This window comes from Lissotriton helveticus, chromosome 6 (genome assembly GCF_964261635.1).
Source record: "Lissotriton helveticus chromosome 6, aLisHel1.1, whole genome shotgun sequence".
NCBI classification, from domain to species: domain Eukaryota; kingdom Metazoa; phylum Chordata; class Amphibia; order Caudata; family Salamandridae; genus Lissotriton; species Lissotriton helveticus.
This window is the reverse complement of record NC_136067.1, coordinates 1,753,585,037-1,754,079,737: the sequence shown is the minus strand read 5'-3', so window position 1 is coordinate 1,754,079,737 and position 494,701 is coordinate 1,753,585,037. Positions and strand designations below refer to the sequence as shown.

The following is a 494,701-nucleotide window of genomic DNA, read 5'->3' as shown; positions in this document are numbered from 1 at the left end:
TAATATGTTCAGTCTTTTTAATGGCTTATAACAGTCTACGCGTTTCGAACCCCGGATATTTTGGGGTTCTCATCAGGATGGTAGTCTGTAAAAGAAGGAGAATACCTTGTTTTAGAACATAGTCTCTAAATAGCTGCAAGCTGCGTCAACGCTTACCACCTCTGTGTCTTACCTCTTTTAAATCAGAGCCTTGACGGATTAACACTTAACCGACATACCACTCATATGCAAGGCAACCTAGTTTGTAAAAACCAAAAACAGGACAGATGCCAGTGTCAACATCACTCTTTTTGCTTCATTTGCAGCTCATCCATACATTCATTCTTTATAGCCACTTACTTGTATTCATATGGTTGGGATTTAGGTCTTAGAACTCTGGGCAGCCTAAACCATATCAATAGAAAAGAGGAGAAACATGTCTTCAGTATTAATTGCGAATGACCCATTGTGCTAGCATTTAGGTGACATGTAAATAAAGTACCTCAAGCTTTTGGCTGACTTCCGATAACCAGGGTCCAGTGCTCCCGCCTGCCTGAGAAAAAACACACAAAAACGAACGGGGGACAATTTTAGTGCACGATGTATACCAGCTGGCGCTAGAGTTGATTAGAATCAAATCGCGATGAATACCTTAGGCGGTCGGGGCACCGAGTATTCGATTTTCCTTCTCTCGGTGATGAACGCCGCGTACAGTCAGGCGTCAACTTCCGGGTTTCACAGGGTTCATGGGAATTGTAGTCCTGGTTGTAGGCGACGCTTAAATGCACCCCACATTGCTTCATTCAAAAATGTTACAACTTCTTCAGCAACATTTTATTATTATTTCGGGTTGTTGAAAAATATGTGAAGGGCTCATGTATTATTATTCCGGTTAGTGCCCGAGGTTCGGTCTTCATTCGAATGCCTTTTTGCCTTCATTTCTTTCGTATTTCGAGTCATTGGAAATAATGTGAGGGGCTCAAGTTGTTTTTAACGATAATTACCCTATTTGTCCATTCGGTGTTCGAAGTTCGATCTTTAATCGGGTGCCTTTTTTTCCCGCATCACTATCCGCTCGGATATTAAATGTGAGCGCCTTCTGGTGTTAATTCGGCTGCATTTAATGAATCATGATAGGGGTGGTTTGTATTTAGTCCTCCTCTATGTTTGTGGCTGCATGTTACTGTTCTTTTTAAAGAAAGGAATGTGATTCATTGTTCATATAATCTCAACCCTTGCAAGAAGTCAGTTTTTCTGGTGTCTGTCAATTTACGATGTCGCTCAGGTTGCTGAATGCACTGTTGCCTTTATTTCCTCATTGTTGTAGTTGTACAAGACCAAAGAAATGACTGATTATCCCAATTTAAATAATTCGGTTAATTCATTAAGGCCCTCAGTTGCAGAATCAAATTTTAAAATCAACATTGCCTCTCTTCTAGAGAGTTTTTCTTCAAGGTCACCTCCTCTTTCGTCATTGTCCACTTTTGAAATGACTGTCCAGGTCAGTTCCGTGTCTTTAGTGTCTTAAGTATTCGTCCTTGTAGTGACAATTCCTTCGAATCCTTAAGTATTGCCCATAGGGCAAATTGTCTTTTAAGCTGCGGGGGTGATTGCTTTTAAAGTGGAGTGCTTTATTGCGGTCTGTTCTCTTCTTATATAACGTTGTTACTAGACCTCCTTCAGAGGGGTATACCTCAACGTCCAGGAATGACATCTTTTTCTGGGAATGTTCCATACTGAATTTGATTGTGGGTACTTAAGACATGCGGACAATCTGACTAACAATTTGCTGCAGCGAGGTTATCCAAAAAAACTATTAAAAAGATCGGTTAAAAGAGCGTGGTGGACACCGCATGAAAATCTACTTGAAAGAAAATTAAAAAAAGAAAATGAGAGAATGGTATTTGTGAGCACTTTCTGCCCGAACTCGAATGAATTGAAAAAACTGGTGAGAAATAACTGGCACCTATTGAGAAATATAGATGCATCATTCAACAAAGAACCACTGTTTGCGTTTAAAAAAACGCCAGCATTGCCAATCATTTGGTACGAGCAGCATTTCCCCCAAAAAGTAAAAATCTGGATCTAAGAACGATGCTAGGCCTACCACCTGTTCAAGGGCACCATAAATGTGGTGAATGTTCATGTTGTGAGACAATAAAAGAAGGAAGTCTGTTTGAACACAGAAATATTAAATGGAAACATGAGACATTCACAAACTGCAAATCACGATCTGTCATATATGAAATAGTGTGTCCGTGTAACCAACTCTATATTGGAAAAACAAGCCAGGAGGTACGAAGCAGAATTCAACAGCACAAATCAAGGATCAAGAACAAGATATTAACAGCTCCCCTTGTAAATCATTGGCTGGAAAGAATCACAAAGACACGGAACTGACCTGGACAGTCATTTCAAAAGTGGACAATGACGAAAGAGGAGGTGACCTTGAAGAAAAACTCTCTAGAAGAGAGGCAATGTTGATTTTAAAATTTGATTTTGCAACTGAGGGCCTTAATGAATTAACCGAATTATATAAATTGGGATAATCAGTCATTTCTTTGGTCTTGTACAACTACAACAATGAGGAAATAAGGGTAACATAACAGTGCATTCAGCAACCTGAGCGACATCGTAAATTGACAGACACCAGAAAAACTGACTTCTTGCAAGGGTTGAGATAATATGAATAATGAATCACATTCCTTTCTTTAAAAAGAACAGTAACATGCAGCCACAAACATAGAGGAGGACTAAATACAAACCACCCCTATCATGATTCATTAAATGCAGCCGAATTAACACCAGAGGGCGCTCACATTTAATATCCGAGCGGATAGTGATGCGGGAAAAAAAGGCACCCGATTAAAGATCGAACTTCGAGCACCGAATGGACAAAAAGGGTAATTATCGTTAAAAACAACTTGAGCCCCTCACATTATTTCCAATTACTCGAAATACGAAAGAAATTAAGGCAAAAAGGCATTCGAATGAAGACCGAACCTCGGGCACTAACCGGAATAATAATACATGAGCCCTTCACATATTTTTCAACAACCCGAAATAATAATAAAATATTGCTGAAGAAGTTGTAACATTTTGGAATGAAGCAATGTGGGGTGCATTTAAGCGTCGCCTACAACCGGGACTTCAATTCCCATGAACCCTGGGAAACCCGGAAGTTGACGCCTGACTGTACGCGGCGTTCATCACCGAGGGAAGGAAAATCGAATACTCGGTGCCCCGACCGCCTAAGGTATTCATCGCGATTTGATTCTAATCAACTCTAGTGCCAGCTGGTATACATCGTGCACTAAAATTGTCCCCCGTTCGTTTTTGTGTGTTTTTTCTCGGGCAGGCGGGAGCACTGGACCCCGGTTATCGGAAGTCAGCCAAAAGCTTGAAGTACTTTATTTACATGTCACCTAAATGCTAGCACAAGGGGTCATTCGCAATTAATACTGAAGACTGTAAAGATGACCAGGAGGCAGGTAAGTAGTGAAGTATTTATTTAAGTAAAGACCTGACACCAAGGTACGTCTACAAGCAATCGCCGCTAACCAGCAACTGTCAATAATAACTGTCAACCTGCCAGTGGTCAGGTAGAACATCCTGACGTCACAATGCACTGGCAGGTAGCACGTGCAGGGAACTGGCGCGCATGCTCAACATAAGATAAAAGCACAGAGTTAATAAACATAACACATCTCCCTTCCCAAAACAACCAAGGGAATCATAGATATCCGACTGTAGTTTAAAGATGGAGGGGGGAAAACCCCGTTAATCACAAATGTAATCCTGTAACTTAGCTGGGGGTTTGACTACTCTTCCATATCTGCTCACGGTAGGTTCTTCCTCACAACTGACGTCCTGTGACGTAACATCTTCATACACTGAATCATCAGAGTCGGAATCCATATCGCTGTTGGTCTGATAGCTGCACTCTTCCGATGTTCCCTTGTTCTGACCACTACTACCGTCTTCCAACCGCGAGGTAACTGAAGTGTTCTCACTCTCAGAAAATACTTCATTAGTACCTAAAGATACAATGTTAGTACCATCTGGACGGGACTCCCCAGTTCCATCACGGTCCAGAATCCAATCATAGTCCTGAGAACAAGGAACCTCATTATTTCTAGGAGTGGATTGGGAATAACACATTCCTTTCCCCTCCTTGCACAAGGATAAAGCAGAAAAATGCCAACTTTTTCCATCACTCAACAGAGCTGAATTACAAAACACTTTCTTTACTTCCATTGGTTGAGAGTAGTGGTTTTTTCCTTTGCTGGTGATTCTTGCATTTTTCACTCTTACATAGTCACCTGCTTTGATGTTAACTAATTTACATGCATGCCTATTGTCATAGTATTTCTTACCTATGGTTTGTGACCTACACACATTCTCTTTTATCTCCTCAGGAGACCACATCACTCTTTCAGGGGTAGCCCAACCTACATTATCTTTTGTAATTGGAGACCTCCCTCTCAAGATTACAAAGGGACTGGTACCTGTAGATACACATGGCGTAACCCGAAAAGACCAAAGAGTTTTGATTAGTTGCTTTCTCCATGACATTTCATTTTGATTAGCCAGTTGGATTATTCCTTTGATAACCCGATTAAACCTTTCAACAGCACCATTACCTGCAGGATGGTAAACTGATGTTGTTTTGTGTTCTATCCCGTTTTTCATTAGAAAATCTTTAAACAATTTAGAAGTGAACTGAGGACCATTGTCTGATACAATGCATTTTGGTAGGCCCTCCCTCAGGAATAATTTGCGCAAAAAACTAACAATACTTTTAGCATCCGCATCTTGTACCACTTCAACCTCTGGCCATTTTGAGAAATGGTCTACCAAAACAATAAGATTTAACAATTCTCCATGTTCACGAATTGGCCCACAAATGTCAATACCCAATCTCACCCAAGGCATGTTAGGACAAGACAGGGGTTGAAGAGGTGGCCTTAATGTGTGTTTAGTCTTGTCAGAATTTTCCCAGGCTGTACAATTCCTGACACTTCTTTCAATTTCTAGGTCATATCCAGGCCACCAATATGAATTCCTTACTCTACTCTTGGTTTTACCTATACCAAGGTGCCCCTCGTGGCAAATATCGAGGAGTTTGGATCGTAAACCTGTGGGTGGAACAACCTTTCCATTCCTCAAAATCAAATCTCCTTCGATGGACAATTCGTCTCTAAGTTCCCAAAAAGGGCGTAATAGAGCAGCTAACTTTTTTTTATCAGGCCAGCCTGCTCTTATGTGTTTCTTTACCACCTGTAGAACATCATCTTTTCCCATATTTTCTGACCACTCTGCCCCAGAGATGCATGGCATCTCTTCTATGACATTAGCTATGCAGAAAGTGTCGATGTCTGAAACCTGCTCTTCATTGTTTGGTAGAGGTAATCGGCTTAGACAATCCGCCACCTTGTTTTTTACACCAGGAAGATATTCCACCTCATAGTTATATTCTAACAATTTCATTGAAATACGTGACAATTGGGGGGAAGCAACTTGAAGACCCTTTGTGGAAAGCACTTTTACTAAAGGTTTGTGATCGCTTCTGAGGGTGATTTTGTACCCCCAAATGTATTGTCTGAAATGGTTCAAAGCCCATGCACATGCAAGTGCCTCCCTCTCAATCACAGAATATCTAACTTCTGTGGGCGTGATAGCTCGTGATGCAAAGGCAATGGTGACCTCCTTTCCTTCCCCATTAATCTGTGAGAGTACCGCTCCCAACCCCTTGTTGCTAGCATCTGTGGTCACTATGCTTTTTAAAGAAGGGTTAAATCCTTGAACGGGTGGGGCATCGCAAATTTCCTCTTTTATTCTGTTAAATGCTTCTTCACAAGTAGCAGTCCACTCAAATGTATTCTTTTGTTTTATGAGTTCTCTTAAGTTCATGGTTTTTGAAGAGAAGTTCTTTACGAATTTTGCATAAAATTCAGATAACCCTAGGAATGCTCTGACCTCTTCCTTATTATTAGGTGAGGGGGCTTCCCTAATAGCCGACAACAGTTCTTTTTTAGGTTTTATACCATTCCCATCAATTTCATGCCCCAAATAGGTGACATTATTTGCAGCAAACTTGCATTTACGCAGATCCGCTGTAAGCCCATGGTGTTCTAGCAACCCTAGGACTCTGTTGAGTTTGGCATCATGTTCACCTCTGCTTTTGCCTGTTACCATGATGTCGTCTTGAAAAATTAAGAGATTTTTCTCTTTTTTGAAGATTTCACTCATCAACCTCTGGAACATGGCCGCAGCAGAGGCCAGTCCAAAAGGTACTCTCTTAAACCTAAAACACCCCAGCGGGGTTACAAATGTGGTAAGGCTTCTGCTATTGGGATGTAAAACTACCTGGTGATAGGCAGAGCTCAAATCAATGGTTGAAAACCATTTCGCGCCATTCGTAAGGGACAGCATCTCACTTATCCTTGGCAAAGGGAATTGATCCACCAGAATATTCTTATTAAGATCGCGTAGATCAATACATAGACGAAGCTTGCCATTTGGCTTCTTCGCGACAACCAAAGGCGAAACCCACTCTGCTGATTCAACCGGCTCAATGATGCCCTCCTTCTGTAATTTTTTAAGTTCATTTTCCACTTCACCAATGATTGAAAACGGTATGTTTCTTGACTTGTGTATGCAAGGCACAGCATCTTTTTTTAATTTAATTTCATGAACGAAACCTTTTAGTTTCCCAATGTTCTCTGAAAATACTTGAGGATATCTTTTTTTAAAGAAGTTGTTACATTCTTCCTCAGTTTGTAAGATGAGAACCGGATCCGGACTGTTGGGATCCAGAATTATCCCTAACTCTCCCTGATCAATCCACCCTAACACAGATGGACCAACCTTGGAGATATACAATTTACCAACCGTTTGGCGGGACTTAAATTGGAACTGAAGTTCCCTGTAACCTAACATTTCAATTGGTTCATAATTGAATGATTTTGGAAAAATATCTGGGTTTTTTAATTTTCTCCCAATGACAGGAACAAATTTCTCTAACCATACCTCCTCATTTACTATAGTCCAAGGTGAGCCTGAATCAGCCACAATTGACATGTCTACCCCGCCTATGTTCATGTCACATATAGGTTTCTTTTTTTTGTTTAAACCATCTTCCACATTCAACACAAATAAGTTCATATCATCCTCATCTGAAGATGCAAATCTTTCATCTTCTGGAATTACAGCTTTTACATTACTACCCCCTTTTTGTTTCTTTGGACACATGGCACTGAAATGTCCTACCATACTACAATTAGAACATTTTTGTCTCACAGCTGGACACGATCTGTCGTTGGCTAAATGGTATCTACTGCCACATCTATAACATTTCCTGTCATCCGAAAGCTTAGCTTTATGGCTAGAAACCCTTTTCTGTACATATCCTGAATTAGATTTTACATTACTCTTCCTAGAACTTATGACTTTAGCCACCATAGACTTGTCCTCAATGGAGGATTTTTCTTCTAGTAACACTGCCTTGGCACACCTTCCAGTTAATTCAGTACACTTAACTATTTCTACTACTTCTTCCAAAGGTAATTCACCTTTAGCCCATAGTTTCTCTTGGACATGTTTATTTGAGGATCTCATAACGACCTGGTCACGCACCAGCTCGTCATGTAATGCCCCAAATCTACAAGTTAGTGCCAAGTTTTTCAATGCAGCAACGTAGTCTTCTATTGACTCTTCCTGTGCTTGCTTGCGTTGAAAAAATTTGAATCTGTTGACAGAAATAGAAATGGTAGGTTTGAAATACATAGTCAAATCTTCTAATGCAATAGTATACACATCACCTGGCCTAGTTTTCTTGTTGATTTGATTATAAATTTTCATAGCCTTTGCACCCAAACAATGAAGAAGAATTTTCTTTTTCTTTTCTGGGGTTAACTCTTCCTCCCCCTCAAAAGTGGATAAATAATTCTCAAAGTACTCTCTCCACTCTTCCCATTTAAGAGCATCATCCCCTGTAGAGGGTATGAAAGGTAAGGGTGGTGACAAATTCCAAACATTTCCTGAAGCCATTTCCAATTCTTCTATGCTATGAATTAGAAATAGTAAAAAATAAAACTGACCAATATATATATATATATCTTGAATTATGTCAGTAATATTAGCAATGGAGTTATGTCAGTAATATTAGCAATGCAACCAAAGTTTCTCTTTATTTTTACATCTTGTGAAAAACTGTAAGCGTTTTTGAACTTCCAAGTTGTATTATTCTTTCGCAATAATCCTTCAAAGGTGTGCGTGTCACCGTTCTCAACACACGCGAGTATTAAACTGCAAATTGAAATCGTAAATTATTGTACTTGGATCAGTGTAGTTAGGTAAATACGATCTGTTTCTTTTTATAGAAGCATGGTGTGCGTATCACCGTAAAAATGACAAGCACAAATAATTTCTTCCTATTTTCTCAAAATGGCCGCCAGACGTCGTCGAACGCTGCGTTCCACTGACGTCACCGCTAAGCCTGACAGGAATTTCTCTTCATGAACCGTCGTGTGGATGCGCAGGAAGACGGTAGAACTTCAACACAACACGCGTCGTTCGTCCTCAAGACAGCAATGTACCGCACTTCCTCCACACCGACCAGCACTGACCACACTGCCGTCAACACAAGGTAGGCGAAAGCAATAATTCCTAGTAAAATCTTGCAAAGTCGCATCTGCAGAACAGCAAGAAGTCAGGAAATGAGGGAGACAACAGGAACCATAACAGCCGGCAGAGACTAAAGTCTTCACCAATAACTTCCTCTGCTATTAAACTCCCTCCTCAATTACTTAGTCAGCGCAGGCGGGGAGAAACACCGTAAAATCCTGACAGCGCGCAGGGCTTTCACAAACAGCTGGGCAAATACGACTCACCCTTAGAATTGCGGTGTTCAGCGTAGCGCCTCCAAAGATGTTCATAAAATGAAATCGAGCACCAATACGCTGCTTAGTCAATTAACGACTCGCTAAACTCACGCAAATCCCGCGTGGATGGACAGCTGTTTGCTATCGATTCTGTTTTCCACAAAGTTCTCTTCGCGGAACTCCGTTGAAATGGAAAAACATTGCAGTCCAAGACGTACCCAACAGCAGAATAGGTGGCTTCTGGTGGGTTCTTCGTGGTGTCAGGCTCTCCGTCTCGTCGCCACTTGTAAAGATGACCAGAAGGCAGGTAAGTAGTGAAGTATTTATTTAAGTACAGACCTGACACCAAGGAACGTCTACAAGCAATCGCCGCTAACCAGCAACTGTCAATAATAACTGTCAACCTGTCAGTGGTCAGGTAGAACATCCTGACGTCACAATGCACTAGCAGGTAGCGCGTGCAGGGAACTGGCGCGCATGCTCAACATAAGATAAAAGCACTGAGTTAATAAACATAACAAAGACATGTTTCTCCTCTTTTCTATTGATATGGTTTAGGCTGCCCAGAGTTCTAAGACCTAAATCCCAACCATATGAATACAAGTAAGTGGCTATAAAGAATGAATGTATGGATGAGCTGCAAATGAAGCAAAAAGAGTGATGTTGACACTGGCATCTGTCCTGTTTTTGGTTTTTACAAACTAGGTTGCCTTGCATATGAGTGGTACGTCGGTTAAGTGTTAATCCGTCAAGGCTCTGATTTAAAAGAGGTAAGACACAGAGGTGGTTAGCGTTGAAGAACGCAGCTTGCAGCTATTTAGAGACTATGTTCTAAAACAAGGTATTCTCCTTCTTTTACAGACTACCGTCCTGATGAGAACCCCAAAAAATCCGGGGTTCGAAACGCGTAGACTGTTATAAGCCATTAAAAGACTGAACATATTAGGAGGTTGAATAAGGGATTCTGAATTTTGAAAATGTGTATATGGCACCGCTGTGAATAATTCATTTCCAGCTATATTTTATCTGTAAGAGTATGAGTGGAGTATGACTGTGAGTTTGAACAAATTTGTCAAATTTTGTATTGTTTTTGAATAGTAATAGTTAGGTCTAGTACATAAGGTCAAAATATGTTTGTATAAAAAATCAAGTGAAATGTAGAATAATTCAATGTGTATAAAGTGTTACTGAATAAAACATAAGAAGTAAGAAGAAAATAAAAATCCAAAAATATTTGGTTTTATTCCAATGTTTGCAGACTGAAGTGATTGTCGTTGAAATTGACTAGCATCAGCATCTTCTGTTGTTTCTCACAAGCTTGTGGCTAAGCTGTGCTACTGGTAGCCCAGACCCAGTGGTGGTATTTTTGTGGAGGCAGGCACAGCCCAACTCAGCTACAGGGATTTCCCCACCCACCTCTCTAATTGCAGCTGGTCCTATTCAGCCTAGGACTAAACACCCAGACTCCTGGAGCCAAGACACCTCACCAGCCCCTGTCACTCCCCAAAGCCAGACAGTCAATCCACAACCAGACAGAGGCACGCAGGAAGGTTTGAACAGAAAAACAGCAGCTTTCTAAAAGTGCCATTTCTAAACGCAGGATTTAAAAACCATCTTCACAAAAAGATGTGTTATTAAATTCTGAATTTAAGGGTGCCAAACTCCATGTCTCCATCTTGTCCCTATGGGAAGATAGGCTAGTATAATGGTACACAGCCTTCCCCATTCTATCCTATGGGCAAGATGGCCGTCCAATGGTGAAAAACTAAATTGGCTGTATTTCACTATTAGGACATGTTACACACATCAGTACATGTCCTACCTTTCACCTGCACTGCACCCTGCCCAGGGGGGTACCTTGTGTCTGCTATAGGGGTGTCCTATGTGCACAGAAAGGAAAGGGTAGGGCCTGGCAAGTGTGGGCACTTGCCAGGACAACATGGCATTTGACAGACTGCACACAGGCACTGCGGTGGCAGGCCTGAGGCACCATTTTAGGGCTACTCATGATGGTGGCACAATCAGTGCTGCAGGCCCACTAGTAGCATTTGAATCAACAGCCCTGGCACACTCAGTGCACTTTACTAGGGACTTCTTGGTAATACAAATATGCCAATCATGGATAACCAATTACAATAACAATTTACATAGAGAGTACTGCACTTTGACACTGGTCAGCAGAGGAAAAGTGCCCAAAGCATCTAAACCAGCAAAAACGAAATCCAGCCCAGCATCAAAAATACAGGAGGTAGAGGCAAAAAGATAGGGGGAAACCACACCAAGGGTGCAGCGCTCGTTCTTCACCCGGGCCCCCTCCTGGGACCCGGGACTCCTCGTGGCCACTTGGGGAGGACGGGCTGGGCTTGGTTGTCCTGTCTGCCCTCAGGGGGGCAGGACCTCTTAGGCTTGGGGGGTTGGGACTCCTTCTCCACGGAATAATTTTGGGGTCCTTTAGAGAACTCCTTTTGGTTACCCGTGTCCTCCCCACCCTTCTGCTGGGGACCCTGCCCACCTTTGGCTGTGGAACCCACCACCCCCTTGTGGACCCTGGTGCTAGTCCAGCGGTCCGCCTCCTTAGCAAGCTCACTGGGGTCAGTTAACTTGCTATCCAAAAGATGCTGGCGCAGCTCTGGAACACATAGACTACTCAAGTGCTCCCAACTAATTAAGTGACACAACCGCACAGGAAGGTTTGAACAGAAAAACAGCAGCTTTCTAAAAGTGCCATTTCTAAACGCAGGATTTAAAAACTATCTTAACAAAAATATGTGTTATTAAATTCTGAATTCAAGGGTACCAGACTCCATGTCTCCATCTTGTTCCTATGGGAAGATAGGCTGGTATAATGGTACACAGCCTTCCCCATTCTATCCTATGGGCAAGATGGCCTTCCAATAGTGAAAAACGAAATTGGCTGTATTTCACTAGTAGGACATGTTACACACATCAGTACATGTCCTACCTTTCACCTGCACTGCACCCTGCCCAGGGGGGTACCTTGTGCCTGCTATAGGGGTGTCCTTTGTGCACAGAAAGGAAAGGGTAGGGCCTGGCAAGTGTGGGCACTTACCAGGACAACATGGCAGTTCACAGACTGCACACAGGCACTGCGGTTGCAGGCCTGAGACACCATTTTAGGGCTACTCATGTGGGTGGCACAATCAGTGCTGCAGGCCCACTAGTAGCATTTGAATCACCAGCCCTGGCACACTCAGTGCACTTTACTCGGGACTTCTTGGTAATACAAATATGCCAATCATGGATAACCAATCACAATAACAATTTACATAGGGAGCACTTAAACTTTGACACTGGTCAGCAGTGGCAAAGTGCCCAAAGCATCTAAACCAGCAAAACGAAATCCAGCACTGCATCAAAAATACAGGAGGTAGATGCAAAAAGATAGGGGGAAACCATCCCAAGGATGCCAGGTCTAACAGGAGCCCTCCATTGTTGTAGTGAATAAATGCTTTAGCAATTTATTCAAGTATATGTAACCAGTACATAGGTGTTGGTCTGGTATTAAGTACTTATTGAATGATTTATACATCCATTAACATATAAATATTTATTCGAATGAGCCCACAGTGAATCACTGTTTTCATGCTATTCTATAGTCCTGAACAGAACTATGCAACAAAGCACAGCTTTTTTCCTTGGTGCATAGAAATCTGTCCGGCCTTTAATGTTGACACTGCTAAAGGCATTCGTGGAATTTGATCAGCGACCAGAAAAGTACGAGCTTTTCATCTCTCATGATGGGTCTGCTTTCAGTCTCCAAAGGATTTGTGCATTAAAAAATCCCTTGGAAAGCTCCAACTTCCTGCAGTGTGTGCGTTCACCACAAACAGGCGTCTCGCCCGGCCTCTCCCAGCGCTCTCTGTCAGTCGGCGGCCGCCCTCCCCCTGACGGGACTCAGCCCCATCACACAAGCCGCGTTTTCCGTTGTTTCCCTCAGACTTGCTCCTGACAGACATGCTCTGGCCTCGTCTCTCCTGCAGATGACTGTCTGCGGTGGGCCTCACGCTCAGGCCGGGGAGAGTGGCCGGCTGGAGGCCGGGGCAGCCGACGCTCCGAGGGGCGCCCAGCGGTGCCTGCATCTGGAGGAAGCTGCGAGTCGCTGAGAGTCGAGCTGCACAACTCCTCGCTCCGCTCTCACGTTTGACGCCCCAGACGTCAAAGTGTAAACAAGTAAGTGACACTTTTTTGCAGTTATATTTTGTCTTGACATCCCCAGGCAGTGAAAGTTTAAGGCTTCACTTACGAACTTTCAGGGTAACATTGGGAGGCAAACCAGCCAAAAGTACATGAAAAGAGCGGCCGTATTTATTCCCAAACCGATACCTGTTTGCTTCGTTCCCTCGGCAGTGTTGAGTCTGCATAAGTGGGGGCAAGGGGCGGGGGTTTGGAAAGGGGTGGGGGGTTGGTTCACGCGGAGTAAAGCTGCCATGAATGCAGTCAGCCAAGGGAGAAAAACTCCTTCTGAAAAGGAGACGGCCTGGGCACATTTCTGTGGAAACTGAGAGCCAGAAAATAATAAAACCCCCATGACATCATAGCTCAGCAATGCCAGCATCCCGGCCGCAGAATCTTAAAAACTTCTGGTGAAATGCGAAAATATATGCTTATTTACACACACACACCGCGGCCCTTTAAAATATATAACACCCTCTCACAATGGTCGAGGAACAACATGTCACTCTTTTGTCTATTGACAAACTTAAAAACTTTTGGTTTCTCACGGGGGTGTACCTTCTGATGGTGCAGGAGGTGCAGTGACACCAGGCCCACTGATTATTGCTGCCCTTTATAATTCAAACAGCAGTGGGGGGCCTATCCTTGTACTAGGGCCCATGACACACTGGGTATGCTACTGCTTTCTCACTAAAACACCAGAAAGGTGTCAGACCTGCCAAATGCCTCCATTATATCTAGTCCTGACTTTTTAGTCAACAGAGAATTTACTGCTGGGATGTTTATCCTATGCATACAATGTTAAAAGAAAAACTGCATGCCCTGGGATGCAACACACAGTTTGATAAAAAAAGAAAAAAAAGACTGGCATGCAAAGAGGCTTTGGCAGCTCTGCCAACATGTTTTTATATGTCTGAAGGTCTCAGCTACTGCATTTTCACGTTTTCAAAACAACCTGCAGGTCTGTGGCGCAGGCGGGCCAACCCTTCAAAGAGGGCCCATTCGGCCTAAGGCCAATCAATAACTGGGAGACGTGGAAGCTTCCCGCCCAATTATGCATGGGGGGGGGGGGAGGTCTGGTCCTGCTCCGGGCAAGACATATTTTGGGACCACGTATTTGGAACAACTTTGATTTTTATGACCCGTTTTATGCTAATTGAAGCCCTGCGTTGCATAACAATATTGAAATATGCGAAGGTTAGTATAGAAAGATACACAGAAGTGAGCGACAGAGAAATTTCACTTTCGGGGGGGGGGGGGGGGGGTAGGAAACTAGGGGGCCAGGGTATTTGCTCACTTTTCCCGTGTCTTTATATTTCTGTTTCAACATTATCTACAAGTGAACGCCAAGGTCCAAAGGGAGTCATCAAAGCGAGCAGAATTGAGCGGGTGTTGCCTCCTGAATAGAAAAACATGAGTCATATAATAACATTGTGAGAAAGAGTTGGAAAGTCGGGGTGAGGGTGCTTGTCTATGAAAAACACCACTTGACACTGTACACATACAGTATACATAGGTTGACAAGATAGCCAACTGTCACCTAAGAGTTGCCCTCCACACCCCATCCCATTCCCTGATTGTCCTTGTACAACATAACGCATTCTGGGAGATGTAGTGTTCATTCACTTCAGTTGCTGTAATTGAATTACTCTGCGGGAATCAATAATTAGTGAAAGAAAAGACCAGTACTTCAGCCTTGATGACAGCGAGCCATTGGTAGACTTAAGTATGCGGACACTGCATATGGTTCACGTGAGCTGCGTACACAACCGTGGCTATGTTCTGTGCGCGGTGACGTGGGATTAGTGCAGCTGGAGTAGGCTCTGGGTCCTGTCAGCTGGAAGAGTTTTCCGAGAGTTCGGGGAAGAGGAAGGGATGCCGGGAGATTCCATCGGCAGAAAGGAGGGCCGTGTGAGGGAGAGGTTGCAGTGTTCCTGCCTTCCCCAGCACCGGGGTGACCTTCCCTCTGGCAGGAGGGCAGAGCGCCGCTCGACCAGGCCGTCTGATAATAACTCTGTTTATTGCGTCTGCCATTTTGAGAAGCCGCGAGGTATTCTTTGATTCGCAGCTGGAACTGGACAGCGCGTTCCCACAGGGCTAAGCATTTTTCCAGACACTGAAAGTAATCACCAGGCTCCCCTTGTGCCAACCTCCTCTCTCACAAAGTTTCTCTGAACGTCTAAAGAACGAGAAAAAAAGCTGTCATCCTTCCAACAGCGCTAACTTTCACTTCAAACTCCCAGTCTGTCAAAACACTTGCAACTTTTATTTACAATGTTAGCCTTTTTGTTCCGATGTGTGCATTTCTCACGTTCTTTTACTTTGTTTTCTGAAATGCGTTTATCGGTAAATCAAAATACACTGTAAACAAGTTCGAAGAAAGAACTAAAATTCAAATAAGTGTCTTTCAGTTTGTTTATCAGGAATCTTTGACGTCCTAAATGTACTCGTTTTCATAACAACCATAACAGTGCGATGCGCATGCAAGGTTGGCCTGGGACGCCATTGGGTCGTAATTTGTTAAAACAATAAAAGATAAGTGCAGTTAATAAATATAAGATAAGTAATTTAACTAAAGGGGATTTTTAGGAGTCTGCTGACTAATTCGGGGATGCTGACTACCAAGGCCTCCTTGTCTTGATACTTGATTCCATCTCGTCGTGTCTCTCTCTCTTTCACCACCCTACACTTACTGTCTCTTTATCTCATTCTTGTAGGGGGGTTATCTCTCCATTCTCCCTGTTTTACATACTCTTCTTTTCCCTTTTCTGTCTTTCTCTCCCCTATCGCCAGAAATGAGTGCCAGCATATGAAGCCCTGGCGATCTGGGGAAGGCTTTGACCTTAACCTATACATCGTCTGACACTAGTCAGTCAAGTGGTAGGCTTGGAGTAACCCAAAGATGAACTACAGAAACAGAAGAAGGAAATGGCTGATGTAAAAACACATTTTTAAACAAGTGCGTAAAAGGCCCGATTCATTCGATTTGTGGAAATAAATGCTCCATTGTAGAATTCAGGGGCATATCTACTATTGGTGCAGCAGGTGCAGTGGCACTGATGCCCAATAAACCTTGAAAATGCTGTATTTCACAATCCCAACAACTGTACAAGGGGCCTTTTTCCTAGCTTGCACCAGGGCCCTGGCTTTCTTGCTACAGTACTCATAGGATTTGCCACAGTGGCGTTACCTACGCTAAAGTCTTAGTATGTTTAAGGAAAATCCACTGGGGATCCTCTAGTGCAGGATTTTCCACTCCCTCTGCAAATTAGAGAAATTTCAATTACCACCCAACTCTAGGTCAGGCCTGTAGCATATTTTACTGTGGGTGTTTGTAAAAGATACAGTACAGGAGGTGGCATGTTAATACGCAAATGAAAATAGGATAGTGTGTATTGGAGAACCAGGAACTGGCTGAAATTCTGGACAAATACTGCATTTAAATGTACTTGGCTTGTAGAGGGCCAGACATGTCACCTTGCACCCATTTCCGACTGCCTTTCTACAGACACACATATGGTTAGTAAATACATGTTGAAAGAGGTACCTTACCTGACATGGGCTTAGAAGCTAGCATATACAGAAGAATGCATCCAGCTGAAAGGAAGGAAAAAAATAAAGTCCAGTAAGGTAATAGGGTCAGATGGTTATACCTTAAGGTCCAGAAACAGGTTTTTGTATCTATTTCATTTGTTTTATAGGTTGTCCACTTAAAGTTTAAGCGGAAAAGGGGTTAATTTTAACTTTCTCCCACCTAAAACTTTTGTCACTTCAGTGTATGCTAATTAAATCCCCACATTTTTATCTAAAATCTCCCTCTCATCTGTATTGAAAAAGTCAATAAAAAGTAGGGAGAGTCTAGCATCATGTAGTGCTACTCTTCTCTGGTGACTCAAGGTTGTATTTCAAAGGCTTATTTCAATAGATAGTTTTTCAGGACTTCCCTAAAGATCAAGTGGTTTGAGACACTTTTCAAGGATAAGCTGAGAGATCAGGATTGTTCCTAAACGTGTACTTTTAGAAACCTATCCTGTGTTTTTGGTGAATGAACATCAGTTGTCAGAATATTGATTGGTTCCTGGTTGGTGCACAGAGGCATCAGCATCTATAGGTTCTTGTACACGAAGGCCTTGTTCCTGGCGAGAAGGACTTGTAAATTTGTATTTGTAACAGGATCATGCCACATCTTCATGACACTTCCAGTACAATTCCTGTGCAAGCGCTTTCACAGAGTCTTCATTTCGGAAAAATAATGCATCCATAAACAACGTTCCTACCACTTTCCTTAATTTTAGCTGCCACACAAAGTAGGAATACTAACACCGTGATTAGATTCCAAATCTGTATTTTAAAATATACCCATTCATTGAAAAATACAAACTACAGAGTGAACAGAAAATATAGACATGCTCAGTAATTCCATATATTTTTGAGAAGTAACGATTGCAGTCTAAACAGAGAATTATCATGGCCATTTATATGACAGACTGCTGTCACTATTGTGGCTCTGTGGCGTTGTTATCTTGCACAGGGAGTTACCTGCAAGGCCATGCACATATGGTTGGGGAGATTGGTGGTTAGTGTGACCTTGATGTAAAAAGTGGGGTGAACTACATGAGACCATAAATGAGTTCCAGTCGTGTCGCAGCAGGCTTGACACCACAGCAACACAAATGGCCTAACTTGTAAGATGTATTAGAATATTTGAATGTTGCGCGCTCCATTGAAGACAGTGGAGTGCTCTGGGCTTCTAATGGCTGGTACAAACCGGAGCACAATATTCCAATGTTTGTTCACAGCTGTTGCTGTTAACAAAGGCCTCTTGGAGCCTGAGGGGATTTCATACCCATCAAGCTCTGTGAGGCTTTTGTTTTACAAATTAAAAATTCTGCCCTCTAGGGGTGGAATGTTCTAATAGCCTTAAAGCCCTCTGTAGTGGGCTCTACCAGCCATTAAAGGTGCACTCCCTTGGTAAAGGCTGTCGCCTTCGGCCATTAACGCTGGAGCGGGCCTTTAATGGCTGGTAGAGCCCGCTACGTCGAGCTCTAAGGCTATATTAAGAGGAGCTCCTTAGCCAAAGAGAGCTAGAACAAAGAAGTTCATGTAGAAGTCTGGTACAGTTGAACATGAGAAAGAGGAAACAGATGTTAACTGTGCGTTGGTGCCTTGTATGACTGAGGTCCGGTAATGTGCTTGGATGATGAAGGAGAAAGCATGAGGTAGATACTCGTTTATTTATCTAGGAAGGTTGTGCCTTTTCATACCAGAGTTGATTATACAGTTGCTAGTGCTCCAGAGTTGAGGAGAATCACAATGATTTTGGTATTTTCTTCACATGAGAAATCACCAGATCTTGATGGTACTGCTGAAAGATTATTGTAAATATATTACTAGTGGCGCCAGAAAGGTGTTTTAAACTGTAGCAGACTGCTCAGAGGACATGAATCCTTAAAGTTGAGACTTGTTGAAATTTGCAATTTATATGGATGTATGACAGAGTCACGCATAGTTAAACCACACGTGCCTCTACTACGCTGCCTAAACCACGAATGCTCCTGAACAACGCATTCCCTTACTACACATGCCTTTACCATGCATGCCTTTACCATTCAATTTTGTGGTAAAAACATGACTGGTATAGGGATGTGTGGTAAAGATCCCACCCTATGCCACCTGCCCTTAGCCCTAACAACTACCCCAAGCCCTAAAAGTACCCCAACTCCACCCTGAGCCCTAAAAACTAACCAACCCTCCCCTGATACTTAAAAACATCTCTGATCTTCCCTTAAGCCCTAAAAAATACACCAACCCCCCCATGCCCTAAAAAGTAACCCCGAGCCCTTAAAACACCCCGACCCCACCTGAGCCCTAAAAAATACCCCAACCTGCGTGCCCTAAAAACTACCACAACCCACCCAAGCCCTAAAAACGACCCCAGCCCTCTTGAGCCCTAAAAGCAACTCCACCCACAGCCCTGAAAATAACCCTGACCCCCTAACCCTGAGCCCTACAAACTACTCCAACCCTTAAAAACTACCCCACCCCCCCAAAACCCAGCCCCAGCACCACTTACCTCACCATGTCCTCTCCCGATCCTTCCTTTTACTGGGCCTACCCATCTCAGCATCTGGACTTGCGTAGTTAAGGATTATGTGTGGTTGAACCAAGCGTGGTTGCGCTTGGGTTGAATTGGCACACATTGCTCCGCTCGCATTGGTCAGGCCAATTACACATTTATTTATATACATGACATTTTATTTTCAAATGAAGGATTTTGGGTGGTAAATGGGTAGTTTTCCTTGGAGGAATGTAGTTGTTATACCATGAAAGGAAGGATGTGTGATGCTGAAGGCCTTGGAGGAAATTCTCCTGGCTACAGTAAGCAAGGGTAGAGCATGTATGTTGAAGATGTATGGTCTCAAGGTGGTAGATGAAATGTAGATTTTGGAAAAAGGGGGTGGTGATGGACAGAGTCTCTGAATGATGCAGAATACTCTTACCAAGTCAAGAGATCATGGTTTTAATCCATCACCTGTTTTTTTTAGCTCATTGCACCATCCCAGCTCAGAACCTGGCTATATGCAAATTAGTCTGTTCCTGTCCCAGTGCATGATGGGAACAGGGCAAACCAAACTACCAAGCCAATTCTTATACTGGGAAGGAGACAAGCTTCCGGGGACCGGTTTCTGGCATCACAGCCTTCGTTGGCCCGGCTTGCTTGAATCCTGATGGTGCAATGAGCAAGGGACTCACGTCTGAGTATACCCTCCCACACATAGTGTGGATAAAATCGATTTTGGAAAAAGGGGGTGGTGATGGACAGAGTCTCTGAATGATGCAGAATACTCTTACCAAGTCAAGAGATCATGGTTTTAATCCATCACCTGTTTTTTTAGCTCATTGCACCATCCCAGCTCAGAACCGGGCTATATGCAAATTAGTCTGTTCCTGTCCCAGTGCATGATGGGAACAGGGCAAACCAAACTACCAAGCCAATTCTTATACTGGGAAGGAGACAAGCTTCCGGGGACCGGTTTCTGGCATCACAGCCTCCGTCGGCCCGGCTTGCTTGAATCCTGATGGTGCAATGAGCAAGGGACTCACGTCTGAGTATACCCTCCCACACATAGTGTGGATAAAATCGATTTTGGAAAAAGGGGGTGGTGATGGACAGAGTCTCTGAATGATGCAGAATACTCTTACCAAGTCAAGAGATCATGGTTTTAATCCATCACCTTGGTAGTTTGGTTTGCCCTGTTCCCATCATGCACTGGGACAGGAACAGACTAATTTGCATATAGCCAGGTTCTGAGCTGGGATGGTGCAATGAGCTAAAAAACAGGTGATGGATTAAAACCATGATCTCTTGACTTGGTAAGAGTATTCTGCATCATTCAGAAACTCTGTCCATCACCACCCCCTTTTTCCAAAATCGATTTTATCCACACTATGTGTGGGAGGGTATGCTCAGACGTGAGTCCCTTGCTCATTGAACCATCAGGATTCAAACAAGCCGGGCCGACGAAGGCTGTGCTGCCAGAAACTGGTCCCCGGAAGCTTGTCTCCTTCCCAGTATAAGAATTGGCTTGGTAGTTTGGTTTGCCCTGTTCCCATCATGCACTGGGACAGGAACAGACTAATTTGCATATAGCCAGGTTCTGAGCTGGGATGGTGCAATGAGCTAAAAAACAGGTGATGGATTAAAACCATGATCTCTTGACTTGGTAAGAGTATTCTGCATCATTCAGAAACTCTGTCCATCACCACCCCCTTTTTCCAAAATCGATTTTATCCACACTATGTGTGGGAGGGTATGCTCAGACGTGAGTCCCTTGCTCATTGAACCATCAGGATTCAAACAAGCCGGGCCGACGAAGGCTGTGATGCCAGAAACCGGTCCCCGGAAGCTTGTCTCCTTCCCAGTATAAGAATTGGCTTGGTAGTTTGGTTTGCCCTGTTCCCATCATGCACTGGGACAGGAACAGACTAATTTGCATATAGCCAGGTTCTGAGCTGGGATGGTGCAATGAGCTAAAAAACAGGTGATGGATTAAAACCATGATCTCTTGACTTGGTAAGAGTATTCTGCATCATTCAGAAACTCTGTCCATCACCACCCCCTTTCTCCAAAATCGATTTTATCCACACTATGTGTGGGAGGGTATGCTCAGACGTGAGTCCCTTGCTCATTGAACCATCAGGATTCAAACAAGCCGGGCCGACGAAGGCTGTGTTGCCAGAAACCGGTCCCCGGAAGCTTGTCTCCTTCCCAGTATAAGAATTGGCTTGGTAGTTTGGTTTGCACTGTTCCCATCATGCACTGGGACAGGAACAGACTAATTTTCATATAGCCAGGTTCTGAGCTGGGATGGTGCAATGAGCTAAAAAACAGGTGATGGATTAAAACCATGATCTCTTGACTTGGTAAGAGTATTCTGCATCATTCAGAAACTCTGTCCATCACCACCCCCTTTTTCCAAAATCGATTTTATCCACACTATGTGTGGGAGGGTATGCTCAGACGTGAATCCCTTGCTCATTGAACCATCAGGATTCAAACAAGCCGGGCCGACGAAGGCTGTGATGCCAGAAACCGGTCCCCGGAAGCTTGTCTCCTTCACAGTATAAGAATTGGCTTGGTAGTTTGGTTTGCCCTGTTCCCATCATGCACTGGGACAGGAACAGACTAATTTGCATATAGTCAGGTTCTGAGCTGGGATGGTGCAATGAGCTAAAAAACAGGTGATGGATTAAAACCATGATCTCTTGACTTGGTAAGAGTATTCTGCATCATTCAGAAACTCTGTCCATCACCACCCCCTTTTTCCAAAATCTATTTTATCCACACTATGTGTGGGAGGGTATGCTCAGACGTGAGTCCCTTGCTCATTGAACCATCAGGATTCAAACAAGCCGGGCCGACGAAGGCTGTGATGCCAGAAACCGGTCCCCGGAAGCTTGTCTCCTTCCCAGTATAAGAATTGGCTTGGTAGTTTGGTTTGCCCTGTTCCCATCATGCACTGGGACAGGAACAGACTAATTTGCATATAGCCAGGTTCTGAGCTGGGATGGTGCAATGAGCTAAAAAAACAGGTGATGGATTAAAACCATGATCTCTTGACTTGGTAAGAGTATTCTGCATCATTCAGAAACTCTGTCCATCACCACCCCCTTTTTCCAAAATCGATTTTATCCACACTATGTGTGGGAGGGTATGCTCAGACGTGAATCCCTTGCTCATTGAACCATCAGGATTCAAACAAGCCGGGCCGACGAAGGCTGTGATGCCAGAAACCGGTCCCCGGAAGCTTGTCTCCTTCCCAGTATAAGAATTGGCTTGGTAATTTGGTTTGCCCTGTACCCATCATGCACTGGGACAGGAACAGACTAATTTGCATATAGCCAGGTTCTGAGCTGGGATGGTGCAATGAGCTAAAAAACAGGTGATGGATTAAAACCATGATCTCTTGACTTGGTAAGAGTATTCTGCATCATTCAGAAACTCTGTCCATCACCACCCCCTTTTTCCAAAATCGATTTTATCCACACAATGGGGCCGATTAGGATGGAGGATTTTCCGCCTCCTCTGGGCCGGCGGAAGCCACCTCCGGCCCGGAGGAGGCGGAAAATCCTCTGCGGAGTCACCAAAGACCCACCGCCGCATTACGATGGCTGGTGGGTCTTGGTTTCTGTCCGCTACTTTTCCGCCGCGGTCGGATTACAACCGCGGCGGAAAAGCTCTCATTTGGCTGGCAGTGTCTATCAGACACCGCCAGCCAAATTAGGATGCATTTTTAAACATGCTTTTCCGCGGCGGTTTTTCCGCCGTGGAAAAGCATGTGTACTTTTGATTTTGGGGGCCCGTTGCGGGCCCCCAGGTTGTAGGCGGGTGGGGGGTGCACATGGGGGGTACCTATGGTAACCCCCAGTATTTACATGCACAAAGCGGCAGGCACCGCGCGGTGCCTGCCGCTTTGTGCATGTAAATGTAAAACATGCACTTTTAACATTGCGGCGGGTGCTGCTTGAAGCAGCACCCGCCGCAATGGTAAATATCCAGGATGTGACCGCCAGGGTGGCGGTCACATCCTAATTTGCACGGAGGGACCGCCGCAGCCCATGCGGACGGTCCCTCCACCTCTGGGATGGCGGACGGACACAAGTCCGTCCGCCATCCTAATCGGCCCCTATGTGTGGGAGGGTATGCTCAGACGTGAGTCCCTTGCTCATTGAACCATCAGGATTCAAACAAGCCGGGCCGACGAAGGCTGTGATTCCAGAAACCGGTCCCCGGAAGCTTGTCTCCTTCCCAGTATAAGAATTGGCTTGGTAGTTTGGTTTGCCCTGTTCCCATCATGCACTGGGACAGGAACAGACTAATTTGCATATAGCCAGGTTCTGAGCTGGGATGGTGCAATGAGCTAAAAAACAGGTGATGGATTAAAACCATGATCTCTTGACTTGGTAAGAGTATTCTGCATCATTCAGAAACTCTGTCCATCACCACCCCCTTTTTCCAAAATCGGTAGATGAAATGTAGCCTTTACATTCTCGACCTATTGAACTCTACACAGAAGGTATTTTGCATGATTGAGATAAAGTCTGTTGCCGTTTACCAATCATGATAGCATCAGGGTAATCGTGACTTGTAAGGTGACATTAAGAAACTTCACTAATATTTAAGACGTAGATGATGCACCAAGTTCTGGAGCCACCAGATGGAGGGTACCCCATGTGGCAACATTCTGCATGTCAGGATATCAGTATCGCTGGTATTGACTTTTAGTTAGTTTTCAGCCATCAACTCACTGATCGGGATCAAGCAGGATCGAAGCACTCCAGAATCAAGGTCAGGCTGTGACTCCAGCATGATAGGTGCTGAGGTGGAACCATGCAGAATCCCAGATATGAGAGTACGGGGTGAAGAAGTTAAAAAGAAGTGAAGATGATGTGGCAACAGTTTCAATGACTAAAGGAAATCCAGTTCAGAGCTTTATTTTGAAGACAATATCATGAAGATGGAGGAGGAGTGATGGGTGATGGATCTTGTGAAACTTGACTTTTCCATCAACTTGGGTCTTGAGATCACCCCATGTAGAAATGAATGATTGAAGACTCTGTCTCACAGCGTGGGCAGAACCCAACTTAGACATTGGGCCGAGGACTGTAGGTCTCAATGTAATTGTTGAGTTGCTGGAAAGCTGCCACATAAATCAGTTTTACCTTGAAGGGTCCATTGTTGCAGCATGGTGATAAAACTTTTTTTGGGGATGGGAGCGTGGGTCCTATGCTCACTGTGCCACTGGAACCAAGTTACACCGGACTAAAGAATCATATAGATGATGAAACCGGTCTTGGTTTGCTTGTGTTCCTGTTCTAGGAGGAAATGACCTGGCAGTTCAGGCTGTACTGTTCCTAGTGGACCAGGATCAAGACAGATTTGCATATGACTGGATCCAAACTGAGGTAGCATGGTTAGCCATAGAACGATGGGTTGAGTATGCCAACCCAAGCAATTGCAGTCGTTAGGCTTATTGCAAGCATCAACTTTTGTAAGTGCATAAATAATTTGCACTGGTAGCCAAATAATATGCATCACTGGTCAAAGGTAAGTGTATTCAGGCTGCTATACACCCACACCCACCTATGCATAGGCCATGCCAACCCATCTCCTTCTGAAGCTGCCCTTGTTCCCTTGTTCCTTTGGGTCTCTATCGATAACTCGTCCCCCAGATGGTGCCAAGCAGGCGTTCAGCAATGATCGGTGCATTGTTCCCTCTCCTATGACATTTAGAACCAGTAGAGTTTCATCCTCTACAGGTACAACTTTGAAGCCTTACTACACCAAACAAACACCCTGCTGTAATGGAAGCCTCTGTGCCGAAGCCACAACACCTGTTACTGTGCAAGCTCCTTCCTGTAGTGTCAATAGAAAAGTTGTAAACAATTTACTACTGATGCCCTTTGCAAATCTAACCGTGCCTTCACTCTTCTTATGTTGTTTAGAACCTTCTAATACACCTTGTTACTTACAGAACATTGGATAAAGGGTCTTGTTGTAGTTTTAGTCTGGAGCCACTCAGCAGGTAGGAGGTACATTCGTTGTTTCTTGTTGGGCCCTATGCTGCAGCAGTCGCAGCTAGTTTCTGTGAGGGCTCCATCCTCCCTCCAGCTGTTCCTATCTCCTAACTTCACCCCTCACCGCTCACCACCATTCTGTGGCGTCATTCCCTCAGCATTCCAGACAGCAGCTCAGACATTGACACATTGGGGACACATAGGATACTACTACAGACCACTTCAAATTCTCCATTAAATTGAAGGCCTACACTGAACTACTAAATGATACAAAGCAATACGTAAACAATTGCACATGTCAGGCTTCATGGTGGTGCTGCCCATATGCAGATAAGACTCGGGGGGCCGCGTATCAAGAGTGGCATGGGCCTTGATGGACACACGGAAGCTAGTCCTCAGGTAGGGATGTACGGCCGTAATTGTGGTGCAGGGTTCCCTCATACGCCGAGGCCCCAGTGCCACTGCACCTGCTGCACTATTGATATCTAGGCCCAGGGAGGGCTGGCAATTTCATTTGGTGCACTATGGAAGCAAAGCAATTTCTGAATGGAGACTGCAGCCAGTGGCTTCATTCACAACGCCTGACCCTTCACGCCCAGGCTGGCTGCATAGGGTAACTCTCCAGAGCGTGACTGCTATTTTCAGGGGCATCACTTCCGTTTAATTCAGCTCTTTATTGTTTCAGTAGCATTTAGCGGAAATTCAATACAGTCATCCTTGTACAGTTTCCTAATTGAAACATAGCTTCACAGCCAAGAGCATATCCTGTGGAAATATCAAACACTCTATTGTGTATTGTTTATCCCACAGGCAGCTTCTATAAATGCTGCTCTTGGTCTCTAACGAGGCAGCGTCAGTGTGTTTGTCTTTATTTTATTTTTGTTCACAGCCGGAAAGTATCACCTGGCAGCGCTCAGCTTACATCTGCTATGCCTACTGTTATGATCCATCCACCCGGTCTATCCTCTCACTGACCCGTTTCAACGTGTATCCACCTTAACACCATTGATTATATTACTCACTCTTTGTCCATCCACCTACTTATCAATTACTCATTCTTTCTATCATCTACTATTCGGACCTCTATCCATCCACTCAATCACTCTCATCCAACCGAGCCACTAACTCACCCACTGGCTTACTCAGTATTTATTCACTTACTTACCATTTATCCAACAATCTATTCGTCTGTTAATCAATACTTTCATACACCCACTCACATAATCTGTACACCCATTCATTCATCAATCCAACCACCTACTCATTCATGATCTATCGTATAATGCACCATCAATGTACTCATCTGTCTAGTCGCCCGCCATCTACCAACTAATCCTCATCCATTTACTCACTCACATAATCATTCAACAATCACCTACTTGCCCACCAATCACCTACATTCCCACAGTTCACCTGCTCATCCACCATCTACATACTCATTAACTTGATCCTCGATCCACCCACCCACACAGTCCTCTGGCATCCACCAATTCACACCATCCTCTCCCTATGCCTACAATCAAACACCTACCTATTCTCAGCCTATCACCTCTTCCTATCCAGCTCCCCTAGCAACATTCATCTACCCATGCACCCATTTTATCTACCTATTTACTCACCAGCTACCTGCACATACCTTTATCCACCAACCTATCCACCACCCACCTTGCTATCTCCCATCTACCCGCTTATCTATGATACAGCTACCCTTTCACTGACACATCCTCCAACCACCTGCTCACTCATCCATAACTTGCAATACGTCGATCCACCTAATCCCTATTCCATCCAATTACTCACCCATCTGGCCATATAGCCATATATTCATCCACCCTACACACTCATCCATCTACCTGTGCACCCAGCTACTCAATCATCCATCTACTTATCCATTCATCCACCCATTTGGTTAGTCACTCGTCCATCCACCTAGCAAAGCACTGGCTAGCTGTTCTTTTCACCTACCCATCAATTCATCCACCTTCTTATCCATTCACCTGTCCATCACTCAATGTGTAAATCAACCTATTCATCCATACACTAAGCCACATACTCGCTGATCTGTCTACACATCCAGCCATTCACACATCCTGTCATAGGTTCCCATAATAGCTGTCTTGCTACCTCTATTCCATGTCTGCTACCTAAATACTTCTCCATAGTTGCTGTACTCTTACTTCTCTTTTTGACGCATGACATTTTGGTTGCCACATTTCAGGAGATATTCAGAGCTTTTAGAAATAGCAGGGGTGAGTCACCTGCACAGTCTGTGACACACCATTAGCAGCTGGTCTAAGGTCCGCCATTTCCCTGTGAGTACCAAGAATGAGCCACAGGAAGACGGCTTAGGCCAGTCTAAATTGGAAGAGATTTTACTAATGTGCACACTGTTTAAATGTAAAAAAAACCCACTAAGCTTTCTATGCAAACTGCCGCGCTTTTGTAGTGCTCATGTTTCACATGTTTAAACCCCAGGCCCTCCTTCCGCAAGTTTCAGCCAGAATCTCCAGAATGGACTCAGCATTCCAACTTGACATCAAGCTTTCGGGTGTGTGCATGTGTGAGTGTGTGATTTGTGTACTGCTTTTCTCTGTACTGTACCAGTTGTGTGTATGTGCATTGCTGTACCTGTTCTCTTTGTGTTGCTCTACATATTCTCTGTACGTTACTTGAATATTGTGAGAAGTTGGCCTGGTACATGCTGTCCACTATTCTAGTGGCCACATTGCACCAGTCCAAATGACTCTTAGTGATGGTAGGTTTAAAGACAACCTATATAGAAAGCTATCCTAGTCGTAGCTGTGGAGAGCAGCCTTCAGGCTAAGTCTTCGAGGAATGTAAAGCAGCTTGTTTTACCAGTCTATAATCTCATGAATGACCAAATGAAAGGAGAACCACACCAGGTATATATATAAAATATATGTATTTATTCTAAAGACATCCCTCTAGCCTCTTTATGAGGCTAGATGCAAAAGTACATTCAGTAAACTTAATTAGCACGCAGTAAATTTGCACAATATAGGTTGAGCCCTAGGGGCGTACCAAACCATCTATTAAGAAAGTGGTATAAGAACCACGACTGACATAGATACAAGGCCTAGAGCCTTTAGAACCGCTGGGGCCACCAGGAACCACCCAAGGTAGTGACACAGGGGACCCACGGGGGACGCGTGCAGTGTCTAAACACAGCCATGAATCACCATTAACTTCTATGGGGTAAGTCGCGGTTGGAATTTTAAAGATAATGGACACTTAGAAGAGGACTTGGAACAAACCCCTTTAGAACTAGGAGATAATAGAGTCAACACCCACAGGAGCACCGGAGTACTCGAGTTACCTCACCCAGGGAAGCCGGGTGCATAGGTGTCTTTTCGTGTCGGGTTTCGTCGTCGATTTCAATGGCGAGCTGCTGAAAAATGCTGCAGGCGACCAAGTGGAAAGTGTATGGGTGGAACCAAGGGTGGATCGGAGATGTGAAGAACCTGAAAGCATAGGGGACAGAGTCTGGGTCACTTGCCAGTGACCAGGAAGGCAATGAGCAGATGCCAACCGATGTCGGGTGATTTCAGGTGAAGAGGGTGAAGCTTAACTTCAGCCACGAGGACCAGGAGGCGTCGACGATGACCGGGAGCTGGATTCCAGCTTTCCCACAACGAATGTCGAGTGCTGCGGCAACAGTAACCCATGCAGAAAGCAGAGATTGGCTTCGGTGCAAGGTCTGAGGGACTCACCCATTGGAGGGGAGTCAGGGCAGGTCTGGAGCAACCTGGGAAGCCCAAGAAACAGAAGAGTTCCCTTCCCGGGGACCCACCAGTCGACGGACCATGGATCGCAAAGGGGCCTTGAGCAGAAATGCTAGAAGCGGGGTCACGGAACACTCGCTGAGTGAAGGCCCACAATCTTCGGTGCAGATGGTGCTCAGGGCTTGGACTACAAGTAGCCCAATGCACAGCCTAAAGCTTGGGAAGGGGTTGCACTAGAAAATGTGCACGGTGTGCAGGAGTTCCGGTCCCACGTTACTTGTGAGGGCTGCGGTTCTCAGCTTTGCTGGGATCTTGTGTCGGCCTCTGAGAAGTCTGGAAGTCCATGTCCTGAGTCGCAAATCCGTCGGGATCCGGAGGGAGCCTTGGAAATGCAGACCGGCAAGATGCTTCTTTGGTGCCTGTTTGAACAGTGGAGTCACTCCTTGACCCCAAGGGAGATTCCTCCGTCTTCTAGTCGATGTAGAATGTCAAAGTTTCAGGATATATGTTGTAGACTAGTTTCGTCCAGGTGTAATCTGAAGTCCTAAGGACTGAGGTCCCATACTTATACTAAGAAAGGGGGTTGGACATACTCTGGGGACCCACCTATGGGAGGGTCTGGGAAGAGGGGTGGTTACACCCATTCCCTTTGTCCGGTTTCACGCCAGAGCAGGGGCTGAGTGCCCCTGCACCAGTTTGAACTGGGATATGCACAGGGACACCAAGTGTGCTCCTAGCACTGTCTGAAAAGCATTCTATGAATGCACCCACACAGCCCCAAAACACTAAAGCCTGTCTGGGAGATGGTTACTGTTGGACCTGGCCCTTTTGGCAGGTTCACCCCGCAACTTTTTGCGTTTGCCTAGCCTGTTTCTGTAACCTGTGTTAGTGATTTCTGGGTCTCTGCGCACTTTTTCCCTGTGTCCCAGAGTAAAGTGCGTGCGTGTAGTATGGCTGGCCTGCCCTCCCATAGGAATGCATGGGGAATGTGTGTGTCCCTGGTAGTTCCTGATGCGTGGGGAGTGCAGGCTCGAGTTTAGTATGTGTGAACTCGTGAGAGTGAATGCTGCGAGATGGTGTATGCGGCATGTATGTGTCTAGAAGGGAAGTGCTACTTCTGGACATTGATGTGTGTGTGCAGTGAGGGTACTGGAGCGTGATTGGCTGGGGCTGGCTGGTATGCCAGGCTCCAGGAAGTCTGGATGGGTCTGCCCGGTGGTGAGTGTGAGATTAGCATGAGTGATGTGTGGGAGGAGTGTACCTGTGTCCTGAATGGGCTGGGTTTTTCCCCACACAATGCTGGCTCCACCCCCCTGTGGTGTGTCTAATGACCCTAGCCTCCCCAGTGAATGAAAGGGGTGGTTGGGCCATCAAGGGTGCTCCAAGACCAGCTGCGACTGGTCTCCCCCACCCTGCACCTTTAGACAAAGGTTTTCAGTGTATAAAAGGAGGCTGTGACCTCTTCTAAAATGTTCTTGTTTGCCAACTTGAATCCTGCCAGGGGCGTGCTGCTGCTTGGGCCCGGGGGAAGGCTTGCCCCCCCTGGGCCCTGCCCAGCCCCTGGACTCCTGAAGGACTCTTCCTGGACTTGTGCTGTCCTATAGCGCTGGGAGCGCTGTCATTATCTCTTTGGCTCCTGCTAGCGCTGGGGAGCGCTTGATTAGCCTTGATAGCGCTTGGGAGCGCTGCATTCACCCCTGGAAGCGCCTGGAAGTGCTTTCTCTTTTCATAGCGCTTAAGAGCGCTTTAATTGGCTTGTAGCGCTGGGGAGCGCTTGTGGTGCACAGCTGGTGATTGTTTGTCCTTTCGCGCTGGGAGCGCTTTACTTTTGCCTTAAAGCACCTGGAAGCGCTGGAGTTTGACTAGCGCTTTAGAGCGCTCTGTTTTGTAAAGGCCGGTGCCTACCCGGCATTGTCCGCGTCCGAAGTGCTCACCCCTCGCTTTTGTCCAGTAGCTGCCCCCGAGATTGTCCCTGCCGCCGCCCGACCCGCAGCAGGAAGTCAGGCAGGCCGGGGGCGGGACAAGAGGACAACCGGAAACAGACTTGACGTGCAGGAGGCTGCGGGAGCCGACCCCGCGCCCCTGCCCTGCCCGGAGGATCCCAGCTGAGGTGCTGCGAGGCCCCGGAGGAGAGGAGAGGAGCCCCGGAGTGCCGCCAGGAGGCTGAAGGAGGAGCCCAGTGAAGCCGAGCTGCTTCCACCTGCAGAAGTCTCGAGGGAGAGCCCCGGTCTGCCTGGAAGTGCCCGCGCTGCTCGGAGAGTGAGAGGAGCCCCGCCCGCAGCACCAGAGCAGCCTCCGCTGGAGAGCCGGTGAGTGCAGGAGGGCTGGGGCCTCCCCATTGAGAGCAGTGCGGCCCCGGTGGATAGCGGGCCGCTCCACCGACAGGAGCAGTGTCTCTGTAGGGCCCTGAGAGGGCTCCGGGGGCATTCGGTCATTGTTAGCCCACGAAGGGCTCCGGGGGCATATCTCGTTGGTTGAGCCACCGAGAGGCTCAAGCCGCCACCGTTTTGCACGGGTCCCCCGTGAGGGACCCCCACCGTCTCCCCTGGCGAGGTGGCTTCTTTTTAGTACAAGCCCAGAAGAGGCTCCTCAGTGCTCCATTGGTGAAGAGTCAAGAGAGGCTCTAAGGGGCATTTCATATTCACAAAGCCCAGATAGGCTCTAGGGCCCCATTGTTGTTGTAGAGCCCCAGAGAGGCTCAGGAACGTTGCGTGATTGAAGAGGCCAGCGAGGCTCTTTGGGGGACAGTAGATTTGGGATTTGGCCCTCTTTATCTACACCAGTTGCCCAGCACTTTGTGGGCAACTGCTACGTTTAGGCCCTGACATTTGGGACACAGGGCGTCCTGGCCCCAACAAGGCCAGAGGGCCTAGGGACTGCCACAGGTTGTGGCTCATGTGGGTTTTGCTTAATTACTTGTGCTTGCACCTCTGAATGTGTTTTTATGCGTCATGTGCCTTGTTTTTACACCGCTGAATGTGTTTTGATACATCATGTGTTTTATTTCCCTACACCGCTGAATGTTAATGCATCATGTGTAATGTTCCTATGCTTATACCCCTAAATGTTGGTGATTCTTAGGTGGTTGTTTTTCTCCTAGTACAGGTGTTGCTAGTGAGGTCTTGGTTCCCTGCGCAATATTTTCCTAAGGTTGTTAGGGTTGCGTAGGAGGTACTTTCCCTTTACCAGTTCTTACTGGTTGTGTTCTAACTTGTTCTAAAAGTGTTCTATGTGCTAATTACTATTCCTAAAAAGTGATGATTCCTGACAGTGGTCCAGGTGGCCCTGTCTTGTACATATCCCTTGTAAATTCTGCCCGTGCCTGCTGGCACAGTGTAACAAAATGTGTGTTTTATCTAATGTATGTTTATTATAATACAAAGGCTATTTTATATAACCTTGTGTGGAGTTTCCTTTGCGGTGGGCTTTGGGAGTTGTTGCTGGGTGCGCGCGCAAACACTTAACCTACATAGCCTCCAAGTTTAGCCTGGCTGCTCGCGTCACGTTACCTAGAGGGTGAGCAGGGGTTATCTTGGTGTGTGACTCCCTTGCCCTGACTAGAAGCAAGGGTCCCTATTTGGACAGTGGCACCTACCTCTGCCAACTAGAGAGCCCCAGATCTAACAGTTACACCATCCCTTTGACAGGAAACCTATTGTCCAGGCCTCCCCTGCCGGAGTTTCGTCCAGCAGCAGGAGGTCAAACTTGTGTCTGTGACTGCAGCATCCATTTTGTGATGCTGGGGCACTTTTAAACTATTACCAGTAAGGTCAATGTGTACATGTTTCTACCTCTAGAAGGATGGAATTCTACCCCCGCTGTCAGGACTGGTGAGGGGGGGGTAGGATTCCAAAGTGTTTGACACCAAACACAACATGTTTCCATGCAGCCATTCCAAAGTTAGCATTAACAGCGACGTTATAATGCACTTAAGAGTATATGGTCTGGCTGCGACACCGAACAGCTACAGAAAATAGATTCCGAAAGCTGCAGAGGGGTCCTGCTCATGCATGGGCACCCTCTCACACAAAACCAAGCACTCTACCTTCAGGATTGATAAGGCCTGCCATAGGAGTGACTTATATGTGTCAATGATTAAAGGTAGATATAGGTAACCTATAACCCAGTAAGGGGTGCATGCACCACCTTACCCAGGCTGCAGTAGCAGACCTGTGGTGTCATTTTGGAAGGGTTCCCAGGGGTGGCATAATAAATGCTTCAGCCCCTGGTAGGCCTCTGGGGTACCTATGCCCTTAGTATCTAAGGTACTATATACTAGGGACTCACAAGGGTAAACCAGTAACCAATCTGGAGTGTACCTAATGTACATACAATCAATTTAGAGAGGAAGCATCTAGGCTGGGGTCGTGGTTAGCAGAGCCACAGCCACACTAAAGTCGAAAAACAGTGAAACACCAGCAAAAAGTGGGGGTAACCCTAGTAAGCAGATCCTACTCTCCTACAAATATTGTCATTATATAAAAGCCAAATGACTGTTATTGTCACTATGTTTTCATTGTCCCTCATTCTGGTTTCGTCTCAGGCCATAAAGGCCTGTAAAACAAGTTTTGGCAAAGCAATAGGTCTTGCCTACAATTGCTATTGGTTTTCGCAATGTTCTGTAGCCATGTTGACCAGCAGCACGGCCATGGTGTAGCATGTCTAAACTAATTTAAAAAAAGCGCTGTGACATGGCCAGAGCGAATGCTTTTTTTTTTTAAAGCACATTGCCTACCAAAGTGCTTTTTTATGTAGTCATGTCCTCCTCCAAGGTAACAGAGGGAGGGAGGGTGGGAGAGTCCTACTGGAGGCAAAAGAATGAGGGAGGGTGAGAGAGCCTTCCTACCAGGTAACAGAGGGAGGAAGGATGGGAGAGTCCTCCTGGAAGCAACAGAAGGAAGGAGGGTGGGAGAGTCCTCCTGAAGGCAACAGAGGGAGGGAGGGTGGGAGAGTCCTCCTGGAGATAAAAGAAGGAGGGAGGATGTGAGAGTCTTCCTCCGAGGCAACAGAAGGAGGGAGGGTAGGAGAGTCCTCCTCAAGGCAACAGAAGGAGGGAGGGTGGGAGAGTCTTCCGAGGCAACGGAAGGAGGTTGGGAGAGTCTTCTGAGGCAACAGAAGAAGGGAGGGTGGGAGAGTCTTCCTCCGAGGCAACAGAAGGAAGGAGGGTGGGAGAGTCCTCCTTGAGGTAAGAGAGGGAGGGTTGGAGAGTCCTCCTCCGAGGTAACAGAAGGAAAGAGGGCGGGAGTGTCCTCCTCAAGGCAACAGAAGAAATGAAGGAGGGTGGAGAGTCCTCCTGCATGCAACAGAAGGAGGGACGGTGGGAGAGTCTTCTGAGGCAACAGAAGGAGGGAGGGTAGGAAAGTCCTCCTGGAGGCAACAGAAGGAGGGAATGTGGAAAAGTCCTCCTCCGAGGCAACAGAAGGAAGGAGGGTGGGAGAGTCCTCCTCCGAGGCAACAGAAGGAGGGAGGGTGGAAAACTCCTCATCCTAGGCAACAGAAGGGGGAGTGTGGGAGAGTATTCCTCCGAGGCAACAGAAGGAGGGAGGGTAGGAGAGTCCTCCTCCAAGGTAACAGAAGGAGTTGGGTTGGGAGAGCCCTCCACCAAGGTAACAGAAGGAGTTGGGGTGGGAGAGCCCTTCTCCAAGGCAACAGAGGGAGGGAGGGTGGGAGAGTACTCCTCCCAGGCAACAGAAGGAAGGAGGGTGGGAGAGTCCTCCTCAAGGCAAGAGAAGGAAGGAGGTGGGTGGGAGAGTCCTCCTGTAGGCAACAGAAGGAGAGATAGTGGGAGAGTCCTCCTCTGTGGCAACAGAAGGAGGGAGGATGGGAGAGTCCTCGTCCGAGGCAACAGAAGGAGGGAGGGTTGTGGAATCCTCATCCTAGGCAACAGAAGGAGGGAGGGTAGGAGAGTCCTTCTCCGAGGCAACAGAAGGAGGGAGGGTGGGAGAGTCCTCCGAGGCAACAAAAGAAGGTAGGGTGGGAGAGTCTTCCTCCGAGGCAAAAGTAGGAGGGAGGGTGGGAGAGTTCTCCTGGAGGCAACAGTAGGAGGGAGGGTGGGAGAGTCCTCCTCCTAGGCAACAGAATGAGGGAGGGTAGAAGAGTCCTTATCCGAGGCAACAGAATGAGGGAGGGTAGAAGAGTCCTTATCCGAGGCAACAGAAGGAGGGAGAGTGGGAGAATCTTCATCCGAGACAACATAAGGAGGGAGGGTAGGAGATTCCTCCGCTGAGGCAACAGAAGGAGGAGGTGGGAGAGTCCTCCGACGAGGCAACAGAAGGAGGGGTGTGGGAGAGTCATCCTCCAAGGCAACAGAAGGAAGGAGGGTGGGAGAGTCCTCCTGGAGGCAACAGAGGGAGGGTTGGAGAGTCCTTCTCCGAGGCAACAGAAGGAAAGAGGGTGGGAGTGTCCTCCTCAAAGCAACAGAAAGAATGAAGGAGGGTGGAGAGTCCTCCTGGATGCAACAGAAGGAGGGACGGTGGGAGAGTCTTCTGAGGCAACAGAAGGAGAGACGGTGGGAGAGTCTTCTGAGGCAATAGAAGGAGAGAGGTTAGGAGAGTCCTCCTGGAGGCAACAGAAGGAGGGAACGTGGAAAAGTCCTCCTCCGAGGCAACAGAAGGAAGGAGGGTGGGAGAGTCCTCCTCCGAGGCAACAGAAGGAGGGAGGGTGGAAAACTCCTCATCCGAGGCAACAGAAGGGGGAGGGTGGGAGAGTATTCCTCCAAGGCAACAGAAGGAGGGAGGGTAGGAGAGTCCTCCTCCAAGGTAACAGAAGGAAATTGGGGTGGGAGAGCCCTTCTCCAAGGCAACGGAAGGAGGGAGGGTGGGAGAGCCCTCCTAGAGGCAACAGAGGGAGGGAGGGTGGGAGAGTACTCCTCCCAGGCAACAGAAGGAAGGAGGGTGGGAGAGTCCTCCTCAAGGCAAGAGAAGGAAGGAGGTGGGTGGGAGAGTCCTCCTGGATGCAACAGAAGGGGAGATAGTGGGAGAGTCCTCCTCTGTGGCAACAGAAGGAGGGAGGATGGGAGAGTCCTCGTCCGAGGCAACAGAAGGAGGGAGGGTTGTGGAATCCTTATCCTAGGCAACAGAAGGAGGGAGGGTAGGAGAGTCCTCCTCCGAGGCAACAGAAGAAGGGAGGGTGGGAGAGTCCTCTTCTGAGGCAACAGAAGGACGGAGGGTGGGAGAGTCCTCCTCCGAGGCAACAAAAGGAGGTAGGGTGGGAGAGTCTTCCTCCGAGGCAAAAGTAGGAGGGAGGGTGGGAGAGTACTCCTGGAGGCAACAGTAGGAGGGAGGGTGGGAGAGTCCTCCTCCTAGGCAACAGAATGAGGGAGGGTAGGAGAGTCCTTATCCGAGGCAACAGAATGAGGGAGGGTAGAAGAGTCCTTATCCGAGGCAACAGAAGGAGGGAGAGTGGGAGAATCTTCATCCGAGACAACATAAGGAGGGAGGGTAGGAGAGTCCTCTGCTGAGGCAACAGAAGGAGGAGGTGGGAGAGTCCTCCAACGAGGCAACAGAAGGAGGGGTGTGGGAGAGTCATCCTCCAAGGCAACAGAAGGAGGGAGGGTGGAAGATAAGGGTATGGGTTGGGGAAGAGGACAGGTAAGACGAGATGGAGAGTACATGGACAATGAGTGTGGACGGAATGGGCAGACGAACAACTAGGGTGGGTGTGAGGGGCTGGGGGCAAGCTGATAGACAATGGAGGGTGGACGGGAGAGTTTGGGGCAAGCAGATGGACAACAAAGGATTGAAGGAGGCAACAGAAGGAAGGAGGGTGGGAGAGTCCTCCTGGCGGCAACAGAGAGTCCTCCTGGAGGCAACAGAAGGAGGGAGGATGGGAGGATGGGAGAGTCTTCCTCAGAGGCAACAGAAGGAGGGAGGGTAGGAGAGTCCTCCTCAAGGCAACAGAAGGAGGGAGGGCGGGAGAGTTTTCCGAGGCAACAGAAGGAAGGAGGATGGGAGAGTCCTCTTCAAGGCAACAGAAGGAAGGAGGATGGGAGGGTCGTCTGAGGCAACACAAGAAGGGAGGGTGGGAGAGTCTTCCTCCGAGGCAACAGAAGGAATGAGGGTGGGAGTGTCAAGATTACGTTCCACAGGATCCGGTCGTTGCTAAAGGGGGTCCACCTCCCAACGTTACCAGCTCCCTGAATATAGAACACAGGGTACTGGAACCATCAGGCGAGGGATATCAGGAACGGGGAGGGGACTGCTGGGACAAAGGCTCTGAAACGATACAAAAACAAACACACTGTTATACATTGCATACAATCAACATGTCTACTCTCATCAATTCTCGCTAAGATGGAAGTGGGTGCAGTCACACCAACACACCTGGTACTCAGAGTCAATTAACACCCAGCAAAATAAATGAAGAAGGAAAGGATAGGATTCCTGAAAACACAGCAAGTTGCAGAATGCTCCAATCAAGGTTATGGACTGAAACAATGTTCCTTACACCTGGAATATTAGTAAGTCATATCCAGATGATGGTTCTAGTAAAAGGAAAAGAATGCACTTCCTGTATGAATTAAAGAAACAGTGGAATGATTGGTATCCCCCTACAAAACAGGAGATTAGAAGCAAAGTACAATCCAGGATTCACGGCAGCAAGTGGTTAGCCAACACACCTTGCTCCGCTACAAACCGCTGAATGATTAATCATTAACGGTAGCGCGTGGCCGTGACACACTGTGCTCCGCTTCTAGTATACAGCACCAAACACCACGGTAACATGTAGTCGCACAACTATGTTCCGCAATACAACAACAGTACGATAACAATCCAGAATGGCTAGCCAGCCGGTGAACCAATATCCGGAATTTGCAATTATCAGGCGCAGCCGCGCGGAAATGTCTCGGAGCCCCGAGACAGTAATGAAGGCAAACAGGAACTCGGTAACGTGTGGTCGGCCAACACACTACGTTCCGTGAAGGAAAGGGATATGCGGCACGTTGTAACTCACCACCGCTGTAATCCAGGACTCGTACTCCTCCGTGGGAAAACAAGTCGGAAGCCCTCAAGGAAGAACCACGAGATCCTCGACTCCGGACCTACAGCCAAACGAAACAGGAAAGAAACTGAATTACGCGCATCCGCTACTGCGCGGGATGTCCCTATGTACCTTCCGGGTATGAAGGATCATGGGAAACGTAGTTCAAAGGCCCAGGTAGGCGCAAAGAACCCAAATCCTGACAGTAGGTCCTCCTCCTAGCGCCTCCTAGGGCCAGGCTTACCCGGGAACCGGGCGTGAAAGCGACGTACTGCTGCAGGCCCATGTACATTGTGATGCGGCTCCCATGTATCGTCCTCAGCCGAGTACCCTTTCCAGGCAATCAGATACCACAGGACTCCACGTTTCCACTTAGAATCACGAATGCATCGCACCTCGTACTCCTCCTCACCCTCGACCAGCACCGGAGGAGCTGCCTTCCTGATACTTGATAAAGCAGGTTTCAGAAGGCTGCTATGGAAAACAGGGTGGATTCGCATACTTGCAGGCAGTTTCAACTTGAAAGCCACAGGGTTGATTTTCTTAAGGATAACATACGGACCAATGAAACGGGGATGAAACACACTTCTCAGTTTGAATCTTATATTCTTGGTAGAGAGCCATACTCTGTCCCCCACCTGATAGTCAGGGCCTTCCCTGCGATGAACATCGGCCCAACGTTTGTATTCCACTTTTGCCTTGTTTAAGTGTCTGATTAGCTGTTTCTGTACAGAGTGTAGTTTTCTCACTCTGCTATACACCGAAGGCTGAGCGGAGACAATTTCAGGGATTGCAACAGGGAGAATGATGGCGTCTCTTCCATATGTGGCATAAAAGGGGGACACTCCTGCGGAACAATGCCATGCGTTGTTGTATGCCAATTCCGCCATCCACAATAGCGACACCCATGAGTCATGTGCTGAGGTGGCGTAACAACGAAGGTATTTCTTTAGAGTCTGGTTTAACCTCTCCGTTTGCCCATCAGTCTGAGGGTGAAAACTTGTGGACAATGAGGATTTGATATGTAATGCAGTACACCAATATTTCCAGAATCTGGCAACGAATTGTGGGCCCCTATCCGAAACAATGACTTCAGGTACACCGTGTAAACGGATCACTTCCGTGAGAAGCAGTTGTGCCGTTTGACCAGCCGTAGGAAGATTGGTACAAGGTATGAAGTGTCCCAGTTTGGTTAGACTGTCCACCACTACCAGAATCGCGGACTTGCCCTGATCAGACGGCAACCCTGTTACGAAGTCTAAACTTATCATTTGCCAAGGTCTTCTGGGCGTAGGCATAAGTATCAGTTTGCCTCTCTTCTTTCCGCTATCGGTCTTTGATCTCGCACAAACATCACACCGAGCTACCCATAAGGTAACGTCTCTTCTCAACGTCGACCACCAAAAGTGTCTCTGTACCAAATGTATTGTCTTGAGCACAACCGGATGACCTGCCAGAGGAACCTCATGACACCACCGAAAAGCCTCTAGTTGTACAGCAAGGAATGGCAAGAACAACCGAGAGTTAACAAAAGGCAATCCCTGTTTCATGGATCGATGACTGTCTCTTGCCGCCCATGAATCCCACAATGGAGGAGTTTTAGCTTTCCGTATCTTACTCAAGAACGTTTCCGCACTAATTACACAGATTACCTTCGCTGGCTCAATTATCGATTCCAATGTAGGAACAGTTGCGGAATCGCCGTTATCTTGTCTGGACAGTGCATCAGCTTTTCTGTTCTCACTACCTGGTCTGAACGTAATGACAAAGTTGAATTCCGCAAAAAACAGCATCCATCTCATCTGGCGTTGAGATAGATGCCTGGCAGTTTGCATGTATTGAAGATTTCGGTGAATGGAATACACCGTCACCGGGTGTTCAGCACCCCAAAGGTAATGTCTCCATTCCTGGAAGGCCCTCTTTACTGCTAAGAGTTCTTTTTCAGAGATGGTGTAATTCTTTTCGGCCGGGTTCATTTTTCTGGAGAGGTATGCCACCGGATGCAGTTGTCCGGTCTCGGGGTCTCTTTGTGAAAGGATAGCCCAGAGGGCCTCATCGGAGGCATCCGCTTCTACTATGAAAGGCAATTCTGTGTTGGGATGGGCCAACACTGGGGCTGAGGAGAACGCCTCTTTCAAGCACCCAAATGCCTGTTCCGACTCCAGTGACCAACAAAACTTCACTCCCTTCCTAAGCAAACGTGTCAAGGGAACTGCCATCTGTGAGAACCCCACAATAAACCGCCTGTAGTAGTTAGCAAAGCCCAAGAAGCTCTGTACCTCCTTAACCGACGTAGGAGTAGGCCATTCTTGGACCGCTAAAACTTTGCGGTCAGACATGCGTAGTCCTTCTGGGTGTAACATAACCCCCAAGAATTCAACAGATTCCACACCAAACTCGCATTTGCTTAACTTGCAGTACAAATTATGTTCTCTCAATTTCTGGAGCACCATGGTGACCTGCGATGTGTGTGTGTCTACCTCATCAGAGTAAATCAGAATGTCATCAATAAAGACAACCACACAGACATCCATGTACTCTCTCAATACCTCGTTCAGAAAAAACTGAAAAGCGGCAGGGGCATTGCACAGCCCAAATGGCATGACCAGGTATTCATACAAGCCATAATGGGTCTTAAATGCGGTCTTCCATTCATCCCCTGCCCTGACACGCACCAAATGGTATGCCCCTCTGAGGTCAAGCCTGGTGTATATCTTGGCCCTTCGAACCTGATCCAATAGGACAGAAATGAGGGGTAATGGATATCTGTTTCGAATGGTGACTTTATTGAGCTTGCGATAGTCTACGCAAGCCCGTAGATCACCATTCGCCTTTGAAATAAAAAACAAGGAAGAAGCAGAAGGCGAGCGGGAAGGCCTGATAAACCCTATTCTTACATAGTGCTCAAGGTATTCCTTCAGATGCTTTGTCTCAGGGACAGATAGAGCATACACCCTACAGGTGGGGATTTCAGCGCCCTCCACTAAATCAATACGGCAATCGTATTCCCTATGTGAAGGTAGCTGTTCGGCCATAGCTTCGCTGAATACATCCTGAAACTCATAATAGCATGGGGGCAAATCCACCACCTTTTCCGCCGCAGTGGCCAGGCAATGTGAATACACCAAGGCTACTACATGAGGAGCTTGTTCGGATATGATATGGGCCCTACAACTCTGATCATCGAACCTTAGGGTCTTTCCCCTCCGATCTACTGAAGGATTGTGGTGACTCAGCCACGGCATACCCAGGATGATTTCATATTGCGGGGCCTCTATTATGTTTAGACTTATCGCATCTCTGTGGACCGCCCCCAGGGATAGATAAGGACAACACCAGTTTGTCTGTCCTTTCCGTTATGAGACCTGATTTTAGCGGTTTGTCATCCACAGCCCATACTTCTTCAGGATTGGCTCTCCGTATCCTGCTTAATGCCAATGAAGTTACTAAACCGCTATCCACAAAATTACCCGTGGCCCCTGAGTCAACCATTACCATTACCTGGTGAACCCGAGCCTGACTTTCTAAAGTCATGGTGAGCACTATGTGGGATTCGTGTTCCTGTAACACCAAAGCGGTGAGAGATGGGAGTTTCCAGTTCTTATCGTCCCTCTGCTCAGTGGCTACATCCTCCGTAGTTATCGAGGACACAGTGGCTTTCTTGTTTCTTGACCACGTCCCCGAAGTCTTAGGTTTCGTGGGACATTCTTTAACGTAGTGGCCTTTCTTCCCGCAATACATGCATAAGCCTAAGGCTCTACGGCTTTCTCTCTCTGCTCGGGACAACTGGGACCTCACAGCTCCTATTTCCATGGGTTCACTGCCTGTGTCCATAGGTTGACTAAACTTCCGAGGGGTATACTCTGATCGATAATATCCTCTCTCTGCTCTACGTCTCTCATCCCCTCTGTCGGTGAGCCTTCCGTCTAATCTTAGGGATAGACTGATCATGTCAGAACACGTAAGTGGCTGGGGATCTATCTGAGCAATGACGTCCTTTAAGCCCTCACGTATTCCTTGATAGTAACTGGACATTCTCTTCTCTTCTGGCCATGCCGTCTCCGCCACCAGCCTGTTAAAAGTGGTAAGATATGACACCAGATCCTGTCTACCTTGTTTTAGCTCTAACAATTCCCTGTCGGCGCTAAAAGTGGTGGCCCTCCTATCGAACACCTTCTCGAACTCAGCACGGAATGCCTCCAATTGGACAATATGGCATCGTCATTCCTCACCAGAGGTACTGCCCAATTGGCTGCATCACCGCTTAAATATGAGATTGCAAAAGCTACACGGGAGTGATTAGAAGGGAACGAGGAAGGTTTACATGAAAAAGGCATCAACACTTGTGTTAGAAAAACCTGTGTTTTAGTAGGGTCGCCAGAATACCTCTCTGGGTTGGCCAGCGGAATGGGAGGGGGTACGGTAACCTGAATAGGAGGAGCAGCTGATGTAGCGTCGAAAGGGTTTCTGGCTAACTTGTCCACCTTTTCCCGCAATGCAGCCGCCTCCGATTTAGAGGCTATCAATTCCTGCTGTACTAGGACCAGTGCTTGAAGCACATCGTCCATGGTGGCCATGTGTCCCAGAACCACCGGATCGGGTGGAACACAATTCGTGGGCGCGTAATTCTGTCAAGATTACGTTCCACAGGATCCGGTCGTTGCTAAAGGGGGTCCACCTCCCAACGTTACCAGCTCCCTGAATATAGAACACAGGGTACTGGAACCATTAGGCGAGGGATATCAGGAACGGGGAGGGGACTGCTGGGACAAAGGCTCAGAAACAATACAAAAACAAACACACTGTTATACATTGCATACAATCAACATGGCTACTCTCATCAATTCTCGCTAAGATGGAAGTGGGTGCAGTCACACCAACACACCTGGTACTCAGAGTCAATTAACACCCAGCAAAATAAATGAAGAAGGAAAGGATAGGATTCCTGAAAACACAGCAAGTTGCAGAATGCTCCAATTAAGGTTATGGACTGAAACAATGTTCCTTACACCTGGAATATTAGTAAGTCATATCCAGATGATGGTTCTAGTAAAAGGAAAAGAATGCACTTCCTGTATGAATTAAAGAAACAGTGGAATGATTGGTATCCCCCTACAAAACAGGAGATTAGAAGCAAAGTACAATCCAGGATTCACGGCAGCAAGTGGTTAGCCAACACACCTTGCTCCGCTACAAACCGCCGAATGATTAATCATTAACGGTAGCGCGTGGCCGTGACACACTGCGCTCCGCTTCTAGTAGACAGCACCAAACACCACGGTAACATGTAGTCGCACCACTATGTTCCGCAATACAACAACAGTACGATAACAATCCAGAATGGCTAGCCAGCCGGTGAACCAATATCCGGAATTTGCAATTATCAGGCGCAGCCGCGCGGAAATGTCTCGGAGCCCCGAGACAGTAATGAAGGCAAACAGGAACTCGGTAAAATGTGGTCGGCTGACACACTACGTTCCGTGAAGGAAAGGGATATGCGGCACGTTGTAACTCACCACCGCTGTAATCCAGGACTCGTACTCCTCCGTGGGAAAACAAGTCGGAAGCCCTCAAGGAAGAACCACGAGATCCTCGACTCCGGACCTACAGCCAAACGAAACAGGAAACAAACAGAATTACGCGCATCCGCTACTGCGCGGGATGTCCCTATGTACCTTCCGGGTATGAAGGATCATGGGAAACGTAGTTCAAAGGCCCAGGTAGGCGCAAATAACCCAAATCCTGACAGGGAGAGTCCTCCTGGAGGCAACAGAGGGAGGGAGATTGGGAGAGTCCTCCTCCGGGACAACAGAAGAAAGGAGGGTGGGAGAGTCCTCCTCCGAGGCAACAGTAGGAGGGAGGGTGGGAGAGTCCTCCTCCAAAGCAACAGAAGGAAGGAGGGTAGGAGAGTCCTCCTCTGAGGCAACAGAAGGAAGGGGGGTGGGAGAGTCCTCCCGGAGGCAACAGAGGGAAGGAGGGTGGGAGAGTCTTCCTCCGAGGCAACAGAAGGAAGGAGGGTGGAAGAATCCTCATCCGAGGCAACAGAAAGGGGAGGGTGGGAGAGTTTTCTTCCGAGGCAACAGAAGGAGGGAGTATGGGAGAGTCCTCATCCTAGGCAATAGAAGGGAGGAGGGTAGGAGAGTCCTCCTCCGAGGCAACAGAAGCAGGGAGGGTGGGAGAGTCCTCCTCAGAGGCAACAGAAGGAGGGAGGGTGGGAGAGTCCTCCTCCTAGGCAACAGAATGAGGGAGGGTAGGAGAGTCCTTATCCGAGGCAACATGAGGAAGAAGGGTGGGAGAATCTTCATCCGAGACAACATAAGGAGGGAGGTTTGTAGAATCCTCATCCTGGGCAACAGAAGGAGGGAGGGTGGGAGAGACTTCCTCCGAAGCAAAAGTTGGAGGGAGGGTGGGAGAGTCCTCCTGGAGGCAACAGTAGGAGGGAGGGTGGGAGAGTCCTCCTCCTAGGCAACAGAATGAGAGAGGGTAGGAGAGCTCTTATCCGAGGCAACAGAAGGAGGGAGGGTGGGAGAATCTTCATCCGAGACAACATAAGGAGACCTCCTCCGCCGAGGCAACAGAAGGAGGAGGTGGGAGAGTCCTCCTCCGAGGCAACAGAAGGAGGGGTGTGGGAGAGTCATCTTCAAAGGCAAATGAAGGAGGGAGGGTGGGAGATAAGGATATGGGTTGGGGAAGAGGACAGGTAAGACGAGATGGGGAGTACATGGACAATGGAGTGTGGACGGAATGGGCAGACGAACAACTAGGGTGGGTGTGAGGGGCTGGGGGCAAGCTGATAGACAATGGAGGGTGGACGGGAAAGGTTGGGGCAAGCATATGCACAACAAAGGATTGAAGGAGGCAACAGAAGGAAGGAGGGTGGGAGAGTCCTCCTGGTGGCAACAGAGGGAGGGAGGGTGGGAGAGTCCTCCTGGAGGCAACAGAAGGAGGGAGGATGGGAGGATGGTAGAGTCTTCCTCCGAGGCAACAGAAGGAGGGAGTGTAGGAGAGTCCTCCTCAAGGCAACAGAAGGATGGAGGGTGGGAGAGTCTTCCGAGACAACAGAAGGAGGGAGGATGGGAGAGTCCTCTTCAAGGCAACAGAAGGAAGGAGGATGGGAAAGTCTTCTGAAGCAACAGAAGAAGGGAGGGTGGGAGAGCCTTCCTCCGAGGCAACAGAAGGAAGGAGGGTGGGAGAGTCCTCCTGGAGGCAACAGAGGTAGGGTGGGTGAGAGAGTCCTCCTGGAAGCAACAGAGGGGGAGAGGGTGGGAGAGTCCTCCTCCGAGGCAACAGAAGGAAGGAGGGTGGGAGAGTCCTCCTCTGAGGCAACAGAAGGAGGGAGGGTGGGAGAGTCCTCCTCCTAGGCAACAGAATGAGGGAAGGTAGGAGAGTCCTCATCCGAGGCAACAGAAGGAGTGGGTGGGAGAGTCCTCCTCCGAGGCAACAGAATCAGGGGTGTGGGAGAGCCCTCCTCCAAGGCAACAGAAGGAGGGAGGGTGGGAGATAAGGGCATGGGTTGGGGAAGAGGACAGGCAAGACAAGATGGGGAGTACATGGACTATGGAGTGTGGACGGAATGGGCAGACGAACAACTAGGGTGGGTGTGAGGGGCTGGGGGCAAGCTCATAGACAATGGAGGGTGGAAGGGAGACGGGGCAAGCAGATGGACAACAAACGATTGAAGGAGGCAACAGAGGGAGGGAGGGTAGGAGAGTCCTCCTCCGAGGCAACAGAAGCAGGGAGGGTGGGAGAGTCCTCCTCAGAGGCAACAGAAGGAGGGAGGGTGGGAGAGTCCTCCTCCTAGGCAACAGAATGAGGGAGGGTAGGAGAGTCCTTATCCGAGGCAACATGAGGAGGAAGGGTGGGAGAATCTTCATCCGAGACAACATAAGGAGGGAGGTTTGTAGAATCCTCATCCTGGGCAACAGAAGGATGGTGGGTGGGTGAGTCTTCCTCCGAAGCAAAAGTTGGAGGGAGGGTGGGAGACTCCTCCTGGAGGCAACAGTAGGAGGGAGGGTGGGAGAGTCCTCCTCCTAGGCAACAGAATGAGAGAGGGTAGGAGAGCTCTTATCCGAGGCAACAGAAGGAGGGAGGGTGGGAGAATCTTCATCCGAGACAACATAAGGAGAGTCCTCCGCCGAGGCAACAGAAGGAGGAGGTGGGAGAGTCCTCCTCCGAGGCAACAGAAGGAGGGGTGTGGGAGAGTCATCTTCAAAGGCAACAGAAGGAGGGAGGGTGGGAGATGAGGATATGGGTTGGGGAAGAGGACAGGTAAGACGAGATGGGGAGTACATGGACAATGGAGTGTGGACGGAATGGGCAGATGAAAAACTAGGGTGGGTGTGAGGGGCTGGGGGCAAGCTGATAGACAATGGAGGGTGGACAGGAAAGGTTGGGGCAAACATATGCACAACAAAGGATTGAAGGAGGCAACAGAAGGAAGGAGGGTGGGAGAGTCCTCCTGGTGGCAACAGAGGGAGGGAGGGTGGGGGAGTCCTCCTGGAGGCAACAGAAGGAGGGAGGATGGGAGGATGGTAGAGTCTTCCTCCGAGGCAACAGAAGGAGGGAGGGTAGGAGAGTCCTCCTCAAGGCAACAGAAGGATGGAGGGTGGGAGAGTCTTCCGGGGCAACAGAAGGAGGGAGGATGGGAGAGTCCTCTTCAAGGCAACAGAAGGAAGGAGGATGGGAAAATCGTCTGAGGCAACAGAAGAAGGGAGGGTGGGAGAGCCTTCCTCCGAGGCAACAGAAGGAAGGAGGGTGGGAGAGTCCTCCTGGAGGCAACAGAGGTAGGGTGGGTGAGAGAGTCCTCCTGGAAGCAACAGAGGGAGAGAGGGTGGGAGAGTCCTCCTCTAAGGCAACAGATTGAGGGAGGGTGGGAGAGTCCTCCTCCTAGGCAACAGAATGAGGGAAGGTAGGAGAGTCCTCATCCGAGGCAACGGAAGGAGTGGGTCGGAGAGTCCTCCTCCGAGGCAACAGAAGGAGGGGTGTGGGAGAGCCCTCCTCCAAGGCAACAGAAGGCGGGAGGGTGAGAGATAAGGGCATGGGTTGGGGAAAAGGACAGGTAAGACAAGATGGGGAGTACATGGACTATGGAGTGTGGACGGAATGGGCAGATAAACAACTAGGGTGGGTGTGAGGGGCTGGGGGCAAGCTCATAGACAATGGAGGGTGGAAGGGAGATGTTGGGGCAAGCAGATGGACAACAAAAGATTGAAGGAGGCAACAGAGGGAGGGAGGGTAGGAGAGTCCTCCTCAAGGCAACAGAAGGATGGAGGGTGGGAGAGTCTCCTGAGGCAACAGAAGGAAGGAGGATGGGAGAGTCCTCTTCAAGGCAACAGAAGGAAGGAAGATGAGAGAGTCTTCTGAGGCAACAGAAGAAGGGAGGGTGGGAGAGTCCTCCTCCTAGGCAACAGAATGAGGGAAGGTAGTAGAGTCCTCTTCGGAGGCAACAGAAGGACGGGGTGGGAGAGTCCTCCTCTGAGGCAACAGAAGGAGGGCTGTGGGAGAGCCCTCCTCCAAGGCAACAGAAGGAGGGAGGGTGGGAGATAAGGGCATGGGTTTGGGAAGAGGACAGGTAAGACGAGATGGGGAGTACATGGACTATGGAGTGTGGACGGAATGGGCAGACGAACAACTAGGGTGGGTGTGAGGGACTGGGGGCAAGCTGATAGACAATGGAGGGTGGACGGGAGAGGTTGGGGCAAGCAGATGGAGAACAAAAGATTGAAGGAGGCAACAGAGGGAGGGAGGGTAGAAGAGTCCTCATCAAGGCAACAGAAGGATGGAGGGTGGGAGAGTCTTCCGAGGCAACAGAAGGAAGGAGGATGGGAGAGTCCTCTTCAAGGCAACAGAAGGAAGGAGGATGGAGAGTCTTCTGAGGCAACAGAAGAAGGGAGGGTGGGAGAGTCTTCCTCCGAGGCAACAGAAGGAAGGAGGGTGGGAGAGTCCTCCTGGAGGCAACAGAGGGAGGGTGGGTGAGAGAGTCCTCCCGGAGGCAACAGAGGGAGAGAGGGTGGGAGAGTCCTCCTCCGAGGCAACAGAAGGAAGGAGGGTGGGAGAGACCTCCTCCGAGGCAACAGAAGGAGGGAGGGTGGGAGAGTTCTCCTCCATAGCAACAGAAGGAAGGAGGGTAGGAGAGTCCTCCTCTGATGCAACAGAAGGAAGGGCGGTGGGAGAGTCCTCCTGGAGGCAACAGAGGGAAGGAGGGTTGGAGAGTCTTCCTCCGGGGCAACAGAAGGAAGGAGAGTGGGAGAATCCTCATCCGAGGCAACAGAAGGGGGAGGGTGGGAGAGTCTTCTTCTGAGGCAACAGAAGGAGGGAGGGTAGGAGAGTCCTCCTCCAAGGTAACAGAAGGAGTTGTGGTGGGAGAGTCCTTCTCCAAGGCAACAGAAGGAGGGAGGGTGGGAGAGCCCTCCTCGAGGCAACTGTCATGTCCCGAGGCGCCGGACGATTACGGCCGCCTCGAACTACACTTCCCGGCATGCTGTGCGTACGCCACGCACGAACGTGAGCGGCGCGCGCATACCAGGAAATAAAGGGCTGAGTCAGACGGCGGTTAGACGCCGATAATTCCGTCTACGTGTTGGCGTGTTCCTGGATTACAAGGCTGGTAGCGGTAAGGGCGGCGGATGTTCCCTGAAGCGCCAGAACTGTGAGTAATCAAGAGCTGTGAGGTGTGGGGCGTTGGTAGTGTCGATCCCAACGACACACCCACAGTCTGTTTGGTTCCTGGGAGTATCACTCGGAGGAGTGTTGCTAGGAAGTTCACGAACTTCAAAGACAGTGTTTGGACTAGGGGGATTTCGGTGTGGTCGATCCGGAAATAAGTCCTGAGGCTTGTTTAGCCCTACGGAAACCCCTAGTAAACTATTGTACATATTGTATATAAGCGCCTTCAGGCACAGTGACGATAGGACTCACGTGAACCCTATTGAGCCTCGTTACTGGTAGCCCTCACATACACTTTACTTCCTATATGTGGGGAGTGTTTACCAAGGAAGAGAGAGTTACAGAGTGAGTTAACACTGTGACCCAGTTGCGAAGATTGTTCTGCCCGTGTGCAGAGTTCATACTTGTTTTCTTTATCCCGCTCTAACAGGAGACAGGAGGGGTAGTGGACGTCAAAAAAGGGAACTGTGGTAACACCTATGTAAAGACTTTCAAGCATTGTTCAGGGTAGGTGTGTAACCTCTATAGCGCACAAACCACAAATCTGTACAAGCACACTGAACCAGTGAGATTGAATCTTGTGTATATTTGTTTTCACAGTTGGGCACAGTTCTGCAATCCATACCCTACCCCTGTCTCCATTGGATTAAGGCAATGTGTTTTTTCCTTTACAGGTAATGAGTAGGGGCAGAGGAAGGGTTGTGGGTGGAGAAAAGTAGAACACTGGTGTAGGTCAGGGAGGTAGGGTGTTCTAATAGCGTGTTCTTTGTCGTTACAGATCTCCCTCCCTGCTGTTCCCTTCCTTTCCCGCGCCCCGCTGTATCACCTTAGTCGTTCGTGTTTTATCTCGGAGCACTGGGGTTGTTCAGTGGGGCCGGGATTAGGACTCTCATCACAGCCCCGAGGAAGAAGAGAGCCGAGCTTGATAGCAACAGAGGGAGGGAGGGTGGGAGAGTCCTCCTCCCAGGCAACAGAAGGAAGGAGGGTGGGAGAGTCTTCCTCAAGGCAACAGAAGGAAGGAGGTGGGTAGGAGAGTCCTCCTGGAGGCAACAGACGGAGGGAGGGTGGGAGAGTCCTCCTCCAAGGCAACAGAAGGAGGGAGGGTTGTAGAATCCTCATCCGAGGCAACAGAAGGAGGGAGGGTTGTAGAATCCTCATCCTAGGCAACAGAAGGAGGAAGGGTAGGAGAGTCCTCCTCCGAGGCAACAGAAGGAGGGAGGGTGGGAGAGTCCTCCTCTGAGGCAACAGAAGGAGGGAGGGTGGAAGAGTCTTCCTCTGAGGCAACAGTAGGAGGGAGGGTGGGAGAGTTCTCCTCCTAGGCAACAGAATGAGGGAGGGTCGGAGAGTCCTCATCCGAGGCAACAGAAGGAGGGAGGGTGGGAGAATCTTCATCCGAGGCAACATAAGGAGGGAGGGTAGGAGAGTCTTCCGCCGAGGCAACAGAAGGAGGGTGTGGGAGAGTCCTCCTCTGAGGCAACAGAAGGAGGGGTGTGGGAGAGTCCTCCTTCAAGGCAACAGAAGGAGGGAGGGAGGGTGGGAGATAAGAGCATGGGTTGGGGAAGAGGACATATAAGACAAGATGGGGAGTACATGGACAATGGAGTGTGGACAGAATGGGCAGACGAACAACTAGGGTGGGTGTAAGTGGCTGGGGGGCAAGCTGATAGACAATGGAGGGTGGACGGGAGAGGTTGGGACAAGCAGATGGACAACAAAGGATTGAAGGAGGGGCTGGGAGCAAATTTGGACAACGGAGGGTTGGCAGGAAGGACTGGGGCAACCATATTGACAAAGACGAGTGACGGAAGGGAAGGGGCAAGCAGATGGAGAGTAATGGGTGGATGGGAGGTGATGGGGCAAGCAGATGACAATGGACTGTGATTTGGAGGGGATGGTGCACGCACATGGTCAATGGAGAGTGGATGTGAAGGACTGGGGACCAGCAGATAGACAACAGAGGGTCATCATTAGTGGATGGGAGCAAGCACATGGAAAATGGTGGGTGGGCAGGATGCAGGGGGCTAGCACAGGAACAACAGAGGATTGGGAGGGGGCTGGGGCAAGCACACAGACAGCAGAGGGAGGGTGGGTGGGGGAGACTGAGGGATGAACACAGAAAAGGGAGAAGTGCACTGGGATGTAGCTGAGAAACATCCGCACTTTGGCTGTGTCCTGACAATTATTTTTCATTCCTCCCTCCAGGTTATTCTTGCACACTCTTCTGAGCTCTGTTCTAGTGAACAGTTACTTTTCCATATCACTATCTTCCCTGAATGGTTCCCTAATTTATTGTCCATCTGCGTTGGCTGGATCATTTATTAGGTCTCGCCCCTGCAAGTCTCTTTTCAGGGCATGGAAAGTCCTTTTTTTACAGTTGATTAGTCTGGGTTGGGTATACAGTCACAGGTTTGTAAGCTTGGTCTCAAAGTGTATTGATGGGGTTTCAGCGTGAGGTGTGTGGTCCCAGGGTGAGAGTCTCAGAAAGTGGGGAGCCTTATCTCTGGTTGCAGGATGCACTGTGTACTGTGTAGAGGGTGGTGATCTCTGGATGGAGGCGCTCGGGATGGAGATGCTTGACCCAGATGTTTGGGGACGTTGGCAGTGGGTACGGCCCTTGTACGAAGTGTATAGTTTCGGGTTCGAGGTAGGGTCTCATCATTGGGGTAATCTGATGAAAAATGTGTGTGTTTGTGTGTTTCTATGTGCGTCTATGTATGTGTGTGTCGTATTCCTTTTCCCTATGCTAGACCATGATGGGAATCCTGGAGGGACAACGTTTTAGTATGTCTCTGTTAGGCCACCGTAGTTCAAGAATCCCTCTTCTTCCACGTCTCCCCCTTCCAAGATCTCCGGGTTCCAAGTGTGGGAAGACATTTCATCTATAAGAAACCAGTTGGAACCCCCCGCCCCTCTCTCAAATACCAAATACTTTTCCTAACCTCTCTAGGTTACCTACTGGAAAAAAGAATCCCAAATTGGTGATGAAATGAGTGCACCAATTTTATATTGCTTTCTAATCTGTAAAGATGACGGGTCCTGGGAAAACACATGGAATCTATGAGATCTTTTCTCTTTAGGGTAAATATCAATGTACAAGAGCTGATGGATTCTTAGCTGCAGATTTCTTGCAACATTGCTAGTGTCCTTGGAGTAGAAAAGGCCACTTTCAGAATTTGAGCTTGTCTGTATTTCTCGCTCACTCACACCACAGTGCAGGTCTCGGCATGCCACTAGAATGTGTCTCTGAACAAACATTGGCAAAGCCAATAACTCTCGCCTATGCAAGAGCTATTGGTTTTGTCAGGCTCTTTTAGCCATATTGTACAGCAGTGCTGGCACTGTGCATCACGACTGAAAGTTTGAAAAGAAAGGGGTATGTTGCTGCCAATGCGGGCCGTGTCACAGTGCTTTATTTCTGCTAGCAGGATAAGTGGTGCAAGCAACACAATGTGGGTTGAGGATGGGACAAGCAACTCAATGCAAGCAGGTAGGTGGGTGTTCGACTTGGCCCTTCTGGCAGGTTCACCCCTGAACTTTTTGCTTTTAATTGTGACATGGTGTTAGTGATTCTTGGTTTCTGCGCACTTTCACTGTGTCCCAGTGGAAAGTGCGTGCGCACTCTGAGTGCATGTGGTGAGACAGGCCTGCCCTTCCATAGGAATGCATGGGGAATGTATGTGTCCCTGGTAGTTTCTGATGCGTGGGGTGTGCAGGCTCGAGTCTGGTATGTGCGGACTCGTGTGATTGAATGCTGCGCAATGATGCGTACAGCCTGTTTGTGTCTAATATGGAAGTGCCACTTCTAGAAGTGTGCCTGTCTGTGCAGTGAATGTGCTGGCGTGTGATTGGCTGGAGCTGGCTGGGGTGCCAGGCTCCATGAGTCATGATGGGTCTGCCCGGTGGTGAGTGTTGAGATTAGCATGTGTGATGTGAGGGAGTGGTGCACCTGGGACCTGAATAGGGCTGGGCTTTCCCCACACAATGCTGGCTCCGCCCCCTGTGGTGCGACTGATGACCCTAGCCTGCCTGGTGAATGGAAAGGGTGGCTGGGGAAAACAAAGTACTCCAAAACCAGCTGCGACTGGTTTCTCCCCCACCCTGCACCTTTAGACAAAGGAATTCACTGTATAAAAAGGGGCTGTGTCTCCTTACAAAATGTTCTTGTTTCCAACTCGAATCTGCCAGGGGCCTGCTGCTGCTTGGGCCCAGGGGAAGGCTTGCCTCCCTGGGCCCTGCCCATCCCCTGGACTACTGCTGTCCTAGACTCTGGAAGGACTTTGTGCTGGTCCCTGGACTTTTGGGACCCTAGCGCCTGATAGCGCTTTATCTTTGCCTAGCGCTTGAGAGCGCTTTTCTTCTGCCTAGTGCTTGGGAGCGCTGTTGCACTCAGCTGGTGCCCACCCGGCATTTGCTCCGTGTATTTGCAGATTTCTGGGCCCCTTCAGCGAGTGCCCACCTCGCTGCTACGTTTCTTTTGCCTATCGAGGGTGCTCACCCCTCCTTATGCCCAGAGAGATCACCGCCGCGGCCCTCCGCGAAAACCGGAAGTCAGGCAGGCCCGCCGGGACGGAGGCGGGGCCTGCACCTAAACCGGAAGAGGCCGGCGTAGCTATGGCGCGGGGCTCCCATGCTCTAGGGAGAGCCCCGCGGTTGCTGCCAGGAGACGGAAGTCCCGGTCCCGAGATGGGGGACCGGGTGAAGCGGGCCGGGCGCACCGGGCCAAGGAAGAGATGCCGCTGAGGGGAGACGCCGCCTACTGCCGGTGAGTGCGGGCGTCCCCGCGGGTCCCTCCTCTGCCCCATGAGAGGCTCTTGGGCATTTCTGAATCCAGAGTCCCCCGAGCGGGGCTCCAACTGTCCGGGCGTCCTGTGTGTGAGAGCCGGTCAAGGCTCCAGGGGGCTTCTCGTTTCTTTAGAGGCTCAGGTGCATTTTCAGTCATTCGAGCACACGAGGGCTCCGGGGCATTCTCGTGCATTTAGAGCCTGTGAGGCTCAGGGGGGCATAGTTACTCCTCGAGTCCCCTGAGAGGAACTCCAACGTTTTGAGGGGCATTGAGGGTGGTAGAGCGGCCCCAGCTGGCAGCGGGCCGCTCCCCCCAGTGTTGGCACATTTTTTTGAGCCCCCGAGGCTCCCACTTGCCCCCCATTCTGTCCTTGAGCCCACGAGGCTCCAACCCATGTCCTGCCAGTATTGATCCAGCTGCCCAGCACTTAGTGGGCAGCTGCTACATTTAGGCCCCTGACATTTGGGACTGCCACAGGTTGTGGCTTATGTAATTTCTGCGTATTAAGTTGTTCTTACACCTCTGAATGTGTTGTTAATGCATCATGTGTTCTCCTGTGCTGCACCTCTGAATGTGTTTTGATGCATCATGTGCCTTGTTCTTACACCTCAGAACGTGTTGTTTATGCATCATGTGTTCTCCTGTGCTGCACCTCTGAATGTGTTTTGATGCATCATGTGCCTTGTTCTTACACCGCTGAATGTATGTCTATGCCCCTACATGTATTGTGATACTTAGGTGGTTGTTTTTGCTAGTACAGGTGGTGCTAGTGAGGTCCTGGTTCCCTGCGTAATATTTTCCTACGGTGGTTAGGGTTGCGTAGGTGGTACTTACCTGTTCCCATTGATTACTGGTTGTGTGCTCTATTTTTTATTTTGTGCTACAGTGATTTATATTCTATGTTCTAAGTGCTAATCTGTGGTAAATTAATGATGCACAGTCCAACTGTGTAAGTAGGTAGATTCTTTATTGTAGATTCCTCATAGGGTAGATGATAGAAGAAGATAGGAAGTATAGATAAAACCCCACCAGGAGCCAGCTCTAAGCAGCTCAGCCTGAGTTGCTCAACTGACATAATGAGCCAGAGAGTCACCCAGGCATTCCATGATGTCATGAACATTCTAATCAGTAAAGCACTACAGAGAAGTAGTTTACTACACATCCTCTTTCCTTAGGGAATGACAGCAGAATAGAGAAAAATATAGACAAAAATACCTCAAGTATGACATTTACATGAAAGTACAAAATGAAGTACACAAATCAAATAATGTACAACAAGTACTGCATGAGGTATCATTAGCATGAGCAGAAATACAATAACATGCTAAAGTTTAGATGGACAAAAAAAAAACTAAATGCTACTATATGCCACATCCCCTTCCCTTAGGGTAAAAGCATGGTTTAGATGAAAGAAGACCAAAGTAGCAAAGAAAGGTGGTCACGCTCACAACTGGGTACACCAGAGGGTAAACACCCTGATAAACAAAGGCGAGCGTAGACACAGACCCTTTACAAGCTCCCCTGGCAAAAACATGCTGACAGAGAAAAATATGATAAAACTCCTCACCCAAAGTCCCACCGAAATGAAACCCTTGGCCACGAATCTCAGGCAGGTAGACTTTGACGGAAGCAGAGAGTCAAAAAGAAACGATGTTTAACAATCTCCACCAAAAATAGGGAACAACACAAGGTACTAATCCTTTAAAAGCACAACCTCCCCTAAGTAGGGTACACCGCAGGATGGTCAACCTGGGAACAGAAACGGGGCATTGACTACCCACAAATATACAACCTCCCCTAAATAGGATACACCACACCACAGGATAGTGAACCTGGGAAATGAAATGGGGCATTGACTACCCACAAATATACAACCTCCCCTAAATAGGGTACACAGCAGGATAGTGAACCTGGGAACAGAAATGGGACATTGACTACCCACAAATATACAACTTCCCCTAAGGAGGGTACACCGCAGGATAGTGAACCTGGGAACTGAAATGGGGCATTGACTACCCACAAATCCACAACCTCCCCTAAGTAGAGTACACCGCAGGATAGTGAACCTGGGAACTGAAATGGGGCATTGACTACCCACAAATACACAACCTCCCCTAAGTAGGGTACACTGCAGGATAGTGAACCTGGGATCTGAAATGGGCATTGACTACCCACAAATACACAACCTCCCCTAAGTAGGGTACACCGCAGGACAATAAACATGAGAACCAAAATGGGCGTGGACCACCCGCAAACAAACAATATCTCTTGAACAGAGTACACCACAGAACAATAATCTTGGGAACCAAAATAGGACATGGACTATCCACACACATACCACTACAACACAAAGGAAACAAAAATAAGGCGTAGACTGCACCCAAACACTCAATCTCCACTGTATAGGGTACACCACAGAATACCAGCCTTGAGGACCTGAAAGGGTTACACACAAACACCCTGGAAAACCAAGACTACCACATCCCCTAAGAAGGGTAGACAAGGGGATAAACAAAGTGGTCTAACACGAACCAATGCATCGGCACACTCCAAACATGCAGCAAGGTGTTGACTAATACAAAACATGCAGCGAGATATGAACTACAACTGTAAATAACAGATAACATCAGATCCGGTGAGCGATCTCTCACCCGAGGTCTTGAGTGCAATAGGTACTTGATTTCGGGAACCATTCACTTGTGTGTACGTTATCCTTGTCCCTAGTGCAGTCCCGCAAGTAACACAGGAACAGTAATCACTTTCGCTATATTGTTCATGGTGCTGGTCTTGGAAATTCTTTACTCGTGTCCCACCATTGATCAGCCCGGCGCACAAAGACTTTTACACAAGACAGTTACCATCGTAACACCAGAGGCGGAACTCCACATGAATGCTTTTGGCATAAAGTCGTAATCCGCAGCACCAAACACGCTCGAAGACATAACTCGGAACAGCGCACTGAAATGAACCAAGATGGTGGCACGCTGTTACGCCTCCGCCGGATGGTTCACAGCGAAAACGTCTAGAGCAAAGTGTCTACCAGGCAGAGACAGCGTGATAGTACGCTTGACGTGTCTTCGTAGCAAAGCGTCACAAGAGGGAAGAATTAGGACATGCAGATCGTCGCTAACTCCCACGAACATTCCAAAGACGTCATCATTCCGACGGTTGCAGGGAAACATAGAAGATCGCTGCGGACCAACCGTCGGCCAACCGTCAATAGCATTCATTGAGGTGAGAAAAGAAAGTCAACAAAGCACGCTGAAACTGCGCAGTATTTACACGCTGCTAATCACTTTTGTAAGTTTAGGACTGGAGTAGCCAAGCAGAACTAGAACCAATCTGCCAGAAAGAAGCGAGTTCTGCCGTAGAAAATAAATAAAAGGTGTGAAAACTCACAAGTGAAGGTGTTCCACAATGCAGAACCACCGAACGATGTCACAGTAGTCATGCCAAAATAACAGGAGCTACCATGCTGTTTTGTGCCTCCCAGAAACACTAGCACATGTCACACAGGCAGGGTAGGCAGAGTCCGTTGGAAAGTGAACACACCGGTAGACAAAATAATCACAAGATTTGAGGCAGGACAATTACACACACAGTTTAGAGTATGTTTTCCTAGTGACCAAAGCGTCTTAAGTGATGAAACCCAAACACCCAGGTTGCAGGTTGTCCGGATAGTATAGGACACTGGTGGGGCTAGCTGGGGTGTTTCCTTTGGGTTAGCGTATTGAAAAAAAAATCCTTAATGTCTTTAGTTCCTAGTCTTTTGGTACCTCAATCTCTTATCCGTTCTTTCTTCTTAATGCACACGAAGGTTCATCCAGTTTAAAACGTCGCCAAGTTGTGGTAAATGAATGATGCACAGTCCAACTGTGTAAGTAGGTAGATTCTTTATTGTAGATTCCTCCTAGGTTAGATGATAGAAGAAGATAGGAAGTATAGATAAAACCCCACCAGGAGCCAGCTCTAAGCAGCTCAGCCTGAGTTGATCAACTGACATTATGAGCCAGAGAGTCACCCAGGCATTCCATGATGTCATGAACATTCTAATCAGTAAAGCACTACAGAGAAGTAGTTTACTACATAATCCTAACAAGTATCATAGTGCTAAAAGTGTCTATTCCTGACAGTGGTCCAGGTGGCCCTATCTTGTACATATCTCCTGTAAATTCTGCCCGTTCCTGTTGGCACATTGCAAAGTGTGTGCTTTTATCTAATGTGTTTTGGTATAATACAAAAGCTATTTTTATATATAACCTTGTGTGGAGTTTCCTTTGTGGTGGGCCTTGGGTGTTGTTGTTGGGTGCGCGCGCAAACACTTAACTCACATTGCCTCCGAGTTTAGCCTTACTGCTTGTGTCACGTTACCAAGCGGGTGAGCAGGGGTTATTTTGGCGTGTAACTCCCTTGACCTGACGTGGGAATGGTGGTCTCTGACTGAATGGTGGTCTCTGACTGACTTGGCGCAAGCCCTGGCCAGTCAGGGATCCCATTTCTAACAGTGGGTAAGCCGGGGAGACCGACATCTAGGAAAAGGAGCTAAGTATCCAAGTCTATGCGCCGAAAAGCCTGAGTGCTAAAGTTCAGGAGAAAGAGCTGTGCTGTGTTCTCTCTGTTCTGCAGTGATGGAGCCCGTGTGGAAAAAACAAGGAAAAAAGAACTTTGTCTGGGATGCACACCCATGCATCCATTCACATCTCGCCGCATCCTCATCTGGGGCAGGAAGTATCACCTTCCCCCGAGCAGCCACCAATAAAGCTGCATTAAAGTCCATAGGATCAGATAAAAGAGTGGGAGAAGCAGACGAGGATTTTATGGAAGGTACCAAGATGTCTACAGGTTCATGCAAAAAGTGCAATGACATGCACAAGGGTCCAAGAACAGCCAATGGTACCTGTGTGCAAGCTCACCGAGCAGTTACCGGAGCACTGTGCCTCAACCAACGTGGTACACTGGTGGTCGGTGAGCTGGCATGCCTTCATGCTATTGCAGCCTCTGTTAAAATTTGCACCTTAAACAGTCCTTCTTTTTAAATGATAGAAAAAGGGGGGATGTGGCAAACAACAGGGACGGGGCAACAGTATGGCAAGCAACGTGGGGAGGGAGTGTGTGCAAGCAACAATGCAGGACAGGTGTGCGGGAGCGATAGCCTGCATACACATGCACTCTTCTGGTTGCTGCAGCAAAAATAAAACAGTAGATCTGAAAACACGAGCAGTGGAAGGACACTGGGCATTGAAGAGGTACATGGCCCATGCTCCAGTGGTGGGACAAACACATGAAGAGGAAGCAACATCAAGCATTTAGATGTGCGTATTTGTGTGTGTGTGACTCTTGTGCTGCTCTTCCCTATGCTGTACTTGTTCTATGTAAGTCTGTTGCTTTACATGTTCTCTGTGCATACATGAAGTTTGCTTGAATATTGTCGCTGTATAAACGCTAAACCAACTGACATTGTACCTATCTGTCACTATCTGTTTTCATTTAATTTCACCTCAATCCAGTTTTATCTCAGACCGTAGAGGCCTAGGAAGAAGGAACTGATAGGCTTAGGTTTTTTTAAAACTTTTAAACTAAGTGACGATGAACTCAACAAATGGTAAGCAATGGGTGAGCTTTAATTCCCCTGCAATCAAACAAATTATCTTGCAAGCGACAGCATATGCACTGTCTCAAGCAAGACCTAAAAAGGGGCAAACAGCGGTGTCTTCATTATCATCATCTTCTGAAACCAGTCTTCATTGCGCTCTGCTGTGCCCCTGGATGCAAAACACCAAAGGTTTGTGTCATAAATGTTTCGTCTTGGTGCACAAAATTAACGTTTCCAGAATGTTTTAAGTTACCAAAATCACACGGTGCCACCATGTGTCAAACGATATTGGCTCCCTTCACATGGCCACCGAGTAGGAGACAATATCATACGGTGGCAGGCAAGGCAAGCTGCAAACCACTGCAAAGAGTGGATTTCCAGCTCGTGTTTCGAGGCTTAAAGCAGCTGATGTCCATTAAGGGGTGTGAAGACACACAAGGACATTGACTGAAGCTTCAACAACCTTTTATCTTTGGCTTTTTATTGAGGAGTGAGGAGATTCATGTGGACACAGACAGATGGGCCTCTCAGGTACATAAATCCCTGACCCCGACAAACTCCACCCCCTTCCCACAAAGCAATTTTTCTATTCTATTGTTAGTATTTGATTCCACTTACTGAAAACTTCTAATTGACCCATTAATGAAAATGGATTCCAGAAGTATAACCTATTGTAAGAAACGGGGGTCTCTAGTTGGCAATGGTTTTGACCTTTGTCCGAGTAGGAACCCTTCCTTCTAGTCAGGATAAGGGAGTTAAAATAACCCCTGCTCACCCCCTTGATAGCTTGGCACAAGCAGTCAGGCTTATCTCAGAGGCAATGTATAAAGCATTTGTACATAACCAAACGTAATGCAGTGAAAGCACTACAAAAAGACACCACACCAGTTTAGAAAAATATCCAATATTTGTATGTATCCAAAACAAGACCAAAACTATAAGAATCCAACATTCAGTACTTAAAAATATATACTTTGCAAGATCTCCTTAACATTGCAGAAATATCTCAAAAACACAGATCTTCTGAGTCGGTAGCTCCATCCCGGGTTACCGCGATGCTGAAAACAACAGAGTCTAACAGTTCCAACCGACGCATCGGTACGGGCCAACTAAAGCATGGACAGACTCATGAACAGTATCTTTCTCATTGTGGCTGGTGCTTTGGTTCAAGTCGATCGGGGCCACCGTCGCGGTTGCATTGCAAAATGGAAGCGGTGCAGGGTGCAGTGCCCTTACGATGCAGTGCAGGCAGCGGCTCGGTAATAATCGCCCAGGTGGTTTTGGTGAGACCAAGGCTTACAGTGCGAGGCGAAGCAGTGCTCGATGCAGTGCTGGCAGGTTGCGGTGCAAGCGACAGAGCTGGTTAGAGGGAGCTGGCTTCGGTTGGCCTAGACTGCTGTGTGGTATGAGGCAGTGCGTCGTGAAACTTACGAGCCGTGTCCCCAGTCACGATGCGGTCACGGTTGTTAAAGTCAGCAGGCGGCAATGGCGTTGGTGAGACCAGGGTGGTAAAGTGAAGTGAGGCGGTGCCCACAGGTCACGGTGCAAGCAGCGGCTCGGTGGCGGCGTCGGTCGTTGTCATCAGTGAGACCAGGGTTGCAGTGCGAGATGTGGCAGCGCCTTCTGTGGTGCCTTCAGGACACGGAGCCAGCGACGGAGTCAGTGACACATCTGGTTGCTTTTTCCTTCTCTGTGGCAACTGAAACAACGGTTCCAGAAGTGGTACTCAGAGGCTGGTGAAGTCTGTGCAGTCCCTGAGACTTCAGAACAGGAGGCAAACTCTATTTCAAGCCCTTGGAGATACTCAGCATAAGAAAAGAAAGTTCTGTCTAGTCCTTTCACTGCCCAAGGCAGAAGCAGCAACTGCAGGCCAACCCAACAAAAAAACAACACAGCAAAGGGGCAGTACTCCTCTTGGCAGCTCTTCCAGCTCTTCTTCTTGACAGGTTCCTTGATTCCAGTGAGTTCTAAAGTTCTGGGGTCTGGGCCCCAATTATTATACTCAAAATTATTTTGTTCTCTCTGGCAGAGAGTGTCTGTGCTTAGTCCAAACCAGTTTGGTCCTCTCTGGCTTGCTTCCTGGCAGGAGGTAGAGACAGCATTGGTCAAGGCAGACAGGGCCTATTCAGGTGCAAGGGAAACTTTCTCCCCCCACTCTAAATGCAGACCTGGCCTATTCAGGTGCTAGTGATAACTCGCCCCACTACTCAGAATGCATCCCGGGTCTATTCAGACCAGTTCTGACTCATTAAGGAAAGGTAGGACACACATCAACCCCCCCCCCCCAGTGGCTGTCTGAGAGAATGCACATCCCCAGCCCCTGTCACACAACAACCATACAGTCAATCCACAAACCAGCAGAGGCACACAGGATGGCTAAGCAAGAAAATATCCACTTTTTAAAAGTAGTATTTTCAAACACACATTCTAAAAATCATCTTTACTAAACGAGACACTTTTATTTTCTGAGTTCAGGCATGCTAAACTCAATCTTTCTATCTTGTCCCAGTGGGAAGTTATGCTTATAAGCTGTTGTGTTTCCATAGTGAAAAACGAAATATACTGTAATTCACTACTAGGACATGTCACACACACCGGTACATGTCCTACTTTTAACCTACACAGCACCCTGCCCACAGGGTACCTTGGACCTACCTTAGGGGTTTCTTACATGTAAGAAAAGGGAAGGTTAGGGCCTGGCAAGTGGGTGCACTTGCCTAGTCGACATGGCAGTTACCAACTGTACGCAGACACTGCAGTGGCAGGTATGAGAATCCTTTTCAGGGCTTCTAGCATGAGTGGCACAACCAGTTCTGCAGGCCCACCAGCAGCATTTGATTTACAGGCCCTGGGCACACATAGTGCACTATACTAGGGACTTAAAGGTAATCAAATAAGCCAAACATGGAAATACCAATCCATAAACACAATTTACCTGGAAAGCTTGTGTACTTTAGCACTGATTAGCAGTGGTAAAGTACCCAGAGTCCAAAAAAACAGAAACGACAGGGTAAAAAACAGGAGGCCAAAAAGCAAAAAGTCTGGGGGTAAACCTGCTGAAAAAGCCAAGTCTAACACCTATTTAAAAGTAATATTTTGAAAAAAATAATAAAAGGCAAGTACATTATTTATTTTATTTATTTATTGTACTTCTAAAGCGCATCTGTCACCTTGCAGGCATCCTGGAGCTAAACCTTTCAGAAATACGCACTCATGACGCCACACTACAACATGTAATTAAATCTTTGGAAAGAGCCATGTTTTTAGCTTTTTCCTAAAAGGCAGAATCTCATTAGTTTGTCTGAGTTCCAGAGGCAGGGCATTCCAGAGCCTTTCTGCCGCCACCTCAAAAGATCTGCCACCTGACCTCACCTTCCTGAATTTAGGTACTTTCACCAGCTTTGCCCCTGAAGAACGCAGGGTTCTCATGGGTGCATACCAGGAGAATTTCTTTCGAAAGGAGACCGACCCCATCCCATTGAGGGCCTTAAACACCAGGCAAAGAGATTTAAATTGAACTCTTTGCCTTAGCGGCAGCCATTGTAGTTCTGCTAAAGCCTGTAAGGAAGAAGACCTTCTAGGCCAGCCCAGGGCCAATTTGGCTGCCATCGTTTGTATTCTCTGTAACCTATCCAATAGGAAGTTGGGAGCTTCCAGCAATAGGGCATTACAGTAGTGTAGTCTACTGAGAATGGTACTGCGTGATGGCCAGACAACAGCCCACTATTTTTGTCACCTGCGCTTCTAGCGTTAGCTGACAGTCAAAGATAACGCCTAGGTTACGGACTGCTTTTACAGGTTCCAATGGGGTCGAAGTGTCTTAAGGCCAAAAATTGCTAGGCAGCCCACGAGGGACTCTTTCCGCGGTACAATACAGCACCTCCGTTTTGTCACCATTAAATTGCAACGAGTTTTCCTTAAGCCACAATGCTGTGTCCCGCAAGCAACTATGAAACCCTTCCAATGAGGTAGATTGTTCCCCCTCCAGTGAAATAATCAACTGGGTGTCATCAGCATAATTTATAATGTTGATGTTATGTTTTCTGATGACTGTCATTAGTGGTTTCATAGAAATGTTAAAAAGTATAGGGCTGATGGCCAAGCCCTGCGGTACACAGTGCAAAATATTGGTAAAAGAGGATTGGAAGGGAGAAAGAGACACCGCTTGCTGTCTACCCTGTAAAAAGGACTGAAACCATTTCATGGCGAGTCCTGTTACCCCTATCTCGCCTTCTCAACAAAATTCCGTGGTTGACCGTATCGAAGGCGGCCGACAGGTTAAGCAGAATAAGTACTGCTGACTGACCTCTGTTCGACCGCCTTCTAAGTTCGTCCATTACGGCCACCAAGGCCGTCTCAGTCCCATGAGCTGGTCTAAAGCCAAACTGGACCTCCTCCAGTAAGCCATGTTGTTCAAGAAACTTGGAGAGAGTACTACTGACCACCCTTTCCACGATTTTTGCCGGGAAAGGCAAGAGGGATATGGGCCTGTAGTTCTTAGGACAGTTGGGATCCAAGTATGGCTTTTTGAGCAAGGGTGTCACCACCGCTTGCTTCCATTGAAATGGAACAATACCAGTGATAAGTGACTGATTGCAAATCTGGTGAAGTGTTGGAAATAATTCATCCTTAAACTCCTTCAAGATTTTGCAGGGCAGTGGGTCTAAAGGAGAACCCAAAGTGATCCTCTGTGCAATTCCTTAAAACTCCACAGCATCAGGGGGCGGAAATTCAAACAAAGAATGAGCCCCATCCCCCTCTAGACCAACCCCTGTCCCCTCCTGCGCTGTTTCAACCGTGTCCTCCCTCAGGGCTTCTCCTAACTCAGATTGATGGGAGACCCCACCCTTGTTATCAAATTGAGTGGTGACCACGCCTAAGTCGTCGATGATCTTTTTAAATTTATTGTGAAAGAATCCCGCTAGGCTCTCACATAATTCTTGAGAAGGGGAAATTACATTTTTAACACAATCAGGATTGGTCAAACTATCCAGGATATTAAAAATGCCTCTTGAGTTATTCGGAGCACTAAGGATTAAGGAAGAGAAATATTCCGCTTTGGCCATATTAATTGCTTTCTTATATTCCCCCATCTTACTTTTCCAGGCATGTTTGTCCTCCACATTATACCCGTTTCTCCATTTCCGTTCTGCATGCTTACAACCATGTTTCATATTTTTCAGACTATCATTGAACCATTGAACATTCTTTATTTAATTAAGCTGGCATTAAAAGGTTGCTTATTTATATTTATGAAATGTTAATTGAACACATTGTAGTGAAATATTGAAAGTATGGCAGTGTATAATTCATCAAACTCAAGGAGATGATGGCCGGAGTGCTGAAACTTTTCAAACACTCTCCCCCAGTCACAGATCTTGGCCGAATCCATGATTATTCTTTAGCTTACTTCGCCACCCCAGTTCAGACCCAGCCATTTTCAAATCAGTCTTAACCCTGTTCCTCATGGGAACAGTCCAGCCAGAACTGCCAGCCAGGTCTTCCCTGGACAGGAAACCAGCATCCTGGGACCGGTTTCAGGCTATCACCCCTCATCAGCCAGGCTAGCTTGAATCCAGTGGCAAAGTGAGCAAGGGACTCACGTCTGGGCATACCCTGCCAACATAGGGCGAACAAAGCAAACACAAGGAGATGATGGACGGAGCACTGAAACTTACCAGACACTCACCCCCAGTCTCAGATCTGGGTTGAGTCCACCATTGTGCTTTAGCTCTAAAGGGGCATTTGATACTCTAAAAAGAGGGGCAGTTATGAAACGTATTAGAGAAATAAGCATGTTGGCGCACATCAGTTCTGACATAATAGATTTTCAAGAACACCCCAAGAATAATAATAGAAAAGTAACCTTAACAACATGGGCCACTGAAGAAATAACAAAACAAGTGTTTGACCAATAGGAGCTTTTTCTATAATGGGGGATAGAACAAAGAAAGGTAGAACAACCACGTTCCCGGGCCCATTACTTCCCCCTACTAAGCACGTCATTAAGTTAAGCCAAAGCAGACACTGGCCAACAAACTCAGAACTTAGGCATACAGCCTTAAGGGGAGCTTTGGGGCAGAACAGCCTCTGACAAATTTGCAAAACCTTACAATAGTGAAATTAACAGCCAACTGACTCATCAGAGACGTCCAACTTATATCAATGGAAGAAAGAAAACAAGACTGGTCTTGGCTCCTACAAGCCCTTGACCCAAGTTGGTCTTGATGCTCATAAAGCTCAGCAACAGCAAAACCTCATCAACATATGCTCTTGCAATTTTCACAACTTTGAAAAAATGCCCTATGATAAAGACACAATGGTCTTTCACCAAAAGCTTGATATAATCCTCCTACAAGAAACATGGTGCCTAAATTCCTCGGCGTTAGTGGGATATATAGAACACCAACCCCTGCCATTAGGACTTCCGGGTATGGGCAGCCAGAGGGGGGCCTTTCAACATAACTGACTGACTTAAGAATCGAGTGTCTACAGGTGAATAAAATCGCTACAAGAAGCCAGCCAAATCTGTTAAAGGCAAGACTCCTCCAGAACGTATATATGCACCCAGGGAAAGCTAATTAGGCCGAAAAGTTTCCAACACTGATGAAACGAAGAAAATCATTGCAAAAATTATATCAGAATTCACATTTATTAGCTTCAGAATTCACATTTAATAGTTTCAGGGGGTTTTAATGCAAGACTCATTCAAAACTTACACTCCACGAAAACATCACTGGTTCAAAAGCACAAAAAAAGAAGACAAAGAAGACATTGCCATAATCTCACGTCAAAAGCTGGACGCTCTAAGACCAACAATATTAAATGGCACCTCAAAGGAAAATATGCCGGCAGCAATAACCTTTCTCAGCACGAGGAATCGATCGATCATCAACTAGACATCAATAAACAGCGAAGCATCCTGCTGAGTAAATTCCTTCCAAATAATTAATCGCTCGGAAAGCGACCACTTCCCGCAAGTCATCAGATTAACATATAGACACCTCAACCTAAGTCCAACAAAGGGCTTACTGACATTGCCCACCAGCTATAATATAAAAAGATTCAATTGGTGAGCATCGGACATGGAACAAATAATGGCAGTGGTTGTCACCCACTTAGAAAATCAAAAATGGCATACACGGAAATGGGGCACCATGAAAAGCCTTGGCCAAGGCCAATAAATACATTACTCTCAAAGTTCCCAAGTATTCCAGTTGGACACTCAAAAAACGAAAGAGGGTCAAGTAAACAGGGGTATAGAAAAGCACAGTTGGTACTCTAGGGAACTGCAGGAACTTAAAATCAAATACCAAGAGAAGTATGAAGAATAGCAGTAGAAGCAAAAAAAAGGAAAAATAAAACCTCACGTCGACATTTAAGACATACCTATCACAAAGAATTTTACGAGGCAAAGAAAAGGCAACAACAAGAAATATGTAACAAGCTCCTACACACCAGTGAGTCACCGAACAGTAAATAGTTTTGGGGTGTAATAAACAGGTAGGTCCTGGGGCAGGCACACCATCAATATAAAGCAGGCCTTAGTGGAGAAGGTTTGAGAGGCCCAAATCCACGAAATGGACTCAACATCAACTAGCAGACTGACGAGTGAGAAGCATTAAAATATCCTAAGTCTGGCTACATCATTTCTGAAACCAGCTGAAGGGACACAGGAAGCAGACATCTGTTAAATGAATTACTCACCAACTGGTAGACCGATGAGAGAGAAGAGTGAAAACAATCCAAGGCTGGAAACATCACAGCTGAAGGGGCACAGGAAGTAAAACAGAGCATGGTTATCCACAGCACCGAAGCTGGCAACATAGACACACAAAGTTTTACTGTTCAGGAATTAGACCAAGAGGAGCCCTTTACTGATATTACCGGCCTAAAGAAAATAATAAAGAAATTGGAGGTGGAGGGGGCCCCGGGCTCCAACGGAATACCAAATGCACTATTTAAGCACAACATCAAGTTTTGGGCCAGCTACCTAATGCCCCTGTTCAAACAAATCTACAATATTAATGTTATTCCATCTTTATCACCTTGCATGCTCATGACGAGCTCAGCTCATCATGAGGCACGGTGCTCCTGTGCTCATGACGAGCTGAGCTCGTCATGAGCCGTGGAACGCTCACACGCGGGGATAATTCCCCTGCTGTGCTGAACGGTCCACAAAAATGGGTGCGGCCGTGACGAGCTCAGCTCGTCATGAGCACAGGAGCACTGTACCTCACGACGAGCTCAGAGCATGGGGGCGCTGTGTGCGCCCGCCAGCACAGCGGGGGAATTACCTCCGCAGCGAAGGGGTTAAAGAAAGGGGGCCTTTTACATCCCATTTATAAGAGTGGTAGTCACTCATCTCCACTCAATTAAAGGCTTATTGCGCCAATAGATATAGAAGCCAAACTATGCGTTTCCTGTATCTTACAAGATCTCCAAGCCTGGGTTGAAAAAAAAAATCTAATAGCAAAAACACAAACAGGCTTTGGGTCAGGTATGGGGACCACCACAAATTTGTTGGTACTTACTATCCTTGCAGAAAAGGCAATACAGCGACAACAAAAAACTATTCACATGTTTCATCAATCTAAAATCTGCATTTGATAGAGTCCCACATGTCCACCTCTGGGCAAAAATCACAGCAAAAGGCATTCCAGGAAAACTATTAAATGGAAGAATTGCACTGAACAGCGAGACATGGACCCAGGTCCAAGTTTTAAACAGTAACATCAAAAAAACAAATAATGATTTGAAACAAGGGTGTGTTATAGCCCCATGTTTATTCAAGCTATTCCTAGCAGACTTGGATAGCTACCTCACACAGCCGAGGAGTCTTCCACCGAAATTAGCTTCAGAGAAAATTGTGTTTTACAATTCGCTGACGACATCGTCATTCTGAGTCAAACATCAATAGGGCTCCAAAGGGAAATTGAGGCTTTAGCAGGATACATTGAGCTGCAAGGCCTAGAATTGAATTTGAGCAAGAAAATAGTAGTCTCCCTCATAGACTTCAAGTACAAGTCACAGGCTTGGTTCATCTAGGGAAAGCGAGTTGAGGTTGTATCCGCATATAGGTACCTGGGCATACATATGGAACGACATCTGACCCGTAAACAACACCTTGCTTCGCTGCGTGCGAAAGCGCACTTATTAACATTTGCATTCAAACAGCTGCAAAAGAAACTTTGTTGCCCTTTGTATAAATATTTGTTAACAATCATGGAAGTCCAACTGGTTCCTTTAGTAGCATATGGCCTACAAATACTGCATGGAAAGGAAGTGGCCACACTGAACTAATTTCAAACGGACGCCTACGAAGCCATTTTTAGTCTGCCAAAATCAACATATCTTGTGCAGATTCAACTGGAATTCGGCTTAAAACACAGGAATTGCAAAGGAAAAATCTTTCGTTAAGCTGTGTTAGACATTCCGTGCCTCAGCGATTGGCTCCCTGAACAGCTTGTGCTGGATGGAAATCAAGGCACAGATGAGAAGAAAACCCAAAAAGTCTCAGAAAGACCATGGCTGGAGGAAGATCCTTCTACCTCGCAGCGAAGACCTAGAACTCCCTGCCTCTGCACCTCAGGCAATAACCATCGGTGTCGCAATTGAGGAAGGACCTCAAGACCTGGCTCTTCTACTGAACCGAAGACACCCCCTCTCGTCACACGCAGCACCTTCAGACTCTCATGGCTGAGGAGTTGCGCTTTATAAGATTACTGGTTGATTGGTTGATTGACCTAGGATCGGCAATAGAAGATCTCTGCATTAAAGAAGCATGGGCTAGCCCCATGGATAGAGCAACCTTTCATCAAATATGCAATTCCAATCATCCTGCAACTCCTTATTAGCACCTACAGGCATGCAATCATTGGTTGGTTGAGCGGAGCCTCAATTCCCCTAGCTTGCTAATGAACACATTTTCTGAACCAGGTAAAAGATCGGCATGCAACAACCAGGACTAAAATTGCTAAGTTTGGCACTCAAGGTGAGAAGAGCTCATCCAAGCACATACAGCACCTGCACTCTATTGGAAATCCAATCAGGACTTGATGTACAAGCACTTTATATAGCATGCCGGAAAAGATCAATAAGCAAAAAAGAGATCATTGTACCTGAGTCCAGAAACCAAAGCACTTTCAAACAAACAAGAACATTGTTGTTTTCATTTGTACATTGGCCACTTTTGGCCCACAGGCAATAGACTCATTTTTATTTCTCCAGATATTTTTTTAAAAATGTGTTTATCAGAATGTGGGCAGATTATGCCGGTAAGTATTAATTGTATTTTGGGAATTTTTTATGTAATGAGTTTTTATAACTATACAATAAATGTACTTAATTTTCCTTTTTAATAATCAAATTTGCCTCTGCACACTTTACTCCTGCTAATCAGCAATAAAGTGTTTGTGCTTTTCTGTTAAACAGAGTGAAATAGGTATACACCTGATTAGAACTTTTATTTTATTTGTAAGTCCCTAGTATATGGTACTACATGTAACCAGGACTTGTAAATTGAGTGCTATTTGTGGGCTGCAGCACTTATTGTGCTACCCAGTAGAGTATCACTAAAAACCATGTCCTGTTTGTGTAGTTTTAAACTGCAATTCAACTGCAAAATAATCCCTTTGCCAAGCTTAAACCTTTGGTTTTGATATTTGAGGTTGGCGCAGATCGGAGGGGGCAATGGCAAGTTCCACAGAACAACCCTGTTTAAGCCAGTTGCCCCAGCCCTTGAGATCTATGGGGCGCACGCTAGACTAGCTGTGATGTATGGTGCAGAACTCTGGGGCCATAAGAGCACACCAAGCCTCCTCAAGGTGGAACAGGCCTTTATGCGAAACCTGATAGGCCTCCCCCAGAGTACCCCGCTCACACCCTTGAGACTAGATCTAGGCCTAGAGTCCATTTCAGAACTGCTAGCCACCCGACCTCTTCTGTATTGGAGAAGGCTCTGGACAGTGCCTGAGCTTGAGGATTATAGAGCTGAGTTCGCTGCAGTCTGGGGGTACCTAAAGACCAAGAATATCCCCTGGCTAGCCCATATCAAGGCCCTTGTACATCAAATTGGTATGCCCCAATTATGGGAGACCCCGGAGGTGAGCTGCCCGAGAGTGAAGAGAATGGAGCTTTTGGCCTCCCTGAGACATTACAACCTAAGCCTTCTGTATAGCTCGACAACGCTGGGCAGCTTGTCTGCAGAGTTTTTGCAGGTGAAACTGGTGCCTAAGAGGGAGGAGTTTCTGGACTTAATACAGCCTCCCCTTGCAAGAAAACTTTATACACAATTAAGACATGGTTGTCTACCTATTGGGGCATTTACTTGCAAATGGAATGGACGAGAAGAGGGAATTTGCCCAGTTTGTAACAACACCAAAGAGGATACTGTCCACGTCTTACTCTTCTGCCCAGCCTACAGTACAATAAGGAGATGCTGGCTGGCACCGCTATGTAGAAGCCTTGGTTTAAGACAATGTGCACAAGCTGTCAGAATTTTAAGATATGACACCTCCCCCTCTATTGTGTTTGCGGTATCCCGTTTCTTATATGGTATGTGGCGCAGAAGACTTACTTTAATGAACTGTAACAATCTGTGATTAACTGGGATGTTTTTATACCATTACTTTGATAACTTACTGTGTAATAACCTTTTAACCATGTATTTTATAATTATTTATGTATTCTATTCCGTGTATGTACATATTTTACTTGTGCTTTTATGGCCTATGACCGCAATAAAGTTATCAAGAAGATATTTATAGGTCACCCCTAAGATAGGCCCTACATGAATGTAGGGCAGGATGAATGGTATTTAAAAAGTAGGACACATATATTTAATGTTTTACATGTCCTATCATTGAAAAACCTCCAAAGTAGTTTCTCACTGTGGCAATGGTGGCCTTCCATATATTAACACAGGTTTACCATATTACATTTGATAAGTGTTAAATTCAGTTTGGGACCAGATAGAGAGATAGATCTTCCATTCATTTTAATTGTGATTTTAAATCTCCTTTACTGGTAAAGCTGGATTTTAAATTACAATTTTGTAAATGTAACTTTTAGGAAGGTGGCATTTTACTGCTTAAGCCAAGTGTGCCTTTCTGCCAACATCCAGAGTCGCCTCGCTCTGTTAATGACCCTCTTGTGGTGTAATGGGTATTCCTCCCAGACAGTGAAAAAAGGCCTAGGTGGGAAGGGGTGAAGGTATTCCTGACAGGCTGGCTGAGGAGGAGCTTGCCCGCTGCCCTGATTACAGTTCAAAGATTTGCCTGGGGGCTCTGCCCAGCCCTTCCTGACCTCAGAAGAAGCCTACCCTCTCACTGACAGGTACAGCTCTCATCTGGGCCTGCCTGCCCTTTGTTTCATTAGCCTGACTGGAGCTTAATCCATATGAAAGTAAAGAACTGACCAGAACCAGTTCAGAGGTAGACAAAGTGGGGTCCCCACCTATAGGCTGGCACTGCGGGTAAATGTGACAACCCCAGAACCTTTCATCAGAACACTCCTGGACGTGAGAAGATTCAGAAGAAGGACTTGCCTGCTGTCTGAAGAAGGAAGACTGTACCTGTTTTCCTTGAACCCAGGACCCCAGAACTGGCTCCAAGGTCAGTTGCCTGCCTCCTGTTTGAGCTACAGGGACCTAACAAGGTTCCAGAGAGATGCTCTGCTTTCTAGCTGACCAGACCCAACTGGACCTGACCTGGCCCCATCTGTTAGCCTCTGTGGGAGTGAATCCTGACACCCAAGTGATCTCCTCAAGGGCCTGGACCCTTGGCTGGAGTGAGAGTGTACTTCTCGATGCAGAACAGCACAGAGTGAAGCAAGGCCTCGCACTCCAGCTCTGCATGTCTTCAGGTAGGCAGCTTCATTGGACCCAACTCAGGGTGCTGCAGAGCGACGCAGGACCTCGCATCGCAGCATTGCGCAGCTCCTGATCAGAGGCTTCATCGGACCTGACACAGAGAGACGCGGAGCCTTGCATCGCAGCACTGTGCAGCACCTGATCAGCAGCTTCACTGGATCCGATGCAGAGTAGCGCAGTCTCGTATTCCAGTACTGCACAGCTCCTGATTGACCCTTTGCTGGGCCTGATGCAAAGCCTTGCAGCACCGCACTGTGCTGCCCCTGCAACAAAAACAGCAGATACAACACCCTGCAGGGCAAATCAGGTCCTGTATCTGGCCCGTGCCCCATTATGCCCAGTCTGAACTTGTGACTTTGTCCCGGCTCGACCAGATACCCCCAGCAGTGGCTTTACATCTTGGCACTATTTTTACCTAGAACTTGAAAAACTCATTGTCTGTAAGTTAGATCTGACTGCTTGTGTGACAAGCTACCAAATAATCCAATTTCTTACAGTTGTCCAACTCCAACATTTTCATTTTGCAAGAAACTAATCAAAGTGCTCTGCTGTTGTACAGTAGACATTCGGAGTCGATTAACTCAACAAGACAAAACAGACCCTTCATCTTGTTGAAGAATGTGTCACCCTTCCAGACAACAGACTCCCCATTCTGACACTGACATGGGTTCCAGATGTCTGTGGTGAAGTAGTGCCATAATGGACCAGCAGGAAAGAGCCACAAAGGTGTAGAAATGGTGCCGATGCTCATCAATCTGAATGTACCATGTCATTGACAAAACCCTGAAATGCATATGGAGGTTAGAATCTGGATCTCATGCTTGAAACTGCCAGACTGAAGACACTCAAGTGAAGACATGACCAAGTGCTGAACTGACGTGGCAAAGCAGGAGCTATCAGGCCAGGAGCTGCAAAGGATGTAGCAAGAAGCATAAGACACGTGGAAAGGAAACACTGGAATGTAGGAGTGAAACGCTGGAGAGCTTGAGATGCAGCAAAATCTACTAAACAGCATCATTCCAGCTTATGGAAAAAACCTTCGACAACAGAATGGCAGTGTAGCATCAGTCACAATCAGCAGAGAAACGTGACATGACCTGAACTACCCCAAAATCCAAGACCAGATGCACTAATCTTCTGACCAGACCCCAGACCCACAACAGTAACAAGGACATCCCCAGAGTGTAATACGAGTGCCGTGTACAGTAATACAGATGTACTGTGTGTGCAAATATAGCAGCTTTGCCTTCTGCACGAAGATTTGGAGAGAAAGCACAAGTGATGAAATCAATGGCAACAACAAGTACTACAATACACGTACCCTGTGAATGCAGAGGGCGCCTCTACAGAGTCCAAAATGGCGGGCAAATACAGAATGTGTATCCCCAAAATGATACCCACCATCCAACTATACAGACATACAGGGTCTACCACAATAAGACGGTAGACAGAGCAAAAACAGCTGTTGAACGGAACGTTAACCTCTTCGATGCTCATGACGGCTCCCGGCCGTCATGAGTCACGGTAGGCGTGTGCTCATGACGACCGGGAGCTGTCCGAACGTTGCTGCTCCTCCCACGCGGCGTTAATTTCCCGCCTGTGCGGGAGAATTAATCAGTGGGTGGAGTTCGGACGGCTCCCGGCAGTCATGAGCACACACCCACTGTGATTTATGATGGCCGGGAGCCGTCATGAGAACCGCAGCACCACGCCCACCCCCAAGCCCCCCTGCACCACAGCAGAATTTGCGCTGTGGCGAAGGGGTTAAAACACTTAGGGGCATATTTACAAAGAAATGAAACTGCACAGTACTGCAAGCAGTTTACCAGCGCTGCGCCATAAAAAAACCCCGCAGGGATGCACCTTATTCACAAACATTCAGCGCACCCCCGTGTTTACCCTTGCGCTGGTGCTAAAAAAAAGCTGCCTAGTGCCAACGCAGACACCCTTGCGCCATGGCACAAGGATGCCTGCGTTGCAGGGATGATTGTTCATGTGCAAGAAGGACACCTTCCTGCACATAAACAATCATGGGTGATTTGCTCCCCCTTCTATGTGTGCTGAAGAATGCAGCACACAAAGAAAGAGCAAAAAACAAAGAAAATAAAAGTATTTCTCCTCATTGCGCCACTCTAACGCCTGCTTTTGAATGGTGTTAGGTTTTGCCACTGCCACACATTTACACATGCTTGTAAATCTGGGGCAGCCTCAAAGAGCAATGAGTGCTGCGGTGGAATTCCCAAGCAAAACACCCACTGCACGCAAAGTGATGCGTGAAAAGGGGCCGTATTTACAAGGCCATGAAAAGCCACACAGGGTGTCTCAGAGACAGTGATGTGCCTCTGCCGGTGGAGCAGGGTATCAACAGCAATGCTAGACTGGGCGAAAACGTGGACATCACATCACAGGGTGGACCGGAATCTCCACGCGCTGAGGGGAAGCACAACCCAATGTAGTCTCTTCAGACTTGCAGGCTGTGAGGTCAGCGGGTTCTTTTCTCCTCACAAAGATCTGCCAAATCCCTCTTCCAATCGACAATAGGTCCTAACAGCAATTAAGGCTCCTTTGTTCACTCCCCATGGCTTCTCTGCCACAACGAGGGCCTCAACTTCCTGGAAATAAACTAAGAATGGAGCTAGAGGCCAATTAGTTACATCAGCACGCCCAGGCTGACAGACTCCCAGGCCCTTCGTAACAAATACACCGGAGGGCACTCGAATGCCTGTGGTCATGTCCTTCATCTCCCAGGACCAGCCAATTCTACAGGCACAGATACTGCTAATAAGGAGAGTGGCCATGGCACTAACTGTGTTTTTTAGGATACTGCACTAGGTCAGGAAGTACTGTGTAGTAATACTTATTTTACAGCTGGGTATTACTTTTGATTCAGAGATTCACTGGGGGAGTGTACAGTAACTTATAATAGCATATTAATTCACATTGTTACATATTGTTTAATATTTTCTAACACAATTTACTTCCGGCCTTAAATGGTGTTATAGCAAATGTTTTTTGTAAGCATGTGTTTTTGGTTAATTATTGCGTCACCGATGCAGTAAAACTGTATCTCCCACAGGAGAGTTACTGCACACCTGTAACAGCATGGAACTAAGACAATGTGTGGTAATTGTTTTACCACATGCTTTTACAATTAAAGTTACAGTGCCACTCTAAATTATCCTGTGGCCAGATTTACTAAGAATTTTTGCCTGTGACACGGTGATGGAGAGTGACACAAAGCAGCAACTTTGAGCTCTCATGGTGTTTTATGCTGGAGAGGGCATTTTAAGGGTGCTAAAATACACTTTGCCGCACTTTGCATCTTAGCCCACTCATACATTATTATAAAGGCAGAAAGTTTTAGAACTAATAGGTATATTGATTTTCTATCAGATTACTATAGTTTCTATTTTATGCTAATATAGTACCCACTAAATGTGATATTTTAAACCCTCAAATTTTAGAGATTAGTCAAAGAGTTCTTTCCAGCAATAATGGCATTCTCTTGGGGATCTTAACCTTTGGTTGGATGCATCCACTGGCCCCCTCTTTGTTTGTTAAAGTCTATGGAAACGTTTAATTTAAACCTATTTAGCAGATATCCCACACATACAACAGGTCATCTGCTTGACCCTATCTTTTCTTCTACAAATTAAGAGCACATCTCATTAAGTTAGAGGGACCACTTTGAAATTGTGTTGATAGAAAAAAAAGTCTCATTACTGATACATGTTTAGGCCAAAGTTGGACGTCATGTGCTCCTGAATACATTGCCGAATTGATTGCTCAGAAGTGTAATCAAGGAGCTGTAGACAGGAGCTACCAAAGAGGAATTATTAGATAACGTAAATACTTTGTTAATTAAAATTTTAGACCTAAAAATGCCTCTTCGGAAATATAAGTGTAAAATGATACCTCATTGGCCTTGGTAGACAGACAAACCAAGGACAATTAAATTGCACGTAAGACAATCTGAATGTAATTGGAGGAGAACTACAACTGCTCTCTTACGATTTGATACAAATGTTAGATTAAAGCTTATCAGGAAAAGATTAGAACGGACAAGAAAGCATATTATCCAGAACGATAAATAAAACCCCAAGATCTTTCCAAAGAATTATTTATAATTGTAGAGGAACTCCAATCCCTAGCTATTTGTTCCTCCACTAGAAAGTTTTCCCCAGGGTTCTGTGAAAAACGGTCTTCTTTTTTTGATTAAAAACAATAGATAAAATTAAAACAGAGATTGAAGTTGAACTTATAACTAAACGTAATTCTTTATCAGACTTGAGTATAACAGTCAAACCATCCTGTTCGATTTTCTTGAATTTCGATTAAAGTCTGACCTCTAACTCCATATGATAATACATTCAATTGCGTGGGAGCAGACTTGTTTAGTCACAGCAACAAACGGATTGGCATTCTCTCCTCGTTCTGCTCCCCTCGGACTCTAATTTTCTCTCTTATAAGAAATCACTTTAAACGTATCTGTTTTAGTGTCTGTTGTTCCAGCTGCGTCTTTGATGGTTAGTTAGCGGCCTTTACCTTTTATACCTGCAGTAAATTCCTGAGTATGCGATCACTTCATACACGTACTAGGCAAGGCGTCTGGCCTTATCTGCTGTGGTGTTTAATGTGACTGATCACCAGATCAAGGGTGTCACAAGCCAGAAGAAAGAATATATATGGCAGCATGCGAACAATGTATCTACTGTGAGGGAATATGTTCAATATAAAACTAATTCCACTTCTGAAACTCTAGGCAGGCAACGTAACATATACCCTGGGCAGCAGGTGAAGCACATTACAGAACAGTCTATAGTGTGTTGGAACGCTGCGTGACCTCACCATAAAACTCCAGAGGTATAGTATGTGAACAATAATCTACCCTCCACCAAAGACGGATATAATGTACATTCAGTTTATGTGGGCGAGACTTGTGTGCACTTTTAGTATGTTCTCAAAGTTTGTTGAAATGCTCATTTAATTTTATCTTCAGTTAAGTTATAGTAATTGATTACACAAATATTTGGTAAATAAATAAAGTGAAGAGTTATTATGGCACATGCAAAGTATATAACAAAAATATAATGAAAATAGTGAAATAGTGTGACATGTGACATCAATGACATCCGCAACCGAATATTATAAATCTACGCCAGCCAGGTTTTTAATCCTTGACAGTGACAATGGGAAGTAAATTCTGAATTTGGTTGCCACATGAGTCCAGTCAGGATGGTTAGTTTTCATGACTGTAATAGAGAAATGATGGGTAGATGCGGTTCCTTAGAAGATGCTGAAGCAAAATCAACAGAGTTTCTTCAGAGAAGGGTGGTAAACATTTAATAAACATTTTGCTGTTCTCTCTTGGTACCAGGAAGTAGACATTTGTTTCCTCTCTGTGTCACTCTCCAGGTCTCTATTCCCTTTTATCCTTATGGCATTGTCTGAACTCTCCTCACTGTGGCACACCTTCTGTTATGAATGCTGAATTCTCTGCTGTTTCCCCAGTCTTTCTTCCCTCCTTTTCCATTATCACATCCTGACCTGCCTTGGCTGTGTTTTCATCATATTACTTTTTGCACTATGTTTGCCACGTCTCACGGCCCAGTGACCACACATCAATGAAGAGGGTCAGACTCGGATGGGAAAACCAGAAATTGGCCCATTTCATTGTGACATTATGCTGAAATATTCACTGCGTTGCCATTTTCCTAAAATATTTTCCCCTCATCCGTCCAGGAGGGTGGGTGGAATTTGGAGGGCATGATTGATTAGCACCCTGCCACTTTCAATGCTCGCCAGTCGGATACTTTTGGCACCTTCACCTGGTCAGGATTTTTACCTTTGGACTAAGTCACTTTTTTGGCGCTTGGAGTCCTCCAGTGAGGCAACGCTGCAGGCTGTGTCAAATGAGGGCTCTATAAGGCCAAACACCTTCTTGCTGAGTTACTATAGAAACTGATATAATACTGTGAAGAAACCCTGAATGGAGGAAATCTGTTTCTTCCACCCAACGAACTTGCAGTTTGGGTGAAGGAGCATCGCAGGTTTGTTCCAGTCTTCTGAAGGTTCTGAATTCCCAATTTTTTAAAAGTCCCAGGTTTTCAGGAGTGGTAGGAGGATTCCAGTAAGACACAGCCAAAGGTCTCAGGGTCTCATGAAAAGCAGGGCAGTGGGAGGTCAAGACGCACTCCATTAGAAGCCACAACGCCCTTTTCTCACTAAATCCAAGATGGAAAAAAACCTTCTCCCATTGTGCCAAGCATGTGTGCCAACCCAGACTTATGGCTAGGGCAATGAGCAGCCCCTCCTCTGTGGTCACTCCAAACCGGTTCATATAGGGAGAAAGTAACTTTCAACCAGTCACTTTTCCTTAAGATTAATACAAAAATCCAACCTCACCATTAAATTGGGCTTTTAAAAAATATTACAAATAGTAGTTTCATCGTTTTTCTAGCTTTTCCCTAGCCTTAGATAGCAGAATTATTATTTAAAGTTGTTTCCCAGTGTTTCTCTATGGGCCAGCCTTCATACAGTGAAAACAGCTTTTGGATGGTAGTTACTGAAAGGACATGTAACTTTCAAATTCCACATGTCCTACATTTCAATACCATGCACCCTACCATGTAGGCTGGAAAACTTACATAGGGGTGAATTATTAATATTCATAAGGGTCATTTAGACAGAGGGGGCTTCAGTATTAAAACTGCAACAGTGAGACTACTGTGGTAGGCCTGGAGTAATGCCTATCTTTTCACACTAGTGGTGGGTGGGTCAGTAGTGCTGTAGGTCAAAGATGACAGTTAACTTTCCATGTCATGGGTGTATTTTGAGACATCATATTCTAAGGCTTTATAGGAAAGTTAAATAGGCTAATTAGGAGTACCAATTTCGGCATGTGTTAGGGGGTCAGAGCAGATGCACCAGGGCCTGGTTAGCAGTGACAGAGTCAAAAAACCAACAACACAAGTCCACAAAAAAATGAGGATGTCAACACAAAAAGAGGCACTTTTTCACAAAGCCCCTTAAGTGTATAAATGATCACATGTGGGGAGAAGGAATGTGGTCAGGGAATGTTCTTCATTGGAAAAGTGTCACACTAGGGTCTTGGCATACGGTATTGCCAAAGACCACAACATGACAAAGGTCCTGCTGGAAAATCATGAAAATAAAGACCTGTGTATGTTCCATTGTTCGCAGGCCATGACCAGAATTTATTGCTACAGAGGCACTAAGAAAGGAGCTTGGCCAAAGGCCACACCGTATGTTAAGTAGCCAGTGAGCATGGCTGCAAGAGGAATGGTGACAAGGTGTACTTTAAAGATAAGCTCAATACCAAGTGCCAAACGATATACTGGTTTAGGCCTAATAAGTGCCATACCCACTGTCCATCTGAACAGAGGCCAAAGTATATCATTACAAAACCAAAGAAATTTCCTTAGAAAAGTTTGTATAAAAGGGATCTCAGCATTGGCTACCAAACTAATGTATGGTATAGAAAACCTGACCTAAAAAATGATATAAAAAATTGCATCATGGTAACATCACTGGTGACATTAAATACGCTATGGCCAATATTATTATTGTTGCCAGATTTATTATTAGCTTTTGAAAAAGGTCATTACACATATGTAATTAGTAAAGCAAATATGTTTTTAACCCATCACGCAAATACTGTGCAATGACAGTAAATAACCCAGAAGAAAATCAGAAGCCTCAGTCTAGAACTCTATTGAGTTATCACCCGTATTATAATTATAGAGTACTGCAGCCCCCTCTGCACTCACAAAGTAGCTTAGAGGTACTAGTGGCAAGTGGTGAGGGCACATCTACTCTCCACCAGACATAACCTTTGGCCGTGCCTTGAGTTCAGTTCCATTGTCGTCTGTAGATGCAGGTCATTATTTGTGGACATGCATTGAAGGTACTGCACAGGGTACAGCCTTTGCCCGTAACCTGCCCATGGAACCCATGTCCACAATAATCTACCTGCAGTTCCTGCTAGCTACAGGCTAAGGCAAGGGTCATTGTGTACATGGTAACTGTTGGAATACAGATGCCTGTCCACAGTATTTTCAAGGCATGGCGGCTGCAGACACTTACATATAGGGACCCAATTTTTACTACTGTATGTAACATGACAGTCGAACTTCCTCTACCACTTGTGTGGACTGACCACCATTATCTTATTCCATTCTCCTTCCAATAGAAGGGTAACCAGTATCTAAAATCATGTATCCCAAATGGTTCTGCAATGGTCCAAGTTAGATACAGCCTGCTGGAAGTCGACCTTAAATGAGTCAATCCCTAATTTTACTCAAGGACAAGAGGCCTCTACATCATCCTACTTGGATTTTAAAAATTGGATTAATAATGAATAAATTCCACTAAAAACTAGTAAAAAACGTTAATCTCGGGAAAAAAGTATGTGGTTCTCACAGGAACTAAGACTACTGAAAAAGGAATGCAAAAAGTGCAAAAGAAAATGGAGATCCAATTATGATGATACTCGTAAGCAGGTTTATAAAGCATAATTGAAAAAATACCAATACGGAATACGTGGAGCCCAAATAAACAATTTTGCAAAAAACTTAAAGCAATCGTCCAATTTTGCTAGAGAAATTTACACCATTGTTAACTCTTTCCTGAAACCTGGTCAGCCAAAAGCTGTATCTCTTCCATTGGAAGAACGCTCTGAAGCAATGGCTCACTATTTTCTTGAGAAAGTAAGGAGCATTTATGATGTTCTAGCAGGATAGCAGGATCAGCAGCTCGTGATGGGAATTCAGTAGTAGGACTTTCAACCAGTAACATTAAAGCTGAGCTGTCCACATTTCCCTGCTGGTCATATAGGATGGTATTGCTGTGGCAAGTTCAGTTAAATCAGGTTCTCCACTTGACTTTGCCCCAATAGACAGCCTGCTGAAAGAAGGAGATATGGTACTTACGGCATTGACAGACATATATAATCTGTCTCGGAATAACTGTAGTGTTCCGGAAAAATGGAAACATGCTATTATCCTGTCACTACTTAAGAAACCTACCCTGGACCCTGAGGTGGCAGGAAATTACAGACGAAATCCTAGAAAATACGATAAATATATGGCTTGTAGACTGTTTGGAAGCCAATAATATCCTCCAACCCACCCAAACAGGATTCCGTTTGGGTTGCTGTACAGAAACAGCTCTGCTAACAGCCACAGAAGGTCTTATACTGGTCTTGGACCAGGGCAGCTCGGCTGCGCTGATCCTTCTAGACCTAAGTGCTGCATTTGATACGGTCTGCTATCCCAAACTTCTCCATCGTCTGAAAAAAGTGGGTATTACAGGGAGTGCCCTAAGATGGCTCACATCATTCTTGGAGAAGCGTAGCTTCCAAGTTAGTGAGGGGCCTTTTTTCTCTGTCAGACATCAGCTGATATGTGGGGTACCTTAGGGTTTGTCCCTGAGCCCTAAAGTCTTCAATCTGTATGTCCGCCCCATTGCCGACATCATATGTTCTTTTAGATTTAAGATGGTATCGTATGCTGACGACGCATTCAGCTGATTGTCTCGCTATCCTCTGATGTAGGCTCCACCTCTATAAGGTTCAACAGCTGTCTAGAGAAGGTCGCGATGTGGATGGCAGTCTGCTGCTTCAAAACTGAATGGTGAAAAACCAGAGGTTTTGATAGTTGGCAACAATTCATCACTCTGGAAGTTAAGAGACTATGGATTATGCTGTATAAGCATCTCTCCACGTCTTCTCAAGTAAAGAAGACGGCCTGCAGTTGTTTTGGCCTCTTGAGAGCCTTAAGGAAGACTCTGAAATGGCTGCCAATGAAAGCTCGAAGAACAGTGATTTAAGGCCTTATTCTTTCTCGCTTAGATTATGGCAACCCACTGTACTTGGGCAGTCCAGTGGCAGTTATTATGAGACTGCAAATCATTCAGAATGGTGCTGCACGAACCCTGCTGTGTATTCCGAAATCGAAAACAGCACCTCCAGTGCCCAAAAGTTTGCATTGGTTATCCATAAAGAGCAGAATACAATTCAACGCTCTCTGTATTATACATCGGTCAAAACACAATGCGGGCTCAGCCAATCTTCGCCAGCTGATCACTCCTCACCGGACCAACAGGGACCTTATGTCCAATAATCTTGATCTTCTAGTTGTCCCCAAAGTCAAGAGAACCAGAAGTGGTGGTCGTTCCTTCACATACCTTGGCCCCAAACTCTGGAATGCTTTACCTATGCTATTGGTCTGAAAAGGGACACTAACTACCTGAGTTTTAGGAAAAATCTGAAAATCTATCTCTGTCCTTAAGCGATCTGCAAATTGATCCCACTCTGTACTATAAATAGCACTGGCAGCACGGGGATGCCCGTTGGGTAGCCATGCGCTATATAAAATCAGTGAATAGAATAGAATAGGGTATGATGTCCATCCATTCTCCACATGTAATACCAATGCCCACAGCTCCCTCAGAGCATGACCCATCAGGAATGCCTTTCAGCCATGCCCTGTCCCTGTCCATGACAGTAGTAGTATGCTGCAAATGGCCGGCAGCTGTGCCTTGTGCATACACACCACAGGATGTGGCATTCCAGCTTTGCTCATACCCATGACCCAGTCCCTGCTGCTGCAGTAACCAAAAAGTATGTCCTTTGGCCTTACCTTGTGGGTATTGATCAGGGGCATGGCTGCTGGACCTGTCCTTCAGAAATGCCCTGCAGGTTCTAGGTATAGATCTTATGGCCAGATTCATGAAACGAAAACCGACTCGCAAAGGGCCAGATTCTGAGAATCTGGGCCTTTGCGAGCGCAATTATTGCATTTGGGATTCATCATCCCAAATGCAATAATCGCTATTATAGAATTCGCTATTGTGCGAGAAATTGCATTTAAGGAATCTCTATTTGAGATTCCTTAAATGCAATTCATCAACCAATTTTAAATTGCGAATTCGCAATATTTGGCCACTATTTACCACGAAGTCTGACTTTGTGGTAAATAGCGAAAAAATAGATTAAAGCACTTTAGTGCATTTTTTTCTTTTGCATGTTACACACACACATGTCCTTTGGACATGTGTGTGCGCAACACCTGTGTAATGTTGCATTTCAGGGGTGCTACAGGGTGTCCTTTGGGCACCCCTGGCACCCTTGAAATCGCATCCTTATTTGCGATTATTTGCTAATCGCAAATAAGGAATGTGTAGGAATCGCAATTTATTTAGCAATTCCTACATGAATCTCGTTTTGCAAGTCCTTAATAGTGATTCCTTATGAATCGCTATTAAAGACTCGCAAAACGGCCCTTTCATGAATCTAGCTGATAGTCCCTAACATCCACTGTTCCAAACTTCTGGGGTTTATTTTGATTCCCCGGGGTCTCATCTATATTAACTCACTTAGAAGTGATCCAAAACACTCTGCTCGAACCATAACTAAGGAGTTAGTTGCTTTAGCTGACACGGTAAACTAGGTTTATATCGTTTTTACACAAGTTTCACGTTTATTGGTTAAGAAATGTAAACCGAAATCGGGAGCTTTGAAAGAAAAGAAAAAAATAATTTCATCTAAAACTCGTGACCTAATCATAAGTGTAGTTGCTGGCCATGTATGGCCAATTTGTAGCGTTCTTAGTTAATACTCATGCAAGAAATTGTGACTATAGGGGCCTAATTCCAACTGGCCCATTAAATTGCGATCCCTAAGCAAACACTTGTTTGCCCAGGGCTTACAATTATTAAGTGATACAATGTTTATCACTTCTGGAGGTTATCAGGTAGAATAAAGAGTGTCCGAATTTAACAAGGCGGAATGCTTTGGTGTTTACAGTCACATGCAGATTTTGGTGGGTTAAGCACCAAAATCCAAGTTATTCCCCACAAAGTCAGATAAGGCAATATTTATCGCATCCGATAAAGTGTACACACCTCGGTGGCAATAACATTTAAACACCTGGGTGGCAGATTATATCGAATACAATTATGATGGCATCTGACAGAGGCCACTTGTAATCAGGCCCTAAGTGCTCAGACATTCGCATATCACTTTACTGTATAAACTCCCAGTGCTTTTAAGGCATTCCAAGCCAGAGCTGTTCACTGCATTTTCTCTCATTTGAATGGTATTTCCGGTCACAGTTCTGAAGTACATTCCACGCATGTTTGTGATTAAACTGGCAAAGTTTGAAGAGCATCTGTGGTCATAATCTAAGTCATATGTGTTTGTGTACATTTTCTATCACGAACATGGGAGCATAGAACGTGTTATGCAATTATATCTGACATATATTCAGTGATCTCCCTTTGGTATTTAGGGCCTGATTCAAAAAGCCCTTTGCATTTGGCAAACAAAAATGGCTGGATTAATGAGTGCAAGGTATTCAAAAAAATTGAACTTGCACTCATAAATGGTTTTACTCCTGCAGAATATTGCCTCACTTGTGTGTAATAGGCCACAGAATAAATCGCCCAAAATGTACTTTAAAGAGGTGTGTCCTCAGCTCTTACTTTAGTAAGTATGCATGTGTATGTACATATGATTGGCCTTCAAGGTTTGTGAACGGCCACTATGCTTTGCGTTTTTAGCCATTCACAACACCCTCCTTCATTCCCTGCCCTAGAAATTGTTGGAGATTTTGTGAGCACGTATCCAGGGCCGGAACCACAACCATCTCCGGCAAAGTGCTCGGCCGCCACCCCGCCCACACTCGGGGGCGGTTGAAGGTGCCGCCGTGCTCTTTGCCAGGGCCGGTTTTTGTCCGATTTTGGTACAGGGCCGATTTTGCAGTTATGCTGCAAAAACGGCCCTGTAACAAAACCGGCCCCCAGGGGCCCAAAACCGGCCCCCACCCGTGCGGCGCACCGGGGGATTGCCCGGTGCCCGCTATGGCCAGTCCGGCCCTGCACGTACCTCTGGCGTAATGGTACGCTGCTGCTGGCTGTATTTTATTCTATGAGGGAGGCATAAAGTCTAGCCCCCGTGGTGAGTTGCTGATAGAAGTCCACCTGGCAACCACTTGATTAACAAGCATTTGCAATGCAATAGGTCTCGCAGTTGTTAGAGTTAGAGCCATTGGCATTGTAAATGGCAATGCCTTTTATTTATGTGTTGGTTTTTAAAACGTAAATAAAAGGCATTGTCAATTACAATGCCAATAGTTTAAACTCTCGCAAATGCAAGACCTATTGCATTGCAAATGCTTGTTTCCTCATCCTGACACTCACTACGGCTCTTCGGCTCTGTCTACAACTTCTCCAGATCAGATATGTTGTAGGGACCACGGTGTCAAAGGTGAGTGTTGTCTTATGACTAGGAAGCTGGGTACTTTGTATAAGAATGTAAGTTAGGCCCCGCGCTTCCTTGACCTTCTGGTATAGGTTGGACAAGAAACAGCTGACACAGGTGGTAATAGTTTGATTTAGCCAGACACTTGATTACATAATTATTACACAAAGCCGAGTGGTCCTTATCCTCGCACAGGATGTGTGTTTTCTACAAGCCACAGCCACTTATGAGGTCTGTGTTGGCAATACTGCTGTTCAAGGACTGTTGGTGTCATGAACCATGCCTGCAACCCCGACTCACCTTTGACCCGAGACACTCTCTTCATGCAGAAACGCAGGGGTTGTGTTTGTGTTTTTCAACTTCTCTTTTGCGAACAATACGCATGGGGCCTTATTTATGAAGGCCTTGCGCCGCCAGTGCGTCACTTTTTCCCATTTTAAAAGTGGCGCACCGGCGGCGCAAGTCCTTCATAAATAAGGCCCCAGATGTACTACTATGTGTTATTGGCAAACAGAAACTTATTTTCCACAAAAGAAAGCTCACAAAATCATTATTTAAGGTTGGTAACAGCGACTGGTCACAATCATGGGGATAGTGAACTGCAAGAGTCCCCAGATAACTGTGCCCGGTTTTAAATAAAAAAATTGAAAAACCTTTAAGGCACCAAGAATTTCTTTAGAGAGTTTTTTCTTTTTAAACGTTTCCTTTTTTTTGCGCCACAGTTCCGGTGAGCGTTGATCACGGTCTACTCCGCCTAAAACTTTTACCACAATTCACAAAGGTGAAGCGGTGGGAGGGGGGGGCAAGGCGGCACTGGTTTGGGCAGCTGGACAAGAGGCAGTCACAGGTCTGGTTATAGGGCAAGGGGGCGTCCTGCAAGTGGTGCGCACGCGGTAAAAGGAAGGCAGCTGCAGAGTCCCGCAAGTGGTGTGCGCGGGACCGCAAGCTATGGCCGGAGTCCAGACTGATTACAAGCGAACGCGCTAATGCTAATTATTAACAAGTATTGCCGTAGGAAAATAACAACAAGCAAAGTGAAAAAAAAAGCGCACACAAATTCAAACAGCTCGTGAATTGTTTAACCCCCTGGCTGCGGCCGGAATTCTGCGCCTGTGCGGCACATTCTGATCGCGGGCGTGGTCATGACGGCACCCGGCCGTCATCAGCACACGCCCACCGTAATTGATGACGACCGGGAGCCGTCATCAGCACCGAAGGGGTTAAATCAAAGACATTCAGAAAGGAAAGCGAGTTCAAAACAAGCGATAAAAAAAACAATCCCTCGACTGAAAAAGAAGGCGAGGTTGTTTTGAAAAGAGCCTCGTACTGAAAAGAAAGAGGGCAGCACTCATCAAAAGGGCGCTGCAAGAGCATTGAAAGCATGGGGTGCTGCACTGGAACTGCTTGGCAGCACTTCAAAAAAAATAATGAAAAGTGGACTCTCGAAAGAAGTTCTTGGCGGCACATGAAAATAATGAACAAGCGTGAGGGAAGTGGCGCGGCCCCGAAAGAGCACGCAAATGCCACAGATCACGTGCAGACTGGGGAGCTTTACCATTGTCAGGCAACGGGGCCTTCCAGCTTGCAGCAGCAAACACAGCATTAATGGAGCATATCGAACAGCAAATATTTGCAATGCCACTTTTGAACAAATTGAGTATTCAATAGGGTAAATGATGTCATTAGAATTGTTAGCATGACCTCTGCATGCGGCCAAAAGGAAAGATTCTGGTATTTACTGGGAAATCGATGGCCCGTCTAAGATTTGAAGGTATTTACAGTTTGCCTCTTCGAAGGAAATTACGAATATTTCAATAAACTTTACAGGCCTTCAGATTGGTCCACTGTACTAGAAAAATGCTAATAACTGGGAAACATTCCGACTACTCACAGATTCGAATGGGAATATAAAATAGGTAGGTATATTAACAAAAATCCTTGGCGAACAAGAAATCGCTCTTTGGAACTAGCAAGGAGTGTAAGTGATTATAATTGGATCTATAATACGAAAATGACTAGTGCTGAGGAAATATAGTTGTTATTAACCCCAGAAATGCTCTGCGCGAAAGCCTAATGGCCTTCTCCGCAAAATGCATATTATTTATTAAACCCTCCTGGCGAGTCAATAATAAAGCAATTATCACCGCTGCAAGACACCAAACACACCTTAATGTGACCTTTATGCGGAGCGTTTCCTACCAAATGCTAATAAGGCTCCAGTCCATGCTACTCCCCTCACATTAAATACTTGAAAGAAGCTGAGAAGTTCACGGTTTCCTCTCCCCGCGCTTTGTGCCTCTCGCGATAGAAGGGAAGCCCCCTCGTGCCACGTTATCAAGGGTGAGAAAGCCCCCCCTCCGGTTAAATTAGAATACCAGAGCCAGGGGTAGGAATCGGAGGGGTATAATGACAACAAGCTGCATCTGGCAAGTCCGTGGACTCTGAACCAACCCCAGATGTATGTCCTGTGCGCTTTGATCATTAGACTTGTGCGCCACAGGCTGTATGACTCGAGGGCAGCTAAACAAGCGCTCGCGGCACCCGCGCTTCACTTATAACATTTTAAAAATAAAGTGCAGTTTGCCGTGATTATACTAAAATGAAAGAAATAGATGTTTTTACTATTTCTTTACTTTTGGTATAATCGCGGCACCCACGCTTTACTTTTAAAATGTTATAAGTAAAGCGCGGGTACCGCGATTATACCAAAATTAAAGAAATAGAAAAAACATCTATTTCTTTCATTTTAGTATAATCCTGGCACCCGCGCTTTACAAGCGCTGGCCACGACGTAGACTTTTCTGTTTTCTGCCGTCCCACTTGGACGGACTGCCCTGACTTCCTGCTGGAGTAAAAGGTTTATTATCTTCTTTATGGGGCCATCTCTTTGGACCCATAAAGGAGATAACAAACCTTTTACGCCAGCAGTAAATCAGGGCAGTCCGTCCAAGTGGGACGGTCAAAAAGAGAAAAGTGTACGTCAGAGTACGCTCTTTCCCAATGGCTGGCCACCGTTTAGCATGAACGATGACGCCTGCCAATGGGAAAGAGGGGCGGAGCTTTAAGCCCGCTAGTGAAATCTCCCCAATAACACTAAATCTCGCCAGCGAGACTGCGCATGTGCGCAGTTACGCTAGGGTTCGACCTAAAAAGCACCAGTGAGGTGGAGATGCATCCCTGTGCCATAAACTTTGTAAGGCACTGAAACATGTCGGTTGTTCCAGTTAAAATGGTCTAAACATGCTGTTTCTTTTAAACTGAGTGTGGACACTATAAAAAATAAAGGATACATGGAATAGTTGTCCACAACTCATTTTTATCTAAGAAATGTATTTTCTTTTCTTTACATTACGGAGTCTAGATTTATGGATGAGATCATCATCTACACGTTATTCTTTCTTCACCATTTCACATGAGCCTAAGAGTTGGGTAACACTTCCACTTCTTTTCTTCTTTTTCTGTTAATAAAGTTGCCAATGATGACAGAACGTCTCCCACCGTGGAAGCAGAGCCCCGCATCTACCAGCCGCACTGACGGCTTCAGGCAAATCGGCTGCCCCAAGCACATGGCTGTGGCTCCAATGCTTTGATACGACCCCTAACTAACAAGGATACCTAGGTGAATCCCTCACTTTGCCAGAGACTCCTGTTTACACACGCCGTTAAATTCGGCCTTAGGCAAATTGGCTAGCATGAGCACACGGCTGTGGCTCCCTCCGCTTGAATAGAAATCCCCTCCGGGTGTACTCACCTGCAACTCCAGATAATTGATTCGGATCCCCGGGCCATCACACACTGCGGACTCGGCCCCAAACCCCCGCCCTGGCTCGCAGCACCACTTGCCGATTATTTAGGCATTTTAATTACAGGCATGCATATTTTTAAGTCCTGAAGATGTTCCCTGTATTTATGGTTGGGATCGAAACGTCGTTGACACCTTAAAACTGCTCATGCAAATACTTGCGATATCGTTAATATTTTTTGTAGAGTAGTTACTTGCGATTTGTTTCTTTAATTACTTATCTGCTTGAAAAACAAACCGTGAGCACTGCCTAAAACTCCCTTCCGCCCTTATATGTCTCCCAAATTGTATGTCACTGTAGTTGGTCACAGGCTTGTGCCCCACTCTCAGTATTTGTCCTGATTTATTTTCTTTAACTGTTTCTTTAATTAAATATTGAACCTCTGTCCGGCTGGACAAGCTTTTGGCAATACAGTACTGATTGGGTTTGTATTCATTTTCTTTTTGCACATCCTCTGTTATTTAGTAGGGACCGTTGTTGTATAAATAATGATGACAGAACGAGCAAACTCCAAAGTACCAGCCAGTAGCTCCATGGATGGTGCCTACGTGAGGCACTTTCTGACTTCGCTCACACTTTTTCTTTGGTGGGTGTGAGACCAATTGGGGATGGTTGATATAAAAATGTAAAAAAATTATTTAGGAGAAAACTTAGAGGCGGGCATGACTGGACTAATGAGCATAGGCCTAGCTAGGAATACATTAAACCAGCATAATATAAATTACAAAGAATTATAGTGTTCTGTGTAACCAGGTCATTTGTGTATGGAGATTTGCTCATGACAAGAGCAGTAGCAAATTCCTTTGTAGGGTGGTAAGGGGAATGGGATGCCCCCAAACTTTGTGGTAATGTAGGGAGAAGGTAAATATATTTTCCACGTTTTGAAAGAAAAGTTCAAAAACAAAATGTGCAAATAACAAAGCCGCTGTGCATTTGTTCCCTGTGTACAATATTATCACTGTACAAATATAAACACTTACACAAAAAACCTACTTACCACATTTTACAAGCATTACCCTATTAAGATGTGCCTGACCAGACTTCCAGACTATGGTAACGTTTTGTGAATATGATAACATCGAACCGCTAAACTACCTCTATTATCTTTGAATTTCCCAATTGTGAGACATTTAATTGGCCTTTTCCTGAAAATAAATTTGTCTCCCTAAGTTCCATAAATGGAGAGAGGTTCATCATCAGATTCTGAATCTATTTTTTTTATATGTTTGTATATTTCCGTTTAATTTATTTGAGCAAAACATTCCCATGCAAACTGTACTTTTTGTTTAACGATGGGGATCATAATGGTTCCATAGTTTTGTAATAGCCTCGTGACTAGTTTGAAGGACTATTCAAAATATGCCTAACGTTGTTTTTTTGGAATATGATAACAAGATTCGAGTTTATTCAGTAAAGGCAACCAATGCAATGTAAAATTGATTTCGTCTTAGGTTTCCACCTTAGGTTTCCACCTAAGTTGGAGCGAAATAAACTATTTTTCATTACTAAATGTGTGCTTTACTTTGTGGTTAATTTAGCATTTTCGATTTTTTTCTTATTTGTATATAATTGGAGGGTAGAGTTAAAAGCACAATGTAGTTCTAAACGCTGACACTATTTCCATTTCTTTTTAAAGTATCAGTCCTCTGCATCTCACAATTGCTATTGTTTTATGTCAAGCCAATATATTTAAAATGCATGTACAAAAGTTGGTATATAATGTCTGCACAAAATCCCTTGAATCTTTCGATAATGAAGACATGTTTCCAATTGTGTCTGAGTCATGGGTGTTAATCAGATCCTACGAACAGCGCCAGACAACTCATTTGTCTTTCATTGTCTTATCGTCATTCTTCACTTGGCATAGGATGAAAGTTGCAAAAATAATAATGCCAGAAATGGCAGTACGTTTTTGAAAAGTAGACAGGATCATTGGTTCAAGGAGAGGTCTCTTAGCCACGTGCCAATACTCCCTAAAGCTAGCTATAGCCACCATTGTGTGTTTTCCTATGACAATACAAAATACAAAACGCAGAGCTAAGGAGAAATCCTGTGTCACTGTTCCTAATATAAGAGGAACCACACTTGCATTGGTTTACTGGTTGCAGAGATGTAGCAATATATGGCCCAGCAGTTGAAGTGACACGAGAACCTAGGAATTTGAGGGACATACTGGCTGCACCACAATTGTGGCTCTCCTTTGCTACTTAACAGAAGGTTTAGGGGTCATTTAAATTGCTTCCACCAGAGCCCATCGAGTCATCATAAATTGGCAGGTTTGGCACATTTGACACAATATTAGGATTAGCAGTCAATTTAGCGTTGCCTTTTTGTGGAAATCTTAGTGCTGAAAGATTCAGCAACATTTTTGCTAAGTCTTATTCAAAGGTATCTGAAAAGAGAAGAGTGTGAGGATTGGCTTACTCGATGTTAGCAATGTTCGTAACCTGTCAACTGTTAGAAATTGTTTTGTGTGTATGCATGTGGTATTAATATACAGCAAACCTAGCCAAAAGGCAGAGGAGAGCTGTACTGTATCAAAGGCAAAGACTCATTCAATGTGTGATTAGAAGAATAGTTTGTTTCGAAGAGTGAAAATGGACTATTATTGCGCCTTGATGTAGTGTTCTATAAGAGGTGTGTTGTCAGCTGTTTCCTAAATTGAAGCATGGCTCGGGCCGTTCTGACGAATACAGGGATGTTGTTCCAGATCCCGGGTGCAGGGACTGAGAAGGCGTGTTACCTTGTCTATTTTTTGCACTTCTTAATCTCCAGCCTCATGTTTTATTGGCTGCGGATGTGCCCAGAGAATCCAGAGGTGGTGAGCTTGCCATCCTAATAGACAGGGAGGCAAGTTTTGTAGGCATTGTACCTGATGCATCTGTTTTGAAGATTGTGCGGGTCTGCAAGTAGGGCCAATAGAATTCCATCAGGGTGGGGTGATGTGGTAATTTTTCTCTAACCTTGATTATCTGTGCTCAGTGTAAGAAATTGGGTTGTTGGTTGACTGGGCTGTGACCCCTTTCAAGCAGTGAACACAATCCTTGTCAGGATGAGGCACATCCCAACCCTAAATTAATTTGTGCTGAACCCTCTGGTAGCTTGGCGCAGAGTCAGGCTTAACTGATGAGGCAATGTGTAAAGTATTTGAGGCAATTTGTAAAGTATTTGTGCAACACTTCAAATAGTAATAACGTGAAAAACACCACACAAAAATGATCCCACCAGGTTCAGACGATAGAGCTATTTTCAATAAATAAAACAAGACCAAAACAACAAAAATCCAATCAGTAGAACCAGATATATGCAATTTTTAAGGTTTAGGTGAAAATAGAGCCAAAAAGCACAAAGCTCCAACTGCGGATATTCAAAGTCACAATTCAGGCCAATCGCAATGAAGCATGGGACTGCTACAGGGACACAGTTAGGTCAGCTGAACAAAGTACGTTAGAACCTTGTTTGCGGAGCTTTGGGAGGGTCCTCATAGTAGATGCGTTGTTCAGTCATAGCAATGCGTCGGTTCTGAGATGCTGCAAGGCTGCGATGTGAGGTCCTGCATCATTGTCGATGATCCCCATTGATGAGGGCTTGAGATGCAAAGTCCAGTATCTAGGATGCTTTGCGCAGTCCCAAGGAGCTGCGATGCGGAGTCGAGCATTGTTGTCAAGGCTGCTATTGATGAGGGATGAGAGGCCCTGTGCCAAGGATGCGTTGTGTAGTGGCAGTTCCAATGAGGAAGTGGACTGTGATGCAATGCAGTTGTTTGCGACGGAGAAGATGCACTCAGCAGTAATGATGTGCCATTTCTGCTTAGGGTTGCACTGCTCAGCGGAGTAGGTGCTTTGGTTCCGCTGGATCCACAGAGGCTGGCAGAACACCGTAGGCCCATTTCCAAGGGTAAAGGACTGGGGTGACATCACTTGGCAGGTTAGACTCAGAGATGGCAGAGCCCAGGTGCTGGGGTCAAAGTTGTAGGAGCGTTCTGTCCCTGAGGATCAAGTCAGGAGGTCAACCAGCTAGTCCTCGGAGTCACTCTGGGGTCCTGGGTTCAACAGATGCAGGTCCAGTCCTTCTCACCCAGGTAGGAGGGCAGCATGCAGCAGGTCAGCACAGCAGGGCAGCATTCCTTCAGAGCAGTAATCTAGCAAAGTGGCAGTCGTTTCAGCAGCATAGCAGTCCTTCTTCCTGGTAGAGGATCCACAGGTCCAGCAGTGTACTGAAGAGTTGGAGTCTGAGGTCCAAATTTATACCCAGTCCCTGCTTTGAAGTTGGAGAAGCTTCAAGAGGGTTCCACCCCTCGGAGGTGTCAGGCATCCCATTTCTCCATGTCCTAGCCCCAGCTTGCTTGGTCACCCTAAACAAATGGCAAGCCCTTTGTGAGGGTGCTCAGGCAGAGCCTTTGTGATGTGCAAGTGTGATAGGTTACAGCTCTTCCCCCTCGTTAACTCAAAGTGGGCCATCCTGATAACACCTATCATCCCTTATATATTCAATACACAAAGATCCACAGCCGATGCACCTAGTCATGTGACCCAGAATCAGGCTACAGGCACCAAATGGTTAGGAGAAGAAAATGCCAACTTTCAAAAAGAGGCATTTTCAGAATTCTGACTTTACCATTAAAGAGGGGGTTTAAATACAATGCTTTAGACACCAAACTCATTCTGTCTACCTGGTTTCAATTGGAAGCTACAGTGTATTAAATATAATCAGGTAACTCCAATGTTACCCTATGGGAAAGGCAGGCCTTGCAGTAGTGAAAAACAAATTCAAAAGTTTTTCACTACCAGGACATGTAAAACGTACATATCCTCCATTTTAAATACATTGCAACCTGCCCTCTAGGCTGTCCAATGCCAACCCAAGGGTCTGGCAAAAGGTTTATTTTGCTGGGTCAAACTGACAGATTATAACTGCACACACAGGCTGTAATGGCAGACCTGAGACATGTTTAAAAGGGTTACTCAAGTGGGTGGCCCGCCCACTAATAGCATGTAATTCACAAGCCCTGGGCACAGGTAGTGCGACTTTACTAGGGACTTACAAGTAGATTAAATATGCCAATTGAGTATAAACCAATGTCATCATTTTTTAAGGAGAAAACACAAACACTTTAGCACTGGTACAGTGCACAGATTCCTAAGGCCTATAAAAACCAATTCAGGAAAAAGAAAAAAAAGATAGGAGGAATAAGACAAAAAGTCTGGAGATGATCTTCCAGAAAGGAGCAAGTCCGACACTCAGCATATAGGATGCCCTTGGGAAGGGCAGTGTGGAGTCTGGGAGGAAATGGAGGGCAGCATTGCTCTATCTAATATGAGAGGATAAAGAGTATAAAGACTTGTACTTCACTTCAAATACTATTTGTGGTTTACTGGGAGATATGATTTTATCCTACCCATTATGCACCTTAGTGCTTACCTACTAATTAAAGGAGACAGTATTATGCCGCAAGTAAATGATCCAGTCCGGATGAGCTGTCTCAAAAGGAGACAGGGCGCTAACAAGGAGGGACTAGGAAGCCTCATTTTCATTCGGAGGCCAGTGTTTACCATATACGATGACGCCAGCCAATGAAAATTAGGGACGGGGCTTCCACCCCACTTCTAAAACATACTACTACAATATGCCTCGTGTGAAAAAAGAAGTGCCGCGAGCGTGAGGGGTAGGTGTCCTCACCATCCCAGCGCACGGACTGAGGTATATCCATCAGACAGCGCTGGCCTCACAGGAGCATACTGCGAGGCCTGGTTACTCCTCCTTAGGGTCGCCTAACTAGAGCAGGATCCCAGGCCCTCTCTTTACCAGACCCAGTGAGGTTGTATTTTCCCATTATCCTGTGTTTGAACTTTCTTACCACTTCTTTTTTCACGTGTAGTACTTTGTTTTGGTCCTGACGAATCGCCAGATGGCGAGAAACATGTTGACCACACTAGGGGGTTGAGTTAGAGTCTGAACCACCACAGTCTCCAGCTCCCCTCTCACCCCCTTTTAATCAGGGAAGCAGCCACGCCAATAAAACCTATTGTGGACTGTTTACCCCTTTTAATACTCACTCACCTTGCACTGACTACACTATCTCCTATTGACTCACACACACCATCGGCAAGGAACAAAAGAACTCCGTCAAAAGGGTGCCTTTCGGCACCCCGTCAGACATTGCAGCGCCGGTCTGACGAGGAGCAGTGAGCCGATGATGACACTGGACACCCTATAGTCAGGGTGTGTTCCACACCTAACGCTCTGGGTGTGTGAGGCTCTCCAGTTCCGACAGAGGAACCCCCCAGTTCCTTGACTGGATTTCCTTTTCACCTTCCCACAACCCGTTTCCCTGGGGAACTTTGTATCCTTCTGTGTGCTCTTGGCTTGGACACATACACTGGACCCCATCAAAATATCGTCCGCTCCTTAGTTCCTCTTGTTGTTAAAATCATATGTGAAGGCCTTGAATCAAAATCAGTTCTGTTAGTTCCCGTCTGGTTTTACCTCAATTCCAATCAAGGAGAATACGAAGAACCGTAGGAGAAGGTCAGAGTAGGCATCCAGATTTGAGTGGATTAAATCCATTCATGGGTGAGGCAGATTAACTTTTACTAACCGTTGCTTGAGTGTGTGACTTTGGGTGATGTGAAATGAAGTTGCAAGACACAGTTGGAGTGGGTATTTAAGCCTCATCTGAACTTCCTATAGTCCGATTACTTGCAAATGTTTGCTGTTTAGCATGATCCTGAGGATGTAGTTTGTTGCTATGGGCGACATAGAGAATGTAGTCTTGTATATGCAGGATTCTTTCCCCAAAAGGTTTATACTGTGCTGGTTGTAGGCACAGTGTGTTTGGGAGACCGAATTTAGGCACCTATCAAACTCTTGCACGTTTACAGCTTGAATTGTGTCCAATGAAACAAAAATCATGCAATCAACTGAGGACGTGGTTTTACACACTGAATACTATATGTAGTGAAAAGTGAATGACTTCTCCTCACAACTTTCTTATTTCTGCACAGCACAAGTATCACAACACTACCGTTGTACTCATTGACCTGTCTGCTCCTGCTGCTCCTGTCTTCTGAACAGCATCTCCTTTATTAGGGTGTTTTGTCTGGCAGAACAAGACATCTTGCTCTAACAGACACCCAACCCCCGCCTCCATTTCTTTAGTTGGTTGTTCCTAAGGTACTGTTCTTGGTTCCTTTCTCTTATTTTCCTGGTTGGGATTGTGTATTTCCTACTGCGAATGTACTATGATCTCTTAACAAGCAACTCACAAAATAACCTACTTTCTCCCTTGCATGGACGACTCTCTCACTCCGCTTTCCCCTCTCTGCCTTTCATTGCTTCTAACCTGCACGCACTCCTACATCTTCTCTGTCAACCTCACGAGACATGAATTCAGTTCCTCCTTATGTTCGCCTCCCGTCCTATGTCCTCTGCTGACCCTCTACTTGCCTTTTGCCTCTTGCCTCCTGCCTCTTGCCTCCTGCACCTGTAATCTTGGTATTATGTGTGATTGTTATCTTCACCTTTCTTCTCATATCTTCATATGTCTCTCTCTAGTTCTTGAATCTATGATTTAACTGTTTCTTTTTCAGTTACTTTACACATCTTCACTCACAAACATTAAGGGCATGATTATGAGTTTGATGGTGTGGAAGCAGGCCACCACGCCACCAACTCGTTCCCACAAGTCAAACCTCACTGCCGGCCGGCCGGCCGCCAGATTACAAGTTATCTTGTGGTCTGGCAGACGGTCCTTTTGCATTTCCACAGCGGTGCCTATTAAAAAGGCACCACAATGGGAGTGCCAAAGCCCATTCCTTCACAGCAAGGACTGTAAAGTCCATGCTTTGGAGGAAACAGGGTGCATGCAGACAGGGGCTACACAATGTGCTCCCTGGCATGTATTCCATGGCCCTGAGGGAACAAAGGGGCCTGTATGGCCCCCAAAGTTTCCTCACCATCACCCTGTTCATGGCGGGTGGCCCTCAGACTGCCGCGCCACCCCCAGGGATAGTGGATCCCTGGCGGTCGTGGTGGTCCTATTGTTGTCCGACTGCTGTACTCATAATACGGTAGTCGGACCACTGGTGCCGCGGTCCACGAAAGCCACCGCACCTCCACCACGAGTTTGGCAGTCCTATGGACCACCAGCCTCGTAATCAGGCCCTATTACAACTCTCTCCAATTCTGCCAACTATACTAGACATCTTTGTATCCCCAAATGTGCTTCTAATATGTCCGTTCCACTTTCAAATATCTGTATAGTTTTGCGACAGCCTCTCTCTTGCTCTCTCCAAAGTCTGTTCCATGTACCAACAACTACACTCCTCCCTAATTTCTCTCACTTTAGTCCACTCGTTTTTTGGATCTTCTCTGTCTTTTACTCTGAAATGCTCGCCTCCTTAACTTTCAGGTTTCCCTACACTTTCCTTTTGTGTCAAAAACAGAAACTTCAGCCCTTTCCTTTTAATAGCATTCTATTCACCTTGGCATCACTGTGTATATCATAATGCCGCACTACTTAACGTCATCTTGCCAGTGTCTTAATTCTTCTCTTCTCTTATATTCAGTCACTCTTCATTCACCATTCTTCTTCACATGCATTGAGGTCAGTCAATTCCCATCACTGCAAATTCCTAAAATCTTTTGCGCCAGATCTGCTGACAAGTCCTCCTGTGAAATTACAGCTGAGGGTGAAATGCTTTGCCCCTTTCAATCCTTACTACCAATTCACGTCTTCTATTTCGGAAACGTCTTAGAACCCGGTTCGTCTGTAACATTCGTGCTTTATAAAGTCATATTCAATCAATCATTCAATCAAATATGCATGAGCTTTGAATATGTACCTCAAAAGTGAATTAAATATACGTAAACAGTCTCATGACAAAGGTTTACAGCTTATACCACAAATGTGAACCCTTTTACGGCGCCGAACACAGGTCTGAGCAGAAACATAAAAAACTTGTTTCCATTAGAATATATTTGTGTGATAAATTGGTTTGTTTTCTTGGAGGGGTGAAATCCTACTCAAGCAATAGCCACAATACTTGTCAGGATGAACCACATAATGCAACAAATTTACCCTGTGCTTAACCCTCTGGAAGCCTGGCACAAAAAGCAATAACACTTAACCTAGAGGCAATGTATAAAATATTTATGTAGCACACACACAGTAATAAAGTGAAAACACAGCACAAGAAAAACCTCACATCAATTTAGAAAAATTGAGTAAAATTTCATAAATTATTTGACACCAAAATGAAAAAAAAATCAATAGAACCGGAGATATGTAGTTTCAAAGATTTAAGGTAAGTATAGCACCTACAAGCTCAAAGCGTTGCTCATGGTTAGCTGGGCGTGCGAGACCAGGTGAAAGACACATGGTTCAGGCCGACCGTGATGGATGTGGGCCAGATACAGGGACCTGGTTAGCCCCACTGAAAGATCTACCTTCTCAAAGTCCAGTGTGAAGAGTCCAGTTTGGGGTGGAGGAGGCCACAAGGAGGGGGAGAGCATTGTGGGTGGTCGGAAGTTTAGTACTAAGAGCAGGCCAGGCATCGTGGATGGTTGTCGCAGTAGCTCGAAATCCACGCAAGATCTGTACTTCGCGCTACAGCATGGACAGCCAACGGTGACCGTGACACAGCAGGATCTTGCCACAAACGTGCACAGAACTTCAGAATTCCTCCCTTTCTTTCAGGTCCAGGCAGGTTCAGTGCAGCAGGTCCGATGGTTGGTAGCAGGGAGACATATGGAGCTTCTGTGTCCCTGTCGCTCAGAACAGGAGTCCAGATAACTAGCCCTTGGAGTCACTCAGGTAGCCTGGTATGAAGGGCGCAGGTCCAGTCTTCCTTCTCAGACAGCAGGGCAGGCCTCAAGCAGCAGGGCAGTCCTCTAGCAGCAGGGCAGTCCTTTTTCTATAGTGTCCAGCGGTCCAGGAGTGTAGTGAATAGTGGGTCTGAGGATCCTAAGTTTGTACCTGGTGCCAGCTTTAACGTAGAAGGAGCTTCTGGAGTTTCCTCCCCCACAGAAGTGTTTGGAATTCCTGCCTCCCTGCCCTGGTCCCAGGATTTCTGGAGTCACATAAGGCTAGAATGTGAAGTTATTTGTGTAGGAGCTGAGTCAGTGTCTTTGAAGTGCAAGTGTGACAGGTGCAGCTCTGCCCCTCCCATCAAGTCAGGATGGCCCATCCTGGTAACTCCCACTCTCTCCGTTGTGATAGTGTCTGGAAGAAAAACAAAAAGGCCAACTGCTAACTATACCTAGTCATGTGACCCAGGAACAGGCTGATGGCACCAAAGGATTAGGACAAGAAAATGGTAACTTTCTAAAAGCTCATTTTTGTGCTTGTCCACCCTGCACTATAAGTAAGTAGTCGCTACACTAGGATGTCCCGTTGTTTCCAACTGAGATTCCTGGCTTATTTATTTATCATTATTTTTCAGGGAATTTTGGAAATCCCTTGCCAACCCTTGCAAGTAAATATTGGGTTGGAGTGCTATTTTGGAAAAGGTGATGTTTCGACAATTTTTTTTTCTAATGGGTGTTGGTATTTTTCTTCTCACTTTTTCTTGGGTGTATAAATAATTCTCTTGGCTGAACTGCTTCTTTTTAACTCACTGGTTTCTTCTGACCCTTTTCTCTCTTTTTTCTTGGTTCTGACTTGTGTAAAAAAACTTTCCCTCTCTGTAGGAGTGTGTTGTGACCCATTGGTTTTTATACTATACAGAATACTTGGACGCTCAATTGAATTTCAGTCCTGATGATGACCGTGTCATTTTACAAAGCTCGAAACGCCGTTGACGCATTGTGGCCATATAATTAATGAACGACACATCATTTTGTTTTATGTTGTTCCCTCTATGTGACATGTATTGTTTGTCTGCCACTTGTCTGGTTTGTAATATATATTGTCTCTGTACCAGCATATTCTATTGAGCCCCACGGTCTCAACTGTTTTAATATTAATAAGAAAGAACACATTTGCTATATTTTTCCAGAAATTACTATTGCATATCGGCCCCGCTATAGTTTTTCATTTTCCCTTTTTTTCACTGTTTTCTCTTTGTCATTTAAATATTTTATTGTCTTTTATATGGTATATAATTTTTGGATGAATACTGTAATTTGTTGTCTCTTGGACCTTTGTTAGAACTAGACACTGATTGCCCCTGGTTCAGGTGTTTTGGGCTGCCCCTGTGGCTCCTAATAACTTTCTAAAAGTGGCATTTTCAGAATAGTGGCTTAATGTCAGACTTTCCCCAAACAGAAGTTATTATTTAATAAATGCACTAAAGTAACCCAATGTTATCCCGTAGGAGAGGTAGGACCAGCAGAAGTGAAAACTGAATTTAGGAGGACCCATAAAGTTTAAAAGTACATGTCCAACTTTTTAAAGACACTACACCCTGCACCATGTGCTGTTTAGAGCCCACCCTATGGGTGACAACAGTTTATTAAAAATGAAGGTTTAGGCCTGTTGAAAGGTTTAAAACGGCCCCCAAGCAGATCTAACACATTTAAAAAGTCTTCTAAAGTGGGTGGCGCAATAAGTGCTGCAGGCCCACCAGTAGCATTTAATTTACAGGCCCTGGGTACATATTATATAACACTTTACTAGGAAAAAAAAGTAAATTAAATGTACCAATTGGATGTAAGTCAGTTTTACCATGTTTTAAGGAAAGATCACAAGCATTTTAACACTGGTTAGCAGTGGTAAAGTGGACAGAGTCCTAAGGCCAACAAAACAAAATTCATCAAAACAGGAGGAGTGAACGTTTGGGGGAAAACCACATTGGGATGTCAGGTCTAGCAATTTTCAAGACAAATGAATTGGAACCCCACGCAACATAAATTATGAGGGTACCCAGTTTTCTATATAACTGGCGGCCAGTATGATTTAGATTAAAATGCTGATCTAAGAGAAGCAGATCAACCTCAATTTTGATACCTGTCACACAAGCGTATTAACTAGAGGCATAGATGCATGTCAATTATGCACCTCAGATAAGTGAGGTATTTATCGCATGAGGATACACGAGCTGGAAAGGTAAATAGAAACATGGCATTGACCAGTAGCGTAGGAAGGATACCATGGGTGCTGGTGCAAGCAATGGAAATGGCTCTTTAGCTGAAGTTGGGGTCGTAAAATGCAGCAATTATCAGTGTTTTATGTGCCCACTGCACCTGTTGCACCAATAGTAGCTATGCCCCTGGAATTGGCAAGAAATCGGGAAGAGTGGTATGGCAGAGGTGAGACCATGTGCTATATGATGAGGATTCCTCCCCATGATATGAGAAAAGCTTATGTGGGCAGTTGGAGGCAAGACAGTGAAGAGTGCCTTTGGCTGCTCTTCCTGACTTTCTTTTATTCTGCTTTAATATGTTTAAAGAAAATACTTCAGAAATTGAATTTATTACTGCACTCGTATTTGGAATTTTGATAACGTGTTCCATTTGAATCTTGTACATTATGCCATCTCTCTTTCAGACACTACTCCTTACGTGTCTATGTCTGCCCCTTTGTATTGACCCATTTTGACACCACATGCCTGAATCCACTGACTGATTGGTTTGGGATCACGTGTGGTTGGCATCATGTGTGGTTTGGCACCACGTGTTTAAAAGTCAGCATCAGTAGAAGCCGAATATCACGCAGCCACCAACCAATGAATGCTGGTGTTTTGCCATTTTATTTTAATGTGGGGAAATAGACACCGAAACTCTCTACAACAAAGCCTTCCAAGCTGATTTATCCCAATGGCGGGTGCTCTTAAAGGAGTTTTCCCTGCAATGTCTCAAACCTTACCACAGTTAGGTGGTAAGGTTTGGCAAAGCGGTGAAAAACTCTGAGCACCTAAACTCAGTCTGTTGAAATGGACTGCATCGTTTGCTTCAGATTCTGTTCTACAGCCAGTACCCTCCATTTTTCTTGGATAAAAGAATATGTGAGGCTCAAGTGTGTTCCAGACGTGAGCACAGAGACGCAAACAGATTATGCGGTTCAAGGTTCGTATTTCACCCTTTGACAGCTGTGATTTGTAAGCAGTAAACGCTGATGACCATATTGCGCCAGGACTGCACCAATCAGCTGTTGGCTTGCAAATGGACTCCATGTTAGTCTGTGGAGATGCTCTGTTTGCATGTCTCCAAGTAGACGTGATGGAACAACTGTATCATGCCTGGTGTGCCGTAATCTATTTATTATCTGGCCTTACGATAACTGACTGAGCGCATGATCTAGCATGGACATGGCACTGGACCATGAGGACCATGAGGACCTCAGCATCCCATCCAATAGTCTGTTGCCAGCTCACAAATGCTTCCATCTTGCCTTGACAAAGACCAAGCATTACCTGCAATGAGTCAAAACACGCGTTGGCAAGCTACAAATAAAGAAGAATTGTAATTCAACTTGAGAATGAAAGTGAAAGATCAATATAACATCTGCCTATTAAACCTCTTTTATAATGTGTAAAACATCTGGGCACCAAGGGGCATGGGAAGCCACCTTTAAGACTAGAACAAAAATTATTGGGCATGTAATCAGGAACCTAGATCTCTCTGACATTTCGCACTAGCTCTTTTCAAATCCTTGTTGTTCTTATACTCTGCCCATGGCAAATTTGTTCGACAGACACTTCTCATTGGTTGGTCAGGTTTAGATACAGTTTCATTTGTGATGTCATGTGTAATAATAAATCAATTAAAATGTTACATTATTTTGTATAATTGGTCCACTGCAAAACAAACAACCTCTCAGTGCTAGCATGCTGCCTGGCCTGAAGGTAGGACCAGCACAAATATTTTGATATCCAGGGCCTTACTATATGGTACAAGAGGCAATCAGATGCTTCCCTGCAGGCGGCACCCTAGGCGCTTACCTAGCATTGCCGTCACATAGCACCACACCTGCCTGAGGGAGCTCTGAAATATTACTCATAGTAGTGGGCCTACAGTTTTTCAAAGAAAGCTAGGTGGCTAGTGTCCAAGCAGGCAAATGTAGGGAGGGCATTCCACAAAGATGGCCACTGGGGTAAGACTGCAGCCCCTGCTAAGGGTAGGCCCCCTTAAATCTATTTGATGGCTAGATTCAACTTGTTTGCCATTAGAAGGAAGCGTGACGGCATCTATCGATAAATTGCAGTGCTTAGCAACAATGCAGACAGGCATACTTGCGAGAAATAGTTGAGTGGAGATTGTGCACAGAAGCAGCACTGTTTATTGGATACCAAGTCACTTAATTGAAGAACAGGGAGTAAATTTGTGGTACAGGGCGATCTATTCTAAATTACACTCTTTTACTGGATAATTGAGTGGACACAAAATAAACGGCTGAGGGAAGTTTTCAAGAGTGATTTATGTTTCCAATAATAGCCTCCCACAGCCTAAGGAAGTGCACGTTGAGCAGGAAATGTATCCTACTACAGGAACTCCCCAGCACAAATTTAACAAGACAACACAGGCAGATGTCTGAGCAAAGAGCCCTTTTCTAATAGGCCAGCAGGAGTCACAGACTGAGGGTTGTGCAGCGGGAACAAACCTGTGTGAGGCTGTACAAGTCGCTAATGCTGCGTGCACTGAAGAATGGGGAAGGAGCTGGAAAGGAAGGGTCTGGCGACAGTACTTGAAGTGGTCGCAGGTATGGACGGACCATGGTGGAGCCCTAACTGATTTTACGGTTCGCTCTACCCACTTAGTGCTACACACCTACCTTCTGTTTCTCTGCTCAGCAGTCGGTCTGGACAAGCACACCTCTGAAACTTGTCTTTCTTACCAGGCTATTTGCTGTCCACCTTAGCATGGGTCAACCAGTTGCCCCTTAAGGCAGCAGGCAGTCTGTAACCCAGCTCAGGGGGTTGACTGCAGGTTGTGAGTGTGCTGCAGCGTGAGGAAAGGTGAGAAGAAAGCAAGGCAAGAAGAGCACAGGATCAGAGAAGCGCACTCTCTCAGTAAGGCATTTATTTGGTGCAGGTGTGTGTGAAGAAGTGGCAGTAGTGGCCCAGAGGCATCGATTGCCTTCATAGCATCTGTCTCCTCTACTCCTAAAATGTGCCCCCTTAGCTCTGGTTGCTATTCCAAAGCGAAACCAAAGTGGATGATGGACGGAGTGTTGAACAATGCAAGCAGTCACCCCCAGTCAACTGATCTGGGTTTAATCCATCATCATTCTTTAGCTCACTCCGCCACCCCAGTTCAGACATGGCCATATGCAAATCAGTCTGAACCTGTGCCTCATGGGAACAGTCCAGCCCGAACTGCCAAGCCATGTCTTCCCTGGACCGGAAACAAGCTTCCTGGGACCGGTTCTCGGCTAATCAGCCGTCATCAGCCAGGCTAGCTTGAATCCAGTGGCAAAGTGATCAAGGGACCCACATCTGGGCATACCCTGCCAATTCTGGTTACTATTCCATCATCTTTTGAAGTAGAAGCATGTTGGCCTCAGCTACGAACTCACAAAGAGTTTAAGGTTGGATTAGCTCCTGGGACCTCCACAATATCCAAGCTGAAGTCTTTCAGACTCTACAGCTTAGCACCATGAAATCCATCTGTGTGTAGGCACGCTTTAGAAGTAGCTTAACATACCATAACGTAACATAACATGATACCCCTCTCGCAGTAAATATTTCGATCTGTGGACTACGGCATATTTTTCTTCATGGGGAAATGAATGTAGACACCTTGTTCCTTTCTACACCGAAACCCAGTGTCACATAGTCATTCAGGTCCATGTTCAATGAACTATGTGGTTCAGTAAAGATTGAGCCACATGGGTGGCCAACCCCAAAACTGTGAAATAGGAGTTTGCCAGACACCAGAGACATGCAGTCAATGCATCTCTACTTTATGTTTTCTTGAAACTATGTTCTTGATGTCAATGATCAAATGATACCAACAAAAGCAGACAAGGATATGGGGCACCACTGTGGACTTTTAACATATTGGGCCAACACTAAAGGGGAAATTTAGTGTAGAGGTTTGGGAGTGTTCCTAACCACTCGGATTCAGGCTCGGAGTTGATCCCTAAAAATCCAAATGTTCTGAATAGAACCTTTGGAGAAAAAACTTAAGAAACGGAGCTCCAGCTAGAGTTTCAGGTCTTCTTTGACCAAATACTGACTGTGATAGAAAAAAGAGACTTCTCCTCATTGCTTTAATTTCATTTGAACAATTTTCTTTTGGCAATGTGATTTGGAATATTAAAAAATAATGTCCTTTTATACTGCGTTTTCACCTTTGAAAAACGTGCATTGTGAGGCACGCTATCTAGCAGAACCGGATTGTCCAGAAGCATCATGATCAAACAGGGCAAAGTGAACCCGTTGGACGGCCTTGGTCGATAGGACAAGTTTAGGAGTAACCAGCGGCTTTGCTGGTGGTGGCAGGCAGGCAGGGAAGCGCGGGTTATCGTCTTAACAGAACGCCCTGCGTGCGCTAGACAGAGGCTGCGCGCAGTTGATACCTAATTGAGTATTTTATGAGCATTTTATGAGTAACACCTCGGTGCCACATTAGCTCCCACTGCTTTCTTGCACCGAGGCGGGTTTATTATACATCAGGGCCATACATTAATGAGTCTCTTCTGGAGTAAGTATAGGCTGAAAGAATAGGGATGACTTTCTTTTTTAATTAAATCTGATTAATGGATAATTGTATTTGTTCATCAATTGCACACTACAGTGATGTCACGGAGTGCATTGCCACTGTAGAGCGTGCACAAGCTCAGTTAAACCGGAATCCGCTTTTAGTAAACTAAAATGAATTGAATCCACGTAGCTGTCATAGAATCAAAATGTATTTATTCAATGATGCAGTTGGTGGCTGTATAGTGCCACCTGACTGGAGGGGATACACAGTAGGACGCCAGAGAGGAATCCATTTCCAGGTTAAATTCATTGTGAGTGCACATTAACACAGCATGGAACAATAACATGTACTAGTACTTGAATGGCAGCCTGGGGCTGGACTGCGGGCATTGCCCTAATGCAGTAGTTTTTAACTAGTTGTCCGGGGACCCCTGGGGGTCTGTGAAGCCTACTCAGCAGTCAGCGACTGTTTAGAAAATTAAATAATATTAACAGATTGATAAATGGTATACAAATAAATAAGCAAAATGTACAATTGAAAATTTGAAAGACATTCTGCAAATGGGAAGGAATTTGAAATTGGAGGGTAAAAGTAAGTTAGTATCCTCAGATTGATTCAGGGTAGCATTGCGATTTTGTCATACAGAATACCGTATGACCGATGAGTGGCCTCCGTGTATTGTTTTGTGGTTCAAATCATCGAAAATGCTTAAGCTGGGGGCCTGGACTTCCAGAAATGACTCAATGGGGGTCCCCAGATTCCAATAATGATTCAGTGGAGGTCCCCGGGTTCCAGTAATGATTCAGTGGGGGTCCACAGAAGTCAAAAGGTTAAGAACCACTGTCCTAGTGAATGGGCAATTTTGCATCTGCATTTGCACTTTACGACCAGTGCTAAAGGCAATGTATGGTCTGGTCATATGTTGTTCCAGCATTGATCAGTGAGTTCAAACGTCCATATGTTCCAATCGGTCAGTGCAAGTGCTGGTATAAAATTGCCTAGTCACCAGTGCAATACATGTAGTCTGACACTAGATTATGTAAAAACTGTTTTATTAAGCTGTTGTACCTTTTTACTGCTCATATTAGGCCAAGCACAGAGTGGGGTTTAGCCTTTTTTTACTTCAATTTTAGTCTATGGAAGTTCATATTCTTTAGCCCATAGTAATCCGACATAGTCCAATGACTCAATGTGCACGATGGAATAGGCTTCAGGACTCTGTCCCAGCTGGAAGATCACGCGTATATATGTTCTCATTGTATTCCCTCACAAATATATTATCAATGATCGAAGCTCCCCTTGCGGGGTTCAACAAGACACTTGGTTATAATTAATGTGTACTCATTTTACAAGGACTACACACGTTTTTCCTGTTTGGTGAGGAAGTATCCACACCTTAGACTAAATGTATTTATTTACTTATATATTTACATGGGCAGGCAGATAACATTTTGATCGGAAATGTTGTACAAGACATATAAATGGTACACAGGACGTGGGCCGATTGGATGAATTACTTCTGGCAGTGTTTTCGAATATAGAGTGAGGTACGACCAGTGTTATATGAAAGAAAACAACCAAGATTAACAGAACAAATTCCATACAAAGTAAATTATGCAACACACATGGAATAGTTGTTCCCCATATTTTACTTTTTTACATACTAATATATTTGTACACTTTGTTTGGTTGGCGCTGAACGATCATTCTTATTCGTTCCATTAAATTGGCAAGAGGTGATTATACTGAGATGTTTTAGTTCCTGTAGTGAGGAGCTAGTCCTTATTGGCAGTGGAGGTGAATTCCAGTTGAGGTGTCCTGAGAGAGAAAATGACCATAATCTGGAAACAACCCAGCGTGGCTTAGGTGAGGTTAGGAGATGTTGACTTCTTTGTAAAAACATATTTTTATTCTTTTATAAGCACAGACTAGACTGGATGGGCAGCATAGTACTTTATATTGGCGACATAGAGGAACATTTGCATCAGTTTAAATGGAGTATGTAAGTGAAGACGGCCTAGGGGGCAAGATAAAAACAATAGAAGGGGACACAAAATGTAAAATGATTGGATTAGTTATAAAAAACGGTTATGTGCATACTCACAATAGGAGTATGAGATGAAGTACATGACAAGTACTAGCAAGGTTCTTGAAGTTATATGTGCAGGACAACCTAGGCTAGCAGAAAAATTAGGTCACTTAAAGACCTTAAAGTTGGGATTTGTCCTGGTAGTAGGTAGATGGAAATCCAAACCATGTTTTTTTCTCTTTGAGAATGCTTGTTTGAGAGTCCTTTGCTATGTGAAGGCGGGGATTTCAAGAAAGCATACAGGGAGCAGGATCCACAAGTGATTAGGATCCGAGTATTGTGGGGTTCCTGAATGATGACATTTACTCACTATGCATGGTAGCCTGAATAGGCTCCTGGTTTCAATTAATATTCATCGGATGGCGAACACAATTGGCGTAATGTGATCATACTTTCCTATGACAATCACTGCAGCCACATGAAGGCTGATTTAAAATGGGCCAAGTGGAGTTTGGGGATACTGGCTAGTACAGAGTTTACTTGGTCAATTCTAGTTAGTACTAGTGATTGTAGCACTGATTTAAAATATTCCTGAGGAAAGAAAGATGCCTCCTCTTGAGAGTCCAATCTGATACTGCGTGCTCTTAGCAAATTAAATAATAAGATCACAAAGGTTCAGGAACGGTAGACTGTACATTGTAGAAATTATTGCAGTCTTTTAGGTCAGCACACTTTTTTTTAGCAGGGAAGTAACTTGACCAGTTCTTAGGCAGTTCAGGACTTGCTCTAGAGTAAGGTATGAATCACCTAGTTTTTGTTTTAACATCAATTTATCATTTGAATAATGTAACAAAATAACGCAATCAGAGGTTGTTAGCACATATCAACCGCAGCTCTCTTACTTGTGCATTTGCTTATGTATCAAGCGAAGCCCATCCAATATCCTACCAGGAAACTATTTACTGGCAGGGGCTTGGGTGCGGGACCATGTTATGAATTGTATAGTTGGTTCAGTAGGCAAGAGCCTTGCAGGTAGTTTTCATGAGGTTTGCAGGAATTAGTTTGAGGAAGAGGGAGGTAGGTTTGAGCCTCACAATAGAGGCAATATTTTCCAAGCATGCAATTTCTCTGAAGGATGACCAGATGCTAGATGGATTCAGGTATAACATGTTCACATGTGGGTCAGTTTTAGGTTGGATGAGGAAGAGTTTAAAGTATTTTACTTTCTCCTCAAAGAATTTTGAATGAAGCTAACACTTTTTGTCTGGGTTGTTCTACGTCACAATTTTGAATAATTTATTCTGGTATTTTTAGCTCAGTTTTTTCACACCTGCTGTAAGTTGATTTTGCCCAGGATATCTTTTTTTATTGTTTATGTGCACCCCTGAGTGTTCTCCAGGCCGGGTTTTTGTTGCCAAATGTATTTAATGGATCTGAAGGATTTATTGTTTAGATCTTTCTTGTACCAATTTATCGATTCCTTCAAGAACAATGTCATTAAATATCTGATTCCCTAATTTAATTCTTCTGCAATGTGTATTTAACTCGAGCTATTTAAGAGTAGTGCGGAATTCTCATTCATCTTCTTGTAAGCTCAGAACTATTTTTGTCTCTAAACGGTTGATTGGTTATAGTTTTTGTAAGACTGGGACCCAAGCATGCTTTCAAGTTGACCATGATATAATGGAGGAAGAGTTGGCCAAATGTGTAGCATCAAAGTTTTCAACTGAGTACTTTTTCTGGAGCTCCAAGTCCTCCAGCAAGGCAAGAACTGATCCTGTAAAACGTCTCTCGAAGTCACATAGGCTGTCATCAAGGTCCAGTTGAAGTGGTTGGTTTTGTCCTTTACCAGTGGAGCTGATTTGCTGCTTTGAACGAATCCCAGTTTTTACCTTCAGTTTTAGTTACACTTTTAGTTCTCAAAATCCACCTGTGTGGCAATGCTGGAAGCTGTTGCAGGGCAGGGCTCCAAAATGTGGATACCTTTACTGCAAGGTCCTGCTGAGTCAGTTCTAAGTGCTAAAAAAAGCCCTGAGCTGTCCACACCAGGTTTTCTTGTCGTTGTTGTTGTTGTTGTTGGTCGCCCTGCCCTGGTCTCCACCCCGCTCCCGCCTTCCCAGCTGACCCTCCCTTGCCCCTCCCCCCTCACTATCCATATATGACCGATGTTTTTGCGCGCAGCGTTCACGCGCAGCGGTCGCGCCCCAGTTGCGCCGAAGGTGCGCCAAAGGTAAGCCCGTCTACGCCCGTCCGCGCCTGGACCGCGCCCAGCGCCAGACCCCCTGGCCCCCGTACCACCCACCCCACCCGCATTACATACAACGCCTCCACCCTCATAGCCCTTAACCCAGGTCGACTCCCCAACTGTGCCCAAGCCGCTCCAGGACACACTCATGGACCCTTCACATGCAACTCCTGCAAGTACGACGGCACCAAGACCAACTCCTCATCCACAAACACCAAACAGAGATCCGACACAAACCACCTACAATGCATCCTGCTCAACACACGCTCGGTCCACAGACACGCCATCGACCTATGGAATCTACTAGACACCATTTCTCCGGACGTCGCCTTCCTAACAGAAACCTGGATGAACGCCTCCTCGGCTCCGGACATCACCATAGCCATCCCGGACGGCTACAAGATCATCCGAAAGGACCGCATCAACCAAACAGGAGGAGGCATCGCCATCGTCCATAAGAATACCATCCGCATCACGACCAGTTCCGACGACACCCTCAAAGCAGCCGAACACCTTCACTTCCAGATCCACACCGACCCCAAGACCACACTCAGAGGCACCCTCATCTACAGGCCACCAGGACCCCGCACACAATAAAGTGAAGACATCACTGACTTCATCACCACACACGCCCTCCCCTCCGAAGACTACATTATACTGGGAGACCTCAATTTTCATCTGGAAAAGAGCAACGACAGCAACACTACCACCCTTCTGGACAATCTCGCCAACCTTGGACTCAAACAACTAGTTAACACCCCCACCCACAACGCAGGACACACACTCGACCCAATCTTCACCTCCAGCAAACACATCTCCTTCAGTCACACCTCTGTTCTCCACTGGACGGACCACAGCTGCGTTCACTTTGTCTACAAAACGACCACAACCCACAACCATCCTCAACCTACTCTGCAAAGAAACTGGAACAAAATCACTATCGACCAGATCTCCTCATCGCTTCTTCAAAACCCCCCTGCCCACTCATCAAACGCCAACCAAGCAGCCATTAACCTCACTCAATGGCTAACCAACAGCGCCGACAAGCTAGCACCTTTGAAAAAACGTCAAATCAAACTAGGCAGCAAAAACGCCCCCTGGTTCAACGATGATCTTAAGAAATCCAAGAAACTCTGTCGCTCCCTTGAGAAAGTCTGGAAAAAAGACCCAAACACCAGCACCAGAGACGCCTTCAAAAACGCCACCCGCATACACCACCAACTGATCCGAACTGCCAAAAAAGCAGCATTCAAAGACCGACTAGACAACAACGCCCACAACAGCAAAGAACTATTCAACATCGTCAAAGAGTTTACCAACCCCTCTGCCAACTCCAACGACATCACCCCCTCTCAAACCCTTTGCGACTCCCTAGCTTCGTTCTTCCACGACAAAATTGCAGACATCCACAACAGCTTCGACAACCAACCCGGAGACCAACCCACCCAACCTTCTACCGTACCTTCACCCCCCTTGAACATCCTTAATGACTGGAACCCAATCTCCACTGAGGACACCATCCGCCTGATGACCTCCATCCACTCAGGTTCCCCCACAGACCCATGTCCTCACCACATCTTCAACAAAGCTTACTCCATCATAGCACCCTATCTCCAAGACGTCATCAACTGCTCCTTCAAATCCGCCACCTTCCCGGAAAGCTGGAAACACGCCGAACTCAGCGCCCTCCTGAAAAAACCCACAGCTGTTCCCACCGAACTCAAAAACTACCGCCCCATTTCGCCCCTACCATTCCCGGCCAAAGTCATCGAGAAAGCAGTCAACAACCAGCTCGCCGCCTTCCTCGAAGCCAACAAATCCCTCGACTCATCACAGTCCGGCTTCCGAGCCAAACACAGCACTGAGACCGCCCTCATCGCAGCAACAGATGACATTCGAACACTACTGGACAATGGAGACACAGTCGCCCTCATCCTCCTTGACCTCTCCGCAGCCTTCGGCACAGTCTGCCACAGCACCCTCTTACAACGGCTCAACAACATCGGAATACAAGGAAAAGCACTGGACTGGATCACCTCGTTCCTCGCCGGAAGAACTCAGAGAGTCCGCTTACCACCGTTCAAGTCGGAGGCCACCGAAGTCATCTGCGGCGTGCCACAAGGCTCTTCACTCAGCCCCACCCTCTTCAACGTATACATGAGCCCCCTCGCGGCCATCGCACGCCAACACAACCTCAACATCATATCCTACGCTGATGACACTCAGCTGATCCTCTCCCTCACCAAAGACCCAAACACCGCTAAAACCAATCTACACGAAGGAATGAAAGAAGTAGCCGAGTGGATGATGCACAGCCATCTCAAACTGAACTCAGACAAAACAGAAGTCCTCATCTTAGGTACTTCCCCTTCCGCCTGGGACGATTCTTGGTGGCCAGCTGCCCTAGGAAAAGCACCCATCCCAACGGACCACGCACGGAACCTGGGCGTCATCCTGGACTCCTCTCTCTCGATGACCAGACAAGTCAACGCAGTCTCATCATCTTGCTTCAACATCCTCCGCATGCTCAAAAAAACATTTCGCTGGATCCCCACCGAAACTAGAAAAACGGTCACCCACGCACTAGTTACAAGCCGCCTGGACTACGGAAACACCCTATACGCCGGTACCACCGCTAAACTTCAGAGAAAACTCCAACGCATCCAAAACGCATCAGCCAGACTCATACTAGACATCCCGCGTAAAGAACACATTTCCGGTCACCTAAAAGACCTCCACTGGCTCCCTGTCAATAAGAGGATAACGTTCCGCCTCCTAACTCATGCACACAAAGCACTCTACGAACTTGGACCAGAATGCCTCAACACGCGATTATCCTTCTACTCCCCCCCCCCCGCCAACTACGTTCCTCCAACCAAGCCCTCGCTGCGGTTCCACGCATCAACAAATCCACCATGGGGGGAAGATCCTTCTCCTACCTAGCGGCTAAAACTTGGAACTCCCTTCCCATTCACCTCCGCCTCACTCAAAACCACCCAGCCTTCAGAAAGCAGCTTAAAACATGGATTTTCGACAAATAATTCTCCACCCTTCCTCAAGCGCCTTGAGACCCTCTGGGTATGTAGTGCGCTATATAAATTATTTGACTTGACTTGACTTGACTGAAAGCATACCCTCCCTGATAAAACTCAGAACCTTGTTCTACTTTTCTCAAACTGTTGAGAAAGTTGCTCCTGGCCATTCCTGTAGCACTCAGCGCCAATTGACACCCTCTTAACAGCCCAAATATCGATTTAGACCGTTAAGAAATGCTAAATCTTTTTGTATATATGGGCAAAAGTTTCAAAGTTGTGATGTATGCTAGTGGAGGATATAGAAGTGGATCAGTTTAAAGCGAGCATTGCAGGAAATGTTGGGTGCCGCCTCCAACATATTGGCCCAATCTCCATCTGAGATGGGGGCTCCTAGGTCATCTTCTCCAACGGTCCTGTACAGGGCCGGACTGGCCGTAGCGGGCACCGGGCAATTCCCCGGTGCGCCGCACGGGTGGGGGCCGGGTTTGGACTCCGGGGGCCGTTTTTGTTACAGGGCCGTTTTTGCAGCATAGCTGCAAAATCGTCCCTGTAACAAAATCGGCCGAAAACCGACTCTGGCAAAGAACTCGGCCGCACCCCCAACCCGGGGGGGGGGGGAGGGGGGGCTAGCACTTTGTCAGGGCCGGTTTTAGATACCAGTCCGGCCCTGGTCCTGTAGTATCGCAAGGGCAGAGCATGCTTCCTCATGCTTAGCCATATATAGGTCCGAAATCAAGCGTTGGACTTTGGAGGTGTCGCAATGGAAGCAACAACTGGGGAGAGATTTGGGTTCTACCCCACACAGGCCCCAAACTGTATGTATGGCTGCCATCAAGGTACTGCATAAGAGAAATTGTCCCACTGGTATATCATAGTCTGCACATAGGTCATCAAATTATCGCAGCACACCGTCTGCACAGTAGTGGCTGCTACCGGATGGGGGTGGTGCGGCAGGTGGAACAAGAATGTAGAAAAAAAAGGACTAACCTGAAACGGCCTGCCGCTGCCTCTCCTCCGACCTCGTCCTCCGTTGGTTGAGTGCCATGGTTCGGCGCTCAGACGGGGAACAGAGAGCCTGTGCATGTTCCTCATCAGGCTGTGTAATGCAGCTGGGCAGCCCAAGAGGGCCCGGCAAACAGTTCATGTGCACTTAGGGAGTGCATACCAATCCACTCCCTGCTCTGGCCAGCCACCCCCCCCACCCCACTGACCGCAATAGGAAAAATAAAATGATAATAAAAATACGTTATTATCATTGTATTTTTCCATTTGAGCAGTGGGGCGATGCTCCTCTACCTTACCGGAGGAGCCGCCACTGCATCAGCGTACAACGTGCCCACAATGGCCAACCTCCCACCGCCTTTCAATCCAGAAAGTGACCTTCTTCAATACCCTGCAATTATGTAAGCAGGGCTTTTGCAGCAAATTCATGTAATACGATTCTGATGTGTACAAATTATACATTGTGCACAAATGAACTGTTCGTACTTTGGATACTTTATGGGAGAAAAAATACCACTCTGCTTCTTTCATTAAAGTGATTTGCCCTATAGACAAAGCCTTTATGCTCCAAAGATACCAACTATTTACTTTATTTAAATATTTAAGATACAAGGGAGCCCGATGGTTTCGTTTAATGAAAGTTTACTAGCAAAGACCTATATATGCATTAATCATTCTCTAGCACAATTTGTCTTATCCTTGTCAATGTATGTGCATGATATCACTGATTTGAGGCTAAGATAAAAAAACTCCAATGACATTCTGAATTTTTGATAAGCAATGGATGTGTGTTCATTTTACAAAAGCCCATCCTATAAAGATGGTATACATGTATGTAGATATTTCATGCTAACTAAAAGATTGCATGTGCAACAACATGCCAGATGGTCCTGGAGGTGGTTATATGGAGGCTAAGATATTATGTAGCACACTGCTAATTTTTAATGTGAACCAGGAAACTCTTTCCCACCAGTCAAGAAGAATGACTATGTGCACATGTTTTGTCCAGGTTATGAAACAGTATTACTGAACATTATCTGGGAGGAACATTATCTGTATACAATGGAAAATAAAAGATATACACACCATATGGGTATATAGCTATGGCATATTGAAAATTGTTCTTTTTTCAAAGGAATTCAGCCATGAATTCAATCAAAGATTACATAGTGAGACTGCCAGTCAGTAATAGCACTTTAAAAATCTCGCTTTAAAAAAAAACTGCAGATAAAGCTTACTTCATAATAATTGTCTTCATCCAAGTCAACCTAAGTGGAGCATTGAATGTGGAAGATTATTGCATGCAAAGGCTGTTGTGGTGTCGAGGATTTATACCAAAAGGAAACAGACATTGTTACATTGGTCTTCAAGACAGAGATTAAATGAGATTAAATGGGGAAAAATATAGAACATTCCATTTGATTTATCACTACTTTCAGGATTGAAGCACATGACATTCAATGCATAATGAAAAACTATGAAAAGGTCTTTGGAAAAATCAAAAAATATTTTCTTTCATAGATTTAAATCATTCTGAGATTCATTGGTATATATCTGTTTACAGCACTCTCTGAGAATAGAAGAACATGAACAAAAATGAACTTGGAAAGTTCAAAGGTAGCCAACACGTCCAGTATGTGAACTGGGACTCGTAGGGAGTTGATAAGATTACATAATATATTTAATTCCTGATATTTATAGAGAAGTGGGCACAAACAAATAAATGGCTGGCATGGTGCTCCCTCCACTTCTGCTAAGGTTTCTCCAAACTTTGTTATACATCTGAAAAGATAAGGGGGAGAGTGATATAGTTTCTCAAAAAAACTCCTTTATTCATATTCTTCTTAAAAAAATGGCTAAAACATGTACTATCACTTCTTAGGGCCTATACATTCATTGCACAACATTATCAATCTAAACATATTTACTCCACAATAACAAGCATATTTTACTATAGTTTTTAACAAAATGGCTATAATCACAAGGTATTAAACTGCTATTCTTAGACTTCATAGTTTACCAACCCACTCTATGGTACATGTTTCCCAGATATATCACAAACTCAAAAAACATGTTCTCATGCCAAGCTTTTACATATATTTCACCTACTTCATGGAACATGCTGCACAAGTGCTTTCACAACATCCTGCCTTTGCTCTGTCTAAAATGGCCTGCACTGAATATAAATGTCCATCAAAAGGATAATTATCAAATAAAAATGCTTTTACATTTTAAATGCTAGTAGACAGTGACTGCCCTTAGTAACAGGGCACAAGTCCTAACAAAAGAAGTGGAGGGACGCCGTCACCGGAAGTGACATCACGACAGGAAGTGACGTCACGAAAGGTGCCGAGCTCCTCGTCCCAGAGAGGCCAAAGAGACAAGTCCATCTGTTTGGCAGGGGGGACGGCGTCCCCCCGGTATAATAAGTGGGGGGACGCCGTCCACCCGCGTGTTACCCCGACTCGAGCCCTGCTTAGTAATATTAATTTTAATTCATCTCTTAAAGCATCGAAGATCCATACATTGGCATAGTGCCTCTTCCTTGTTACTATTCCATAATAGGGATTTCAAATCCAAGAACTTTAGTGACACCCTACAAAAACACAACTTCAAAGAAAATTCAAATGCTTATGTTGACCTCATAAATTACAAATGTATTTTTATCCTACAGAGTCTTACCTTGCTCCATACATAGGCATAGTATTATTCCTTCCTTCTATCGATTATTTACATTTAAACCAATTTGCTTTACAATGGCTGCCCAAGTTATTTAATAGCCTTTCAAAATGGTTATCACCATGTGCTAATAGCCCTGGTGGCCACAACATTTTAATTCAAGTTTTTCGCGAGCCAATCACATGGTATTGGGTCCAAAGACCCAGCTTTGGATCTGTAATTTACCCAACTTTGAGCAATGAAGGGATGAGTACGTCTATCCAGGATTCAAGTTCTGGTGTACATGTTTCAGCAGCAAAGAGTCAACTCAATGGGCATCTTGCCAGGCTTTTATGATCCAGTTATGTGAATTTCTGACCATAAAGTGGATCTACCCCATAACATCCAGTCACTTACAAAACAACATTTTTCAGTACGGTGTCTTGATTGAGTGAGTGTAGGATAATACTCACTATCATGTAAAGAAAGGCAGACTGCAAAATTTGTCCGCCCCAATTACTCATTCGGTAACTGTCCACCTCCACCCCCAACATGACGTGAGTCCTACTTACCATTAGGCTTTAATTCTTCTTAATGCCCCTCCTTCACCAGCATCATTTTCACACAAAAAACCCAATAAATAAAATAGATCTGGTGTATAACTTATGATGCTTCTTCACTGATTTGCAAGATGGTGTGTTAATTTGTGTGCTTGGCTGAGTGTGTGAATTTGCCAAAGAATGCCACTATGATGCCAGTACCAGTTCAATGCAAGTAGCCGGAACTATCATGCCATGCAAACCACGGCTAGCATTATGCTGCAATTGCCATCACTATGGAAGAATGACCACAATATGCCAAGAAATACCACCATTGTGCCAGGGTGAGCATTAGCTAGAATTGCATTTCATGAAGCCATGGATGTCAATATTATACCAAAAACAAACACCAGTATACCAACTCCAGCATTTTGCCATGGACCTGAACCACCATGCATTTTTCTGTCCATAATGTCCAAAGATTTGCCATCATTGTGCCAGGGTCAGCATTATGTCAAAGAGGCTGACATTAAGCAATGAGTATGCCACTAATTACACCATTATGCTAGAGCCAGCATTGTGTGGGAAGTGAGGACCTCATGTCCAGGATGCTCACATTTTGCCAATAATTACCACCATTTTACCAAGAATTTTCACCAGAATGGCAGGTCCAGCATTATTTGAGCTGTGGTTACAGTCATGTAATGGCCCACTGTATGCCAAGAACTACCACCTTTATGTTTGAGCTAGTATTATGCAAGGATACCACAGAAATTAACCCCATAACTGTTCTTCTAACATACATTTATGTTATTAAAGGTGTACCCAAAATGTCCTGTTGCCCGATACATACATCAAGGGCAGGGAACACAGAGGTCCAACATAGATGTCCTATGTTTCTACAAGTTCCATGAAACATTGGAGAAAATGTTTGCGACAAGGTTGCACAGACACCTGCGTATTCAAGGAGTAAAATTGGCATCTAAATGCACATTCAAATAGAAAATGTTCATTTATGATCATTGAAATTCCAGATTGTTTTGCGAACAAAGAAGCAGCATTGTTACCTTCTCCCTCATCCTCTGAATTACCTATCAACTCATGTCTTTATCTTTTGTTGTATTAATTTGTCCGTAATTAACAAATTGGGAACCACAGTTTCAGAAATTAACTTCTTAAAAGTTTGCTCATAAAAATCTGTAAACCTAACTGAATCTGGACACGTTTGTGAAAGGTTGCAATCCACTAAATCTGGTTTACCAAGTTAAGTGGAACATGAACCTATATCTTTATTAACCCCTTCCATGCTCATGACGGAACGGTTCCGTCATGAGCGTCGGTTGAGCTGTGCTCATGACGGAACCTTTCCGTCATGAGCCCATAGGCTCATTAGAACCTTCAGCACAGCGCGAAAATTTGCGCCGCGCTGAAGGGGTTAAGCACACTAAAATGATCTGCCACAAGTGCCCAAGTTGTTCTTAAGATACTTGCAGTTCTGAAGGTTTGTTTGCTAGCATATGTCTCCTGCTCATGTCTCAGCTATCACCTCTCATTACAGCCTGAGACCATACATGCCAACATTTTTGAGTAGGAAAGTAGGAGATTTTGAAAAACAATTAAGGGAATGTAATTTCCCTATTGACTTATATTGAAGAAGAGGTCAGTTTAGGTGGGGGACAACTTAAATACAGCCATTGTTTACTTCAAAAATCTGGAGTCTCCCACCTGAATTGGGTCTACTGGCGTGTATGTGAGCCTCAGATTAGATAGCTGTGCGTTAATGGGGACCTGTGGGAGAAGGTTGGGAGTGCAGCATGGTGGCAGCAATGCAGGCAGTTAAGATCCCTAGAAAATTTTTGCCAAACCCTACTACACTCCTGCCTCTGCAATAGCAGCAGGAGTGTGGCAAGGACACGCTCCAGCACACAAAGCACTGGTGGGAGTTGGTGCACCTTTTAAGAAACCGGAAGGACATATTAAGAAGAAAACAACAACCCTTATCCAACTGTATTAGCAATTAAATACTTCCAATTTCATTAATGACAGTTAAAAAATGCAGGGCCACTGCCTGACCTAAAGAAATGAAAATAAAACTTAGAGATTTTTTTCTTTTCAGGGCATCACGTTAAGGAAAAAGGGCCACCATCCCTGTGATTGTAGCCCATTCCCAATGGGTAACAAATTGCGACCTGCCTCATGAATATTGATGAGGCAGGTCAGTTTCCACCCCATTGGGAATCCCTAAATGTGTCTGAAACACATTAGTACATTCTGTTTTGCGAGTCGCAAATTGCGAGTTGCAAAAAATCGCAGTTTAGACCCGCAAAACAAAATGGTCGTACCTCTGGCCCCAAATCTCTCGCAAAGTAGGGAAATTAGTTGACTGTATTTTTTATGGATTTTGCATGATCCTATTCACAATAGTTCACTTAAAATGTCATACTATAACAGAATCGTACCTAGTGTGTTACCACAAGACCCATAACGTGTCTCAGTCTCCCTGGATCGCTGGAAAGAGTTTGAGATCTAAGTGAAATGTATTTTAAATATATCATCTGGAAATGCTTACAAATACTCAGAAGCAGTTGTTTGCATATTTTACTTTTAAATCAAGATGAACAACATACAAAAGATGTGGAGAAAGCACATAATGGGCAAAAGGTTCATAAATTATGTAGCTTTTGTAGTTGTTAACCATTTTAATTACACCACGGGGAGCCTTCAGGGAAAGAATTTTGGTGCGGAGTCAGCTGAAAAACATAATTAAGAAGAGTTTGTTTATGTTGAAATAGCTAAAAGCATCAAATGCCAAAACGCAATCCTGATTTAAAAGAATATTACAGCACTGAATGTGGCAAACATGACATAAGCCTTTCACACCAAGGTCTTAAAGTGAGAACAGGGAGTGCTCAATTAAGACACGTCTCTACTACATTTATGGGGTGACAGGTGTCTACTCGTAAGTAATTGAGGAGCTGGAATAGAATTATTTACCACCTTAGCGATTTAATCCAAGTTTTTCAGTGTTTTCCAGCCCCTGAGCAGGGGTCAGAATTGCGAGTTGGGTGGTATTTATTACACTTGGTAATTACTAGGTACAATAAATACCTTTCCTTTGTTACATTCCCAGAGATGAAACCTGACAGAATATAAAAGAGGAAACAGTACAGTATTTGTAGTAACATGGAACTTGGTGTGGTGAGCACCAAAGTGGGCATGTTATTCCCTAAAAACTGTAATAATGTGTGCTATTTATCACGCCTGATAAATTCAGAACCCCACGGTGTTCGATTTTATGAGGTGCGAAAAATAGCTGCTCCTCCAACCAATTCGGAATCAAGATTTTATGGAGTGGTAAATGGTTGCCTGTCACAGGAACGTTCAAAGTATGTGCTGCTTTTTTACTGGGAATTTAGGAGCATTTGTTGTCAACATTAAGTAAACAAGAGAACATTTCACAATAACATACATCGAGATCGTCACAGTTAACCTTTTCGATGCGTCGGACGGCCCCCAGTCGCCCAACGTCACGGTGGGCGTGTGCTTCGAACTGCCAGGGGCCGTTCGAACTGCGCACGCGTCTTTTTTCCACACCGCAGCGGAATGTCCGCCGCTGGAAGCGGTTAAAATATAACAGGGCACAACACAGCAAAGCATCCAAAGCACAACACAGCAATCACAATAAAACACAATATCACACTGTAAGAATAGCGCACACAAACACAGCAGTACACAAAACAGAACCACAACAAAATACCACACAGCAACTGAAAATAAACGTTCTTGTCAGCTGTTGCCACCTCCAGAATCCCGTTTTCATGATACAGTGGTAAAAGGTGGTTTTTTTAAGGTAATGAATTGATTTAAAGTGTTCTAAATTCTATGTCGAATGTAATGTGATTTCTTTTATGACAATATTGTCGAAATAAAGATGATAAAGCAAAAGGTTAGAGCAAGCACTACATTATCTTATTACCAAGGACATAAAATAGTGTCAGATAAAAAGCTTTTGAGATACAACCCAAAATCTCTTCCCACTTAGGGCTCGATTTACAAATCTCTTTGATCTGGTGAACCTAATTATAATCTAAGGACAATTTAGGTATAGGAGTAGATTGCCCGGTGCCAGATACTCCAATGCCAGCTAACCCATTGGAGTGTTTGTATCAATTTCTATAAGCAACTGGTTGCTGTTACAAAAATCATATGCAATCTTATGTGTACAAATTATAGTCTATGTCCACTTTAATAATATCGAAGGATTCAAATTATTAGCACTTCCTTGGCAGATTTAATCACATGTTTGAACTACACGTAATATTCATTTCAATATGTTTACTTCATAAGTGAAAAACCAGCATTATAATGTATTCATAGTTGACAGACATCACATGTTTAGTAGTTTACACTCAAGGCTGTAATAACAGTTACAAAGACTAATCAGTATCTTGTTAATCAGACTAAATTAACCACAACTCATTCATCATAAAAACAACATTAACATATTAACTCCTACTGTTTCTCACTAAAAAACGTTCACACTTTGATAATACATGGGGAAATTCATGTATGTCAAATATATATTTGGGCACAATAATGTCTTCTGTATGTTGGTCACACAAGCCATGTTTCCTGAGTTTTGGCAACATAAGTAACATTCACAAGTTAGCCTTATTATGCAATTACTAACTAAGAATGAATCACCCTTGTTCTCCATTTTAATTGGAAAACACATTGTGTATCTCTCTTTGGTGTGACAAAATCAATTTCATATCAACTCTAAACCCTTAAACACAAGTACTGTCCTAGAATACTTCTCTGTTCCAGTTAAGTATTTTATTGGCATCAATGGAGTAACAATCTACAAAGTTTCACAATTCTGACAACTAGGTCCTGGCTACAGCAACTATCTATCTTGATTACCTAGCAGCAATTTATTTAACTGCGAGGAACTTAAAAAGTTCAAGATTGCTACCACCATTTGCCAGACTTGTGAGGGTCCTGTGGCTTCATGGGACATGAAGTAATTCATGGCTTCATTATATCTCTTGCGTACTGTAACCATTGGAGACGTGAAGCCTCTTTCAAGGAGGTATCCGCATTCGGACACCCTCACCTGTTTCTTAAGACATGTACATTCACATTTGTGGGTATCACACCTCCACGCAAGACTAGAATGAGAAGGTAAGTTTGCATCACAGATCCTGACAGTGCCTCCCCATAACCGCTGCCATCTTAGCTGTGGAGCTCCTGGATTATGCAAGTTACTGTTGTAGAACTCAACCAAGAAGATTGGAGGCTGGTTCACTTGATTGTTCCTCAGACTGAACCCCTTCCAATCCAATAAATATTGCTGTTGTCTTCTAACAATTTGTGTATCTAGAATCCTACATATTTCATATTCTTTATCAGTATCCACATGATCTGGTGCAGGATTTGGAACAAATCATGTACTTGCAGAACATGGTTTCAACAAGCAAACTTGAATTTTAACTGTGCAGTTACAGGATTCCCAATTTGGTCAGTGGTAAATAGACCAATAAAGTTGGATTGCAATTTAGAAAAGTTTTCAAATAAGCTTTTTTGTAAGTAATCAGATATTCCCACTCAGCCTGAGTGTGCAGTTTTAAAATTGCAAATTCAATCTATCAAAATAACCAATTTGCAATGCCTAAACTTTTCTTTTTAGATCTCGCAGAAGGGTATGACACTGTCTCCTTCATTAGTCGGTAGGCACTATGGGGCAGATTTATGAAGGCCTTGCGCCGCCGGTGCGTCACTTTTTCCCATGTTAAAAATGACGCACCGGCGGCGCAAGGCCTTCATAAATCTGCCCCAATATTATTTCATTCGGCTAAATAAGCAGCTGCCTTTGCGCAATGGTGACAGCTTGTTATTTAAACACACAAGAAGTGCACCTGACGGTTTATAACACAAGGATAAAGTTACAGATAGTAAAGAGAAGGATTTGTTATCGTGAAAGAGACTCGCTGAGAGGCAGTTTATTGACAATGAAACTCATAAATCCCGCAGAAAAGGTTTTTTTTACGCACCAGCCCCCATCTCAGCTTCTTTCACTGCAGGTTAAAGGTTGTTGGTTACTAATTATCAATGTAAACAACGGTGATTGGTCATAGGGATCTACAGTTGAATGTTACTTGTAGCCCTGCTTTGTCTGGTCAGCTTAATAAATGCATTACCACAGAGAACGAATGATGGATGGGCCCAAGTGTTTTTTTCCCTCCTTCGGCTTTTTCCACCTTTGTATGGGCTGCGGGCCTTGAAATGTAATCCAGCGGGTGGACGATGGATTCCTTCCCAGGGAGCAGAGCAAGGGAGGCGGGCAGGGCTTCTAACCAGTGCCGCTTCTACCAGCCGAGCAACGGCATGATCGCCAGCGTAGGCCATGGATGACTCTGACCCACTCCCTACCTCTAATATCGCACTGAACTAGCGCCTCACACACCCAACCGCAGCGTTATATCCAGCGAAGACGATCGGGGAGTACAGCCCCTGTCGCTTCTTCCCCAAGGAAACACCGGAGCCAAGGAGGTATGTTACACACGTCTTTATTCTATCGTGTCTACCTCTCAATTAACTTCCTCCTCCCCACTTCCTTCCTTCCCCACGCCCCTTCCTTTCCTGCCTGTCCTGTCACAGACAGAGATCAGGCAGTCGCATTACGACATCTCCCCCTTTTGTATAAAGTCTTACTATGTCTCAGATTATTTCGATGAGGCGTTCTGGCCGTCGAGTTTGTCGTTTGGGTCTCTCAGGGGGTTCTGAGGTGTTTCGGTGGTACGTGGGATGATCCTGTCTTGCTGGACTGGATTGACTGCGGTCACTGCTTCTGCTTTGGCTTCCAGAGTCGGTGGACGATTCCCAGGGGTGGCGATCGTCTGTTCCTTGGGGACTGCACTTCTTGAAGTGTGACACGTTTCGTGTAATTCTCTTGTGGTCACCTTGCGCCGTGATCATGGTTCCTTTCCGGCGGCTGACCTTTAAAGGATGAGCGAGGTAGCGGCTGTCTGCTTTTGTTCCTCGATCCCGTCGAACTACCACCCAATCTCCTTCTCGGATATCGGTGTGTTTTGCATGCCTGCGCTGATCAACGTATGTCTTCATTTTCAGTTTCTTCTCCTGATCAATATTGACTAGTGTTTCATGATCAATGTTCGGAGGTCGGGACTGGCTCGCGCTGCCCAGGGTGGGCAGTCGGGTGCGTGGGACTCTTCCTAACATGAGAGTAGCTGGACATTGGTCTATGGTGTTGTGAGGCGTGGTGCGGTAGGCTCTCAGCACTTCGTTCAGTGCTTGCTGAATGTCTCTAAGGGCCAGTTCCGCTTGTTGCACTGCTTTCTTCAAGGTTCCCATAAATCTTTCCACCATACCATTGGCTTGAGGCCATAGTGGTGTGATCTTTTGATGTTTGAAATCAAGGTGTTTTGCAAAGTCTGCAAATTCGTGGCCGTTGAACGGGGGTCCGTTGTCCGACTTGACACGTAATGGGATGCCCCATGCTGCAAATGTCTCGTCAAGTATTGGGATTACCGCGGTGGCCTTGGTGGATGGTATGAGGTGTGCAAAGGGGAACCGGGAGTATTCGTCCATAATGACGATGATGTATTGGCTTGACTTCAGGGGTACAAAGAAATCTACGGCAACTTGTTGCCACACTCCTTTAGGCAATTCCGACATCTGTAGTGGAGCTGGGGGTTCATCTCGGCTTACCAATTGACATGATATGCAGTCCTTGAGAGTGGCTTCTACCATCTGATCTAATGTCGGGAACCAGACGCGTTCCCGTAACGCCTTCTTGGTGGCGCTTATCCCTCGGTGGCCTTCGTGGGCGAGGTTGATTACCCCTTGTCTCAGTCTTTGGGGAATGACAATCCTCCCCCCTCTCGGAATTAGACCTTCACTGCTGATGGAAAGCTCGTCCTGGACGTGTTTGAACGCAATAAGTTCACGAGACTGTGGACTTTGATCATCCGTCACTTGGCGTTGTTGCGAATACGGTCTGTCACGACCTGAAGGATTGGGTCTTGGATGGACGCTTCTTGAATTGCTGCAAGCGGGACAGTGGGAGGACACGCCGTGTCGATGACAAAATGTAGGTATTCTTCTGCAACAGATTGCGGTGCAGCGGCAGTGGCTTTGGGGTGACGAGACATATAGTCGGCAGGATTCTCCGACTTCCCAGGCTTGTGGACAATGGTGTAAATGTAGTCCTGAAGACGGAGACCCCATCTCTCGATACGTGGAGGCATCTTGGCCTTGGGGTTGCTGAAGATGGTGATGAGGGCTTGGTGGTCCGTGACGATGGTGAAATGTTTACCGTAAACAAAAAGGTGGAAGTGTTCACACGCCCAGAGCACTGCTAGGCTCTCCTTCTCAGGTTGGGAGTACCGGGTCTCGGTATCAGTGAGGCTGTGACTGGCGTATGCGATGATGTGGCGCTGGTCGGAGTCTTCTGTTTATTGTGCGAGAATGGCACCAAGGCCCACCGGGCTGGCATCCACGGTTAGCTCTGTACGTTTCTTGGCATCAAAGTAAGCCAGGTTGATCGCGGAGCTGACAGCTTTTTTGATCTTTTGGAACGAGTGATGACATGCATCCGTCCATTCAAATGGCTGACCTTGGCGGGTGAGTTCTCGCAGAGGGTGACTGAGTGTGGCAAAGTCCTGAATGTAGCGGGCGCAGTAACTCGCCATACCGAGGAATGAGCGAAGGTCGCTCACGTCTTGTGGTGTAGGCGTGTCTGCAAGGGCCGAGCCTTTTTCAGGGTCTGGAGTCATGCCATCTTTAGAGAATATGTGACCATAGAATTTCAAGTTCGATTTGTGAAATTCACATTTAGCTGAGTTTAGAGTCAGGTTTGCATGGAGTAGGGCATGGCACACTCTGTCAAGGGCAGTGTTGTGTTCAGTTTGATCTTTGCCATACACCAGTAGGTCATTGCTGTAATTGAAGGTGTTTGGTATCCCTTGAATCACGCGCCTGATGGTCTCTTGGAAAATTTCGGCGGCGGATGATATGCCAAAGTTTAGGCGTTTGTAGCGGAAGAGTCCTTGGTGAGTTGTGAACGTGGTGATATAGCGAGATCTTTCATGAAGTTCAAGCTGGTGGTAGCCCTTATTAAGGTCCAGCTTTGAGAATATGGTGGCCCCGTTGAGGCGGGCAATCATGTCACTAATGTGTGGTCCAGGGTGACGTTCTCGTTCAATTGCTACGTTGGCTGCACGCATGTCCACACACAGGCGCACTTTGTTGTTCTGTCCTTTTTTGGGGACGACCACCACAGGTGATATCCACGGAGTGGGGCCGGACGTGCGTTAGATAATGTCAGTTCTGAGTAGTTCTTGCAGTTCATCATCTACTGCTTGTTGCAGATGAAATGGTACTTTTCTATGGTGTTGTGCCACTGGTGTTACTCGTTCATCTATGTGTAGTTTGACCTTGAAGTGGTTTAACTATCCAAGTCCCTTGAAAAGGTTAGGAAACTTTGCAACGATGTCTGGGGCATCTTCGGTCATGTAGAGAAGTTCTACCAGTTTCAGTCGTACCGCCGTTGGCAGACTGAGTAGGCAGTCAGCTACATCTGGACCTTCCACAACGTGAATGTACGCTGGAATTGCTCGGTCCCTATATGATAGGGTTGTGTGGAATCGGCCGAGGCATGGCAATGGTTTCCGGGACATCCACGTGAATGTTCTCACCGCTGCAGGTTCTAGCGCGGGACGTGGCTTCATGCTTTGATATTCCAGGGCGCAGATATAGTTCAGTGAGGCGCCTGAATCTAGAACAAACTTGGCTGGGTGCTCTCCAATTCGGATGTCTAGTTTCGGATATTTCCGCAGACGATCTGGATCTGAGACCATGCATATGTATTCATCACTGTCTTGGGACACTGGTGTGTGTGTCACGGAGTCGCTGGACGTTGACCTCGACCGGCGTGATCGACGTGATCTGAGGGAGTGATCACTGGATCGGGAGGAGCTGGTCGAGCGTCTTTCCCGCTCTTTGACTGCCCGTGCGTGATGATGTGCTGAGGATCGAGGCCGTGATGATCTTCGTCCTGAGCGCGATGATCTTTGTCTCGACGACCTGGTCTGGCAGACAGTTTCGAAGTGGTTGTCTCTGCCGCAGCGGTGGCAGCGCTGCCCAATGGCTGGGCATTGGCACGAGTGGGGATAGTCTTGTCCACACCTGTAGCAGGCTGGTGCAGGCTTATTGGATTTGGCATGTCGTGCTTCCCGTGATCCATGGCCTGCCCCAGGTCTCCGAGACGACGCGTGGTATGTTGACTTGTTCGATTTCCGACGATCAGTCTGGTGTTTCTGATCCTTGTGGGCTTGAAGCCTAAATGCTTGTTCCTTCTTGTCCGATTTGTTTATCTCCATTTTCTTTGCATGATCTTCCGCCTGGTCATTTATGCGCGTCATTTCTTCAATTTCTTCCACTGAATAGCGCTTCTTCAGCAGACGCCGACGTAATGACTCAGACTGACATCCTTCAATTATGCGGAGCCGTAGTGCATCCTCAGTGTTAAAGTCATCGAAGTTGCAGTGGCGGGCTAGTCGTCGTATGCGCAATATGAAATCGCACATTCGTTCCTCTTTCTCCTGCGTAGCTAGATTGAACGTGTACTGTTCGTAGTCAAGGTTGTATTTGTGTAGGAATTGCCGGTCAAGTGTTCCTTTGATGTCATCATAGGAGGCGGTGGCTGCGTTGGGCAGCTCCTTGATGATTTGGGCAATGTCCTTCCCCACCAGGTTTCGTAGGGCAATTAGCTTCTGTTTGGGGTCTTGTACTTGCGACCCAGTCATGTAGTCCTCAAAGTCTTCGGACCAGCTTTTCCATTTGGGGCCCATGCTGCTGCCAGAGGTAAGTTCCAGAGGCTCAGGTGGCCTGAGGTATGATATTCCCATGATTGCCGGGGGCCCCGGAGTCGTCACTGCAGGGTTACTTGGTGGGGCTTGTGTCGCTGGCGCCCCTCCTGTGTCACTAGAGGAGCTGGGTTGCAACGACATTCTCTTTGTATAGGTGCTTGTTTCAGTGTTAAATTTGCACTTATTTCCAGGTGCCTGAATTTAAACAGTGTTAACTATGCACTTATTTCCAGGTGCCTGACTTCAAAATGGCCGACACTGAATTTTGTGCATGGAAGTCTATGGGCGATGCCTGACTTCAAGATGGCCGCCGTTTAGGACACGTGGCTCCAGCTAGTTTATGTTCATTTCAGTTGCAGGGGCGCGCTGCAGGGTGTTTGCCGGTATTTTTAAGGATCCGCCGCGCTGGGGGCTATCGCTTGACCTCAGGGACTCACCCCTTCAGCTCCGGTCACAGCGTCCGATCGGCGGATGTTTCTCCGCCTTCGCGCCCTTTTTTTTTTCTTTGCCGTTTTCGCGCCCTCTCCTTAGTCGCAGCTAATGTTGGGACTGCGTGAGGGCGTTGTGCATCAGGGGTCGCTTCTCCCTGGTGGCAGCTTCGTCGTCGAGCTCCGCTCTTGGCAGCAACCGGGCGGCGTGTGGGCGCGTCTTCGTTTTGCTCACACACACCGCTCCGACGCAGGCTGCAGGCTCTATGTGTTCAGCCGCTCACGAGCGGCGGGGGTTTCAAGCGACGTGGGAATCAGTCCTAGATCCCACCCTCGTCGCCAGTGTCGCTTCTTCCCCAAGGAAACACCGGAGCCAAGGAGGTATGTTACACACGTCTTTATTCTATCGTGTCTACCTCTCAATTAACTTCCTCCTCCCCACTTCCTTCCTTCCCCACGCCCCTTCCTTTCCTGCCTGTCCTGTCACAGACAGAGATCAGGCAGTCGCATTACGACAGCCCCTAAAATCGCCCCCACTACACGGTCACAAAAGCAACCATAGCACTTAATTCCAGTGAAGAATCAAGGCCCCTACATTTAGCACTGTTCCAACAGTCACAAACAGTTGCTAGAGACCATACATATGTCTACAGCTCACGCGCATCAAAGGACACCCAAACGCTGTCAGCTAGCGGGTACAAGCAACACCGTATTCGGGGAGGCGCTGCCTATATTAAAAGTAAAAAACAAGCCGAAGACTGTTCCAGATGGTGCGCAAGTAATTCTATTCTATAATTCTATATATCTTTCAAAACTGCGAGAGGCAAAGCTATTGTAAGTGGAAAACAAATAAAACAAAATAAAACTGTGTGTGTGCAAGCTGAGAAAATGTGCATTTCAGTGTAAAAGCCCAGTTTGTATCCGTCGAGCATATAAACATCAATATGAAAAAAAACAACACAAAATATTCAGACCGATGCCGGTGCCTGAAAACAAAAAAAAGGCAAAAAGGAACCAAAAATCCCAAACATTTTGACCATAAACCTGAATCTTAAGCTGAGAACATTATAGACCTGTGTGTAAATTCAAGTAAAACCGAAGAATGACTAGCACGACGTTGTAAAGGAGTCACCAAAAAGAGGATGTCTTGAAATGCAGATCCGAGTTTACAACAACTGTAATATTAGTTAATATTAAAGTAGTGCAGTGCATGCCAGCGGGTGCTATCCTACCTAAAACTGCGAACCAATATGGGAAACATGGGATACAAACAGAAAGGAACCGTATTACAACATTTACGTTTCACTGTAATACAAAACAAGCATTTGCAATGCAATGGGCCTCGCATTTTAGAAAGTTTGACCTATTGCAAATGACAATGCCTTTTATTATTGCAGGTTTTTTAAACACATAAATTAAACACATAAATAACAGGCATTGTTTTTTAGAATGCCAATAGCTCAAAATCTCGTAATTGCGAGACCTATTGCATTGCAAATGCTTGTTATTATTTATAACTAGCCCCGAATACAGTCCCTAAATGCCTACAAGACAGGGTGCTTGGTATTTAAAATGTAGGACATGTGTACTTGAGTTTTATATCCCCTGACAGTTAAAAACTCCAAAGTCAATTTTTTTATTGTGGTTAGGCTGGCTCTCCCATAGAAATGTATCCTACAGTATAACACCTTATACTGCATAGTTTAGGTTTACATGTATCTGGAACAGTGATTCAGCGGCTAACATTAATAGTAATTTAAAATCCAAGTTAATATTGAAGTCAGACTTTTAATCACTATTTTAAAATGTCACTTTAGAAACTCTACACTTAGAAACTTTTCCCCTCTTTTTGCAAAAGAACTAGAGGCTACCATTGGAACACTATCAAGCCACAGTCCAAATGTAGAGGACTTCACTGGTACCAATGATGAGCAGCAAACCGATGACGACAACACCTTTCTGGGCTTGACAGCATCGCTTCGCCTCCTCAGATTATTCCCATCATCGAGGTTGAGAGCCTTCGATGTCTCACCCGAGCTGAGGTTCCTACCGAGGTACTGCACTTCAGCCATCCACCGCTGATGAGTTCCTCTTCAGATCCAGCTGGCACCCTGATCCATGAACGACGTCACCGACAAGGGCTTTTCTCCAGAAAAGCTACTAAGTTAGAAGATAAACCTTTCACCGGGACAAACCTGGTCCCTGCATCGGATTTCACGCTTAACTATTGAAGGCTTGAGTGGAAAAGGCCATGGGTTTAAAAGATTTAGCATGTGAACTCTAAATCTGAGCGCAAATAGAACATGTCTGAACCTACAGCATTGCATCTGCAAACAGAATTGACCACAAAACAACCTTTAACTCCTGCTATTATTTTAGCTGTTACAGGATGCCAGGAGGTTTTGAACAATGAAACCAATTTTTGCCTTAACTGATTTGAAGGTAAATACAGAGCCTTTCCTTGATACAATAACCCATTATCCTATTTCTACCTTCCTTTTCTTTGAGTCAACATGCTTAGCAATGGACTGCAACTTGATACTTACTTTTGCTAGACATCTTTCAATCGAAGCTGTACAATGATTATTTTGAGGTTAGTTTCACAAAATTAATTAAATCTTGCAAACTACCTTATTTTCAGGTTGATTCCCTCAAAATAAGGCATCTGCCTTATCATTGTTTGGACTGGAATAGAGTTGATTATAAAATCCTAATTAGAAAAGAACACAGTCCATCTAAGATGTAAAGGAGTTAGTGCTATAGCTGATTTAAAAACCTCTAGATTTCTGTGATTAGTGTAAAGTTTACTGTGTGTCTAGCTTCGTTTAAAATAGATGGTTCTATTTCTCAAAGGATCTCTTAATCTACTGTTGAAAACCTTTGAGAAAAATCGTCCAGCAGCTGGATTACTCTGGTACAAACGCCATCAGGGCCGGCCTAAGGCATGTGCAAGCTGTGCACCTGCACAGGGCCGCCAAACCCCAGGGGCCGCCACGCCAATATATATCCTTAGATACATATTTGCGTGGCGGCCCCTGGCAGGGATTTGGCGGCCTCGGGCCCCCTACCTACACTCCCTGCTCAGGGCCTCCGTGAGCCTTGAGCCGGCCCTGACGCCATAGTATTAGATACAGCATCTCTTTCAACAATAAATGGATGCTTGGGTGCTGCAAAATGGGGGTGCAAGAACATTGTTTATCAAACACAAAGTACTTGGTCAGACTGTTTAGCCCCTAAACAAAATTGTTGAGGCTGTAATTGGATATGCCTGACTACATGGTGTGGGTGCACTAGGTTCTAAATGTTACCATGATACTTTCTGTGTGGAGATAACACAGTTTTTTTCTCATCAAATACATCATGAAAACATTCATAAGAAATGTGGAGTAATGGAACAGCCAATAACATGAGGTGTCATTATCCCTGCTATGCCTTTAATGTGGATGATTAGTTATCAAACATCTGTTCAAACAATAATCCATTTTTTGTGTGGATTACTTGTTGCCCAATCAATCCTGGGATTATGTAGAATTAATCACGGCATGCCCAAAATCACTTTAAAGAGAGGTGCATAATTTTAAACAAAATAGAGCCTTGCTTAGAGTTTGACGGGCCAGTTTCTCAGTCACAAACACGACAGATATTCCTTTCCCCTTATCATAAGTGCTTAGGCTATAATTCGCATGGGATAGGGCGGACCTGATAATTGTTAAATTATTTGACAGAATAACTGGTCCGCCAAACTCTAAATCAGGCACTTAATCGTTTCATGACACTTCCCATTAAACAGGTACAACATACAAAGTCGAGCCATCTACTGAACTAACCTCTTCAGGAATGTTAATCACAAGCATCTCCAAAGATTGTGAAAATGTAATGTCCAGATAATTCTCTGAGGCTTATTAATCCAAAGGCCTTACATCAATCTTTTCTTGGCTATCTGGCACAGTCATTGACCTTGTCACAGTCAAAGTTGAACAATGACTGCATGAAGTTCTATGCCCAATTTTAGACTGATTTAAACCCTAAATTCAACAGGGCAGCTCCCTTCATTGTTGAGGAGTATTCATTTAAGTGATGATCTCACTATACTACCAAATCTATGAGTTCATCACACTCAGTAGGAGGGTTGACTACAGAGAGCAGAAACATTTAACAAAAATGTTCTTTACAGTGGCGACTCCTCCATTAGGGTGGAGGAGCGTCACCCCACAGCTTTCTCGCAGTGCGAGAAACCGAAACATAAAATGGTATTTTAAATGCCATTTTAGGTTTCTGCTTCTCGCACTGCGAGAAAACCGAAGGGTATGCCTGGTTGGGCGGGTCAGGGAGGAGTGGCTTTCCCAATGCTGTGGGCCCTGCCTGTTTGGTCGGCACCCTGGGGCCGACCAAGCCAATCATGCACACTCTGACTTTTCTCTATGTAGGTTGCATGCAGCCTACATAGAGAAAATTTCCTTCCCATAGGTCCCCACCAATCACAACGCTGCCTTTGCCGCATTGTGATTGGCTTTGGGGAGGGAGGGAGGCTGCCTGCTTCCTGTTCAGCAGGCGAGCAGGAGCCGCGACGTTGCGGGAATAGGGTAGGTAACTGAATTAAACACCGCCCACGTGTACCCGTGCGACCCACTCACTCGCGAGTCATATCAACCACAACTGGTTCTTTCATCTAGTAAAATACTCCAATTGGCAGCATTTTCACTAAGATAAGACAAACCAAAGGCACTTTAGTTTGCTCATTTGGAAATGACACTGGCTTACACAAACAAGCATTTGCAATGCAACAGGTCTCGCATTAGTTAGAGTTAGAGATTTTGGCCTTGTTTATATTTAGCTGGATACGTTTGCTTTTTTGTGTACTGTATGTGTTAGGGATTGACAGGGTTGTATGTATCTGTGGAGTAAGTTTGTGTATTATACTTTAGTTTTATTGGTAATAAGTTTATGTAGCAGTAGTATGCAGGGTGAGTTTTTATTGAATATTTGCTAGTGTAATATTATCTGTAGCATTAGCTAGGGTAGCAAAATGCTTGTGTTTTTTAATGATGCATTTCATGTGTATTTTTTAATGCTTTTTTTTCTCATATAGAATTCTGTTTTTTAATATTTTTGTTTGCCTTTATAATCAAAGATATCACATTAGAATCCCTCAGGGCCGGCTTTAGCGCTGGTGGCGCTCTGTGCAACAATGTTTGTTGGTGCCCCCTAATGATCACCTCCGCAGATTCTCTCCCTAGTACCATTTAACAGTGACCAAGTCTCCATAACCACACTCTCAGATGCATTGAATTAGTTATATAGCGCCACTCATACCAGGGTAGGGTGTCCGAGCACTTTGCATCGCACACACATTACACAGAGACATTCAATCATACGTGTGTAAATCAGTGTATAAAAAATGTTACATAAGCCAAAGGACTAAAAGTGTAGGAGTCACATGTGATCCATACTGGTAGGCAGTATAGTTTAAGAGTGCTTTGTATGGAGAAGCACAAACCCAGAGTGGAAAAAGAAACGGAATAGCTGGGAGTTTTCTTTAATAATAGGAATCGATTTCTAGCCGAATGAACCCTTTATGCAACATTACTCATAAACATAAGGCTGGGGTGGGGGAGTGAGCAAAAGAACCATGGATTAAACCCAGATCTGTGACTGCACTCCGTTGAAAAATGTCAGCACTCCGTCCATCATCTTGATGTGTTTGTTATATCATACGTCTAGTACTGAAAGTCAAACTGCAACCCCCAAAATGCAAAGTGGCAACGGTGACACGCATGGCAAGTCTGCCTAACAGCAATAAAGTTTGTGAGAAAAGGCAAGAGACTGCTGGGAGTTGAGGTGCCTCGTAGGGTAACTCTAGGTGAAACATTTGTCAAAACTTGTTCAATAGCTCAGCATCTCATCCAGCGTTTCATGGCCACAAGACTTCGCTCAAATAACACCCACTTTCTTTCTAAACAGTCTATAATTTGCTGTGCAGCTCCCTTAGTTTCAAAGCGCTAGACGTTAGTATTTTCCATCTCGGGCGCCCGTTTTAACTGGCCCCAAGAATGATGAAATGCTGAGAAGCCACACCCTGAGCTTCGGGTTGCATACAGATATCTACAACAGGTGTATGAAATCAAATAGGGACCCTTACCATCAACGCTGGTGTGGAGTCTGAAAACACACACAGTGTCGGTTGGGAGCAGAGTCGAGATGGTGCAAGCTGCAGGGCTAGCTCCTCGTCCAGTGTCTCCCAGATGACACCTGTGCTCTGAGCCAGCACCGCAGGACGCGTCGATCCCGCAACCTCCTATCTTTAACTGGAAAGTGGCACATTGTCATGGCTGACCACTTCGGCCGCTCCTGCCTTCGTACAACAACATATTGCATTCTGGGACTTGTAGTTGGGTTTCATCTGACCTGGCTGAAGACGCCGTAGTAGCAGGTAGGTTTATCTCCAAGCAAAACCTAAACAAATGTATACATGACTCGCTTCATAAAGCTTGACGAAGCGAATGCAGTGGAGTGAACATTTACCTGGCAAGAGCGCCCAGCCTTGAACTCTACACTCACAGAAGCTTCAGTTTGGTCCGTGATGATGAAACTGGGAGATGAGCTTCATGGCCTTGACCTCGAACCGAACCCGAAGGTCCTTACAGCCCCTCAATGAGGTTTTGCAGCGCTTTATCTAAGCACAGGCACCTTACAGAACCGGTCAGCTTACATTTCCCGAAGAGAACCAATTCCTGGACGATGTCCCAGCACAGCCTGGGCTGCTCCCTCCCTTTTTTTTTTTCTTGCCCCGCGATGATGAAACATGAAACCAAAAGAACACAGGCTAACTCCTCGGAAGACAAGCACGGAATCGTAAGCAGTAGTGTGCGCCACCACAGAGGAGCTGGGGCGAGGGAGCGCGGCAGCGAGGTGAACACGCGCTGCTGCGCGTAACAGACACCAATGGGAATGGGCGGAGCAAAAGCGGGACATGCGCCCGCCTTTGCCCAATTGCGTGCTGGCTTTTTTTAAAAAAAAGCACGCAAAAGCCAGTTGCAGCCGCGGAAAGCAAAAGCACATGCACGAGCGTGTAGTCCGCTTTCTGAAGCCCATACATGAGGTCTCTCACTGCAACGCTAGGCGCGAGACCTAAAAAGGCATCTGACACTGATTAAGGAATATTGCAAATGTCTTTGGCTCTCTTGTAAGTGTCTTGGGAGATTATAAAGGTAAATGGGTACTAATAATGAGTGTGTTTGTGACTGAAACTAAGACTCTTGTGCATGGCACTAAATTATCTAAACATAAAAAGTAATTTGCGTAATTTTAGAAATTTCACGTTACACCTCTTCCTTGAATTTCTGGAAATTATGCAATTATGCCTTTTTGTGTAATTTACCATAAATGCCAGTGAACAAGAGAACCTGTGGAGCTGTTGCTTGCGGTACTTCTGTTAAAACCTGACGCAAGGGCACAATTCACACTAAAATAAAGACACGGAATGACATATTTGTATTTTGTGAAAGTACGCATAATTCTGCTGTAATTTCATATAATAACGCAAAAGCAAAGTACGCAAAGTGCATACACCCCCAATCTAAAGACAAGAGAAAGATCTTAATTATTATGTTGTTCCGGTTTCCAGCACCTAATTCCTAATATTATATATGAGATACCGTTGAACAATTTTTGCATTTTACGACTCTTTATTGCATGGTGAAACTCTGCCTTCCTAAAGATAAAACCGAATTATAATTGATATAATTCATCCATATTATTCAGTATTCAGAGCTATTACGTATTTCATACTATCGACATCTCCCTTCTGTGTTATATGAATGCACCCTGTGCTTACAATTATATTCAACTTGACAGGTTCGTAAACTGCAACATAGTAAGTGCATATTAGTATTACAGAGTTCACCTAACAGCGAACAATTAATTTCCCATTTAAGCCGATAACTAAATACCATACATTTATCAAAAGAAAGGTTACCAAAGTCTGTGCCAACTTTTTCTCTCGCAAGGCGCAAATATGTTAGGCCAGAATCCTCAAGGAATTACTCCAGAAATGAGTACTCAATTGAAAGCCTTAAATTTTTAAACTTAATCACAAGTATTGTCCTAGAATACTACTCTGTAATTAGGATAGCCTTTTTTCGACTTCCATGCATCAGCAATCTGCACATTTTCAAAACTCTGACCAAAAGTATGTAACTTGATTTCTGTTGTAATGGTTAATTCCTCTCTTCTTTCTTTACATCAATGCTCTCTCTTCTGTTCAGTCTGCATGGCTGGAGAATGATGTATGATGTCATTGAATGTTGTTGTGTGGACTGGTGGAAAGAGTGTCAGTTGAGGATGAGAGGCTGAGCAGAGGGAGACGGCTCCTGGTGGGGCTATACTTCTATCTTACTTCAATCTTATTCTCCATCTTACCTTCATCTTTCTACATCTACAATTCAAACGTAATAAAGGAACTACTTGGAACTTACCACCTGGTCTACAACTTGAATTTCTTACCTAGTACAATATCCATCAAAGGTGCTCTGGACCATGAGGAACCTATACTCCGAAGGTCAGATTTAGCAAAACTTTGTGCCATTGCAATGCCACCAAAACTGACACCAACGAGCCCAAAGTGTTGATTTGAGGTTTACCATCCAGCCCAAAACCTGTTTTGCGTTGCAAAATAGCCCAAAAGCAGTATAAAGTAACACTATGGGCTGCTCTTCTCTACTTTGCTTCAAGGGGTGCCCCTTGGATGGCATACAGGCGTTCCCATGCAACTACCAATGGATTTTGTCACAAAGCCCTATCTACTAACATCTACTATCATTTGTACACAAAAAGGTACACCTTTCCATGCCCGGCAAAAAAAATTCTTTAATGCAAACATTTCAAACTTTGCATATCTACTGTACTGTACAGCGCACATGCAAAAATGGAAAAGTTTTAAACTAGGTTTAAACCATCTTGAAGCATACTATTCCAGTACAACTATGCTAGACCTCACACGGACACCGTTGCACTATTGAGCAAGGGTGCATGTCTGGCGCAAGGCAGACAAAAGTGCACGGACACTAAGGGAGACAGTAATAATGCCACACTTTAGTAGATATTGCGCAGTTCTGCTCTCTCATTTTCACAGACCACAAGGCAGCAACTTTGGTTGCTGAGCTGCGTTGTGTGACTTCTTTCTTTTGCACATCTTGTGATAGTCCTTTGGCTTCATGAGACATCTTCTTTGGCTTTACTCACATATGTTGCATTGTGGGTCCATTAGAGATGCAAAGCCTCTTTTCAGGTAGGACCCATACTTGGTGCATACCACCAGCCTCTGCTGCCTCTGAAGGGGGGTACATTCAGGCAGTTCAGAGTATCAGGCCTCTGCGCAAAGACCAACAGAGAGAGGTGGCAAGACGATTGGGGGCCAGAGATATTAACTCCCAGCTAGCTTCCAACCATGCTGCATCCTTGATGTGTCATTGACTTGGTTCCTAATGGACCCGCAGGGGGGTACAGAATGATTTCCACAACATGCACAACATGTTGTGGCAGCCAGTATAGGCCTCAGGGTCATGATCCTCACTGAAATGTGTTGTATTGAATGCCAGGTAAACGATCCTATATACAGGGTGATAACAGATGTTAGTGTCAATATAAATCATTTATTTTTTGTGTTATCCTCATTGTAGGAATTTTGGTGACTATGCTGCACCACTCCCTTGCTGGGATTCGATGAACCTTGTTTGAGAGAAATGGTTTTCTCTCATGATTTTCTCATAGAGGTTACAGAAGGTGCTTCACAGCTAAAATAAATGCACATTTTCTATACGTTTACCCTATCTTCCGCAGCCTTATGAGAATACATTCTGATATTCTAAGGAAAACATGAACATCCAATAGCAGCAGCAGCCTAGCAGTTGATTACCCAGTGTTCTACCGTAGCTTCCCAAAGTGTTCTAATAAACAACTAGAAGACTAGCAATCTGTATTTATGACAAACCTATGGCACACCTGAAGCCATCACGATGGAACCAAAGCTGTAACACATAAAGCATTTCCTTTAGCAATCAACAAAATTAGGGAGTTCTCGTTGTTATAGAAATTATGGGTCGTGCTCTACAAAGCTAAAATGAGGACACATTTTCTATGATTTCTCACACGTCTTTCTCATCCATTTCAGTAAAAACATTTTGACATGCAGACTGAAACATATAAACCAGTAGCAGTCCATCAGTTAACACATCATTGTTCTACTGCAGCTTCCCACAGTGTTCTAATAAACAACTAGTGGACTAAAGTCCTGTATTCAAGAGAAGTGTGTGGCAGACCTGAAGTCATCTTTAAGAATCCAAAACTGCAAATCCTAAACCATTTCTTTTGGAAATCAAGAAAATATGGGGATTATTCTTGCCATAGAAATTATGGTTAGTGCTCCAAAAGCTAAAGTAAGTATGCTTTTTTCAGTGCATATATATATTTCCAAAATGTTTTGGAAAACTCTGTTAACTTTCTCCTTTTCGCAAGAGTTGGTGCTCAGCGGTAGGTGCAGAACCTGTCATACGTGAGTTCCCTTTGGAAAGAAAATGGACACTCCAGTGTTCAATGAATCAATTTTATTCAGGCCATTTGACACATTTCAACCTCAAGCCTTTTTCTAACACTTATTTGTATTGCAAATACATAGAATCCAACAAGCCAATCATGTCAAACGGTTAGTACAGTTATGGTCAAGAGCCGTACAAATTCAAGCAACAATTGCACTCATTCTAGGCCGTAGTGGATCCACCATCGTCTCCATATTCACTAATGCTTGTGAGGGCAGCCTCTGGCCACAAACAACAACTCTTCAAGCTTCACGCACCAGTCCATTTCTTTGTACCACACTTGTATCAACATAGGATCTGGTGCAATCTAGGCACTGACAGTGTCTCTTTTGGCCATGAGGGTACCCAGGTCACAAACACCTTCTCTCTTCTGGATCCTCTAACCTCTTCAAGTAATTATAAACAATAATTTGCTCTACCTCCTTTAGTGATGTAGTGATCAAGTGCATGGACACAGACACCAGACTGTACATTTTGTGATCAAGTCATGTGACCATCATTGATGTGGAAAAGATATTGCATAATATGCAGTCACTTTGCATCTCAAAACTGTTACTTGAGTCACGTCACAAAAGTTTAATGAACTGAAGTAACATTTCAAATACTATTATGTTGGCAATACATTGAGTTTTAGTGTTCTACAGTGACGTAGATGTTACATCTTATTATGGTAACATGATGGCAACTTGTTTTGAGCCAAGCTGTTATGGGCAAAACACGTTGACTGCATGGTGGAATAAAACATCTTGGATGGATAATACTTTTGGCGTGAGAGCACTCTATGCTTGATTCAGAGAGTGGTCATGTATGCATTCTGGGTGGACAGCGGTTCCCGCATTGCTCTGCATGAATTAATGGTCCAGATATCTCTAACTTTTTCTGATGGTTAACCCCTTCATGCCCAACCCAAGCCCAAATTTAAACACCGAGGGCCCATTTTGGAGTTTTGCATTGCGACAGAGTGGCCTCTCTGCCAGACTCAAAGTCTGTCTGCCTTATTTAGAGACGGGAGGACCTTAATTTTGTCGAAGGCAGAGAACTAGTCCGTCTCCGCCTCCAACATACACCACAGATTAAATAAGGGCTGTCAGAGGTTATGCCATTTGTCTACCCACCCTTTAAAGGGTGGGAAAACAAATGGAAGCCTTCACTATTTGTTATAGCCGGATAAAAGCAGGTAATAATCGGCAGTGGAAAGAAAACTCCTTTGGCGAGGGGATCATTGCTTTTTCTATTTAAAAAAGAGGGGATCATTGCTTTTTCTATTAAAAAAAAAAAAATCCCGCTTTGAGATTTTGTTTTAGAACATCATTTCCTTTTTACAGTTGGACGTCCGGCGCCATCATGTTGACAGACATGTCCGTCAAACTTTCAATGGTTGGCAGAGTACCCTCCGCACATACTCCATCCACAAAAGTCAGGCCTTAGTTTCTCAAAAATGGCTAAACGTATTTACACCAAATCACATTAATCATGCTTTCTGAGTAAAGTTCCAACTTTGTTCTAAATTTGATTTAATTCTGTTCGGTTGATTTTTCTGTATTGGAGAGTAATCTTTCCTATGAGAATTAAGATGAGAAATCACACTTTTGGGACCCCCAATTTTACTTGGCCCATGCTTGACGGACCAGTGCAAAACTTTATATGAAGGAACCACAGTGCATGAACTCTAGGATGTGCTATACTCACAAGAATGCAGCTCACCCCTGTGTTTCTCCTAGTGCTAGCACTAAATCTAGTTGTCTAGCACGGACGCAGGCACCCTTGCACCATAGTGCAAGGGGGCCTGTATTGGTGGGAATTATTCTTTTTGTGCAGGGAGGTATCCCGTTCTGCACATAACCAATCCAGAAGGCCAATTTGAAACTCCTATGTGTGCTGCATTGTGCAGTACACATAGAAGTTGCAAATCGCCATTTGTTTAATGATTATTTATGTGCAGGAAGAGACACCTTACTGCACATACACAATCATTCATGGTGATTTGCTGTTCTATGTGTGCTGCACAGTGCAGCACACAGAGAAACAGTAAAAACGAAGAGAAATTAAGCATTTATATTCGTTTCACCATGTTAAGACCAGGTTTACCTTGGTTTAAATTTGGGTGCTTCCTCCTATTTATGCCACCCTTGTAAATAGGGGCAACGTCAAAATTAAAGGGTGTTGCAGCGGAACGCTTCACTCAACACCCATTGCCCACCCCTTGCACACTTAGGGGCACATTAGGATAACGGGCGGATCGCCAAAAACCTCCACCCGCTACTAATTTCCCCCGCCACATTACCATGGCGGACGGGACCCCGGCGGACGGGAAGACAGCCCGCCCGTTTTCCGCCGGTAGGCAATCCGCCCTATTGTCTACCAGGCGGAAAAGCAGTTTATATGGTGGCGGTGTCTGTTAGACACCGCCAGCCATATTACTATGAGGGCGGAAGCATGCCTTTCCGTGGTGGCAATGGCGCCACGGAAAGGCATGCGGGAATTGCTTGTGGGGACCCGTTGCGGGCTCCCAGGGACTCTGGGGGGTGGGGGGTACCCCCCTGCAGTTCCATGCACAACATGGCATGGCAGGCACCACGTGGTGCCTGCCATGTTGTACATAGAAGTGCACGACATGCTTTCTTGGCATTGTGGCGGGCGGTGCTTAGTGCACCGCCTGCCACAATGTTAGGAATGCAGGATGCGCCTGCCACTGTGGTGGGCGCACCCTAATGGCACCAAGCACCGCCCGCCACAATGTTAGGAATGCAGGATGCGCCTGCCACTGTGGTGGGCGCACCCTAATGGCACCCACGGGACCCCCGCCCTTATGGCGGGCGGTCCCTTTTTACAACAGGATGGCGGGCGGACTTTCCTAATGTGCCCTTAAGTGTAGCTCGAAAGGGGGTCTTATTTATAAGGTTGCGTTAAGCCACGTTAAGTGGATTAATGCCGCCTTGTAAATAAGGCATAACGATTATCGCCACAGGAACATCGCAAAAAGTGACGTTCCTGTGGCTATAGGGGCTTGTAAATATGCCCCTAAATGTCTTTCCTATGGAATGTCTGACCTAACTCTAACTTCTCTGGCACTAGTGGTGTTTCAACATGCTATGGCTTTTTCACTGTCGTCTAACACTGTTTCATTAACATTGACCTAGATAGTGATTATACCTGATGCATTTACCATTTTTATCCATATACCAAATTGTCATGGCACCCCCCACTGCTTGGCCCAAGCTCATTAGGACTTGCACTGCACTGTATCTAAGAAAAACATGATTAACGGTACTTGTTCATTATTTGTTCATGGTAATTTTATTCTGTTATTCGTGAAACTCAACACCTTAATATCATAAACAAACAAATATTCGATGTTTTCTCAACTCAGAGCAGAGAAATTAAAGTGCGGTGATTCATATACTTGTTCAAGTCAACATAAAATTAGCATAACTCGCTTCTTAAAAACATGCTTGCGCCTAGATATACCTATTCAATAAATTATACTATGGAAAGGATATGATCATGAAAATTACTTTTAAATGGCTTTCTGAACACTGGAGACATATTAATGTACGTGCTGGCAGGCCTGCACCCCTGGGCGCTCATGCAGCTAAGAATGAATTTTGACATAATTGGAATACTCTTTCTTAGGTGATGAACAATATATTCAGTATGTCCCTTGGCGCCTAATTAGATTTGCCTTTCCCAAGCCTGATTAGCTATTTACTGTGTCTGTATCAATAATTATTGACCAATTCCTGGAAAACACGCCATACAGTGAATATCTTTACATGTTATGTTTGCATTTAAAGGAAACATTAATTCACAGCGATAACACAATTTAGGCAAATTGTATTTATAGAATCAAGTTTACCATCTAAGCTTTAATTAACACAAAGTTAGGAAAATGTGGATTTAGATGACTTTAGAGTGCAGCCAAAGAAGAGGATTACAAGTGAAATCGCACAACCCTGGGGTCATCCACTCATACATTTCCACATACAATTAGCATCCAGTGAACCACCGACTCAGCTGTGCTGGCACAGGTTAGAGAATTTGTGAATTACTTGAGATTAATTGTTTGCGGGCATATGTGCACCGTCCACTTACAACGAAATGCCATCCTATTCCACTTTGTCTTCTCTGCATAGCTGCACAAAAATGTCCCTTGCGTACTGAGGTGGACAAACGTTGGTGATAATCCCATATACAGGACTTGGTGGCAGTTCACCTGATTTACCATTTCTGTTCAGAGACTAGTAAATTCATTATATAGAAAGAAATAGCAAATTCCTTCTCAAATCCGACATGATTTCAGTCAAGTGGGAAAATTCAGCCTGGACTGTTTGAGGAATATCTGTGTTAATAATTAAGTAACATTCCATAATATATGGAATAAAGCACCCGCTGCCCTAGATTGTAATGATATTACAAGTCACTGAGGGATTCCATGATCATATAGAGGAATTAAATTCCTTTAAAGGGTCACTGAACTCCGAGATGGTTTGCAATAACTTTTTAATGTCCTACAGAGGGTATTTTATTCCTTATAATATATTATCAAAACATAACCCTACCCACAAATCACAATAATCCTTGGTGTCCTACATTTCATATGAAATAAATAACATGATTCCAAACATGAAGAATTAAAGCAGATTCTGAATTGCAAATATAAACACACCAAATAGCATTTTTGTAATTTGTTGCTAAAAAGACATTAGTATCAGTCTAATGTAATCCAGATTAAATTATTGCTGTAGCAAATATATTCTCGTTCTTGTAATGACCTTTAGCTTGCAAAAAATAATCATGTTGCCATAGACATCTAATTTCTTCTTAATATGATCCCTTTTACAAAATTAGATCATAAGAAGAAAAACTGTTTTTATTTGTATTATTTAAACTGCAGCTCAATTTATACTCTGTGACCTGTCTTTCCCCTTGGCTGCCAGCTCTGTCAGGAGGCATTATGACATAACAACTCAACTGTAATAAGTAATTACAAATCCAGGGGGCAATTATAATGACAGACACAGAATAGGCTGGAATGACAAAATGGCATGTAAGGGGTGAAATGCATCCGGGCTTGCAGACAGGCTTGCCTTTGACATGCCAGCGGTGCTGCACTGTCGCGTCAGCGTGCTCTTTTGTACTATTGTGCGACCACCAACTAGCACACTAACCAAAATGGCAGCCCCGCTCTAACTTGCGGGGACCTTCCAAGTGCCAATTGGGAAGAACTCGGAATGAGGAGCAGCAGGTAAGAATGAATACATATGCAAGTTTAGCACACAAAGTAAAAGAATTTTTAAAATTCCCCCAAGAAGACTTAACACAGCTCTGTACTCTTATAAAATGACGTCACTGCGCGGTCGCATCAGCATGCTCATTTGTACTATCATGTGACCAACAACTAGCATGCTAAACAAAATGGTGGCCCGCTCTAACTTGCGGGGACCGTCCAAGTGCCAATTAGGAAGGACTCCGAATGAGGAGCAGCAGCAGGTAAGAATTAAAACATACCCAAGTTTAGCACACAACCGATGTAGCCGTCCATACCCTCTGTGTGTTTTTTAAACATCCCTAAATGCATCGGTACCACAATGGACATTGGTGTGAGAAGTTAGCCTGGCATATGTTGTCCACTATTCTAGTGGGCACCTTGCACCAGTCTAAACGACCCTTATGGTGATGGTTGTAAAGTCAACCTTATAGACCAGCTATCCTACTGGTAGCATGGACAAGCAGTCTTAGGCTAAAACTTCAGAGAGCATGTGAAGCCAGCTGTTTTACCATATATAATCCCTTGAATACCAAATGAAAGGACACCACACAAGGCATATATCAGATATATATGTATTTATTACTAACACAACCCCTCTGCACTCTTTATGAGGTCAGAGTTCGAGATATGTTACAAGTTACTCATTAAGCATACTATAAGTTGCACAAATACAATTCTGCCCTAGGGGCCTCACGAACCATATACTAAGTAAGTGGTATAAGAGCCACTTCAGTAAAGGTGAATAGGCCTAGGGCCTAGGGAATCGCTGGGGCTACACTACAGGACCAAAGGTTTCGAAGTCGGAGACCCACGGGAGACGGGTGCAGTGTGGGAACACAGACGCAAGCTACCCTTGACTTACAATGGAGAACGAAGAAGTCACAAAGTTACTGATTAGGGACACTTACGGGTGGGCTACGGTGAAACCCCTTTAAACTAGGACACTTGGATAGTCAATACCCATGGGAGCACCGGAGTACTCGAGTTACCTCACCCAGGGAAGCCGGGTGCATAGGTGTCTTTTCGTGTCGGGTTTCGTCGATGCTTTCAATAGAGACCTGCAAAAGAAGTGCTGCAGGCGGCCGAAGGAAGAGTGTCCGGGTGGATCCAAGGGTGGATCAAGGAGCTAATGAACCTGAAAGCAGAGGGGACAGAGTCTGGGTCACTAGCCAGTGACCAGGATGGAACCAGGTGATGTCGCGATGCAAACAGGTGAAGAGGTGAAGCTTGTCTCTGCAGCCACGAGGACCAGGAGGCGTCGACGACGACCAGGAGCTGGAGTCGAGCTGTCCCACGATGGCTCTAGTTGACTGCGGTGTCGGTATCTGGATTGGACCCAACAAGCCTTAGTAACCGCAACCCACGCAGGAAGTGAAGATTCGCTTCAGTTCAGACCAGCAAGGTCTGAGGAGCTTCTCTTTTGGAAGGAAGCTGGAGCAAGCCCAGAGCAACTAGGCAAGCATTGAAAATTAAAAGGACCGTCTTCAGGGGCTTCACTAGCCAACGGGCTAGCAACCGGGAAGACGCGTCAAGCTGAAATGCAGGAGCGGGCCCCACGGGGCACTCGTGGAGTGTGGAGGGCTGAGCTCTGGTGCAGATGTTGCTCGGGTCTGGAGCTTCTCGTGCCCCAATGCACAACTACGAGTTACCTCAGGAGTGATGCAGTTAGCAATTTGCAGGATGTCCAGGGAGCCTGGTCCCACATCTCTCGTGACCGCCACTGGTCTCATTTTTGCTGTGGATGTGAGTCGGAGTCCAAGAAGTCTGGAAGTCCAGGCCTGAGTAGCTGAGTCATCGTGTTCCATCGGGAGCGTCGACAAAGCAAACCGGCAAGTTACTGGTGGTGCTTGTTTGAACAGGGTGGTCACTACTTGACCACAAGGGAGATCTTCAGTCTTCTAGTCAGCATAGAATGTCAAAGTCCAAGAGTTCCATTTCGTAGTTTCTTTCCAGGGTAATCTGATGTCTTTAGACACAGCTCCTAACTTTATACCAATGTAAGGGGCTGGATTACCTGCTAGGTCCCTCCTATGGGTGGACCCTGAGAAGGGGGTGGTTACACCCCTTTCTCTTTGTCCAGGTTCGCACCAGAGCTGGGGCTGGAGTGCCCCAGCAACTGGTTTGAACCGGGCTATGCATAGAGCACCTTGTGTGCCCCAGGCAGTGTCTCATTCTGCAGCCCTCCCTGCCCCAATACACTAAAAGCCCGTCTGGGGAGGTGCTAGCACCTCCCAAGGCAGGAAACCGATTGTCCAGGCCTCCCCTGACGGAGTTTCGTTCAGCAGCAGGAGGTCAGACTCGTGTCTGTGGCAGCAGCATCCATTTTGTGATGCTGAGGCTCTGTTAAACTTTAACCGGGTAAAGCAGTAACCAACATGTCTTCTCCCTCTAGAAGGGTGGAATGCTACCCACGCCGCCAGAATTGGCGGGGGGGAGGATCGTATTCTAAAGCGTTTGACACCTTACACGACATGTTTTGATAAAGCCAAAGCAAAGTTAGCATTTAACCGCAAGGATTATAATGCACTTAAGAGTATATGGTATGGCTATATCATAGAACAGCTATAAGGACATGGTTCCGAAAGCTGCAGAGGGGCTCAGCTCATGATAGGGCACCCTCTCACATAAAACCAATACTCTGCCTCCAGGATTGTTAAGGCCTGCCATAGGAGTGACTTATAGGTACATATGTGTCTATATATAAGGGTAGATATAGGTATACTATATCTAAGCAAGGGGTGCATACACCACCTTGCCCAGGCTGAGTGATCAGCCTGTGGTGTCAGTTTGGATGGTCAGCCAGGGGTGGCATAATGCATGCTGCAGCCCTTGGTAGGCCTTGGATGCACCTATGCCCTGGGTACCTATGGTACACTATACAGGGGCTCACAGAGGTGACCCAACACCCAATCAAGTATGTACCTAAAGTACATGGTATCAATGTAGAGAGAGAACAGCTGGGCTGTGGGTCTGATTAGCAGGCCCACAGCCACACTAAAGTTGAAAAACCAGCAAATCACAGCAAAAAGTGGGGGTGACCATAGGAAGCAGACCCTACTCTCCTACAATTGGTATTCTATTTTAGGCTTATTAGCTGGCTACAAGTATCGCTCCATGTTATTTCACTGAAATGTAATTTAATTTCGCTCCTTCCCCAACTTCCTTAGTCATATTCTGCTAACTTATGGGCCCCTCTCCTCTCCAGCCTCCTACTTTCTTTCATGCTTGGCTCAGATAAGTTGTTGACTATATCACTATGCTCAAGGGTTCCAATATTCATCTGTGACATTAGCCTATGCCACATTTCAACACTAATTTCCTTTCCTAGAGCTTCACATGATACCTCGTCCACACTCCCATTCCAGGCAATAAACCTCACCTTTTATTTCTTCTGGCTTTTTAATTATGTCGCCTGGGCACAGGCAATGACTACCTGTGAAGAGTTCTGCTTCTCTCCTTCTGACTTCTCATACTTTTGCTAGGACCTTCAGTGACAGTTAGCAGACAAAGTCACACTAGTTTCTACGGTTCAGTCCTGCTTCCTAGTCTCAATCTATATATTCTGTGGATGTTTTGTCTACTTTCGTCGGAACTGTACTTGACTCCATTTACCCTCTAAGAACCTTCAACTTTTTGATGCCTCGCCTTCTCTAGTTCATCACTAATCGTTTCTTGTCAAGTATACCTCTGCATAGGCCATAAATATAGTAGTTTACATGAAAGCATAATGTTTATCTTTTTTCGGATTAAGCTTCATACAGCATTTACAATTTGTCTTATAAACAGGTTAAAGAAACCATTTTCAATCTTTAAATAGGACGTACCTTGACCGTGAGTAAACTCTTTCAAATGAGCCAAAATGAATTGAAAGGGAATTACAATGATCGCTTCGAAAAAGATTTTATTCACATATACCACAAATCGAAGAATGTCATGTGTTAGCTCAATAAATGAGATTGGAGTGGATAAAGGAAGAACTTCTAGAGCCCAGCCCGGCAACCCAGTAGAGTTATACCAGTGGTGTGAAATCAGGTTCTAAAGTATAAAAATATCAACAGGATTTGTTAGTTATCTTCAGGAGACCTGAGATCACACTCTACTGGCTTTCGAAAAGTATATTGGTTTCGCAAAATATGTAATAAAGGCAAACAAGCTTTGGCAATGCCAATAGGTCTTTGTTAAGAAAGTGGTTAGAAATAGTTGAGCAATATTTTGTGTGTTGTTACTCTAGTCTAGCGGATGACTTGAGTCCACTGAGAGTCCCGGCCTCTCCCTACTCTCTCTGGTGGTTCTAAATGGCTAAATACCTCAATAGAGAAAAAATTGGGTATCAGGGAATACAGAGAGAGAACACATGAGCCCTTGCTATAAAAAATTAAGGATGGCAAAACCTAAAAAGGGCCGATGGAAAATGGAAAGAGGCTGGAAAAACCAAGCACTAAAAAAGAATAAGATAAAATAAATCATTTAAACTTTTTAGAAATTTGTCATGATATCTATAATTATTTAATGTGTATGCATATCTAGAATTTACATGCCCTTCTGTAGTAAATAGCACTGTGCCTGGTGTCTTTCGCTTTCCAAAATAGCCATCCAGAGTTTCCATTCCTTGAGGTTCCCGTACTGTCTTTTGCTTACGAATCCCCTGAGATCAAGATGTCATCTGATTTTATCAAGGGTCTGTTCCTGGCGCTATGCTGTAGCTCATGTGTAAAAGAAAGTCTGTTCATAAGACTGTCTCACCAGGGGATGTGTTGCACTCTCTCAATGTTCAGACTTTGTGTTAAAACATTATCTTATACATGAGTTTATTATAAACTGTCATTATCAAGTTTCATTGATCAGTGTCAGAGGCAGTTATTGCATAGAGATCATAAGTTTATATTGTAACCCCCTTCGTAAAGATTCATTTGAAGTGGTCTGTCCATTTGTAATTGCCTTACAACAAGAAGAGAACCTGTCAGAATCTCACATGCACAATAAGACAAAACTTTACCGATTTCATCGCTAATATTTAATTTATTGGCTACCTCACATGTATCCCTCAGTGGCAGGCTGTGAAGCCATAAAACCATACTTCAATCACATCTCAGCTTCCAGCTGTGTGATCTTGAGCAAATCATACCATTTATAGTGCATTAGCCCACACACCCTAAATGTCAAAATTATTTTTTTATTTCTTTTATTGAAAAAAATGTATCAGAATAATTAAATCCAATACATAGAATAGGTTAGTTGACGTTTGCAAGTGTCAAATAAATACCTTAACAAACACATGGAAATAATTGATAAATACTCTGAAAACAAAGGAGACACAAGTAACAATTACAGTGCCATTGCGTAAGGAGCATGAATTTCATATTGTAAGTGTCTGCGCATGATAAATTATAGGGTGCCACTGCCAGATTGCTCTTCGGTAGGACCGGCCACTGCTATTTAGTGTCGCTGCATCTCCAATTCATAGATGTCTATAAATTAATGTCACCTTTTCCTTCTTGCAGGTATATTTCGATCTCAGCGATGGCTTGGCAATCTGTAGTCAACCTAGAACGATTGCTACAAATGTAATGCCAGTGTATGTCTGTGGGACATATAGAGTAGAGCATACAAGTAACAGTTTTGATGAGGATATGATATTAATGCCCAAATGTTTACTTAATTCTAGGAAGACTTGTTGCAAATAAGCCTGTAATATAGTGCAGTGGAAAATGATAAAATATATGTGCAGTATCCTCTTCAGTGTGATGACAACAAAAACAATTAAAATCAACCAGACACACCCATGCATTCAAACATTTTGGAGTAAAGTATATGTCTTCTATCAACTTATAATGATGGATTTGGAGACTTGATACATTCAAAAGTTGATGACACCTGTCTACAGTTGGCTCTATATCAAGAATAGTTACAGGCTCTTTAAATGTCTGGGTCCATCTATCTACTATCATTTGTAGGTTATCATAGTGTTTCTCCTGCAGTAAATGATAGACCTGCTCTATTATGCCTTTGTGTTTTGTGTAACTGTAATTGTAAGGCAAGGATCTGAAAAGAAATAAGAATCTCAGTAAAATAATAATCTTTACAACATTGTATCTCTGGCTAGGGGTAACCTTTTCCACATGTGTAGATTGGAATTTCATTACACAAAAGAGTATCATAGTTATCTAAACATAACAGCACAGGTGCACCACAACATTCAACATTTATGTTTTCAATGAATCAAGTAGAATAGGGTTCTTCGGTTTAGTTCCTTTATTTTCAAAAGATGAAGCACCGTACAGCCGACGCGTTTCGTCCCGTACATGGGACTTCTTCAGGGCTTCTGCTATAGAGGAGAGATTTCAAACGAAGAGTCTAAATGAAGCTCTGATGTACAGTCACCGCTGAGGATGGACAAATTAATGTCCCATAGAATTTAAAATAAAACTTTCTGTTGTCTCTGGAGGATATAGTCGTAGGAACATCAAGAGGTAATCAATGGCGTCCTTGGAGTCCAAAGAAGAAGAGAAATAGTCTACGTCTGTATTCCAATCTATTATTTGTCCATAAGGGATCTAAATTCCAGGAATACGTTCCACAGCGTTCAAGCTGTTGGGGTACGCGCTGCGGTCACGACCCGAGGATCTCCGAATACTGCCACTCGGTCTTATCAGATACCGATTGGGGCCTTTTCATTACAACTTTGGACCATTAGTATCAGAAATATATTATTCTATGACTTTAGACATAGAGCCTTATAAGTCAAGTCACAAAGAAGATTCCTATCAAAAGTCCATCTTGACAGACTAGGAGGTTTACTTGCCCATTTGCTTGAGATGTTAAGCAAATGTGGATTATGATTGGATACTCTGTCTAGATACATCTCAGTATCTGTATAGGGGATTACACGTTTAGATACCCAATGCACTTGTATTCTAAAACATGTTTACGAAAAGTAATAAAAAGGTGAATCTTAGCTGTGAAGACCTCTGGGATAGCCAGGCCTCAATAATTCTGAGAGAGCCCATGATATGTAGGATAATGGCCACAGAATGCTGAATATGATAGCCGGTATTGCGTCTAGATGAGTCAACGATAGGGTCAATAGTGAGATTAATATCTCTACATAATATCAATGGGCTCCGCCAGGTGGGTAATTCAAGCAATAATTGCTGAAATGTTGTTGGGTCGACAATATTAGGAGCACAAAAAGCGCAAATATTTCTAAATACAGAGTCTCTAAAAATCTATATGACCTGCCAGCAACCAGAGAGATTGCTTTTAAATCTATGCAATGGCCATGTATTTTTAACTACCGCTCGCATTGCTGTGTCCTGATCAGTAGTTACCAAAACTTTTAAGTCTCAGATTCCTTATCTTTGCATATTATTGCCCAAGCAGGTGCGTCTCGTGTGGACAAAGTATTTCAGGTGTGAAAAAAACAAGCTCCTCTGTTATGGTACAAAGCTTGGCTGAAGACCAGAGCCCATTAACATTCCATTTAACTATCCTTATGCCCTTCTGTTTAATCTGTCCTATCTGTACCATAGTACATGAATGTTTTAGCCCATTCCTCAGCGGTGCTCATAGAAGTGTGTGATTCGTAAATGATCTTGAGGTGAGCTGGTTCTTGAAGAAACACTTGTGCACCATGGGACTGTAATCTTAGTATCATCTGTCACAATTACCAACATCATGCAACTGAAGCCTGAATACAAAACGACTGTATTGGAACCATTTTATCTGACCTTTTTGGTCGGGCAGCTTGATATAATGCTTGCCAGAAGATTATGCTTTCTATGTAAATAAGAATTGCTCTGGATACTAATTCCTATAATTTTCCCTAGGTTCTTGAAATGGAAATGGTACGCCTTTTGCATCTGGCAGTCGTTGTGCCATTCTTGTAAATACAGGAAGGCATCCTGAAATAGATGCATGATAAATCCATGTGGATCATCTCCATCCACCAACTCCTCAATGCCCAGTACTCACAAGTTGTTCTTCCACATTCTATTTTCCCTTCATTATGGTTACCCAACATGATTTGAGCTTGCTTTTGCTGATCTTCTACTTACACTTATAGATATTGTGACATTTTCCAGTTGGTGAGTGCAGATATCTACCTCAGACGTTTGTGTGCCTGCATTTGTTTCAACAGGTTCTATACTGCAGCTGGGGTTTGTAGATTGGATATTCATAGAGCAGCATTGTACTTTTAGTACTCCACAAAGTGGGTGCAAAGCAGATCCTAAACTGTGGTTAGTGAGAGCTCCATAGATTTGACTAACAGACTTGTTGAGGCAGGCCCTTTTGACTCAGACCCTAAATTATGTTTGCCTCTGTGAGTGTTGTAGTGTCAGAACTCCCAGTTAAAAGATGGGCTGTGGTATCCCACAAAAGATCCTCCTCACTGCTATCACTATGGGTATTATTATTATTATTTAGCTTATAAAGCGCATGGTTCCTCAAACCGGAGTGTCCCCGCGCGATTGCTGGCATACCCCTTGTGCTCCTGCTTCCCTGCTAATAATTGATCCATGAAATCACAAACACTGCAGAGTCTGGAGGGCTGTGAGGAACCCATTAAGCTAATGGGTATGTCTTCCCGCAGCATTGGCCTAGCAGAACTCTCTGTGGTGGAAACACCAGGAACAAGCTGTGGTAACTGAGTACATGATGGACCATCAGCTCCACTGCTCCCGCCAATATTGTGTCCTTCACATCGCAAATCTTTATCAACTTCTTTTTGCCTTTTGAAAGAGAAAGAAAAGCTGAGTGTCCACTCATCACAAGATGGCAGCAGCAAATTAGTCAAGCTCACCACATGGGGGAAGATGCAGTGCTGAAATAGTGGGGTGCCTGACTGAATGTTGCTCTGTCTTTCCTCTAGCTCTGATTTCCCCCAGTTTTGGTTTCAGCGACTGACTGACCTAGTGGTCACTGTGAGAAGGTGAGACGAGGAAACAAAAAGGGATGTGTGCGCTGTGTATCTGAGGTATTTCTTTTCCCTTTGGTAGTGCTCCATACACAGAGGCTGGCCCTGGGTTCTCAGCACTCCACAAACTTTTCCATGGTGGATTACAGCCCTACATTTGTTCTATTCCCTGTTTGCTGGGTCGGGGGGATGAGTCGTGGAAGCAAGAGACAACAAGAACCATCAGCGATTCCAGGCACTCACTCTGCCCCCGCCCCTTCCCCCAGCTGCAGCTGCAGCTGCAGCAGCAGTGACTTGAAGAACAAGGCAGGCAGTCAGCACGCTCCTCATAGCACATCCAAAGTAATGGATTCCATGATCAATGCTCGAGGGAGGCGGCAGACTCTTGGCTATATCCCCCCTCTCCTATAATACCCTATTTAATATATAGGATATTTTTTCAGTGGGTGGGAAGTGTATCTGACTAGGCTTAAGCACTTGCGCCTAGATACATATTACCGGTATAGTAGAAGGATGAATATGTAGCAAATCGTGTATATGAAATCGAAGTTTACAATTGTTATGTATATTATAAAACTTAGTTTCTGATCAATTAATTCTTGCCTATGTTGTATGTATCTTGTCCCCTATGATTTTCCTGAAGACATGTATGCTTGACCTTTATGTCAATGTGGCAAATGCATCCTTCAACTATACAATTGTCATAACGTTGGCCTCAGTGCAAATAAGGCAAATATTGTACAATGATAAATGACAACATCTGAACAGTGCATGTCTGCAAGCTTCCCTCTCATGCATTGCTCATTTGTTGCACCTTATACTCAGGAAAATGAGCCCAAAGCAAGAAAGTGTGCACTGGAGAAAATTCAGGGCACAATCTATCAGTGCCCGTTAAAAATCAGATTTCAGCTAAACGACTGCTGTCTTTTTTTTTCATAGTGTCAATGTAAGCAATCTTTTTAAGATAAGTCACTAAGGGAGTTGTTTACTTGGGGAAACATCTAGGGAGCACGTCTCCACAAGCCATCAGAAGACAATCACTGTGAAACTCAACACCGCTACTTTACCATAAGAGGCTGGCCATTAGATTGAAGAGAGCCTAGGGCTGTGTCCTTTCCTGCACGGGTGGTTGGGCCGTCATTGCTCATCTTTTAGTACCACAGTACTAGGACTAACATCCTACAGATTTCCCATTCAATGTCATTAAGTGTTTCACCACTGCTCTTTCATAACATTAACATATCAGGTTACCAAACAGGTATAACATTAGGATGATTTGGTGAGTATCTTTGACGAAATGGCACCGCTTTCCTCTGATTAGGGAATGGGCTTGGGTGGAAGGCTTGAAGAATAGGTGTAGAGAGAAGCAGACTGCATGGCCAGAAAAGTAACATGGGATGCCAACACCCGGAATTTTGTCTCAACCAGATCAACTTTCTTCACTTTTTTAACAACTGCAAAACCAAACCTCCCTAATGTAAACGAGATCCTTTCAAATGTTGTAAGAGGAGACGAGACTTCAGTGTTTGAGGTAAAAGCAAGCCGGCTACACAATACTTCAGAAGATAAACAAGGCTAGACTATTCAAACCGCAGTCAATGTAGAAAAAAATACCAGTGCAGATGTAAGGCAGTAAGGGAGCGTGTGGACCAAACTACAGCAATAAATAGTATAGTTATATATTAAGGAGGACCGGGTCAAGCTTTAGAAGGCAGAAGAGGAAAGGCAAATGTGACAATTGTCACGGTGTCACCATGAGTCACACAATATTGTCTATCTGCACAATGTTTCCCAGTGAAGAGCCAATAGCATATGGTGGAACAAAGTGAGCTGAATCTCCATGCAAAGAGCTAATGTTTGGAGGCTCTGGGCAGCCAACGTCCATCAGAGCTTCTACAATCTATCCAGGACATTTCCAACAGTCTCAGAAGCCTTTGTTATTTGTTTTTGTGAGAAGGTGGGCTCTATGCCTGGCCTCTTCCATCTGTGGCCATGTTGTAATGGCTCAAAGCCCAGACCACGACCATTCAAGGCCCCGCCCAGGCTCACACAGTAAAAGTATTTTTAAAGTTGGCAAGTCTGGGAGAAGGTGAGGGTAGTCCGAAGAATAGCTGTCCTCAATACGGAGGTTTGGTAGAGAGGGGAGACTGCAGACAGTGGCATTATACTGCAGAAGGGGTTTTGGGGATGAATTGTCTTATGGCACTCATACACAGAGCGCACGGGTACTGCTAATGGTCGTATGATTGTATCTTCTGGTGCAGGGAACGGTGTCTTCCGGGTCAGACGTTAGACATCAAATTGTGGCAGGCAAGAGGTATGCTATTTGCCAGCCACAATGGGCACAGCTTTATGTGCTTGTTTAAAAAAAAAATGTTATTAAGCAGTCGATCATTTAGACTTTTGTGTACAAAATATTAAAAACACCTATTAAATCACTTTCAGATCAAGGAAGGCAGAAGGAGGACCAAGAGTGTAGAAACAGCCCAGTGCCCAGAATTATAGAATCTGAGAAGTGTGAAAGTAGGAGGTAGATCTTTGGGTGGTATTTAGACCCTCCACCAGGTCATGCAAAATCATGTATAATTCAGTCCAAGTCCTTGACATCTGGCGGATCTTTTTTTTTTTTAATGCAGTATATCTTTTATCATTGTATATTGAGCTGAGAATTGATTTTTTCATTCATTTTAATCAAAATAACACAATAACACAAGCATTTCAAAAGGAACACTAGTTGTCAAAAAATAAACATATCGATATCACATTTTACATCGCCTCACAGACTTGTATTGTTTCATTGTGCCCGTACACACAAGGGGGCATATCTACAAGTGAATGGCAAAACATGGCATTTAGCAAATATTGCTAATGCCACGCTCCGCCATTATAAAAACACATGGATGCTCCTTATTAACAGTGGCACATCCCTGCGTTTTCCCTAGCAGTGGCGCTAAACTCAGCTGCCCAGTGCTAACGCAGGCACCCTTGCACTATAGTGCAAAGGTGCCTGCATTGAGGGAATGATTCTTTATGCGCAGGAAGGCATTCCTTCCTGCACATAAACAATCGCTAATGGTGATTTGTAACTCCTATATGTGCTGCATTGTGCAGGTTTTCCCTGGTCTTAATTTTGGCGCTGTCCCATATTTACGCCACCCTTGTAAATACGGGGGAGGGGCATCAAAATCAATGGGTGCTGCAGCAGAATGCCCACCGCAACACCCATTGCCCGCTCCTTTCACCCTAAGTACAGCATGAAAGGGTGCCTTATTTACAAGGCAGCGTTAAGCCATGTTAAGTAAATAAGGCAAAGGGCTTATTGCCATAGGAACGTCGCAAAAAGTGACGTTCCTGTGGCTATAAGCCCTTGTAAATATGCCCGTAGGTATGTAGTTATTGAGTAGACATACCTACCACCCAAACAGCCCATCCTGCTCTACACATTTTGAAGTACACTTTACGCTCTATGATGTTCTAGTGTCCTGGGGATACATCAGATCCTTGGTGCATTCTTCCCAACACGCCAGACTCTGCTTCAGTTCATTGTCTGTTCGGTACATGCACATCTGTATTTCCTCAGCCACTGCCCATTCTGCCATATCTTTAACCCAACCTCAAATCTAGGGGTTCCGTCAGTCATCCAGTGTATCACTGTGTGATGTGACGCTTATCCAGCAATATCTGTAAAGTAAATGAACGAGCTGCCAACGTTAGTACATAGAACACCCAACAAACACGTATTGGATTCCAATCCCAGGGTGACGCCAACGTGTGCCGGATACTTATTTACTACAGTTTTCCAGTAAGCAACGAACTCGGGTATAGCCACGTCACAGGGAGAAATGTTGCATCAGTGATCTTACATTTGGAGGTTTTTTCCTACACCTTCATGGACACTTTTATGGTCAAGCAGTCTCAACATTGGCGCACCCGAGGACAAAGCTGAGGTCTGGCTAATGTGAACAAAAAAACATATATCATCTGCATTAGAAGCATGCATAGTTAAACTGTGACATCTCTCCCATTGAATATTCCACGTAGAATCTAACACCCACATGCATCAAGCGTTTTTGCATTCGCAAATGGTGCAAATCGCAAAATTCGGCCGTTTGCGAATGCAAAAACCTTTTTTGGGATGCATCATTTTTTTTTACATTTTTCGCAATTTCAGAAATCGCAATTTTTTGCGATTTCTTAAATGCTATGCATGATTTTTTTTAATTGCGAATTCGCAATTGGGAAGGGGAAAATTACCATGAAGTAAACCTTCATGGTAATTTGCGAAAAGTTTTAAAAATGCACAAAAGTTCATTTTTGAAACTTATATTTTACACACACACATGCCCTTGGGACATGTGTGTGAGTAAAATGTACTTACGTGACATTTCAGGGGTGCACCCTTGAAATTGCATTCTCATTTTGCGATTCCTTAATTGCGAATTCGCAAAATGAAAATGCCTTCCTATTGATTCCTATGGGCCTCTAGGCCCATAGGAATCAATGTAATGCGATTCCTTAATTGCGATTCGCAATTAAGGTATCGCAAATAACGAAAATTAAGGAATCGCAAAAACGTTTGCGATTTCTTGATGCATAGGATTTTGCAATTCCTAAATTGCGATTCCTTAATTTTCGCAATTTAGGAATCGCAAATTCCTACAATGATGCATGTGGGTGTAAACCTTTCATAAAAGTGACTGACTGGTCGGGGAAAAAAGACAAACACGGAGTACTACAAAAACAGCTAACTAAAATCAGAAGTTCACATATTATCAGAAGCCAGAAAACTCTGCCAAACCAATCCCAACATGGCAGGTATAGGAAAGATTAAAAAATGAAGACTGGGTTTTATATATATCGAAGGAGATTGTAACTGATATTGCAGCATAACAGTTACATATTAAATGTTGCTCAAAACAATTGTTAAGTCACAGAAGGTCATATTATATACATTGGGAAATACAGATGATATTTGCAGGGGAATTAAAGCAAATTTCGTACAGACATTGCCATTTTGACCTATATTGTTAATAATCCATGTTTTTAAATTCTGATTAACGAGAGCCAGTATATGGAGGTGGAAGGGTGTTGAGGTTGTTTTGGGAGGTGTGTGATGTAACAACAGCAGACTGAAATACAATTATGAGACTTGATTTTATATGTTGTGTATGATGAGCTAATAATTGTTAAGGCTAAGAGTGGAGATCTGTTTTCTGTAGGGGATTGATGACTATGTTAATGGTGCTTTTTAGATGTAGCTTGAGTGCTCCATGATCTATTCTACTCTATCTGGTTTCATTTAATTTATACATATTGTAACAGGTACTTACATTGTAGTGGGCAGGTCGATTACTACCTATTACTGTGTATTTAGGTTCTATGATTGAATATATGGTTTGCTCTTTGAGGTTGTAGTTATGTTTGATGAAATGTAAAAGAAGTGCCTTTTAATTGATAAAATGGCGTGATTAAGTCACATTCTAAATCCTGTTAAAAGAGTAGCGTAGGGGCTAGGTTGTAAAAATGATTTAGTAGTGTTAAGTTACAATCGTACTCTAAAAGGCCAGTGTTATACCTTGCTGTTGAATGTTCTACCTAGATGAACGTTTGTGGGTGCGGTCGTACCCCCTCTACTGTTTTGTATTTGTTCTTGGGTGCCTAGTTGCACCCTCATTTATTGTTCAATGGTATTGCATATGCAATGACAGAAAATCAAATAAAGACATTTGGGAAAACAAAATCATACCCTAAAATTGTATCATGTCATTTGATTTTACAAGTGTAGTATAATGGACTAATAATGGTTAATGGGAGGAGCTATTCCAAATTAGGGATACAAATTTCCATCTATAGAGGAACTACCCTTTTATGTTGTACATAGTTTAAAAATATCAATACAATACAAAACATTTTCACCACTTCATATAAACTTGTATTTTAGTATATGCAGTTATTTTGAAAACTAGACAGTCAATCATAACTCCAGCTGATTTGTAGCATTTGCTGACTTCTCTTTTCTTTTCTTCTAATAGGCACACATGCACCTGTGACATCTTTCCATTTCCTCAACTGTCTCCTGAAAAGATGTGTTCAACGAATCCAGACCACTGGGTCACTTTTGAAGAGGAACCTTCATTTCAGTCTCCTCAGAAGTCATTTGTATTTCGGACAAGAAATCCAGACATTTCCAGACCAAATGGACTTAGGCTTTGCCTTCCAACAGCACAAGAACCATCGAATGTATCATCATCTGGAGGAAGCACTCCTCTTTCTTCTCCTCTCTGTGAGTTCTTCTTGAGTCCCACACCGCCTAGCAATACTCCTCTCTCTACCCCTGTCCGAGACTATCCAGAGAGCCCCTTTATCCCCAAGTTCAATGTTTATAACCTTTATCCGTTTCCTGGGGTACATCCAAGCACTAACCCTACTGTTCCACCTGGGAAAGGTTGCTCAGGGCCTGAAAACCGTTCTGCTTCATCAAATATTGTTGGTGTTGATACCTCATGTAAGCCCCTCACCTCAATACCAGGAAGCAAAAATGATGGAAGCCAAACTAACCACATGCACCCAGATTTGCCAGAGCTCCCATCCGCACTACCACAGACTTTCAAAAATTTCCAAGATGGCTGTGCTTTTGAAAGTCCATTTTGGAATAAAGGGAATACCTCAGATTGGCTGACATCTGATAATCTTGAAGAGATAAATGCACATGGAAAAGACAAGAAACAAACTAAACGACAAGGCAGCGCAAAGGAAAAAGACATGTGCACTTACCAGAAAAGTCTTAATCAATGTTCTTTCAACTATGTTTGTGAAAGACTGGAATGTTTGCAAACCAGTAACTTGGACACAGTGCCCAATGTAGCCGTCCAATGCACAGACCCTGTTACTGACACTCCACCATTCGTTCCTCCCAACCTCTTCAGAAGCCAGGGGAAAGATGGATGGGCGCTGATGCTGCGCATTCCTGAAAAAAAGAACAGGATGTCCTCCCGACAATGGGGTCCCATTTATCTAAAGGTGATCCCCGGGGGGATTCTGCAGCTGTACTATGAGAAGGGGCTGGAAAAACCATTCAAGGAATTCCAGCTACTTGCGCACTGCAGACTGTCAGAGCCAAAGCTGGAGCCCTTTAACGGTGCCGGGAAAATCCATACGGTGAAGATTGAGCACGTGTCCTATACGGAAAAAAGAAAGTATAGCCCCAAAGTGGAAATTGTCCATGAAGCAGAAACTGAGCAGATGTTGAAGTTGGGAACCACAGATTTCAATGACTTCAGTGATTTCATTGCAACAGTTGAAGAGGAGCTGATGATGCTTCCAGTTATTCCGAAACAGAAGAAATACTACGAGGAGCAGGAAATGGTACTTGAAATAGTCGACAACTTTTGGGGAAGGTTCACGAAAGATGGAAAACTGATAGAAAGTGCCATGGTGTCCCAAGTATACTGCCTTTGTTTTGTGCACAGTAATACTGAATGCTTTCTCACCTTAAACGATCTGGAACTTCAGCAAATAAATGGAAGTTACTTCGAAAAAGAGACAGACAAGACCTTTATAGATATTCTGGACTACCATTTCCATGCTTGTGTCAGACAAGATGAATTTCACCGTTCGAGGATCATTAAATTTTGCCCTCCCGATGCCTGCAGGCTGGAGCTGATGCGTTTCAAGACTGTGCCCTATGCTGCCCAGCTCCCGTTCACAGTGAAGGCCGCGGTTGTGGTCCAGGGCGCCTACATAGAACTTCAAGCCTTTCTCAACATGTCCCACCCTGCTGCCAGTTTAGCACACCTGAACGCCGCGAACACGTGTGACAACGTCACAGTTCGCATTCCAGTCCCTGCAGAATGGATCAAAGCGCTCTGGACCTCAAACATCCAAAGACAGAAATCTCTAAAGGCTAAAATGAACCGGAAGACGTGCCTGGGCTCGGCTTACGAGGCCGAATCTGAGCCAGTCATACAAGTCACCGTCGGGACTGCAAAGTATGAGAACGCCTACAGAGCTGTCCTATGGAAGATAGACCGCCTGCCGGATAAGAGTTCAAGTAAATATACATGAGCTACTTTAAGCTAAGCTGAGTTGCATATGCAAACATTATTTGCAATTTAATTCCCTAACTGCTGACTTCTTTTTAAGGTATTAAGGCCCACACTACTAGTGACCCTGTACTTCCGGTTAGGCTGATGATTAAAAACATTTAATTGGGTTTTACTAACTATAGACATTAGCAGTTGTAGCAGGATGAGAACAGGAATGGATGGCATTTTTATTTAGACATTAGCAATTAAAGCAGTATAAAATAACAATGACAAAAAAATAGGTAACAATCTTCAGATACTTTTCAATTTTAGTACATGAAAGAAACCAACTACACAAACAATAGGCTAGGAGTGAACTGCACTGGTTCGTTATGATGTAAAATGTCAGAATCCTTCAGCTAAATGTCAGAATCCTTCAGCTAAATGTCAGAATCCTTCAGCTACATGTCAGAATGTTTCCGATACGTCCTGCAGTTTAAAAATTGTCTCCCTATATATCCTAAAAGGATGAGGGGAACGCAATGTATATTATATATTGGTTGCCGAACTTGGAAAAAGAAACCGGGGAGAGCACAAGTGATAATAGTGTAATGCTGTGAAACGGTGTGCAGTCTAAATATCAAGTCATTTATTTCGAATGGACATAATATCGACTCCAGAATATCGAGATGGCATTAATATCGAGGTAAGTAATATCGATGTATTTTTTATCGATTTTTATGTATGTTAAAAAATATCGATTGAAAAAATATCGAGTAAGTAATATCGTTAGAAAAAAATATCGATTTTTCTAGTAGTTTAAAAATATCGAAAGTTGTGTTATCGACAGTCATGATATCGACTGTCATGATATCGACTATTAATATCTATATAAATAATATCTAATAGTTAAATGTACACTGTTTTAATGTTTTATTACTACATTTATTGTTTAAATATATGTTAATTTTGTATTTATTTATATTGAAATAATTTTAAAAATAAATAATAATTTTAAAAAAGTATTCAAATACTATAATAATTTCTAGGAGCGGGTAGTGGGTTTTTAGGGGAATAGGGTGGGAAGTAATTTAAATATAATTAATTAAATATGTAAATGTATTAATTGGTATTAATTTTTAATTAATTGTTAATTAAAAATTTATTTTTTAATATAAGATATTTAATTGGTAATTAATTTAATTTATTACATTAATTGCTAATTATGCTCATTAAAATAATTTATGTCATGTAGCGGGTTGTGGGTTTATAGGGGAATAGGGTGGGAAGTAATTTAATTATAAATAATTAAATATGTAAATTTATTAATTGGTATTAATATTTAATTAATTGTTAATTATATAAAATATTTTAATTATATAAAATTTAATTGGTAATTATTTTAATGTAATTGAATAATTGCTAATAATGTAAATTTAAATAATTTATGTCATGTAGCGGGTTGTGGGTTTATAGGGGAATAGGGTGGGAAGTAATTTAATTATAAATGATTAAATATGTAAATTTATTAATTGGTAGTAATATTTATATAATTGTTAATTAAATCATATTTTTTAATTATATAAAATGTAATTGGTAATTAATTTAATTTAATTGAAGAATTGCTAATTATGTAAATTTATAAAATTTTTGTCATGTAGCGGGTTGTGGGTTTATAGGGGAATAGGGTGGGAAGTAATTTTATTATAATTAATTAAAAAGGTAAATTTATTAATTGGTAGTAATATTTTAATATTTGTTAATTAAATAATGTATTTACATTATATAAAATTTAATTGGTAATTAATTTAATTTAATTGTTTAATTGCTAATTATGTTAATTTAAATAATTGATGTCATGTAGGGGGTTGTGGGTTTATAGGGGAATAGGGTTGGAAGTAATTTAATTATAATCAATTAAATATGTAAATTTATTAATTGGTAGTAATATTTCATTAATTGTTAATTAAAAAATTAATGTTGATTATTTAAAATATAATTGGTAAATAATTTAATGTAATTTATTAATTGCTAATTATGTAACTTTAAATTTTTACTTTTCTGTAGTGGGTTGTCTGTTTATAGGGGAATAGACTGGGAAGTAATTTAATAATAAATAATGAAATAATAATATTTATTTAAGGTATACAACGTTTAGCACACAACGTTTACAATGCACTACCTTTACAATGAAACTTTTACAACGCAAATACCATAGCAATGCATGTATTTAGATCAAATGTTTTTACTATGCAGGTATTTTTACAACGCATACCATTACAACTTAAGTGTTGGTAAGTATATAATTATATTTAAAATGTTATAGGTTTGGATTGTTGGTTAAAGGGGTATTTTTAGGGTTCAGGGTCAGTTTTCAATGTTTGGGTAAAGGGTTATTTTTAGGGTTCAGGGTCAGTTTTCAGTTTGTGGGTAAAGGGGTATTCTTAGTGTTCAGGGTCAGTTTTCAGTTTTTGGGTTAAGGGGTATTTTTAGGATTCAGGGTCAGTTTTCAGTTTGTGGGTAAAGGGGTATTTTTAGGGTTCAGGGTCAGTTTTCAGTATTTGGGTAAAGGGGTATTTTTAGTGTTCTGGGTAAGTTTTCAGTATTTGGGTAAAGGGGTAGTTTTAGGGTTCAGGGTCAGTTTTCAGTTTGTGGATTAAGGGGTATATTTAGTGTTCAGGGTCAGTTTTCAGTGTTTGGGTAAAGGGGCATTTTTAGGGTTCAGGGTCAGTTTTCAGTTTTTGGGTAAAGGGGTATTTTTAGTGTTCAGGGTCAGTTTTCAGTTTGTGGGTAAAGGGGTATTTTTAGGGTTCAGGGTCAGTTTTCAGTTTGTGGGTAAAGGGGTATTTTTAGGGTTCAGGGTCAGTTTTCAGTTTGTGGGTATAGGGGTATTTTTAGGGTTCACGGTCAGTTTTTAGTTTGTGGGTAAAGGGGTATTTTTAGGGTTCAGGGTCAGTTTTCAGTTTGTGGGTAAAGGGGTATTTTTAGGGTTCAGGGTTAGTTTTCAGTTTGTGGGTAAAGGGGTATTTTTAGGGTTCAGGGTCAGTTTTCAGTTTGTGGGTAAAGGGGTATTTTTAGGGTTCAGGGTCAGTTTTCAGTTTGTGGGTAAAGGGGTATTTTTAGGGTTCAGGGTCAGTTTGGGGTTTTTGAGTAGAGGGGTACAGGGTAAAAATAAGGTAAATTTTGATTTACATTAAATTAATTAAATTTAAATACATTTAATTAAATTATTTTCTAATAATTTACATTAAATAAAATATTATATAATTATGAATACTTACGTTGTAATGCTATGCGTTGTAAAGGTATTTGCTTTGTAAAAACATTCGTTGTAAATAAATGCGGTGTAATGGTATTTGCGTTGTTAACGTTTCGTTGTAAAGGTATGCGTTTTAAAAGTATGCGTTCAAACGTCATACATCTTTTATTTAATTGTGTTTAATAGAAAATAATTGTAAATTAATTTATAATTATCAAAAAAATATTTGGTAATTAGTTGTAAATTAGTATTAATAGGTAAGTAATAGAAATAATGATAGTTAATTAGTAATTTTAATATATTAATTATTATGTTAAATTAAATAATTAATCATTTGTAACAAAAATTATATTTATATTATTTTTTGATTTATTTATTAATATATGAAGTATTTACTTTCCCTACTGTTGCACCCACTGGAGTGGGAATAGTAATTAGTATGGGTTCAGTGTCCAGCACCTTCCATGAGTTTACAATTGGTGAAATGGGAATTGTAATTTGTATGGTTTTAATGTGTAGTATGGTTTTGTGAGTTTATAATTGGTGCAGTGGAAATAAGAAGACATTTTTTATAGAAATCATTATTATTGGTAGGATACTATAATAAAGTTTTCACATTACATAGAAATATTTTGTATTAATTATAATTATTGTTATTGTAGTACTTAAAAGATTAATACATTTTTTAAATTATTAATATTTATAATGCATTTTATATAGAATATTTCATATGTAATTAATATTTATATAGAATAATAAAGAAGGAAACATACACAGGGTTAAATGCAATAAATGAAAAACAGTTTATTAACATATAAAAAATAAATTGTAAGTCGAGATGTATTTTTTATTTCAATTGAAAATTGTAACTAAACAGTTTTTATTATCCAAAAAAATATATGAAGTGCATATATATGTTTTTAACACATAAATGATATTAACATAATTTTATGTTTATTCACATATATTGTAATTTAAATAGTTAAAGAAACAAATTGGTAATATGTACTTTTCATTTAATAACAATTATTTTATTCACATAGACATTGAATATATTGTCATTCATAAATATGTACATTACTTTTCTAACAGTAACATTGTTGTTTCTTACAAAGTAATCATATTTTTTTTTTAATTAATATTATGAATATTGAACATATTTATAATATTAATTTTTACATAGATAAACACAGAAATACATTTTTATATACATACATAATGTTTAAACTAATATTTGCTATTTTTATAAACAAATTATTTGTAACAAAGTTATATATGCAAATTTGTTTAACATATAGATTATTTTCAAAATGTATATATAAATCATAAAATATTATTTTAAGTATCACATAACAGTTGAATAATTATTTGAAAGTAATGAATATTTAAGAAATAATTTTCTACAATTTAAATAATTATTTACACTTAATATAATACTCAGTGTATTTTTTTAAAGTGTTGGAATATAGAAATTAAAGAGGATTTTGCTGTATACAGGGACTAATTTTTAACCGCGTAATGTTACTTAGGCTTATTTGGTGCTTCAACAGATCGCGGTTGGATGCTGCTTCGCGTTAGAGAGGGTAAGTTTGTTTTAATTGTATTTTAGAAGTTAATGAAGTTATTGTTAGTGTATGTATGGTGTGTTTAGGTTTATGTAGATAGGGTTATTAAGAGAAGATTGTGTGTTCGGTGTTAGGTAGAGTGTACGATATTTGATTTTTACCGCGTTTTAGTTGTAGGTGTGTGACGTGAGGTAATATGTTTAAATGTTACTAAGATAATATGTTTGGTGTATAAATATGTGTTTTTATATATGTATGGGTGTTTTTGTGTGGGTGGGTATGTATTTTATTTTTTCCAGGTTATCGTCGCGTTTTACTGTTTTTGAGGAGTTCCTTCTTTGTCGATCAGAGTTGTGTGACAAGTATTATATACTCTTATTTTTGCACACAAATATTTTGGTTTTCAAGTTTTCCAGGAGCGTTTTTTTTTTCAACATTACTATTTTCGGGTTTTCTATCGTATATCGTGTCTATTATATTGGAGAGGAGTCGCTATGGATTTTCTTGTATTTTTGCATTTTTTTTTGGGCTTACATGGATTGTATGGGTTTTTGCAATGGTGTCGTATGGATTGCTTGGAATTGGATTACGTTTGAAGCTGCAACAGAAATGTAAGTATTTACAAAAAATTTTATGGGTGGGGAAACTGTTTTAATTTTTGCTTTACTTACGTTGTATGTAACATTTTGTAAATACATTATCTAAATACATTTTATATATGTTAATATTATGTATTTGATAATTTAATTGCAAATTGTTACATGTAAAAATCAAGGAATTTAGAAAAAAATGCTTACTGTAATGTGTATAGTTATGTTATGTTTTAAAGAATAGTTTTTGCAATCATTGATAGATATTCTAGTCCTTTGCTAGTTGGATAGAGGGTAACTTGACTTTGGAGTGTGTTATACATTTTTTTAGTTTCTTTGGTGAGTTTAGGTCCGATCAAAGTTACTGATTGCTCCATTCGGAGCTCCTGGTAACTCTGTTCTTTTTGTAAGGATTGTATTAATTTGTGAAGGGTAGGCGTTCCTCGGCCTGTAGTTGCTTGGAAGGCATTGTGCCATCCTTCAACTGCATTGTTTGTTTTTGCTTCCTTATTTAGTGTGCTAAGGTAGACATTCCACCAAGCTATTTGGTATTTGGGTTGTCTTCTATGGCCTGATCTGTGTAGCCTTCCTACCCATGTGTCTTCGAAGTAGTCAAGCATAGGGCTTAGTCTTTCTTCGTTTCTTTTATAGTAGGGGCTGTCTATTAATAAGTTATAGTGCTCAGTTACATCTGTCAGTGGAACATAGGCTAGGGCGATGAGTTTTTTTATTTGATAAGCAAATGTGCTATCAGTGGCGTATTGGATACTCAAGGTAGATTTTTGTAGATGTCGCCAGATACATTGAATAAAATGATAATAGCAACCTTGTATTGCTGTGTGTGGGTATGTTTTAAGGATGCTGTTTATCATTGCTTTTTCAAAGTCAATGATAATTTTTTGTGGAAAATAGTTGTTAGTATGTTGATTGACTTCAGTTAGTATTTCTTGATAGGTAGCTTGCTGTTTGTTTGGTAGAAGGGCATAAAGGAATGGAATATTTGCATTTTGGAAATGACCATGGATAGTGTATAATTGATAAAAAGGTTTGGGGCATACACAAAAAGTACCGTCCATCATCCAAGTTTGGCATTGGGTAAGTTTAGTTATGTTGTTTGCTGTGGCAAACAGTATAATTCTTTTATCTTTAGATTTGTTGTCATAGAGTAGAAAATTATCTTTATTGTGAGTTACAGAGAGTTCAGGGGGAATTTACACTTCTTCAAAAGTTTTTGGTGTGGGAGGAGTAGTGCATGTTGCTCTTTTTTGTCTAGCTACAGTTCTTTTAAGGGATTCAATAGATGGTAATTGGCTAGAAGCATGTTGGGGAAGTACACTTAAATGGTGTTTCAGAATAGCAGTTGTTGGTTGATCAGTTCTATTACTAGCCTCTTTAAGGGAATCTAGCATTTGTCTAATCTCTATTTCTGTTACATTGGGTGGGTGATTATGTTCCTTAGTATAAGTAACAGTAGTTTCCTGAGTTATAGCTCTACCATAACATTTGTTGGCATAATATTTCGTACACTTCCAAAACACTTTCAAATCTTTTTGTTTCTCTTGAGTGTAGACATATCCCATGTAACAAAGAAGCATTTTCCCTTTTTGTGAATAAATGAATTTAGCTCCTTCAGTCATGATTGTATTGTAGTGCTAGGAGGTAATTAAAAGAGAATGTCATTAAATTTTTTGATAAAATAATGTTGTATTCTAATAATACAGTTTAATACATTTTTGATTTACCTGTAATTCTTTTGATGATTTCAAGTAGTTCTTTTCAGGTGTTGATGTTCTTCAAACTGTTATTTTCTGTGTATATATTTTTGTGCCTGTGGAAGTTGAGAAAATGTGTACAAATATTTTATTACTATTTATGATATTTAGATAGAGGTTTTTAGCTAGTTTCTATTTAGTTACCTATCTATTAAATGTCGAATTTACATTTCAATTATATACTTACTTATTTATATTTAACTTTTGATTTCCAGGTGTTGTGTAGGTCTTCTGTATTTTCTTTTTGTCTGTAGGATAAATAGTAAAAAAAAACACATATATTTTAGGTATTTGGCTTTTAAATATAGGTGTGAGGTTTGAGAGTTACATTTTCGATGGCTAATAATGTAGAAGTACTTACTTTAGATAGGTGTAGCTGTCTTTATGTTGAAGTCAATACGTTTTCTTTCAGAAATCCTGCAGAGTTTCGTCTTCCTTTAGTTAGGAGATTTAGGCTGCATTTTTAGTTTGCTGTAATCTTGTTTATATAGTATTAGTCTAATTGTTTCAGAAATAGGATTGGTTGTTTAAATTGATAGTCTGTTTTTATTTGTGGATTTGAATTTTTTTACCTGTTATGCTAATTACTTTCCTTATATGGGTGACGCCAATTAACGTTTATTGAATGTGTAAGGCCTTATTTAGTATAGGTAATGTTATCTTTATATTTGTAAAGTGGAGGAATATATATAATTTGCAGTAAGAAATGTTTAGTTGTTCGAAACATTGTTTATGTATTATAAAATGTATGTTTGTATTTATTTTGTGTTATAAATGTTAGGAAAATATATAGTATATTTTATCGATTTATATAAACAATTTCTGAATAATTATGATTCGTATGACTAAATTTTAAGATAATAAAGTGATTTATTCAAGGATGTAGTAATTTCGATTTGTAAAAAATCGATCAATTTGGTATCTATATTTTTGTATTCGATATTTTGACTGTTTTTCATTTATATATGTTATAATCGATGTTTTAGAAATCGATAATGTTGTTAGTCGATATTGTTGTAGTCGTTGTTTTTTTAGTCGATATTGTGGTTTCGATATTTTTGTGGTTTGTTGTTTAAGTATAGGCAATCGATAATTTTGTAGTCGATAATTTGTCATCGATATTTTGTCCAGTCGATATTCGGTCTGTCGAGGTTATGTCAGTGATCCCTGTGAAACAGAATTTGGATGTTTGGGGTGTGGTGTGAACTCTTGCGTATTGTGTTGGAAGGGGAGGGTAGCCGACGAACTGAGGCCTTTAATTTTGACATGGTGAGGGAAGGAGATCCTCTTCACCCAGTTCCGTATACTGTATAAGCATAGTGTCCCAGAAAGTGGCAATATGGAGCTGGCGTATACGACGGGCCTCCTCCCACTGCCGTGCAGAGATTTCTGCTTCTCGCCATATAAGTAATGCCGTATGCCATTAAGAGAGAGACGGGAGATTTTAGAGCCTCCTGGTCATGGTTAGTAAACAATTGGCCAACAGGAGGGTGAGATTGGCGAAGCACACCCGTACCTTGTGATTTTTTGGTCTATGGAAAATCCCTAAGGCAGTAGCCTCTCATGAATTTAACGTGGTGAGTTCTGTGACCATGTCAATGAAACATGTACTGCGTGCCAAAAACTTGCTATGCTGGGGCAGGACCAGAGCATGTGCCGGAGGTCGGCAAACCGGATGAGACATTCAGAGGAGGCTGATCACACTAGTTACTGGGGCACAGTGGCACAGCATGATTACTATGTGTCCTCATGTAAGCAAGGGAAATGGGCCCTATAGATGCAGTTTGGTAGCAAAATACAATCATAATTGTGAGACAGAGGCCCCCTCATATCCTTGGTCCCTGAGGCCCCTGCACCTGCTGAAATATTGATAGCTTTCCCCCTGCTAGCACCATTGGAATTACGTGATATGTGGTAAAACATTTTGTGCATTTTGACCAGGCACTCCATCTGATGAAAGTAGGTAGAATGTCCAGTGGGAACTCTAGGAATCACAAGGGAAATCAGTAAGGTATTCACAATTCCCACAATATTTCTGAATTTCTCGGAAAACCATTTCCTCCTAATAGCCCAATAATTTCACCCAGTGGAAATACTGATGCCCCTGGTACGTGCAACTCTGGGGTAAAAGGGAAGGCCTGATATCCAGGCTCTTGTAATGAGGCCCTACACAGTACAAACAGCAAATTTTAGATGCACCTCAGGTTTACATACATCTTTGTGGTCTCTTGCCAATGGTGCCATAATTGTACATCATGTACACTTACTTTTTATTTATAGGAATAAAATGTAACTTATTCCTGCTTGTGATCATTTGCATAAAAGGTACTATATCATAACACTGTCTTTTGTTCCAAATTCTGATATGAATCATCATGCTATAAAATGGAATGAATTGACTGCAGCATGTTGTATTGCAGAGACTGACTGTATTGTAGTTGTCCCATCCTTCACTGTATTTTTGAAACCATAACATGCCAGTTAAATTAGGTTTCCCTTCTAGTGGCTTCTTAACTTAAATATTTTTGTGAAGTTCTTCAGATTCAGCATAATAACTACTGAATAATTTGGTATTTATTTACTGAACTACTGAAAAGTTTTAATATCATTTTGCATAATTGATGTCTCCCGTAACTGATCCATAAACCATGGTATTGCAGTAACTCTTTATGCTTTAAACCCATACCCCTCCTTTATGTTCTGTTGTTTGTATTTAAATAGTCCACATGAGTTTGGTAAATTAGCATTGATGGCTGTCTGGTAATGCCTCAGCATGTGATTCTGGGGCCTCCATCACAGACTAGAGGTTGAGTTATCATGATATGAAATTTTCTTTGGCTTGTATTTTGGACTGGTTCTAGTTGGAAGGTGGTGTAGGTTGGTAAGATGAACTGTGGCTGTGTGACTTTAGTATCTGTTATGTCAGTCGGAGTTCATTTACATGTTGGCTACTGTAGTAATTACCATTGTCTTGTGACGGCCATCCTGACTTGGACAGTGTAAATCTATTCCCCTAGCTGTCTCGGACAACTGGGTGGAGAGCAAGCACAGACCTCCTGTGCCTGCTAGAGCGTCAAGGCAGCCCACTCCAGCCAATCCTGACGCTGCTGTCATGCTACTCATTTGCAGCATGAGAGCAGCATCAGGATTTGCAGAAATTGCTCCATGAGGTGCCTCTGAGCGGACTCCAGAAGAAAAGGCAGAGCGAAACGCGGGTGAGTACATTTGTTTTAAGTATCTCTTTCGGTGTGTACCCTCGACACCCCTCCAGTGTTGAGGATCATGGCCTGCCACTGTAGTTGTGGACTTAGTGGTGGACTAAATTAAAGTCCTCTTTTGGCCAGTGGCGTGTGGAATGATTTCTTCAGTTAATTCACACCTGTTCAGTTCGTAATGGTTGGTTTATTTGTGTAGACTGGTACAGTAAAGGGTGATGGACATGAGCCGTAATAGTTTTGCCTTACGTGAGTGTAAACAGTGTCAAGCAGTAAAATGCAATTATTATGCAGCATGTATGAACTACAGTTGACTGCCCAACTGCTGAATGTTATATTAAAAGTGTTAATGTGGAGGGGGGGATGGCCTGACTGGCAATGGAGTGAGGTGTGTGCCTTGGGAGCTCCGGCCTGCCGCCAACGTTTTAAACGTGTTTGCGCAGCCATGCGGCCTTTGGGGGGTGCGGATCGAGCCCCCTGGCAAGTAGAAGCCTCTGGGACCTGCATTGCGACTTCGGTGGTCCCTACTTTGGGTAGAAATCGGCCCTACCTGTGACGGGTGGCTGCTCCTTGCACGGGCCGGCCGCCATCTTGCGGGCGTCTGACCTGCGGCCTGCCTGAGTCTGGCGTGGCTGGAGGCGCCTGGGGCTCTCCTGGCGAGTGGGCTGTGACGAGGGTCATCGGCGGTGGCGCCCGGGAGGAGAAGATGCCAGGCTGGTCTTGTCCTGCATGGGAGGAGGCGGCGCTGGTGTGGCAGTGCGGGAGCCGCCGGAGGAGTGCGGGACCCATTCCGGAGCTGTGCACTGCTGACGTTCGCCGACGTTGCAGGCTGCCGGGGGCGGAGTGAGATGGCGGGGGCAGCAGGGCCCCTATATTTTTCGGCGGACTGGTCAGCTTGGGAGGCCTGCAGACGCACCCGCCATTTTCTTCTCCCGCGGAGGGGAACGGCCCGCCATTTTACCTGGACGACCGTGGCCGCCCTACAGAAGGGGGTACATATCGCCTGAGGCACAGAGAGCTGGAGGGAGCTTCGAGAGCGCATTTGGCGCTATGTGGTGAGTCTGGACCTGGGGCCCCCTTAAGACTGTGTGCTGATCCTTGCCTGGAGCTGAAGGCGCTGCTGCGGAGCCCGCGCGTCCATTTGGGGATCTTCCTGGCTACTGGGGCCTGTATGGAGTGAGACGGGCCCTTGCACGCCGAACCTTCCACGGCCTATCACCCCTGACGGCCGGACTGTCTGGCGCTTGTGCTGCTGGGGACGAGCGGGGACTGCGGACAGGTCCTGGGCCGGGGGCCTTGGAACGCGCCTCGAGTGACCTGCCTGTTTGCGCCTGGGTGAGGCAGTGGAGGAAAACCTCAACACGGCTTGTGGAGCCCGAGTGAGCTGGAGAACAGGGGTTGCCTCTGGCTGCGCTCACTGTCTCACAATCTGCTGCGTGGAAGTGGGATTCCATCCTGGCGACCTATATGGTGTTAACTGTGTAAGGAGTCACCTATCTGGGGATGCACTGGGTGTGCTGGGGCCCCCTGGTCTGGTGCTGCACTAAGAGCGGGACTGATCTTGCTGCCACGATATCTACCTACTCTTGAGCATTGTGCATAGGCGGCTCCCCTGCTGGCGACACGTAATGGGGCACGGTTGACATCGAGGCCTTGCCTGGACAGGGGACTTTTGAGTGGGCCGGAGCTAGAATTGGGAGGCCGGGGCCTGTCGGCATTCACACCTGCTACTCCTTACTGAGGCGTGGGGAAGGCCTGCCACAGAGGTTCCCCACGCGACGCCGACTGTGTCTTGGAAACGCTCGCCTGGGGGTCTATTGGGGTGCTGGGGACCCCGCATGCACTGCCCCTAGCTGGTGAAGCCTCGACCGGCTGGGGGTTCTTATCGTTGGTGCCTTTGGCCTCTTGCTACTGCTGTTTACTCTGGTGGGTGCTGCGGTGGGCCGGTGGTGTCCTAGACGGTGGCCCTGCTGCAGAGTGCATCACGCCCCACGATGACGTGCTCTAAGGGGGGCAATCCCTAAGAACAACTCTGTAGCAGCTATGTGGGGCAAGACAACTGCACAGGCCCCGACTGACTCTGGCCCATCACCGGGGGGAGGTTCGCCACCGGTCACGCAGGCGTTCATGACCTCCTTTATTGTGGAGTTAAAGATGGAGATAGACTCCCTACGCACCGAAGTGCACTCCTGCGTCAAAGAGCTGAGGAAGGAGGTGACGGATCTGGGCGACCGGGTTGACGGTCTTGAAAGGATTGTGGATATTTGCACAGAGGAGCAGGAGCAGATATGGCAGCGCCTGGCTGCCCTTGAGGAGCAGAACATCGAGTTGCAAGTCAAGCAAGAAGACTTAGAGAATCGGAGCCGTAGAAATAATCCCCACATCCCCGTGCCACTCAGAGCGGAGGGGGCAGGCGCCCTCACCTATGTGGCGCAGTTATTGCACGAAGTCTGGGGGGATGCGGATGCCTCGCTGCCAACTCTGGATCGGGCCCATCGGGTGTCGGGCGCCCAGGAGTTCTCCCGGACATCCTCACCAGGGTTCACTTCTTTGTGGAGAAGGAGGCCATCCTCAGGGTGGCGCGTGCCAAGCCGGACCTCACATATGACGGACACCGGATTCAGATCTTCCAAGATTTAGCGCCCAACACACTGCGGCGACAGCGAGCTTTCAAGGCCATCACTGAAAAGCTACGAAGCTTGGACTTCTCTTACCAATGGGGGCACCCGTTTGCGCTCCTCTTCACGTGGGAGTCCAAGTGCAGGGTGGTGCGCTCTTACAGGGAGGCGGGCCAGCAGCTCCACATGCCGCCCTCACCGCCAGCCAGCCCCTCGAGGCCCTCCAGAGCAGAGGGCGTCACAGGCGAAGCAGGATATCATTGAGCATATCAGATCCTTGGAGAGGGATGCGACTGGCTCAACCCAACAACCGAAAACACCATGACTGACTCACCTCTGGGTGCATTATGCCCACCTTAGGCGCTAGAGAGGGTTTCTCCTCCATTCTGGGGGGGGGGGGTATGGGAGCTCTCTCCCAGCTATCTTTTGGGCTATTTGATTGCATTGTTGGGGGGGGGGGGGCTCCTGTAGAAGTTCAGTTGGTTACGGGGCGCTACCCGTCTTCTTGGCTGTTCTGCCGGGAGTGACATCTCGGGGATTGTCTGACCTTAGGGTATAGGATGTCCCGAACCTGGAACAGGATTGTATGGCCCTGTTGGCCACCTTTTGATCTTTCTCTTCTGCTCTTACATCTCTGCCTCTTTTTGGCCTCTTCTTTCTGTCCTCTTCTGTCCTTTAGATGTGCCGGGTGGGGGCTTATGCGGCTGCGATGCGCTGTGGGTGGGGGGACAGAGGGGGTCCTTGGCATCTGCATGTTCCCCTCGTGGAGAGCTGGGGGGTTGTTGTGCGGGCTGGGCTGGGACCCACCATGACTGGGGATCTACCTCGTCCACTGAAAGTCTTGACGCTTAATGTCAAGGGCTTAAATTCCCCCAATAAACGGAGGCAGACGTGGCACTATCTGCTCCGGCACAGCCCTGACATCATATTTCTCCAGGAGACCCACCTCTTGCAAGCCGATGTGCGGCGTATGGCACAACCTAAATACCTCCTTCAATTCTGGGCTGCAGCGGATACCAAGACGGCAGGTGTTGCAATACTGTGTAGAAGTGGCATCAGGCAGGGGGAGGATAAACCCTTTAGGAGTGGGGATGGTCGCTTCCTTAGGGTCACAGTGGGGATTGGACGACACCAATTTACCTTATGTAATGTGTATGCACCCAACCAGATGCAGGACAGATACCTCCTAACTCTCTTACAGGACCATGTGCCGCGGGGTGATTCCTCGTTAATATTGGGGGAGATTTTAATCTGGTATGGGATCCTAATAAAGACCGTAGTGCATCTTCCTTTAGCGGGATGGGGACTATGTCGCTGGCCCTACGAAATGAGATTACGGACCTGGGCTTGCGGGATGTATGGAGGTATCACTCCCCGGAGCTGCGGGACTATTCATACTACTCCCCGGTATACCGCTTGTATTCCCGTATAGATCATTTATTTGTTTCCCGCACTTTGATACGGGACATGCTAAGGTCCTCCATGTCTGACATCTCGTTCTCGGATTATGCCCATGCCGAGTTGCTCCTACAGGACCCGGCCGCTTGCTCCACCCGCGAAGTGCGGTGGCGCTTGCCGCCGAGTATCCTCCGGGATACAGCTGACGCTGACAGTCTGCGGACTGCCATTGACTCCTACTTTGATCACAATGACCTCCCGGAGACGCCCTTCCCGGTGGTGTGGGATGCCTTTAAGGCTGCGATCCATGGTCACATTACCTCCTTATCGATTGCGCGGGCGCGAGAGGCCAGGATCTTAGAGACCAACCTTGCAGAGGATATCAAAGCAGCTGAAAACCGGGATCAGGATCGCTCCTCCCTGGCGTCGAGGCGGCAGCTTGCTAATCTTAGGGGCCAGCTGAGAATTTTGCGCACAAACAGGGCTGAAAAGGCACTGTTGGCGCTGAAGCAGAGGTACTTCGAGGGGGGAGACAAGGTGGGCGGGCTGCTGGCGAGGCGACCGAGGGCGCGGGCGGCCAAGAACCATATCGCTAACATCCAGCTGGGGCGAGGGTTACCTTGGAAAAGGATAAATGCAAAGCGTTCCGGGCTTATTATACTGCGTTGTACAAGGCTGAGCCACCATCTTCCGACCTGGTGGCGGATGTCTTGAGTCGCCTTCCGTGGTCACCGATACACCCCCATCATGCACAAGCCCTGGAGGCCTCTATCACCGAGGAGAAGATAACGGAGGCCATGCGGGATCTCCCTCATGGGAAGACTCCAGGCCCACATGGCCTACCCCTGTCTTTCTACTGCATGTTCCAAACGCAGCTCCGGCCGCACTTACTGCGACTATACTAATCTTTAACGGATACAGATGGGCCGTCGTCTGATATGGGTATGGCGGAGATAGCGCTTATCCCCAAACTGGGAAAGGACCTATCACACTGTGCATCCTATCGCCCATTCGCCTTGCTAAACACCGACCTCAAAATTTACACTAAGTTGCTGGCGAAGCGCCTGGACCCCCTCATCCGCAATCGGCAGGGGGCGGACAACGTGCGTAGACTTGCGCACCTGGGGCCTCATGAGGCTGTGCGTCACTTTTACGCCGCCGGTGCGTCACTTTTTGTGACGTCACTTTTTGTGACGCACCAGTGGTGGAAAAAATGTGCCTTGTTGTGCCATATTTACAAAGTGACGCATCTAGGTAGATGCTTCACTTTATAAACCCCTGCACCACATTATACCTGCGCCAGGTATAATGTATGTAAGAGGGGGCGTTTTGACGCAAGAAAGGGTCATGGAAGTGACGCAGTGAAATCTATAAGATTTCACTGCGCCATTTCTTGGCCGCTAATGCGTCAAAATCTTACGCCTGCTTCATGGCAGGCGTAAGACTGATGCAGGCACTAACAAAATGGGACTTGCCCATGTGAAAGTACACATTGCTGGAGTTGCGTCACTTTTGTTACACACTCCAGCAATGCGTCACTTTTGCGACTGCAGATACGTCAGAAATACTGACATATCTGTAACTCCTTGCGACATGATGCGTCATATTATAAATATGATGCATCAATCATGACGCAAGGAGTGCGCACTGAGAAGTGACGCGTCGCTGCTTTCACGCAGAGATGCGTCATTTCTCATAAAAGAGGCCCCTGGTGGGGAAGGCCCACCACTGGGATATACCGGTCTGCCTTCTATCGCTTGATCCGGAGAAGGCATTCGACCGGGGGGATTGGGTCTTTCTGCGAGCGGTCCTACACAAGATAGGGCCTGGACTGAACATGATTGCCAAGGTCATGGCACCGTATATCGCCCCACAGGCCAGGATTAGGGTAAATGGGCGTCTCACGGCACCCTTCTCCATCCATAGGGGTACCCGGCAGGGGTGTCCGCTTTCACCCTTGTTGTTTGCCCTGGTAGTTGAACCCCTAGCGGAACTGATACGGCAGGCACCGGACATTCATGGTATCTGTCTTGGAGGACGAGAAAATAAGGTGGCGCTATTTGCTGATGACCTTATCCTCACCTTGACGCGACTACAGGTGTCCCTTCCAGCCCTCCACTCTTTAGTGAGGCTCTTTGAACAGGTCTCTGGCCTTAAAATTAATCACAGCAAATTTTAGGCCCTGAATCTCATGATCCAGAAGGAGGAAATCCCTGAACTTAAGAAGCTTGCGCTGTATCAATGGGCCTCCAACTCCATTCGTTATCTTGTCCTCCAGCTGACTCCCTCGCTGGACACGTGGACGCAAGTAAATTGGCGGGAGTGTCGAAAGACAGTCCTGGAGGACCTACAGCGATGGAAACCCCTAGCGATTTCCTGGCTGGGTAGGCTCAACGCCATTAAGATGTCGATCCTCCCTAAAATGTTATATTTATTTCAATGTCTCCCCACTCCCATCCCCTGCACCATATACAAGGTCTCCAACGAGACCTAACAGCTTTCATTTGGGGCGGACGCTGTCCACGCTTCTCACAGAAGCTCCATATGTCACCACGCGATTGGGGGGGGCTGGCCTGTCCCAACTTAGTGGATTACTACTGGGCCTCACACCTCCGTTTTGTGGTGGAATGGACGACGACGGAAAGTGAAAAGGTATGGCTGCATATGGATCGGGCGGTGACTGGGCGCACCATCTGGGACCTCACATGGCTGCATCGGGTGGCGCGTTCTGGGAGTGCGTATATAGCAGTACCCACCAGAACGGTACTGGATGTATGGTGGCAGGGCGCAGAGGTCTCACGACGTTTCCTTCCTCGCACACTCCTCTCGAGGGGAACACGCTTTTTCCACCGGCTTACCGTACGCGTGCCTTTGCTGCGTGGGTGAAGGGAGTATGCAGGGCGATATGTGACCTGTATGAAGGGGGAGTGTTTAAAACCTTTGCGCAATGTAGGGAGGAGTTCCATGTCTCTCCGATGGCGAACCTGCAGTACGCGCAGCTGCAGCACTGGGCTTCTGGGTCTGAGATGCGACAGGCAGCTACCTGCGCCTTCACCCCCTTTGAAAAGCTGGTTTGCTCCTTTGATGAATCCAAGGGGCTGATGTCCCGGATATATCACTTTTCTATCCTCTGGTCTGTCCTATTGTCTTTCTTTCTATTTTCTAGACTCATGATTCTCCTTCCTGTTTTGATTGGTCTGTTATTTCCAGGCCTGTTACCTGTTCGATGCCGCTGTGGATCCTATGGGGTCCACATGTACGTTATGCCCTATAGCTCTGCCTCTAAATAACCTTTCATGCGGCCGGCCCCTCGAGGGTTGTAGGCTATACGCTGTGTTACTCCTTACACCCAGTGGTTGACACATTTCCTTATGCGGCCGGCCCTGTATAGGGTTGTAGGCTTAATGCTGTGTACACTCAGACTTGGTGTTTGTGTATCTGTCTGAAAATAAAATAGATCTGAAACAAAAGTGTTAATGTAGGTTATAGTTATATTGTATTAAAGAAACTATTTCTTACCTGGGGTAAAAAAAAATTCTGGTGGATAGTCTTTCAAACTGGAGCCTCTGTAAACTAATCCAAGGTGTCAGACTGGATCAGACAACCCCACAGCTCTCACATCGCTGATAGGGGGTTACAGCACCGCATCACACGCAGCCATATGTGTAGATTCCTTCACATTTTATGGAACCTCCCATGATGGAGAGAACATACTTTGTGTGTGGCACTAAAAACTATCTAATTTCTTTACACATGCACTGGACCTCATAGCCGGTCAGAATTGAATTAGGAAGCACTTGCCAAATAGAGATCTCATTGAAAAGCTTACTTACTCTCTTGATGTCTATTTCATTCATGATTGTTAACTCAGGGTATTTAGAATATGTCTATTAAAACCAAAAGATTCTTTCACATCTTGTAATTGTCACACTATGTCCATAGCAACTTGGTAATCTTCGATTCGCCATTGGTTGTTCTCTTTTTTTATTCACATTATCACTTTGACAGCATTCCATGCACACCCTTACTTTCCTTTCAATTTGTGTGGTATGTCTCAGGCCACCAATAATCCATTAGAAGTCTTTCCTTTGTCCTACATATTCCCTTGTGTCTTTTATGTGCCATGTCAATTCATTTTTCTAAGTCTCTGGAGTTATTAATCAAGTTATCTTAGAAATCAATCCTTGCTTTTCAGATAGCTCTCTTCTTACATCCCATATAGAAGCGATACTTTACTATACAATCTCCTGAACAACCAACCATTATTTATATATATTACAGCCTGTCAAAGTATACAGTGCTTCCTTTCACTTTTCCATGTTTACATATCTATGGCTCCTTACCCAATAAAACATGCCCTCGGATCTTCTTTGCCACAGTCATCCACATGCTTTTCTTTATACTTCTTCTCATTCACCAACCTTGAACAGCGATCTGCCACTACACTGCACCTTCCACGTACATACTCAATCTCAAAATCATATTCTTTTAATGTTATCACCGACTTACTTATCCTACTGGTCACATTCTTTAATCTTTTCTTTAGAAAAACTTCTCTCAAGAGTTTGTGGTCTGTTTTTATTGTATATTTCTTAGCTCATTTAAACTTTAAAGTGAAAAATGTTTTTATTTTACTCCAATTTAAACACACAATTTTGTAAAACAGTTACTCTTAGCTAAAGTTTTCAACGTTAAAAGATCGTTCATAGAATTAGAATAGAATCAGACGTAACCCTACGAGCCTGAGGTAACAGAGGCAGACTCTTTTTACGTACACTTTTTACTCCTTAAAACTCCATTTACGTTGAATCTCCATTCTTTCTGGGTATCTCCTCTTCACAAATGGGTTGAATTAAGATGACTTCTATATGAGTTGCTTATGCTTTTAGAGACAAAAGGCAAACACTACTGCACTGTTTCCTCAGTGTGCACTCAGCTCTCCTGACTCTTATCAGTGTGTATACGCAAACATCAAACTAAGAGTCATTGTATTATAGGAATACTACAGCATACATGCCGGCATTTTTGAACAGGAAAGTGGAACATTTTAGAAAACAAATCAGTTTTCCTCCATTGACTTCAGTTGAAGCAGAGGCAATTTAAGGCAGGAGACACCTAAAATTATAAGTTAGAGTGGAAGTTTATAACACTCTATTAATGGCCAGCACTCTTAAAGAGAATTCTTTTCAGAACTCTCACGATACTGGCCCTGATACTGTGATTTCATTGAAATATTGGGTGAGACATTTCACTCAGATGTACTCTGCCCTCACTGAGGGTTACTTTTCCATGAAAACAGAGGCTAACTCTTCCACAGTGCCTTCAACCCCCCGCTTGCACTCTACTGGCCAGGAGATAGAGCTTAATGATCTCACAGATGCTATTAACCGATGCCCAGGAGGGAAAGCCCTGGGGCAGGATGGGATTGCTGCAAAACTCTTTTTTTTTTTAAACTCTTTTTATTAATGAATAAAGGCAATACAAAAAGAAAAAGAAAACGTCAGGTGATCACATACAATCTAATACACACAGATTATTCCGGCTGAATACAGGATCTAAATCCATATTGTAACATGCTAGGATCATGGGGAGTCCTTCGCCTCCAATCTCATACTTGACAATGGTGGATCACAAATCTCTCCCCGGTGCGTATTCCAAGCTCCCCACACCTTCTCCCATTTCCTCGGGCAACCCCTGGCTATGAACACAGACTTCTCCCTGAACATGCACCAGTCAAGATCTTCCTCCCACTAGGTGATTTGGGTGGCTGGCTAGCTCCCCAGAGCCTAGCAATGTTTCGCTTGGCCACCATATACGCGGGAGTGACCCATTGCTTCTGATACACATTCAGATCTGTAGGCTCCCATACGTTCAACAAACACCGTCGGGCTTCCGGTAGTATCTCTGCCCCCAAGACATCCTTCAACACCTCGTGGATCGTCATCCAGAACGTCTGTATCACCACGCAATGCCATAAGATATGCATCAGGGTGCCAGATTCTCCACACCGTCTCCTGCACTCACCACTCTCTTCCTGTCTCATTCACGCCAATCGGGGCCCTGTAATATAAGACCTATGTAGTATCTTCAGTTGTACAAGTTGGAGCCTCGTCTGGATTGCAACCACCTTAGGAGAGGAAACCGCTGCCACCTATTCTTCATCATCTAACTCCAATCAATCCATACACCATTGGGCTCTAATGCGCTCTAGGGGATCCTCCATATTATTGATCAACTTCCTATAAATCAGAGAGATTGTTTTCTCGGGAAAATGCCCGTCGAGCACGCGATCTTCAAGTGGAGACGACTCCGGGAGAACTGCGCCCTTAGGAATATGTGTAGCAAGGGCATGTCGCACCTGCAAATACCGGAACCCCTCGTTATCATGAAAGCCGTAGGTTGCCCAAAGTGACTCAAATGTATGTACCGCATCCTTCCCCCAAACATCCTTTATTTGCGTGATACCGATGATGTCCCACTTATCAAACCCCTTAGTTTTCCAAAGACTACCTAGCTTCTCCGAATTCAAAAGGGGGGTGGCCAATGTAAGTCGACCTTCCCACCTGGACACCTGTTAGCCACGTGCCACACCTGCACCGCATGTGCAGTCAGGCCGGTCAATGGGAATTTCCCCTCTCTGGCATACAGTGCTCTATCTAGCATTCCTCCTGGTGCCTGCCCCTGGTCCATGGCAAATCCCGGATTCCTGGGGGGGCCATAAATAATGTGGTTCACCGCCGCCAATTGCGAAGCCCAATAATATCTCCGCAGATCTGGGAGACCTATCCTGCCACCGTACCATGGGAGTGTGAGCTTGACGAACGCAATTCGGGCCCTACCATCCTATAGAGGCTGCCTCTGCAGAGCCTCTATTTCTTTAAAGTAGGAGGTCGGCACTGGATCCATCGAATTCTGTAAAGCATACAGAAACCGGGGCAGGGCCATCATTTTGAAAAGAGTGGCTCGCCCGAGCACAGATAGCGGAAGAGTCCTCCAACGCCCTACATCTTTCCTACATCTATCAAGTGGGAGAGCAAGATTGTTGGTATACCGCAGTTGCGGATCCAGCGTGATATATATGTGCCCAAGTACTTGAAACCTATCTTTTCAATCTGGATTGGGCATGATCGCGGGACCACCGGCGGATCGCCGACCAGGACAAAGAGTACTGATGTGGTCCAGTTTATATCAAAGCCGGAGTATCTGCCAAAGATATCTAGGACATCAAGGAAGTTGCTCAAGGAGTCTCTGGGATTAGTGAGGTAGAGCAAAACATTGTCTGCATAGAGCGATATCTTATCCTCCCACTCAGTCGTCCACGCAGGGCCCGTATCGACCTGTCCCATCGGACCCAAGGCGCAAGGGGTTCCAGGGCAAGCGCAAAAAGTAAAGGGGACAACGGGCACCCCTGTCTCGTGCCTCACTCAGGGAGAAGTCCCTGGATACACAGTTATTAACCACCACTCTAGCCAGGGGCTCAGAATATAGCAGTCGTACCCAACCGATAAACTCCTGCCCAAAGCCCAGCTTTGCCAACACTGCAAACAAATACTGCCATTCCACCCTATCAAACGCCATGGTGGCGTCAAGGGGCACCACCACCGCCGGTTCATGAATCCGCGAGGAACCCCCAAGGATACTGTGAAGCTGTCGCAGATTCAGTGCAGTAATATGACGTGGCATGAATCCAGATTGATCCGGATGAATCAAGGACGCGATCACCTTGGCCAGTCGGGTGGCCAACAGTTTCGCCAAAATCTTGGGTTCCGCATTGAGAAGCGAGATAGGCCTATATGAAGAACAATGGTTCCTGGGCTTACCCTCTTTATGTATAACCACTATATTCGCCACTCGTTGATCATATGGCAGCCGGCCCTTCTCCCTACTCTCCAGAAACATAGCTCGAATATGTAGGGCAATTCGGTTGGCATTCAGTTTATATAGCTCGATCGGTATCCCATGGGGGCCCGTTACCTTGCCTGATCGTATCTGCCGTATGGCTTGTGCCACTTCGTCATCGGAGATAGGGGACTCAAGATAACTTCTATCCTCCTCCGACAGAGTCGGCATAGCAATGTCCCGTATCATATCACTATTCTCAGCCGCGGAATACCCACTACCAGCAGCATAGACCTTTTCGTAATACACTGAAAACTCATCAGCCAATGCCTGTGGATCCGTAATCCTACGCGACTCCGACCCCACTAATTCCGGTACCAGCCTGGAAGCTCTTTCTCCGTGCTCGAGCCATGCTATTAGTTTACCCGCTTTGTCACCATGTTCGTATATGCGGCTCTGCACGGCACTGTTATGAGCGATTGCCCCGTCCCGCGCTAGCCCCCTATACTCCTCCTGTCGAAGTCTCAAGTGATGGAGCTCCGCAGCTGTATTTGACACTGCCACTCTCTTTTCCAACCTCATCACTTCCGCCTCCTTCCACGCTATTTCTGCTTGGTTCCTCTTCTTTTTGCCTACAACTAAGGACAGCACCTCCCCCCTCGCCACCGTTTTGTAGGCTTCCCAGAGGGACTGCGCTGAATCAACCGAGCCTTTATTTTCCAGGAAATAACGGTCGGACATTTGAAGTATCTCTTTTTTGATAAGTGGGTCTTTTAACTGCCAAGCATTGAGTGGAGCAATTCTACCTGCTGCGGGTCTATCGGATACAAGATGCAGCCACAGTGGGGAGTGATCAGAAATCCCTCTAGCTAGGTACTTCACCTCCTTGATCGCAGGCGCCAGTGCCGCCGGCAACAGAAGATAGTCCAGTCGCGACAATCTACCATGTGCTGCTGACACATGCGTATAATGTGTCAGCGTTGGGTTACGTGCACGCCAGCTATCAATAAATCCGAAAGTCTCTATAAATTCTGAGAGCCATCTCTGTGAGTGCCTAAGCACACGTGGCGGGCTGCGGTCAGATTCTCCGTCGAGCACAGCATTTAAATAACCCCCTAACACTAGACCACCCAAGGGTAGCGCAAGAATAACAGCACCCAAATCTCGAAAGGTGTCTGATTGGAGGCTCGGAGGGACATACACCGACAACAGAGTGACGGTCCTACCCTCAGCAAGTCCTGAGACTCCAGCATATCTACCCCTTTGATCTAGCCATGTAGCCTGGACTGTTAGAGGGAAGGAGTTTTTCACCAAAATCCCAACCCCCCTGGACCCGGATGTAAATCTAGTGTGCGCCACCAACTTATACCCACCCTTGAGGAGGACCATACACTTGTTACCCACCAGGTGCGTCTCTTGCAACAAAACGACATCCGGGGAGTGTCTCCTGACCAGCTGGCTGATCATCCCTCTCTTAACCTTGTCACCCAATCCATTCACATTCCAGCTAAGCACTCTCATCCCCGATCCTTGACTAGCCTGCGCCATTCAACCTGGTTAATAAATGTATCACAACATCTCCGTCACCTGACACACAATTAAACACAAAAACAACATAAGAAAAAAAATCACAATTAAAACTACACCAATACAGCCCGTCCCTCCGCCCCCCCACCCTGCACCCCTGCTCCCGGCCTTCGCCAACCCCAACTCGCAGTGTGCCTGTCGCCCCATTCTCTAACTAACAGTCTATCTAAATATAGACTAGAGGAGGACTTCAGAGCTCCGCCTCCCCGCCCCCGCTATCACGGACATATCCTGCGCCCACAAAAATACACATTTTAAAGGGTCCGACTCGTGAAAATGTCTCGCACATAGCTCCCGAACTACCAGTCCAAGCTAATCATTCTGAGTGATACTTATCATCTTCGCTGCTGATCACTCTGGTCATCTTCGCCGACTTCAGCCAGGGGGTCTCCTCGAGGGTGAAAAGTGTCCAGCCAATCTGCAGCAATTGCCGGGTCATCGAAGAACCAAACCTTATCCTCTGTTTCAACCCGTAGCTTAGCGGGGAACATCATAGCATATTTCAATCCTCGATCCCCAAGTCTCCGCTTGACTCCAGGGAAACTTTGCCTCTGCCTCTGTACCGCCTGGGTAAAGTCAGGAAAGAAGTTAAGGGTGGAATTCTTATACCGCAGAGGGCCCCGTTTCTGGAAGCCTGCAGGATAGCGTCTCCGTCTCTGTAGTTGAGCACCGTCGCAATCATTGGGCGCGGCAGTACCCCTGGCCTCGGCCTTCCTCCCGGAATCCGGTGCGCACGTTCAATGGTGAAGAAGTTCCCCAACCCCTTCGATTTCAAGTGGTTAAGGATAATTTCCTCTACAAATAGGTCGGGGGCCATTCCCTCCGCCTTCTCCGGAACTCCAATAATACGTATGTTATTCCTTCGAACCCGTCCCTCGTACTCATCAAGCTTGCGGTGCATCTGGGCGCCGGACTCTCTGAGATCTCGGACATCTTGCTGCAGCTGTGATACATCGTCCGTCAAGCTCGTGGTCTTGATATCCAATGATTTGACCTTCTCACTGGTTTTGGTGAGATCGGCGCGAATCAAATTGACCTCGATGGTCACAGTATCTAACTTGTGATCCAGCGACGCCATCTGTTGCCAAAAGGAAGTCTTAAGGCCATCAATAGCCGCCATCACATCTTGCAGTGTAGGTTCTGATGCCAAAGCTATCAACTCTCTGCCTCCCTCCGACACCCGACCAGATCCAGAGGGCAAGTTCTTGGGCAGCGTATAATGGTCCAGCTTATTAGATTGTACTGCTCGAGATCCCTGTGACGATTTGGAAGGCTGTCCCCCGCCCTCAGCTCGTGCCGACATTACGGGTCCGTCTTTACAGGGTATGACACGCTGACACGTAGGATGCGATCGTACACCATGGAGTGCATGCGGGGCTCCACACCCGGTCGCAGTCCGCCAGGCTCACCTCTCCCGGAGCCGTTCCACAACTTAGCACTCACCAGGGCTGATAGTTAGGTGCCGTATGCACATAAGGCCGTCTCCAGTCTGCAGCCCACTCTTCCTTCTCCCGGGACACCGTCTGTGGGGAAAGAGGCAACGGATAGAAGGCTGCACAGGGTCCTGGAACCAGCCTCCTAGCAGGTCAAGGAAGCGCCCGCCAACGAAATCTGCGTCTGACTGCGATGAATTCCAGGCTGGAGCGACTACAATGGAAGGGTAGCAGCCAATCACCCGCAGTACCCCAGGTCAGTGTCACCAACAATCCATCGCGGGATGTGGGCCACCTCCGGGCGCCCAGCCCCCACGCCAGTATCTCCTGCGCCACAGGGATCCACAACTGCAAACAATATGTGAGCCCAGGAACAAATTTGAGGTATGGGCTCGCTACTGAACGCAATGCAGCTCCAACCGCGGCACCAGACTGTGGACCCAGGGCACCGCAAGGCAATGTCCGCCCATGCGCCGACAATCGGGGTCCCCCGGTAAGTCACTCCACTGCACGGACCATATGCAAGAGTCCGACCCAGGGGCGCAGGTCATGCAGTATATGCCTCCAGCAGCAATCTAACGATGTGCTAGTCTCCAGCGTTAGCGCCACCATGAACCCCTTCTTAAATGCGCAACGTTCGGGTTCCAATGAAATATTCAGTGGAGGGGGCGCAGCCGCTCCCCCCACCGGGCGGCTAATGCGTCAAAAGTTTGTCTCCCCGGGTAGAGCGGCCTCCCAGTGTGCCTCGCTGCCGATGCTAGTCGCGGCCGACTACTTCCGGTTTGCCAGCCCGCTATTGTTGCACTTCAGGTCCGCCACGCAGTCACTCGGGTCCCCGGCTTCACAGTCGGTGGAGGCCCAAATCACTCTCGGCCACAACTCTGGTCTCCTTGCGGCTCGCGGGCCCGGAGTCAGATCGATCAGCGCTGCTCCCCTCCGCTACTTTAGTCCTGTCTCAGCGCCTCAGGAGATCGTCAGGATAGATGTGGCGAGTAGCGGGTCGCACGGAGCTACAGGGTCACGCGGCCATCTTGCCTGGACGCGTAGCTCTTCCCTGCTGCAAACCTCTTTAAGGCCAATATGCCTTTGTATTCCCCTCTTCTGATAAAGGTTTTGAAGGCTGTGTAAATGTTTTGAAGGCTGTGTTAAATACGGGCCCCCTAAAGTTTAGCAACACGCGACCATTGTACCCATTTTCAAAAAAGGATGTAGAGGGAACTCACAATGCTATCGCCCGATATCGTTAATTAATTCTACCCCTAAAATAAGTAGGATTTTGTTAGAGCTATTGCAAACTTTAGCTAATGAGAAAAACATCCTCTCGGAGTTGCAGTTTGGCCTCCGCACTGGTCTCAGGACAATTGACCAATGCCTCAACTTATATCACTTGATAAATAAATATACAGTGGCTAAGGAAGGCAAGACATACTTAGCTTTCATGGACCTGAGTTCAGAGTTTAATTCGGTTAATAAATCCAAACTTTGGGCCACAATGACCGAACTTGGGGTTGAGACTAGTATTGTCAATTTTCTGAGGGAATTACATTCATAAGTAATGGCTAGTGTGAGGTACGGCCCTGGTGGTCAGCATAGTAACAATAGCCACTGCAGCCCCTGCAGTGCGGGGGGATGGCCCCCGAGCTCCAAGGGACCCCTCCGGCACAGGTGGGCCTGAGAGCTTCTAACTGGGTCCGGAGCATTGGGGGCCTCCTCCATGCACTTTGCAGGGGGAACCCAACAAATTTCGTTACGCCACTGCCTGGTATGGAGACAACGGAAGCCAATGGACAGCAGACAACAGAAGCCTTTAAGCTAGCCAGAGGTGTACGTCAGGCCCTTTTACCACATATGTTAATGGTCTTGAGAAACACTTGTTACATCTTAGTGTTGACTACCTGCCAGTGCTTAACTTGAACCTCTGGTTTCCGGAGCTCGGCACTGGCACTTATTTGGCAACACTGGCACTTATAAGATCAGCAGAACAACACATGTTTATTTATTCAATGTACAATAAATCCAACGACCTCCTACAACCAAAGCTATTCTTGTTGAGAACCGGACACCACTGGCTCAAATTAAACACTGTAACGTATATTCATACTGCCCGTAATAGTGTCAACTTACCTGATCTCTTTGAAACCTGACTACTTATTCTGTTAGCATTTCCAAACCATTAAGGGAAATATTTTTGACTAAATGCACAAATGAAAGACTGTCTATAGTCTCTGAGAAATCCACTGTTTCAACCCATGTTTTGATTTGCACTAGTTCTGGTATTGAACCCTACTTATTTTGTGTCTCTAATTTAAATCATAGATTTCTGCTAATCAGATTGAGGTTGAATATTGTACATTTCTTTGTGGCCTCCCTTGTGCAAGACACATACTTTAAAAATGTACCTGTTTGCCAATGGCATTGCCATTCTGAACAAAGCACGTTGTATTTTATGCTATTCTGTGAGTTTTATTTTATACTGAGTAAGATGCTCATTTTACCTTCTTTAAAACAAGCTAATTTTAGGCAATAATGGTCTGCTATGGTGTTTTGCAATCCCTGTCAGCACCTACTTTATGTGTTTCAGTTGCCACTTCTATACAACGTGTCACACGCTTGAGATCAGACAATATAACTTGAATTCTTTCTTCATTTGAAATTTGTGATGATAAAGTGTTTATTTTGATTTTTTCCCATTTTTATTCTTTTAGCTGTTTGTAGATGTTAAAATTACAATTATATGTATGATTGTATTTTATTGTATATTTTATGGTCACTTCATGACCAAACAAAGAAATTTGACTGACTGACTGACTGACTTTAGTACTTTAAGTTCCAATTTACCTCAGGAATACACTTCTAATACCTCCAGGACCTCAGGAAAGCACTTGGAGACTAGCAGGGTGGCAGGTAAAGGCCTCTTGTAGCGTGTTACGTCTCTGTAGTTTTAACAGGAGGTCATCCTTACAACTCTAGGAACCCACTTCATTGTCTTGGGTAGAAGAGGGAGAGCAGATCTAGCCTTCAGGGCTCTTCTTAGGTCACAGACAACAGGACAGTCCTTCTTCTGTTCTTCGGAGGTTCACAGAGTGTTTTGAAGTGAGTGCCTGGAGGTGCCACATTTATGCCTGGCATAAACTAGTGAGTAGGAATGACTCCTGGGGATGCCCTAACCAATAGGGTAAAGGTTCCCGGGACTAACACTACCAACTTAAGAGATTTTTATAATAGCATAAGTCTACAGCCACACTAATCTTTGACTCTGAGAGCTAGGGGTGTGTGGGGAGTGTACTTTACTATGGTACTTTTAATGGCCTCCAATGTCGAACACCAACATTTAGTTTGAGGCAGTCCTTGTATCCCCAAGAAACTCAGAGAAAGAGAAGTCTTGTAGACCAAAAACTGCGCTTTCAGCAGCTAGATAGTGAATATACAAACGCTATTTTGGTATCCTACACCCCTCCCTTCTTTGAAGTGCACCCTAAGTGTTATATGTAAATCTGCAGCAGACCTGTCACTATAATGTCAAAAATTGACCCACTCTGGAGCCTGCTGGCTAGCTGGATACAGGGCCGGACTGGGAACCAAAACCGGCCCTGGCAAAGTGCTCGGCCGGCCCCCCCACCCCCCGGGCGGGAGGGGGACGAGCACTTTGCCAGGGCCGCTTTTCAGCCGATTTTGTTACAGCGCCGATTTTGCAGCTATGCTGCAAAAACGGCTCTGCAACAAAAACGGCCCCCAGGGCCCAAAACCGGCCCCCACCCTTGCGGCCGACCGGGGGATTGCCCGGTGCCCACAACGGCCAGTCCGGGCCTGGCTGGATAAAAGATGGGCCGATCTGGGTGTTCGCCACAGCTGCCTGTGACAGAAGAGGTCTCTTTTAAAGTTAGTCACATCATAGTCACTGTACCCAGGTCATCCTCCCAAAGGTAGGTAAACATCACTCCACACCCAAGACCCTTTGTCCACTATTTGAGAGCAATACATATACATTGCAGGGGAGCCATTAAGGATCAGGTGACATTGGACGCTGGCAGCGAAACAAAGTTTTGAGTGGAAAATGACAACTTTCTAAAAGTGTAACTTCCAAAACACTAATATTAAATATGACTTTACCAGTAAATTGAATTTTAAACTATTATTTATATGAACCTTTGAAATATTTCTCTAGCTGCTCTGAAACTGAATTTGTTTTTTATTAAATGTAATATGGTAAACTAGCGTTATCCTATGGGAGGTCAGCCTTACCATTGTAAAAAACAACTTTGGAGATGTTTCGCTGCCAGGATATGTACAATATTCAATATACATGTCCTACTTCTTCAAAATTCCATGAACACTGTATCATGGCTTTTAAGATCTATCTTAGGGGTGATATAGAAGTATTAAAAAGAAAGGTTTGGGTATAGTAAAAGGTTTATTTTGCGACGCGCTAAATGGCCATCTTAAACTGCATGCTGTTTTATAGTGCTAATTTAGTGGGTGGCACAATTAGTGCTGCCGGCCACTGTTAGCATTTAAGGCTCCGGGTACCTGTAGTACAATACACCAGATACATATAAGTAAATAAAATGTGCCAATCATGTGTATGCCACTTTTACCATATTGAAAAGGGTGAGCATAGGCACTTCAAAATTGGTTAGCATGTGTAAAATGCACAGAGTTCTATGACCAACAAAAAAACGGGTTTGGCAACAAACTGCAAAAATCGGAGATGACCCTGTGAAAAGGGCACATTTCCAACACCACCAGCCTTGGTTTGTATAAGGGACTAAAGTGTTTTTCCCTCTTATGGGAACATTTTGACGACCAATGAATGCACCCTTCCCTAACGGACATACCCTAGCAGTGATCTGTGGCACCTAAACTTCAGTTTGGGAGGTCCCCAGGAACTAAAGCCCCCTTAATGGTTGCCAAAAAACCAAAGTCATCACTGTGGTTCTTTGGGGAAAAAAAGAAAAATTGGGAGGACTCCTGCAGCCCAGCTACTGGGAACTTACAGCACTCTCTTCCCAGGGTGTACAGACATGTTATCTACATGATATCCAAACGGGACGAATCTAAAATTAACTGCCTACGTGGATGATATTGCGATCTTCTCAGCCGACCCTGTTAATGCTATGGCCGTAATCATGTATGAAGCACAACGATTCAGCTTCTTCTCCGGCTACAGGTTGAATTTACACAAAACACAGACTATCCTAAATTGTCAATTAGTCCCCCCGCCAATAACTCTTGGAGTCACAAAGACAGCTATCTATCTGTGGGTATGTCTTAGTAGCCAAGTGAATTAAATTGTCCCACTAAACTATGATACATTATTAAAGAAAGTAGCTGAGAAGTTACGAAGCTGGCACCGTCTCCCTTTTAGTATTTATGGGCGGTGCAATGTGGTTAAAATGAATATTTTGCCAACATTTTTATATCTTTTTCATAGTATCCCACTAAACATACCATCTTCTTTTTTCAAATGCCTAGATAGCATCTTAGGTAGTTTTATTTGTGGATACCGACTGGCTAGAAGAGCTATCCGATTTTTTAAACTTTCATGCATACAGGGTGGTTTTAAACCCCCTGATTTTAAGTTATACTTTTGGGCAGCATTTATGGGACGGATACAGAGCTCACTCAGAAAAATTGATACAAATCCCAATTGGTTTTTATATCAGTTGGCGTGTGGGCCTAATACTGGGTTTCTACTATAACAAACATCCGATCCTAACTATTTTAAACATGTTCGCTTTGAGGTAGTCAGAGACATTACCAAAATATGGCGTGAAATCTGGAAAACCTATGCAATACCCGACTTGCATCAATATACGCTGCTATGGGGGAACCCTCTGTTTCCTAATATATTCCACAATCATATCGGGAAAGAATGGCAAATTAAGGGTATAACCCGGATAGGTCAGCTAAATGATGATCAGGGTTTTTGAACTTTTTCATCACTAAAAGAAGAATTTGATCTTTCATATACCCACTTTTTAAAATATTTGCAAGTTAGGGACTATTTCACTCGAGGACTATCAGAGTTGTCCAGCTCATGTGAAATCTTGTCTATACTTGTCAGCACCAAAGGGCGAGGAGCTATCGGTAACATTTTATCAAAAACTCATTGGGGCAGTTGGTGATGATGGTCTACAAATTGCTGCTAAAGTTAGCCAGGTTTTCGGCTCTGATATTTCTAGGGAGGAAATACAAGAGTATCTTCAAACCATTGATTCGGCTATAACATCTGTCAATCTAAAACTACAACAGTATAGAATTATTTTTATGCTATATTACACTCCTGAACGAATTTCCAAATGGGCTAATAACTCAACTGCTGCCAAGACCAACTGCCCTTATTGTCAGGAATATGCTGCAGATTCAAACCATATGTTCTTCACCTGCCCTCGGTTGAAGGATTTCTGGTCTAACTTACTTTGGTTCTGTCAACTTGGGTCGGCTATGATAGCTCGCTCTCGGGGAAAGAGCGTCTGCTGGGACTATTTATGGAATCTGGGTCTCTTACGAAACCCTTAGCTTCTATTATTGCCTTTTGTGCTCATCTTTGTATAGCCTGCCTTTGAATACATGCCACATCTCCCAGCATTAATTAATTCTGGTCTCTGACGAGGGAGGTCTTTGAAATGGAAACTGCATTGGCAAAAGCTAGAGGCCCTCGATCCCTGTTAAAATTGCGTAGGGTTTGGTCTTGTCTTCATTCCGATTAACGATCATATGTATTTCCTTTTTTCTCTTTTTCTTTCTCTTTATACCTTTTTCCTGTGTTTGTGTTTCCCTCTTCCTTCTTCCTTTCTACCTGCTTGTCACTTTCTTTGCTTTCTTTTTCTTTTCTCTCCATAAATACTCCTTTATGCTCTGTACATGCATACTGATGTATTTGGATTTGAAGATGTTGCCTTCATGCTCATTTCTCTTTTTGTTTCTGTGGCAATAAGAACAACAAATACATGCTATCCAGAGAGTCCAGTTCATCTGATTGTTGAGCTTTAGCAAATGTTTATCAACTTTCCTGTGGAAATTCTGGCTATATACTTGACAGTAAAGTAAAGCACCTGCAAGAAAATAGTCCACCAGAGCAATTTGAGATTATCCATTAACTGCTGGCTGCAGCTGATCTCAGTGAACTGGGACAGGATATCACCAATCACATGGTTTGAGGGATCAGCTGCACAATGACGTGCTTATAGAATCCTTGTATAGAGTCTTTTTCAGCTAGTCAAAGGCCTGCTAACAGTCTGAATTCCAGTTCACATTCTTGGACTGTTGCTTGAGCATTACTGCAGTCAAGGCCAAAAATATGGAACCCCAGTTCTCCACAAAGGGTTTGTAATAGGTTGTGAGATCCAACAATCCTCAGGTGCATCTGGGGATTGGGATCTCCAAATCTATGACAGCCTGGATGTTGACTTTGAAAGGTTTCACCTGTTCTACTCCCACCTGGTGACCAAGACAGACCACTGAACTCTACCCAGTCTGGCACGTATTTATGATTGCTACGAGCTTTGTTTCTTGCAATGTTCCAAAAACCTGCTGAAGGTGTTCCAAGTGATCAGTCAGCACAGCTGTTGTCAAAAACAGCTATGACATCCATGTAGTCAGCGAAGAATACACCAACATTACGCAGAATATTAAGCATCAATCTGTGAAAAAATTGCTGCTGCAGTCTTTTGCCCAAATCCATTACAGTGAAGTGAAATAGAAAAACTGTGAAGTGAAATAGAATAGGCATTCGGGAGGAGAACATGGGCCAAGAAGATCTGCCAGGAGTGCCTTCTTAAGTTAACGGTGTTCAGAAAATTAGAAGCCTTTAACTTGTCAAAAAGATTTCAACTTTGCAAAACAGGACGTGTTCTTATTGGTTGGACTGAGGCCACTGTAACCTACACAGAGGTAAAGGTCTGTCGAGTCCTTCTTTAGTTCAAGCACACCTGGGGCTAGCCTAGAGACATCTTAGTAACCTTGCTCTTAGCCACTTATGTGGAATAATATGACTTTTGGTAGTTCTCTTTCGTTCCTTATTTCTCTATGACTGTATGTAGTGTCTCTTCCCACAACATATCAATACCTTGCATAGACTTAGCTTAGGGATTCTGAGACACTCATGTGTAGTGAGCACTTTATAGCACAAGACTACATACCACTCCTTAAAGGCTTCTCCTAGATAATGAACAAGTCATTATCTGGTGTGGCAAAAGAAGCTCCAAAGTATTTTATAATTTCCTTTTTTGTAGGTATTGCATATTCATGTTGGACAGTGGGATGATAAGGTTCACATCTAACAAATGCAATTTGAATATCAATATATTGTACTTAACTAATATGTATTTGACTTCACAGGTCCAGATCAACCTCACAGCTTATCTTGTAAATTAGAACTTGGATCCGACCAGGAGATACCATCAAACTGGTATCCATTTGCAACAATTCAGTTTGTTATGCCAGACACCTCTGCATCTGGGACTGAAGTAAAATCAATGGGCACTGAAAGTGACATTCAACCCCAAAAGCAAGTCATTCAAAAAACATGCTACAACTTACAGGTGTGTTTTTTATGTTTAACAGCATTAGTTTCATGTCTTTATTTTTTAAATGTCTGTAATCTTTGTGAACATAGAGCTGTGCTCTTGGCCGTGGTTCAATTACATTATCTGGCAGCTGGCACCCCTGTAGTTTTCAGTTGTGGCCTACAGACAGCTTCAGCTATATCTCCATCCACATGTAACCCCCAAAAAACAAACGTAACTAAAAAATAAATGCATATATGCCTATACCGAGAGGCTTTACGCAACCCCTCTTTATTCATTGACCTGTTCAGGTGTCATTCACATTTTGCCTTCCCCCACACCACCCTAAACCGTAAGGCAATGGGTCAGCCCTCTTCAGCCACCAACTCTCTTATAATGTAAGTGATGGCATTTTTCCTGATCTCCCTGTTGTCTTAAAGTCAAACTAGATAGATAGATAGATAGATAGATAGATAGATAGATAGATAGATAGATAGATAGGTTTATGGTGTGTGTGTGCATATATTGATGTATGTGTGTGTACATGTGTGTTATATATATATATATATATATATATATATATATATATATATATATATATATATATATATATATATATATATATATATGCATACATTTTTATATTTCTTTATATTTTCACTGAAAAAAACTAAGGTTAAAGTGATGTTTTAAATAGTTGAAGATGTCAGCAAGAATATGCCATTTAAACTGACAAAACCACTGAAATTCATTTGCTCTAGTTATCCCAAGTAACTATAACTCATGCCCTAAGGTAATTAAAACTCATGCCACCGCTATGCTCAGTTTTATTGTCAATGATATCATTGCAAAAGTTGCAGTGATATAATCAATGAGGTCATAGAGCATTTCATGAGTGATGTAATATGTGGGGTACTTAGCAGTGCATGGCGAAGGTGCGAGTTCTAGTTACCTTAGGGCACGTGTTATACTTGCTTGAGATAACATTAACTTGTGAATTTCAGTGGTTTTCTACGTTTAAAAGAGCATATTTCAACTGACATATTCATTTAACTATAACAACACTTTAACCTTTAGTTCTTTCAGTAAATTTCTAAGATTTAAAAAAAATGTAAAATAATGTTTTATTACCATAAGTAAAGCTGCCAACCCCCCTGCGGGCAGCCAACCCCCACCAACGGGCATGGTCTTTAGCTATGCGCTGCTGAGATCTAGCTTCAGGGCGTGGCGTGTAGCCAGGCTCTGGCCAAATCCCCGCAGACACTCATCCCTGTGGTAGGCATGAGGTTGGTTAAAGGGCCTGGCCTCTGAGCAGCCAACTCTACACCAAGCACAGCCTTCTGCAACGCCAAATATATAAAAAGTGAGCCTATTGAGCATATCAATATATATAAAACAAATCTATCATCTTTCTCCAAAAATCACCAATAATTTTAATCACATGTGTACTTCAATAAGTCACACAATGCAATGTTTATCAATATTTATTACTAAAAAAGAGTTTAACAAAGATTTAATCAAAAACGTCTGACTCTTTTTTTACATCGTTTTTATTATTAGATTTTGTGGGGGAAAAAGTGAAAGTTAATAATTGGGACCCTATTGGGGGATTTTTTTTCACAACAAATCCATTCAGTTTTAACGGTACAAATAGATCAGGGCCCGGTGGAGGCCACACATATGACAATCTATGCAGAAAGTACCACTTTTGGAATAACAGTAACAATTCAGCCAGTCGAACATCTGGCCTGCACACTAAACAATAACACCTGATCCCACTGAGTACCCACCACCGCATGTAGTTTGATGTTCGTGAGGCAAGACTTGCAATTGTCAATCTGTAAATTACTAATATATTGTGTATGATGTTGGGGTATCTATGGGGGTTCAGGGTGTAATAGCAGGGGTAGTTCTATTCTTCGGTATGTCGCCCATCCGGACCAAATCTTTCTGTGGTTTTGTGGGCAACCCCGTGCCCTGAAGACTGCGATTTCGGCACTGATACATTTATCCATGGCTTTTTTCAAATTTCTAATGCATGATGGGGTCACCATCTTCCACATCTGGGTAATGTCCCTTTTATATTTGGGATTTTTGGATAAAAAATTCAACAAAACATGTCACTGAGCCTTTCTTTTAACATTTTTCAGACCAAAAAACAAAATCATAAAAAACAACCACAAGAGAACTTCACCTTTTTAATACATTTTCAGGCCATAGAACAAGCTCCTAAAGGACCCTGCTCTTGCAGCTGCAGACCAAAAGCTTCTGCTTGGGAAGTGCTTTAAAATATATAGTAATTTCTCCTGGAATCATGGATTCAATGGCCCAAGGGCCTTAATGTTTTTTCCGTAATGGTGCTGGGGGGCTACAGAGTTCCTCCCAGCCCCATACAACAACAAAAAAATCTGGTGGTGCCCATTCCAATTTGCAGGACATCACAAAAACAAAGAAATATGTCAATAGCCCTCGCAGGGCATTATGGGGTGATTCCTGAAGGAACAGTGAATAACAATGAGCGGCTGTGGCTGCTCATTTATTAATCATTTTTGCACTCACTAAAATTTGTCTGGGTGTTCCAGTCCCACCTGGGACACCAACTGTTTTTCCCCCATTTCTTAGGCCGCGTGGGAGTTTTCTATTCAAGATGTTCCCCGGTGCCCACCAGGAGCACCCCATAGGATTAATTTTCATGGGGCCGCCGGGGGAGCCCCATGGACCCCGCTGGCTCCTGCAGGAGCCAGCATCATTATAGTATTTACTTTTTAAATGGGGTTCCCACCTGTGGCACCCCACAGCTGCTGGGCCCTTGTTAGGGGTTGTGGGGTGAGGCCCAGGGCTTCCGCAGCTTTACTTCTCACCTGCTTGCACCCATCCTGGGTGCAGGGAGAGCTGGCATTACTTCCGCCTCATGAAAGCAGTCTTATTTTGCTCCCGCCAGGCGTCTGTGTATTCAGTGTATTTCCCTGCTTGAGAGCGCAGGCAGGGAAAAGTTTGTGCTCTCCCCTGGCCGGAGCACCTTTGTGCTCCTGCTGGGTGGGAGCACATTACACTTTCTATGTCCATGCTCTTGGAAGGGGAAATAGACGGCATCCTGGTGGTGGGCTCACCAGAACACCGTCCCTGAGCTGGCCTCAGGGAATAGGTTCCCCGGGGCCATTCCACAGCTCTGTGAGGGGGGGGCCCTTCTCATTCGGTCAGTGTCAGCTCTGGGGGTAAGGTCCCTGGGGCCTTTTAGGCTCTGGGAGGAGAGTTGCCTGCCCCCCTCCCTTAACTAAAATGATGGCCCCAGGAGATGTGGTCCCAAGGACCTTTTAACTCCTTAACAGCGGCAGGAATTCCACCGTGGTGCGGGAGTTTTAATGAGTCGGTGGGGCTGCGTCGGCCAACGGACGTGCAAAGCACTAGCCAGGTAGTGCGCGCGACGGCTGTTGGCCGACGCGCGCACGGAAAGGGTTAAAGGCAACACGTCCCACTCCCCCAAAATAATATGTGCACTTCCCGGGTCGCTGGTGTTTTTTAAATCACATGGGAGTCTGTATTTATTTTAATTTTACTGTGGATTTGCGGTTCATATGTGGATTCACAGGGAAATTTAAAAAAAAAAAGTTTTTCCTCCCAAGCGGTCGGGGTATCCTTAGGACTCCCCCTTTATGTTTTGTTTTAAAACAAATTATATTTTTCTAGGACTCAGAACTGAGTCCTGAGCCGTAAGATGGCTGCCACTACATCCTGGTGGCAGCCAATCAGATCTCACCATGAGGTCTAATGGCCTGAGGTTCAACATTGGCATGATATATACAAAGTTTTGAGTTTTAATTCCTCAAAAAATACTAAATGGATTTACACAAACTTCCACAAAGCACTTTTGCTGGACCAAGTTCTATCTTTCTGCCAAATTCAGTGCAAATCAGTTCAGCTGTTCAGGCTGTAGTTGTGCCTAAAGTTCTGTTGGAAAAATTAATGGGGAAAACTAGTTTTGGGCCCCCACACCTTCTTCTTGGCCCCGCTTGATGGGTCACCCTGAAACTTTCAAGTGAGGAGCTGAGGTGAAAAAGTTTTTTGGGGGGGAAGTTTTGGGAAGATTCGACAAATGGCGCCAATATTATAAGCAAACCAAAAAATGCATTTCTCATGGAAACAAAATTCTAACTATAACAACCTAGTGACGACCGCCACTGAGTAATATATATACGCATTACAATAGTGTGGAAGCTTGGCTGGAGGTACTGCGTGAGTACACCTGCACTCGGCCTTTAGCTGTGCGCAGTGCGGAAGTTTGCTGCCTGTGGCTGGGTTTCCTTCGGGCCAGGCCCACCAAAGGCTGTGCATAACGTAAGGTTGGTCGGATTACCTGTTCAAGACTTTTGGTCGAAACGCATCTTGTTTCTCTATTCTCACTGAAATAACTGCATGAAAGTACAACATTGCAGTGACTTTTGAACAGGCACCTGGGAATCCCTCACACTAGACTCATATATATCTCTAAAAGAGGGTAACATTGAGATAAAGTTTAGCCCTCTGTGCTCTCGTAAGTGATAGCTGCTGCTCTTGCTCTACTTGTGAAATGGGCAACTAAAGAAAACAATCCAGAAAGAAGTTCCTTATTTTTAGTCTTACAGTTATTGTGGAAAATGATTAGATATTGTAGCCCAATACACACACACAAAAAGGAAAAGAAACACATAAATTACAATGTCAGATCAAATATCTGCTGAAAGAGGGTAACTTTGAGCTAAAGTGGAATATTATTAGCTATTGTAGCCCAGTGCACATACACACAAAAAAGAAAAGGAGCAAAAGAATTACAATCTCAGATCAAATATCTCTCCTGGGAAAAACGCAAAGTTCTTTAAAAATGCCCTCACTCGCTCATAGTAAAAAGAACAATTGATGGACAGAATGCAAAACAATGTCATACAATGACCCCATTACAGAATTCTGGGCCTAAATCCATTGGTTTTTTTGCTCACAATGCCATTTCAGTTTGGACCCAGCCATATGCAAATCAGTCTTGACCCTGCGCCCAATGGGAAAAGTCCAGCCCAAACTGCAAGGCCAGGTCCTCCCTGGACTGGACACAAGCATCCTAGGAAGGGTTTCGGGCTTTCAGCCCTCATCAGCCAGGATAGCTTGACTCCAGTGGCATGGAGAGCACAGGACCCACGTTTTGGCATACCAGTCCCACTCGGGGTGACTAATGGAAAAAGAACAAATGATGGACAGAATGCAGAACAATGTCATACATTCATTCCAGTACAGAGATCTGGGCCTAAATCCATCGTTTTTTTGCTCACCATGCCATTCCGGTTTGGACCCAGCCATATGCAAATCAGTCTTGACCCTGCACTCAATGGGAACAGTCCAGCCCGAACTGCCAGGCCAGGTCCTTCTTGGACTGGAAACAAGCATCCTAGGACCGGTTTCGGGCTTTCAGCGCTCATCAGCCAGGATAGCTTGACTCCAGTGGCATGGAGAGCACAGGACCCACGTTTTGGCATACCAGTCCCACTCGGGGTGACAAATGGAAAAAGAACAAATGATGGACAGAATGCAGAACAATGTCATACATTCATTCCAGTACAGAGATCTGGGCCTGAATCCATCGTTTTTTTGCTCACCATGCCATTCCGGTTTGGACCCAGCCATATGCAAATCAGTCTTGACCCTGCACTCAATGGGAACAGTCCAGCCCGAACTGCCAGGCCAGGTCCTTCTTGGACTGGAAACAAGCATCCTAGGACCGGTTTCGGGCTTTCAGCGCTCATCAGCCAGGATAGCTTGACTCCAGTGGCATGGAGAGCACTGGACCCACATCTGGGCATACCCGTCCCACTCGGGGTGACAAATGCAAAAAGAACAATTACTGGACAGAATGCAGAACAGTGTCATACATTCACCCCAGTACAGAGATCTGGGCCTAAATCCATAGTTTTTTGCTCACCATGCCATTCCAGTTTCGACCCAACCATATGCAAATCAGTCTTGATCCTGCGCCCAATGGGAACAGTCCAGCCCGAACAACCAATTCATAGTGGCATGCTTTATCATTGGCAGATCAATGCCGGGGATGGAGCAAAGGAAAATGGGGCAGACAATGCACACACGTATAGAGGGATCTACTCTGCAGAACAAAATATAATTACATCTACCTTGATTTTTTGTGATCTGGAGGGTGGCGTAGTGGTCCCGCAGCAGCCAGTGCACATTCCTGCACAAGAAGGAGTGCACCTTGTTGTGCATTCCTTCCTGTGCAGGAACTTGGGAGTGGGGCAAAACTACAGGGGGGCACAACATGGGCACTCTCCATGCCCCCGCGCACAGGGGCAAGAAGGGGCCCCCTTTCCTTTCCTCACTTCCAGCAGTTACATGAAGGAAGAACCTCCATGTAACTGCTAGCATTGAAGAAAGTTGCAAAATTCATGCCGGTGCCTCAGGGCACCACCAAGCCTATTGCAGCACTCACACTGCCTCGGGACTGCCAGTGAATGCAGTTCCCTGGCAGTTGTGGCGGTGCAATGGTGGTCCAACCGCCAAAGATGCAATAGGGCGGTCCAGCTGCTGGTGTGGTGTGGCTGAACCGCCGCACTCCCACGAGTCTGGCGGTCCTCCCCTCCCCCTGTTTTGTTTCCTGTAGGAAGTAGGGTCGTCTTTAAGGTGTGTGTATTTCTCAATAATATAGCATGTGTTTACCTTAAAAGTTTGCCCTCATGTAGGGCAGGCATTTCAAGATTACATCACTGCACTTCAGTGCACTCTCTGCTCATGTGCAAAACTTGGGCAGGGAGCGTTGTCTGCGGTGAGAGGGGGCCATGGGAGACTGCTGTGGCAGTGCTCCCGTCCCGTTCGGGTGCACTTTAATGTGCGTACAGAGGGGTACAGTGGCTACCTTTGTAGCGTTCCAGATTCTTGCATGAGGAGATTGGTCCTCTACTCTGCAGAACAAAATATAATTAAATCTACCTAGATTTTTTTTATCTGGAGGGTGGCGTGGCGGTCCCGCAGCATTGCTGTGTCAAGACTCATTGTGAGCCTTAAATAGCACCTGCACAGGACCGCCAGTGCACATTCCTGCACAGGAAGGAGTGCACCACGTTGTGCATTCCCCCTGTGCAGGAACTTGGGGGTGGGGCAAAACTACAGGGGGGCTCAACATAAGCACCCTCCATGCCCCCGAGCACAGGGGCAAGAAGGGTCCCCTTTCCTTTCCTCTCCGCCAGCAGTTACATGAAGGAAGAACCTCCATGTAACTGCTAGCAGTGAAGAAAGTTGTAAAAGTCTTGGCGGTGCCTCAGGGCACCACCAAGCCTATTGCAGCCCTCACACCGCCTCGGGACTGCCAGGGAATGCAGTTCCTTGGCAGTTGTACAAAAGGGGGTGGTGATGGACGGAGCATCTGAGCCAATCAAACACTCACACCCAGTCAAAAGATCTGGGTTTGATCCATCATCGTTCTTTAGCCCACTCTGCCACCCCAGTTCAGACATGGCTATATGCAAATCAGTCTGACCCTGTGCCTCATGGGAACAGTCCAGCCCGAACTGCCAAGCCATGTCTTCCTTGGACCGGAAACAAGCTTCCGAGGACCGGTTTCTGGCATTCCAGCCGTCTTCAGCCCGGCTTGCTTGCTCCGTCCATCACCACCCCCTTTTGTACCCCTTGGCAGTTGTGGCGGTGCAATGGTGGTCCGGCCACCAAAGATGTAATAGGGCGCTGCAGCTGCCGGTGTGGTGTGGCTGAACCTCCACCGCCGCACTCCCACGAGTCTGGCGGTCCTCCTCTCCCCCTGTTTTGTTTCCTGTAGGAAGTAGGGTTGCCTTTAAGGTGCGTGTATTTCTCAATAATAAAGCATGTGTTTACCTTAAAAGTTTGCCATCATGTAGGGCAGGCATTTCAAGATTACACGACTGCACGTCAGTGCACTCTTTGCTCAGGTGCACAACTTGGGCAGGGAGCGTCGTCTGCGGTGAGAGGGGGCCATGGGAGACACCTTTGGCGGTGCTCCGGTCCCATCCGGGTGCACTTTAGTGGGTGTACAGCGTGGTACAGTGGCTACCTTTTTAGCGTTCCAGATTCTCGCATGAAGGGATTGGTCCTCTAACGAAGTATTTAACAGATGGAAAACCACTGGTAGAGCGTGGTAGTCTGAGTGGAGTGAGGATGAGTGAGTTCTTCAAATTTCGAGAATGAACTTAGAAGAACCTAAGAAGTAAGCAGTGGGCACTGCCATTAGAGAACCCCAGGCTAAACGGGCAAGAGCGGACCCAGATTATGAGTCAGATTCTCCACTAAAAGGCTTGATTCCCACCTTCAGGACGCCTTGGTTATATAAGGGACATGTTGGAGTTTGAGCAACCATCACAAAAGGAGGATGAATTCTCTGCACAATATAGTGATGCTCCCATTGATTCATTATCTTTTTATGTGGTTATTAAATAATTAATATTCCCCAAAGAATGGAAGGATATCAATAAAGTTGCTATCCCACATTTTCTGGCAAGAAGAAATCCGATTGAAAAGTTACTTACTTCAATGTCATCTTCCTCATCTCTGGCTACCTTTCCAGAGACTGTGTATAGGAAAGAGAGACTGTATGCTACGCCCAATTTGTCTTTGCGAGCCAGTACTTATGTAGCATTTGCAACACAAGTACCGCTTAAATACTTTCACACACTTTCTCACTGATTGCAGGAAGGTTTGGATCATGTTCCCTCCTTAGCTAACATGGAGCTTTTATCAACGTTTCTACCTGATATTTCATTTGATTCTCTGTGGTTAGCGGCAACTTTAGTGGGTGAAGCAATTCAATACAGAACACTTCTTTGGATGAGGCAATGGAGGTTAAAATAGAGACTTTCAGGATGATAACTCTCCATTCTATCATAACTTTGATGTCAGCAAACAATGTCATTGTAACATTGGATTTGAAGATGGCTGATTTTCACATCCCAATTCATGTCGAGCCAGAAGTATCTTAGATTTGCCTTTGACAGTGATGATTTCCAGTTTCAAGCTCTTTCGTTCAGCCGTGCCACATCCCCACTGGTATTCACAAAGGTATTGGCACCAGTGATGGCAGAATTGCATTTGGAAAGGATATTCGTGTTTCAATATCTTGATGATTGGCTTTTGTGTGCTTCCTCCCTTTTTAAGGCACAAGACATGGAGACAGTGTGCAATCTGCTTCAAACACTAAGACTGATCATCAACCAAATGTAATCCAATCTATCTATGGCTCAATGGGTGACTATCATAGGAGGCATTGTCGATACTCAATTGGGTCGAGTATTCTTCGGCAGTATAGAAAGATTGCTCTACAGGAGAATTTCGGTGCCTGCACTTGTGTCGCAACGGTCCTACAAGGACATAGTTGAGGGTACAAGTGGTCATGGCTTCTTGCACTGCAGTAGTCCTGTTGGTCCGATTTCATTTAAAACCTCCTGACCATTGGGATCAGATGTTCCAAGATTTCAAGGCATTAGTCCCAGTCATCCCTCAAATCATCCAGGGTCTACAATGGTGGTTTGTGAAAGACAACTTAATGAAGAGAATTCCCTTTCACCTTCCTAACCCATTACTGATAACAATGGATGCAAACCTTTGAGGTTGGGGGTGACTCACTCACATGAAGAAATGAAGGAAGAGCCAGTGTTCCAGCTTGGACAGGATTCAGCCTTCCAACTGGAGAGAACTAGTGGTAATTTTCAAAGCACTTCAGGCCTTCAAAGTCTAGTAGGAAGTAATTAATCTTTTAGTGAGCAGCAACAGGTTGGTAGCCAGCTGTTACCTCAACTGACAAATGTTAAATGTCGTATACTTGTAAAGCGCACAGCTGCCCCAGCAAAGGGGCGTCCCGGCGCTGTATACCGCTGGGGAACCCGTCCTGGCTTTCCCTGTGGGATGGTCCCTACTGGGAATCCCCATGGTGGAGCCAGGCATCCCCGGCGTTGATGGGGCCGTTGTGGAGATTAGGCAAGCTAATGCCCAAAGTTGCCGAGTGGGACCCCAGGTTAGAGTAGGCCCCGAGGCGAGAATTGTCGAGTCCGCTGACCTTGGTCCACGACCCTGCCGCGTCGGGAATTGAACCCTGGTCCCGGGCGGGCTTCTGCTCCCGGGTCTGCCGCCTCTAACCAGTGAGCCACACCACTCCACAAGGGAGTATGAAGAGCTTCAAGCACAACAAACAGTCATCAGGCATCTATTTTTGGGCGGACACCTTCTACTTTCTCCAAGGGCAGTGCATATCCAGAGCAATGTGAATTTTCAAGCAGATTCCCTAGATCAGAATTTACCCTTCTCAGTAACTTATCACATCTCACAGTTTTACTTCATTTAGATTTGTGTTTGATTCGGGATGCCCAAGACAGAACTGTTTGCATCCCTGAACAATGCGATGCTCCCTCAACGTTGTACAGAGATTGCATATCCTAAAGTCCTATCAGTAAATGCCTTCTAAATTCCATGGCCAGGAAAACACTGGATGTCTTTCCTCCAATTCCCCTCCTCCCGCAGCTTCTACAGAAGACAAGAGAGGTGAGGCAGACAACTGTTTGCTATCCACTTCAAAATGCCCTATATGGGAGATGGGATTCCTCAACATAATAAGGCCTGGGACGAGGAGGACTATTATTTAGAGTAATTAAGATTACTAATAAATAATTTATTAAGTACACATATCAACACAGAAACATTTCAACGAATACTATTTTGACAAAACATTCAAAAACAATATTAAAAATGTCTCTAATTCAGTTTGAAACATCTGTTTCTGCTATAGCTGTTTATCAAGAGCATCACATTTTTGTATTTCATTTTATGAAAGGGTAAAACACACAAAAGAGAAACAAAAACACACAATGCCACCTCAGTAAATGTCTGTAGGTCACCATAACAGTGCTCCACCAAAAACGGAATTTTTAAATTGGGTTGAGTTCACTAATTTATGGAACGTATGACTCCATTCTCCATTAGCGATATTAATTGCCAAGCAACTGCAAAAACTAGAAATCCAGAGGTGGGAAATGTTGATACCTCTCAGTAATGTTTCAAGATCACTCTTTATTGGATAAAGATTTAGGACAATGGAGAGGTAAGGTCCACATCTGTTTTTAAAAATATTATGTCATGTAAACACCTAACCCGCCTCATAGCACACAGGCCTTTGCTACAGTACAACCAATTTATAATAGAAAATGTGTACTGAGAAGCTGTTGGGGTTGAGTAAAAAACTGTAGGGGTGTTAAAGGAGAAAAAACCCAACTTAAAGATTTAGCCTTCCTAAATCAGTGTCAGGGCCAGGCTTTGATAGCTAACATCGCTCAACATTGAAAAAGGAGGGTACTTCACTGCCACCTTGTGGTTATAAGAGAACAAGACATCCACCAGTATTATAACATTGTAACAATTTATCCTTTTAAATGTCAATGGCACAAGTCCCGAAAACAACACAAAAATTGGAGGACTAATTAGCGTAGGCAATGCACAGTGATGCCGCATTAAGTGACGTCACCTGAAGTAATATCACCGAAAAGGAATCAAAACTATGAAAACTTTGCTATTCAGGAATCTACATTTTACAAATAAGTCTGCCATCTATACATATTATATATGTTCAATTTAATGAAACAATGACCAAATCACTCATAACGTTGTTATTCATGATGGCAACTTAACTTGGTGCATAATCTTTGTGATCAAACAAAACATATAACAGATAATAAAACATCAATAGGTGAAAACAGCATTTTAGTTTCAGTATTCTGGGGAGTTTGCTCTGTGTAAGACAATATATACAATGTTAGTTTCTGTAAATGGCATGTACGATTCCAAAAACACGTGAGTAATTGTGCTTAAAAATGTACTTTCCTATACAATCGAAAGGTACTTTGTAGCTACTTTTACACACTGTTGTTTTCACTGAATAATTAAATAAGTGCTCGGTGTGTTTTTTATCACGCTAATAGTCTGGTGGTATTACGTTTGCTTCTGCTGGCGTGTTTTTTAACCAGACTTAAAGCACAAACCCAACGCTCAGTCCTTCTGATATTTTCAACTAGTTAAGCAAGTAAAACTCCCATTTTTTTTAAAAATAGGTTTTATTAACATTTTTCAAAGCACTCACAGTACCGCATGATACACTTGATAGTTGTACAGTAGGACATATATGCCATGAAAGAGATGAAAGACAGGTTAACTGCTTCTGTATGACTGGAACGATGAGGATGGTAGTCCAACTGCCATTGCACGGATGTGAGTTCGAAGTAATAACTGGGGAGATGAACTGTGGGCTTCGTAGGGGAAAGAAGAGGGGGGAAGAGGACGGAGACAGGGTCTGAGGTGCAGGATCATGAATGATGGCAGGATAGCAGCCGATACGATACTTGCCAGGCGGGGGGGGGGGGGGTGTATAGAACGTGTAGAGATCTACTGTGGGAGTGTGTCTCCCGTCAGTGTAGAGCGAGGGTATCCTATGTTGGGGCGTGCAGGTTACCGCTGTTAGATGTAGACGGGGGGGGGAGGGAAGGGGGTGGGAACGGGGAGCACCGCATCTGAGCCCTATAATAGTGCAGGAGTTGGGAGCGTAGGGGTGGGTTGGGAGGTGTCCGGTGCAGGATGCGCATGCGCTTGTTTAAACTGGTGAGAGAGCATGGACCACTCCAGGGATATGGGGTGCTTGCGTTGGCCTTTGGCTTACTCCTCCCGCAGGAGCTCCTCCTCCGCATGTGCCCATTTCTGTACTGCCCCCACCCAAGCCTCCAAAGGGAGTCCTGATGTCGCCCGCCATTGCATGGCAATGTTTCTTTTACCTAGTAGCAGGGACAATGCCGCAAAGCGGACTTGTACTTTGTGTGTTTTTGGTCTAGGAAATATCCCCAGGGCGACCGCTTCCCAAGAGTCTAAGTCTGTGAGTCCCGTGAGGGCGCGGACAGAGGTGAGTATGTTGGACCAATACGACTGTAAAGCTGGGCAGCTCCAAAACATGTGAAGGAAGTGTGCATCCGTTGATTGACACCTAGGACAAAGGAACTGTCAGCAGCGGTGCGTCCATTGGGGCGTAGGGGCGTAGCCCCACCAGCCACCACATGGACCCGCATCGCTGCCGCCGGCCGCAATCCTTCTCTAAATAAAATAAATACATTGCAATACATTCATTGCAACAATCAGCCGCCAGGTGGCCTGCTGCAGTTGCGCAATCCCGATAGTTGCGCAATCCCGATGGGAACTTACAGTGCGCATGCTTGGGAAAGTTGGTTACTTCCTCAAGCATGCGCACTGTAAGGTCCCCAGCGGGACCCAGGGGTGCTGTTCGCCTGCCACAGCCCGGGTTCACAAAGGGCAACAGGGCGAGCAGCAAAAATGCCCCTCTAGCCAATCCTGGCGCTCATGCAGCGCCAGGATAGGCTTGTCAGCCCCGCAGCTTCCATCATTGGATGCCGCGCGTGGGGGTATTTGGAATTGGCTGGTTTTGTGACGTGGCAGCCGCAAGCTGAGGAGCTAACAGGATGTGGAGCGCATCGGAGCAGCGTGACTGCAGCAACACGTGGTATTTATTTCGTGTCTGACTCGGCGCTGATAATTCCAATGCTGTGCCCCGGAGTTGCCGGAATGTTCACTCTCTCCAAGGTCGGTGCTGAGGACGGAGACTTTTCATCTCCGTGCTCTTTCCCCCTGCCAAAATGTATGTACGCCAATCTCGCAATCGTGGAACTAGGAAAAGCCATCCGATGTTGTCAGATGTGCATTCTGAAGTCATGGGGAAAAATTTGGGCCGCCAGGAATGTGCGGTCTGGATTAGGCTTTCTGTGTAATTAAACTGTCACGAGGAAGTGACTCCGCATTGACCCGCTGATGATGGTGTAAGATAAGTTGGAGGGTTAACCACAAAGGCACCTTCACAAGCAGAGGCTTGTCAATTCATGTGCAGGAAAACCGTCGTCTTTCCATGATTGTTGTTTTTAAATTGCAGAGATAGTGATCAGGCCGAGCCCACGAGCGCACAATAGCGACAGTTTACCGCACGGATTTTTTTGTTGCCTTTTCGTGATAGAGTGAACAGGAAAGACTTCAGACCAACTTGTGACTGACGTCAGATATGCTGCATCGGAGATGTGAGTTTGTGAGCAGTGCACGCGTTTATACACCCAGTGCAAATGTTCGTCTCCATATCGCTTTGAAAGTTACCATGTGCCTATAACATGGCTGTTTTTCACGTCTGAGAGAATAATTAGGCAATTATCAAGTGTCAATTTCGAAACTTTTTAGTAGAAGCCGACCAATGCCAGTACCTAGGCTATGAGTGAGATGTTGATGCTAGTTGCATGTGTGCTTCAATTATCCTTGCAGATATGTTCTTATCTGTTCTGGCATATGTGGGATCCAGTCTAAGGGTTGGAATGTACAGCATTCTAGCGTCAGAGGTCCGCTGGCACACGTGTGGCAGATGTTTCAAGTGATATATCCAACAAGCAAGAAAATCCATGTTCTTCTGAAGCAACCCGCTCAAATAGCATTCACAATGTACCTCCCTCGTAAAACAGACTCAAGGCGAAATGCTGAATATCCACCCAACCCTTTCCTGGGTGCCCTTTCAAGGGGTGGCATTTAATGCCCGGGAGAGACCGTCTATCTACCACCATCTCCTCGGGAGAGTACCGTTACAAACTGTGTTTCCCTGTCAGAGTCAGGAGAGGGGAAACTAGTCACCCTTTTTAAAATGTTTCAAAAATAGAAATTTTAATTTTGGTAAAAAAGGATGGACATATCTTACCTCACTCACCCTCAACATCAATGTTAACATTTTTGGTTTTAGCTTTGACACCAACATATTGCTGGCACCTCAAATTAAATCTGGGGTTAACCTCTCAAATTAAATCTGTGCTTAATAGTTTTTTCTCGCAATTGAAAACGTTGGAACAACCCCCGTTCTTTTTTTGCAGACTACCTCATTATTGGTGGAAGTAATGATTATTCCAGTCTTTACTCCTATGATGCCCTATTCGCAGACCTACCAGTAATCTTGATAGACCAGCTACAGTTAGGTCTGAATAGGGCAGTGTTAGATATTGAGTTGATACTGCTGAGTGCCTCGAGCTAAGAGCAGGTGATGGGCTAGAGGTTGTTTAGGTACCATGGTGCATTCAATGAGCGGCAGCCGTCTGAAACCACATCCGGCCATACTTTGCTTGGTAACTATCGGTGCCATGGTATTAATGCGCAGATTGGCACAAGTGGTTATTGTAACGGTGAATAACAGAGACGTTTTTCACTGCCGGGTTTCTGAATGTCATGAAAGAGGCAAGGAGAGCGAAACTCGAGATGTCTATGAAGCCACTGAAAACCCCGAGGTGACTGCTCAAATCAACATATTAAATAAAAATACCAGGCCTACTGCCACCTTCCCGACCACCCTTCTCCACACCTCGCCTAATCCCAGCCCTTCTCCGTGCCTCTGCTGGAGTCGGAAGCGCGCTCACAGCAGCAGTGAGAGGGAGCAGCCTGTCAGCACGGATGGTTTTGTCCTTGCAGCGCAGTTCTACAGAGTTGATGTGCGTAAAAAAGTATGGGAACTATGATCTGGCACTCACTCCTCTAATCTAAGGTAACTTTATTTTCAAATCAATTCCTGCCAGCAACGTAGACTGTGCGATTGCAGTATTTAGTGGAGTAGAGTGGGTCTTTTGAGTCTCTCGAATCTATTATGGCCCAATCTGTTCGAGGAAAAAACCGCACTAGTTCCCTCTTACTATTTCTTTTGCAGCCACTTAAACGGAGAAGGGAGCCTGAACTCAGTCTCTCACGTGGCTCCACTTTATTCTGGGAAACAAGAAAAATCAGCGAGTGAGAACACTTCGCTATTCTTTTGGTAGGTCCAATTCAGTTGTGTCTATTTTTATTAGCACGTTTGCTTAAAGCTCTGGGTGCTCGCAGGGTGTTGTGTGTGTGTGTGTGTGTGTGTGCACGTGGTGTGTGGGTTTTATTTCATCTTCGGCTCTGAGCTGGATGGAGTAAGGGGCAGGCTTTTGTCAGGCAGAGGGGCACTGAACTCCAGAAGCTCATTCACGCCTCAGTGCAGGGGAACAGCATATGCTGCGGTGACTTGTTACAATATCAATTGTGAACTGCACGTTTTGAAAGTGCAAGGTGTCACTGCAGCTATATTCAAAGGTCTTTTTAATTGTACCCCATAAATGTTTAAACATCCTTTCGTTTTTTACTGCAGTGCGTGTGTTGTACTAAAGTATGTAAACCTTTGACCCCTTTGTTTACTGGGTACCAGTGAAGCCCCGGGTAATGTTTGTTGCCACCCTATATTCGTCCCTCTGTCTGTCCCTCTCTAAAAGACGCTGGAAATTCAGTTGTTTAGTTCGGCAGATTGTGGGTCCGCAATAGCTCTGATTCACTTATTTGTTTCAAAGTCAAGTTTTTTTCTCAATGGGCCTTTGATTAAGATGGATTAAATGATTTTAAACTGACCGGCAACAGGGTATTTATTCAAATTTTGTGATAAGGTTTATTATCAATATTATTAAACACAATTGTTTTATTACATTTATGTATCGTTACATGGAGCTCAGAGGGGCTTCCTGGCACCTTTATTAGAAAACAAAAAAAATGACCACATTTCTTGCCAAATTAATTCACGCTAAGCAACAACCAACTGAAAATGAAAGTGACTTTTATTGGTGTGAAAGCTGTGGGGTTCTCTGAAAGGAGTGAAGCACTTTGAATTAATTAACTGAGCTCTGTGTATGTGGTAAGGTCTTCAGTGTGTCTCACTCTCTCTCGCTTTCTTTTTCACACCATTTTCCTCTGCACTCTTTCTCTCTTTGAAACATGCTCCCATGTTGTTCCTCCCCATGTATTCCTGGAATCTTGCACCTGCATGCCTCTCAAGCAGTCGTTCTCCTCTCCAACAGTTTCCATTCTCTCCTTTTTGTGCATACTTCCTTTCATCTCCTCCACCTTTCCATGTCCCATGCGCACAGAACATGCCCCTCCACTCACCCGTGAGCACTGCATCCTCGTTTCCTTTCTTTGGGTACATATTTGACAGTAGTGTGACCCCCTTTATATGCGAGCTCACAATTGGCACACTACCATTTTCAAGATGCTCGCAGAGAGGCTAAGGACTGAATGTGCCTGTTGTGTGAATACCTTTATCACCAGTGCTCAATTTGAACAGGTGCTTTCAGGTGCCCAGCACCAGCACTTCTTTTACAGGGCCGGGGCTACGATTTCTGTTCCTGCAGGTGATGGTTTCAATATTAATTGCCCAATTTAAAATAAAAAGAACCACATACCTTGCATGGTGACGGGCTAGTATGTTTTCATAGGGAGGCATACATCTGTTCAGCAGATAACACGTGCATGACCTCTTTTCAAATGTTTGGGTTCTAATGAGCACTAAATATACATTTCCTGCACAGACCAGCAGACTACCTCGCAGGAAGTTTCATTTCGTGTATAAAGTGCCTCGATTTTTTGAATAGCACACAGACTTTACTGTGAGTCCTCTTTCATTCACTCTTATAATTTCTGAGTGTTATGTTAATCAACATGCACGCCGAGGTCGCTGGTTCACCCAGTATGTACGATAATTGCTAAAATGCAAGGACCGTTTTAGACAGTCCTACTTGGGACAAAAAGAGCATGCAAGTTGTTCAGAGTACTGAACGAACGTTTCTTTTTGTTTTCTCTTCCCTTTTCCTTACCAATTTTCCCTGCCCGACCCACAGATCTTCTTTTTTCTTGTTGACAAATACAGGTAGGATTTTTAGTACGGAATAAGGATATCAGCACGAATTATACGCACTGATACACAGGGGTATAAGGTTAAATTAAGGTATGCACAGATGTACTGATCCGACACATCCGCACAACCGTAGCTGACCCACATAATACACACGGGTGAGGAGCTTGTGTTTTGTTTTTGTGGGATCTCATTTCAAGGTTAGTTCTTAACAGTGCATACAAAGCAAGTTAATCAACACAACGTTCACTGCTCTAGATAGATTTCTGGTATGTATACATGCTGGAATTGGAGCCATGATCTCTTTTGTATGCAATTCATTCTAATTTAGAGTCTCACAACTCTCTTTAATTTCACCTGTTCACGTGGGCAATCGGGCCTGTGTAACTTTTTTGACCACATATGAATTTAATTTAATTTGATTTATGGAATGTCGTATTGAAATAATCACCAGTGCATGACATGCCTGTGGTATAGACAACCATTGATCTGTGCATGATATGCCTATATGATTGCCATTATGATATACATTCCCGCAGGGGCATTTGAAAGGTTGTATGTTCTAGTCCGCCTTTTTGCACGTGGCTTCAAAATGCTGTTATAATATGGATTCTTTAATTCTGCTTTTTGCATCTGGGGACACGTGACCAGCCCAGGCCTGTCTTACTTTTAAATGTTGTTCATGTGCCCCGAGGTTTATTCCCTTATAGATTGTTACTTGCACTTTATCATACATTGGTGCTGCGTGTCGTGAACTCTTTACACACATTTGTAAGAGTAGTTTTTATCTAATGAAATATTGTTTAGCCTGTATCATTCACAAAGGCAGTGTAGTTGCTATTCCCTTCTGCTTTTAATCATGTTGCTATTTTAACAATGTTTTAATTGTTTTGACGAATTATGAAACTGTACTGTATGTGGTGTTAAGGATTTTTGAAATCCGAAAAAAACTTGAGGATGATGACTAATAGTCGCTAAACAAACAATAGTCTGAAAAATGATAGTGGTGAATTCACGGGCTGGTTTTTTATTGATTTGTTTTTTGCCTACGCCCTGACTGTTGGCCCTATGGTGTCGTTTGTCAGTGTTTTCTTTCTGTTTTTCTGTCTTGGCCCAAGTCTGGCTTCTGATATGCTTTCAGTTTTAGCTGTTAACTTGCTGATCTGAAGGCTCGAGTACCCATTAATGTTTGCAGCACATGGTGGTTTCTCACAGTACACCACATGTCGACTGCCCCTCCACCTTTATTCATGTTTAAGGGTAGGTTATGTGTATTTGTAGAGCGCTCCACCGCCCACGAGGGTATCCAGGCGCTGTGTACGGGTCCAGCCTCGCCTAGAGGACCTAGGGAGAGTTATTCAAAGGACCAGTTCTTCTTCAGCTGTATGTGTGGTGGGAGTAAAACACAACTTGTTCTTTATCCATCACATCTTTTATTTTTGATGTGCGTGTAAGCCACTGCTAATCGCCCAACATTGGCCTCCGAGCACCTGGAGGAGTACATACAGAGCCGGCTTTATGGCGGTGAGACGGGTGCAGCAGCACATGTTGCTGACCTTGGTTGGGGGCACGGTTTAAATTACTTATGGGTTTAAAAGGACTGTGATTCTGGGCAAATCACTTAATCTCCCTGTGCCTGAATGTGTCCCTGTGTAACATAACCGGTGCTCATGTAAAGTGCTCCAATACCTTTGGGTCGAGTTTGTGCTTTATAAATCTGCATTAAAAAAAAAGGCTTATTGTATGTTGATGGCAAGGAAACCAGTCACATCTTTTCTGCTGGTGCGTTTGAATTACAAGGCTCATCTCTCCCGTTTTGTCGCTTTCACTCAGAGTTTTTTGGGAATATCCTGATTAAGTGATTTGTAATGAATCTGTCACACATATATTCCTCATTGCCTCATTGCTTCCCCAGTGACTTCCCAGCCAAAAGACAACTGGATCCCCTTCCAGCAGTATCTGAGTCTGAAATGTGTCTCTGTTATGTAATGCTCACCTTAAATTTAGCCTTTACTACTCACATCAGTGGCACCTCCTGTTGTGGTTGTGGGCAACGTTTTATAATTGGGTAGCTCATGTGCATTTTCATGACTAATAGGTGGGACAGATGCTAGTCTATAAGCGATCCTTGGGGATGGTCTGAGAACGGTTCAATACATTTTACTCCTCTGCATATACCATTGTTGCTTGCTTGGCATCAGTCATGGGTCATTGACATCCCATTCTAGTTGCTAAATATTCTGATTTAAAGCTGTGAAAACACAAGGAATCTATTTACTCCACATCAAAAACTGTTTATTGGTAATGGGGTAACTGTCAGTACCAATGTTGTAGGGCAGGATCTTGATATGGCTGCCATCCTTCCATCATGCTGCCTTATCCATGGTTGCTGAGTCCATCTTAGAATAACTTCACTCTGTCAGAGCCACCAATTGCAATGATTTGATCTTTCCTTGTGTCATCACCCACAACAAATTCTTCTACTCTTAGAGCTGAGATTTTCATGAAAGTCTTATAGTCTGAATTCAGCACCTGAGCGTAATAGGACGGAATGTATGAAGCTCTGTGGTTATACTGAATAAGCAGCTACCTATGTTATGCCATCTATTAATGTAATAACTGCACTTTCACAATTGCTTTATTAACCTTCCTGCTTTCTCAAATTTGCTTGAAAATGCACAATTTTTCTTCTTTTTTTTCAAAATTTTCTTGGGGGGGGTTATCCCCCCAAGCCCCCCTTTTGGGGTTCGGGCTCGCTCGCTGCGCTCACTCGCTACGGTGCTGTATGCAAATTAGTTTGCGCCCCACCACTTTAAAATGTCACCCACCGCCCCTGGGAACTGTTTGTCAGGGTAGACGCGCTGTAATCTCGCCGGTGTCTGATACGCTGTAAAACTCCCATGATGATCCAACTCCTGGGTAATAAATAAAGAAGATGTTGCAGGGTGAGCGGGGGTGTAAAAAACATGCTGTACGCCACATTGGAAGTGTTTTTCACTGCATGTAATAATTTTAGCTTTGGTGGTGTTGCATAAGATGACACCACGACTCATTCACAATGAAGGGGACATACATTCACCTCCTTGGCCCCAGGCTAAGGAGATGGTGTACACCATGAAAATAGTGGATGCTGTAGGTCAGCTGGCATCCAGCCCCAAATATACACAGGATAACGTGGTGGGTAAAGGAAGGGTGGTTCAAACATGCTTCCCTAAAGCATTCTTCACGAGTATTGTTTTATTTTGAGGTATTTTACGATTAATATAGCAACGAGAACAAAAACCTTTTTCTGAGAGTTAATTGTAAAGGGTTGTTTTACACCACTGGGTTCAAAGTCTTGTGATATTCAAATGTGACTAAAGATATAAAGATATCACCAGGGGGAAATAGAAAGATACAAGAAAGCGTGGCACACCCTTCAAATTATTAGCACAAATGCTGAGCGCCGGGCATATTAAATGAAGGAGTCTCACATAATGGCAAGTAGTGTGATGTAATCTTGATTCGAAGGACTAAAGCCCTCAACCCCCCAGAGGTGGCATGATAACACATGCTTTTTTATCGGGCTGCTCTTCACACTGCTAGGTAGACTCTATCAAATTGGGCTACAACCCTGTAGGACTGGGGAGAGCCGTGGATGCAGATAGCAGCCACTATGTTGTGGTGGGGGCCTGGATTACAGGTGTGTTTGTAAACTAAATGTGCGTTGCAGAGGGGAGAACTGCTAACATTACCGACAGGTAGACAAACATATTTTATTGGGGTTTCCGTTGAGTAGAGTTAAAATGAAAAGGTGAGGTCGGCATGTTTCTTTCTGCCCGTCTAACTGCCCTAAAATTAATGCCTGGGGCTTTTTCCAGGACCAATCTGCTTTGAATGCAACACTCAATTTGGTGGAATAAATTATATAAACGGGGCACCAACACAAAGCCTAAGTTGTTTGCCATCTTGTATAGACCTAGTGTGCATAATGTACAGCAAGTCAAGAGACAGCATCTTAGAAAATTATTTGCCATTATTTAAGGTGACCACAAATACTGCAAACAATTTGTGCAAAGTGTCTGCATGAGCATGCAAGCGATACACCCTTAAATATAAAACGGGAGTTATTATCATCTGGGTCACCAGGGGCGTAGCTAGAGCTTGTGGCGCTCGGGGCTACCCCTCAGATTGCCACCCCTTGGGGGGGGGGGGTTAGGGGGTGCTGGGGAAAAAAAGACGGTGAGCACTTGAAAGATGTCCGAGTCTCCGAGGAGAGACACGTAGTATTGCTGCTAACAGTTACCTCGATCATGCAAGTTACATTTATTTATAAAGTTTTATATAGCGCAAACTTGATCTCGAAGGATATCAGAGCGCTTTACAATTTGAGGCAAAGGTAACAAATCAGAATATTAGAGGCATTGGCATGTCTAAATTGTGAGCTGGGCACATGCTTGCCATAGGCCCCACTGATTTAAATACCGGCCAAAGGTACCAGCTACGCCCTTACCCATCCCTTTTCCCAAAATTATAGTACTGACCTGATCCAAAAAGTACAGTGTTCTCTTGCTTATTTTACATTGTATATCCTACATCTTACACCTGCACAGTTGTTGCTCCTCCACAGTATATCCTAGCACCCTTAGTTGTAAAGTGCTCGGTCACTCTTCGGGGCTAGCAGCGCTATAACAAAAACTATAAAATAAATATAAATATGCTGTATGTGTTCTCTTCTACTTTGAACATGATTAGATATTTGTGTGGTTGGATTCTCTGGCTATTTGTGGTGCATGACCCAAGCTTACCACAATCCCCCATCGATGATTGTCATGTGGGGACCCCGACCCCGGATCAGTAGCGACCACTGTGCCCTCGGCCTGGTTGCCCCCTCGCTCCCCGCCTGCTGCCTGCCTCGTACCTGCCTGCCTGCTACCTGCTGACGCCGATCCAGTCCGGAGCCCCAGCCGCAGCAGGGCCGCCCGCCTGGTTTTTCGCGCCGGTTTTGCCGCAACCCCGCCCCCACGCCTGCCGATAGGACCACGCGCTCCACGCCTCCCTGCTGACCCGCCCTCCCGGCTCCCTTCTTATGACGCCCCCTCAGCGACCGCGCAGCGGACGCGCGCAGCGGGAGCACCGAATGAGCGCCGAAGGTGCGCCAAAGGTAAGCCCGTCTGCGCCCGTCCGCGCCTGGACCGCGCCCAGTGCCAGGACCCTTGGCCCCCGCAGATCTCAGCCCACCCGTCGGACGTACGACGCCGCCACCCTCAACGCACTCAACGACGGACGAGTCCCAGGATGCTACCGAGCCACCCCGAGACGCACCCACGGACCCTTCATCTGCCAGTCCTGCAAGTTCACCTGCCTCGCACCTGCACCCGCCAAGCCGCCCAACAGCAGCAACCACCTCAAGTGCATCCTGCTCAACACCCGCTCCGTCCACAGACACGCCATCGAACTCTGGAACCTCCTCGACACCACAGCTCCTGACGTCGCCTTCCTCACGGAAACTTGGATGAACGCCTCTTCAGCGCCAGACATCGCCATCGCCATCCCAGAGGGCTACAAGATCACCCGGAGGGACCGCACCGCCAACCAGACAGGAGGAGGCATCGCCATCATCCACAGGGACACCATCCGCATCACGACCAGCACAGACGACATCCTGACCACCGCCGAACACCTACACTTCCAGATCCACACCGACCCGAAGACCACCCTCAGAGGCACCCTGATCTACCGACCCCCGGGACCACGCACACGATTCAGCGAGGACATCGCCGACTTCGTCAGCCCACATGCCCTCCCCTCCGCTGACTACATCCTCCTGGGGGACATCAACTTCCACCTGGAGAACAACAACGACCGCAACACCACCACCCTGCTCGACAACCTCGCCAACCTCGGACTCAAGCAGCTGGTGACCACCCCCACCCACCTCGCCGGACACACACTCGACGCCGTCTTCTCATCCAGCAAAGACATCACCTTCAGCCACGCCACTGGACTCCACTGGACGGACCACAGCTGCGTCCACTTCACCTTCAGAAGAACGACGATCCACCACCACCAGCAACAGGTTGCCCGCAGAAGCTGGAGCAAGATCACAGCCGACCAGCTCGCCGCTTCCCTGAGCCAGCACCCTCCCGCCAGCTCAGCGAACCCCAGCCAGGCCGCCGACAACCTCACGGAGTGGATCAGCAACTGCACGGACGAACTCGCCCCCCTGAGGACCCCGCCCAGCAGACCCGGCAGCAGAAAAGCCCCATGGTTCACCGACGAACTCAAGAGCTCCAAGAAGAACTGCCGAGCTATCGAGAAAACCTGGCGCAGAGACCCAACACCGGACAACATGACTGCCCTCAAGCTCGCCACCCGAAAACACCACCAACTGATCCGCGCCACCAAGAAAACTGCATTCAAGGACCGGCTGGACAACAACGCACACAACAGCAAGGAACTCTTCAACATCGTGAAAGAGCTCTCCAACCCCAACGCCGGAAACAACGACATCACCCCATCGCAAGAACTCTGCAACTCCCTCGCCTCCTACTTCCACAACAAGATCGCGGACATACACAACAGCTTCAACACCCAACCGACGAACGCCACGTCCGACACGACCGAACCAACGCCCCCCACCACCACCCTCCGCGCCTGGACCCCGATCAGCACCGAAGACACCGTCCGCATGATGAACTCCATCCACTCCGGATCACCGACCGACCCCTGCCCTCACCACGTCTTCAACAAAGCCGACGCTGTCATCGCACCCCACCTACGGGACATCATCAACACCTCCTTCACCACCGCCACCTTCCCGGAGAGCTGGAAGCACGCCGAACTCAGCGCTCTACTCAAGAAACCAACAGCGGACCCCACCGAACTCAAGAATTACCGCCCCATCTCGCTGCTCCCGTTTCCGGCCAAAGTCATCGAGAAGACCATCAACAAGCAACTGGCCGCATTCCTCGAGACGAACGGATCCCTCGACCCCTCACAGTCTGGCTTCCGAGCCAATCACAGCACCGAGACCGCTCTCATCGCTGCCACCGATGACATCCGAACCCTGATGGACAACGGAGAAACAGCGGCCCTCATCCTCCTAGACCTCTCCGCGGCCTTCCACACCGTCTGCCACCGCACCCTAGTGCAGCGCCTCTACAACGTCGGAATCCAGGAGAAGGCACTGGAATGGATCATCTCCTTCCTCGACGGAAGGACCCAGAGAGTCCGCCTACCACCGCACAAATCAAAGGCCACCGAAGTCATCTGCGGCGTACCCCAAGGATCCTCGCTGAGCCCAACCCTCTTCAACGTCTACATGAGCCCCCTCGCGGCCATCGCACGCCAACACAACCTGAACATCATCTCCTACGCCGACGACACCCAGCTGATCCTCTCCCTGACCAACGACCCCGCCGCCGCCAGAGCCAACCTTCACGAAGGAATGAAAGAGGTAGCCGAGTGGATGTCGACCAGCCGCCTGAAGCTGAACTCGAACAAGACGGAAGTCCTCATCCTGGGATCCTCGCCCTCCGCCTGGGACGACTCCTGGTGGCCCCCCGCCCTGGGAACCGCACCCAAACCGACAGACCACGCACGCAACCTGGGCTTCATCCTGGACTCCTCCCTCTCCATGACCAGGCAAGTCAACGCCGTCTCCTCGTCGTGCTTCAACATCCTGCGCATGCTACGGAAGATCTTCCGGTGGATCCCCACCGAGACCAGAAAGACTGTCACCCAGGCACTCGTCACCAGCCGACTGGACTACGGCAACGCCCTCTATGCCGGAACCACCGCCAAGCTCCAGAAGAGACTCCAACGGATCCAGAACGCCTCAGCCAGACTCATCCTCGACGTCCCACGACACAGCCACATCTCCGGACACCTAAGAGACCTGCACTGGCTCCCGGTCAACAAGAGAATCACCTTCCGTCTCCTCACCCACGCACACAAAGCCCTCCACGATCAAGGCCCGAGCTACCTCAACACCCGCATCAACTTCTACGATCCCAAACGACACCTCCGATCAGCCAGTCACGCCCTCGCCGCCGTCCCCCGCATCCGAAGAACGACAACAGGAGGAAGGTCCTTCTCCTACCTGGCCGCCAAGACCTGGAACTCCCTCCCGACCGACCTGCGCCTGACCCAAGACCACCTCGCCTTCAGGAAGAAGCTCAAGACCTGGCTGTTCGGGCAGTAGCAGCACCCCCCTCCCCCTAGCGCCTTGAGACCCTCCGGGTAAGTAGAGCGCTCTATAAATGTCTATGATTGATTGATTGATTGATGTGGGACACCGAATGTAAAAAATACCATTATTTCATGCCCGCACTGTTTGTGCTTGCAGTGGAGGCGAGAAGCAGGCCAGGAGTGGACGTGATGGAGTTTAAAAAGGGGCAAAAGACAGGCCTGGAATCTGGCTCCATCACTAAGAGAGAGAGTGGGAGGGGGTGACCACCCCTCCCGGGCAGGAGCGGGCGCCATCCTGCCTACCATGGATTACTATACTCTACTTCGTCGTGTATGAGTGAATACAAGGAAGGAGGCCTAGAATGAGATCCAAAACCTAACGGGCTGCGGCACAGTGCAAAACGAGTCTGGGACCTGCTTGCTTGTTGAAAACAGAACAGAGTGTAACTTGGTGCCGTCGTGGGCGTGCACGGTGCATTGCAATCATTCATTGTAATTCGCTGGTTCTTACTTTATTACTTTCTCTCAGTCTGTCTCACCTTGAATTACAGTAAGCAGGCAAGTCACTCAGAAAGGTGGTCTCCTCTCCACGCAAAGTCCGACTACTAGACAGGGGAGGGGGCGTAGGGGGCAGTGAGCGCGTAACGCGTCACACTGCTACGGTGCGGCGAAGGCTGGCCAAAACTGTCCTCAAGGGCCGTCATTGGTTGTGCTCGCGCGCGCCACCACTGATTGACGGCCCTGGAGGCTGGAGGACTAGTGTGAGCGAGACTGGGGAAGAGGGTGGGGGGCAACAACGGTCGGGTTCACTTGATTGCTAACTTGATTGCTGGGTAACGGTAACGGCCGGGCGGGTAACGAGTGATCAAACATCAAAGTACTCCGCTGCCTGGATCAAAGTGCCTACAGTCACAGAGGCCGCCGCGGCCGCAACGGGCCTCGGCTGCTGTCCAGACAGTCAGTCAGAGCCGGCCCGCGCGGCCGCGGCCGCCACATACAAGTTCAAAAAGGTGCCGCCTCAAAAAAGGTGCCGCCTGGGGTGGACCGCCCCCCTCATCCCCCCCTAGCTACGCAGGTGTGGGTTACTCTTACCCCGACATAAGTTATGGAGCTGTCTACGTTGTTGTGTGTCAGACAGGAAGGGAAAAAGCTGAAAATATGATCAACTGTACATTTCAGTACTCATGTGTAGCAACATAGCCAAAACAGCTTAGTAAGTGGTGCAACCTAGTGAAATAAATTCTGGAGTCATGGGCAGTGTTAACAAGTGTTTTTTAACCAGCACGCCAAATATTATGCCACAGGTGTAAACTTATGTCTGGTGAACAAAATAGGACTACTTATATAACATGCCATGTACAGTAATGTGAAGCGTTTTGGCAATTAGTCAATACAACAGAATATGTCATTTGGATGCTATGGTTCAACGGAATCTTTAGCCAAACTCATCTGTACCTGAGGATGGATAGTGCAATCCAAATTGCATTGAAATATTGCATTGAAATCAGGCGTGTGCATCTTGGTCCTACAAGATGCACACGCCTGATGTGATTATTAGCAGGATATAGCATCGGAGAAGCATTTAAACATATAGAGAAATAATGCTCTATAATGTGCAAAGCTAATGAGACATAACATGAATTTAATGCAAACTTTAACTAGGCAATCGTCCTTAAATGTGCTAAGCCTAATACACTGAAACACTGCCATATTAAAGTTAACAGAGCTAAGAAATTGTAGATTCAGCAGTTAAACTTGATCTTGGCCGGGAATGTAGACTTTAATGGGAGAATGACTCATGGGGAACTTAGGATTGATAAAACGTTGTTGCAGTCTTTGAAATTGCTATCTGAAGAATATTGCGTTCTGCGGAGTGAACATGCTCCCATGAGGGCATCAGAAGCTGACTGGTGGACAGAAGGGAGAAGGAGCAACATGAAGATTGAAACAATATTTTGTCTGTCTATAACAGTGTGTGCTCTTAGAGTAGGACAACCCATCCCACCCATCATTATGAGACATACCTCAGTTTTTCCATATCCCGTCATACTTTGTCTACGCTGCTCTGAGACTCTACCGAGTTTCCTGAACCTCTCTTTATGAGAAAGTCTGCTTTGATCAATTATTGATTGATTGAGCTGACTTTTAATGTTAAAGCTGTATGCTTTATGATTTGTCTCAATATCTGAACTCTTTATCGGTCTCCGAGACTGACACCTTTTACTTCCCACTCTTAGAGAACGGATTTTCCTTCCTTTATGGAACACGCTTAATGCTATTGATTGATTATTGACTTCTAATGAGTATCTAATTACATTGATGAATTTAACTTTGGACTTTAATAAAGACGACTTACTAAAGATTTAAAGGTTAAAACCCTTTAACTTCCATCAAACTCTCTTTATTGCCTGCTATAGATAGGAAGTATGAGAATTTAATGTGATGTACACCTCTTGACCTTCTCTAAAACAATGGCAAAGATCCATTGGCTTACAACGGTGGGGATTAACCGTGATGATGGTAAACTGTCCCCGCTAGAGCAGCATGTAGTCTCATTCTTATTGAATGTCACCATTCTCTACTTAAAATGATTGGGCCTGTCTGTTGTTTTTTTAGGTCTCAGACAGAGGAGGTGGGCCACACTACCATGTGCTGCCTTTATGCTATTTCCTAATTTTATAGAGTATGTGTAGCAGGGCTAATAGAGGCAGCTGCAACAGGTTACTGATATGGATCTCTCCTTGTGAAAAGCTTTATGCAATGCACACCCCATTATTTATGTAGTGTTGGGTCTGTATTTCTTCTGACCTAGGAATTATGGACCCATACGTCTGATGTTCAAACGTATTTGTTTTGCATAATGCATTTATATGTTATCACAAGGTTATACTATTTTTATCATTAGAATATATTTTTACCGTGTTGTCCCTATGTTCTATGTATATATTGCGTATACTTATTTTAGTGATGTCCACCATTGCTGTAAACTGTACGAGCCAAAAGTAATAGACCAATGAGCCTCATATATGTGTATTCATACCACAATTATTGCACTACCGTCTTCACAACTCCATGATCACAAGAATACCTTCTCTGGCATTCTTGTGAGAAGTGATAAAAACTAGGCAGGTTTTTTATTTAAGGACAGAAACGGCTGATTCCTCTAATTCCTCTAGGTTGAAGATATTCAAGGACATTTGTCATCTTCCCCAGACATAGCCAGGTATGAATCAATGGCTTTGTCAGCTAAGCTTTATTCAGTTTTTTGTGGCTCATCTCTCCTAATAGCAAATTACTAGATCTCATTGGTAGTATGTCGTTGCAACGCATGCCTTTACCACACATGCATTACACCGGAATGCTTTTTCCACGCATAACCGTTGCCACGAATATTCCTTTACCACGCATAGATTTACAACGATTTTCGTTGTAAATTTATGCATGGTAAGGGCATACTCTTGGTAAAGGTTATACCCCTCCCCTGTACCCTTACATGACGCCCTAGCCCCCACTCCTTATAATTACCCCTGCCCGTAACCCTTAATCTTTTTTTTATTTTAACTAAAATTCCCCTTACCTCTCACGTTGTCTCCTCTCCTTCATCTTCCTTGGTGATGTCGTATGTCTTAAAGAGGAAGCGGAAGTTTCTTTCTCTTTCCTCTCAAACGACACGGATTGCCTCTGCTTCGTCACATCAGGTGCATTTATTTTGGAGGGGGGCAAAACCTCCCCAAACCCCCTTTTTATTCCCATGCTTGTTTTGAGGGGGAGACCCCCCAAGCCCCCTTTTTCTATTTTTTGCCTTTACCACACATGCCTTTACTACGTATCTCGTAGTAAAGGTATGCGTGGTAAAGGCTTTCGTGGTAACCACACATGCGTTGTAATCAGTAGCGGTCGGCGCCAGGAAACTTATGGTGTCAGAGCGCTATATAAATCCCCCTTAAGATAAGAAGGAGTTTCGGCAGGGCGATGACGTGGGCAGGGGGAGGGGCAGGGTGGGGGGTAGTAATGTATGGATTACGGAGTTTTACAGGTAAGTAAACATTTAAATAAATAAAACGAATTTTGTTGCGCGCACTACATCACCAAATGTGATGCAGTGCGTGCAACGAAATGTATTTTATTTATTTAAATGTTTACTTACCTGTAAAACTCCGTAATCCATACATTACTACCCCCCACCCTGCCCCTCTCTCTGCCCACGTCACCGCCCTGCCGAAACTCCTACTGCCGACCGCTACCGGTTGTAATGCATGGTAAAGGTTTGCATAGAACCGGCTGCGTTGTAGTGGCCGTTTCCCTACATATTAGGGCTATGTCATGTACGAGATTGATTCCTAAATGATCAGTTTCTACATTCTGTATACTTTATTTTCAGTATTTTCAACAACTTTTTTGTATTCATGTTCATCAACAATGAACACTAAAGTAGCTATCTGGTGAATGATTTCACAATACTTCCCGAACCCCAAGTAGACATCATCAAACAAAGCAACATTTCAGCATGCCTATTGTTCATGATCGTTAGCGATGCAAGACTGGCTAAAAGTAACAGTTTTTTTGTCTACACGTGATGGCCTCTTTAATGCTTAAGACGACATTTTTTGACCGTTTTCAATGGAATCTGTATCTGGAACATCGATAATACATATTTTGGTTGCAATGGTTCACACAATGAGTGCCCTTACATCCCACCATAGAGTTTGCGGGCTCATACATCTTTTCGAGGTCTTCCACTTTTACCAGTGTACCCATCTCTCCTGCCCAGGTGTTACTGGTCCCTATTATGTTAGATTTCTACCCCAGACCTCTGTTTGTTGACCATTGCCCACATATGCTTTAAAATCTTTTAGTACATCTGCTTTTGTAGACGTATTTTCCATCCAACAAACACCAGTCTGTGTTTGAGCACCAGCTGAGGAAATTTTGGGCTACCACCTCCACCCCTCTGCAGTCAGCCATGCACCCCAGTATTTAGGGGATGGATCACAGCTGATGCCACACCTGTCCCGCCCTATTTCGGTTGTTCTTATTCTTTGTAGCATCTTCCAAGTACTGAGTAATTTATGGAGTATTTTAAGTTGCACTAGTCTAAATCCTGCTCTATCTCCCTATGGTCTTTTATGGCCTTCTCCCACTCTGTCATCTAAATCCCCCACATCTCGTACTCATCTGGATCTTAGTTTGGATAGCCTATCTCGTGTATTAAACCAGTCTTGTAAATGTAGGAAACAGTGTTTTGGGCATTAGTCAGCAGTCTATATTTATCTGGGTAAATGGTGGGGTATACCATGTACAAGTCAGGGTTGCTCAGACCCTGTGGGCCAGGAACATCATCATATGCTTCAGGTCCCTTTTTCTCAGTTCGCTTTTCACAGTATAAAATGTTCTGTGTTGTTTTTGTACTATCTGCATGAAACCTGGGAAAAGGATTGTTGCTTTTTCACACCTAAGAGAATACTTTGACCTTGTAAGTTGCATAATAGTGTCCCATTCTCTACATTTCAATATGCAAGCTATTATCACACTTGGGGGCATATTTACACTCCCACAATGTGATAGTTGTTTGCTAGGGAAGCCGCCTTCAGCATCTTTAGCCAGCCTGGCATCATGTTTATATATTTTAGATATTGAGTATCAAGAGGAGAGAGAGGATTACAGAACTAGTCCTTATCCCCGAGTTTAATATGTATCATCAATAAGAACTAGTCTAGTGCTACGTGATAATGAAGGAGCTGTATGTTTTAAACTGACGAAAAAGAATAAAGCTTTTCTTTTTCAAGAAGCCCTCACCCACCAACCTAGTTGGTGGCATGCTTTATCATCGGGCCCATCTGGTGACACCGAGTGTGTCCCTGGTGTGCTACTACGCCTGGTTTACAGCGGAGCAGGTATTCTTACTGAGTGTGCAGTGTGGTGATGTGATAGTGACGTTACAAACTGTACAGTGGTCCCATTACCAAATAGGTTTTCTTTAATGTTTGGGCCACTGGCAGCAATAAAAGCAAGGCAATGGATGTGCGACAGAGATCCGTAGCAGACGAATAGGCCTTCACATGGGTCCAGAGCTGCGATGTACATTTTTCTAACAGCCTGAACCCCTGCCGGATTCTCATGAGGCGTATCCTGCTAATCGCTAGTGAATACCCTGAGAGGAAACTCCCCTCTTACACATAATGCACCTTAGAGCGTGCAACACATTTTTGCACAAAACACATAAACTAGGTTTAGACTTCACATCACACACACTATAAGGTCCTGAGGAAAGCTAGTATATAACCAAGGCCTGGCTCAAACATGTAGACCGATTAGTGTATGTAGGAGCTCCTAATTACGGCTGTAAACCAGGCGTAGTAGCACACCAGGGACACACTTGGTGTCACCAGGTGGGCCCGATGATGAAGCATGCCACCAACTAGGTTGGTGGGTGAGGGCTTCATGAAAAAGAAAAGCCCTTTTCTTTTTCTTCAGTTTAAAACATACAGCTCCGTCATTATCACGTAGCACTAGACTAGTTCTTCTTGATGAGACATATATATTTTAGATGCCAGATGTCCTGTTTCATAGTTCTAATCCCCTAATTGTGACCATGCAGTCTCTTCTACTGTTGCTGCCTTCTCCAGTACTGTTCACAGGTCATTTCAGAGTATGTTAATACTAGCAGCCCGCCCCAGCGTTGCCTGGGGCAGAAAGGGGCTGGGGGCAGTACACCCGCTCCCGCCCAGACCCCCTCCCGTCCCGACTCCCTCCCGCCCCCACTCCTCCCGCCTGTCCCTCTGTACACACCCGCTCCCGCCGCCCGCCCGCCCCCCGCCTCCCGCCTCGATTTCAATAAATTACCTGAGCTGCGATCTTCACTTCACCGCCGCTCCTCTTCGCCATGACGTGCCCGCGCTCCTCACTTCACACCGCAGCTCCATGCCTCTCCTCCTCGTCATCACGCACGTCCTCATCACGGACGTCGCGGCCAGTGCTACGTCACGGCCAGAGCACGGGGTTTTTTTTTTATAGCCTATGTCCATCTGCACACCCTGACAATTTCTACAATGTATCGGGTGTGTGGATTGGCGCTGTGGTTCCGGAGTTTACCTGGCTCAAAGGTGCGTGTTCTCTCTTTATAATAGTTGTATAGATTTATTGAGCTCATGTCTATTTTATATTCCAAGATAGACCTTGTTTCTCATAACGCTATCAGAGCTTTTTTCAGGGCTGTATCAGGTTGACCTGCTTGTCTGGGGTTGGCTCCGACCTCTTACGTGGAAGATCTCTTAGGAACGCTTATTTTTCTATCCGGTTATGAGATGTGCATCTGCTTGACTTTCTGGAGCCTAATCTGGGTGTTTGTGTATTCCTTTGTGCCAAAAAGTGAGTCCCTGTTTACTTTTTCAGTGCTGTATTGCAGACTGTGCTACGTAATAAACAGGGGTTCTGCCCGAATTACCCTCCCATACCTGGGCAAGGAGCATCACAAGGATGAGAAAGTAGAATGAATGGTACTGAGGTATTGCAGACTGTGTCAACTCCTCATAAATTCAGAAGTATTATGTAATGATGGAGGTGAAACAGGCGAGAGCCAGGCAGCACTGCTTCCACTCCAAGATATCCGTAGTAACTGATGCCCTGGACTGAAACCTGCAGTGGAACACAACATGCATTCCATGCATTGCTCTACGCTACACTTCAAAGCATAGCATAATACAACATATCCCCCCCTTACAAGGCAATAAATGAACAACAAAAATAAAAGAAATATATTGTCAATAGTAAATTGTGCATAAAAAAAAATAAAAAAAATCTTCTTTTCAGGCCGCTATCCACATAGTTCGATCCCATCCTCGCCGTTAATTGTAATGATGTAGGCACGCTGATGTATTTTCCAATAAGCTTTATTAGCTGGTAGGTGAAATAGGCAAGAGCTAGGCAGCACAGCTTCCACTACAAGACATCCGTAGTAACTGATGCCCTGGACTGGAACCCGCAGTGGAACACAACATGCATTCCATGCCTCGCTCTACGCCACGCTCCAAAGCATAGCACAATACAACATATTAGCTTGCTGAATTTCAAGGTGTGTTGGCTTACATAAGTACTCAGTTTAAGTGCAAACCCTATCTTTCTCCAGCCTTATCAGGAAGAATTCATCTCTTTTCTTTGTGAGGCCCTACCCGATATCTGCTCTATGGTGGCTTGGTGTTGTAAGAGATTTCTAAATTGTCTCTTGGGGCATTGATTCTCAGGTAGAGGGCATCTTCCCTATCTTACTGCTGCCTACTGAGGGCTTTCTAGGTCTCTGACCGAAGTCTATGCACTTCCACCAGCTCTTCTTAGCCTCGCGGCTGTCCGCAGAAGACCCCCTTCTTACGTTTTAAAGAATGTCTTTCCCTCTTCTGGCCTGTAGCTGCTCAATCAGGTGCCTCCATACTGTGGCTAACTCCCAGGGCTACCTTCAGTGTGCCCCCTGCTCACCTCCTTAGCGGATCTCTCCTTGTTGCTGCCTTTCTTTCCTCTCAAACACGAGGGAAGCATCTCTCTTCACTCTTTATCTTGGTAGTATCGTGGCTGCTGCCTCTCAGTTGTGGGATGCTGGCCTGAACGACCTCCTTTTTTTAAGGTCTCGCCTACGCAACGCACATGCGCTGCATAGGAGAGAGACCTTTAGCCATTGGCACAGCTTTGGGGGCAAAAACGTGCACACGTGGCATTGCTTGCAATGGCAACACATGCACGTCTGGCGATTCCCTTGCAGGAGCGCGTGGTGCCTTATGGTCGACAATCATCGCGCCTTGCTGCACGCTCCCGCAAGGGAATTGCGCAGGCCCCCTCCCCCTGCTGCAGCGCGAGGCACGCGCTTGTGCTGGTTTTTATTTTTAGCAAAATTGTTGGCATTCTTTAAACACAGATGTAGGAAGCCTAATACCGGTCGATAAGGGCCGAAATTATCGAATTTCGGCCGTTACCTACCGGTATCAGGCATTTGAGATGTAGGGGCCTAATTTAAGGATTCGGTAATTTACCGAAACGGTAATTTAAGGAATCGATAAATTACCGAATTCTAATGTAGGAAGCACTCAAGTGAGTGCTTTTCACTTGCAAGGATTCGTTATTTACCACCAACTTATAGTTTGTGGTAAATATCGAAAACCTTAAAAAAAGCATATTGTGCTTTTTTCAACTGTGCCATGTGGCAGACATACATGCCCTTAGGGCATGTATGTGTGCCACATGTGCACCCATGCACTATACAGGGGTGCAACAGGGTGTCAATGTGACACCCTGCCACTCTTGTAGGTCTACCCTCTATTACCGATGCGGTATTTCTCATTCATTCCTATGGGCCTCCAGGCCCATAGGAATGAATGGGGAATACCGAATCGGTAAAAACCGAATCAGTATTTACCGAATTTTACTGATTCGGTAAAATTTACTGAATCATTAGCTACATATCATTTACCGATTCTAAAATACCGAATCGGTAAAATTCGGTATTTTAGAATCGGTAAATGATATTTACCTACATCTGGCCCTAAAACATCACCTCACCAGTAAGAAAGTAATTCAGGAAACACCCACCATAATCACAACTGGTTTTCTCATCCTTCATCCCACCTGCGCACTTCTCTACAGATTCCTCATTTGCACTCCTCCTCATTACCCCCCCCCCACACTATAGCGCTTCCAGGCAGCCTTGGAGCGCTTTTCAGCACACCGCTATAGGTTACATCTGTCCGCTCTTCCAAGCGGACTCGAAGAGGGCTCCACCAATCTGTCTCTAGGACTATGAACACAATATTATCCAAACCAGAGCTGTTCAGGTCAACTCTAGAATGCGGACAACTCTTCTACAACCACTAACTAAATCCCTGCACTGCAAAAGCCCTAAATTCATTGACCAACTAATCACCAGATACATACCACCGCAAAACCTACGCTCACTCCATCAGAGCCTCCTGCAGACGCCTCCTTTCAAACTTAAGCACGCTGGAGGCCGTAGGTTCGCAACACTTGCCCCATGCTTATGGAACACCTTCCCTCTGGAGATTCGGAACTGCCAAGATCTTCTCTCCTCCCGGAAAGCCTTGAAGACCTGGCTTTTCAGACAAGCACTTCAATAACTCTCCACCCCTCATCCACGTCTATGTTACTGTTGACGTCAGCGCCAAGAAACCAATCGGTGTTAGCGCGCTTAATAAATACCTTAATAACATAACATAACATAACATAACCATGTCTAGAAAACAAACAAAAAACACACACATATGTCCCAATGGTTGGCTTTGTGTATTAAATGCAGTTGGTGCAAAGGGGAAAGGTATAACCCCATAGCTCGCCCAAGGCTCCCCCAACAATTTGTTCTCGAGCTTAGTGTAGCAGCAGCAGCTGCCCCCCCCCCCTCCTCCACCCCCCATCCCCCGCAGACTATTTCCAGGAAGTGTATTTTAAGCACTGGTCACAGTATATTTTAAACTGTTCGCACAGGCCGACTCCTTGCTGTGCTCAAAGGTTCCTGACGGAGACTTCATGGCAGGTGTCAGGCAAAGAGTACCTGTCCATTCATTCATCCATGGACTTGCTCTCCAGTCCATTCACTCACCGTGCATGCAGTCAGTCACTCCCCCGTGCATGCAGTCAGTCACTCACCCGCACGCGCAGTCAGTCACTCACCTGTGCGCGCAGTCAGTCACTCACCCGTGCTCACAGTCAGTCATTCACCGGTGTGCGCAGTCAGTCACTCACCCATGCGCGCAGTCAGTCACCCACCCGTGCATGCAGTCAGTCACTCACCTGTGCATGCAGTCAGTCACTCACCCGTGCATGCAGTCAGTCACTCACCCAAGCATGCAGTCAGCCATTCACTCGCGCACAGTCAGTCACTCACCTTCTGCATTACTCCCTTGCATCCTATTCACTCCACCAGCTACATACAGACCCAAGCACCCACCTCTAAGCACTACATTGCTTTCTTTTCGCTCTCTAACTATTTAAAAAGTTTTGTACCTCCTCAACTTTCTTTAATATGGAATCGCAGTTTCCGCCTCACCGTTGCTGCGTGAGCTCTTTAGAGGGTCCAAGCATTGAATGGGCGTGAATTCTGAACCTCTTTAGGCTCCACCGGCAGGTGCTGTAAGAACCTCTCACTGCCTTCAGCTTCAGCTCTAGAGCCCTCAGTCGTGTATACGAACAAGGAAGAATCCCTGCACCCTCCGCTGGTACAACGCCAGGTGTGATCTCAGTCAAACGTGCTTGGATAACGGGATCTCCTTCCACTCTTCTGAGAAGAAGGCCACATTTCTGGAAAGGGATATTTGCCAAGGACGGACAAAGGGCCGCTTCAAGCACATGTCCTACATTTTCTGTGAAATTGGAAGATGATGCAGCGTTACCTAGTAACCGAATGCCACGAGTGACACACGCGGCCAATACTGGCTTTTCAGCCAACATCGTGTCATATTATGCGTCCGGCAACTTTGTTTTTTCCGGTAAATGTCCCAGCAGGCAAAGAGCTGTTGTATAACAAGTGTTGGCATAGCCAATAGGTCTCGCTTTTGGGACCTTCTAAGTATTTAGTTATGCAGCATAATATTCTTGGTGCAACAACAACTGTTGCATGGCTAAACACTTAAAAGGTCCCAAAGGCGAGACCTATTGGCTATGCCAATGCTTGTTTTCTTTCTTTGTGTGTACCAGCCCGTGAAGCAGTGGCACTGCCAAGGGAAAGCTAGTTTCGCTGCGCTGATATAAGGAGACAATATATGCTTGATTTTAGTTACCATCTTGCTACCTATATTCTGTACTATTTTCATGTATAAAAAACATTTGGCATACAAACTGTTGCTGTGTGTGGGCTAACCTTGGGGTATGCTGAATGTAGCTCACAGATCACTTGCTGAGTCTCGAGAGGACTGACTTTCCATCTCATTATTGGCCCTTCTTCTCATCAGACATGAGGGAGAGGTTAAGGGGTCCTTGTCCATTGTCTCTGCTCCACACAGCCAGTAGGTACATGATTTGCAGCGTTGAGACAAATCTATCAGCTGCAACCAAAGTCCTTGGCTCACACCAAGTACAGTAGTTCTTGATGCAGCTGCACCTTCGGAATACTTCTGCCCACACCCTCAATTTTGGCAACCCAGGCACGCGTCCAGTATGCCTAATGGTTGCGCCAGTCCTGCACTGTGCATTGTGGTATTTTGCTGACAGAAAGCGACCCAGGGGCAGCCATTATAGCAGTACTAAAGGGGCAACCAAGCTCCTGGACTCCTTCAGCTCTCAGCAGGTTCACTCAAGTCTGACTCCCATGCACTGGATGCTTGATACTGCACCCCTCATCAGCCCCCCCCACCCGATGTTTGTGTTTATGTGCAAAACAACAGCGCTCACAATACACGAGGTAAAAGAGCCGCTGAGGAAGATGTCAAAACAATGTTATACATTTTGATGTGAATCACACAGAGAAGTATGGCAGTACTAGTTCCTGCAGTACCAATAGTTTATTCATTGAATTTAAGATGTTTTGAACTCTACTGACAAACCAGTTATATTCTGAAGTCCTAAGTCCAGTTCACTTTTCTCCAGGTCAGTGGCAGCTGCTTTAGGGTTGCGGGGGTAAGTTGGTCGGAGCAAGAACAACATGTGGTGCATTTCTTCCTCCCTCTTTTTTCCTTATCTTGACAACTACTGCTTCCCTCTCCTCTGTTCCAACCTCTGCGTCCATGCCCACTGATTGAGTGAAGGTACAAGCCATCTGTCCATACAAGACCTCAAGACTCTCTCCATGTATAACTTTGATGCAGGTCTTCGATACCCAGTTATCTTCTTGTCCGGTGGACATGTGTGCTTAGGGGAGGGTTGGAGATACCTTCATCCTTGATTCAAGAGTGTACTCCAAGCCATGGCAGCCTGGTAAGCTGGCATATGCAGCAGAAGAGAAGTCCGGTGCTCGAGACTTTCTTGTAAAGCACCAAAGAGGCAGTCGGCTGTCACGTCACCAACAAGCTGGCCAGCCAGGCAGCCTATCTGTTGTGACATTCTTTGTGTGGGAGCACTTGCGAGTGTGCTGATGTTATTGTGAGCAGGCTGCCATTTTTAAGGCAATAGGCTTATGCATAATGTCATCACACAACATAGCATCTATCTTGAACTGGGATGAACAGCCTTACATGTTAAGTCATTGATATTGCAGGATAAGTGATGCCTTGATGGAGAATATCAGTCTGGCTGATGTCTGAAGGCAGACTTAGCCTAAATGATATTAGAGCCATTTCTATAGCATTGCACATGGATATTACCCATTTTGGCATAGAGTACAGACATTTCACAGGAAGATGTCATACATGCTCTTGATTTGAGATGTCACAACATTTGCAAGAACTAGATGATGTAGAAGATATTGATGTATTCAAGCATGCCATTGGGACAATAGAAGAAACATATGACAGAAAGATAAATATTGTGCAAGGGAAATATATGTATTATTCAAGGAACAAGGTGAGACCACCAATCAGTGGCTTACCTCAGGGCAGGAGCAGCCACATGTGGATCTATGAATGAAGCCTTTTGTAATTAGACCTTTGTTTAAAGTAACCTTTAACTGAATATATTTAACAGAATGTAGGTAGTAAATGGACCCTAAGGTCACCAGGTGGCATGCCATTGCCCACAATGCTCCTCTTATCTTCCTGTTTCTATGTCCAAGCCATTGCCATTACAGTCTCAAATAATGAGCACATTTGGAGCATAGGTGCCAATTTACCCAACAGCCAGCGATAACAAAAACAACACAAGAACCTGTGTGTCCACGATGACACTACAGGTTACACCGCAGATCATGTTTAGCCCCTCAACTGCATCCTGTTTGCTGCTGAAGGGATGGGCAAGGGGTAAGGCGTGGGACGCGTGAGATATAAATGGGTCTCTTGAAGCTGTATTTAACTCCAGGGTCGCAACTTTCATAAGACGTTTTCCCGTGACTGTTAGCCTACGGGCGACATCAACTTATTGCAAAATCCACCAAAAATGCCTTTCCGTGATAAAAATCCTTGACCGTATCTGATACATAATGCTCGTGCCACTCCCTTCTCGGCCCTTGAAACCAGGTTGAGACTTATGTTTGAGAAGATGTCAGCGGGGGACAAGCCAAAGGTCTAACAAGAGAGCATTTGGGAAATACCTGTGAGTGTAAAGAAATACTCCAGATGAAGGGAAAATTTAGGCCAAAATGTTTAGAGGATAATGTATGTTAAACGCACATATATTACATTTGATCAATGGATCTTGAACTCAAATGTAACACTAGGTGAGAATTAATACTCAAATGGCGGAAGGTTGGTTCCAGGCCAGGGTGAGACGAGACTCCGACAACTGAAAAAAGTGTGTAATAAACGGTGAGTGTCTATTTACTTGGAGTAGCACAATAACAATTAAACACCATTTTTATATCGAGACTGAAAGAAAGGAGATTTAAAGAAGTTTATCAAGGGCAGTGCTAGGGATAACAAAGGGAAAACCATTACGCACAGCTGCTACCCCGGCTCCCTAAAACTGGTGCCTACGATTTGAAAGAGGTTTGACAGTTAAGCGATCCTGCTCCACGGCCCGCCCACCCCAATGTAATTACTTTCTGGAAATGTTTTAAAAGTTTATTAATTCATAATGTTTAATGAATTGTTGGCTTTCTTTTTAGGGGAAAAAGATGGAATTTCTAAGGATTTTGTTTAATTATGATAATATCGTCCCTCGTGGTCCTAGAAATATAGTCTATTTGCTCCATGAACCACGTTAATATGGAAAGGATTAAAGGGTCAACAACATTGCACCCGTTCTTACTGGTCCTGGGTTATCGGTAACACTGAGTCATGCTATCTCTAGGGATCAACAGTTGATTCTCTATAGCCCAGTATGCAGCAGGTAAAAACATGCAGGTGTTTTGAACCTCCCAGTTTAGAAGGAGGGCAACTGGGTTAGATCTTCTTAGTTCCAGAGGGATAAAGGTTATTCCCCCTGCTCAGAACATAGATGTGTGTCTCACTCTTCTCTTTGATGAGTCAGGCTCATCCATATTCAGTGTTGCAATTCAGACAACCCTGCCGGAAAACCTATTATCTGCAGGGGGTTATTTGTACCTGTGTGAACCTTTAGCGTGGTCCCTGTAAACAGCAGACACACAATATTGTCGGTACTAACTGTATACAATCTGCAAATAAATCTTATATATCAGAATGATGGGAAATATTATGGTAATCTGAGCAGTTATTATTTAAAATAAAATGAATATTACAACCTGCCATAAATAAGTTGAATTCCCTTCATAATGCCTTCAGATACATGTTATCAGCCTCATGATTTATGGGCTGCCATTTTACTATCCCTGCATACATCAAACAGCTGCTGCACCTGCAGTCAGATAATTTGATTTTGATATTTATATAGCGCAACAATCACCCCAGGGCATCAAGGCGCTAGAGTAAGACCGCAGATAACACATCGTCCAGAAGAGGAATGGAGGAGCTTCAGCTCACCGTATGCCTGAAAACAGCCAGGTCTTGCTGGCTTTTCTAAACGGGAGAAGAAGGGGAATAGATTTAAGTGCCAAGGGTAGGGAATTCCAGAGCTTAGAAGCTGCCACTGAGAAAGCCCTATCCCCCGACTACCCAAAGTTGCATTTGATGAGAGGAGCGAAATAGTCGGCCTGGGGAGTGCCATTTGAACATGGTCTTCAGTCTCAAAGCATAGGAGGCATGCAGTGACTTATGGACCGTACACAGTGCTTTAAAACTGATGCTTTGTTCAGTGGGAAGCCAGTGTAGGTGTTCTAGTCCCTTTTTGGCTGATTGTGTTTTGGGGATGTCCAGAATGAGTCTTGCGAGTCCATTCTGCAGTACCTGGAGTTGATGTTGCAAGCCCTTACTGGCAGCCAGGTACAGAGCATTGCAGTGTCTAATCTGGCCATTACCAGAGCCAGAGCTACCTGGATCCTTGCTGCACGCTGGATGAAAGGGAAGATTTTTAACATCCTTATAAGCCAGGAGCATGTGGAAATGTTTCGGTCATTTCCCCTCGAGCAATCAGTCTTCAAGTCTTCCCTGCAATTTACCAGGATCTCTTTATGTCCATCTTTCGAATAATTTATTTGAAGGTTAGGGGCGGAGGGGTGCCTGTATAACCTCTTGTATCTGCACTGTAACATACTATGTCCCTGTCAGAGAAGATCAAAAGGCAAATAGCTTCCAACCATTCTGCTCTCTTCCAAGTTTGCTCCATGAAAAGCTGGATCGCCTTGCAATACTCATCAATCTCCAGACAGTAGAACAGCAGTGGCTCCTCCACTATGGCGGAGGAGGATCACCCCCCCCCCCGCCAGCAGCCTCAAAACTTAAAAAAATAAAATGATAATAAAACAAGTATTTATTATCGTTTTATCTTTCAAGTTCTAAGGACCGAGTCTTGGGGGCAGGGCCATCGCATGGACAGTCACAGAGGGGGAGTGTTGGATACTGCTCTCAGTGCACATGTGGGTTTGGCCGACCGTCTTAGGACGGCCAATCCGACATGCGCAATAAGATGTCTCCAACCCGAGCCACGTTGCTGGATTGGAGACAGCCGACACAGGCTCCCAGTCTCTAAGGGAGCGCAAATCCAGGGCAATTAGGCCAATCCTGATGCTGCTCTCAGCATATTAATTTGCCGCATAAGAGTCTGGGAGACTCTGCTCCAGTGGAGCCAGAGAGGAGCAAAAGAGCGGCGATGCGGAGGGAGGCAGGTAAGTTGTTTTTGCTTGTTTTTTGTATTTTCTCATTGTCCACCCACCACTCTGCCTTAACACTAGCCGCCACTGCAGTAGAATGGAAATTCCTCTCCCTTGTACTTCTGTTGTTTCTGCTAATACAACTGTCAACCTGCTGCTAAAATATTATGGCGAGCTCGCTAACCTCAGTTAGCATCACCACTCAGAATATTAGATTTGTAGGCCTAAGCCTTACTCAAACATATTCCAAAGAGTTAGTGCCGGTCATGCTTAACATACAATTAGGCCTAATTTGTATTTAACTTAAATGCATTATCAGGAAAGCCCTGCCTCATACGTCACAGGAATTAGTATTCCTACACCCGTTCTTGCATGTAAAACCGTAATTTTGCACTTATTACTTGGGACAATGTCCTCTGGGTATGATCTGGAGGATTTCCCACCAGTAACATATATAGGGTCAAGGAGAATGAGAATAACAGACTGTTGGTTGTGTTTGCTGATTTGATGAGACTGGAGACATGGGTGAGGGCTGTCTCAATTGAATGGGCAGAAGAGAGGCCTGACTGAAAGGGGGTGACAAAAATGTTTAGAATGATGGTTAACAGGTGAGTTTTTTTAACACAATGTGTTTGAGGACCCTAGAGATGAAAAGCAGCTGAGAGACAAGTGGGAATTAGTGGAAAAGAGGATAACTGGAAAAAAAAATCCCAGTGAATTTAAACAATTAAGGTACAACACTGTTCAAGTGAAATAGAACTAAAAGTGTTAATAAGAAAGAAGCGTAGGTGAGGGTGCTAAAGAAGAGACCTAGAGATTTGAGAGCAGAAAGGAATGAGTGGGATGCATGCTAGAAGGAATTGTTGATTTCAGAACAGAAAAGGGCTCTTTAGGGAAAGTCAAGGAGAGGGATGTGATATAAGTGACTCAAGCAGTCAAAGTGAGTGGGATAAAAAAGTGAGGTGAAAGTGGAGGCGGGTAAGTCATAAATGTGTTATTTGTGTGGATTACAGAGTAGAAATAAAATGAAAGCTGTTGGCTGTGAGAGAGGCTCAAGTAAACATGGTGTGAGTTGGGGAGAGCAGTCACTGTAACGTTTGCATTAAACCATTTAGATGTGTCTAGAGAGAGGAGATGAGGTTCTTTGGCATTTTCAACCAGTGGTGAGAGGAAGAAGCATATATTCTTTCTAATTGTTCAAGAAGAAGGGGAAAGGGAATACTTTCCTTGAAGTAAGGTAAGCAAATTGTTTTGGTCTTGGTAGTGAAGTCAAAAGTAGGTTTAGGCTTGACAGGGAACAACATCTTTTTGGTAAGAAAAACTAAGAGAAGCCAAAGGGGGAGGGAGAGGGGAATGGGGCAAACAGGCTTGGCATGAATGAATCGTAAAGGCCATTAGATCAGCAAAGATACTGAAATATTTATTTGCCATAACTCTCATTTCCTAATTGATCAAAAAAATGATCTTTAGAAATTAAGAATATTTTGCATTTTACATGATCTCTATAACCTTCGTTTGTACTTTCTTATTACTTGCTGCAATGAAAAATATGCTTTAAAAGCCTGCGTATGCATGCAGATCTAAGTGGACATGGTTGTAGCTAGGGTTTTAAGAAGATCTTTGGTTAAACTGATCTTTTGATATAATACCTCATTTTATCACATATCTTGCATCTATATTCTTTGTGGGCCGTTAAGAGCTAAATATCTGACTATTTACATATCTGTTAGTAAGAAATAGTGGTAATACCTGGCCATTACCATAATTACTTTGGTCTAGTGGCAGGTAAGACATGTCTTAAACCAGGTTCGTCTGGCTCTTGGAAAGCTTTTGAATGGCATGGAAGCAGGCTGGGCCTCTCCTTGAATGAGGGCCAGATTCACTCCCAACAACTGGAAAATTCCATGCTAACTGTCTCCCAAATTTGCAGATGAAACTCCAACATCTGTACTTCCACATTTATGGATATCATGTGGTTAGCTGCCTTAGTCAACTCCCTAGCAAAATGACTTTGTCTTGGATCTTACATTCATAAGGACAGTGTGTGAGGCACCCTCCTTTTGCAAAGAATACGTACAATCTATCTAGGTGTATCTGTTCCTCTTTTGATTCAGAGAAAGAAAACTCTGTGTCCTAAAGACTATATTTTGGTCCGTTAATCACTAGGTCCCAGAGGCAATGAGGAGCTAGAGAGACTTCTAACTCAGGCTTAGACTAGCACTGTTAAAATTATGACAGAACAAATAGGATCTCTCACAGTCATTTTAAATTACCTAAGTAGGCCTGGAGCTTATCACTAAGTTAAACCAGGAAAAACAAAAAAGACAAGTCTGCGTTGTGGTCGGTGGTTCAGCTGCTGATGAAGAGCGGTCTGTCTGGCAATGCGCAGATATTCGACTAGCTGTGTCCCACTTTGAAGGGTTCCCTGGAAGCCATGTGGTGATTTCATGTTTTGAAGCCATGACATATGTTGATATTATATATCAGATAATGTATCCACTAAAAGGCAAAGGCCATGTAAAAATGATGTAGATAATAGTGGTTCGTGTGGTTGCTGGTCATGGTTTATGACGGCAGATTTTGAGATCTAAATCTCTGTAAGAAAGAATACAGAGCCAGTCTGAATCTAAGTAAGAGAATGCACAGCCTTACCCACTTATCTGTTTCCGTAATCCTGACAGAAAGAATGTCTGGGTCACACACAGGTTGCAGGACAAAGGAGTTATAAGAAATCATTACTTTGTGACATTTAGGTACAAATTAGATCAGGAAAAATAGAGTAGTGTTGCCATAGGAGAAATAATGCACCAAATATCCTGGTAATAGAAAATGTTGTAATAAAGCAGTGCCACATATTGAAAAGCAATCCAGGATCAATGCATTAAGCTGATAAGTCGCCAACAGTGACTGCTCATTTTTGTCCTAGGCCGAGAAGCGTTTTGAATATATCAGCAAACCCTACCTATATCCTACAATCTCAGCTAATGCTATGTTTATGAGATGTTTTAAGATGAGAACCAATTGAGATTGATAGTGTTAATAAATGCTTCTTATTATCACCTTCATTTTTGGTTTGGTAGCAATTTAAACTCAGGAGCAACTGAGACTAAAATATTACAGACATTATGACTTGAACTATGTGGGACTCTTCACCTGAGAATTGTTAAGGAAACAAATGAGAGATTTTGCCAAAGTCTGATTGACTTTCTTGGGGTTTGGCTCTGTTCCTATGACTCACAACAGCTTGTTTCTGAGTAGCAGCACGCATTCTTCGCACTACCAACCTAGGTCCAGTAAAAAAGCAGGTCCTGCAATACAGGGGGGAAAATCTTTTGATAGACAGGGTGTAAGCTCCCACTCTGGAGTTACCCTCTGAAATATCACAAGAAAGCCAATAAAGAACGAGTAAAAACCACTGATAACACTTGAATGGCCCAGCCGACTGTTGTAGTAGATCCAGCGGCCAATCCCTTTTCCAGGTTTTCAACCTTAAAGTCCACAGTCTACTGTGGTCTGGGTCCTGTTCCCTTGTTTCACATCTGTTTTCAAGGTCATTATCTGATTCAAAGGAACTCCTGAGATAATGAATGACTGAACAGATGATTGAGGTTGTGAGGGTTACCTTCCTTGAAACAACAGGCGCCGGGAAAAATGAATTGTAGTCTTCAATGGTGTGTCATATGCTAACTAGGATGAGGATGAAATAGAACATGGAAAAAGGAGCATGGAAAAAAATCCTGTGCGCAGAATATGTAGAAAATATTTTAGACAGAAAAATACACTCAAAAGTATAAACCCGAAGAAAGAATTCAGTCCACATTTTCTGGTGGAATAAAGAAACTGCGGTCACAGAAAGCAGGAGAGAGTCAACAAGCTCAAACATGCACCCGGCTACTTTCAAGGTGTATTTGTGATGTCTAAATCACATCAAATGGTACACAAATGAAGTGCAAGCAAAGTACTCGGTTTAACAGCTTATACATGAATTTTTATTTCTCAGCCTGATGGTGACTGTAATGACGGTATTTTAGGTAGCTAAAGCATGGATGTATTAGGTCAGTGAATATTTCCTTTTGGCTAGAATCTACTGTAAGTAGAATACAGAAACAAAGTCACTGTGCTGCACACCCTGCATACATGTTAACTATTGTTTTAGGTCTGGTCTTAGAGACTACTTTAGCTGTCCCGCTAGACTATTGTTTTTCCCACAAATGAATATATTATATAATTACATAGAGAGGCTATTAGTGTCATCTATTAGTCTGTTTGGTTGTTTATATTTTGCTTCTGCCCACCACAATATACTGTATGTGGTAACAGGTCAGCCCACTTTATCTATTGGTTCCTCTCAATTTGAGTGATTCTACAAAATGTGCACATATTGTTCACACCTGCCTAAAAATAGCTCCTTTCACTTCAGTGCCAGGCTGGTACAAGGTGTGATTTTTTACATTCATTTTTGTTTTAACATCAAATATTGCCTATTTGTTTTGCTTGTACGTTGACTACCTATTTAAATGTGGGATTTATTTTCTCTCAGTTTTTTATTTTGCTGTTAAAAAGCTTTTACGTGATATTTTACCCTTGTAGCTACCTGCAATTTGAGTGATTGGTTAGGTTGTGATTTATTCTTGTCTCTGCCACAAACAATAATTTTCAAAAATATGCATGGAAGATGTAAGGTTTGTGAGCACATATTTTCTTCCCTTTTTAATGTGTATGACATATGCTTCCAATTAAATTAAAAGAATAATTGCACTAGACCTCCTGACCTGTTGAGTCTGCCAGCGCTCATTTACCAATGCTATTGAAGTACATAAGCAGTAGTCAGCTTGTGTAGGAAGCTTGCTCTTTATATGATATACTAAAATGAAGTGTATCGTGCAAAGCATCATGGGGTTCTTTTATGAGTGGACAGGGTCTTCTAGCAATCCTACGTTGCTCTACTAGGGGGTAGTGTGGCCATAGGCTTATCAGAGAGGAGTGACATCTGCAAATATGCACATGACTCAATAAGGAGATCCAAACCAATGTATAAAAATAACATATATATTTATATAAGTTTACACACCAGAATCAATATGATTAGGTAAGTACGTTTTGCAAGAGAAATACTTTACGTTTTAAAAACTCAACACAATGCATTTTTCAGAAGCTGCAACGTTATCCTATGGGAGGAAAAACAAGTATGGTATTCAGGTACTGTACAGAAACTTATGAGGCCAATCTTCAAGCCTTAAGGTGAGTATGGGAAAAGGTCCAAGACAGCACCAGTAGGTCACCTCCTTGATGGGTGCAGTGGTACAATCCAGAGTCGGGTGCTCAATGGTAGTCTATGGGGATCGGTCTTTGTGAAAAGAGGCTGCAGTTTTCACTGGTAAGTCAGTCAGTTTGAACCAAGTAAAGGGCTCAAGTCTTGAGATGCTAGGGGACGTATGGACACCAGTAGTCCTCTTCTCCATGGGCTGGGGCGGCCAGGTACAGCGGGTCTTTGTGGTGTTAGGTTTCTTCATCCAGGAGTACTCGCGGATGAGGGGGGGCTGCAAACAGAGGCTGCAGGTGAGTGACATCTGGGAGTTCAGATGGTCTCTGTCTCTTGAGGGCTTGGGGACTACGCTGACACTGCTGCCCACTTTGACTCAGCATTGGTAGGCTTGGGTGTAATGGTGCTTAGCAGCATCTGGATTTGGCAGTTCCAAAGCCCTCGCAGCTCTTCTTGGGGTCCCTGCAGGATGCAGGGGAGCAGTTTCAGCGCTCAACAAAGAAGTCTTGAGTCCAAATCAGTTGCTCTTCTTCAGTCTTTTGCTTTGCAGCTCTTCAGTGTATTTCTTCTTCGCAGGTCATCAAGATCTGATCTGCAGGTGCCAGTGACTCCCCTAAATTCTGAATTTTAGGGGCATTAGGGGAGTGTAGTGTAGTAGCCAATGTACTACCTATCCCTGGGGTCACTATGCCCTCTATATGACTACTTCCTCTGGGAAGTGGGCATAACCCTGTCCCAGGGTTCCAAAGTTTGCCATCACCAAAATGGCTAACTCTGAAAAGTCACCTCCATTTCAGGTAGCCCACAATAGGGGTGGGACTGGCCTGGCGGTGGACATGCCTATTAGACTAGCTAATGATCCCACCTGTCCAGGTGCAAAAAGACTCTGGACAAATGAGGTCAGCTTCCTCTCCTGTGAGAGAAGCCAGATTTGCATACCAAAGTCAATGGGCTCTTTGAGGCTCCCCTGCCTTGGAATGCTAATCTACAGGTCATCCTGTGGTAGGAGGTGTAAGCAACCTTTGCCCGAGCAGGCTTAATTCCTGTCCTCCTGAGAACAAAGGACATCACCCTTGGGGGTCAGAAACTGGTCTCTAGTGGCAGGCTTCCAAAAACAGCAGTCAGCACACCAGTAGCTGTTAGATTTTCAGGGGCACCTCTAAGGTGCCCTCTGTGTGTATGTATTAACAAATCCAACACTGGCATCAGTGTGGGTTTATTATATGAGATGTTTGAAACCAAACATCCCTATTTACAGTGACACCATCATGTAGCTAGAGACCTCGTTTTCACCAGTGTTGAGCACATGTACTAACAAGCATTAAAAATGCAATCAGTCTCGCCTTTCATTAAGTTAAAGCCATTTGCTTTGCTATACAATACCATTACCAAAGCAAATAGATTTAACTTAATCAAAGGCAAGACCTATTACATTTTCAATGCTTGTATTAGAAAGCGAAGCAGCATCCTTTAGTGTCTATTTTAAGCATCCATTGGTCTGTGGTATTAATTAGACTAACTTCATCTTGACTGAGCATAACATAAGTCATTTGGGGCTGTATGTGCCGTTTAAATTTCACTTGGTCACTGCGCCCTTCTGCACTCATGTCTGCAGCACCTTATGCATCTTGCTTTTCGGTGGCTCAATTGTTTCGCTACCGCAGCTCTTTCCACAGCATTAAAATAATAGAAGCCGGAAAGTGGGTAAAAGGAGTGAAGGACAGAAATAGCAGCCCTGAGAAGAAGGGGATAAGAAAAAGAGAGAGAGATGTAGCGGTTGCCCTTTTGGACTCCACCATGAAAGAGCCCACTCCCTCTCCCCACGACTACTTGGGACCACACTGGCTCCTATGCAGGCTGGCTAACGGAAGCGGACACCATGCAGCTGACAGAAAGGCAGGCCAGTCAACAGCACTGAGACAACTGAGAGATGAAGAAACCAGGCCACTCCAAATAACAGTTCCACATGGCTGCGCAAGCGCAAGGTTCAGGCAGAAGCTCGTTATGTGGCTGACCTCCCTCTCAAACAAACCCAGCCATATGCAGTATGTGTGGTCCAGGGCACGGATGTTTCCATGCTATTCCTGAAACCGCACCGGCTGCTTTAACCACCCACTTTCCCAACTGGGTTCGCCCTCTGCAAATATTTATACATACGTGCATGGATATATGTGTGAGGGGGCTCTTCACTTCCCATGTAGTCCATTCCCTTCCAGTTGCCTGGACTTCCTTGTCTGCATGTGTGATAACGAGTCAGAGTTAACACTCGCTTCTGCGGTGGCTCCTGCGGGGACAAGTTGTGGCAGGCAGGCAAGGGCAGTGGTTACGTCGTAACTGCAGCTTGTCGCTGTGGTGAGCATGTCTGAGAGAAAGATGGGATAGCGATGGGGAGGAGAGACATGATTGAAAGACAAGCCCGTCCCGCGAGTGGTGGGAGGAGGGGCCATTGTACGCTGTGCGAGGAGCTCCTACCTCACTGGAAAAACATGGCGTCGGCCTGTCCACATGGGCCATCCTACAAGTGGACAAGGCGGTAACCGAGAAGGCCGCTTTCCAATCACGCACCATCGTTTAACATAAACGATGACTCGTGCCAATGGAAAGAGGGGCGAGGCTTCAAGTATACTACTGGAATCATATAGATTCCAAAAGGCCCTTCCAATGGTGAGAGCAACACATGCGCGCTGCTAACGCCCGGCGAGACCTAAAAATGACTTTCCTGTTCACTTGTACAAGCAGAAATAGAGATGACCAGCACAGGGGCACATCTGTTCCTGCAGATATGTCCACGCATGTAGTATAGTGGACACTCAAAACACAAAAATTTACAGAGGGTCAAAGGGGTAATAATTTAACGACCTGTCACCTCATGCCCCTAGACTAAGGTAGACCAACAAAAAGAGAAGACCAGGTCCAAATGGATGTGTTCTCATGATTGGTGTAAGAGGATCACACGGATACGTGTGTGGGAAAGTGTGTTGCGTCACAATGGGCTGAAAAGTCCCATCAGACCGCCCTCGTGACGGTATATCATCATGTGGGGAAAAGGGGCAACAGCTCAGTGTACCGCCCATGCCCTCAAAAGATGGTACGGAATTGGAAAACGGTACCTGTAGCCTCAATTGTGCGCAACCTTCAATACAAAACAATGCAGTGCTTAAAGAAAAAGTGCTTGGTTAAAAATGACTACCTAAACTGAAAAACATTTGTCTTTGAGGATAAGTGTAGGTGTCAAGATTAAAAACCCGCGCATGGTAGTCAAAAGGTGAGACTACATTTGAGCGCTGTGCAGTATGGTCGACTAGTTTCAGCTAGATGGAGTTTTTCTCCAGCTTTCTTCAGGACCTTATAAAATAGTTAGCTACTGCAATACAGTGTGAATAGATATTTAGACACAAGTGCAAACACATTGGTTTCACACCACAGCGTATAATGTACTTATGGGAAGACAATTTTCCCAAAAACTTAGAACCTCAGTATCCACTTTGGGCAGGAAAAGAATCTTCTTCCTGTGTAAAAAAACAGAAAATACCATGTATCCATTAACACACAAGAGTCAGCATGACCCAAAAAAAACATCAAGACAAAACACACCTGCGAGAACAATTGGCGTTCCGCAACAGATAAGCATATTAGCTTCATCATGAGGAGGCTTTTCCTCCTAATGATACTCACCCAGCTTTATGTGGGTGAAGGCCTCATCTCGCCCGGCAACCGCTCGGGAAATTGAGGCCCCGCTCTAATGTGTAGAAAAAAGGAGGGGGGACACAGTTAGCACAAAGTTCAGCCATGTCCCAGCCAGTCGCTATACACAAACACCAATGTACGTGTGATAGACACCCCACTAGCTTGCCGTGAGCCACCCTCGCCACTGAGTCAACATTAATTGTTATCCTAATTACTACTTTTTTTGTGCTAGGCTTTATTATTAAGTTGAAAGTTGATAGCCTAGAGACTGGGATAGTGATAAGGCCAGTAACGACCATATGACACCTCATCACTAATTAGATACAGAACCTCGAGAGTACTGTGAATAGATAATATCACTGTGATGTTGTTGTTCAAGGTACGGTGGAAGGAAGACCCCAATCTTAAGGCGTTTCCTTAAATAGCGCTGTAAATCGTAAAGTTGGAGGGCAGCAAAGGCCAGCCAACACACTGAAATACGGCCTGTTAAACACCCATATGTAATATCACAAATGTCGTAGGGACTGTTAGCTACCAAAGTTGCCTACACAAATAGTGGTAATGAGTGCTAGGCTGATAAAACTAGCAACTCTAAAAGCTCACCTGTCCGTCGGTGCCCGTCGCTCTCAATCGAGCGGAAGGGGAGGCACCGACGAGTTCCAAGCATCTGGTTTAAATGCGTATGGCTTCACCTGTAATTGACCAATTGCAGCAACTGCTGTGCTTGTTTGCCCATGAGTCCGCCCCTACGCATTGTGACTCGTAGGAAGCGGAAGGGTAGGCTCACCTGTGTATCACCGGGAGCGAGCACGGGAGTCAGGTCAGTAGCGTCTAGCACTGATCTCGTCGCGCATGCGCAGGGGTGTTGGAATTCGGAGACCACTAACCCATCGCGCATGCGCTGAAAGGAGACTGCAAGAGTAATTGAAAAACATCTTATCTAGCACAGTAATACGAAGATGCAACTGTGTTGAATATGGGGGCTGAGTTTACCCCTATCCAGTAAACGTCGATCATAATGAATCCCCGTGAGTTTCAGGGACATAGAGAAATAGTCCTTCATGTCACCATAGACCATTTCGGTCAGTATATCGTGTACAGCTGGAAAAAGGCAAAGTGCTGGGGATAACAGTATCAAAGTAGTGTGTACTCAGACCCAAATGATGGGATAAGTCTAGTTAACTATCCTCATTAAAGACAATGACAAAGGACACATTATCTAGATGTTTAACCAAAAAGAGGTGTAACAACGGAGTATTAGGGTCAAAAATGTTGAGAAGAGGTGGCGAGTGGGCCGGCAAGCAGAAGGGGTCACACTCAATTACATTGGGTGAGCATTAATGATGCAAACAACACCCATAGGTTTGCATCTGAAAAAAGACCCGCAACACGAAGTTGCTCTAAATACTCAAAACACAAAAATTTACAGAGGGTCAAAGGGGTAATAATTTAACGACCTGTCACCTCATGCCCCTAGACTAAGGTAGACCAACAAAAAGAGAAGACCAGGTCCAAATGGATGTGTTCTCATGATTGGTGTAAGAGGATCACACGGATACGTGTGTGGGAAAGTGTGTTGCGTCACAATGGGCTGAAAAGTCCCATCAGACCGCCCTCGTGACGGTATATCATCATGTGGGGAAAAGGGGCAACAGCTCAGTGTACCGCCCATGCCCTCAAAAGATGGTACGGAATTGGAAAACGGTACCTGTAGCCTCAATTGTGCGCAACCTTCAATACAAAAAAATGCAGTGCTTAAAGAAAAAGTGCTTGGTTAAAAATGACTACCTAAACTGAAAAACATTTGTCTTTGAGGATAAGTGTAGGTGTCAAGATTAAAAACCCGCGCATGGTAGTCAAAAGGTGAGACTACATTTGAGCGCTGTGCAGTATGGTCGACTAGTTTCAGCTAGATGGAGTTTTTCTCCAGCTTTCTTCAGGACCTTATAAAATAGTTAGCTACTGCAATACAGTGTGAATAGATATTTAGACACAAGTGCAAACACATTGGTTTCACACCACAGCGTATAATGTACTTATGGGAAGACAATTTTCCCAAAAACTTAGAACCTCAGTATCCACTTTGGGCAGGAAAAGAATCTTCTTCCTGTGTAAAAAAACAGAAAATACCATGTATCCATTAACACACAAGAGTCAGCATGACCCAAAAAAACCATCAAGACAAAACACACCTGCGAGAACAATTGGCGTTCCGCAACAGATAAGCATATTAGCTTCATCATGAGGAGGCTTTTCCTCCTAATGATACTCACCCAGCTTTATGTGGGTGAAGGCCTCATCTCGCCCGGCAACCGCTCGGGAAATTGAGGCCCCGCTCTAATGTGTAGAAAAAAGGAGGGGGGACACAGTTAGCACAAAGTTCAGCCATGTCCCAGCCAGTCGCTATACACAAACACCAATGTACGTGTGATAGACACCCCACTAGCTTGCCGTGAGCCACCCTCGCCACTGAGTCAACATTAATTGTTATCCTAATTACTACTTTTTTTGTGCTAGGCTTTATTATTAAGTTGAAAGTTGATAGCCTAGAGACTGGGATAGTGATAAGGCCAGTAACGACCATATGACACCTCATCACTAATTATATACAGAACCTCGAGAGTACTGTGAATAGATAATATCACTGTGATGTTGTTGTTCAAGGTACGGTGGAAGGAAGACCCCAATCTTAAGGCGTTTCCTTAAATAGCGCTGTAAATCGTAAAGTTGGAGGGCAGCAAAGGCCAGCCAACACACTGAAATACGGCCTGTTAAACACCCATATGTAATATCACAAATGTCGTAGGGACTGTTAGCTACCAAAGTTGCCTACACAAATAGTGGTAATGAGTGCTAGGCTGATAAAACTAGCAACTCTAAAAGCTCACCTGTCCGTCGGTGCCCGTCGCTCTCAATCGAGCGGAAGGGGAGGCACCGACGAGTTCCAAGCATCTGGTTTAAATGCGTATGGCTTCACCTGTAATTGACCAATTGCAGCAACTGCTGTGCTTGTTTGCCCATGAGTCCGCCCCTACGCATTGTGACTCGTAGGAAGCGGAAGGGTAGGCTCACCTGTGTATCACCGGGAGCGAGCACGGGAGTCAGGTCAGTAGCGTCTAGCACTGATCTCGTCGCGCATGCGCAGGGGTGTTGGAATTCGGAGACCACTAACCCATCGCGCATGCGCTGAAAGGAGACTGCAAGAGTAATTGAAAAACATCTTATCTAGCACAGTAATACGAAGATGCAACTGTGTTGAATATGGGGGCTGAGTTTACCCCTATCCAGTAAACGTCGATCATAATGAATCCCCGTGAGTTTCAGGGACATAGAGAAATAGTCCTTCATGTCACCATAGACCATTTCGGTCAGTATATCGTGTACAGCTGGAAAAAGGCAAAGTGCTGGGGATAACAGTATCAAAGTAGTGTGTACTCAGACCCAAATGATGGGATAAGTCTAGTTAACTATCCTCATTAAAGACAATGACAAAGGACACATTATCTAGATGTTTAACCAAAAAGAGGTGTAACAACGGAGTATTAGGGTCAAAAATGTTGAGAAGAGGTGGCGAGTGGGCCGGCAAGCAGAAGGGGTCACACTCAATTACATTGGGTGAGCATTAATGATGCAAACAACACCCATAGGTTTGCATCTGAAAAAAGACCCGCAACACGAAGTTGCTCTAAATACTCAAAACACAAAAATTTACAGAGGGTCAAAGGGGTAATAATTTAACGACCTGTCACCTCATGCCCCTAGACTAAGGTAGACCAACAAAAAGAGAAGACCAGGTCCAAATGGATGTGTTCTCATGATTGGTGTAAGAGGATCACACGGATACGTGTGTGGGAAAGTGTGTTGCGTCACAATGGGCTGAAAAGTCCCATCAGACCGCCCTCGTGACGGTATATCATCATGTGGGGAAAAGGGGCAACAGCTCAGTGTACCGCCCATGCCCTCAAAAGATGGTACGGAATTGGAAAACGGTACCTGTAGCCTCAATTGTGCGCAACCTTCAATACAAAAAAATGCAGTGCTTAAAGAAAAAGTGCTTGGTTAAAAATGACTACCTAAACTGAAAAACATTTGTCTTTGAGGATAAGTGTAGGTGTCAAGATTAAAAACCCGCGCATGGTAGTCAAAAGGTGAGACTACATTTGAGCGCTGTGCAGTATGGTCGACTAGTTTCAGCTAGATGGAGTTTTTCTCCAGCTTTCTTCAGGACCTTATAAAATAGTTAGCTACTGCAATACAGTGTGAATAGATATTTAGACACAAGTGCAAACACATTGGTTTCACACCACAGCGTATAATGTACTTATGGGAAGACAATTTTCCCAAAAACTTAGAACCTCAGTATCCACTTTGGGCAGGAAAAGAATCTTCTTCCTGTGTAAAAAAACAGAAAATACCATGTATCCATTAACACACAAGAGTCAGCATGACCCAAAAAAACCATCAAGACAAAACACACCTGCGAGAACAATTGGCGTTCCGCAACAGATAAGCATATTAGCTTCATCATGAGGAGGCTTTTCCTCCTAATGATACTCACCCAGCTTTATGTGGGTGAAGGCCTCATCTCGCCCGGCAACCGCTCGGGAAATTGAGGCCCCGCTCTAATGTGTAGAAAAAAGGAGGGGGGACACAGTTAGCACAAAGTTCAGCCATGTCCCAGCCAGTCGCTATACACAAACACCAATGTACGTGTGATAGACACCCCACTAGCTTGCCGTGAGCCACCCTCGCCACTGAGTCAACATTAATTGTTATCCTAATTACTACTTTTTTTGTGCTAGGCTTTATTATTAAGTTGAAAGTTGATAGCCTAGAGACTGGGATAGTGATAAGGCCAGTAACGACCATATGACACCTCATGACTAATTACATACAGAACCTCGAGAGTACTGTGAATAGATAATATCACTGTGATGTTGTTGTTCAAGGTACGGTGGAAGGAAGACCCCAATCTTAAGGCGTTTCCTTAAATAGCGCTGTAAATCGTAAAGTTGGAGGGCAGCAAAGGCCAGCCAACACACTGAAATACGGCCTGTTAAACACCCATATGTAATATCACAAATGTCGTAGGGACTGTTAGCTACCAAAGTTGCCTACACAAATAGTGGTAATGAGTGCTAGGCTGATAAAACTAGCAACTCTAAAAGCTCACCTGTCCGTCGGTGCCCGTCGCTCTCAATCGAGCGGAAGGGGAGGCACCGACGAGTTCCAAGCATCTGGTTTAAATGCGTATGGCTTCACCTGTAATTGACCAATTGCAGCAACTGCTGTGCTTGTTTGCCCATGAGTCCGCCCCTACGCATTGTGACTCGTAGGAAGCGGAAGGGTAGGCTCACCTGTGTATCACCGGGAGCGAGCACGGGAGTCAGGTCAGTAGCGTCTAGCACTGATCTCGTCGCGCATGCGCAGGGGTGTTGGAATTCGGAGACCACTAACCCATCGCGCATGCGCTGAAAGGAGACTGCAAGAGTAATTGAAAAATATCTTATCTAGCACAGTAATACGAAGATGCAACTGTGTTGAATATGGGGGCTGAGTTTACCCCTATCCAGTAAACGTCGATCATAATGAATCCCCGTGAGTTTCAGGGACATAGAGAAATAGTCCTTCATGTCACCATAGACCATTTCGGTCAGTATATCGTGTACAGCTGGAAAAAGGCAAAGTGCTGGGGATAACAGTATCAAAGTAGTGTGTACTCAGACCCAAATGATGGGATAAGTCTAGTTAACTATCCTCATTAAAGACAATGACAAAGGACACATTATCTAGATGTTTAACCAAAAAGAGGTGTAACAACGGAGTATTAGGGTCAAAAATGTTGAGAAGAGGTGGCGAGTGGGCCGGCAAGCAGAAGGGGTCACACTCAATTACATTGGGTGAGCATTAATGATGCAAACAACACCCATAGGTTTGCATCTGAAAAAAGACCCACAACACGAAGTTGCTCTAAATACTCAAAACACAAAAATTTACAGAGGGTCAAAGGGGTAATAATTTAACGACCTGTCACCTCATGCCCCTAGACTAAGGTAGACCAACAAAAAGAGAAGACCAGGTCCAAATGGATGTGTTCTCATGATTGGTGTAAGAGGATCACACGGATACGTGTGTGGGAAAGTGTGTTGCGTCACAATGGGCTGAAAAGTCCCATCAGACCGCCCTCGTGACGGTATATCATCATGTGGGGAAAAGGGGCAACAGCTCAGTGTACCGCCCATGCCCTCAAAAGATGGTACGGAATTGGAAAACGGTACCTGTAGCCTCAATTGTGCGCAACCTTCAATACAAAAAAATGCAGTGCTTAAAGAAAAAGTGCTTGGTTAAAAATGACTACCTAAACTGAAAAACATTTGTCTTTGAGGATAAGTGTAGGTGTCAAGATTAAAAACCCGCGCATGGTAGTCAAAAGGTGAGACTACATTTGAGCGCTGTGCAGTATGGTCGACTAGTTTCAGCTAGATGGAGTTTTTCTCCAGCTTTCTTCAGGACCTTATAAAATAGTTAGCTACTGCAATACAGTGTGAATAGATATTTAGACACAAGTGCAAACACATTGGTTTCACACCACAGCGTATAATGTACTTATGGGAAGACAATTTTCCCAAAAACTTAGAACCTCAGTATCCACTTTGGGCAGGAAAAGAATCTTCTTCCTGTGTAAAAAAACAGAAAATACCATGTATCCATTAACACACAAGAGTCAGCATGACCCAAAAAAACCATCAAGACAAAACACACCTGCGAGAACAATTGGCGTTCCGCAACAGATAAGCATATTAGCTTCATCATGAGGAGGCTTTTCCTCCTAATGATACTCACCCAGCTTTATGTGGGTGAAGGCCTCATCTCGCCCGGCAACCGCTCGGGAAATTGAGGCCCCGCTCTAATGTGTAGAAAAAAGGAGGGGGGACACAGTTAGCACAAAGTTCAGCCATGTCCCAGCCAGTCGCTATACACAAACACCAATGTACGTGTGATAGACACCCCACTAGCTTGCCGTGAGCCACCCTCGCCACTGAGTCAACATTAATTGTTATCCTAATTACTACTTTTTTTGTGCTAGGCTTTATTATTAAGTTGAAAGTTGATAGCCTAGAGACTGGGATAGTGATAAGGCCAGTAACGACCATATGACACCTCATCACTAATTATATACAGAACCTCGAGAGTACTGTGAATAGATAATATCACTGTGATGTTGTTGTTCAAGGTACGGTGGAAGGAAGACCCCAATCTTAAGGCGTTTCCTTAAATAGCGCTGTAAATCGTAAAGTTGGAGGGCAGCAAAGGCCAGCCAACACACTGAAATACGGCCTGTTAAACACCCATATGTAATATCACAAATGTCGTAGGGACTGTTAGCTACCAAAGTTGCCTACACAAATAGTGGTAATGAGTGCTAGGCTGATAAAACTAGCAACTCTAAAAGCTCACCTGTCCGTCGGTGCCCGTCGCTCTCAATCGAGCGGAAGGGGAGGCACCGACGAGTTCCAAGCATCTGGTTTAAATGCGTATGGCTTCACCTGTAATTGACCAATTGCAGCAACTGCTGTGCTTGTTTGCCCATGAGTCCGCCCCTACGCATTGTGACTCGTAGGAAGCGGAAGGGTAGGCTCACCTGTGTATCACCGGGAGCGAGCACGGGAGTCAGGTCAGTAGCGTCTAGCACTGATCTCGTCGCGCATGCGCAGGGGTGTTGGAATTCGGAGACCACTAACCCATCGCGCATGCGCTGAAAGGAGACTGCAAGAGTAATTGAAAAACATCTTATCTAGCACAGTAATACGAAGATGCAACTGTGTTGAATATGGGGGCTGAGTTTACCCCTATCCAGTAAACGTCGATCATAATGAATCCCCGTGAGTTTCAGGGACATAGAGAAATAGTCCTTCATGTCACCATAGACCATTTCGGTCAGTATATCGTGTACAGCTGGAAAAAGGCAAAGTGCTGGGGATAACAGTATCAAAGTAGTGTGTACTCAGACCCAAATGATGGGATAAGTCTAGTTAACTATCCTCATTCAAGACAATGACAAAGGACACATTATCTAGATGTTTAACCAAAAAGAGGTGTAACAACGGAGTATTAGGGTCAAAAATGTGGAGAAGAGGTGGCGAGTGGGCCGGCAAGCAGAAGGGGTCACACTCAATTACATTGGGTGAGCATTAATGATGCAAACAACACCCATAGGTTTGCATCTGAAAAAAGACCCGCAACACGAAGTTGCTCTAAATACTCAAAACACAAAAATTTACAGAGGGTCAAAGGGGTAATAATTTAACGACCTGTCACCTCATGCCCCTAGACTAAGGTAGACCAACAAAAAGAGAAGACCAGGTCCAAATGGATGTGTTCTCATGATTGGTGTAAGAGGATCACACGGATACGTGTGTGGGAAAGTGTGTTGCGTCACAATGGGCTGAAAAGTCCCATCAGACCGCCCTCGTGACGGTATATCATCATGTGGGGAAAAGGGGCAACAGCTCAGTGTACCGCCCATGCCCTCAAAAGATGGTACGGAATTGGAAAACGGTACCTGTAGCCTCAATTGTGCGCAACCTTCAATACAAAAAAATGCAGTGCTTAAAGAAAAAGTGCTTGGTTAAAAATGACTACCTAAACTGAAAAACATTTGTCTTTGAGGATAAGTGTAGGTGTCAAGATTAAAAACCCGCGCATGGTAGTCAAAAGGTGAGACTACATTTGAGCGCTGTGCAGTATGGTCGACTAGTTTCAGCTAGATGGAGTTTTTCTCCAGCTTTCTTCAGGACCTTATAAAATAGTTAGCTACTGCAATACAGTGTGAATAGATATTTAGACACAAGTGCAAACACATTGGTTTCACACCACAGCGTATAATGTACTTATGGGAAGACAATTTTCCCAAAAACTTAGAACCTCAGTATCCACTTTGGGCAGGAAAAGAATCTTCTTCCTGTGTAAAAAAACAGAAAATACCATGTATCCATTAACACACAAGAGTCAGCATGACCCAAAAAAACCATCAAGACAAAACACACCTGCGAGAACAATTGGCGTTCCGCAACAGATAAGCATATTAGCTTCATCATGAGGAGGCTTTTCCTCCTAATGATACACACCCAGCTTTATGTGGGTGAAGGCCTCATCTCGCCCGGCAACCGCTCGGGAAATTGAGGCCCCGCTCTAATGTGTAGAAAAAAGGAGGGGGGACACAGTTAGCACAAAGTTCAGCCATGTCCCAGCCAGTCGCTATACACAAACACCAATGTACGTGTGATAGACACCCCACTAGCTTGCCGTGAGCCACCCTCGCCACTGAGTCAACATTAATTGTTATCCTAATTACTACTTTTTTTGTGCTAGGCTTTATTATTAAGTTGAAAGTTGATAGCCTAGAGACTGGGATAGTGATAAGGCCAGTAACGACCATATGACACCTCATCACTAATTACATACAGAACCTCGAGAGTACTGTGAATAGATAATATCACTGTGATGTTGTTGTTCAAGGTACGGTGGAAGGAAGACCCCAATCTTAAGGCGTTTCCTTAAATAGCGCTGTAAATCGTAAAGTTGGAGGGCAGCAAAGGCCAGCCAACACACTGAAATACGGCCTGTTAAACACCCATATGTAATATCACAAATGTCGTAGGGACTGTTAGCTACCAAAGTTGCCTACACAAATAGTGGTAATGAGTGCTAGGCTGATAAAACTAGCAACTCTAAAAGCTCACCTGTCCGTCGGTGCCCGTCGCTCTCAATCGAGCGGAAGGGGAGGCACCGACGAGTTCCAAGCATCTGGTTTAAATGCGTATGGCTTCACCTGTAATTGACCAATTGCAGCAACTGCTGTGCTTGTTTGCCCATGAGTCCGCCCCTACGCATTGTGACTCGTAGGAAGCGGAAGGGTAGGCTCACCTGTGTATCACCGGGAGCGAGCACGGGAGTCAGGTCAGTAGCGTCTAGCACTGATCTCGTCGCGCATGCGCAGGGGTGTTGGAATTCGGAGACCACTAACCCATCGCGCATGCGCTGAAAGGAGACTGCAAGAGTAATTGAAAAACATCTTATCTAGCACAGTAATACGAAGATGCAACTGTGTTGAATATGGGGGCTGAGTTTACCCCTATCCAGTAAACGTCGATCATAATGAATCCCCGTGAGTTTCAGGGACATAGAGAAATAGTCCTTCATGTCACCATAGACCATTTCGGTCAGTATATCGTGTACAGCTGGAAAAAGGCAAAGTGCTGGGGATAACAGTATCAAAGTAGTGTGTACTCAGACCCAAATGATGGGATAAGTCTAGTTAACTATCCTCATTAAAGACAATGACAAAGGACACATTATCTAGATGTTTAACCAAAAAGAGGTGTAACAACGGAGTATTAGGGTCAAAAATGTTGAGAAGAGGTGGCGAGTGGGCCGGCAAGCAGAAGGGGTCACACTCAATTACATTGGGTGAGCATTAATGATGCAAACAACACCCATAGGTTTGCATCTGAAAAAAGACCCGCAACACGAAGTTGCTCTAAATACTCAAAACACAAAAATTTACAGAGGGTCAAAGGGGTAATAATTTAACGACCTGTCACCTCATGCCCCTAGACTAAGGTAGACCAACAAAAAGAGAAGACCAGGTCCAAATGGATGTGTTCTCATGATTGGTGTAAGAGGATCACACGGATACGTGTGTGGGAAAGTGTGTTGCGTCACAATGGGCTGAAAAGTCCCATCAGACCGCCCTCGTGACGGTATATCATCATGTGGGGAAAAGGGGCAACAGCTCAGTGTACCGCCCATGCCCTCAAAAGATGGTACGGAATTGGAAAACGGTACCTGTAGCCTCAATTGTGCGCAACCTTCAATACAAAAAAATGCAGTGCTTAAAGAAAAAGTGCTTGGTTAAAAATGACTACCTAAACTGAAAAACATTTGTCTTTGAGGATAAGTGTAGGTGTCAAGATTAAAAACCCGCGCATGGTAGTCAAAAGGTGAGACTACATTTGAGCGCTGTGCAGTATGGTCGACTAGTTTCAGCTAGATGGAGTTTTTCTCCAGCTTTCTTCAGGACCTTATAAAATAGTTAGCTACTGCAATACAGTGTGAATAGATATTTAGACACAAGTGCAAACACATTGGTTTCACACCACAGCATATAATGTACTTATGGGAAGACAATTTTCCCAAAAACTTAGAACCTCAGTATCCACTTTGGGCAGGAAAAGAATCTTCTTCCTGTGTAAAAAAACAGAAAATACCATGTATCCATTAACACACAAGAGTCAGCATGACCCAAAAAAACCATCAAGACAAAACACACCTGCGAGAACAATTGGCGTTCCGCAACAGATAAGCATATTAGCTTCATCATGAGGAGGCTTTTCCTCCTAATGATACACACCCAGCTTTATGTGGGTGAAGGCCTCATCTCGCCCGGCAACCGCTCGGGAAATTGAGGCCCCGCTCTAATGTGTAGAAAAAAGGAGGGGGGACACAGTTAGCACAAAGTTCAGCCATGTCCCAGCCAGTCGCTATACACAAACACCAATGTACGTGTGATAGACACCCCACTAGCTTGCCGTGAGCCACCCTCGCCACTGAGTCAACATTAATTGTTATCCTAATTACTACTTTTTTTGTGCTAGGCTTTATTATTAAGTTGAAAGTTGATAGCCTAGAGACTGGGATAGTGATAAGGCCAGTAACGACCATATGACACCTCATCACTAATTACATACAGAACCTCGAGAGTACTGTGAATAGATAATATCACTGTGATGTTGTTGTTCAAGGTACGGTGGAAGGAAGACCCCAATCTTAAGGCGTTTCCTTAAATAGCGCTGTAAATCGTAAAGTTGGAGGGCAGCAAAGGCCAGCCAACACACTGAAATACGGCCTGTTAAACACCCATATGTAATATCACAAATGTCGTAGGGACTGTTAGCTACCAAAGTTGCCTACACAAATAGTGGTAATGAGTGCTAGGCTGATAAAACTAGCAACTCTAAAAGCTCACCTGTCCGTCGGTGCCCGTCGCTCTCAATCGAGCGGAAGGGGAGGCACCGACGAGTTCCAAGCATCTGGTTTAAATGCGTATGGCTTCACCTGTAATTGACCAATTGCAGCAACTGCTGTGCTTGTTTGCCCATGAGTCCATATAGTATAGTGGACACTGCCTTAGGGCTGAAGGCCTACTGTAGGGGTGTAATCCCCTGGTTCCTCAGGATTGGGGCAGCGCTACGGCTTCACCCGTTTCTTAGCCCACAATAGAAGACAGAGAGGTAGGTTGTCGTAATCAGCTTTATTAAGCAATAAGTGGATAATCACGCGTAGTAACACTCAAACTATCAAGGTGTAGCAACAGCCCTGGGAAGGTCTATATTCCAACCGTCCTCTGCACGAATGCCGGTCCCGACATTCCCCAACAGAGGACCCCGTGCTAAGCAGTGGCCGACAATGCCACTCGATTAGAATCTGGTGATGTAATTCCACAGATCGTCCTCCGCATGAGTGTCGGTCCGGACACTCACCAACGGAGGGCAAGCACGCGTTGGAGGAGGGCTCCTTGATGCAACCGTGTCCTCACACTCGAAACCCTCGAGCGGGGACAGCGTCAAAGTTTTGGCAGCCTTAGCGTCTCACACGCTCGATAAACCCTCGAGCGGGGACAGCGTCAAAGTTGGCAGCCTTAGCGTCTCACACGCTCGATAAACCCTCGAGCGGGGACTGCGTCAAAGTTTGGCAGCCTTAGCGTCTCACACGCTCGATAAACCCTCGAGCGGGGACTGAGGCTCGCTTGCTCGAATACCCTCGAGCTGGGACTGCAACAGAATTCACAGAAGCTCTCGGCTTCCTTTCCGCTCGATAACCCTCGAGCGGGGACTGTGAAAAGGAAACAAGGAAGGTCGAGCAGTTCTCTCTCCGTCAACCTCGAGCGGAGGTTTAACAACAATGAGGGTGAGCGTTCCGTGGCTCACGCACCCTCGAGCGGGGACAGGAAGTCTTTGGACATAGGCGTTTATCCCACGGCTTACCCGTTCTAGCGGCTCACTGTCGGTATCCTTGGATAGTCGTTGGGGCTCTCCCTCCGCACGACTCGGGGAAGGGTTCTGCCACAGGAACTCAAAATATCCGACGCCGCGTCCCGCCACCGCTGTTTGTTTTAAGGCGGCGCCGGCATCCGTCCCGCGCTGTGCCCTCCTGGGTATCGTAGTTCTTGTGGAGGGCGTCTCGGGATTTGTAGTTCTGAGAACGGATCGCTCCGGTTGCAGGACTGAACCGCAGTGTGTCCTAACAAGGGGTGAGTTACTTATTTTGCATGCAGGGTTTATGGGCGTGGCATACAGGGACTACATTTGAGGTTGTACTCCAGGTTTTCGCAACTGCTGACAGATGCTGCATTCTGAGCAAGTGAGAGCAAGCGTGAGGAGGTGGAAGACGCTGCGTTGCTCCTCGCCATTCTCGCTGCTCTCATCCTGTTTTTACCCTGCGCTTTAAGGGTGAAGATCCGTTGAGGCCCGCAAATGCTTCCCGCGGCCCCTACGGCCCTCTAGCTTGTAGCTTGCAGCTGCGGGCTTGCAGCTTTCGCAGGCTCTTGCGGGCTCTTGGACTTTGTTCTGGTGGTATACTGCCAGTACAGCCTGGAGCAGGTGCACGGTGTGCCACAGGGAGCGCGGCGGTGGTGAAACAAGAACGAGCCAGGAGATGAGTGCTGAGGAGCCGGGGCAAAGCGTGTGCATAATGTGAGTGGGCGCCGTATCAATCCCTCAGTAACAGCAATAGTTCCCAAAATCGATCTCCCTGACCGCTCCGGCGCACATCTGAACGTGTCTGGACGAGAGGGTCAATGTAGGCACCCGAGTAGAAAAGGGTTTTGGCAAGCGCAAGCGTGGCTGCCTTTAGCACGGCAGCCTCAGTGAAAGTGGCCCTAGGCGGTATCGCGGAGGCAGCCTGATTAGATCAGGTGCAGCCTGCGATCCGCCCTTGAGTGCCCCGCTTGCTCCACCGCTGCCTTATCCCCCTACTTGTTACCTGCACTTTCCCCGATTGGACCGGCCCGCCAACCTGGAGCTTCTGGATCAACGGCAGGGGGCCTGAACAATTTCTTTGCTATTTCCTTGCAGCCTCACCACCACTTCCACACCACTATCACTGTTCCTCTGCAGGATTTCATAGCATCAGCATCCACATTTGTTGAACTTCAGTAGTTCTGGTAGCTTTGCCGCCACAGCCCCCACTTGGAAAGTTAAAGGGGGTCCAGCTAGGCACAACTGAGCCATTACAGCCCTCAGCCCTCAGCCCACAGCCTCATACAGTCCACATACATAGACCAACTGACAAGTTGGACATCGGGGCTACGAGCCATGAGATCGGGCAGAGTAAGAAAAGCCCCAACGAAACCAAAACCCAATCGACAATCGCAATCCAAAGCAACCAAACAGAAGAACGAGGGCAGGAGAGGTCCTAGAGACACTAGCCCACTGGATCTTGACTTTGATAGTCACAAGATAAAACGTGAAAAGTTTGATGACACGCAAAATAACTCAACGGCTAATATAACACACAGTCCTCAGAACAGCTTGCATCCTAAGGTCGCTAACAACAACGTCTTCTTACCCCGGAAGGCAGTAAGGAAGCAGTAAGGGAAAACAAAATCAATATGAGTCTGGGTCTGGAAGAATAGGATCTTATCAGGGCAGTAGGAACACCCTTGTTCCTTCCAGCTTAAAATATATAAAAATTTCTCCTTCCTGAAAAATCCCAGAACAGTAATATTTTCAAAAAGTGCCACCATGGAAGGGTTGCAATGTCCTCTTTTACCCCTAGTTCCACACATCCTTGATCAAAAGTTACATCCACTGGCAGCGAAGGAAACCATTGCACAAATTCATCTTAATAGCAGACTTCAAGTAAGTCCTCAATCCAAAACCAAGGGGATTTACGACGTAAGGCAAGCAGTCGAAGAATCAAATACATCATGAACAAATAAGGAGCATGATTTTGACCAATGGAACATTAACTTGCTCACCAGAAGGACAACAAAAATGAGCATGCCACAATCAAAATAATACCTTGTACTCTCAACTATTTAGGCCAGCATCTGAGGATCCATTAGAGTCAGCAATTTTAATACCTGACCAGCAAGGCGGATCAACATCAGGTTCAGAACCTCAGAATCCTCAACCTTCCCCTTATATTGCCGAGACTACTCTAGGTGAAGGTGCTTACATTTTACTTCAACAAACTAGGTCTGACATGGGACCTGCCCTAAAGCTTCATCAATGCCTCTCACTGGCAGTAGACCAGATGGAGGAGCGTAAACAAAGGAAACCGGTATTACAACTAAATAACTCTCTCCAACAATCCTCATCACCCACCAGCTCGGATGAAATATTGCCTGTGGTAGGCTTACTGGTATCTGGCAAACCTAATGAAACGTCACACTCAGTGCAAGGACAGCTGCCCTCAAATGAAGACCAATCTGCTTCCAATGGCTACACGTCCTTCTTAGCCCCCCAAGAGTGGGAGAAACTAGTCGCCTCTTATAGTCATGCCTCCAGTAATCCCCCAAAATTGCGCAGACAGGAAGAAGCAACATTAGTCACAATAAGAAAATTCTAATTTGGGAATGGTTACGAAGTACCGTGCAATACTCAACTGCTGCTTTGCAATATCAATCTCACAAACTGGACCTTCAGCTCACAGTTTTACAAACTCTAGCTGACTTCACCTCAGGGATTGATAGGAAGCTAGGCGACTTGAACGGCCTAATAAAGAGAGGGCAGGAAGCGGCTTCTAAAACACAGCCAGTGCAACAAGAATGTTCTTGCCCCCTAATTGTGGATAAATTACAAATGCTCAAAACAATACTGGGAAAGAAACAAGTTTCAAAACTGGGGAATAACCATGAAATAAATCCCAGAGCCATTATATCCAACACCTTTCCTTAGCACAAACGCAAACAATCCAAGTCTGACGACCTTTTCAGTCTTGAAAGGAGCAAGGAGCAGAACACCGGGCACAATGACTGAGGCCAACCTGCCAATCACCCTGTTACCAACTCAAGGTCTCCCTGCCCTATTATATCCTCTAACAAGTAACAACTGGACAGGCACATATCGGCAAATAACATCTGCATGTCCAACTGACAGGCGACGGTCGTAGCACAGCCACTGCAAACAGAAAGAGATGGAACCTCCATATGCATCTGGAACATTAATGGCTTTGTCTCTAAAATGTATGATCAGGAGATTCTAAACTATTTGAAAACCTTTGACATAATCCTGTTTCAAGAGACTTAGGAAGACAAGCCCGTTGATTTGCAAGGTTACACCTCCCGCTCCCTTCCGGCTACCAATGGATCTGTCTTTGGTTGCCGCTCGGGAGGCTTGCTGTTTCTAGCCTCAATAACTGAAATAGGAGAGTTTCTTCCTGTAAGAATACACTTAACACCTACAAGCTGTATTCAGGCTACAAAAGTAAAGCTCATGCTTAATCAGATCAAACAGGACATAAGAATAAGAATAAATGTTTATGTGCACCCTAAACAAAAATCAAAAGCAGTGAAGGAGCTGTTAACGGAGCTACAGAAAGTCATGGAAGAGGATGCAACTGACCTCATCATCCTGGCTGGTGACTTCAATATGCACTTTCTAGGGTTTACTCAGGATGACGACCCAACGCAGGAGCTCTCAGGCGCATGGGGTATCCCAATGCAAGGCCTAATAGAGACCACCTATCCTTCAAGGACTGCGAAGAATTTGCTCTGGGAATTGGAGCACTTATATATGAGAGCTCTAAAAGGCCGGCTTAAAGATGACAATCCACCATTAGCTATGTACCACTCGACTACAGTATCATCGCACCTAGACTACACCTTTACGACTCTGACTCGGTTCAATAAAATTGCTACCTTCAAGACTGGCAATAACACATTTAGCGATCATTTGCCACAAGAGTTGTGTCTTCAAACAAGACGCTGCCAAATACCAGAAGCTAGCAACTCTATTGTGCTGGATGAAACCAGTAATCTTAAAAGAATAAGGTGCAACTCTAACAACATAGAGGAAATAACATCAACAGCTAAAGCCCTATACAGCCAAGGAAGCGTTAACTTAGCCCAGCCCTTGGAAAGCTGAGAAAAGTTTGTTACATCCCTAGGAGAAAAAATCTCAAATAGCCAAGGCCTGAAACGAAGGAAAGTAGTTGCTACTCCAATCAACGTATCAAAGAGCCCAGTCTCAAAAAAATTAAAGCGAACCATGAACCGAATCTTAAAGCAACAACGCAAATCTCCAAATAACCAGAGTCTTCAAGGAACTCTACGCGAACTAAAGACATCGTTAAAACGGAGGAGATGGGTAAACAAAAGAGCAAAGGAAAACTAATCATGGGTGTGGGAGGGCAGGTTTGATAAACAGGCGTGGAGGCTGCAGTAGGGGTTTAGAAAAAGGTTTATTAACAATGGATGGAGTTGTGATAGGGCGTGAAGAATGTCCTTGTGGTCCTACGTCTTCTTCAGATGAGCTGGAAGGGCTGGATGTGGGCAAAGGTGTTTTGCTTCCTGCTTCCTCTGGACCGGGGTGATTACCCCAGAGGCTCATAGGAGTGAAGAAAAGAACAAAGAGAACCGTAAGTATGAGGTCTTGTACTAATGTGGTCGTTTTCTCCCTTCACCACACCTCAGTGCTCAAAGATTCTCTGGTGCCCGCAAAAATAGAGGGACGAAAGGTCAAGGATATTGCCCAACACCGGGATCTGTGTTTAGAACAGGGAGACATTACTTTTGGGGTTTCTTGCAATATGTGGCCAAAGATAAGGTGCTATAGGTTCCGTGCCCGTTCCTCCCTCCTCCCCGGTTCAGAAATCCACATTATCCCTCCCTCCCCTCTCAACACACCCTCGAGCCGTTTGTACTCACCGGCTCCCGCCGTAACTCTCCTGAGTCACGGCCGCTCCCCAGCCACCTCCGGACACCACCAGTCCTCGAACCAGCTTTCCTCTTCGTCTTCAGGATTCCCAGCTGTTCGGACGTCCGGCACGGTTTCACTGCTGCATTCGGGTCCCGCGCCTTCCTCTCTGTGCTCGGGTCCCGCGTCTTCTCCTCTGTACTCGGGTCCCGCGTCTTCTCCTCTGTACTCGGGTCCCGCGTCTTCTCCTCTTCCGCCTTCGTCTCCTACTCTCGCGCGCACACCTTCAACCGGCCCACCTTTCATTGGCTCCTGAATTCCTCTTCCTGGGCGTAAAGGCGGTACTCCCGGGTCAAGGCTATCTGCCTGATCCTGTAGAGAAACAGCAGAGGGACATGGATATCGTAGTCCGTGAGTTCGACGCTGTGCTGACATCCGCAGCTGGACACTCTTCCTTGGGGTATGTACCTGTACCTCCTCACATCGGGCAAAACTTCTCCATGATGCAAACCAGAAAAACAGCGCCAAATTCTGGCAATCAGTAAACAAACTGCAGCGGCATAGACTCCAACATCACTGAAGCTACCTGGGTTGCCTATCTTTTCAAACACTTCAACGATCAGGAACCAGAAACAGTCACTCCCCTGGTCTAGTCGAGATATGTTTGTGTCAACAAGTCAATAAGGGCAGGAACAAATCAGCACCACCCAAGCGATGTTGACAGTGGCCAACTCAGGCCGACGCAGCTGGAGTCGGCACTATCACCAAGCCCACACTGCCCACTGAGTGCAGTAGAAGAGGAAAATGGACCCTTGGCTAAAGCAATAAGGAAACAAATAGCCAGAGGTAGACGGGCGGGAGCACCTAGCCCAAACGGCATGCCACCAATGTTGTACAAACAGGATCCTGAATTTTGGTGTAACACTCTAGCTCCAGTGATAGGACTCTAAGAACTACAGCAATTCCAGAGTCATGGAGAGGCTCAATTATTAGCCCCATATATATAAGCAAGGAGGGAGGTCTCCTCCATTCAATTACCGCCTGATAACCCTTATAGATACTGAGGCCAAATACTATGCGGGGATTATATTAAATGATCTGGTTAGCTGGTCTTCGCATTATACCTATAACTCAAACAGGTTTCCGTCAAGGGCATGGAACTATATCTAACATCATGGCCTTAACTATGCTTATGGATGCTGCGAAGCAGGGCAAAAACCCACTATACCTCTGCTTGATAGACTACTCTGCTGCCTTCGATCCCGTTGACCGCGCCAGGCTCTGGCAAAAGCGGAACAGATGGGAGATACCACCACCCCTCTTAGACCAACTCATACAACTGCATACTAACACATGGATCAGAATTAAACTAGGCGCAGGGAAGCATCTCTCAAGTAGAATCACCACTACAAAGGGGTTAAAGTAAGGATGCGTCTTAGCCCCTTTGTTATTTAGCCTGTTTCTGGTGGACTTGCCAGCCGAACTGGCCAATTGCTCTTCACACACCCGAAGCTAGGTGGCAAGACATTGACAAACTTGCTATATGCTGACGACTTAGTTCTGAACAGTCAAACTTCTATTGGACTTCAGCACCTCCTATACGCAACTTACAAATTCTCGCAACAGAATGCTCTAAAAATAAACTTCACAAAATCACAAGAAGGCAAACCCTAGCTGGTATTTGGCCGGTAAATGTCAAGACCAAGTACAAACTATAAATATCTGGGCGTGCTCTTGGATCAAAATAACTCCTTTAAGCCGCAGTTGGAATCCCTACAAAGGAAGGGAGCTATGACCTACTTAGCACTAAAACCTTTGAAGAAGTTGCTGCCGGACCTAAAACTTGAACCCTTTTTAAAAGTCCTGCGAGCCAAATTGCAGCCAACGATCACTTATGGGTGTGGCTCTCTGACTGGAAGAGACGCAGCACTTCTTGATAGCGTAACCTCTTACAGAGCAATTTTCCAGCTTCCCAAATATGTTTCACCAGCCCAAATTAGGCTGGAATTTGGCCTCCAAAACCAGGCGACAGAACGAAAGGGAGCCTTTGTAAAAAGCTGGCATAAAATTAGAGCTCCTGTTATAGGGTTCTTGAATAATCAACTCTGGGTTCAGCTGCCCCGCACTGGAAAACTGCCAGCCAACGTGTACCTTCAGGAATCTATTTACACTTTAGATCTGACAGATGACTGGAACACCTCAATGGGCCACTCGGTTTTTAAAAAACTTGTAACAAAGTCAACAAGACTCATATCAGCTACAGAGGACAAGAAAGCAATATCCAAACGAGCTCATGGCTGGGTTGTGCTCAATAATTATGATGTCCTCAAACCCCAACCCTATCTCAAGGCCGGAATTAAGATTGCGCTTGGGAGTCGGTTCAAGCAATCCATTTTTACCGCCGTGGGAAGGATGTGGAGGAGACCAGCCTTGCCGTCTGTGCGTTTGCGACACGGAGAATCTGATTCACATCATATGTATCTGCAATAAGGTAAAGGACATACGGAAAACTCTGTTAAAACCATGGTTTAACCAGTACGGCGCAAGGTCCTGTAGGCAGGTGATGATGCTGTGTTTTAATCCAACTTTAGTTCAGCTAAACTGCCGCCTTACAAACTTTTTTGACCTAACAGCATTGAGACTGAAAAAATCTATTCGCAACAGTTAAGACCTAACCCGTACAATGGTTTTGGGCACTACATGAGTCAGTCCTGTAATGCGACACAAAGGCTTTTTTATATTGGCATCAGGTCATCTCAATCAGGGGTAACAGAGTGCCGCAATTTGTTGTACTGGAACATCTTGTTATCTTAAACAGATAGCTCTAACTAAACTGACTTTTAACAGACTGAGCATTAACTGTGTCAGTGATGCAAGTACCTACGAGATCTATTTTAAGTTGTTATGCATAAAACAAAGAAACTAGTTTTAAACTTTGTAATTTTTGTATTAGTGCAATATTTTTTGATTTTATCATCAATGTACTGTATGCAATGGTTTTAATTAATCAAGCATAATAAAATGTACTTACTTACACACAGGGATGTGGACCATGTCATGTTTTCACTTTTGTCTGCACCAAGACATGCTGCCTGGAGTGGCAGTCTGTATGTGTTTGTGAGGGTTCCTTTAGCGTGTCACAATTCATGCTGCAGCCCTTAAGGACTCTCTTTAGCCTCCTTGCCCTGGGTACCAAGGGTACCTTTTACTAGGGACTTACAGGTAGTACCAAAGGTATTGGCAATTGGGGAAACAATTGTACAGTTTGGGGAAAGAAATCTGGCACTGGGGACCTGGTTAGCACGAACCCAGTGCACTTCACTCGAAATCACATCAAATACCAGGCAAAAGTGGGGGTGACCATGTCAAAAAGGGGCATTTTACTACATCTTGTTTTTATTTTCAGTGACAAGGTACAAACAGCCTCCACAATGCAACATGTTACTATCGGATAATAGTCAACAAAAGAACTCGATTGCAAGCGCAAACCAACCTATAAAAAATGTATGATACACTCGCCCCGCTCCAGGGGAAAAGTAAGTGGATAAGGCCCTGCGGTTTTGAGACATGCCACTTCTTTCTCAAAAATAGAGCTATGTGCTTTGCTGCACTCTAGAAAAGACAGACACAGACATCTGGCTCACTTTTGCATGACCTCAGATCTACTGAGTTGCCCTTTGCTTATACATCTGTTATATTCTAAAGCGAATGTCTCTGTTCACATGAAAGCATGGTTCATCTCAGAGCTGCTATTCACAAAAGAATCAGTGTCCCAGACTACCTAATTTGAACAAAATAGTATTCATTATGCAATTCGCAGACAAGTTTAGGATAGTTTTCCGTTGAAGTATCACAGACGTACAGTGGAAACAATTTTATAAGATGACAAAAATGTTTCAAAAAATGTTAGATTTAATAATGCACAATAAAATTTGCGCAGCACATTGTTTACCCTTATAAGGCTAAGGCAAATATATTCAATCTGACACATCTAATGCCATATGCATTGCTCTTTTCTTTAACTTTAGGTTGAAATTGAAAAAAAATGGATTCCAATTGATGGAGAAGATCCAGAGAAAGCTGGCGAATGCATTACTCAATAGACGATACAGACAGACTTTAAGATGTGTCGCCTTTTAATTAACTAATGCTTTTCACAAACTGAAGCTTTTAACAGAAACCAAGTTGATTACATTTGATGACCGTTGGCTGAACTCGTTCCTGCTACTCTGTACAACAAATGTCACAGTTTGTTAATTTTTACAAGCGTTCGTGGTGATATGGAAAGGTTATATACTACTTTAACACAAGAATGAAATTGCTAAACTAATGTTCTTATGCGTTCTCCTGTCATTAACTGCGCAGAAGCAACAAATTCAGAAGTTAAAATGAGCAGAGCAGTTTGAAAAAAGTCATGTTAATGATGCTTTTATCATTCAAAGCTTGAGTTGTGTGTGTCTGTTGTTAGCTTTCATTTACAATCTCTCCATGGTCATTAGTAACTGGTAATGTAGGCAATCAGCAAACGACTAACAGGTGCAATCCTGCTGTTCAACAATAAACCGTAATGGCACTATTCTAATATAACTGTTTTATGCAAATTCGTAATGCCCTGTTGATTTTCTGTATACAATAGCGAATTCAGTGAACAAGCAGCACACTATAGAAGAGAACAACCTCAATACTTTTGGTCTGGTGAATTACAGCAGAGAGGAGACGGTTTAGCTTTTTATTCCAATTTACCTGCAAAAAATGTTGAAAATGAAGCCATATTTTTTATTGTATCAGTTAATGAATTCAGTGCCCTAGTACAGATCAATTACTCGAAAGGAAACCGCCAGAATTTAATGACTGCACTAAGAAATACTCTTACCCTACATGCTGGGTGAATTAGAAATGTACTTAACAGGATCTAAGAGAAATTACCCCACATTACCCTATTTATTTCAGAGGCACAATTGTACTAAACTAGATGCTCTTAAATCTTCAATTTAATTTGGTCGCAACAACAACATATTTCCTGGATTTGAAGACGGTTTAAAATGCTTCCTAGAAAGATGAACCAAGATACATGTTTTTTGCTTCGAAGTAATTATCTGATAAACATTTACAGGAAACTGAATGGTTGTGTTCCTACTGTAGACGTGTGTGCATTTCCAGATGAATCATCTACCGAAGCAAACAGGTTGCCATTTAAACCATGCAAAAGTAGAGTTTTCACTTCGGGGATGCGTGACGGTTCCATGATTTCAATATGCTTATGTGTGGCATTTCAGTTCCTTATGTGTGACACTTTGAGCTAAAGTTCATCGCAGGTAAAACAAAGCACTTCTTTCCAAAATTACAATTAGCCTGGACAAGACCTTAAACAAGTGCCTAGAGCCTGCTTCACATCTGAAATACACTTTGTCTATCTTTTCTTTTTGAATGTTGAAATATTAGGAGGTAAAATAGGCCTGTGTGTGTATCGCCTGTTGCTGAGGTTTGTGTGCAACTTCGACATTTGCAGGTTCACAGTCCTAGAAGGTGGACAGGGTGAGGAACTTACATAGATGGAAATGATGTAAGCCTCCAGAACTATCAATACCTCACCTTTGACGGTTACTAATACTAAAGTAGTAGCGATTTGAATAGCTTTATTCGTCAGATGAGTCATAAAAGCACATTATACATACAAACATACAGTCTAAAAACATAAATAATCCAGACCTAAAACATTTTAAGATGGGATTAAACATACAATAAGTGTCGAATAATAATGATAAATGACAATATCTTAAAATTCTATAAATGCTAGTTCAATAAAAATACAACATTACGCATTCACATTTCATAATTCCAGTTAATTATTAATCATCCGGGGTGACACTTGATCAACAACAATATGAGGGGCCTGTGGCAATGCCCTAGAGCGGATACACCAGGACCAACCCAAAAACTTGGCCATAGCTATTGACAATAATAGCGAGTAAAGTAGTAGCACCTAGCGACATTTGAACACACGGTGTGCATATATGAAGAGCATGCCGCGCTGCATGTGTCGTTGCCCTTTCTTGTTGTACAGGGTTCTGTCAATTTACTGGTACTGGCAAATCGTGACAGACTGCTGGCTGACCTCAGGGGCACTTAGAATTTACATGACTTACTTTTGGTGTGGTGGAGCAGGTAATGTGTCCATATCCATTAATCTGACCCCTGATGAGTGGCACTTGGCTGGGTTGCAAAACAAATGATGCATATCTTAATTTGCATGTCATGTCAGGAGAAACCCTTGCACCTAAACACACAAACACTGAAGAAAGACTGGAGACCAGTTTTCACATAAGTGTTCAAACATTTTCAACGATAAATATAATATAAAAGGCAAGTGTAGTGGTAGAGGGCACTATAAGAGTGGAGTGTGACACTCCGATGTAATACTAGAAAGAAAAAGTGGCTAACCATGACTTCTACAGAGTTGCTATTTTGATAATATTCATATGTTTCGTTGAACTTCCCTCTGGTGTTAGTGAGTACTCCAGCATCATTTTGTAAAGGTGATACCAACCCATTGTAATGCCAATGCAGACACTACAACACTCAAACATATATAACCTTATTTTGCATGACTAACACAGTGATCTCACAGTTCATTTTGATACATAAAACTATACGGAAGATCCGTTGCTGGAAAATCATCGTTTTTCTTGTCCTATATTGTGTATATAGGCTAGATAATAGTTTTACATACAATGGCAGCTATGGCTTTGTGACTTCACACATACCCTGTGCGTAGATTTAATGAAGATGGTGCTCTTCCTCTATCTGGTTTAGCTACCTGAAACCAAATTGTCTAATCAACACAAAACATTTGAGAGGAATCCATATGTAATCCATATTTGTAAAGCGCGAACATATCAGTTAGGGTTTCATAGCACTGGGGGCCGTTGCAAAAATTAAGTGACCTATTACCCTGAGTCACATGGTGCTGACATGAGCTGCTGTCGGTGCCAGGGATCGAAACCATGAGCCCCGTGTTCCGGAGTCAGCCACGCTGGCCACTGCGCCACACCTCTCTCAGTTGTGTCTGAGGCATTCCAAGTGTTAAAAACAGTTAATTTATTACTGATGCCTTACATTTGTGTCATATACTTTCTGAATATTTATTAGTAAATAATTTTACATCAGTTAATTTTTCAGATCATTCAAATCCACTGTTGTGTTCATGAGGAGACTCCCACAATTGTAACCCTTTTCCAGTTTCAGCTCTCCATGCTGTACTTTTTAGGTCGTGCGTCAGCGCGCATGCGCTACCTGCAAGACCTGTTGTAGTCTGTAAATGAATTTGCTCCTGCCTGATGTTTACCATTGGTGCAGTCCAGTGTCCCTCTTCTTTGCTGGCTCCTAACTGGTACCCGCAGCAATAGTCACTTCTGTTTTCCAGCAGAAGAGCACTGGCCAAGTACAGTGTTGTTACGCTTGCAGTGTTTTGAGAGAACTCTTATTTTTATTGTAGATTTCTGCTCTTCGCTTTACCGCCTATTGCTGCTTCTTTCATTTGTTAATTTTTGAGGAGCACTTTTCACAAGCACTGGTCATGCGGCGCAGCTGTATGCACCTACCACACTGCAATGATAATCCCCCCTCCCCCCCCTCCTGATTTTACAATGGCCACTTGCGGACACACCGCTTCGTGGGGTTAATTTTGTTTATTGCTTCAAAGGGTAATTTTAGGTTTTTTTTATTATCGGGCTGGAAGAGGGATTTATACTTTGATCTGATTACAACATTTCACGTGCTTCAAAAGACATTAATATGCCCCAATTGAAGCGCACACTCAGTAGTCCCCCCGGGTACAATCAGGCACAGGCTTCAGTGCCTCACGATCATTTAATAGCCCCCCCATCCTTCCGGGGCCAAAGCAGGCATCCACTTCTGTGCCTACAGTGACGGTATGGCTGGAAGATAACTGCAAAAAAGACTGGGGCAGCAGGGGCGATGGAGAGTAAGTTCTTTCTATAACTTTAATGTAGTAGTTGGTGTTTCATTTGAACCCAAATACAGTGGAGTTCAGCTGGGTAGTTACCACACTTGATTCACTGTGCAATCATGCAGCTTTATAACTAGGGACCACTGTGACTCTGATGCCCCTTCACCCGTGGATTATTTATTTCACACATGATCGCATCGATTAAGGCCCAGACTGCCAGACAGAGCCTCCTGTCCCATGATCAATGCTGGTGCGTGGGGGGCACGAAGGTGGGGTGTGAGAAACAGGGGGTTGGAGGGGGGGGGGGGTTACAGACAGCAAGATGGAATATTTGAGCTTTATTTTCTTTCAAAGCTTTCAAATAACTCATCGTCTCTGTGCACATAGAACAATGCTCGTTTTGCACCGCCATAATAAAGCGTTATCACATGACCACTGACATTTGGTAAGTAAACAAGATGCTATTGCCTCAAGGTGACATTTCAATTCCACCTGCTGACTCAGTTTTTCTGCTTACCAAAAGTTAGATAATGGCAAATTTGTTTACATTTTCTGAAAACTGAGCGCATTTCTAAGTGGTGTGAATGGGGTTTTGTGACACTTTCCTACTGAGAAAATGTTCTAGAATATAGATGCCTGATTTATAGTGCAGCTGGCAATAGTTGTAGATTTACTTTCATATATGTACTCCTACATTTGGAGCACATTTCTGTTGATTTCTGGCTTCACAACTAGTCTGATTCATAAAGATTTTTCTGTAATAGTATCTTGCTCCTGCTTTAAATGTAAATTATATCTGTGTCAGCCCTAATTCACAATGCAGTTTCTGTGAAAAGCCGTTTCTTACTCTAGGTTTTGGTGTCTTTTGCTCTCGAAAATGCCAGAGAAAAAGAGCCTGATGCATGAAAACGTTGTAAAAGTGCACCCACAGAGTAAAGTTTCAGCAGCGGTACAGATCTACAACGTTTTCCAATTCACAAACATTTCCTAATGTACAGAAACAAAGTTGCACTATTCCCAGTTTGTAAACGAATTTTGGTGAAAATGTTTGCATTGGAAATTAACCATTGCAGACCAGTGCGCATAAGATTCAGCTCACATAAGTGAAAGGTAGTGCCTCTGTGCACTGGAATATTTTATTGTTTTCCTTCTTCTTCCACATCCCACTGTCCCATTAAAAAGCTCCTTCCCCATCAGCTCCATAATGTTTAGGGGCGTTCCCTTCTTCCCATGATGGAAACAGATCTGCTCCAGACGTTGCTGGGAACAAGTCTTCAACTATTTCTGGGGCGGGATAGGGTTGGGAAAAAACATTTGTGAGCTTTCACAAACTTACCTATTCGAACAGGCCTTAAAATGCTCACTCGCCACACCTTGTCTGGGATTTACTCCCTATATCATAATGTGAGTATGCTGGGAAATATTATGCAGGCGTAACTGAATTCACAACTATTAGGTTATATTTAATGAAATGCCACTAAATGTAAAATGTTCCGCTGCCACTATTTTAGGTGAGCGGATGAATGTATTAGGTGAGCAGAAGGTCTTATTAGTCAGACCCCACAGTATTCATGAAAAAACAGGTTTGCGATCACACATCTTTTATCCCAAAGAAGACATGCATTTTCTTGGAAATGCTTTCTGAATCAGCCATAAAGAATCAAAGGACTGGATAGTTACAGCTCCGGCACATTTAAAAGGAGCACTCTAACCAAGGAAAATGCACTCATGCCAACTGATTAGCTCAAGTAACTCATGCTCATATACACATTTGACCATGTAACTTTTCTCAATAGGAATGTATTTTTCCCTTTGGAGAAACCCTTTCCCTTACAACCCCGTAGCATTTAGGGGAGCTGCTCTTTAAGGATTTCCACACCCTTGATAATCACTTTTTAGAACAGGAGCAACTATAAGGCTGCATCCAAGACAGAAGACAAAATATTCATGGCTACCTACAAATCTGCAGGTTTGCGGGTGCTCGCTACATTTTGCTAATTCCTCCCAACCATACATTTACAATAGTGTAATATTCCACCACACTGTTGCCAGCCTAATTTGTGACTCTAAAACCCACAACTGGAATCAGGGCATTTAATTTACTATAATGACTGCAGTTTTATATGCACTAAAGATCCAGTTAACAAAAGAAGTCTTTATACTATTCAGGCCCTGGCTCTAACATTTGTTGACCATGATATGGCGATGTCCTTGTGACTTAAACCATGTTGGGTTGCTGTTAGTGCCAACATTTGACCCGTAACAATTTATTTTAGGTAATCGCCAACCAGTAATGTACACAGTGTGCAGTTTTGTCACTGCTCAGTTTAATGATAAATCTATTAGTTCTACATTACTTACAGTTGTCAAGCAATTTAGAAAGATATGGCCTATTTAACAACCAACATAACAATGAGCAACCTCTTAAGCAGATTGTTAAACCTGGCATCCTTGGTGTCGGTCTCCCTGCATTTTTTGCCTTTGCCTCCTGTGTTCTTGCTGATTGTGCCATCCACAGAAACAGCCTGTAAATGTAAATCTGGCATGCCATTGCAGAGCCTGTGTGAAGTCTGGTACTGCCATGTCCACAAGGGTCATGTGGGAGACTCAGCCAAAGGTGGGCAGGGTCCCCAGCAGAAGAGTAGGGGGATAAGGGTAAATAGAAGAGTTCCAAAAAGGGTCCCAAAGTAATCCTCAAGGGAACCAAGGTAAGGGTTCCCAGCCTCCCACTGAAAAGAAGCCATGGATACTGACAGGTAAGCCTGTTCGTAGGGGTTCCAAGGCATGTTTTAGTTGTGGTCCGGTGGGCCACTTCCAAGGGGATCCTAGGTGTCCCAACAAGATTACCACTGCACCCACTGGTGCTCCGCCCGGGCAAATGGCTAGTGTAGCCTTGGGGGAGGAGTTGGGGGCCCAAGATGGGTGGGGTCCCTCAGAAATGTCCCTGGTCTCTTTAGGAGACAGTGAGATGGTCCCAAGAGCTCAGCTGCCTGATAACACTAAAACAAACAGGCAGTGGGTGACCATCAATGGCCTTAGTGTGGAGGCTCTTAGAGACACTGGGCCAGGGTGACAGCCGTCAGTTGTCTGAAGAGCAGGTGGTCCCAGACGCATTATACCCAGTAGTTGCCGCTGACAATTCCGAGTGCCTCTGCAAAGTGGCACAGGTTCCCTTTGAGTGAGGGGAGGATCTCAGGTACCTTGAAAGTAGCTGTGAGGCTAGCCATGCCTGTTGACTGTCTGCTAGGCAACGATTTGGAGGGCCCCCATGGGCAAAGGTGGAGCAGAGGTCTCATTTAGAGATGTTGGGTCTGCCTGAGTTGGCGTGTGTGACCAATCGGTCTATGGCAGCCTGTAAGGGCATTCAAGAGGACCTGGAGCCTGAAAGAGTGGCCCTGATGCCTGTCAGAAAGAGAAGAGGCAGAGGGTGTGGGAAACCGGCCCCGAAGTTCCCATGGTGCAGGAGGAGGCACACCCCAAAGGGGATGCCTTGGAGCCTACAGGGGAACAAGTTGCTGAACTGGGGGACCTGCCTGAGCTGACCTATTGGCAGCAGAAAGGAGGGCCCTCCAGGGAAGAATTCTGACAGGAGCAGAAGACATGCCCTTCTCTTATTGGTTTGCGGCAGCAGGCTGCAAACCAGGAGCAGGTGATCAGTCTGGATCACATTGGATATACTGGGAGAATGGTCTCCTCTATAGCGAGCCTAAGGTTGCTGGTGGTACCCCAGCGCTTCAGAGCCTTCCTACTGGGTAGGGCGCATGATGTGCCTTCGGCAAGGCATTTGGGGAACACAAAACCTTTGAAAGTCTTGTCACCCACTTTTACTCGCTCCAAATACGCAAGCACTTTGATACTCATTGTAGGTCTTGCCAGACTTGCCAGGCAAGTGGCAAGAGTGGGAGGAAGTGTAAGGCTCCTCTCCAAAATTTCCCTGTGGTCATCGCCCCCTTTGAGAGGGTGGGTACTGACATTGTGGGGCTTCTGGATCCCAAGATAGCCATGGGCAACAGGTTCATCCTGGTCTTGGTGGACCATGTCACCCAGTACCCAGAAGCCATCCCTGTCCGGACTGTGACAGCCCCGTGCTGGGTCGTGCATTGATGGGGATTTTCTCCTTTGTGGGGTTTCCCAGAGAGGTGGTGTCAGACCGTGATACCAACTTCATATCGAAGTATATGAAGTCCCTGTGGCAGGAGTGCGGTGTTACATACAAGTTCACCACTCCTTACCACCCCCAAGGTAATGGGCTGGTTGAGAGATTCAACCGGACCCTGAAAGGGATGATTATGGGTCTTGGTGAACCTATGAGGCATAAGTTGGATGTCCTCTTACCATGACTTTTGATTGCTAACAGAGAGGTACCGCAGAAGTCCTTGGGGTTCAGTTCCTTTGAGCTGCTGTACGGCCATCCTGTAAGAGGACCTCCAAGTCTGGTGAAAGAAGGCTGGGAGAAAGCTTCCAGTTAACCTCCCCAGGATGTATATAGCTAAATGTTGGCCTTCAGAAATCAGACCAAGTGCTTCAGACAACTCACTCAGGCGAATCTGGAAGCTAGCCAGGAGGAGATGAAAAGTTGGTTTGATCAGAATGCCACTCTGATCGAGTTTCAACCTGGAGAGAAAGTGTGGATCATGACCCCGGTGATGTCTTGTGCGCTCCAGGATAAGTGGATTGGACAATTCGAGGTGGTGGAGCGCAAGAGCAACGTCACCTACTTGGTGGACTTCCAATCTCCTAGGAACCCTTTTCCGGTCCTGCATGTAAACCGCCTGAAGCCCCACTTGGAGAGGTCTGAAGTGGGCATGCTCCTAGCAACAGATGCTGGAATGGAAGATGAGACTGAGACTCTTCCTGACCTCCTGTCTACAAAGGAGCATGATGGGTCAGTGGATGGTGTATCACTCTCCTCCGCCCTGACTCCTGAACAGGAGAGTGAGTGTCGCCAACTGATGGGACAGTTTGCTGCTCTGTTCTCCCTGACCCCTGGTGTCACTCAGTGGTGTGTCCATTATGTTGACACATTCGGGACAGTCCTCCTGTAAAGCAGACAATTTACAGAGTGACTGACAGGCTCAAAGCTTGCATCAAGGAGGAGGTCTCCAAGATTTTAGAGCTAGGCGAGATTGAGTCCTCAAACAGCCCTTGGGCCAGCCCAGTGGTCTTGGTCCCAAAAGCTGCCGCACCCGGTGCCACACAAGAACTCTGGTTCTGTGTGGACTACGGAGGGCTCAATTTGGTCACCAGGACAGATGCGCATCCCCTCCCCAGCGCTGATGAGCTCATAGTTCGGTTGGGAGCTGCCCATTATCTCAGTACGTTTGACTTAACGTCTGGATACTGGCAAATTGCCTTAACTGATGGGGCAAAGGAGAGGTCAGCATTCTCAATGCCAGAGGGGCACTACCTATGCCGGGTGATGGCCTTTGGGTTGAAGAATGCCCCTGCCACATTTCAGAGGTTGGTCAACCAGGTATTGGCTGGACTGGAGGATTTCAGCGCCGCCTACCTGGATGATATCACAGTGTTCAGTGCCACTGGGGAGGAACATCTGCACCACCTCTGGGAAGTGTTAAAGGCTCTGTAGAGGGCAGGTCTCATGGTCATGGCGAGTAAGTGCCAGGTTGGGCAGGGTTCTGTGGTGTACTAGGGACACCAGGTAGGGGGTGGATAGGTGGCGCCCCTGCAGCCCAAGATTGATACCATTCTGGCTGGAGAACCCCCCAAGAACCAGACAGTGGTGAGAGCCTTTTTAGGACTCACAGGGTATTACAGGAGATTTGTCAAGGGGCATGGCACCATTTTTGCCCCCTTGTCATAGCTGACTTCCAGGAAGCAGCCCAAGAAAGTGAACTGGACTGACACCTGCCAGAAAGCTTTTGATGCCCTGAAATCTGCTATGTGCATGACGCCCGTGCTTCAGGTGCCCAACTGCTTGAGGGAATTCATTGTACAGACAGATGCTTCAGAGCATGGTGCGGAGGCTGTGCTCTCATAACTGAATGAAGAGGGCCTTGACCAACCTGTAGTCTTCATTTGTAGGAGGTTACTTCCACGGGAACAGAGGTGAAGTGCGATTGAATGTGAGGCATTTGCTGTGCTCTGGGCGCTGAAGAAGCTGAGGCCCTACTTGTTTGGGACTTCCAGGTTCAGACTGACCACAGGCCCCTCAGATGGTTGATGCAAATGAGGGGTGAGAATCCAAAGCTGTTGAGGTGGTCCATTTCTCTACAGGGGATGGATTTCATGGTGGATTACCGCCCTGGTCCAGAAAACGCCAATGTTGATGGTCAGTCCAGATCTTTCAGCCTTAGTGAAGAGAACTTCCAAGAGGGTAGGTAGTTCTCCCCACATTTCAGCTGGAGGGGACACGTGTTAGACCTGGCTCCATTGGTGTGGGCCTGCATTTTTTGCCTTTGCCTCCTGTGTTTTTGCTGTATGTCGGACTCCGTTTTGCTGGTCTAGATGCTTTGGGCACTTTGCCACTGCTGTTTAGTGCCAAAGTGCAAGTGCTCCCTTTGTAAATTACTGTTATGGATTGGTGTTTCCATGATTAGGTATTTGATTTGCTAGTCATTCCCCAGTACAGTGCACGTGTGTGCCCGGGGCCTGTACATCAAACGCTGCTGGTGGGCTTGCAGCACTGATTGTGCCATCCACAGAAGCAGCCTGTAAATGTAACTCTAGCTTGCCATTGCAGAGCCTGTGTGCAGTCTGGTACTGCCATGTCGACTTGGGAAGAGCACCCACTTGCCAGGGCCTTCCCTTTTCTTACATGTCAGACACCCCTATGGTAGGCCCAAGGTACCCCTGTTGGCAGGGTGCAGTGTATATGAAAGGTACGGCATGCCCTGATGAGTGTGGCATGTCCTAATAGTGAATTACTGCCAATTTCGTTTTTCATATTGCAAGGCCACCTGTTCCCATAGCACGGAATGGGGAGTTTATTTATAAAGTCTTATAAACATAACTGGCCCTGTGAAAGAGGTAGGAAAATAAAGTTTACTATGTCTCAACTCAGAATGTTAAACTGTATCTTTTAGTGAGGGTGATTTTTGCATTCTGTGTTTGAAAATACCACTTTTAGAAAGTAGGTATTTTCTTGCCTAACCATCCAGTGTGCCTCTGCTAGGTTTGTGTACTGCATGTCTGGCTTTTGGATGACGGGGGCCGGAGAAGGGGCAGCGGCTCCAGGCGTTTGATGAGTCAGGGCTAGGCAGAATAGACCTGGGCTGCATTTAGAGTGGGGGGGAGGAGATTTCCTTTTAACTGCATGGGCCTGGTCTGCCTTCAACAATGCCGTCTCCACCTCCTGCCAGTAAGCTGCACCAGTGAGGACAGAACTGGTTTTGGCTGGGTACAGACACTCTCTGCTTCAGAGAACAAGGGATGTTTGTGTTTAAAAAGAGGAGACCAGATCCCAGGCTTCTGGAAAATCAAGAGGAACCTTTGCCAATGAGAAGAGCTGGAGAAGCTGAGGAGGAATACTGCCCATATGCTGGTTGCTGTCTGGGGTTGGCCTGCAGTGGCTACTTGCTGCCAAGGAAAGGAGAAATTACTTAGCTGATTGCTTTGTCACCCTGCTTGAAGAGAAAATCTCCAAGGGCTTGAACTGAGCTTGTCCCCTGTTCTATAGGTATCAGGGACAGCAACGACCTCACTGTGTCTGTGGGCACCATCCCTGATCGTCTCTGCAGAAAAAAAGGGTAAGCAACTCTGTCATTGAATCCGTCTGAGATAAGCCTGCCTACTCTTGACAAGCTACTAAGAGGGTGAGCCGGGGTTATTTTAGGAGTCTGTACCCCTTACCCTGACTAGAAGCAAGGGTCTCTATTTGGACAGAGGTACCTACCTCTGCCAGCTGGAGACTCTCAGTTCTAGCACAGATGCACTAGATTTCATGTTTTTTTGTTTCTTCAAGGGCTGTCCAAATACAAACAGCAAATATGGACACCTATTCATGCATTCAGTGCTTTATCAGAGCACACTAGATTTTGTTTAAAACCCCAGGAAATTCTCTCATCCAAATATTGTTCCCACCTGGTATGGACCTGACGTGAGGGGTGTCTCTTTGATGTAAACAGATGGATTCTCATTGGGATACAAATACACATACAGATCCTGTTGGTGGAACCAGCTAATTAGCAAGTCACCTTTCACAGAAACATAGATTTTCGCTGGGACAACTCTATCTCTAAATTCGATCACACCACAGAAGTATCCCAGCAAGTCAACTGGCTCTCCCCATACCTTTTTGACCTTAAATCTTGCTTTACCAGTTTCACTTTAACGTACAAGTCCTGCTCATAAAAAGTCTTTGGGACAAGAGTTATTTTAGCACCAGAATCTAACAGCATTTTTACTGTCTCATCATTGACCATAACCACTTCCATTTAAACTTCACAAAAAGACCTCTTCACCTGGAGAAGGTTGATCTTTTCAATGTCCCCATCACTGAACTCAACTTCCCTTGCCTTCTTTATATCTTTTGTTGATCTACAGCATCTTGCAAAGTGACCTTTGTGTCCACATGTCTTACTTGTGATTCGCAACATGCTCAGAATTGCCACAACGAAAACACTTGCCCTGAAAGGACTTTCAGGTAGGTTTCTTACTATTGGAGGGCCTATCCTTTACAGATTTTTCCTGAACAGCTTTTATAGTGATACTATCACTTTTATTGCAGCATCTTTTTGTATGACATCCACATAGGCTTTAGATTGTCCATGGGTCTTGGCAATGGTAAAAGCCTCTTGTAAAGGTGGATTGTCCTCTTGTCACATACTCTCACAAGCCTTATCCAACACACACACCAGCATTAGTTGCTCCCTCAACCGCTCCTCCAGAGATGCCCCAAAATTACAAGGAGCAGCCAACTTATACAATTCTATGATGTATTGTTCTACTGTCTTACCTTGACATTGCATTCGCCTCCCAAAGCGATACAGTTCAAGACTGGTGCTAATCTAGCTTTTTGAGGCAAATCTCATACTTAATCAAACCTGTGGAATCATTGTCAGAGAGATCAAGAAGGTGATCAAAAACGCCCAGCCTTCCGGCCCCCGGCAATGCATTAACAAAGATGACTTCCTCTCAGCATTGAGAGAAGTCCCACACACACGGGCTTAATGGCTGAACACCTTTTTCCACTTTGCCAAGATATGGAAGGTTCGCCTGAGGATGAGAGGATAAAAGCAGGTGCCTTGATGTTCTGAATGTTAATGAACTATAACCACAATGCCAAAATACCAGAATACAGGAGAAGTTGTAATAATTATAGAAATAAAAGAAGTAAACTAACAGAAAAATAACTTTGTCATATCATAATAGAAACCATACCAGTAATAAGCCACCCAAACGTATGTCTATCCAGTGAGCTATTGCCAAGCTCCCAAAATGAAGACAGCAAGGAGGTGAGCACATTACCGTGTGCCAGTAGACCAAAGCGACAACTGTACTTACAAATATTCAAGCTGAGGTGCTCCTCAAACATGCTTTCAAATAGAAGGTGAGCGTGTCAGAGCAAAACTTCAAGGGCCACAGGTGAGTGTATAACCGCTGACAATCTTCAATGCACAAAACATCTCTCACCACACAGGAATCTGAGGCTTCCTGACAGGAAAAGGCAATGAAGTACAAAGATTGCCCAGGAACGCAGAGCGCACCATCACATCATGTCCCGTCAGGCCAGCATCCGGCTTGACAGCACAGCACAGGTTGCCAGGCAACAGGGAATGCAGATTTGCAGCAGGCCGGTAACGCTTCTGCCACGAAGGACGCTCCATTTGCCAGACAACAGGGGACCCATTCGCACACCAGCACATGCTAGGCCATTAGTGCTTCCTTATCGTTGAATGTTCTATTACCTCAGGTTGCTGGGCAACCTATGAAGTGGTCACACACCATCTCCTCAGCACTTGCAGTAGGAAGGTAGTGCATCGCACGTCAAACCCAGCTGATGTGCCCACTCACCAGGCAACAGTTTGGAACGTCTCAATCCTTCATGAGGTACTCTGGGTGCTCAAGAGGCCAGTGCCATTAAATCTTCAAATATATTGAAAAGGGCACTGGTGATGGCTGCAAGAACAGGTTCAAATCCTTCTCCGTACACTTTGCACCTAAGTTGAATCTGAACAAAAACGGCAAATGTAGTGTTGAGGTCTCCGCTAATAAAATCCCGGTGAAAATCCAAACACCAAAATCAAATGCTAGGATGTAAAGCAAGTCGCTTGTCGCCAAATGTGAAGTCCATTGATGAGGCCACACAATAGTCCAAGTGGGTTTTAATGCACAAGTTACTTACCTTCGGTAACGATATATCTGTAAAAAACATTAGTAGTGATAGATTCCTTACCTTAGAATTACCGCCAGGCGTCAGACTGGATCCGGAAAGTTTTCATCAGCAGTACCCCTGCGTCTTAGTGGTCGCCGAGATGTCGTGGTAGCTACTTATAAACAGAAAAAAGTTTAGGAAGGTGCCCCTATTTATTATGCAGGGAGGGGGTCAATAGGCAAGGAAAGAGACTAACCCTGTTCAATTGTCTTCATTTGATAAAGACAAACCCATCAAGATTTACTGTTACTGAACGGTTCCAAGCAAAGACACTAATTGTAATAGGTCTCAAATTAAGGGGGGACACACACTGTTGCAATCTCAAACACAAACAAGCATTGGAAATGCAATAGGTCTCGCACCATTAGAGTTAGTGCTTTTAGAATTGTTTATGGGTTTTTTTTGTAAATGTTTAGCATTTTTGTTTCCTGTAGCCAATGCTAAAGAATTACAAATAAAAAAAGCCATAAACATTTCTTAAAGCTGTAACTGAAATGGTCTGAGACCTATTGCACTGTGTGAGGGTGAGGGGTTGAGGGTGGGTGAGGGTGAGGGTGGGTGAGGGTGAGTGAGGGTGAGGGGTTGAGGGTGAGTGAGGGTGAGTGAGGGTGAGGGGTTGAGGGTGAGTGAGAGTGAGGGTGAGTGAGGGTGAGGGGTTGAGGGTGAGTGAGGGTGAGGGTGAGTGAGGGTGAGGGTGAGTGAGGGTGAGGGGTTGAGGTTGAGGGTGAGGTGTTGAGGGTGAGTGAGGGTGAGGGTGAGTGAGGTGTTGAGGGTGAGTGAGTGTGAGGGTGATTTAGGGTGAGGGGTTGAGGGTGAGTGAGAGTAGTTGAGGCTGAGTGAGGGTGAGTGAGAGTGAGGGTGAGTGAGGGGTTGAGGGTGAAGGTTTGAGGGTGAGGGTGAGGGGTTGAGGGTGAGTGGGGGTGAGGGGTTGAGGGAGGGTGAGTGTGGGTGAGTGTGGGTGAGGGTGAGTGAGGGTGAGTGAGGGTGAGGAGTTGAGGGTGAGTGAGGGTGAGGGTGAGTGAGTGTGAGGGGTTGAGGGTGAGTGAGGGTGAGGGCGAGTGAGGGTGAGGCTGAGGTGTTGAGGGTGAGTGAGGGTGAGTGAGGGTGAGTGAGAGGTTGAGGACGAAGGGTTGAGGGTGTGAGGGTGAGGGGTTGAGGGTGAGTGAGGGTGGAGGGTGAGGGGGTGAGGGTGAGGGGGTGAGGGGTGAGGGTGAGGGTGAGGGGTGAGGGGGTGAGGGTGTGGGGTGAGAGTGAGGGGGTGAGGGTTAGGGGGTGAGGGTTAGGGGGTGATTGTTAGGGGGTGTGAGCGTTATTGATAAGTATCTCTACATATGTACCACAGCACAAGTGTTGCAACATATCTGTCAACAAGCATTTACATTTAGGTGACAGTAGATCCTGCAGTCCCCTTCTGTGATATGAGGAACATTAATCAGAATAGAAAGTTATAAAAGTGCGTGGATGAGGGGTGGGATTGGAGGACGATAGGGAGAGAGTTGTCTTGGTGGAAAATACTTGTTTGTTATTTGTATGAAATCCTAAAGGCAATGAGTACTACTACTAATTTTGATCTAAAGAAATCTCGAAGGAGAGGAAAAGTGGTCAAGTGAAATGCTTGATGACCCTCTACAGAAAGCAAATAAGGAAAGTGAAAAAATGTAGCATGGATGCACTGCTTTGTGTATCATCGACTGGAGAACAGTGTAAGATTGGGTTGGCAACTACAACTCAAATGGAAAACGTTAAGATAAATACATTATTTTACTGTTCTATATATCAGAATATAGGTTAGCATGCTTAACTTCGCGGTTGATCAATCAACTTTTCGAAACAAAGATGCGTACATTTATGAAGTTATAAGAGGGGCCTTATTAGAGACTGAAAAACGCACTGCACCCACCCTTCAATAAGGGAAACATGAAAGACTAAAGATCATATGTGGGTGCACAAAAGGAAAGTTAGACTTCTTTCAAAATCAAAACTGGGTGACACTGCTATTAGATTTAGGATAAGGATAAACAAGTCATAAAAATACACTGGTTTTAGGACAAAATCTATTGCTGTTATTTTTGTTGGAACACAGGTTTTATGCGTGATGCATTCAGGGCTCAACAACTCCCTGCATGCTGTGCTTCTAGAGCACATACAGATGTAACAAGATGGAGGGAAGCAAAATAAATTTGCAGTGCATAGCCCGTCAAGAACTAAAAAAGCATTGCGGGTAATATTATGGTACGTTTCAACAGACAACAATATCAGTATGACTGAATTTTAGCATATTCTGGTGAACATACAGATGCAAAGAGTCCAGTGTAAAGCTGATCAAGCTCTTGCTGGAGTAATACTGTGAGCAAGAACCTTTAGAATCAGATGTTATCTCGGCACTTTGATACAGAATGACGAGCACACAGAGCACTCGACATAATGTCCTGTAAGCAGGGGCCTTTTTATGCTCTTTTCCCTGTGAAATACGTTTTGCAGACAGCAACATATTCTTATATTAGCGTTGACAATATAAAAGCCTTAAAATCAAGGCATTTGTTGACTGCCAAATTGGCAATTATGTTAATAAAGTATATACCAATTCTGGCAATGAGAGCTAGCTAGGGTTTCAATTTAAAAACTTGAACGTGACTGCTTTAAGTTACTAGAGGTTTACTAGAGAAAGCAGGGTAACCTGACCCAGGAGGGGGGAGGAGGGAGGAGAAATGCGTCTCAGCCGGAGCAGGGGGCGGAGCAGGGAGAGCGGGCTTTGAAATGTACTTCACACGGCCGGCCGGTCGTGAAACTGAAAGCATGGCCGGCCGGCCGTGAAAGCCTTTGATGCCGCAGGGGGTGGAGCGGCACCAGCTGGGAGAGTAGGCAAGGCAGGCGGCTGGGGGCATGTGCACGCGCTTTTAAGCTCAATGCGCATGCGCATTGAGCTTAAATTTCTCGTGCACTGCAAGGAATCGCCACGATTCCTTGCAAGTTGGATAAAGAGTGGATAAGCCACCATAGTCTTGCTTGCTCAATGCGCATGCGCATCGACAGGCGAGACCTAAAAAGTTGCAAAGTTGATTAAAAATGATATGTAGATAAGGATATTACTTAAAACAATTTATTCTTTAAAAAAGAGCATGTATGCACCGCCCTGAGGGTTACAATCTAAATCCTATTCGGCTTATATCCCTTATAGGAGACAAATGTTAAAAACAGTCATTAAGAAACAATTAAAAAACAGTCAAGAAACAATTTAAAAAAACATTCGACGCAGCGTTTCGGTGTACAGTTGATAATTGCACCTTCTTCAGGACCAAAATGTTTCTTTATCACAATATCTTCAATATATTGATACGAACTCGGTGTAAACAAATCTTTTAATTCTTGGGATGATCACAATGTCCCTTTTTTGCCTTATTATTATCCAGATTTCCTTATTCTTCCTTATTCGTGAATGAAACGTGATAGTGGCTTCCGCCGCCCTCAGAAGCAGCAGGAGACGTCAAGAAAGGGCGTTAAATTGCAATAAACACTGTTCTTTTATTAAATTAGGAACTGGTCCCACGTTTTCAATTCTGGGCCTCTCAAACTGTTAATGACGCTTCCGGGGATCGACACACCAAAGACAGAGGAGCGCCATTAACAGTTTGAGAGGCCCAGGATTGAAAACGTGGGACCAGTTCTTAATTTAATAAAAGAACAGTGTTTATCGCAATTTAACGCCTTTTCTTGACGTCTCCTGCTGCTTCTGAGGGCGGCAGAAGCCACTATCATGTTTTAATCACGAATAAGGAAGAATAAGGAAATCTGGATAATAATAAGGCAATAAAGGGACATTGTGATCACCCCAAGAATTAAAAGAATTGATTACACCGAGTTCGTATCAATATATTGAAGATATTGTGATAAAGAAACATTTTGGTCCTGAAGAAGGTGCAATTATCAACTGTACACCGAAAGGCTGCGTCAACTGTTTTTTAAATTGTTTCTTGACTGTTTTTTAATTGTTTCTTAATGACTGTTTTTAACATTTGTCTTCTATAAGTGATATAAGCCGAATAGGATTTAGATTGTAACCCTCAGGGAGGTGCATACATGCTCTTTTTTAAAGAATACATTGTTTTAAGTAATATCCTTATCTACATATCATTTTTAATCAACTTTGCAACTTTTTTGTGTTTGAGATTGCAACAGTGTGTGTTTCCCCTTAATTTGAGACCTATTACAATTAGTGTCTTTGCTTGGAACCGTTCAGTAACAGTAAATCTTGATGGGTTTGTCTTTATCAAATGAAGATAATAGAACAGGGTTAGTCTCTTTCCATGGTAGCTACTTAGACACAGCCCTCGCGCGCTGACGTCAGTTCTGTACATGACTTTCTGTGCCAGGAACGCAGAGCCATGCAAGATACTAACCACTGGTGCCTTGAAACTAGGGCCCTGAAAGGGATGACCTTGACCCTAGAAATCAGTTCGCAGAACGGGGAGGATGGGTGGGCAGTAAGGAATTCATTACTACTAATGTTTCTTACAGATATATCGTTACCGAAGGTAAGTAACTTGTGCATCTGAAAGAAACACGGAGTGATAGATTCCTTACCTTACAATAGATACCCCAGCAATACCAACCCCGGTGGTGGGTCTGCAAACCAAGATCACACCAGAAAGTGCTGGAGAACAGAACGGCCAAAGAAGCTGTCTCTCCGGACTTGGCTGTCCAGGCAGTAATGCTTGGTAAACGTGTGCAGAGAGGCCCACGTAGAGCTGTCTGACATATGTCATGCAAAGGAACTCCCCGTCCCGAAGCAGTAGTGGCTGCTGTCGCCCTGGTAGAATGGGTGCGTATCCCCACCAGAGGCTCCTTTTTAGCCAAAGAATGACAAGCCTTAATGCACAGAACGACCCACCAAGAGATGGTCCGTGTTATGCCCTGCATAGTACTTTCATATCTTGCAGTTTACCAGTCCACCTGCTGCTCAGCCACTGTGTGTCTTTGGAGTAGAATGTTGGTAATGCTGTGATGCGTGGAATGTTGGGTGTCTGACTGAGTGAGGTATGACAGTTACAGATGGGCTGAGCAGCAGGCAGGCCGCTCCAGATGGGGCTGCTGTGGCATAGGACCAAGGGCTGACTACTGGGCTAACCTACATCATTACTACCTGTTTATCTGGTCTACCGAGCTGATTTACCTACTTACCATCCTGCTGTACAACTGGAATAAAGGTACTTAAGAACTTACATGGCTACCAGCGTCTACTTTCTACCACAGAGTACAACATATTTTGGCAACGAGCGAGAGTTGGAGACTTACTCACTGCCCTAAATGCCCCTACAGTTGGACAAGGAACCAGAAGACGATATTTCAAACAGCGCAACTTTAGGCACTTTAAAGGCAACTCAAGAAGAAGCTCAAGATGTTCCATCGCAACTCAAGATGCCACAAGCAACTAAAGCTAATTGGTACAGTACTCTCCGCAGCCCCACCAGTGTCCTATATAGTGGACAACCCCCACAACAGCATGCTGTACCGTGTGGTTGTGAGTACACCCTCAAGTTCTGTGCCTGCAAGAAAAGTCTACTTCTTGGAAATGACTCAGTCCGTTTGTTCACGGGCCGACCTTTCTTGGCGCCCACGTAGCCAACAAAGAGCTGGTCATCCACCCGGAACTGTTAAGTGCGGTTCAGGTAGAAGGAGAGCACACGTTTTGGGTCCAGACGGTGGAGCCTCTCTTCCTCTTTCGAGGGATGCAGAGGTGAAAAGAAAGTGGGCAAAGTGATGGTCTGCCCGATGTGAAAGGCAGTGACAACCTTTGGCAGAAAAGATGGACGAGTCCTTAGAACAACTTTGTGCGGATGGACAGAGAGAAAAGGAGGTTTAGAAGAAAGAGCCTGGAACTCACTCACTCTTCTGGCAGTGGAGATGGCAACCAGAAAAACAGTCTTTAAAGTGAGAAGTGGCTCAAAGGGAGCACACATCAAATCTGTCAGAACCAGGTTCAAGTCCCACTGAGGCATTATGAAAGGTACAGGAGGGAAAAGATGAGTAATGCCTTTTAAGAATCTACTTACAACAGGGGACTTGAAAAGGGAAGGCTGATCTGGGAGCCACAAAAAGGCTGAAATGTCTGAGAGATAGCCCTTGATAGTGCCCAGAGCAGAGCCCTGCTGGGCCGAACAAAGTAGGAATAGAAGGACCTCTGAAAGAGGAGCAGAAAGGGGACCCACAGCCTGTGCTGTGCACCATGTCACAAACGTATTCCACCCGCAGGCGTATACTGTCACGAATATCCCGAGCGTGCCGCTGTCCGCACAATGCGTGGCAGTTGGCACGAACTTTGAAGCAAACTACATTTCCCAGAGGGGCCAGCGGGAAGACGACACAGCAAGCCTGCCCCACCCTTCCAGGAAACAAAACACAGCGTCGGCTGCAGTCGGCGCCGATAATTCGTACAGTTTGGAGAGAGGAGGTTGGGTGTGAAAGTAAGGTCTCCGTTACTGTGAGTAAGGAAATTTCTGTGTGGAATTTGTTCAGCGTTACGCAATCGGGTAACTGGCTGATTTGGTTTTCTTCTTCGTTCTGGGTGTTTGGTGCGCAACGAAGCAGCGTGTGCCGGTATCCGTTGTGAGGAGAAGTGCGGCTGCATTCTCCTGTGGGGGGAAAGAAAAGGACTCATACAGGATTCGAGTGCGTGTTTGGCAGAGCTGTTGGTAATAGACACTCACTCACCTGTAAGGAACAGTTTGGGCTCAATCTGTATTCCATGTACATTTGTGATCCATGAAGGGGAGGCAAAGACTCAACCATCCTCAATGTGTGAACTGTATCTGAATCAAGGGTGAAGTAACCTTTGTGTTTATTCGTATCATTTGTTTGTGCACAACGACTTGTTTGTTCTTCATTTCTACAGTGCAGGAGAGAATCTACAGGGGGGTATCTAATCAAGGGGATTGATGCAACGCAAAGCAATACACTGAATTTAAGTGGTATGTAAGACATCGAACAACTGTATATACCTGATGTTGTGGAAAAAGCACCATCTTATTTTGTTCATTGTTCTTTCTCCAGTTGGTTGCTGTCCCGGATAGTGTCCTTGCTTCTCTCTCCTGTATATACTTAAAGACCCTCTATTTTTCCTTACAGGTAGGGGCATACAATGATAGAGGTCTGATATTACACAGTGTTTGGAAGATAGAAGCCAGTGTATGACAGATAGGGAGGGGTGTTCTTCTAATCCCTTGTCTTTGTCATTCCAGATCTCCCTCCCTGCTGTCCCCTTCCTTTCCCGCGCTCATGGGACCTTTCTGTTTTGTCTGTGATATTCATTCAGGCAGCAGGATTGTTGCGTGGGTGCTGGTATAGGGCCTTCAACACAACCCCGAGGAGAATTGAGACAGAGCCTGACATATACCGTCTTAGTAGAGGGCCGCCTGGCCGCCAAGATTACATTACAAACTTCGGGGGGCAGGTCAAAACACGTCAACTGCCGCCGCTCAATCTCCACGCAAAGAGATGGAGGCTGGACAGATTTGGGTGGAGGACCGTCCCCTGCTGTTGCGACAGAAGATGCTTCCAAAGAGGCAGTCGGATCGGGCGATCGATGGCCAGGCTGAGTAGCTCGGGATACCATACTCTTCGAGCCCAGTCCAGAGCCACAAGAATGACTTGGGCCCGGTTGCGCTTGATCTTTTTCAGTACTCTGGGTAGAAGTGGTATAGGCAGAAAGAGGTATAGTAGATTGCAACTCCACTCACGACGAAAAGCGTTGCTTAGCGAGTGCTGCCTTGTAAATGCCAAAGCGCAGAACTGTTGACATTGCGTGTTCTCTTAGATGGTGAATAGATCCAACCAAGACTCTCCCCATTGCTGAAAGAGACCTTGGGCCACGTTCGAGTTCAGACGCCATTCGTGATCCATCATGCACCGGCGGCTGAGTTCGTCTGCCCTGGAGTTCAGAGAACCTGCCAGGTGTTGAACCACCAGAGAAATGCCCTGGTGTTCCAGCCAAGTTCAGAGTCACAGAGCCTCCGTGACATAGGGTCCACAACCCCACCCAGCCCTGTTTGTTGCAGTACCACATGGCGTTGGTGTTGCTTGTGAACACCTGCACCACTCTTCCCCGGACAGAGGGAAGAAATGCCTTCGGTGCAAGCCAGATCGCCCGAAGCTCCAGAGGCCTCTGATCTCCGCCTTTCTCATGTGGCTGCCCCATCCCGGGAGGGACGCGTCTGTCAAAACTGTGTGCTCCAGATGGGAAAGAGATCTGCCTTTGACCCAAACGCGGTTTGTGAGCCACCACTGCAATTGTCGTGCAGTGCCCTCCGAGATCTGGACATGATCAGACAGGTTGCCCTGATGCTGTGCTCACTGGAACTTCAGGTCCCACTGTAGAGCCTGCATATGCCATCTGGAATGATCCACGAACAGGATGCAGGAGGCCATCAAGCCCAGAAGCTGGATGATCATCCTGACCGAAACCCGGGATAGAGGCTGAAAGATCAGAATCATAGTCTGAATATCCCGGACACGCTGCTCGGGAGGATAAACCCGAAACCGCGCCGAGTCCAGAACCGCTCCGATGAAGAGGAGCTTCTGAGAGGGGATCAGGTGCGACTTCGGTACATTAATGAAAAACCCCAGCAAATGCAGGATGTCGGCTGTAGTCTGGAGGTGAGAGATGACTGCCTGGGGTGAGCCCGCCTTCAACAACCAGTTGTCGAGATACGGGAAGACCAGAACCCCTGATCTGTGCAGATGAGCTGCGACCACCGCCATCACTTTTGTGAACACCCGAGGGGCGCTGGTAAGGCTGAAGGGGAGCACAGTAAACTGAAAGTGCTCGTAGCCTACCGTGAATCGCAGGTAACGCCGTTGGAGGGGGGGGGGGGGGACGGGGATGTGGAAATATGCATCCTGCAAGTCCAACGCTACCATCTAGTCTCTAGGGTCTAGGGTAGACAAAACCTGAGCTAGAGTCAACATTTTGAACTTCTCCTTCCAGAGGAAGCGGTTGACTTTCCTGAGGTCCAAAATAGGACGCAGGCCCTTGTCCTTCTTGGGGACCAGAAAGTAGTGGGAATAACAACCACGACCTACTTCTGGCCCAGGAGCGCGCTTGATGGCCCCCTTGGCCAAGAGGGCTGTGACTTCAAGCTGAAGAAGGACAAGATGGTTCCCCAACATGCAGTGGTATTGAGGTGGCATGGCAGGAGGGGTAGTCTCGAAGGGGAGGGAGTAGCTCCTTCAGACTATTTGCAGCACCCACCTGTCTGAGGTGATGTTGCGCCAGTGGGGGAGATGATGGCGAATCCTAATGCGGCTTTACAGCGCATGGAATCATACCTCCAACACTGCTTATGGTGTAATGGTAAGATTCCAACATGTTTGATATCAAACACGACAGTGTGGGTTACAGCCAGTTTAGAGTTATCCATCGGTTAATGACACATGGCCACTCCATGAATTGTAATGGCTGATGCACTTACAATCCGGGAGAAAGGACTCCGTAGGCTGTAGGGGAGTCCTGTTTATGCAGGGGCACCCTGACACCTATAACCGAGCACTCTGCCTTCAGGATTGAAAGGCCTGCCTCAGGGGTGACATAGGTTTTAAGTACTGTGACGTCAGATATAAGGCAACCTTTATCTGTCGTAAGTGGGGCTCCCACCAGCTTACACAGGCTGCAATGGCAGGCCTGTAGCCACAGTTTGAATTGTCTCCCATGGAAGGCAAATACATGCTTCGGCCCATGGGGACCCCGGGTGCACCTATGCCCTGGGTACCTTAAGACCATATACTTGGGACTTACAATGGTACGCCAGTAGCTAATCTTGGGTGTACCTAAGTACTCACCATATCCAATTTAGGGAAGAAGCACAGAGGCTGGAGTCCTGAGTAGCAGGATCCGAGTCAGACTAGTAAGAAAAACACAATGACACCAGAAAAAAGTGGGATGACCACTGTTAGAACCAGGGTCTCTAGTTGGCAGGGGTATGCACCCTAGTCCAAGTAGGGACCACCGCTTCCGACCTGGTAGCTTGGCGCAGAGCAGCAAAGGCGTAACTTCAGAGGCAATTTGTAAAGTATTTGTGCAACACACAACGGCGATGACACAGTAAAACACTCACAAAAGGAACACCACACCAGTTTTGTATACGAATAATAATTTCTTTATCTAAAAATTATGCGAGAACCAAAAGCAGATAAATCCAGCTCCAGGCAAGATTGATAATAAAAAGGATTCCAGTTTCCAAGCAAGATCAATAATCAATAAGAATGAATCCAGTTCCCAGGCCTGATCAATAATAAAAAGGATTCCAGTTTCCAAGCAAGATCAATAACCAATAAGAATGAATCCAGTTCCCAGGCCTGATCAAATCATTAAAAGCTCATGTGTGCCAAGGGCTCCTGCTGGTTATGTCTTTCTCACAGTGTCCTTGGATGGCAAAAGTTCACTTGAGGTAGGTTCTTATGGTCAAAATTCACTGGGGGAAGGTTCTTAGGCCAAAGTTCCCTTGTAGCGTAATAAGTGTGCCTCTCATAGAAATGATGCTCCCAGCGTAGGAAGTGCGGCTGCCCAGGCGCTGCTGGTAATGCTAAAAAATGCCCCAGTGTCAATTACCAAGTAATTATGCCCCCATAAGCCGGTCAGTGAAGGACGGTTCCCAGCCAAGCACAAAGCTCACACTCCAGGTACCCGGCCAACCCGCACCCCGCCCCCTCGCAGCAGCCTGGTTGCACTGAGGCGTTACCTGGGGTGGTGGTTGCGGGCACGGGTGCGAGGCTCCTCTCCCCCTGGGGCCTCGGGCTCAGCAGGTGCTGCACGGGTGGGGGTCACGGCCACACAGCACTCCTTTAGCACAGTGCTTAACAGTGCCTCCAAGTCCCGGGCAACGACGGAGCCTCCTGCTACACAGCGCTTCGCTTCTCAGCGCTACACAGCGTGCTCCGGTCCCAGTGGCGGTGACCTCATGGCCAGTTTCAGTCAGCTTGCGCCAGAAGCAGAGGCAATCACAGAGCCCTCGGGAGGATCACGGGGCAAGCAGTGCTGAGGGCAGGCACAGCGTTGCAGGGCAAATCTTGAGAGTGTTGTTGCTGTTCCAAAGGGCAGTCTTTAAAACGCTGTGGTCCAAGGACAGGTAGTTTCCTTTAGCTTAAAAAGGGTGCAGTCCCAAAAAGGCAATCTTTAAAAGGTTGAAGATTCTTTAAAATGTGGTTCAAAGAAAAGTAGTTCCTTTGGGATGTTGTGGAGACACTCTGGTGGTGATGTTGCAGTCTCCCATGCAGGGCAGGATCAGCAGACAGTAGGGCAGCTCAGCAGGTTGTGGGGCAGCAGTTCCTTGGAGCAGTCAGCCTCCTTCCCAGTGGCAATCCTCTTGCGCAGCAGTCCTCACTCCAGCAGGGATTCTTCCAGGTCCAGCAGTGTAACAAAGAAGTGAGGCCAGGACCCTCCCTTATATATCTTTCAGACTAAGGGCTAGAAAGTGGTAGAAGTCTCTGGAAGGGTCTGGGGGCAGGGGCTTCTGGAAGAGTCCAGGGAGTTCTGGTATGTTCCTGGCCTTCCCTGACCTAGCTGTCACAGTGACGAGAGACAGGCTGTTGAGGCTACAGTGGGCAGCCCATCACAGCTCATCCCAGGGAAGAAGGTGTAAATCACCACTCCCACCTCCCAACCCAGGCAGGCTATCAGTATACAAAGGGGAGGGGGGAGTCTGCAGAGCCTAATCTAAGCGTAGGCAGGAAAAGGTCCCCTTTATAAAAGTGGGATCCCTAGCGTAGTAATGCCCAAACCCTATATATCATTGGAAAGGGTTCCCCGCCCCGAGTCCAACAAGACCAAACATGATAGATTTATTAGGTCCCTGTCAGAAGTTATTCCATAAGGGGAGGTTCACAATGTTAGCCTATGGAGGATTAAGCCTTACTGTGGTACCAGTGGCTTGTGGCAGATATGCCAGCCTCACAAGGTTTTAGGGGAGAGCACCTGCACCTCAGCACTGTTTAGCAGTGGTGAGGCGCCCAGAGTCCTAAGTCCAACAAAAGGTAAGGTAAAAATGGGAGGCAAAAGGGCAAAAAGGTAGGGGAAGACCACCCTAAGGCTGACAGGTCCAACACGTGTCCCCCCCAGCTGAAAGTGGGGAGAACTACCCAACCTCTAGGGAGTTCTCATCACTAAGGCGGAAAAACCTAGAGAGACCGTCAGCATTGGCGTGGTCTACTCCGGGTCTGTGTTCCACCCTAAAGTCCATCCCCTGTAGGGAAATGGACCACCTCAACAATTTGGGATTCTCGCCCCTCATTTGCATGAGCCACCTGAGGGGCCGGTGGTCAGTCTGAATCAGGAAGTGGGAGCCAAACAAGTATGGCCTCAGCTTCTTCACAGCCCAGACCACCGCGAAGGCTTCTCTCTCTATCGCACTCCACCGCTGTTCTCGGGGGAGCAGCCTCCTGGAGATGAAGGCTACTGGTTGGTCCCTTCCCTCCTCATTGAGTTGCGAAAGTACCGCCCCTATGCCATGCTCTGAGGCGTCCGTTTGGACAATGAACTCTTTGGAAAAGTCAGGGGCCCTGAGCACAGGAGCGGTGCACATGGCCTGCTTTAGAGAGTCAAAGGCTTTTTGGCAAGCCTCTGTCCAGATCACTTTCCTAGGGTATTTCTTCGAGGTTAGCTCAGTCAAGGGGGCCACAATGGTGCCATAGCCCTTGACAAATCTGCGGTAGTAACCCGTGAGGCCCAGGAATGCCCTGACCTCAGTCTGTGTTTTGGGAGGCTCCCAAGCCAGGATGGTTTCTATCTTGGCCTGTAGGGGCTGCACCTTGCCCCCTCCTACCAAGTGTCCTAGGTAGACTACCGACCCCTGCCCTATCTGGCATTTGCTAGCTTTGATAGTCAGGCCTGCCTGCTGCAGAGCCTGAAGCACTTCCTGGAGGTGACCCAAATGGTCCTCCCAGCTGCTACTGAAGACAGCTCTGTCGTCCAGGTAGGCAGCAGAGAAGGCCTCTAAACCGGAGAGGACCCGGTTCACCAGCCGCTGGAAGGTGGCAGGAGCATTTTTCAGTCCAAAGGGCATCACCCTAAACTGGTAGTGGCCCTCTGGGGTGGAAAAGGCGGACCTCTCTTTAGCTCCATCTGTTAGGGCGATCTGCCAGTACCCTGACGTGAGGTCAAAGGTACTCAGGTATCGGGCAGCCCCCAGCCTGTCAATGAGCTCATCCGCCCTCGGGATAGGATGAGCGTCAGTCTTGGTCACAGAGTTCAGTCCCCTGTATTCCACACAGAACCTAAGTTCTGGTGTGGTGCCCGGTGGGGCAGCTTTTGGTACCAGAACCACCGGACTGGACCAAGGGCTGTTGGAGGGCTCTATCACCCCCAACTCCAGCATCTTAGTGACCTCACTCTGGATGCTGGCCTTCACCTTATCTGACAACCTGTAAGACTTGGACTTGACAGGGGGGCTGTCTCCTGTGTCCACATCATGGGTACACAGGTGGGTAATCCCAGGGATAAGGGAGAACACTGAGGAGACCTGCCCCAGGACCTGGCGGCAGTCCCTCTGTTGCTCAGGAGTCAAGGATGGGGAGAGGACCACTCCCTCCACCGATCCATCCTTCTCTTTGGAAGCAAAGAGGTCCGGGAGAGGTTCACTTTCTTCTTCCTCGGCCCCATCAGTTACCATTAGTAAGGTAAGCTCAGACCTCTCATGGTGGGGTTTGAGGCGGTTGGCGTGTAGCACCCTGTGGGGCTGCCTGGGGGTTTTAAGGTCCACTAGGTAAGTGGCCTTGCCCTTCTTCTCCAATATCTCATAAGGGCCTGTCCAGCGATCCTGGAGGGCACTAAGCTCTCCAGGCTCCATGACCCACACCTTCTGTCCAGGTTTTAGCTCCACAGGGTGAGAATTCTGGTTGTACCATTCCTTCATTACCGCCTGGCTGGCCTCTAAGTTGTCAGAAGCTTGTTTCCACAACTTAGCCATTTGGCTACGGAAGGCCAGCATGTAGCTCACTACATCCTGGGGAAGCCTCCTTGGAGTCTTCTTCCACCCATCCTTCACTAAACTGAGAGGCCCCCTAACAGGGTGACCGTACAAAAGCTCGAAGGGGCTGAAACCCACCCCCTTCTGCGGTACCTCCCTGTAGGAAAACAGCAAACAGGGCAAGAGGATGTCCCACTTTTTCCTCAGGCCCTCAGGCAGACTCCTGATCATGCCTTTTAGGGTCTTGTTAAATCTCTCCACGAGACCATTGGTTTGTGGGTGGTAAGGGGTGGAGAACTTATAAGTAACCCCACACTCCTTCCACATGGCTTGCATGTAGGCAGACATAAAGTTGGTACCCCTGTCGGACACCACCTCTTTGGGAAAACCCACTCTGGTAAAAATCCCCACCAGAACTAGGATAAACCTGTGACCAGAAGAAGTCGGTGGATCCATGGGCCCAACAATGTCGATGCCCACCCTCTCAAAGGGGTGCTAACGACAGGCAGCGGTTCCAGGGGAGCCTTCAGCTTAGTCCCTGTTTTCCCACTAGCTTGGCAGGTCAGACAGGTCCTGCAGAATGTATCTGAGGAGATCCTCATCTGCGGCCAATAAAAATGTGGGACAAGCCTAGCAAAGGTCTTGTCTTGGCCCAAGTGTCCTGCCAATGGGATCTCATGAGCCAGTTCCAAAAGAAAGGCCCTGTAGCACTGGGGGACCACTAAGGCCCTTGATGACCCATGCACAGGAGCCTTGGGCTCACTGTAAAGGAGCCCATCCTCCCAGTAAATATGTACTTCGCGGAGGCATTGCCTGCTGCTTGGGCTTCGGCCTGTCGCCTCATGCCCTCAAGGGTAGGACACTCCTTCTGTGCCCGGCAAAACTCCTCCCTGGTGGGCCCTCCTTCCACCTGCCACCCTGCAGGGGTAGGTAGGTCCCCCAAGGGAGCAACGTCCCCCTCCGTGGACTCCGGTGCAACCTCCTCAGGTGCCCCATCCATCTCACGGGGTGACTGCCCCGGGGCGGGCTTCCCACGCCCTCGGGCTCCTCCCTTCTTAGCAGCTGGCTGGGCCATTTTTCCAGGCTCCAGCCCTGGCTGACTCCCTTTCCGGGCAGCCATAGACCGTGTGGTAGCACAAATCCACTCCGGTAACCCCAGCATCTCCGCATGCGCTTTGAGCTCTTCTTCTTTCGCCCTTACATTGGCTGCCGATTGATAAAAGGATTCTTTTTAAAACTTTGACAACGACCTACAAGGCCTTACATGGCATCGGTCCAAAATATATTTCCAATCGTGTGTCTTGGTACCAGCCTTCCAGATCTCTTAGATCTGCTGCGCTATCCAAAGTGAGGGTTCCCATTATTAAGCGCGCCAGAGCAGGAGGTCGGTCCTTTCGTTATCTAGCTCCTCGTGCCTGGAATGACCTTCCGATTTCTCTAAGACAGGCTTCTAGCCTGATGTCCTTCCGAAAGGCCCTTAAAACATGGCTTTTCCCTTAGACCGCTGCTGTTCTTTTTTTTCTTTCATGCGTGTGTTACAATTCCCTTCAGTGTTATGTTTCTCCCTCTTTTAGTGGGTACCTTCGAAAAAGCGCCGGGATGCTCCAACTGGAGTGGCCGTGCGCTCTAGAAGCTCAAAAATAACATAACATAACATAACCTCCTTCCAGGCAGTATGCTCTAGGTCATTCCCTAACAGACAGTCCACTGGCATGGCAGGGCTCACAGCAACTCTTAAAAGGCCTGAAACCCCTCCCCACTCAAATGGAACCTGTGCTATGGGATAGTGACCCCCCTGTTGTCAGCCATCACAACTGGATGGACTGCATCGGGAATTATTTGCTCTGGGGACACCAGCTGACTCCTTACCATAGTCATGCTGGCACCTGTGTCCCTCAGGGCCTCCACCCCCCGACCATTGAGGGTGACCCACTGCCTATACTTGGTAGTATTTGATGGCACATGGACCTTGGGAACCTCACTGTCTCCCAGAAACACTAGGACAAGCCCTGCCCCCTCACTCCCATCATCTAGGGACAGCTCCTCCCCAAGCGCTACACTAGCCACCCCGGGGTTTTTACCTCCAGTGGGCTGTGGTGCTCTCTTGCGACACTTGGGATCCCCCTTGTAGTGTCCAAGTTCACCACACTCATAGCACCGGACAATTCTGGGCTGCTGACCTTTGTCAGGATAAGTGGGCTTCTGGTGGCCAGATTGGGGCTGGGACCCAGACCCTTTCCCTTGTGAATTATTTTGGGGGCCTTTGGGAAACTCTTTCTTTTTATCTCCCCCCTCGTTCTTCTGGTAGGAACCCTGACCACCCCTTTGGGAGTCCCCCCCAGAACCCTTGTTGGACACCCTGGTACTGACCCAGGTGTCCGCCTCCTCCGCAAGCTTCCTAGGATTGGTCAACTTGCGGTCAACCAGGTGTTGGCGCAGCTCTGGAAAACATTTCTCTAGAAGGTGCTCTCTTAAAAACAAGTCATACAACCCTTCATAGTCATGCACATTGCTACCCCGCACCCAACCATCTAAAGCTTTACTAGCGTAGTCCAGGAAGTCTACCCAGTTCTGTGTGGGAAGTTTGTGGCTATTCCTAAACCTCTGCCTATACCTCTCAGGGGTAAGACCGAACCTCTTAAGCAATGCGGCTTTCATGACAGAATAGTTAGTCTGGTCTTCCTTCTCTAGGTAAAGGAGGGTGTCCCTAACATCTGGAGGTAGGTACTTATACAAACCACCCCCCCAATAACTCTCTGGGACCCCATGGGCTCTTAAAGATACCTCATAGGCGGCTAACCACTTATCAATATTATCCCCCACCTTAAAACTGGCCATCACATCTTTAGGCATAAAGACCCTGGACTCACGTGAAGATTCCATAGGTACGCTGCCACCATTCTTGTTGCTGTTGGCCCCTACTTCTAGGGCCCGGATTTCCAGTTCCTTCAGGCTGAGCTCATGGGCAAGTTCTTTTTCTCGCATAGCCAGTCGCTTGTTCTCGCGATCCTGCTCCATGGCCCACCTTTCTCTTTCCCGCTCTTTCTCCAGCTTGGCAAGCTCCAATTTGAGCTGTCTCTCCTCCCTCCTGTCCTCCAGGTCCTCTACGGACAGGCTCTTCACTGACACACTACTTCCTGCCCTGGAAGGTACCCTTGTACCTGGTAACAAATTACCATTTCCCGCCAAGTGCAGTAGGTCAAGGTTTCCTGTGGCGTCATGCTCTGGTCCTTGCTCGTCCCCATCTCCTTCTGAGTGGGCTGTTACCCATGCTCTCAAAGCTTTCTGAAGCTCTGCCTTCTTGGCGCTTCGCTTGAAGGGCACCCCTTTCTCCTCGCAGAACTCTTTGAGTTGCGCCACTGTGTAAACTTCCAGATTGGCCAGCTCGAATTCCATGTTGCTCGGTGGGGCCTCAGACGTTTGTAGAGAAAACCAAATGAGACTTAGGCAAAAGGACTTTTAAAAAGCGCAGCCAGTCAGGGAGAATTAAAAAAAATTCAAAAATGCCAATTGGAGAGGGTAGACAATAATTCAGTAGAGTCAGGTGTAGGGTTGCGGTGTACACTGCGTCGCTGCGTGGTGTTACACAAGCACAAGTCCTATCCCACCGCTCGATCACCAATGTTAGAACCGGGGTCTCTAGTTGGCAGGGGTATGCACCCTAGTCTAAGTAGGGACCACCGCTTCCGACCTGGTAGCTTGGCGCAGAGCAGCAAAGGCGTAACTTCAGAGGCAATGTGTAAAGTATTTGTGCAACACACAACGGCGATGACACAGTAAAACACTCACAAAAGGAATACCACACCAGTTTTGTATAAGAATAATAATTTCTTTATCTAAAAATTATGCGAGAACCAAAAGCAGATAAATCCAGCTCCAGGCAAGATCGATAATAAAAAGGATTCCAGTTTCCAAGCAAGATCAATAATCAATAAGAATGAATCCAGTTCCCAGGCCTGATCAATAATAAAAAGGATTCCAGTTTCCAAGCAAGATCAATAACCAATAAGAATGAATCCAGTTCCCAGGCCTGATCAAATCACCAAAAGCTCATGTGTGCCAAGGGCTCCTGCTGGTTATGTCTTTCTCACAGTGTCCTTGGATGGCAAAAGTTCACTTGAGGTAGGTTCATATGGTCAAAATTCACTGGGGGAAGGTTCTTAGGCCAAAGTTCCCTTGTAGCGTAATAAGTGTGCCTCTCATAGAAATGATGCTCCCAGCGTAGGAAGTGCGGCTGCCCAGGCGCTGCTGGTAATGCTAAAAAATGCCCCAGTGTCAATTACCAAGTAATTATGCCCCCATAAGCCGGTCAGTGAAGGACGGTTCCCAGCCAAGCACAAAGCTCACACTCCAGGTACCCGGCCAACCCGCACCCCGCCCCCTCGCAGCAGCCTGGTTGCACTGAGGCATTACCTGGGGTGGTGGTTGCGGGCACGGGTGCGAGGCTCCTATCCCCCTGGAGCCTCGGGCTCAGCAGGTGCTGCACGGGTGGGGGTCACGGCCACACAGCACTCCTTTAGCACAGTGCTTAACAGTGCCTCCAAGTCCCGGGCAACGACGGAGCCCCCTGCCACACAGCGCTTCGCTTCTCAGCGCTACACAGCGTGCTCCGGTCCCAGTGGCGGTGACCTCAGGGCCAGTTTCAGTCAGCTTGCGCCAGAAGCAGAGGCAATCACAGAGCCCTCGGGAGGATCACGGGGCAAGCAGTGCTGAGGGCAGGCACAGCGTTGCAGGGCAAATCTTGAGAGTGTTGTTGCTGTTCCAAAGGGCCGTCTTTAAAACGCTGTGGTCCAAGGACAGGTAGTTTCCTTTAGCTTAAAAAGGGTGCAGTCCCAAAAAGGCAATCTTTAAAAGGTTGAAGATTCTTTAAAATGTGGTTCAAAGAAAAGTAGTTCCTTTGGGATGTTGTGGAGACACTCTGGTGGTGAAGTTGCAGTCTCCCATGCAGGGCAGGATCAGCAGACAGTAGGGCAGCTCAGCAGGTTGTGGGGCAGCAGTTCCTTGGAGCAGTCAGCCTCCTTCCCAGTGGCAATCCTCTTGTGCAGCAGTCCTCACTCCAGCAGGGATTCTTCCAGGTCCAGCAGTGTAACAAAGAAGTGAGGCCAGGACCCTCCCTTATATATCTTTCAGACTAAGGGCTAGAAAGTGGTAGAAGTCTCTGGAAGGGTCTGGGGGCAGGGGCTTCTGGAAGAGTCCAGGGAGTTCTGGTATGTTCCCGGCCTTCCCTGACCTAGCTGTCACAGTGACGAGAGACAGGCCGTTGAGGCTACAGTGGGCAGCCCATCACAGCTCATCCCAGGGAAGAAGGTGTGAATCACCACTCCCACCTCCCAACCCAGGCAGGCTATCAGTATACAGAGGGGAGGGGGGAGTCTGCAGAGCCTAATCTAAGCGTAGGCAGGAAAAGGTCCCCTTTATAAAAGTGGGATCCCTAGCGTAGTAATGCCCAAACCCTATATATCATTGGAAAGGGTTCCCCGCCCCGAGTCCAACAAGACCAAACATGATAGATTTATTAGGTCCCTGTCAGAAGTTATTCCATAAGGGGAGGTTCACAATGTTAGCCTATGGAGGATTAAGCCTTACTGTGGTACCAGTGGCTTGTGGCAGATATGCCAGCCTCACAAGGTTTTAGGGGAGAGCACCTGCACCTCAGCACTGTTTAGCAGTGGTGAGGCGCCCAGAGTCCTAAGTCCAACAAAAGGTAAGGTAAAAATGGGAGGCAAAAGGGCAAAAAGGTAGGGGAAGACCACCCTAAGGCTGACAGGTCCAACAACCACGAAAGCAGATCCTGCTTTCCTACAGGCAGAGATCACCAATCTACCCAAGCTGATGACTGCCTGCAACTGGCAACTACGGCGGTGCAGTCTGGAGACTGGAAACCCGTCACACTCAGCAAAGCGTACAGGACAGAGGAAGCCCAGCGAGTGCACTGACATCAGTATATCACATTAGCCATGAATTGATAGACACAGCTGAGGGCTGTTTCATGCGAGGACCCCGTCTAGTGGCATTGGAGATTACAGTCCCACAAGTGATACAACTAACCCACAGTTCTTACCAGTGAATGGTAAAAAACAAAAAGTTTAATCCGTAGGAAAGTTTAGTTCCCCAGACTGGAAGAGCTAGTGAAACAAGTAGTCAGGAGCTGCGAGCTGTTTCAAATAACCAGCAACCCCGATGCCCATGCTCCAATTCTTACAGAGGAGATACCAAGCATCCCCCTGCATCAAGTCAGCACCAATTTTGGAAGCCTACCTGACGGCTGGCACATGCTGGTTGTCACAGATGACCATTGCAAGAATTCCAAGGTAGAGATCGTGGCGACTAGTGGCCTCATTCCGGGACTATGTCATTGAGCTTCCGTCCAACAGGCATGAGATTGAGTAGTACCTTAATCCCCACCGCACTAAACACCAGAATATCACCCCATCATGTCAACAGTGAAGCAGAACGCTTCATGAGAACACTAGCAAAGATTATCCACATAACTGAACCATTGGAGCAGAACGTTGAAGGTACACCTATGCATTTTTGGGATAGTACCTACTGACTCTGCTTACAGTCATGGGCATAGCCAATCATGCTGTGACTAGTTTGAATGGTGCTGAACACTATCCCACATCATCCTGAGAGATCAACACCCGCTACTGCTACAAATAGGTAATTTCAACCGATCGATACCCGGGGGAGTAGGTTCTAGTCGTCTTAGTCCACAGTACCATGGTGCTAGGGGAATCAAAGTCATCATGAGGAACATTATGCTCTTCAACTGATTCTGGGATCCAAGGTGTGTTGAGCAGTCCATAAGGAAAGTAAGAAGCCAAGTATCAGGTGAAGACCAGGAAGACAATGGTAGACTGGATCCATGCAGCCCGGCGAACACCAGTTGCAATGAAGATTATGGGTTTCAGGAACTGCAAGGGACAAACTCAGAGCCGAAGGCAGCTGGCCAGAGTCAGTAACATCATGACTAACCTCTGGGCAAACCAAGAAGTAAGAAAGGAGACCTGGAGAGGTACAATCTCATTTCAGACAATGCTCCCGATCAACAGAATCAAGACTTTCTGTTGGAGTAGACCTGTGGGCCCAAGCAATAACCAAGAAGAGTTTTGTTAGGAGTGCTGTGCGTTATAGTTTTGAGTTTGTTTTTTTTTCTTTGAAGAAGGAGGAATCAGTGGTGGCTGGGGTAACATTTAAAGTGGTGAAGCGTAAATATTGATGAAGCAATAACCTCACAAAATTGACTTACTTTCCTGCAGTTTGACTACTGTAATTCGAGAGGGAGTTTGGAAACTCTGATCTGCCTTTAGTCTGCGTCCTCCGTCCTCGTGGGTAGTGCAGTTAGTGTCTCTTGTGTGGAGGCGGCGAAGAGCTATGGCAGGTTACATTAGAAACATAGCCAATCACTATGCAGCTTTAAAATAAATATTAGTCACGGACCTTGGGGGTTTGCTTCTGTCATAAAGCCCGCCTCAGCCAATCACAAAGCTGCTTTCATGCTCTGTATTTCAACACAAAGCTTGAAAGCAGCATCAGAGTGGGTGCCGGGCCAACCCAGCGCTCCCTCAGAGTACAAGAGTACAGGGGGACTGGGTATCTGTCATACAGCACAGATTCAGAGGGCAAATGTAGGCAATTCAGAATGGCCACACTGAAGCTAACGGTCAATCAGACATGCGCTCTTCACAGTGTGGAATAAAAAGCCTTTTTAGGGGTGCACTGGTCCTTAAACCAACAAAGAAGAGATTGGCACGGAAGCTGGAATATCAAAACAAGGTATTTACTATTCACTCATGAGTGGGACTACATTGATACAACACCCTCAGCCGTTGTATTAGGCAGTACCAGGAGTACAGAAACACATTATTTGCATTGTCAGCATGAGACCAAGGAGAAGTACTGGTACATACAAGAATAGTTATTGACTAACATGGGCATACAAGTATGTCTTGGTCAGCAAAGTGGGAGGGGGTACCTGTTTGCATCAGATAAAACAGCCTGACAGTTTCAAACTAAGACAGATGCATTCTGGCAGCTACAGGCCTTTCTGAGCATGTGCAAGGCTCTGGCTCAGTACTGAAGGAGTTAATTATAGTTTATAACTCAAGCGAAATACAAGAGCAGGCAACAGTGAAGATGGGAGAAGCACATGTCTAACACATGGCTAACTAAAACAGCTACCACAACCAAAATGGCTTCAGCTCATGCTAACAGCGATTTCTGCTTGTTTCCACAGATGACCCTTTTAGCATTAAAGTCTTGGTCTAATGCATATTGGGCATTCACATTCTTAACGTTGCGCTTGCTGGGTATACAAGTAGAGACACAAAAGGGAACAAAGCATCGGGCCACATTGTATGCATAGACAGCATGACAGTAGGATCGCAAAGAATATACATAGAATTGTCAACAGTTTCCAGCCCCAAGTAACAAACAATGTCCCTAACCAGCCAATTAAAGTCCAAGTTCCTATATCGGGATGAATTTCAGTGGTTGTTTTAGGCCGATTAGAAATAGCCAACAGCACATGTTTGATGCAATGTCTAAATGTCTAAATAAAAACATTTCTAATAAACCTTCCAGTTTTCTTCTTTATGAGGGCTAGGATACCAATGATATGTTCAGGAGGAGGGCAGAGTAGTATTTATCAAAGTGTGCACAAAACGTTCTTGCAGAAAAAACAGTATTCCAAATGCAAATATTAAAGCAGATACACATATTATCACAAAAACAATTTTTGCTTTGGGGGACCAGGAGGACCAAACAGGCCATGGGAATTAAGACTAGGAGCCGCAAAGGGCTGCTCCTCCTCAAAAATGGGACAACCAAAGGGGTACATTGCTAACGAAAGAGGTACTTGGGGAATTGAAGCCGCTGTACAACCAGCCAGAGGGGAGTCTTCTCCCTGTGTCCGTCTGAGCCTCACAGGCAGGCTCTTATTGTTCATCAAGTGTTTACTTCTCCCACGGTGGAGCTGCACAACTTGCAACTCAGGAAAACAATCACGGCCCATGCAGAAGAAGAAAACTTTCTTTCAGGATAGGGCAATCACCTTTCAGGGCAAATACCCTCAACGATCCTGTCCAGTGTTGTGAAACCTTACAATCTGAATCTCTTGTTTTCTGAATCAGCTAAGCTTCATCTATACTCACCTTTGACCTGTTTTTCAGCCTGACTCTGTCGCTGACGCCACCTGCATGAACATTAAGTCACAAAGCTAAAGCTGAGACATTGTAGGCTGCGTAAACATGCATAGTCAGTACAAAAGAACAGCTGATGTCTGCACTGTGAGTTTCATGTGTATTTTAAACAATGTTAAAGCTTTAGATAACATTTGTTCAGATAAGCCTATCTTGTTATGCAGCCTCAAGATGCGACAGTTACACAAGGCACCAAGGTTGTTGATTCTCACAGATTGTCTAATTTGTGTGTTCTTCCCAGAGCCTTATTTACCTCTGGGTGTTCCTTGTCTGTGGTTTTCACTATATAAACCCATGTAACCATAGTTCAGTGTGCTCTGTCCTCGGTTTCTTGATGGTACAGGTCGGCTGGAGAACCATTCATGAATGAATAAACTACCCATGGTATTGATTTTTCTCCAGTGTCATATCCTCCTTATTTTGATAACGGACCCGTGGCAAACCAGTGTGCCCTGCATCAGCAGGTTATAGATTAATCTGCTCCACAGTGTCTCAGGCAGTGCATCAGTATTCTTCACTTTAATCTAACAGGCACCAGAGATACAACACTTGTACCCTAACTCAAGTCCGTCCCTAACTCCTGTGTTGCTCCGCTGGCGCACTGTTCCTTTGTCAGGGCCACAGATTGTACCCAGTGTGCGCAGGCACCTCTTGATCAAGACAAGGCATACAAATAATCTATCAACAGAGAGGATACTCGATTTCAGAAAACTTCTTTAGTCTTGGTGCACCAAACATCAGCAGACCGACTTTATGAAGCACTTGTTGTGGTCTCTCTCATCTTGTCTATTGTGGCATCTCGGCACGTAAGCAGCTCTACCCCGTCCGCTAAGACAATGCACTATGACTCACTTGTACTCTGCCTAAAACGTGGTGTCCCACAATGCCTACTATGTGGTCCCCCAGCTTACATAACCAACATTCCCTCTGGTAGTCAGCCCCGTCAGATCGCAGCCATGTAGCAAATGGTTCCCAAATGTCAGTCGGTCTAGATCTACTCGGCATTAATGACCAAAAAACAGACAGTTGGTCCTTGCAATATGTCACCGCCCTAACCCATGCAGCCACCGTGGGTGGGTTTGGCTTCTTCCAATGGATAGCTACTTGTCTTTTTGCCAATAGTAGCAGCATTGTCGTAAACTTGCGGCGTTCGCTATGTATTTCCTGTACATATCCTAGTAATACCACCAGAGGCGTAAGCTGTAATGTAACATTCGTTATGCACTCCATGTGTCTAAAAACTTCAGCCCAGTAATTCGCTATGGGTCCGCAGTCCCAAGCCAAATGAGTGAACGTGGCGCTCTGCGCCCCGCATCTCCAGCATCCCGCATCCGGAAGCAAGCCCATGCGTAGCAGCTCTGAAAGGTGCGCAATATAATCTATGCAGGAAGTTAAAATGGATTAATCTGAGTCTATAGTATGGCGAAAGGTGTTCCAGCTGTATGCAGCAGAACTGCCACTGCTTGTCATTGATAACCAACCATGTTTCTTTTTCCCATTCTGTCTTGGACGTAGTGTACGTGACTGGGGATTCGCTCGGTGTAGTGCTGTATATGGATTTAATAAAATATTCTCCAATACAGGCAAGGTGGGAGGTTCGCTCTGGAAATCTTTATATTTGGACCTGCACGCCGCCCTAATCTGATAGTATAATAGCTTATCAGACGCCATTGGCGTTTGTGAGTTACACATATGTGACATAGTTAAGAACTCACTTCCCGGAAATAAGTCACTTCCTTTCACCAGGTTGTGCGATTTGGCCCTCAGCCCAGTAGCTTTATCTAATAGGGGCCCGATTAAGGGGTTAGCGTCCAGTGGCATAGATGACGCGTACAGTACTTCCTCCTGGGTAGGTCGCTTCCCCACCGCTGCAGCTCCGTCTGTGCCCGCCCTGTCTGCCTGTCTCCTGCTGAGCGGCTGATTCCTGCTGCCTCGCATTGCCCCGCTCGTGGTCTCACCTGGGGGACCTCACTTGACTGCCTGTGCCCCGTGTGCCCCCGTGTGCCTGCATCCTTTTTGTACCCCTGTGTGTGTACGCTATCCTGACCTGTGTCCCTCCCTCCCTCATTTCTCCTAATTTTCTCGCCTTCGTCGCTGCTCTCCCATTTTTTTCCCGCCGCTGACTCCCGTGCGGCCCGCCCCCCCCCGCGCCCATTCGCCGTCTTGACCTCCCGCCTCCCAGCTGACCCCTCCTCCCCAGCTACCCTTATATGGCGGCTGCTGCGCAGTCGCGCCTAAGGCAAGCCCGTCTGCGCCCGTTCGCGTCTGGACCGCGCCCAGCGCCAAAACCCCTGGCCCCAGCCGTTGCCAGCCACCCAACTGAGATACGACACCGCCACCCTCATCGCACTCAACACCGGACGACATGCCGCTGCCACCGAGCCACCCCGAGGCGCACCCACGGACCCTTCACCTGCCAAGCCTGCAAATTCACCTGCCTCCGAACCTGCACGCCGCCCACCGAACACAGCAACGACAACAACAACTACCTCAAGTGCATCCTCCTCAACACCCGCTCCGTCCACAAACACGCCGTCGAACTCTGGGAACTCCTTGATACTATAGCACCAGACGTCGCCTTCCTCACGGAAACCTGGATGAACGCCTCCTCGGCCCCCGACATCGCCATAGCCATCCCGGACGGCTACAAAATCACCCGGAGGGACCGCGTCAACAAACCTGGAGGAGGAATCGCCATCATCTACAGGAACACCATCAGTGTCACGACCAACACCGAAGACACACTCACCGCTGCCGAACACGTACACTTCCAGATCCACACGACCCCCAGACCACCCTCAGAGGAACACTCATCTACAGACCCCCGGGCCCACGGACAAAATTCAACGAAACCATCGCCGACTTCATCAGCCCGCAGGCCCTAGCCTCACCAGAGTACATCCTCCTAGGGGACCTGAACTTCCACCTGGAGAAAAACAATGACAACAACACCACCACCCTGCTCGCCAACCTCGCCAACCTCGGACTCAAGCAACTAGTGGACACGCCCACCCACCTCGCCGGCCACACACTCAACCCCATCTTCTCCGCCAGCACCACGTCTCCTTCAGCCACTCCACCAGACCACACTGGACCGACCACAGCTGCATCCACTTCACCTTCAAGAAGACCACTCCCACCACCAGACGCTACAGATCCCCCGCAGATGCTGGAGCAAAGTCACCACAGACCAGCTGACCACATCACTGAGCCAGAACCCACCTGTCAACACCCCCGACGCCAACGACGGAGCACACAATCTCTCACAGTGGATCACCAACTGCGCCGACGACCTCGCTCCTCTGAAGAAACCCCCAGGCAAGACGAGCAACAGAAAAAAACCCTGGTTCACAGACGCCCTCAAAATCACAAAGAAATCATGCCGAACCCTCGAAAAAGCTTGGCGCCACAAGTGGACATCAGAAAACATGACAGCCCTCAAGAACGCCACCCGCGAATACCACCAGATGATCCGCACCACCAAAAGGACCTCATTCAAAGAGCGGCTGGACAACAACGTCCACAACAGCAAGGAACTCTTCAGCATCGTCAAAGAGCTCTCCAACGCCAGCAACAACGACATCACACCGTCGCAAGACCTCTGCAACTCCCTCGCCACATTCTTCCACCGCAAGATCGCAGATATACACGACAGCTTCGGACCCCAGACTCCGCCTCCAACCATCAAACCAACGACCCCCACCACCAGCCTCAGCGCATGGACCCCCGTCAGCACTGAAGACACCACCCGCATCATGAACACCATCCACCCTGGCTCCCCCTCCGACCCATGCCCTCATCATATCTTCAACAAAGTCGACACCCCACCTCCGGAACGTCATTAACAGCTCCTTCACATCAGCCACCTTCCCGGGAAGCTGGAAACACGCAGAAATCAACGCCCTTCTGAAAAAACCAACAGCGGACCCCAAAGACCTCAAGAACTTCCGCCCCATCTCTCTTCTCCCCTTCCCGGCTAAAGTCATTGAGAAGACCGTCAATAAACAGCTGACTGCATTCCTTGAAGAAAACAGCTCGCTTGACCCATCCCAGTCCGGATTTCGAGCCAACCACAGCACCGAGACCACCCTCATCGCAGCCACTGATGACATTAGGACCCTGATGGACAACGGAGAGACGGCCGCTCTCATCCTCCTGGACCTCTCGGCGGCCTTCGACACCGTCTGCCACTGTACCCTAATAACCCGCCTCTACAACACTGGGATCCAAGGAAAGGCCCTGGACTGGATCACATTGTTCCTCTCCGACAGAACCCAGAAAGTCCACCTCCTTTCCCTTCCGCTCCGAGGCCACCAAGATCATCTGCTGCGTACCCCAGGTCCTCACTCAGCCCAACTCTCTTCAATATCTACATGAGCCCCCTCGCCACCATCGCCCACAAACACAACATCAACATCATCTCCTACTCCGACGACATCCAACTCATACTCTCCCTCACCAAAGACCCTCTCACCGCCAAAGCCAACTTCCAGGAAGGAATGAAAGAGGTCGTGGAATGGATGAGGCACAGCCGCTTGAAGCTCAACTCAGACAAGACAGAGGTCCTCATCCTCGGACAATCCCCTTCCACGTGGGACGACTCCTGGTGGCCCACGTCGCTGGGCACCACACCGACACCCACTGACCACGCAAGCAACCTGGGATTCATCCTTGATTCCTCTCTCACGATGATCAAGCAAGTCAACGCAGTCTCTTCCTCGCGTTTCAACACCCTGAGCATGCTCCGAAAGATCTTCCAGTGGATCCCCACCGAAACCAGAAAGACGGTCACCCAGGCCCTCGTCACCAGCCGACTGGACTACGGGAACGCCCTATACGCAGGAACCACAGCCAAACTTCATTAACGCCTTCAGCGCATACAGAACGCCTCCGCACGACTTATCCTCGACATCCCCCGCCACAGCCACACATCCGCCCACCTGAGAAACCTGCACTGCCTCCCAGTCAGCAAGAGGATCACGTTCAGGCTGCTCACCCACGCACACAAAGCGCTCCACAACATGTGCCCCGAATACCTCAACAACTGCATTTCGTTCCACACCCTCAACCGCCAACTCCACTCCTCCAGCCTCGCCCTCGCCACCGTCCCACAGATTCGCAGAACCACCTCGGGAGGAAGATCGTTCTCCTACCTTGCAGCGAAGACATGGAACTCCCTCCCCGCACACTTACGACTGACCCAGGACCATCTCACCTTCAGGAAACACCTCAAGACCTGGCTATTCGAGCAGTAGCAGCACCCCCCCCTTCTCCTCAGCGCCTTGAGACCCTCACGGGTGAGTAGTGCGCTCTACAAATGTATTGATTGATTGATTGATTGATTGTTTCGCCCTTTTTGCTATACCATTCCAGGCCCATCTCACCGCCTCCACCGTGTCAATTTCCTGCTGTGGGCGCTTATAGAGGAGAAACACAGCCGTGTTTAGTGGGAGTGGTGCAATCCTATCTATTTCTATCGCCACATGTGGCTGAAAAGGTGTGGGGTGATGTCAGAAATGTAGGAATTGCGCCTGCGCACTATAGGCATACAATTCAAAGTCCGGGGCTCCCAACCCCCCTTGCGCAAAGGGCAGCGTGAGAACGTTCCACGAGATTCGGTGTTGTCTGCCCACCCACACTAGCTCCAGCACACTAGAGCGAAGCCTCCTAAAGAAGTGGGCATTCAGTGGCAAAAAGGTATAGGAATTTAGGCAGGATCACCATCTTTGCGATAGCTATGCGCCCCGTTAAGGATAGTGGTAATTTCTTCCACCTCTGCAGCTTAATTTCCAGCCAATCTATTACGCTGCCATAGTTCGCTGCCCATATCTCCTGCACGGACCTGCTGATATGGATACCTAGGTATTTCGTTTCTCCCTCTGCCCACTGAATCGGAAACTCCAACACAAAGGGAACAGTAGTGTCAGTCAATGGCATCATCACGGACTTATTCCAGTTTATCTGTATTCCCGTTAATCCGCTGTATCGTATGAACTCCCTCATCAATACGTCAAAGGTTTCGATGGGCTTCGTTAGATATACGATCATGTCATCTGTGTACATTGATATCAAAATACCCCTTGCCGTAAATCCAATGCTCTTTTGCGTGTGGAATTGTCGAAGCTTAGCCGCCAGTGGCTCCATTGCTATGGCAAACAGCAGCGGTGACAATGGACACCCCTGTCGTGTCCCCCTAGTGATGTTAAAGGGTTCAGACAGCTGTCCATTTATCTTTAATCTGGCTGTCGGGCTGGATAACCTGGATTTGCTTTATAAACAATGGGCTGAAACCCAGTTTCGCTAGTACAGCAAATAGGAATTTCCATTCGAGAGAATCGAAAGCTTTCGTGGCGTCTAACAACGCAGCTGCAGCTTTTACCTGGGGGTCTAGGTAATGGAGTACTCCAAAGAGTGTCCATAGGTTATGAGCAGTGGAGCGTCCCGGTATGAAACCAGACTGATCCGGTAGAGCTATCTGTGTCAGCATAGGTTGTAACCTGTTGGCCAGTAGCTTAGCGTATATTTTAGCGTCTAAGTTTATAAGGGACAATGGGCAATATGAGTCCGGTAAAGTCGGGTCTTTATCTGGTTTTAGGATAGTTACTATGGTGGCCTTACGTAGAGTTGGGGGAAGCATTCCAGTCACCATGGCCTCTTGGTAGACTTGCAACAACCTGGGGGCCAGGCTATCTACGTACTCTTTATAGAAAGCTGCCGTGAGGCCGTCTGCCCCTGGGGCCTTATCACTCGGCATGCTGCTAATGACTTGTGCGATATCCTCTAATGTAATTGGAAGCTCCATATATTTCCGAGCTCCGTCGTTAAACCAGGCCAGCCCTATATCATCCAGGTAATCAGCTATATCTGTTTGGGACGGGTTCGTTTGGGAGCTGTACAATTTAGAGTAGTAATTGGACATCTCGCTCAAGAAATCAGGCAGTGTGGGCGTCATCTCTCCGCCTTCCATGCGCAGTTCCATGATATAGGCCGAGCCTCTAGAAGTGCTTAGCAGGCTAGCTAGTGTTTTACCCGGTCTATCACTTTCCCCATATCGTCGCGCTTGGGCATTTTTACCAAGTATGCCGTCTCCCTCTCAGCCTCCTCCTGGAACTCCGTCAGTTTAGTCCTAATAGATGCCACGGTGGCTGGCGATGGATCTTGCATTGCACACGTTCCAGCCCCCCTAGCTCCCTCTCCAGTCTGCTGAGTGTGTTGCGGATGTCGCTCAGTACTACAGAGTGCAGCGCTATGCAGTTCCCTCTTGTAACCGCCTTAAAAACTTCCCAGAGCACTCCCGGTGAGTCCACTGTGCCGTCGTTCAGTGTGAAATATTTGGTAATTTTGTTACGTAAGTCCTCTCGGAATACCAAGTCCAACAATTCCTTATATGGGAATTTCCAGGCGAATGGCTGAGCTTATGCAGGGGCAGGCACAGACTAATCTGGGCTGGGGCATGATCTGATAGCGTGCGTGGATGGTGCATGGCATCAGCTAGCCAGGTATGTAGGTCTTTCAATACTAATCAGTAATCTAGGCATGACCATGCGCCACGGTGGTGTGTAATGCATGTACCTTCTCGTGTTGCTGGATGCAGGGCTCTCCAGGAGTCTATAAGGTGGAGATCTTCAATGATATCGTGCAGTATGTCGGCTGCTCTTGTGTGGTGTGCTCGAGGGGAACCCTGTCGGTCCATCATCATTGATAGCACTACGTTAAAGTCACCTCCCCGCAGGATTGCCGTGTGTCCTAATGTCCGCATTCTATGCCAGAGGTCCTGGAAAAATTCCAGGCTATCTGTGTTAGGGCCATAAACATTGATTAATGCTATCGGTGTGTGACATAGTTCACCTTGCAGTATTAGGTATCTTCCCTCCCGATCTACTATGGTGTTGTGTGTTCGCCACTGCAGGCCTCTGCGCAGAAGGAGTGCCACTCCCCTAGAACAGTTAGAGTAGCCAGCCTCTGCAACCACCTCCCAACGATTATTCTTTAATATCCCTGCTGTGGCACTCGTAAGGTGTGTTTCCTGTAGAAAACATATATCTACCCCGTGTCTAGAGAGATAAGAGTGGATTAGTCTCATTTTCCTATGGTCATTTAATCCCCTGACGTTCCACATGAGGCATGTGAGTGTGTTACCGCTACGTGAGTGTGCCATTTCTATTCATCTAGTTCCAGCATGTCGCGTGTCCGCAGTCGGGACCGAGACGTGACATGTTAATGTGCTTATGTAATTGTAAAACAGAAAGACTTTTTCTCATCTCCAAATGTGTTTGTATATACAGGAGACCCATCGTACATGTGCAACATTTTGTTTTCCAAACCAATATAGAGGGACAAAAACCCTTAACAACCAACCCTTCTCCCACACCAACTCCCCAATCAGGTTGAGCAAATCCCTCCCCTGTCAACCACAACCACGTCCAAATTAAACAGTGTCCAACTAAAGGGAATCATCCCACGGGGTGCGCGGGTCACCGGCAACTAACCCTGTACATATGACAGGGTGGTCGAGCTGCAAATACCACGCACATACATCCTGAGCTCACCCTTTACAACAGTACATAATAGTTATTAGGGGGATCTGCAGCTTCTAGGTTCAGGGGCCCTCTCCGAAGGAAGCAATAATATTCATCTTACCAATCTGTGGTCGGGTCATTATTACTTGGCTCTCGCTGTGACCAGGCTGTGTCCATAATTCGCGCCACAACCTTCTGTACATCACTCGTTATCGCTAAGTCGGCCTTCCGTCTGGTCCTCTTCGGAAGTCTTGCACTGTTTTTGATCTTTCGCCATTTGTTTCGTGTAAGTGAGTGCTGCCCTAGCGTCCGTGAAGAAAGTGGGTCTACCAGGATCCTGCACCCGCAGCTTGGCTGGGTAGATCAGTGCGTACTTTGTCCCCAATTGTTGAAATATTTTCTTCGCAGGGCTAAATTCCCTACGAGCCGCCTGTACCTGCAGGGTGAAGTCCGGATACAGCGCCACACCATTCCCTCGGTATTGGATGGCTCCCTTTTCCCTGGCCAGGCGTAATATCGCATCCCGGTTTCTGTAGTTGAGTACACGTGCCAAAATTGGCCTTGCCAGTGCTCCGGGCTTCGGCCTAGGTCCCAGGGATCTGTGCGCCCTCTCTATAAGGAACATCGAAGAAAGGTTTGGTCCAAACAGTTCTTTCATCATTGTTTCAATGTATTGCTCCATATTCTGTATGTCTGTCGATTCGGTAATACCCGTGATCCGTATGTTGTTCCTTCTCGACCACGCCTCCAAATCCTCATTCTGCTGCTGGATTAAAGCCAGCACCTTGTCCATACCTCTTGGTTTCTTCTCCATGTCCGTTTGCCCTTCCTCCGCCTCCGTCACACTGGTCTCCAGGACACTTACATGCCCCTCCTGTTTATCCATGCGTTTTGTTATCCTGTCCATACGTTTGGCCAGCGTGTCCATCTTGGAGTCGAAGCCCTGGAGACTGGTTTTCAATTCCTGAAACATTGATTAGACATCCTCCGCCGGCAATTGGGCATTCGCTTTGTCTTCAGTTGCCTCACGATCTGCGGCGTCTGTTTCATTATTTTTGTTTGACTTCTTATCGAAGTTTAGCCTTGGTTGCCTCATGTCTGGCTTCCCCATCGTTATACAGGGCGTGTTGTTGCTAAGCCAATCCTTAGCCTCTCTGTAGTGCGTGGAGAGCAATGTTCAGGTGTACCAATTGTAGTAATATTTCTATGAGGGAGTGTGTAAAGAAGGTGCACTTCTGTTGAAATAGTAGCAGGGCAAAAGTTAAAGTTATGACTCGACTAGTAGGCTTACGCCTGACTACACCAGCAGGGCAAAAAGCGTTAAGCTCAGGTAATCCAGGCTCCAAAAGCCTTCCATTACAGCCAGACGCCTTCACAACTATATCCACTTACCTAGGTTTCGCCCACAGGATTCAGGCAGCCATTGTCTCGTTTGTTACCTGATAGAGTATGTCACATCACTACACCTAGATGCTCCAATTTTCACTGTTTGGTGATTTTTGGTTATTCAGAATACCAATGCCAGGCTTCTGTTACACCTTTAAAGCTGTGACCACATCACTTCTGCCCTTCCATCTTTTTATTAATCACTACTGATCCCACTAACACCAAAGAGCATAGAAGACCTGGCTGCACTCTGCTGACTACCGCTCCCCTGTGAGCCATCCAGGATCCCCCCTCATTATGGCCTATTAAAGCACAACAATTGGTGCGCTGATCTGCATACTTCAGCTGGACATAGAACATGCCAACAAATGTGAACTGGTCAACTCTACGCTCTTCAGAGTCACAGTCTAGCTTATGGGAACAGCTCACTTGCATCGCTCGACCAACACTTCCATACAGGGCACAATGTGAACATCCACTTACGCAACCGTGCATACCAGGCACCACAGAAACGACATCGCTCACTGAATCAGCTGAAACATGATAGGAGCGCTGTGTAAAAACAATGGAGTGGAGCAGGCTGTGGCTTAGTTTTATTTACCTGGAGGAGAGGGTGTATTTCTAGACTCGGATACAGGCTTTTGCAGGAACCTGCAGATCAGTGGCAAATCATGCAGGGTGCTGTTAGAGCTCTGGGGTGCATCCCATGAGGCTTCCAAGGACCCACACTGCTGCAAATGCGGCAGTCGAGTCAATGCAAGAGCACACTGAAACAAAGTGATTGGTGTCAAGGCACTCACTGTTAACTCCAAAACAAGTGATTGGGGGAGACCTGAATACACATTTAGACTCTCGGGCAGAGAAATCTACTTTGGCGGGCAGCCGTATGTTAAAAACCGCTGCATGTATCCGGCAGTTCATGGAGGAGATGGGGTTGGTGGATGCCTGGCGCCTGAGACACGAGTGTGTTCGGGAAGGAACTCACATTACGCCTTCACATAACACGTGGTCCCGTCTGGACTACTGGCTGGTTGACGGATCGACCAATGGATGGGTAACTGAGGCCTATATGCTCCCCAGTACTCTATCGGACCACAATCCGGTCATGCTTAAATTTCAGGTCCCACACACTGCGCGCCCCCCCTTCACATGGCGGTTCCGGGCGGATGCCCTGTTGGATCCCGTATTTGCTGACACTGTCAATAAAGCTATAGTACAGTATTTTGACCTGAATGTGGGAACGGTTGATAGTGCAGCTACCCTTTGGGAAGCGTTTACGGTCACTATAAGAGGAGTGTGCATAGGCACTTCGGCAGGCATCCTACGTGTCCTGAGAGAGCAAATACGAAGCACAGAATCCAAGCTGCGCGACCTGGAAACCTCATATGATGCACTTCCCTCACTAGACACATTGGCACGCATTAGGGAATACACTGAGGAACATAAATCCCTGGCAGAGTTGGAAATGTAATATGTATCAAAACGATTTGTAGCGAAAGCATATGGGGAGGGTGGCAGACCGGGTAGAGTGCTAGCCAACCGTCTGCGGGAGCGCGCGAGTGCCCCTCCTATAGAGCACATAGTCGATGGCGATGGCACTAATCATTTCACATCTGACGCTATACTGGGCCAATTTCATGCATTCTACGAACATCTCTACTCTTCTCGAGGCGACATGTCTGACTCGGCGATGGCCGACTATTCAATTCAATTCAATTCAAATGATCTTTATTCGGATTAATACATCCATAAAAGTACATACAGAATGAAAATACATTAAAAACATTAAAAACAACTCATACACATAAGACAATAACCAAATTAAAGTTTAGGTTAAGCAGCAAGATGACTTAAAGTGCATAATATAATTAGTAAAGTGCATAGTACCTAATACTAACAAGTATTAATTCATCAATATCCACAGTTGCCCAATAGAAATATCTCATAAAATCATTCGATATTACTACAATTTAGTAACTAATACTCATATATGTGAACCAACATGACTCTGTTATCCATTATCCAGTTTCCATGGTTGCCCTAGATTTTACACAGGCTTTTATAAAACAGCTAACAGAGTAAATAACATCATCCAAATGCAGCATTTGCAAAAATTGTAAAGCAGGAATAGATTCCCGTAGATTATATTTACATAAAATTGGTCTTAAGTATTGACATGTATACAATTTGTAGTGGCCACAAAAGAAGAAATAATGCAATAAATTTTGTCGTCCACCTATAGAGCAGGGACAATCCAATTCTTCTAGATTTTTATTGTAGCCAATGGGGAAGCTAAGCAAATAAACTAAGCTTCCCTCCCGGAACCTAAATAGAAGACTCCGGATCCATCTACCTATAGGCAATGTCAAATATCTAAAAAATCTGTTAGGATTATTGGCATCTGGGTCACAAATGCGTGAATATTTCATGACCACAGGTTTACTAGATTCTGATCTCATCCTTTCCTCAGTATATGCCTCCAAAAGTGCCCGTTTAATGCTGTTTTTATGGGCGGGTACAATTAAATCAGGGGAACTAAATAAAGATCCCAGTCCCACCTGTTGCAGGCTAGTTTTGACTGCTTTTAGCCAAGGTATATGTTGGGATCTATCACTAGACAGACAATCAGATATAATACTACGAGTCAGTGTTGCTGCTGGGTTTAGCCAGATTTTAATCCAGAATAAGACAGGCCTTGACTTTATAAAATCAGCGATATATGGCAGCCTCAATTCGTTATGGCAAATCAATGTGGGAGCACAGGGGACTCCCCCTAGCACCCTCCTACAAAATCTATTTTCTGCCACCTGAAGGGCCGAGCTGTTACAATATCCCCATACTTCTGCGCCGTAAGTCCCAGTAGGTCGACATTGGGTACGGTAGATGGAAAGAAGAGGGGTAACAACATCAGCCAGTTTCGGTTGGCGAAGAGATAGGATCGAGTTAATCGACTTGCAAATTTTACTACTTGCAGAGACTACATGTTGCTGCCATGAGCCTGAGTTAGAAAATGTCAACCCTAAATAAGGGAAAGTGCTGGTGCATTTTAGAATATTATTCCCAGATTTAATGGATGCAATGTTATACTTCTTTGGTCCGCAATTCATTATAAAAGATTTTTTAAAATTGGTATTTAAACCAAGATCATACATAAAGGCAACAAAGCCGGAGATTAAGGTGCGTAATGCATTCGGCGTACGCCCCATCAATACGGCATCATCCGCATAGAGAAGAGTAGTGATGGGCGAGCCGTTTATTATGGGGACATCCTTAACAATCTCACTCAAAGTGTTGCTTAGCCTATTAATATATAAAATAAAAAGCAATGGGGCGAGTACGCAGCCCTGTCTAACACCTCTACTAATAGGGATGTCATCAGACAGATCACCATCATTATTAATTCGCACTCGTGCTTTTAAATCCCTATGTAAATAAGAAAGGAAATAAACCAGTGAGTCGTCCAAACCATACTCAAGCAAAACTGACCACAACCTAGAACGGTTAACAAAATCAAACGCAGAACTCAAGTCCATGAAACCTAAATAAAGAGGAGATTTTTTAACAATAATATATTTAGCCATAATCAGGTTTAGGTTTAAGCATTGTTCTGTGGTGCCCACCTTACTTCTAAAACCCAATTGACTACAATGTAGAATATTGTTTTCTTCCGCCCAATCCCTTATCCTGCTGAAGATTACTCTTCCCAAGACTTTTAACGTATTGTCGATTAGTGAAATCGGGCGGTAGCAAGCGGGATCCGACCTATCGCCTTTCTTAAAAATAGGCACGATGACACTATTCGACCAGGATTCAGGGATTGAGCTGTCGTTTAGGTTGTTAAATAGGTTGCATAAGAGAGGAGCCCAAAAATTAGGTTCCGATTTTATTTGGTCGATGGAAAGACCATCAGGACCCGGAGCTTTATTGCTAGCACTATCAAAGATTGCATCCTCGACCTCCAATAATGAAAAAGTCAAGGGTTCATCACTAAGGGATGGATAGACCGTGTCTGAGGGGGTAACTGGTGCGGCATAAATTTGGGAGAAATGATCTACCCATGCCTCGCCCGTTATATTACAGGTAATTTGGCTGGTATTTGAGCCAAACGATCTTAACGACTTGACTTCTTTCCAGAATCCCATTGAGTCCTTCAGTTTGGCGGTGTGCGTAAGTGATTCCCAGTGTTTAATTACCAGGGTTTCAGATCTAATATATAAGGCCCTTTTATATTGTGATCTTAATGTTCTCACAAGTTGACGATCCCTCGGGATGGTGTTAAGTGCATCCCTCAAATCCCTGTTGGCCTTAGAGCAGGAGGTATCAAACCATCGAGGTCCCTGCAAGATGTTCTGCCTAACGGGTTTAGAAGATTCAATTTTAATTGCCCTACATAGATCGCCAAAAGCGCCAACCACCTCATTGCCAGGACTTGTATGCGACAGGCAAGTTCCAACTGTCTCAGGGTATTTTTTAATTACTCTGGAAAGTATCCCTTTATTGTCAGCTCCCTTCCATACTAATCTCAATCTATCGGTTGATAGAGCTAGGTTTAGAGGGCCTACATCTGATTTCGCTGCAACCCTTGAGGTCTGGGGATTATGTATGTTAACTTTAAGCGGATAGTGATCACTGTATGCTGAACAGACGACTTCAGCTTTTAAGGTTATTTCACTTAACTCAGGACATGTGAAAATATAATCAATCGTAGAGGCACAGCCCTGACCTATGAAAGTGGGGGTTAATACATTGTTTATACCTGTACCTGCAAATTCCATAGCATTAACTAAGTCATGAGAAGCTATAAAATCTTTCAATTCTGCCCCATTCTTGCATATTGGGTTATGGCGGTACAAGTGTGCATTAAAATCCCCTCCAATGCAAATACCATCGAAAGATCCATGCTTTTCCCCCCCCATAATTTCATCGATAAAATTAAACAATAATATAAAATTGCCATTAGGGCGACTAACAAAATCATTATTGTAAAAGTTTATGATACATAATTTCAGTCTGTTAATGTACTTGATGGCCATAAAACAGCAGATACCTGGTGTTGGGATCAATTTAGTATGCACCCCACATTTTATCTTGGACCAAATAGATAGTCCCCCACTAGGTCGACCCATGGGTGACGGCAGAGCCTTAAGATTGTGGCAACAGAAGCCCTCAATTATTGGAGACATTGTACTCCATGTTTCTTGTAGCAACAATATATCACAATTATTGTCAACCCACTTAAGCCACTCCGAATTTTTCAATTTAGAATTTAGGCCAGCTATATTCCAGCTAACGATAGACAATACTGAGTCCAAATGTAAATAAGCAGGGGTCTGATGTTCTTTGCTCATAGTTCTTTGAGGCGAGTTTTCCGGGGCAACCAGGACTTCGGACACCGGAGAAGAATCGACAAAGAAAGTCGAAGATGGTCAGTCTTGCATATCCAAGTCCGAAAGTGGTGCATATCTATTGTACATTTGTAATGGGGGATAAGGTTGATAAAATTGCATAGATGGTGGGCGAAAATGCACAGGTGGTGGTTGGAAATGCATAAAAGGTGCTGGTTGTAAGTGCATCAATGGCACTGTAGATTGCCTAGGGGGTGGGCGAAATTGAGTGGCCGATTGTCTGTAAAAATAACTCAAGGGTAACATAGTTGCAACAGTTGGAATGGTTGAATAATTGCAATTTCTGTTTAGGAGGTTTCTTACTGTCCCAGGGTTATTAAAATTGAGGACTACGCAGTCACCATCCTTATCCTTGAGTAAAGGACCAACCCACGATACCCTACGCACAGATATAATCTCTCTGGAGATATCAAAACCAACACCTTTGTGTTTAGTTAGCCAGTCTATGCTCTTATTCCGCAATTGCACCCACGATTCCCCCTGATCCTCCCTCAAGGGTGGAACACCTGCTAGAACCAGAACAAAAGGACAGGCATCCGGTGGCAGATGTAATGCTGGTCCTTGATGCTTTAAAGATTTAGTTGACCCCTGGGAGCCAGTGCCCACGTTGTTATTAACCGCTGTCGGTTTTGGAGCTGCACTTAAAATGGATGGGCCGCTATTGTTGCTTGGGACAGAGATATTAGAAGTCGATGGAATAACAGCTGTCCTAGGGGCAGGTATAGGAGTCGGTTTCGTGGATGTATTAACCTTACTCGTAACTGACCCGTTTCCAGTGGTTGTGGGTTTTACTAATAGTTGTTCCGACAATGGGGAGGCAGAAACAGAATTACTTAGTGCCCCACCCGAGGCACTAAAGTTAACCTGTTTTTTCGATGATAATATATTGTTTGCATTTTCCAATTCCTTCAAAAGGCGATCTGCTCTAACTTGGTCCAAGATGATTGACCCTTTCCTTTTTGTTTCACCAGTTTTGACCAGGTTATCCAACCTATCAAGTCTTTTAAAAATATTATTAAACTGAGTGACCATTTGTTTTTCAATTCGATTAAAAATAGTATCGACTATGGTTTCTATCATATTTCCATTCTGTCTAGATAGATTTGAATTATCACCCATTATTGTAGTTTGCGTCCATATATTTTTAAATTTCCCACAAGAATTAGTGATAGATACATCAGAAAGGCTGTCCAGGTCCGCGGATTCTATATCCACTTTATCCTCTGTCACGCCAGTTTGTACCCCCGATGATTTATTTTTATTCCACAGACTATGCGGTGTTGGTTGGTTTTTGTGAGATACAGTCTGTTTTCTTTTATTTGCACTTAACTTGGGTGTGCCTCTTTTGCGTTTCTCCCTACCCGGCTTGTTACTGCTGAGGTCGATGATGTCCACATTAATGACATCATCCTGCGAAGCAGTTACAATTGTAGTAACACCCTCTGTCTGGGTGGGTCCCGAGGGTATCATTGTCAGTGTTGGCTTTGGCGTTGCTGCCACTGGTGATGTCGAGGCAGAAACTTGTGCTGTGTAGATGACTGTATTTTCATCATCCTGAATTATGGGCACATCAACGCAGGGATATGATGGTTTTACCACGGTTATTTCTGGATTTATATGTGCATTGATGTCACTGGAACTACTTGTGGGAGTTATTTTATTGTTGGTGGAAGCCATAGAAAACCTTCGCTCGGTCTCTACTATTTCATTAAAAGCGGAGTCTATCATTGACTCAAAGGAAGTAATAAGGGAAACTGAGACGTCGACAATCTTATTTCCTACATCATCATTCTCATTGTCGCCCATTTTAGTATCCGCAATGAATGCTCACCTTTAATAAAGTTGTTAGAGGGGTGGCCCGCCCGTCCTCTGAAGTCCACTGACGGCCACAGACGGCCCCGCCCTTGTCCCGGGCTTCTCCCGGCGCTCCCGCGTGCTCCCGCACAGCGGGGGTTCAAGGAGCTTAATATAGTATAGTACAACGTAGGTTAAGTGGTGGGAGGGGTCGGGGAGAGCGGCCCAGGTGTGTCTCGTCAGGCAGGCGGGCGCTCCTGGGATATGCAGTCCCAGTGCAGCGCGCGCACACACTCGCAGCCCCGGCAATTCAATTTCCCTCGTTGTCCCCTTAGGCAAGTTGCAGGCGTCCCTCCTGACGCAGCGGGACCCGCGAAGCGGGTTCCGCAAGAAGTGGGCTGTGAGAGGAAATTCCTACTTGGTCCAAACAAGATTCGGCAAAGCGTCCCACTCGCTAGCTCTGCGAGCACAGTAGATGAAGGCTCGGTGAAGGGGTGGGAGGGGTCGGGGAGAGCGGCCCAGGTGTGTCTCGTCAGGCAGGCGGGCGCTCCTGGGATATGCAGTCCCAGTGCAGCGCGCGCACACACTCGCAGCCCCGGCAATTCAATTTCCCTCGTTGTCCCCTTAGGCAAGTTGCAGGCGTCCCTCCTGACGCAGCGGGACCCGCGAAGCGGGTTCCGCAAGAAGTGGGCTGTGAGAGGAAATTCCTACTTGGTCCAAACAAGATTCGGCAAAGCGTCCCACTCGCTAGCTCTGCGAGCACAGTAGATGAAGGCTCGGTGAAGGGGTGGGAGGGGTCGGGGAGAGCGGCCCAGGTGTGTCTCGTCAGGCAGGCGGGCGCTCCTGGGATATGCAGTCCCAGTGCAGCGCGCGCACACACTCGCAGCCCCGGCAATTCAATTTCCCTCGTTGTCCCCTTAGGCAAGTTGCAGGCGCCCCTCCTGACGCAGCGGGACCCGCGAAGCGGGTTCCGCAAGAAGTGGGCTGTGAGAGGAAATTCCTACTTGGTCCAAACAAGATTCGGCAAAGCGTCCCACCCGATGGCCGACTATTTACAGGACATGGCCTGTGCCTGGTGAGGGGGTGGCTTTGGCGCCGATGGTGGAGGTCGCCTAGGCGCCGATCTCCGAGATCGAGCCTTATTTTTCTCCTGATAAGTCGATTCTGGTGACCCCTCTCCACTTTGCCACTTGTGGGAAGGGGTTCCTCCAAACCGGATTGTTCAAGCAGCGATCGGATGTCCCCACAGGCCAGGGACGGGCCGTCGGCGCGGCTCCCGGCGGCTCTGACGGCGGAATCCAGGATGGCGGCCACGGGGGAGAACTGCACTCCGGTCTGACTGCGGCCGGAAAACACTGAAGTGCTTTGCTCCTAGACCTGCGGAGCGGAGGCGGATAGGCGCAGACTGAGGGCGGTCCGGTGCCCGGAGGAGCGGGGGGCTAACCCGACTGCCCCGTACTTGTAACCAGGTCGAGGGGGCGGAGCAAGTTTCACCCGAGGTGCGGCGCGGCCGACCCCTCCTGCCGGGACTATAATTCAGCGGAGACCTGACCTCCTCCTTGTGTGGAGTACAGGGGACATCGGCGGGGGACCCCTTCCCTGGTGCCAGCACCACTCGGGATCCTGGGTGCGGAGCAGAGGCGCTGTTAAGGAGCCGTAGCTCCCCCGGTTCCCCCCCTTCCCCCCCCGGGCCCCTTCTTGGTGTAGAGATTGGCGGGTCGGAGCTCCGGCTGCGACCCAGGAACTGCTGTCCGGGGATTCAGGGTTGAGAACTACCGCAGGAGGCCTAAAGAGGGACCATCCCCGGATTCGACGCTGCTTTGCCGAGACTTGCTTGGGTGCAGCGCTTGAGGAGTGCGGTGACGGACAGGAGAGGCTGCCGCCTGCGACAGCGGTGAGTCTTCCGGTGGGGAGTGCGGCGCTTGAAGCGGGGGCGGTGCCTGGGACTTTGGAACCTGGCTGTGGACAGCGCTCCTGCGGGGACCCGCCTCCGGGGTCTCGGTGCTATCCTCGCAAGGGCCATACACCTGAGCTGAGTGTAGCGGTGGCGGCGACTACTGGGCTAAAGAGAGTGAATTCGCTGAGGTCTCCTGGACGCAGGAGGTGGGTTTCCGCTTGGCGCCTTGGGGACCCCAGCTGGGGCGGCACAGCGGCACGGGACGCGACGGAGGCCCCTGAACGCCTGCTCCTGCGAAGAGGTGTACGGGAGGGATGCACATGGACTAGATCACAGTGGATCCTTGCTGGTGAGTGCTGATTCTCGGCTTTCTTGACGCCGGCCCGTGCTTGCGGAGACCTCCTTGCTGCCACCCCTCTGGACAGGCAGCGGTTGACCCCCCTCTTGGGCCTCCTGGCGGCGTGAGCACCGCGCGACACGAGGGGGCGGACCCCTATTGACCACTGCAGCAGGAGACTGCGACCTGCTGTGCTGCCACTGAGAGGCGAGATCGACTTGTCCCACATTTGGCGCTGCGTCCACGACTGGCCGCCTGGTGCCCCTGGGTGCGGAGCTGGACGGTCCGTTGTATTGCGCTGACCCGGATTGCTGCTGGGGTCCGGCGGGACTGCTGAGAAGTGGCTTGTGTTGCCCCACAGGGACTGCAGCTGAGTGAGACCGGGATTTTCCTGCCACCAACAGAGGACGCTACATACCGTTACTTCAGGAGACGAGGGAGTGTGGCGAGATCGAATAGCGCTGGGAGCGGTTGCTATTATACGGACCAAAGTGAACTGGTTGCGGGAGGTGCCCGAGCCCTAGGCAATACATTCCGGCTCGCTGCGGAGGCTCTGGTCGGCACAAAACCGCCATGGGTAAACCCAAAGGAAGCAAGGGCGCTGCTCCATCCACATCAGACACCGAGGCATCGGATAAAGGAGATACTAATGACCCCGGCCACTCGCGGGACCCCTAACTACACCAGCAACTTGACAAGATCCTCACAGCAATAGCGGAAACCCGTTCGGCGCTGCAGCAGGACATCGCGCAGGTTGCTACAGGACTGGGACTGCTGCGGGCCGACCATGGCAAGCTATCGGACAGGGTCAAGCTAGTAGAGTCCTCGCTCCAGACCCTGGAGCCGACACAAAAAGAGCTGAAGTCCACAATGACTGACGTGCTGGATCGCGTGGCCGCGCTGGAGCGGAGAGCTGAGGAGGCAGAAGGGCGTAACTGCCGGAACAACATCCGGATCGTGGGCTTGCCGGAAAAAGTGGAAGGGCGAGACATGGTTCGGTACCTTAAAGAGTGGCTTCGAACGGTGGTGGCGCTGGTAGGACTATCCTCTTTCTATACGCTCGAACGGGCACATAGAGTGCCGGCCAGGCCGCCGCAGCAGGGTCGGCCCCCATGTCCAGTGGTGGCTAGATTGCTGCACTACCGGGACAGGGATCTGTTGCTTCAGAATGCTTGAGATAATGGCCCATACCAGGTCGAGAACAGCAAAGTCAACATCTTCCCAGATTACACCTACGAGACGCAGCGGCGACGAACCTCTTTCCTAGCTGTTAAGCGGGAATTGAGGGCAGAGGGACTCCAATACTCCTTACTCTTCCCAGCCCGGCTGCGCGTCATTGTAGACGACACCACCAAGTTCTTCGACACTCCTGATGATGTCTGCACCTGGCTTGAACTGTATAAATCCGGCAGAGATGTCCTGGAGCCCCGGCTGGAATCAATGGGATTGCCACGGCAGACATCGCGGTGAATCCGTAACTGGCGAAGGGGTCTAAAGAAGCCGTCCCTCCTGGAGACGACAGTGGAGCGGCAGGGAGTCTTGGAGGCGATGGACGCTCTGACAGTCCAGCAGGAATCTCTGTCGCAGGACAAGGTGGGATCGGACAAAGGGGATGCACATTCGGACGCAGAGAGATCGGAGACGGACAGTGTGCCCTTGCCTGTGGTCACATCGGCAACGGCTGAAGGAATGCTGGACGAAGGCTAGAGGCACCTGGTGAGCTGTATGAGTTCGATACATGGACTTGGTCGAGGTGCTCCATATGTTGTGGGGAGGGAGTGTTTTGTTTGATAGGAGGAGGGGGGTTGCCATTGAAATGTTTTCTAGCTAACGGCTCGGTCATGCGAAATAGACTCTGGAGTCTGGGTGGCTGCCCGTTGGCGACCAGCCTTCCCTTATCGCCCTTAAGGCGCACCCACAGTGACTTCTGTTGGGATTAGTCAAATGTTACTATTTGGGAGTTTTTGGACGGGAGCTAGATGGACATTGCTAGGCCCTGTTCTGGGGGGGTTTGGGGGTAGGAAATGTTGGGGGATGTTAGAGGGAGGGCTCATCATCGATATTACAGACTCAACACGCCCGAGGTTCCTAGAGGGCGGTGGAGGTAGATTGCACGTATCAATGTGGGACAATGGGTGAAAAGGCTAATGTGAAATGTATGACCTGGAATGTGAGGGGACTACACACTATGTCACGCCGCCACAGGGTTCAAGCTTACCTGAAGGGCAACATGTCTTTCTGGGCTACTCTCCCCCTCTCGATGGCCGGTCGAATAGCCTTACTGAAGATGGTGGCACTGCCGAGGCTTCTTTACTATTTCAGGACACTGCCAGTGTGGATTCCCGCAGCAACCTTCCGTCTCCTGAAATCCATGATGATCTCCTTTCTTTGGGGGGCGGGGCAGAGAAGAGTAGCGCTGACCACCCTGCTACGGCCTAAACTAGAGGGGGGACTAGCGGTCCCCGATTTTGAACTTTACTATCTAGCGGCCCAACTGCAGATATTCACACAAGAGATAGCGCGTGAATTCCGGGGCCAGGATCATAGGCGGGGTATGGGTATACCTCGCCACGTCCTCTCCTTCATAGCGCTTCAACAGAAATTAGACCTTCGAGATCTCACGCAGGAAGAAACGACATTAAGGTTGTGCTGGAACCGTTCACAGCGCAAGGCGAAAGTACTCCACCCCTATGCCCCTGAAATACCACTGGGGATGCTAACGGCGCTAACACACGGTGGCGATTGGTCGCAGCTTCAAAAATGGGAAGAGGCGGGAGTTCAAATACTGGGAGACTTATTCGAAGACGGGACACTGCTGCCTTATCCGACGCTTCAAGAACGGTTTGATCTGCCGGGGGGCGGATTCCTTCTACATGCAGCGCTGACGCGAGCGATACAGAAGCATTGGAAAGAGGGTTCGACGGAGCCAAGGACGACAATGGCCTGTCAGTATGTTATGATGGCAGCAGGGGCCTTTAAGGCGGTCACGTGCCTCTACTCCAGAATGATTAATGAAGGACTACCTCCGCTGGAGACGCTGAAGCAACGATGGGAGGTTGATATAGGCAAAGAAATCCCAGACACGGTGTGGGCACAGTTACTGTGGAGGGCCTGGAAGAGCACGCGCAACGCCAGATTCCAACAGGTACATTTTTACATCATCCACCGGGTATATTTAACACCAGGCAAGATCCGAAAGCTCTTCCACGTGGATACTGCAGCGTGCCCCCGCTGTCTGCAGTTGGGAGTAGAGCTAGACCATATGCTCTGGACGTGCCCCAACCTGGCGCTCTATTGGAAGGAAGTAGGCGACACCCTCAATGCGATAACCGAAAGGGATTTAGAGTTCAATATGGCTGTGGGTGTCCTGCACTGGTTTCCCCATACCCCCAGAAACAAGATCACAAGCAAATTTATAGATATGGGGCTCATATTGGCTAAACGAGAAATCACAAGGCACTGGAAGGCAGCGATGGGTCCTAACAGAGCCCGATGGGTAAACAAATTCCTCAAGTGGGCTAATGGAGAAAGTGTGCTGAGATTCCAGAATGTGCGACGACAGGGCAACGATAGGGCGCTGGAGACAGCTCAGGCGTCGGATGCTTTAGTACAATCACTGCGCGACTATGACACCCGTGAAGACACAGCAGAGTAGCAGCTTCTAGAGGTAACCATCCCCGGGACACGACAGGCACAACACATTGAGCAATCTTAATTAGCTCCCATATACACCACTTACTACAACTGACACCGGATGAGGATATCGATGATGGGGGATTCGGGGAGGTGGGTGGGACAAGGTGGACTGCACAGGGTTTATGACCGGGGATACATTGAGAGTCGGTTAGCTGAGACTCGTGGACTTGCACTAGGTTTTTCCTGTTCCCCTCCCTGTACCTGTAACCTGTGGGACTATTTTAGTGGGTTCTAGACAGTGCGGGTCCTGTAATTGCTGTAATTTGCTATGTGAATAAAACCCAATAAAATTTGTTTTGAAAAAAATGGCCTGTGCCTGATTATCGGATGCCCATAGAAAATATCTTGGCCTTCCTATCGATGAGGCGGATATCAAAGAGGCCATCCTTGCCCTGCCGAACAAGAAGGCTCCCGGGCGGATGGGCTGACGGCGGAATTTTATGAGCGATATGCTGATCTCTTGGCGCCCCACATTTTGGCCATGTACGCGGAGGCACACAAGGTAGGACATCTCCCTCCTTCTTTGCGGCAAGCGCTAATTATCACTCTACTGAAAAAAGATAAGCCCCCCACTAGGTGCGAATCCTATCGCCCCCTGTCCTTGATCAATATTGATGCCAAGATTCTCGCAAAAATCCTGGCCACCAAGCTTCTTCCGTTGATGCCCATGCTTGTCCTGCCCGACCAGTCGGGCTTCATTCCCGACCGCTCCACCTCTTGGAACCTCCGGACGATCTTCGCCATGTTCCATATGCTAAACCCGGATCTACAAGCCGTGGCCGTGTTACTGGATGCGGCCAAGGCCTTTGATTCGATCAAATGGAGGTACATGTTGTTTATCCTGCGCAGGATGGGGTTCCCTCCTGTCTTTATCCAATGGATACAGATCCTATACACGGATGCTTCGGCAAGGGTGAGGGTCGGATGATTTACTTCTGACCCACTGGCTACACAACAAGGTACTAGACAGGGGTGTCCCCTCTCCCCATTCCTCTTTGCTATTGTGCTGCAACCACTGGCGTGTAGAATCCGTCAGACGCACAGGGCGGCAGCTCTAAACTTTAATAACAGACCGGTGGGTATCTCTGCTTATGCGGATGATATGGTTGTGTATGTTCGGGAGCCACTAACCTACCTGTTGCGGATTATCCAAGAATATGTCCGCTTCGGCCTCTTGTCTGGATTGAGTATAAACTGGGAGAAGCCGGTTATAGTTCCCCTCACGCTGGCCACTCCCGCTCCCACGCTGGAGTACCCTTTGGTATGGAATATTGATCCGGTGAAATACCTTGGTATCTGGATCCATAGAGACCTCGCTATCTTCATACGCGAGAATTATGGGAGGGCCTATACTGACTTAGTGCAGCAGGTGGATCGATGGGTGAATTTGCCTCTGTCGTTGGCAGATCGCATCGCGGTCATAAAAATGGTAGTACTTCCCAAGTTTTTGTACTTATTCTGTAATGTCCCTATTCGTCTGAATAAACACTTTTTCGCGACACTACAAACACAACTGCTTCGCCTGGTGTGGGGTGCAAAACCTCCACGTATCAGCTGGAACACCCTAACATTACCATTTGAAAAAGGGGGTTTCTGCGCTCCAGATTTTTATATTTATTTTTTGTGTGGACTAGCCCACTTTGCGTACTTCTGGCTCAGACCACATGGCTTTATCCCACATGTAGCGGTTGAGGAGGGGGATGAGGGTGATATTCCTTTGCAGAGCATACTAACACACATACACAGGCACACGCCTCGGACAGAGATCAATACGATTGATGCCACGAGCTCGGCTTGGCAGGAGATTGGTAGACGGACAGGCCGACTGCCACTATATGCGCCGAACATGTGCATCATGGGACATAGCGCCTTTTCAGTAGCACAAGAGCGTGGCCCAATGCGAACGCTCACAGAAGCTGGCATCTCTGTACTGGGAGACCTGTATAGAGATGGGACCTATGTATCCGGAGACTATCTGAACTATATTTCCAATTTCTCACCCCTGTTCACATACATATGTTATCGATTGCGTAGAGCTGTGCGTGACCACTATCCCAGTTTTCCACAGGAACATGTCGCTTCCAATTCACTACAGCTGGTGATTACGGCTGTCACTAGGAAACATCTGCTCACCAGACTCTACAAGACGGTGTTCACAGAACTGGTTCTCCTGGAGGACCGCAGTTTAGCTAGATGGAACAGTGCTCTGGGTATACAGTTGACGGAGGACAGTGGGCCCAGATTTGCTCGGTCACTGGTGGGCTATCATCTAACAGCAATTTACGTATTATACACCTGAAGTTTATTCATCAGACCTATCACACCCCCACAAAGTTCCTCAGAATAGGCTAAAGAGACACTGATTGTTGCAGGCGGTGTGGGCTGGCTGGGGCTGACTTCGTACACTTATCATGGCAATGCCCGGCCGTTCATTCCTACTGGGTAGATGTTCTGAAAATGTTAGATGTTATGACAGGACACACTCTGGACTGTACACCGCTTCTGTGTCTGCTGGGACATGTACCTGAGGCCAAAGGGGTATTGGGCCGATTTGTTAGAGTAGCTCTGCTGCTGGCGAAAAGGAGGGTACTGTTCACGGGGATGGAAAGCGCTGCCCTAAGGCGTCCCAGTGGCTGCCAGGAGCAGCTAAATATATACTCGGAAGAACTTCCCAAGAGCTCTAGCCCTAAAGATATATGGACTCCGCTCAGAGACTACTTGCTGGCGTGCAGTGAACAAGAGGGAGTCACCGAGGGTAATGTGCAAGAATAGATATGGATTCGGTTCTGTAGTCACTGGTTGCCATACTGACCGGCTCTTGTGGTTTTAAATATGTCCGCATCATTGTCTAACTTAAATAATTTGCATGGGTGAATGAATGTTGATGATATAGCATGTCTCAAATTGCAGAATGTAGGGACCGGGGAGGGTGGGTTGACTGTTCAGTTTATAGTTCTATTACCTATAAAAATGACACTGTATCTTGTAATATCCTTGCATTTTAACTGCTGTCAATAAACAAATTAAAAAAACTGTTAACTCCAAAACAGTGTGTTACCATACAATCCTAGCCTTAGATGACCACTGTTTAATCTTCCTTACTACCGCACATTCCAATAAAGCTTTGAAAGACACATGTCTACCACATTGAAAGCTCAGACGAGCGTCGGATTTGGGGAACAATTTGCCACATGCAGGAAGTATCTGAAGTTTTCAAGGACCGCTTTTCTGCTGCCTGTCAGACCTCTGGCGCCATCAGTGAACATGCACAACATGGACTAGAAAACACCAAAGCAGCTGCAGGGTCGGCCCCCTTTATCGACGACTTGAAACATGCAGCAAGTGCATTAACCAACTCAGCTATCTTCTTGGTTCACACACTGCCATAGCCTGGTGGGGGTTAGACCCAGACACGTGTTTCCAAGATTTGCGCCACAGAGAAGCAGAACTTCTCAAGATGTCTTTCATTAAAATGCAACTATAGGTTAAGTGGCTCGTTGGCTTCCAGTCCAACACTGTAGAGTGAGCCAAGGCAGGCAGATAGTGACGGGTTAGTGAGAGCTACTGAAGGAACACGAGCAGTGGAGCAAGAAAGGGAATCCCCAGCACCCCAGAGACCGCCACGCCCCCTGTGACCGTGCCCGCCCCATGTGGTACCTGCAACCCTGTGAACTTTGCGATCCCTGCAAACACCAATGACCCAAGGCTCCGCTCTAACACTTCACGGGGTGGGTCTTGTGAGCATGACGACGTGACAAGAGGAGTTTTGACTCTTGGCTGCAAGGAAAAGATATGGGGGGGAGCTTTGGTGGGTTGGAGGGGGGGTTTAAAATGTGCTTTTAGAAGTCGCACAAGAGACGTGGATCAGATAATCAGGATTAATGCTGGGAGTCCGTCAGGAAGAAATGTTCACCAATGCTGGAGGAGAATCCTTAATGTGTCAAATTGTTTCTGGTAGTCAGTAGAGCATGGGGAGAGTTAGGAAAGGTTTAGGATTCCGTGTTTAATCCGTCACGCAAACATTGCACTCTGAGCTCTTAAATAAAATATGTAGTGGCATCCAGGATCCCCTTCTTTCTCTGCACCCTCCCAAAATCGAGTGAAATGCTGTTTCTTTCTAACTGGGGAGGATGAGGTGGCTTCCTAGCGGGGCATAAGGAGATGAACAATGAGGTTAGACATGTCCAGCGGAAAGCGACGACGTGTCCAGTGGGACTCGAAGAGATTGCCATCTTGGTGTCTATGAGATATCCAGTAGGGGTTCAAGGCGCAGGACTGAAGCTTCATCAGACACTTGACAAGAGTATTGACAAATGCTATATTTATAGCGTTTGCAGAGATGCTTGTGACAAAATTGGCCTTGGAAAGGTAAAAATCTAAATAAAAAAGCTAAAGCGCCATGCATGTGCATACTTAAGTTATGTGTATGGCGGCCGCTGAAGCAGGCGCCATGGTGAGAACAAAACATTTTTTTGTATGAAACCGGGAGCCGTGCCAGGTGCCTAGTGGCACAGTAGAAAATAAAAGGAGTAGTCCCTAAACAGTACAAATGACAACTTAAAGCATAACAAAACTGTAGTTGGTCGCTGCTGCCTGCGATACAACAAAAGTGATGTATCGGGAGGACCAACCAATCAGGAGCCAGCAAAGAAGACTGATGCAGGAGTCAGCCTATTGAAGCAGCAGGCGGGATTACACGTCGTACACTCACTACAACAGGTGTTGCAGACAGAGCATGCACGCTGGCGCTTGACCTAAAAATGACTCAACTGAATCTCCACACTCACAGAACCCAAAGTATGGAAAGAATGGAGACCTCGACAGCAGGGAACGCAGGTTCCCTAGTCAACCATATAAACGACCCTGACAATCCCATGATAGAGAGAAAGACGGGGACCCAAATCAACCACAAGACACGCCGATACAAAGCAGTAGGACAAAAGGCACAATCACCACCATGACAGTCCCCCGGGCTGACTAAGCTGGTCTTTATCCCAGAATATCAATCACGGGGGCACATGACCTCCTGAACAGGTGCAACTTGATCCTCCTGTTTCATTCAATTCTGAATCTAAAGGATATAATATCAGCAGACATTTTGTCAATCAAGTTTCTTGAACTGCGCCAAACACAATACAGAAACTACCCACGTCTCTTTCCTCTCACCCTCATGTGTTGGATAAATCATGTCTAACCAACTAGTCTTTGACAGCTGGGGCATAAAAATTGAACAAGGGGGATGAAGGGTTACCCACCAGCTTTTCTGCACGAGCTCCCCCAGCCAACCATCTTAAAAAAAGCCCTGGGCTCTCAAAGCCCAAACATCCCCACCACTTTCACCTACGCTGTTCTCCAAGGGATGTGGCCACCTAGAAATGAAGGCCGGTCTAGTGGACATGACCACAGTAGGACAATCTCATCCCACGCCAATTGGGGTTGGCTTTCAACTGCCGTACAAACTAGGACAGGCATCTGACAAACCGCTACAACTGTAGATCAGCAACGACTAGGCAAGGCAGATTTCTCCCTAAGCTCTAGGAACATCCAGGGGCTTCAACAAAAAAAAATTACAATGATGAACCCTTGACACTTTGGAAGTACCTGGATCTGTTACTACTAGGACAAACGTAGGCCCAATCAACAGTCCCTCTAACAGGCTTTGAAGAGTTCCAAAAACCACTCCTGGTTGTCAATGTCTACCCTCTGCAAATCAAGGAAGAAGGAGACACTGAAAGACCTCACACTAATGTTAACTGATCTCAAACTAGAACATCTATCCGCAAACATCATACTGTCCGGTGAATTCAACACAAATCTTTTCGAGGGCAGGAGGGGGATGATTGGCCGTTAGGTCAACATCCTGGACACTGAGTGTGAGTAACCAATGCAAAACCTTCCCCCAAACTCAAGGCGGAACATCAATGCAGAACGCTTCCTAAACTAATGCTACGCTGTGTGCCTGAGGCTTCCAAATGGCCGCTTTAATGGCAAGTCCACGCCCTGTTGAGCGAGAACTGAAGGCAAGTCCAACTCCTACAAAGACTTCCGTCAGTGCTCAGCCAGTTTTTTTTAAATAGATCACAGACTTCTTCCAAGGTGAGCACTTGGACAGTGACCCCGCGGCCACAGCACATCAAACTCAATACAACTCTCCTAAAACTGGAAGCAGCTCCACCCACCAGTGTCAGGGTAGTGACAGAAAACCTAAAAACGGCAGAAATGGGGTAATGAAATTGGCCAGGAAATATCATCACGGATAAAAGGCCTACTAAATAAGGCACCACCAGAAGGCAGTACACCCATCTCACAGCGGACAGACCTCATAGAACAAATACTGAGGGACTTTGAAAGCAAACCACCATCGCGCTTCACCCCACGTGACCAATCATCAACTAAACGTAGACTGACAGAAAACCTGAAGTCATTGAAAACAAACGCTTATCTTAAATTACAAGCCCTTGTAAAGAAACCGCCTTTAATCTCAGCCAGACACAGCCTGAGCAAAGCAAGATCACTGTTGAGGGAAGCTATCTGGAGCACCAGAAGGGAAAAAAACAAGGACGTCTCAATGAAATTGCTAACAGACAGCAAGGGAAATAACGCAAACAAATAAACCACTCCGAACCTGTGTGGGCCTCATTCCTTACAGCTCACTTTTCTGCACACCAGTCATGTCTATCGCCTCCGAGCGCACTGCCAAGCAAACCACCCGCATCTCAGAACTCAAGCCACACACCTGGTGCTCCAACTTCTGCTACAACCACTTGCAAAATGGAACAACGCTATACCATCAAACTAAGACGACTATGGAAAGACAGTGTCCCTGGCCCCAACGGGCTTCCTATTGCTCTGTTTACCTCCGACCCTGTACCATGGTCCGAGATAATAACTCTGCTGTTCGAATACTGCCTAACTGCTAACACCATTTGAGAACCCTGGAGAGGCACCATTATTTAACCAATCGTTAATGGAGGCTCCAAATCAGATCCTGTTCACTATCGGTTGATTGCACTAATTGATAATGACGCCAAGATACATACAAGTCTACTCCTCGACAACCTTAGAACATGGGCAAAAGAACAGGGGATCTTCCCCTTGAAACAATGCAGCTTCAGAGACAATTGCGGCACTACTACGAATCAGATGGCTCTTGCTCTAATGTGCAACAAAGCTATTAGATGCCAAGGAATTCACTACCCCTGCTTTATGGATTTTAAGGCCACCTTCAATAGAATCTCTAGAAGTTGGCTATGGTGCAAGCTACAGGACTGGTGCTTCTGGACACCCTGCTAAGGGAAGTAATAGAACTACACTCGAACACCTGAGTGCAGATTAAGCTGGGGGACGGTCGTTGCATCTCAAGGAGGATCCAAACAAATTCTGGCCTGAAGCAAGGCTGTGTGCTGGCTCCCCTGCTCTTCAACCTTTTTATAGCAGACATGTCCAAACACCCCGATGAAGTAAAATGACACCTCCCCCAAGCTTGGAGAGCAAAGAATGACTCATCTGCTATACACAGACAACTTAGTGCGCCTCAGTCAGACAAGGATAGGTCTGCAACGGTTACCATCAACTCTTCAAGACAATGCAACAGTAAATATGCTGGACATCAACCGATCCAAAACCAGAACAGTAGCCTTCAGTCCAAAATCCGGCTTGCACAATAGGTGGTATCTTAACAGTGAAGCCCGAGAACACAGTAAAGAAAACCGGTATCCGGGTATTTTCCTTGACAGCAAGTGGTATTTCACCTGCCATGTTCACTCGAACAACACTAAGCGCTCTAGCCTACTGTTTGCTTTTATGTCCATTGCACAGACAGTACAAGGTCTGAGCCTCAACTCATAGCTCAAGGTAATAAAGGCAAAAATCGGCCCTATTCTAACTTAGGGCAGTGAAATCACTCAAGGAAAGGAAGCTGGGTCTGTGGATAAACTATTTACAAGAATCTATAAATCTATACTGCGCTTGCCAAAAAGAGCATCTCCTGCCCAAGTGAGATTAGAATAAGACATCTTCAAGTAGCGATGGGCAACTGGTAGTTGCTTTCTTTACTTCTACCTCTGGCTCAGATTGGAGCTGTCCGACTCTATGCACGCGCTAATCTGGTTTTAACTGAAGCACTCAGGAGGACGATTGTCATATAAGATCCAACTAGACACCCTACTGAGGGACTTCCCACAAACAGAAGCCTGGAGTAAACCTCTCCCAGCAAGTATTCAAGAAACTGATGTCTGCCAGGGCCAAACAAATGTTGACACTGGAGGACAAGGCAGCTTTGTGTAAATGTGTGCGGGCATGGTCAGTGAGGAATACAAACTCCTCAATGCAGCAACAGAGCACGATAACTAACACCGATCCATTATCGATTAAATCCAGGCTGGTGGCACTAAGAATGGGGGAGTGGCCTTTTTTGGACCACCTTATGGCCTGGAGCCGTTTTGCCAACCATGACACAAGCTAGCGCCTATGTGGGATCCGAAAAGAAACCCTAATCCACATTCTATGTACCTACAGCAAAGTAAATTGTTACTTTGTTCCAACTTTATTAGCCTAGGTGTACGCACGTACCGGCAGGCAGTAATCGCCAGTCTGAATGAGATAAATTGTCAACTCAACATAAAAACCAACACATTTCTTATACTAGTAGCCACTACACTAGGCACAACAAGTACAACAAGCAGTATGTGAAACAGGCAGCTGGATCTAAAGCTGACAGAATATAATTAGGCAAGGGGGAGAGTATAACCGCCCATGGCTTAATGCCTTAGACTCGAAGCACTGTTTGCACCTTAAAGCTGAAGCACATCAGACCTGAAACCTCATAATGTATTAACTGAACATCTGGGGGAAGGTCGGAGCAATGGTACCAGTCATCCAGCCTCACAGCTTACTCATAATGTACCAACTGAATGTCCAGGGGAAGGCCGGAGCAATGGTACCAGTCATCCAGCCTTACAACTTACTCTCTGTATCTGGACTCGAAACGGGAAACAACCTTCACAACGCGATCATTAGGCAACGATACCTTGACAACCCAGTTGTTACAACAACCTCTTTATTAGAACGAGATGCCATTACTACGCAAGTCATTACATCGACTTGCAGTAGATGGAGCTCTAACATAATGAATGGTATAATTTACTATTCCAACACCCTCCCTACTGTTGTGTAGGCTGGAGTTGGAATAGTAAATTACACTATTCCGAATGTTAGAGCACCATCTACTGCAAGTCGATGTAATGATTTGCTTTGTAATGTGTTATAACAATTTGGTGTTCTAACAACTGTGTTGTTAAGGAACGCGATGTGACTGCATGCATTGTAGCATGCTATATTCACTTGAAACCACTCAACAGATGGTTGGACCAAAGTGTGCAAATCTGTACATGGCTACTGAGTTCTAGGATTCCGAGCGATGAGAAGGCGGGTTTTAACCAGCCTTATTACAGACTAAGTAAACATAATTTAGCAGCTATTGCCATTTTAAGCCTGCTTTTATTTCAAAAGGTTTTTAATAGCACTCAGTATTTTAAATATCTACTTTTTGTAAAGGTTTTTACTAACTGCACAATAAATATGACCGTGAATCGTTTAATACATAGACATACAGTTGCAATGCAAAAAGACCACATGACCTCTCATGTGGACAGCTTGTCCACATTGCATGAGTTGATGCAAATAGGTATGTATGTATGTTTGGATTTATATAGCGCTTATAACCCAGGGGTCTCTAAGCGCTTTGCCTTGGGAACCCATCCTGGCTTTTCCCTGTGAGATAGCCCCTACAGGGCATCCCCAAGGTGAAAGCCAGGCATCCCGCCGCGGGGGCCGTTGTGGAGATTAAGCAAGCTTAATGCCCAGAGTTGCAGAGTGAGAACCCATGATTAGGGCAGGCACCAAAGCGAGAATTATCGAGTCCGTGGACATTTGAGCTCGAGACCCTGCCGCGTCGGGAATTGAACCCTGGTCCCGGGTCTGACCTCTGCTTCAGGGTCTGCCTGCTCTAACCAGTGAGTCACACTTCTCCACTGGATAATTAGACAGTCAGTCACAAAATAGGTAGACAGTAACGTAAACATCCAGAAACAGTTAATTACAATACAGGCCAATTTGAAAGACTACATTGACAGTAACAAAAATATATGGAAGCCATAAAAGACATACATGCATAAACGGTGAAAGTGTCTAAAGATGACAAAATACTAATCGGAAATTTGCTGAAAGATTCCCTTCTGTGCAATTTGCACAGGTTCAGTCTATTGGGGATAACACAGCTTTGACCTCTAATGTCCCCCTGCAACCTTCACGTGTGCTGTGTAAATATGTTTTATCTGCTCCAAAGAAATCAAAGTTTTAAATGTAGCCTAATAACTGTTTTGTTATTGTAATGAATGCCTCCTGCTAAATGTTACTGAGGCCTCATAAAGGTTGCATGAATGTTGCAGAGTTTAAGTTGTCTCTCATGTACAATTCAATGTATGTGCTTATAGTTGCTTACTTTGCAAGGTACAGGTTTTTTTATCACTTACAGTAGTTACAGGTTTCCTACGCTAGGTTATTAAGGCACTGTGGAACTGCCTATTGATTGTACATTGTTTAACAGGTCACTTGCCGCTGAGTTTGGTTTGATTGAATATGTTCGATTATCACTTTTGATAAATAATAAAAGATACCTTCTTTTAAGTTCTTTATTTTGCTCTTATATGCACTTAATTTTTAAGAAACGTAAAATGACCACCTTCCATTGCCCAACACCACAATTTAGTTAGATATTATGCCCATACCAAAAATGCAAGTAGGTAAACAAATGTTTTGTGCACACATCATTATGGGATTGGTGAAGGCCAAGAAATAGAACATTAACTGCTGGCCAAACAGGACTTTGATCCATGTGATATTTGAACCACTTATGTGAAAGAATTCGGGAAACAGCCTTTACCACAATGTTTTCACAACGACCTAAAATTACCACACATTTTTTAAATCCTACTAGCTGTCTCTACACAAGTCATTACACAAACCTATTTGACAATCAACAACATTACTAAAACGTGCCTGTGCAATGTGGAAATGTCAGTGCATATTATAATAATTGGGTGTTTTTGGGATGAGCTAAGCAGTATATGAGGACTTCAGAATTGATAGGAGAGAAGTTGAGTATTTGATAAGTATTTAGGGTGGAGTTTTTTTTTACTAGAATTGGTAAATAGGTATATATATCTATTTCATTAGTAGGTGTCAGCATTACTCTGTGAGTGAAACTCCGGTAATGAAATCCAAAGTAATGGTATGCGTGGTGAAAGTGTGTGTGCTAGTCGTTTGTGTGGTGAGTGTATTGTTAATGTAAGTAAATGTAAAAGTGTGGTAATGGTATGCGTGGAGAAAACTGTGTTGTAAAAACATGCGTGGTAAAACCACACGTGGTAATGTGATACAACCAAACATTTTTTAACTATTTCTTGATGGACTCGAGCAGTATCACCTCCTTCATGAACCATATTGTGATTGTGTACACCAATATCTTCCATGTTTATGTCACAATCATCGGGGGGAGGAATGTTTTGCCTGGTTGCTATGTTATGCAACATGCAGCATAACACAATGATACGGCACACTTTCTCTGGTGAATAGAGAAGATCACCTCCTGATCCATTAAGATAGCGAAATCTACTCTTTAATAAGCCAAATGTTCTCTCTATTGTGATCCTGGTTCGTATGTGGGAGGCATTGTACCTGGATTCTGCTGCATTAAGTTCATATAAAATTGGAGTCTTCATTTCAAGATACTTTATTCGGTTTTACATGAGTAAAAAACTTAAAAAAGTGACATTACAACAATAGACATGAAACATAAATAAAAAATGTACCATGGTCATAATCACAGGCATTGTAAAATTAATTCCATTAAAAAAGACATTGAAAGTAAAATAGGCTACAAATATAATGGCAGGAGTATATATGACTGTCAAATCTCCCTGCGGTTTCTAGATTTTAGTGCTGATTTCAGGAACCCAATGACGTATAAGGTGCTTTCGGGTTTTAACATTTGTAAGTGGCAAAGTGCGGGGTGTACCTGGTTAAAATTCAATTTTTTTAAAAGGGGTTTCAAAAAGAACCTCCGGGGAGTATTATAGAAGGAACAAATAAATAAAAAGTGCACCAGTAGTAGTAGTAGTAGTAAAAGTTTATTTGTTGATTAATTAAAATCATTACAAACAAAAGAACAGTACACATCCAAAACAAAATCAAATTAAATTAAACAAATACACAAACAATGTAATTTTAAAAAACCTCGGAAAGATCCACCTGTCATAAAATGATCAATAACGATTTTAACAGTTTGATAATAACCTTTAGCAGCAGAAGAAAGCGCATTGTGCTTACGGCATCAAACTAAAGTGCCTTATGCTAATTGCAAATATTACCGATTTCAGCATTTTGCCAGTAACAATTAGCAGCCAAAAACAAAGTACATTGTGCATTAAGTATAAAAAATAAAGTGCTGACAGCAAAAAATACCAATAGACTCCTCAAATTAATAATACTATATGGAATACTATACCACAACAGTGATTACAGTTCCATGGGCTTATTTCTAGGGGTAAGCTCCAGAGAAATTGGTTAAAATGGCTTGTGCTATACATAAAATACCATACCTTGTGCTATACCTAAAATAACATACCTTATGCTAGCAGCAATATTAACGGTTTTAGCAGCCAAATGCAAAGTGCATTGTGCATTCAATACAAACTGTAAAGTGCTAACAGCAAAAATTACAAATAATCTCCTCAAGTTAGTAATACTACACAGAATACTATGCAACAATAGTAATTAAAGTGCATAGAATTAACCCCTTCCATGCTGATGACGGCCCCCGTCCGTCATGCATCACGGTGGGCGTGTGCTGATGACGGCTGGGGGCCGTCATGATCCCGCCCACTCATTAAAACGGCCGCACAGGCGCAGAATTGCAGACGCGCCCAAGGGGTTAAAGTGCAATGGGCTTATTGCTAGGAGTAAACTCCAGGAGAATTAAAGTGACTTGTGCTCTACATAAAGTACAGTCCACAATTATAGGGTAATATTCAATACTAACTGAATACAAAATACCTTAAAATAGCCCCATACTCCCTAAAAACATTTAAGAACCTTATATCCTTACCATTATTTCTAAGTGCTTTTCACATAGGGAATTAATTTGCTTATATTGTCTACTTTACGGAGTTTCTTTTCAGCAATACAGAGAAACTTGACAAATTGATGTATAATTTGGTTGATAACCCCTCTTAGACAAACAATAATTGCATTCCTACATGTTCTAACTCCCAATTCATTAAAAATAGGCTTTAAAACAGTCTTCCGCACCTCTGACAAAATTGGGCACAGGGTTACAATATGATGTAAGGTTTCATCACACAGCCCGCAAAGCCTACAAATACTCGATGGCCATTTGTTCTCCCATTTTGGAATTCCATCCTTAGTTGGATATCTCCCAAACCTTAGTAACATAAATGTATTCTTAATCAGAGGTTTTAAATGATATAACAGATAAGGTTGGGGAGACAATTTGCCAAAAGAGTTGGCTACTGACCAAAATTGATTTTTTTTCCTTAGTTTCTCTTTATCCGTTATAGTAGACAGTAAAGCTGCCGTTTGGTTAATTACTTTCTTATAAACCATTTTACTCATCACTTCATCCCCTAATTTTGAGCATTCAAAATTACATAAAAACTCGTTTAAATAAGTCTGCCAACTCCTCGAGTGTTCACCTTTCGAGATCTCAAACCAGCACAGCTTTGCTAATGAGCCCTCTTCTGCTCGAGATAATGACAGTAAGGATATCAAAAATGTAGATTGTCGGGTCAATAACTGATTCTTTAAACCAAATTCAAGTCTTATATTGGCGCGACTAATATATCTGGGGATCCTAAAAACAGACTTATATGTCCTCAATTCTATATCATCGAGCAGTTTCGCATCTTTGCCCCGAAAGATAATAGAACCATATTCCAGAGATGGGATTAACTTTGCTCTCATAGCCCTCATCAGATGATCATAATTAGGGCATGATAGCTTATCCCTCAATTTTCTAAAGGCAAATGCGAGCGAGGTGCCCCTAGCTTCGAGGTTATTAAAATGCTGCCTAAATGTCATACCCTCATCAAATGTAATTCCTAAGTATTTATATGATTTGACACTTTCAATAACCAAACCATTAATATTCCATTCCTTTACTCCCTGTTTGCCTTTTCCCACTGTCATTATTTTCGTTTTTTTATGTTAATTGTTAAACTGTTTTATGTAAAGTAAGTGTTAAAGGAATCTATTAATCTTTTTAACCCTATAAACGTTTCGCTCAATAAAATGGTATCGTCTGCATATTGCAAATAGTTGATATCTTTACCAGACACAGAGGGGGAATGCGCATTAATATTATTAAAATGGGCTGGGAGATCAGACATAAAGAGATTAAAAAGGCATGGAGCCAAAACACAACCTTGTTTCAAGCCGACATTAGTTACTAGGCGATGGGTCATATATCTACCGTCGCCGATTTTGATCTGTACCCAAGTTTCGGAGTATAATAATTTAATCAATTTCAAAAGTGTTTTGGATATACCCCAATTAATTAGCTTCAGCCAAAAAACGTTTCGGGGCACAGAATCAAAAGCGGCTTTTAGGTCAATAAAACAAATATACAATTTTTGTTTCCTACTTTTGGCTCTTTCGCCTAATAGCGGTAATAAAATCAAATTAGTATAAGTTGATTCATCCTTTCTAAAACCAGTTTGTAAATTAGGAATAAACTCCTCTCTTATAGCCCATGATTCTAATTCATCCAGCAGACAACTGGCAAAAATGTTTGCATCTACATCTGTAAGTGTTATTAAGCGATAGTTTGCAGGATTGTCCTGTGGGCCACTTTTATATATTGGTTGAATACTTCCCTGCCATGATACCGGAATAAGGCCTGATTTAAGCAGATCATTAAACAGGAGCGTTAATAACTCTGGCCAGTTCCTTAATTTGACCTTAAATATGGCATTTGGAATTCCATTAGGGCCAGGCGCTCCATTAGATCTAATCTTGTGTATAACATTTTTTACTTTGTCCACCGACCATGGCTCAATATCAGGGCTACTTTGTAGATCATAGGCATTAACATGAGTCCCTCCATTTATTATCTCATTTAGGCAGTGATGTTGATTACTTTTACTATTCTCACACTGTGGGCTTTGTGGAGCAATTTTCTGTTTAAAAAAGTTTACCCAACTCAATTCATCAATATTGGCACTATTACGTCTATTATTACCATTTTCAAGGTTGTTAATAATACTCCAAAATAGCCTCAAATCTTTATATTTACAAGCATAATGTAATTTAGACCAAGTAGCTTCGTAACATTCTTGCTTAGCTTTCCAAATTTCATTCTTATATCCTTTTTTCAATTCTCTGATTTTAAGGGATATTGAAAAAAATGATAACCCTTTTGCTTTCCTATACAATGATCTTCTTGTTCTGCTAAGACTTCTTTTAAGGTATAGTAAGCGGTGAGAATACCACCCTGGATTCTTAGGATTCAGGGTTATAGCCCTAAAGGGATTCTGATTAAGGAAATTATCCAAAAGCCCGGCACATAGGCATGGCCAGAGAGCAACCATAGATTTCCCTTCAGCATTTGCAACCTGAACATCTTGTATTAAACGAGAAAGAACTTCTAAAATATCTTTCTCCGTTTTATCATTCCATGTTAACCTTTTAAGGTTAAAAGGTGTAGAAGCAGTTTTAATTATTTTAGTTTCAGGCAGATAATTAAGAGGGAAATCAAAAAAGATGACTTGAGGATTGTGGTCACTCACAATCCTTGGGACTATCTGATAAATTTGGACTAAATTAAAATGTTTCTCTGACATAAGAGTATAGTCTACTATGGAGGAACTACCTATTTTATTGAATGTTGGTATATTATCACCGTCCGTCATGCATTATCTATAAGTTATATTTTATGAACTCACTATTTGTCCATTGGGATAAGCATTTTGAATCGATTATTCTCTTTTTATATGAAACAAGATGCATATTAAAATCGCCAGAAATAATGATCATTGAATCCAAATGATCATAATATAACACTTTCACCATTTCCCATAGGTTAGTAATTTGCGTGGATCTAACCTTTTTTCTAGAACTCAGATAAACATTTAAAGAAATAATCGGTCGACTAGCAATTAATTTAATACACTGTAACCATTTTACCTGGAGGTCAATCTCAAAGTGTTCAACTTTAAGACTCAGGGAAACATATATAGAAAGACCACCCCTTGGACGACCCATAGAGGCCTCACGAGTTGCCACATTCAAATATTCATAGAAACCAATAAGGGGTTCACTACACCTATTCCAGGTTTCTTGTAAAATTAACATATCAAAAGTTTTTAAAAAGCCTATAGCATTTGGATCCTCCATAAGAGATTTTAGACCATTTGTGTTCCAGGAACAGAGTTTAAAGGGGTTAATGCCTTATCAGGAGATAGTCGGCATCAATCGTTCTTCCCAGAATTTGTATTTGTTATTATTGCTGGGAGCCAACTCCAGTCCTCCACTGGATCGGGAACTTTCTTTAACTCTTCACATGATCGTAAACCAGACTGACAGCTCCTGATCTTAAGACCGCATGATACATTTAACTCTGAAGAAAGACCTGAGGCACCTTTTAACACTCTAACCTGTGATGCCCCGATTATTTTTTTGTCCTCCTTCTTTACAACCGGGCTACACGGTGACTTAATTGGGATTAACAGCGTTGGATATCGTGGGCCTTGCAGTCTCCAAACTGTTATACCCCATTCCTCAAATGTGATAGAGTTTGCCAATATTTTATTAACAATATCAATATTTAACCAGGTTGTAATAGTTATCTCCCTATAGGTGTTGTCACAATCTTTCTGAAACTACAATTTCCAAATCGTCAGATACTACATCTTTCAGATCGGAAATTGCATGTAATAATTTCAATATGTTTCCGCAGTTCAAAATATCATGAGTGCCTCTCGTAAAATATTGAGGGGAAAAGACTAATGTCCTCTTTTCAAACAACAGGTCGGAAGCCTCTGTATCGTCCTTATCTCGAGCATCAGTTGAATCCCTCTTCCCACTGAAAGGAGCCAAAACCGAAACTGTCGAATGATTTATTTCGTTAATTTTTATTGTTTTTTGGTCCTGAGTACACGAGCGGACCACCTGTTCGTATCTACTGCTACATTGAAAATTATTAGGATTTACAGTTTTATGATTACAAGTGTTTTGGTCACCTTGTTGGAAGGTTGATTCATTTCTTTTTGAGCACATGATTCATACCCCTGATCATTCCTACTCCTACATTGGGGATTGATAGGATCTACAGTTTTCTGATTAAGGATTATTTGCTCTCCTTGTTCGGCAGCCCTTTATTTCTAGATTGATCAGATACCTCTACTCCTAACTTAATTGGGGGCTGAGCCTTGGACCCTAAACTTGGTTTAGCCTCCTCCTGCATAGAATTATTTGCACACTCATTAAATTGTTTGACCTTTAAATTAAGTCCAAAATCTTTCTTTGAACCAAAAATCGGAAAATAAGCTTTTATTTCAGGTTCCTTAGATATTATAGGATTATTATTAACTTCCTTACTAGGAGGTTTCATCCCCTGAGTTATTTTATTATGAGTTTTCCTTAACATTTTTTTGGTCCGTTTGGACAGGATCTCTGGTTTGGTAGTAACACTTATTCTTTGGCTCTGATTAGGGCAGATCATTTTCGTGTCAGAATTTTCCATAATGTTTAACTTTTGTATTTGGACAAGGTGATCACTAATTGGATCTTCAGCTACCATACAGTCTTTGTTTTTGATACCTTTAAGACTAAGAAGAGATACCTTCGAAGCTTGCAATTTCTTGTCCTCATGTACAGGTTGATCATTCCTAACAATATCTATACTATTTCTGCTGTATGCATCTTTTTGTAGTATGGTCTGTTCGTCTTTGATCAACGACCCAGATACAACCCTACTTCTTAAATCGTTCTTTTTATCCGGTAGCTTACTAAATTCTTCTTAGCCTTGCACTTTTCTACCCGACAGCAATTTTACTTCATGCACCATTGAACTAACAATTGAGGGTAAATCCCAGATTTTATCTATCAATTGTGCGCATGTACAGGTTATTAACTGACTCTCTTTATCAGCTTGTACCTTAGTGATCAGGTTGGTTAATAGCTGAAGCTTTGAATCAATACCTACAACATGTGATGCTAGTGTATTTAGAATATCTACCTGAATATCTAATCTGTCTGAATGGAAGTTGAGAGCATTAGCGATTGAGTCCATAGTCTATAAGAGGCAATCCCATATACCGCGCTCAGGTCTTATAATACTATTTTCTAACTCACCCGATCTAACATGAAAATTCTCATCAAATTTAGTTAATAAAGATAAATCGGCAGGGTTAAGCTGATTATTTAAGACTAAACCACAAAGCTCATTTGATTTAGGAACATTCTCAATACTACCCACACCTGGAACCAATAGTGATTTATTGATGGTAAAGCTATTCTCCAAGATTATATTCGACTGGTCCAAATTAAAGAGATTGGCCTTACAGGTTTTATCATGTTGGCCATTTGGACTAGAAACCCATTCTTCTGAAGCTGATATGGGCACCATAATCCCCTCCTTGGAATTTAACTCTCCAACTCTAAAATCTTCCTGTGTGCTTACATTCTGAACCACACAGGAAGAAATATCAATTACTGGTCCAGACTCTTTACTGCTATCGATTTTCATTTTACAATGCTCCACCTGGCTGGTAATCTGAGAATCATCAACCAAAATTAACTCTACTGGAGGGGCAGCAGAGACATGAGAATGAATTTGAGCTTGTATCTGTAACTGACCAGAAGCTGCTAATAATAAATTGGGCGGTAACAGCACATTGTCCTTTTCCGCCTTTTTTTCAATTACAATCCTATCCTGTACACCTACTACGTCATTCAATTTTTCTATTTCAGAGAACAACTTAGACTTAGACCGTGTTAAATCACAAGAATAACCACTTTTTACTCCTTTTCCACATAAAGGTAATTTGTTACATGGTCACTAGCATGCTCAGTAGACTCTTCGTTTTCATTAATATCTCTTTTTAGTTTTTGAGACTGTTTTTGATGGTACTTAAAAAAGAAACTCTTTATAGATGGCTGCGTAGCATGTGGTGACTTCATACAATCCTGCCCAAAAGTTATAGGTAAAATAACAGCCTTAGCGGGCTGGATCATATGCTCATCTAAGGCAACACCCCCACCACTACTTTCGTAATTTTCTTAATTTTTCTGGCACAGCTCCAATTGGGGTGCAGCAACAATAGCCTCTTCAGTCTTCTTTCTTTGTTTTAGTTTTGGTAGTGCCCCACGCTGGCGACCTGACCTCATCCTCTACCGTCTAATAGCAGGAGTATATTTTGATGTAATATTAATTTAAATATTTATAAGATGGTACAAAGGGACTAAAAAGAGGCTGGACAGAGCAGGGGGCCTCGTATCAAGAAGAAAAAAAACAAAACTTTACCAGTACCACTCAATGTCACAACGTCTCAATGTCTCAAACCCTTAATTCCTCAATGACCAAATACCAGGGTCAAATCAACTTTTGATTATTTATTTTTTTAACCTCCCAGCCACAGCTCTGCTCCCAGCTGCTTTGGCTTATCCTTAGCTTGTTACAGGGAACCTGCTACCTGCTACTTCTTTACTTTTGGTCACCTTACAAGCTGCAGAAACCGTTGACCGCGAAAAGGTGAAATTCAGGATTGGGGTTATAGCAGGACTAGTTGATTGGTTGGAGCCCGCCCCCCTTTCCTTACTCCTTTCACAGGCACTTTCGCTTTGATTTCCTTTTTCTTTAGCTATTGTGGCTTGTGGCTCTGAATGCCCCGAATACTCTGAAGAACTTGCCGCAGCTCAATGCTCAATGCACTGAGTACTTTGCTGAATACTTGCTGCCGCTCAATCACTGCCGCACTTCTCTGTTCTCGCCACGCAGCAGCAGCGATGCAATGGAGCTCAGCTCAGCGCGGTCACCGCACCGTGATTCCTCCCCCGCAGATCTCCTCCACCTCCTCTCTCTATTTTCGTTCCTCAGGCCCTCCTCGTCGTAGGCGTTGTCTCGTGGCCGCGGCTTGCGGTTTTGAGGTAGATGCACTGCTACTGTTACGCTTGCGCCGTGCCGTGCCGTACCTACACACTCTGCTCGTTGACACTCGTGACTCCCAGCTCCCAGTACGGACCACGGCTCAGCTCCGCTTGGTTTGTCCCCGCTCCGTCGAGCCTCGCGGTGCCTCCTCACTCCGCTCTGTTCGCCGCAGCTCGCTGCAACTTGTGACGCGCAGCTCGCAGCTCAGACCGCGGCTCAGCTCTGCTCAGTTTTCTCCCCGCCCAGCTTCGTGGTGCCTCCTCCTCACTCCGCTCTGTTCGCTGCAGTTCGTAACTGTAACCGGGTCCTGCGGAGACATATTGTCGCAGCCGCAGGGTGGTAACACTTGGCCTCTATTGGATCTCCTTGGTACGGCTTGTAGTAGATGAAAGTAATCCAGCCGGAACCTTGTTAGTAAAAAACGCTCGTGGCTTGTTATGAGCCATGATAAATATGGCTCCATAAGTGGTGTGGTTTTGAGCATCACAAATTTGCGGATGCTGGGTTTTACCAATTCTACACCATCTTGATTTAATTTTTTCATGGTTAAAAAAGATTTTTTTACAATCTCCACATCTGCGGTAGCAATAGAATCTGGGTTTAAGAAAAGGTCCGGACGCCCCAGCTCAGTAAAACAGCCTTTTAAATATTTAAGCCATGGGATAGCGAGCATATGATCCAAGGATAAAACTTCCTTAAACAGCAGGTGGGTGAGGACCAGGTCTTTATTTAACCAGCACTTCAGCCAGAATAGAAGAGGCCGTAGTGCTATGATATCGCCAATAAAGGGTAGACCAGATTCCTCATGAACTATTAAGTTTGAGGTTCCCTTGGGTACCCCCAGGAGCTGTTTTAGGAAGTTATTCGCCACCACCCCAATACCTTCGGCTGGTACATACCCCCATAATTCACTGCCATACCTACCAAAGCAACACTTTTTGCCTGATAAATCTTCAGCAATGCGGCAACTGGGCGTTTGCCCATTTTTGACGCAAAGTTGAAAATGGCAGAGTTTGCCCAAATTATCTGCCCTCTTTTCCTTTGTACCATCGGACCCCATTTTAACTGGTCGTCAAATAGGAGTCATCAATCACGCCTTCAATGGATATGAACGGTCAATTAGAGTAAAAAACATATCGAAGGACATGTTACAAAAAAAGTCATCATTGCAAACGGCAGGTATTATCCCCTCAGCAGTCTGTAGAGATTGTTTGCCAAACTGAGGGCCTCATTTACTATATTTGGATGAACTGCACTGCAGAAAGTCTTTCTGCTGCGCTGCGGTGCATCAAAATAAGAGGGCCGGAATGAGCCTGATCTACACAGCACATTCCTGTCCTTCTCCCCAGCTCCGGCGCACAATCAGCAGCTGTGCGCCAGCGGAGACACCCTTGCGTCATTTTGCAAGGTTACCTGTGCGGCGAAGATGGTTGCTTATGTGCAGGAGGGGACACTTTCCTGAACAAAAAAACAATAATTAATGTAATTTTCCTTTTTCTATGTGTGCTGCATAATTCAACAAGCATAGAAAGTAGAAAAAAACGAGGGGAAATAAAAGTATTTCTCCTCACTGTGCCACTTCTACGCCTGCTCTTGGTAGCTGGGTTTTACCTGATTCTGATGCATTCCCATTTACAAAATGTTGTGAATCTGGGTACGCGTCAAGTTCCACAGATTTTGCATGGGAACACCCACAGCAACTCTCACGGAACGCCCCCTTCACACAGAGTAATGCCGTGAAAGGGGCTCATATTTACAAGGCCATGAAAAGTCACGCAGGGTGACTTTACATTGACTTGTTAATATGGGCAAGCCCATTGCTCCTTCACAATGGGCTTGTAAATAAGCCCCTGATTGTCTGGCAATAGCCATTCAGAAACAGCCTAAAAGAGGATTCTATTCTCACTGTTCAATAAGGAAGCCAATCATATTGCTAATATAACAGCAATCTCATTGGTACTCTATCAGACAAACACTATGGCCTCTCTGCTACGACCATCTTAAATGGTTTTTCAACTAGAAATTCTATTTACTGGCAGAGTGAAGAAAATGGCACCTTCTACTGAACTATTTTACCACCCTAGTAAACAAGTGAATTGAATATTTTGTGCCTTACTTCTCATTCCTATTACAGTCTGATAATGATAAAATAATGCCAATGCCAGTGTGATTGACAAAAATATATATATACATAAACTAAACCCACTCACCAAGTCACCAGTTCCTTTCATGTTGAAGAGCAGTCATAACCTCAGGAAAACTGCTACTGTGTAGGATAAAGGAGTCATTTGCAGATACTGGAAACGTTGTACAGCAGTGTGTGATGATGAGGTCAGCAGTGCAAGTCATTTAAACATTGATGGAGTAGTACAGCTTTCGATTCCTGAACATCTGTTCTCGAGCAAGAGGTGATCAATCCATTGATCAATGGCTCCAACAATGTTTAGGAACCCAGCCATACCATAGAATACATTTTGCACTTTGGTTTAGCGCACATGCAGTTTTAGGGAAGATCATGAAACACTGCATATGTTTCAACATAGCACTGAGTACTTTCCGCAATATTTTACTGAAGGTAGACTGAAAGAGTCCAGAAGCCATGGCAACGATTCCTTGAAAAGAAACAGTTTTACAGAAGTGCAACACTGACAACAATGTATTCAGTGGTGGGACAGCAGTTCTAATATTACTATTGGGCTCTAAATCACACTTTATAAGGTCAAGTATGAATAATATTGTGTGAGAATCAAGTCTGTAATTCTTTAAAATTAGTTAATCTTACATTGCAAAAAGATCAACTCTACCTGTAGATGTGCTGTTCCTACCTTCTTCTAGGTTGTAGTGCATCATGGTATGCACCATCCTGCTGAGTAACAACAGCAAACTGAACAGGCACTTGTCTTTGCGTAAGATGTAAAACGTTGTTTCACAAAGCTGCTTCTATTGCTGCCATTTTGATAAAAGTGTATTCTGTGCTAAAATACACAATTGAAAAAGATATAACTAGTTTCCAGAGATGAAATGACCACAGATCTTGTCAGTGAAGTGGGGGGCAGAGCTTGCCTGGCCCAAAGAGCAGCTCCACAAGCCAATTAACTGATCCTCCATGATCCTGTTTTCCTAGCTACTAATTTCTGCCTCCTACTGCAAGAATGGACCGGGCATTGACGGATGCTTAAATACGGAGCTGAAACAACGAGGCGGAGGCCATAGGAGAGAGGCTTGCTGGCACGCTGGGTTGCAGCCTGCGGCTGGGCGTGCCTGTGACATATGCTCGCCATCCCGGAGGTCGGGGTGTAGGAGCCGTGGAGTGGAGTTGGAGAGAGGAGTACTATTTCCGCCCTGTTGGAGCGGCTGGTGGGACAGTGGAGATACCACCCAGCGCCTTGTACCCTATGATAGGCCAGATGGCGCAACGGGAAGGCCTTGATCGTTCCGGGCGTCTGAGGTGAGGAGCCACTAGATGGGAGACATTTATGCCTCGGCCTGGGTGTCCTTGAGCATTCACTGGACTTCAGTTCTCACCCCTGTAGCACTGTGAAAAGCAGTCCCTGCAGCATAGGACCACCCGCCCACTGAGGGACAATCTGTACTACGTCAGCTTCACCCGTGTCTCCTTGGAGAAAGAGGGTGCCCATCGGTATTGATGTGGGGAGAGGCCTAGATTGATATTGTGGCTGACACATCAAGGCCCTCAGAGGTGCGCTGATTGAGTTCCTGGTGTGTGCAGGCATGGTCATAGACTAGTGGAGGTGTCCCCTGGGGGCCACCTGAAGCCCTAGCTCCAGTGCTGCAGCTTCAGGTGACTAGGACTTCACTCACCTAAACGGCTGCGGGTGGAGGGCGCTCCTGCTGTGGTTGGTATAACAGTGTACTGAACAGAACACTGGAGGTGGTCCGCTGGAAGAAACAGTGTGGCAGTTAGTCGCAAAATTACTGCGCAGCTATTGCATAACCTGATCTTCTCCACCTATTGAGTACCACATAGTCTAGCCAGAATGGAACCGGTAGTGGCGGCGAGAATGTGTCGCTGCTAGAAGGACCCACGGAGATCAACGTGGACCACTGTTTGGCCGCACGGGTGCCCCCCCACCACGGCACACCTGATAGCGCTGGTGGAATCTGAGGCCCAGTACAAACTCAGCAATTGGGTGAACCGACAAGTCCCAATTCAAGCTTCAATTTGAACCACACAGGACCCCCAGGCAATTGGACATAGATAAAAACGCCTAGGAATCATGATCAGAGATGGGGGACACAACCAGAAACACAGATTCGGACTTGAAACAGATTCTGTGGGCAATGTAACGCAGCCTAACCAAGATTGATGGAAAAATTGATGCCCTCACATTTCGTATGGACAGATTGTCCGAACGACTGGACAAGCACGTGGAGTGCCTGGATGCAGTAGAGAAAAGGGTCTCAGACACGGAAGACGCACTCAATACTAATTTGCATACAACCACGAAAATTGACAAAATTGTGCACAATGTACAGGTTAAAGCAGAAGATTTGGAAGCGTGCTCAAGAAGAAACAACATCTGCATAGTTGTTATCGTAGAACCCACAGACATTCCAAATATTGAACTCTACGTCGAGCAATTGCTGGTGACTTTGCTGGGCCGGGACACTTTCTCTAATATCTGTAGTGCTGGCACATTGCTCCTTAGCTCCCAGACCATTGGGGGGTGCCCCTCTGCACTCCATCATTGCGAGGGTGCTCAACTACAGGGATAGATAAGTGGCCCTCCGGAAGGCTAGAGAACTGCAGTCCCCCAGGTATGAGAGCATGGATATTCCTCTCTAACTAGATTTCCCACAGCAGGTACAGGAAGCCAGACGTCAATTCCTGCTGGTGAAACGTAAGCTTCGTGACCTTAATCTAGAATATAATATAATGTATCCTGCAAAGCTGAAGACACACGCCGATGCAAAAGCACATATTTTTGTTGAGCCCAAGCAAGCGTTACAATTCTTAAAAAAGAGAGAAAGTGAGAAGAGTCGGAAACGTTCCACGAGGTCTCCGCTTATGCAGGATGATGAAGCCCCAGAATCGGAAGAACAGTGAACAATGTCACCCATGATTTTTCCAGAGACATAGGGGGAATAGCCCAATAACTGTCTTACCGATTGAGCCGCAGAGAAACTGTTTTATGAAATAAGGTGGGATCGTATAGCCTATGTGCGCTAAGGTAATTGGGGAGTGCGAAAGAAAATAAGATTTCTCTTTGTTTTATTATGCTTCACTACTCTTATTAGCTGAGCTGTGTGGATGCGGGTTATTGTAGTCCCTTGATCTGGCACCACCGGAGACATTGACAGATTAATCTCAGTAATGTGTGGATATTTGGGGAACAAATTAGGATGGACACATCTCCAGCCTCCCTGCTATTGAAAGTGCCACAGAAGTATATAGAATGCATGGGGTTTGCGGGGAAGGGGCAAGATCTAGTATGTAGGAGGCATGCAAGGTACACTATATATTTGAGGAGGGAAGCACTCTGTAAGAGGGCGGGTTTTATAAACAGGCATGGAGGTGGTAGTGGTGGTTTAAAGGAAGAAGGTTTATTGAAAACAAATGAAGATGTGACAGGGATTGGTAAAGGTTTCTCGGTATTTTCTTCTTCTTCTGATGTCTCCGGGGATGTGGTGGAGGGTGATGCAGGTTCTCTGGTGGTCTTCTCCTTGTCTTCAGGACGTGGTTGGTCTCCCCGGTGGCTCATAAGAGAAGGGGGTAATAAATGAGGGAACCGTGGGAATGGCAGTAATAAAATATGTAGGACTGAGTTTCCCTTCACCACACCTTTGGTGTTTTGTGATAATCAGTAGGGGGAGTGACGGAAAAGCAGACACTAGTGAATTACCGAGGTAAAGATAGATCCCGACTAGGAAATACCTTCTTGAGAGGTATTTGCCAGTACCCCTTACATAAATCCAGGGTACTAATGTACTTGGCTCTTCCTATCCTTTCTACAATTTCGTCCACCCGTGGAAGGGGGTAGGTGTCAAAATCAGAAATCTTATTTACTTCGCGAAAATCTATGCAAAATCTGACTGAACCATCAGGCTTGGGTACAAGTACAATGGGCAAATTCCATTCGCTCCTAGATGGTTCAATAATGTCCATCTGTAACATCTTCTGTATCTCTTCTCTTATCACCTGACGGCGTGACTCAGGGATACGGTATGGTCTTAATTTGAGCAGTGGGGTAGGGTTTCGTGTCCCCATGTACACATTTAATGGCCACCATTCCGTCTATAGGTCCTAAGTTTTTACCAAGAACTTGGGGCCTGACTACGCTATGTAAACAACCTGTGTCAGCCAAAGCAGTTAAAGGTTGTCCATTCACAGAAACAGTGCACCTATATGGGGGTGGCTTCTTTTCGGTAGGTGAACAGTAATAATTACGGGCCATCCCGATCTGGAAGAAGGTTTATTGAAAACAAATGAAGATGTGACAGGGATTGGTAAAGGTTTGTCGGTATTTTCTTCTTCTTCTGATGTCTCCGAGGATGTGGTGGAGGGTGATGCAGGTTCTCTGGTGGTCTTCTCCTTGTCTTCAGGACGTGGTTGGTCTCCCCGGTGGCTCATAAGAGAAGGGGGGAATAAATGAGGGAACCGTGAGAATGGCAGTAACAAAATATGTAGGACTGAGTTTCCCTTCACCACACCTTTGGTGTTTTGTGATAATCAGTAGGGGGAGTGACGGAAAAGCAGACACTAGTGAATTACCGAGGTAAAGATAGATCCCGACTAGGAAATTAGGGACTAGGGAGCAATGTCTTACTGTGCCTAGGATGGAGGGAACAAGAGTGCTCACAGTTCGCATGTACATGGAAAAGAAACAGGAGCGTGCCGTGCAATTTACAAGGGGTAAATACAGTCGTTACCCAGCCCACACAGCACTACCATGGCGCGGTCTGAGTATTTGCAGCAACCCTTCCTTAGTCAACGCGCGGCTGGCACCGATAACACAACCAAAAAACCAACACTAAACAATCCCTCCCAGTTTCCTTTCCCACCGGCTTCCCCAAAACTCCCTCGAGCCGATGTCACTCACCGACCCCGCTGCAACTCTTCCTAGAGTCACGGCCGCTCTCCAGTATCCACCAGACACCACCAGTCCTCGCACCAGCTGTCTTCCTCGACGTCCTGGTTGGTGCTGTCTCGGTCTCCAACTCCTCGGGTCCAGCGTCTTCCTTCACAGGGTCCACGTGGTTTTCTATGTCTCCTGCCCCTTCTACGGGTCCCGCGTCTTCTTACTCCGTCTGCACACTGTGACTTCCGTCTTCGGCGTGTGTGTCAGCTTTCTCCAAACCCCGCCTCTTTGTAGCCGCCTCTCATTCGTCTCTCCGTACTGCTTCCGGGTTTTGCCTCAAGCACTTCCGGGTCGTTCCCGTCATCGCGTCCGTGTGTCTGAGGAGAGACAGCAAAGGAGCGTGGTTGCTGAAGTCCACTTTCAGGTCAGCGAGAGGATGTTACTCGGGTACAGTCCTCCTCTATTCCGGTATCCTCCTCACACACTCCTAATGCTTTAAGATATGGGCTTTGTTGGAAATGAGCAAGGCGTAATGCCGTCAACATCTGCCCCCATGTGTTACTCACACTGTGTCTTGATGTTTGTTGTTTTTGCCACACTTTGGGCGTGTTCCTTGCACAAGGGTGGTGGGACCATTTGGTCGACTATGCTTAGTTGAGGAGGGCATAGAGTGGGTGGGGGGTGTTCGAGGGAAATGTTATTTTGGGATTCTGTAAAGTGCATGATCAAAATGAGAGTACGCTATAAGCACAGGACAAGTGTTACGAATCTGCAAATAGTTATACCTACTCTTTTATTGATGTGGAATCTTCGGGCCTCAACAACCATAGAACACTTTGTAAAGTGGTGGCATACTTAAAAAGACATCAGGTTGATGTGGCATTGATTCAGGAAACCCACTTGGCCCCTAACAATCCCATGCTACACCCGAGATATCCACAAGGGCAATGTAGGTTGGCAGGATTCACCTCTCACGTTATAGGTGTCCACACTTGGGTATACCCTAAATCAGATATCAAATTACAGGAGATGGAGATTGACCCACACAGCAGGTTTACTATCACTAAATGTTATAAAGAAGGGTTTAATGCAAGACTAGTGTATATTTATGGTCCCAACCATGGCGACCCGCAGTTTTATCATACACTGGCATCACGTTTGCTTAAAGTAACGGATCTTCCACAAATCTGGGGTGGGGATTTTAATTGCATATTAGATCCTACTTGTGACTGCTCTAAAGGTTCAGCCAGATGCCCAGATGAAGCATCAGGGCCTATAACAGACATAGTGGATCAGTTGGGATTACAGGATGTATGGCGCCAACGTGCTGATGCTACCTCAGGTTTTACACATTATTACGCACCTCACGACACTCATACCAGGATTGACTACTGGTTGACTTCTACAAGTCTCCTTCCTCAAGTCACTACTTGTGAACCACTCCCAAAGACATACTATTCCCCGGTCATCTTAGAATTATGTACAGACTGCATCACCCCTGTCACATGGTGGTTTCCCTAATACTCCCTGCTGGACCCAGTGTTTTGTGCAGAAGTTGCCACATCCATTGAAAATGACTTTGAAAACAATATAGGGTTAGTCTATACGTTCTCTACAATTTGGGAAGCGTTTAAAATGTATACACGGGGTGGTCATTTCGAAGCATGCAGGAGTTCTACGCTCCATGCGAGACAGGTTTTCTAGATTAGAGAAAGAAATAGCACAGATGGAATGAGACCAGCTAAGGTCGGGAGACTCTAAGTGGTTAGATGACATTAAACAAGCTGTAGAGGAGTAACATGACATGGCAGATAGTGAGGTTAAACATTTGGGTAAATATGCTACTGCGGGAGCATATGGAGAGGGTGAACACCTGGGAGCCATGCTTGCAAGCCTACAACGCACTAAGCGGGAGGCTAGCACGGTCATAGAAATTAAAGATGGGGACAACAATCTAGCTCACAATGCGGTTGGGATTGCTGAAAGATTTGCCATGTATTATTGGACCTGTATAGATCTCAGATAATACCAGATAACAAAGTAACAGAAGATTACCTAGCACATATTCAGATGACATGACTAACTGACTCGCACAGAGAACATCTCATGGCCCCCTTGACCTAGTCTAAGTCTGAGTAGCATTAAAAACGATGAGGGCAGAGTCTGCACCTGGCATTGATGAACTGTTGCTTTCTACAAAGCCGATCAAGAGCTACTTATTCCCCACTTAGTCACTCTGTTTAAGGAGATGGCAGCAAATAAAATAATGCCCTCATCAATGCGGGAGGCCATGATTGTCACTCTACTCAAGCCGGTGAAACCTCCAAATGATTGCTCATCCTACTGACCTCTATCCCTCTTGAATGTGCACACAAATCTATTTGCTAAAATACTTGACCATCAATTAGCACCATTGGTCCCGTTAGTGGCGAAACAAGCAGGCTTCGTCCCCGGACACAATCTAACTTATAACCTCAGAACCATCTTTGGCACTAGTCGAAACATAATTCCAGCAATCAATGCTGCTGCAGTCTTTTTAGATGCTGAAAAAGCATTTGATTTGGTAGAATGGTCATTTATGGAGGCAGTATTACAACGCATAGGTGTGGGAGTTATTTTTCATCCAACTAATATAGGTGGGGTATAGGGATCTGGTAGCTAGAATTATATTGGGGAATAAAGTTACATCGACAATCTCGATCTGAATGCCTTAGTAGCAGAGACCCTCTTGTGCGCCTTGAGGGAATATCACAGACATAGGGGAGGGCGATTACCAGGCTATCAATTTATAGTATCGGCATACGCTGACAACGTGCTCCCATATGCCTGGGACCCTTTGCGACACCTTACCCCTGTACTAGAAGAGGTGGTTGACTTTGGACAGTTGTCTGGCTTTAAGATTAATTGGGTCACATCTTTAATTTTTCCATTAATGCCAGTTACAGTCCCTTTGATCATGGAATACCCTTTACAGTGGACCCCGGATTTGGTCCGATATTTAGGAATTCAAGTTCATACAGACCCAGCAATACTACTCACTGATAATTATGGTAAGGCATTGAGTAGACAGGAAGACGAGATAGCCATATGGATCAGTCTCCCGCTTTTATTGATGGGTAGAATTTCACTAATGAAAATGTTAGCCATTCCAAGATTCCTATTTCAAAATATCCCCATGCTTCTTCCGACACATATGTTTGCCACCATAAGGTCACTTTGAATTATGTTGGCCTGGGCTGGTAAACAGCCCTGGGTCAAGTAGGACACACTCATGCTGCCATACTCCATGAAGGGCCTTAATGCCCCAGATCTAGAATTATATTACAGGACAGCCAATGCTCATATGTTTACGCATGGATACATGGCCCTCAGTCCCTTCCAAAATTATATATAGAGAAAGTCGCAACAGTCCCGAACACACTCCCTCAGGTAAGAAAACACAGCACTTTGGACTCCCTCAATTCCACTGCTCATGCCTTGCGGAATCAACTAGATAGGCAAGACGGCACCGTATTGTACTCGCCATTGAACCCCCTAAAGTGGTGTGCCTGGCTACCGACGGGTAGAGAAAGGGAAGTCTCCTCACCTTTACAGAAGATAGGCTTTACGGTGGTTGGGGATTTTTTCCAGGAAGCGGTCCTGTGCAGCTGGGAGGATAGCAATGCGGAGGGGCATGCACATTAGACACTGGACCAATATCAGTACTTTAGAGTCAGACATGCACTACTAGATTTACTGGGCAAAGACCTACAAGACCAGGTAGAGGTTTTAGCACTTTCTCACATCATCCGATTCTCCCACCCCGGCTAAATTGTTCTCTAGCGTCTCCAGCCTTACACAAGACCACAGACGGTCGTCCCTATTAAAAGTGCGGCAAGACTGGCAAAAAGATTTAGATCGCACAATAGACAATGATAATTGGAGGTACTGCTGCAGGATGACAGACACCACCTCATCCACTGTAAATATATAAATATGGTGCACTACACGCTGGCCAGACTATATAGATACGGCATAGGAGACTCAGAAACCTGCTATTGTTGTTCAGAGCCGGAAGGCGGAGTTCTGCACGTTGCCTGGTACTGTCCCAAAATCTTAGAGATCTGGAATAAAGTAATCCATACCCTTAATGACATCACCTGTGTCTCAGTCGAGCCCAAACCGTTCCTAGCATTGTTAGGGTACGACAAAAGATATATAAAGTATATAAATAAATAATACCGGATCTATTTTTGAATTAATGAATGAATAACAGATAGCTCAATAAAATAAGAGTCAAGATTCGAGGTAGTAGGAGTTTCTGCAGGTTTATTACAGCATAAGGACAGGATCAGGACAACCTGCATAGGAACAGAGGTGACAGGGCCCAGCAGGACAACTGGGGCCCAGCAGCTGCCGGGGCTTGGTCAGGAATGAGCGCGCTAACTTTTAATAACAATACATCAACTTATATACATAGCGCAAACACATAGCATTACATTGCAGTAGGCGTAGCAGTGGGTGGAGCAGAAGGCGTGACGCGTAGCAGTCGCGAAAGATAATAGTAAAAGTAGGTGTAACTGGGCGTATGCATAGACATGTGGTGCAAACGTAACAGAATATGTCATGAATGGGCGGAAACTTTGGAGGGGGCTACCTAAGGAGCCGGGACCTCTAACCTAATGGTGCGCGTAAACTGGCAATGACGTGTTACTAGGAGAAGCTGGGGGCTACGAACTCTGTGCTAGGAGCAGAGACTAGAGTCTGGAGGGTCGGAGCGACATGTACCTAAACCCTATCTGGTATCTAATGTTTAGGGAACATGTTGATATAAACTAGAAGTCATGAAGGGAAAGGCTAACTTGATTCTAAGACTGGACCATGCATTATTCTACATGTAATGCGTGATGAAGAATATTAAATGACCATTAAATACAGTATTTCTCTAACGTGGAGCCGCATAGGCTAGACAATGACGGAAACTATTGATGCAGTTCAGTAGCTTAGGAATGCAAAGAAGGAGGACTGAACTGATAACTGGAACTATAACATACTCTTGGCAGACTCAGAGGCAGAGCCAAGCTGCACCGGGCACTGCGAGGCAGGAAGTAAGTGAAGGGTCGAGGATACAGGTGGGGGCTGTATCGCTCCTCAGCGAGGCTTTCAGGAGACAGGAGCTGAATCTGATGTCCGGGCCCTTTTGAGGCCTGGAAACGGGGACTTTATAATGGAATAACGTGCACACTGAGAAACGTGGCAACATAATTTTACATAGGCCTGATATTCGTAGTATTCACGAGGACTGGAAACTGGCATACTAGAGGTGGACACAACTGTAATTGCGTCATTAATCGGACATGGGGAATAACATATGCATATTGGTCATGCACACATAACATATGATGGATGAGGCGTAGGGACACAGAACATGGCAAAATTTACTTTTCCACATTCCCTCCTTGTCACTACGTTTCCATCAGGAAACATCAATATTCATGATACCGTCTATCATTTCATACAGTACCATTTGTTCGTCTCGAATTATCTTGGAACGGGATTTAGAACGGGGCTTGGGACTAGGAATACAAGAGGTAGCACACATGCTGCAAATCGCAGGGCCACATTGTATACAGAGGCAGCAGCTAAATATGATCGCTACTGCAATACCTAGAAAGGACAGGACTTTCCATCCCCAGGCGGAAATTATATTCCAGAACCAACCAGACCATGTCCAGGTGCCTGGATCTTGGTGTAACAAATGGGCAATTTTATGGAGTCTGGTTATAGCTGAATAAACAGACGGCGCGTTATTTGGAATGAAAATGCAGCAACTAGATCCGATGACTCTACAGGCCCCGCCCCTATCGGCCAGTATGACGTCAAGGACGAGACGATTTTGCAAAACGACAAATCTCATAGCAGATTGTTCTTCGGTTAAGTTACCTAGAGCAGAGGCAGTCTCATTTACTACAGCTTCAAGGGTTCTTGTTAACCTACGGATCAGTTTACTATTCTGGACAGGTCCTACGAAAAAGAAGAAACCTTTATTGAAATCTGTATACTGTTCTAGAGTAGTTTCAGTATAATCGACAATTGGGGACTCCCTTCTATGTCTAATGTGTACTAGATGTGTGTTTCTGTGATAATCAGATGGGGCTAGGAAAACAGGTGGCAGTAGGAAAGCAATGTAACAGGTTCCCTCCCAATCGAGGGGCAGACGGACATATGCAGTTCGACCACAAATAAAATAAGAATGACGTGAAGCTTTGAAAACAGATTTCCCACTGTCACTATACTGGATAACAGTAGTACATTCACTATGACCTACATGTATGGAACCATAACTACGGACACATAATTCGCCTTTGACAGGTAGTACTGAAATAGCAGGTAAGTCTGGAGTAGTATCAGACTGAACATTCAGGACCATGAAATTCGACGAATAATTACCTAAATTATATACTTCATTTTCTAGATCTAAACCTGTTCTGTGGGGGAGACCTTGCTTGTCTGGGAAACATATACTGTTAAGAAAAGACATATCTGTTGAGGATGACGTTAACGTGGACCATGCTCCACACGAACCATTGTGTGAGAATGGATAAGGAAAGAGTGGCAGAACTCCCTTCGGTGTCTGGAAAGGGGGGAGTCGACCACACACCCAACAATTGGTGGCATTGCTGGTCTGGTGTGAGTAATGTAACATACGGATAAATGTGTTGTTGCGCATAGCGAGGCGGTATGAATATTCGTGAGGAGGCAGATCACTAAACGTGTGCTCTACTGTAGCATTAGCAGACATATTTACATGAGGAACTGGAAAATACAGATAGAATGCATAGCTGGTGCAGGAAATCAAAATGCTGATGAATAATACGAAACTCAGAAAAACGATACATTGAATTGAGTTATTACTGACTCTCTCACTATGGGGGTCTATTTTATACATGTCAGAAACAGTCTAACCGTTTCACCTAGGGGAGGACTTATACAATCAAACTGACTGACTTATTTTACTAGACCTGAGCTTTAACTTATACTCCTGTTGCGGAGTTTTCTCTAACAAGGGAGGGGTTGTAATAATGTCTTTTGCGGGACAGTCCTTAAGAGCAATATTTTGGCAGTCCTTCGAATCCTGGGAAATGTTTTTAGAAACAGATTTCAGTCCTTTAAAAAGTTTAACATGAGACAGGTGGATCCATCCTTTTCTGCCTTCCAGCTTGACGGCGGTACGGGTGGTCAAGAGGACCTGACGTGGCTCCTTCCAACGAGGCTCCAGCGGACTTGATCTGTCGAAATTCCGGACCATCACTAGGGAACCTGGAACGATTTCATGCGGTGCCACCTCGGTATTGTCTGGAAATGCGGCAGCAACCTGTGAACGACATGAGTTGAGGGCAGACATCAAGGAAGCTAGGTAATCTGTCAGCATATTACATGAAACATCGGTAATACTTCGGGGTCTAGGAGTACCCCACATGTTAGGGGGGCGGCCGAATACGACCTCATACGGGGACAGACCTGATCTGGAATGTGCAACCATGCGCATATAAAACAAAGCGACTGGCAGAGCTACTAGCCAGTCCACACCTTTTTCTTGACAGACTTTTGCAATGCGGATTTTCAGAGTCTGATTATGTCTCTCGACCAGACCGGCTGCTTCAGGATGGCGTACACAATGGAACTTCCACTGGTACCCTAACAACAGGGAAACATGCTTCATTAACTCTGAGGAGAATGGCTGACCGTTATCAGAATATACGACTCTAGGGAGTCCATACCTAGGGAAAAATTCACGAACCAACTGCTTGGCAGTGGTCGCGGCTGTGTAATCTGGGACTGGATATGCCTCTGTCCACCTGGACAAAGCGCATACAACTACAAGGACATACTTGAAACCTCGACATCGCTCCATCTGAATATAATCCATCTGGAGGACCTCAAAAGGGTGGTCAGGGGGCTGGAAACCACCTTGTTCCACCGGGACACTTTTACCTGGATTAAACTGACAACATATCATACAGGTACGGACTTTCTGCTTGGCTGCAGCTCGTAAATGCTTATTGAACCAAATGTTCTGGATACTATCTAACATTGCTTTTTCTCCTAAATGTGCGGGACTATGTGCGGTATTGATAATGACTTGAACCATAGAATCGGGGAGAAACCATGTGGCTCTACCCTTCGTTAACCATCCTTGATCTGTCTGGACCCCTCCTTGTTCAGACCATTTCTTGATTTCATCGGGAGTAGCATGTAACTGGATATCTATGACATCTTGTGTAGGGTCCTTAACTGTCATGCATGTAGTCGGATCTGGAGTATGTGTCAGGTTAACTGGAATGTCTGGAGTCTGTGCTGTAAGCTTGGCTGTGCGGTCTGCTAGATCATTACCTTGGGAAATAATGTCTGTAACTTTCGTATGTGCTTTGCACTTCATGATAGCAATGGATGTCGGTAAATGTATGGCATCTAACAGAGCTTGAATAAGGAGACCATGCTGAATCTTGGTTCCATGAGAAGTCATAAAACCTCTCTCCTGCCAGAGCACTCCGAAGTCGTGTACAACTCCGAATGCGTAACGTGAATCTGTGTAAACATTAACTTTCAGGTTCTTGGCATGTATACAGGCTTGTGTCAGAGCGACTAGCTCTGCTGCTTGAGCGGACAGGGTATCAATACGGTGTGTTTCAATAACTTCGGTGTCAGAAGTCACTGCATACGCAGCGACTAGTTCTCCTGTACTAGTTCTCATACATGAACCATCCACATAAAGTGTCAGGTCAGGATCTGGTAACGGAATGTCTGTCAGGTCTTGTCTTGGCTTTGTCGTAATATTAACTACTTCCACACAGTCATGTGGGTCAGGATTTGAATTAACTGATGGTAACAGTGTAGCAGGATTCAGGACGTTGCAGCGTCTAATTTCTATGTGTGGCTGGAACAGTGTCAATTCATAACCTGTTAAACGTGCAATTGTCAAGTGCTGAGTTTGTGTTCGGTTTAAAAGAACTTCTACTGAATGTGGGACTTGTACTGTCAGGGAATGTCCTAAAACTATGGAATCACTTTGTCTGATAGCTAGTGCTGTGGCTGCAACTGACTTGAGGCACGCAGGCAACGCCTGGGCGACTGGATCTAATGTGCTCGAAAAATAAGCACAGGGCTTGTATTGTCCTGCTTGATCTTGTGTGAGAACAGATAATGCTGTACCTTCGCGTTCAGTAACGAAAAGTGTAAAAGGCTTACTGTAGTTCGGTGTAGCTAGAACTGGAGCTTGGCATAGGGCTTTCTTTAACTCATTGAAACTAAGTGTATGGTCAGATGTCCAAGGGAGGACAGTCGATACGGCTGCCTCCTGTGTCGTTAACTGTATCAGTGGCTTGGCTAGAAATGCATACTGGGGAATCCATTGTCTACAATAAGAAGTAAGGCCGATAAAGGCACGTACCTCCTTCTGGGTTCTGGGCTGGGGAAGACTCGCTATTAACTGGATACGGTCGGGTGTCAACTGCCTACCCCTCTTGGACAGCAAGTGTCCTAAGTATACCACTTGCTGGACACAGAATTGAAGCTTCGAAGGGGACACCTTGTGCCCCATCTCGGCAAGTAAATACAGAACTGTAAGTGACGCTCGTTCGCAGTCACGTTCAGAACGGGCTGTGATCAGTAAATCATCGACATACTGGAGCAGGGCAGTGTCAGTTGGCATGTGAATATTGTCTAGTTGTCTCTTGAGTGCTTGACTGTAAATACTAGGACTTTCTGTGAAACCTTGAGGAGCGCGTGTAAACATATAGCTCCTTCCATTTAAACAAAATCCGAAAAGAAACTGGCTGTCTGGATGAATTGGAACACTAAAAAATGCATTCTTGAGGTCAATGACAGTGAAAAACGTGGCTTCGGAATCAATGGCTGTCAATAGGGAAGAGATGTCTGGGACAACTGGGTACTGCGGAATAATACATTTATTAAGCTCTCGTAAATCAATCACTAATCGATATACTGGGGGTGCATTTGGATCAGTACGTTTCATGACTGGAATGATCGGAGAATTACATACATTGGAGTCAGTTTCTACAACTACTCCTTGAGCCATGAGCTCGTCAATAATTTTGGATAAGGCTGCTACAGCCTCAGATGGCAATCTGTACTGTCTGATTCGGGGTAACACTACACCTGGCTTGAGAGTCACACGATGGGGTGTGATTTGCATGTAACCTACATCAGTTGGACCTTGCGCCCATAAGTGCTGTGGAACATTAGACAATCTTGAATCAAAATCTCGTAATACATAGTGACCCTTAAAGTCACGTAGGAACAGACGTATTCCCTCTGGGGAGCAGCAAATAACTGCACCTAATTCTTTCAGTGTCTTAATGCCTAACAGATTTTCTGGACATGACTTAGTAAGTAACAGATCAGTAGTGCGGGACAATGGACCTACTTCTAGAGTGACTGGCTTTGATATCTCATTAACTATTGGCTTTCCTGAAAATCCAAGGGAAACATTTCTTGAGCCTGAGAGCGGAGCCCCTGGAACTTCGGCATGACTAATTGTGGTCCTACTTGCCCCTGTATCGATCAAAAACTTTCTGTCTTTCCCTAATACTTGACTGTGAACATAGGGACCTTCTTGATCTACAGGTATCTCGATGAGAGGCAAGCCTACCTCCCTCTCTAGGCTGTTTCATGAATATGGCTGGTACTCTGGATACTCAGACTGTGCATACTGATACATCTGCGATGTAACATGCTGTGTTGCAGCAATGGGCTGCGGTGCGGGAACTGTCTGTTGTGCATTCTGTGACTGAAGAATCTGTGAAATTTGTTCTTGTCTAGGCGGACGTGGTCTTTCTTTAGTCTTACCAGTAGCTATATTATGTTTCAGAACTGCACACTCGTTTATAAAATGACCTGGCTGTTTACAATAATTGCAGTTCCCTTTAACGGGAGCTGCAGGATGACTGGCTTGATTCGGACCCCTCTTCTGACTGTCTTGAGGAACAGATTGTGCAACTAGCACTTTCATTTTCGTGTCTTTCATACGTTTTCTCTCGTGTTCTTGCTCTTCTCTGATTCTATTCTGGTGGTACTGGAGCATCTGGAGCATCTGGGACGGAGTATTTGCTTGCCAGGTGCTTTCGACTTTCAAAACTCGATTTTTAATTTGTGGACTTGAATTCTCGACTAATTTAGTAACAAAGAGGTGAGGGTATGACTCACTACTTGTCTTGAGACCACTGTTGATACTGAAACATTTTTCAAATCTAGAATAAAAATCACTAATATCTTCATCTTGTTTCTGTTTACAGGCTGAGATTGCATCCCAGTCTTCTTTTCTCGTTGTCAATAATCTGGGTAAAACTTGAATCAATAATTCTGGTAATTCTTTACATTTATCTCCAAGACCGGTACCTGGTACTCGTGCCTTGTCTTCTGCTTCTAGAACTGCCCAATCGATCTTTTTCTCTCCCACCTCCCATTCTTTTTCCTTTAACTTTTCATATACCCCTGCGGGTAACAGGACCTTTAACATTTTAATGATATCTGGGTAAGTGTATTCTCCCATACGGAGCATGTCTTTTAATTCTCTATGGAACCCTGCTGGATCTTTGTCATGACAGGGAATTAATTTCTTCATTTCAAGAAGTTCCATCTTTGAAATCGGAGTGTATACAAACACTCGTTGCATTTCGCCACCCGCCCCTTGGACTGGGTGGACTTCTCGTAACGGATTCTGTCTGTCTATGTAAAACGGTTTACTTTCTGGGGGTGAGACATGAACAAAATGCGGGTTCAGAAACGTTCTATATTTGTGGCGCTGTTCTAGAATGACACTAATTAAATCGGTACCTAGACCTCTCCATCTATACTGGAGTAACTCGTTCAGGATATCATGCAACGGACCTGGATCAGAATGTTGACCCTCATACAGAGTAATAAGGTGTTGGATCATATACATACCCACCAGTCGTTGCTCGGCTGGGGGCAGTTTCAGAAACATTTGTGCCACTATTTCGTCTGGAAAAGTGGTAGAATCAGTAATCCATCGGACTGCTGATCGGGCTAGTTCTTGTTCATGCATAGTACTTAATTCACTGTAACCGACTCGTGATTTCAGAATGTGGTCGGTAGCTTGGAATACTTGTTCTAGAGCTGGATGATGAAAAATAGACTTGTGTTCTAGGCGTAAATGGCGATCTGGAAATCTAGATTTTCCTACATACGCTATTCTGGCGGAATTCTCGTCTTCCTCTTCAGGATCAGAGATACTTTCTTTCTCGCTTACTTGTGCTGCTTTACGCTGTTCGTGTATCTTTATTATCTCCTTACGGATTTTCTTGTACATACTCTCCATAGCACCGACGGTCTTGTGCTTACCCTCGGCTATATTATCACTCCACCTTGTCAGGATTCTCATTTCGGCGGAATCTTTAGACGGGTAATCTTGTTCTCTTATTAGACAATTGATCAGGAACTTTAATATCATGAGCTGGATCTCGGCTTTCCTTTGAGACATAATCTCGCCAATACTTTCTGGATCATCCCCTGTACGGATGAAACGATATATTCTGTCTAGATCTTCTTTCATATTCGGTAAGGTGACTAGATACTCGGTCACTCTCCTTACACGTAAGGAATATAAAACCATATTATATTCGCCTGGAACTGGATCATAGACACATTCGTTAAGGGTTTGCCTGATTTCTGTAACAGACTGATGTTTGGGCGTGCGCTGTAACGCTTGAGCATGTAATTCGAGTAATGTTAAACGCTTGTGTGGCGGCGGGGTTTGAGGAAGACCTCCTCCTGTGGCCCCTAAACCGGAATCGTCGACTGATGCCCTTTTGTGCTGGCAAGGTCGGTAATTGTAACGTGGGCTGGACTTGTATGGCAGGCTGACCCGGGGGAGCTGTTAAGGGCACCCCGGTGCCTGGAGGAGCAGGAAGTGCCTGATTTACAGGGACTGGCGGAGCGCGAACGGGATTTGCATATTCGGGGACTGTGTCGTCCAAGTAGGACGAAATAAAAATATCAGCTGCGGTCGGTTTGTGACGTAGCTTGGTCGGAACTAATGGTGGCGGGAAATTACTGGATGCCTCTGGGGTCGCTTTTGGCAAGCCCTCGGCAAGGAGAGGATACATACCCTTAATAAGGGCATGCCTCTGTCTGTCTGACTGTTCGGTTTTGACTTGTTCACCGATCTCGATTAATTCTCTTTCTTGGGCTCGTTCTTGGGATTCTCTACTTAACTCTGACTTTCTGACTTCCTTTTCGGTTCTTCTATGAGCTTCTTTACGCCATAACTCGATGGCATCCTTTTGTGACTGTCTGGCTTTCTTTTTCCATAATGCTTCTTCTACTCGCATGATACATTCGGCATCCCATGTACCCGATACGGGCCATCTATACTTTTCTTCTAACTGTTTGGTATACTCTACCCATAAATCTAGATATAATATGGCGCTTATGCCATGTTTCTGATACATAAAATGACCTGGACTGTCCCTGGGCGGGACAGGAACTGCTTCTTCCAATAAACCCTTTCTAGTTTTTAACTGACGTAACTTGGAAAATATAGGCATGACTGAACTGTATTCTAGACATAATACAATACACAATGAAAACACGAATTCACGTCGCACTCATACCACAACATTAAAATACATGAAGAACATTATAAATAACAGTTCGAACAGAATATTACCTGAAATACTGAGAACAGAAATACAAGAATTTTCTCGAGAACGGAACAGACTAGAGTTACTGGATGCACTGCTATAACAGTACGGAACATACCGGTCCCATAAAGGAACGCATCAAGACCCGTATCCACCTAGGTGAACACTTCGTTTGTGAGTCTGGGCACCACCAACCCACGGACCAGGAGTCAATTTAGACTGACCCTGTCTAGATACTACCCCAGCAATGGTACTCACCGGGCAGCACGGAACGGAAGGCCTTGGACTGGACTGGACTGCTACGACGACGGACGGACTTCGGACTTCAGTTACGGGTGGGCCTCCGGATACCTCGGACCTTGGACTCTCGGCTTGGGCTCTGGTCGGGACTCGCCGCGTTCCTCCACCGTCTCGTTTGGATGCTGGACCGCCTCCTCCGTCTCCTCCGTGGGCCTGAGGGATACTTGAAGCAGAAATATCTGCACGTGGCCGGTATGGTTCCGTCACGGCTGCAGAGGGTCAGGGGGTCGGCGTGGCTTCACCGACGCGTGGGGAAAGGGCAAGTCCCTGTTCGGGCGCCATTATGTGGTATATAAATAAATAATACCGGATCTATTTTTGAATTAATGAATGAATAACAGATAGCTCAATAAAATAAGAGTCAAGATTCGAGGTAGTAGGAGTTTCTGCAGGTTTATTACAGCATAAGGACAGGATCAGGACAACCTGCATAGGAACAGAGGTGACAGGGCCCAGCAGGACAACTGGGGCCCAGCAGCTGCCGGGGCTTGGTCAGGAATGAGCGCGCTAACTTTTAATAACAATACATCAACTTATATACATAGCGCAAACACATAGCATTACATTGCAGTAGGCGTAGCAGTGGGTGGAGCAGAAGGCGTGACGCGTAGCAGTCGCGAAAGATAATAGTAAAAGTAGGTGTAACTGGGCGTATGCATAGACATGTGGTGCAAACGTAACAGAATATGTCATGAATGGGCGGAAACTTTGGAGGGGGCTACCTAAGGAGCCGGGACCTCTAACCTAATGGTGCGCGTAAACTGGCAATGACGTGTTACTAGGAGAAGCTGGGGGCTACGAACTCTGTGCTAGGAGAAGAGACTAGAGTCTGGAGGGTCGGAGCGACATGTACCTAAACCCTATCTGGTATCTAATGTTTAGGGAACATGTTGATATAAACTAGAAGTCATGAAGGGAAAGGCTAACTTGATTCTAAGACTGGACCATGCATTATTCTACATGTAATGCGTGATGAAGAATATTAAATGACCATTAAATACAGTATTTCTCTAACGTGGAGCCGCATAGGCTAGACAATGACGGAAACTATTGATGCAGTTCAGTAGCTTAGGAATGCAAAGAAGGAGGACTGAACTGATAACTGGAACTATAACATACTCTTGGCAGACTCAGAGGCAGAGCCAAGCTGCACCGGGCACTGCGAGGCAGGAAGTAAGTGAAGGGTCGAGGATACAGGTGGGGGCTGTATCGCTCCTCAGCGAGGCTTTCAGGAGACAGGAGCTGAATCTGATGTCCGGGCCCTTTTGAGGCCTGGAAACGGGGACTTTATAATGGAATAACGTGCACACTGAGAAACGTGGCAACATAATTTTACATAGGCCTGATATTCGTAGTATTCACGAGGACTGGAAACTGGCATACTAGAGGTGGACACAACTGTAATTGCGTCATTAATCGGACATGGGGAATAACATATGCATATTGGTCATGCACACATAACATATGATGGATGAGGCGTAGGGACACAGAACATGGCAAAATTTACTTTTCCACAAAGAGTGCACGCGACTGTTGGCAATTGGTCTGCTACTAGCCAAAAGGCGGGTAGCTAGGAGGTGGGCTAAAGGCCCTTCTCCAACAATAGAGGACAGGACAAAAAATATGATACACTGTAACACTCATACAGACGTATACAACAAATTATTACCGCCGCAGAACCAACCCAAGCGCTTTCGGAGCCTATTCCGACAATATTTGATTGGCAAGGAGACAGGGGAACCTGAGGGGGTGACACTGAGTCAGGCATCAGGCGTGCAGATTCATGTAAGAGGGAAGGACATACTGACATCATTGATTGAGATGAGTATTACGTCATTGCTTCACTAAAACCGTAGAACAGAGCATGTCAGCAGGAGGCCCTCCAGGCATTATAACTGTCTATGACCTGCCTTCTATATCCCTGTGTTTTATGTAACTAAGTCGATGTATCTCGTACTGTACTCATAACTTGATTATGTTATAATCGTATTTGTGGGTTTTTTCTTTTTGTCCTCATTAGCCACTTAGTCGATCCAGGGGCATTCCAACGGCAGTACACAGTCGCCTCTGTACCATTAAGATACCGACAAGTGGTCTCCCACTTTCCAGGAAGGCTGGCCTGATGTCACAGCAGAGAAAAAGGACCCCACATGAACTGACTCCAAAACAAGCCCATTATAGGCTGATAGTCCAAAGCTACTATGGCTTGGGGTGCCACCCGTAGGACATGGAGACTCAGGCCTAATCATCGGACCCGGGGGAAAAAAAAACCAAAAAAAAACAACCCAAAAAAACCCCGGGCTCCTCAACTGTTCCGTCTCCACTCAATTAAGAAATTCCAAAATCTCACGGTACGGGGGCTACACGTTCTGGTTAAATCTACTTTTGATGTTACATAAAGTGAAGACAACCACTCTGCATGGGTCGGTGGATTGATATTAACCCAATTTTTGCAAATTTGTCTTCTTGCTAGTAGAATAGCATAGTATAGGAATTCTCTTTCTAATCCCTTGATGTTATCACTTAGCCCAAAAATTACTAAGGACCAAGAAAGAGGGATAGAGATTTTAAGAATTGATTCAAGTGATATCTTGATTTCTTGCCAAAAAGTAGTAATGTTCGGGCATTCCCAGAACATATGCAGGTCTGAGGCTGCTGGAAAAAGACATTTGCTACAACACTTCCCTGGTTGGAACTTGGAAAGTTTTTTAGGGGAATAATACGCCCGATGTAATGTAAATAGTTGGTTGCGCCTTAACCAAGCGGGTTTTATGATCTTATAGAGAAGGGTGAAGGATTCTATCCATTTCCCTTCTGCCTGGGGTTCTCCCTCTCCGCCCCATAGTTTTATCGGAAGATTAAGCTCATCCTCCCTTTCTTCCATGATGCTCCAATAATGAGAGGCAACCTCCTTGCCTCTATAGGGTTTTTCAAATAGATTCTTTTCTAGGGAGATGTATCCACCAAATTTGATCTTTTTATTAGTTTGAGAGCGTAACCAATTGGAAAGCTGTCTGTAAACAAACCAGGATAGGGGTGAAGTTACCCTGTCTGAGAATATTTCCCATTCCATAAAGGAGCCTTCTACTACTAGCTCTCCCCATCGTATTATTCTTGCTTCTTGTAGAACTGTTTTAACCGTCTGAGTGTAATGCGGGGAGAGCCCTGGGAAGTCCCAGATCGGTGCATAGTTGGAAAAGTATGCAATCCCCGCCTTGGATTTGATTTGAGACCATTCTTTAATGGGACACTGTAATGACTTTAGCCTAACTTTTTTGAAGAATCTTTGATGTCCAAACTTGAATAGGAATCCGTCCAGAGGAAGATCGGAGCCCAATAGCATTGCTTTGAACATATGTCCGTTCGAGTTGTCTAGTGGGGACTTTAGTAACATCCGAGAGTGGGTCAGGTGGAAGGCCCAGGCGTAATATTCCAGGTCTGGCAAGGCGAGCCCTCCTTTTTCCCTTCTCCTTCTTAACTTCTTCCATGCCAGCCTGGTTGACTTATAGCACCAAACAAATGAATTCATATTTTGTTGACATTTTAATAATTGTTTGGTGTCAAATATCAGAGGAATGGTGTTGAAGATGAATGTATATTTGGGGAGATTGGACATTTTTATTAGGCTGGTTCTCCCGTATCGTATTTGTGTTATGTTAAACAAAAAGTAATTAAAAAAAAAATAATCTTGTCAGTGAAGTAAAATGAAGGTGCTAACACCAGCTTCTCCCTGGATGAAAATACTTCCAAAAATAATAATAGACAACTGTAGGTACGTGGGATAAAAATTAGCTGCATAGTAACTCATTTGGGGTAAAATCCAACAGAAGTGGTAACCATGGAAGGTCAGTGTAAACGGTAAATACATGATTACAAAGGCACCTATGATTGTAGAATAAATGCAGACATTAACAAATGATTACATCAGTACATAAGAAAGAAATTTCAGTAAATTTAGTAAAACTCGAAATGCACAAATGTTAATGTGAACAAGAACTACAATTTGTAACATAATGAGGGTAATACATAGAGCACACACTTATGTGAATTACTATTTTCTACAGTGAATTTACCCCAGGTGAATATGTAATGCTTCATTCTACACCAATAGGATTAAACTGAGGACCTGTCACCCTGTGTTCGAGAGAATCTTGGTATTGTAATTGTATTTATAAAGCGCTTCGTACCCCTGACGAAGAGTTGGCAATATAGTGTTTAATAGTACAAAAAGTACATATATTTGTGATCTAAAATCAAGTACTTTAAATGTATGTAACACCAATGGATTCTACATCATCTCAGACTCAGTGTTTGATTTGGCCCACGAACAATCAATAATTATGGAAAGCTCGTACTAGATTTGTTGTACCCGCTTTAGAACAGCCTTACTCCGCCCAGTGAATTTCTCAGTAACATATCAAAATAACATATTTCGAGGAAGTTCTTGGAATAGGAGCAGAAAGTTAGACAACTTTAATTCGAGTTTTCTACTGACCGCTGCCTCCTATCAAATCAAGGCCACGTCAGATTCGTAACTTTTAACCCCAGGCGTGGGCGGGGCCAGACGTGTGCGTTCACGCGGAGCCCGTTAGAGCTACAACGAGGGGGCGGAGCCACAGTGGCTGAGCTCTGAAAGTAAGCACCTCGGCCAGACCGGTGCGGAAGCTGCAATGGCTCACGGTGTCAACGGCAACCCGGTGGTAAGTTGTGTTTGAAGAAAGGGGAAATGGGAAATAAGTGATACAAGATCATGTCGCGCGGGACCTGGGCGAGTATGCAGTGGCAGATTGTATCGCCGTGGAGTCAAGTGTGTGACATAAGGGTTGAATGTGTTTTTTGCCCACCGTGCGCCCCTCTCACTTGTTTCACCACGTCTGCTTGGTCTCCTGTGGATTAGAGTACTTGCTTTCTAGGGGACGGCAAGTCGGCATATTGACAGTGAGCCAGGCATCCTGGTTGGGCGTGGGGTTTCCACCTTGAGAAACATACCGGCCGTTTGTACATAAGTTTTTGAGAGGCCAAACAATGTGTGTTAAATCCTCTGAATGACTTTAATTTGTTAATATCTCAATTGTATTCTTCTTTGCACTTTAATATGATTAAATGCCCAAACAAGGAGAAAGTATACTTTTTGTGCAGTGTGGCAAACTAAAATAGTATCTGATCTACATATGATGTGTAAAATAGTCTCTGATCTACATATGCAGGGTATTTAACCCAACACATCCTTCCCCTTTGGAAAACAAAGTAAAACGTATTCACTACGTAGTTTTAACATTTTATAAGTTTGGCGATTTGCCTTCCTACTTTATCATTTTTGCAGTCAAAGGGTAATCCACTGTTAAAACAACATCCCTCCCTTCCACAACTACTTTGGTCATTGTCACCTCCGTTCTCACCACTACCTTGACAGAAGCTTAAATTATCTCTTAAGTCCTGGTGCTCTGTGGTCCTAACACCACAGTATGGACTTAAAAACATTGGTGCTTAAATCGAGACTGTGTGTCAGCCCCCATCAACATCATGATAGACCAGATCGTATCGCCTTTTGACACTGTCAAAGGCTCTGCTAAAGTCAATGAATGCAACATACAGGGTCCATTTTTTTGGCATTGGTGTATTTGGCAAATGCGCAGATGCAAATTAAAATCCTGATCAATGGTACCTTGACACTGGTGGAAACCGTACTGAGTATCAGATCAAACATTCCAATCTGCGGCCCAATCCACTAATCTGTGGTTTAAGACATGGCCCACAATTTTAGCTGCGTTGCTGAATAGGGAAATGGGCCTGTAGCACTTAGGGTCTTGGCGATTTCCTTTCTTAAAAATTGGGACTGTAACGGAAGAGGACCACGCTTCCAGAATACTCACTTTTACAGTTGAGTTCAAGTATAAGGAGCCCAAAAGTCAATCTTCCTCTTAAATAGGTCAAGGGGGACAGAACGGGGCCAGGAGCTGTATTGGCGGGGAGCACTTGAATAGCATTATCGACTACATCCAATGTAAAATTAATGGAGGCTAGTGCATCTTCAAAAGGAACCGCAGAGGTTATAGAATTAGGCTTATCATATGTGGATTCAAAATGTACAGCCCATACCACAAGAGGAATAGTAGAATGCACGGCAGGTTCTAAAGCGGTGAGTGTCTGAAAAGTTTCAGCGCTCCGTCCATCATCTCCTTGTGTTTCCTTTGTTCCCCCTAAGTTGGCAGGGTATGCCCAGACGTGGGTCCCTTGCTCACTTTGCCACTGGATTCAAGCTAGCCTGGCTGATGAAGGGTGTTACCCAGAAACCTGTCCCAGGATGCTTGTTTCTGGTTCAGGGAAGACCTGGCATGGCAGTTCGGGCAGGACTGTTCCCATGAGACACAGGGTCAAGACTGATTTACATATAGCTGGGTCTGAACTGAGGTGGCCGAGTGAGCTAAAGAATGATGATGGATTCAACCCAGATCTGTGACTGGAGGTGAGTGTCTTGAAAGTTTCAGTGCTCCGTCCATCATCTCCTTGTGTTAGCTAGGTTCTAAGGCTGAACAAAGGTCGATTGAAAATTTCCCAAGACTTTGAGCTGTCCTTGAGATGACTAGCGGGCAGCAGGTGTTCCCAAGCTTCTTCTCTCAGTGTTTCTTCCGCGCCTCCAAGGTACTATTATAGCTAGCATGACAAGCGGAAACACACTTATGGTCTCTGGGGACAGCCTTGAGTAAAACTCGATATCGTCTAGAACACTTAAAAGTCAATCCATTTAAACGGCATATAATTTGTGTTACTAATACACTTACCAGTTAACATAGAGTGTATACAACAGCATATCCCATTAAAGCAATTCACATTAACTCTGATAGCAGTAGCAGCATTCAAACAAAAATCGATTCCAGTGGGACATTTCCTGAGAGCTTTGCTAAAAATGGATCCTGGGAGCACACTGTTCAACTTCAGTCTGCGTCCTTGGGAAAAGTTATTCCTGTTTAGCTTAACCAGATGTACTGAGCACTTATAATTGGAATCCCATTCAAAAACTAATGATCGATGATTATGATCCCTCAATATGCACCAGGAGACCTCAAACTTTAATGAGAAATCAGACAAGGAAGGTGAAATAAATCCAAGGCCAGTAAAGGTGGGCATAGTCTCTTCAGGGGAAGTCCCACATCGGGGGCGAAAGGAGAAATCAGATTATATTCATCTAGAAAGAAATTCATGTAATTTTCCTTATGAGTGTGCAAAAAGTGTATTAGTCTTTAGAGTCACTGGATGTGTGACCTTCCTGTTCTATTCCCGACAAAGATGTAAATGATTTGGGGACCATTAGCATATTTTAGGTAACACTGCCCTTAACCCCTTCGCTGCTGGGTGTTTTCTCCCCCTGTGCGGGGGGGGGAGGGGCCGCGCTCAGCGCCCGCATGCTGGTGACGAGCTGAGCTCGTCTGTAGGGAAAGCAGAGCTGCCCTCATGACGAGCTCAGCTCGTCATGAGTGGAGCTCACCTGTACTCCATGACGAGCTGGATGAGGTTAAGAGTGATTTGTCCAGCAAATTCAGTACCACTTGAGAATCAGCTCTCAACACAATATCAATCCCCCCCACTAGGCAATATGATCTATACTCACAATAATTTATTGGGCACATCATACTTGTAAATAGAACCCATAATGTCTAGGCCAGTTTTTACCCTCATCATTTCTGGGCTCTCTATAGGACAGGGAGAAGGCTTAAGTCCCTAAAGTTTTTTTTTAATCATTACATCACACACCCTTACTTTTCTTTCATTTGCCACACCCAATTATGTCATATTTATTGTAATTTGTCTCTAAGCCCATCAAGAGAAATTACTGTGCTATCACGTAACACCATACCATTCTGCGTAGAGAATTTATGTTTCAATTCCCAACAGAGACGTACATTTTCTTCATGATAATTTTAATTTGGCCAACCATTACAGATCCTTAACCATACCTTCCGCAACACACCATCTCTCCGAGGCTTCCCTCCATCCATCCTGAACTCAATAAATCCTTCCAGCAAGATCCATTAAACAACATTTTTTAAACTTGTCATGTGCAGACTTAATGGGAAGCAGTAATTGGTATAAAAATACGCCATCTTGTACTTAATTCACAGTACATAACCCACCTCATAATTATAGCCCGATAAATTAATGGACATGCGACCTTGAGAAGGAGCTGCGTTAAGCAACCCTCTACTCTTAGAACGTTAGTGAGCAGTTTATGTTCACTGCATAATGTTATGCTTGAACGCCATATTACTAGTCTAAAGGTTTCTGGCCCCATCACACCTGCCAAAGTTTCTTCTTCTATTAATAAATGCTTTTTTTCTGTTGGGGAGTTAAGGAACGAGAGGTAATACAACTTTACACTCTTTACCTTGTGAGTCCATTAATGTTAGAACTGGATCTGTACCTTTGCAACTCGCATTTGTGGTAACCACAATTTTCAAACTAGGTTCCCCTGCAACGTAGTTGCACAAGAAATGCGGTCTTTTATCAACTGGTACTCTTCCTGACAATCCTTAGACCCTTCAAACTCGCACTTAAGGTCTGATTGCGATTTTGGCACAGTCGTACCACCTCTCCATCGACACAGCTGTGCCAAAGCTGCGCAAGAATCACCCGCCTTATTCCGAGATGAATCATGTAAGGTGGATGGTCCTTCGCCTTTCCCATGGGAACAGCAAAAAAGTTCCAGCACGGCATGGACTGTGACATCCATGCTGTGCTGAAATTTTGGGGGAATACAGGAAGGAGGGCACATGTTGTGCCCTCTTGAATGTATCTCCATGGTGGGGGAGGCATGGGAACCCTGTAGGGCCCCCTTTGTTCCTCCACCGCCAAACTTTTCATGGTGGGTGCCCCGCTATGATATGATTGGCGGTAGGGGAACTCGTAATTTGCTTAGCTGGACTTCATCAGACCCACTTAGTATATTACATTGTGATGCAGCTCAACCACAAAATAAATATTCTCTGGTACAGCCTGTGGTCCTCTGCCACAATGACTTTTGAAGTCAAAATGCGATGGACGGACCACGCCAGACTTGTAACCAGGCCCTTAGTTTTAAAAAGTTGTTTACAATGATACTTGATGCTAGAAAAATTATTCGCCTAATTAGAATAAGATTCTGCCAGACCCAAAAATATTGTTACTTCACCCTTATTAGTGGGAGTAGATGCACCACTTATTGTTTCCACTAAAGTTCCCTTGGGTTCCATTTCCTTGCCATGTATCTTATATCCTAGATAGGTATATTTTATTAATAACTTTTACATTTGCTAAGTTCTGCGGTTAGTCCTATCATCCTTCAAAATTTCTCGTACTTTCCTCAGCTTGGAGTCATGCTCCTCCTTTGACCTTCCCATGACCAGAATGTCTTCTTGAAAAAAAAAATCATATAATTGACGCCATAGTCCACATTTGGCATGATCCAATTGACCTTTTGAATCATTTTTTCTACAGTCCAAAAATCAATTTTCTGATTAAATATCTTAAACACAAGTTTCTGATTTATGGCTGATGCTAGGCCAAAGGGAACCCTCACAATTGGAAACACCCAGAGGGCAGAATAAAAGCAGTGAGTCTGCGGCTGTAAGGGTGAAGAGATACCTGATGGTAAGCTGAAGTTAAATCCGTGGTGTAGAATCATTTCACAGCTTTTGGTTACAACAACATTTAGTTGATCTTAGGAAGGGGAAATTGGTCAACCAAGATATTTTTATACAGGTCTCTAAGATCAATGCATAATGCAAGCTTACCATTGGCACACGTGCAATAACTAATGGTGCGACCCAATCCGAGCATTTGCTAGATTCTATAGCTCCTACCCTTTGTAGTCCCTCCAGTTCTCTGGGCAATACTCCTAGCTTTATACATACAGGGCACTGCATTATCTTTTAAAATAGTCTTATACTGAAACCCTTTAACCTCACCAGTTGTACCAGAAAACACCACTGGGTATAACTCTACCATTGTTTCTTCCTCCATTAAATTAATCTAAATAACAAAAACAGGTTCTGAACTATTTGGATGAAGAATTACACCTAGATCTCTCTGATCCCACCATTCGAACAACTAGGGGCCAGATTTTGAGACATATAATTTACAATCTGATTCCCTGTTCTTAAATGCCAAAGGCAATTCCATGAAGCCCAACAAATTAATATGTTTCCCTGTGAAGCTTTTAGGGGAAATATCAGGAGGCTCTAATTTATATCCTATCTTAACTTACATGTAAATGTCTTAAACCGTACATTATCATTTATTATATTATGCTATAGGGAGATACAGAATTTGCAGAATTATGCATCTCTAGAGTAGTCTCCACACTCAAAGCACATTTGGGTATCTTCATTGTCAGAGTCTTGTGGTTCTGAACCAAAGTCGCCATCCAATCCTTTTATTGCACTATCTTCCTTCTTCTATAAGCATTTTGAAAATGTTCCACGGTGCCACATCCTGAGCATATCTGTTTGAGGGCAGCATATTTTCTGTTGGCAAGGTGACCTGTGAAAACACAACTGTAACAGTTCATGGTAGTTATTGAATTTGTTTCAGGAAATTATTATCTTTCTTGGGAAACTCTTGGGTAGTTGCTACCACTTAGAACCACTTTCTTTCCAGCTTTGACCTTATTAACCCTATCTTTGGGTTCTTGTCTAAAATGAAATGAAATGAAAAATTGCACTTGTATAGCGCATAACTACCCGGAGGCCTCGCAGCGCTAGTGACTAAATTGCTTAACGCGGGCTCAGGGTAGATCAGCAGGATTTGGCGAACAAGTGTGTTTTCAAAGCTTTCCTAAAGGACATGAGATTACTGTTTCCTCGGATAGAAAGGGGAAGGGAGTTCCAAAGTCTGGCCGCCGAGTGAGAAAAGGAGCGGCCGCCCCAGCGGGCTCTATTGATTTTAAAAGAGGTAGCCAGCTGGAGGGTGCCAGAGCGAAGGAGGCGAGATGGAACATAAGGCGTGACCATGGAGTGCAAAATTGCCGGGCCTGCTCGATGAAAGGATTTGTGCAAAATGCACAAGGCCTTAAATTGCACTCTGGCAGCCATTGGGAGCCAGTGGAGCTCTTTTAGGGCCCTCTTCGCTGACTGCCAACGGGGCAGGTTGTACAGTAAGCGGGCCGCGCTATTTTGGGTAACCTGGAGCCTCTGTATGACCGAGGCCGGGGCTCCCAAATAGAGAGTGTTCCCATAATCCAGGCGGGAGAGTATCAGGGCCTGGACCATGATCCTTCTCGCCTGGAAAGGGAGCAAAGGAAGCACCCTACGGAGCATCCTCATTAGCCCAAAGCAGATGGCGGCAGTCTTGGTGGCTTGAACCGAGAAGTCAAGTGCAGTATCGAGCCAGATCCCAAGGCTCTTTATCTGGGACTTCGGGGCGGGAGGCGAGCCTAAACATGGTGGCCAGATGGATGCAAGAGCAGACTGGGGGGGGGATTACCAAGAAGGATAATGTCTGTCTTCTCCCCGTTGAGTTTCAGACAGGAAGCCTGCATCCACCTGGCAACAGCCTCTAGACAGGGACCTAAGGTGTTGGATGATCCTTCTAAGTGGTCTAACGAGACCACCAGCTGTGTATCATCCGCGTAGGTGACAATACGCACACCAAAGGGATGTACTATCCTGTCCAGAGGTTCCATGTAGGCATTGAATAGGGTGGGACTCAGGGAGGAGCCCTGAGGGACCCCGCACCTGAGTGGATGTTTGGGAGAAGTTACCTCACCCTCAAAGACCTGAAAGATTCGCTCGCTCAAGAAGGATGCCAGCCATTCCAGGGCCGCGCCGGACACGCCCATGCCCGCCAATCGTTGTAATAGCGTGGCATGGTTAACCGTGTCGAACGCGGCGCTGAGGTCTAATAAGATGATGGCCACCTTTCCTCCCCGATCCAGTATGGCTCTTGCTTCTTCCGTTACCGCTAGAAGAGCGGTTTCCGTTCCGTGTTGAGGACGAAATCCTGTCTGGGAGGCACGCAACAGACTATTGGATTCCAAATAGTCCGTTAAGATGTTATTAACGTGCCTCTCAAGCAGTTTACTCAGCCACGGAAGTAACGAAATAGGGTGGTAGTTTGCCAAATTCCTCTGGTCCAGGGTGGGCTTTTACAGCAATGCCCTCACCATAGCACACTTCCAGGAAGATGGAACAGATTTGGAAACAATGGAAGTGTTAAGAACTTCTAAGATGACTGGACGAATAACGTCCAGGACCTTGATAAGGGTCTGAGGGGGTGCTGGGTCATTAGGCGACCCAGAGGTGACCTTAGAAATTAATCTGTCAAGACCACAGGCGTCGAGGAGTGGAATTGTATCAAGCCGACAAGGGACCGAGGAGTCAGAGATTTCGGGTGTGGAAAATCCTGGATCGTCCTTGGGATTACTAAATGAGGAGTATATGGTCTGAATTTTTTCAGAAAAGAAAACAGCCAGCTCATTGCAGCGGTCTTGCGCGCCTACAGCAGAAGGACGCTCGGCAGAAGGTGAAATGAGGGATTTTGCTATCTTAAAAATTTCCCTTGGGGCGTTGGCCGCTGCATTAATTTTCCCTTCATAAAAGAGAACTTGTGCCCTCTTGATCTTCGATTTATAAAGCTTTATTGCAGCCCTATATTCAGCTTTCCTAGGCCGAGAATGATCCTTCCTCCAGGCTCTCTCAAGTTTACGGCACTCAAGTTTTATAGACCTAAGGGCAGGTGTATACCATGGTGCAACTTTGGGTCTTCTTATAGATTTACAAGGGCATTTAGGAAGGACCTGGTCAAGAGTACTGGAGATCCAGTTGTCAAAGTTATTAGTGGCCGAGGCGGGAATAATGGCCTTCCTCGGTGGATCTCGGGCAAGGGCAGCTATCCAATCAGGGGGGGGAGTGAAGACCATTTCCTTCCCAGGTGCTTGGCAGGGTCTTGAGAGGAGGAGGAAGGATTAGAGAGCCAGGTAAAAGGTATTAGAAAATGGTCCGTCCAGGGTAATGGGACCGGCGTCTCTACAATAAGGTCTATGTTGCTATAAATGTGATCAAGAAGATGTCCCCTATTATGGGTTGCCTGATGGCCCCTTTGACAAAGATCAATCGCTTGCAAGTTAGAGCGTAGGTTATTGGCTGACGTATCATGGGGGTCATCAAGATGGAGGTTGAAATCCCCGAGCAAAGTAAAATTAGACGAGGTCAGCACAACACTTGCAGTGAGGTCAGTGATCGTAGTGATAAAGTTATTAAGGGTGCCTGGTGGACGGTAAACCAAAATACCAGAGAAAGTGATGGTGGGGGAAAAATCTAACGAGAAGTGTAAACTCTCGCAGGCCGGTGAGGTAGTTGGAGTAACACGACACCTAAAGCTATCTCTATATATTATGGCCAAACCACCACCTCTCCCAGACTGACGGTCAAGTCGTTTGAGGGTATAGCCTTGAGGTGTGACCCACGTTGTAGTCGGGTCGTTGTCCATCTGGAGCCAGGTTTCTGTAAGAAAAAGAGCATCAGGATTGAGCTCTTCAATCAGCATGTACAGCTCAGTAAAGTGTTTCGGAAGGGACCGACAATTGAGGAGATACAGTCTCCATTTCTGTGCAGAGGGAGAATGGCAACTGTATGAGAGAGAGGTACTCCACTTGCAATATTTACAATAATGTTCTGAATTGGTGGGGGACACAGAGTGACAACAAGGCGGACTGGCGAAGGGTCGTAGGGCATGTAGCAACGAGGAGTTGTAGGTTATGCGATTCCCTACCATGGTAATAGTCGGGTCCAGGGCCAGCGAGAAGCGTCTGGACGCGGACTGGCGCAGACTGGCTTCTCTTTGGCGCCTCTTCGGCGCGTCTACGGCGCTACCGCTGCGCGTCACCGCTGCGCGGGGAGAAGAGGGACCATATAGATTAGGCGAAGGTGGAGACTAGCACGTCAACCTCCCCAAGATGGCCGCCCTAAATGGAGCAACCAGGAAGTGGTGCCGCTTGACCTTCCTCCACAACAATCAGCACAAGAAGCTGCGGTGGACCGGGGAGTGGGCGGGCAAAATGCAGGTAGGATCCCAACAAGTGCAGATAAAACACAATTTATCACAATCAGAGGAAAATGTTTAAAAAAGCATTAAAACGTTTGTAGCAGTCCTATTCACTGCCAAGCGCAGCGATCTTCGTTAGTCAATTATCGCGCGCGAGTGACTCCCGCCCTAATGTAGTGAGGGCGAAGGGGGAGACTAGCACGTCAACCTCCCCAAGATGGCCGCCCTAAATGGAGCAACCAGGAAGTGGTGCCGCTTGACCTCCCTCCACAACAATCAGCACAAGAAGCTGCGGTGGACCGGGGAGTGGGCGGGCAAAATGCAGGTAGGATCCCAACAAGTGCAGATAAAACACAATTTATCACAATCAGAGGTAAATGTTTAAAAAAGCATTAAAACGCTTGTAGCAGTCATATTCACTGCCAAGCGCGAGCGCAGCGATCTTCGTTAGTCAATAGTCTGTAGTCTCCCAATAGATCTTTCCTGTTCTCCGATAGTACTCACCTCGACCCGACTCTCTAGGCCTTTTTTTTCTATGCAATTTGCACATTTTTTAAATCCTAGAGGACCCCGACAGTCTAACAATAGTTTTTTCTTTTAAGTGGTAACATCTTCATCCTCATCGAAAGTTGAAATATAATGGATAAAATATTTGTGCCATTCCTGGAATATCGAAGATGAATCAACAGAGATTGATGAGAAAGGATGAGTTAGATTTAATGCATTGCTATAAGTGATGACATACACTCAATGCCAATGAAAACATTAAATGAAACCATAAATGAAAAGAAAACAAAAAAAAGTACCCCAGTAGCTTTTGCAGTCATTAGTGATTGTCTTCAATGTAGTGACATAGCATGCTTGTACCACGATAAGCGTTTATTGATCAAAAACGCTTCACGTGAGGTACTGGTGTAGAAACATTGGAAATAAAGTACATCAATGGAAAATAGTTACTTTCCAATATGGCGACACTAAAGCAGCGTATACATATGACCTCGTTGATGTGACCTGTGCTGCTTGTGCTATGACTCGTTCACCCGTTTACGTTTGTGGAAATCTTTTGGGAAGCACGCAGATGGAATGGTGAGAATTGAAAGTCGCAATCAACGTTTGAAATAATCTTAACTGTATAAGATTCCTGTGGCAATTGTTTTTTAAATAGTTGTCTCGCACAGTTTGTTTTGCTTTTACCATTATCAGAAATAAAGAATTAGAAGAATAACAATCCTTGATTCCTAACGTTCATTCAGGCTTGGGCAGGTAAAAGCAAAAATGTATTAAAAACAGCTAATGTGTTGATCTGTGTGCCGGGGCTGCTTGTGACCACATTTACTGTAACAAAACTACTCAGATGAAGTACAGAGTAGTTTATTTCCAATTAAATGCCACAGCACAGCAGGGGGCACCCAAACAGAAGCTGCTACCTCTGGCCTTCCCCCAGTACAGAACTCTCACTACATTCCAATTTACCGCATAACATTCTCATCCCAGGTAGCTATGCAGGTATACCAGTATATAAATGAACTCATACTCTCTACTAAAATATATTTGTACGTATGTATACTACATCACAACAGTACATGCTAACATTTTAGACCAGAAAAGTGGTAGATTTTGAAAAAACAATTGAGTTGCAGAATCAATTTCGCCCGAATTGGGACTGTTGGCAAGTATGGTACATTCAAATTTGTACCCTTGATTAGGCAGGGAAAGTAAAGGCACACATTGTGTACTGCTGCAACAGTGATGGCCGTACAGTCCTTCATACCTCACATTTAGTAAACTACACAACTTTCTTTTTCTTTTATACTGTGCACTGACATTCTATACTTCAATCCCAGATGAGCAACAATGTGCTCTCGTGCTGAAGAGGCATGACAGTGACCAAACATGCCTTAAGAAAGAAGTCGGGAAACTCGCATCATGGGTGATACCATATGCTATCACAGTTTATTTTAGCCAACAATGTATACTTACATTCCAGCACTTGTTGTTTCATTTTTCTTCAAAACATATCAGTGGTACAAAAAGTAATGTGAAACTCCCAGTGCAACACTGCACCTGGAACAATATACCGACTTCAGCATTGATTTGGAGCAGCTTTTCCAGGACTGAAAAGCAACTCTCACTGCAGCACTAAATAGCAGATAATTTAATCTCCCCTGTCCCACTGTACAGAGCAGGGCACGAGTCGGTGGTACATGCGAGTGGATGACGTCCACCCACTATTTTCACCGGGTGAATGCCGTCCACTTTGCCAAGAATTGTGTCCCCGTAAATAATGTGCTGAACTCGTCCCGGGTGTAATTTCCAAACACCGGGACACTTTCAACAGCGCCTTCACTTTGTCTGCTTTCCATCTACAAAAAGCAACAACGTGCAGGCGAGGACGGGGCTTTCTTATTTTAGACTCCTGCTGGGCCCATAATAAAGGCCGAATTTGAGGGGTTATACGGCCTCCTTTTGTTCCAGTCCCCTGGCTAGGAGCAGTAAGGAGCCTCACACCTGGAAGCAAATGCAGTAGGGGGGAAACAAAGGCTCACACCTTGTTAGTACTTCACAGATACTTAAGAGAGGCAGCTTTTTACTTTGTTCCGGCTCAGTTTACTAGATATGCATGCACTGTAAGAATGTCTGATGTGCTGGCCTCTCTCAGCATTTACCTAATACTAAATGTAATTTATATGGCGCTTTCTACCCCTGAGGAGGCGTTGAAATAGTTTAAGTACCGCTATTTTTCTTGTATAGCGCTACTCATCCCAAAGCACAGTTTCAGTGTGATTTATAGCACAAGTACATATTAAAGTCGTGGCTGGTGATGCGACTTCCTATGATGTCATTTCCTGTGATGCCACATCTAATGTCATTCACCGCAATGTCATGTGCTGTGATGTCACTTACATACTGCCTATCCAGGTTAGTCCCCCACTTTTTTAGGTCGAAGCCTAGCATAACACTGCGCACATGCGCAGTCTCACTGGCGAGATTTAGTGATATTGGGTAGCTTGCACTAGCGGGCTTTAAGCCCCGCCCCTCTTTCCCATTGGCCGGCGTCACCGTTTATGCTAAACGGTGGCCGGCCATTGGGAAAGAACTTGCGGTAACGTACAGTTCTCTCTCTTTCTGCCGTCCCACTTGGACGAACTGCACTGACTTCCTGCTGGCGTAAAAGGTTTGTTATCTTCTTTATGGGTCAAAACAGATGGCCCCATAAAGAAGATAATAAACCTTTTACGCCAGCAGGAAGTCCGGCCGAGCCCATCCAAGTGGGATGGCAGAAATAGAGAGAAAAGTCTACGTCATGGCGTCCGCGACGTAAATACTTTTGTGCTGCCCACAGATGCCCTGGGCGACCCTCGCAACACCTAACATTAGTCCCCCCCCAACTTCTTTTGGTAAAGACTTTTGTGCATGCAAAGCCGGCTCTCCAAAGGTGCCAGTAACGAGAGTGCGTGCAATTTCATATTTTCATTCCCTCAGCGCATCCTTCTATTTCGGCATGTTTGTCTCTGCGCCTCTTTTCACGTGTGGGGTTCGTCCGAAGAGGCCCATCACGCGCTCAGGTTCCAAAACACATCACCCACTGAAGAAGCGCTAACACTGACTCCCCAAAGCAGTGGCTACCCCTCGCTCCCTGGGCGCGGCTTACAGCTCGGGGCTTTATCAATACCCCCAACATAAAGACTGAGACATTACGTTGGGGGAGCCCCCCACCCACCCCTCCCTTTCAGGGGCGTCCGTTCCACACCACCCCCGATGCAGACAGCCAGATAAGAAACTTTTGCGGATTGCAATTATATCCCTGGGCAGATAAGGCTCGGTTTTCTCGCTCGCTGATTTTACAGTCTCCAAATTGTTGTTTCCTATCCGTGTATATTCTGGCACAGGGAGCCAGGTGGCCTGCAGCTTCAGTAAGTTGTATGTGTGTGTGTGGGGGGGGTTTGAGGGTAGCGGGGGCACACATCCCTTCACCATTCCTGCTTTGGGAAGGTTCCATACTAGTGCCTGCCCTGTTGGTGACACACCATGCCTTTACAACGCAAGGGTCACTTAACGCCACAACCCCCTTCGCGGGAAAAACACTGCTCCCCATTACGCCTCTCGTGCTTCAGAAGCCAACTTTCTCCAGTTCCAGGAGTGTATTAGGTAGCCTGGCTGACTTGTGCGCCTGCGGCAGAGTTAATATTGTCTCTTCCCCATCTCAGCCCGGGTGACGCACCTTGCCGTCCTTCTGAAGTGTTATCCTCAGAACAGCTGTGTCACTAACAGAGCATCGAAGCGGCAAGCCCCTCAACACAGGCCTTTGGTGTTGAAAAGAAGTGGGTCGTACCACAGCTCTGATGAGGACCCGGGCACCATATGAAATAAAATAAAAAAGTAATATCTCGGGGGAAGCATGATAACATCGTGCCAGCTGTGAGAGACTTGGGGAGGGGGGATAAATTACTGAGCGTCGCATTTTCAAGCCTCCTCCCCCCCGCCAGACACTCAGCTTAATGCAATGAATGGGAGACGGGGCTGCCAGATAAGCACCCTAGCCCCCTGTCCCGACTCTGAGATCGTATCGGTGCTGCTGCATTAATGAAATATGTGAGCGCTATCAGGGTAGCTGATCAGGGCCTGCTATCCAGCCAAGGATCTGTGGGTGGGGGGCTAAGGTCTGATAGATACTCTTGTGGGTGGAGGAGGGGGGCATTACCAAGCGGAGCGAGAGGTGGGGGCATTACCCAGCGGAGCGAGGGGACCCTCCTTCACAAACAACATACAATAACACATTGTGCTTCCGAAGCACGCCTTGTTTACAAAGCTTGGCTGTTGCCATGATAAGGCACAAAGGGCGTGGGTTTGTACAAGCGCTCCAGCACACCGAGGCAGTTCCGGTGGCATGTAGGTGCTACATCACCACTATCATTTCACTTGCTGTTACCTACCTCAATTCATCCTTCGTGCTACTCTCATGCTAATGATTGAGTGCGCCATCGGTACCTGCACCCGTAAACTTGTCCAAGCCCTGCCACCTCTGCCCCTTTCGCACGATGATCCGTCCCTCGAACCTCAACCCCACACAGGCTCCAGGCCTGTGGGTGAGCACTGGCCAGGCAATAACCCCCGTCCTACTTAAAACGTACATATAACCCAAATATGCGCTTTAAAAAAAAAGTGGGTTGTATTGATCTACATCAGGGGTCTCCAACCTTTTCTGTAGTGAGAGCTAATTATGCTCAAGGAAAGTTCTACTGAGCTACTAGCATATTGTATCACTGTAAAATGCTGATTATATGTATTAACATTACACTATGACCACCCTAAGCACAATTATCAGTAGTAACCACCCAAAAATTTCAGGTGACGTTATCAGCAGAATGGTAGGAAAACGTTTATCAATATTAAATGCTTGTAATCAAGTAAAATTCAAATCATCACATGCTGTGTGCCACAAAGGGTATTACGACAGCAGTAAGTCTCCCCAACTCAAATTGAATTATTATTCAGCTAACAACGATAAATGTTTTTTGGAATTGCAATCTGTTGTCATCATTAGCATATTAGTTTTTGAAAATACACATTTTTTCTATCAAAATGCCTTTACACTTTGAGTAATTAAACTCAATTTTCCAGAAGAAAACTCTTTTCTTAAAAAGCATAATTTTTTCCTTTAAAAATCAAATCGTTTTTTATCATTAGAAAATACACAGTCCGTAAACATCAGCTTTTAGTTTTCATTGAGTACCGCCATGTAAAAAGGCCTCTCATGGATACATTATGCTTCAAATACCCAAGTATTGGAATCCTAGGCCATGCTTCCTCACCATAACAGTAAGAATGCCTTGGTTTTGCCAATAATGCCCACTATTAAACTAGGGCTACCGCTGTGCCACAGCTGGATGCCCAACATATATCAGTTATGGCCATTGTTATGGGTAAAGCTGTTGCCACTCTGTCAGGAATGGCTAAAAGCAGGCCAGTCATGCTCTTAATATGTCACTGATGGCAGCAAGTATGTAATTACTAGACTAGTATGCCCAAAATAGGCAAGGACGAAAATATTATGGCTATGGCACAATTATACCATGAATGGGCACAATTGCGTCGGAGATAATACTCTTATGATGGAGACCAGTAAACATATTTGGCAGTCCTTGATGCTAGGAGTAGCTACACTGTTTATTTGGGAAGGACACTATGTCACACCCCCACACAAAAATGAATGTGATGCTTTTAATTTTCTCTGCCCTGGATGCATACTCTCGTCTCCTTAGCTCTTTGGTTGAACATGCTCCCAACTAACACATTTTCACTCTAGTTCTTGCAGTCACACCCTTTGGTCGGTAAGTCCTGGTTACTGCTGCTACAATTCTTTGATGTCACACACAGTGCGACTGATCGAGCAGGGCGGATAACATGGCCAATCTCCTTCTTAGGCAGATTTAAAGTGGATAAAGATGGTTGATGTGGCAAACCCATAGGCCAATGCTGCAGCTTCCACATGCTTCAATACCCTCCCCATACTCAGCAAGACCTTCAAATGGACCCATCCCCCGAATCCAGGAAGACCATCCATCACCCATGCACTCATTACCAGCAGGCTGAAATACGGGAATGCCCTCTATGCCGGAATCAACAAATCTCTACTACACAAACTTCAGACTGTCCAGAACTCCGTAGCCAGACTCATCCTCCGCATCCCATGACAAGACCACATTACCCAGCATATAGGAGCACTCCACTGGCTCCCCGTCGAAAAAAGAGTGACCTAGCTGCTCACACACACACCTTTAAAGCCCTCCACAGCACTGGACCCCAATGCTTCAACAAAAGAATCTCCTTCTACACCCCCAAAAGAAACCTCCGCTCCGCTGACCAGGCCTTTGCCGAAATCCCCTGCTTCCACAGAACTAGAACAGGAGGCACACCCTTCTCCTACATTATGGCCAAGACCTGTAACAAACTCCCCCTCAGCATCAGATGAAGTCCCGCACTGAAATCATTCTGGAAGAGCCTCAAGACCTGGCTTTTCAAATTACCTCAGCTGCCCAAATCCCCCCCCCCAACACACACTCCCCCAGCGCCTTGAGACACTCACAGGTGAGTAGTGCGCTCTATAAATCCCATATTTATTGGTTGAGATAGGCCACCACAGTGTGTGTTTAAGTGTTATCAACAGGCCCTGACATTGGTTTGGCTGTCTGTAAGTCTTAAGGGTAGTGAAATGAGCAGTGCTGCCTTCTTTAATATGCACAGAATCTCTGAGATTGGCTTGGTTTGGCTTCACCTTTGAGAGCTACTTTGAGGGTGCTGGTGAGCTACCAGTAGCTCCTGAGCTACTGGTTGGAGACCTCTACATAGACATTCGTTCAGTTTAATAACCACTTTCAACTTGTTAAACAAATTATCATAACACAAATCTAGGACTAAGATAACTTACTAAATCAACATTATTCTCATAAGAAATGTATTTACATCTGACTGAAAAAAATTAGGGCAGCGCTGCCCCTTTTCAGATGCCTCCTTAGGTATTTGTATGGCATGCATGAGTTCTTGACAGATGTAACGCACGTGCACAACCCTTAGCAAGCATTGAAAATGCAACAGTTCTCGCCTTTGGTTAAGTTAAAGCCATTTGCTTTGCTATACAATACCATTAGCAAAGCAAATGGCTTTAACTTAACCAAAGGCGATACCTGTTGCATTTTCAGTGCTTGTTTAGGACTTGTGCCCTGGTACAGACAAATAATCATTAAATGGCAACAGAGCCTGAATTTTACTTTTCATTTTGGTGGTGACCTTTTCGTGCCCTGGGAAGGATTGCGACACAAGGTCAGGTGGAGATGAGTTTAAATTCCATTACTTTTAAGGAACTATTAGGAGGTGGAGAGATAATGTGTCTGTCCACATGTTTCTAGTGGTTTTAACTACACAAAATGGTATACCTACCTAGCGAGTAAATGTTTGCTCACTATTGCTATGTATTACACATACAAAAGAACATAAGACTATTTTGATTTGTACTTGTATCAGCTGTTTAATTTTATTTACTTTTATGTTATTGCTTGACGTCCTCAGGTGTGCCTCTAGAATTGACCGTTTGTCCTGAACTTTGACCCTTTATCCTGACTTTTTACAGTTACTGAACAGAACTTGTTTCCATGTCATATGGCCATCCTAGTTGTGTGTCTGTTTAATTTAAAATTATTAGATATCATTTAAGACAACAGCCAAATACATTTAATGCTTTTTCATTTTTTATTTGTTGCTTAAAATTTACATTTCTGAAGGGGAACAAGTACCTTATGTTTGTATGTCTGGCAGGAGGCAAGACCTTTCAATTTTATTAAAAGTTTATGTATAACATATAGGCGTTCAACCAGCCCTCTTTATCTACTGGTCTGTTGGTACATCATTCACATTTCCCCCTGCCCACTACAGCATGGAACAAAGGTCCAGCCCTCTTCATCCATTGGCTGACTTTGCTGTGAGTGGCAGCATTTTACAAAAAGCACATCCACACACAGAGTAGTTCCTTTAAGTGCCAGGAATTACTAAGAGCTTTGAGAGCAAGATTTATTTTTTTCGATTGCTCAACAGCTTCCCCAACAATACAATTTTGCATAAACTGTGACAAAACAAGCATGAGCAAAGCCAAAAGGCTGGCAAACAGCGGACCTAAAGGCTTTGCAGTTCTTCTTTTTACCTGTTTGGCACAAAAATAGCAGCTAGGCTGGTAGAATTGTATTCAGGTAGCTACCCAGCTTGTGGGTGCTAAGTACCAAAGCACAAGTCGAGCCATCATGATTAGGCATGTTTCTAAACAAAAACTTATAAACATGCAAAAGTACCTCTGTGCCCAGATGCCGTTGTCCGAAGACACCCAAGGAAGCTATCAGTTTGAAACATACACTCTAGATACAACCAGTTAAGGTGTATTGAAGCAATGTTATTGCCTATTAAACCATAGAGCAGTGACATCTTTGTACAGCTAGCATCCTGAACTGTATTACTTCAGGTTGCCTTCAGTTTGGTTGCTCACGCAAATTAAGACACTTTGGAGTAAAATTAATTACTTAAGAGTGTATCATTTGTTCAAGCCGAATGCTAGGTTTTGGTCCCAGGTTACTTGCTTCCATACTTTTGGTTACATAGTCAGCATTAGGAAAGATAACTTCTGTAATAAACCCTCTAGAGGTGGCTGTCAGCGATTCTATACTAAGGGTTATTTGGTAGATGTAAACACATTGTTTTGTTGAAGGCTGTGAAGAAGGCACATCTAGTCCTCTGTACAGATCAAATTATCTGCTGATCTTGAGGACATAGCTGCTGAAACCTCAACACAGGAGTAGCAGATGCTACACTTTATTGAATACTGCTTCCATTGTTCAAAAAGGTATGCAGATGTGAACCCTCTATGAAACTCTAATAGGCCTATTTTCAGTGTAAAGTTTGGCTTGGTCAGTTAAGAGATAGGAGGGGTTGGGAGATATAAAAAAATCCTACAGTGGTGGTCAGGGATTCGATACTAAGGGTTATTCGGTAGCTGTAAACACATTGTTTTGCTTAAAGCTGTGAAGAAGGCACATCTAGTCCGAAAACCCACTGGTCATAATAGGAGCTCTAGCAAATAACCTACTACCTAATAAAGAAGGGGGTAATTGATCTACAGTCTGCACCAGGAAAATATGTTTCCCTAACACCCCTGGGTGTGGTGAGGGTCCCTGTCCCTCACAAACAAAATCCCCATAGACCTATTCACTTACCTGGCTCTCCTTGTCTTTTTTTATGCAAACTGGGGATGACTCACCACGGATGCCCAAACCTAGAACCAAGAGAAGAAGGAGAAGATTACCACTGAAAAGAGAAGAACTCAAAGACCATATCAGCAACCGCAATTATTTTTGCATTTTGTCCTTACAGTCTTTCCTCTGAATAAACGCCAAAATTGATAGACCCAACCGGCCTCCTAGATTCGTTTTTTGACCCTCCCTCTCACACCCTATTTCACTGTTAATTCTACTGCAGACTGTATGAGAAATTAGATCCAAATGATCCAACGTAAAGAGCTCTGACTCTGCCAGACCATTAAAGCTGCTGATGGGTTGCTCCCCAAAGGGGGAGAGCTAGTTCAGCAAAAGATCCCGTACAAGCAAGTCTTTAAAGCTTCGTACAGACCACCTGTTCCAGTTCTGTGGGTAGAAGACACTTGCATAGTAATCTTGCCACCATTTCCTGGTGCAAAGAAAAACAGGTACGTTTTGGGCAATCCCATCAAAAAAGGTTTATGTGGCTGATTTCTATTCAAACCTCAAACATGGTCCCTCTGGACTAGATTAACGGAACCTCTCTTCTGTGGAGGAACTTCCCCAAGAAGGGTATGGCTACGGGGGCAGGCATCTTAAACCCCATTTCAGGGATTGATGAGACGGCTGTGTCCCCCACTTTACACAAAGTGCCAACTACACCAACTGAAGACTCAAATCTTCAGTTAGATCTCAGTGCCGCCTTTGACACTGTTTCCCATGCAATACTTCTGCAGCGGCTGGGAGAGGCGGGTGTCAAGGGCTTGGCGTTGGAATGGTTTTGATCGTTTCTTTCTGATCGTACCTTTCGGGTCTCTACACCTCCTTTCGAGTCTAAACCTCACACCATCGAACAGGGAGTCCCGCAGGGATCAGCATTGAGCCCCAAGCTTTTCAATCTTTATGTGCAGCCGCTGGCTGCTGTCGCCAAGCGTTGGGACCTTACGATGGTGTCCTACGCTGACGATATGCAGCTTGCGGTTGCACTTAGTAGAAACTCTGATCCTGAGGCCTCCGAATTTCGTGAGGGTCTCAGTGCCTTGGCTGGTTGGATGACGGCTAACTGCCTGCAGCTCAATGCGAAAAAAACCGAGGTATTGATTGTGGGCAAACAGAGTAATCTCTGGGGTGATAAGTGGTGGCCAGCTGACCTCGGCCTTACCCCTACTCCGGTTGCTGAGGTGAAAAATCTGGGCGTTTGGCTGGATTCTACGCTTAGTTTCTCTTGCCATACCAAAAAAGTAGCAGCGACCTGCTTTGGCATCTTACGTGGGCTTAGGCCGGTGTTGAAATTCTTTGATGCCCCGACTCGACAACTGATAATTCAGGCAGTTATACTGTCCAGGCTCGATTATGCGAGCTCGTTGCTGCTTGGAGCCAATCAGGCCGAAACTACGAGATTGCAGCGCGTCCAGAACGCTGCAGCTAGGGCTTTAGTTGGTCTCCCCAAATTCTGCTCTGCTAGAAGTACTATTGTCAAGCTCCACTGGCTGCCTGTGCTTCAGAGGATAGAATTTAAGTCTTTATGCCTTTCTTTTAAGATACTAAAACTTGCTTCTCCTCAGATATTAGAGCATCTCATTCTCCCCTACAGTCCTTCCCGTCAGTTGAGATCTTGCGGACAAAATTTAGCTGTAGTCCCTCGCTTCTTGAGAAGTAGGTCCGGTGGTCACTCTTTTAGAGTGCTTGCCCCTAAACTTTGGAACTCTCTGCCTGCCCATGTTCGTGCCCTTGATGACCTTCTTACATTTAGGAAAGCTGTAAAAACTTATATTTTCCCAAACAGTTGTTAATTTTCTTTCTTTGATTCCCTCTGCTGTTTTGTTCGTGTTGTGTTCCTTACCAGGCGCAGCGCCGGGACTCCCCTTAGCTGGGGCAGCTGTGCGCTTAAAAAATGGAGTTAACATAACAAATGAGGCTTCAACAAGTGAACCTCTGCAACTATGATTTATTATAACCCACAAACAGAACCCAAATCAATTGAAATAACATTGGAAGAAATTGTGCAACATAAAAATCACAGTGATTCAAGTTTTGAGCAAGCGAAATAGTCATCCATTCAGCTCTTTGGCGCCACAAATTACTTGTTGCTTGCTTTGGATTCCGTAACCAATACCTTTGTCCACCACGGTCCTATAATTTGAGTGCTACTGGAATTCTATGCATTTTAATGTGTATTAAAATTTTTGCTATAGGTATACAGGAACTACATTCCTGATAAAACAGAGTTGTGTCCTGTGGATGATTGCGACCACATTCTTATCACCAAGCAAGGAGGCATAATTGTGCTGTGAACACCACTCCATATACTGTGCTGGATTAGTGCTATTTGGCGAAAGGTTCCTTATCAAATTATGGTCCCAACAGAAGTTATTCAAATTGCCTACATTTTAAAAGTCTCCTTGGATGAAATTGTAGTAATTGGCCCTTTTGTAAATTCATGGGATGTGTTGTTAAACAGTTAATGAATGTTCCGTGGTCATATGCTTCATTGTACAGTGAAGATCCAGATGTCAATGCAGAAAATCATTAAGGATTGTTTCATTATTGTGGAGAGCATTACATTAATTGATCTAAAAGTCATGGAGAAATATGAAATGACAGAGGGGCCATTTTCTAAAAGTTTCCAGAGCTGATTTATTCATTTTAGATGTCTGATCCATCTGCATTCTGTCAGTCCCAAGAACCAGAAAAGCTCAAAGATGTTGATCAGGGTTCATAGGTTTATTTATTTAACACAGTTTGAGTCATTTGCAGAACAAGGTAATGCATATTAGAAAGAACATGATGTAAAGAGAGTTTTGAGGAATGCTTGTTAGCAAATTAAAGATACTAATACCCTGTTTGGAGCATGCATGACCACAAAAATTATATTTGTAAATAAGACTGTGCAACAAAGTATATGCATGATCTTTGCATCTTTTAAATATTTAAAGACACCGCTATTTGCAAAAATCAATTTGACACATTGTTTACATGGAAGGCATCTGGTACTGGCAATGTTTTAACTGAAGTGGTACAAAGTGAAACAGACAGTTTAACATCCCTTCAGATGGAATAGCATTGTGGCCAACAGACAATGATGTATGTATGCACAGTTTTCTGTCAAAGGCTGGTGGTCCATTGGCAAACAGACCAGATGTAACATATATTCTCCCATGACTACATATAATGTGGGGAAAATGATGCCAGAGATGGCTGTACCATTCTAGTCTGAATGCTGAAAAAGAACAACTGTTAAAGCTGAATGAATATATAGATGTGAATAATGTCTTTCTGAGGCTGTACTGTGTCAAAAATCAAAGATTTATGCACACCCTTATAAATGTTGGTATAAAAGAGTAGAATGCATTCTCTGAAAGAAAAGCTTCAGAAAGAATGAAAAATGTCCTAGCTAAAGTAACGGAAAGTTTCAATTCTATTAAGGACTCGGACCCGAGGATTATGCCTTCTTTCTTCACTTTATTCAACAGCAGCCAATTAACAAAATAACAACTACTTTTCCCATGAAGCCTTGGGAAAAACTGTAGTACAAGAACAAATGTCCAATCAGGGAACAGTCTTGCGTGGTCAAATCAGTGACAATCCAGCTCAACGTAGTCCGTCCTCACTGGCCCGTCAGCCGTTGGAACATTATCATGAATCTTGTTTATTTGAATCAGATCCTGCAAGGACAAAGGGACATTGTCACCTATCGAATAAGTATTTGCCAAAGCCTTGGGACAAATAACTGTGAGCGCAGACATTAAGCCATCACAATGCATCACTGTCCCAACAAATCCAAAGTTAAACTGTATTATTTACTCCAATACGGGGAGGGCAATCATCAAATCAAATCCCTAGGGTGGGATAATCCTCGCCTCCGAGTCCTTAATAGAATTGAAACTTTCCGTTATGTTAGCTAGGAAATGTTTCATTTTATGTCAGGGCTGGAGGCGAGGATTATGCTTGTTGAAAGCTTGCTCACGACGCGGTGAGCCATGTCCAGCACTGGCTTGAAGTAGAATCTTTTAAAGGTGGAGTCCGAAGACCAATATGCCGCTTTTGAGGATATCCTCCAAATGGGCACCCAAGCCAAATGCTTGGGTGCTTTGCACCCCGTGCTGAGGGGGCTGCAAAGTTATTGAGGTTAATACCGGTCTATTGCATAACCCACCTCACCCATCTAGCTATGGTGGAGGAAGAAACCGCCGTAAAGGACTTTGGTCAATGCAATAGGGAGTTGTCGCTCTCCTGGGGGACAGAATTCCTCCGTCATTTCCTCATATGCTTTCAAGCAATTGCCAACACTTAGTTTAGGGGAGTCTGAGAACTCTGGGTAGGAGATTACTCTTGTGTGACATTTCATCCTTCTGTGTACTGTAAATGTCACACCATTTGGGGTGCATATTCTCCTCGCGATATCTAGGGCCCTCACACCAGAGACACAGCAGCAAGAAATGAGACAGAGTAGCATAGCCAGTTTAGCTGAAAGTTCCTTTCGTGAAAGGAAACAATTGGGTTGCCAGGATAGAAACAGATTAAGAACCTAATTCAAATCCCACAAGGCTGAATAACTGGGCTCGGGGGTAGCGAAAGTCTGACACCCCTTAACAGTCTGCATATGAGAGGGTGCGCCCCAATTGCTGCTTTAAGCGGCACATGTCCCACTTAAATGGCTGAGCGAAAGGTCATTATTGACCTGTAGGCCAGGCCGCTCGCTAGAGGCCAGATGAGCCAGGAAGTTCAGTATGTGGCCTACATCTGCGTCCAGGGGATTGAAACCCAGTCGCATACACCAATTGGACCATCTTTCCCAAGCGCATCTATATTGTTTAACTGTGCTGCCCGCCCAAGCCTTGGACATGAATTCTTCAGCCTTTTCCGAAAGGATTGGGACCCCACATTGTCACATTAGTCTAGTTGGATGACTCTGGTTTCGTCTTTGTATTAACTGCTCAAAAGGCAATGAAATGTATTATTACATATTATCCTCCCTCCGAAGTAACTATTTGAAAATATCTTTTGGCCAAAGGTAGACCTGATAAACTAAACCAGCTTGTCTGATCTGTATCTAAAATCTAACGGCTCCTGCTGAGTCGGTTTCTGACACATTTTAATGATTTATTGCCAACTTATTTCATGCCCTAACACAACAGGCATGGTTTTTAAAACTGTTGGTTCTGGCATTTCTACTGGTTTTAAGACTATTTTGGAATGAATATGTTGATATTGATAAATACGATGTCTGTATACAGTGTTGGATTTGGCCCTTTTTGGCTAAAGTTCCCTAAACATTTTGCCTTCTTCCCCCCCAGACCTTTTTTCTGACATGGTGTTGCCAACTTAGATACTTTGGGCACTTTCCCCACTGCTGATCAGTGTCAAAGTGCAAGTGCTCCCTGTTTAAAGTGTTATGCTAAATGGTTGCACGATTGTGTGTTTCCAATAGACTTGGTTACAGATCCTAATGGGGCACTCCTTTAGTGATCAACAAAAAGCTTCAAGTTCATTCACAAATTGTATTTTATTCATTCAATGATTTCATAGTAATCACATTTCAATTCCATTATTTTATCCATGTGTTATTTCTTTCTTATTATTTCAAGTGAACGTAAGTTTTCACTTCAACATGATGAATTCTCCAATGCATTTCGAGCATTAAATCTGCTCTTCATCAGGGAGTGAATTCTAAAAAGCAATAGGATACAACCAATTTTCAAGAGAACAAAAAACCAAGTTCAATACGTTTTCATAATGCATGCTAATTCAAGTCCAAACGACCCAGTGTGAAAAAACCTCAACCCTCGTGAATATTTGTGAATGGCCATGCCTCTAATTATTACTACTATTGGAATTACTCACGTTTCCATATCAGATTAGATGAAATAAATTTGGTTTAAGAAGGATCTGTGGGAACAAAATCCGTCGATTATACACCTACACGTTTTTACTGAAACGGTGTAAACAACGTGGCTGGTAGCAATACCACTAATCAGTAGAACGATAAAAAAAACGAGCGTCGCGCTCCGTAATAAAACGAGAACGCTTCGAAAGTTAAGTTGGATTCTTACCCTCGTTTTCAGTTTCGCAGGTTATACAGTGTTCCTCCTTTAAATCGGGACCGGTTAAAAACACCGACGCCGCGCTTCCGCGTCTTATGTGTAGTGTGTATTGGTTAGTAGAAATGGTGGGATGGACTACTATAAACAACCCGAAAATCCGGAAAAAAGTGTTCGGCGGCCATATTTAACGGGGCATGGAGTGAACTAAAAGGCTACAGATGGCAATGGCTGATAAAAATATCAACAAATAAGAAACGATGTTGAGTGTAGAAGATTTACCTGACATGCAATAACGTGAACATGTTTAAACCGTATATAAATCTAAATAAAGGCATCATTTTACAGAAGTTACAGAGCAATTCAGTACAACATCTAAAGAGATTTAAAAATAACATAAAAATTCAGTTCGTTCATTCAAACCATTCGGTTTCAAAGCCTGTAGATGGTAAATCCAGAAGTTTTCTCTGCACAATAATTGCTTATTGTTATCTTTGCCTTCAATTTTGTCAACAACTTCCAAAATAAGGAACCTTAACTGCGCTATATTATGTTTTGAATCATGAAAATGAGTTGCTACAGTAGACTTCAAGTTTTTTGTCCTTATGTTGGATTTGTGTTCATTTATGCGCAAACGAATGTTTCGCTCTGTCTTCCCCACATAAATCTTTCCACAAGGACATTTTAGTAAATAAATAACATTAGCAGTTTCACAGGTGGCTGATACTTGTAATTTGATCTTTTGACCCCGCATGGGATGGTGAATCACAGTTCCACTAATAATATTGTGGCAGCTTTGGCAATTTAAGCAAGGCATTGTGCCCGTATATGAACATTTACATGGTTCCTTTTTTTTGAGAATTTCTCCTAAATTTCTGTTCCTAGTGTAAACAAATAATGGAGGTTCCACAAATATGTCTTTGAAATCTGGTTCCATGGTTAACATTGACCAGTGCTTATTAATTATCCTCTTAAAAGTGTGGCTTGACGTTTGTTACTACCACCATTCTGGTGGTTTCTTTTTTCCAACTTTTAGTCGAGGATTCCTTGCGTGTGATTTGCTGACATTTTGAAACTGCCTTCGAAATGACTGTTGGGGGGTATCCTCTTTCTATGAATCTTCCTGACATTTCATTAATTCTTTGATCTACTTTTTGTTCATCAGACACTATTCTTTTAATTCTCAACATTTGTGATGTAGGTAAATTGTTTTTCAATGAAAATTGATGGTGGCTTGAATAGTGGAGAATATTATTTCTGTCTGTTATTTTCCTAAAAATGTCCGTTTCCAAACTAGTTTTTGTTTTTGATATTAAGACATCCAAAAAAGTAATTTGTGTATCAGAAATTACACTGGTAAATTGAAGATGCTCATTGAATGAGTTCCATGTTTGAATAGCCAACCTTGCACTTTCTTTATTTCCTTTCCATAACATGAATATATCATCAATGTACCGTTGGTACATTAGAATGTGGGATTTCCATTCCAGGTTTGACAATATATGATCCTCCTCAAATCTCTCCATTACGAGATTAGCGTACGAAGGGGCCATACAATTCCCCATGGAAGTACCGCTCAATTGGAGGAACCATTCCTCCTTCCACTTAAAATAGCTATGGTACAGGGAAAGGTTAATCAACTCCATGATAAACACTTGCATGGTGTGTTCAATCTCGCTGTTAAGCAATGTGTGTTCTATTGCCTCCAATCCTAATTGATGAGGGATTGACGTGTAGAGCGATGATACATCCGCCGTACATAATGTAATTTCTTCTCCCTCTGACCATTTTATTTCTTGTATTTTCAAAATGAAGTCAGTTGTGTCTTTGGTATACGATCTCATCTTCTTCACACTAGGTTGTAAATATTTGTCAATGAATTGACCAATATGTTCATGTATGCTACCACAAATGGAAACTATAGGTCTGAAAGGTGGGTCTGTTAAGTAGAAACAATCTTGTTTTATCCTTAATGATACCCATCTCCGCAGCTTTATCCACTAATCCTTTGAGTGTCAAAGCAAATTCTCTAGTGGGGTTATTGTCCAATTTCATGTAAGTGTTTTGGTCCGTAATATGCTCTGTGACTTTGCTTTCATAATGTGAAATGTTAATGACAACCAATGCTCCACCTTTGTCAGCTTTTTGAAATGTTATTTGGGAGTTGTTTGATAATTTTTTCAAGGTATCCCAATCTTTACGTGTTAGGTTCTTCTTGTTCGTCGTTTTAAATTTCAATGAATTTAACTCTTTCTTTACCATGTTCTCAAAGAGGTCAAGGGTTTTATGACTGATGGGAGCCATATAAGTGCTTCGATTTCTTAGACCCATTAGTTCATCCTCCTCCTCTTCACCATTCTTTTGTTATTGAATCACATTATCAAAGAAATTCCTCAGACGGAGTTTACGCATAAGTTTAAATAAGTCAATATCAAGTTCCAGTAAATTACTGTCAGAAGTTGGTACAAATGAGATTCCCTTCTAACTCTTGAGTAGAGAAAAGGAGAAGGAACATCCGAACACCAGAAGTACGGATGTACCGAAAAAAGACCAGAAGGAAACTGTGAATGAAACCTAGTCATTAATATATCAGACTATGAACTATCTCCTCAAGAGTTAGCGATATTACAGAAGGGAATCTCATTTGTACCAACTTCTGACAGTAATTTACTGGAACTTGATATTGACTTATTTAAACTTATGCGTAAACTCCGTCTGAGGAATTTCTTTGACAATGTCATTCAATCACAAAAGAATGGTGAAGAAGAGGAGGAGGATGTACTAATGGGTCTAAGAAATCGAAGCACTTATATGGCTCCCATCAGTCATAAAACCGTTGACCTCTTTGAGAACTTGGTAAAGAAAGAGTTAAATTCATTGAAATTTAAAACGACAAACAAGAAGAACCTAACACGTAAAGATTGGGATACCTTGAAAAAATTATCAAACAACTCCCAAATAACATTTCAAAAAGCTGACAAAGGAGGAGCATTGGTTGTCATTAACACTTCACATAATGAAAGCAAAGTCACGGAGCATATTATGGACCAAAACACTTACATGAAATTGGACAATAACCCCACTAGAGAATTTGCTTTGACACTCAAAGGATTAGTGGATAAAGCTGTGGAGATGGGTATCATTAAGGATAAAACAAGATTGTTTCTACTTATCACAAATCCAAAAAGTCCAACAATGTACATGTTACCCAAAATCCATAAGAACCTAACAGACCCACCTTTCAGACCTATAGTTTCCACTTGTGGTAGCATACATGAACATATTGGTCAATTCATTGACAAATATTTACAACCTAGTGTGAAGAAGATGAGATCGTATACCAAAGACACAACTGACTTCATTTTGAAAATACAAGAAATAAAATGGTCAGAGGGAGAAGAAATTACATTTTGTACGGCGGATGTATCATCGCTCTACACGTCAATCCCTCATCAATTAGGATTGGAGGCAATAGAACACACATTGTTTAACAGCGAGATTGAACACACCATGCAAGTGTTTATCATGGAGTTGATGAACTTTTCCCTGTACCATAGCTATTTTAAGTGGAAGGAGGAATGGTTCCTCCAATTGAGCGGTACTTCCATGGGGAATTGTATGGCCCCTTCGTACGCTAATCTCGTAATGGAGAGATTTGAGGAGGATCATATATTGTCAAACCTGGAATGGAAATCCCACATTCTAATGTACCAACGGTACATTGATGATATATTCATGTTATGGAAAGGAAATAAAGAAAGTGCAAGGTTGGCTATTCAAACATGGAACTCATTCAATGAGCATCTTCAATTTACCAGTGTAATTTCTGATACACAAATTACTTTTTTGGATGTCTTAATATCAAACACAAAAACTAGTTTGGAAACGGACATTTTTAGGAAAATAACAGACAGAAATAATATTCTCCACTATTCAAGCCACCATCAATTTTCATTGAAAAACAATTTACCTACATCACAAATGTTGAGAATTAAAAGAATAGTGTCTGATGAACAAAAAGTAGATCAAAGAATTAATGAAATGTCAGGAAGATTCATAGAAAAGGATACCCCCCAACAGTCATTTTGAAGGCAGTTTCAAAATGTCAGCAAATCACACGCAAGGAATCCTTGACTAAAAGCTGGAAAAAAGAAACCACCAGAATGGTGGTAGTAACAAAATTTACCACGTCAAGCCACACTTTTAAGAGGATAATTAATAAGCACTGGTCAATGTTAACCATGGAACCAGATTTCAAAGACATATTTGTGGAACCTCCATTATTTGCTTACACTAGGAACAGAAATTTAGGAGAAATTCTAAAAAAAAAAAAGGAACCATGTAAACGTTCATATACGGGCACAATGCCTTGCTTAAATTGCCAAAACTGCCACAATATTATTCGTGGAACTGTGATTCACCATCCCATGCGGGGTCAAAAGATCAAATTACAAGTATCAGCCACCTGTGAAACTGCTAATGTTATTTATTTACTAAAATGTCCTTGTGGAAAGATTTATGTGGGGAAGACAGAGCGAAAAATTAGTTTGCGCATAAATGAACACAAATCCAACATAAGGACAAAAAACTTGAAGTCTACTGTAGCAACTCATTTTCATGATTCAAAACATAATATAGCGCAGTTAAGGTTCCTTATTTTGGAAGTTGTTGACAAAATTGAAGGCAAAGATAACGATAAGCAATTATTGCGCTGAGAACTTCTGGATTTACCATCTACAGGCTTTGAAACCGAATGGTTTGAATGAACGAACTGAATTTTTATGTTATTTGTAAATCTCTTTAGATGTGGTACTGAATTGCTCTGTAACTTCTGTAAAATGATGCCTTTATTTAGATTTATATACTGTTTAAACATGTTCACGTTATTGCATGTCAGGTAAATCTTCTACACTCAACATCGTTTCTTATTTGTTGATATTTTTATCAGCCATTTCCATCTGTAGCCTTTTAGTTCACTCCATGCCCCGTTAAATATGGCCGCCGAACACTTTTTTCCGGATTTTCGGGTTGTTTATAGTAGTCCATCCCACCATTTCTACTAACCAATACACACTACACATAAGACGCGGAAGCGCGGTGTCGTTGTTTTTAACCGGTCCCGATTTAAAGGAGGAACACTGTATAACCTGCGAAACTGAAAACGAGGGTAAGAATCCAACTTAACTTTTGAAGCGTTCTCGTTTTATTACGGAGCGCGACGCTCGTTTTTTTGATCGTTCTACTGATTAGTGGTATTGCTACCAGCCACGTTGTTTACACCGTTTCAGTAAAAACGTGTAGGTGTATAATCGATGGATTTTGTTCCCACAGATCCTTCTTAAACCGAATTTATTTCATCTAATCTGATATGGAAACGTGAGTAATTCCAATAGTAGTAATAATTAGAGGCATGGCCATTCACAAATATTCACGAGGGTTGAGGTTTTTCACACTGGGTCGTTTGGACTTGAATTAGCATGCATTATGAAATCATATTGAACTTGGTTTTTTGTTCTCTTGAATTATTGTTTATTGGTTGTATCCTATTGCTTTTTAGAATTCACTCCCTGATGAAGAGCAGATTTAATGCTCGAAATGCATTGGAGAATTCATCATGTTGAAGTGAAAACTTACGTTCACTTGAAATAATAAGAAAGAAATAACACATGGATAAAATAATGGAATTGAACTGTGATTACTATGAAATCATTGAATGAATAAAATTCAATTTGTGAATGAACTTGAAGCTTCTTGTTGAACACTAAAGGAGTGCCCCATTAGGATCTGTAACCAAGTCTATTGGAAACACACAATTGTGCATGACATTTACGTTTTATAGGACGGAAAACGTACCCTTGGGAGCAACCTAAAATTTATAAATTTCTTTATGAATGAACTTTTCTAAACAAGTACGCTTATAAGCTAACAGTAAAATTAGGGTTGTGCACTTGCCTACAAATTGTTTATGCTAAATGGTTGTCCATAATTGGTATGTTTGCCTTACTAGTAAAGTCCCTAGTAAAGTGCACTATGTGTGCCAGGGCTGGTTATGCAAATGATACTCGTGGGCCTGCGGCACTAATTGTGCCACCCTCGCAAGAAGTCCTAAAGAGAGAACTCAGGCCTGCCACTGCAGTGCCTGTGCGCAGTTTGCCAACTGCCTTGTTGTCCTGACAAATGCACCCATTGCCAGGCCTTACCCTTCCCTTTTTATGCACATCAGACACCCCTATGTTAGGCCCAGGGTGCCCCCTGGTCAGGGTGCAGTGTATGTGAAAGGTAGGACATGTACTAAGGTGTGTACCATGTCCTGAGCGTGAAACTGCAAAATCAGTTTTTCACTGTTGCAAGGCCATCTTGCCCAAGGACAGAATCTTCCCATAGGCTTAAGATGGAGAGGGGAAGTTTAGTGTGCCTGAACTCACAATTTAATAACCCAACTTGTGAAAGTGGTTTTTGAATTGCGTGTTTAGAAATCACGCTAAGTGTCTGGTTTTCTTGTTCTAACAATTCTGTGTCTCTGCCTGGTTGTGGATTGACTGTCTGGATTTGGATGTGATAGGCTCTGGGGAATGTCTTGACCCAGGGGAGGAGGTAAGACAGCAACAGGCTGACCTGAATCTGTAGTTTAGGGCAGAGGAGTAGCCCCTTGAGGTGAAGAGGCCTGGGCTGTTGCAATAAAACAAGGGCTTCATCTCCTGCTGAGTGATTGGGGATCCATACCTCCAATATCAAAGGAAGAAGGTGTCGCTGGCAGAGAGACACCCAGAACTGATTTGGACAGGGGTCAGTGCCCCCCTGAACAAAAAGACTTCAAAGATGTTTAGGGGTATAACTAGTAGAGCTGAAACCCCTGAATGTTGGAATGGAATGATCAAGACTGAAAAGGATTGAAACTACTTCGCGATCAAAAGGAACCTCCTGCCAAGGAAGAACAGCTTAAGAGATTGAAGAGAAGGACTGACCCTTGCTGTGTGTTCTGGGGCTATCCTGCAGTTTGCTGATTTAACTAAGGAGAGGCTAAGGGACTTTGCTGTGTGCTGTGTCCCCCTGCTTGAAAGGCCTTTGCTGTGTCCTGAAGTAACTTGTCCCGAAGGCCCCGAGGAGAGCTGGCTCCCTGTTGTGGAAATTCAGGAACATAAAAGTTTCCAAGTGTGTCTCAGCGACTCTGTGTGCGTGTGCTTTTTGCAGCCTGAAACCTTCGTAAGAACTGCCCCATGATTGTGTACACCCAGAGTCCAAGTGAGTCTCAGGGACGCTGTGCGCCTGTGCTTCGTGCAACCTGAGACCTTTGTGAGGATTGTCCTGTGATGGTGTGCACCCAGAGTCCAAGTGAGTCTCAGCAACGCTGTGTGCGTGTGCCCTGTTGCAGCCTGAGACCTTTGTGAGAAATTGCCCTGTGACTGTGTGTCCCGGAGCAGTCTTGTTCTCTGTTTCGATCGACAGTGTGACCTGCGATTATCATTGCCATCGGCCCGGACTGGCATCCCCATAGGAGCTGTGAGAATTCACTGCCGCCAGCCCGAGTTTGCCAAGGAGAGACCTCAAACCATAATCGTCGGGGGTCGGAGTTCCACTGCCCAAGATCAACTAAGTCGCATCGGAGGCCCAAGCTGCGGGGAGAGGAGAGGTGAGTGAGATCATTATTATTATTATTATTATTATTATTATTATTATGCGTTCTTATATAGCGCTCGATTACCCGTAGGCATCTCGGCGCTTGCCTTGGGAACCCTTCCTGGTTTTTCCCTGTGAGATACCCGTACTGGGCATCCCCAAGGTGAAAGCCAGGCATCCCGCCGCGGGGGGCCGTAGTGGAGATTAAGCAAGCCAATGCCCAGAGCTGCAGAGTGTGAACCTGTGACTCGAGTAGGCACCGAAACGAGAATTATCGAGTCTGTGGATATTTGGGCTCAAGACCCTGCCGCGTCGGGAATTGAACCCTGGTCCCGGGTCTGACCTCTGCTTCAGGGTCTGCCGCCTCTAACCAATGAGCCACACTTCTCCGATCATACCCTACAGGTAACGCTCAGCGAGCATGCGTGTGTCGCAGCCTGGGCCAGGTGCGGGCTTCAAGAGAAATGCTCTTGGCCTTTCCCATCTTTGCAGTGCGAGCCTCCGCTCAAGTCCGTACTGCGGCCCGTACTTTCCGAGGAGTGGCAGTACCTGGGCCGGAGTTTGGAGCGGCACTTTGTTTTCCATCATAACTGTGTCTGGGCATATTTTGGCAGTAACTGACCGCGAGTCAGTAAGAGTGGCAGAGAGACCGTCCAGAGCAACGCGATGGGTGCCGGAGTACATTATTTTGGCATTACGAACTGCCTGATTGTTGCATTATTTTTGCATCACAAACTGCCTGATTGTTACATTACGAATTGCATTATTGTTGCATTACGAACTGCCCGATTGTTGCATTACGATTTGCATTATTTTTGCATTTCGAACTGCCTGATTGTTGCATTATGAATTGCATTATTTTTACATGACTAAGTGCCTGATTCTTGTATTACGAACTGCATAACATTGCATTAGGACTGCATTCGATCATCGAGAATTGCTCATTAATATTGCAAGAACCTACAAGGGTTTGCTGGCCTAATAACCGGGCAGGTGAAATATTACAAAAACGCGTAAGTTGGATTTTTATCGTTGGTCTCATTGTATATCTTTTTTAATAAACATAATTGTTTGTTTAATGAAACTCGTGCCTTGGGGAGGACACTCTGGTCATGATGCTGATAACAGGACACCTTTTAAAAAAAAAAAAAAAAAATTATTTTACTTTTGTGACCAAAAGCTTAACATACAAGTAATGAAAGCCACGCGACTTAATGCACGTGGATGGGCCAGTGCTATGGAAAGCAAAGATAAAGAAACACAGCCTTTCAGCCCACATCCCGGAGGTCGGGCGGCATAGGAGTAGTGACCCAAAATTACTCAACAACGTGTGGCTTTAGAACATAAAGCAGAAGATTCTGTCACATTTTCTACATTCTACAACAATAACTTAACAACCCTAGATGCCCAACCAATTACCATGTAATCCTAAAATCGTGGTATTGCCCTTGCGTCGTACTCTAGGCGCTTGAGTAACTATGCAGCAACAATAGGTCGCCAGTGTAGGGACCAGGCGGAAGGACCAAAGCCACCTCCATCTCACTTGTTGTGCAGTCTGCCATGCTACAGGCCCCTGCGTCTCAAACCCCGCCAGGTTAGTGCTCAACTCCTCCTTCTTCCTCCTCAATCGCAGCCGTGCTAAGACGCGCCTTATATTCAGCATATAAACCCCCAGAAGTTTTTGGGCCTACTCTTAAGAGGCAGCAGTTCGCTATAAGTCTCGGATTGTGTACAGCAGTAGGCCAAGTCTCTGTCCCAATGTTCCATTTTAGGCAGTGGGCCCCTCATCCAAGAGGATGCCAACGTCTTTTTGCCATCAATATTCCCATATCCACTAATCGCCTGTCTGCCTTCGGGAGCTTCCTCGAGTATCCCAGCAACGCCAAAGCAGGGCACGGGGTTATCTCTGCCTCCATTATTCTGCTAATAGTGTGAAACACTGTGAAACACTGTGTCCCAGAAACGACGCACCCCCGGGCACTCCCTCGCTAGATGTAAAAATCCTGCATTGCCAGCCCCACCTCTATCGCAATTCGCATCAGGCCGCAAGCCGAACCTGCACAATCGCTCCGGGGTATGGTATACTCTATTGAGGAACTTAAAATGTATTAACCTATGTCTGCCTTTAAGAGTGATGCGCCCCGTACTGGTGCAGCAGTACCTTTACATATCATCTATAGCTGACTCCAGGTCCCTCTGCCACTCAGTTCGAGCTCTGTTGTAACCGGAGGCTCTCGCAGACCTCTGCAGCCTATACAAGGCGGTGACCATCTTCTTAGGTGTAGTGGACTTGATCACGTGGTTTAATGCCCCGAGTTCTACTGGCTCTTGCAGATCATTGCCTAATTGCTCTCGCCACGCCTCCCTAACCCGATAGTATTGGAAACGCTGAAGGGCAGAGGGTGTAGTGTCTGGCGGGAGGATCTCAGTGAATGTCTTAAGTATTCCCCCCCTCAAACATGTCCCCAACCGTGTGAATACCTAAAGCGTTCAGTGCCCTGAGAACCCCCAAGTCCGAACATGGCTGCAACCAGACCAACCATTCAATGGGCATCAGCGGTGAGTATAGGAGCGCTCCAGCCTGCTGTTGCAGTAACGCCTGCCATGCATGTCTAGACGAGTTTAAGGAGTCCAAAATACCAGTGCGTCTATCCGCTGGTTCAGAAATAATAGCTGGCAATGGTTTGGGGGACGCATAAAGCCTTTCCAGTTGTATAAACAGTGCTTTCTCCCTGTCATGTATCCAATTATACACATGGGCGGCCTGCGCTACACGGAAATACAGTTCAAAATCGGGGGTGCCTAGACCCCCCAGATGGTATGGTAGCACCAGTAAGCTTCACTGCACTCTAGCCTGCTTATCGGCCCACGCCAATTTTATCATTAACGATTGTAGACGACGGAAGAAACACTTCGGTAAGACCATGGGGATATTAAGGAATAGGTACAGCAGTCTAGGCAGTACTATCATTTTCATTATAGATATCCTGCCCATCAACGAAAGAGGAAGGCCCACCCACACATCATCTTCCAATCTGGCAATAACAGTGCCATAATTGTCCCGCATGACCACCTCCGGGTCAGTGTGTATCTGGATACCTAAGTATCGTACCGAGTCTGTGGTCCACTTCAGAGGGTATTCCATCTCGAACCTCTCTGTGGCCGCAGTGAGAGTGAATGCAATCGATTTACTCCAGTTTACTGTTAGTCCCGAGAGGGCCCCAAAGCGCACTATCTCCCGCAGGAGTGGCGCCAAATTCTGTTCCGGTTCCCTAACATATAATAAGGGGTCATCAGCGTAGGTCGTGAGTACCAGTCGATAATTGGGGAAATTAAGTCCCCAGTGGCTGTGATACTCTCGTATCGCACATGCCAGCGGTTCTGCGACCAGCTCGTAAAGCGTAGGGGACAATGGGCAACCCTGGTGGGTACCCCTTTGGATATGAATCGGTTCCGAGACCTGGTTCCCCAGCCGAACTCGCACTGTTGGGTCGGTATAAAGCGTCGCTATTCTCTGTAGGAACCCTTGACCCAGGCCCAGCCGCGCGAGCACCGCCCTCAGAAAAGGCCACTCCACTGAGTCGAAAGCCTTTTCCATGTCTAAAAACACAGCGATTGCCCTACTCTCTTGTTTGGTATGTTGCAGGGCCCCGAACACGTTCTCAGATTGTATGTGATATTCCTGCCCGTTACAAAACCAGCCTGTTCAGGCGCCACCAGTTCTGGAGTTAACAGGGCCAGCCTAGTCGCTAAGATTTTTGCATAAATGTTATTGTCAACATTCAAGAGCGATAGGGGCCTATAGGAGCTGCACTCCTCCAGGGGCTTGTCCGGCTTTGGGATTGCCACTAGTATAGCCTCTCTCATCGATCCAGGCATAGTACCTGTATCGTTCATAGTAGCGAATAAAGCAGAGAGGTGAGGGAGCAACAGATCTAAATATGTCTTAGAAAAACCCCTTGTGAGCCCATCTGCCCCAGGAGCGCTTCCAGCCTTCATGCTGCCCAAAGCCCCTCGTATCTCGTCCTGTTCTATGGGATGACTTAAAAATTCCCTATGAACATCTGACAGAAATGGGAGTTTTGTGTGTTCCAAGTAATCTAGTATGTCTTCCTCTCGACCTGTACCACGCGCAGCATAAAGCTCAGAGTAGTACTCCCTAAATCTTTTTTGAAATCTCATCTTCCTCCGTGAGTAAGTCCCCCTCCTTTGACCTAATCGACGTCACCGCCACTCTGCGCCTCTGTTGTTTTACCATATTGGCCAGAACACTGCCCGGTCTGTCACGCTCTCCATACACTCCAGCTGTGGCGTATTTACCCAAGTGTTTCAATTCCGCATCAGCTTCCTCCTGAAACTCCACTAGTAGCCCCTTGATTTCCTCCCGAACGCTGTCTGTGTCGCTACCCAGCTGCCTCCTTTCACTATCGGCCAGCTTCTGTTCCAGGAGTGCCAAGCGCTGGCGAATGGAACGGAGCAAGCCCGAATGCTTACTCACGGCCACCCCTTGTATGTAGACCATAAACGCTTCCCAGACCGTGGTGAAACTGTCAACTGAGCCTATATTGACTGCGAAGAACGTCTCTATCGCCTCATGTAGTTCCTCCCTGAATTGTGCATCTAACAATGAATATGGCGGGAATCTCCATGTGAATGGGGGATCGTTTTCTGCGGTGTGGTAAGAGCCGACGGGGGAGTGGTCCGACAGAGTGCGGGGGAGAACCCGGCACCCACCCACCAGCAGTAGAGTGCTCGAAGAGGTGAGCCAATAATCGATACGTGTATCGATATTATGGTAAGCAGAATAGTGCTTGTAGCCCCCTATGTCAGGAAATAAACTACTACTTCAAAAAACAGTGGTCCCTGACATTCAGAGAGTATTGAAAAAAATCCATATAGACCAAAATTGGAATCTATAGCGTCTGTCCAGCCGGACAGGGTTTAATTACACAATTTGTATAGATAGTCAGTATTTACAGTAAAATATCAAAGTGGAACACAGCCGTGTCCTACTACTGTATAAAGACATCTGTGACATACATAGACAAGTGAGGCAAGAGTGGGCTGTCTGCATCTATTCGGAATGTAACAGACAATATTTTCAAGAAATACACTGTTGTGATTTAGTAAGTAATAAAATCAAATCATCCAGTGTAAGGTGTCGACGGCGTTTCGATCCCTTTAAAATAATGGGATCATCATCAGGACATTTAAGTATTCATGCCTTTAAACACTATGAACCATAATCCAGCCCAAACACAAGAGTGACCAATTTGGACAAATCACAATATAACAAAAACATTTAACAATAAACAATAATATACAGAATTGAAAAAAAAAGGGGTAGGTAATGGGAAGGAAAAAGACACAGGGATTAAATTAAATAACCAATCCTGGTAGGTCTGACAATTACACTGGTCCTTACATGCAACAGTTAGCCAAACAAGCCTGCTATCGGGCGGAGGTGCATAACTATAAAGTGAAAGGGTGAAAGTGGCAGTGACTATGAAAAGCCATCCAAGCCGTAAAAAGTGATCGAGTGATTAAGTGATTAAAATAATGGGCCCGAGTGTTCGAGTAACCACAAGGAGAGGAAGGGCCCGCTAAGTGATTTACAGATAATCGAGTAGTGTGAGCATGAGGGGTGGTGACACCGCTTACCACAGAATTACATGGTTCTAATTTATATCGATGTCTGCTTGAAATTGGACCTAGAGAACCAGAAATGAGGATTTGTGAGACAGCTTATTACGTGCATATAACTGACCGGCACCCTGTCACGCTCAGGACCACTTTCACTGTATATAATTGCACATTCCAATATGGCCGCTCTAACTTCGCGACTTTTGACTAGACGTCGTCTCTAGAGTCTCGTGTCACATGGTATTGGTCATGTGGCCGGCGCACATTATGTAACGTCGCTCCCTGCAACGCCTCACCGACCAAACAAGCATCGGCTTCTTGGCAAGTGGAAACCCACTGCGGCGACTTCTATGGTAAGCACCCGTTCAACCGACCCCATCGTATAGCTCCTTCCGGCCATTAGCTGTTGGTCGCATCTAAGACTCTCCTTACCTTACTTTTCAGGGGCTATGTTTGGAATCCCCACTCTAAAATGACCGTCAATTCCTGGTAAGCGTTCGGGTACCCGAACCCGACTTCTCACAAATTTGGAAGTGTTAATATGGTTATATGCACGCAATAAGCTGTCTCACAAATCCTCATTTCTGGTTCTCTAGGTCCAATTTCAAGCAGACATCGATTCAAATTAGAACCACGTAATTCTGTGGTAAGCGGTGTCACCACCCCTCATGCTCACACTACTCGATTATCTGTAAATCACTTAGCGGGCCCTTCCTCTCCTTGTGGTTACTCGAACACTCGGGCCCATTATTTTAATCACTTAATCACTCGATCACTTTTTACGGCTTGGATGGCTTTTCATAGTCACTGCCACTTTCACCCTTTCACTTTATAGTTATGCACCTCCGCCCGATAGCAGGCTTGTTTGGCTAACTGTTGCATGTAAGGACCAGTGTAATTGTCAGACCTGCCAGGATTGGTTATTTAATTTAATCCCTGTGTCTTTTTCCTTCCCATTACCTACCCCTTTTTTTCAATTCTGTATATTATTGTTTATTGTTAAATGTTTTTGTTATATTGTGATTTGTCCAAATTGGTCACTCTTGTGTTTGGGCTGGATTATGGTTCATAGTGTTTAAAGGCATGAATACTTAAATGTCCTGATGATGATCCCATTATTTTAAAGGGATTGAAACGCCGTCGACACTTTACACTGGATGATTTGATTTTATTACTTACTAAATCACAACAGTGTATTTCTTGAAAATATTGTCTGTTACATTCCGAATAGATGCAGACAGCCCACTCTTGCCTCACTTGTCTATGTATGTCACAGATGTCTTTGTACAGTAGTAGGACACGGCTGTGTTCCACTTTGATATTTTACTGTAAATACTGACTATCTATACAAATTGTGTAATTAAACCCTGTCCGGCTGGACAGACGCTATAGATTCCATTTTTGGTCTACATGGATTTTTTTCAATACTCTCTGAATGTCAGGGACCACTGTTTTTTTGAAGTAATACTTGCACCCAAGGTCCCTTGCCTATTGCTCCTTTGGGTATCCCTTGTACTATATAAAAGGAAATAAACTACGCCATACATCCGCCAGGTCTTCTCCTATAAGTCCCCTGTCAAGTTCTCGCGCTGCCTGCGCCTGACGCCTGTCGGGTCCGCCCGATCTGTCAATCTCCAGGCATCTCGTCATATTAAAATCCCCACCCCACAATGCGCTGAGGCCAGGATACGCACCTTCTGCCAGCCGCCTATAGAAATCCGGGCAGTCGTAGTTAGGTCCGTACATATTGACCACCAGCATGTTCATCCCCCCGCCACCCAGTTGTGACATAACGAACCTGCCCCCGGGATCCGCACTTAGCATTTTAAGCGTATAGTCTGATTTATTGTTAACCCATGTAAGTGCCCCACACGCATGGGATGTAAAGCCAGCTGCGTTGCTCTGTCCCTTAAGTCCTCTAGCTAGTAGCCTGGGACTGTTGTCGGGAAGGTGCCTCTCTTGCAATAGCTCCAAATCGATATTGTGCCTTATTAAATAGTTCAAGACTTTGCGCAGTTTCCTAAAATCATTCAGCCCTCGAATGTTCCAAGTCAGTGCTCTAAGTTCTCTCCTCCTATCGCCTAGCCCTGTGTCACCAAGCACCCTTTAAGTACATAGCTGCCTCTAACCATAGCTGTACCAAAGAATTCACGAAGCAAGGAACAATAACAAAAGGACAGTTGGTGGCATCGAAAAACATGAACCATTGAACTCCTCGCCCTACCCAGCCCCCCTAACCCACCCACAGCAGACCCCCCCCCCCCAAACCAGGTCGCGAAGGTTCCAACCCCCTAGCTAACCTCCCCTCCCCGCAACTGTCCCCCCCCACTCAGTGTCGCCACTTGCGGGTGGAGGTTGCTCACAAACAAAAATGAATCTCAAAAAGACAATCATGTGTTCGTCCCGTCTTCCTCAGCCAACAGTTACCAAACCTGCCTGAGCCAGTAGCCGCACCCAGAGCATACAGAAATCCGCAGCCAGAGACAGCGGACTCATTTGCAACAAGTCCGCCACAACCAAGTTCATATTCCTGGGCTGCTCACCATCAGTCCTGGTCATCCATGCCTCTGCCTGAGGCCTCGTCGCCAACCTCATGATCTGGGGATTTCCGCCGCTCTTTCGACCATTCTTTCAACACTTTCTGTAGAGCTGTCGGATCAGTAAAGATGTGCGACTGACCGTTTCTGTTGACCTTTAGCATTGCATATTCCAGCCCTTGCTCACGCAGCTGCTTCTTCAGTGGCACAAAGTGTTTCCTCGCCTCCTGCACCTTACCTGTAAAGTCCGGATATAAAGAGATGGTAGAGCCTTCGTAAGTCAATGTCTGCTTCTCCCTGGCGGCGCCTAGAGCAGCGTCCCTGTCCCTATAGTTGAGGAATTTTGCGATTATCGGACGCGGCGGTGCCCCCGGCTTCGGTCTCGGGGCCAATGAGCGGTGCGCACGCTCAATGATGAACATGTTGGAGAAGACCTCTGCACCCAGCAGCGTTGTCAGCAAGCGTTCGATGAAGGGCTCCATTTTACCAGTGTAGGTCGTCACCGGAAGGCCGACAATACGCACGTTGCAGCGCCGAGAGCGCGCCTCTAAGTCTTCGGTCTTGTTCTGGAGCAGTTGCATTACCTTGCCCAGCTGTTTATGGCCAGCATCAATGGTTGTTTGCGCCTCCTCGACTTCTGTAATTCTCCTTTCTGACATATCCAGGCGATCCGCATGTTTATCAAGTCTCTCGCCCATCCTGTCCAGCCTGTATGTGAGCGCGTCCATATTTACCCCCATCGCCGATATGCCTTCCTGTAGTCCCCTCTCCATAGACTTCAGTATGCTTTTGATGTCCTGTTCTGACCCCTCAGGGGAGGGAGATCTACCATCGTCCCCCACTGCTTTTTCCTGTGACTTGGCGCTTTTCTGCGCAAAAGGAAGCTTAGACTGGCTTCTGTCGGTTTTCCCCATCTTGCAACCTCTCTGTTGTAGATCAAAGCTGGTCGCCACACGCTCGCCCAGACACACCTATAGCGACACTCCACTGGGCACAGGACTCCTCTGCCACCGCTCCCGTCGCCGCACCTCAGAGCCCCTCTAGAAAAACTTCGTAGGGCCACACCGGGCTCAGTCGCCCAGGACTCCTATCGTGTCCAGCGGCAGGTGCACAAGTGCCTCCTCCCGAAGTCTCACTCCTGTTATTCACTGTGTTCCTCTCCAGCGACTCTCTCCCCTCTCTTCAGAGGAAGCAGGAGCTATGTCAGCGGTGGTACAGTAGGGCCTCCCCCAGGATCACCAGGCCTCAATCGCACTAGTACTGCCCCAATATTCCGGCGCGCACCACATCCAGTACCCCGGGCCAAGCTCGCTCCTCATGTTGCACCAGCACTCTAGTTGTCCGCCCCGCCGCGATGTCACACAGCCCTTCCAACCTAGGATACCCAGGGCCACAACCAGTTTAGGGCGTCAGTCCAAGCCTCCTAGTATTAAGAGTTCCGGATGCGGTCCTCAGGAGTAGCAGCTAAGCAGGGCACACAAGCCAATGGCGTCCCTCTTCCACCTGGACTCAACGCGGTTCCCTTATGGTTCTCGGCCCAGCATTCGCCCGCCAACACTTCCAGGGGATTTCTGGGGAGGGGGGGGAAGGTAGGGGGAGGGAGGGAATGTCCCCGCTCCGTTCCCGCACAGGATCTGTTCAGCCGCACTTATTGCCGCACTCGTCTCCTCTGACCCCCCCCGCGCCTCTCACCCCACGGCTAGATACAAGCCCCAGCCGCGGTCTGATGCAAGTAAGTGCCGGCGTCCGCTCAGGGCAAGGTGGTGTCGTCAGTTAAGGCGCCGCACCATACGCGCGCCCCTCCTCAAGGCGCCGGTACTTCACGAGGGCCGGCTCATCAGCACGGCGTCGCGCCGCACGTAAGATGACGCTGCCGGGTAGGGCAAAAAACGCCAGGCCGGTGCTCCGCGGCCCGCATTCTCCCAGAGGTGAGGCTCGTCCTGGCGGCGCCCTCTGCCACCGCGTAGCTTCACTGCCGCGTCAAAGGCGGTTAGCTGTGTCCGACTCGCCTTCAGGCATGGAAGCAATCGTTCCCAGCTCAGGCAGGATGCAGGATTATGTAGGATCAATGATTTGGCTTGCGGAGCTCGAGACTCGGGCGACCATCTTGGTCTCGAGCAAGCTCCGCCCCCCCGCTGATAACAGGACAGCTCACCACTTCCTACTAGATACAGGGGGCAACATGGTTGTACCTACAGAAGAGGGCAGTTCCCTATGAAAGAGCACTGCAACCAGGCACAGTAACGGGGATCCCCTTCTCAGAAATTCTCGAGCTGGAGATGGGGGGGGCAGAGACGGGGAGCGAGGGAACAATTGTTATACTTTCCCTCTTCTCCAACTAGTATCTTGGGTCGGAACCTAATGACCAAACTGAAATGTCAATCCAATTTGCTGAGAACGGGAGTGTGTACCCAGGGATTTCCCTCTGACTGGAGAACGGGCTATAGCCTGCTTCTCCCCCTAAGTTCCCCCCCCACAGGGCATCAATGAGCAATGCACTCCCACGCCATATGTATTCCATCCCCGGCCAGGCAGACCCCTTCACAGGGGCAGTCCAGGAGTATGTGGAGAACCTCCCCGAGCTATATGAAGTTGCCTGGGGGTGAGCATGCCGCACACACTACCGCTTAGTGGAAACCGCTAGAAGGACAAAAAACGTTGTTAGCCAGTAACATGCACAAGGAGCAAGAGGTCCAAGACCTTGACTTGCGAATGCCTACTGCGGCCCCTGAGGCTAGCTGTGGGCAGGCCTAAGGCTCATAGGGGGCAGTGGCAGGGACAAATAGCGCATACCCCCGGGATTACCGAGCTCAGCTCTGTCGCCCCTCTGGCACATGCCAAAGTGGCGCTGACAAGGTTCCCCAGCAATATGCAATGTGTCCCCCCTTACCCGACACCACTTACCTTATGCTGAATGCAGAGCCCAAGCTGGTGACCATTGGAGGGAACTCTGCACACCCAGCAGATGATGCACCCCCTGAAGGAAGTGCCCCACTGGTCGCATGGGAAGAGTCCCAGAACAGGCAGGGGTCTCCCCACCACACCACCCGACACGCAGTGGCAAAGGACCAAATGACCCATGTGCAAAACTAAGACTGCCACAGGTTTGCAATAAAGCCCACCACCTTTACTGGGGACCGCAACCTATTCAGTAATAACCTCCAAAATCCCAACAAGGCCTGAGGATTCAAGGTAATAAAGACCATGGACTATTTTTTTACGTCATTTTTTTGCAGATATATTCTTTGCACTCTGCAGAGCAAAGACACCCCCAGACACCAGAAAGCTGCAGATGACTCTTCCAGGCGCCATCCCTAAACCTGCAAAGTTAGAAAAATTAGGTAATATTGCATCTTTGTCCATCATCCTCTTAACATGGGTGTGGTCACATCTATTCATAGCAAGAAATCTGCATAGTCACACAGTCTACCTCCACATTTCTACAACGCTTGCGTAGGGATGTCTCTCACCTCCTTTACAATGAACCAAATGCTAGCACTCCACACCCACTGCACAGTGCACTACTACACAACACATGGTACCAGCACATGACCGACATGGACGTTGAGATGTCGGGTAAGTCATGATGTCTGCTCGCTGATACCCCCCACTGGGCGCAGATATACTTTACTTATCCCAAGAAGTAGCCCCAGAGAAAGCTGGATGTCTCATCCACCTGTACCTATATAGGATTAGGGCCAAGATACAACCCAGTCGAACAAAACCCTATAGAGTAGTAGTACACATTACCCGGTATGAAACCAACCCCACAGCGTTACATCTTTTCAATGAGCCTAGCGACATTCAAACTGAGCTAGACAGGATTCGCAGCTGGGGCACTGTAGGGGAGGATACTGTTTGGTTGAGAGATTTTTCAGAAAAGAGGTTTTTGGAGGTAGCAAGACCACCGCATCCGTGCATAAACATATCCGCTCCCGCCTCTATTTGTGGTCCCTGGGTTGCCCTTAGCTTAACTGAGTCGGTATACTTTAATAACAAATGGACCCCGACATGGAGATTCAGTGCAGGGCCATTCACCTTGATGATACCATGGGACATGAGTCTAGAAGAGCAGGGTTGAATACTACTCCTACTTCAGAAATACTGTGACGCTGAGATTGATGGGCACACATGAGTAGAAGGATACAAACACTGTATTCCTTGTGTTTCAGAAGCAAAGGAACAATACCGCTTGGCACCAGCGAGCATTGTGAAGCAATACTGCACATACAAAATATGCAATGGGCTCCTCTGTGTTGGATACCTATTGGCAATGTGGGCAGTTTGCCTACACCCAACTTGTACCCGGATGGCGGGGCCTCTGCACCCTCGTAACCATACACACTCCGACCCTGGACCTCCTTGGAGAAGATCAATCTGAGTTGTACCAAAATCCGCTACAGAAGAAAATCACGCTATTGCATCCGGCTTGAGAAAAAAAGAACTGCTGATTGTTTTGGCTAGGGTCAGTACAAGGACATCCCAGAAGTAGTCAGACTGTTTATTGACCACTAAACACAGGAGTTTTCATACTCTTCTTCACCTTGCAAACGAAGGCTAATGCCTCCTGGTTACAAATAAGCAGGTCAGAGCTACTTATAATGATCAACATTACTGAGCTTGCCCTAAATTCTATCAAGGAAGAACTAGGAGCCATCCACTCGATTGTGCTGTGTTGGCTGACTACAATGGAGGGTGGGATGTGTGCCAAAATTGGTGCTTCCTGTTGTACTTCTATCCCCGGAAACTTCCTAGAAAATGGGACACTGACTCTTGCCATTGATGCCATTTACACAATATTAACCTGTGATTTCAACATCTTCGTAATTTGAGAGACTCATGGCTTCAACATTACGATCATCATGTGATTATAATTCTTGAATCATCGTCAAAGCCTGAAGATTCCTGATTTTTGCATTGGGAAGATATCGCTTTATTTATGTCCGGTTATTGCAAGTTAGAATTTGCCTGTGTGCTTTTACCAACAGGAATTCAAACGAGACAATCAAAAGTGGTCGTGTTTTTCCTTATGTTAGCCTAACTGCACGCAATAGCCAGCATTTGCTTTGCACACGTTATTAAAGAACATGCTCGATTGTGTGCTGCACATTTATTTTACAAATAGGCTGCACATGTTTTGTTATTTAGTTCTTCTGCTGGGATTCAAACAAAACATTTCATAAGAGGTCGAAAAACACTGCTTTGTTTTCTCTGTGGTCGGAAACTACCACCTAGGCATATTTTAAAAATCCAGCTGCTGTTTTGAACAGGCATTTTTAATCATGTAAGCTGGGATTTGTTGTTTAGAAAACAGAGGACAAAATTCTCAAAGAGCAAATGTCCTGAGAAGATAGAGAACAACTACCTATGTATGCCAGGTATGGGGTCCCCCACTAATCCCAGAGATCCATAATACAACACCGATAATGAGAGTTGTTTAGGCAGATCGGTCTTTCAATATGACAGCTTTTCATTATGTACAGTCTGTTGATTATGATAATCACATTTTTTACCTGTGTATGTCTTTTACTTGCAGTACAGTTATTACGCCCACCCCACATTGACTGAACACCGCCATTAGGCATGCCCCCACTCTGCACCTTAATTGGCCAGGCTCCCTTGGAATGCTCCGCCAGTAGGCAATCCGCCACTGGTTTCAAGTCCTATACCTTCAGCCTCTTGAACAGCGCGTCCAGATTGATGCAGGTCCCCTACTTGTTTACAATTATTTTTCGGATACAATAAGAAGAGTCCCAGCTGGCAGCTCTCCCGGGCGACCTCAAATAAGCCTCTGTGTAAATTCACCGGCTAAGCAACGGCTATTGGTAAGTCTTCCGGGCCACAGCATATTGCTGGAGGCTCCTAAACAATCACAGAAAGGTAAACCACTGAGGTTCTCCACCACCGAGTCCTCTAAAAGGCGATATGATTTTTGTGATAGCACAAAAATCCAGACTCCAGACAGGTATCAGGTTTCTGATACATGTTCTCCTTGTTCCTTTAAGGAAATGTCTGACGAGCAGTGCAGCACTTTGAACGCAGACAAGAAGTGTAAGTGAAACCGAAGAGGTAGACACAATGCTCGTCTGACGTAAGGATAAATAAAGGGGAAAATCCTTCTCAATATAAAGTCCCTTTTCAGGAAAGGAAAGTAGCAACTATAACTGCTGAGTATGCCACAGACACTGAGAACTCGCCTTCTGAACAAGAGTTGGAAGGTAACTCTCCTCAACAGCGTACCAGAAGTCACCATTGTGCGCCAGAATCCCCAGGAGTTTCTGGTAGCAAAAGCAACTGATACTTTTGTTACTGTTGCAACCCCAGACAGGCACGTAGCCCCTCCAAATAGATTATATGATCTAGACATTTAAATTGAGAGTGACATACAGCGCACCATTAACGCAATATTCTGAAAAAATGTTACTTGGTTGTATGACATTCTACTTGCGGCGGTCTATTGGCCCCCACAGTTTGTACAAACATCTCCACAGAGTGAGGATGTAATACTTCCTTATTTTTCTGCTCTTGTTCCTGACCAACGTAAACAAGCTTATGCAGAGGAATGAGGACTTGCACTAGCCCCTGCACTACATTGCAATCATGTTGGCTGGGATAAGGACTCTTCTTATCGTGCAACTCCTTAAAGTCCAGTCCGCAAGTGCAAACACAATATCCTATTAAATGGGATGCTAAAGCACCTATTAAAGAAATACTACCCCAATTGGAGTACCAGGGAGTAAATGAACCCTGTGTCTCTCAAATGATTAATCCACTTTTTCCTGTTTTGAAACCGGATCATTCGCATCGAATAGTCTTAGACTAGAGACATTTAAATAGTCATATACACACTTATGCAATACAACATACACACAGTACGACACTGGAAAACAATATAGTCAGTAAAAAATACAATACAACCTTGGATAGCTCCAACTTTGTTTTTAGTTACAATCTAGTGATTGAAAGCAGAGATTGGACAGCGTTTTTTGCTCTTGGTTTTAAAATGAAATAAACAATGCTCCCAATGGACTATAAAAATAGCCCAGGATTATTTGCATTACGCATTTTGTCAATTCTACATAATGTTGACCCAGACGCATTGTCCTATATAGATCATATCTACCTTATGGATGATAAAATAAACCCTCACTTAGCCAGAGTAGATCGCACTATATTGGGATTTGCTGAACTTGGCTACAAGTTCAACTTCAAGAATTCTAATGTAGCTTTTCTGAGTTTCCAATTCTTAGGATATGAACTTACACATGAGGGAAAGAGTCTTGCACCTAATTTTTGGGAGAAATGTTCACAATTGCAACCTCCAAATACGCTTAAGAAACTACAATCCCTGCTGGGTTTTCTTAATTTTGACAGAACATACATACCAGATTATGCACAACGCAATAAACCTCTGTATGAGTTAATACATCCTTATTTTTCTGCTACACACTGAACATCAGAACACACAAGTACAACCAGATCGTTACAATGTGATTTGCTTGATACACAATATCTACATACTTGTGACCACCACAAACCTTATCTTCCCGGTTCAACCGGGTGCAATTGATTTACCTATATTACTTTTAATTAAAGTGAAACTGTGTAGATTACATATAAATCGTATTTATATTCCAATGCGGAAATGCGTTTTGCTACCACTGAAAAAATATTGACTGCAGTGCAGATGGCTGGCCTTGAAAAAGGCCACTTGCACAAGGGAAACATATCATTCTCGCCACTCCCGTACTGGCCTGAGAGGCTGTCATAAAAGCTGGTGTTCCTAACGCTAAATCCCTTTAATCCTAAATGGATACAATAAGCAAAATTAGTATAAGGTATTGATGTAGTCTTCTTCTTTGACACATCTTTACAGACACAAGAATTCTTGCAATATGAGCATATTTATCCAACACTGACTTCTGTTTTACCTCTTGATCAGTATAAATATATTGTTTATACAGATGGTTCAGCCGAACCTGGTATAGGTTCTAAATAACATTAATCAGCGGCATATGCCACTGTTATTGGTGTGACGTTGCGCAGAAAATTCCAACCACAAAATACACACCGTCCCGGGGAGACTGTACTGCACAGTTGCCAGAACTGATGGTTTTATTTCTTGCAGTTGAACATAAAGAACCTGAAATCCCCACACTTATAGTGTGTGAATTGTATTGCAGTGTACAATCATTTAATGATCATTTAATGGAGACCGAATGGATTCACAGATTCTAAAGACAACACAATTGAGCATACATAATAAGCTTTGGGTTAAGATGGCAGACCTTAAAGATAGGTTACCACGGGATCATGTTACTCATACTTTGAGTCATCAACGCGTGGGAACACACGTTGTAGGGAATTCTCTGCTTGATGAAGCAGACAAATCTGCAGTAGCTACTGCAAGAGTATTAGGCACTGGGTGTAGTTGGATCCATCTCCTCCACGGGGTTGAGAGAGCTCTTAATAAACTCCATAAAAGATCTCTGGGTGGGTGGCCCCCATACAAAGTACTTTTTTACATCAATTGTTTTATTATTTATATTATGCTTATACTATTTTACAATGTTGATAATGCAATTGTACTTTCTCTTAGATATTCTGGTATGTTTTTTCTATTTTCTATAGTTCGGTATTATTTTTTGTATTGTGTTTCATGTATGTAAAATAATTCTTCCCAAATATATTTTGAACCCCCCACAAAATGTATGTTCCAGAACTTCACGGTCCAGACATTGTGGCGGCTTCCACGCCCTTTGACATAGATAATCATTGTGATGTCTCACAGGATCTACAAAGGTTCTGTGACACCCAATCCACTGAACAGTTGAAGATCTCTGCGAGAATTGAGGAGAAACCAGAACCTTCTGGCTAGATTCCAAAGATTGGGAATCTTGTATGTGAAAAAGTGTTTGTGAAAAAGGAGTTTGGCCCATCGTACCGAGCACCAGTTTCAGACCTTGGCATTCAAGGCAGAAGAACAGTTAACTTGCCGCCACTCCCTAGTTCTAAAGACAATCGTTTTGCCTCAATTGATCATGTCAAATTGCACCATTTGTCTGATTGTAAACAGTAAGCCATGAGGAGTCCTTGGTAGTTCCCTAAGTTCTCCCGCTACCATTCAGGAAATTCCTCTGCAGTTGATGAGCACCACCTAATCTGTTTCTTCCCACCTGTGGGGTGTGAAGAATGCACTACAACTAATCCCTGCATCTGCACTCAGCAACACAATTGAAGTGAGTACTTTTGTTACTGCTGCGTCAAATGCAACTTGTGTAGTTTATGCAGATCCACATCAGAGGTTCCATCTCTTTTAGATTTTTTGAGTCCTAATGCAGAACCGGAGCCACTGTTTTTTCAACTAATTGCTTCTCTGTGTTATATGGATCAAGATGATTTTTCTTCTCACAGTTCTGCTTTTGACATTCCTCCATTCAGGATCCTTGTTTTCATTTAATGGCTGAAACACAAGTATCTAGTCCCATCTTGGATATATGTTTGGATTACACTTTTCTATTTTTTTTTTTATTTCTGTGGATTGGATTTATGTCTGTTTTCTTCTTGTTGATTAATGGCCACCATCTTCCAGAACACTCTCTACAGAACTGGTCAACGGGGTGTTGGCCTCCCACTTTTCTTTCCATAAGTTAAAAAGAGCCTTGTCCCTTGTGAACATTCCTGCTGTTCCAGTAACTGATGTAATTGTTAAAGATAAAGTTCCTTTCGATATATTCAGTCCTACTGAGATCCTGCAGATACCATGTGGTTCGGGATTCTATGGGTTACGTAATAGATCCTGGGTTACATTCGGATGATTCGGATGATGAAACTGTAAACTCCATACTTTTGGAGGTGGAAGATTATACTGTTTTTGAGTCAGAGGACCAGTACATGAATTCTGCTCATTATGGGGACATTTCTATTATCATTTCCCATATTGAGCCAATACCCAACGCACCATTTTGAATTATTCACAATGGGAACATTGCCCGACTCCCCACAAGGACGTTCTAAAAATCATAACGTAAAATTTGTGTATTTTTCAGGATATGACACATCTGACCCAGCATCATTTTATTTCAAATTAGTCCCTACACCACCAAAGAAAAATATGCTTAGACAAACTAAGCTAATATATACAGCTTCCTTTGTTACTGAATTAGCAGTTAAAGGCTATGACTTTTGGAAGGACACAATTGAAATAAAATTGATTTGGGGGTACCAATCCTTGACAAGTTGAGGGGACAGAAATTTAGTTTCGAGCATGTTTAATCCCAAACGTATCATTTTCCTGAATGACACTATCCAGCAGACTACATGTCTGGCACTGGCTAAAATCAAAGAAATGAATGGCCCAATCATCCCCTCAAATGCCTGCTTTGAAAATTGGCATAATTCCACAAACTACACTGAAGAACAACTTAATAGTCCTCTTGGGTGGTTATTGTGACCAGTGGACACACATGGTTGCCATGCTTGTTTTTTAATCCATCTCCGGGGTTCAAGTCAAGCAGACCCAAATGGCCAATATTCACACTCGCAACATTCACTTATTGTTACCACTGATTTAAGTAGCAACATTGTATCAACAATGTTTGATACATTCCTTACTGTCTGCAGCGAAACAACCTCTTTCTCTCCTGTCTGAAGACCTGGCTTTATCTGATTTTTATATCACGCCCTAAATCGCCATGTTCTAAAAGATTTTTTTATTTTACATGTAATAAAATTTTGAAATTGTCACAAATGAAAGCTGACGCATGCTTAGGACAAATAGATCAAGATACTTTGGATAAAGTGCATGCCGTTGTTGATAATGGTGTTAAAACGCTGTCTGATTGTCTTTACTATCTGAATAACATAGTGTCATCTGTTTTTGATATTATGCAAAGTGACATGTTGACATAGTGTCATGGGCAAATTCAGCTTAGATTTATCATGCAACTTAGCTGTACACTGCAGGCCCTTAAGAATTGGTGCATACCCTGGTGCTATTTAAATTACAGTACTTCTTTTTGCCCTTTAATCTGACTCGTAAACAACTACTCATGGCTAAGAAAGATTCAACCTATACAATATTGCACTTGGAGAAGTTAGAATATTTACCATAGCCGAAACACCTATAGCTGTCTGGTTAATACACTGCGTAATTTATTTACCGATGTCAACATTTCAATTTACATCTTGCATGAAACACTTTCCAGTCGGTAGAGATGAACCCCTAGGTGGCAGCGACATTCATGAATTATTGTAACTCCCATTTTCCTATCGTTGTGAACAAGAAAGTCTTCCTTACTGGAGAAGATTGTCACTCTTCTGGTAGACATCCATTCATTTGCAAACACCTGACTATTCAGGGCGCATGTAATGCTTCAGTAGCAAATTTGGCCTGCTATCTAAAAGGAGTACCAGCTCCTGTGATACTCCCACTTATCACTGTCCTTTGAAATTGAAGTTATTTAATGCTTAGTGACCAAGATTGCTGTGGATTGCTAGCTGGGATCCCCTACATTTTGTCCATTTCCCAGCTTGTCACCTGCTCCAATAACTTCCTCCCCCCCGCGCAAGTGGCTATGAATAATCCTTTATGGACTTCCATTCCAACATGCCAAGCAAACTCAAATCACTATTGTTTCAAAAAGAAGTAGCTCGCACATCTGCTTGACACTTTTGAATTGGAGGTGGCAAGGACATTCAGTGAGAGACCGTCCGTGTTAAACCTAAATCTTTCATTACATTTTGGCAAATTAGTTCATCGTATTTTTAATGCATCTAATACTGCTGGCCTTGCACACCTTTTTAAGATTGTGGACTCTGGCTTAGTCAGTTCATTCCAAACAATCTTTGGTGTAATACTGGCTTTTATTTATTCCCTTTTTTCCAGTGTGTTTGGCAGTTTCCTGTGGCTGTTATTCCTCATTTGTTCCAATTTGGTTCTGTTTTTGCTCCTCCGCAATGGATGCTCCGTTTGCAAGCCCACTGGAACTACCGTCACAACACACAGATCCAACCTCTTATCCATCCCACTAACCACCATAAATCCTCGCACTACTGAACACGTTTTACAACTCATGACAAGACATCACAGACCTCATTTGTCAAAAGCTTTACATGCTCGTCTGAAACATGGCTCACTCCCACGTCCTCACACTTCTTAGCCTTGCTCCCACAAGTTAAAGGATCCATAATTTGCACTCCAGAACAGAAGATTGGAGGAGGCCTTTGCTGTCTTCCATAAGTCCTACTGGTCCCGCACTCTAGGCAGGTTAGCCTCGACTCCATGGCGTACCTCAAATCCTTCTGTGCAACTCAGTCTGCCTCCCTCAATCTAATCCAGGCACAGGACAAGGACTTATTTGCCAAATTCCCGGATCTGTTCACCAACTCATCCATGTGGCATGCCACATATGCGTCATGGGTGACTTCAAAGCAAGCTTGGGGTGGAATAAGAACACCCTCATCAGCCTCTTTGACACGCACACACACAATGTGGTGCAGCACGTAAGCCAACTAACCCACTTCAAAGGATCATCCTGAATCTCACTGTCTCAACATCACAAGCAGTCTAATGCAGCCAACCCCTACCCCTGAACTGGACAGATTATTTTGCCCATCTGATCTTCTTACTCTGGGTCCAGCCAAAAAAACAAAGTTCAACCCAGAAGAGAACACCAAACCTTCAGATCTTTCTTAGACTATTAACTTAGAGCTTAGTGTCCTCTTCAACCAACTGTATGTCCAACCTCAACACTCTTGTAGCCTACTTGTGCTACTACCCTTCCTAGGGGTATAGGCCATCAACCAGGACTCTCCAGCCAACTTTGGGACTTTTCTTTCAATCTAACTCCAGGTGTAACCAATCTCCTTGTAGGCAACCTCATATTCTCAGAGCTAGGTGTTTCTTAGACTTCCTTTTTTGCTCTTCCTTTGAGAGTTCCAGGTCAGGGCTTGTCTGGTGGTGTTTGACGTGGGATTGTGCAGGGGTGACCATATAAAGCCCCAGCTTTTATTCAGGATTTCTTCATGTGCAGGGTTTTTGAAAGTCTGCTACCATTAGTCGTCGTTGCTGATGCTGTTTGGCCAGCTGATTTGGAAGATTACTTCAGACCGTGTTGGTGAAGGTCTGGACTTTGTTGTTGGTAATCACGGTTGTCCAATGCAAAAACAACAGTTGAAGGACAGAATGCAAAACATTGTCATACATTCACCCCAGTACAGAGATCTGGGCCTAAATGTATCGTTTTGTTGCTCACCATGCCATTCCAGTTTGAACCTGGCCATATGCAAATCAGTCTTGACCCTGTGCCCCATGGGAACAGTCTAGCCTGAACTGCCAAGCCAGGTTCTCCCTGGACTGGAAACAAGCATCCTAGGACCGGTTTCGGGCTTTCAGCCCTCATCAGCCAGGATAGCTTGATTCCAGTGGCATGGAGAGCACGGGACTCATGTGCGTTCTTGTGCCCACAACTAGGGGGCTGAACTGTGGGACTATCTAGTGTTATAATCTTCCAGTCCCTCCCCTTCATGGTCATACTGACTTCCAGCCATTTGGATTCTACTTGCAAATTACGATCCATTCCTAATCCATGCCGGGTTTTGTGGAAGCCAGCCTGCTCATTCTGGAAACTCCATTACCTATAATTCCCTGCTCACTGCTTGGTCTCCACCCCAGCAGGCCAAGGGTGGGAGGAGGAATTCAGCTCACCTGTGGCTGGCTGCTGCTAGCCTGCTCACACCTGATGCATGTGATTACTGTGAACTCTTTTAACCCCAGCTCCTCTCAGTCCAGTTTTGGTCATTGTAGCTGTGTTCCGGTGAGACCGATCCTTGTTTTCTGAGCTTGTGAAATTCCTTGATTCCTTAGCTATAGTTAATCCTTGTTCATTGTTTCCTGAGCTATAGCAATTCCTTGTGCCTGAATTAGCACTGCCTGAAGTGCTACCTTGTTTCCTGAGCTATAGTTCTTCTTTGTTCCTGGGCTTCAGCTATTTATTGTTCCTGATTTGCACTGTTTGCAGTGCTCTCTTGATTCCTTGTTTCCTGAGCTGTAGCTATGTCCTGTTTCATTGAACTAGCACTGCCCGCAGTGCTACCTTGACTTCTGAAACTTTAGTAATTTCCTGTTCCTGAACCAGCACTGCCTTCAGTGCTAACTTGACTCCTGAGCATTAGCTCAGTTCTTGTTCCTGCCCCAGCACTGCCTTCCATGCTACTTTGTTTTCTTGATTCCTAAACCTGCACTATTCTGGTATACCCCTGTAGCCTCTCCTTCTGTATATCCTTTTCCAGCCCCTGCCTTTCTTCCCATTTCCTTGGTTCCAGTTCCTAGTTTGCTGTCTACCTGTTCTACTGTCTTGCTTCTAGTTTCCAGGATCCATGGGCACAGCTGACAACCTAGGTGGTGTTTCTTGTTCACTGAGTATTGTCTTTGAGTTACATTTATAACATCACCATAGCTATCCTCTACACAGACCCTGCCTTTGCATGCATACCCTATATGTGGGTATTTGCAGTCAGTATTTGTAACCCCAATTGTGGGTGATGAACTTATTGAGCTTTAGTCTTACTGTGTGGAGCTCCTTTAGTGCTTTACCCCACATTCCCTTTATTGTTAATGTTGTTTTATATATATGTCTTGCACGTCTGTCCTGAGTGTAGTTAGTCTGAATGCTAAATTTCCTCATGAGTGCCCTTCCTTTTTGAGTCTTAGCCATCTTGTTCACTTGTACAGGCTTCCCCTTTGGATCTCTTTTTTCCCTCTGACTCCCTTACTGATCCTGGGCAGGGCTGTACTACTCTTTCTGTACACTGTATGTTTTCTACCCAGTCCTTGCTCAAGTCCCTGATTGTATTCCTGACATAGTCCCGGACAGTTCCTGACAGAATGACCAATCTAAATTTCCATGGTCACTTGTGAGGATTCTTTGCATTCAGTTTCTACCATTTTTTCGGTCTAAGTTCCCTAAGGCATTCCTTGTCAAGATGTTTAGCATCAAAGCCAGAAAGTCTGCGTATGTTGGCAGACATCTATTGCCAAGGCAGCACAGTTCCGTACAACCTTTTAGAAAGTCCTTAGACCCTAGCGCTAGATTCATGGAACGTCTTATGTGCTGAATATTATTCCTTGTGGTTGGCTAATTCTTCTATGTTAGATTTTCATTCCATCTGTAACCTTGATCCTCCCATAATGTCAGCCTGTGACCCACAGGATGAAAACAAATTTCTGCAAGCCTGGTTAGTAGCAGAAAGTTAAAACCGTAATTTAGAGAGTGGTACTATTAAGGGAAATTTTTCTGAAGTTTTTAACTCTGAGACGCTCTGTCAAGACAATGTTTTATTTTTTTCAGAGACAATTTCCAGACACAATTTTTATTGTCATCTTACCAACCTAGTGGTTCAATGATACCAGTTAAAGCTTCTTTAACCACACAACAGACAGAAAGAGCAGATGCTTTATATAACCTGTGACCGTTTCCAGCTGGCCCTGCCCTAGACCCTACTGCTGCCTCTGATTGAGTGAGTCTTGTCCCCCAGGTGATGTTCCTGAGGTCCTGAGACTCTTGTCTGTGTCTAACTGGACTTGTCCGAACATCCCGCGGAAAGTTTGGACTTAAAAGCATTTAAGACTTCAAGACCTCTGGAGGACCGGAGCAAACATGCCAAGCAGATCTAACCAAGGCATGCTGCTTCTGGGCTGAAGAAACGGGTTTACCCCGCTCAGAGCTTCTCTACAACAGCAAATATAAATCACCAGGACCTCGCCAAGCAGTATCTGGCTTCATGGAGCCCACTTTGTATACAGCCCGGAGTCTTGCTCTGCTGGAATATTCAGAGTTCCAAAAAAGAGGCTAAGCCTCATAGTAAAAATCTTGAATGGGCGAAGGTATAAAAAGTATGTGACTGGCAAGTGGTGGACTTTACTAAGCCCGAAATTCAGATTTTCCTGCCACAACCAAGAGCTTCACTTTGATGTCCTCCAACACCTACCCCAAATTGTGGAGCCTCCTTGGATACAAACTTCTGCCTGGCTCCACTGAAGAATTTTGACTTACAGATAAAGGACGGTGAGAAGTTGGCCTGGTATATTCTGTTCACTAATTAAAGTGGGCACCTTGCACCAGTCCAAACAACCCTTATGGTGATTTAAGAGGTCAAAGATAACATTGGCAATCTATCCAAGTGGTAGCTGTAGAGGGCAGCTTAGTCTTGAAGGAATGTTAAGTAGCTTGTTTTACCACAATGCAACCTTATAGTATTGTTTAATTGAAAAGAGAACCAATTGAAATTATAAAAATGTGTATTTATTAATTTAACACTCTGTGGTACGACACAGTATCCCCTACACTGATATAATCACAAGGCACACAATACTTGAGCACAGAAATGACAGTAAATAGCACTAATACACAGTGGGCCCCGGGAGGGACCAAACCCTATACTAAAATAGTGGTATAATCAATCAATCAGGTCATTTGTAAAGCGCACTACTCACCCGTAGGGTCTCAAGGCGCTGGGAGGGGGGGGTGCCGCTACTGCTCGAACAGCCAAGTCTTGAGCTTCTTCCTGAAGGAGAGGTGGTCTTGGGTCAGGCGCAGATTGATGGGAAGTGAGTTCCAGGTCTTGGCGGCCAGGTAGGAGAAGGACCTTCCTCCTGTTGTCTCTCTTCGGATGCGGGGGACGGCGGCGAGGGCGTGGTTGGTTGATCTGAGGAGGCGCTTGGGAGTGTAGAAGTTGATCCGGTTGTTGAGGTAGCTCGGGCCTTGGTCGTGTAGGGCTTTGTGCGCGTGGGTGAGGAGACGGAAGGTGATTCTCTTGTTGACCGGGAGCCAGTGCAGGTCTCTCAGGTGTCCGGAGATGTGGCTGCGTCGGGGGATGTCGAGGATGAGTCTCGCCGAGGCGTTCTGGATCCGCTGGAGTCTCTTCTGGAGTTTGGCCGTGGTTCCGGCGTAGAGGGCGTTCCCGTAGTCCAGTCGGCTGGTGACGAGGGCTTGGGTGACCGTCTTCCTCGTCTCGGTGGGGATCCACCGGAAGATCTTACGTAGCATGCGCAGGATGTTGAAGCATGACGAGGAGACGGCGTTGACTTGTCTGGTCATGGAGAGGGAGGAGTCCAGGATGAAGCCCAGGTTGCGTGCGTGGTCCGTCGGTTTGGGTGCGGCGCCCAGGGCGGGGGGCCACCAGGAGTCGTCCCAGGCGGAGGGCGTGGAGCCCAGGATGAGGACCTCCGTCTTGTCTGAGTTCAGTTTCAGGCGGCTGGTCGTCATCCATTCGGCTACGTCTCTCATCCCTTCGTGCAGGTTGGCTCTGGCGGTGGCGGGGTCGTTGGTCAGGGAGAGGATCAGCTGGGTGTCGTCGGCGTAGGAGATTATGTTGAGGTTGTGTTGGCGTGCGATGGCCGCGAGGGGGCTCATGTAGATGTTGAAGAGGGTGGGGCTCAGTGAGGATCCTTGTGGGACGCCGCAGATGACTTTGGAGGCCTCTGACTTGTACGGTGGTAGGCGGACTCTTTGTGTTCTTCCGTCGAGGAAGGAGGTGATCCATTCCAGTGCCTTCTCCTGGATTCCGATGTTGCTGAGGCGCTGTACTAGGGTGCGGTGGCAGACAGTGTCGAAAGCCGCGGAGAGGTCCAGGAGGATGAGGGCCGCTGTTTCTCCGTTGTCCATCAGAGTTCGAAGGTCGTCGGTGGCGGCGATGAGGGCGGTCTCGGTGCTGTGGTTCGCTCGGAAGCCGGACTGCGAGGGGTCGAGGGATCCATTCGTCTCGAGGAAGGCGGCCAGCTGTTTGTTGACGGTCTTCTCGATGACTTTGGCCGGGAACGGGAGGAGCGAGATGGGACGATAGTTCTTGAGGTCGGTGGGGTCTGCTGTGGGTTTCTTGAGGAGAGCGCTGAGTTCGGCGTGCTTCCAACTCTCAGGGAAGGTGGCGGAGTCGAAGGAGGTGTTGATGATGTCCCGTAGGTGGGGTGCGATGGCAGCGTCGGCCTTGTTGAAGACGTGGTGAGGGCAGGGGTCAGTCGGAGATCCGGAATGGATGGAGTTCATCGTGCGGATGGTGTCTTCGGTGCTGATCGGGGACCAGGTGCGGAGGGTGGTGGTGGGTGGCGTCGTTGCGGTTGTGGCTTGCGTTGGTTGGTTGTTGAAGCTGTTGTGTATGTCCGTGATCTTGTTGTGGAAGAAGGACGCGAGGGAGTTGCAGAGTTCTTGCGACGGGGTGATGTCATTGTTTCCGGCGTTGGGGTTGGATAGCTCTTTCACGATGTTGAAGAGTTCCTTGCAGTTGTGTGCGTTGTTGTCCAGCCGGTCCTTGTATGCATTTTTCTTGGTGGCGCGGATCAGTTGGTGGTGCTTCCGGGTGGCGAGCTTGAGGGTGGTCATGTTGTCAGTCGTTGGTTCCCTTCTCCAGGCTTTCTCGACCACGACTCAAGTCAAGACAGTGTTGAGAGGTTGTACAATTGCTGGGACCTCAAGGAACCACCCAAGGTGAGTAAGAAGGGACCCCATGGAGGACGAGTGCAGTGTGGGAACATGACCACGTGCTCAGTACTTTTCTACGGGGAAGTAGTGGGTGACGTTTCAGAGTTTAAGGACCCTTCCCAGTGGACTTTGAGGAAACCCAGTGGAAGATAGAAGGTTGGAGAGACACCCCACCGATGGATACCGAGGTACCAACTTACCTATCCCAGGGAAGCCGGGTGCAGAGGTCTGCAATGGTGTCGGAAACCGCTGTTGAACCCAATGGAGGACTTCGAAGAAGAGCCGCTGTTGAAAGTAAGAAATGTGTTTGTTGGCATCCAAAGGTGGATTCTTGTCGAAGAGTACCTGAAAGCAGAGGAAGGAGTCTGGGTTACCCAGGAGTGACCAGGGGCTCGGAAGACGAATGCCCACCTATTTTGAGTGCTTCAGGTGCGTTGATGGAGTTCTTGACTCTGCAGCTACGGGGACCAGGAGATGTTGAGGATGACCAGGAGCCGGATATGAGCTGTCGCACAAAGAATATTGATTGCTGAGTGGTTGGTGTCCGGCGGGAGCACCAACGGCAACCCACGCAGAAGGTCAAGGATGTGAACGGTTCGGACCAGCAAGGTCCTACAGACTCACCAAACGGAGGGGCGTCAGGGCAAGCCTGGAGCAACCAGGGGAGCATGGGAAAAGCAAAGTTAACCCTCAAATGGATCCACAGGCCTTAGTCACAGGAGTCTCAAGAGGACCTCGAGTGATCTTTACCCAACAGTAGCCCACGGAGCACTTGGTGCAAGGAGGCCAGAGTTCTTGGTAGGAAATGGTGCCAGAGTTTGGGGCTACTCGGAGCTCCATGCACTTGTTCGGGAAATGCCAACAAGCATATGCACTTGCAAATGTACGCAGTGCACAGGGGTTAGGGTATTGCGGCCCCACGAGAGATTCTGACATCAAACTTGGTGAGGGGGCAGCTCGGACCTTGAGGGACATAGAAACCCACCTCCTGGGTTGCTGAAGCCTTTAGAGTCCATAGGAGTTTAGGGTCAGCAGACCCGACAGCAGTGTTGTGGTGCCTGCGAATGCAGGGGAGTGACTCCTTCACTCCAAAGGAGATATCTTCAGTTGTCCTTGATGCTCCATAGGTCCCGCAAGGATCCTGTATTTTGCACGGGCACAGACAATGCAGCAGACTGAGTGGGAACCTAAGTCGGGCCAAAACAAAGTCCAGCGAAGTCCAGAGTGTCCATATGGTTGAAGTTCAGTGGTTTCTTGTTAAGAATCTTTTCCACGTCGAATTTAAGGTCCTACAGTCAGGTAAGCCCTTTTGAAACCCACAGGAGAGGGTTGGACCAATTCAGGGGACCCTCCCAGGGAGGGTCTGAACAGCGGGGAGGTTACTCCCATGTCGTTTGTCCAGTTTCGCGTCAGAGCTGGAGCCAACGGCTCCAAGGACCGGTTTGAACTGGACTATGCACAGGGACTTCAAATGTGCCCCTCATGCACTTTTTCAGTCTCCTGCAAGCACACCCACCCAGCCCTAAAACACTAAATCCTGTCTGGGAGGTATATTGTCCTTATACTACACAAGGAGGGCCAAAGGGAAGGATATTTATAGACCAACCAAATTTAAATCCCCTGTTTCAACAACAATAAAATAAGGTGGTCTTGTGATCTATATGTGTCAGAAGTACATTCTCTAGATACATACTACTGTTCCCACTAACTATCTCTTGTCAGAATAGTGAGAGAGAAGGCACAATAATGCAGACGACTATAATCAAGAAAAGTAAAGAAAAGGGTGAACCGTAGCCACTCCCTTTGGCATTAGGAAGAAACAAGAACAATAGTCGTATCCTCTTGTGGATTCTCACAAGAAAAAAGTGCAAGACAAGAGAAAAATTTCTTCCAAAGTTATTGTGAAAAAACAGTGCATGTAGTGAAAACTGTGGGATAAAATAGGATAAACTCCTAAGGTATCTAATACACCTGTTACCTTGGTATGTATGCAACCGAGTTTTCCAAATTAAAAAGTGCAAGTGAAACGAAAGACAGTTATGACTTAATCACTGTCTATTTGGTCAACGTGTTTCAGCCCTTGGGACAGTGCCCCCATGACTTTCGTCAGGACCTCTAGAAATATAATGTCACTGCAACATTAGATAAAGGATAAATACATTATATATCCTGTTTCAAACCTTTGGAGCAAGTGTAATGATTGATGAAATCACTACTTGTTCAGGTCTAGACCTCCCCTCTCTCGGATCCCGCTCGAGTATCAATATCTGAGGCCCCGCTCTCTCTCTGTCAGTACCTCGGCACGAAGACTCTTGCTGGTTCGAGGTATATTGTCCTACCTTCCCCTGCTCGAGCTTGGCTAAGCAGCAGGAGGGTAGAAATATATCTCTGGTCGGCAGCAACCATTTTGGGCTGCCCAGAACAAAAAGGCTGGTACTGGAACACCAGGGACCCCACAAAGCTCGCTTCTGAGGGGTAGAATCACATCTCCCACACTGGTTACCGGTTTGAGGGTATGATTCCAACATGTTTGACACCAAACACGATAGGGTTAGTTTCAGCCGTTTTAGAGTTGGTCATCATGCGGTCGCATAATGCCACTCTATTTGTCTTAAATGGCTGCCTCACTAACAACCCTGGAGAATAGACTCCATAGGCTGCAGGGGTGTTCTGCTCATGCAGTGACACCCTCTAACTTAAAAACCAAGCACCCTGCCCTCAGGATTGTAACGGCCTGCTAGAGGGGTGACTTAGAGGTTTTAAGTGAAGTCTCCCTTGGTTTAGTAAGTCTATATCTTGAGTAAGTGGTGCATGCACCAACAGACGTAGACTGCAATGCCAGGCCTGTAGTTCCATTTTGCATGGCCTCTCCTGGGTGGCATAATACATGTTTCAGCTCATGGGAGGCCTCTGGGGTACCATATACTAGAGACCGACAAGGGTACCCCAGTATCTAATCTAGAGTGTACCCGAGTACATAACATAACTGTTGAGGCAGAAAGCAGATAGACTGGGGTCCTGATTATCAGTATCCCAGTCAGACTAGTGAAACACTGTATTACATTTAGCAAAAAGTGGTGGTAACCATAAGAAGCAGATCCTACTTTCCTACAAGGATTAAGTCCCAAGGTAAAAGCTCCGACTGGTTGAAACTGTTTTGCATATCCGACCTTCACTCTATCACGGTCGGTCTGACATCTACCGTGACCAGTTGACCTGCAGTGGCGTTTAATGCTTTTTGGGGCCATTTCATTTAAAACTTTAAAAATTCATATCTCTGGTTCTACTTATTGTATTTTTGCTATTTTGTCAATTTAATTATTCTCTACTAGCGGCCCGTCCCGACGTTGTCCGGGTATAAAAAGGAATGTTAGCCTCTGCATCCGATAATGACGGCGCCAACGTTCAGCGTGCGTGGCCACACAGTGTCCCAAAGCGGCACCGCGATGCTGTGCTGATGCCGATGCTGTGCGTATCCGGAATTTCCCCCAATGACACAGTGCGGAAACGCGCCTCATCCGTCCTGGCCTGCACAATGTGCCCGGGTGCCTCCGTACGCGATGCTGTGCGTGTCCCTAATTTCCCCCAATGACACAGTGTGCACACGCGCCTCAGCCGTCCTGGCCTGCACAATGTGCCCGGGTGCCTCCGTACGTGAATGCACTTCTGAAACAGCACACACCTGCACTGGACGTGTACGTGATAGGACGCTATTCTCACACACCATAGGACGCTATTCTCACACACCTGTACTGAGATGCCATCACCGTCTACGTGATAGGACGCTATTCGCACACACCATAGGACGCTCTGCTCACGTGATAGGACGCTATTGTCATACATCATAGGACGCTATTCTCACACACCTACACAGACGCTATACTCGTGCTTTACAATCACACGGCCACCACAAATGCTGAACGCACAGGCTGCAGGCGGCGTACTCTAGAAAGCTATTCCCACGCTGCAGGCGGCGTACGCTCCTCAGAGCTGGTGCTACTTCCAACTGACTACTTTGCAAGGGACAAAGCACGTTGTGGGACAAAGTATATGTTGCGCTGGTGTATAGCCTATGTCCATCTGCTTTGCCTCACCTTTCCAGTGCTGCATGCGGTGTCCCGGTTGGCACTGTGGTTCCGGAGCTTAACCGCCTCAACGGTTTGGTCTCTCTCTTTAAAATTATTAGTATGGATTTTTATAAATTGGAGTGGGATTTTTATTGTGTTGTGTTTTCTACGTCTTAATTGTTTTGGTACTTCTAAATGCGGTACACATTTTCCTAAGTTAAATCTGTCTGCTCTATTCCATAGCTGGGGGTTAAGCTCCAGTTTAAATCACTGAAACCTTTAACTGAACCTAATAAGATAGTGACCTTATTCCTTTTGGTCGACTATCATTTCCCCCAGTTTATAATTTCTTTTCTCACAGTCCGCTTATGGTGTGCTCTCATTGACACTACCTTATCAGAGGCGAGAGTGAGCATGAACAGGTGACCTACGCTGATCGCAGAAGGATGCCTCATGAGAGAGTAACGCCATGAACTAGATTGAAATTACCTGCAAATGCACAAGGAGCGTTCATGTCTAGTGCTTAAGATTTTCTCTGATCATTCATGTATTTGTGATTAGTGTTTCATCTCTCAGCAGGTAGTAACATGTTTCTTCTACTCTATTGTGTGGTCTTTTTGCCTGATATCGGGATGCAGACACTGATCACAAAAGGATGACTCTATAAAGCATGATCACTAAACAGATTGAAAAATTTGCAAATGCTCATGAGCTTCTCAAGGTGTGTGCTTAAGGTCTTCTCTAAGCATGCGTTGGGGATTGATGTTTAAACCCTGAGCATGTAATAAATCTAGAATTGTAGGTGGGTATCTGTGAATAACAGGAATGTTATTCGCCTTGGGGTTTTGAATGACATAAATAGACAATAAAAGCGGAAAACTCTATAATTTCGAGTTCTATAGTCCCCAAATCCTCTGCCTCCTTGTTCCAATCTATACATGGGGGCAGAAGAGCCAAACATAACATGGTCTGTCCTCCAAACAATAAAAAAGAAAAACTAGCCGCCTGCCACTTTGTGTGCCTTCCGGTTCCTCCCTGGCCAAAGGAGTCGGTTCCGCACTGACAGTTGGTCTGTGAGACTGTCAGTCCAGATCTGCAGAGACTCACGCTAAGAAGACAGAAGGTGGTTGGCACAGCCACAGCAGTGTCCACGCTGTCCCGCCTCTCCTGGTCTCATGGGAAACTGGACAAGGAGGAAAAATGTGGTTGAGACCATTACTGCCATTCCGCCACTGCGCTCTGGTATCCTCCGGCCTGGATTAGGTGGTGGAACAAAGTGGTATTAAGCGCTTCCCCTTCGAAACTTGCTACAGTGGGTAGTCAGTTTTGTTACCCACTGTTTATTTATTTATTTAATTGCTTATATCGCGCTAGAATCGACCCATGAGGTATCTCCGCGCTTTGCTCGCAAGAATTCTGAAGTATATTGTCTCTGCGGAATACCACAGGGAGGGTTATGCTACCTGAAACAGAAGAGTTTTTAAGGCCTTCCTAAAACATAGATGGTTGTCGTTGTGTCTTAGGTCAGATGGAAGTTTGTTCCACATGGTTGGGCCTATAAATGATAGGGCACGTCCACCTTGTCTGACTTTTTTTATAGTGGGAATTTCCAGTAGACATTGGTTGCTGGAACGTAATAAACGTTCAGGTTTGTATATCTGAAATTTTTGTGCCAAATATCTGGGGCCTTGCCCATAGAGGCATTTGTGCACTAAGCAGCAGATTTTAAATGTAACACGTTGTCGTATGGGCAGCCAGTGAAGGTGACTTAACAGAGGTTTGGACGGGGTCCTTGCGGGAGCATTTAGAATTAGTCTGGCCGCCGTATTTTGGACCACCTGCAAACGATTTAACGCCTCCTCATTTGCTGATATGAGGAGGCCGTTGCAGTAGTCTAGGCGGCTTATCACCAGTGCCTGTACAAGGGTCTTCTTGTGGTTGTCAGGCAGCATAGGGAAGATTCGCCTTAACTGGCCAATTGTTCTAAAACAGGCTCCTGTGACATAGTTGGCATGCTCCTTTAAGCTCAAGTTCTGATCCAGTTTCACCCCCAAGTTCTTAACAGTTGGCTTTGGGCATGGGACGGGGCCAAGATCTAAAGGCCACCAGTCGGGAGACCAGAGCATGCTAGCTTTCCCAAATAGCATTACCTCGGTCTTCCCGACGTTACACTGGAGGCAGTTGGTAGCCATCCAGTGGGATACTGCTCTCATGCCCTCGGCAAAATTGTTCTTCACATCGGGCGTAAGAGAGTTGAAAGGGAAGAGCAGCTGGGTGTCATCAGCATATGACACTGGAGTGAACCCAAACCTTCTCACAATCTCTGCAAGGGGGGCCACATACACATTAAATAATGTGGGGCTTAGACATGAGCCCTGTGGCACCCCCTTAGTGAGTACCCTCGAGATGGAACGATAGGGTCCCATGCTAACAGATTGTGAGCGGCCGGAGAGAAAACTCTCCAACCAGGACAGTGCCAATCCTCCAATACCCACTCTCTGCAATCGGCCGAGAAGAATCTCATGAGACACAGTATCAAAGGCTGCCGACAGGTCTAACAGCACCAGAATCATTGATCCTCCTCTATCCTGTGACATCTTGATGTTATCAGTCACGGAGAGGAGTGCCGATTCTGTGCTGTAGTTGGGCCTGAACCCAGATTGTGATGGGTCAAGGCCCCCTGTCGCCTCTATGAACCTGGAAACATGGATGTTTACAATGCTTCTCGGCCAATTTACTTAAGAAAGGTAAGAGAGAGATGGGGCGGAGGTTGGAGAGTTCTGTCCATGGCAAGGCCGTGTTCTTCCGTATTGGGTTCACAACTGCCTCCTTCCACTGCCGAGGGAGCTGACCTTCTTTAAAAGAAAGGTTTAGAATCTTTTGAATTGTGTGGCAAAGAATTTTGTTCAAGGTAACAGTTAGCTTAGCTGGTATCAAATCAAGAGGGGATCCTGTTTTCATATTGTTTATTAGTGTTTGGGTGTCACTATAACTAATCTCAGGGAAGGTAAGTAGAACACCTCTAGATGTGTCGGGATGATTCATACTGGAATGCTCCGGATCACTGGGGTATTGGGCAGTAATGATTTTTTTATAAATTGTCTCAATTTTGTCCTCAAAAAATTGAGAGGTGTTATTACATAAAAGTTGTGTGAATTCGTCTGGACTTTCACATACAGTTGGTTTAGTGAAAGTGTCTAGGATTTTATACAACTCTCTGGGGGAATTGCCAGCTACCTCTAACTGTGCATTAATGCTGTTCTTTCTTGCCTGCTTAATATTTTTATAATAAGCGGACATTGCTTTTTGATAGTTGATCTTATTTTCACTGGTATGAGTTTTCCTCCAGAGTTTTTCCAGCTTCCTACACCTTTTGTTTTTCTAATTTTAAGGATTCAGTGTACCATACATCTCTCTTGGCCACAGACGGTTGTTTAATTGTTCTTAAAGGGGCCAGATGATTCAACATGTCAGATAAGGTGGCATCAAATTTAGACAAGGCTAACCCAATGTTATCGGAATCCAGTATTACGGGCTCATTCCAGACTTCTTTCACTGTTTCTAAGGTAATTTTATGCCAGGGCCTTCGTTTAATGGTCGGTATGGTAGAAGGTTTATTGTGTTTATTTAAACCCTTAAGGATAAATTCCAGCATACTATGATCTGACCAATTAACTGCTTTAGGATGATGACAATATACCGAGGTGCAATTAGTAAATATTAGGTCCAGTGTATGGCCACCTCTATGGGTGGGCCCACTATTCTGTAACTCCAGACCCAATAAGGCCAGATCAGATATTAAAGCTTTCGTCTCTGGATGGTCCGCTTTGTCCACATGAAAGTTAAAGTCTCCCAATAAAATGAACTTTTCTCCAACTTTCATGTGTTGTGCCAGTAATTCCATCAGCGCTAAGGTAAAACCAGCATTGGGTCCAGGGGGGCGGTAAACTAAGGCACCCTTCCAGCACTCCTTAGGTCCTAGTACAATTGAAAATATCATAACTTCCATAGCAAGCTGAGTAATCTGTTCTAGAACGATGACTTTAAGATGTTCTTTATGTATAATGGCAATACCACCACCGATTTTGTCAGGACGATCCTGCCTTAGAATTTTATACCCAGCGGGGATCCCCAATGTAATGGAAGGGGTAGTATGCGGTTTTAGCCACGTTTCAGTAAGAAAGCTTATTTCAGGTTTAAGGGTATGGATGAGATCCCATATTTGTAAATAATGTCGTGGTAAGGAGCGAACATTTAACAGGAAGCTTTTCCAGCCTTCTATCATAGCAGTATTCTTCCTAACGTGACCCCAGATTGATGTGTGTGTAGCCTGAAACCTACACTTGGCACATGAAAAGGGTCCTTCAGGACTTGGCCAACAGTCACTAATACAACTATCCAACCCCTGAGGCTGTAGATTTAATAGGGCGTGAGAGGAGTACCTGAATCGCGAATCTTGCAAGGATTCCATGACAGTAAGAACAGAGTAACAGGCCCCAGGCCCGTTCTGGCACGGACGGGCACAGACTGGCACAGACGGGCTACTCTTCGGCTCTGCTGCGCGCTCCCGCTGCGCGTACACAGGGAGGCGAGGGCTAAATAGCCCCGAGCTAGTAAACCGCTAGAGCGCTGACCGCTAAGCGGTGTCCAACCAGGAAGTGGTGTCCTCCCACCCTTTCCAATCAGGGCTCTGGAGGAAGCGCGAGTAACGGGCTGCAAAGCGGCTAGAATGTACCAATAAGCCCCCAGCAGTAAGTGTAGAAATGAATGTGTGCAGTGTAGAGTGTCACAAATCAATTTTAGAAAGTGTCACAAATCATTTTTTAAAATTCGTACTTTTACATCAATATTATTAAAATTGTCTCAGAGCATAAGCGCACTCAGCACAACATAGGTTTTCTTTCTAGAAGCTTAGGCGAGCGAGCGGGTCGGGGTGACGCTGCCACAATCACCCTTACCGCATCGCGCCGATGTCAGGCTCCGCCTAAATAGCCCCGAGCTAGTAAACCGCTAGAGCGCTGACCGCTAAGCGGTGTCCATTGAAAGCCATATATAACCAGTTTCTCGTACTATGTATCCTTTGATGATTCCTTTGATGATTAGGTCCGCTAATATTTTTGCCTCTGCACTGTTAAACCTGCTCTGTTTCTATCAGAGCAGGTGTGACACTTAACCGCCTTGGTGTGGTCTCCCCCCCCAACCTTTTTGCCTTCTCTCCTCCTGTTTGCTAAAATAAGTTTTTGTGGGCTTTAAGACTCCTAACCACTGCTTAACCAGTACGAAAGTGCTTGTGCTTGCTCCTTGAAACATGGAAAAATTCCCTTACACCCAGTTGGCAAAGTCCCTGGTAAAGTGGTACTACATATATCTAGGGCCTATAAATTACAATCTACTAGTGGGCCTGCAGAACGTTTTGTGCCACCCATTTAAGTAGCCCTTAAAATATGTCCCAGTGCTACCACTGCAGACTGTATGGAGTTTTAAACTGCCAATTCGACTTGGCAGAAAAACCTCATGGCAGACTGAAACCTTAATTTTCATACATACAAGTCACCCTGTATGTAGGCCAAAACAGCTCGGAATCGCTCGATGCATTGTATTTAAAACTTTTTGGCATGAGTCTTGTGCAAACTGTCAATGGACTCAAGCTATACCTGGCTGATGAGCCCTAATGGGGGGGGGGGGGCGGTCTTGCAATGCTTGTATTCTGGTTTAGTGATGACTTGGCCTGGCAGTTCAGGCTGAACTGTTCCCATCGGAGCAGGGTCAAGACCTATTTGCACATGGCAGTGTCCAAACTGAGGTGGCATGGTCTTCAAAATAATGATGGACTGGCATTGGCCTGCGAGTAATTACTAGTTACTGAGATTAATTCAGGCATTCCATCCATTACTTTTTTTTGTATGCTTTGAAAGTTGGCATTTTCATGTCCTTACTGTTTGGCACCTGCAACCTGTGTCCTGGGTTACCTGACTGTGAATAGAGTGGCAGTTGACCTTTGTTTATTCTTCTCAGACAGAGAGACAAAGGGGGACTAGGTGTTGGCAGGATATGCTGTCCTCCCAGGGTGGGAGGGACAGAGCTGTTCCCTGTTCACTTACATGTCAAAGAGCTGCCTCCGGCACACTTATAAAGGACTTGACATCAGCCTTTTGTCACCCTCGACCTCCAGAATTTACCGAATTAGATGTAGGAAGATCTAAGTTTATCCTACTTCAAAGACTGGCACAAGTATAAATCTTGGACTCGGCACCTACTCTTCAGTTCACTCCTGGACTTGTGGAGGACATACGGAAGGACTGACTTATATTCCTGAGGAAGCCGCTTGGCCACAGTGCGCTTAATCAAGTTTCTTTTTCATTTCATTTCATTTCATTTCATTTCATTTCCTGAGGACTGCCCTGCTGCTTGATGCGTGCTTTGTACCTCGGAAGACTGCCCTGCTTCTACCAGAGGACTTTCCTGCTGCTTGAATCCTACCTTGTACCCTCAGAGATTGGCCTGCTGCTTAAACCCATGACTACCTGAGTGACTGCAAGGGCTAGTCGACTGACCTCCTTTTCTGAGATACAGAGACAAAAGCTACTCCAACAACCTTGAACTTGGACCCATCCTGAAGTTAGTCCTGACTAAAGCCCCCATTGGTACCAGCCAGTCCTGTGCCTTAGGGGAGTGGTGCTGAAGGTGCTTTACAGCCTAACCCTTAAACTTGGATCTTAAGAAATTGCTGATCTATCCAGGGTGCATTGACAGTCAGCCTAACTTTGCAGCAGTTCCTGCTATCTTTTTCTCCGCATCAGCAAATCCTGTTTAGCGGCTTCTCTATGAATGGGTATCCGGCCTCATGTAGCCCTCTAGCGCCTAGATGCCCGTGGGCATTCGAGCGCAATATTAATATTAGATTCAATTCAATTCAATTGGCTACAGCCTGCAGCTTTGTCCCACTGGAGATTTTAGACTTCCAAAGAAGTAACAAAGTACGAAGGAAGAAATCTTAACTGCGACATTGTCCAGCGGCTCCCTGGCGTTGACGCTTCCTCTTTGGACACTACTTGCTATCTTGCCCCGCTGAACTTTACCTTCTTAGGAACTTTTACTGGAAATTTTTTCTATGTCTAAAGGTAAGTAGTGACGGGCCCAATCCACCTCGTGTATCCAAACAGTGCTCCATTGCAGTCGGCTCTAACTTTATACTTTGTCCTGGTCACGCGCAATTAGATGCCTGCGGTTGGCCGGTTCTACTGATTGGATTGAAGAGTTTTGGTATCATTTTATTTGTTTTTCTAAATTTGTATGGGATCTTTTTATGCCATATTTTCACTTTATTACTGTTTGTCTGCAGCACAGTGCCCCTAAGTTAAGCCTGACTGCTTTGGTGCCAAGCTAACAGAGGGTAAGCACAGGTTAATTTAGTGACTTTAGTGGTTCATCCTGGCAAGGATTGTGGTTGTTGCTTGAAAAAGGTTTACAGCCTTCTAAACCAAAACCCAGTCTCTTACAGCAGGATAAAGGGCAACTGCAGTAGACCTGGAGCGTCAGCAAAAACTTTGATTCATATCTCGAGTACACCTTTTGAGTCTTTCATTGCCACCTAATCATGTCTGGAGTGAAGAGTATGAACATGAAACCGACAAGACAGATTGAAATCACTGCTCATGCCTAAAGGGTAGTTGTTAGAAATGGGATTTTTGGTAGGCTAGGGCATGTGCCAAAGCCAGGCAGGAACCAACACTCTAGTCCGGATAAAGGAGTTACTCTCCTAAAATAACCCCTGCTCACCGTCTTGGTAGCTTGGCACGAGCAGTCAGGCTTATTTTGGAGGCAGTGTGTAAAGCATTTGCACATAACCAACAGTAATGCAGTGTAAGCACTACCAAAGGACACCACACCAGTTATACCCAATATTTGTATACACTTAAGAAGATCAAAAATGATAAAATCCACAAAACAGTACTCAGAAATCTTCATTTATCAAAATATACTTGAAAAACAGTTCCTTGATGTCGATAGCTCCGTCCGGGGCTATCACAGCGTCGTGAACAAACAAATCCACACCGTTCTGGCTGATCGCGGAGTCGCGGCTCAGCTACGGTGTCAGGAAGACCTGCAAACAGTACCTTTAGAGATGCTAGGCATTGGCGACCTCCAGTGGCGCTTCCGAAAGCACAGCATCCGGAGGTCGGTGCAGGAGTCGTCTGACCCTCGAAGTAGCATGCGTTGCAGATTGATCTCCTCTCTGTTGAAGTCATGAGCAGTGGCATCGGCAGGCGTCTGGTGCTGCGGTGTGAAGTGCGGTGCCCTAAGGTCGCTGTGTGAACAGTGGCTCGGTGGCTGCGTCAGATGGTGTCATCCGTGAGCCCATGGGCGCCGTGCGTGGGGAATGCGGTGGTCGTTGCAGTGCTGGCAGTTCGTCGCTGCTAAAGCGGTGTCGTCGACTGACGACCTGGAGTCAATTGCGCCGGCGTTGGTAGTCCATGGCTGCGGTGCAGGATGAGGGCGATGAGTTGTGTAACTTTACAAGCGTTGCCCTCGAACCACAGTGCAAGCAGCGGCGTAGATTTCGGCATGGAGCGACGGCATTGGGAATACCGAAGTCTTCGTGAAGTGAGGCAGTGTGGAGTGCGGTGCCCACAGGTCGTGGTGTGAGCAGCGGCTCAGTCGCAGCGTCAGCAGGCGTCGTTGGTGAGACTTGAGTCGTGGTGCGGCTTTGCGGCAGTGCCCATGAAGAGCATTTCCATAGTCCAGCCGCGAGATGACTTTGGCGGACACAATGGATTGCAGTGTCAGAACAGAGAGAATAGGAACAAGTTTCCGAAGTTGCCTAAGTAGGCCTATACAGGAGCCCACCACCGCGGAGACTTGGGGGGGGGGGGGGGGGGGTGCACAAATCTGTATCAATTTTTAGTCCTAAACTTTTTACTACTTTCCCCGGAGTAGGTACCTCCCCTAATTCGGGGGGCCAGAAAAGCTCACACCAGGGGCTGTCTTGTCTTGTGATGTGATGATGAGCACCTCAGTTTTGTCCGGATTAACTTTCAGGAGATTATTTGCCATCCAGTTAACCGTAAATCTAAGAAGATTCTTTACTGAGTCTTGCGCCTGACTGGTGTTATCAAGTTGGACCAACAATTGAGTATCATCCGCATAGTTAAAAACTTCACAGTTTCTATGCGTTAGTTCTTCCACCAAAAGTTGCAGGTAAGTAATTTCCTGGAGCTCTGACCTCCCACTTGAGAGAATGCCAGAGGCTAGGATGCGTGCTCTCAATGTGAAAGCAGACACAAATGTATACAGTGTATTCCTGAATACCACCTCCTCACAGTATGAACGTTAGTCTCCTGCCCACAAGGTGACCCTCTTACACATAGAAAAAACACATCACCCCCTCCTAATAAGGCTGACATGATTACTTTTTGTGTCAGGCTAATTAGTAGGGGCACAGGAGAAACACTTCCTGTTTCTTTTTTTTCCACCCAATGGGGTCCTGCTATACTGGGTAAGGTTTTCCTTCAAATTCTTTATATGTTCTTTTATATTTCTGTTGATTCTGTGTTTGTAGCAAGCAGATAGGCGTGCTCTAGTGCCCTTCCTCTGCAATCAATAGAGGGTGAATTTAACTTATGAGCGCAATCTCATACGAGCGCAATTATGGTTGTACATGCATTACTTTCCATAGAGAGTTAGCCCCTTAATTTGACTTATTGTGTTTGTTGCTTTTTTCTTGACAATCCTGTTCATGGGCTCCCCCTGATCCAGAATATGATGGCAGAGCGTGATAGCCCAACTTCGGTGGTTTCTGGGCAACCATATAAAGTGGGATGTTCCTCATTGAAGCTTCCTGGGCGCTGAAGCTTTAGGTGTGTATGGTGATAACCAGGGAAGCAAGCCAATTGAAAAAAGGCGGCACATGGAGCATTATACTGATGGGGTATCTCCTCATCAAGCCTCTGCAGAAGTCAAATCCACTGCAGTTGGACACGTTTGCAGGATACAATAAATAACACCTAGAGGCAGCATTTAGGGCCTGAGCGGGCCCTTTGGCTCCAAAGAAAAAAGCCCTCAACCTCGCCTCAGGATGTGGATGGATAGTGATGTTTCTGACGAGAGTGGAACAGAGATGTCAATATGTCCAAGGATCAACATGTCCTAGTTCATTCGACATATCAGGTCAATTTTATCTATGCTTGAGCTATAATCTGTTGCTGAAGAAGAGTTTTTTTTTCTAAGTACAGAGTAAGATGCAGATGTGTTGCCTATTCAAGAAGCACATATAAACTTATTATTCAGAGAATGGGAAGATGTAGAGAAATCCAGCTTTACAAGGCTCTTGGCAAAAAGTAACATCCTGAATGGGTTCCACAAAGAACTCTCCGACTTAGTTGAAGGTGGGCTCTCTGGAAACTGGTTTGTCGTCGGGGAAATAATATTGTCTTTTAGGATGCCTCTCCTTCAGATGTGTCAGACAAAAGGTGGATAGGGTAATTGGACGACCCTATGCAGTCTTGAACTTTGCCATAGCAACTGCCGCTTATGTAACGTATGCAGTCCAACCCCTGCTACATGACCTCCAGGCAAATACTGCAAGGCTGTTAATGAGGGAACAAAAGGTGGGAATCTAGTCTGATATCTCCTTTGTCGGCTTCTGTGCTGCAGCATCTGCCTCCCGCTTGGCTGATTCTGCAAGAAGACATCTCTTTTTATTTATTTATTTATGTATAAAGTTTTATTGATGATTACAGAACAGTGAGAACAAACGTTCCAAACATGTTAAAAAACATAGCAGTACGTAGCACATCTTTTTTTCAATTTACACACTTATTGCCAAGCAGTATATATATTTGAGCATAGTGATTCCATCTAATCACATTATACATCATTGTTTAAGAGGTTAGGGTGATCTCGCAAGTAGTTGGTGAGTGGCTCCCAAAAGTTTATGGGTTTGGCAGTTGACGGCAGCTCTTCTGCATACAATAAGAAATTGTCCCTGCAGTAAATGGAGTCCATTACCCAGCGCTCCACTGTGGGAGATTGTTTACTGTTCCAGTGCATTACGACTCTTCTCTTTGCAAGGAGCAAGGCAATAGCAGCACATTTTTTCTTATCAGATTTTAGATGCGTTAAACAGCCCAGTAAGCAAAGTTTCATTGAACATTCCATTATACAGTTTAGCATTTCCCCCCGTAACTGTACCACCTGTTCCTAGGACATTCTAACTTTAAAGCAGCACCATGCGAGGTGCACAAAGTCTGCCTGTTCCACCCCACATCTACGGCATTTTACTTCTTCACGTAATCCACATTTCTGCAGCTTTAGTGGATTGTGGTAGGCTTGGTGTAAGTATTTATAGTGTATGATACGCAGATTACCATTGGTAGTGAGAAATTCGGTTAGGGCGCAGCAAGATTGCCATTCTTAATCTTCCAGTGGTTCAGCTAGTGCCATATTCCATCTCTCTTGAGCTCTATGCTTTCCTTTGCCTAATTCAGCTTGCATAGCTCTATAGAGTTTCGCCACAATGTGAGTGTCTGGGTTTGTGATTATCAGCTGTAACGGCTCTAGCGTGGGTGGTTCATTTGGGTAGGTGAGAGAGTTTTTTTTATTGCCTCACGGAGTCTATGATACGTAAATCTGAATAACAACGTTTGGTTACTGACATAAGAAAGATTGTCAGGGGTGATGAATGTGCAATTAATATATAGATCCCCCATTACCATTAGGCCCACCTGCTGCAGCAGTTCCACACTACCTTTGTCTTGGGTAACAGATAGTGAAGGGTGCTGAGTGAGCGGCATATTGGGTGCATACAGCTGGCTTTTGTGAATCATGTGGCCATTTTTGCCAAGCTGAGGATGTAAGTCTAATTGTATTAATTTCATGTGTGGACAGATGAGGCCTATGATATGGTAGTATGTTAGCTAGTTCTATAAGATTGGCGTCTCCATCTTCTTCCGCGAGGTGTGTCATATAACGTAATGGGTGATACAAATAGTGGGCGTATTGAGCTTGTGCACATAAATAGTATAGTGATAAGTCCAGTACTGTGAAGCCACCTTGTTTATATGGCAAAGTCAGTGTGTGCAGTCTTATTCGTGCCTGCTTACCTGCCCATATTAGTTTTGTAAGGTCCACATGTAGTCTTTTAAAGATTGGGGCTGGTGGGGTTATAGGAATGCTAGTGAAGAGGTACAATAATTTGGGTAGAATCACCATCTTTATGAATGATATTCTGTCTGCCAGTGATGGCAGTAAAGTTACCCACCTGTTGATTTACGTTTCAATTTTATCAATGGCCGTACCATAACTTAATCGTAGCACGGTTTCTGCATCTCGATGTATACATATTCCTAAGTATTTAATTGGATCCTCCTGCCAGGTGAGCGGGAATTCCATGTATTGCTGTTTTGTGGTGTCCGTTAGCCACTGCAGATTTACTTCAATTTATTTGCAACCCCGATTGCAGTCCAAATGTAATATATTCTCTCCGTACGGGCGAGAGGTTTCTCTAGGATCCCTTATATATCACATAATATTGTCCGCATACATTGAGATGCCAATAGGGCGCAAGTGAAAATGTAGCGCTGTGTGTGCATGCTGTTGCCTTATTTTGCTTGCCAGGGGTTGAAGTGCAATGGAAAATAGTAAGGGGGAGAGTGGACATTCCTGCCACATACCTCTTTGAATGTGTATGATATCTGAGATGTGTTTATTCACTTTGATAAACCTCCGTAGGTTTGATGTAAAGGAGTTAGATCCAATTCAGCAAAATGGACGGTAGTCCATTTCTTTGAAGTATCTTGAACAGATACGTCCATTCGACGGAATCAAACGCTTTAGCTGCGTCTAGTAACACAGCTGCAGCCCCTAGCTCATGGGTTGATCGGTGTAGTAGTGCATAAATGGTGTGAATGTTGTGTGCTGTCGATCGGGCTGGTATAAAACCAGACTGGTCCAGTAATGCAATGGTTTGCATGAATGGCTGCAATCTAGTAGCTATAATCTTAGCTAGTATCTTAGCATCAGCGTTTATTAAGGATAACGGTCTATATGACTCGCTTTGCTCCGGGTTTGTGTTTGGCTTCAATAACACCACTATCAGAAGTTCTTGTAATGGTGGCGGAAGGATCTGTTGATTATAAGCATCTTCGTACATTTCAGCAATGTATGGGCTAATCAGTGTTGAAAATTCTTTATAGAATACCCCTGTAAATCCGTCAGGGCCCGGGGTCTTGCCATTAGGCAGCGTTTTTATGGCGTCTTGTATCTCTTCTGTGGTATTTGGTTGGGCCAAAAAGTCCCACTGACCATGCGAGTGTCATGTCCTCTACATAGTCCAGGTTTTCATGCATGTTTGCTGTGTTATGTGTTGCATATAACGTACCATAGGTGTCCATAAATGTACCCAATATGCCTTTAGTGTCATAGTGTGTTTTCCCAGTGGCATCTACCATTTTTAGAATGGTTTGCTGCTTGTGTTCAACTCATACTTTCTGTGCTAAGCTGCGGCCTGGCCGGCCCCTCCCTTACCCAGATTTCGAGCTGTGTGTCTGCTCGATATGTATTTCATTTTGCTAACAGCCAGTTCATTGTAGTTAGTTAGTTCTTCTGTGAAATTACCTAATAGTGCAGCATTGGGAGTGATATCATATTCTGCCTCTAGTTTCTGAATAAGGGTTTCGCTTTTACCTAATATACCTGCGTTAGTGCTAATACAAACTTCTCTCAGTGTTGCCTTGAAAGCCTCCCAGAGTATACTCACGCTCTCTACTGAGTTTTTGTTTGTGTTAAAAAAATTCTTCAATTGCAGTTCTGATAGTCTCTTTATATAATGGATCTAAGAGAGTCTTGGCATTGATACGCCATACAAATGGTGGGGGGTATATGTTGGAATATTAAGAGCTAGCATGACTGTTTTGTGATCTGACAGTGTTTTTTTGGGAGGTGTCTGACGTCTTATGTCCATGTACTTTCTGTTTCTGTCATTAACCAATTATCCAGTCTAGACCAGCTCCCATGTATAGATGATGAGTGTGTGCTTTCCTGTGTGTGTGGATTGCGCATTCGCCATATATCATGCATTCTAAATTCCGCCATACCATTTAGTATTGTGGTTGCAGCGCGCTGGTGGTGCTCTGTTGTTGCGTATGATCTGTCCTGCGTCGGATCTAGTGCCACATTCAGATCCTCACCCCAGAGTAATTCCATATCTGGCAGTTTCCGGAGCGTGTTTCATATGTTTTCAAAGAATTCAGGGTTGTCCATGTTTGGACCATACGTATTAATGAGGCCTACCCTGCCAGTGAGTATCACGTATCTTCCTTGCGCATCAGGTAAACCTGTTCTATTGTGAGTTATGTCCCCTTTCTGAATAAGGTCATGACTCCTCTACCATAAGATGAGTATGAGGATGCAACCACTGTTTCAGCCCATCGCTTCCCTATCCCGTCTGCTTTTTACTTTATCGGGTGCGTTTCCTGAAACAGGGCAATATGTATGTGGTGCCTATCTAAGTCCACAAGTACCGGTCTAATCTTTCTGTGGTTGTTGAGGCCTGTCCCATTCCTCATGGGTAAGCGTATTGGTAGTGTGGTAGTGGTGTTACTCATTAGGGGAACTGCGTTGGTGATCATTGAAGAAAAGTGTAGCTTCTTGCTGTTATTTTTAGTTGCTGTGTGGCTGCTTATAAGGCATAGTAAGCTGTTTACTTGTGTAAATGCATCATTAACCATCACTCTAGGAATTTCTTGGAAATAACCCAGACATCCCCTGCACCCACTTTAGCATCCGAATCATGCCAAAGACATACCCACAACTGATCTGATAGCAATACAACTGCATTGAGGAGCGGCCAGATGCCTGGTTTACCATCCGCAAGCAGATGGGGCCAGAGTACCATAGTAGCTATGGAAATGTTAGGAAATGCGAACAAACATGTTGGATGAATCCACAAATCAATTTTAGTATTGTGTGCCATATAGTATATAGGGTCAACACGTGAGCTATTGCCCTATAACATAACATAACATAACTGAACTTCTGTACCTGCGTGACGCCTGTGTGGGTGGTTGAGTAGAGGGACTAACTCGCTTTGGAATTATAAGGCAGCATATACAATAAAAAATCTTGCTGTACATTGATAGTATGTTGACAACAAGTTCATATGGAGAATAGTGTGTGAAGTTCCGAAGATGGGGTCCAGACCCGACGTGTTGTATTATTTTCTGATATATGTCCTGCAACATGCATTGTGGAATCTTGAGATGGATGAATTTGTCAGATTATGAACTTGTGTGCTGGCGAAGTAAAGCTTCTCAAACTGGCTTGTTTTAATTGGATGTGCTTGAGGAAGTCCTGAGCTGCTTTCGGCGTTGGCAGGATCTTTGTTTTCCCCTCATGCATTATACACAGTCTGGCGGGATACATCCTTGTGTAAGGAATGCCCATGTCTCGTAGTTTCTTCTTGCGGGCCATTTGAACTGACATTGTGAAGTCTGGGTATAAGGACACCTCGCAGCCACTATAGTTGAGCCTCTGCTTCTCTCTTGCCAGCCTAAGTGCTGTATCCCGGTTTAGGTAGTTTAGGATTCTGGCCACTATGGGTCTTGGCGGAGTACCCGGTGGAGGTCTGGGCGTGAGAGATCTATGCGCTCTTTCCACTATAATCACAGGAGAAAACTGGTCTACATCAACTATGTCTTTCAGTATTGTTTCGACATAATCCTCAAGGTGGCCGGTGTTGGCGCTCTCAGGTATCCCCAGGATGCAAAGATTGTTTCGGCGTGATCTGGCTTCGAGGTCTTCATTTTTGGCTTTTATGACCTCCAGAAGCTTTGCCATATCAGTGCATATGGTCACTGTTTCAGTGCATTCATCCTCGACCAACGAGACTCATTGTTCCACCCCATCTAGACGTTTGCCTTGTTTGTCTAGTTTGGGGGACATATTGTTCATTCTTACTGTTAGCGTGTATCTTCCAGTCGATGGTTTGTAAGCTTTGGTGCCTTGCGTTGAGTGCGGCTTCCATTTTGGCGACAGCCGTTTGCTCCGTCTCTGGATCAGTGTCAGGGTTCCCTCCAGGGAGTCTGGAGGTTCGTCGAGGTTTAAAGGGTAATTTTGCTTGCTGTTTATCAACTTTGCCCATTCTATCCTGCTGCGTTAATGATACCAGAACTGTAGTCTTCTGCGCCAGAGGTATTGCCGGTGTATGCGGGATCACAAGCGTTTTTCTGCGTGGTTTGCGCTCTTCTAGTGGGAGGATGCTGTACTTGTTTAAGTCTTCAGCTGCATCCGCTGTGTAGCCCGCTGCGCACTTGAGGGGTGGCTCTTTTGGCAGGCAGTTGAGTCTGTAGCAGTGAAGTTATTTTGCACAGATGGGTGCTTTAGGTTATCGCTGCTTACCCTGCACTATTTTTTATCTTTTTTTTAAAGATTCTTTTTATTAACAGAAAAACAAATGCTTCAGAAAACATTACAGTATGCATAGAATAAGTTTGGCGTATATAAATACACAATACAAAATATTGCTACAGTTCAACCCTCCCACTAGCCCTCCCGCACCATCCGTCTAATATACATCACAATCAGTTAAGAGTAATCTTTAACATATCTGCAGAAGCAATGATATTCTTTTCCTGATGTACTTAGCTTCTGCCTGTTCATTGAAGACAAGTGCGCAATTGAAATGGTGCTTTGATGGCGACTCTGCATTCTGATGCACACAGGAGTTGCTTCTGATGATGTGGTGAAGGGCTACACTACCCTTATAGGCACTTAGGGCATCGCGGTCACTCAGGGGCGATGCCCGGATCAGCTAGGATATGGCAAGAAATTTAGCATATGTCATGCCACCTCTCTACTTTCCACCATCTGGGCTGCTAGACCTGCGCTCACAGTTACCACACCACGCGGTCCTACAGTTCAGTGAGAGCTGGAGGAGACTCGTTGCTGCACCTGGTGCCTGCCTCCCTAGGGCCCTCCATTGACGGGAGGCAGTGGCAGAGAGTGGCGTTCGCTCCCCCAGCGAAGCCGCACATTGGTAGTGACACAGATATCCTAAGGCCCCAGCATGGGGCAGCCAGCAGCTGCAAACTGAAGTATAGTGCAGCTACAGTCCTACTGCCCGCAGTGCGCACCACTTGCCTGCAGCATCCAAGTTAAGCAGTTGCAATCGGCAGTTCTCCCACCTTGACTGCAGCGTGATAGGTGGCACGATGTCGGGCTGGTTCACTGTGGTGTCACCACGGCTGCAGGACGATCACCGCTCCGATGCGCTCCGCCATTTTGGGTGAGTAGAGCGTTTCACATGGCATTGTCTTGGGTCAGTGCGCAAGCAAGTATATTAAAGTCCAGTGCCGGTAGCGGGCACCCTCCGGCGCTTCGCTCCTGAAAAATATAGAATGGCGGTACCTTTTTGCCGCTCAAGATTGTCACCACTGTGCACTGTGTGTGTCTCTTGCTCTCAGTACCTCTGTAGGTCTGCGCCAAACACCGTACAGTCCACAGTGTGTTAAGTGTAGTTCCACTTCAGCTGGTGAGAGGGTTACTAACCCGGTTTAGGGCAAGCAGTTCTCTGGTGCACACCACCATTTTGGAGGTTTCGGTACCATTGCGCTTTATTATTTTGCTAGGGCATGCAGCCAATGATATTTATTAACGGCGCCGGTACTGGGGACTCACCGGTGCTGCATTCCTGCGAGTTGAAGGGCGACGGGCTCAGTGCACCTCTCAATCTCTATGCTCGCAGGGCGAGTCCCGCTCCGCCATCTTGCTCGCTCTCAGAGAGAGTCACAGCGCGTCCCCATTCTTCGCAGTCAGGGTGATTCAGGAGTGCATAGCTATGACAGCAGGATGCGTTTGTCTTCCGATTGCGGAATCTATGATCTGCTTGTTTAGGGAACTCACATTTCCGTCAATATTTAGTGGATTAGCATTCCAGCCAGTAGAGCAGCACTAATGCGCAACGATCTTGCTGCGGGCTCTCTAGCACCCCTCCCCCCATGCAAGAAGATATCTCTGGTTTCAGAACTGGAAGCCTGACAACTCCCAGAAATCCCGTGTGCCACACATTTATTTTACTGGTGGCAAGATGTTTGGCCCACAACTGGAAGGTCTAGTTGGGAAGAAGGCTGAAAACAGGAAGTTGACTGCTCCCTTGTGTCCTTCCTACAGAGGGAAAATGATTTGATTGACAGTGTGCATTCTGTTCCTCAAGAGGCAGGAACAAGTCCTTTCAAGGCAGGGGTTTTGACTGGGGTGGCTCATCATCTGACATTTCCCGGATCCAACTATAGTCAACCCTTCTATCAGATAAATCATAACTAATCCAGGAACGTAGGAGGAAGGTTCCCACTCTACTACCACGTATTAAGAAGAACAATAAAGTACTCTTTCATTCTGCAAATTGTGTCAGAGGGGTTAAGAGTACACTTTGCCTCCACATCAGAAGATTAGTTTCTGTCCAACTCCAGTTTTGGAGTGTCCTCTCCGCCGAGAGGCTCTGTTTCAGGGAATCTTGTACTGTTTGACAAAGGAAGTAAGACCCGTTTCAGGGAATAGAGAGGATAGGGTTGATTTTCTTGGTATAGAAAGCATCAGGAGACCTTTATCCGGTTCTAGATTTAAAGAAGGTGAATCCATTTATTTGTATCTAAGCATCAAGTTGGTAAACATCTAGTCGATCAGCCATCTTGTCCTCCCAGGGATGTTTCTGGCCTCTTTGGATCTATTTGATGATTACCTGCATATTCCAATGCATCGGGATTCCAAAAGATTCCTGAGGTTTACGGTCGCTGTAGACAATTTCCAGTCCTGCGTCCTGCATTTTAGGGTTTCTTCAGCCCAAGAATATTTACAAAGACCTTAGCTGTGCTGGTGGATAATCTTAATGCTTTAACTGTCTTGGTTTTTCCTTACTTTACTGATTGGTTAATGTGTGGTTCTTCTTTCTCCAAGACATTAGAGTCAGTGTCTCTGGTGAGCAAGCTGTTAATGGATCACGAATTCCTAGTGCACATGGAGAAATACCACCTTCAGATTATTAGTGTTGTACCGTTTGAATCTATGACAGGTGTTATCTTTCCTCTGAGACAACAGAAACTGATCTCCCGTCTCTAATCCTTACTGCAGAGCGGTTGGCATCTGCAACGCCGCCTGACCGCACAGAGGGTACAGCAGCAGCTCTTTTACTTGTTCCTTTGGCTCGTCTCCATCTCTGTCCCCATGGGACCTGTCTTTGGGGTACTATGAAGCAGACATTCCGATGACTCAGGACATTTTCTAGCAGCTGCAGTGGTAGAAGATTCTGAACAACTTAAACAAGAAAATTTCTCTTTCTCTCCCTCCTCTGGTTTTGACCTCAGATGCCAGTAGCTCGGGTGGAGAGTCACTCTGGCCAGTCTCTCTGTCCATGGGGTTTAGTTTGAATCAAAGCTTCTAACATCTTCCAACCGGAAAAGGTTGCCAGTTGTTTTCAAAGCCCTTCTAGCCCTTGCCCCTCATGTCCAAAATCAGCCATTCCAAGTCGAATGGACAGTCGGGTGACCCAAGCCTACATCAACACCTGGGAAGTTTGAGTCTATTCTGTGACTCAGTTGGATGAGGAGATGGGTATGTGGGCAGAGCTCAGTCTTCGGTCTATCTCTGCAGTCTATCTTCTAGGAACATATAATGGGCCTGCTGACTGCCTTATTCGTGGCTTTCCATCCTCAATAGAAATGCCCCAGTCTTTTCAGTCTTATTGATCTCTTCAAGCGACCCTGGGAGTTCCTTCTCCCGTTGTCGATCCACCCGCCTCTGATTTTTCCAACCTCTCCATCACCTCTCACTTTCACAGTTTTCCGTCGGAGACGGACAGCAACTGCCTAGCTTTGGTAGCTTGTAAGTTGAAAGGGAGAACTCTGATGGCTCTTAGCTGTTCTTGTGACATTGCTCTTTCCAACCAGATTTCCACGAAACTGAGCACCCTCTGATTCTCCAAACCTTGGAAGAATTTTCATTCCTGGTGTCTACCAATGAATTTGGTTGCTTCCTTTTGTGAGACGAATTTGGTCCTAGAATTTCTGAGGTATATATTTTTGGGGGGTTTAGCCATCTCCACTGTCTGGAGTTGGTGGTTAACCTTCAGAGTCATCAGGGGTTCTGACCTGTTTTCAGTTACTTCCTGGCTAAATGTCTTTGAGAAATTTTGCTTTGAGGACTGGTCGCGCACTGTTGCCAGCTTGAGATCTTCCATTAGTCTTTAATTTCATGAGAGCAAGTCCTTTTGAGGCTCAGGATTCTGCCGCTCCTAATTTCCTCATGTTCAAGGTATTTTTCTTGTAGCCATCAGTTCATGGAGGAGATTGACATATTTATAGGATTCTTTGAGGATAAGGTAGTTCTCAGGCAGATTCCACTTTTCTGCCCAATGTATCGTTTGCTTTCATTGCTCCTCGGATTTATTCATTTCTTTGTTTTTCCTTAGTGTGTCTTTGGACCAGGAAGATTGTGGCACACCATGGGCTTACTTAGATCCTTGTCCATTTATTTGGACAGAACATTTGCATTCAGATATTGAATGCCTTTCTAATTACCTTCTCGATGGCTGGCCATAAACCCACTCCCTCTTCTTTTAGTAGATGAGTAGAGTCAGCTATTTCACTTTCCTGTTTCTAGGCAGGAATCCCTCTCCCTTCTTTGATTCAGGGAAGATCCACTAGGAGTCTTTGCTCAACATAGGCTGCGTTTAAAGGGACATTTTTAATGGACTTTTGTGCAGCAGCCATGTGGGCCCACCCAGTACATTTTCCATTAGAGACTTCAAATCAGCGAAATTTTTTCTCTTTCTTTTGGAAATGCAGAGCTATCTACTATTACTTGATTGTCTGGATGACAAACACATAGGGTGTGGTATTTTTTAAGTGATTCATAGTTTTTTATTCCTACCTGATGTAATTGTATCTAGTTTTATTCCTACCTGATGTAATTTTATCTAGCTTGGGAACATGCTCATTGTTAGTAGGAAGACTGAGGAGGAGGCAATGCTCGGATTACTTACTAGTAAGCTTTATTATTGTGAGTCGTTGTCTTCCTCCTCACAGCCTTTATTAAGGGAAAGGAAAGGAATAAAATTGCCAGTCTATGAAGGGATTATCTTGCTTTCGAATTGCAGGAAGTGTTTCTCCTTTATACAGTCTAAGTAGCCTGACACAAGAAGTGTTTGTGTCTGCCATAATAGAATGGGTGAAGTGTTTTTTTCTATTTATTGGAGGGAGTCTGGTGGACTGGGATATTCCTACTATCTTGCCTTCAGCTGCTACCACAGGGTAGCACTTTGTCAAATTCAACATTACTACTTTTCAGTTCTACCTAAAATATTTGGATAATGTATACCTTGCCACAAAATATTCGTGGACGGAACTTAGAATAGTAAATAAGCCTTCTGTAATGTTTGGGGGAAACTTGCTTTTCCCCAAATATACCAGGACCTGAATTAGAATAGTAAATGTAACCTTTCAGTGGCTGTCACGCACACTGCTGTCCTGAGGGTGTAGGTGAGGGCAAGAAACCCGAATGAGTGGTGAACAGAAGTCTAGCGCTCATACTGTGTGGAGGAAGGCAGGGACTCTGAATAATGAAGCTTACTGGTAAGTAATTCGCGCCCGTATCCCGTACTGCCTGCTGAACCACCAGCCAGTGCAAAGCTTTCTGGGCCTCTGAGAAATGGTTGAATGTTCTGCTCTTGCTGCAAATGTTACTGCTTTCACTTTTGGGCAGCTTCATCAAAAGGTGTGTATGTATTCCCAAGTAAAGTCACTGGTTGAGCCTAGATAGAACACATGCTGCAACCTATGAACTGTGCTGTGCACTTAGGAGAAAATGGTCAATTTTTCTTAGTGTCTGCAGCATGTAGGAACTAGGGATACTCCCAATTTGATCTGAAATTTAATGTAGCCTAATGATTGATAAATACCCAACCGACCTTTACCTTTCCATAGTAGCGGGGTAGCGCCCCCTATCATCAGCAAAAGACTACTCTCCAAGCATGTTGGTTAATTACCACTATTTGGGCCAGTCAGTGTTGCCTGAGTCACTCTTGTTAAGCATAGGCTGATGAATAGTATTTCTCCTCTGTGCATGAGGTAATTTTGTCTTTAGCATTCTAAGTAAAGGGAAGAACTGATATACATGGCTTGTTGGTGAAAACACATGAATTAGTGTCTCTAGCACCATTGTTTGTTTTTCAAGAGGATTTTGGTAGAATTCAAATGGGAGCCGGCATGAGCTAGCAAAACTTCGTCCTCAGGCCACCCCGTGACAGTCTACAGAATAGACATTATCTTCACTGAAACTACGTTGAATATGTTCAGAACTGTACACTTCATGCTAAAGTGGCTTTTCTGTGAGACCCTCTGTTAGACATGGCATCTTCTGGCATGTTTCCCCTGTGTTTTTGCTTTCTGACTTCCCGGTTTTGACTCTGTTTTTGCTGGCTTACTGTTTCTGCGCACTTTTCCTACTGCTGATCAGTGGTAAAGTGCAAGTGCTCCTGTGGTAAAATGTGTTATGGATTGGTGTTTCCATGATTGGCCAATTTGATTTATGTGTCAGTTCCTAGTAAAGTGCACTGAGTGTGCCAGGGCCTGTAAATCAAATGATGTTAGTGGGCTGTAGCACTGGATTGTGCCCCCCCCACTCAAACAGCCTGTAAATGTAACTGGCCTGCCATTGCAGAGCCTGTGTGCAGTCTGGTGTGCAGTCTGGGACTGCCATGTCGGCTTGGCAAGTGTACCCACTTGCCAGGCCCTAACCTTCCCTTTTCTTATATGTCAGTCACCCCTAATGTAGGCCCAAGGCACGCCTGTGGGCAGGGTGCAGTGTATGTGAAAGGTAGGACCTCCCCTGGTGTGTGTGGCATGTCTCGATAGTGAATTACTGCCAATTTCGTTTTTTTACTATTGCAAGGCTACCTGTTCCCCAAAGGACAGGATGGGGAGTTTCTTATGAACAGAACTGGCCCTGGAAACTAGGTAGTAAAATAATGTTTAGTATACCTGAACTATGCCTACATTCTTTGTTTGAAAATACCACTTTTTGGAAAGTAGATTCTTTTTTGCTCAGCCATCCTGCAGGCCCCTGCTGGGTTTGCGGATTGACTCTCAAGGTTTTGGATGACAGGGGCTGGGGAGCAGCAGAGGCTCCAGATAGTCTAGGTGGATCAGGAAGGGCTAAATAGACATGGGCTTCATTTGGAGTAGGGCGAGGAGATTTCCTTGCACCTGAAAGGGCGTGGTCTGCCTCTTACAGTGCCTTCTCAACATCCTGCCAGGAAGCCACACCAGGGAGTGCAAAACTGGCATTGAAATAAATCTCAATCATTTATACCAGTATAGGAGGGCAGTGCAGCCAAATGGGCCACGCAGGGCCACAGTGCAATTGAATGACGTACATAAGTATGGACGAACAATCTGGAAAAATAGAGAAGAAACACAGCCCCCCACCCTAACCCCAAGACAGAAAACCCCTGAACTTTAGAACTCTTTTGGATCAAGAAGACTTCCAAGAACAAGAGCTGGAGAAGCTGTGAGGAGGAACTGCCACCCTGCTATCTGCTTTGCTATCACCCTGCAGTGGCTGCTTCTGTCTTGGGTAGTGAAAGGACTGGACTGAACTTCCTGCAATCTATTTTTGTAAGTTTCTTCAAGGGCTTGAGGTAGAGCATGCCCCCTGTTCTAGAAGTCTCAGGAACAGCAAAGACTTAAAGTTCTTCTTCCCTCAGCACTGGGGACTGTGTGTTTTGTGTTGCAACTTAAGAAAAACAACCTGACACCTCTGCCGACTCCGTGTCCTGAAGGCACCGCAGAGGGCAACGCCGCACCGCGACCCTGGTGTCACCGACACCTGCTGATGTCACCACCGAGCCGCTGCTTGCACCTCAACCTGTGGGCACCGCACTCCGCTTCGCCTCACTTTACAACGCCGCCTTAGTATCCCCGAAGACGCCGCTCCACGCCCAAATCAACGCCTCTGCTTGCAGCATGGTTCAAGGGCGCCGCTCGCAATGTTACACCACGCAACGCCCTCATCCCGCACCGCAGCCTTGGCCTACCTATGCCGGAGCCATCGACTGCAATTCGTCAGTCAGCAGCGCTTTAGCAACAACAATGCCGCTGCTTGCACTGTGACCTGCCAGCACTGCGACAAGCACCACATCACTTCGCACTGCGACCCTGGTCTCACCGACGACACAGTCTGTCGCTGCCACCAAGCCGCTGCATGCATCGCAACCTGAGGACATCGCATGCCGCACCGCTGCACTTCGCACCGCAACACCCGCGCCTGCCGACGCCAGCGCTCCTGACTTCAACCGCAAGGAGTACGATCTGCAACGTGTTTGACTTCAAGGGCCTGACTACTCCTGCACTGACCTCCAGAACTGACGCCGGGCTTTCGGAAGCTTAACGAGAGGTCGCCGACCCCCTGCATTTCTAAAGGTACTGTTTTGCGGGTCTTCCCGCCACCGTAGCTGGCCGGCAATGCCACACTCAGCCCGAACAGTTTAGATTTTTTTGTTCACAATGCCATGATAGCCTCAGCGGGAGCTATCCATGAATGAATGAGAACGAGAAATTTCTATAGCGTGTACAAATACCCTAAGGCATCTAGGCGCTAACGCAGTTAAAGCTAACTGGGGGGCGGATTATGGAAGGTCAAATTTCCAAGGCAAAGTGCCAGGTCTTCAGTGCTTTACGGAAAGGAAGGTGTTACTCTAAGCTAGATATAGATAAAGGGAGAGTATTCCAGAGCTTAGCCGCTGCGACCAAGAAGGCTCTTCCTCCCCATCGTGCTCTTCTATATCTCAGAACTACCAGCAGATTTGTATTGGTTGAGCGTAATTGTCTGTTAAGAACATAATGCTGGAAGATGTTCTTGATTCCTACTGGTCCTATAGTGTGTAGTGCCTTATGCACAATACATACGGTTTTGAATAGAATTCTTTTTCGTGCTGAAAACCAATGCAAATTCTTTAAGGCGGACGAAATTGAGTGGAATATGTGAATGTCCAAAATTAGCCTAGCTGTAGCATTCTGTACCAGCCGGAGTTTATTGATAGAAGCCCTGGTGGATTCCAGAAGTAGGACATCACAATAATCCAACTTAGATAGAACTAGTGAGACAGCTGTCGACTTCAAGGAATGTTTTTCAAGGTTATTTTGAGAACTGAAGATTTCTTAGTACTGTATTGCGGATTATTATTGTTTTTGGGCTTGTGTTCAGTTTCTAAACATATTGGAGTATATTAAGCATAATAAATGTCAGTTAACAGAGAGATTATAAAAGAATAAAGAAATGCAACGATTACAATAAACATGTTGTATGCAGAAAAAGAATACATTTAAAACCGAGGGGAAAAAAGGGGGGAGGAAGGGGAACAACGGGGGATCAATATATTACGTCTCTACAGAAGTAGAATAGAAACAAGATGAGGCGCTAGGGGGCACACACGCAGAATGGCCGCACTGTAGTGAGGCTCCTGCTGCCTGTTCATTGATCCGTTCATAATCCTTCACCACCAACACCGAAATCCTTGAAACTCTGCACAACTGGTTGCGTCCAGTTCTGCAGACTCGGTGAAATTTTTGGAGCGATCGGATATTCTGCAGCGGAGATACGGCCGTGGGAGTGTGGGACCGAGAGAGGTGCTGGAGCCTGCATGTCCACGCTGCCTGGGATCTGTAACTACGCTGGCCCGGGGCGGACCACGAGGCGTGCTGGCCGCGGTGGAGGGGACGCCAGGGCGCCTGGGATTCGCCGTGCGGCTGATCAGAGACACCGGCGCTGAGGACTATACCATAAACGTCCAGCTCCTGAGCATCGGGTAGGAGTGAAGACGCGACCCCCCTGGACTGGTCGGGGCTTTGCTGAGCGGAGTACCGGTGAGACACCGGGCCTGCGGGGGAGCATCCTGTGCTGTGGGGCTTGCTGGCTGGGTGGCGGGCCTGCTTCCCCCCCTCCCCCCCCCCCCACCGACACTGCCATTGAAGAGGGCGACCTCTACCTGGTGGACCCGGTTGCCCTGTGGGTATCGGGCGCCTCCATTACGCGCCCTGTGTTCGCCTGCACCCGTTGCTCGCTGATGGGCCGACACGGAGTGGGGGTGACCTACGCTGCAGGACATTGCGCTATTTGAGACTGCAGGCGCCCACTGTGAAATAGACTGCCAGCAGCTGCGTGAGGCTCGCTCGGGGGGAGCGGAGACTGACCACAGCACGGAGGAGACTCGTGATCTGGCAAGATATATGTTGCAGGCAGTGTGGCTGTGCGTTGAGATTCTGGGACTGGACTTTACAGGCTGCAACTAGCGGAAGGGAATTGTGCCAGATGGGTGCCCTATCTGAAGGCGACTCCACGCTACACTGCATTTAATGGTCGGAGGGCGCTGCAAGGCGAGGCTAGATGTGTGAGAGTCGGGAGCTCGCAAGCTATCGGACTACGGCCCCATATCGCTATTCTTGGTGTCCCACTGGCCCGTTCCAGATACCGCGTTGCTGTGTGGTTATGTAGCTGATTGCCGGCTGAGATACCTGCTTCCTGTATACGAGGCTCCACTGACTCCTCCGCTTGAACATACCCCCACATTTAGGCCTCCGTTGACACCTGGAGCTGAGGATTACCGCGTCAGAGGCCTCCTTGCTAGACACCCCTCAGGGCTACGTGACACTGATCTCACTTTGGTGCCTGCAGAGAGCTGGACCTCCCCTTCCGTCGATACGCAGCGGGGGGCATTATTTGATAAGATTGACGCTCCAGTGGAAGTGCGACCTACAGTTTGGCATTAGGCTCATGTGCGCCTATCTCTGATCTATCTCAGATACACCCTTGATTTGTGCACCCCAATCGCCCGACGCACGATATTGCGTATTCCACAATGGGAAAACCTGACAATCGACAATCGAAGCTGTCTTTCGACTCAGCCGCCTCCAAAAAAGGATTACGCAATGGGCCAGACGCTGGGGGGGCCCGCAGCCCAGTGGACTCCGGAGCAGGTTCTAGCTCCCCACCAGCAGACATACAGCAATTAATGCAAGAGATGAGACAGGGATTTGCTACAATAGTAGACAAGGTAGATAGGATCTCTTCAAGAATGGACGCCATCGCACAGAAGATTGATGTCCATGAGGAGCGCATCACAGCGACGGAACGGAGAATATCTGACAATGACGATACCACGGCCTCCCACACCGCACAGCTGTCACGGATGGACAACGTCCTAAGAATCATAGCTGCCAAAAATGAGGAGTTGGAAGCGCGCAGCCGCCGCAACAACATCTGCGTCGTGGGTGTGCCCGAGTCCACCAACACAGGGCGAATGGAAGAATATGTGTAGAGGATACTATTGGCAGCGGTTGGTCCCGACGCATTCTCAAAACAATTTATCGTTGAAAGAGCGCACAGATCACTTGGCCCTCAACCCAAACCTGGAGCCCCACCAAGACCAATTATTGCGCGGCTTTTAAACTATCGAGACCGAGATACTGCCCTGAAAGCAGCACACACCAACCAAAATCTATCGTGCGATGGTGTCAGCTTTTCCATTTACCCGGACTTCACGCCCATCGTGCAGGAACAGCGACGCAAATTCCTTGAAGTCAAGAAGAAACTAAGGGCACTCCAAATCGACTACGCACTGCTGTACCCGGCCAAGCTCCGAGTGACCCACCAGGCAAAGCAGCACTTCTTCACCAATCCGCAGCAAGTGCAGGAATTCTTGAAAACTCTACGACATGCACGAGCTGGACATAAAAGGAACGACGACGAAGATCAAGGTGAAGCACACTCGATGAATGGAGATGGCTAGACATGAGAGCTGCTTGGCGGAATGCATTTATGACTCGCTGGAAATGGTCGGAGGACCAATGTGCTTACATTACTTTGTCATGTTCGCTGCTGCTGATCGAGTGGACCATGGACACAGACTGTACTGCTGGAGGTAAAGTATTACAGGCACCACCCCCTTCCCTTGATTGTGCCCGCTTGAGGCTGCTTAGGACGAAGGGCAAGGTGTGGGGGGTGGCTTTGTGTCTCCCTAGTTGACCCCTACAGGGTATACCCCTTTAGACATGTTTACTGCACTGCAGTTGTTGGGGTGGTTGCTAAATGTTTGGGGTGGAGGGTGGGATGGGAATTCTTGCACGTTGGGGTTGCTTCAGTGGGAGGTGGGTGGGGAACGGTTGGTAATGATTGCCCTGAGGCCTTATGTTTCCAGCAATGTTTTAATGGTATTGATGGCCAGTATGCGGGACTATGAAGGGTCCTCAGTTGAGGATTGTAACCTGTTAGCCTATGGTAGTTGGGTACGCTATTTGCAGGTTTCATTTGACATGTCTACTCCTGATGACACTGACATAGCCCCTGTTTTGAGTGAAGTAGGACCTATTGGAGTATCACCTGGTATAGTACTTGAGCCTTCTCCCTTTACCATGTTGGGGTTGTTCAAGGGGCGGGGAGGAGGGAAATGTTTGTTTACGGACTGTGGTAAGCAGTTCATTGTTTTGACTGTCAGAGAGTTGCTACATCTAGATTCGATGGGATTTCGTAAAAGAAATCTGTGGGAATGTATTCTCGCTCAGCATTTGTACACACGATCATTGCTCTACGATGCTATCATAGCATGTGTGTTGGGGCCCTGAGTATTGGTTCCTGGGCCGGTACCGAATAGGACGCCTTGTGATAAACCAATGTATTGATTATGGAGGACACTGATTTGAATGTTTTGACGTGGAATGTGAGAGGGTTAGGAGACCATAGGAAGCAACGTCAAATATTGTCATATTTGGACCGCCATGCTGTGCACATAGCCTTTCTACAAGAAACACACTTCAAGGTGCAGCCTACCCAGACATTCGCCAAAAGATGGGCAATTCACACGGTATTTGCATCCTACTCTACATATGCTAGAGGCACAGCGATCCTGGTAAAGAGGGGTACGCCCTTTGCTCTGGTTGGAACCAAAGTTGACCCCCAAGGGCGATACTGCATGATGTGGGGTAGACTACGACATACTGCAGCAACGCTAGTGTGCTGCTACGGCCCCAACATTGACGATCCCCATTTCTTCACGGACCTGTGGGCGGCAATTGTGGGAACAGGTCCGCAACATATCATTTGGGGGGGCGACTTCAACACTACACTAAACCCGATATTAGATCGATCCCACCCTTCCCCTCACCATTACACGAAGGCAGGGGCAGCCCTGCGGTTGGCACTCACAGATCATAATATGATAGACACCTGGAGGCACTTGCATGCTGACATGCGGGAGGGTACGCACTTCACGGCACAAGCACGTTCATGGGCACGGCTCGACTATGTATTTCTGACGCCGCAACTTTACACCTCCCTCGTTGACGCTAAGCATCTCCCCAGAACATATTCTGATCACTCCCCTGTAAAGATCACCCTGCGCGCGACAGATTTAGGCCCCCCTGCGACTGCTTGGCGTATGCAAGCTACCATGTTACTAGACACGGCCTTTCGGGAAGAACTGCGCACTGAATGTTTAGATTTTTTTCAGAGAAATAAAGATTCGGTTAATGAGGTAGAAACGATCTGGGACGCATTTAAGGTGACTTTGAGAGGATATTGCATTGCTAAGGGGTCCGGTGTGTTGCGGAGCATTATGACAAGATTGAAGACATTGGAGGCAGAACTCATGCGCCTTGAAGCGTCTTTGGCTACAGGGCCGGATGATGCTACCTTATCGGAAATACGTGAAACAATCTCTGAATACACGGACGAAGCCGCTAGGGAAACGAAGTTTCGGGGCAAATACTGGACTGCTCGCCGCTATGGAGATGGCGAGAGACCGGGAAAGGCTCTAGCCGCTACAATTAAACTGGCAAGGACGTCTAATGTAATTTTAGAACTTGAAAATTCGGAGGGAACAATGTTGATAGACACCACACAAATCCTCAATTCATTTGTGCAACACTACAGCTTGTTATACACTTCCACCAGGGCAGGAGACCTCCACTTACAGGATTATCTGGCCGATGTTACACTTGGTTGGCTTAGTGATGCGCAGAGAGCGTTTCTGAGTGCCCCTTTTGAGCTAGACTAGGTGCGTGATGCAATCATGAGCATGCAGTCTGGGAAAGCCACAGGGCTCGACGGGATCCCGATGGAATTTTAAAAGACATATATAGAGTTTATGGCCCCAGTCCTGCGGGAAGTCTACGAAGACGCCCTTGAAGTGGGACACCTGCCACCCTCTATGCGAGTAGCACTAATTACTTCGCTACTTAAGCCAGGGAAACCAGCTAATAAATGTGATTCTTACCGGCCTCTATCCCTGTTGAACTGTGATGTTAAAATACTTGCCAAATTGATTGCCACTCGCATCAGCCTCTTGCTTCCTACACTGATATTGCCCGACCAGTCGGGTTTCGTTCCGGGCAGAGCAACTTCACACAATTTGCGCACTTTTTTTTCTATCCTCAACTCGGTGCATGATGATCAGCCAATGGCTGCCGTCTTCCTTGATGCCACTAAAGCATTTGACTCCTTAGAATGGGATTATGTGTTCCGGGTCCTGGAGCGGATGGGCTTTCCCGCGATATTCATATCGTGGATACAGCTCCTATATGAAAGACCTGTGGCTCGAGTGTTAATTAATGGCGAACTTTCTTCGGAATTTCCCCTTTCCAGAGGAACTAGACAGGCGTGCCCATTATCGCCACTTTTATTTGCTATAGCAACTGAACCCTTGGCTGCAAAATTGCGACAACATCACAGAGACAGTGCACTGCGCTGCTTTCAGAGGCAAGTATTAATATCATTGTATGCAGATGACATCACTTTGTATGTGCGTGACCCGAGCGAGAATTTGAACCCAATTCTTAGAGAGTTTATACGCTTTGGTAGGCTCTCCGGAGTTCAAATCAATTGGGGTAAATCGTGCATATTTCCACTCACAGCATCCACTGCGAGGTTCGCGCTGGATTACCCCATCACTTGGTGCGAGGGGGATTTTAAATATTTAGGTATCAACGTAGAGAAGGAAAGGGATGAATTACTTAGGGCCAACTATGGCACCACGATGAATCGCATTTCCGATAATATAACGAGATGGATCACGCTGCCACTCTCTATGGCTGGCAGGGCGTCCTTAATTAAGATGGTGATCCTCCCCCAACTGTTATACCTATTCCTGAATATCCCTTTCTACCCTGGCAGGTTTTTCTTTCAGCAACTTAGGACGGAACTCATTAGACTTGTCTGGGGTGGGAAGACGCCTCGACTACGGTGGGACACATTGACTAGACCCTATAATAAAGGCGGGTTTGACTTACCAGACTTCGAATTATATTACCAGGCGGCCCAAGCTCACTATGCATATTTTTGGGTGCATCAACCCAGGTATATGCCTCAACTAGCGGCGGAGCATTGGCTCGCTCATCCAATCCCCATAGAGGGTGCATTTTATGCCTTGGTTCCAGGCAGGGATAAGACACCCACGACAGTGATGAGCACGGTTACTGCGTGGTCCCGAATTGCCAATAAGTTGGGAACAAGCCTGCTTTATGCGCCTCTATTACCCCTGGCCTACTACCCCAGTATGCCTTTACTACAAGAAGCGGGATTTCGCAGGCTGATCCAAAGTATACGGGTTGCAACATGGGGAGACCTATACCATGAGGGGACGTTTCGCTCTATGGAGCACCTCTTTGAGGGCATACAGCCGTCACCGCTGGATGTATTCCTGTATCTTAGACTGCGCCAGGGGCTGAAGGCCCTTACCCCTGACTTTCCTCATGAACCCCCGACTCTCGCCCCGCTGCACCTCTTGCTGCAAAATGATAACCCTTGCAAACTGGTGTCGTCAATATATAGATCAGTACATACGCACATTGACTACCGACCGCTTGCAGCTAGACTACGCTGGGACCAGGAATTAGAAACACCTCTTTCGGACAGGCAATGGGACTTCTGTCTCCAGCAAACGGAGCGCATCTCTGCTAGTAGTAGATATAGAATAATACACTACAAATTCTTACACCGACTATATTACACCCCTGTGCGAATGTGTAGATTTAAACTACGTATCACTGATAACTGTGACAGATGCCAGGCCCCATGGGCTGATTTTCTGCATCTGGCTTGGGGGTGCGAAGAGGTCCGGCGTTACTGGGACCAAGTATTTGCAGCCTTATCCAGCATGATTCATGTTGAGTTGGAACCCTCCCCTACTCTAGCTCTTCTGGGATACGTGGAGCCCCTACAGGCGGCACACCGCAAATTTATTGCCTTGGCCCTATTGGTAGCTAAAAGAAGGGTGGCGTGTAGGTGGGGCAGGGGCAGAGCCCCTAAGTTCAAAGAATGGATCCATGACCTTACCTATTGTCAGGAACAGTTGGCTACATACTCTGAATTATTGCCAATAGCGTCACGGCCCAGGGATATATGGGCCCCATTTCAATGTTATCTAATACAAAGGAATGAGGATGCCCCTGATGTGGTGGCCACTTAGGAGACCCATGGACAGCCCTCATTGTGATGTCTTCCACTGAATGGTTATGTCCTGCAGCAGCGCAGAGGAGCCTGAGGTGTGGAAGGGGGTCGCCGGCACTGTCCTGCCCGGAGAGGGGTGCTACGTAGCTATACTGGCAGGCACTGCTTTGTCTGTTCTGATGATGTGTATGCTTTGGGATGGATTACAATGAGATAGTCACCTCGATATCGCGTACTTGTAGATTGTCTCCTATAGTGGCAAGGTGTTATTGATGCGAAATATCGAAGACTGTATTACGCACTATGGTCACCTGTGGTGCGGAGCTCAGTGAGCCCTCTAATGTGTTACGTACCTGCTTCTGGTCACCTAACTTATGCATGTAATGTGGATTATAGATGAATGTGTGTACAAGTAAATGTACTCTTTGACACTGTACTGTATTTTTACAAAACAAACTTCATAAATAAAGTTTTTTAAAAAAAGAATAGAAACAAGATATGAAATTAAACACTGTAGGCACATTAATACTTATGAATACATTTTTACAATATAAATAGATAGGTATAAACAATAATATCTTAATGTAAGAAAAAGACAACATGGTGTATTTATGGCGGTTACCGGACATCATCCGAGGTATCTACATTGTTAACAATAGAAGAAGCGGACCGGGATAAGTATTTAGGAAGTGGAAGCCATAAAAAATCTCTTTTAATTGTTAGAGAGATGGGGGGACATAATTGGTATTAAGTCTGTGAATAAACATACAGCATTTCACCAGGCTCTGAAAGTAACTTGACCTGCTTGCTTCAAATTTGATGTTATTAAATGTAAAGCTACGGCTAAAAATAGATCTAACAACTTGAAGTTTGATGGTGATTGAGGCCATTGAGGTGACAAGGAATGTAAGAAAATGTTTGGTAAAGAAAAGAAAATATTAACTTTAAAAATCTTCTTAATTTGGGACCAAACTGATTGCCAGAACTGAAAGATACTAGGGCAGTCGAATAGCATGTGTTTTTAAATCAGCAATAGAACAGGAACAGGTAGATGGAGTATTAGGTGAGAAAGATGCTAGTGTTGTAGGGGAAAGTAATAGACGTTGCTAAACAAAGTAGAGGGTTTGAGAGGTATTAGCGACTCTTGATGGCTTGTGGATCTTAAGCCACAATTTATCCCAGATGGAGGTTGGCCAGTATTGTTGTGTTAAATCCTCCTCCTGTGCCAATTTAAACTTTGACTTGGGTCTTTCTGAAGGTAATAATAAAAACTTGTAAATAAAAGATGCAGAGGGGGAAGTACCTAATAAGGGAAAAAGTGTAGAGCATGCTATAGGAAGATTGGGGATAGTTTGGAGTGTGAGGAGATATTGATTAAGAGAGGGTAGTTGAAGATTATATTGTGAATTGAAAGAATTAGGTAGGGAAAATTTAGTTTGAAGGTCAGTAAAGGATAGGGGATAGTTCTTAATCCAGAGTTGAGCAATCCAAAGCAAACCTGTGAATCAACAAGATTTCCAGTAAATTGTACGATTTTTGATGCGTAATAATTTATTTTGCCAAATGTGCTGTTGGGAGAGAGAAGTAATCGAAGGATTAGAAGATGGTAGAAGAGGAGCTAAAAGCTTACAAGTGTGGGGAAATAATGGAAGAACGTAAGGAGGAGATAAGTAGTGAAGGCGAGGGTTTCCTGAAAATCAAAAGGGGCGGCGAGCAATTTTTCTATAGATATCCATACTGGGGGATGTGTAGAGTGTTCAGAGGAAAGCCAGCAGGAAGCTTATTTAAAGTAAAAGGCATAGTGATTTGAAGACAGGGAATTTAAGGCCTCCATTAGGTTTGTCATTTTTTAGAGAGGACAAGGCTATTCGAGGAGGCCTTTCCTTCCAAAGAAACTTCATTAGAAGTGAATCAATTTTCTTAAAATAGTATCCGGGAATGTGCACAGGGATCATAGAGAGAATGTATAGAATCAGAGAGGTGAGCATCATCTTAATCGAATCCAATCGTCCCCACCAAGAGGTCAAAATGTAATTTTAAAATCTCCGAGATAGACGAGTGAAACCATAGGCCTAAGTATTTTAACTTAGAAGGTTGCCAGGAAAATCCAGTATGTATAAAATAATGCTTAAGGCAAAAACATTGAGAGGCAAGACTTCACATTTAGCCGGATTAAGGCGGGAGCATGATAATTGAGAAAAAATATCAACCTGATGGAGAAAAGGAGGGAGAGAAGTAGCTGTTTAGAACAATATAAAAGGAGATCATCCACATAACAGACATTTTAACTTGATGCAGACCAAGCTGGAAACCAGAGATCTGAGCATCCTGTCTGATTTTAGTTAAAAAGTGTTGACTAAAGAAATGGGTGGTCGTTTTTACATAGGGAAGGGTCTTTATTGTCTCTTGGGATTAAACATATCAAGGCTTCTTGAAAGGTGCTCTGAGATGAACCGTTTGTAATGAAGGAATCAAATAAAAGTAAAAGGTTTGGAAGAAGAAGCTTAGCAAAGTGCTCATAGAACTCAACAGTAAATCCATTGGGTCCAGGGACCTTTCCTCATCGTAATACCGATACTGCATGGGTAATTTCTGCCAAAGTAATATCAATTTCCAGCGAATCAAAATTAATATGTTGGGAAGGAGGAGAATTCATGTCTTGAAAATAAGAGGATAAATCTGAATGAATTGGTTTTGTCACAGGAGTATAGAGGTTTTTATAAAATGCTACAAATTCATTTAAAATATCGTCATCTTTAAAAAGTGAAGCCCCAGCAGAGCCCTGCAAAGATTCTATTCTAGTTCTTTCTCACCTTATTTTTAAATAGTTAGCCAGTAATAATTTCCCAATTTTATTTTGAGCTCCATAATAGCGAATGCTACTTTTCAAAAGGTAGGAAGAAGTGGCTTCCGTGGATAGTCTATTAAAAGAAAGCTTCGCATCAATAGGATTTTTTTTAAAGAAGATTCAGTGTTGGAATGATAATAAGCATATTCTATTTGTTTATTTTAGTGAGTAATTGAGTAGTTTGTTTTTCAAAAACTATTTTCTTATATGAGATAAAATTAATTATGAAACCTTTAGCTCCTGCCTTGAAAGAATCCCAAATTATTATAGGAGAGAAATTCAGAAGCTGAAGAACTGAATTGGCTAGAGAAATTAAGTTCTACAAGTAATAAATTATTAAAACCCCATCTACCAGCATGTGGGATAAAAGGTATCAAATCAAAGTCAACAAAAACCGGGGCATGATATGATATTAAAATAGAACCTATCTCGGACTGATGGACATGTTGAGCTAAAGATTTACTTAAAAAGAGGTAATCAATACGGGATTGTGATTGATGTGGGGTGAATAGTAACTGTATTCTCAAAGATCTGGCTGATATAGCCTCCAGATATCGTCTAGAGATTTACGGCGTATGGTGGCGGTAAATTGTGAATGCATTTTAGTGTTTACAAATTTAACTGGAGAGTCTCTATCCAATATGGGGTCATGCATTTGATTGCAGTCACCACCAAAAACAATATAATCATCATCAAACAAAAGTAATTTTTCAGAAACATGTGTTCAAAATACTTTGTCAACGGCGACTGGGCCATATACCTTAAAGATCACTAATGGTATTTTATCTATAAGTAGTTTAATAATAACCCAACCACCATCATAGTCCGATTCTTGATGAACAACTGAAACATGAAACTTTTTATGAGAGAGAATCAAAACACCATTTTTCTTACCTAAAGCCGGAGAAGAAAATATATTGTCTACCCTACATTTCTTTAACTTAGAAGCTTCAGTTTTAGTTAAATGTGATTCCTGGAGTAATGCAATGTCAGTTTTAAATTTGACTAAATGGGTTTGCACCCGTTGTCTTTTAATGGGATTACCTAATCCCTTAATATTCCATGTAGTAACTCTGAATGTAACCAGAAGGTACTAACATAAACAATCATTAAGCGTACAGTGAAATAACCAATCTTACATTTTAGGAAAAAGTGAAAGAATAAGAGTATGAAGATAAGAGTATTGTTTGATCAGGAGAGAAGGAAAAAGGGAGCAACAGAATAAATACCAGGAAGGACGAAGAGAAATAGAGTTATGAAGTAAAGAAACTCTGAGAATATTCCAGGCGGTAACCCTAAATGAAACTTATTGATGAAAGCATGAACAAACAATATGCTTATATGAGTGAGAATAAAGTTAGAATATGTTAGAAGAGGGAATGAAAAGCAAAAGAAATGAAACATTTGGAGTATGAAAGGAAGCAAACTGAAGGAAATAGTAAGGTAGAAAAATAAAAGAAGATAAACTATAGAAAAGAATGCCAAGCAAACACAGATAAGACAAAGAACAAAAAGACAGTACAAGTCATACAAATGACGATTGTAGGACATACCTACAAACACAAGACGAAATGGGGGATCGCAACACCAAAAGACGATGACCGCACTGGAACTCCACCGAACCTCAGGGGAACCACGGATAAGAATGTCAACATATATGGGACACCATACGGGAAACGGATAGCGGGAAAAATATACTGGTTTAGGAAAGAAAAATGTTATGAAGAAGGTGTAGTCCAAGAAAAGAGGGATGAGAAAGAAAATAGATAAAATGACTTAATACTTCAGCATTACAAAAAATACAGCAGAACAATGATTAGGAAATTACATAAACAAGAAAACAGTCAACAGGGTGAAGCAAAATATTAACTCCAGTAGATTTTGAGATATCCATGACAACCGCTCCATGTTGACGAAGAAATTCCTGCAGAGCAGCTGGCTCTTTAAACTTAGTAATCTTTTCCTTGTAAGTGACTTTGAATATGCAAGGATGGATCAATTCAAATCTGGCATTAATAGATCGTAACTGAGATCAAGAATTTTTTTCTGACGATCTGTGGTGACTTTAGCCACATCCTGAGAGAAGAATAGACTATGACCTTCCCAGAAAATTTGTTTTTTGGGATTTGACCGCCAACAAAACTTGCAGGAGGTCAGTGTATTACAGGAAAAACATGATGACTCAACGTGGTTTTGCAGATATCTTAGGACCAAGTCTATGAGCCCTTTGAAATAGCAGGTATGTCTAGGAGCTTAGGTAGAAATGTCTGACAAAAAACTACTTAGTTGGAACCTTCAATATTTTCAGGAAGACCGTAAATTTGGAGGTTATTACTGTGATTTTTATTTTCTAAATCCTCTGTGTGCTTTTTAAGGAGAGATATTTCAGACTCTAGAGATAAGATGAGCGAGCAAGAGGATTGAAGAAAATCAGTTTTTTGTTCCACAACAACTACACGTGATTCCATAGAAGACCACTTGTCGTTCAGAAGTTGGAACGTTTTTTTTTGTTTCTTCCACAATGGGTTTCAAGGCACAAATTTCTTCAAGAATTACATCCAAGGGGGCTGAAGAAGAGTTAACTGGAGACGGGGTCTTTTTTCCGTCTCTTAGTGTAAATCACAGAAATTTGACTTGAAAGCTGTGTTTTTTGGAATGGCGCCTGGTTTGTGGTCAGACTTCTGAGGAGAAATGTTTTCCATTTCGATATGAGTAGAATCTGAGTGTGCAGTTTGTTTAGTGGAAGTAGATAATTTAACGTTCTTTAAACTCCCCATAAAAAGAGAAGAAGAGGGTTTAATAAGCAGTGCGTAGTTAAACCTTCAAAAGCAAAGGTATGCAGAAAGTGAGGAAGAGAAGATTCCAACTCTAAAAGAGTAGAGTGTACCGAAAAATGTCAAGAAATCACAGTCAATTAAAACACTGTAAATGTAGATGATAGAGAATAAAGTTCACAAAACAGGGATATTTAAGCCTTCCAATTTGTAGTAAAGAAACTTCTTCTAAAAAAAAAAAAGACATATTCTGAGGAAAAAGGGCACAGAAAATACGAGGTAAACATGTTTGTTTTCCGAGGAAAAAGGGCACAGAAAATACGAGGTAAACATGTTTGTTTTCCTGAAATTAATGAGTTAGCTGCGTATAAGCAGAAAGAAACGTGTTGAAGAAGGCTACAGAACCTCTTAAAAAAGAATGCCTTGAATTCTAGAGGCGCTAAAGATTTCAAGGGGGTTGCAACAGTGAGGAAAACGTTTTCGGAATTCAAAATTGCGTTTGCCACCTCAGACAGCTGAAGAATTCCTCCATCTCATTTTATCTTCCATAACACGTTGCAACATAAAAAGAAACAATTTCCTGTGACTCACCATATCAGGAGGAGAGATACCTCAAATCTCATCCCTCGGTGAGTGCTGGAAGCGGTCTAAAATGAGTTACATGTCCCGCGGTCCGTCGGAACTCCGCACCGTCACGCCATCTTAGGACGGCGACAAAAAACCATGCCCCCAGAGACCCCCATTTCTAAGAACCTTACATTCTGCACATTGCAGGTCCCACTTAGTGCTCCTTTGTAACAAAATATTTTAATTTTAATTAAGAACTATATATTTGATTTATGGCAACAAAACACTCGATTTTGAACCTATGTTTATGGCTTTTCTTGAAATAAACACATTTTTTTAAATCTCAAGACTGACTTTTTATCTGATGGAGGAAAGGGCCACTCTTAATGAAAGTTATAAGACTGGAGATACTTGGAAGTTTCCTGAGCTGTGATGAGTGAGGTTGAAGTGTGGACCGATCTTTAACTTTGTCTACATTTAACCAAATGTTAATGTGTAAAATGTGATTCAAGTTTGTTGAATGGCTATTAGAAACTCCTTCACATTAGTGTAACACTTTCAGTACAAGTTTTTTTAAGGCTTGAACTGTAGAATTTCAAACCGGCTGTTGGAATACCTAATTTGACCTCTGTATTTTCCTAATGGTTCGAAACTTGGGCCAGGCAGCTAAGATAGGCAACTTGAGCTTTCAGTCTTTTCACCCTAGTCAAGTTAAAACCATCTTATCTATGGCTACAAGAGCTTTAGAATAGTCTTTGCAAACTTGATATAGTAGATAATAAACAATTGTAAAGTCTTTATTTGTGACTACATTATTTATGGTTATAAAGGTGGTTGTGAATAAAAAGAGAACATTTATTTTTCTGTAGCCTAAACTATACAGATCCATTATTGAGGATGTAATAGAAAATGTGCGTGAGATTTTCGCAGAGGAAGGTATGGATGAGCAAGTACTAAAAGACCTCAGGCAGGTGAGTGAAACTACCATAACATGTTAGAGTAATGCTAAGGTTTCATACTTATAATTGTTAATGAGCGATGTCACCATTTCTGAAATTTCATTTAATTCATGGTGGACCCGAATAAATATTTCTCAGTAAAATGCACTTTGTTTCACCATGAACTCTTTTCTCCTCACATCACATAACAAAAGCAAAATATTTCAGTCTGACACAAAGCATCATGTTGTTGATGCTGGAACCTCTGGGCAAAAACAAATATATATCTTAAACATTTATTTTGTCTTGTAGAAGGAACATTACAGAGGTATAATACTGTGATTACAGAAGTGTAATCCTGACCGAGCAGCCCCTTTTTGGGAAGCTTTGAAAAACTGACCTTCATAAACCCTTTGCAGCTATACTGTGAACACTAACCAAGTATTAATTTGCTGATAACACTTTTGCAAAATACATGTTGATATGACCTGCACAACCCACAATTTACATTTTTTGATACCTTTTCTTTTTCAGCCCCTAAAAATAATCTGAATAGCATATGATTGGATTAAACAAACTTGACCAGCACATTCACTTAATTATCAGTATTTTAGTGGTTCTTGGCTTTTTACAGCGTACGTTGCACAGCAATTCATCCACAAGAGTCCTTGTTTCTTTAAAAAACTTCTTTATTCAATTCTTCACAAGATAAAAAAGGGATTCTCCGTAGCCAATGCGTTTTGTCTCTATAAAGGGACTTCTTCAGGGCTACAAATAACAAACATTTCACACATAATTAAAACCATTTACAAAAATGTTTTTAATCAGCTTGAAATCTATGTACCTAACATCACACGGCCCATTTCCTCTTAATAAATAGGTAGTAGCAGTTGGCCTCTCAATTTGTGCATGAATTTCTACTTCTGTCAAGTCATATATTTCCTTATATGTAATTCACTTCTAAAATATGTAGATTCACAAAAGAAGCCAGATTTAACCTAGCAAAGTACCAAAAAGTTTTTTATATATTTCAATGATCATAATTCAAAGTTATCCGTGGGGATCTATACTTTATCAGTGTCTCCATATACACACTGGGTGCAACTTGATTTCATATACTTTCTTTTTCAGAGACCGATCCATTTCATGAACGAAAATGCCTTAATTCAATTTTCAAACCAAATCGATCCTGCCTTAAACATGCATTTAAATTGTTATTACCACTCCATTTTATAGACATTTTTATGATGTTTTGGACATTATACATAGGACAACATACCTTATTTAGTTGTCCAATCTCATAAAGGGGTTCTGTTAGCCACAATTTGAATCGTCACACCAATATGTGCGATCCCATTAGGATGCATTATTTTCCATCCTCAAAACAGTATCTTATACAGGTCGACAAAGTTCAGTAATCCATGACACATCACAGGCCTATGTTGGCATATTGATCTATTGAATAATAGATAAACAATATATCTGTTAAATCAATATCAATTTGCAACCAATTTTTCATTTTCATTCGATACAGGGCTACATCACCATTCTTAATTGGCAGGAGCTTGTGGTTATCACAGGCTATCCTGTTCCAACGATTATCACCTAAGTTATTTTGTTGGAAAATGAGCTTTATTATATTGGATTATTCTAATTACTAAGGTTGCACAATATCTTCCTGGAAATAGCGGTGGAGTTCCTGATAAAAAACCCACCATCTTGTAGCGTGCAACTCTTGTAAAAAATCATACTTTAAAAAATAGTTTCCATCTTATATTGGATTGTTCTAATCAGTAACATAATGAAAATGTATTGAGGGGCGCGGCTTGGACGCCGATGGAAGAGGTCGCCTGAGAGCTGAGCTCCGCGACCGAGCCTCTGATTATCCTAACTAACGGCCTCTGAAAACCCCCGTTTCCCCTCGCAGGACAAGCGGGGGGGAATCTCCTGTGGAGCGACAGCGGGAATCCCCCTGATCGTCTCTGGGGGCCAATGAGCCAGACTCGCTGGGCTGCCTGGGGTCCCCGGGGCGAACAGACAGGATGGCGGCTACGGGGTGCCTCTGACGCCTGATACACCGGCGATCGGGCTGCCCCTGTGGGCCCTAAGTGTTCCCCAGTTTGATGGCAGGACCGAGGGGATCGACCTAACGCACGGCTCATGAGCGAGCGAACACGGATCGAAATTGCTGGAGAGGGCCACCCGGCTGAGGCTTGTGCGACGTTGCTGCGTGGCGGCCCTTCGAACTGAGATCGGGGTGCTCGGCCCTCCCCTGCGGGAGCTCGCTGCAGGCGCAGCCCTGGGAGTCGCACTGGTGAGAATTTGGCCCCCCTGGACTGGCCCCGTCCCCCGCTCTGGAGCGGCGATTTCACCCGCCTTTGCCTGTAAATTACGGAGGCAGAGATCTGCTTCCCGCCCGCCCCCCGGGGACCGGCTGGGCCGCCGCGCGAGGCGCCTCAGGTCCTGTGGGAGGAAACGAACGCTGGCATAGCGCTTTGGCGGTGGGGCTGCCTTGAGGACCGTGTAGGAGCCGGAGTGTCCCTGCTGCCTGTCGGGCGGCTCCTGGGAGTGTCGGCGGGAGGGTGCTTCATTGCTCTGAAAGGGGCTTGCTGAAGGTGGGCCCAGAGAGTTGGGGCCCGGTCTTGGAGGGCAGAATCCGAGCGGACGCACAAAGCACCGGGGCCCGGGCGTGGTGCTCGCTAGTGCCCTCTCCCGACTGCGCAGTGAAGGATCGCCTTCTCGCCGCCTCAGGGGCCCCGGGGCGGAGACGGAGATGAGAGCAAGGGCTGCAGGGGTGCTACCGCGGTGGGGATGCTGATCAACGGGAGCCGAACTTACCTACGCACGCTGTGGTAGCTGAGGAGGGCAGCCGCACACGTTTCGCTGGATCTTGAGGCCTGCGCCTATGGCCTCTTGCACCGAACTGTAGAAGGGACTTGCGACTGGATCGAGGTCGAAGTGATCACCTGACCGAATAAAGACTACTAGACGACCTCTGATGGTTTGCAGCGTCACGTGGAAGCAGATGACCATCCACTAGCGGTGCCTAGACACCACGCACGGGGCCCCCCTGACCCGCTGTCTCTTGGATGGCCACCTCTGAAGCGCCTGGGAACTTCATTGACGAGTCGCCCTCCATGGTAAGGCGGCGGTGACACGGCTACCGATCTAGGGGGGCTGGGTGCGACCCTTGTTGAACTAGACTAAGAACTTTTACAGGGCTGGCACTGGATAGACTGCTGGGTTCGTAAGGGCCATCGAACATCCACTTTAGTCCAAGTGACCCGGGGCTCTGCTTACTGGGGCCAACTCTACCTCGGCCCTATACACCTGACAACGAGGCGCCTCTGCGCAACACAAATACTTACTGACACTGCACTTTTCTGCCACTACAGACGACCCCCACGCTGAGCGCGCCCGGGTGAAACCCTTCCGATCCATTGGAACGAACACCAGTCAAAGCTCGAGTTGGTGGGAATCCCCCTGGTTCCTCACCACTATCCCTCGCCCAAGGCCACGAATTTGGGGACACTACTGCCATGGGAAAACCTAAAGGTACTAAAGGCGCTACACAATCCACATCTGACGCGGAGATGCCGGACAAGGGAGACCACCCAGACCCCGACCAACCTTGGGATCCCCACTTGCAATTCCAGCTGGACAAGATTTTGACGGCCATAACGGAGACCCGTGCAGCGCTTCAACAAGATATTGCGCAAGTGGCCACGGGACTTTGTTTGCTCCGAGCAGACCATGGTAAACTGTCTGACAGAGTCAAAGAGGTGGAAGACACAGTCCACGCCCTGCGCCAGCACAGAAAGACCTTTCAGCCACCATGGCCAATGTGCTGGATCGCATGGACGCTCTAGAGAGACTAGCTGAGGACGCTGAAGGGCGTAATCGCCGGAATAACATCCGCATAGTAGGCCTGCCGGAGAAAGTGGAAGGGAAGGACATGGTTCGGTACCTGGAAGATTGGCTCCAGACGACGGTGGCGCCAGAAGGTTTGTCCACCTTTTACACGCTGGAACGAGCGCACAGAGTCCCGTTCAAGCCGCTACAACAGGGCCGTTGGTGGCACGGCTGTTACACTATCGAGACAGAGATCTGCTGCTCCAGAATGCTCGCTTGAACGGCCCTTTCCAAGTAGAGAACAGTAAAGTCAACATCTTCCCAGACTATACTTACGAGACACAGCGCAGGCGGACCTCTTTTCTGGCAGTTAAAAGAGAACTGAGAAGCGAGGGACTCCAATACTCCCTGTTATTCCCCGCTCGTCTCAGGATAATTGTTGATGGCGCCACCAAATTCTTTGACATGCCGGAAGACGCCTGTAACTGGTTGGAACTGTACAGAGCCGGCAAAGATGGCCCGGGTACACGGCTCGGAACTGTCTCGGAAGGACTACCACAACGAAAATCCAGGCGGATCCGTAATCGACTCAGGGGTCTCAGGCGGCTTTCAATGTCTGAGACGGCAGCGGAACGACGAGGAGTCCTGGAAGTGGTTTCTACCATATCGGGGTCACAGGATTCTCCATCGCGAGACGAGCGGAATCCGGCAAAGGCGATGACCCCTCAGAAACAATTTACCATTGCCTGTGATCACACCAGCGACAGCTGAAGGAATGCTGGACGAATAGTGAGAGAGAACCTGGTGAGCTGTTGAGGCCCGCACACGGACTGTGGTGAACTGTTTATAAAGGCATGAAAGAGGGCACTAATGTTCTTGTAGAGGGGAGGCGGGTGGAGGTTCTGTTGTATTTACCTACCTGAGGCTTGGTTGCCCAACAGGAGCTCAAGCGAGGGGCGGCTTCCCGTTGGTACCCAACCCCCCCGTATTGCCCTTAAGGCTTCCCACAGTGACTACTGTTGGATTATTTACCAATTTCTTTTCTGGGAGTGTTTGGATGGGAACTAGATTGCGGTCTTTGGGTCCTGTTCTGGGGGGGGGGGGGAGTTTGGGGACATGTCATAATGTTGGGGGAAGGGCTCACCATCTGTGCTAATGCTTTGTCATGTTTGGGACACTTACAGAATGGCTGGAACGGAGAACACGGGACGCTGTGGGACAATGGGTGACTTATCCACTTTGAAGTGTATAACCTGGAACGTGAGGGGACTCCATACTGTGACCAGACGCCACAAAATACATGCATATCTAGTGCGCAGGGGAGTTCAGATTGCATTATTACAAGAAACGCATTTGACGAAGACTGAAGGGATAGCATTACAACGCAGATGGCAGGGAAAAGTCTACAACACCACATATACAGCGTTTGCCAGGGGCGTTCTAATCTGGATTAGGGCCGGGATCCCATTTCAGGTTACTAGACAGATTATAGACCCAGAAGGGAGGTTTCTTGCCATAGCGGGAAAATTGGGAGGTAGAGACATCGCCTTGTGTAGCGTGTATGCACCTAATGTGGATCAGCTCACTTTTTTAACGGAATTATCAGGATCCCTTGCACACTTCCTGGTGGGACCTATATTAGTGGGAGGGGATTTTAATTCAGTGCTAGATGTAACTCTTGATAGGTCACATCCCCCATTGGCAGACTCCCCAACACATCGCACTGCTAAGGGTAGAGTGGAATGGCAATCAAGATGGGGCCTGTATGATATGTGGCGCGCACAACACCCACAGACTCGAGATTATTCTTTTTTCTCGAATATGCATGAACTCCATGTTCGGCTGGATGCGTTCCTGTGCTCCCCAACCCTCATACCGATGGTTGCGAGGACAGAATATTTGTCGAACAGTCTCAGACCATAATCCTCTACTGCTCACCATGCAGTGGTCCCCTGTCATTTCTTGCGTTCCCACCTGGAGGTTACGCCCAGAAACACTGGAGGACCCGCTTTTCCGTGATGCCCTGGAAGAGAGAATAACACATTTTTTTTAAGACAATGCTGGTACAACGAAGGCGAGGGCAACAGAGTGGGATGCCTTCAAGGTGGTAGTTAGGGGTTTTTTGCATAGGTAAACAAGTAGGAGTACGGAAGGTGCTCTTGAACGACCTTGATAGAGCTGATAAGAAGCTCCGGGACATAGAGCTCCTGAGACCTGGTCACCCCCAACTACAAGAGCAGATTAGTGCGGCGAAAGAAGCAGTCGCAACAGAAACAGAACGTTTGCGCAGCTTCGACTATAAGGCATATATAGCTAGATCCTACACAGAGGGCGATAAATCAGGAGCCTTGCTGGCCTGGCTCGCCAACCCCACGAAGAGTCTCCCCCATAGTGTCCATGTACACGGCGGAAGGTGTGGAAGTGTAAACCCAACCAGAGATCCTACGCTGCTTTACCAGTTACTATGAAACCCTGTATCAAAGTAAATTGTTGGCCGACACCCCGGCTATAGATTTTTTTCTTGAAGGGCTATGCTTCCCAGTTTTAGACACGGATCAAGCTAAAGACTTAGGTAGAGATACTGAACTAGGAGAGATCCGTCGGGCAATAAAACAGATGGCACATAATAAAACCCCAGGCCTCGATGGGTTGCCCATTGAATTCTATGTGAAATACATGAATCTGCTGGCCCCACGACTACTAGAGATCTATGGAGAAGCGAAACAATTAGGACACTTACCACACTCTATGCGAGAGGCGTTGGTAATTCCCCTCCTTAAACCTGGAAGAGAGAGCGGTGATACAACCTCATACAGACATTTATCGATGCTGACTACTGACTACAAAATCTTGAGCAGCATACTGGCATCCCGTCTCTTAGAACATATGCCCTCACTGGTCCATGAAGACCAAGCGGGTTTTATACCTAAGCGCAACACTACTATGAACATACGCCGCTTGATGAGACTCCTAGAAGAAGACCACTCTGAGACCCACCACCCTATGATATTATCCATAGATTTGGAGAGGGCGTTTGACAGCCTGGAATGGGAATACCTTTACAAAGTGCTTAGGCGTTTTGGTGTGGGGGACGACTATCTGAAATGGACCGCTATACTATACGCCTCGGCGGTGGCCAGAATGAAGATGGGTAAACTAATATCACCTCAATACTCAGTAGAAAGAGGGACAAGACAGGGATGTTCACTATCTCCGTTGCTGTTTGCATTGGCAGTGGAGCCTCTCGCAATGTCAATTCGCACGGGGGTCCATTATAGAGGATTGCGGAGCAAACTTGGCCAGCACTACGTTTCGTTATATGCTGACTATCTTTTGCTCTTTCTTGAAGACGCAGGTGGGGCCCTAGCGAGAGCCGACAGTCTTTTAACCAGCTTTGGCGAAATTTCCGGCCTTAAAGTAAATTGGTCCAAGACATGTTTGTTCCCAGTGCACAAAGGCGAGGTTCAGCCCTCCACGACCAGGGCGATCAGGTGGGAACCCGCCTGCCTGAAATACCATGGGGTTTATGTTTATCACACCCCTGCTGACGTATTAGAGGGCAATGTTACCTGCGGCATTAGAGCGTTGAAGGGCAGCATGTCCTTCTGGGCCACACTCCCATTGGCAGTGGCAGGTCGCATAGCGCTGCTCAAGATGGTGGCGCTCCCAAGGCTCCTATATTATTTTAGAACGCTACCCGTTTGGATTCCTTCTGCCACCTTCAGGCTTCTGAAGTCTTTGATAGTATCATTCCTCTGGGGGACGGGTCGACGTAGAGTAGCCTTGCAACGTTAATTAGACCTAAACCAGAAGGAGGTCTGGCAGTCCCCGACTTTGAACTGTACTACTTAGCAGCTCAATTGCAGACCTATTCCCAGGAAATAGCCCGGGAATTTCGAGGACCGGAAAATAAACGGGGCCTAGGCATGCCTCGCCATGTGCTTTCATTTATAGCATTGCAACAGAAATTAGACCTCAGAGACCTCACACAAGAGGAGAAAACGATTAGATTATGCTGGAACCGCACACAACGTAGGATGGGAGTGTTGCACCCATACGCCCCCGAAATCCCGTTGGGAATGCTGACAGCATTACCACACGGCGGGGATTGGTCACAGTTACAGAGGTGGGAAGATGCAGGAATTCAGGTACTTGGGGACTTATATGAGGACGGAACGCTGCTGCCTTTTCCGGTACTCCTGGACCGGTATGATCTGCCCAGAGGGGACTTCCTACTGCACTCAGCACTCACACGAGCAATACAAGCGCATTGGAGAGGAGGGCTCATGGAACCTAAAACAACGATGGCTTGCCAATATACTATGATGGCAGCGGGAACGTTTAAGGAGGTCTCATGCCTTTATTCTAGAATGACCAATGAAGGACTGCCTCCTTTAATGGCGTTGAAGGGCAAATGGGAAGCCGATATAGGTAAGGAAATCCGTGAGACAGTGTGGAAACAGTTAATGAGAAGGGCCTGGAAGAGTACACGCAACGCGCGCTTCCAGTTAGTGCACTTTTACATTCTCCACCGCGCATACCTAACCCCGGGAAAGATCAAAAAATATTTTGCCGCAGACTCTGCGGGATGCCCTAGATGCAACACAGTTGGTGTTGAGTTAGACCACATGCTATGGACATGCCCGATATTAACTCCTTACTGGACGGAGGTGGGGAACACTCTTAATGAGGTAACAGAGAGGAGATTGGTGTTCGACATGGCCATTGGGGTTCTACATTGGTTTCCTCACACTTCTAAAAACAAGATCACAAGCAAATTCATAGATATGGGGCTTATCCTCGCAAAACGCGAAATTACACGACATTGGAAGGTGGTGACAGGTCCCACGGGCACGAAATGGAGAAATGAGTTTCTTAAATGGGCGGGCGGGGAAAGCATGTTGAGGTTTCAATCGGCGCGGTGCCAGCAGAATGACAGAGCTTTAGAAACGGCACAAGCATGGGACGCATTAGTACAAACACTGCGCGACTATGACTAGCAGGACGAACTAGCGAACTAATACCATGACTGGAGACTACCCCTGTAACACGACAGGTACATAGCACATACCATTGTCTGTTAACTCCTGTGCATATTACCCGTTATGATTATAACTTAATCCGCGCACCGATGGTGGGGAATGGGGAGGGGGGAGTTTTCTTAATATTAGCATTTACTTAGTTCTTGGGTAACGGGCCACTACTAGTGGCCCAGACAGCGCAAAACTGTAATGTACGATGTAAGTTATGTGAAACAAAACCCAATAAAATTTGTATTTAAAAAAAATAATGAAAATGTATTGACTCCTAAGTTATTTTGTTGGAAATGGAACTGGGTTATTCTAATTAGTAAAGTTGCACATTGTATGCCTGGATATACCGATGGAGTTCCCGATTTAAAAAACGAAACAAGAAAACAGCCATCTTGTAATGTGCAACTCTTGTAAAAATGTCAATTTCACAAACATTCTGTCTGCATTATTTTGAGTTATTCTAATTTGTAAGAGTTGCAAAAAATATGAAGAAATAAAAAAATGTTGCCGACACTGTTCACAGAAAATAGCAGCCATCTTATACAGTGCAAATTACACAATAATTTTATTATTAGGTCACATTGCCAAGGGTTCAAAAACGTTTTTCTGTACAATTTTCATGCAGATCACAGCAAAAAGTCACATACCGCCAAGCATACCGTCTACATTCATATCGATTATTTTAATTTGCAGGTGTTACACAAAATATGCATAAAGATGTCATCACAGTTCCTAATTAGTTGCCATCTTGTAATGTGCAAATTCAACATGAATCATATGATTAAATCGTAGTGCACAGGGTTGTAAACACTTTTCTCTATACAGTGTAAATTGCAGCAAAAAGTCACACTGCTCTGAATTCGAGAAAATGTTTTTCACAATCGACCCCATTCTTCTTAAATTTATTATTTTATCACACATACACACTGACTGCACTATTTTGAATTGTTTTAGTTCGTAACAGTTGCACAAAGTGCGAATACAAGTATCAGCACGAGTCCTAGTAAGTGGCTACCATCGTATATTGTGCAACTTTCACAAAAGCCATTATGTTTATTCACACTACATAGTGTTTCAAAGACTCTTTTCTTTCTATACCGTGCCTTTTCAAATTATCCGTTTGTTTCATGAACAAACTGCTATTACCCATATGATACGATCTGTATTTCAAAACCATACTTCTGTTTGTTTAGATCAATTCAGATTGTGTTTCAACAATCAATATAGCATGTGAAAAAAGTCATGCTGTCCTATGTTTTACTTAAAGTCCTGGTGAACAGAAATTAGAGCACGTTATGACTAAAGAGTTCAAGCCGTATACCACAACAATATATATAGTCTCTCTAATTGAAAGCATCTGTGGAGTGAATGGTCAGAAAGCGGCATACCTAGTAAACTTCTGCCCTCTTTTAATGTGCAACTTGTATGCAAAGCTCGCTGCCCGTAGTTCTGTAGTAGGGGATCTCTGTGTATAGTCATAATCTAGTGAATAGTCCCGCCCATGTGCGTGGACCCCGGAGCAATCAAAAATAATCTCTTAAGCTGTCTTCATTGCAGTCCTGCATAGACACTTAAGAGAATATTAAAGACAACAATGCAACCTGTACCTACAAGGCTACACTGTCCAGTACTTCAGCTAGAAATGCCAAGGATATAACATCAAAAACACATTTAACACAATCTGTCAAGTTTCACCCATAGCGAAACTTTCCTCCCCTCACCAAATCCTAGGTTGCGACACTAGATGAAATTGCCCTTAGTGTGTCAGAAAGTTGAGAGGAATTAAAGCAACAGCACATTGTTCTTTTTGTTGTAGATATGACCAATAGGACTCAGAGTAAGAAGCCCTGATGAAAGCCCGTAATTGCAAAAACGAGGCTAGAAACGCGTCGGCGGACAAAATCAATGTATGCCTTTGCATTAATATAAATAGATCGTTTCATAGAAATCAGGATTGAAAGATAAATTGATGTTTTTCTTTATATGTATATATATGTGATGTACAGGAGTCTGATTTGTCTCACATCGGTTTACATCTTTTCTACATTTTGATGACTGAGTTTTTTGCGAAGGTGTTAATTTTACACATTGTCCAAGTATGTCGAAATATTGAGTGTTAAATTATGTGGTTGAATATGTGTTTCACTGTAAAAAGAGAAATTTCACAGAATAATTCAGTAAAATATCAATTGAAGGGTAAAATAAATAACCCAAACCGCTAAAAGCGTATAGTGTGGTTTGTTCAAGACTAAATAAATGGGACTCCAGGTAATTTCTGCTTAATTTAAACATAAATAACTGCGGCATCCAAGATACATGGCTGCCATCATTGGAGGAACAATTCTCAAACCTTTCCTATTATGCATAAATCTGTTCCTTATAACGACAAATATTTCAAGGACTATAATCCACAGATGTTTTCACACTATCATAGGAAACACCATAATAACAGAATTCCTACCTAGATGTATCTATTTACGCAACGTATTTCACATAGATGAGCACTATCATTGAGCCAGTAATGTCACTATCCCAAACCCTTATAGCATATGATTGGCTACTTAAAAAATATTGAACTTTCTCTGATTTATTGATGTGGAGTTCTGTCTACTAAGTACTTAAAATTGTATCTATGTTGAACTGTGCTGTGTACAATGAGATTTTAGCCATTACAATGTGTAACTGGGTCCATAGAAAGATGAGTAATTTGATGTAGTCAAAATCATGAATGTTTCTTCAATGGAACAAGTCAAGCCTATTTACTTGAGACCATACCATACTTGAGACTATTGAGTCACAAGTGGCATGATTCCCCTATGATGCACTACATTCCTCTGCATGTTCTGCTTCATGCATAATGGGAGTGATCTTTCTTTCAGAAAAACCCACCCCTATCCCGTGCAAAAAGCACAACCTAAGATGTAAGTAATATATAGGATCTGATGTTTGTTTTCACTGATTACTTTTAAGGCTTGATGTCAATATGCCCATGTACACATGTGGGATAAGACAAACCATGACCTACAAATAGCGTTTCATATGACTAAGAGCTATGTACAATCAAGTGTTTGTTCCTAGAACAAACGCTTGGTTTATTTGAGTATTGTGTAAAGCGCTCATTTGTACAAGTCTGTGCTTACCAGATTCCTGCTGACTCCTGTCCTGCACAGGGCACACGTTATTGCGCATGCGTGATGTCATGGTAAGAAGTTGTGACATGGTGGCATCCATCTTGGGTGTGGCATAAGTATATAATGCAAACCAGAGTTCTGGAAGTTGCTTAGCCTTCCACTCATGAAACCAAGGACTCTTACCTGTTTCCAAGACGCTCCGGCCTCCGTCTGTAAAGACTTTGTGGTACTCAATGCAAGTAAGTACACTTTCACACTAACAATTTTTGGAATCTTTCACAGAACTTTGTGGTGCAACAAAGACCATGACGATAGAAGTGTTCTTGAATTTAACCACAGTTAATATTCTCATAAGTTTGGATGAGAATTTCAATAGACTTGTGATATTATTTAGCAAAAGACATTGTTTATATACTTTATTTATAGAAAACTACTGAGAAGCTTTCATCAACAAATCTGCCTTGTGGGGACTTGGCATCTCTGTGAGTATAAATATGATACACATGTAAAAGTAGGGTTTACAAATAATACACTTGTGAGAAGGACAGGAATTGAGCTTTGTGAAACACCTCAATGATTGTGTAACTACAACAAAACAAGAGAAGGTATAATCTAACCACCACTGTTCGAGACATTCCCAGAAGACTACTGACAGAAGAACTAACAGCCGCACCTCCGCAACAACGGACGCTAGTAAAAGAGCAGTTGATCGCAGGCAGGACATGTACACCCAAGATACTACATATGATAACGTTTCGTAGATTAATAACCAAATGTATAGGTTATTTGGCAAAAGATGTAATAGTGACTTCTTGTTGCCTCGCAGGTCAACAACTAAGACCATTAAAGCATCGAATTCCTAAGCCTTCCTCCTTGAACCCTACTGCGTCATTCTTTTGTTCTAAGTCACACTCCGGTTAAAAGGTAGGGTATTAGGAAGTTGGTCCATAACTTCTCTACGAATCGAACAGTGCAGACTTCAAGGTAAGGACGCATTGTTAAATCTGACAAGTTTCAAAGCCAGTTGACCAGGTATTTTTAGCCAATGTTTAGAGAACATTTTCATGGTTGACAGCTACTTAGTCATTTTGTCCCTTTGAATAGTGAGACCTTCCTGGTTATTTTGTGGTTGTGTTGTAAATGAATCTAGGACCCTAGAGTAAATGTTCCCGATTCATGCCCTTATATAGGCATACATTATCCAATCCTTATATAGGCATAGAAATCATTACCATATTTAGACTAAGCCTATGCAGCCCAAATACGGCATGGCTACTTCCACTACGTTCCAAGAATCAACAATGATTTCTTAGAAAAACCCACCTTCAGCAGCTAGGGACATCCCCTTGCCTGAATACTAATTTATCTAGGAAATCATGGAGTTTTCGAGGAACTGAGTCTTTTATGACTTTATTAAGTCCAATCACACGTCAAACTCGGCACCTTCAAAGTATAAATATGCCTAGATTTGCCCAGACAAACACACGGTGGTTTGGAGCAGATCGACTAACTACTTGCCCTATGCCCTGCAGCAGCAAGTGCCGAAGGAAGCCGACCCTCCAGCTGACGCACTGAGAGACTCTGTCTTTTCTCCTGCCGAGAAATACAGCTCCAGTGTTTCCAGGCTACCCTTGCGGGTTGCTGGGAAATCGAGTCCTGAGAGAGAGATACAAGACCTCCTTCATTCTCAACCAAGGTACGGAGCTGATTAGACCCTTAGAGAATTCTTGATTAGATTCTCGGCAGAAAATACTAAACTTAAACTACTCCTCACTTATTTCTTCCCCTGTGATAGGCTTAGGTCAGGTACACCGGGGTAGGAGTATTTTAGAAGCACCAGTTGAGTACTTTTAGCCATCATTTTATCACTGTATGTATTTTATACGTTTTAAGACAATTTATGGCTTAGAAACCATACCATGCTTTTACAGTACTACTTTATAATACTGTTCGTATTATATACCCTGTACTTTATTACCAGTATTACGATTGTAGCAGTACATTTCTTATGCTTGAGAAAGAAGACTGTTCAATAAATACTTTTTATTGAAAACGCCTGTCTCTATTTTCTCAGCACCTCTGGTGAAATGAAGCATGAATGATTGACTGAGTAAAATAGCTGTCTATTGTTTCCGCGACTCTAGAGATTGATTTCTTATTCTTGGGAAACAAAGTTGTCATGTTTATGCGGTTGTCAGAAACTAATCCCTTCTTGTGAATTCGAGAAAGTTTCTAGTGACCTCTGAGCTAGCTGGCACTCACAATTAAGTCTAATATATACAATAGAGACCTAGTCGACTTCAGTCCTACGTCTAAACTATAGTGTTAGACCTGTCAGCCTTTTGGGTGGTCTCCCTTAATTTTTTTTCGCGATCCCTTTCTGCCTCCCATTATTTTTGTCCATCAGTCCTATTTTTTTTGTGTGGCTTTAGGTCTCTGGGTGCCCCACTACTGCTATTCAGTGCTGAGGTACAGGTGCGCCTTCTTAAAATGGTGAATGAGTACCTAAGATGGATGCCTGTCAGGAATTACCTCAGAGCTTGTGGGCCATAGGATAACATTGAAGGGTTCCAGAACCTTCCAGGCCATTCTAGTGACCAGGGCTCAGGCTATATAAGGGTGGACACTGGGCGGCCATTTTGTCACTGCTGGGCTGGCTGGAGTTAAGACAACTGCGTCTGGGGGATTGTGTCTTGGGCTACTCTGATGGTTCCTAGGGGCTGAGAGATAGTCATGGGTGCTGCCCTCCTCCCTGTTGATCTGACCCTGCCTATGTGAGAAGAACTGTGTCAATTCGTCAAGAAAACGTATTCAACCCAACCACCGGTGAGGGCGGTCTTCCCCAACCCTTGGCGGTTGACCCCAAGAGCATCAAGAAACAGGGGACTTTGGTTAAGATTTCTGAGGTGAAGAGTGATCTCGACCTCCGCCCTTGCCTGGTTCGGCCGGGTTGAGGTTTACTGTTGTGCCAGAGCCGTGGGCTGCCAAGAAGTCTCAGCGCTTTGTGTTCCAGGCCCCCCCCTCCGCCTTTCTGACCTTTCTGAGGCGTCGAGGTGCTGGGGCTGACTAGTGTTGCTGTGTCGCTGACCTGGGTGCTGAGAGGAGCCGAGCGATCCCAGGCGGAGGCGTGAGAAGGACGGAGCAACGTGAAGATCCGCGGAAGACGCTGGGCGGCGCGGCTGAACTACCGGGCCCCTCTCGCCGAGCACGCCGCCTCACGCAGTTCAAGCCGGGTCTCCGCGGGGAGGCGGAGGCTGAAGCGGCCCTCGGGCGCCCGGCGCCCTGGTGATTGGGAGTGGCGCATGGAGGCCCGTCGGAGGAGGCCTTCACATCTCCGCTCAGCTGCTACCCCCGCCCAACCTCAGGTGAAGTGGTGAAGAACCTGAGCGGGCGGACGGGGGAAGAGAGGCCTAGTCAACTTGCTTCCTCCAAAGGAATAACGAGGGCGCCATTCGGGCACACAGGTATCTGAGGGGAGGTTCAGAGGAGGGAGGAGCAGCAAGGGACAAGTCTACAAGTAAGGGGATGAACTAAGGAGATTGGGGGTGCCACAAGCTTGCCCTAAGCAAGTTCCACCCTCCAGTATATCGTGACTGAAGGAAATTGAAGAGTAGGCCTAGACTCTAAGTTCCCCCTTAGAAATAAGCCTCCTAGAAGGCCTCAGAGGAGTTTATAAAAGAAACTTGACATATTCTTAATTTAAATATATACTCATTCTGACTCAAAAGCCGGTTAAGCTAAATGTACTTATTAATATGTTCCTATAGATTTATGGATGATGAATATTGCCGGTTATTTGCTTAAGTGAATGTATTCAGAAACCTAATGCTGATTATCAAAAGGAAGTGTGTTGTAAAATTCAATTAGTGTGACTAACTCTCCAAGTGAAATGCTGAAAGACCTATTCTAGTTACAGTGAAACTTACATTCATTTTACTGCCTCAATATAATCAGATAAAGTCTCACTAATTTATGACTAACAAAGATGGTGTGGTGTCATTTGTGGTGGGTTTTCACTGGGGTGTTGTAGATTGTGTAATGCAAGCACGACACAGTCGCCTTCTAGATTTAGCCTTTCCACCCAGGACCATGCTACCCTAAATGGACCGGAAGCCCCGGCTCCAACATATAGTATATGTTATTCCAATGCGCAGAACCTATTGGGAATATATGAACTACACTACATGACGCCCAGCGTTTGGTAAGGCGATAATTTAACGCTAGATACTAGAATAACTCAGTCGTGCTTTTCACACAGACCCCTTTTTCACGTAAAATACTCCAATAGACGTCTGGAGTGGGTGAAAGGATAATATCCGCCAAAACTGAGTAGGACGAAAAATCCTATGTATTAGTTTTTGGTTTTCAACGTTGAAGGATAGTGTTCCAAAATATTGTGCACCTCATCTTTGTTTCCTTGAAAGTTGCTCTGCAAATGTTTCCTTGAAACTTGCTCTGCAAACTCTTCAGTCAGTAAAATGATGATTACTGACAAAGAATTAAGTACAGCTGCAGCTCAAGCAGTTTTAGAAGACAGAAATCTCCTACAGAATGACCGGGATGCTATAATCATCCCGGTAAATGTAAGAAAACCTATAACTTACAAACTCGTAAATAATGGAGTATCATCGAGAGGTGGTAAAGTAATCTTTGTTATAGAGGCACATGATTATCGACAAACAGAGGTATTCTATTCATGGATTCACTTTCCACCAGCAGATGGAGGAACACACGAGTTTCACTACTACAAGGTAGAGGAACCTCCGGAGGAATATGTTC

At 45.3% G+C, this 494,701-nt stretch overlaps 2 protein-coding genes across 12 annotated transcripts in view; both read left to right on the top strand.

The window, feature by feature from the left end:
- Positions 1 to 12,744: 12,744 nt before the first annotated feature.
- STON1 (stonin 1) lies at positions 12,745 to 268,986 on the top strand. 2 transcript variants are annotated; one of them, XM_078649631.1, is made up of 4 exons: positions 12,745 to 13,055; positions 159,075 to 161,092; positions 194,683 to 194,885; positions 268,414 to 268,986. In XM_078649631.1, exons 2-4 carry the CDS (start codon positions 159,127 to 159,129, stop codon positions 268,486 to 268,488), a joined length of 2,244 nt encoding a protein of 747 aa, XP_078505757.1. In that variant the 5' UTR covers positions 12,745 to 13,055; positions 159,075 to 159,126; the 3' UTR covers positions 268,489 to 268,986. The 2 variants fall into 2 exon arrangements, with proteins under 2 accessions (XP_078505757.1, XP_078505758.1); XM_078649632.1 differs by lacking the exon at positions 12,745 to 13,055 and adding an exon at positions 120,740 to 120,797.
- Positions 268,987 to 374,680: 105,694 nt separating this feature from the next.
- GTF2A1L (general transcription factor IIA subunit 1 like) overlaps positions 374,681 to 494,701 on the top strand; it is a 1,231,875-nt gene continuing 1,111,854 nt past the window's right edge. For 8 of the 10 annotated variants that reach the window (XM_078649641.1, XM_078649637.1, XM_078649635.1 and 5 more), the window contains exons 1-2: positions 374,681 to 374,804; positions 477,838 to 477,939. In XM_078649641.1, the coding sequence (XP_078505767.1) occupies positions 374,775 to 374,804; positions 477,838 to 477,939 (132 nt within the window). In that variant the 5' untranslated portion in view covers positions 374,681 to 374,774. Of the gene's footprint in view, positions 374,805 to 477,837; positions 477,940 to 488,607; positions 488,699 to 490,748; positions 490,907 to 494,701 lie in introns of those variants that run through there. The other 2 variants (XM_078649638.1, XM_078649636.1) reach the window with 2 other exon arrangements.

Excerpts from the sequence above, each read along its gene's own strand:
- STON1 (XM_078649631.1), top strand. The coding sequence starts at position 159,127 with ATGTGTTCAACGAATCCAGACCACTGGGTCACTTTTGAAGAGGAACCT. Across the intron at positions 161,093-194,682 it reads CCTGCCGGATAAGAGTTCAA|GTCCAGATCAACCTCACAGC; the intron begins GTAAATATACAT and ends TTGACTTCACAG. Across the intron at positions 194,886-268,413 it reads AAACATGCTACAACTTACAG|GTTGAAATTGAAAAAAAATG; the intron begins GTGTGTTTTTTA and ends CTTTAACTTTAG.